General features: G+C 42.3%; 4 protein-coding genes and 1 pseudogene across 18 annotated transcripts in view; 1 reads left to right on the forward strand and 4 right to left on the reverse strand.

The window, feature by feature from the left end:
• MAP3K20 (mitogen-activated protein kinase kinase kinase 20) overlaps positions 1 to 7,013 on the reverse strand; it is a 145,913-nt gene extending 138,900 nt beyond the window's left edge. The window contains exon 1 of one of the 2 annotated variants that reach the window (XM_080668455.1): positions 6,694 to 6,978. The gene's annotated coding sequence lies outside the window, so the exon portion shown is untranslated. Of the gene's footprint in view, positions 1 to 6,693 lie in introns of both variants that reach the window. The other variant, XM_080668456.1, reaches the window with a different exon arrangement.
• Positions 7,014 to 24,436: 17,423 nt separating this feature from the next.
• Positions 24,437 to 294,485, reverse strand: RAPGEF4 (Rap guanine nucleotide exchange factor 4). 12 transcript variants are annotated; one of them, XM_080671010.1, is made up of 31 exons: positions 294,077 to 294,336; positions 248,316 to 248,458; positions 245,136 to 245,224; positions 231,616 to 231,762; positions 142,133 to 142,205; positions 140,915 to 140,934; positions 116,224 to 116,277; positions 115,824 to 115,930; positions 111,584 to 111,705; positions 109,903 to 110,086; positions 94,712 to 94,796; positions 92,873 to 92,933; positions 91,104 to 91,180; positions 90,532 to 90,678; positions 87,298 to 87,413; positions 81,724 to 81,812; positions 77,835 to 77,913; positions 63,268 to 63,418; positions 60,975 to 61,063; positions 59,553 to 59,583; positions 59,261 to 59,339; positions 57,690 to 57,836; positions 55,915 to 56,012; positions 50,983 to 51,108; positions 50,386 to 50,564; positions 47,271 to 47,361; positions 43,696 to 43,746; positions 42,825 to 42,912; positions 42,353 to 42,417; positions 29,495 to 29,549; positions 24,437 to 25,711 (listed from the first exon to the last, which is right to left on the reverse strand). In XM_080671010.1, the coding sequence occupies exons 1-31, from the start codon at positions 294,139 to 294,141 to the stop codon at positions 25,584 to 25,586; spliced, it is 3,036 nt and encodes a 1,011-aa protein (XP_080527136.1). In that variant the 5' UTR covers positions 294,142 to 294,336; the 3' UTR covers positions 24,437 to 25,583. The 12 variants fall into 12 exon arrangements, with proteins under 12 accessions (XP_080527136.1, XP_080527140.1, XP_080527145.1 ...); XM_080671014.1 differs by lacking the exon at positions 116,224 to 116,277; XM_080671019.1 differs by lacking the exon at positions 140,915 to 140,934 and having other exon boundaries at positions 142,120 to 142,205; positions 294,077 to 294,239.
• Positions 294,486 to 348,030: 53,545 nt separating this feature from the next.
• PDK1 (pyruvate dehydrogenase kinase 1) lies at positions 348,031 to 382,458 on the reverse strand. Its single transcript, XM_080668449.1, has 11 exons — positions 381,746 to 382,458; positions 379,737 to 379,878; positions 375,537 to 375,608; positions 372,805 to 372,989; positions 372,407 to 372,502; positions 369,500 to 369,577; positions 367,996 to 368,072; positions 365,887 to 365,985; positions 356,245 to 356,355; positions 352,896 to 353,009; positions 348,031 to 350,933 (listed from the first exon to the last, which is right to left on the reverse strand). Exons 1-11 carry the CDS (start codon positions 381,930 to 381,932, stop codon positions 350,793 to 350,795), a joined length of 1,302 nt encoding a protein of 433 aa, XP_080524575.1. The 5' UTR covers positions 381,933 to 382,458; the 3' UTR covers positions 348,031 to 350,792.
• Positions 382,459 to 400,496: 18,038 nt separating this feature from the next.
• On the reverse strand, positions 400,497 to 472,315 carry ITGA6 (integrin subunit alpha 6). 2 transcript variants are annotated; one of them, XM_080668448.1, is made up of 26 exons: positions 471,930 to 472,315; positions 441,989 to 442,113; positions 440,280 to 440,359; positions 438,892 to 439,147; positions 437,255 to 437,386; positions 433,778 to 433,988; positions 432,895 to 433,088; positions 432,668 to 432,756; positions 431,858 to 431,976; positions 429,031 to 429,129; positions 428,735 to 428,796; positions 423,363 to 423,523; positions 423,039 to 423,182; positions 421,275 to 421,390; positions 420,968 to 421,157; positions 420,799 to 420,882; positions 420,623 to 420,702; positions 420,392 to 420,469; positions 420,202 to 420,304; positions 413,902 to 414,075; positions 412,452 to 412,553; positions 412,246 to 412,356; positions 412,051 to 412,149; positions 406,954 to 407,079; positions 404,801 to 404,930; positions 400,497 to 402,674 (listed from the first exon to the last, which is right to left on the reverse strand). In XM_080668448.1, exons 1-25 carry the CDS (start codon positions 472,109 to 472,111, stop codon positions 404,823 to 404,825), a joined length of 3,225 nt encoding a protein of 1,074 aa, XP_080524574.1. In that variant the 5' UTR covers positions 472,112 to 472,315; the 3' UTR covers positions 400,497 to 402,674; positions 404,801 to 404,822. The 2 variants fall into 2 exon arrangements, with proteins under 2 accessions (XP_080524574.1, XP_080524573.1); XM_080668447.1 differs by lacking the exon at positions 404,801 to 404,930.
• A 103,996-nt stretch (positions 472,316 to 576,311) lies between these two features.
• LOC308248075 (ferritin light chain-like) overlaps positions 576,312 to 576,716 on the forward strand; it is a 472-nt pseudogene continuing 67 nt past the window's right edge. Inside the window, exon 1 of the transcript in view lies at positions 576,312 to 576,716. This exon is cut by the window's right edge and continues 67 nt beyond it. The product of the transcript in view is annotated as a ferritin light chain-like (transcript).

The raw sequence follows: 576,716 nt of genomic DNA on the forward strand, positions 1-576,716 counted from the left end.
TCTGCTGTGTATCAAAGAGACTCGGGAAACTGCAACCAGCTTCATGAAGTACCTACAAAGCTAATGTTAAAAAATTAAATCTACTTTATAAAAGGATTAACTTTACCAGAAAACAGGTCTTTGGACTTTTTTCTGAAATTTTCTATCTTTTAGGTTTAGGGCCTATTTCTGAATTCAGATCCTTGGTATTCTTCTATCCCTTCCCTAATTTACACTTTCCTTTTTCCCTTCTTCACAAAAGTTACAAGTTTATTTTTAAAGCAATATAGAAAAACTAATTTTATTATGTCCTGAATATGACAAAAAAGGGTTTGGGAAACAGCCCTGGACAAATTCTTTTGCCATGTATGCTACCCTAATACTTAGTATTATTTCAGCCTCCTAAACATAGATTAATGAATAAGCTAGTAAAACTGTGCTTTATCATCATGTGTATTAAAACAACACCATTTGGATAATGGTTCTGCAGTGTTTGTTCCTTTTTCCTATGAGTCTTAGCTTCCAAAAAATGGGGAAAGCTCTGGTCTGGGGTTCATAACACCACAGTTGAAGATGTAAGTATTCTATTCCTGAACAGGACTGCTGTTCTACTATGTTCCTGTTTTTCAGTCACTAAAAAAAGTTAAGATCTATACTAGCATGAGGAGACTAGGTATGTGACTAGCACTAACTAGTACTATGTCTACCACAGATATTCTTTCCTTCCTCCCTGGCTGCCACAGGAGAAAAGCAGTATTATCTTACAGAGAATAGGTCAGTCTCAGTGAATAGGATCTCTTTTTTAAAATATATTTTTATAGATATCAGAGAGGAAGATAGAGATAGAAACATCAATGATGAGAGAGAATCATTGATGGGCTGCCTCCTGCACATCCCACACTGAGGATTGAGCCTGCAACCCAGGCATGTGCCCTGACTGGGAATCGAACCCTGACCTCCTGGTTCATAGGTTGACACTCAACCACTGAGCCATGCCGGCCAGGCAGTGAATAGGATCTTCAGTCACATATATCTCAGGGAATTCCACGTTCAGAATCTTAAAAATACAACAGCTATTGTTTCTTTTCTTTCTTCTATGTTTTACTATATATGTAACATAACTCTCTAGGTAGAGCAAAGGTTAAAATAAAAATGAGCTAGCTAAAAGAAACAGTCTTATTTACACTTTGCTGTTTCAATGAATGAAAAACAGGCTTCCATGACACACTTCCTTAAATGTAGACCAGAGGCAGAATATAGGAGGGACAGGAAGGTGAGGGGTAGGTGCATTTGTGCCACAGAAATGCTGCGTGGAAAAGTGTCTGTGCTCAGAGGCCCAACAAGGACAGGAGAAATGGGCTCTATGCACAACATGGGCACTGCAGGCCTTCCTGTGCTCAGTGACTGGAGGCGGGAGGAACAGAGATTCGGAATCTGAATAAAATACAGGAGCACTAACAGGGCACTTTCCTATGGGTTGGCTAGAAGAGGAATTTCTGGGTGTTTGGGGGTGGGGTGGGGGAGAAAGCAGTTGCTCCTCAGTCAGCAGGCCTACACTTCCCTAGATCCTGCTGCTACTCAGCTTTTGTTTCTACCCTTGAACCTGGTTTTCTGTCAAATAGAAAGCATCTGGCTACTCCTAACAGACAGTTACAATTTTTGGACTAATTGCCTAGAATGAATGTTCCCTGAGAAGGGTCAATATGAGGTTAAAACCCAGGGACCTTGATATAAAATGAAAGAAAATGGGGGCGTTAAAACTAGAGAAGACCAAAGAAAGACCCTAAATTATGCATCACTGATCCAGAGGAAAAGTTATCTGTTGACAAAAGTTACAGTAAGAATTGCTGGTTATTAGAGTTGCCTAACAAGAAAATATGCCCTTCCCCATCTCCCCCCCCCCCCTGTTTAGTAGTGAGTTCCCCATCACTGACAGTGTTCAATGGGAGGTGGGCATGTACAGTAGGAGACTCCCACATCAGCTTCGAGAATGAATGTTTTTTAAGGCCTACTCCAACCCTTTGAGTAAGCAATGGCTAATTAACCTACTATAAAGTATGAATGGTCTCCCTTCTCTTCTCAGGGATAGTCATGAACCTGACGCGAAGAGCACAGTGATTAATACCAGTGATGGAAACAATGGGGGCGACTGGGTTATCCTCCTAAATGTCTCCTCCCAAACTGGCCGGGAAGGTGAAAGCCTCATGCCAGATTTCTATCCTACAACTGTCCTCTCCCCGCTCCCCTCCACTCTCAAGGCAAAGAGCTCCTTTCCCCTCGAAAGCCACCGAAAAATGAACTCTTTGAACGATGATCTACCCCTATTCTTTTCTTAGCAAAATGGATTTGCATTACCCCATGCATTGGGCTGAGCTGTGAAGTTTGATGGCGCAGCACCGATGATCAGAACCGGGCCCACACTCCTCAAATGTGGGTATTCCATAGGTGGGTACCCAGCACTGTGCAGACAGTGTATGAATAAACACACATCCAACAGCATCGATTTTACTTTAAGATCGGGGGGAATAAACATGCTTAGTATCTGTTTGTGTTGTCTTGTACAATAAAGTCAAACAATACAGAAGAGAATATAAAAGTCACATGCATTTTCACGATTAAATACAAGATTTTAAAGAAAGTGCTTGCTTCCATTGGGGGTATTTATGCCTCTAATTACAAATCCTGAAGGAACGCAGAATTTAATGAGCAAATATTACTCCATGATCTTTAGACAGCAATTCTTGCCTTCTCTCTTTCGTTTTCCTAGATGAAAGTCCAGAGATAAGTCCAGAAAGAAGGACGTTGGTCCCTGGAAATAAACTGTGCTCAAAAATCAGCTGTAGCCGGAACCGGTTTGGCTCAGTGGATAGAGCATCGGCCTGCGGACTGAAGGGTCCCAGGTTCGATTCCGGTCAAGGGCATGTACCTTGGTTGCGGGCACATCCCCAGTGGGGGGTGTGCAGGAGGCAGCTGATCGATGTATCTCTCTCATCGATGTTTCTAGCTATCTATCCTCTCCCTTTCCTCTCTGTAAAAAATCAATAAAATATATTTAAAAAAAAATCAGCTGTAAAATGATTTTGGTTTTGGTTTTGGTCTCTAGGTCATACATAACCTTCCCCTCTTCATGCAACCCCCAAATTCTTCAAGCTTCTCATACAGATATTTAAATGCATGAATTTTCTGATTCTCCCCTGAAAGCATTACAAAACTGTATATACTAGTAAACACAGAGGTGCACATAGCTGCTTTAGAAATCCTTATACTAAAAGCAGGAGAGTAGCTATGAAAACCTTCTACCCCACAGACACATGTAACCATGATCTGGGAGCAGGGCAGGCTACCAAGGGCAAGCCTTAGTTGGGGATAGGTGAGACAGGCAGCTTTCTCTGTGTATAACTTGAGAATGTGAAAAAGCACCCTTCTCTATTATTCAGTTATGGCAGCTGAAGTTTCAGGCACTGGTCCAAGCATTTCCATGCGCTGTCTCATAAAGCAAGGCATCACTGTCCTCAACTTACATGTGGGGAAACCGATTGTCAAGGGTATGAAACATGCCCCAGCCAACTACCTAACTTAAAACTGACTACAATTGGGATTCAAACTCAAGTCTGACTCCAAAGTAATACCATTCCCCGCACCATACCATATGTCTTTTTCCACTATATTCTTCTTCCTCCTTCCAATTTGCGCCCCTCCCCCGACACACACACACTTTAAACAAATCCTTTTCTTATTACAGTAATTACTGGATTGCTTACCATCCATATACAGTTCAATCTGAGGCTTTCACTTCCTATTAGCAATCGTGATGCTGGGGTTAGGGTGTCAAATGTGTGGCTGCTTTGTTCTCACAGAATTGTCTACTGTGCTGGGATTATTTAACTGCTATTAGGGCATAATCGATGCCTGAGCTATCTGTAGGAGGGTCTGACACAAAAGCACCCTGTATCAGTCAAACCAATCTAAGCTCTAGTATTTAGAGCTCTCCTTCCTTAACAGGTGCACGTCTCTGTTCACAGCTGGAACTCTGCTTATTTGTGTGTAGCAGGGCAAGGTTAATAGTCACAAAAGATGTAGCCTAAATCTTCCCTGCAGTAGTACACAACACCCTCCCTATCAATCTGTCCTGGGTAAAATAAAATGGAAAACAAATGATCCAAACTGATTTTTTAAAAGATATTTTTATTGATTTCAGAGAGGAAGGAAAAGGAAGGGGGTGGGGAGAGAAAGAGAGAGAGAGAGAGAGGATCATTGATTGGCTGCCTCCTACACACCCCCCACTGGGGATCAAGCCGGCAACCCAGGCATATGCCCTTGACCAGAAGCGAACCCGGGACCCTTCAGTCCGCAGGCTGATGCTCTGTCCACTGAGCCAAACCGTCTAGGGCCAAATTGATTTTTATTGACAACATCTCTGGATACAGACATAGGCTGTCTTATTCTAAGAAGTACTATATCACCACAAACACCTTTTTCTGTGTTTTTATTTAAATCATTGATTTTTCTCCTCTCTTTTCTCTGAATCCATCAATTTCTAAAATCAACTGTCCATTTTCCTCTTTCACTCCACACTAATAGCTACATTTAACCTCTTTTCACGAAACATCATTGAGATTTGGCCAGTGTGTTCTCTGATGACTAGATTATTCACTCCACACCCCTCATAACTCTGTTTATAATTGTGTAGCCCTATTAGAGTCAGTTTCACTACTCAATCCAGATAGGCACTCAGCCAATATATTGCCAATAGCACTCACTCTTGTGCTAACTTAAAAGACACAGTGCAGCCTGCCAAGTGTCCTTATTTGGCAAGAAGGTCCCTTAGTTCCCAAGATCTTTGACCATCCATTTTTAGATTCAAATCATCATGCTTAATATTTGGCTATTTCTCTCTCTCTCTCTCTCTCTCTCTCTCTCTCTCTCTCTCTCTCTCTCTCTCTCTCTCCCCCTTCCTCCCTTCTTCCCTCCCTCCCTCCCTTCTTCCCTCCCACTCTCCCTCCCTCTCTGCCTCCCTCCCTCTCATTCTCTCTCCCTCTCACTCTATCCATCTCTCCTCCAATGTGTTCTTATGTGTTCCCTAAAAGGATAAGGAAAAAAGATCAACCACCTATTTGTTTTCCTGGACACCACCCCCCCGCCCCGGCCCGTAGTGTCAGATTATGGTCATTTACTCTGGAATTATTAGCACTAAAACTTTTGATTTAAACAATAATATCTTTCAGTAAAAGAAAAGAAAAAGAAAACACCTCCCAAAACAATTCCAAAACAAGTTATCATAGGAACTAAATTGTTTAAGATTAAAATAAACAGTGCACATTGCTCAAAAGACCATTTTTCTCTTTATCTTAATTCCCTCTTTCCAAACAAAACAAATTCATATTCATTTACAATCTCCCAAATCTCTCCCTATTGTAGTAGGAATTGAAAACAAATGCTCTACACATAACCAAAAACCATAATCAAAATGCAGCCGTCATATTTTTTTGAAAATCAAAACCATGAAATTTCACTGTGGAGATGGTCCTACTACAAAGAAGACGTTAACTGTCTTGAATCACTTTTTTATTTTTGTCTTTAAATATGTTGGTAGGTTTGGATCCACTGAATCCTGGACGTTCAATTAAACTGAGTTCAGAAAAGCAAAAAGGCTTTAGGGGTAAAATAAGAATATACTTTACAGTCACCTTAGCTCTAGCATCTTCGAATTAATCCTGTAAGTTGATTTTAATACACTATTATCGCTGAGAGCTGCTTATTGTAGTATCATTTGGAATATGCCACTAAATTGTGTTGCTTTCATTATTAAAGAAACTAACAAAAATAGTAATTAAGTTCTCCATAAATAGTGCTTACGCAAGATCTCGAGGCGCATGAGAAACACACGTTTCCAGCACTCTAACAATGACTGCCCCATTTTTCTTGGGCAGTCCGGTGTCCTCTCGCCAGTTTTGTATTAAAGTTTTTCTGCAAGCTGTCAGGGGCAAGCCAGGCGTGGCGGGGCCTCAGCATTCCCCAGCGGGCCTGGTGCTGTTCTCAGAGCCCACGAACCCGGCACGCCACAGGGTCGGCCAAGGGGTGACCCTCAGCTCGCGTGGAAGGAAAAGAGGGGCACTGGAGGGTGCGGGTGGGCGCAGGCTCCCGCAGGGCAGGAAGCGGCCGCTCTGAGTGGGAGACATCGCGCCCCGCCCGGCGGAAAAGCCCCGCTTCGCGGTCTCCCCTCGCACGCGCAGACTCTGCTGGGAAGTGGCCTGCACCCTGCCCTGATTTGGGAGACTCGAGTTTCGCTTCCCGAGAGGAGAGGTGCCCGGGTCACCCCCTGCGAGGCCTGCGCTCCGGCGCCACCCGATCGGTGCGGGGGGCGACGGCCCGGGAGGCGCCCCACGCCCGCGCCCCGGGCCCAGAAAGCCGGAGGCGCTCCGGGCTGCACCCCGCTCTGCCCCGCGCCAACTTCTGCGTGGGACCGGCCCGAACTTCCCGAGCCGCTCGCGACCCGGCCGCGGCCGAGGTCCGGCGCCGAGTCCAAGGGAGTCCGGGACGCTTGCTCCCGCGGCCGCCGCCCGGGCGGGCTCCGGGTCGGGGAAGGAGGCCCGGTGGGGACCCCGCACGCCGGACAGGCTCCGGCTGGGCCGCGGCCCGGAGCGTCGGGACGACTCGCGAGCGCGCGGGCCTCCGTCGCACCCTCTCCCTCCCTGGCCTCCGCCTGGTCCTTACCTGGCTCCCGGCCGGACGCGAGCAGCAGCCGAGCAGCAGCCGGGGCGCCGAGGCCCCGCGAGCCGAGGGCAGGGGCGGCCACCGGGGGTCGAGACGACGGCGGCCCGTGCGGCTCCCACGCTTCCGCCGGAGTCAGGAGTTGAACATTCCGCCTCTCCTCCCCGCGCCAATGAGACAGACAGTCACAGCAACAGCACCACCTACCTCCGAGCGCGGAACGGCCGGGCCTCCCAGCCCGCGCCGCCAGCCCGGCCGGCGGCAGCTCGGACTCGCCCGCCACCGGGCGTGGGGCGGCGCTCCGGTCTCCAGTGTGCATCCCCAGGGGCGCCCTCCGCCCCAGCGCCCTGGGACCCAGGGGCGCTCAGCCGGGGCACCTGCCACCTGCCCTATCGCCTGTGCCTGTGCCTCTTCTTCCCTTTGTACCTTCACGTCTTTTTAAAGAAGTTACCACCATCTGTCCTGTCAAGTCAGTCCTATCCACAAACAGTACGAAGATGGGAGGTTGCTTCGATCCCTGCAGATCTTCATGATCTAGTTAGGAAGGGGGACAGACCTGTTAAGATATTTCTGTGGAGTTAGGGCTGAAGGCTGCCTCAGTGGAACGCTTAGTAGATACCTACCGAATTTTGAGGAGGGGTCATGGCTCTGTGCCCAGGTTGGTGACTTGAACAAAGCTGAGTTCAGATGAGGACATGAGAGTTCGTGCCAGGTGTCAGCAAGAGGTGGAAATAGATCCTGGGGAGGAAAAGTAACTGTGGATTGGGAAGGATAGTTCTGTGGAGGAAAAGTAAGACGATGTTGCAAAAGTATGGCAACATTACCCAGGGGGTTGAGTTTGGAGTTTATCATCTATGGACACTGGGGAATGTGGAAAGGTAGAATCAAAGGGGTCAAATAGGTCTTTGTCTTTTTATTTTAATGGTGATTTAGAAAAAGAGCAGTCCATGGGGTTGTAGGATGAGTTGTCAGGGCAAAATGGGAAGCAGCGTGAGAGGTCAGTATTGTCACTCCCTGGGAATGGGGCTGTGAGGACTTGAGTAAGAGTGTGCAGAATGGAATTAGAAAAGAAGCAATGGGATTGAGAGACGTGTTTCAGGAAGAGGCCACAGAAATTGGTGACCGACTAGATGTAGAAGAGAGGAAGGAAAGCGTCAGAGATGATGCCAAGATTTTAGACCTGGGTGATGGGCACAACGATGGTGTCATTGACAGAAATAGGGATAGGTGGAGGAGAAGCTGGCTTCCTGTTGGGCTGAGGTCATGGGACGAAAGACAGGTAGAGATGCAGCAGTTGAAATATGAAGCTGAGATACAGAAAAGAGGTCAGGAGGGAAATATTGTAAATCATTCATTTAGTTAGATATGAAAGTGGAGGGATGGAGAAATACAGGTCAAAAAACAGCTTTCTAGTCTGTCATGCAGATTCATTGAATTTCCTCTTTGACGAGAACTTTAGCATGGATGGGTTCTACTTTATTAAGTGAGAAATTAGGATCGATGAAAATTGTCATTCTAAAAAAACTCCCAATCAAATAATTCTAAAAATCATCTAAACCAGCCGTGGGCAAACTACAGCCCGCGTTCGGCTGTTCTATCCGGCCCGTGGAGCTGAAAGAGCGGAGGGTTCTCTTGCTCTCCCCTCCGCTCCTTTACTTTGAATTTATATTAGTTCACACAAACACTCCATCCATGCTTTTGTTCCAGCCCTCCGGTCCAATTTAAGAACCCATTGTGGCCCTCGAGTCAAAAAGTTTGCCCACCCCTGGGTGGGGGGCAATGGTAAGATATGTACACATATAATACCTTAATAAAAATTTGAAAAAAAAAAAAAAGTTTGCCCACCCCTGATAGAGAAAACTAAGGCCCTTTAGCACAGGCCCAGGCATAAGGCAATCCCAGTCATTTTACCTGATCTTCAGAGGCATAACTACATTGTGGTGGAGAGGACATTCGATTGGGGACCAGAGAACCTGGCTCCCGGTCTTAATCCTGGCACTTAGCAGCTGGATACTTTGCTAGGCAGGCCTCGGTTTTCTCCTCTGCAAAACAATAAGGCCCAATTAGATGTTAGCTACAGGTTCCAGCTTTAAAACTATGAATGTATTGCTTTAAATTTGGAGCACATGCCTTAGGAGTCAATATGTTTAGCCACATGACCCTTCCTTCCCATCCATTTTTTTCTTCGTTCTATTTCCCCCTTGTAATTGCCTAAGAGAATAACCAGCAGGAACAGTGAACACTAAAGAGGAGACTCACAGACATGCCTAAATGATCATCTGGTAGACATTCTCTTGTATTCCCAATTGTGTTGCCAGCACCTTGAGGTCATAGCTTATATTTTATTATTTGTGTCCATAGCTGAAGTATATGCATAATTGTGTGATAAGCTGATTGCCTCTAGTATGATTCTTCTTTGGTCAAGTTGCCTCTTTCCTTATGACTGTACTGATCTCTTTAGGCACCAGACCTAATAACTGAAGTCTAGTGCTTATTCCCGTGGCTGACTTTTTCAAACTTTCAAATTTTTTTGGAAGCATAATGGTTAATTTTCACCCATATAGGTTTATAAACGTAAATAGCAAAATAGTCTCTTATCAAGCCTTCTTTTTTCTTTATTTTAGTCTCTATCCTAAAAATAGATGTACTCTCAGGAGTGGGGTGGATTGGGAGTCCTTAGCACCCACTTGTACCCAAGAACACCCTCCAAAATAAACATGCAATGACACTAAAAACAGTGTATTTGCTATGCAAATTTAGCTTAAAGAAAAAGTCTCCTAGCCTCCTCTCATTCATGAGTTCCTCTTAAATAGAAATTCTGGAAGTGCCACCAGCTATCAGTAGATCAGAGAAGTGCAGACATAAATTGTATTAAGGAAAGAAGGAAAGGTAACTTAAAAGGAAAGTTTCCCGTGTAGCCGTTCCTCCCCTTACAGTGATAAGAGCTGTGATGAGAGCTGGTACCCAGAAGCATTCTCCCTAGCCATCTCAGTTCTCCATCTTAGATTATGGATAGTCTGTGTCAGCATCATAGCTAAGCATCAACTACCTTTCATACAAAGTGTGGCGCTTTATCTCCTGCAACACTCCGAATCCCTGGGAAATTAAGGCACACACTCAAACATCCTTTATGATATGTAGCCATTTCCTTAAAATCGCAAATGAAGATCAGGTCATTGTTTGAGCTTAGTTTTCACATCTAACCTGAGGACTCGAGAACGCACAAGAATATGTCGGGTACCAAATTTACTTAGGTGATCTGGGGTATGAAAGGAGCAGTAGGGCAAGAAGAGAAATTGGGGACTTTGGCGAAATTTATTCAACAAACATTTATTGAATGGCAGGCACGCTGGCTGAGTTTGTGATTATAACAGTGACTCAGGCGTGGTCCCTATTATCACAGAGTTTTCAGAGTGCAATGGAAAAGCCAGAAAAGACACAAGCCATTATGCTGTGATGTGCTCTTAAAGAGATAACGATGGGGCCTCACACCAGGGCACCTGACCGTTTTGGGAGGTCAATGAAGGCTTCCAAGACAAAGAATTGCTAAGTCCCTACAAGAAGAATGAAGAAAATTTGCTGGACAAAAAGGAGGGAAAGGTACTATAACAAGAACAACAAGTACAAAGGCCTAATAGCATTGAACAAGTTCAAGGAATAAATCCCTTCAATATCTGAGTAAAGACACTGCCAGGAGCGAATTGTCTCACAGTTGTACTAATATTAATAGCAGTAGCAATAATAATAATGATAATAATAAGAATAATAATTGTGATTGCTAATATTTACTAACTTCTCATATGCCATGCACTGAGCTAAGAGTTTTACACTTGTTGCTGCTCTTCATTATAAACACTCCATTAGATAACACCAATACATATCGTGTGTCTTCACTAGTCATTCTTTTTGCTTCAATGTAGTTTTTTTGTTTTGTTTTGTTCTGTTAACTGATATTCCTGGTCTCTATGTTTTCTTAATTTTGCTTGCCTCCAAAATGTCTACAACTAAGCAATGTAGTTCCTCTGGTCTGCCTAGAGAGAGGATAGTGGAGCAAAGCAATGACTGCTTCCCAGCAGCGGGCCCAGGCCCCCTTAAGAGTGAATTAACTAGTTTATTATAATCAGAACTAGAGGCCAGTGCATGAATTCATGCATGGGTGGAGTCCCTTGGCCTGGCCAGCATCAGGCCGATCAGGGCCATCTCGCCCAGTCGTCTCCTCCCTGCAGGAGGTTGGCCGGCTGCGGGGAGGGACCGCAGGAGGTTGGCCAGCCACGGGAGGTTGCCTGTGGGAGTGCACTGACCACCAGGGGGCAGCTCCTGCATTGAGCATCTGCCCCCTGGTGGTCAGTGCATGTCATAGCAACCGGTCAACCGGTCGTTCGGTCGACCGGTCATAATGGTCACTTAGGCTTTTATATATATATATATATATATATATAGAATTTGATCAGGATTTATATATATATATATATATATATATATATATATATATAAATATATATATATATATATATATATATATATATATATATATATATATAAATCCTGATCAAATTCTAGTCACTTTTGCAGCCATACTTCTTTTGTATTATTTTTTTCTCAAGTTGAACTTTTTCCAATGAATATTTTTATAAGTTTTTATTTGCTTTTTTTTTTGGCCACCATTGGTTTTCTCCTAACTTTTAGGTTCTTTTGTATTAAGCCCCTGTCTTTGTTGTTCTTTGCCACACCTTCCAATTTAGTATCATTTGCAAATTTCATTAACATGTTATTTACTCCCTCTTCCAGATCATTAATAAATGCTATTTCTTATGTATGAAATTTTGTGATCGAATAGATTTAATTTGCTGTTGTAATTTCAATGCATGTTTTCTAAAGATACAATGCAGTTAAGAATGGTCTTAACATAGGCTTAAATCCATACCCAGTTTATAGTTATTTTCCTATCATGCCATCTATTTGTGTTCTCTAATCAGCACTGTTGTGAGCTTCATTGAAGCAATAATCTATTGATTTTCTTTTCCCTCTTTTTCAATACAGTCATCATCTTGGCTTTAAATGCACAGCAATAGCAGAGTTAGAACTATTGTTATATTCTAATCCATAGCTATTTATAAAATGAAATTAAGTCTTTTTTTTCTCAGTGGATATTCTTGCACTGACATAAGAAATATTCTACATTAAAAAATATTTTATAATAAAATATTTTATTTTTCTATGCATGGTCTCAATGTTTTAAATAGAACTAGATCTTTTTAATATTTATGTTAAATAAATTATATATATATTAGGGGTGTGTATGTATTTTCTTTTCTAATAAATCTGCTCACGGACTCCCTGACTCCTAGAGAATCCGAGGTGACTTTGTTTTTAATAATAGACTTGTACATGCCACCCTCAAGTCAGAGAGTGAGGCTCATTAAGCCTTTGCTTCACTTGATGTCACACATCATCTTACTTATTGGGCCTCTATAGAGCCAGTTTTCAGTTTTAGTGAAATGAGGCTCCCTACATGCCATGTATTTCAGTGCTTATGTTCCCATATTGCAATTTTAAATCATTATGCATGAGGTGAGTCTTCATGTTTCTACATAATATTTCCAGGAACTATTTTCTTTCCCCTCGCCAATAATACCTCTCTCCCCCCTCCCCCAAATTGTTAACTGAGGATAAGCCCATGGTAATCTTTTCTTTTCCACACTGAAAATTTTATATAACCTCTAAATCTCAGTTTCTGAATCTGTGAGTTGTCCCTCATAACTTACCTATCCATCTCAGAGGTTTGTGGTCAACTTCAAGTGAGATAATTTGTGTAAAAGTGTTTTATAAGTGATATAAAAGCAAATAACAGGTATTGTTTTTATTGAAACATAGTAAAGGCAAATACAGAATATTGTTTTCATTGAGAAATAAAACCTGTATTTCCAGAAGATTTTCTATGTTGAACTTTCAGCAAATGTCCATTTTTATGGCGAAAGACATGCTATCCTTTCAGAATTGGCTTTCAATGCAATTGAGTGCTATATCTAAGATTTGAAAATATCTGCATTTTAGAATTTCTCTAACTAAACAACAAACAATTTCATATTCTATATTCATAAATAACTCCACAGTAGACCTCTGAGTTAAAAAAATAAGAAAAAACCCTACACCAAACAAGTAATATTCATTTCCTTATGGAAAACTCTTTTTCATTCTTTTTTCTTACTTTTGAAGTTTTAAAGAGCTGAACTTTGTCCAAAAACATCAATTGGGTTATTTATTAATTTATTTTTTCATCCAGGGCAACTGGTCTTATGTAAATTTTTGGAAATTCTATGAGAGCTGATTCTTGAAAAGGACACTTTACTGTTTCCTCTTCTCACTAATTCATCCTCCTGACACATTCCTTTCTTCATTACCAACCACGCTTAATGATACATTTCTATATCATTCCCTACTTTGAACTTTTTCTTTAGAAATGGTCTTAATCTCTAAAAATGATGTAGTAGGTTTTTTTTTTCTCTCTCCTTGGGGACTGAAAAATCAAACACTCATAGGTGCATGAGAGGAAGTATTTCAATGGAAGGAGTGTACTATTACAGTGATATACACATAGTACATGGTAGAAAGTTGCTATGAACTGAGTCATGGCCCCCTAAAATTCATTGGCTCTCTACGCCAATGTGACTGCATGTGGAGGTAGGGCTTTGAGGAGGTAATTACGATTAAATTAGGTCATAAGGGTGGGGTTCTTTTCTTATAGCACTGGTCCTTCTCTCAGACTTCCAGGCTCCAGAACTGTGAGAAAATACATTTTTGTTGTTAAGCCACCCGGTCTATGCTATTTTGTTATGGCAGCCTGAACTGACAAATACAGAAGTACTTCAAAGGAAGAAATGTTCTATCAGAGTGAAATAGAGACTAGAGATAATCATCTAGCATGTTTACATCACTATAATCCCCTCCGCCCAAACACATAGCATACAAATTCATTTTTGCTCAATTATTTAAATGTCTTTATCAAAATTATCCTTACCACCAGATATCAGGAAAAAGTAAAAGCGTTGAAATAGCTAGATAATGGTCTTAGTGTTTCAATTCATTAATATAAAGCAAACCTTGCCAAATTTTCGTGGTAGATATTTCAAAATAATTGTAAGTCAGATTTGCAAAATCCTACTGAATTATTTCAGTTGAGTAATAAAAATTCGACCTTACTTAGCCAACCTTGGCCTGTCTAGACAACCAGTTTATCTGGATCATTTTGCCATGCAAGTTAATTGCATAAACCTCTCTAACAAGTTTCAATGGGTTAGATTACACAGCTTGATATCTATGACCAACATCACCAACCTCTGAGGAAGCTGCATTCGATATTTCTCTAAATAGATGTCTTCCAGATTTTTCTGGTCTTGAAAGATCTGGATGCAACAAGTTTTAGTGTTGCTATCTGTTATAGAATGAAGCTCGTAGGTATTCTTGAAGTTCTAGGACTGATTTACCAGTCCTATCTCCCAATGTGTATGTAAGATGGCAACCAACTCAAGCTCTCACCCTTTCCCAGGCTTTTAGGCAAGTCACTTAATAAGTTGATGGGTCCCTAGGGTCAAATGTTAATGAGGACTTTAAAATGTCCAAAACTCAAAGATCAAAGCTTTCAATGCAATATAGCATAGGGACTAAGAACATGAGCTTTGGAAGTAGATAGACCTGGTGCTTATGAGCTGTGTGACCTTGGGTATTTTACTCAGCTTCTCTGAGCCTGTTTCTTCATCTGTAAAATGGAGATCATAATAGAATTTTTGTTTGTATTAAATAAGTTAATGTATAGTGTTTAAATCAAGACCTGGCTCAGAGTTAGTGTTTAGTAATGCTACATATTATTATTGTTACTATTGGTCATATTTCATATGCTAAATATTTGATATTATTATTATTATTATTCAGTTAACTGAATTAGTTCTGTTTCTTCTGGAGTCAGTTTTTCACCTTATTTTCCTCATGGTACTAATTTTCTCAGATATTTCTGGTGAACAATAGTTATTGTTTAGATTTAAGAATGAAGAATTATGCTGACTATTTTGATGGGCTGTCATGGACTTTCTCTGCTGTTGGGAAGTAGACCTTTCTCCTATAGGACACTTCCCTGAATAGGAAGACCCAATGGGAACCTTGAGTACAAGGGGAGACAAGCTGACTGGCAGGCTTGCTTTAGGATGCAGTTAGCTCAAATACATATTTTATGGTTGACTTGGCCATCACAGTAGAATTAGTGCTCTCATGCTTTGGACTTTTTCTTTTTCTTTTTTTGGAACTTATAACCTTACATGGCTAATGAAATATGAGCGATAATGCAGGAGATGACCCAAAAATGTACCCAGGAAGAGTAGCCCAATGGATAGTTAAATTAAAGTTTGCTACAACTTGAGAGACCAGTTATCAGAAAAGGTAAAGATCAGGAACCAATTAGGAATTGGTAGAAGTCCTTTGACATTATGAAGGGCATTAAAAATATCACTATAGCCTCTGAGGATTTGTCAATAATAGCAGGGGAAAAACTCTCCCCTAAATTTTCTGTGACTTCGGGGATTTAAGAGAAAGGAAGAGTGATGTCAGTGTGTGTTCTGGGAATTCATCTGCACATAGAAAGGTGATGGCTGGGTTAGGCTCCTATTTCCGCAAATGCTCCCCCATGCTGAAAGTGTGCTCAGCCACAGCAGAATTGAGGAAGGCTTTGACGTGTCAGTCTTTCCTTTTTTCTTTCCTCACTAGTCTCTGAAGCAAAAAGTAAGAGAGAGATTTACTTTCCCTGATGTGACTCATGTACCCATCCCACCCATAGGAGGCAGAAGGAGCTGTAGCCAGATTTGGTTTCAAATAAGACTATGTTTTCTATGCTCTGTCATAACAATATTTACTTTTTTTTTTTTTTTTTTTGGTCATTTATACTCCCCTTCTAAAGAGAATGATCCTGGTAACAGGATGGTTTTCTGTTTGCTCAGGACAAACAATATCTTTAGCCATAGGCAGACTGGAGATTTTCAAGTTGGGAGGTAGAGCTATGAAAAAATTAAGCTGATTTGGATAAACAAGAAAATAAGAAAACCTCAAGGGTGATCTGTAAAGTGGAGCGATTTGGAGAATTGGGAATAGAAAGAGGAGACCTTATGATTGGCAGCAAAGAAGAGAGATTTGGAAGACAAGGTATGTCCAAAGAGGGTTTTCTAAAGGAGTATGTGAGGTTCCATAATGAAGCCCCTTATTCATCATTTCTCAAAATGCTGAGTACATCTACATAATTCAATAATGCTCTGATTTCGGTGGAGTCAATTTTAAATGAAATAACGCATAGAGAATAATATGAAAGCAACCACGCAGCTTAAGAGATAAAGCATTCCAAAGACAATGGGAACCCTTCCTGAATATGAGTGGATTCTTTGTGATGAGTGCAGAACAATGTTACATCCTGTAATAGTGAAGACTTCCCATGGCATAGGTATGATATATAGAATATTTATGAAGGGATACACACACACCCCACTTGTATTTTAAAAACAAAACTTTGAAAATACACCCAAATCTCTTATCTAAACATCACTGAGAATATTTTGGTGAAATTAATCTAAAACGTAGGTTCCTGAACTTTTTTCTGTTATGTTTTATTGTGGCATTAAAAGCTTGAATAATCAGTGCTCTGGGGGACAGAAAGAGAGACAGACAAGGGTAGCCTCATACTTAACAACATGTTTTAGAATTAGATGTACTCAGGTTGGAACCCCAACGCTGCTACAATCTAAGCATGTGACCTTGAGCAACATAATTTCTCTAGTTGTTTCCTCATCAGTAAATAGTGAGACTATTCATCTCTGAGGTATTTAGAATAAATACTGTGTATTTGTATTGGGCACATAGTAGGTGTTCAATAAATGGTAGGTGACATGACAGGTGAAAAGCATTGATGATAAACCAAAATATCCCAGATAATTCTCTTCCTAAGTCAACATTCAGAAAACTTTGTATTTAAAACACTGTATTCCTTAGTGACCTTGTTTTTCTTCCAATTTTAAATAGAAGTACAACATTTCCTCTTTTCCCCCCTAGCAGTCATCTTCTCTTTATGCTCAAAAGATTTCCATGCCCTGTGTTAACATCTTTATTCAGTTGCTTCAAAGATTTTTTTTCTAATGCATAAGTGAACTCTGCACATTAAGCCTATAGTACAATTGCATATCTCACTTATTCCCATAATCCCCCACCTGCAACTGTTTCAATGTTGACTTAGTGTTATTCATTTGCTTGTGTTGTTATTGAAAACGGATTCTTAATTAAAATGGCCCAACGTCACCTGGTTCACATGGAGTGCCACAGGCAATAATCCCTAATTTAATACAAACTTTGACTCATACCTTCATTTTAATTTCTGAAGCCAGAGGTATAAATGGATTTTATAATGGCCTGTGAGCATCGGGTGAGAGGAGATTAGAGCTGGTAATGAAGAGGAATCTCATAACAGTGCGTACTGGTTTCTAGGCTCTGCCGACTGCGCGTGTAAATGAGCACCCAGGTTAAGTGAAAAACCTAACTTTTAGTGAGACCTGTGGATGTATGACTTGTGTCACACTTTGGTTTAATTTCTGATCTATTTTTTCACATGTGAACATTTTATTTGTTGGTAAGAAGCATGAGTCTTTTATTCTATTTTTACTTCTCTCTTTCATTCAGTAACTTGAAATGTTTTCTTTTTCACTGTAAATAACTTTTATTTATTTTTTTAAAATATATTTTATTGATTTTTTACAGAGAGGAAGGGAGAGAGATAGTCAGAAACATCGATGAGAGAGAAACATCGATTCAGCTGCCTCCTGCATACTCCCTACTGGGGATGTGTCCGCAACCAAGGCACATGCCCTTGACTGGAATCGAACCCGGGACCCTTCAGTTCGCAGGCCGACACTCTATCCACTGAGCCAAACCGGTTAGGGCTGTAAATAACTTTTAAATTGGGTCTCAACAAGATAATGGTATTCTGTTTCAGTTACTGCAGCAAAAACTTTGCAAAATTGGTGTAAGTTTGGGGAGGAAAGGATGAGGGTAAAGGACAGGCCTCTTGAACTGCTCCTTCATCCCGAATAAATTTCAATGATTCAAATCCGCCATGTAAGTTTCTTTCCTTCTCCATCCTTTCGTAATTGGTTTGGCCAGAGACTCTCAGGCATCTTTGAATGTTCTAATGTACTCTTTACTGTGGCCTCGCAAAGAAGATATTGTTATCTCTGGCTCACCAAGCACTCGGTATGCTCGGCACCTTAACTCATTGAATCCTCACACAGCCTTGGGGATGGAGGTATTGGGATTCCCATCAGCAGATGTGTTAATGGAAGCTCAGAGGTGAAGTACACTGGCCAGTGTTCACAGCTGAGGGCTACCACACACATTGGTGCAGGCTGTGTACCACTTTGCACACACATGAGGAAGCCGGGTTGAGGGGAAGCTCTCCAGGGAGGCAGTGCCAGCTGGAGAGAAGGCAGCCTTTTTCCTAACACACATGAAGGTGTTGTATAGACTGGGGTGTCCCTGATCAAGTCCTACCTAGATCTGTCTGATCTTAAAGCTCATTATCTTTCTGCTAATCCATGTTACTTCCTCAAGTGCTACTCGATTCACCCTGGAGAAGCATTTCAAACACCTGGTAACACCAGGGACCCCCAACTCTCCCTAAACAAGAGCAGCGTACCTTACCGTCACTCACATTTTGTGCTACTGTCACTCTTAGACTGTTTGCAAAAGTGGCAGTACGTTTCCTTTCCCTGAATACATAGTCTTGGTCATGTGACGCGGAAGCTCTGCACATCCAGAGACAGAATGATTTCTCCACCCTTTGCATCTTGGCTGGCCTCTGGACCCACTTAGGCCACAGAGTGCTGCCGACATGATGGCACACCTGCTCTGAGCCTGGGCCTCACGAGCTCTTGCTTATCCGCTCGCTCCCTGTGAAACCTGCACAGCCCACAAGTGAGGAAGCCCGAGCTAGCTGCTGGGAGATGGAAGACATGTGGAGCAGAGATGACCCATTCCACCCTCACCCTGCTGACTGCAGATACACGACTGAGCCCGGCCCTGATCCACCAAGGCTGGCCCCGATTAGCAGCATCATTGTCTGTGCTAACTTGGAGGGTGTTTTTGGATGGGATTCACATTTAAATTAGTGAAGTTTGGGTGAGCAGATTGCCCTATGTAACTGGGGGGGCTTCATCAAATCAGTTGAGAACATGAATAGAACAAAAAGACAGACTTCCTCAAGCAGAATGGGATTCTCCAGCAGACGTATTTGGACTTCATCTGCACCGTCTACTTTCCTGGGTCTCCACTGCAGATTTGGGGTTTTTCAGCCTCTATAAATAACACATATATATTCCATAGGGCTGTTTGTTTAACACACACAGCCACTGACACACTTACTGGTATGGTTTATCCAACCATCTCTTTCTGCATCCTTCTCAAGCGGCTGCTGCTTGACAGGTGCAGAACCTGTCTATCCCCAGTGCTGCTGTGTCTACTCACCTTGAGCCCTTCTCCTTACTGGGGAGACTGAACCATTAGCATCTGTCCCTCTGCCCTCAAATTTTAGGACTCCCGCTAGACCATCACTTCTCCATTCCTGCCAGGTCCATGTTGTTATCACGCCGGAGACTTGCCACATGCCTCCAGGTAAGTGGATGGACACCTCCTGAGGATCTTCCAATCAATCCACTTTTCTTCTCGGGTGCCGCAAAAACCCGTTTTAAAGACTTTTATGCCAACTTTTGCTCCGATTATTCTCTTGTGCTGGTCCTCCTGTTGTAGAATCCCACTCCTCTTGACTCTCACTGCCTGGGGAGAGTGTGAACCCTTCCTGCAGGTGCTGGGGGAAGGAGACTCTTGCGAACTGGGTGGCTCTCACATATCCTGGCCCCAGTCTCTCTTTATTCCTCAAGTCTGTAGGTGCTCCCGTGTCAGCAGCCACGAGCCTGTGCTCACTTCCCTTTATAGCACAGCTTTGGCCCCAATCTTTCCAAATTTAAATTGCTCAAGAACAAAAGACCCTGGCTTCCTGTTGCATCATCCCTGACCTCCCCTAACTGCCGGATAAGCACAGGCAAAGGAGCCGAAGCAAGGCAAGGCAGGCACTTTCCCATTCCCACGCCACTGTTCTCTTGGGATTAGTAACATTTCCTCCAGTTCTCCCGTCTGCGAGTCTCCGGCAGAAGGCAACAGTAGTGTGATACCCACAGAGCAGCAAGGACAGACCAAGATCCTGGGGCTGTGACTGCCTGGTGAGCTATCATGACTTGTAAGAGGGCACAGTGACAGAAGAAAACTTTCTGCTCCATGCTTGAACTTCTACACTCTGAGCCTGGGCCCCTAGTTGCTGCTTTCCCCAGCAGCCATGCCATACATTGGCACCCTGTCTCCAAGGAGACAGGTAAGCATGGTCTATGTCATATGTAGCCCATAAAATGGTGCAGCAACTGGGAAAGTCAGTATGGCAGTCCCTCCAAAAATCAGACATAGAATTACCATAAGATTTGACAATTCCACTTCTAGGTACATATCCAAAGAATTGAAAGCTGGGACTTGAATAGGTATCTGTACACCCATGTTTATAGCACCATCATTCACAATGCCAAAGGTGGAAACAAATTAAGTAATGGATGAACAGATAAACAAAAATGTGGTATATGCATGAAAGCAATGTATTTCCAGCTTAAAAAGGAAAAAAATTCTGACACACGCTACAATGTGGATAAACCTTAAAAGTATTATGAGCGCCGAACCCAGTTTGGCTCAGTGGATAGGGCGTCAGCCTGCGGACTGAAAGGTCCCGGGTTCGATTCCGGTCAAGGGCACGTACCTTGGTTGTGGGCACATCCCCAGTGGGAGGTGTGCAGGAGGCAGCTGATCGATGTTTCTCTTCTCATCAATGTTTCTAACTCTCTATCCCTCTCCTTTCCTCTCTGTAAAAATCAATAAAATATATTAAAAAAAAAAAGTATTATGAGCCCTGGCCAGTGTGCTCAGTGGTTAGAGTGTCAGCCTGGGGACCAATGGGTCACAGATTCAATTCCCATTCATGTGCACCTATCTCCATTGCATGTGCCTCAGCCCAGTTGGGGCGTGTGCAGGAGGCAACCAGTGATGTGTCTCTCTCATGTTGATGTTTTTTTCTCTATCCCCCTTCCTCCCTTCCTTCCACTCTCTCTAGAAATCAATAGAAAAATAATCTTCAGATGAAGATTAAAAAACACACACCAAACAAACAAAGTGAAATAAAGGGACAAATATTGTAAGATACCACTTATATGAGGTAATCTCTAAATTCTAGAGATAGAAAGAATTGTGCTTCCCAGGGGCTGGGGGAAGCGGAAGTGGGAGACATTGTGTAACAGGGTGTTGAAAAATTGTGGAAAGGGAGAGTGGTGATGATTGCACAACGGTGTGATTACACTTTATGCCACTGAGTTATATACTCAAAGAATGGTTAAAATGGTCAATATTAAGTTAAGCATATTTTACTATAACAAAAGTAAGTTTAAAGTGGCACAGCATGGACTAAGTCAGGAGGAGAGATGGTGTTTGATTCTATGTGAGAATCTGGATCCACCACTTTCAGTATTTTAATATGTTTTTTAACAGTTGCCACTATCCACAATTTTCTCTGTCCGACCTTTCAGCCTGCACAATAAAGGAATTAAGGAATTAGGGATGACACCATGAGTCATCTGCTGGGTGGTGTCATAAAGCAGTGGCCTTCGTAGGAATGGATGGTGCAGCATGGGGAACAGAGTCAGTTGTATCGTGTGAACTATAAACAGTGACAGAGGGCTACTAGACTTATGGTGATGATCACTTTGTAAGGTATATAAAAGTGTTGAATCACTATGGTGTAGCCCTGAAACTAATAAAACATTGTATGGCAACTATAATGAAAAGTAAACATTTTTAAATGCACCATTTAAAAAAAGCAGAAAAACAAAACAAAAATAAAGCAATGACCTTGCCCTCCAAGGGCCACCATTATGAATGCAAACCCCTGCCCCCAGCACCGGCTCTAGGGGAAAAGAGGAAGCTCCTTAAAAAGGTCTGCAAGATGTTGCCTGCTCTGAGCCAGGCTTCGGTCTCCAGCACAGCTTGGAGCATGCTCACCCAGCTCGCTCTGCTCTGCCACCGTGAACTTCCCATCCTTCACACTGTCAAGGTTATTTCCTCTTAGAACATATTCTCCTCCGCCCTCTGCTGAGTTAGCATTTTCATCCTTCAGAGTTCAGGTCAAATGTCACTTCCACAGGAAACATTTCCTCACCTCAGATCAGCTTAAATCCCCTGGTTACATATTGTTGCAACACCATATCCTTCCTTGGAAATGTTTTTATATTTTTTTGTTTGATATTTGATTCATCTTCTGTCTCTTTCATAGGATGATAAGCTCCAGAAGAACAGGGACCCTCTAGTTTTTCTCACCATTGAATCATGAGCTCAAAGAAGATCTGGCATTCAGTATGCTCCTTAACCAGTATTTGCTAATGAATGAATGAATGAATGAATGAATGAACAGAAAGATAACAAACAATAATTAAGTTAAAGGTTCTTCTCCTTTATAAGGCAGGGGATGCTGTGACAGGCTCATCTAACAGCACCCTCTTCTCCATGTAGGATAAATAGAGAAAATTAAGATAATTCTGAAAAGAAAAAACATTTTTAGATTAATAGTAAAAAAATAAGAAGCTATTGAAAGTAAGGGTTCATTTTTACCTTACTGCATATTCTATGCTGATTTTAGAAAATTATAAGCACAATTTGAAACCAGAATGACACTTCTTTGAATTTTCTCACACTGTTAGTCATTGATCTGCATTCATATTTCAGAGGAAATGCCACTGGTTTCAGAAGATGTCTATTTAACCTGCACAGTATTCAAACATTGCTGGAACAGCTTAGCTCCTGTGCTCTGTACCGGTGACCTTGCTAAGCAGGTGTGTTAAACACTTAAATGTATAATTTCCTACGGGCGCTTTTGGTAGAAACATTCTTTCTTACTTTTCATGTCTTCTGCAAACCTCATTATCCTTCTTGTGACCCTGTGGCATCTCATTTTCTTTTGGCTTGTTTGCAAGGCTGAAAATATTAACTGCAGCTCCTGCTTCAGGAAGGGTTGCTTGGCTACTACTCTTCGTTTTCAGAATGTGAATGCTTTTACTTAGCCATCACTACCTTGAATAATAGAGGTAGTACATTTTCAAACAAGTGAGACATAATTAAAAATCTCCTACTTTTTTTTATTAAGTACAGCAATAGTTATTCTCAATAGTTATTTGGAAGACCCAGGGGACTATACATGGAAGAATATGTGTTAATTTTGAACACTGTGGAAACCGAATAAAAATAAGATCATAAGGGGCCAGTCCCTGTGAAATTGGAGGAAAGGCGTTGTCAGACATTGGATATCAGTCTTAAGTATGGTAGGAGTAACTAAGAACAAAACAAAAGTGAGGATGTCCAAGGGATTGGCTTTTGGCATTATTTGTCATCTATAAAAATAATCTAGAAAAGGAAAAAAAAATACAAGTGGAAACCTTACAGCTGGTTTTGAGGTCTATGAGACAGTGAAATGCTGAACAATAATGACTTCAAGAAAATTTACTCAGTGACTTCCGTTTTCTTTCTCTAGTAAATTCCAAGCATTGCGTACCACTCTGGTATGAGGCATAACACTGCATGCAACACAATCCCTCCCCAAAGAGCCTCCCTCGAACTGCTATGTGATTGACACAGAAAGGCATTTGCCTGTTTTAGCATTTCTCAAAGTGGGCTTGACTGTGCAATGGTAAAAAGGATTACAGCAGGACTTCTCAGAGCCTTTAATATGTTAATGAATATTAAGAATTATTTCTAAGAACGGGGTATATTACACAGTGGTTCCCAGATTGATTTGAAGATATCATTTGGTTATATTTTTTGTTTTGCAGTTGTGTATCTGTTTTTGGATTTTAAAAAAGCATGTGAACTTGTGAAATTAGTATAACTTGGAACATACTCTTGCAAACGTTGATATTGAAAAATAGAGACGTCTGAAATTTAGAGAATTTTGGAAAATTTCTTAATCAAATATTTACTAAGTGCTTAAACCACTGAGAAATGGTAGGCATTTCTGAAACTCAGTGCCCCTTCATACCAGCAGCATTCCTAATACCCCTAAGTGGAAACAGCCCAAGTGTCCACTGACTAATGGACAAATAGCATGTGGTATATCGATACCATGGAATATTATTCAGCCATAAAAATAACGAAGTACTTATACATGCAATAACATGTGTGAACTTGAAAACATTATGCGTAGTAAAAGAAATCAGACACAAAAGGCTACACATATGATCCTATTTATTAAAAGATGCCCAAAATAGGTTAATAAGCTGAGTTAAAAATATGAAACTATATGACCATTTGCATAGACAAAAAGTAAATTAGTGATTTCCAGAGACTGGGAAGAGAAGAGAATGAGGAGTGACCACTAATGGGTATGTGTTTCTTTTAGGAATGAAGAGAACGTTTTGGAGTTATAATGTGATGATGGTTGAACAATCCTGTGAATATACCAAAAACCACTGAATAGTACCCATTAAAAGAGTGACTTTTATAGTATGTGAATTTTATTTGAATTTCAAAATTCAGGACCCCACTATACCAAATAATTACCCCTCCCATATTATAGGAATTGAGAACAGAACCATTTCTTGTCAACAATTGTATTTAATGAAGCCACTAGCTGTTATTTACAGAAGATATACATACATACAATTCCTACACATAAAATGTAGCTTAATTGTGAAAACAGGAAGAAATGTACCCCAAATTACATACTAAATAAAATAAATAAAAAGTAATTATTTGGCACAATATCTATCATGTAGCAAATAAATAACTATACCATCAATTGAATGAACTATATACAATCTATCTGAAAGTGCAAAACAATTGCTGAAAATTAAGGTATTTGTAATAACATTTAAGTCCAGAAAATATGTATTTTTTAATCAGTAACAATAATTAGCCAATAATAAAGATTTTTTAATGCCCAGGAAAATATTTTAATTTTGAAAAATTTTTTGTGCATATTGTGCTCTTCTGAAATGGTATTATTATTTTTTTAATCTAAACACTGGCAATTTTAAGAACCTTGGAGTTTCTTAGTGGAATTTTTATTATGTAATCCTGATTTGAAAGTTTAAAAAAGTTATATTGTAAACATAAATATTATTCTATATCATTCAGAAATTACAGACTGGTCCTCCCTAAATTATATAAAGAGTCATAATGTTTTATAGGAATATGGCCAGGTTCAATTCCTTCAGAGGTAAGACTATAAAGATGGCAGAATACAACCTATAATTTGGATTTATATTAATTCCTCAACACCTTCCAAAATTTTCATGCTCCAAATTAAGAAGTTGAGTTAAAAAATATGAAACTATATGACCACTGATGTATCTAAATAAATCCCATTTGTAGCACATCTTAACTTGCAAACATTCTTAGAAAAAATGTCAGACTTGATATTTCTCTTGACAGTAGTATTTCTACCAAACTCTTCATGTAGGTCTTATTTTATGCTTCAGCAAAGAAGATGGCATGATTGGAAATGAAATCGGGTGACTACAAACTGGGGGTTCCTATGCTAGAGAGTGCAAGCTTGATGCAAATAACTTCTTCTCTTGTCATGACGCTGGTAAGCTGAATGCAGCCCTGAGCGGTCTCAGGATGTGTTTCTGCTTGCTTTGTAGCATTCTCTAGTGACAATACAGTCAGCAGTAGCATAAATGCCATTTTTAAAAGACTGTGGACTGGAGGCAAACCATTGTTCTGGGCACTTTAAATGTCTATGGTCGACGAGGCTCTAACCGGTGTGACATCTGTGATAAAGTTCTCTGGTTGTCAATCACATTTAATTGCCGTACATAACTCCGGACATCCTGATGGTTCTTATTAGCTTGAGCTGCGTCAAGATCTGTTGGAAAGAGAATTGGAATTGCACAATATATGCATGTAAGATACACTTTATTTTCTCCAGCTACTTATTATATTCATCTTACATTGCTGGGTTCCATCAAGACCTTTCAACAATGCCATATTCATTGAAATGTTTCCACTTGGATGGTCCATCTCCTCCCTCTCACCCTATTCTTCCCTGGAATCACCTATTTTGATCATTTTCCTTTGCATCTCATGTTGTAAAAAAAAAAAAAAAAAAGCACTAAAAAAGAAGTGAAAGCAGCACCCGAGAGTTCCTGGTTATACATTAAAATTGTTTCCCCATACCATCCTGCCTTTGTTTCAGACTCTGATCTCTGGCCCTTCTGAATCAGATGCTGAATAATGACAAAGGACAGTTTTCGTTAGCTTCTAACAAAAGCACTTAAAACTCGGGCTGATCTGAAGCAAGCCAAGTGAGATTACTATCACCAGCTCCCTTGGTTACTTGCATACAATATACAACATAACTGCATGGTTGTCTGTTCTTAGAGGTCTTCATATCCAGAAAGAGCAACTCATGGGGTGAAGTCATGACTTCTGCTAGACCTTTGATCCTCTGATGCAACTTCTGAAATCTCAGTGACCATTCTATTCTCATTCACTTCCCCAAACATGTGAGCAACAGAGCTAAGTGATTGACTGGTTTCCCTAAATCAGCTGAAAGGAGGATTAAATGCTCCCCGCCCTATGCAGGGCATAGACACCAGTGAGGAAGGCTGACTTGGACAGTGGTGAATGGGAGACACAGGCCCCTCCAGACCTGTCTTGTGCATCTGCACTCTGAGTTGCCAGATCTTCCTATTTTTCTAGAGACATGAGACATCTGAATGTCTTCCCTGGGAATTTTCTCACTTATTAAACGGTGACATTATCCTATAAGATAAAACCCTAATATGCAAATCGACCAAATGGTGGAATGACCAGCAGAATGACCCATCGCTATGATGTGCACTGACCACCAGGGGGCAGATGCTCAACACAGGAGCTGCCCCCCTGGTGGTCAGTGTGCTCCCACAGGGGGAACACCGCTCAGCCAGAAGCCGGGCTCACAGCTGGCAAGCACAGCGGCAGTGGCCGGAGCCTCTCCTACCTCTGCTGTAAGCAGGTGGTAAGGAGTGAGGGGTCTCGGGCTGCAAGAGGGAGCAGGCTGGGTTGAGGGACCATCCCCCCCCCCCCAGTGCACGAATTTTGTGCACCGGGCCTCTAGTTTTAAAATAAAAGGTTAAAAAATGCTTGGTTTAGACCCAACAATTCTGCTGTGGTCCTTGGGCCACCTCTGCCCCATAGATCACTGGTGTGGGGATCCTATATAGTAGTGGGACACCAGGCGTGGCCAAGTCAGATTCTGGACTCCAGACTAGTGTACTCTCTGCCACAGCGCCTGCCTTCTGCAGTTCATGTACTCTTCTCAGATGCTCAAGCCACTCCCAAAGACAGTTAGAAGGCCATCTGCCTGAGGGGTGCAGGGGAGTGCTGCAGGTCTGAACACAGAAAAGCAGAGAGAAGATACAAAGGCCCCTAAGCGCTCTAAAAAGAAACTCATCAGTATAATTATCACATATAAATAATACCACAGTGCTTCTCTTTCTTGCTTCTCATTGGCAGTGTACTCCACACGTACAATATACTGTAATTACATTGTACATATTCCCATAATGTTTATGAATCTATTCCTATACTTTATCTATAGATTGTTGACTTCAGAGCTGAGCAGCTGTTGTTTACCATCAGTTACTGATAACTTTAACAAATGCACTGGAGATTTTATATATATATATATATATATATATATATATATATATATATATATATATATATAAATTTTTCCCCCAGAGCTCTAGGAGAAAATGTAGGCAGATGTGGATTTACTTCCCAAGAGGCTTATGGAACAAAACATACTTTATCATGGTTCTTAGACCTCACTGAGAACTTTCTCAAGGCTATGAACCTTCTCAGCCACACAAAATTTTACGAATATTTACAGTTTCAGGAATTTCCTGGAACCCAGAAGGGCCGCAGATTCTAGAGTATAAATTATTGTTGTAGATTGGCATCACTTATATATATCCTCATATTCACTGGTATAACTGCTTTATGGCCATGTCTTTATACATAGAGCAAGTTACTAGATCAGTGGTTCTCAACCTTTCTAATGCTGCAACCCTTTAATACAGTTCCTCATGTTGTGATGACCCCCAACCATAAAATTATTTTCGTTGCTACTTCATAACTGTAATTTTGCTACTGTTATGAATCGTATGTAAATATCTGTGTTTTCTGATGGTCTTAGGCTCTACAGCAGCGGTTCTCAACCTGTGGGTCACCACAACATGAGGAACTGTATTAAAGGGTCGCGGCATTAAAAAGGTTGAGAACCACTGTACTAGATGAAGAGCTGTGAGACACTAACTCGCAGAATCCACACAGGAGTGGCTGATGTGCAAGACTATTCTCACTTAGGAAGGACGAGAGGCACCACCATTTGAATCAATTTTTTAAAGGCCTACTTGCTCTCCAAGTCGAGATTATTTTTCCTAGATTATTTCTGCTGTACATTGAAAAAGTTAACATTTAGCAATTCTGGCATCCCATGTTAGCAAACCCTTGCTTTGGCCAGTCCTGTGCTAAGAGCAAAGACAGCGCTGAGGAATGAAACAAGGACTTTCTTAGTCTCTTAGCAATAGGCTAATTGGAGGGGAAGGTACTGGTAGCACTGGTAACCTCACAATCATGTTTATGTCAAGTTATCATGTTGACTTAATGAGCCAAGTGACTTCAAGTGACTCATAGATGACGCTAGCAAAAACCTTGACAGGGGCCACCTTCTCACTCCGAGCCCACTTTAAGCGAGCCAAAGCCCCACCCGCCACCCAAAGTCCCAGCCCAGAGAAAACAGTAGCACTGGTCTGGCATGCTGAGCCTGTGCTATGATGCAGCTTAACTCCAGTTTCAAATGGCTATTTATTGTTACTAATAGTTTTACAGGAAAGCATTGTGTTATACTAGTTATTGTGCTATATCTCCAGATTTAAGAAGAGCACCCTACGTTCCCCTGGGAATGCTAGAAATATAACATCAGTTCCTGCTATGGAACCTTTTACGAATGTGCTATGCATATTAATGCATTCTTGCAACACCGCAAGAAACAAACATTATCTCTCCCAGCTTAGAAACGACAGAACTGAGTCATCAGGACTTGATGGGAGTTTCTCACCATCAAGCAGGGAGTCATTAAGAGAGTTGGTCTGGGGCAGGATTCACTGGCAATCATGCCTTAGTTGTCTCTAGCCCAGCCGTGGGCAAACTACGGCCCGTGGGCCGGATCCGGCCCGTTCGGCTGTTCTATCCGGCCCGCGGAGCCGAAAGAATGGAGGGTTCTCTTGCTCTCCCCTCCGCTCCTTTACTTTGAATTTATATTAGTTCACACAAACACTCCATCCATGCTTATGTTCCAGCCCTCCGGTCCAGTTTAAGAACCCATTGTGGCCCTCGAGTCAAAAAGTTTGCCCACCCCTGCTCTAGCCGCACTGGAGAGAGCAAGTTAATTCTCTTTAAGTTCATTCATAAAATAATATTCCTGTGGTTATTTTCTGGTTTAACAACTAGAACATCCTTAAACTCAGGCTCCTATCTCATGGATTTCATGCTCCAAAGTGTCTCTGACAATCAAATATTGTCCAGACTTCTCGGATGTCTCCGCAGGCTCGCGAAAAAAGGACTCAACCACCACAGATAGATATTGCAACATTGAACTTACTGAAAGGTTGGCTTCTGCAGTATCTCACTGTCCGGGCAGTATTTGCAATCATGCGCTAAAAAGAAAAAAGAAAAAAGACTGAAATGCAGGTAAGCTTAGTGTCTAATCCAGAAAGGAAAACAAGCCATTATTTATTTCAGCAATACCTGGGCCCCCGAGAAACAGCCTGTTCTGAGATGCTGACCATCTGGAGGCAACTGACTGATGTAGAGCCTGCTTACTTACTCGAAAGAGCACCACACTCAGGCACACAAGGCATTTTTCAAGTGAGGAACACCAATGGTGTAATTCCCCTCCATCGCTTGCCTGCTCCTCAGGACACAAAAAGCCATCTGTGGTTCCTGAGACTCTTACTCCTGAGGACTCGCTCCCACCTTCTGGAGGTCACTCTGAATTTGTAGGAGAATTTGTAACCATCCCAGATTTGGAGAAGGTGTAGCTTGTCAAGTTCCTCAAAGTAAAGAGGACTCAGTAATGAGGTATCAGATCATACTGACGGAACAGTCATAGTCAAAATGTTCTACCTGTACAGTTTTCTATGCCCTATATAGTACTGACCTTCCTAATTTCCAGCAAAAGTGTGTGTTTTAATGTTAATCTCCCTCCCTTCCTCCCTCCTTTCTGACTATAACACTAACATATGCACATTTAAAAAAATACAGAAAATGTTAAGAGCAAAAAAAACCACTCATAATATCACATAACAGAGGAACTTCATTAATATTTTGGTATGTTTGTTTCTAATACTTTAAAACTACATATATAACAGCATATTTTTTAAAAAATTGAAGTCATCCCTATTTTTAATTTGAATTTTTCACATGACACAGTGACTATTTTCGTTATTGATTGCATTTTAAAACATTTTTAAAATAAGTAGGCATTCAATCATATGGATGGATCATGATTTATTTAACCTTTGTTAATTTTGTCATTAAGTAACCTTAATTTCTTTGTAAAATTTTGTTGCCATAAAGACTTATTAGGGCCCAGCTAGCATGGCTCAGTGGTTGAGCACCAACCGATGAACTAGGAGTTCATGGTTCGATTCCTGATCGGGCATATGCCCCAGTTGCAGGTTCAATCTCCAGTGTGCGGTGTGCAGGAGGCAGCCCATCATTGATTCTCTCTCATCATTGATATTTCTATTTCTCTCTCTCTCTCCCTTGCTCTCTGAAATGAATAAAAATATATTTTAAAAAAGACTTATTAGGAAATCTTTTGTACTTTACTAAACTTAGTTAAAAACAAGAGAAGAAAGGAGTCGGGGGGTTGTATTGACAGCAAGCTTCAAATGTCAAATTTTCTGAAGGTGTTAACATCATAGATATTTTTACGCTTAAAAATGTCGAATTTCGTGCCAAAAAAAAAAGAGCATTTGCAGGAAGTTTTATTTTTATTTTTATTTTTTATATATTTCTTTTATTGATATTTTACAGAGAGGATGGGAGAGGGATAGAGAGCTAGAAACATCGATCAGCTGCCTCCTGCACACCCCCCACTGGGGATGTGCCCGCAACCAAGGTACATGCCCTTGACCGGAATCGAACCCAGGACCCCCCAGTCCACAGGCTGACGCTCTATCCACTGAGCCAAACCTGTTTCGTCAATTTGTGGGAAGTTTTAATTCATTACTTTATTTTGAAGAAAAAGTTATCGTATACTTTGGGAAGCTTATGATGAACATGCTCCAACTCAAGATATGCTGGTTTAAACGCTTTAAAAGTGATGATTTCGATGTGAAAGACAAAGAATGTCCAGGTCAACCGAAAAAGTTTGAAGACCAGCAATTACAAGCATTATTGGATGAAGATGTGTGTCTAACTCAAAAACAACTTGCAGAAAGATTAAACGTTGCTCAGCAAAAAATTTCCGATCGTTTACAAGCAATGGGAAAGACGTTAAAGGAAGGAAAATGGGTGCCACATCAACTGAACGAAAGACAAATGGAAAACCAAAAAGTCTAGGTAAAATGTTGCTTCAACTGCACGAAAGAAAGTCTTTTTTGCATCGAATTATGACTGGTGATGAAAAGTGGATTTATTTTGAGAATTCCAAATGCACAAAATCATGGGTTGATCCAGGTCAACCATCAACATCGACTGCAAGGCCAAATCACTTCGTAAAGAAGACAATGCTCTGTGTTTGGTGGGATCAGGAAGGTGTGGTGTATGATGAGCTTCTAAAACCAGGTGAAACCGTTACTACTGATCGATACCGACAACAAATAATCAATTTGAACCACGCTTTGATCATGAAACGACCAGAATGTGCCAGAAGACACAGCAAAGTAATTTTGCTTCATGATGATGCACCATCACACACTTCAAAACCAGTTAAAGACACGTTAAAAGATCTTGCCTGGGAAGTACTAACCCACCCGCTGTATTCACCAGACCTTGCTCCTTCAGATTACCAGTTGTTCCGATCGATGGCACATGCACTTTCTGAGCAGCACTTCAAAACGTATGAAGAAGTGGAAAATTGGGTCTCTGAATGGTTTGTCTCAAAACAAGAAAAGTTCTATTGGGATGGTATCCAAAATGTGTAGCTAGCGATGGACATTATTTTGAATAAAGCACTTTTGATGTTTCTCTTGAAATTATTGTGTTTTCTTTGATTACAAAATCCACATCAGTAACTTTGATGCTCAGACTCCAAAAGGATTCCTGAGAGATGGCGGGTGTATTCTAACACTAGCAGAAAATGGATAAGGGTCCAGCCCAGATATGAGACTTTCTAATCTCTGAGTGGCTGTGTAATGAATACCATTTCTTGCTGTCTTCTCTCATGTACCCTTGGCGCCAAAGTATAGAAAGTGACTTTGAGGAAGCTTATGTAGTGTTTTTGTTTTTTTTTTAAAAAAAGCAACTTATTTGGCAGAACAAAAACTCCTAGAAGAGTCAAAGCTTTAGTTTATTTTTGTTAATCCTCACCTGAGGATATTTTTTTTTCATTGATTTTTAGAGAGAGTGGAAGGGAGAGGGAGAGACAGAGAGAAACATCTATATGAGAGAGACACATCGATTGGCTGCCTCTTGCATGCACCCTAACCAGGGCTGGGGAACCTGCAACCAAGGTACATGCCCTTGACTGGACTCGAACCCAGGACCCTTCAGTCCACGGGCTGATGTTCTACCCACTGAGCAGAACTGGCTAGGGCAGAGTCAAAGCTTTAGAAATACATATGTGAACACTCATTCTACTTTGCTGAACACTCCAGCTTCAAGGACTGGCAAGCATTCAGTGACATGTATCTGCGTTGAATAAAGAGGCGATTGGGAAAGTTCAGACATCACTTTTCTAAAGGATCCTAAAAACCAGCACGTCTGTTGATCGGCATGAGAAATACATGACAGATACCTCCAAGAAACTGTAGCATACAATGTATAATTAGACTCTGATATATGGAGCCATGAAATAAACAGTAACTAGGATAATTTTCCTGCTAATTTACTTTAAGTTGCTTTTTTCGCTTCTCTAAAGACTTTGCATCTGAAGGGCACCAGTATATCCCATGTAGAATTATTGTAATTCTTCAGATATTGAATGGAGTGTAATTACTGAAAACCCCGGGAGATGCTGCCAGTGGGCCCCTCTGAAGAAAAATAAAACAATTAGCTGGGGTCAGAAACCTCTTCCTATGCCATTCTGTAGGGAGTAATTGTTCTGCTTTTTCGTTTTGAAAGCTAAAACATTTCATTCTGACTTTAGTTTGAGATGACTCTTTATAGCTATACTCTGAAGCTTCATAATTTTTAGCTCATTATGTAGTTTAAAATGTGAGAACAATTGTTTAAATCAGTAATTTCCAGCTCTGGAGTTCATTCTCCCTTCCTAAATCTTTGATTAATTTTAACAATGGTTTTAATTTTGACATATCCTTTATAATTGCACTCAAAGGTAACTTCAGTTTAATTGGGAAATCTAAATCTGGTTTTGCAATGAGGTTTGTAACTTGCCCACAACCAGGGGCTTCCCACTGTTTAAATGCAACCAGCAACGAGGAACTCATTACCCTCTGAGGAAAGTCCCTTTCACGTTTTACAGTTTTCTATTAGAAATTTCTTTTTTGAGTCAAAGTGTTTCTCCCTTTGCTTTTCACCCATGTATCCCAGTTCTGAGCTCTGAAGCCACAACAAACAACAGGTTTATCTCCTTTTCAACAGGATACTTGTTCAGATACTTGAAGGCAGCTATCATGGCCCTCTCTCCACCCCCACATCTTTTCTGGTCAGACTAACTATGCTAAGTTTCTTCCACAACTTTTCATAAGGAAGTTTCCGGTCTCTCCTGGACAGTGTCAGTGCGGCTCCTCAGACTAAGCAAATCACAGAGTGCAGAAGAATTATTTCCTTCCTCGGTCTAGACCAGGGGTGGGGCTATCCGGCCCACGGGCCATAGAAGGCCCTTGAAATCGTTTGCTCTGGCTCTGCCAAGGCATTAGGGGTGAGTTAATTAAATGTTTGACCAAACGTAGTGGGCTGATCTTTAAGTTGATAATTTTTGTATGAACCTCACCTGACGTTATAAATACCCAAATGCCCCTTGCCAGAAAAAAGGTTCCCTACCCTTGCTCTAGACGAAGCTACACATCGAAGTCCACAATTTTTAAGAAGTCTCATTGCTGACACCTGTTGAACTAACAGTGACTCAAATCTCTCCTCCTAGCGCATTGAGCTGCTGTTTGGACTCAGCTTCCTTCTCTGGAGATGTGCAGTTTACGTCCTGGGCCAAAGTAAAGGATCTTGCATTTATCTCCACTGAAAGCCATCTAGTTAGTCTTTCTATCCTGCAGACTGAAGCCTCTGAGCAATTCACTGGTGCTCTCAGTTCAGTTTGGCAGAAACTGAGGTTGAGGAGACCGAGACTTCATTATCCAACTGACACAGCAGGGATGGAGCCAAAAATTAGACCCTGGCTTACCGGTCCTGCCGGAACAGGCTGGCAACTTTCCTGTAGGGCCAGTGGGAAAGTATCTGACTACTCCAAGGCAGGCCTTCTCTCCTGGCTTTCCTTTCTCAGCAAACCTGAGGTTTATGACGCACTCCCATTAGCGCCTGGCTTATTAGAACGGTGATTTGTAATTCAGGGCTAAATGCGAGAACAGGCAGGCTCCGTAGGAAGCGCTCTGAGTCAGTGCAGGTGGACCACGTGAACCGCCTCTCCACATCTGAACCGATTCTGATATACCCCCTCCTGGTTAGAATCACCGCCTTAGGGTCTGCTCATCACACTGCCCTGAGAATTCTCCCCAAGAAAACAGTCCACAGTCTTTTCAAGTTCAGACCGGCAGGCCCTCCAGGCAATGGCACCTGCACTGTGACTCTCCCCACCTCCCACTCACAGACAGGCCACCAGCACAGCCTCCCTCAGCTGCTCAGTCCCTCAGGGAGCTGCCCCAGACTTCAGACCTCTCTAAATGCCTGCCCTCCACAGTTTGTCTTTCCTTCTGCCCCGTGAGTTCTTCGCCATCCTTGTTCTTAACGCCTGCCAGATCCCCTCTTTTCTTATTTCTGCCCCTACTGATTTGCCCCTGTCTATATGCCTATCAAAAATAGAATCTCAGTCAATGATTCTACACTTACACTATATGATTATTTTACTCGGACCCTCATACATTGGGGACAATAATTTCCCCCCCCCAACAAGATCTAGAAATATATAGTCTCTCAGCTACAAAGATTGTGTCCATGATAGCTACTCAAAAGAATTAAGTGCACTATAAGGACCAGAGATAAAAGATAATAAGGCCCCGTGCTGAGCCAGCCTTCAATACATGCATCATTGAGGAAGAGCCCTGCGCCCTGTCCCCTAGCTATGGGTCTTTAATGTCCAAGAGGTGCGTGACATACAGATACACATGTATACAGATGGTATATTGTACATATGATGGCCATGGATCATGGCCGTGCAGGCACATGGAGAGGGCTGTGCGTGTCTGCACTCAGGGAAGGACACTGAAGGACAGACATCCTAGCACCACAGGGAAGAGGGCAGACAGAATAATGTCCAGGTAGGAACAGATGGCTAAGGGGATCCTCTTGCCTAAAGTATCAGTAATGCAAAAATGTTTGGTGCATTCTGCTCAAATTTCCTAATAAAATAGAAAAGACTTTAGGATTAAATCTTTGTTACATAAATCCTTTAAAAATGTTTTAGTGTACTGTCTTAAGTCCAACAATGGAATATGATTAGGTTATTCTTTTACTCAACAAGTATTTTTTTTTGCATACTTATGACGTGAAAACACCTTTTTGGGTGCTGAGAAATATTAGTGAACAAAGAAGATAAGATACCCAGTCTAGGACATTCACATTCTAGTGGGGAGACAAATAACGAAGAGGTTAGTAAAGATAATCTCAGATTGTGAAACCAGCTATGAAGACAAGGTCATCATCTGAAAGTGCAGGGTGTGGAGGGTAGAATACCTGAAGGGTAGTCAGGGAAGACCCCTCAGAGGAGGGGACACATGAGCTGAGACCTGAATGATGAGAAGGAGCCAGACAGGTGAAGACCAAGGGAAGGCAATTTCAGACAAAGGTAACAGTGCAAAGGCCTGAGGTGGGGAATAAAAGAAAGAAGGCTGGTTGTGCCACCTTGGACTGAGCATGGTGAAGAGGAAGTGTGAGATGAGGCTGGATGGGTGCTCAGAAGAACAATCTGGATTTGATTATATTACGTTGTTGTATTTAATATGGTTTTATTTTCTTCTGATATGGCTGCATGAAGTTACATTTCTTTGAAGTTTGCTTTTTGACATCTTTCATTATTATTTTGAACTGGTTTTTATATTTTTTGTTGATTTTTAACATTTCATGTCTTTATGTTTTATCATTTCAACTGCATATAATCTCCTAGAGATTGAGGACTACTTTTGGGATTTCTTATGCTTCCGAATAAAATTATTTGCCTGGACACTGTGCACATATTGATTGCTTTGGAACGTGCCCCTTGGAAAATCTGCACTTAGCCGTCTGCAAATTTATAGGAAGAAGTAAACTTTCAAAGTCCTCGTATAGATTTCTAGTGTGTTGGGAAGGTCTTGGAATTGGGTGGGTTTGAACATCCACATTTTTACTTGGAGATTCTTTTTGATATTAGCCCAGTGCTCTCTCCATGAACTTGTAATAGCGTTATTGGTGGTAGAAAACATATTGTTGCTAATTACATAATGGCATGAGGGAGAACAGAGTTTGCCACCCCAAAATATGATTCTTTAGGATATTAATTATTTTAAGCTGTTTTCATTGATCTTTAGAGAGAGAGGAAGTATGAGGGAAAAAGAGAGAGAAACATCAATGATGAGAGAATCATCAATAGGCTGCCTCCTGCACCCCCCCCCCCACACACAACTGGGGATAAAACCCCAAACCCAGGCATGTGCCCTGACTGGGAATCAAACCAGTGACCTCATGGTTCATGGGTCAATGCTCAACCACTGAGCCACACCAGCCAGGTTTATGCTGGTTATTTTTAAGGCCCAGAAGGCTCAGGAAGAACCTCTGACCTTCCCTCTACTGCTTAAAAGATTTAAGATGGAAAGCCTGCTCCAGGAAGAAGCTATCACCAGAGTTAACAATAGTTGACCCTTGAACACGTGGGGGTTAGCAATGCTGACCCCTGTGCAGTTGAAAATCTGGGTAAAACTTTTGACTCCCCCGCCAAAACCGGTTTGGCTCAGTGGATAGAGCGTCAGCCTGCGGACTGAAAGGTCCCAGGTTCGATTCCGGTCAAGGGCACGTAACTTGGTTGCGGGCACATCCCCAATAGGAGGTGTGCAAGAGGCAGCTGATCGATGTTTCTAACTCTCTATCCCTCTTCCTTCCTCTCTGTAAAAAATCAATAAAATATATATTTAAAAAACAAAACAAACAAAAAAAAACTTTTGACTCCCCCAAAACTAAACTATAGTCATCCAGCAGTATCCACAAGCGTTTGGTTCCAGGACCCCACTGATACCAAAATCCGAGGATGCTCAAATCCCTTATATAAAATGATGTAGGACAATGCACACAGTTGGCCCTCTACATCCACAGATTCCCAACTGCGGATCAGAAACACTTCTCTAACCCATGGTTTGTTGAATCCGTTGATGGAAACCTGGGGATATGAAGAGCAAACTGTATGTTTATTGACAAAACATCCACATATAAGTGGATCAGTGCAGATCAAACCCATGTTGTTCAAGCATCAACTGTATAGTTGAATCTGAATGAGGTGTGATATACAGGGAGCAACCTCACAAGGTCTGTTTGATCTAAGTCCCCTCTGTCCCACTGTCTCTAGATGTCCCAGCAAACATGTGTTCGCTAGACATTAACTCTTTTCACCTCCCTGTGAATTGCTTATTTCCCTTTGAAATCCCAGATCCTTACCTCCCTCTCCTTAGTCCAGGAATATATATTCCTCATTTTGCTTTACTGTCTTTGGAATTCTTCATGAATTTCCCATATGTATATGTATATTAAATTTTATTTTCTCTTGTTAATCTGCCTTATGCCATTTTAATTATTCCACCAGCCACAAGCATCAAGATGGGGAGGGGTAATTTTCCTTCTCCCAGAATACAAAAATAAAAGGATTCAAAACATTTCTCTTCCTTCATGAATTAGCTTCTGTTAATGTTTCCAGAAGTACCGAAGTTTGCCCCATGCCTCTCATTCCAAATAAAATGACTACCTTAAAATAACATTCATAAATAAATACACCTAAATATGGGTACGTCTGAAATAGAACCAACCTCCTAATACAGTAGCAACTGTGGCTATCAGCATGCTTTATGCAGCCTGGGATAGTGGCAGCCGGCCAGCACATTATCCTCTAATCCATTGCTAGTCTACCTCCTAAATGCTATAAATATTCATGTACGCCACAGAAAGCTACAAAGGGCTTTATTCAAACATTTTTTTGAATACTCCTTTATGTTCCCCCCAAATGAAAGAATGTCTGCCTTTTTTTATTTTTATTTTTGCATAAGGATCAGAGTGTGAATTCTCTTTTGTTCCTACTCACAAATCCTGAAAACCAATATGCAACAAATTCTCTAATCCTCACTTCATACCTCACGGGTGAAGAGGTTCAAAATAAAAATACTTAGGGTTGGCACGGTAGTTTGCTGTGACTGCCATGCTGCCGCCACGGGAAGGCATCTGTGTCCCTGGCTCCCCTGGTGACTTCGACCCCTGGCAGGGGCTCCTTCTGGGGACTTAGCCGACCAGCCCCACAAAGGCTGCCATGCCAGCTCTGCACAGCACCTTGACCTTGCTGGTGGTTGACTGGGAAGCAGCATGCACACCAACCGGAAAAAGGAGCTGTATCCTTCCCTAAGACACACAGGAATAACAGCGCCACTAGTGGGAGTTATATGTGGCAGTGGCTGTGGCACGGGGGCTGGGGGTGGTGGTATGGAGAGAAGGAGTTGGACAGTTGACAACAAGTGCCAGGCTTGTCAAAGCCAGGTTTAAAAACCATAATCAAACCTTTTCAAATTATATTTCATTTTCCAGTAACATCTAACTCATGGAAGGGCAACTGTAAAATTAAACAGTCATGATTTATCAAATGAAATAAACGTTATAGTTGCAGGAGAACCAACAGTACTCTTTCTGTATGCTTCCTCCCCATCTTTCTCATAGTAATAAAAACCCCTAATTTTAGTGGGGCACATGGATACCCCAAATAAGGGCTACATATCCTACCTTCCCTTGCATGGGACTAAATTTCTGACCAGTAAAATGTGAGCCGAGCGGTGAGTACAACTCCAGGTCTTAGCCTTGCGGGGAAGAAGCATGTATCTGCCTTTTCCCTTTCCCCTCCCCTCCACTGGAATGGGGTCCTGGCGGTCGCCCCCTTGGACCATGTGGAAGGTGAAATGAAGAGAATTCTGGAACTGTGGCTGCCTCCTGGCGTAGAGCTACCATACTGGCATGGACTTTAATGTGAGATAGAAATACACATATCTGGCTTAAGCCATTGTTAATTTGGGTTTCTGTTATTGCAGCTGAACTGTTATTTTAGCCATTCAGTAGCTTTTAAGCAAAAGTGGACTCTTCCTGCATGACCGGCCTGGCTCAGTGGTTGAGCATCAATTCCCGGTCAGGGCACATGCCCAGGTTGTGGGCTCAATCCCCAGTCGGGGGCATGCAGGAGGCAGCCTATCAGTGATTCTCTCTCACCATTGATGTTTCTCTCTTTCCCTCTCCCTTCCTCTCTGAAATCAATAATCCTATATAATAAAAGGCTAATATGCAAATAGACCAAACGTTGGAACAACCAAACAACTGGTTGCTATGACGTGCGCTGACCGCCAGGGGGCACACATGGAACATGGTGGGCGTCGGCTGCAGCAGGATGGTGGAGCAGGTGAGCAGGGATGCCAGACCAAGGTGGGGTGCTGGTCGCTGTCATGGGGTGGGGGGGGGAGGGCTCTGGTGGCTACTGAAAATTCTTTGCTCCTGCCTGGCGCTTGCACCTGCTGCTGGCCCTGATTGCCCCTCAGAGCTTCTCCATCTCCCCCTGCTCCTGAAGGTCAATTGGAGCTGGCAGCTGCCTCTCGTACCCACTGCTGGCGATGGCCCCACTTGCACCCACTGCTGGCACCAGAGCCACTGCTTGCACTCACTGCTGGTGCTCAGCGCCAGTCCTGATCACTCAGCACCATCAGAGGGTGCGAATGGCGGCTGCCAGCCCCAATCACCCCTAAAGGTTTCTCTACCTCCTCCTGCTCCTGAGGGGCGATCGGGGCAGCAGCCACCACTTGCACCTGCTGATGGCTCTGGCCCTGCTTGCACCCACTGCTGGCACCAGCCCCAATCGCTCCATGCAGTGTGTGTGTGCGGGGCCTGTGCCTTCAGTGTGTGTGAGCAGTGGTGGCAGGAGCAGGGCTGCGGGCAGACAGGGGACCAGGGGCCGCGGTGGGAGGGGCCAAGCGGGGGCACGGAGGATGGGCTGAAACTTGCCCCTGTGCCCACCGCAGCCTCGTGGACCACAGTTCCTTTCAAGGTGCACAAATTCGTGTGTGTGTGTGTGTGTGTGTGTGTGTGTGTGTATTTTAAGTGGACTCTTCCTAGAGCAGGGGGTAAAGGACCTCTCTCCTCACCGCTAGGCATCTAAGAATCCACTGCTATGAGCACAAAGTGCAGAAATGGGGAAAGGGAACTCCCTTAATGTCCACTGAATGCAATCTTGCCCTTGCCTTTGCGGGTTATGGGTGTATCTAAAAACCCAGATGAAACAACTTTCATCCTCCTTAGGGATATTTTTGCTGTTCTTGTTTGTTCTGTTTAGTTAACTTTAATGATCAAAAGTTCTAAAAAGTTCAATCATCTCTTTTAGGAAACCCCGACTTCTATGCCTCTTTGCACATGTATATTTTATATTCAAATGGTTGGCTTCTCCGTCTGCATTTCTGCATAAGTCACCCAGAAGGTTCTTTAACTATTTGCTAAATCTCTCATTGCTGGAAAACAGGTTTTCTTTGGGGAAATATGTTTAATTCTCCATACTAATAAGTAAGCAAAGAATGGTTTTGTTTTTAACTTTGATCAAAGAATTATTAAACGGACACAGTAATAATTGGAGAAAGGGGTAAGGGGATGGCTGCCGAGAAAATATTTGCCCTCTAGGATAGAGTATCTTTGAAGAGTGTGAGCTCATGTGCTATTTCTTAAGAAGCTTAAGACATAGGAACCTAGTGCCCAGCAATTGCTGCACTTCTTTTTCAGACTGGGCATTGCAATAAGCTCATTCCCAAAGTCAAATGGTGTGAGCCTTATAGGATTACTGCAGGGTGTTTCCAATTCTCCTGGGACCTTCAGGCGAGCTGGGTTTCAAGAAGCAAACAGAGGAACAGTTTTCTGGTAAGATTTCTATCGCACTGTATTGCTTGCAGGAATACTTATAGACTCTGGACCCACCCACTCTCTCCAGGGATAGATGGAGGAGGCACGATCTCCATTTTCTATTGGGGAAACTGACTGGCAGAGAAGGGGTACCCGCAAAGTGATAAGGCTGAGAATTGAATTTCATGTGTCCCAAACTCCAAGCCCTTAGCTTCTCCTGCAAGAACCACATTCATCACTGCAAACCATGGCCCCGGGCAGACGCTCACCCACAGATGCAACACTGATACCTCATCTCTCCAGGCTGCAGCCAAAGGATTCAGAAGACAATGAGCATTCCATTCATACTCACTATGCAGCTAAATAAGAGTTTTGGCGTGACCTGCTTTATGGTAAGAAAATAAACTGCAAAGTAACTAATGCCAGAAAACACAGCCTCTTTGGGGGGAGTAAGATTGAAAAATACTGAATATGTGCCAGTTCCACATGTGTTCTTTATAAAAATCTTGGGTTTGGATATGAAGATTTTCAAGTTCCCTCTCTGAACTTCAGTGAACTTTATTGGAACAAACAATACACATTCAGATGAATAGTCCCTAATAAAGATCGGCTATAGAGTTGCCTTTTACCTACATGCACTAAAGTCAGGTTCGGCAGGTAAACATTTCAAAGGCATCCTGGGGCAGGCAAGTGCTACAAACCTTACAGCAAAACAACACCGCGGGAGGCACTCTGGAGCGTTCTGCATTTTAGCAGCAGGCAGCCCAGGACCAAGCACAGGCGTAAAAGCTGCCGCTGCTGTGAGCTGCGGCACAAATACTATTCAACCTCACAAAAGAGACTGACAGAGTAAACTAGCAGCCAATTTGAACCAAGGATTTCAAAACTCCTTTATGTGTAACTCCCCTTTTAACATGGCAGCATATATGAAAATTATTTCCTTTATTAGTACAGATGCAAATTTCATTTGAAAAAAACAACAACACCGTGGTTAAGGTTATAATACTGCACGTACCATTTTTTCAAAGTTGACTAGATTGTCAATGAACGTCTTGTTCCCCTCATGAGTAAATGTCATATCTGCAAAGAAATAAAAGTCACATTCTGATCATTAACAGAAATATGTCACACTAAGAAACCACAATAGCACCATTAGATTATGCTGGAGGATTTGCATAACGCTGCAGTTGAAAAAAGCTGACAATAGTTCCTTTTATGTTAGGTGGTTAACTTTCTAAAGCACTTTACCTGAGCTTAGTAAAATTTCCCCACTAACCCTCTGTTTTACTATCAAGGCTTCCAAATTGTGGATTCCCGCTCCTCCAATCATCTTCCCAACCCTTTCAGAAAAGTCAAGACTAAGAGGAGATGCAGAAGGTGGAAGGGTGTGATCATTCTTCCCCAAAGATCCATCTGATGAGGCTCTTGTTCATTTCCTTTCCCATCTCCTCATCGCTGGCATGGCCTGTGCATTCTCTTAGAATTACCTTTGATGAGCAAAGGCATGAAGGGGATGAGAGGAGGCTCCAGCTTAGCTACTGTCAGCCGGTAGGCCCTGTGGTTTCTCGAAGGATCCTTCAGGGAAACAGAGAGGCTGTTGAGCAATTAATGACACATGCACCGCTCCCTTTTCCTCCCAACACACCCCGCCTTGTCATCCCACAATCAGGGAGCTTGGGATCAAGTGAAGCTACAAAAGAAAGGTAAGACTTAGCTAAACAAACTGATTTGTGTTTTAAAACAACTTTATGTGACATGAGAGTAATTTGCTTTTTATTTCCTTTCGTGTTTGAAGGGAGATTTGCCTACAGGGATCAAGGGGAGAGATTCCTTTGATTGCAAATATAAAACCCGTAAAACAAACCCCAACCAGGAGCATCCTTTCTCCCCAAGCGCTGCTCCTTCCCTGAGTTCGGATCGCCCTCCTCTCTGCCTTGCATAGCCAGTCCCGACTTGCCCTTTCTGAAACCATCCCATCACTCCTGCCAAGTCCCACTCGCTCCTTTTCCGTCTGTTAACACCTCCCAGCCAGTGAGGAAAAATAATTTTGGCAAGCCAAGAAAAATGCAACTTCCAACCCATAGCCAACCTGTGCTCGATGGAGAGGATCCTATTACACTGCTTTTCTTAGTTACACAAATTGACCTTATGTGGGACATAAGTCCTCTTTAAGTTAGTTCCCGAGGGTGCCATTCATTAGTCAGACATGCTTGTTTTAGCAGCACTAAAACGGGATCATAAACTTCTTAAAGTCATACAAGGACAGATAAAATTTCTGAAATGAGAACTTCAATTCAGCTAATCAGACATTGGATTAATGCAGACAGGGAACAGAATAAAGGAGCCACTGTCACTTACCATTAAACTTTCAAACTCCGCATAGAACTTCTTGAACTTGCTTGGCAGTTTCTGTTAATGAAATGAAAATGCCACACTCACATGTCAGGTTCAATATCTAGATGTGCATCATGTGCTACCATTTCCGGGGGAAATGTATTTCTTTTGGCTCTTAATCAAACAGCTCTAGGACAGGCCAGACCATAACCTGTCTCGTCACTTGAGGATAAATCTTCTGGAATACAGAGAACTCCTCTTTTAAAAGTCTTCACCTAGTTGAACCCAAAGTAACTACGGATGCTTTGGTCTTCATGCTTTTATAATGTTTTCTGAAATGCATTATTCATAAAGAGAACTGCATTCCCAGATTACAGATGTTTTGGAATCAAAGTCTCTGATTCCCACAATTAGGAATTCAGACCAGAGAATATTAGGATTAAAAGTTTTAGAAACCTCCCTTTTTAAGCCTTCTCCCTTATGATGTGAGCTATACGAGAACAGGGATTTTTACCAGTTTTGTTTACTGCTGTATCCATAGTACCAACAAGTGTCAGGAACACAGTGGGTGCTCAATAAATATTTATTTGGCTAGATTAAACCTGTGTTTTATGGACATTAAGTCCCAAGTTTAAATGAAATGCCCAACGTCACACAGCTGGCTATGGTCACAGCCTCTGGAATGCACATCACCTGCTTCCTTTCCTGTTGCCTCTCTCGTATGCGCCACGCTTTCCTACCCAGGCATTTCCCCCACAGGATTTCCCAGCCCTGCTGTCATACAAACATGGACAGCTCCACCAACTTAGTAATTTCTTATGTTTATACTCTGGCACATGATTCAACACCACTGTCTGTCCCTGTGTATCTACCATAGTAGGTTGATACTGAAACGTCTTCCATCTACGGGTCTGGCTCTGCTTAGGTTCCAAGCTTTTAGTGAAGCTGAACGTTTCCCTTCTGACTGCGCCACCCCAAGAGAGAGCAGCGTGACCTGCTTGCCATCCTGCGGCTCTGGGACCACTGACCGTCCTGGGCCTCAGAGATTCCCCGCTCAGCTCTGCTTTGCACAGTGACGTCAACAACCAACCCACAGGAAAACTTTCTTCTTTCCCCTTCATATCTGAGTCAGTTTAAAGAGTCCCACTTCGTCATTGTAAAATATATTATTTTGTTTTTAGGGAGCCAAATTCATTTTCCTGGCACCTATTTTCAACTTAGGCTTCAGGGAAACTTGGTATCCTTGCCTAGAGGGGATGTTCAAAGGGATGAAAGCGGGGTGGGCATCAAGAGGCACAAGGATCTCATCCCACAGGAAGTATCCAGATCCTCATACTAGGAGATAACGTCCCACGGACACAGGGCGTTTTAAAAGTGAGGAGTGAGTTCATTTTGGTTAGACCTCTCACACTAGTTCTCTTTCTCAACTTAGCTGGCTTTTGTCTCAAAGGCAGGAAGGCATATGGTAATAAAACAATGTTGTGGGTCTTAATACTATTATCTACCTACACCCCAGAGCAGGGGTGCTCAACGGGGGAGGAGGGGCAATTTTGCACACCCCAGGGAATATTGGATAATGTCTGCAGACATTTTTTGTTGTCATTGGGGTGGGGTGAGGTGGCAGGTGCTGTTGGTATTCAGTAGGCAGAGGCCAGGGATGCTGCTAAGTGTCCTACAATGCACAGGACAGCCCACACAGAGAATGATCCTGCCCCAAATGTCAATACTGCTGGGGCCAAGGACCTGTTCCAGGTTATCATTGCCATGTGCTTTATCTCAGATCGGCCTTTCCCTTCTATTCTGATCCACTGCCTTTGCCATGTGGTTTAACTTGACTTTCTGTTCTGCTCATGGACAGTTTCATGTGGTTGGGGGTCAGGCGCTGGTGCCCACACCGCTCATGCACCATCCGGTTCTCACTGCAGTTGTAGGGAAGCCCTTGGGAGTGCTTGGCAAGTCCAGGTAGATAAATCCAAATCAAAGATCTTTCTGCTGAGTGATATAATTATACTCATCTTAAAAAAAAATAAAGGCTTATAAATGATGAAAGGTTAATCTTCTCTCTTCAGCAACGTGCAAGGATGAGAACAGAAGCTCACAGAATGAGGGATGCTTTCCTATTCCCCAGGAGACAGGAGGACTGGCCAGATAGCTCTCTGCCTTTGCTGACTGCATCCCCTCCCAATGAGCCTCCATTTTACTCTTTAGGAGGAAAGGGGACTCTGACAGTGTTTCCCACATGCTTCAGCCTTCATGTCTGGCTGCTATCATGCAGTACTCACATGGGGCCTTCCGGACCCCTATGAGGCTTTATACTTCTTTGATCATCCCAACCAGCTCATTTGGACTCTAGGGGCAGGAGTGATCAGACACTGCAAACAGGTTGGGGAAATCTGAGGGGGACCCCTAGGTCTCCAGAGAGTCCGAGAGCTGTGGGCTCAGGCCAGGGAAGCCTGTGCTGTGGCTTCATTGCTCAGCTCCCCTGGCAGCACTCAGTCTGTCCTTCTGGGTGGAAGGTGACACAGCTGCGTGGCACGTGGGCCTCGCCAATGCTCTCATTCCTATATTCGGGGGATGAGCTGCTGTGTGCTGCATCTGCCTGGAATTTTAAGAGAAAACCAAGACAGAAGGACGTGTGAGGACCTGCCCTCTAAACGTTTCCCTTGAAGAAAACAGTGTCAAAAGGGATATGGGGAAGGAAACCTTTCACGGAAACATTTAGTGATGCAATCGGCTGCCTGAAGCACCAATGCAAACCCAGTCTCTGTTATCTCCTTCTCACCCTCTTTCTGTGTCCCGCTTGCACAGACTTGTTATTTTTAGTAAGAGTCTATTTTTGTGTGCATGTTCTCTGAGAGCTTAGTATTTCTTTGACTATATACCTACTCCGTACACAATACCTTTTTCAACTCACACTCCGAGGCACATTTTGAGTACTTAGCTAATGAAAAAAATGAAGATGTCCTCTAGTATAAATGATCAACTATCAATAAACCTCTAATCATATTTGCTACAGAAGTTCATAATACACTTGCATAACTTTTGCCCCAAACTGACTACTAGCCAACTGCTGTTCCTCCATCCACAGAGAGGTCTATCAGGAAGTTGGTACTCGGCTGGGCCAAACAGTTGGCCTTCTGGCTAATTCTCCCAGAAGCAAAATGACTACTTAGAAGAAAAAAAAAAGGGGGATCTTCTGTCTTCTCTTAATTACAAAGAAGGTTTATTGCAAAAGTAATAAGCAGACATCCCAGAGAACAATGGAATCTATGAGCAAAACCTTTGTTGTTGATTCCCATTACACCTGGAATCTATGAGCAAAACCTTTGTTGTTGATTCCCATTACACCTAGACTTGTGATTATTTACATTATATAGACTGAGAAGTTGAGAACCCCTCCGCACACGAAAGGACAGTACCTCTTTCAGTTCACACTCTGCAGCAACTAGAAAAAGGAGACAGGTCACCTCCCTCAAAGTGTCCCACCTTCCCCATTGTTACACGAGTGTGAGTGATATTTCTATACATAAAGCTCACTGGTGAGCCTGTGTTTTTCTTCTTAAGGCAAAAGTCACAGCTGGATCTCAGCTGAAGCTTACCTCCCACGTTAGTGCCAAGCGGCTCACAGCAACATTACTTAGTCCCATGACGATGGCAAAAAAGGAATTCAGATTTTTGTACTCCTTACAGCTGAAACACAAAAGGCACATGCTTGAGTAAAATGCCACTTTTGAGTGAGATAACAACATTAGCGTTCTATTTGCCTATAGCCGTTAATATTCGCCAAGACTCCTTTATGAGACCGGGCAATGATAGATTTAATGCACTGTGTAAGTTCCACGTGGGTGACCACGCTCTGCTGTTTGGTTTCTCACTCTAATTTTAGAAAGGTGGTGGTTTGGGCTAAGTCCAGGTTTTGTTTTTGTTTTTAATATACTTTTATTGATTTCAGAGAGGAAAGGAGAGAGAGAGAAACATCAATGATGAGAGAGAATCATTGATTGGCTACTTCTGGCACGCCCCATACTGGGGATCGAGCACAGCCTGGGCATGTGCCCTGACCGGGAATCCAACTGTGACCTCCCGGTTCATAGGTCGACGTTCAACCACTGAGCCATTCCGGCTGGGCGAAGTCCAGGTGTTGAGAAGGAATTTAAAGACACCTGCCCTAGGGATGGTTATTAATATCCCCAAACTTGCTGAAAGCCTCGTGGGACCCGAGGGAAACATCTCATGAGACGGGAGCAGAGAAAGCATATGTCCTTGATGAGGTCCGGACTTGCAGCCTGAAGCTGGGCACCTCCTCTGGAGAGAGAACAAGGAAATCACAGTGCTGCAGCCACCACGACTTCCAGCTGCCCTGCAAACGCTTCCAATCTATCCAAAAAGGTGAATGTACCTGCCATGATCCCTATCGACTCAAGGAGTTTTAAAGCTGAGAAAAAGACACCTAAGCAATTGACCAGAAAAGAAGTAACCTATATTCTCTGTGTTTTATTGATGTTAATGAAGCTGATCATTTTGAATCTATACTTATGCCACTATTAGCTTTTCTAAATATATATTCGGAATCTATACTTATGCCATTGTTACCTTTTCTAAATATGTATTTGGGAATAAGAATATTGTGGGGCAAGACCAAAGACACTTATTAGAATGGCAATATTTAGCCCAGGTACTTGGATTAATAGCCCAGCTTCATACCAGCTCCCTGAAAAGGGAAAGAAGAACTCATTTTGCAGTAAGTGCAAACCCTTCCCCCACATCAATGTGGCTATCTAAGTGGACTGTATCATAACTAATCCTGTTTGGATAACATTTTTTGTAAAATGCTAATTCATTTGTAGCATTTGCTGTCCCTGTTCTTGCAGAGATGGCAACGAGTGGTTCTTCAATGGTCTGTGTGGAAATGGGAAGACATTTCAGAGATGCTCCAGTGTGTCTGATCCCATCAGTGAAAAAGCGATCATGTGCACACGCTCGCCTTTGTCCTGTCGATGTGGTCTTCAAAGAAAGTAGGCAGGACGCAGACTTGCCTTTCTGGTCACTGCTCTGGTCACTGTCGGCAAGTGACTACCCCCCTAAGTAAGCCATGACATTTCTCTATGCCTCAGTCTCTTCACCTACAAAAGGGGATGATGACATTTGGACCCCCAAGTCCCCACAGTTCTGGGCAGGTCAAAGAGCTTCAACAGGATATGCTGAAGGTTCTTTAAAAACACCAGACAACATATCTATGCCACGGGGCTTAGACCTCAGCCTGTCGCTCTTGGCTTATGAACATGTGCAATCTTCTCCTCAGGGCTGTGTGAACAGTGCCACTGTAGGACAGCACAGATTCAGAATGGTTAAGATAAACCAATTAAAACTGAAGGTCAAATCCACTACTCACTTACATAATCAGAAAGAGGAGAGAAAAGAAAGGCAAAAAGATTTTTAAAGAAGTCCTGAGCTCTGAGAGGCTCTGCTGTGTCGCCCTGTAAAATCACAGGGCTGGGCCCACACGGTCTCCTGGTCTCCCGTGTTTGTGTGCAGACTGCCTCTCTCGTCCCCTGGCCGCCCTTAGCACTGCCAGGCTGAGGGAAGGAAGAATGTGCTCCTTGTACCGGGAAGGCATACATTGTCACAGTTTCCATAATCATCTCCTTCCAAACATGTGAAGGCATTTGTCCTTTGCAACAAGGCTATTCAGGCTCCGAGGGAAAGTGGCTACACTCTGAACCAGGAATTCATAAGCAACCTTTTACCAAATCTTTCTTCAAAAGGGAAGCTTTTCCAAATTAAGAGACACCAGCATTTGAATACTGGGGATTTGGATATCCTGGAGAACCTTCAAATTTTTGGCAAAAAAAAAAATTTGAAGCATTTGGCAAGCCGATACGTATATAATGTCAAGCAGCACTGACTTCTTTGTTTAGCCCCGGAAATCAGCCTCTGTATGGGATCTACACTGTTTGGCTCAAGAAAATTGTCTGGCTGGGATCACTGTGCACCCCACCTTCCTGCGCCCCCAGCTCCCTGCATTCAGAAAGGAAAGACGTCTCCCAGCCACAGGCCGCATTTAGCATTTTATTTTTAGCATTGTGGTGATACCAAAAACATGGACGTAAACAGGAGGTTGTCAGGCCTATCTAAATAGCAGAAGATTAAATTCAGGTCAGGGAGAAATCTAACTGGCCCCCGCAGTAAATAAATTGTTTCCCATGAAGTGCTCTTAAATAGAATATTTATAAGATGCTTGCTTTTTCTGATGTTTATGGAGGTGATTTTCATGTACCAGGTTAGCTCGCCTTAGGCATTTTACCAATTTTATTCAGGCTGAGTTGGAAGTGCGTGTGCCTACTGCCCTCTACTGGTGAGAATGCATCATGTTGGACACCGACTTCAAGGGCCTCCTGAGACAGAACTTTCCACAACAGAACTTTGCGACACCGAAGGAGGCACAAAGTCTGAGTAGTACAGAGCAAAAGGGGGTCGCGATTTCGGCCCTGGCATCAGTGCTGTGAGATGTTCATTTATATAATGATTTCAAATATGACAAAAACAGAATGAAATTCATCTTTTACAAGAGTGCGATTATTCTTAAGCCCCCGTGGTTGGTCCTAGTGCACAAGGCGACCCTATATCTTACTTTTCTTTTTAAGGTGTAGACCGAGAGAATAACATGAAGATGCAGCTCCAATACTTTTCTCTTCCCACGCTAATGATACTTACTGGGCTGCTATTTTAATAAATTTTTTTAAGAGCTGAACACGCTTGCTGGGCTGGGAACAAAGGCAAATCTCGGTGACAACCCAAAACTGAATTTCATTAAATCTCCTCAGAAACAAATCCAAGTTTGCTGTGGTCTTTTTAAAATTATGCCTTCCAAATGTGTGATAGATTAGCTCCAGCTAGAAGAGAAAGGAAAACAATGTCACTTCTTTGCTTTTCAATCAAAACACCAGCGAGGCTTCTCTCTTTGTCAAGACAAGTCAACGCTGGTCAGTGAATGTGGATGTAATCAGTGGCCAGGATTCCGCCTGTCCTCTGGGCCCGAAGGGCTTCAATGAGGCTTGTGAAATATATTAACAAGCAACTAGGTGCTGTTGGCTCCATGCACTCAGGGACACAGACCTTACTGTAAATCATACAGATTTTTCTTTAACACTCAAAGACTTTATGACAGGCTTTCTTAATAAACTGAGTATTAAAACAATGATCATGTGGTTTCCACATTGCAGCCCGCATTAACATTTGCAGCTGAGCGATGCCAGCAGCGTCCGCGGGAATGGCTGTGTACCTGCTAATGCTCTCAATCAAGCGGCTTACCTCATGCACGCAGTTGAAGAGTTCCCAATCATAAATTGTCATCTGGTATGCTAAATCTTTCGAGCTCATCAGTTCAAAAGTTCCCACTGTTCCGACAGTTGGGCCTTCCTGTTCTGGCAAGGGAGTCTATGAATAATCATACAAAAATATATCAGCATCTCAAAACAGCCGAGCACTTGCTGCTGACTGCTTTAAGGAGGGGAAAGGATTCGGGTAAGGCTTTCGGAAACATCTTGTAACTTTGCTTTTACCCAGAGGGCAAGGATGCCTTCACTCCCAACGCTCACTCACCCCGGTGCCCTCTCTCTGGTCATCATCGACACACTGATCAGTTTCACTGGCTGGAACATGTGGACGTCACAAGTCAGGTTCAGAGCAGCGTGACGGGGAGGGCTCCTTCCTGCCTGGGCCTGGGAGCTCCCTGGAAACAATGCCTTTTCTCTGGTAAAGATGTGAGAGGTTCCTGGAGGCTTTCCCCTCCTATTTCCACGCAGGCACAGCTATCTAGCCACAGGGCTGGTTACTACCTACCCGGCCGGGGCTGGTGACTGTGGTTGAGTTGCCACAGCTCCATCTCTTACAGCACGTCGCCTGGGGTTACAGGTGACGGGGCTCTGGGTGCTGCGATTCATCCCCTCTCCGGGAGATGCTGTGCAAAGGACGATTCTCACATGGGCCTGGTGGTTTGGGCAAGGTATCGGCAAACCAAACTCCACTACTCTCTGGAAGTCCCTCAGTCAGAACTTTCCAACCAACTTACTTATGTCATTTTACTTTATGAGAAGTGATTTACAGTCCTTTCTTTAGTAAAACAAATGATTCATATACATTGGAAACATGTATAAAATATTAACACCTATCCCTCTATAAGATATGTACAAAGTTATAAAAGTCATAGGAAGTGAACAAGCATTTCCTTCATATCATGTATGCCACATATGGATATTCAGTATTTAGACTGGAAGTACTAACACTGTACAAGTTGTACCACCATCATTATTATCATCACCCCTAACCGTTACACTCTATAAATGCCCACTGCATTCTGGGCACTAAAGAAGTGACATATTCAGGATGTGGGCGGTCCCTGCATTTGAAAGTTGGCATCTAAGAGAGGAGTGTGCCCTGACCAGCAAGTACCGTCCTGCACATCAACGGTCAACTGCTGCCGTTCATTTGCACGTATACGGGGCAGACAGAGGCATCAACACACACCCGACTCCCAGACACACAGATGACCGGGTGCGAGAACGTGAACGGGCTTTTGGAGAGTTAGTGGGCATTTGGAATGAAGTACGGGCTAAAGAGGTTCTTGGAGAAAGACGCCGGGCTTTGGAAGACGAAGCAGACAAACTCTGGGTGGGTTAGAACAGCGTGGATTTCCCTGAGCATCCGGATGGTCTGCTATAGCTTAAAGATGGCCAGAGAGGCACCGAGGTGGGGGCGCTGCCGTCAGTCTTGCTTGGCAGGAACACAGAGCTCAGGGCCAGCTTTTAGAAAGCCTTTGGGTACAGGATGAGGCGTTGGGGTTTTGTGATAGGCCAGGTTAGTGCCAGCTTCGCAGAGTAACAGATTCTAAATCTAAACCCCACTCTAACTACAGACTCGGATTGATTCCCTAACCTCCCAAATGTTGGTTACCAGCTCGGGCAAGTTGAGATCACAGTGCCTAGGACCTAGGCATGCTGCGAGGACTGAATGGGAGTAATTGAAGTGTAGCTCATAAGCACAGTGCCTGGCACAGGGGAGGCCCCTTATTCCGCCCCCTACTCCCATTAGCCCCCTTCCTAGATGTGTGGAGCACTGCGAAGGTGCAGGACCCGGTGATCAGTGCACCTGGATGTAAGAGGGGAATACTGTTGTTCCTGATTTGCTCTCTGCGGGGACAGAGGGCAGGGAAGACAGACAATGATGTCCAAGTCCTGAAACTTAGGGAGCCAGCCTGAAGCTGACAGGCAAGTAGCTTATGGACATAGGTAAGGAGGGTGGCTTCCAGCAGGTAGGTGTGAGGTAGAAAAGCTGGGGAAGCTTTAGAAGCTCGGTCTGAGGACGCCTCTCAGGCTCAGACTGGCCCTGCACTTTCTCCCTTCCTCTCACAGTTGCAACTGTGACCACAGCCCCTCTGCTCCTCTGTGGAGCTGCCCTCCCACTCTATACCACGGGTCCGCTCTCCTCAGTGGGCCCACATCCCTGTCTCTTGCCCTTGAGGCTTCAGGGCTTCCCATAGAGGGGACACATGAACCCAACAACTGCAGGGGAGATGCCAATATAAAGCAATAGGCAAAGTTCTTTTCCTTGTGGATACGGGTCTATCATTCCTGCATCCATTTTGAGAGAATGACAGAAAGCCCTGTTGAATCTTTGCCTTTTTTCAGTGGGCAGGGCTCACCGAGCGAGCCTGCTCCCTTTTTGGCCAAGGACAGGCTGACCCTTTCCCTCCGTGAAACTCCGATGTGAGCAGCCACAGGCTCCTCTGTCTAAGTGGGGAATGGACTTGCTGACCCTCAGCCCAGAGGAGCATCCCCTCAGGCCATTGCCGCGCGGACATCCCTGTGGGAACTTCCTACAGGGGAGGCCCAGCGGGGCTTCTGCAGGGTCTGCGCTGCACACACAGACCTGGAAACTGCCTGCCCGGAGGTACCGCACACCCAGACTCCTGCTCTGCTCTTTGTGGAGAGCTGGTTTCTTTGTTAGGCCTGGGTGGTGGAGACTGAGAGGATAGCACTGTTCCCCTCCCACTTTCCAAATGAGGAAACTCAGACCTAAAAAGGATGTGCTGATTGTCAGTGACAAAGAGATGGTGAAAGTAAGCTGCCATCCCAGCTCCCCTTTCTCCTCGTGCTCCCACACAATGCGTGACTCACTCTGGGTTCTCACTGGCCGCACTAAGTTCTCATTCCACGCTGGTGTCCCTCATTGTGCGGTGAGTCCCCAGAGCCACAACTATCTACAATACCTGGAGTGACATAGCAGGCACTAAATAAACATGGAAGGAACCAGTGAATGGATCCAAGTAGAACCAAACCACAGTACGGTGGGATCTTATAATAATTGGCTCTGTACTATGCTTCAACAAAATGTCAAGAGCATTTATAGCTCCAGAATCCATGCCCGTAACCAACTAGGACAAATCGCTGGCACTCTACTAATTCCAGAAACACAATTTAGCACCAGGATTTGTTCTGTGCTTGGCTGCTTGTGTTAGTCTCATAGTAACTGTCATAGGGATGCCAGTCCAGGGCCACACAGGAGCTAGCACAGCACCGAGCGCAAAACAGACACTTCCTAAGGGTATGCCGATGGCGCCCAGGCTTTGGCCAGCATTCTGGACTGCAGAGTGGCCCTGTGCACCACTGTTCCCAGAAGCACTGCCCGTAAAGAATCTTTAGAAAGCTGGAGAAGGAGCTGCACATCTTCGGTTTTGTGAGGCCGGTCAGTTAGTCTGACGGCATAACTTGCAGAAAAAGTTAAACAAGTTCACGTCCCGGGTGCTTGTTGCAAAGTAAATTCCTTTCAATTGCTCAGGCCTTAAAATGGAAGACGAGCAAGGACTAAGAACTTGTAAGGCTGTGGGATGATGTGCAAATAAACAGAGGCTTACAAGTTAGTATCTGCCCCACAGGGAGCTGGAGACAGTCCACGAGATCGTCTGGAAACCACGGCCTGCGCACTGTGGCCAGGAACCAGCTGGCAGAAGAGGCCTGAGCATCATGTGGCCAACTCATCCCGCAGCACCCCCAGCGGCGGCACTGAGCGGGCTTCTGACGGCTTTCATTTCCAGGCAAGGGCAGCATGACTCATTTACAACATCACTGCTGCCTACTCCCTCAATGGGAAATATTCACTTTTCAGAAAGCAGATGATGTAGATGACTAAAAGACATGAAGAGGACAGTGAGCAGACTCAGATCCTATCGTGCTGGTGGTGGAGGAAAGGCAAGGGGGCTCGTGAGCCGTGACCCAGGAGGGAGCAGTAAGAGGACTAAGGCTGCGTGGCCAAGTTCCTCTCCAGGTGAATTCAAGATATTGCAGAATCCGCTGAGTTGTGCCAGAGTGTGCTAAATGGCTCTCCCCAACCCAGAACGCCGGAATTATGAGAAGGAAAACAACCTCTAAAAGTCCAGGGAGGGAAATCTTGATTTACCTATAATATCTAGTTCGAAACTTGAAGGTATTCATGCAGTGATGTAGTTAAATGCTACCCCCAAATGCAATGCAATTCACCCCTAGCCCCTGAATGTTCAAATTTGGAAAAACAAGTCCTCTATCCTCTGAATTGTACCAGGCTTTGTAAGGTATCCACCCTGCACACACACAAGGTACTTTAATAGCTACTCGCCTCCGTGCCTAATTTTTATAGGACAAATAGAAATGCACCCTACCACCTGCATAAAAGAGAGTAGGCGCCTCAGTTATTAGCACGGACCAATCAATCCCGTATTCACCAAGAGCTCTGTGTGGCTGGGAACCTGTGTCTCAGAGACGTAGGGAAGACTGTTGGCCCCTGGTGTTTCCTACACAGGACAGTCACTTTTGGGGAACAGTAATTTTCAAAGACTGGAGAGGGCTTTGCCAAAGTATGATGAATCAGAATAGTTTGTTTTAAAATTATTTTTATCCTGTTCTAACTATTCATATTTTAATATTAATAATTAATTTGAAGGTATTTCAAGGAGGTTAATTACTACAGAGTTCTGAAAGCTGAATTATGCCCCAACAGTGGTGCTAATTGGCTTATTCCACAAAGGAAAACCTAAAGCTCAGAGCACCTCAAATGAACACCTGAGGCTTACCCAATAAACTGCAGAAAAGGAAAGAAACCAAGTAGCATTCGAGATTTTTTTAGCAACTAGGTTCAGCATGACTGCCAAGTGAAGCTGCAGACAAGTTTTTCTGATTGCAGACGCTGCTCGGAGGGGCCACCCACACCTACCAGTGAATCGAATTGCTCTCGCGGGCAAGCAAACAGGCGTCCATTAATGGTGAGCGTCGTAAATACTGAAACATCATTAGGTTTGAGCACCACCTTTTCTGTGAACATAAAAAGCATGAGATTGCCTATTAAATGCATCTGAGATTTGCTGCACTGCCCTAATCACACCAACAAATTGCCAGCTCGGTGAATTACCGGGACACGCAAAGTGACTGCATAAAATACAGCGCTGAAGGGGCCCGCTGAATAAAAAGGCCACAGCGCTCACACAGGCACTCGGCACTCAGGATGCCATCAGAAAGAACCAAAAAAACAGGTCTGCAAATACCCGAGGGTCAACTCACCCAGTTCTGTGCTGCAGCTGTAATTACATACAAAGCCACACTTGCTATTTATATGACAAGTTATCTTTCCGGGTGGGAATCACACCCAGGCTTTGGAGATTGAAAGATCACTTTTGGAAAACATAGGCAGAGGGTTCTGAGACCCCATATGACTTTAGATGCAAAGTTTATTGTTATTTTTCACTTATTTCTAAATTCGGACAGAGGACAATGGCATTACCTGCATTAAGCCTTCTGTGTTTTAAAATTAGTTCATTTGTTTATTTAGAATTTACTACATGCTGGACACTACTCCAGGCAACGAGGATACGGAAGGAAATGATGCAGAAAAAAATCTTAGTTCAGAAAGAGCTGACATCATAGTGAGGAGGCAGTGACCAAGACACTTGTATTATCAGAGGGTGAGAAGTGGAGAAAGGAGGAGGCCAGGCAGCACGTGCAAGGGGGAAGGGTACAATTTCAGAAAGGGAATCGAGCAGAGGAAGGGGTCCTCAGGGAGCCACTGCCATCTGGGTGGAGCTGAGGAAGTGAGTGGCCGATCAGGACAGCCGTGGGAAGAATGCACAGAGGGTGGGCTACAGGGACAGAAATGGGAGGAGAAACATTGGGATAGTCCATCATGCACTTCAAATTCTACATCAGTAGCATCATTTGTCTTCAAAGGGGGCAGAAATGGCTCCCCTGATCCTGAAAGGTTCCCCAAAAGGCTGTCAAATCATTGCTGGATAAAGGAACCTTACTGCTCCTTCCTCCTGGCTCTCAGCCACACATGCTATGCTGACCACTCCTAGCCTCTTGCTGGCATGGACTGTAATGGTTTATTTAATTTACCTCCTCACCGGCTTGGGAGCCCCTTGGAGGCATAGGCTGTGTCCAACCCTCCTCTTCCTGTCACAGACACACTGAGTGGCCAGCAAATATATGATGAATGACATTTCAGGAAAGCAGAGAATAATCAAGTAATCCCATGGGGAATATACTCCTCCTGTGGTTTGATGACCTAGGTTCCAGGGCTACCTCACGAGGAGGCGGACCATCATCAGCTGAGAAGAACTAGCCTGTGACCAGCTCCAACTTCAGACTTCAGCGTGTCATGCTAGACGCTCTCTTAGGGTCCATTTTTCTTAGAGCTCCAAGGCCTTGAGCATTTTTTCTTTAGGGTTTGTATGGAAAGAACTCCAGGTTGACATCCACACCAGAGCCCTCAGCTCTGGCTGCCTCAGCTCGATCACTTCCCTCTTCCTGCTGTAGAGTGGGCACTTACCCAGCTCACTTCTAACCACGTGACCTCCGTTATTCATGGCAGGACACACAGCACCAACTTGTCCCTTTGGATCAACTTGGAAGGGCCACACTCTCTCCTGGTGGGGTTTGTGTTTGGATGGGATATCCCATTTCGCAGAAGCTCCAAGTACTAAGTGAGACTGTTACCTCCTCCAGAGCTCATCTTAACGATGATCAGGCCTTCCCCGGAGCCCAGCTTGTCCGCAACTGCGCTGATGACTTCCCTCACCGAGGCGGCCACCGGCACCCGAATGGTTGTGTAGGTGTGGTCCATGCAATAGACCTTAAACAGAACTGTTGGGAAGGCAGCAGCAATGTGGTCAATCGGTCTTAGGAGTTCTTAAGAAAACCATAAGCTATGCAAAATGCTTAGACATCCTCCAAAATTTGCATCATCTTGCCTTCTTACTATTATATTTATTGGGGCTCATCTACACCTATGCCTGTCCCCTTCTTAAATTTACCCTTAGCTTTGGTCTAAGAATAGGTGCATGGTCTCCAATTAAAAAACAATAACTGCCCAGTAGGTGTGGCTCAGGGGTTGAGCATCAACCTATGAACTAGGAGGTCATGATTCAATTCCTGGTCAGGGCACATGCCTGGATTGCAGGCTCAATCCCCAGTAGGGGGTGTGCAGGAGGCAGCCAATCAATGATTCTCCCTCATCATTGATGTTTCTATTTCTTTCTCCCTCTCCCTTCCTCTCTGAAATCAATAAAAAAAAAATATTTAAAAAACAAAACAAAATAACAACAGATTACTTGTGAAAACCCACAAACAGATCATGAGGAAAAATGAGAAGCATGGTTCAGTCACTTTTCTGGGTCTGCCCCTGTCTGGGAGCCTTTTTTTTCTCACAAGACGGGCTGTGCTGTGTTATAGGCTGATGACCAGGTTACTGCTGCCTGGTGTGGCGGGGGGAGGGGGGGGGAAGGGAGGGCCAACAGTGACACCTCTGCAAACAGGAGCGCTTCTGCCTGAGGAGTCAACACCGGCTGCCGGTGCTGCTCTCTTGGTCACTGGTTTGTATACTTTGGGGCCGGGCCACATAGCTTGGGTGGCCTTTAGGTCAGCAGATACGTGTGTGGCACCCACAGGCTCACCTCTGAACACACAAATCCTGGAAGCAATTCTAGCTACTGCAACGCATGGGTTTAGAAGCACTCCTAAATTCCAAGGTTCATTTGTGAGTTAAAATAAAAAAATTTGGTCATTGTTATTAGTTTCATTTTGTTTTGTTTTTTGGAAAAATCTTAAACAACCAAATAATAATGGCCATCCTCTGCACCTCCTTGGTGGCTGTTCACGCAAGAGGCTGTGCTCGGGGCCAGGGCCTCCCCTGGGGCAGGAGCCCTGCTCTGCAAATGACTCTGGCCCCCCACCTCTGCCAGGCATCGGCAAAGTGCCACCTACTTTCCTGCCGGCTCTTCCCAGAGGTGGGCAACCTTCACACCTGGTCCCTGAGATGACCTTCCTTCCTTCCCAGGACAGGTGGTAGGGAGAGAGGCAGCGTCAGGAAGTGTAGATGAGCTCCTCAGCTCCAGGCACAGGGTTCAAGAACATAAATAATCGGAATGCAAAAGGGCGCCCCAAGCAAACCATTTGAAGTGCAAAGGGGCACCCCAAGAAAAGCTATTCTGTGGGTCCACGGTGATGATTCCCAGGGGAACATTTCATTCAAATAATCAAAACAATCCTGAGCTGGGAGAGAATCTCACCTTCGTCAGAGCCACGGATAGGCTGGCGCTTCTGGGCTCTCTCATCGCTTGTGTTGAAATGTTGCAAAAGAACTTTGTGCTGCAAAAATAATAACAGTAACTGCCTTAAAGGGAAAACGACTGGTGCACATTTGCAACTCAAAGGAAACACACCTGAGAAGCAGTCAGAAATGAAGAAAACATATTTGGTATTGATGAAAACATCACTTCTATGCATTGCAATATAACATGTCTGGAGAACTTCATTTCATAGGGCACAGACAATTAAGAATTCTAATCCATCGCCACTTACCTTCTTTTGTGGGTTCTTTGCATCTTCTGAACTACGAGAAACAGAGAGCACATTATTTAATACCGTTGGTACTATTATTTGAAACTAGAGGCCCAGTGCACGAAATTCATGCACGGGGGCGGGGGGGGGGGGCGGTGTGTCCCTCAGCCCAGCCTGCACCCTCTCCAATCTGGGACCCCTCGAGGGATGGATGTCCGACTGCCCTCTCACAATCCAGGTCTGCTGGCTCCCAACTGCTCGCCTGCCTGCCTTCCTGATTGCCCCTAACCACTTCTGCCTGCCAGCCTGATCACCCCCTAACCACTCCCCTGACAGCCTGATTGATGCCTAACTGCTCCCCTGCCAGCCTGTTTGCCCCTAACTGCCCTCCCCTGTAGGCCTGGTCACCCCTAACTGCCCTCCCCTGCAGGCATGATCCCCCCCAACTGCTCTCCCCTTCAGGCCTGGGTCCCCCCCAACTGCCCTTCCCTGCAGGCCCGGTCACCCCCAACTTCCCTCCTCTGCTGGCCTGGTCACCCCTAACTGCCCTCCCCTGCAGGCTTGATCACCCCCAACTGCCCTCCCTTGCAGGCCTGGTCCCTCCCAACTGCCCTCCCCTGCTGGCCTAATCACCCACAACTGCCCTCTCTTGCAGGCCTGGTCCCTCCCAACTGCCCTCCCCTCTGGCCATCTTGTGTCCACATGGGGGCAGCCACCTTGTGTATTGGAGTGATGGTCAGTTTGCATATTACTCTTTTATTAGATAGGATTGCTTCACTTGTATATGACTTTAATCTTATGTTAGAAAATGAAACCACAGCATCCCTTCAGGAGGTGATCTGAGCCTTCTCATCTTAAAATGAAGAGACCAAAGCATGCAGGACCCAGCAGAGAGATCAGCACTTGCCGCAGGCAGATCCCCAGCAGAACTGATGTGAAAAGCCCTGGTGTCTAGGTCTCAAAGTCTACCTAGCAGCACACTCTCTGCAGTGTTTAATCCGTGGCTCAGGAACGGCATGTGAAAACCTATGTTTTCACTGAGAGGACACAAATATCAACAGTTTTGGCAGTAGAAAGTGAATGTTCCCTTCAAACTTCCTTTCGATGCCACTGAGCCATTTATGACTGCATTCACTGCTCTGAACCACAGGGACTCAAGTTTACTGAGTTAGACGCCCCAAAGAAGGATATTTTCCTCCTTGGGCTTCCTCGTGGCAGCTTCGCAGCCTAGGAGGCAGCTGAGCAGCATCTCAGTGCCTTGTTCCCTCTGGCCTCATCGCAGCACCCACACCCGAGGCCCAGACTGCTCAAATCAGGGCACTGCATGGCCGTTGAAAAACCAGCCTTCACCTTGCGGGGGGCAAAGGACTTCGTGGCAGATGTTTGATGGTGAGCAGGCACTTCCGTGATGGAAGCACACCCCAGAGCCAAGCCCTTCCTTACATTTGCTTGACAATCCTCTCCAGCTCGGGTAGCTGTTCCTTGAGGGCGGCGATCATCCGGGCATCATCTGACACAGACACATAAAACTCCTGTAATTGGCAAAGGTCACAGGCTTTTAACAAGCATCGATAAGGCACGCAGTTCTGTCAAGAGCAATGAAGACGTGTCCCTGTGTCACCTGCTTCGCTAGCCTCTCCAGACCAGGGTTTCATGGACCCAAGACAAAAAGGAAAGTGTTAAAATAAGCCGGAAGTCAAAATTGCAAGTGAGAAAAACATTTGGAAATGAGGTGGCAGTTGTAGAACACTGTGCATGTCATTAATGCCACTGAATTGTATACACTTAAAGAGGGTTACAATGACAAATTTTATGTTGGGTATATTTTACCACAAAAAATTAATTGCAAATGGATTGTTTATATGAAAGGCAATGTAATACAATGCTTTGAAATGAGTGATTTTATAGTCTTTCTCCTCGATATTTTTTCAGGGGAATTTTAATATTATTTTAGTATTTGTTGGTTTATTTAATATTCACCACTAGTTGTAGTTAATTGTCGGTGGTAAAATTGCAGGCAGGGCCTTCAGCACTGTGCTAACTTTACATTGAGTCTGTGCCACCACCTCAGGTCTCTTTGCTGAGGTGCTGGGAACAGTCCTGACCCCAGAGCAGCGGCGGCAGAAGCAGCTGTGCCCTGTTATGCTCAGGAGCAGTGGCCTCAAAGCCAAAGATGGGAGCTGGGGCTGGGCCAGCTTAACCGCCACGTGGGCCTTTACTCCATGGGTAGAGGCCACAAGTCAAGTCATGATGCCAAGCTACTATTATTCCTTTACACTTTCAAAACACTCCATTTCCCAGCCTTAAAGGACTCTGAGGTCCACCCCTCCTCCTGCCTCACCTGTCTCGGCCTGATAAACGATATGATCAAAAGGAAGATAAGGGGTATGTTTCTTTTGGATAATTCATTCTTGAACAGACAGACTGATAAAGTTTGAAATAGAAGCCTCATTGTGTTTTGCCTACACAGAAGCGAGGTCCTTATCTAGGCTTTGAGGACAGAGTGAGTCATCGAGGAGTAAATGCCAGCCAGGGTCAATGCTGAATGTGGGCTGGGAGCCCTGGGAAAGAAAAGGGAAGTTCAGCTTCAAAGCAGTCAGTGTTTACAAGATAAATCAAGTCTCTTCCAAGCCACCTCAGGGTCTCAGTAAGCCTGTATAATAAAAGGCTAATATGCAAATCTACCGAACGGCGGACCGACCAGTTGCTATGACGTGCACTGACCACCAGACGCTCAATTCAGGAGCTACCACCTGGTGGTCAGTGTGCACCCACAGGGGGAGCGCCGCTCAGCCAGAAGCCCTGAGCCAGGCTCACTGCTGGCGAGTGCAGTGGTGATGGCAGGAGCCTCTCCCGCCTCCACAGCAGTCGGACATTCCCCCAGGGCTCCAGGACTGCAAGAGGGCACAGCTGGGCTGAGGCCCCCCTCAACCCCCAGTGCACGAATTTCATGCATCGGGCCTCTAGTTCCTCAATAAAATTATCTGCTCCCCTCTACTTGAAAATCTTCCATTTGATCTAGTAATCCTGTGTCTAGGAATGTAACCAAGAATAGACCTACATGCACAAAAATGTTCACTACGCTATTCTTCTAGGAAGGTGAAAATGGAAATGATGTAAATATTCAGTAATATGGGAACAAGTAAATATACTTGTGGCAGAGCTACTCAAAGGTCATTAGAAAGACTGCACTGATATGGGAAAATCCGTACATGAAGTGAAAAAAGCAGCCTGCGAAATGATGGGCATTCTGTGCTTACCACCATGTAAACTATACAAAGAAAAAGAGACTATTAAAATTATATTAAAATGCTACCAAGTATTGCCCTGGCTGGTGTGGCTCAGTTGCTTGAATATCATCCCATGTACCAGGAGGTCGTTGGTTCCATTCCTGGTCAGGGCACATGCCCAGGTTGTGGGTGCGATTCCCACTAGGGTGTGTGCAGGAGGCAGCCCATCGATATTTCTTTCATCGATGTTTCCATCTCTCTCCCTCTCCTTTCCTCTCTCTCCACAATCAATAAAAAACACATTTTTAAAATGCTACCAGTTATTGAATTAGAGTGATGGGATAATGGATGATCGTTTTCTTTACTTTTCTTGTAGTACCTTTCTGATAAAGGAACATGTTAACAAAGTCTAGAATTTGTGATTATAGTCCCTCCAGGGTAGTCTGTGTATTACAGGACAGAGGTGTATTCTGGGAAGGGGCCCCCCCACTCCACCCCCCATGTACCTCCAGGAAAGCCATAGCCACATCATCCTCTTGTAGGAGGTCCCCGTACACGGCGGCCCACTGCAAAACCAGGCGGACGACTCGCCTCTTGTTGTTGAGGGCATAATCCATTTTCTCCTGCTCCGTACCTTGCGAAGGCTGGGCGTGGTAAGTTCCAAGGAGTCAAGGAAGAAATTAGCCATTTCACACTCCTTTGACTGTGCTACTTGCAAAGGCAGGGAGTGACAGATCCCAGCGTCAGAGAGCCAGCCTTCTGCACGGATACATTTCTTCCCTCAGGCCCTCACAAAATCTCCACCCCCACAAAAGTTCTGGACCAAATGAATACAACCCTTACTGAGGACTGCTGACCTTGACCCGATAGTTTCCCAAGAAATTAGACCCGCCAGGCTCCACCCGGACTTGCGTGTGGACAGGATTCTTGTGCCGAGCTCTGGCTTTCATCAGGATGTACCACATTCCCTGCGTGCCCTCCACCTGGCCCTTCATTTCTCGGGGTGGGAATGCTTCCCACTGCCCCTTGTCTCTGGGTGCCTTGCCATCTCTTGTTGGTCCCCACAACACTGCACACATCTCCTTAATCTCCTTCATTATATGCATTTCAGTGAAAGCCTTCCAAGTGCTCATCTAGTAACTCCAGAACCATGACTGATACAAAGAGTGCGTAGGGAGGGGGGTTGGGGGGGTTGTGAGGCTGGAGGAAGATAAGCTCAGCCGTATGAGAACGAGGAAAGATTCCTGCTGTATTGATCTGGTGAGGGTCTCAGTTTTTATACCATTCCTTCTTCTCTTGTCTGAAACCACAACTAACTCATATTGGCTTTTTGTGCATTTATGGCTAGCCATCTTAAATAAACTATTAGTTCTCTGAGACTTCAGATGATACACTATGGCCTTGTATTCTAGACAATACCTAGCACAGGGACTTTTATCTAGAAATTTTATTTGTTTATTAATACAACAAATGCTTGATTGAGTGTCCACTACATGTGTCAGGTAAAGGTCCCTGTTTTCGGCGTTTATCCTTATGTGGATTACAGTAAGGAGACTATAGTATATGATCAGGAAAGATTTTAGACTAGACATACTGTTCCTTTTTCAGTGACTATTACAGATAATTGGTTCGCAGAACGATTTCCCTCATTATAACTTACACTGTGACTGGCACATAGAGTACCACAATCAAGTTCTACTTCATAGTCTTGTGAGAGGAAAGGATCGCTCCCTTTCTGCAAGTGAGCGCACTGACAGTAAAGGAGCATAAATGGCCAGGATTACATAGTGCGGATCTGGAGTGGGTTTTGAACCCAGGACTCCTAATCCCAGCTAGTTTTCTTCCACATCACACAACAGCCCCGTGCCTCAGCTGCCTAGCCCCATGTCTCAGACCTGCCTACAAGACTGTCTGTGCCTTCGGTTCCCACCAGGACTTCAAAGGCACTGCAGAAAACTGCCTCCTGGCTGTGCTGTGCTTGAGAACTACACCAGTGAAAGGCCTTTTCTAAAGACTATAAATAATCATGATCAAGGTAAATGACAGAACCTTAAAGCCAAGATGGACTGCATGTAAATGGGTTGCAAAATAGCTTTCATAAATTGAGCACGGGAGTCATAAAAAAGAAAATTGCTTAACCTGTATTGCTACAATTCTCTCTGAACTTACAATAAAAAAAAAGGGAAGAAAGATCACTTTATGTGAAAATTATTTCCTTTCTGATTAACCCTTTGGTCTCTTGATTGTCTACACACATAACTCACCCCGCCCCCCCCCCCTCCCAAAAAAAAAAAAAAAAGAATGGCAATGCTGGGCACATTTTATGACTATTTTTTATGGTAACTAGCAGCATAGTTAGGTACATGGAGGTTACAAATTAATGATTCCTGACAGATTATAAAAATATGTACTGGTTCAACCAAGAGTCAGTGAGAAAAGGAGTCTTTCCTACTTGAATGGGGCTGAAATGGTTTGAAATTTCAAGTTGATATCGAGTGGTTATAAGTCTAACTTTCCAGGTTATCTGGATTTGGATTCCAGGAACCAACACAAATGCTTGTGTGTTGGCTACAGAGGTATGAGCAGCACACCTGTGGCTACCCTCTAGGGCCCTTGTAGGATGACTAAATCAACGTGTCTTTGAGGGTCAAGACAAAGGTTTTCCTTTCCTCTTTCCTCTTGGGAAATTTGTCTGCTGTCAACAATGAAAGATAGACTATCTGACTGGAGGGATTAGCATGCTAACACTTCAAATGTGTCAAGAGCTTGACAGTTTATAATAAGTATGCTTAATGTGCTCATAGGATCCTATATGCTCTCTACAAACTTCAGGGGAAATATTTACAGATGAGGAGACTGAGGGCCAGGGAGATCTGTTCAGCCTTGGTCAGTGAGTACATGGCAGGCTTTACAAATCCAGACAAGGCTCTTTCCATTATCATCACTCCCACAGCCCCAAATAGTGGCTATAGTGACATTAGTGCTTGGGTTCATGAAATTATTAAATAATTTTATCTGAGGGGCAAAAATCCAAGTTTCCTGGAGCTGACTCAGCGTGATGGGAAGCTAAACCAGAGTTGAGTGAACACTGCTTGTCAGGAGTAACTCCCAGCCTCCTAGGAGCTGGAACTCACCAAATCTGGGGAAAGAGGCTTTCTTTAATGTCTCCTAAACATTAAGCATTTTTGCCTTTGGAAAAAACAAAGAGAAGCATTGCTTTGTTTCACAAAGCCTTGCCTTTCCCCTTACAGATGTTGATTTACTAAAATAGAGGTGGGGTAATACTACTTTTATAGCTGAGTTCACACATGTGCCCTCCCTAGGCAACATACCATTCCAGTCCTGAGCAGGCTGCTGAGTCAGGTTCTTAAGGGACACAGAGGAGACTTTATATGTAATTGATTACACCTGAAATGACACAGGCGAGTTGCTGGGGCTTCTATTCACACGATCTTCTCAGGCTTTTAGGAGATTTATGTGATTTTTAGATTTTATTAAACACCCACAAAAAAGGTGGAGAAAGGAAAAAACACACAACTATATACCCTTTAGGTAGCAGCCAAAAAAAATAAAGAACATCTCACCAGGTCCCTTGTATCAATATGATGTCAAAATGCAACCTAAGAAGAGTAATATTTCAAATGTAGTATGTTCATGAATTTAAACACATCCGGCTAAAACTAGAATAATGCATTGTCCATTTGCTGCAGTAAGTACTATTTGGAATAAAAATCTAACTATTTTTCAGGATGTATAACAATTTAGAAAGGATTATCAATGCATTCCACACACACAAGGTATTTTTTAACATCTGAAGAACACTATCTGAAATATGTAATTGGTTAATGTCTATGTTAAAAGTAGATTAGTAGAGAAGTAAAATATACACTATTCCAATGATTTTATCAAATTATCTGGAAATACTTGCATTGAATAAGACCATGATTTCTGATATCATGAAAATTGGGTTCAGGTAAGAAGTAATATGGCTGCTTGAATTCATAGAGAAAAGAGACACAGAAAGATAACACAGTTTTGGCATCTCATGAAGTGCTTGGTAAAAGTCTAAAAGAGAATCTAGAATTAGTCACTAAATTGTTATTTTAGACACAACTCTTAAAAGGCCATTATAGAGGAGAAACCAAGATGGCGGCATAGGTAAGCACCTAAACTGCTGCCTCGCACAACAATTTCAAAGCTACAACTAAAAGACAGAACGGACACCATCCAGAACCACAGGAAAGCTGGCTGAGTGAAAATTCTACAACTAGAAGGAAAGAGAAAAGCTCACAGAGAATTGGAGGTACGGCAAAGGGTCTTTGTGCGTGCAGAGAGGAAGGGTGGCTGAGAGCATGGCTGACTTTCTCTGGTGGAAGGGGGAAGGAAGCCCCTGACCGCACTGAACCCCAGTTCTGACTGCAGTGAACCCCAGCCCCGGGTGAAACCCCGTGGACCCAGGCTCATACAGGGGGAGTCTGGACTGTCAGAGAGAAAGGCACCCGGAGACTCGGAGACCCGGGGGAGACCCGGGGGAGCCCTGGCAGGCAGGGTTCTGGAGGCGCGCGCACCAGTGTGCACAAAGGCTGCGAAGGTTGCCACAGGCTTTCCCTAGCAGAAGGGAGTCCGAAGCTCCTGACTGCACTGAACCCCAATTCTGACTGCACTGAACCCCAGTTCCTGGCGAGCCCCTGGGGATCTGTGCTCTTACGAGGGGGGGGGGGGGAATCTGGACTCTCGGGCAGAGACTCGGGAGCCGGGGAAGGCAGAGGTCTGCAGACGCGCGCATGCCAGTGCGCACAAAGGCTGCGGAGGTTGCCACAGGCTTTCCCTAGTGTAAGGAAGTCAGAAGCTCCTGACTGCACTGAGCCCCAGTTCTGACTGCACTGAACCCCAGTTCCAGGCGAGCCCCTGGGGACCCACGCTCTTGTGGGGGGAATCTGGACTCTCGGGCGGAGACTTGGGAGCCTGGGAAGGCAGAGGTCTGCAGGCGCGCACGCGCGCAAGGGCAAGGCTGACTGGAAGCCAAGACTGTCTGCTCCACCCTGAGACTCCACCCCATCCAAGCTGAGCACAGAGGCTATTGCATTTTGGCAAGTCTAATCCTATATGGCTGTCTCCAGCAACGAACTTCTCCCAGCGTAGACACAGCTGATCCTTACAGCCAACTGGCCTGGAGATCAATTCCTCCCAGTGATACCAACAACAATCAAGACTTAACTACAACAAGGCTGTACACACAGTCCACAAAGGGGTGCACCAAGAGTGTCCACCTCAGGTTAACTGGGGAGGCCAACCCACTGGGCCATATAGGAAACCTAGCACACAAATCTACCCTACAAACTCAGGGAAGCAGTGAAAATGCGGCGTCAAAGAAACAGATCACAAATGAAAGAAATGGAGGAAAACAAATGACTGGATATAGAATTCAAAACCACGGTTATAAGACTTTTCAAGAATATCCTAGAAAAGGCTGATAAATATAACGAGACCCTCGAAGATATGAAAAAGGACCAACTAGAAATTAAACATACACTGACTGAAATAAAAAATATTATACAGAGACCCAAAAACAGACTAGAGGAACACAAGAATCAAGTCAATGAATTGAAATACAAAGAAGCAAAAAACACTCAACCGAAAAAGCAAAAAGAAAAAAAAATCCAAAAAGTTGAAGATAATGTAAGAGGACTCTGGGACAACTTCAAGCGTACCAACATCAGAATTATGGGGGTGCCAGAAGTAGAGAGAGAGCAAGATACTGAAAACCTATTTGAAGAAATAATGACCGAAAACTTCCCCCACCTGGTGAAAGAAATAGACTTACAAGTCCAGGAAGCACACAGAACCCCAAACAAAAGGAATCCAAAGAGGACCACACCAAGACACATCATAATTAAAATGCCAAGAGCAAAAGACAAAGAGAGAATCTTAAAAGCAGCAAGAGAAAAACAGTTAATTACCTACAAGGGAGCACCCATACGATTGTCAGCTGATTTCTCAACAGAAACTATGCAGGCCAGACGGGAGTGGCAAGAAATTTTCAAAGTGATGAATAGCAAGAACCTACAACCAAGATTACTCTACCCAGCAAAGCTATCATTCAGAATTGAAGGGCAGATAAAGAGCTTCACAGATAAGAAAAAGCTAAAGGAGTTCATCACCACCAAACCAGTATTATATGAAATGCTCAAAGGTATTCTTAAAGAAGAGGAAGAAGAAAAAAGTAAAGATAAAAATTATGAACAACAAATACATATCTATCAACAAGTGAACCTAAAAATCAAGTGAATTAAAAACCTGAGGGACAGAATAATCTGGTGAATATAATAGAATCAGGGGCATAGAAAGGGAGTGGACTGATAATTCTCAGGGGGAAAGGGGAATGGGGGAGTTCAGGAAGAGACTGGACAAAAATCATACACCCATGGATGAGGACAGTGGGGAGGAGGTAAGGGCAGAAGGTGGGGTGGGAACCGGGTGGAGGGGAGCTATGGGGGGGGAAAAGGAAAAACAATTGTAATAATCTGAATAAAGATTTATTTTTTTTTTAGAAAAAGGCCATTATAGTCAAAGTGGCCAACTCATCACTAATACTGAGATGATTGACAGAATTATAGAATTTGTGAGCGGCAAAAGCCCTTTGATTGTATCTCCTTGAAAACCACCATTTTAGAGGTAAGGAAATTGAGATAGAATGAGGTGATTTTTCCAAATTTATCAATGGAATTCTTGGGACTAGAACTCAGTTCTCTTATCTCCCTCCCTAGTACTGTTTACCTGTTTATGCTGTTGTGTTTTATTTGACATTCATATTTTTTATGCTAACATATATTATACAGCAGAATTAGGTTAGATAACAGGGAAATCCATCTGAGACGTAGAAACTGATCCCCCCAAATCCTCAAAGACAACGAAGTACATGCAAGAAATCAAGAGTTAAATGTTGCAGCCTTGACAATCTGATGTCAGGGGAGCACAGAAATTTTAACTGATTATATCCTCTTGGCTATAGTTTTAACCAGTTCTCTTGTCCAATATCTGTTGATTTAGAAAGCAGCAACTCACCACTACTAACCAAACATTCTTAAATCTACTGGCCATTCAAATCCTAACTTGAGGTTTCTCTTGTTATGGCATTAAGACTCCTTACCATCTGGCAGCATTAATTCCAAATCTTTAACAGCAGGAACCATGTGGTAAACTCACTGTGCATCTCCACATTTTCTAGTCAAGGTCTGGGCATATGAAAACATAAAAAGCCTCAAGTGTTTGTTGATTGACTGCTTACCTTAAACAATTCAATCACACTCTTTGGAGTGCAATATATAATGCAATTTTCTAAAAAATAGAAGACTTTTTATCTTACCACAGCTCTCTAAACCCTTTATCTAAATTATCTGAAGTTCCATCTTGTTGCAATGTCAGCAAAATCATAGACACATTCTAAACAAGATCATGCTCAGTGTCACCAGGCTGACTAAACACAAACACCAAAATGTCTGGTACATTTTTTAAACAGAATCATTTAGTGATCAAGTATTTATTATAGGAGCACAAACTCTGAGTGACTAAATCTTCATTGAATCGTACCAGCTCTTTCAGCAACATGTAGCTGCACCTGAGGACGAATTGGACCTGCTTTCAATGAGGTATTAGGACTGAGAGTCGGAAAAGGAGAAGGCCACAGTGTAGGCTATGGGCTTCCTACCCTGCCAACAGCAGGCTTAATATTCCATTGAGTCATTTTCCTCATGCTGGCTCTGCCGTTCAAACACTGTAATTATTTCATATATTTTTACCTAGTTATTATCTTACTCACCACAGGCACCTGTAATTTTTCTGTATTTCTTTTTTTTTACTGCTCATTTACTTATTCTTAATTCAGCTAATAATGGTTCCATGTATTAAAATGATCATGGGGAAAGTAAGTGAAAACCTCCTAGGATGTAGAGGCAGCAGATTCATTACAGCCTACAACAGGGAATAAAATATTATGTATACTTTTTGCAGTAAGTATATGCTAATTATGCAGCTATTTATAAAACACTTATCAACATTCAAACTGGTACTCTTCAATATTGTTGTTTTCTAAAGCCCTGCTTTGCATACAAGATCTCTGCTTGCAGCTGAAAACAAACTTTGGGGGTCATATGCCCACTGACTAGACAAAGCTTTTGTATATATATATATTTTACCTTATGCCACATACCTCATGATGGTATAATAATTTCTTCATGTGGGCCAATATATTTACATTTACTGTATAAGGGGCGTTATGGTTTATAATGTGCTTCCACACACATGGCCTCATTTGGTCACAACAGCCTGGGGAGGTGGGAAGGACAGGTGTAACTATCCCTGTTATATAGACAGGGCTCAGAGAGGTGAAGGATGACTGCTGAGTGATAAAGCTTGTAAGATGCAGGCCTTCTGATTTCAGACCTCTTGCTTTCCCACTATACTATGGGCCTCCTTCCTACCCTGCTTGCCTCTGTGGAGAATCCAAACATCCTGAGCATGGAGCCTGTTCCCTCTTTGATACAACATGTCCTAGGGAATGCACGTTCTGGAATTAGACCACTTGGGTTCCTATCCGGGCTCCCCCACTTATAAACTGTGAGACTCTTGGTCAGTTATGAACCATTTAGAGCCTCAGTCCCTTCATCTGTAAACTTCAGAGGACTGTTGTTAAGGATGAGATGGGACAATATTGGTAAGCCATGTAGAACAGTATCTGAGACATATTAAGTGCTCAGTAAGAGTTAGCTATCATGATCACTATAGACCCACTTCTGGAAATAATTTAAAATCCTTTAAATGGTTGGCTTTGGAATTTTAACTGTGATGCTATTCCTATCAACATAGCTGTCCTGGGAGCAATTTCTGTGCCATCATTTTCTTTAGATGCCTCCCATCTCCTTGCTCAGAATATGTTTTTTTTCCTACTGGGTTCAAATCTTGTTCTAACACCTACCAGCTATGTAACGTGGGGCCAATTACTTCACTGCTCAGTCTCACTTCTTATTGTAAAGAGAGTATACTTCTCACAGTCTTGATATGAGGCTGAGAAAACATATGTAGAACAGTTGGCAGAATATCTGATAATACAACCTTTTTTATTTCAAAGAGCACATCATGTTCATATCATTATTAAACCAAGTCTTCCTTCCTTATTGGAAATAAACTCTTCACTTGCATATCTGCAGAAGTAAATTGCTCTGATAGTGACATACAGACCACACACTTTTCAGAGCCGAATGGAGGCTACAATGGTAAAATTTGGCTCCAGCAAAATAAATTTAAGATAACCATCTTCCTTAGGAATCTAAAATATATTTCTAAAAACCTGGCTTCATCTAGATAATAAGAACCTGATACTGTTTTGGTATCAATAAGAAAAGCAAATTTTAAAAAATGTTTTTTTTTTTTTTTTTTTTTTTAGAGAACCCCAGACAACTTCTAAAGAGAACATCTCCAGGTCAATGTTACATAGGAATAAATGATGGAGACCCTGCTTTTTCAGTAGAAAATCTGTTGTGTATTTTGTTCCTGTATAAAGGATGTAATACATATAAAAAGTTTCAGCTAAAACTTAGTGACAAATCTGGATTCTATATATTTATTTTTTTCCTTTTAATTCAAAAACCTAACAATTTTTCCATGCAAAAAGTATAGAATTTGTATTGACTATTAAGTCAAAAGAAATTAGGATAGTAAGAGAAAATATTTGACCGACCAAAATTATTGCTGTATTTAAATTTTTACAAATTTAAACATGAGCCATTTGTCACTTAAGATTCTTTCAGCTATAAGAACTATCAGTCCTAAACAACAGAGACCTGCATTTGTTGACATAACAGAGAATTTATTAGCAGGACATTATTAGTTTCTGTCATCATAGACTCCATTTTCTTTCCTGACTACTAATTTCAGCTTCTTCATAAGGCTCGTTCCCCTAACATCTGTAGAATGACTGTTGCTGGCATTGGGGCTACAGACTTCCTGTTCTCTCTCTTAAATGTTGAAAAAGCTTTTTACCCAGAAAGCCTCTCTTTGAGTCTCATTGTACCAGTGTACCTTGGGCCTGCAATTTGAGAACCAATCATGGTCAAGGGCAGCCACCTACTATAAGCAGCTAGAATGACCAACGGAGATCACATTGACATCAGGGAGTCAACTACAATGTCCACTCCAACTAGAATCTCATTTGTGCCACCTGCAGTTTCTGCCAGTATGAGAGGAATCGTAGGTGATTATTTGGCTTCCATGTCCTTGATTTCTCCTACATGTAAAATGAAATGAATATCATACCAGTCCTTTTTTTGCCTCAAAGTGGGGGCTAGGTGTCAGAATTATAAAGTAAATGTATGAAAATGCTCTGAATCAAGGATATAGTTATTAAATTCAAAATAATACTAACTTAGTTGTGACCATATACTGAATTGAAAGACTGACTATATTTGTATAAAAAAATATAGCAGAGTGTAGTCATGAAACACAGAAATTAAGACAATCAGAGAGCAATTTGGTAATGAACACCAAACATGTTAATTTATTACATATTCTGTGCCTACTTTTAGAAATTTAAAGCAAGAATATTATCATCTATGTGGGCAAAGATTTAGCTGGAAGGACATAGATTCATCCCATTATATTTGTTACAGAAAAAATGTGAAGATAATTTAAATATCCAATAGGAAGAGGCTAAGAAAGTAAATTATGACATATCTGCCATATAATATTGAGTCATTAAAAATGATAATGTGTTTTTCTCGTGCATCTTTGTCACCTTATGTTGCCCAGCACTATATGACACCTGTAAGTGCCCAATAAATGTTTCTGAAATTACCTGAAAAAATGATGTACTTATATATATATATACATATGCACATACACATACATATATACACATACATATATATGTACACACACATATATATACATATATATATATACATATATATATATATATATATATATATATACTTTTTTTTGAAAAGATATCCACAACATACCAGTAAGAGGGAGAAAAATATTACAAAAAAACCCCACATATAACATGATCTCACGTATATGAAATTACATAAAATTTCTTGAAGGTTTTTCAAAAAACAGTGGTGAGATACCAGATGAATTTTTCTCTCTTCTCTTTTTTCTGTAAATTGAATTTTTTTACAATGAGAACATTTTAGTTTTAAAGATGACAAAGCTATTTATATTTAGAAAAATGGTGTGGAAAAGTACTTAGTGGCAAAGAAAGATATTCATAAAATATTGTTTAGTGACAAAGCACACACAATTATTTATAGTATGATCCCATTATTATATTTATAATTACAAATCTATATGTTTTTAAAAAAGACTAGAAGGATACATGCTAACATGTTAACAATAGTAATACCTGGTGAGGTGATAGTTGGTTTTAATTTTCCTTTTAAAGACTAATGGAAGATTGAACTGAATTTTAAGTATAGATTTTAAAAAGGTTAAAAAAACTGGAGATGAAAAGTACAGAAACTGAACAAATATAATTTTAAAAACTCATTATAACACACTTGTATTCATCAGGTCAAATCATGTCCCAAGCGTATCTAATGAATAGAGACTCTCTCTCATTAGCACATAAAAGGCCTGAAATATTAATGTTAAACAGAATTCTACCACCTTCCTCTGTGCTAAAAGCAAAATTGGAGGAGACACACAATGTGGATTAAGGACAGAAATAAGTGTCAGTAGCTCAAGAATTAAATCTTTTCTGTACTAGTAATTACCTTTCTCTGAGCAAATCATAATTTTTCATTATTCTAATTTATTGATTTGGAAAAAGAGGAGTGAAAATACTGACTTCTACATAGGGCTGCTGTGAAAAGTCACATATTAAGTACTTTGAAAACACTCAGCCAAAGCAGTGCACTTTAACGTGGGTGCTTAAATGGAACTTGGTTAAGTATTTTAATATCCTTACATCCCATATTAAGAACATGGGGTTCAGTTTTACATTGTATCCCCGTCGCTGTGCATGTGGTGTTACACGGTTTATGTGTATGTCGTTTTTGTCTGCCCATCATCTATTTCTGCACTTTCTGTTTTTCTTCATAGGCAGTCTCCCTCCAGTAAAGTGCATTGCCTTCCCTTGACCAAGATATTAGCAGTGACCCAAGCTAGGCCAACTGGCCCCTCCTTCCCAGAGATTTGGGAGGAGGTGAGGGCCCAGGATGCTTGGAGCAGATTTACCCCAACAGCACTGCCTTCAGCTGCTGCCTTGAGCCCCTTTCTAAGGCCTGGGCTCTTCAAAGATTCCTTCAATTCTCTGAGTTACGCCATATTCTTCTTAGATTACTTTATTCGTTGCCAGTCATGGTTGTTTCATGTTACCCATAACCAAAAAAAAGTTGCTTATATAACATCTCCCCAGATAGAAAGGGATTAAAAATTGAATCCTTAGCATTACATAGAAGCACTTATTTCCATTTGCTTGCACGCAGCAGGATAAACTCTCTGGCACGCCCTCCCAGGCATACCCTCCCTGGGCATTACAGAACAGTAGTTCTTGTTTGAGACTCTTATTCCCAGTATCTAAGGACCAGGTTTAGGCTGCCCAAGTGGCTATTTAAATTAATGAAAGTTAAATATAATAAAAATTCAGTTCACCCATCATAATAGCCAATCTCGAGGCTAGTGGCTACTGGGCTAGCACAGATGTGGAACATTCCCATCATTACAAAATGTTCTATTGAACACTCCATCTATTTGCTTTCAATAAATTAGGCTTACTTAGGTTTTAGCCACCTCAGTTGTGCAATACATTGTCAAAAAATGTTCTTAAATGGTAATTAAAAGATAAGCTTTTAAGGAAATACTGGTAAGTTGTAAAGAAAAAGCCGCCACACCCAGGCTTGGAATCCTGAGACCTGGGTGAATCATGGCTCTGTCCCTGCTTTGGGAATGTCACTCCATTTTTCTGAACTTGAAAATCCTCATTTGTGTCATAAAGCTAATATTAACCCAATAGACTCCTGTAAGCATAAGTGTTATATTACAGGCCAATGCTCTTAGCATGGTGCCTGACACATAATGAATTGATTCCAAATGGAACAGTGGAGAGAATCTAGGTTCCTGCAGGGCCAGGTGTGATGAAGAGGTTCCAGGGTACTAGGTGGTACAGATGATACCCAGCCACCCTGGGTTCCCTATATCTACTGAGAAAAGAACTGGGATTGGATACACAGGTTCCTCTCAATTCTATTGTTCACTTCCCTGTCTCCACCTCCCCTCGCTGCCAACATCGTTACTGCCATACCTTCCTACCTAGAATGGCCAGGACTTGAGTTGTTTTCATTTAAAAACAGAGGTCACCGGTAACGAATGTTCTCAATCAACTCTGAAGAGGACAAGCTAATAAATGAACAAATCAGAATTTGCAAAAAATAAACTTAGTGTTGGGGGCTTGAGTAGTAAAATGATATGATTTACAGCCCACAGTACTTCTAGTCTTCTTTTGGTTTTAAGTCCACTGTACGCTCTTACTCTTCTCTTTTTTTTAAGCATTTTTTATTGATTTTTTTTTTTTTTTTTTACAGAGAGGAAGGGAGAGGGATAGAGAGTTAGAAACATCTATGAGAGAGAAACATCGATCAGCTGCCTCCTGCACACCCCCTACTGGGGATGTGCGCACAACCAAGGTACATGCCCTTGACCGGAATCGAACCTGGGACCCTTCAGTCTGCAGGCCGATGCTCTTTCCACTAAGCCAAATCGGTTAGGGATCTTCTTTTGTTTTGTTTGACTTAAGCTTATCCATGTGCTGTTGAAAAAATCAGTGTATATTCAATGGTGGTTTTTATTTTTCCTTCCAACAAATCTCAAAGATCTAAGAATGACTACCGTGTATGGAGCTGAAAGAGCACAGAGAGATTCTGAGTATATTAATCTTACTTGAGAAAAATTGATTATGAGCCAGAAAGAATATATAAAATATGTAAGTCTCATTAAGCTGTCTTTACTTAGTCAGATAGTTCCCAGGCAAATAAACACCCAAATTTCACTCTTGCAGCTCCCTCTGAATAACACATTCAACTCAAATCTCCTATCCTCACGCATTCTATTGACTTCAAAGAGAATGATGGGTGAACAAGAAAATGAGAATCAGGTAGGGCAATTATAATTCTGAAAAAGGAAAGCATTCCCAATGTTGATTGGATTGCCCAGAAAAAAGAAAGCTATTCTCCTTCAATATATTTAACTGCTCACAAAAGGCCAAAGTGTTTTGGGTTCTAAATTTTCATTGCTTTAAAAATAAAGCAGAATCAGAAAATACATTTTCACATAGCCCCCAACCCCCAAATTGAGAGTGTGACTTATAAATAATATTTACTTCTTTTACTTAATTTACATTTTCTGAAAGTTCCGTCTGAGCCAGACATGGTATACTAAGTGGTCAATTCAATAGACTATTGAAAAGCTGCCCCCAAAAAACTCAGCTTTCAAGCTGCCAAGAAGAAAGGCCATTAGAATTTCAAGTTTTATAACTTTTATTTAAGTAAATGTAATAATAATAAAAATGGCAATGAAGGAATGAATTTTCGGTATCTAGAGGAGAGGATGGACTAGGACAAATGTAAAAGGAAAGCTATCCCCCAATGATAACTTGTCTTTAAGCCAGTGGGTTAGTGGTCTGATTAATACTACAGCTTAGAGGAGGAACACAAGCAGGCCACGACCCAACCTGCCAGGTATCCTAACAGGTACAATGTCTGCCTCCCAGGTTAGTATTACCCCGAGTAATAATCCCAGATTCTTCTCCATAATTTCTCTAGCCTACCTCCGAGGTATGTATGTTTCTAACTGGTTTCACCTTCCTGAGGTGACCTGATTCCCATTTTGCACCAGTAATGAGGAAGAAATCCTCCAACATGACGCAGCAACACCATGCCAAGGAGAGCTGGAGTCTATGCTGGGGAAAGCACAGCTCTGCCTGGGCCATGACTTACCTGCAGAGGCTGGGGCGAGATAACGGCCATGTACATATAGGGTGTCTTGAAGGGAATAGAGACTTTTCACAGTAAAAGGATATTGGGCCACCAGGGCTGGGCAAAGCTGGGTATTTGGCATAAAAACACAGTGCATCATAACAAAGTCATTTAAAACGGAATCTGCAGGGGAAAGAAAATGCAAAGCATAAAAGGAAATTAGGTTCTTAGAGAAATCTTTAGGAAAGCAAGTGTATCTGTTCTTTGGTTTTTGACCAATGGTTCTCATATGTTGGCTTGGAGAATTATGGTTTTACTGTACACAGAAGCACTGCATATAAAAATAACTTTATATATATATATATATGGAGAGAGAGAGAGAGAGAGAGAGAGAGAGACCGACCCATGGATAGTACCGTGTATGCAAAGAAACATGATCATTTATTTGTCACCTTTACACCATATGTCTTTTGTCAATATCACCTTTTCTTTATCTCTTTTTCACCTTCTATTTCCAGAGGAAGCATGAAGGATGAGAGGATGATGGAATTACAGAAAAAGAAGGTGGTAAGAGCAGAGAATTGGTGAGGATAACAAAAGATGGAAAGGAAAAGAAAAGAAAAGATATAGGCTGTGAGTAGCAACAGAAGCAAAACAAAGCTCTCTAGTAGATTAAAATGGTGACTGTCCTGTAGTTGAAGTTGTTTTGAAGGTAGGTAATCAGGGAGACGGCAAGGGAAATAAGGCAAGTCCCAAAGATAAGCTTCATTTGTTTCATTCTGAATTCATGCTGGTTTTTCATCGTAAAGACAACACTCTCTAGTCAGCGTTGGTGGAAAAGCATGTGAAGACAGGCCTGAGAGCCTATGGGATCCACCTGATGAAACTTGGAATCCCAGATGCCATGGGGACTTTCATTAAGATATGAACTACACTGGCTGAGATTTGTGAAACTCACATAGCTTTTCAAATAGAAAAAGGTGAGAAATGTGAAATTTTTAACTATATAAATTAGATAAGCATTACTGTCTATGTTTTAAATGAACTTATATTGGCAAAGTTGGAATCATTGATTAAAGGTTTAACTATTATACTCATCTAAAAAATTGAAATATAACTGACATACAACATTATGTAAGTTTAAGGTGTACAATGTCTTGATTTAATACATTTATATATTGCAATATGATTACCACCCTGGTGTCAGCAAACGCCTCTACCATGTCCCATAATACCACTATACTCATTAAAATATAAGGGATAAATGTAACCCCAAGCTGTCATCCTGTCAATACTCACTGTTACCAGTCATTTTAGTCCCAGTATACTGAACCAAAGAGGATGCAGACAGAAGTTGTACAGAACTTTTTTAAGTACAAAAGGACTTTGGCTTGTCCAAGTGTGACATCTAGGGTCTCCTTTATATGTTTTAGATATTCTCTGAGGAGAGGGGAGATGATCCTTGCTTATGAGGCTCCCAGAAGGCCTGTGCTATACAGTAGTTCACACTTTGCTAAAGCAGGGATTTCAGTAGAGCTGGGGAGCGGCCATGTAGCATGGCAACTACCCAGCACCCACGTTTCACTAGAGCTTCCTTGTTCTCTGCTTGTATGTAGTAACTCTGATATTCTTGAGAACTGAATCTTAAAAATCATTTTATACTAAAAAATGATTTCCCAAGTCACTCAGTGACTAATGCTGGTCCTAGAAGTTAAAAGTCTAGGAAACGAATAGGTCTAAGGCAGAAAATAGATGCTTTGGTAAATTAAGAAAATGTACTGTCAAACCCGAGGTGTTCATTTCTATGCCCTAAGCCAGTTTCACTATTAACTCTGTGTTCTGTATTGTAAATGTATAAATGCCAAGCGTTTCCCACTTCACTGCATCCTTTAGTTTCTCATCATGGGGCCCATCACATTCTCCCCAATGCTTAGCTTTGCACTTAAGATCCTCCGGGATCTGTAGTCAAATGCTTAGGCCTTCCTTCTCCCACTTCTGTATACAATCACCCAGCAAAACCAAGCTGCTTGACCTGACAGCTCCTATGTCAGTACTGATGTTGCACCTCAGCGTGGAAAGCTTTGCCTCCAGGCTCCAGTGACTAGATACCAGCCTGTTTTCAGGGCCATTTTGAAGGCTATATTCTTCACGATACTTTGCCCGATCCCCTCAACTAGTCACTGCTCCTGAAGACTGACCGCATCCTGCTTGATGGTCCAGCTATTTGCACATTCCTTTGTGTCCTCTAGTAGGTTATAAACTCCAGCGAGTGCCTAGTCCAGAGCACGAGCTTAGTGCTTTCCCAGGGAGATACTCAACAAATACGGAGGCAAAAATAGCTGCCCTGGAGCCAGAGAGCCTGGCTTTATAACAACGACTCCCCAATTAACTCGCTATATAAAGAAAGATCTCAGATAATCTCTTTATAAAATGAGAAACTGGAATGAAGAGCTAAAATAAGAAGTAATCAGAGCAAAAACACTTTTAGGAGGTATATAAAAATAGTAATTTCACTCACAGATGGTGGAAATGGACCTTGAACTACCACAGGGTTTTTAGATAAGTCTTTGAACTTCTTTTAGTGAGAAATCTTCTTTCATGTAGTTCAGTTTGCTTACAATATTAACCTTTTATTCTGAGTGACAGGCCAGTAGCATAGAATTTTTTTTTAAAGTTGAATGTAGACTATTCCAAAGTTAACACAAGATGGTTCCCAAAGTGGAGAATGATAATAAAACCGGACACTCAGTTCACCCACGAGATTCATCTCATTCACCCTCATATCTCTGAGTCTTAGTGAATACTACTGTAAGGTAGTGTTATGTGTTGAATTTTATCCTCCCAAAAAGACATGTTGAAGTCCCAATCCCCAATACTTCAGAATGTGACCTTATTGGATATAGGGTCTTTGTAGGTGTTGTCAAATTGAGATGTGGTCCAGTGTGGGCCCTAATCCAATATGAGTGCTGTCCTTATAAAAGGAGAAACTTTGGAAACAGAGATAGATGCACAGAAGGAAGGTTATGTGAAGAGTTAGGGAGAACATGTGACAATGAAGGCAGAGTTTGGGTGGTGCATCTATGAGCCACAGAACACTGAAGATTGCCGGCTAAAAGCCAGAGGCCCGGAGAAGGGCATGGAGCAGGTTCCCCCTCACAGCCCTCCGAAGGAACCAACTCTACCACCACCTTGATCTCAGACTTCTAGCCTCCAGAACTGTAAGACAATACTCTTCTGTTGTTTAAGCCATCCATTTTGAGGTACTTTGTTACATTAACCCTAGCAAACGAATATAGGTGATATGTAGTTACACTCTGGGGCAGCCCGCGACTCTGCAACCACAGACAGAACTATTTTACTCCATTTTAGTGAGGTTCTGCCTTTTGTGTAGGCAGCAGCAAATCCTTTATGGGAATAGGTAGAATTTAAATGATAACCTAATAGATGTCTGTAAAGGTGAGTTTAAATGCTAACCTATGAGACCTGACCAGGTGGCTCAGTTGGTTGGAGCATCGGCCTGAACACCAAAGGTGGCAGGTTCAATTCCCGGTCAGGGCACATACCTAGGTTGTGGATTTGATCCCAGTCATGGGTTTGATCTGGTCGGGGCATGCATAGGAGGCAACCAGTTGATGTTTCTCACATCAATGTTCCTCTCTCTCTCTCTCTCTCTCTTTCAAATCAATAAACATATTCTCAGGTGAGGCTTAAAAATAAGTGATAACCTTAAGAGATGCCTATAAAAGGCTAATCCTAATGTGTATGAATGAGATTGAGCCATTCACAAAGGACAGCCAGGAATGGAGCAGGCAGAGGAGGGTCAGAAGGATCACTCCCTGTGTGGGCCACACAGGGATGCTCTTAGAATGTTAATCCAACAACTTCCTTCTAAAACTGTTTTGTCTAAACACGCTGAGAATGAACTCAGGATTTTTTTTTTAGTGTTCTGCACGGATTTAGTGAACACACAAACTAACTGTTCTAGGTATTTACCTGTTGCTTCATTTAAAGCTGGCTCAAGGCGTATTGTTTCTAGAAAATGCTCTAAAATTTTTTCAGGTGTTCCTGACATCACAGTATACCTGGATAAAAAATAAAAACAACATCAGCTTTTCAAAAGTGGGCAAATCATTAATAAATAACTTTTCACATATGTAAGATTTGTTTTTTTTAGATCCCAGGGAACCATTTCAATTTAACTTATGGCCCATATTCTCCTTATAGTAAGAGAGAACATGTACTTTGCCAGAGTCACACAGGAAGACAATGAAAAAATCACAAGTGGAAGTAGTTACTAAAACGTGACTCTTTTTCCCTACATGGAACTGAAGTAAATTTCTTGGAGAGCAGCTCTGGCAGGCTGGGAACTGAGCAACTCCAGCCTTGCTCCAAGAGGAATGAGAAGAAGCATGTGAATCCCAGGGCAATTCAGGGCAGGCACGGGGAGCGCAGAGGGGAAGCGACAGTAAACTAGGTTACCCATATATGGGTTACTTGTAGCGAAATTCAGTCCCACAGTGGATTCCCCTGCCTATTTCTGGAATGCTCTGTCTTTTCCAACTGTACATTGGCATGTGCTTTGGAAATACAGCTAAGAATAAAGCAGGAGAAAAAAACACACCCCGAAACCCAAAGACCAATGAGCAAACAAGCAAAGCCCAATAGCATCTGAATAGGCAATAAATCAGCAACAGAAAATTCACATAATTTATTTCAATGTCAAATATATTTTTTGGGAGGTGTTAATTATTATTTCAGAAGATCCATCTATGCAGCTCTTCAATCAGCATGAAAGGATTTATTTTTAAAATTGAATGTGTGTTATTTCAAAGTCATATTCAAGATGGTAACAAGACAGTGAATGAAAACTTAGAGGCAAAATACATTAAGATGATATGGGGCTCCTATTCCAAAATTCAGACTTTGCTTTGCTGCTTGGCATTTCATCCAAAGCAAAATGATAGGGAAGAAAAACAACAATGAAAATAACAGTCTCTTATGTTCATAGAGCAGTGGTAGAATTTGGCTCTAGGAGAACCTAAATTCCTTCGCCTTCTCACCAACATCCTTTCTTGTTTGAGACCTTGGAGGTAGTGCATTGAAATCCCAAAAATTTCCCTAACATACTAAATCTCAGGGTTTTAACCTCATGCCTGAGGGAGTGAAGAAGAGGCCATTCAACATATGACCCTCTGCATGTGAAAATGGAGAGGGAGAGTGCATGAAGCAACTTTAGTACTGAATGAGGTAACAAGTGCAGTCTATCTGGAAGGCAACCATTAGCTAACACTATTCTGTGTCAGCCCTGGCCAGTATGATCAGTGGTTAGAGTGTTGGCCTGTGTACCGATGGATCTCGGGTTCGATTCCTGGTCAAGGGCATGTACCTGGGTTGCAGGTTTGGTCCCTGGCCCCGGTTGGGGCACGTGCTGAGGCAATCAATGGGTGCCTCTTTCCACATCGATCTCTCTCTCTCTTTCTTTCTCTCCGCCTCTCCCCCCACTCCTTTCTACTATCTCTGAAAATCAATGGGAAAAATATCCTCAGGTGCAGATTAACAAAAAATTTTAAAAAAACATATTCTTTGTGTGTTTTGTGTGTGTGTGTGTGTGTGTGTACATGTCCACACATGTGTGCGCATACACAGGGGCAAAAAGAATTGAAGAGTTAAATCTTTGAGGAAGCCTGGATTTGGAGACTAGAGAAGAAGAGGGGAAATAGGAAAAAAATACTTTAATCTCAAAAGCATGACCCTTTTCTCAAAGTAAATAAGGTAGAAGACAATGGTTTTTCCTCTTGTAGGCAGTGACTATTTGAGAAAAAGAGAGGGCATATCTATAAATACTATCAACACTTCAAAGGGAAAAACTGCTGTGTGCATTCAGTAACTCCTAAAATGCATGATTCTGGGATGGTGCCCAGCAGATGCGCTGGAAAGGGAGCAGCATCTGCACACATAGTAAGGACCTGGGGTGGGAGGGGTGCTCCACATCTGTCAAATGTTGACTGTGCCCTAGACAACGAGGTGGGCCCTGAGCAATGTCCTCATCTTTACTCCTGCTAGTTAAATATTAGCTGTATCCTGCAGGTGGAGAAACTGCTCTGCAAGGGGAGGCATCAGGCCCGCGGTCACACAGTTCGGAAATGCGAGGTCTCTGCTATGAGTCCCGGGCAGCGCCCAAGCGTGAGTCTCAGGTCGCTGCAAGGACATCCTGGGCACCAGGCAGAAGCTACGCTAGGTACTTGGAGCCCATGCAGAACAGGAAGTCTGCTGTGCAATGAAAAACCCCTTCTGAAGGGAACTTGTTTGCTTTTTCTCTGAAAATGAATTTTACGTGGAGTGTAAATATGTTACATTAAAAACCAGTTACGTGTTATTTACCACGGCGCTGGGCAGCTGCCACTAGTAAATGTTTAACTCTGATAGAAGGTTGGCTTCACATTCCGTGTTCCCAGTTTGGACATCCCTTACCTAGCGTACTATGTCTGGTCAGAAAGAGGGAAGACCAGCGTGGCAGGCCAAGTATCCTATCACTTCTCTAAACTTGGCCACAGGGTCCATCTGACACCAGGGGATCTTTCTTTGGCTACCAAAGGCTCCCTCTAGTGGCTCCCCCTTGCTGTGGTCGCGTTACCCATCTCTCCCTCTTGTGAGCGCCAGGGAGGGCTGTCCCGTGTGGACATTCTGTTAAGGCAGGGGCCTCTGAAGGCTGAGGGCCAGGGAGTTTCTGGCCAGGCATAGCTGTCTGTGGTCTTGCAGCTCTGGGTTTGACTGAAACATCACGTTTTTGCTTTGTTTCAGGCCAGACACTCCCAGGCGTCTACTGCTGACCTCTGTTTAAATGAGGAACTTGAAGACCAGACAGCATGACTCTGTTCAGTTTATTGCACAAAGGAGCTAATTTAGCCCAAGTTAAAGAGAACCCCAATTGGTTCCATTATCCAAGTTGTGAGGGTTTAAGCCTGTGACAGAAAATCTTTCCCTAACATCAAGTCTGGAAATGAAGTTAGAAAAGCAGACACTTCCATCTGTACCTGGAACAACAACAACAACAACAACAACAAAAAGGTGTGTGGGGGGGGTGGTGCGGGGGCGGGGGGGAAGGGGGGGAGGCAGGAAGAGGAAGGGGGAAAGGGAGGAGCCTGAAAGAGATTATCTTTCTGGAAACAGGATGGAGTTTGATAGTCTAAGGATGAGCAACACAGTAACTAACACAGTCATATGAAATTCTCTCTTTCTTACTAAAACCACATGACCACAGAGCATAAGATAACCAAAATGGTAAATTTTGAGGGCTGCATAAAGTTGATCCATCATGAGAAATACTGTCTTGCAATTGACATTTGACTATCACACTCACAGTGAGTGGCTTGGGTAGAGTCAGGCAATTCTGAAACTCTTCTGGATTTCTTAGGGGGAAAGGGAATCAGAAAAATAACATTATTATCAGCACCAACAGTGACCCTCTTTGAGTTCAAGAAAGACAGTTTCTGAGGAGATAGAAGTCCTAACGGTTCCTAAATTTTAAGTCCATTCATAGACAAGATTGCTGCCATGTTATCGAAGTTATCCAGAAGATCAGGCCAAAATTCACTCACACAGCCTCCCCTTTTCAACTCTGGTCTGGCTTGGGGAAGCTCAACATGGAAAAGAACCCCCTGAGAGAGTAGCTTTGTATTCTTCAGGAAAGTGACTTTGCTGTTGCATTATTTTGTACTCATTGATATTTCTTAATGCTGAGAACATGCCAGGTTTTTGAATTCTAGTTTAAGGAATTTGGATTGGTCTAGAGGACACAAATAAGGAGATATAACAGAAATCAGATCCAGGCCCTAAAATAAGTTTAAAACATATGGCCTCTCCTTTTCTGTTCCCTTTAGTTTGATTTCATAAAAAAAATTAATCTATATCTGGAAGGCATTCTGAAGGGAAGATGTTGTACCAAGCCAACGCTTTTGATCATTCTGCCATGAAGATCAAAATGAAGGGGCGAAAGAAGGGGACCTCCAGGGACCGCTGGGCCGAATGTTCCCAGGTTACGGAGAATGTTCAAGGCTTCCCTTTTCAGGTTGCAACATTTTCCTGAGACACCTGAAGCATTATTAAAGAATGCAGATTATCACCGTAAAATGTCCTAGTTCTATGTAAGAGCACTAAGGAAAATCATCGGAGAGGGTCCCAACCTTCACATAAACAATGTCTTAATTCTCATCCTCTATGGGCTGGAAGGACAACTGTTAAAAACACTTGAGCATGAACATTTTCAAGAATGGAGGTCAGTGAAAAAAAAAATAATGAAGAATTCTGGATGGTCAATTATAGATTTGTAAGTGAAAGGATACATCTTACATAGTCCATTTTATGTCACTCCTTTTGAAATATATCAGTTTGCAAGGCTTACTACATAGTGTTGAGGATACAGTATTTATACACCATACTTTGCTGTAGTAATCTGCAAGGCTGAGGAGAAAAGGCATGGGCGTTGATCAAGCTGCACTTGTATCCCAGCTCTATTCTTATAAACTTTGTAATCTTGGGCAAGTAACTTGCTTCTCTGAGCCTAAATTTTTCTGTTGAAAGGAGTTGTAATAAGGGATTATATAATATATTCAAAATATACTATGGCTATTCAATAATATTTCTTCCCAACCTCCTTGTAAATATGTCAATTCATCCAGATGAAAATATCTGAGCCTTAGGCTTTTAGTCTAAACAATAAGAATTCATCAATGACGGTGAGTTTCCTGGTTAAAGGGAACACCCCGTTTACATGGCAAAGAAGGAAAGATTACTGGGATGCATTCCTTTTTCAACACATTATTTGGTGACATTTCTTAGCTACAGAATTGCTCTTTTTATTATCCAAGATTGGAAATTAGTCCTTATTTTCAAAACGAGATTCTGTGATTTTCTACAATTTCTTGGAGCTACATTTCCTATTGTATTACCATCCAATTGTTGGTACATTTGATGAAAGGGTCTCAAGTAGGAAGTTGCTGCAAAACATGGAACATACACATACTGTAAAGACCCAAGTCTACACAGCTCCTGAGAAGCAAGTACCCTTTGGACAGAGGAGGCCAAAGGGATGCTTTTAAGGCTGCAGCCAACAGTCTATCTTATATTTAAATCTGGGTTTCTGTCAAAGATGATCATTCTGATAACAAGATGAAAACACTTCTTGAGAAATCCTCCATATGAAATTCAAATACCAAAGGGTCTTATCACCTAGGGTCATCACCCTTGAGCTGCCTGGCATTTCTACTTCCATTGTTCTCTCCGATGCCTTCTGTTCCAAAGCTACCACAGTTGAACACAGTATCCAGAGAGCATTTTTAGAGTAAGGGAATATTCTCCCCCATTATGCTAGGCAGCACCAAGCTAAACACAGTGCCAGAAATGGATACATTATACTGCACAAAAATGTGTGATTAGTCAATAGAGAGAAAAAAGTCACACACACTGCTATCTCCCACAGAAAAGGAGAACATGCTATTGTGGAAATGATGATACCATGTGAAAAGGTTAATCATAGTCTGGCGATTGCAGCGTTGGATGCAAACCTACTTTTGCTGAGGCTGTGAGTTTCCTTGATTAGAAGCCCTGCTCCCTGCTGGGACCTTCTCCAGCACCAAGACATCTTGGTCGTGTTCTTTCAGTCTGACTGTATTCGCCTCAACGTCCTGCAAATACAAATTACACCACATACAGATGCTGCCATTTTCTCAGACAATGAAAAAAAAATTTCAAATGCCTCAGAAATGCATTTGGTGCTTGTGATGCTAATTGTTGTGTCTACAAATTAAGTCAATTTCAAAGTCAAGGGCTAGAATGGCCAGGGAGAGGAGCAGATGAGGTTTAGGCATGTGGTTTTAAAGTTCTGCTTTTACCCCTGAATCAGAAAATCAGCAGAGTAGAGAGGAGTGTGGCTGTGTTCTGAGAAACTTTTGGGAGAGGGTGGTATAGCAGGAAGATAAGGGAGCAAAGCATTTATTCTTTATAAAAATACTAGAGGCCCGATGCACGGCCGGGGGGGTGGGGGGGGGTGGGGGGCGGGAAACTCAGCCCAGCCTGAACCCTCTCCAATCTGGGACCTCTCGAGGGATGTCTGACTGCCCGTTTAGGCCCGATCCTACCTGGGGCCGGATCCTAAATGGGCAGTCGGACATCCCTCTCACAATCCAGGACTGCTGGCTCCCAACTGCTCACCTGCCTGCCTTCCTGATTGCCCCTAGCTGCTTCTGCCTGCCAGCCTGATCACCCCCTAACCACTCCCCTGACAGCCTGATTGATGCCTAACTGCTCCCCTGCAGCCTGATTGCCCCTAACTGCCCTCCCCTGCAGGCCTGGTACCCCCCAACTGCTCTCCCCTGCAGGCCTGGGTCCCCCGCAACTGCCCTTCCCTGCAGACCCGGTTGCCCCCAACTTCCCTCCTCAGCTGGCCTGGTCACCCCTAACTGCCCTCCCCTGCAGGCTTGATAGGTGTCCATACATAAGGAATGGAGAATAATCCTATCTAATAAAAGAGTAATATTCAAATTGACTGTACCTCCACTACACCCACAAGCCATGCCCACCAGCCACGCCCACCAGCCAATCAGGAGCAAATATGCAAATAAACCCAACCAAGATGGCTGCAGCCACAGAGAGCAGGAGGGAGGCTTGGGTTTCCCTGTCAATGGAGGAAGCCAAGCTTTCTGCCTGCCCTTGCCGGCCCAGACCTCCACTCAATGCTACAAAGTTTCAATTATAGAAGATAAATAAAGCCAACAGAAATGGTGGCAGCCATGGAGCTAGAGAGAGCAGGAGGCTAGGGTTGCCCCCGGCGATGGAGGAAGCCAAGCTTCTGCAGCCCTGGCTGGCCCAGGCCTCCTCTTAAGGCTACAAAGTTTCAATTATAGAAGATACATAAATCCCAACAGAAATGGCTGCCGCCACGGAGCAAGCAGAAGGCTTGGCTCCACTCCAGGCTACAAAGTTTCAATTATAGAAGATAAATAAATCCCAGATACCAGGGCCTCTGCTTGGGTCGCCGGGGGGCATGGCTGGCCTGCAAACCACCACAGGCCCCTCGCCCAGGCTGCCCTATGCCCCAAGGGAACCCCCACCCTGATCTGGGACACCCTTCAGGGCAAACCAGCTGGCCCCCACCCATGCACCAGGCCTCTATCCTATCTAATAAAAGAGTAATATGCAGATTGACCATCACTCCAACACACAAGATGGCTGCCCCCATGTGGTCAAAGATCCTGCCCCCATGTGGACACAAGATGGCCATCACAAGATGGCCAGCAGGGGAGGGCAATTGGGAGGAACCAGGCCTGCAAGGGAGGGCAGTTGTAGGCGATCAGGCCAGCAGGGGAAGGTAATTGGGAGGGAGCAGGCCTGCAAGGGAGGGCAGTTGGGGGCGATCAAGCATGCTGGGGAGGGCAGTTAGGGGTGACCTGGCCAGCAGAGGAGGGAAGTTGGGGGTGACTGGGTCTGCAGGGAAGGGCAGTTGGGGGGGACCCAGGCCTGCAGGGGAGGGCAGTTAGGGGTGACCAGGCCTGCAGGGGAAGGCAGTTAGGGGCAAACAGACTGGCAGGGGAGCAGTCAGGCATCAATCAGGCTAGCAGGGGAGTGGTTAGGGGGTGATCAGGCTGGCAGGCAGAAGCAGTTAGGGGCAATCAGGAAGGCAGGCAGGCGAGCAGTTGGGAGCCAGCAGTCCTGGATTGTAAGAGGGATGTCCGACTGCCCGTTTAGGCCCGATCGCACTGGGGAGTGGGACATCCCTCGAGGCAGTCGGACATCTCTCGAGGGGTCCCAGATTGGAGAGGGTGCAGGCTGGGCTGAGGGACAGCCCCCCCCCCCCCCCCCCCCGCACCCCGCGCAAGAATTTCGTGCACCAGGCCTCTAGTCTTAAATAATGTCAAATGTACCAGAAAGCATAGAAGCTGCAGTTTGGGCTTTCAGGGAGGATTGACAAAGATGCTAAGGGTGGGAGAAGCAGAGAAGAGAGTCTGCTCTGTGAGCCAGCAGGGAAGGGAACAGAGCAAAGTGATCCTAGAGGGACTGTGTCTCAGGGTGAACTCAAGCTAGGGAGGGATGCAGTATGGGCCACCTGAGAGACACTGTCATCAGCTGGATTGTTCTTCCCAAGGGACCAGGGCTGGATGGTGGAGAAAGGCCAGGGACCATCTGTTCTAAAGATCACTCACTCTCATAAATACCTTAACAAGCTTAGGTTAGGCCCATCTGCAGAGCCAACTTTAAATGCAATTACTCTTCACCTATTTGCCAAAGTCCGAAATTCCTTTAGTGTGAATCAATTTGACATAAAGCACTTGAAATAAAAATGCTTGGTTAGAGTAACCACGATTAACATTAATTCTTGCTAAAATATAATCACTGACTAAATCAAGAGAGCATGTGCTATTATAGGAAGGCTCAGATTTGGGATGAGATTGGAGGTGGAGACTAGAAAGGTTTAGGATAGAGAAAGACAGGGGTCAGGAAGGTATCACTTGGACATTTGCCAAGGCAGTCCCTCTATGTCTTCTATTCTGGCGGACCGGGTCAGATGTGTGCAGGGTTGTTTGGTCTAGCCTGGCATGCCCCAGGTGCAGCTTTCCTGGAATACCCCCTCTGGGCCCCAGAATGCCCAGCAGCACAGTGAACATCCCAGGTGTGTGACCAAGGCTCTTTGTTCCTAGAGCATTCATTAATCGCTGTACTGCTCAATTAACATGACACTCAAATCTTTTCTTCTCTGGCAAAAGGAGAAATGGGATGCCCCTCAGCCACGCTTTGCCCTGGACTTACCCTCAGAATCCGGTTGAAATCCTCCTTGTCTACTCTTAAGAAATGGCAATTATCTTCTCGCAAAACGATAGAGGCAGCTCTCGGGGCATCATTCACTAGTGCCAACTTGCCAAAATCATCTCCTTCATGCAGGGTACAGACCACACCCTGAAGAGAGCAAACATTCAGATGAAGATGACCCCTGAAACAGAGCCAACACCCACCCACCTCACGCCACAAGACCCTGTTCCCCTAACACACTATATATAAATGGGCTTTACCCAGGGATGCCAAAGAGGAGTTACACAATTAAATTATAATGTTTCATTTTCCTTTCATTGAGTCACATGAGCTATGGAATAACTTAAATGTATACATTATAATCTATAAGGAGATGGGCCCCAGAAAGTTCAATACCACTCTGAGGATAATAGTTTGGATAATTTATGATTAGAGATGCTATAATGACTTTTCTTCATCAAGTAACAATGTTGTTACAAGTTTAATTGTAGCACTAAATTGTTAATGCTTAGAGCTACACTAGTAAGTGGAGCATAATAAAGTCTAAAAAAGAAAAAGATATAGATACATACCTTTCCATAAATGACCACATTCACTGATCCTTTCAGAATAATGTACCAGGAGGTACCTTCTTCCCCTTGGTTAAACACTAGATACAAAAAGAAGAAAAGACTTATAGAAGCACATCAATATAAATTACAGCTTATCAAATCATCATTTTTAAGTTCCCAGAATTACATATATATTCCAGAAGGGGGAAATAATGACTGGCAAATACTAACTTATTCAGGTGGCATACTGTTTCCTTTTCTATAGAACGTAAAAGGAACAGAAACACTGCTCTACTGGCCAGGCCCTGAAAAACCCATTGGTATTAGACATCGATTAACAGCAACCCAGTTCATCAAGCAATACTCTTTCACTCACAATTCATCAAAACGTACTACACTACAGAAAATAGTTTTTAAAAGCAATCAGACCAGTAATGTGAATTGAAAACATGCAAATTGGTACTGCTTATTGTTTATGAATATCTATCTATCTATATATTTTTAAATGGGTTGGAAGGATACCACTACAATTAGGGTAAAGTTACCATGGGAGGGAAAAAGAAGAATAGGATAAAGGAGGAAATATGGGGCCTTCGACTGTATCTGTAATTTCATTCTTTAGAAAACATGAAAAAATATTGCATGCTAGTGTTTAATGTAGACTTCAAAGGTGCTTGTAATAACCTCTATTATTTGTTTGAAATATTTAAATATTTCATAATAAAATGAAAACAATCAGTAAGTTTGAATGAAAAGAATAAAAGAGAAGTTCTGCATCACCAGTGATCATAAAAATAAAAAAAAATACTAACATGAACCTTCAAAATTTCAAGAAAGGACATTCTTACTAAAATAAAAATCAGTGTTAGAGATTCCACTTTTGATGACCTGAAAAGCATTTTGAAATATAACTTTTGTAACTCTTTTTGCTTTTACAATTCCTGCCTTCTGATAATTTGACTAACATAAGTCAGTGTGAAAAAAGAGCAAGACTTTTCAGAAATGTCTCTTGAAACGTTAACAGGGATCCATTGAACAAGTGTTCTGTGTTCCACTCAGTGTAGGAAGTGTGAGTCTAACTGGCTGAACGTTTTGCTTTGTGCAGAACTTCTGAGAGCCTTAGCATGCTGGAGGCGTACGATTCTCCAAGAGCGGTCAGAGAAGGTGGCATTTCCTGACCTGAGAAGACCACTAACCCTGCTTTGCAGGAAGGACTCCGCAGGTTCATGGGCAATGCTAGCCTGAATACTTTCGTTCACATTTATGGATATCAAATTTCAATTTCTTGCTTCTAAATATAATCACGGAACTAAATTACAAACTGGGTTCTGGAGAGATCCTAAGTATTAGTACTGTATAAATATTTGGGTCAAAGGAATTCTTTGAGACTTGGAGCTGATAGTGGAAGTGGGAGAAGAAAAGGAAAACAGGATCGTTTGTCATTCTAACTAGCAATTTCAAGAGATGGATTAGTTCTTCTAAAACCACCAACTGAAGTGAGGTCACTGTGCAAAGGGCCTGCCTGAAGAGCAGCATCTTCCTCCCACCCTCTTTACACACCGCCTTCAGCCAGCAGCGAGGCGTGAGCAGAGGCTCAGACTGGCAACAGCCCCCCGCTGGTGCCAGAAAACCACCCCGCTGCAGAACCACGGACATGTGCCGGGAACGATCACAGGTCCCAAAGGACGTCCTGCCAAGTCTGAGAGGGGAGTGTTTGCAGTCAGGGTCCCATGGCGTAGGCTCTCGGGGGAACTAGCCAGGCCCAACATCCGATTACAGCTTTCACTTACACACGGTGCCTCCTTTGGCATGAGACTCAAAGATGAGAACACCTGCTAGCTCCCGTTTCACCTAGAAGAAAAAGAGAAAGGATGTGGAAAGGCCAGATTTTTTTTGGGGGGGGGCGGGGGGGGCCAGGGGGAAACATGTTCCCTTTCTGAACAGTGCTAAATGACCCTCTTCCCACACAGCCGTCTCCAACTCTGCTTGTGCTACTGTTGTCTAGAACCACCTTCACTAGATTGCGGCTAGATTCTCAAAGCTCTTACATAAGCTATTGTATATACGCATTCATACAAGACAACTGCCCTAGAGATGGTTTAAAATGTGGTTTCACACATACGCACTAGCCGATTTCACTGCCTATCTTTTGTCTTGGTTGAGAAGGTAAGAGCATCTATAATATGCGACTCCATTGCTGTTACAGGCTCTTCCCTGCATCCCTGCAAACGTATTGGGGAAGTCAATGCCTTCAAGTTGAATAATAAGCTCAAATGTGTAAGCAGATTTATATTACAAGATAGCTAAGAAAAAATTTTTGATTCCAAATTATGGTCCCAAATTATGGCTCCGTCTCCCTAAGTACCAAGTAACCTGAGAATTTTCCCCAGTGCCTGGGTACCTGTGGTTTGAGGGAGAAGAGGAGACTATCCACACTCCTCTCCATTCCATCAGGTCTGGGGGAGTCAGGACAGGGGCATGCTGGGGACCTGGAGCACAGGTAGGGAAAGGGGTCTCCTAGCACATTTCCTCTGTGGTGTGAACCCCTGGTGCTTACATTGTGGGGGTTCCCTGGTGAGGCTCCCAGGCACTAGACCTCCTCCCTCCCCCCACGGATGAAGTGAGGATGAGAGGACAGTGGTGGGAGGCTGGGTTGGACCGCACCCCTGGTTTCTCCACCAGGTGAGCAAGCTTGTGGACCCCCTGGGAGAGCAGGGGGAGGAATGTGAAGGCGGCTCTGTTGGGTTGAAGAGGGAGGCGTTTGGATCCCTTCTGCTTGGGGTGGTGGCAAATGCCTCGCTGCTCTCTTCAGAGACCGCCCCCCCCCCCCACCAAGATCAGGGACCACAGATACTGCTAGCATATGATAGCATAATATCACCTAGCGAGCTGGGAATGAAAGGCAAATTAGGAATGTAGACGTTGCTAAGGGGCCTCGGTATATAATCTGTGGACATTGCAACAACTTCTTTTTATTATTGGTGTTGAGTTATTAACATATAGGAGACGTGTGTTGCCTGGAAATCCTGTTCCTGTGTTCCTTCTACAGGGGGAGGTGTTTCTGTCCACTGCTTTCCTAAATATCCTAGTCATGTAGAATTTTAGAGCCAAATACAGCCATTGGGCCATTTATCACTATTGGATATTGCTATTGTGCCCTAACATATCTGAAGTAACTCTCTCTTGAACATTCTGCATCCTTTCTCAATAGGGCAGCAAAAGCTGGCCACTTGGGCCAGGACAGGTCACCCTGATTTATCGCCCTCCTCTCTCTGGCTCTGTATTTCATGGGAGGGTCTCAGAGCACCTTGAAGGCCTGGCTCTCTTGTTTAGGTGTGCAGGTTCCACAGTTCAGACTTGGAAGGATGAAGCATATGTTCCAATCCCACTTACATCAAATTGCTTTGGGGTTTATAGCACCTGGGCAACTACTAATGATGTGACAATACTTGATCCCATTACAGTGATTCTTCTTGGGTATAACTTACTTAGCATCTCATGGGAAAGACTAGGGATGATTTATGAGGCAGAATTCAGATATTCCTGCCCTCCATGCCAAATACACTCCTCCTGTCCTAACTGAATTTAACTCAAAGTCTCCTGACCTTGCTCAATAAGAGACAACTTACGGTGGTAGAAAGATGGGATAAGGCTTTAATGTGAAGGAGCTCATCATAGATAATCTCTAGGTCATCCATACTCCTCTGGCCAGGTCTACAAAGAAAAAAGTAACAAGGAAATAATGAGAAAAAAGTCATCACTAAAGCCTGAAATACAGAAGTTGACTCAAGGGTCAGTAATGCAATTCAGATTTCTTAGGAATAATCTCTATAAAAAGATATTGGCAGAGGGCGAGATTATACCATTATAATCCCTTAAAGGAAGTTTTGAAATGAATGTGTTGTCAATAATGGGCACAGAGTCCCCTTCCCTTCTAATCTCAGAGGGAAGAACATCTCTGCTCACATTGTAGTTGGTTAATCTATCTCTCACTTTGTAGATGATTGCTCCAAAAAATTGCTTTGCATTACCATCTTAATCAGTAATAGGAAAACTTGCCTTTAACACAACTAGAAACAACTGATTTCATCAACTGGATGATTGATCCAAATTCCTTGAGATCCTGTGTGGTATCTTAGCCTAACAGAATAATAATGCTGCTGGCACTATGTTTCAGGTTGTGTAATACGCTTCTACCATAGGACTTAACTAAGGGATGTATAGGGACTCAATATTTTCTTGCCTATCCCTGAGAAGGTGAGGGCATGAGATGAGCAGAAGGCAGACAGTAGTGTTTGGGATTAGGAAGAAAGGGAGAGAAGAGAGGTATATACTTCCACTTCTCAAACTCTGTTTCATGCATGACCACTGTTCCACGAGGTGTTAATTAGTATACTAGTTAGCTTCTCTCCCTATAATTTATTTTAAAACTAGTATCCAATAATCTTCCTTTAAAGATAGGTTATGTGGATGTTATGGGCATTTTGACATGGAAGGACAGAATAGATTCCTAATCACTTTCATGCCTGCAATTATTCTGGAATCACTCACTAATAGTGTTTAATTATATATCAATGAGAACATCTGATTGGTGAGGAATTTAGATATTCTATTGTTCTCTGCAATGTAAGAAACCTTAACTGATATGTTATTGAAATTTTAAACAAATTGGTGATTGATTCTGAGAGTACTAGGAAGTCAAGCTCCACGTTGACGGACAGGCAGCATTTGCTCTCAGCTAATTGCTGCAGTCATGTATGTTACCTACTACATAATCGTCAGTCTATCCTACACATTTTGTCCTAAAATTTCAGTAACGTATGGTATTATTCAATGTTACTGTATATTAAATATTTAAACCTTAACGAGCTACTGGTGGTGTTCCATGCTTAATTACATTGTATTTTTAAAAAGTGATCCTGGGTCAAATAAATTCAGGGAGTGATGGTGTACTGAACAGAGCTCTGGATTTCCAGTCTGAAGATAAAGTTTTAGCCTCAGTGCACCCCCCACCAGCCATGTGACATCAGCCTCAGTCTCATCTGTGAACTGGGACATGCGAGAGAGATGTGAGAGCTGAAGGAAGCAGTACATGTGAAGGTACCTGCATATTTATTTGTGTCAGTGGAAAAAAAAAACCTCAGCAAAATGATATTCAAAACTCAAACCTTTGCATAAGAAGTTAAACTGACAGAGTACAACATTTGGGCCAGCAAATTACATCTGAAATTTAGTCAATTATAGATAAGTACCCTGAGCAATCAAAACTGAATTGTAAATACTCTAAAATAGTTAATTGGATTAAACACTTTTGCAACCATTCATAAGATGGGGTTGGTGACAGATCAAGTGGGGGCCATCGGAGGAAAAAAACTCTTTGCACCTTGCACATCGCCTTCTCAAGGACAGTTTAGCATGAACAAAAGAAGATGATATGTCTCTCGTACAGCATCTACAAAGGGTATATTTCCTACTCTCAACTATACAAAGACTGGTAGTAAATCCATGACCCAGGGAGATGCCAAGGTCCACCACTGTGCACCAATCCAGTGCTTAATGGTGGAACACAGAAAAGATGGGACCCAAACGCACCAAAGAAAAAACTACGGCCACAGGGACTTGAGGGGGCCAGGCCTTCTTAGCAAGGGGCTAATCTACTACTTGACTTACACATGGGATTTTGAAAGGAGGATCCTTGGGGATTTAAAAGTCAATTGAGTCACCTCAGTCCATCTACTGTGATAGAGGCAGCTAAGGTGAGAGTCTTAAGGCAGGCATAATAGGATTATGCTCTTCAGCACAAGGAGCTACCCCGCTATTCTTCCTACTTGACATCAGCTGCAAATAGCATGGACCCTCCTAGAAGCCTGGCTAAAGGGAAATCAGTCGCCAAGCCTATTCTCCATCGATGGGCTGTTATGGAGGGAGGAGGAAAACTGCTGGGAAAAGGAAGTGTTAGAATTTAGCTCTAAAATCCTAACACATTCAAATTTGGAATTTTGGGAGCAGATCTCTATGAGCCTAGGAAGAGTGTTTTTATATAATATCAATATGAAATCCATATTGATCAACTCTTTTTTGTTCAGGTGTAGTTGATTCTTTTTTAAAAGTTTTTTTCTCATATTAATCAACTCCTACAGATTAAAAAAAAGTGTTGCCTTTAGAATCTACACATCACATTACATTAAAAATAATTATATATTGTCCAAGAGTTAAAACATATGAGAAAGAACTCTGTCAGATCCTCAATGCAGCATTCTAAAAATGTGACAGTGGTTCAAGACACCATTTGACCATTATAGGTAGTCTGAGGACCTGCAGGAAAGTGTGGGAGAAGGCAACGATGGCAACATTCAAGCCATTTTTGAAACCTACTCAACTTCCCACTGCCGAACACCACTGAGCACTGATGGAAGCTCTCTTCTCCCCACGCTGCCCCCTCCTGGCTCTCTCTTCCTGCTTTCCTAAACATTTCTTCTCAGTGTCTTTTTTGATCTGTTGTTCTTTTGTTCACCTCCTAAATGGTGCTGTGCCTCAATGTTCTGCCTTCAGCTCTGTTCTCATTTTGTTTTGCTTTCTATCCCTTTGAAAAATCCCCAACTTTCACCTATGTAACGGTGAGATCTAAATCTTTATCTCCAAACAGATGTCTTTCCTGAGCTCGGACAGCTTCCTGGCCGGCTCTTCCCAGACAACCCACAAGCTCCACAAGCTTACTGTCCAGGGTGCTCCCTCCTCATCACAGGGCAGATCTCAATGGATTTTTGCAGACTCATCTATCTTCCTTTTCTCTCTTCACACCTTCCCTCAGGGGTCTGTTCTCTGCTCCACCCATGCCCTACATCTCTCTGTTCCTCAAAATGCTATGCTTTTTCATGTCTCCAAGGCTTTTCACATGCTTCTCCTCTCTTTGCCTAGGATATTTTTTTCTGCTTCAAGCCCAGCTCAGATGTTATCTCTCCCAGGTAAAACTGGTTCTCCAACCTTTATTCTGCCATGGCACATGGCCCTGCTACAACATACTGTGAGGAATGTTATTTGCTTAAATACCCATAACCCTACACTGCTCTTCTCAGGAAGTGCACAGGGCACTGGATTGGAAGCAGAAACTGGATTTGAGATCTACTGGTAAATCATGATCTTCCTAGGTGCCCAATTGGTCTAATGCCTTGTTTCTGCATTTCTAAAATGAGAACAATAAATAGGATTGTTGTAAAGGCCAAATGAATTAATATACACGAAGCATTGATTCATTGCAAATATAGCACAAAAGGGAGGATGAAATTATTATCAGGGTGGATGTTGAATACAGTTTACCAGATGAGTGAAAACACTAGTTCTCACAATTCATGCTGAATTCAGGGTCTGTCAAGGGACATATGGAAGCAATACCACAAACCAGTTCCTGTCTTGTGGCCTGAGAAAAATGGGGGTTTAAGCTCTGTTATCCCTCCTATTCAAGGTCAAGTAAGACACGGTGGCCACGGCACAACTCACTTTTGTGTTGGCAAATAATTAATGGAGGGAGGAGACAGGATGAAAATGTTGACCCTCACCTCTTACTCCAAATCCTGTTAAGTGATTAAAAAAAAAATACATATTTTCTAAAAGATCGTGGATGTATTCATCCAGCTGTGAGGAAGAACTATCATCTCAGACCAGCTGAAGTTACTCAGTCAAGATCAGCGAGGGCCTGGACAGAGGTGATCTCCAAAGGCCACATAGTATCTGTTAGGCTGGGCCCTTTTTTGGCCAGAGAGTTGTCTGCCATGCTAAAGGTCTGATGGAAAAGACACTTGAAAATCCAAAACAGCACTGAAAACAGACAAACATCTCCACCACAAACCACAAAAGAGTACTATGGTGGATCAGAGATTTTAGGAATTCTTGGATGACCAAAAGCAGATTGGAATAAAATGTCAGAATAGCTGGAAGCAGCCACAGCTCAACTTAGATGAGAAAATCAGTTTGGAAACAGCTCAAGTGCCTATCAGTAGATGGGTGGATAAAAAAAAGCTGTGGGACATTTACACTATGGAATACTATGCAGCTATAAAAAAGAGGGATCTCTTACTCTTTGGGACAGCATGGATGGACCTGGGAAATATTATGCTAAGTGAAATAAACCAAACTGAGAAAGACAAATATCACATGATCTCACTTATTTGTGGAATTTAATGAACAAAATGAATTGACCAACAAAATAAGACCTGAAGCATGGGACAGACTGACATACCCTGATGTGGGGTTGGGGGGACGAGAAGAGATAAACCAAAGAACTTATATGTTTGGCCCACAGTCACAGGCAATAGAGTAGTGAAGACCTGCAGGGGATGGTAGGGGCTAGGAGGGGGGGGGCGCTGGGCGGGGGGGTAGATATCTGTAATACTATCAAAAATTAATAAGAAAATCAGCACAGGAGGAAGAGGCATTGCTGATAAGACAAGGCCAGGAGCGCGCGGGTCAGAGTGGCTCATCACAAGGCCAGCGGTCAGTCGGGGCCCTCCCCGCCCCCACTGAGCAGTAGGCAGCGGCAGAGTCCTGCTCTCTCAGATGAAGGCACAGCCCGGAGCCCGGGAGAGAAGCAGAACAGAGCATGTGACAGCGGCGGCCCTCCTGCCAGACACAGAGGAAGGGCTCCATCCCTGGGAAATCCTCCTTAGTTTCAGAACTCCTGGGAAGAAGTGGGGGGAGGGAGTTCAGCCTGCATGCGTCCCCTCGTGCCTCTCATGAAGCAAAGGCTGCCGGGAAATGTGGCCCCCAGCGCCTCCGGGGCCGGCTCCGTTGGGGGTGTGAGCACCACACCTGCCCAGAGCACCCCCTGGTGCTCACGCATCAATAATAACCACTGCAGAGAAATAAAGACGTCCCCGGGATGCCCTGGAGAAAGCTATGGTAGCCTTTTGAAACGGAATGGAACAGAGCTTAAAAACAGTTTAGTCTCTGAGTCCTAAATAACATTCAAAATGAAAGGGAAAAAAATAACCCTGAGGTCCAAAGTGGTCAAGTAATCACAGGGCAGGCCACTGTCCTTCGGCAATCCACCCAGGTCCTGTTTACAGCAAATTTTTAATGAGGTGAGAGAAGTCAGCACTGCAAGGTGTGAAGAGACTTACTCTAAAACATGAGTATATTCACAGCTAGCAAAGCAACAAAAGCATTCGTGAGAGGCTGGCTACCAGCAAACTCACTGTTGCCCGGGGCCTCAACATGTCATCAGAATTGAAAGTCGACGGAAGTCCCAGGGAAGAGGCCAGATGGAGCAAAAGCCAGTGTGACCAACCTGTGCCACTGAAGTGAATAAAAATGTGAGTCTTCCCCCCTCCCAGCGCCCCTGTGGATCTTCATGTTGTGGCTGCAGTGACAGAGAGCAGGCCCAGCAGCTCCTGCTCCGAGGCCACCAGCTCAGAGCTGCTGTGCCATCTAGTGTCTCAGAGAAGACTCGCCTCTCTCAGGCAAAGGTTCTCATCTCGATCCACCCCCACCCTAAAAGAGCACCCGGTAAGTCTAAAACTGTGCCTTCTCCATCACGATCACTGAACAAAGTCGTGCTTTCAAAGTGGGTTTCTCCTGGCAAACAGTGGCATTAAGCACCTCTCCTGCTTTGGTCTTTACGGAGATGGCGGGGGAAAAACGGAGGAGAGATTCTGCAAATCAGCCCCCATCCTGTTCAGAGAGTAATGAAAGGGTCCCAAGGACTGAAGGCAATTTGGCTTTCAAGAGTCAAGGGAACACTGTGCCCAGAGCAGGAGGAGGGATCGCCTAGGCACCTTCAGAGAGTAACCTGCGAGGCTATGGGACTGAATTGACTCTCAGGCTGCTCTGAGTGGCAGCTGGCGAATGTACCCGGTCTTTACTCGTCCTTCTCCAGATGTCACAGGGAGAGATATTAGGCATCCCTGCTTCTTCACAAACCGGCATGGTGCCACATTGATGTGGATTTGTCAGATCCCGCTGTGGAAAGGCCTAGTTTCCGCAGGGGCCGCGTTCTGTCTAGTTACAGACACGATAATAAACGGGGATGGATGGAGAAGCAGTTTGTACATTAAAGGATGGGAGGGCCCAGGTGACATTGGAAACTGCTGGTAAATACAGTTTTATCAAGGAATTATCAAGGTCAGAGACAGACACCCTCAATTCTTGGGATGTGGATAAAATGAAGGATTCATCCAGCCACCCAGTAGCACACTGACATGGCGCCTGGTAAAACATGCAGGTGAGAAAGCAGATAACCAGTTCTTCTAGACCTGCCACCTTTAGACCTCTTCCCTGGTGCCTGGGGAAAACCCAGAAAGTCAGCGTTGTCTATATCCGTGTAAGCCACAGTCAAACTTAAAAATAAAGGAAAGGCCTCATCATATTTGTCTGGAGTTGAGAAAGCTTTATTGTATTGCAACACTCCACCTCAACTGACCTGATTTTCCTGGTTACAGTCATTTCTCAAACTTGGATCATTTTCTAACACTTGTAAGGTCTTCTTGAGAACTCACCTTCTTCCACTTCTCTGACTGATACATTTGGTTTCCCACTCACTTGTCTAACAAACTAGCAAATTGTTTTTCTTTTCTTCACCTCCTAGCCTTGCTTCTTAAGAGTTAGATCTTAGGTGGTAGAGCCTTTCCAGGAATCTGGAGTAAGCAGACTTGGGCTCAGTTCCTGATTCAGCCACAAGTACCACTGTGTGATGTTAAGGAAGGTATTTGACATCTACTAAGCTCAATCTCTTCATTTGACATTTATGGATAATAAGCCCTACTCAGTTCAAAGAATTATTTTGAGGTTCCAAGAGGTGATGTATGGGAGGTCACTATACTGTATAAACTTGTGTGATTCATTTATTTTTCAAAATTTTTTATTGATTTGAGAGAGAGAGAGAGAGAGAGAGAGAGAGAGAGAGAGAGAGAGAGAGAGGACCATCAATCAGTTGCCTCCTGCGCCCCAACCAGAGATCCAATCCACAACCTGGGAATGTGCCCTGACAGGAAATCGAACCAGTGACTTTTTAGTGCATGGGATGATGCTCAACCAACTGAGCCACACCTGCAGGGCTCATTTATTAAGTGTTAGTTTTTATTTTAAATTCTGGCTAGTGGGTTGATGTTCATATTTTTCTATAGTAGATGGTACACTTGTACTCTGTTAGGGTCTACATGGTAGTCATTGAATAAGATAAGATTTGTCTGTAACGATTATTTTTAAATCAGATTTCTATGATATATATCCTCCCAAGTGCTCAAAGAGTAAACCCAGGAGGCAATTTTGAACAATTTTTGGCCTAGGACAGATGGTAAAGAACACAGGTTCTGAAGTCAGACAGACCTAGACCAAATCCTGAGCCCACCACTTTTGGGATAAACACAAGCAAGTGACAACCTAAGCCTGTTTCCTAATCCATAAAATGGAGATAATATTAATAACCACCGAACAGTTTTGTTGAAAGAACTGAATTAGGTAATTGTTGAACACAGTGTCTAGCATACCTGAGTTCAGCAAATGTTGGCTAATTAAATACAACTCCCCTGTGAAGTTGGGAGAAGTTAAGTAGATATTATTAAACTCATTTTATAGCTTAACAGCTTTGTAGTTTGGAGTTGTTGGTTGATTTGTTGGTAAATTAGTAAGATTAGAATCCAGGGCTCTTACACTCAGTATTTCTTTTACTAAATTTAGCAGACTCGGGTCAAATGCATGTATTTCATATGCTGTCATTAATTTCTCAAAATATAATTAATTTTAGTATCATAAAACTTAATATTTGGCATCCTGTCTTTAGTCTGGACCCTGCCAACCCATTCTCCACAGACGGCAGAGAAACCCTCCTACTGCAAAGCTGACCATTCCACATCCCTTTAAAACTCTTCAGTGGTGCACCAAGTGGCTATAAAATAATATGCAAGGTACATAGAGGGATAGCAGACCCCCTTCAATCTGACCTCAGCCTCCTCTCCAGCCACATTTCCTAGCACTCCTGGTCTGGGCCCTCCTTCAGTGTGAAGCAGCTTATTGTTCCCTGCTGGAGCTTCTGGACATCATTCTGCTCCCACACCAGGCTAGTTCTTTCTTTGTTCCGGGAAGAAGAGCACTAAAATATTGTTTTTTGCTGCTATTAAGAAGAAAGAGCTTGATAAAATACAGGGAATATAGTCAACAATATTGTAATAACTATGTATGGTGCCCAGTGGATAATGGAAATATTGGAGAGAGAACACTTGTAAAGTATATGATTGTCTAGCTCCTTTTCTGTACACCTGAAACTAATATAAAATAATATTGAATGTAAACTGTAATTGAAATATAAAATTAAAAAATAATAAGTAAAATTAAAGAAGAAAGATTTGAGAATTAGTCTAAATATCCAACAATGACAAACTGAATGCATTAAGGAATATTCAGAGGACAGATTACTATGTATCTATAAAAAAATACCATCTTTAGTGTTGGCGAGGATGCGGAGAAAAAGGAACCCTCGTGCACTGCTGGTGGGAATGCAGACTGGTGCAGCCACTGTGGAGAACAGTATGGAGTTTCCTCAAAAAACTGAAAATGGAACTCCCATTTGACCCAGTAATCCCACTCCTAGGAATATATCCTAAGAAACCAGAAACACCAATCAGAAAGGATATATGCACCCCTATGTTCATAGCAGCACAATTTACAATAGGTAAGATTTGGAAACAGCCTAGGTGCCCGTCAGCAGATGACTGGATCAGAAAACTATGGTACATCTACACAATGGAATACTATGCTGCCATAAAAAAGAAGGAATTACTACCATTTGTAAGCACCTGGATGGAATTAGAGAACATTATGCTAAGTGAAATAAGCCAGTCAATGAAAGAAAAATACCACATGATCCCACTCATTTGGGGATAATGAAAAACATTATAAACTGATGAACCAAAAGATAGTTACAGAGGCAGTAAAGCATCAAACAGACTGTCTAATTACAGCGGTAAGGTTAGGAAGAGGTGGGGGAAATAAGAGATCAACTGAAGGACTTGTATGCATGCATATAAGAGTAACCAACGGATGCAAAACATTGGGGGGTGAGGGCATGTATGGGAGTGGGGGGGGCAATGGTAAGATATGTACACATATACCTTAATAAAAATTTGGAAAAAAAAAAAGAATACTTAAGGTTAGGGAGAATGCCATGATACATTATTAGGTATAAAAAGTTAGGAATTGAAATATAACCAGAGAGATAATACCAAAATGTTAATAGTAATTATTTTGGGGAGGTGGAATGCAGGTGTCATTTATTCTTCTTTAACTCTTTTAAGTTCCCAAAGTTTCTACAATAAACAGATTGACTTGAAAAGTCATTAAAAATTTGAGTTAATCTTATATTGAACCCTAAACTATAAATGGGCAGCTACATCCATCTATCCCTCTCCCAAATCTGAACCCTCATGGCGGCAATCCAACTGTTGGTTTCTTGGGCACATAAACAGGGAGGATAAGGGCCAATTGCTTTTATGGGGGAGAGGCAAACCCAACCCCAAGAAAAGGCCCCCTTAATGCAATAATTTCTTCTGATAACTTCTATAAGCTCTCACTACGGCACAGCAATCTTTCCAGGAAAAACAATGGTGACGTTTGTCATGCCATCAAGGGAAAGATTCACAGGGAATTTCTTATTTCATTAAGATTAGGCTCTTTCAGTCCCACTTCTCTTTTCATCTGATTTGCATTTGAGAACTACCAGCCCAATTCCAATGTTTCTCTTGGCATACCCCAACAAAAATCAAAACCCTAGGCACCACTGATTTTAGGTTTGCTAATCTGGGTTCCACTGGTGAAGCAAATTTCCCTATAATTATCAGGATTTCAAATTCCACGCCCTCAGAAACAGCTTGGACAAATAAAGGCCCTATTAAAATAGGCTCTGCTAAGAGAAGATACACAGCCTCTCAAGCGCCCTCTAGAGCAAATGTGTGGAACAGCCAAAATGTCCCCCCACCCCCATCTCCCCCCATCCCCCACCCCCGTATTTTTTCATGTCATTTTCAATTGTTTCCTTTCAACCTCATGCCCCATAGCATATGTTAGAAAATATTAATTTATCACATGAAATCATTGAACTTAAGTTTCTGAATTTCCGATCCATTTGAAAGATTCCAGAATCTGCCAACCATTCTCTTGATATATATATATATATATATATATATATATATATACACACACACACACACACACACACATATATGTAATAAAGAAACATTTTATATAATATGTTTAATAAATAATAATAAATATATTAAATATTCATATTTTTTCTGCTCGGGTCTGACTTAATCTCTTTCTGAACTACTTAAGCTTCTAGGCCAGGGGTGGGCAAACTTTTTGACTCGAGGGCCACAATGGGTTCTTAAACTGGACCGGAGGGCCGGAACAAAAGCATGGATGGAGTGTTTGTGTGAACTAATATAAATTCAAAGTAAAGAAGCGGAGGGGAGAGCAAGAGAACCGGATAGAACAGCCGGATCCGGCCCGCAGGCCGTAGTTTGCCCAAGGCTGTTCTAGGCTTTTAGGGAATTTCAAAATTGTAGACCTACCTAGAATTAGATTTGGGAAGTGCCATCTACTTCATTTTTCTCCCACCTTTAGGCTAGATTCTCACAGCCCATTCTAAATAGTGGAGCATTATATTTCACTTTACTTGGAAGAAGAGGTTGTGGGGCTTGTATGGCAAGAGCCGCCTTTGTCCCCTTGAAGCCTCTTTGTATCCAGCTGGCCGCAGTGTGTCACATTCTGCTGACCTGGTCACTCCACATCTTTTTGCCCATGGCCCCACCCCCAACCCAGAGTATCTGCTCAAAGTTAGCCAGAATGTATGTTTCTGCTGGTAAAGGTCTCCATTGTACTTATGCGTAGTAGGGTAACCTCATTTTCAGGCTTGTAAACAAAGCAAAATCAAAACAATAAGCCCTGAGAGTTCATTTTAGGTTTGATGTCCTGTCTGTGAGCTGCAACAACAGCACCGTCAAACTGTCACTGTTCCATGGCACTTGCTCCCAAATGTCACCCAGGTCTGCACCTGGGAAACCAGGATGGGCATTGTGCGTCACTCTGCCTGCCACCACATAAAAAGCTAATTTCACATTTCGAATGTATGTGTATTTTTTCAATACCAATAGCAACAAGAGTGTGCCAAAAAAATTTCCCCTGAAGCTCTATTCTGTTTTTAAACTACAGAACATTCTTTCATACTTTGACAGATAAAATGCTGCAGTTAATGTAATAAACAGAGAATTTTTCTAAGTAGCCTGTCAAAACAAGTGACACTTTTTTTTTTTTGCTAGCAAGTCTCAGATTCAGAACAATAGGAAGTACCTTTCAAAGCAACATCTTCATTATACAATCAAATTCTCCAAGTAATCTTCTCATCAAAGAATATTGTGTTATTTCTTTCCCAGTAATTATCAGAGTTCGGCAACCTCTCTGGCAGTGGTGATGGTTATAAAATGCAGCTGTGCTGAGTTAAAAACTGGAGGGTCCTGCTCTGGTCGATATGGAGCCAATGCATCTGACACCCCCACATTCCTGAACAACCTGGCAGTTTGGGCAGTAAAAGAGCAACATTTCTAGGGCCTATGAATACGCAGCAAGTTCCTGGAGCCAAGTGCTCAGCTGGTCTCTTCAAGGACAGTGGTGATACTGGCACTCGATCAACTAAGCTTATTTTCTTTCCATTTAAATAAAATAAGGCAGAAGCTCCAAAGGTTATCAGATGTTTGAAAAATGGTGTGTGTGGGTAAAGTTTGAAAGTCTGTCCCATTAAGTGAGATTCCTTCTTTTTCAGTTTCCAATCTCTTGGGGGCTTTTTAGCAATAGAAGGAAAACCAAAAAAAAAAAAAAAAAAAAAAAATACAGACTCTTCAGAGGAATTACCAACCCAATTCCAAAGTTTGGGGTTTCGTAATATCTGGGAAGGTGGGAAAATCCCAAAGGCACCCAAAATAATGCATCTTGGAATTCTGGTGAAACCTGCACTTTCACAGCCAGTGATAAGCTGGAAAATGGCAACCTCTGGAATGTAATTTTCTCTGAAGAACCTTTGGGCTGCCAAGGATCATGCAATTCAATGCTGTAGGGGAGAAGTGAAGAAGCATGAGAACAGAATCCCATTTCTAAGGGTGACTCATGAAATTGGCTCACAGGCTCTCGTGAGGGTGAATCAAACAATTAGTGTGAATGTTTCTAGCAGGTGCCTAGCACATAGCAGGCACTCAATAAATGTTTGTTGCATCTGAATCTAATTTGGGAGTGCCTCTCCCATTGGATTATAAACTCCCCAAGGGCGGGAACCATTTTATTGCTTTTTTAAAAACCTCTTTGGTACATACTTAAAAACCATTGTAAACAGAATGACATTTCTGCCTCCCTTGAAGAGCTGAGGGAACTTCAGCTGGGACTGTATATTCATGGGGATTAGGTATTTTCAAACTTCCACAGGTTAAGAGGTTAAGTCCCTCTCTGCATATTATATTCTGTTAACACAGTACATTTCCCTTTGTGCTTCATAATGCAGCTGTGATAAAACGATTGCTTGCCTAACTAGTTGTTTAAGGTCTGTCTCCTGCACTAGGGGAAAGCTCCGGGAAGGAGGTGCAACCCCTTGTTCAATGCTGCAGCCTTAGCGATTGACATAGTATCTAGGACAAAACAGGTGTTCAGTAAACATTGGGTGAACGAATAAATGAACGAATGAAGTAAAATGCGATATGTTTATGTCTTTAAGAAACTCACAGTTGACAGCAATGTTTCTCAACAGGGGCATTATTTCCAGGACAGCTCCTTGTTTTGTAGGGTTCTAGGTACTGAGGTGTGCTTAGCATCCCTCTGTCCCAGCCGCTGGCCAATGAATGCCAGCAGTGTGCCTCCCATGCACTGAGACAACCAAACATCCTCCCATATTTCCAGTGCCCCTCAGAGTCACAATCACTACATGGTGTTGGCTTGAATGAAAGTGACATCAAAAACAGCAAAAAGGGGATGGAGCCAGGAAATGATGAAGGCCAATGGGAAAAGGGGATGTGGGAAAGAGAGAGAGGAAGCAGTCTGACAGGAAAGAAAGCATGGTTAATTTATTTTTATTTTTAAAAAAATATATTTTTATTGATTTCAGAGAGGAATGGAGAGGGGAAAGAGAATACAAACATCAATGAGGAGAGAGAATCATTGATTGGCTGCCTCCTGCAAGCCCCCTACTGGGGATCGAGCCAGCAACCCTGACATGTGCCCTTGACCGGAATAGAACCCAGGACCCTTCAGTCTGCAGGTCAATGCTCTATCCACTGAGCCAAACCTGCTAGGGCGAAAGCATGGTTTAGAATGATGGTGCCCATGAGTTTTCCAAGCCCTGAGACTCTCTTGTGTCCCCTTGGCAACCAAGCCCTGTGATCCTTCAGGGCAGACAAAGCAAGGCCTGGGAAGGTTTCTTGGATGCTCCTTACGGTTAGGGCTATGAAACTCTGGCTTTCTGTTTGATATTTAGGCTTTATTAAAACTTTTGTGTGAAGATATAAAATTCTGAGGCAAAAAAAACAACAACACACAACCAAAAACACAACAAAACAACCCAACAATTTGTTGTTGTTTGAGGCTAAAGGAACTAAAAGCCATGGTTTTAGAGTTAAGGATGATGGTGCCAGCTGGGATGAGGGAAGGCCATTAAACACACGGTAGGGGAAATTAAGAGCTAACAGGAAGTTTTGACAAAGGGGACACGGTGTGATAGAAATGAAGTTTCTGGAAAGCCTGGTGCAGCGCTGAGGAAGGGCGAGTGGACGGGGACAAATCCTGGGCACAGGATATAAGGAGAGAGAAAGGCTTTGTGAGTTGGTGTGAGGGGCGGACACCGAGGAACTGGTCTGAGGGACACCTCACTTTTGGAAAGTGCCCAGGGGACACGTAAGACATGTAAGGTCCAACCCTCTCACCGAGACCCGCTCATCATCGGAGGTCAGCCAAGCCAGTGACTCAGAGCTGACATCCACAGCTGGCCGGCACCGGTTGCCGGGTGGAGAACAATTTCATTTCCAGCAGAAAAGCATAAGCCTCTGCGTGGTTTCAGAACTGAGTGCCCAGCCATCTCTTGTTGAAAAGGTTCCCCTGAGATTGGGGCTGTGGCATCCGCTGCTGTGTGCCCCATGCCAAATCGGAGAGCTCTCTGAACCGAAGAAGGGCTTGGTCCTTTCTTTCGGAATTGATCTGATTAAAAGGCTGAAGTGCTCAACTGCAGCTGCTGGGCTGCGCCTGGAGTAAGGTGGGTTTTGGCCGAGATGGGAGGAGAGAGTGCCTCACTGGCTGAATGGGGACCTGGAAGCGGTGATGAGCAGTGAGGTTCTCTTTAGTATGTCTTTACGTTAAAGAGCAGAGGTTTGGAGCAGGGTGAAAGGATGTGTTGAATGAATGAGTGAATGAACGAACGAACAAACGAATGTACACAGGCACAGGCATAAGGTCTGTGGCTCTGACAGCCACTGCCTTACTGCATTAGGAAGAATGGGGCTGTGGTGGTCTGGCATCGAAGCAGAGCCGTTGGTCACTGAGCAAAGCTTGGTGAAGAGGTGAACTCAGTTTTGAAGCCAACCACTAAAAATCTCTATATTTTTAACTCATGCAAAAGGGAAATGAAGTTACCTGGCTCAAAAACAGAATAGAAAAGAGACAAACTGCTGTGTCACCCTTCCGAGTCTCTCCTTAGACCCTGGGTGAGGCCAGGACTCTCGAAAGCAGCCTCTCCTCTCCCCTGCCCAGGTGTGTGCGCCTGGCCTGGCCACACGCAGCAGGTGGGCGCCGTGCTCTTACTCACGATTTGCGGAGGATCATCCTCATGTGGGCGTCGGGGCCCATCTGTGACAGCAGCAGCATGGTGTCCTGCAGCTCCTCATCACATTCCTTCTTCTCCTCCTCCGTCGGCAAAGGCGCGTCCTCGTGCTCATCATCCAGGAAGCGATAAAATAAATACTTGTCTTGGAAATGATGCTCCTGGTCCACTGTGGGAAGCATGGAGGCAAGTGTCAGCTGTCGCACCTCTGCCTCCCGCCCCCGCGATGTCAGGCAAGAGACAGCCGAGTGGAAGCAAAGGGTGAGACTCCTGAACCTTCTCCCTCTGCTTGCCTAGGGCTGTGCAGCTGGAAGGCGTGACCTCTGGCTGCTGTGAGGCCCCACACTGCTCCCTCTGACCCGCCCACCTCCTGGGCCACCCCAGGACTCTCCTAAGGCAACCTGCCAGCTTGTCTGAGATGAGCAAAAATTGCTGTGCGGACATTTTCTAGCATGCGGGACTAGGTCCCACACAGGAAAATTATCAGCTGCCAGATCTTGCTCTAAACTGGTTTTTGAAAGTACAGACTTAAAAAACAACAACACAAAAACCCTAATTTGTCGGGATCAGAATTCATGTTTTCCTTTTGTACTGTTTATAAACTGCAATTAAAAATATCAGAGTAAAATTGTTTGAACAAAGGTGACTAGACCAAGCTTCTAGGTCACATACACCTAGAAGGATCTTACAGTGATTTCCTTCCAGATGTGATTTTTAAACATGTTTCCCCCCCACCCCCCCACCCCTGCTTGTTCCTTCTAAACAAAACGATTTCAATCTGGGAAGGACCAGGTCAGGGAACTTGGCCTCACCTATATGTCTTAAAGTGCTTAAGGCCCTTTTCAGGTTAGAGCATCAGGATTGTCAAAAGATAACAGGAAGTGGAAGATCACTGCAGCTTAAAACGTGATCCCGGAACAGCAGCATCCGGGGCTTGTAGGAAATGCAGACTCTCAGGACCAGCCCAGACCCACCACAGCAGAATCGGCATTTTAACAGGAGTCCCAGGTGGCTTGTATGTACTGTAAAATCTGAGAACTCTGGCAAGACCATCAGTAGAGTCCCAGATGCTGGTAAGTTAAATGAATGACTGTAATCGTTTGTCAGTTTGGAAGAGCGGTCTTCACACAAGAGGCATGAGCAATTCGACCACAGTCACACTCCAGCCCTGAACAGCGGCTATCAGGGGCTGCCTCTGCAGAGCACAGTCCCGACTTTAAATATGGTCCTCCTGTGGGCAAAAAATTGGCTCCCCCAGATAACGCCCTGCTTAAAAGGCAGCTTCTGAATTCATTACTTTCTTCCATGTCATCAGCCCAGCCACACATTTCACTGCTCTCCATTCTGCCCCTGCACCAGGACTGCTGTACAGTGCTCAGAGTATAATCTCACCACCAATGAACCATGAACGCAAACTAATAAACATAATTGGAACTGATGCACTCGGGTTGCAATTTCCTTTTCCTTCATACCGTCTCCCACGTTAGGAGGGTACCATGGTGGAACACAGCAATCAACAGCATCCACTAAATGAAGATGCTAGCTCGGCAGGTCCCTCAAGGGATCATAATTCTCCCTTGCCCATTTGGGAGTTCAGCAACAACTTAGCCAGGGAAATGCACTTAGCATGTCCTGAGGGTTTTCCAGGGCCTGTGGCTCCTCTTACCGTGGTTGAGAACACCATCTTCCACCAGGACTTGCCACATGCCGACGGCTTGAGTGCGGGAGTGAACACAGGGCGTCTGCTGCAGCATCCAGTCCACCAGCTCGGTCCCCACACAGCATTGTCTAAGGGGAGGTGGACACAAAGGATGGGCGATCACCCCTTGTAGACGAAGATGTCTCTCTTGAGAGGAGACCCTCCAAAGAGCTTACTGCTTTCCCACCATAAGAGGTCTCCTTGCAAACACAGCACCACACGGTGTGGCCTTAGGTTCTCAAACTCTTGTACAAACCAATAAAACTACTCAGCTTGCTCGTGAGAGAACCTTCTAAGCGAGGCTGCCTAAACAAACAGCATTACAAGTTGCAGCACCAGGGGAGACCAAAGTGCTGCAGACAGGGAGCATTATCTGTCAAGCTAAAGATCTCAGGGCCAGATACTCTCTGATCTTGCACCTGTCCCAGGAAATATCAGTGTAAAATGAAGGCAAAGCAGAATTTTGACTTCCTTCACCCAAGCCTGTGAGGAATGAGTTAATGTTTGTGAAGCACTTGGAGATGCTTCCGAAAGGCGCTGTGGAAGAGCCAAATTATACAGCACTTTATATTTTCAAGTAATACTACTGATCTTCCTCAGAGGGGTGTTGGGAGAAACAAGCAATTAGCGATGCAAACCTCTCAGAAATAAGTTCCATGTAATGAGGATCAGCACTTCTTTCTACAGAGCCTGTCGTCTGAAGGGCTCCAAATGCTCTCTGTATAGTCACACATTCATCCCTAAGATGCCCCTCGGCGACAAGTTGGTCAGGATGGGCAAACTACATGCATTAGTTAGGAAACATATAAGCACACGCACACACATTAGGAAACACTAAAACCTTCAGTGGGATGATAGAGAAAGGCAGGTGTCCAGGGTGTGATGGTACAAGGGAGGAAATGGAATCTTTAAGTCCTATGGATGAATCCCAAGGGACAGTGGAACAGGCAGGAGTCACAGAGCAGCCGGCTGCCTGCAGCTGGGTCTGAGTCACTGGTGGCCTCCCTCCCATGCTAAGGATGCCACCAGCTCCTGGGGCACGGGCTGAGCCTGGGTCAAGCTCAGGGAGCTCCTCTTTAGTCTCCATGGAGGAGGTTCTCGGTGCCATCGCACTTTAGGAAGAGGTTTAGCCTGGGAGGACCAGGTCTGCGACTTATTAGCTATATGACTGTGGCTATATTGTTTCAACTCTCTGGTTCTCCATCTCCTCATCTATAAAAGAAAGGAGAAGAAAAAGATGGCTTCTACAGCCATTTTCAGTTCTAGTATCCTAGGAAGTGAAATTTATCAGAGCTCCTGGGATGTCCTGATTCAAGTCTGACCCTAAAATATTTCACCAGGAGGATGTACTGAGAAGGCCATTAGGTCTCCAGGACTCCTCTGATTACAGGCTATACCCACACACTGGAGTTGCAATGGGCAAGGAGGCGCCTAGTGACTATTCATTCTGAACCAAACAGATAATCTGTCAAAATATGCCTCTTCTAATTTGAGAATTTAGCAATGAGCAGAGTCTTGTAAAGGTATAGAAAAATCAATCTCATGTGGTTTTTAATTCAATGATTACCTTTACTAAAAAGAACACATGGAATTGAGATGATCCCAGATCACCTTGACCCTGATACCAGGCATAAGAATCCCGCCATGAGAATGCAGAACAAAGACATGCAGCTGTGCCACCCGTCACTGGGTTTCTTCCTGTTAATGATCCTTACCCACCTTAGAATTGACAGCAGATCACTAGTAGAGTGATCATTAGGGATGATACTGCATCTGGGGAGATGTCAACCCCCTAATACTGCAGCAATGACATAATGGCTATAATGAGGTGAGGAGCAGGAGGGAGGGTGAGGATGGAACTGGAAATAAGATCTGGGACAAGGAACTCAAACTGTGCCACAGAAAAGAGAAATCATGCCTTTGGCTTCCAGTTGTATCATGGGTCATTACCAACAGATCATTAATTTATGTCACAGGGTGTGGAACAGACATAACACCTATATTCCAGGAGTTTAAAATCTTAGTGCTATGGAGCAAGGATGCGATTATAGTTTCTGACTTCTAGTTTCCATTATTTTTTACCAAAGATGACATATTTTAATGGAATTTCCCTAACACAAGTCAACACTTGGGAAAACAGAATCACATCTTAAATTAAGGGAAAACCTCACAAAATTTTAAAAAGAAAAGGTCCTTCAGCCATATGAGATCTTAAAATCCACTTAATGCATGAAAGAGGTTAAGTTCTCTCTCGGTCATATGATCACAATTTCTTTTTAACCTTTACTTCCCTTAACATTACAGTAGTGTGTGGGGACCACAGACTCCCAACGAATGAGCTTCCAGGATTGGAGGAAAGGCCTCCAAATGTCATCCAAAATGGTAAATATCAACATTAAAAGGTTAGGTGCACAATCTGTCTAAAGAGATGGAATGTATAGTAAGAGGAACATGCTACTGATAAGACGAAAGCCTTTCTCAAACGCCATCTCATTTCAAAAATTCTAAATGTAATAAACTATCCATTTTGGTCTTGTAACCATATTGGGATCTAATATAAATGAACAAACAAAACAGAAACAGACTCATAGCTACAGAAAACAGATGGATGGTTGCCAGAGGGGAGGGTGGTTAGGGGACTGGGTGAAAAGGGTGAAGGGATTGAGAACTACAGATGAGTAGTTACCAAACAGTCATGGGGATGTAAAGTGCAACACAGGGAATATAGTCAATAATGTAATAACTGTGTATGGTGCCAGGTGGGTACTGGAATATGAAGGGAAACACTGTAAAAGAGATGATTGTCTAACCACATGCTGTACACCTGAAACTAATACAAAATAATACTGAACATAAACTATAATTGAAAATAAAAGTAAATGAATGAATAAATAAAACATTTATGACAAATGCAAGGAGAAGAGTGTTAGTGTGTGGAGTGGAGAAAAAGTGATCCAAGAGGAAGAATTTACAATGTTTTTCCATCTCTGTCCCTGGGAAAGAGACTGGATCTTGAGGCTCATACAGTGAAAGGTTTTCTATAGGGTGCACCAGGTATAATTTCACAGGTTTTATCAGAGTTGATCGTCACTAGAAAGATACATACCTGAAGATGATTTTAAAATGTGTTTTCTAGCTTTTTTCTGTGTCCTATGAATTTGGTTCATGTGAATCAAATGGGTTTTGACTCATATCAAGTCTGATGGGTTCTGAGGTCATGTCTCAGCTAAATGGGAAAGTGAGTCTGACCGGCTGATAGAAGAGGCCCGTGAGTCTGAATGACGGGTGCAGGCAGAGAGCATGAAGGCTTGTGTGCCATATACAGGCCATTCTAAGCCCTAAACCCTTATTGAGCGGATAAAATCAAGAGTAAAAAACTAGAAATAAGTTCTTATTTGACCCACCATGGCTCAGTCAGCCCAGAAGGTTTTACTGAATCATGCAGCTCTAGTCTTTAATACTTTTTAATTCCAGTGACAGCTACAATGAGTCCTTAATTCTATACAATTACAGCTGTGACAGTGTTGTATAGCCTACTATATGCATAATAGAATAAAATCTATATTTGATTTCTAAGTAAAATCTATAAAGGACATTATATATATACTTTTCATTCCTGTATCTGTAGGGCTTGGAACACAATAGTGCCTGGTGGCCAGGAGGTGCTTAATAAACTTGTGGAATGAGTAAAAGATAGAATGAACAGATCACTGAACCAACCTTGGTTTAAATCTTGACTCTGCCACTCATTAGATTTATGACTTGGACAAGAAAAATTAATCTCTTGAAGCCTCAGTTTTATCACCTGAAAAATAGTCATACACCTACCTAGCACATTAAGGTGAGGATAAAATGAGATAATGTATAGAAAGTGACCTGGTACAGGGCTTCAAGCATAAATAAATGCTTAGTAAATATTAGTCGTATCTCATCTAAATATAGTAGTTTTCCTAAAAGATATTAGTAAACAGAAATACAAAAGTTTTATTCTCTTTGTTTATCACAATTAAATCAATGCCCAAGCAAATTAGTTCAGAAGTAACTGCTGGGAATATTAAGAATAATTAAAGTTATGCGGATCCAAAACAACTTAGATCTTCCAGAACCGGGAGGATTATGAAACATGCTGCCCATGCATGAAAAACATGTTTCCATTTCACTAAACATGAACCAGGGGGCTCGCAGCCTTTAGAATTACTGAACATACCTGTATGTCTTTAGGTGATATTTTCTATCTCTTATCATGTGAGGTGCTCGAGAGAGAATGGTGTTTCGTAAAATTTTTCCAGCCCTGAGGATCTTCTCTGAAGGGACCTGGGTTTTAATCAGGTGGAAGGAGGGGGAGAGAAAGAAGGAGAGTTTATAGGAGCAAAACAAACCAGACAAATCCTTAAATCACTTTCCAATCTGACTCTGGCTTGAAAAATACAACTCATTCATACATTTACATTGTTCATGTGTATGACTGCTTTATGTTGAGAACCAAGACACACTGAATATGTATCATCTCTGCAGAATGTATCTGAGGTTGCCTGATGGGATGCTCTGACATATGGACCACCTCCAGTGGTTACTGATGGCTCATCAACCCACCTACATCCCATTACCTTGGTAATGGTGTTAGCAGGACGAAGAGGAACATGAGGTTCAATGAGAGGTGTCTGAAAAATAAAATGTTAAAGCAAAAGAAAATTAAACAAAAAGTTCACTAAAGAAAATTATGGGTTGGGGATAGAAACATCCATTTTTATAAAACTCAAAATAGCATTTAAAAAAAAACAAACACAAGAGCTAAAATCTGCCTACAGAACTTGAATGCACAGGCATTCAAAGGGCAAAATTAGACCATTCAATTTGCCAAAATTTAAATATAAATTTATTAAAAATGAAGGAAACAAACAGGAATGATTATATGTTTGTATGCTTAATGAGAGGGGAATTGAGATATCTACTCAAAGCATAAAAACATCAGAGCAGAGGCAAAAGCAAAGCAAGGCAAACATAAATACAGATCAAAATGACCTATCTCAGGGGCCAGGGATAAAGTATTGACTTAGGATGGAAATGAGTGATTCCATCCTCTGTCATGTAGTAAAGATTCTTTTTCTGTAATTTGTATTTTTAGGAAAAAGTCTTAATTTTTAAAATAATATTTCTTGGTGGTTGTATGCATTCAAGTTCCCCACTGGGGCAGCTCCTGTACTTTCCCTTTCATTTTCAAGGTTAGTGCACAGTTTTCAGGATTCTGTGGCTGTCACAACAGCTCTAGGATCTAGATAAAGCTTCTATCCTTATCCACGTTCTTCAGATGAAGAAAGCTGAAGAACTGACTTGCCACACACTGAGTCCCCTAGTCCTATTAAAATCCCCTCTACTTCTCTGAAATGTCTCGTAATGGCATTTCCAAAAGGAGGAGAAAGATAGATTCAGTGACAGGTGCTGGTAGAAACATCAATGCCACACTGTTTATGCCACTTCCAGAAGGTAAAAGCTGGCAGGTTTATTTATGGGTTGCGATAGGCAAAATAATGGTTCCCCCAAAAGATGTCATGGCCACATCCCCAGGGCTTGTGAACATATTAGATTAGATGGCAAAAGGGACTCTATAGAGGTGATTAACTTAAGGATCAAAGTGGGAGATTATCCTGGTGTTTCCAGGCGGGTCCAATGTTATCATATTGGATTCTTAAAAGGTGGAGGAGGGAGGTAGAAGAGTTAGAACCAGAGCGATAGCAGAGTGTATAGGCCTCAGCCCGATTCAGCTAGCTTTGCAGATGGAAGAGGCCAAGAGCCGAGGAATGAGGGCAACCTCTAGAAGATGGAAAAGGCAAAACAATAAATGGATTCCCTCCCCCCGCCCCCCCAGAGCCTCCGAAGGAACTGACCTGCTGACAACTTGATTTTATCAGGGGTGGGCAAACTTTTTGACTCGAGAGCCACAGTGGGTTCTTAAACTGGACCGGAGGGCCGGAACAAAAGCATGGATGGAGTGTTTGTGTGAACTCATATAAATTCAAAGTAAAGGAGCGGAGGGGAGAGCAAGAGAACCGGATAGAACAGCCGGATCCGGCCCGCGGGCCTTAGTTTGCCCACGGCTGTTTTAGCTCCATGAGACCCATTTCAGTCTTCTACACTATAGCACTGGAAGGTTATTCATTTGTGTTGTTTTAAGCCAAAAAGCTTACAGCAATTTGTTATAGCACTCACAGAAAACGAATACAGAGATTATTATACTTCACATTAAAGTCCCTACATTTTGCAAACAGAAGCCATTACAATGAAAATAAATTGTTAGGTTTTCACTCTAATCCTTAGTTTATATGGGATTATATAAATATAATGGGGGGGGGAGAATGAAAATCAATATTAATTTTAAATACTTTAGGTATCTAATACAAATAGACATGTATAAACATATGCCTATCATTTTATCAATGATACATTTCAGGTGCATTGGTGCTTTTAATATAATAGCATTAAGGAAAAAGTGAAAAGACTCTTAAGGCTTTAAGAAAACAATAGATGAGACAGATTTATTTAGTATGACTGAAATCTCACTGAATGTTTTTCATCACCTCACTGACATCCAGGAGACGTTTTTCCCCTCTTGAAATCACTACAGCGCAGGTGTCAAGCAATATTATAGTATTTTAGCAGCATGCTGTTTACAACCGGCATAGACCAAAAAATGTCAGCCTGGTCCCATTCAATAGCAGCTTTAAACAGAGACCAACTTTGCCCTAAAATAACTCATGCTCCCTTATGATAGACCTTTCAATGGGAGAGGGGCCATGAGCTTATGGAGTCCCTGTGTTTGTACCACCTCCTCCAAGAAGAGAGAATTCTGTGGTGCCAAGTCTGAACAAAATATTCAAAAGTGCCAGGCCAGCAGGCACGAGGACTCTGGAACTGTGTGCAGTTAAAACATGACTGTTTCTGAGCTGTGAGTTCCCAGTACCCGTGCCTCCTGCATCTTTACATTACACAGATGGGTTTATATGCCTAGAACTGTGCCTGGTTATGTATCCAAGTAGTAGAAGCCTCTGGTTAGTCCTGAAAATAGTCGTAGAAACCTATTTCTTCTTCCTGTCTTGAAAGAAAGAGATGCAGGTATACGTGAGAGTGGATGGATGTGGGATTAACTTCTGAGGCAATCTTTTCTTTCCTATATAAAAAGCTACTTTCCTTGGCACTAGTCTTTGAGAGGCTGGCTGAGATAGAGATTGTGAAGATGCCCGCACTTGAGGATTACTGATGGATGTTTATTCTCCAGTAGGTGCAATGAAACATTATTTGAAAATTGCATCTTTTTGTTTGTTTCTACAGAAGTGGCTCTATTTTAACAAAATGCTAAGAAGTGGTCCTTAGGTTAGTTTATTTTGATGGGTATTTCCCTTTCTGGTCCTTGGAGTCCTGAAAAGGAAGTATTACAAAAGCAGGGGGAAGCATCAGGCTTCAACCAGAATTGTTCCTTTGATTTGCAGCTTCTAAAAGGGTAAAATGTCCACAAGGTTGTCTTTTAGCTAAATAATCCTAGTTCCAATTCCAGGACCAGGAGGCTATTTAATCTGTTGAAAGGCGGCATTCTTAGAAACTTCCCTGGCTGGAAGGTTTTAAGTTTCAGGGCAACATAATGAATGGATGCTTTGAGATGGCTCAGTCCCTTTAATTAAACAAAACCTCCAAGGAACACATGCAGGGTGAAAGCAGGGGAAGTTTTATTTTGGGGGAATAACAATTTGTCTTTGAAAAGGGACACTATATCCAGGTAGGCAAGCTCCTATGTTCTAAGAACTATATTGGTTCCCAGCAGCCACCTGTTGTAAGATAGAGGGCATTTGTGACAGGTAGGCCAGGTCCCTGGAAAACAGCCACCTGCTAATGCCTGTTCAGGAACTCCTCGGTCATGAGTGTGGCTTTATTGCTTTTCTATTTCCTTTTTTTGGTTTCTCTTGGCTTTCAAGTAAACTTCTTTTGAGAATTTCAGCTTAGCTGTGCTTTAGAGAATGAGGAAAAGAGTTTCATTTTATAAATGATTAGGTTAAACGAGACAGGGAAAGAAGCAGCCTGGTGATATTAATGAGAATGAAGACAAGGAAAGCAGCCCTAAAGGCGAGACCAGACATTTCCTGTGGCAGGCCCTTTCTTCATCGGGGCTGCACATGTGCCCTTCTACATGTCATCTCCTTATTTTATTACTACTCTCACTTTTTATTGAGAAAACTAAGGGCAGAGACACATAGGGACTGAGCTTCCTGCTAATAACTGGAAGGCCTGGGAGTTGAATCCCAGGGACAATGACCCCAGCCCACCTGCTCTCTTCTTCTAGAGATGACTTTGCTCACTCTTTGGAAGAATTTGTGTTCTGTCTGACTCAAATCCATTGAGATAAAAGCATTTAAGCCCTTCTAGGTTGTCACTTAGCAGACTTGATCTTAAAAATTTCCAGCAATAGGGGAAGGAGGGTCAAGATGGCGGTGCAGGTAAATGCAGTACTCACCTCCTTCCACAATCACATCAAAATGTTCCTATGATGCTCTCAGCCCTCTAACACTCACAATTCCATGTCCCCCAGGCACTCTCTGTGTTGGGCTACAGATAGGAAGGTGGAGAGTGAGCGAGCACAGAGTGAGCCTTCATTAATGCTTCTTTGGTTTGTTTCCTAGGGTGGCTCTATGTTCTGACCTACAGCCAGAAAATACATATTACAAATGGGTCCTAAAAAGAAATGGACTCTTCTCCAATTAAATTTCATACATTTCAACACATCAATCATGTGTTGAAAATAAAAATTCTGCCTTCTTACCTAGGCATGAATGAATGCAAATTGGGCTATGAAAATATCATCCTAAAAAGCTAGGCAGAGAGAACAGATAAAGGCAGAGGTATTCAGCTCTCTGCTTTTCTTGGCTTTCTCCACTGAAGACTTCCCTCAGGATTGACCATAATTGATTTTTGTTTGTTTCTGGAGAGCGGATGCATTCTACTGCTTTTTATTATGTTTCTGTTACTACTGAAAAGGAGAAACAGTAAGGGAAAATATTCCTTTTGGCACCAGAGCCAATTCAGAAATACTAATCAGGTGGTGAAAAATATGAATTTAGCCTCCATTACAAGATGCACAATAATTCCCCAGTAGATTATAATGAGGTAATAGGTTTCATGAAAAACCACATGCAGGTCCTTTTGAAAGCAGGTAATTCTTTTTACTCAAGTACTTGCTCACAGAAGCCTTTTGCAATGCACAACATTTTAAGCCAAGTGATTAGAATAACAAGCTAGATTGGGACACAAGGCTCATGGCAGAACTCTGGTAACCCAGTGCAATAAAAAGTCATATAAGTCCGCATCCAATTTAATTCAAATATTTAATGAAGGCCTATTGTGTGCAAAGCAATGTGCTAGGCTAAAGCAGAAGACTTTGATAAAGTGCTCGGTCTAAATGAGTTCTTGATCTTGCTGGGAAAGTGAAACTTCTATGGGCTAAATAATTAGTGAGGCAATCTAAGTCAAATAAAAGCAACCACATTCTGAATTTCAAATTTTCTCTTTCTTTTTTCAGGTGAGAACATCTCTAGGAAGTGGGGAGAATAACATTCAATTATTTAATGAAAAATATAACTTTTAGAAATTATATTCCCTTGTTTTGGCATTTTAGAATAATACAACTAAGGTCTTGGAAAAGTATGCCTCTGTCTTGTAATTCATGATCATCAATGTCATCACTCTCTCGTTGACCAGATGAAATTAAAGGAATGACCAAGTCAGACTCATAGACTGATTCCATCACTGTGAAAAAACTTTGTAAGTTTTTCCATTTATTAAATAATGGAAAAATCATCTACAGACTTGTTTGGCTTCTATCTGCAGCTTTTTTATTTTTTAAGTCTTTCCTAGTTCAAAATTGGCTTATAGATTTCCAATTTCAGCTTCCACATATATAGATATTAGAAGTTGTTACTCCCATCCTTACAACATGGAAAAGCTAAAAAACGTGAAAATAATGACTTCTCTTGGGCCAGAGGAAACTGCCACCCCAAAATGTGGAGAGTCAAGGGAATCCTGAGAGTTAACAGCTGAGATTTGGCTACCTGGAACAGAAACCAAAGACTGGTAGGAACACTTAAATGGGGTTAAATTAATTAAACAAGGAACTCATTAGGCTGATGTGGCTCTAAGGCCATGGCAGCTTATGTAAGCAGCCAAAGTCTAAGCCTATAAATGCCTCAAGATTATGAAATTAAAACCTAAGTACAACCAATCACACACAGCCAACTAGGCTTAAAGCTACAGCCAGTCAATTTCCTGGCTTTGCTTCCACCTTTTCTCTATAAAAGTATCGCCCTAAGCACCTGTTGGTAGAGTACTCTAACCACTTCTGGTTGGGGTCTGATCCAAATCAACTTTGGCTCAAATAAACTTAAAATGTTTAATATGCCTCAGTTTACCTTTTAACAGCGGTAATTTTGAAGAACTGCTAGAGACTGAATGTGGAGTAGCTTGAGAGTAAGAAACTTCTGGAGGGTAGTCTTAGGTGGATCCCCATACCTCCTAGAACTCCATCAGGCTTTCTTGATGAAGAGCGAAAAAAGATCTTATGGATTTGGGGTTGGGGGGAGTGGGGTGTAGGGTTGGGGAGGGGGAAGCATTGTGAAATACAACCAGAGTGTTCTCTGTAACAAAGGGAAAAGACTCTACTAGATTCTTACCCATCATGGGGAAAGACATTTCTTTGACTCTAGTCCCCTCTAGCCTTCCTGTCTCAACTAAAAGAGAAAAAGAAGCTAAGAAATAATTGTGAATGACTGAAATTTAGTCATAATATTATAAGACACTTCCTTTCCCCTACTTGCCCCAACCATGCCAGTAGAAAAGTCATGGATTACAACTGAAAGAGCTGCAAGATACAGACTCTAAGTTACAAAGTAATCATGGGGATATAAGTAAAGCAGAGGGAATATAGTCAATAATATTGCAATAACTATGTATGGTGCCAGTTGGGATACTGGAAACCTTAAGGGGAACACTATGTAAAGTATATAATTGTCTAACCAGTAAGCTGTACACCTGAAACCAATACAAAATAAAATTGACAGAAAAAATGTAGACTTTATCAAAGGAGGAGTTCTTAGGGAAGCCCAAACTAAACCCAGGAAACAAAACCATGGACACTAGAAGCCTCTAGCATCTATAACTATAACAAACATTAAACTCAGCTCAAACCCTAGCCATATTTACAACAACAACAAAAAAACTCACACTAAAAGTCTACTTTCCATTCCTCTTGCCCAAAACATTGTGTCGGGCTTGTAACCAAAAATTACAAGGCATGCTAAAGGCAAGGAAAAGCTAAGTCTGAAGAGACTAAATAAATATCAGAGCCAGACTCAGATATGACAGAGAGTTTGGAATTGTCAGACAGAAAATTTAAGTGAACTATGATTAATATGTTAATTATGGAACCATATTCCATTGATAATACTAATGAAAAAGTAGACAATATGCAAGAACATATTGGGTAAAATAAGCACAGAGACAAGAACTCTAAAAAAGAAATGTCTTCCTTCCCTCTCCTTCCTCAATGGACCAGCAACAGAGAAGAAAGGGCAGAAAGGGTGGGAGTGGAAGAAGGCAGACCACATCCCTGTATCAAGTGCTGGAACCACCAGCCCAGTCTTTTCAGAGTTCTATTCCAACAAAGCTAGAAGTTAGAAACTTGACCTAGCAAGTTATTTTATAGATATTAACAAATTGATTCTAAAATTCATATAAAGAGGCAAAAGACCCAGAATTAACACAATATTGAAGGAGAAGAATGAAGTTGGGGGACTGATGTTATTCCACTTCAAGACTTACTATAAAGCTACAGTAATCAAGACAGTGTGGCGTTGGCAGAAAAACAGACAAATGGAAACATAATAGAGAGCCCAGAAATAGACCTACATAAATGACCCACACAAATTGATCTTTGACAAAGGAGCAATAACAATAGAATGGAGAAAAGACAATCTTTTCAACAATTGGTGCTGGAACAACTAGATATATCCACATTCAAAAAAATGAACCTGGACACAGACCTTACACCATTCACAAACAATAACTCAAAATGAATCACAGACCTGGATGTAAAATTAGGTAACAAAACAACACATTTGTAATAACATACTGTAAATAAAAACATATAGTGTGAGTTGCCATGTTCTGTAATTCTAGTTTGAATAAAAAGTATATAAATATAAACTTATTCTATGGACATTTAAGAATGCCCTCTGTAATGTGCTAAAGTTAATTTATTAGAATTCAAATGGGATTATTCTGGTAAATGATGCTAAATTTGGGTTACAATGCTGGGTTTGGGCTACAAAATATTTAAAACGAGATTAGCCCAATTAGGAACACACCCTCTCACACAATCTGAGAAACTACAGAAACTCCTTTAAAAAAATCAGCCCATAGCCTGGCCAGTGTGGGTCAGTGGTTGAGTGTTGACCTATGAACCAGGAGGTCACAGTTCTATCCCCAGTCAGAGAACATGCCAGAGCACATGCCCAGGTTTCAGCTCAATACGCAGTTGGAGACATGCAGGAGGCAGCCAATCAATGCTTCTCATCATTGATGTTTCTCTCTCTCTCTCCTTCTCCCTTCCTCTCTGAAATCAATAAGAAATATATATATATATATATATATATATATATATATATATATAATTTTTTTTTTTTTTTTTTAAATCAGCCCACGACAAATGGTTTTTCTCATCTTTGGTGCTTTAAAGATTCATAATTAATGCATTAGATGAAACAATTTAAAGAACCATTTGGGGAGATTAGTGATCAGGTAAAGGCAAAACAGTGAAAACTCATAAATTATCTTGCATATATCATGAGAAAATAAGAGAAAGTCAAGATGATGGAGAGAGATGGTTTCACATCTCTGGGTCCATCAGTCCTGAATTTCTTATTTTGAGGGAGCTATAGAATGTTTTCTACATACATCAATTGTGTCCTGAGCTGAACTTCCAGTCTTTCTGCATTTCCTGAATTTCCATTACTGCAAATATTTCACTGCTTGTGCCACAGCTGTTTACCTGTTTCACCGAGTACAACATGAGCTCCTTAAAATAAAAAAAAAATTGTGTTCTTGTTATCTCGGAATCCCCATGGTGCTTTGTACCTAGGGATTATTCATTAAATATTTATTTGACTAGTACATGGAGAAATCTCTGGGGAGATTTTTACCTGGCCGTGGTATAAAAAGAATGGAAAGAATTTTTCCTCTTCTCATTTCTGAAATTTCAGTTTTGCTCTTTATGGCTAGGTATGGAAAGACTCAGTTTATTGAATGTTGGCAAATAATTTATGGACTACTTTACTTTTGTTTCTTCCTTCCTAGAGATAAATTTCTCTTCAGTTCATATCTGTAATATGGTGTTTTAAGGTTGAAAGGGAGAAATATTAATTTAAAGCTGACACCTGCATTTCCTTTAGATCAATGAAGTTCTTAAAAACAGATGGTCTCAGAGGCGTGAAACCATCTCTCTCCATCATCTTGACTTTCTCTTATTTTCTCATGATAGACACAAGATAAGTTTTGAGTTTTCACTGTTTTTCTAAGTATTTCTGAATGTTTTTTGGGCAGTTTGGAGAATTCATACAAGTGATGGCACCCTCAAGATGCATATACATATGTATATCCAAAATTCTGCTTATAATTTCAGGGGTTAATTGAAATTTATAGAAGTCCATACACAGATCCTACATATGAACATGTGTATTCCTAACTACAGAACAAACCCACTATTTAAAAGCCCAACAGAAATATGTGCATATATTCACCAAAAGACATGTACTAGAATGCTCAGAACACAACTATTCATAATAGCCCATCAACAACAGAATGGACAATATATTATGATATATTTCCATAACAGAATGAGATAAATTTCACAAACATAATATTTAATGAAAGAAGCTGGGTAGAAGGTATGTGCCAGGTGATTTCATTTATCTAAAGTATAAAAACAGATTAACCTTAGTTGGGGGAGTGGCCTGAAGAAAACACGAGTTTCTTTCTGGGGTGGTGGTGATGTTCTGTTTTTTGATTTGGGTGCAGTTTACATGAGTGCGTTTGTGAGAATGTATTTACTTAAATGACACATGTACATTTTTACATGCATATGCTAAGCTTTAATAAAAAGTTAAAAGAAAAAAACCTATGTTAGAACAAGAAATTTACTTAATCTCCTTATCAAAAAAAACCCAAAAAACAAAAAGAAAATATTTACTAACCCTCCATTATACATAGAAAAAAGGAGACCTTGGGATTTTGAAACTTAACATCTGAATGGCACCCAGTCATATGTGATCCTGACACACAGCCCAACTGGCAGCAGTCTGTGTGTGCAAAAACCTTGCCACCACCAGCCTCCACAGAGGGTGGCATTCAGGAGTAGAACCCATGGAGAGAGAGTGAGCCTTGATGACTGCCTGGCATTTTTACACAGATTCATTCATTTAGTAATTCTGGGAAAAATGTAGAATACTGATTGCAAATGTCAAGTATCTACTGCTTAAACACTAATAATGCCCTCAAAGGAATACAAACATATGAAAAATTAAAACAAAAAGAGTATTAAAGTTGGTATCTAATTAAATGTTTATGGCTATTTCATTTAAATAGTTGCTATACCTGGCAAACATAACTTTTTCAAGTAGATCATAATAAATATTAACAAAATACCAATGTATTTTATTTATTCATATATTCCATTGTAAATACAATACAATCACATGCTTCTCAGGTATTATGCTTAAGGAGCCCAATGATTTGACTCTCGAGAAAGTGAAAAGCCGTTTTCTACAGCCACATATATGTTTCTGAAGATATAAGTTGAATCCATCGAAGTCTCAGAAATTCTCACAAATACTTTTAGGTAATGTATTAAATTCAAAATAAGTGACACACATTTCATGTTACATGTTGTGGAAACTCTACAACTCATGTTTAAAGTTACAGACGAAAGGCGGCGGCCAGAGCAAAGGCCTGGGTCCCAGATGCCAGAGGAAAACCGGTGCCAGCAGCCAGGGGAAGGAAGGCCTATTGCATGAATCTTCGTGCAACGGGCCTCTAGTAACTAATAATAAAATAGAACAATTTTAACAATATACTACAATAAAGGTTAAGTGAATGTGGCATTATTTTTTAAAATATATTTTTATTGGTTTCAGAGAGGAAGAGGAAGAGAGAGACAGAAACATCAATGATGAGAGAGAATAATTGATCGGCTGCCTCCTGCAAGCCCCCCAGTGGGGATCGAGCCCACAACCCGGGCATGCGCCCTTGACCGGAATTGAACCTGGGACCCCTCAGTTCCCAGGCTGATGCTCTATCCACTGAGCCAAACCGGCCAGGGCAAAATGTGGCATTTTTAAGTAAAATACAGGTTACTTGACACAGGCACTGTGATAAGGGACAGTCCATCTGATAACTGAGAGGGCTACTAAGTGACAAATGGGTGGGGAGCGTATACAGTGTGGATACGCTGGACAAAGGGAGGATTCATATCCTGGGAGGGACAGAGTGGGATAGAGCAAGATTTTATCACACTACTCGGAATGGTGCATAACTTAAAACTCAGGAAGTGTTTATTTCTAGAAATTTCCATTTACTATTTTCGGACTACTGTTGACTGAGTAACTGAGACCACAGAAACTGAAACAGTGGGGGAGATTACTGTTTAAGGGGACATCTTGGCTAGAATAATTTATGTGGTGATGGATTAGAGTTAGAAAAATCAGTATGAACTAAATATAGATACAGATGGGTATATAAACAAATATGTACAGGTACGCATACAGTATATGCTCAAGTTAGTAAACCGGATGTATTTCCTCGCTCTCTCCACTGAAAGGGTTTAGAAGCAAGAACATCCCAATAGGAACAAGCACACCTGCCACCTGGATCTTAGTTTCTAATACCATTCTTCAATTAAAGAAACCAAACACCCTTGGCAAAATGGCTGTGGCTAAGATGGGGACAGGGGATATACACACATCTGGTTGTCTCAGAAAGTAAGAACATGTCCAAAATACAACAATGGGAGTATGCCAAAGCAACACAGGAGCCAACTGAAAGGGAGCCCAATGGCCAAAGCTGGAACAATTTGAGCAACAAAATAAATATCGTAGTATTGGATTACAACCCAAAGTATAACTTAAAAGCTCGCGAGTCCATACTGATATAAATAAATGACTGAATAAGTAAATGTGAGAGGAGAGACAAATCTCTCATGTAGAAGAATTCTACATAATTTATGTAGATCTTCACTATCAAGGAGGTGGAGCATAACACAGAAGTGTCCACAGTGCAGGACTTACTTCCAGAGTTCAGCATGGAAAGAGCCATGGGGGAGAGGGACTTCACAGCGGGAAAACCTGGCAAATACGACCTTAACCGGGTCATCAAGGTCAACATCAACAATGATACGTTGTATTGATAATACGTATTCTTTCTTTTTTTAAAAAAATATATTTTATTGATTTTTTACAGAGAGGAAGGGAGAGGGATAGAGAGTTAGAAACATTGATGAGAGAGAAACATCGATCAGCTGCCTCCTGCACACCCCCTACTGGGGACGCGCCCGCAACCAAGATACATGCCCTTGACCGGAATCGAACGTGGGACCTTTCAGTCCGCAGGCTGACGCTCTATCCATTGAACCAAACCGGTTTCGGCTGATAATACGTATTTCTTGATATGATGTGATGAAAATGGTGCATTACCTCTGTGGGTTTTCCCCCCAAAACCCATAATCTGAGTCTAAGGAAAAAAAAAAATCAGCCAAATCACAAATGAAGGACATCCTCCTAAATACCTGATTGTTATCCCTCAGATCTGTCAGGCATCAGTGAGGCAAGTCTGAGAAACCTACAAGAGCCTAAGGTAACAGGGCCACAAGATGTAAAGTGATATCCCTCCTGGACCAGAAAAAGGACACCATGTAAAAAGAAAGGAAATCTGAATAAACAATGGACTTTAATGATAATGTATCAATATTGGTTCATAAAAAATGCTGAAGCATTAAAACTCTCAACCCATAATTCTCTATCCATAGAAAATATCCATTAGGAATAATGGTGAAAAGAGAAAAGAAAGACATTCCCAGATAAAGGAAAATTGGTGGCCAGCAGATGTGTTTTAGAAGAATTTCTAAAGGTAATTTTTCACACGTAAGGGGACTAATACCAGGGAAAGACTCAGAATGTCAAAAATGAAGGGAGAACAGCTATGTAACCAAAAATAATTCTGAAAATGGGGAGGGGATGGTGAGAAAACTAACTTTTACAAGATTCACATTGCTGTTTGAAAAATAAGTAATGCAGAGGAAATTCATTCTCCCAAATGGTTGAGAAAATATTAAATAATAAAATAGTCCTTTACAAACGTAATTGAAAAATGCAGGCTATGGAAAAAAATATATATTGTAAACTAAATTTGGTTCTAAATATTAAACATGTAAAATACACAGGGCTCTGGGTGGTGGCATATATGGTAGATGTTTAAAATAGTTTTATGTTTCCAAATATTCTATATAAGCTCTACTATTTTTATGACCAGAAAAATATAGCCATTGTTTAAAAAATCCACTGTCTTGCTAGACTTCATTTTAGACTCTTAGCATACACATTTCCTTTGGGCACACAATGTAAGCTTCAATGACTCATCTGAATGTATATTTGGCTCATAGACTTTATAGACTTAAAATCAAATAGATAAAAAAGAAGAATTCCTGTATCTAGGAAAAACAGAATTGCTTATGTCATCTACTGGTTCAGAACCCAGACCGAAGTATCTCACAAGACTTAACAAGATCAAATCTTGTTAATTTCCACATCATACATGTAAAGAAGACAGTGAAAAGGAAATTGTGATTCTGATGGAATAGAATGCATGGAATTTCTAAAGCACAATGCATACTGCAATCAAAGCTATTGCAAAATGTGATGTCAACATTATTCTCATAAGTGCTGCTGTCCTACATCTTGATAAACAAGGGGTGAAGACTAACCCCAAGTGAGATATTGATTGCATTATGATGCTATCTGAGTACACCAAAGGAAGGGGGGTGATTTTTCAGTAGTCAGCCAAATGTGCCTCACTGGGGAAGCGTAGTAAGCAGCTACTATTTCCGGGCCCCCACTTTTCTGGGCACAGACCTTCTCTCCATTTCCAGAGCTGAGCCCACCCTGGCTCAGAGTTGGGGGTGAAGGGACGACATGACCCACACGAGACCTGTCAGTATTCTTCCTCAAGATTTTCTAACTGTAGCTGCCATGGAAGAACTAGAAACTGTTGGTGGCCACGTTTCCAGGCTTGGGGAGAAGTAGAAATAAGTAGAGCCCTTGGCTTCTGTAAACTGAAGGCCAGCTCCACACCTGTTCTTCCTCTGGACTGGGCTGTGATCCCCAACTTACTCTCTTGTTTGCTTTTGCGGTGGCTTGATATGCATTTCTGCCACCTGTAATCTACATAGTCTGAAGTTATACAATAACTCTACATTCTTGTGAAGAGGGAGAATGCTGGGGTGTGTGTGGATAATGAAACATTCTTTTTTCAAGTGATGTGGCTCTTACAATCTGTGAGTTATTTCAGCACTTGAGTCTAATTTCTCTCAGTACCATATTCTGATATAATTATCCATTTACCTATCTCTCTCCTAGGCTGTTTAAGCTATTAGGTTGTTTGCTCTTTGAATTAGTTTTATTGGACTTTGTATCTCTAGAGCCAAGGTATGTGCCTGCATGGTACATAATAGGTCCTTAATAAATGTTAGTTGATTTAAAAAGAATTAAATAAAATATGATAATTTTCCCTCCTATTATGGAATTACTTCACTCCATCAAACTTTATTAATTGAACATTAATGGCTAGGTTAGAAAAATTAATTTAGTTAAGAAAAAAGGGTTATTATCCCATTTAGTAGTATTAGAAACTATAGAGAATGATTAAACTAATTAAGAAAACAAATTGTTTCAAGCAGGCCATCCCCTTTAAAATCACTGAGTCATATAGAAATAATTTGTGGGATAAGTTACAAATAATACCCCTCTACCTATTCATTAAATTGGGTCCCTGAGGATGTCTATTAAGCAGCACTTTGTTAGCTTGATTCATTTCCTATTTGCACTTAAAATATTCCATGCATCAACCTTTTATTAATTCAGAAGGTGACATCAACAGTGACACATAGTTTACTTACAAACATAAATTCTCTTAAAAATCTACAAAATATAAGAGGAAAGTGACAAACCTAATAAAATTCTTGCTGATTGTTGTCTCATTTTTATTTCTTTCAGACACATTCTAATTTCATTCATGCCCCAGGCACATACTACTCAGTATAAATACCCAACATGAACCTCATTAACACTCTCACAAATGTTTATTCTCATTAACTATTGACAGGACTGAGCAGGACGTACAGAACAAAAGTCTATTCACACCTCATTCCTGGATTCTGTCTAGTACAATGACCTCCAAACTAGGTCTCCAAACTCACTTTATCCTCAGCTTTCCCTTGCGTAGCTGTTGGCGGCTGCATCCTTCCATGTGGTCAGGCCCCAAACCCTGAAGTTCTCCCTGACTCCCTTCTTTCTTTCTCTCCTCACATTTAATCCACCAGAAAATCCTATGAACTCCATTTTCAAAATCCATCTAGAATGCAACTCTTCCCATCTTCTCCACTGGGACTCTACCATCGCCTCTATCTCTCCATGAAGTACCGCACTAACTGCCTAGGAGTCAAAGAACTTAGTGACTTTGCTATTTAAGACTATTTCCATTCCCATTTGCTTACTTACGTGAACAGGCTTTCCCAGTATTTACTTATCTAAAAACCAAAAAGGGGAATAGAATTAATGTTAAACCCCTGTTGCATCGATAAATTCATTTTTAAAAAGCACCCAAGTCACTCAGTGATGCATTTTCAATAATAATTTACTTTAACATTAACCAATTACTTATAAAAACCTATAAAATATTTACTTTGTTTTGACAACTGTGTACTACTGCTAACTGCCACACCTCATGCCACACTCCCTGTCCACCTGCCCATGACCCTTCACAGTGCTTTTGTGTTTACATGTCTGCCTCCATCTGCTCATTGCAACTCCTTGAAGGTACCATACTTTATTTTCATAGCCTGTCATACCTCAATCCAGAAGAAAAAATTTAATAGAGATTACAGTCATAAGAATTTTTTAAATGCTAAGATTTAAATTTATGTATTTTTATTTTTGATACATGCAAGTATACCATAAGAATAAGGTAATCAAGAAGAGACTTTCAATCATAAAAATACATTACTACATGGGGTGCCATATTAACCCTGAACCACTCACATCTGGACAATTAGCATGACGGAAAATTATATTCTATCTAATTTAAGAGACTTTTATATTTAGGTCTATGTTATTGCAGTTGAGCCTGTATATTGACACAATTAAAAAGTAATCTGGCCTAGAAAAATAATCACTTAACAAGATAAAATCCTCTGGGGAAAATAGAATGGGACTTTGATTTGATTTAAAGAAATAAAAAAGAAATAATACAACACTGTCAACCATTAAAAAAGAGCATTTTCATATATTTTTTAAATGGTAAGTAACAAATTGTTTCCCACCATGCCTAACTCTGATTTAATACACAGGAAGCATTCTATAAAAACTTGGTTATTAATAGAATCTCTGCTTGAGAAAATCTGTTTAATTTACAGGATTGGAATTAAATATCTTTCTATGGACTTGCAGATTAAATACCCTTTTATTTAGGAAAGCCAAGTATCAACAGCATATTAGATGGAAGATGAATGAATGAATTGGATATTTTATCCAATTTGGATATTTCCAATTACCAGGCATCTTACAAAGGAAAATAACATTTACTATTAACACTTCCACTTTTATCCAAAAATTGTGTGTTAGGTAACTAAAGCTTCAGCTTTAAGGTTAGACATGCAAAAATATTGGAATGGCCACCAGAGGGAGCCCAAGTGTTTTTCTTAATAAACCACACACCAAAGAGAGAGGAAGAAAAAACACAAAATATAAAGCTGGGGAAGTAGGAGGTTGGGGGGTAGATGAGGGAGGGCCCATTACCTGCTTCATTTAAAAGAATACCTTGTTGAATGATAGAGCCACTTTTGCATTTCTATTACAAATTCCTTTACTAGACAGTGTTCATTGCAATGCTTTAACACTGAGAGGATTGGGTAAACATAATAGTATTAAAAAACCTCACATACCCTAAAGCTAGAAGGCCCAGGGCGGACTGCTGTGATAACATCCATGATTCTCTGGGTGCCCCACACAATCCAGGTGCCTTCCCCAGCTTATTTTGGAGTTCCTGTTCTGACTCTCTATCCTCGTCCATCCTTGTAGTCAACTTTGGGTGTGGTTTCCTCACTTTGTTTAGGATCAGGTTATCATATTACAGCACCAAGTAAGCCCTTGGTGTGATTTGGGAATTTTTCATTTTCCTGGCTGAGCCAACTTATAAGGACATTAAGATGAATGACTTGCCATTTGGCATCCTAAGTTGTTTCCAGAACTTAGAACTGGATCAAGTCCTAACAGGATGCAAGGGCACCTTTATAAAGCTTCCCAGCCCCAATCTCCATAGCAACCAGAACCCACTAGCCAACCTCCATGATCCCTCAGGCCAGAACACTGTCCTTGGGCTGAGGTACAGACAAGGGTGTGATCTTATTTAGCGTTAAGCTTATCTAGGGAACTTAATACAATGTTGTTTTTTCTGAGAGCCGTGTCAAGTTTTGGGATTTCCCCCATGCTTTGCTGTCATTGATACCCCAAACAATCCTTTTATTGTAGTAGTTCAGGGATCACCATTTTATTGATGAGGAAACTGAAGCTTATGGAGGTAAGTGACTTGTACAATGTTGCTGGCTATTAAGTGTCAGCAACAAATATTGATGCATTTCTGGGGACAGGGACTATAAAAATGAATGAGCATTGAATTCAGTCATACCAATGCCTCCTGAAATAGAAAGAAAATGATTGTCTTCCTTTTTCCCCAAATTGTAAGTGAGTGGAAAGCATGACAAAAGTGACTTTAATGACTTAATACTTGTTTTTTATCCAGCATTCTCATGGTATGTTTTCCTAAGTGTTGTTGTGTGTGTTTCTTCATATCTGGAAGGGGTAATTTTATCATGTATACAAATAAATTAGTACAAACAAATTAAGTTCCACAAGGTTAGGTCATCTGCTGAATGTTGCTAGATGTAAGATGCTGATTAATGCCTTGACTATGGAATCAAAAGCATTCTCATTCAATTTGACAATGATTCCCAATTGGGTGGGTGGGAGTGGCTGGCACTTAAAACTGGAATGAAGTTTAAAATGACCTTGACAAATGCAAAAGGTAAAAGAGGGCAAGATTCAATGGAAATCTTTGCTGGGTGAGTCATTCAAGAGAAGGGAAAAGAAAGGACACAAAGGAGAACAACAGAAATAAGGGAGCACTGACTGGGCAAATTATAGCAGGAAAGGAGCTGGGTATCAGAGTGAACAACAGGCTCCTAAGGCATCCGCCATCCAGAGCTGCCATTTTAAAAAAGAAGACCCCTTCCTCCCCACCTCCACCCCCGCCCCATGTGTCTCCGGGGAGTATACTGTGGGTTGCAGCACTGGCTAAGCACTCCCATTAATCCTCCTGGAGGTGAGGAAACAGAGGACTAAGGAGGTTCACTAACTTGTCTGCCTGCACATGGGAAGGAAGTAGCAGAGCTGGACTTCAACTCAAGCCTGGAGAGCTCTGAAGGCCACACCTCATGCCACACTCTCTGCCCACACATGCCCACAACCCTTCACGGTACTTTTGTGTTCACGTGTCTGCCTCCATCTGCAACTGCTCACTGCAACTCCCTGAAGGAACCGTATTTTATTTTTGGAGCCTGACATGGGCCTGGGATCGGTCAATACACATGCAATAAATGAAAGGTTTTTGAGCCAATAGATGGCATATTCTATGGGTATTTCTGAATCATCCTTTGAAGGAAATAGAAAATAAAACTAAGTTAAAGTGAAGAGAACTTAAACATTGATAAAAACTGGCAATAAGAATGCCAGATCATATTACTAAAGGTGGCTTTACAAATTTTGTTTTGGAAAATTTTAAGAATGAAAATAGATAAATATATATCTATACAATCAAACATATGTATGTGTCTGTATATGTGTGTTTGTGCATGTATATGTGTATCTATCACCAATCTCGCTTCAATGCAATTTTACCTCAAGGTAAAGAGAATGACTATAGAATATTTTAATATCTCTGGACTCAGGGGAGTCTGTCTGACACAGAATTGTTACTAGAAAAAAATTCAAATCCTAAATGACATGCAATCACTAGATTAATTTATCCAATCTGAAAACACTACATTTATCTCTCCTACAGATAAGACATATTTTGCAAATAATTTGGTTTCAATTTCTCAAAACAAGAACAATAAAGCTTCGAATTCATCAAACATAAAAGATACTATGCATTTTATCCCCACAATCAGTTGAGATAATACACTAGCAACCCAAAGTTACTGGTGATGAACATAACTGCCTGCAGCACAGGATGAAATATTTCTTCGGACAACAATTCCCTCTCCCATAACTCTGGAATCAGCAGTGGAGCACATTATTATCAACATGAGATTAGGTTCCTTGTCCCCACTGATAGTGGAACTAATTCTCAGCAGCGAGCTGCTACTGAGCAGGCTCACCTGAAGGCCATGCTATGTTTTAAATTGAGAGCCAGAGAAGTTGTTGGCTAGAGAGAGTGGGAATCTCATTTCTTTTCTGATGATGATGCTTAACTATTAAATGCTACCCAGGTCCTCTCTGGGACATCTGGCCAAGGCAAATTCTGATTACAGAAACAATTGAGAGAATATATTCAAAGCAGCCCTAGAAAGCCATCAGTGACAACCCAAAAAAACCCGTCAGCCTGGCAGCAACATTAAAAGGTTCTATTTCCTGTCCTGGCTGGCGGGCTCAGTGATTAGAGCACAGGCCTGCGGACCAGAGGGTCTCAGGTTTGATTCCCGTTAAGGGTACATGTCTGGATTGTAAATTCAATCCCCACCCCCAGTTGGGGGCATGTGGGAGGCAACCAACTGACTTGTCTCTCACATCGATATTTCTCTCTCTCTCCCCTTCTGCTCTCTCTAAAAATCAATGGAAAAAATATTCTCACTCCTCAGGTGAGGATTAAAAAAAAAGTTATATGTCCTAAAAAAATTTTTTTTTAATGTAGAAGAACCAAAATTGGAGCATTAAAACAATTACCAAATGCAATTCATAATATTATAAACATAATTCTAAAATATGTTAACAAGGCAGCACCCCAGTATACCCCAATAGGTGCCCCTTTGCCAAGGAAACTCATGACAAGTAGGCCCCATGAACACGGCTGAGAACATTTTGAGGCAACAAACACATGGTCTAATAGACAACACAGGCCAGATTTTTAGAGTGTTACCTGCATTTACTACTTAGCTGAAGGACAGCTGCCTGCACATTACCTTAAAAATTCCATCAATAAACCACTGCAGAAGCTAGAGAGGGAGACAGACAGTACGGCCAGCTCTTATACAGAGTAGAGGAACAGATGGAATAAAAAGCAGAAAGAAATTCACAAGGGCATTCTGCCCCGTAAAACGCATAACTCACAAACACAAAAACAAACATGTCTTCAGAGAGCTGAAGCTGTCCGTGGCACCTTCGACATTGTCACTGGTGTGCTCCAGGAGGCTGGGCAAAATAAGTCTTGGCTCACTGAGTGACGCATTCCAATCCGCCAGCTGAAGAAATGTGTATTTACACACCAGACATCACGCAGAACGGGGTCAGCAACACCCTAGATCTAATCTTCACCGGGCGATAAGCAATTTGCCCTTCAAAATCAAAACGAGCAGGCTCAGGATTTTCTAAGGCCCCAGCATTTGGTTGGTTTGCTCTCCTGTGTGGAGCTTTGCACCCTCAGCCCACGTGACATGTGTGTTGTCTCAGGGTGGGGTCAGCACTAGGGAAACTATTCTCACCCAGGAACAGAGGGAACGGCTGCTGCGTAAGCCCTCAAACTCTGGCCAAGACACTCAGATAAGCTCCGAACATGGACCAGTCATGCTTTAAAGCAAGATTTTAAAAACCTTTGTTTCTGTAGAAAACTGTTGGTTTGACTCCATTAGGTGTGCTAAAGGGGTTTTATGGGATTATCTACGTTTTTTACACTTTAGTTTGTATCAGCAACCATGCCTTCCTTTCTCTTCATCTGGCCCAGAACCATAGCCAGTTTATAATGGCAAAATAAGATGTTGTCATTTAATTGGTGGGAAATATTCTAATTTGTTTTCTCTAACCTTGAAAAAGAGCAACAATAGAGACGAATGTTATTATAGTCCCTAAAAATTCCTAAAATTCCTAACCTTTTAACCCTAATAGTTACTTGCTTATTATTACTCTCTCTTCAATGAGAATTTTCAAAAACTGTGTAGATTATTCCCTTACTATCTGCCATTTAAAACCTTGTCTTTATAATAATTTCTGAAAATCGTTCTTCATATAAATGACCCACTATTTTAAAGCATTTGACAAACTTTGTCATCTTTTTAATTATTATTATTGATATATTTCAGAGAGGAAGGGAAAGGGAGACAGAGAAACATCAACAATGAGAGAGAATCATTGGTCAGCTGCCTCCTGCATGTCCCCCACTGGGGATCGAGCCCACAACCTGGGCATGTGCCCTGATGAGGAATCAAACCGTGACTTCCTGGCTCATAAGTCGATGCTCAACCACTGAGCTACTGTGGCCGGACTTAAGTCATCTTTTTAAAATTAGACCTACAAATAGTTTTATAAGACCCGCCCGCCCCCCCCCCCCCCAAACTTGCTCATTATTAATAGCTAGTGTCAGTTCTTCCAGCGCTTTGGAAACCTTTGATCTCTGCATTGGTAGTGTTCTCTGCTGGGAAAGTATGCTTCCATACTTAGCAAGAAACTTGCTAGCAACACTATCAATACTACAACTGCCTTAAAAATGAAGATCTCAAATGATCTTTTTGGAAACAAGATGTTATAAGTCAGGAAATGGGATTATTTTGTAATTTATTCCTGAATCTATTTTCCAGCTTCTTGCACACTTAGGAAGAAAACTATAAACTTCTAAGACTACAAAACTCCATAGCAGTTGTCTCTCAGAAGGATATATAGCACAGTAAGCAGCAAAATCTACATAAGTAGCAAGAAATTATAGGCAAGCTCATTCCTTCCAAGGACAACAGTAATATTCAACTATAAAGCTTTCTTTTGTGATTTTTTTTTAGCTTCTGTGTTAAACATGGTCAGTCAGGTATGGCACATATAGAAGACAGAAAAAAATACAACTTAAATCAAAGAGAAGAATTTCTTTATAAACCTAACAGCCACAAACAATTACACCCTTACCAAAATAGTCTTTCTTGCCTTATTGGATCAATGGTCATTTTTCTAATATTTTCATCAATTATTTTATAGGTTCCAGTATCCTTTGGTACCTAAAGTTAAAAATCACTATCCATTACAGTAAGTAGTCAACAAAATACTCTTGCAAATTAACTGCCAGCCCATTTGTTTCTACGAAAGTGCAATTTATGAAGAGAAAGTTCTTTTTATGCAAGGTAAGCCTGGGTCTGGAAAGAAAATATAGCTGGCAAGGCAGGTAAAAACACCACTTACTGACATCTACATACTTGATTAAAAGTTAAACATGGTGATTAACAAAATCGAGAGTAGAAGCTGGAAAGGAGAATATATTCTTTCCACAAAGACTCTGTTTGGACACTGAAACAATAGTCTAAGTGCTTTTATTTCAGTCACAGGCATGTTATTGCTATTTAGAAACATAAAGGGAATATAATATTGCCCAGCATGTAGTTAAAGAACGTAAAGGATTAAAGAACCCATCACAACACAACTTGTCTCTTCCAAAGGAAAAACTTCAATTAGCACCACTTTAAGGATCTTAAGCTTCTTTTTATCTTTCTAGGAGCTTCAACTCTGCTCACCAATGTCTTTCATCTCATTTGCTTTACTCTGACCAAAGGCACTGGAGAGATTTCCCAAGAGCACAGGGTGACATTACATCCACTCTATTTGCTGATAGAGAAAACGTGTGCTTGTCCATTTGCCAGAGGATTTGACACAGAATGGCCCAAACAAATGCAATTAAGCAGACACCACAACTAATGCAGGGGAGACCGCCTGGTCAGCCCCTAAATCACTGTACCAAACTTCCTGCAAACTTCAAATTCCTATTTTGTCCCAAAGTGAGCTACATGGTGACAACTGGTAGACTTTCTGCTTAGAACCTTGTGCCTGTCCTCCCACTGCAGGGAGGTCCCAACGAAAGGTCACCTGGTGCCTCAGAGACAGAGCTTCCTTTTGAAGCTTAGAAGATTTTAGACTCCCTGGGGTCTGGCCATTCTGTACGCTCTCATCACTGAAAGTCCCTGGATGAGGAAGCAGCAGGCCCTTTTATCATCTTTATTTGGCTAAGAACCTGTGTGTTTTTTGTTATGGGTGCTTTGGGACATCCGGGTCCAAAATGGTGGCAGAACTAGTATGTTACTTTGGGCTCTGAAGGCCCGGGAGCCTTGTTGTCTAGAGCTTTACCCAACACACACAGATTTTTTAAAAATTCAATTTATTGGGGTGACACTGGTTAATAAAATTATATAGGTTTCAGATGTACAATTCCATAACACATCATCTGTATGTTGTATTGTGTGTTCACCAGCTCAAGTCAAGTCTCCTTCTATCACCATTTACCCCCATACCTCTCCTATCTCCCCCACCCCCTTTCCCTTCTAGTCATCACCATACTGTCTGTGTCTAAAGCTATTTTTTAAATAGCAAATGATCAATGGAAAGGCTCATGGAAGAAAGGTATTTTAAGGAGAGCCATAAAGGCAAAAAGACAGATACTTTATAAAAGCTAGGACATTTTCAGAGAAGGAAGGATAGCTAGAAAATGAGAGGAGCTTGAGAAACTAATAATTATAATAGTAGTCCTAACATTTACTGAGTTCTACTGTAATATCTCTATGCTTCCCACAGACTATCTCATTCAATATTCCTAATGGCCTTTTAGGGTGGTCAGGACTAACATCCACGTTTTGAAGATGAGGCAATGATGTTTAGAGAAGTCAAGTAGCTTGCACAGGGCCTCACAGGGAGGAAGTAAAACCCTTTGCTGAACAAGCCACGTAAAATTTTGGTGTGAAATTTGAAGTAACACTGCTTGGTCTTGAACCCAAATCTGTAGTGGTACAGCAGTGGGCCAGAGTTCCCACCCAGCCCTTTACAACCAAGATTATGAAAAGAGGGAGATCTAAAGAAAGCTAGAGTCAGATTTCTGAAAAGGAACACAGAAATAATTGGAATTTAATTAAGACAATGCCTTAGCCTGTAGACATAGGACCGAAAGCAGGGAAAGAACAGGGTGACAATTCTGTAGCATTGCCATTTGGGTACAGCAGTCAAGGAACACAATGGCAAGATGACCCATCTGAGAGCCACCGAGCACCACATCCGGTGAATCACTACATGCTTCCATCAGGAACCCTTCGTTGTCTAAATCCAGATTCCAGTTAATATAATTAACATCATTATTGATTATTTACATGTAAAGATGATGCTACTACACCACTACCATCCTTAGAATGCACACTTGGCACTGTTTCTTAGGAAAGGTTTGTCCTAAACCTTCTACCTGTTTCCATAAACAACTATAGCAATTAATTATTTTTGACTTCCAAAGAGAAATAATGACTTTAATGTACTTGGATCCAATAAGGCACATTCCTCCTCTGACCCTGAATTTCAAATTTTGTATTCCTACTAAGGAAAAAAAACACATTTTCTTTAGGCTGTTAAACTGATGATTTGTCCTACCGCTATGCATGCATCATGGGAAAAAGAAAACTTTAAGCACTTTGACTGTATGCCCCTGAAATGACCTTTGTTCAGACTCCTTAATGCCAAGGACATACGATGACCATGTCATAGCAATCGACCTTCTCCCCTTTATACTTCAGAGTGACCCACCAAAGATGCCAGAATAAGATTAGAACAATATTTATTGCTCTGTTAATGTGAATAAAGAGCTCTCTTTGCTGGTGAGGTTACCATGATTATTTTTTACCTTTTGACAGTTTTTAGAAGCTAGGCAGAGAGAGTAGCTACTCACATTCTCCTTGTCAGGAATCCCTAGAAGAGGAAAAGGAGAGAGAGACCGTGAGTTGTAAGATCAACCTGTAAAATGGGACTGAAATCCCTTGCTGAATCAAACCAAGTAAAATTTTGGTGTTTAAAAACAACAACAACTACATAATACTGCTTAGAAGAAGAGCAGCACCTATCAAATCTGTAATATAAATAAATTAGTGAATCAGGAGCAGGACTGAGTACCAGACAACACAATCTCATGCTGATTTTGCTTCTCTACCATATGCTTTACTTTCCCAGAGGTAAAATTTATCCCTGACTCATTTACACCACGTGCGCTCCTAATTCCTCTGTCTTGGGCACCAACACTTAGAATGTTAGACAGAGACATCAAGTGTAAGTGGCACATTTGTATTTTCACATTTCAAATCACCTCACACTGCTCTAGGGATTTGAACCTAGGGGCAGGTTGCACATGAAACCCACCCGAACACATCTTCCTTTGGGGGAAAAGCAAACTCCTGTTTGCCTCCAAGTCAGGGCTGAGCAGGGCAGTGGCTGTTTCCAGGGATATCTCAGTTTTCTGAGCAAAAGAGTTAAACATTCATCCATTCACTTCTTTAATTATTCACTGACAACATTTCGTGAGCATCTACTATAGGCAGGTCCCGGTCCTCTGCACTTCCTCTGGGGCTGCTGCTCTGACAGACACGGTGGGTAAGAGTGGTCACACTGGCAGGTCACAGCCCCAACAGAGCTTAGTGCCCCCAGGACAGTGGCACAATTGGCCTTATGTTGAGGAGACAGAAGTACAGGTGGTTTTCACATGTGACCGCACCTAGTTTTGAAGGACTCATGCTGTTTCTCTCCTTGATTAATAACATCAACATGAGCAAGAGGTGGGGCTCTCGGGTGTGTACAAGTGACCAAGATAATAAGCACAGTTCATGAATCCTATTTTTAAAAGAGCACAGAAACAACACTGGATTTTGCTCTAAAATGAAGATATTCTGAGAAAGCATTCTAAGCATGCTGAAGTTCCAGGGCATCAGCTAAAGCCATAACATAATCCTGTACTAACAATTTAAAGAATAACCCATGTGGGCTGGCAGGTCTGTTTATCCACAAGCGTCTGGAAACGGAATCTGCCAAGCTGGTGAAGGACATATTTTTCTGTCACATGAAAACACACACCACACGCTACATTTTTAGATGCAAAATGTTCACATATTTCACTTACTGTCATTGTTAGAGCCCGTTTCCATAACACCATAAGGAGGAGCCAGAAGTCCTGCCATGTACTGTCGATATTTCTGAAAGACAAGATTGTAAACTCAATGCACAGATACTTACTCACTTGGAGCATTCATTTATTTACATGTTGAAAAGCGGAAACATCAGTCATCAGGGAACATCGGAGTCTTGTATTTATAGAGCCTGAAATGTGCTGCCTGGGATTCGTGGCCTACAACAAGGATGCTGTGTTCTAAAGAGGCCTTCCCGGATACGGTGGAGCGTGCCCCTACCAGGGAGGGGGGTCCTATCCCAGGTCATTTATGTATTTGTGACTAAGTATCCAAATTGTGTGGGCCTTTACCCTCCCTCCACCTCCTGCCCTGCTTCTCACTCCAGCAAACACACGTTTCGGTGGAAGAGAAAGACACTTGGTTTTTACAGGCGCAGATACAAATAAATAGGTGAATGACACTGAATCTGCTTTCTTTCAAAGCAAAAAAGAAAGGCATCCCTAGAAAAGGCCCGTGTTGAAAGAAGCTGATTTGCTTCCATTACCCACTTCCTTTCACATCATCCACCTGCCTGTGGGAAGCTTTGTGACCTCTGAGGAATGGTTGGTAAGTCATCAAATAGAACTGTTTGGATTCCCCTGAACTGTATCCCCCTGACTTGTGGTCCAGGCAATGTGTGGCTTGGGCATATATAGTGGCCCTCAAGGTCTGCGCTGTTTTGAAGGGAGAAGGCTTGGAGAGCATAAAGCAATCTAGAGCATCCTACGAGAGAGAAGTGGCATTTACGAAGAATGGAAAATGATTATTAGACATCCTCTCTTGTCAGGTAATAAATACAGCCCTCCCCTCCCCCCCCGCTTCAGAGTGAAAGCTGGGAGATTTTAGCTATCACATGGTGTCATGTATATTTATGGTTTCTAATTACGATGACACAAACGTTAAACAGCATCAAAAGAACCAACCCTCTATAATGTGCTGGGGGTTTACACCAACGTCAGCAGAAAAGACTTCATCTGTAGCAATGGGCAGCTGGCAACACGCAATATTCGAGCAACCATCTGGCCCATTGGGTGTATCTGAATGGTGTTTGTAACATTGATGATTTCTCAAAAGAACCTTCTTCCAGTCAAGATGTGACTAGTTTTTATTTCTTAATCCATTTTTGCTCTAATTCTGAGGCAACTATACCAACACCTGCATGCAAACATTAAAAACCATGAATTCCTCTGCTTCTGAGTTAAGGAATCACTCACACATACTCACAGGACCAATCTTGCACCCTGCATTCCTGACACTTCCTTTGATAACTTCCCAATTCTGATTCCCTTCTTTCTGATGACACTATCTACTCTTAGTCCTCACTAGAGAGCACTGATTAAACTCATTTCTCAGCATGGCATGATGCTGGACCCAGAATAAAACAGGCTCAAAAGGAGGAGATGGGGATGGGGATGGGGATATGTTCTAAGAAGATTTTGTCACACCTTCCCCCCATCCTGCCCCCCTCCACACACACACACACACACACACACACACACACACACACACAGCCTTTTGAGTTATTCCTCTAACTGTTAGCAACTCCCTACCGGGCCCCTAAAAGAAATCATTCATGTTAAAGTAAAGGAGCAATTTTGCTTTGCTTAGGAATGTTTTGGATGCAGATGTTCTTTCTCTCAGGCACCTCAATATCAAAGCTCATGAACTCTACAAAGCACCTTCCTGACCCCTGAATGAATGGAACTTCGTCTTCCTCCATCACCAGAGCACATGGTCTGCAGCCTACTCATGGAGCACATCATCAGGGCTGCAGCTCCTGGGAACAGGAACCAGAGCTGGAGCTCAGGACCCTAGGCCCTGGGCTCACTGCAGAGAACAAACTGACAGGCCCCTTGAACCTGTGAAGTGCCTGTCTCCTGTCACACAGGATACCATGGCTTGCACACAACACAAACTTACCACTTACCTGTTGAATTTTAGAATTTTTATGGAAAATTTCAAACATAGATAAAAACAGAATACCACATACCTAACATCCAGGCTCAATAATTATTAACTTATGATCAATGTTATTTAATCTACACTGCTATCACTTGACCCTTCCAGAATTATTTTGAAGCAAGTCCCAGATATATCATGTAATCTATAAATATTTCAGTATGAATCTCTAAGAGAAGTCTTCTTTTTCCCTAAAGAAAACCACAATACCACTATCACAATTAAGAAATGTAACATCTCCATCATACCCACTTAATACTCAAATTTCTGTTTTATAAATGTCACAGCTGAATTGAATTTAAAAAGTACTATTTCTGAGAAGACAACATTGGTTGCAATATAACAACTTTGGGTGTAGTGGAGATTGCAAAACCAGGATTGAAATGTTTATGTCTATAAATAAAAAAGTCCACCTTTTAAAATTGATGGGGCACGTTTTAATAAACATTCGCTAAAGCAGGAAACTAATTCCTCATGTAGCACCCTGCAGCACACCCTATATTCATTAGGATAAAAACAGCTAACTGGCATAAAAGCTATACCAGAAAATTGGAATTTCTAAGTTAGTTGCATATTGCTTGATCTTTAGGCAGCAGTTCATCTTCAAGCACCAGTAAAAAGCGGCCTATAAAGAACATATCAAATGAAAAGATGCTGAACCTTACCCATGACAGAAAGGCACATTAGCACTATAGTGCAATATCCTATTTTACTTGTCAGATTTGGAGAAGTTTCAAAACATTGGCTAAACACATTATTAGTGAGAGTAGGGAAAACAGGTTCTCTCATACTGGTATATTGCTTATTGGAGTAGGAAATGAAACAATCTTAGTGGAAGGCAATTGGAAGTATCTGTCATATTTTAAAATGTATATTTCCTTTGATTGAGCAAGGAACCTCCCTTAGAGGGCAGAAATAGAGCCTCTTGAATACAAATGCAGACACGCCTATCTGTTTGTAATCCTATATAATAAAAGACTAACATGCAAATCGACCCAATGGCAGAGTGACCCATCACTATGATTCGCACTGACCACCACGGGCAGATGCTCAATGCAGGGGCTGCCCCCTGGTGGTCAGTGTGCTCCCACAGGGAGAGCGCCACTTAGCCAGAAGCTGGGCTTACGGCTGGCAGAGCGCAGCGGTGGTGGCGGGAGCATCTCCAGCCTCTGCAGCAGCACTAAGGATGTCCGACTGATGGCTTAGACCCGCTCCCTCTAGGGCTCCTGGACTGCAAGAGGGCACAGGCTGGGCTGAGGGACCCCCTTCCAGTGCACGAATTTTGTGCACCAGGCCTCTAGTAGCAAATAAAACCACAAGCAGGAAATAACCCAAATGTCCACAAAGGAAATGACATCTGGGTTACTTCTTGAGAAGTAGATAAAGATAGGTTGTTTCCTGATAGATGATGTTGGAATATTATACAGCCATGAAAAAGAACAAAGTACCACTATGTGTGCTGATGTGGAATGAACTCTACAACATATTGTTACATTTTTAAAAAGCAAACTACAGCCCTGTGTGTAGAGTATGCTACCATTTTGTGGAGATAAGAGAATAGATGTGTGTTTGTGAACATCCATAAAGACCTGTAAATGCACAAGTGAATATACAAGAAAGTAGTAACAATGACTGCCTCTGAGAAAGAGATATGGGTGGCTCAGGGTCAAGTGGGAGAGAGACTCCGTTTTCACTGTTCGTCCTTGGCTGAGCCAACACTGAGGCAGTGGGATCACCCACAGGGACTGTCTGCCCAGATGCTGGACTGGTGGGGTTGGCCTGCAGTGCCCTGCAATGTCAGTCACCTGCAATGATGCCCAGCAGTGAGGGACAGTGGCAGCAGGAGAATGAGAAGACAGCTCTTCTCTCTCCGTTTAACATGTGGACGTGGGAATAATTCCCTTCAACTATAAAATCCTCCAGAGATGAGAAAATTGGGGAGTTAGATACTAGGCTTCCTTACAATAGGGCTTATTGATACTGAAGTGATGAATTGAAAAATGAGAGAAGACTGTATTAATAAATCTAAACCATGGAGTTTAAAAGCCATAGAAGTTTAAAAGCCACTTCAAGCTTCCTGAGAACCAGAATAAAACTAAAGGGAATTAGCTAAGGCCATGATTGAGGCACCCACATGAAAATCAACACAAGGCCAGCCTAAGTCTGAGGTCAGCAGTTTTTCAAAGGTGACCCAGCACATTTTTATGGTGGTTACTTAATGTCACCCCTACACATCTCCCCCACCCCAGCCACGGGGGTGTGTATTGACCTGGCTGAATCCCTTGATAATGTCCCCTTTGGGGGCCCTGGTTGATGTTCCCTTGCAAAGCCTTTCCCTGGATTACAACACACTCTAATACCTCAATAGCTTCCATGGCCTAACTCAATCATTCTTAAATTGCCATATGCACTGAGAAAGAGCTATGCCTTTAACGGACACCGATCCACACATGGAAGGCCCCTGGCTGGAGGACTCCTACTCCCTAACTCTCCAGGACCTCTGAGGGCTGTTAGGAAACAGTATTCACAGGACAGGAAAACCACAAGGGCTTCAAGGCTCTTGGAAGAGTTTGGTAGGCTTCATTCTTAGGTTCTACTCTGGGCTTTGCCACTAATCAGCTGAGTCACCTCCAACACGTCCTCCAAGCTCTCTGGCTTCAGTCTCTGAATTTGATCCAGGGTTTTGAAACCTTGTTCTTCAGCAGAACTCCAAATTTCCTCAGGCAAGGGCCCCTATAGCAACTAGAGCATTTTCACTTTTATCTGTTTTATAGAATTCCAAGAACAATTTCATTTGAAAGATGACTTTTGCTTTAAAAAAAAAATAGAAGTTTATAAACCACAAGATTAAATAATCCTTAAACTTGCAGTCAAACAAAGGTCACTCAAAGATCTCTATAAAGAATCAACGAAGACCAGTTTAGGATTTCCCTAGGAAGTATTAGCGACTATTCTCCGTTAGGAAAACATCTGTGGTTGTGGATTGGCCATATGAAGGTTGTTTCATACCTGAAAAGTTTATCCAAAAGCCACGGGTACTAAGGATTTAATTGAGATGCACCCCAGTGCTCACCTTCTCGCACTGAAGCGTGCACACCCCCGGGGTGGCTGCCAGCAGGGCAGGTGGGAATGCGAGAGGGGTTAACAGGAGCTCTTCCTGGAGCTTAAATTTCATTCTATGTCACGTAGTTTATACTTTTACATTATGAAGTAGAAAGCTAAATTTGCATAAATTTTAAAGATTAAAGCATGAGACTTCAAAGAAATTTTGAGCATGCTGCTGGCTATGTCTAGCTACAAAGGGTCTAGATCCGAGCATAATGTATTGATTTCATCTGCATTCAGGGAACTTCAATGAAAAAAACCAAGAGCCTCTGATGCTATGGGAAGCATGCAGACATTGGACTCACATAAGAACGGGGTCTTGTGTGAACTTGAGTCAGTTTTTACCTCAGTTTCCTGGCTAAGGGACCTGGGATAATAACACCCATCTTTAGGGACCATCGGGAGGATGAGATATAAAAACAAACAGGAAGGCATGAGGATGATTGACAGGACCTGTGTGAACAGCTGTGGGGGATATATGCTCAGAACAAGGTGACACTATGGGAGTCCATTGTGTCAGTGTCCAGGATTGGGGAAGAGTAGAGAGCACTGTTCCAGGAATGTGAGGCTGTCTTACTATAATGTCCCATTTGTTACATCTTTACTAGGTTCTCCCAATGTATTAAAGCCCAGTTCACAAAATGTGATGGCAAACGGTTTGTCTGCGCTTTCTCTGAGAGCATCCTGACTATGCAGTAGAACCCTATATAATAAAAGGCTAATATGCAAATCGACCAAAGGGTGGAACGACCAATTGCTATGACACTCAATGACCACCAGGGGGAAGATGCTCAATGCAGGAGCTGCCCGCTGGTGGTCAGTGTGCTCCCACAGGGGGAGCGCCGCTTAGGCAGAAGCTGGGCTCACAGCTGGCAAGCACAGTGGTGGTGGCGGGAGCCTCTCTTACCTCCGCTTGGACATCCTCTGAGGGCTCCTGGACTGTGAGAGGGCACAGGCCGGGCTGAGGGACTTCCTCCTCCCTCCCCCCCCCCATGTGCACGAATTTCATGCACCGGGCCTCCAGTAGTTTAGAATAGGGTATAAAGTTCAGATCCCTTTTTTCTGTTTCTTGGCAAGAGTTGTTTCATGACTTCTGTATGATGTACAATGTGTGATGAAAAAATGGACGTGACATACTGCTCTAAAATCTCAGAGAGCTAACAATTCTTTAAAGTGTGAAGAGCAGAAAAGAAGGGACAAGTCAAGCAGCTTTCAATGGAAACCTTCAAGCAGAAGTTTAAAGCCATGTGTGCTTTTCCCACAACAGTGCCATCTAGACCGGGTTCACCCCTCATGCCAAGTTATTCTGTTTCCTTGATTCTTGATTTCCATAGCATCGGCATGATGGGGTACAAAGAAACTCCACAGCCATTTCTTCAATGATGTTTCGCTACATCCTTCAGCCCCATTACAGGTATTTCTAAATGGAGGCAAAATTCTGCTTGCCAACTCCTGGCCATTTTTAATTCATGACTGACCTGAAAGAGCTGTAGTTTGGAGTGTCATAATCACAACTATAGCTACTGGAGAAAGTTTTCCAAACTCAAATCGCCTAAGAGTCCTACAAGAAAACAAAGTTTCTCTGGAAAAGCCACCTGTTTGAAATTTTCTCTCCTACTGGCCTGTCAAGGTGCTGAGATCCCCATGTGGGGACCCTAAAATACCCTCATCAAGTGAGAGCAGTTATTTGCTATGAGGAGTCATAGCTTTTAGCTAGTTCTTATTCAGTCAGAGTTACAATAGAAGTTAGTCAGGTTAACCCTGAAGGACAGGCAGAATAAATTCACTTAGTCAAGGTGATAAGGGAGGTACAGCGAGGTGCTCACAACAGGGTCCTCACAGATGGGTCCCCACAGGCACCCCCCGCCCTCCCCATTCCCACACAATCATCTTAGGACCTTGAAAGGAGAAAGTACAGAGTGCAGTGAAAATGTGGCTGGGTGTGGAGAGTGGGGCAAATTCAGATTTGGGGGTCAAAGGGATGACATGGAACTGAGGCTGAGGAGGCTGGGGGTGAGGGATGGGGCAGGGAAAACCAGCCTTCCAGGTAGAGAGGGAAACCACGTGGTGCTGAAACAAAGAAGGCCAGTCTAGCAGGAGAATCAGGACAAGGGGGGTGGGGAGAGGGATGGCGTGAGGCCTGGGCCATGCAGGGGTCTGACAGGAAGGCCCTGTAGGTCATATGAGCATTTTGAACGTCATCGAAGTACAATGGGAAGCAGTTTAAGCGGAGAAGCGACAAGAACAGATGGGTGTTTTTAAAAGAACATTCTGGCTGCTGCATGGAGAATGGTTTTGATGGAAAAACAAGGAAAGCATAAGCCATTAAGTAGATGGCAGGCCTGACGGGGCCCCTCACAGGGAGGAGGAAGAGAAAAGGACTAGCATAGGGGGTGGTAAAGACACTTTTTCCTGGAGGCTAAACGGTCTCTAACTACCTACAATTAATGATATTAAAGACTCGGATTTCTGGCTGAAGCACATTCAATACATCCGTACTTTTAATATCACTAAAAGGCTCAGAGATTTCGAGGGGCTCAATGGAATGATTAAAATTTAAGTCACACTCTGCATATTCAACTAATTAAATTAGCCACGAGCTCCTCCTAGGGAAACTCAAGTTGAGAGCAAGACACACACACAGTAGGTCAATGCTACTTAATTGAGAGGCATAATATACTGTGCTCTGGAGCTGCTGCCACAGATCAAATCCTCTCTTTTTGCTAAGTCTGAGCCCATAACAGCCCATCTACGTATACATGTGACTGTGAACATTGACAAAACAGCCACTGCCTCCTTGTTCACAGAAAGAAAACCAGATGATTGACATTTTATGTAACCATATGAGTCTTCAAAGAGTGATGGATATGAAGTATAGTAATTCTGAATTAAAATGATCAAGCCCAGCTCTTATAAAACTAACCAGAATACCAGTAATACATATCATGGAAACATGCAAATCCTAAAAAGGTGCTTAAATACTGATAATACAGAATTAGGATGCATCTATCATTTAAAAATCTAAAATAAAGGGTAATTTCCCAGAAAGTAATAGCCCATGACTGTCATCCCATTAGAACAAACTACTAACATTCTGTTTTTGCTTTCTTGCTCTACAATGTGCTGCACAGAGAGTAGTAGAGCAGCAGGGGACATGAGGAGTGAGTTAGGGGTTGCTATTGTCTGAATGTTCCCCTCGCCCTTTATATGCTGAAATCCTGACATTCAAGAGGATGGTATTAGGAGGCGGGGCCTTTGGGAGGTAAGAGGTCATGAGGGTGGAGCCCTCATGAATGGGATCAGTGCTCTTATCAGAGACCCCACAGCTTGCTAGGTCCTTCCAACATGTGAGGACACATTAAAAGTCTGGGACCTAGAAAAGGGCCTTTGCCCGACCATGTCGACACCCTGATCTCAGATGTTTAGCTTCCAGAAATGTGAGAAATAAATGTATGTTGCTTATAAGCCACTCAGTGGTATTCTGTTATAGCAGCCCAGATGGACTAAGGGGAAAAGAAAGACTTTCCTGGCCCAAATAGATACCTGATCTTTCCACTTTAGAGATATTCTTTTAGTTTCTGGCTTGGCCTCTCAAACTCTGAAGCCACTATGCATTTCTCTGGCTATTTTCTGACCAAGTGTCTCTAGAAGCATCCATGTAGAACTCACCTGTCCTTAACTCCAATCCTACCTGTAATCCCCAGTGGGAGCCCAGTACCCTAGCTTTTGCCACAGTCTACACATTGGATACTAGAATGGAAACTGTACAGGGCAGTGGCTTTTCTCTGTTTCGTGCAGTGATGGAACTCAACAGCCTGGATAAGGCTACTTCTTGGTTTCAACAATTCTTGACTTTTGCAGACTTTCTACTTTGATTCATTCCAAACTCTTGAAGCTTTTCTAACCACACACATTGTTTTTTCCTACGTTCTTCATCTCCCTTCATTATCATTTATATCATTTCTGCTTCAAGATATACTGTACACCTACTGCATATATCTGGGGAATCACAGTAATACAGCTCTGAGTGGTTTTGGAAGCTTCTGCTCATTGTGGGATACTGTATCCCTTGAGCCCTTTGAGTCGTTCTTGGTTTCTATCATCTCTCCACTCTACATAAGATGAACTCCATTTTCCCTGTAGTGTGTTCTATGGGGCCTCACCCAGGTCCCATTCTTTTAATTGCTTTCTATATTATCAAATAACAGATTATCCCTCTGCTCCCAGATGCTGATAAAGAAAGTGGTGCTTTAGCAGTGTGGAGGAGGACATGACAGTGCCATCTGTCAGAGGGGGTGGAGCATGAGAGAGGGCAAGGCTGGAAGAGTTGGGGGATATAAGCTTTAAGATCCAAGCAAATGTGAGCTCCATCCAGTTCTGCAAACTTCTTCTGCTGCTAACAAGACTTTTGAGCCTTCTCATGAGCTACCCTGCCTGCTTCTCCAGCCCCAGCTCCCACACTCTTCCTCTCATCATTCATCTCTAACCCACTGGCTCCTTTCAGATCCTCAAGTGCACTGAGCTTTCACCTGTAGGCTTCCTGCTGCCTGGAATGGGCTTCCAACCACTTGGCCTTGCCAATTTCTATTCATCTGCACGTACATGTGGCTTCCTCACAGTGTCTTTCCTGACCCCCAGTTTATATGACTCTCTCATTATTCTCTCTCCCTGCATCATTCTTTGCCATCAGTGTGCCCAGGCAATGCCTGGCTATGTACTGTGTGAGTGTGTGCCGGGCAATGCCTTTCTCCTCTGTCCCACTACAGCCTCACAGAGGGCAGGGAACACATCTATATTCTCCCACAGGGCCTCAGACACAGCAGACTTTCGATAAATATTTGTTGAGTGAATGAATATAAATGAAAGAATTTCTTAACCAGTTTCTCAATAATAAGCCAGAAACATTACCATGGACCTGTCATGGCTGATGGAAGGACTAGATGAGATAACCCATGTAAAACTCCTCACAGCCCAGGCACACAATGAATATCGGTTCCCATTCCCTCTACACCATGATTTCTTCTCATACCGATTCTGCCAAGGGGCAAATTTCCATTTAAAAAACAAACGCTTAAGGGAAAAACAGGCCTAATGCATGCAGATCTATAAAAATCATTCTAATGATTTGCAGATATGATGAAAGAAGCCATTTGAAATCATATGATGCACATGATCAAATAGCTCTGTGATGTTTGTTTGCTCTTTATGAATAAGCTTCTTGCTTCCAGAGAAGGAACAGAAGAAGCATGCAGATCAGTTGATGCTGATAAAAACAAAACCTAAATTTAACACATCGAAGTCCATGAAGACTAATCCATTTTGTAATTTAAAAGGAAGCACTGAGGGATAGAGCAGCCAGTCTGTTCTACCAGAATTAGCACCAAAATACACTCATTAGTGAAGATTTAGTTTTAAGAGACCCATGTATGAATCTTGCTGAAAAATACTGGCAGCCATATATAAATAGCTGCCAGTATTTTTCATTTTACATATCCAACTTATTCATAATTCCGCCCATTTATGTTCCTTTCTAAGCCACACCATTTTTTAATAAGTTTGCCTTTTGATTTTGTTTTAACTACTATTCTCTCTCTCTCTCTCTTTTTTCTCCACCCTACTATAGTCAGTTTTATTACTACAAAGTAAATAAAAGCACATGATAACAAATTTAAACTACAAGGTGTATAAAATGAAAAAAAATTATCTCCCCTCACTACCCTCCATTTACTGACCTACCCAGTCTCACTTCCAAGGTAACCACTGCTGACAGTAATTTCTTCCATAACACCAATGTAGCATCTCAACCGGCTTTAAACAAATGAGATCATATGGCATATGATGTTTTATCCTTTCTTCTCTCTCTAACAATATATCCTGGATAGCTTTTGATATCAGAATACATTTCACCATTGCTTTCTTGTTAAACACTTCATTTTTTGTTGTTGTTGCTATATATCCATTTAGCCCAATTGGGATAAATCTGGAAAATATATTGAATTTGCATCATCAAAATATCTTCCCTGAGTTTAAAGAAAAAGATCACATACATGGGTCTTATCAAGTGGTGATTTTAATGTTATTCTTAAAATGAGATAGCACTGTAAAAATTTAATTCCAAGGCAAACAAATATGCAAGCACATTACTCAGAGAAGTTCTTTGATCTCTCAGATGGCTTTATCTAATTGGTGTCATTATGTTTTAACTCCACTGACTGCCAACTGTACTTTTGTAAACTTGGCAAAGGCTTCCCATGTAATACATTTGAAGAAAAAATAGTGTGTGTGCTCTCTCCCAACACTGTCAGAAAGAAAAAGAAATGTAATTAAATTTCAATCTCTGACAGTTCAAAAATAATGGAATAAAAACTGGAAAACATTATGAATGGCATTTGAATATTATTAGTATAAAAGGAGCCAGATTTATTCATTTTGATAACTTCATTGTGGTTATATAAAACAAATGCCCTTGTTCCAAGGAAGCATGCACTGAAATATTAATATTTAGGGGTAAAGGAGCACAATGTCTCAACTTACAAATGATTCAGAAAAAAATAAAAGAGAGAGAGAACAATAAAGCAAGTGGGGCAAAATGTAAGCAATTGGTAGAATCAGAGTAAAGAGTCTAGAGGAGCTATTTATACTATTATTGCAACTTTTCTGAGTATGTTTAAAATTCTACCAAAATTAAAAGCTACCAAGAAATGAAAAGGAGTCAGGGATGAAACTATAAACAAGCTTAATGCCTTTATTCTGTCAATATCTTTCTTTCCCAAGCAGCTCAGTGACAAGCTCTGTCCCCATTGTGTAGGCCCAGCTGCCACTGCCTCTCCAGCAAGCCCTTATCGGAGTGGGAGCAGGGAAGGTCCAAAGTTGCCCAGGGTGCCATGTGTTCAAGCATCCAGCATGTGGGGAGATGGGGGGACAGAGCTAAAAAGCCACAGCTCTCCCCTAATCGCTCATATGCTCGACCCCCATACCTGAGCTTCGGCCTTTACCTGCTGTGTGTCCACTCCCTTGCTGGGACTACAGCCCAGCCTTTAACACACTCCCCAGCCTGTCTTGCCCTTGCCTGCCTGCCCCTCTTCCCTCTTGCCCCTTATACCTCTAGTTCTAGCCCAAAATACCACCCGCCCTTTACAGATGACCCCAAACCACGAGACAATCAACTGGTCTGATTATTTGCTCTGTCACTGTTGGCAAATCTTTTCTCCAAGCCCCACCCAACCAGACCAGAGAATCCCCTGGGTCTCAATGCCATCTTGGATAGGGTAGGGATTTTCTAAGCTCTTCTAGTGCTGTTGTTCTGATGGTTGGCCACTGACTCAGGAGCCAGCCTTACAGCTTTTGTAACTAGGTTTTCTGGGAAGTGCATTCTGGCAGATGTCCCACCTCCAGTGTTAACAGAGCTAAGAGTCTAACTGTCCTACACAGATTAACCTTTGATCACACACGAAAACAGATTTCTGCGACAATCTAGAAACTCAACTTAAAAAATCAATTTCCGGGTCAGAAAAATAGTTGCCTTGGGTTTTTGTATAAATTATCTCTACAGTGCCAGAAGGAGAGAAACAACCTTTATACTTGTCAACACAAAAACCTAAACAATATAATATGGTTATGCTATGCTTGTGAAAATCCAAAGTATAACACATGAATGTGGGTTTTCCAGTATTTGTAACATACAGGTATATTTTATTTTATTGAAAGTTTAAATAAAATTCATGATGTTTTCAAAATAATATTACCCCAAATAACATTTGCCCAAGTCAAATATTAAATATATATATACACACATATATATACAGTTTTTAAATAAGATCTATTGAATTAAATACAGTAAAGTATATTTAAATTTGGGGAGGAAATTAAAGCACATTGCATCAAAGAGTTAGGGCAATCTGGGGAGAATAAGATTTTAGGGGGTGAAGGAGTACATAACAAAATTTCTTAGAAGCCTCACTAGGAAAGGAAATATTGTCAACCACCTTCTCACAGCTTATCTGAACAAAATTAATTATCCTTCCTCCCAAGTGTCAAGCTAAAAATGACACCTTTAAGGACAGACATAGGAACAGCCCAGGAGAAAGGCAGCCAGGTGAATAACTCTAAATCTGGACCCTAGGACTCAGGGAAAAAATCTTGTCTGAACCTTCTCTGACCACCCCAACCCCTCTAAATGATGACATTCTGGTTCCTCCTCCAGCAGAAGTGGGCTTGTCCAAACCACCTGCATCCCAGGGAGCTGAGCCACCTGCCCAGCACCCCTTCCCCTCACCTATGGGTGTAAGGGACTGGCTCCTGATACCTGCATTCCTCTTTTCACCTTGGATCCATTTTTGGCCACTGGCTCTGCTGCTATACCTGTCGCAGTCCCGACCCCTCACAGTCATCGTCAGGTTGCTCAAAGCTCTGGGTTCCGGCCTGTAAGTCCACCCCTCTGATGTTGACAAATAACAGGGTTCCTGTCCTCCAGGCCAGTCCCCTAGGAACCTCTCACCCCAACCTTGTCATGCTGCCAGCCATGCTCTCAGTTGCAGTTTGACAGGAAGTGCTTTGCACACTGTAAAATACTGTGTACATACTCTTAGGAGGAGTGAGTGTGGTTGCTATGCTGAGGCACAGAGTGAAGAAGACAATTTAAAAGCAGCCTAGAAACCAACCAAATGGGAAAAGATAGTTGCAAATAATAACCACGATAAGGGGCTAATATCCAAACTATATAAAGAACTCATACAACTCAACAATTAAAAACCCCAAACAATCCAATTAAAAAATGGTCAGAAGACCTGGACACTTTTCTCAAGAAGACATACAGATGGCCAACAGATAATATGAAAAGATGATCAACTTCACTAGCTATAAGGGACGTGAAAATCAAAATCACAGTGAGTTGCCACCTCACACCTATTAGAATGGCTACTATCAATAAGACAAGAAATAACAAGTGTTAAAGAAGATATGAAAAAAAAGAACCCTCATACACTGCTGGTGGGAATGTAAATTAGAGGTTCCTCAAAAAATTTAAAATAGAGCTACCATATGACCCAGCAATCCCTCTTCTGGGTATCTACTTGAAAAATTTGAGAACATTTATTTGTAAAGACATAATGGATACTCCTATGTTCATTATTCACAGTGGCCAAGATATGGAAACAACTTAGTTGTCCTTCGATAGATGATTGGATAAAGAAGATGTGTTGCATATATACAACGGAATACTACTCAACCATAAAAAAATGATGAAGTATTGCCATTTGTAACAATATGGATTGATCTTGAGAGTATCATGCTAAGTGAAATAAGTGAGACGGAAAAAGATAAGAACCATATGATTCACTCATAGGTGGGATATAAAACAAAAGCGACAATGAACAAACAAAATAAACAGACTCATAGACACACACAATAGTATGGTGGTTACCAGAGAGAAGAAGGGTAGAGGGAAGGGAAAAGGGTAAAAAGGGTTAAATACATGATGACGGAGGGAGACCAGACTTTGGGTGCTGAGCACACAATGCAATATGCAAATGAAGTATTATAGAATTGTACACCTAAAACTTATATGATGTTATTAAACCAATGCTACCTCAATAAATTTAATTAACAAGTAAATAAAAGTAGCCTAGAGAATGTTCACCTTCCTCTCCTTTAATTAATGTATCCAAATCTGGGTCTTCAAAGAACACTAACTGGGATATGGTTTGTCTTTTGGGGTAATAAAAATGGTCTAAAATTGACCAGGGTAATAGTTGCACAACATACTAAAAGCTACTGAGTTGTACACTTAAGTAGGCAAATTGCATGGTATGTGCAGTATATCTCAATAAAGCTGCTTGAAAAAAGAGAAAACAGAGTTTGGGTTGTGAACCTAACTTACACAATCTGTCAGAAGGAAGTGATCAGAAGAAGATGCAGGAAGAGTCATTTTCTGGAAATTCTGGGTGGGCTCTGCTGAAACACACACCCTGACTTTACCTGCATGAAGCCCAAGTCTGAGCACCCCTCCGAGGCAGCCCCCGCCCCCCCCCCCCCCCCCCCCCCGCAGGAACGTGGCACACCAGGAGAACTGGCCGGTGTAGGTTTCTACGTGCCTGTAGCACACAGAGCTATGCTGACTTTTTTCAGCATTTGATTTTTCCAAACAAAAAGAGAAACCAAGCACATAAAACCCAACAGTGAATTGATGAGCAACTTTGCATATATATAGAATTTCCAGGCAATAAAGCATGCTCTCCAACAAGCCTGCCTTTGTTTGGAGGAAAATTACACTTTGCTTTCTCACAATGCCCTCTGCCAAGCCCAGTGTGCCCTCCTAACTTAAATTAGTCTTTCAATTATATTATCATTCAAAAAGAAGCTAATTTTCACTACACTCATTTAGGGAACTTAACCAAAACTTGAATTTTTGTTGGAAGGAGGTGGCAAACCACACAGTAAGGTTTTCTGCTTTGCCACAATCCTAAGATTTAATCATTTTCTGAATATCTATAAATATTATTTTGATTATGTGAATGGCTTTAAATAGCTGTTTATGAAAAACTCACACTACTGTAAGTCTACAAAGAAACATGCCTAATATAAAATGTGAGCAGGAGAACTAAACACAAATTGCACTATTACTTTCTAATTTGTAGATTATAATTCAGTGTGTCATAATGGTTTATCCTGAAAAATTATGTTATCTCAAAAAAAGATTAAGAACTGATTAAGATAACTTTTTTCTCACAAATCCTAAAATGCTCCATTTACTGGGTAATTTCATTCTGCTATATCAAAAAAAAATTTCAAATCAAAGACCTCAAAAGGAAGGTTAATAAATCTTGACAGCTTTAACAGATTCTGCTTTCTTATTATACATTAAATTCTGTGTGAAATTCAGCAGTCCTTATAATCTGTCATAAAAATGGAGATTAAAAAAATGTTTAAAACTTTGATTTCTCAGAAAATCCTATATAATAAAAGGCTAATATGCAAATAGACCAGACAGCGGAATGACCGATCACTATGACGCACACTGACCACCAGGGGGCAGATGCTCAATGCAGGAGCTGCTCCCTGGTGGTCAGTGTGCTCCCACAGGGGGAGCTCCGCTCAGCCAGAAGCCAGGCTCACCGCTGGCGAGTGCAGTGGCGGTGGCGGGAGCCTCTCCCATCTTCGCTGCAGGCGGAGGCCGTAAGGAGCAAGGGGTCCCAGTCTGCAAGAGGGCACAGGCCGGGGTGAGGGGGACGCGCACGCACGCACGCGCGCGTGCACACACACACACACACACACACACACACACACCAGTGAACGAATGTAGTGCAACGGGCCTCTAGTGTTTTAATAATACGGTATCTCTCTCCCACTGCTGGGTTATTTCCCAGAAAAGGTCCCATTTTCATTATAATTTTCCTAAATAAAGCTGTGATAAAAGAGTATACCAGGGTAATGGAAAGTGTGAGAAATATGATCAAAAGTGGGTTAACTTTTTAAAAATTATCACAAATATATAGCTCACCTTATAAATTCATAATCTGAACAAGCCAATCATTCTGAATAGCTTTGGGCAAATTCTTTTTTTTTTTTTTTGAGACAGTATTATTTTTATCCCTCCCTTCCCCAATTCCCTCCTTGCCATATACAAAAATGAGATATTCATCTCTGAATGTCCTTAGTGACCCCAGCATATATATTTTGGGGACAAATTATGTCAGCATAAAATTCAGAATTGGCAGTCTCAGAGACCAAGTTAGAAGTAGATTCGCTGTAAATAAAATTAAACCCTTTTAGTAATAACTAAGATCACAGAAAACTGTGAACAACAATGCAGGAAATATGCCTTTGGGGGCACATTCAAGTAAGTTACAAATCAAAACAAGCCATTTGCCTCAGGTAAAGAATGTATTGTGAACTCTCCCCCAAAACAGAGTTCATTGGCAGAAAGCTCTTGACCTTCGATGGGGAGACTGCAAGGGTAAAAGAGGGTCTCAGACTCTTTGGAAATATCCACTGGCTCTATTTTCTAGCAGCTGCCAATGCCAAGTTCCAAAAGGCCACGCTTTTAATTAAATAGTATGGAAAAGTAAGATGCCACATGCCTTTACAAAACAAAAAAACACCAGAATGGCTCACAACAGGACAGGAATCAAGAGGAAGTACTAAAAGCAGAATCCAGCTGTTGTCTCAAAAAGATGAAAAACAAAGAAGAACAGAAAAGATTAAAGTCAAAGGGCTGCAGGGATACTGCCATGGGGGCATCTAAAACAGACCCAGAAAGTGACAACAAATCGCTCCTCTCCACCACCTTCCCTCACATACCGGAGGCTATAGAGTGCCTTCTAAAGAAAATTCAAAAAACAGTACTTCTGTTTGATATTCTTTGAAGATACTCAATGAACAAAGCAGCCATCAGCCAATGAACATGCAGAAAGTTCAAAACAGTTCAAGTCCAATTTTGTGATAATTATTATACAATGTTCATTGCCCACTTCAAAGGCCAAAATTGTACGTGCAGATAGATGCCTGTGTAAGTAGGAGTGTGTTTTAAAAAGCTGGTCAAACTGTAATAAAAAAACAGATGGCAAGACATGGATACCATTATTTTGGGCTTCTCTGAATTGCCCCCTCGGAGCACAGACAGATTTCAGCACCCACTTTCCATAAAATCAGATGAGTTTTCACTTCCCATTAAATCCTCATTCTTGCAGTCAGTCTAAAAGCTCATGACGGACTAACTTCCTATTCAAACTGAAATGGAAGTATCACTTTTCCCCTACTTCTCCGGACAGAGTCACTTATATGTGCTTCCAAAATAAATCTTCAATTATTATTATTATTTTACAAAATAGCTCTTCTACTCTCCCCCACTGGAATAAAAAGAGAAAGAAAGGTAAGTGTAAGAACTAGAATTGGAACTTTTATTAAGCTGAGCCCTGATTTCCTACTGTAAGCCTTGCAGGAAAAGGAAGTTAAAAATTTGGAAGTCATTACAGGAAAGCACAGTGCAAACAGCCTAAACTCCGGCCAGATATGAACTACTGTGAGGAGACTGCCCATGAAAGCATCCAAGATGACGTTGCTAATGAACTAAAAAGGCCTATGCTCAGATTCGTGTAGGAAACCCATCAGAGTCCAATGTTCTCACATCAAACAGGCAGTGAGCATGCTCCTTGGATCGGTGGAAGAGGCGAAGAAAGAAGGTGGCTCAGTGGTTTATGGGGGCAAGACTATGAGTCACCTTGGCGATTCTGTAGAACTGACAGGTGTGATAGGTCTTGCCCATGATGTGTCCTTTGTACACAAAGAGACGTTGTCTCAATTCAAGGACAAAGAAGAGGTCTTTGCATAGAGTAATGAAATAAAGCAGGGACTTTCAAATAGCATCTTTGCCAAGGATTTGGGCAGAATCTTGCACTGGCTTGGAACTTAAAGGTGAGACTGTAGCACTGTAATCTTCAAGGAGTGGTGCCGAGATTACAGGTGCACTCGGAAGTGAAAAGCACACTGGCTGGGGCAGGCAATCTGGCAACGGTCCCTGAATGCAGTTTCAGTAAAGATGCTTTAGCATTCCATTTCTTTGCTGGGGGGGGGGGTGGGGAGCATCACATTAAATATAACAGTGGCTAACACCCTATGCCCTGGGGACCCTACCTCAAAAACAGAAACAAAGTGTTATAACATTGAGAGAGAGAGAGGGGGAGGGAGAGAGAGAGAGGAGAGAGAGAGAGAGAGAGAGAGAGAGAGAGAGAGAGAGAGAGAGAGAGAGAGAGAGAAAGACTAGAATCCAGAGTCAAAAGCCTAATGCTCAACTCCCATGGTTTGGGACAACAATCCGTGGACCTGGTTTGCAAAGTGCAGACTGCACAGGAATGCAGTTGCTATCCTTTCACATGGGACATCAGGCAGATGCTTTCGCCTCCTGATTCTAAAGTAAACCTCAAACTGTGCCCTAGCTGCTTACAGTTTACCCCCAGGACTGAGCTTCCCGGACTTCCAGGCTTCCTCCTGCCTTGTCATGCCCTTACTCAGCCTGCCCAGCTGGCTCTTGCCGTGCATCCTTCACAATTCCGAACCACGCGAGTACAGCTGACTATTGCCATGTGCCCTGGTCAGATGTGCTCTGCACAGATTTCTAGCATCATCTCTCTCTGATAGACCATACACCCCATCGGCAGGAGCCATAGCTTATTTCTCTTTCTAGCACCAGTCCATAGCATGGGACCTCAGAAAGGCGCCTGCACAGATGATTATGTAATAAGATGTCATCAATATATGGAAACATTTGCAACATAAGAATATTTTTAGTTTTCCACTTTCCTCTTTTAGTTTTCAATTGAAAGTTTGAAGACTGGCAACGATGCCACAGATGAACCAAGCCGTGTGGCAGGCTGGCATAAATGCACGTCGGCCTGGCCAGCATTGCATCCTATTCATTTTATGGGCATCTCTTAATTTGCATTCCTCTGAAGGCAGAGCTTGAAACTGGGACTTGGAGGCAGCTCATTTGGGAAGTGATCCCGGGAAGCCGGAGTGCAGGGCAGGAAAACTGCCACAAGGAAAGTGGAAAAGACAATAAAGACGGTGTTGCTGAACTGGTCATCCCATTGGGGACTCTTGTAAAATGAATCTTAGAATCTGCTTCAGTAGTCTGGGGCATTTATCTTCAGACGCCCATCCCCCATTATTTGAGGGGTATCTCCAGAGGCACTAATTCCTCCTAAAGCTCTCAACCATCTTGACTTTAAGTTGTGCAAGATCTTGAGGTTTAGGAGGAAGCTGCGAGGCGGAGAAACTGAGAGGCTGGGAGGAGTTGGGGTGGGCACTGAAGTGTACCTGAACTGCCCATCACAGCTGCAGCTGAAGGGAAGAGAAGCCACGGCACACACTACTGCTAAGCAAAGGGCCACAAAAGTAAATAGTTAAGGTCTTACATCATATTTTCCTAGATTATGCACCAAATATAAAACTTGATTCCAAAATACAATCGATAAATCGATGAAAAGCAAGTACTTCATGGGGCCATGAGGAAGGATGTCCTAGCTGGACCTAGGTGATAGAGCTCCCTGGGGAAGAGGTGACTTTGTCAGCTGATACTTACTAATATCCAAGATTTATATATCTCCCCCCAACCTAAGCAGCTCTGACTCTGACCCTGTATCTTTCCTTCCATCCCCTGCATTCACAGGGCAAAGGAAGGACTAAGAATGGCCATACATCCTTTCTTACTCCTGTGACTTCTTTTCACCAAGTAAATTGGTCTTGATGGTCATTTTATAAAAATGAGTGGAGAGGGCAGCCAAGAGGAGAGGGCATGGGACTTACTGACCTGAACATGTTCAATTCTTTACAGCCAGCTTCCCTTTTCCTCTCCTGGGCTCTGATGAGAAAGAATCCCCACCTGCTTTATATGTTGGGGGAACCTACTACAAATGATGGCAAACTTACACTACCTAGCTTTCTCCAAGTATACTTGATAAAGCTCCTTGTATTCATTGTCACTAGAATTTTCTATGCCCATTGGAAAAGGGACAAGCCAATTGCAGTGCCTTTGTTAGTTTTTACCTGAACTGCTGTATACACTGTTTCTTTATGCAGTAAGGACCATGTCAGGCACCCAGCCCACCGCTGCTCGATGCACGTGCACCCTGCATTGACGCCTCCCATCTGCTCTGTCCCACCAGGAAGAACTACTGTCAACGGATTTGGTCCTTTGTTTCTTGCAATCAGCCCCACTTTTCCAATGAGCCTTTTAGCTTCATACTGGCCCAGCATTTTGAGATAAACAGATGTCACGGCAGTGAGATTAGGAAAAGGGACATCAAAGCAGACATCAAAGCTGGCTTCTAAAGAAAACGCCTTTTAACAAGAAGCAGTATGCTCAAGAGAGGATGCTCGGGGCAGTGAAAATGCTCTGTCTGATATCGTAATGGTGGACACATGTCATCACACGTTTGTCCAAATTCGTGGATTGCACAACACCAAGAGTGAACTCTTATGTAAACTGTGCACTTTGGGTGATAATGACGTGTCCATGTCGATTCATCAGTTGTAACAAATGCACCACTCTGGTGCAGAATGATAATGGGGGAGGCTGTGTATGTGGCGGGGAGGGGTATACTGGAAATCTCTGTGCCTTTCACTCAATTCTGCTGTGAAAAACTGCTCTAAAAAGAACGTCTATTTAAAAAAATAAATAAATAAGAGGGGAAAGACAAGGAAAAGAAATAGGAAGGAAAGGAGACAACATATGCCATACGAGATCGAAAGAAATCGGAAAACACCAGGGACACCTGCTGAAATGTGGTACCTGTCAGATGCTAGGGGGCAATATTTGTTGTGATCAGGTAAGATCCTAAGTAGAGAAAATAAATAAAATGAGGGCTGACTTCATGAATGGGCAATCTGTGCATCCACACATGGCCCGTGGTGGGAAGTGCCCTGGGCTTGGTGTAATGCTCTGTGGTTGCCGCCTAGAAATCCTTAATGATTTTTAAACAAAGGCCCCTGGTTTCCATTTTGTGCTGGATCACTGCACAGTCTGTACCCAGGCCTGCGTCGAGGAACAGGGATTGGGAGACAAGCGCTTTCCTTTGCAGGCTTCAGCACAGCGAGGAAGTGTTCGCAGGGATATTCCCAAAGCACTCCCACCCTTCTTCTGATTCACGTGAAGCGGTCTCTCGTGGTGTAAACACACGAGGAATTTCAGGCTTTCGTGGGCCTTGTCCTGAGAGCAACAAGTCATGTGGATAAAGCTGCAAATGAATGAGATTCAAAACCCTATTCACTGGTTTCCTTATTTGCAGAATTGGGGAAATAGCATCTTATAAAAATATCCACTCTTTAAAACAGATTAGTTTATATAACGCCTGACTTCATTGTGAAGGAAATGCCTCCAGAGCCTTCTGTAGTACATATAGCCTGGTTAGAAATCCACTTTCCTAAAAAGGCACAGAGGAGGCAACAAAGGTCTCCCAGTGGTCCCCAAGGACGACTGTGGAAATGGCTGTCGCCAGCCATCCAATTCCTGCCTCTGCGTCTTGGCCCTTATCAGTCATCAAACTTCCGCTCCTTAAATAGAGCCACTCCGAATGTCACCACCAGCTTTCCTGGGACAAGACCAGGGGTTTGGCGTCAGAACCTCAGCTGCCAAAATAAAAACCCTCTAAATTACCTTCAGTTCACGTTGGACCTTCCTGTCTTACATGTTCTCAGTTCACTGTTTATCATGGTCATGGTGGATCAAGTCTTGCTTTGAGTTCTGCAGGAGTTGGCCCTAGTGGCTTTTTAGCTTAACAGCTGTAAAATATTAAGACACGCATTCTTCTTTCTCCAAGGGCTACAAAATAGACCCAGTACACCAAGCATGTCAAACGCAAAGGCTAACATGGGCCAAATAAACAAGGTTTAAGTTTATGTGGGCCGCAAAAAAATAAAAGCTTCAATTTTCATAGAAATGTAGGTTTATTTCTATAGAGACATGCTGAATATAAAGGGCTGCAATAAATGAGTAATAGTTAACATAAAATAATAGAACATTTTAATAAAAATTAATTTTTTTAACATTAACTTACTAGACACTGAATAACTACACAAATTAATAAGTGTAATGCAAATAAACCTATTTTTCTTGTGCTCTGAAAGCGAAATATTTCCTGTTGCACACACCAAACAAGTCAGTCCAAGATTAATGACATGGCAATCGGCTGCTAAAATATTTGCTGCTAGTATTAGTGGAGAGAAATGGTGCGCCTGTGCATAAGGCGAGTAAGGGAAATGAATGCAACACGATTACAGTAATCAGTCATTAGTCAACGTTGTAGTTCATTATTAATAATTATGTATAACAGGATATTGTAAAAATTAAGTTATAAAATTTTTATTAAAACATTTCTCACATACCGTTATATTGGCTGGGCCACAAAAATATTCGTTGTGGGCCACATGTGGCCCGCGTGCCGCGAGTTTGACATGCTTGCAGTACACCATGGGGCATTCCCCAAAACTGGTGGCTATAACCCCAGATATATAGACCAACCTTAAACAGTTTTACATGCTCTAGTAAGCTATCCTTTACAAAATTTGCTAGAAAAATCCATTTATCCTCTGGAAGTTTAAATATTGACTTTGATCTTAATTTTACAAAATGTTTATCCATATTTTAAAAATCTTCCTTGCTGACTGATATTAAAAATAAGCCTGATATAATTAGAGATGCACTGGTTAACCTGAATGTGTGTGTGTGTGTACATATATAATATATATATTTGATTAAAGCTCATCCTTGTGTATAGACACGTCCTCTTATGAAGCCTTGTGCTCTCAGTGGAAACTGCATGTTGAAATGACCTCCACGCGAGAAGAGGCACTTGTTATTTGGACGCGATCCTAATTACAAAGCAGCTTGATGAATAGAAACCAAATGATTCCCATGTTTCTAGCAATATGACATCATTTTGTCTCCCAACAATTGAAATCTGTCTGTAAGCAAACGAGACCTTTTTACTGACATTATTGCTATATGTAAGTATTATTGCCAAAGCTTGAACAATGAAAATCCGGCAAAAATGGATTTCTTTCATTATACAACATTAGCCAAAAGATGTTAAAAGCCTATTAACTTGAAAGTGGACCATGTCATGTGATCTCTTCCAACTAAGTAGTTGGGGAAATGAGAGCTACAACTCTTAAAACATAACTTTATAAATATTAAAAGAGAGGTCTAGTGTGTGAGTTCTCTTTCAAAGAGACCTTTGACATGACAAATATGATTTTCCTGGTATTTAAAATTAGATACAAACTGCCTATCAATCTCAGAAGTTGCTTGTCAGCACTCCCTCTTTCCTTTCCTCGTCTCCTCTTCATTCCCTCAGAAAAGAGGTGTCTAGGAAGTCGATTAAAGCTCATCCTTATTCCCGTGTAAGTGGTTACCAGCCCCAGGAAGATGGACAACTGGGCTCTTCGCCAGATCAAATTACCCCCATTAGACAGTCACCTGGCTCTAGCAACATGAAATCACCATCCTTCAGATAAACACGGGAAACTCTTGAAAAAATGCTGCTTTCCATTTTGAATTTGATCTTTCATAGAAAAATTAAGTTACAAAATTTTTATTAAAACATTTCTTACATACCATTATATTGGAAAATATGAAGTTGATGGTAATAAGCCAGTTCATTAAGCTGGTAAACACTGCAAAGACCATTATGACTTCGAAGCAGCCTTAAAAACATTCAAAATGTACAGTCAAGATAAAGACAATATCAGGGACTGAAATTTATATCTTTTCCAAAAAGAAAAACTGGGGGAGATAGAAAAGCAACATATTTGTCTGCAAATGAAAGTCAGAGCTAATACTAAAATTCTCCAATCTGCTTCTCTTACTGAAGGTCATTATACCAATAAATACCCTGCTTCCTTCACCATGGATGCCCCGCCCGCCTGGCTCAGTGGTTGAGGAAATAAGGATCAACAATTTTACTAAGCAGTTAACTCTCCAATTAGCACATTATCTCTAGTCAAACCCACTGAGGGATTTCTGTGAGGTGGTATCATACAATTAAAAAGAGCAATAGACAGAGATTTGGGAGAACTCAGCTTGGGCAATTCCCCTCTTTGAGTCTCAGCTTTTTTTTTTTTTTTTTTTTTTTCCATCTGTGTGAAAAGGACAGGGAAAAAGTAGGACAAATATAATTCCCAAATACTTTAAATATCAAAAAAAAATCTATAATTCCTCCAACTGCTATAAGTGTTTCTGCTTAACTGCATACCTTTCATGTACAGGGGTTAATATCACGCAACACTCCAATATTCAAAAGTTACTTCTTGGTATGTACTTGGTGTCAGGCACCTGTACAAAGTGCCATGGGAGCTCAGAAGAGGAAAAAAATACGTTGGTGAAATTCAGAAGCTTTACAAAGTAGAGGAAAACCAAGCAGAGCCTTGAACACTTAAATGAGTTTTCTAAGCAGGCAAGGGAAGAGTGGTGTTCCAAGCAGAAGAAACAGTATGTGCAAAGGCTCAGAGGCATAAAGAAGTTTGTTAAGCAGAGGAAATAACAGAGCAGTGGTCACAGTTAATATAAGGGGTTTCCTAGAGCAGGGATCAATAATTTATTTTTTCCTATAAAGGGAGAAAGAGCAAATATATTTAGCTTTGGCAGGCCATTTAATCTCATCACAGCTACTCACCTCTGCCATTATAACACAAAAGCAACCATAAGCAACATGTGAATACATGAGTGTGGCTTTGTTACAACAAAACTTTATTTACAAAAACAGGCAACAGTCTGGATTTCACCTACAGGCTACAGTTTTATAACCTCTGCTCTAAATATGTGTGTGTGGGGGCGGGGGTATTGATTTTAGAGAGGGGAAGAGATAGAAACATCAATGATGAGAGAGAATCATTGATTGGCTGCCTCCTGCACACCCCACACTGGAGATTAAGCCGCAACCCAGGCAAGTGCCTTGACCAGGAATTGAACTGTTCATGGGTCGACGCTCAACCACTGAGCCACACTGGCTGGGCTACAACCCCTGTTCTAGAACATTACAGGGGATAAGATTAAAAAGGCACGTTAGAAACCAAATTGGATACATTTCTCTGGGTATTACAGAGATGCTCAGGGAAATGTTACTTTTTTTTTCTTTTAAGTAAAAGAGTGATATGATAAAGTTTGTATGCTAAAAATGATAGCAGCATGGAGTATGTACATTTTTACATCCTGTATCATTAAAATAAAAGCATGATCTTTCTCTACTTCATTATACTCTGATATCCTAAAATTAAATCCAGTTAGGGCATCCTGTTCCAAGAAAATATAAAAGTGGATTCTTTCTAACCATCTGGAAAATACATAACATAGTACATCATGTCCCACTTGATCTGAACACCTGGTCAAAAAAAAAGTGAAAAGTAAAATCTTTACCTCTTTAGTAAAAGCATTACCTATAAAACCAATAAACATCTAATAAATGTTACAATGGAGGTAAGAATCTGAATTCTGTCTGATAAAGAGCGATAAGAAGGTGGTACTACACATTTATTTGAAGGTCTGGAAATGTTTTACTTGCTATAAATAGCACTGCCACACACACATGCAAAATTCACAACACAAGGGGCAAATAATAAGGAAAGAAGAAGAGCAACATTTGGAGAAACTTCATTCCAAGTTAGACAGTAAAAAAAAAAAGTATATTATACCTGTTTTTATGGGGGACTGTTTTGGGTGCCAAGTCCCAAGAGTGAGCAAGAGACTTTGCTCTTCAAGAGTTAGTTCAGAGTTTAGAGGAGGGGTCAGCAAAATTTTTTGTCAAGGTCTAGATAGTAAGTATTTGCGACTTTGCGAACTGTATGGTCTCTGTTGCAAGTACTCAATTCTGGTTGCAGCCCAAAAGCAGCCATAGATAATAAACACATCAATGGCTGTGTTCCAATCATATTGTAATTGTTGCAGATCCATAGTCTAGAGAGAGACCTTAAGTACATCTTTGAAAATAACTTACATCATTGCAAATAATCAAAGCTTTATGAAGGAAAAGCACGGTCTAGGAGCCACATGTCTCATGACCGCAGTAAGTTGAAGGTCCAAGAGGCTCCTGTGAGGCTGAGGGTGAGGAGGAGGTAAACAAGGAGGGAAAGAACACCCCAGACAAGGAAGAGTAGCACAGGGAAGCAGAGACGTGGGGTGGGGGCAGGATGCGGAATGAAGAGAAGCCCTGTGTGGAAGCATCTGGAAAACATGTTACAAAGTACATCTCAGATGCGGCTGAAGTGCAGAAGCAGCCAGGCCACACAAGGGCGCTAAACTGAGGCAGGGACCTTGGCTTCTACTCCAAGGCAAGAGGAAACCATTTAAGGTTTGGAGCTCAGCAGCACTTGATCGATTTGCATTTCTAACAGATTCAGAGGTGCTGGTGGCAAGAGGCTGTGCAGGGAGAACAGCTGGGAACCTAAGTGGGTGTGTCAGGAAAAAAAATGTCTTCGTTTGGCTTCCACTGGAAACAGACTCACTGACAAGGTCTCGGGTTCAGAGAGGGTATCTGGGGAGAACACACGTCAGGAAGTGGGAAGAGTGAGGCAAGGAAGAGAGAAAGACCATTATGGGAGTACTACTGAGTGGATTGCTGCTGCGGGCAGTTGGGGCTCTGTACCCCTGGGGCGTGAGGAGAACACACCTCAACACGGTCTCGCAGAGGGATGGCAGAGGCTGGGGTGTTTATCCACTGACGCTTGCCTCTCATCCACTGAATGTTGCCCTGGGAGCATCAAACCCCTGACACTTCTGAGCTGGCTCATCCCTTGGCTGTGAAGATCCCTCCGCACCAAGGAAAACCCTCAGGGGGAAGTAGAGAGACACAGACGCAGGGGGACAGGCCACTGAGCTGCAGATGAATTCAGTAATGGGCTAAGGATAATCGGAATTGGGCATCGACAAGTTTTGCTACAAATAACTTTTTGGTTCCACCAGAAAGTAGATACATCAAGAAAAATACACATGATTTTCAAATTCTGTGTCTAAATTTCCTAAATAAATTTCTCCTTTTTAAAATCAAAGACTGAAGTCTGCTGAACTGAAGTATGTTTCATATGGATTTTTCTGACAAAATCAATAGCCTACCACAGGGGCCAGGTTCAAAATATTTAACAACCGAAACAGCAAAGGTACTGACCATTAATCTTAACCTTAAAAACTCTTTCAGAGCACATGCGTGTGGACCAGCTGAACACCAGCCCTGCCAGGTTTCCTAAAGACGTTTCTGGAGAATGGTAAGAATGGAGCAGGCGTGGCTCGGAGGTCAGCACAGAATTTCCCATGTGAGGAGGAATGTTTCTGGATCTGCAGCTGGGTAACACACGAAGGACAAAGTGCTGCCTGACCCGGCATGAGAAAGCCAGAGGTGATCTAGGATGAGTTCCCTCAAGGAAGAGCGTCTCTACCGGGCAAGCCCAGCGCTGGCAGTGAAAAAATTAATCCGAGACAGGTACTCAGGTTCCAGCACATGAATACTAGCAATTGACTGCAAACACAGGTTTTCCAACCAATCTACCTCCCTGCTGCAAATGGGCAAGAAAAGTGCTGGTTATCCAAATTACAGTCCAAGGTCAACATGAGATTAAGGCCTTGCATCTGAAGGGAAAACATTTCAGACCATTTCCATGGCTTCCAGCTTGGAGACACCGCTGTCGGACTGGCCTCCCAGCATGGAACAGCTTCATACATCTTAATGGCTCACTGCTGGCTCCCTGGTTATGGGGTGGAGTTAGATGGGTATAGTAGAATTTAAACACTGTGATCACAGATCACCATTGTCACAGAATTGCTGTGGTGGCAGTTTAGTTACTAGAAGAAGCCTAATCGATGAAGACAAAAATTGGTCTGGTTCCATAGTGGCTGTCCCAACTCCGTGAGTCCCATTTTTTTTCTCTGACTATATATATATATATATATATATCAATCTCCTTCATTACTAAAAAATGACTCTTCTGCATGGTTTGTTCGTTTCACTAACCTAAATACAAGTTAAGGAAGGACTTGATACTCTTGCCTCTTCCACACCATGGTTTGCATCTCATTTTCCCACTGCCTGATGTTAAATTTGGTTAGGGCTCTGCCTGAGTGCATTCTGTGGCATAAGTCCTCGCTCAGACACTGCCAACTAGGGTAGGCTTCCCATAAAGCCCACCTTTTCCAAAAACATCTCAGAGAGTAAAGCCATTTTCTGGGTGAAAACTTCACCAGGTATTTACCCAGCAGACTTGTTCTTAATGTCAGACCTACTTCCCTTTCTCTTTCATATGTTTGACCAACCAACTGGTCTTTCCTTTGTCTTCAATCCATCATCTCTGATGCAAATGTTTTTTATCTCTTGGCAAAGCAGGTATAACCGCAAGGTCCTCAAGGTTGAGTTAGCTTCTTTCTTTATACCTATTAACCATGCTTCTCACCCATAATAAACACCCTGCTTTCAGACGGGCCTAGTCCTGGTCTCATCAGGTGCTCGGCCATCGGCTACCTTGCCCCCACTCTGTTCTGCCCAATCTGTGGATAATCAGAGTCAACAAGTTTAAAATCTAACAATACAACATGAGCAACAATTTGACTCAGAGCAACTTAAAAGCAGGAAAACGGCCTGATGCTCTTAATACCAGCACTACAGAATTATGGGATCTGGCATATGTCTTTCTAATAGTAGTTAGATGATGATGATGATGATATGACATTTGCTAGCACCTTACACTTTGTAAATCACTTTCACATATTAAATCACTTAAAGTGTACTCAATCTTATAAGACAGATAAAACAGACACCTTTATTTTCCCATTGAAAAACTGAATCTCCCCGATGAAGGAACTTTCACAATGTTAAGTGACTCACACAGTTATAAATTGAAGGGCCAAGATATAGAACAGATCTTGAGATCCTAGAGCCCATATGCTTCCCTCATATCGCCTGGTCGTCTCCTTCCTCCTCTTCTGGTGGCTTCTCAAAGTGTATTTGGAAGTTCTTTCTGGTTGAAATTAAGCCTCCTTCTTTTTCATATACATAAATTGCAGTCTTAGACATCTCTCTAAAGTTCCTGCACTCCACTGAACAGCAGAGTTAAACAGGCCCTGAGTGGGACCCATTATCTATAATGAAGGCAACACTGAGTCCAGACTCAAGCGTCCCCAGGGTTAGCTAGTCCCTGAGGACACAGGACTGCAGCGGAATTCATTCCAAGTGGATACCCACAGCGGTTTAAAGAGATCAGGAAGTGAATATGAGGGAGAGAAAAACTGTTAGCTAAAACAAATTCAAAATCACGAAAAAGAACTTTAACTAAATAATCTCTTAGCATTTCATAGTGTACACACCAGGGTAGAAGGTTAATCCAGAAGTAAATTTAATATATTTAATTTGGAAAATTTAATGTAAACTTAGAAGAAAATACTAGATATACTTAATTATTAATAGCCCCTATTAAAACCCATGAACACACCGCATTTGTATTTAATGCTTTTCCGTCTGTATATACAAAAGAGCTTACTGGCAAAATCTATTAGGAAAAGAGATTTCTTCCCCTCTTAGTTCACTGACAACACAGGGTGGCCTTACTCATTTCCCCACCTTCCTCCATCATAAATATAAGGTATTTATGAAATGCTTTAAATGGAGGTACTTCCTTTAAAGGCCACTGATGAATTTCTCAGATAAGGCATGCATAGTATCCTCTCTCAAGCCAAATCCAAGGAAGTATAATTTAAAAAAAAACACACCTGCAAACATGTGTTGGAGTAATACTAATGCTAATAATAAATTTTAGCACTTTATAACAACAAAGCACTTTCACTTATACTGAACTATAGTATCTCATTTAAGCCCTAGTGTCAATTGAGAGCCTGTCTTCTTTTCCTTGGTAGAGAAGAAGAAATTAAGTAGCTGCCCCAGAACTTCAACCCACTAACACTAGGCTGCTTCTTCTGTTTAGAGGAAGTGCTAAAAGCTCTAGCCCAGTCCAAGGACATTATGCTTAATCCCAGTTAAAACTAGAACAGAAAATAGAATAATGGAATATCGATGTCAATAGGAGATAATTCAACCAATACGGAAACTGCAAAAATCCTTCACTTTATTCATTAGCGAGCTCGTTAAGAACCGCATCAAGTCACTCTTATTTACACACAACTAAAACTTGCTTGGTTGTCTGATTCCCAAGAGGACAGTGTCCTAGGAAAGAAAATAATAAAGGTAAGAGAAGGTACCAAAAGCAGGCCGTTGAGGGGAGTAAGAGCTGACAGCTGACCACTGGGAAAGTCAGGCAGAGCAGCTGGGGACCATGACAGCCGGACACACCTCTACAAGCTGGGGCAGTATTCCCGTGTTACTCACAGGACAATAATGACTGCTCATGATAATGTTCCTCAGTTAAAGATTGCGATGCTTATTATGTTGTTTTAGGAAATATAATCCATTTTTAAAAGGTATATTTCAAAATTAGTTAAGTAAGAACACTTTGGTGTTTAAAGGGGTATTCAGAAAATTTGAACAACTAGAATGAATCATATCTTGAAGGTTCTAGATAATAACAGTTAGTAATAAATAATGAATGAACTTGTCTCTATGCCAGATCCTTGCTGTTAAAGCTTTGCATTAATTATCTCACTGAATCCTAACAACCAATCCAGGAGGTAGCTAATTTTAATATCTCAGGAAATTGAGGCACAAGGAGATTAAGGTACTTGCCCAAGTCACCAGCTAGTAAGGGAAGGTGTCAGAATTTGAACATAGGCTGTTCACTCCAAAGCCAAAACACTGACCCAATTGGCCATATAGCTAACATGTAACTGTACCAGTGTTTAACTGCTGTGCTTCTGGGTCTTTCTCTTATATCTAACCACAGGCATACCCTAACTTTCAAAAGTTCCTTTATAAATCAGTTGTTTGGAATTTTGACTTTATAGCATTTGCTCACCAGTCATTTCTTGAGCATCAACTGTGTGTCAGGCACTGTATTGGTGCTGGGGATACAGAGATGAACAGGACACGACTCCTGCCCTGAATTAGCTACAGGGTAAAGAGGGAGGCCGACATATGAACAATTACCATACAATGTGCACTTACGGAAGTTAACTCTGGTGTCGAGGAAGATGCAATGGCATGCCTAGTGGTTGAGACCTAGAGAAGCACTTTACAGAGTGTGAGCTCTAATAAAATGAATAATAGCCCTGACACCCACGTCCACCAAAGCCCTGGGGGCAGCAGGGAGGGATGTAGACAGTAGGACCTAAGTAATCATTTGTTTGCCCATCGTTAATGATGGACTCTCCTATTCCAGTCATCAAGTGGGCCTGACAGTCCTCCGCTCTCTTCAATCGGCCGGTACGTGGCTGCGTTGGCCAGTCCTGTGTAACACCCGCCTCATCCACAGGTATGTTTTCCCAAAAGTATGGAAAAAACCCTCTTTCCTGCTTCATTATATAAATAGACCAACCACTACCAAAATAAAAAAGGGCAAACTTCCATTACACCCACCTTTGGTTTCCTGAACAGTCTCCTTGGGAAGTCATTCAGTATGCTTTTCCCAGAAAACTTAGTTGCAACTTTCCTATTTTTATATATGTCTAATGAATTACACAAATAACACATTCTCATTATAAAAATTAAAAGGTCAGAATTATGCAGACTCCCTCAGCCCAATTCCTCCCCCCTCTCCTCCACTGTTAACAGTTTGTTATATGTAACTAGAGGCCTGGTGCACGGATTTGTGCACTGGTGGGGTCCCTCGGCCTGGCCTGTGCCATCTCACAATCTGGGACCCCTTGGGGGATGTCAGACTGCCAGTTTCAGCCTGATCCCCACAGGTCAGGCCAAGGGACCCCCAACTGGTGCACAAATCCATGCACCGGGCCTCTAGTATGCATATAAGGTCTTTGGTTAATCTCTTCCCACCCTCCCTCCTCTCCTCCCCTCTAAGATTCATCAGTCCATTAGCTAAAACAAATTCATGCCTGTGCGTTGAGCATCTGCCCCCTGGTTGTCAGTGCACGTCATAGCTACTGAACAGTCAAAGGGTCGCTTAGACTTTTATATATATAGATTCCAGAACTTAGTGCATTTACTTACATATGTAATTATCTATACCCGTGGTCAGCAAACTGCGGTTCGCGAGCCACATGTGGCTCTTTGGCCCCTTGAGTGTGGCTCTTCCACAAAATACCATGGCCTGGATGAGTCTATTTTGAAGAAGTGGCGTTAGAAGAAGTTTAAGTTTTAAAAATTTGGCTCTCAAAAGAAATTTCAATTATTATACTGTTGATATTTGGCTCTGTTGACTAATGAGTTTGCCGACCACTGATCTCTACGGACCTATGGCTTTAGGTTCATTTAAAAAAATAAATGGAATCAGCTCTGGCCAGGTGGCTTGGTCAGTTGGAGCATCATCCTAGCGTACACCAAAAGATTGTGGATTCGATTCCTGGCCAGGGTACATACCTAAGTTGTGGGTTTGACCCCCAGCCAGGGCTCATACAGGAGGCAGCTGATCAATGTTTCTCTCTCACATTGATTTTTCTCTCGCTCTCTCTTTTCTTCTCTCTAAAATCAATAACAAAACATATCCTCAGGAGGATAAGTAAATAAATAAAAATAAATGGAATCATATCATTATGTATTGTCTTGCAGCTCCTTATTTTTTAATTAACAATATTGCTTAGTGATTTTTCCATATTATTACATATAGATATCCCTTAGCTTTTGAAACAGTTCCATCGTATTTCAAGCTATGGATGAATTATAATTTATTTAACCAGTCCTCTACTGATGGACATTTAGGGTTTTCCCAAGGGTTTCCTATTACAAACAATACTGAAAAGAAAACTCTGATACATATATCTTTGTGAACATGTGTAAGTGTTTTGGAGAATTACTATGTAGACTTGGAAATGTTTGTCCCAAATGCTATGTGTATTTTAAATTTTTATAGATGCCTCCAAGTCAGCTGCAAAATATGATTCATATTTGCACCCCTACCAACAGTCTACAAGAATATCTGTTTCACCACAGCCTCCTCAACACTTGATATTTGTCAATTATTTCCTTTTTTTTTCAATCTGATTAGTAAACCCAGCATATCTACTTGTTTTAATTTATGTTTTTCTAACTACTAGTGATATTTATTGGCCATTTATATTACTTCTTCTTTCGTGAATTACCTGTACATAGAGTCTGCCTAGCTAGTGGACTTTCCTTGTTTATTAATAAGATACTTTATTTTCCTATTTTACAGGGGAATGGAACATGTAAGACTTCTCATCCAGATGATTCAAACTCGGATGTCAACCACAGGAATAATCACATTGCAATCTGGAAAGTCGCCATGTGCCCCAGCTGTATGTAGTCTTAGTCCTTCCTAAAAATGAACAGACTAAATATAGGTCTCTTGCAGTAGGCTCACAACTCATGTGGGCATGAAAATGTCTTGAGGTCAGAGAAAAGGTGAAAATATGAATGAGTCCCTCAGCAACCCCTCAGCATCACTCTGAGTGGGACAGAGAGAAAAAGAAAATGGCTGGGGGAGAAAACCTTGTCGACAGACAAGGAGGTTGGATGGGAAGGACTGTGACAAAAATGATGGAGGAAACATAGCCGCAGCATCACTTTCCCGTTTCTAGCTCTGCGTTACCACCTCTCTAACTTCGGGCTTTGTTTTTCACACAAGGTGAGTGCAGAATTAATTCACTGAAGTGCGAATTCTAATGCAGAGAGCGCCAACTTCAATAATTTGTTCTAACAGATTCAAAGCCTGACTCCCACGGCAAATTAGAAATGCTGGCTGAGTCACAGAAGGGTCACAGACAAAGTTTCTTAGACTGTTTGCCTCTATTTTTAGGAATCATCTTCGAGAGAATGAAAAATAATGAGGCTCTATTCCTATTGTAGACTCAGTATGGATGGAATCACACGGCACCGTCTTTTCCACAGTTAGATTCCGGGCTCTCACGCAGAGGTCCCGCATACCTAATGCTCTCCAGGGGCTAAGGAGCAGCACTGAAGGAAGGGCTTCAGCCCAGCGCCAGGCAGGGTGCTTCCCAGGGTGCGGGCAGCCGGGGCGGAGGGAGAGGTCTTTCATGTGAGAGGCCGGTCCGGGATGTGTGAGGTGAGAAAAGGAGCCTGGAAGAGCAAGGCTTGGCTGGAGCAGGGAGCAGCTCATTACCCAGGTCTTGGACTGGACTTTAAATAAACTCCTTTTAAAAAAACCCAGTGGCAAAAAGGAGGAAATCATTATCTAAATCATTGTATCTGTATCTATCTTTAGTTTGTGCTGAATGATTATGTGTTTGGTTGGATTAGAAAAGAGAGGAGAGCAGCTGAAAGGCCAAGGAGGTAAAGCGTGGAGCTGTTCTAATATTTTCTACAAAACACAGCCCCAAGATTATGCCCAGGTTGTACTGAATGTGAGAGTTGAGATGTCTTGCCTTCCAAAGCATTCTCTAATAAAATCTCGTATATTTTAATCACAATCTTAGATGCACATGTACACGCACGCATAGAAACCCTCTGAATCAAGGTTTCGTAAGAAACATGAGAATATGTCAAGACAAAATGAAAACAGGATGAATCTTGGAAAGGGTTCTTAGGACTCTCCCAATGCTGAGTCTTAAATACCAGCCATCTTTTTTTATTTGGCTATATTGAGTATGCAACCAGAGACACACTGTATTCACTGTGAAAAAACTGTTGCACCTGGTATCCAATGACTTACACTCTCCTCTAAAGTAGCATCGTCAATTAAAGAGCCCAATTTCCCTCGCCTGAGCTGGTGGTGTATGATAACAATCAATTGTATCTGACTAATGCACACCAGTAATGGACATTCAATAAATGTGTTCCAGTCAGTCTGCACTGTGCAGATGGGAGCCTGATGAGGTGGGGTTTGCAACACCACTGCTGCTTGTGAAGCTGGAAGGAAAAGCAAGTACGTGTGCAGCTTTTCATACTCTCAGACAGGATGCCAAAACCACGGCACCTAGCTCATGATAAAGGGAGGGCTTGTCTGGGGAAACAACAGCTTTTCCGAGTTTGTGCAGGAAGCCGGATTGCACCAGAACTCCCATAATTGTCAAATAGTAGATGCCACCAGAGCTTGGCAACTAGCAGGCTATCCAGTTGGCTTGAAAAATTCCTATCCCAGAAGTTGTAAATTCTAAAAATAGGCATAACAATGCTGCTAGATTGTTCAGCAGAAGTCACAGATTTTTAAAAAGAATACTAATATGGCACATATACTCCTCTGAAGAGTTTTGTTAACGGATGCTAAAAGTACCAGTAAAAATCATTAAAAATTAACAAGTGCATTTGATAGAAACAAAGGTTGAAGCTATCTGATAGTCTATACACTAAAGGGAAATAGTTGAACCCAGTAAAGAATGAAGCAAATTTGGAAACTGAGGTACAATTTAGAAACTAAATATAGGTACTTTACTTATTCAGTTTTCTCAGGAATTTGATTTATTTGAGATAGAGAAGTTCTATTGTCTTTTACTACCCTATCAAAGGCAGGTGATGTGTCCCGAGAAGAATGCGGGATGGAGCATCAGAAGGAGACTTGAACCTGGGCTTGCCACTTCCCTGCTGTGTGACTCGAAGCAAGTTGATTCACTCCTCTGAGCCTTTATTCATAAAATCACCAACAGGACAATAACCAACTGCCATCCGGCACTTTTGTCATGGCTCAGTAGTTAGAGCATCCAGCAGCCCTCACACCAAAGGGTCACAGGTTCGATTCCCGGTCAAGGGCATGAAGGTTCAATCCCCAGCCCTGGAGTGCATTCAGGAGGCAACCAATTGATGTGTCTCTCTCAAATCGATGTTTCTCTCTCCTCTCTCTCTCTCTTCCCCTCCCTCTTCCCTTTCACTCTCTCTAAAAATATCAATGGAAAAAATATCCTCAGGGGAGGACTAATAACAACAAAAAAATGTAAACTGGAAAGTGTCTATGTCCTGGCCAGTGTGGCTCAGTTGGTAGGATCATCATCCCATGCACCAGAAGGTTGCAGATTCAATTCCCAGTCACAGCCCATACCTAGGTTGCAGGTTCAATCCCCAGTCGGGGCACAACAGGAGGCAATGATCGATATATCTCTCTCATACCTTTTTTTTAAATACATTCTATTGATTTTTTTACAGAGAGGAAAGGAGAGGGATAGAGAGTTAGAAACATCGATGAGAGAGAAACATCAATCAGTTGTTTCTCCTGCACACCTCCTACTGGGGATGTGCCCACAACCAAGGTACATGTCCTTGACCGGAATCGAATCTGGGACCTTTCAGTCCACAGGCCGACACTCTATCCACTGAGCCAAACCAGTTAGGGCTATCTCTCTCATATCAATGTTTCCTCCCCCCCCTCTCTTAGATAAATAAAAATAATAGTAATAAAACAAAAAAGAAAGTGTCTAGAATATAGTAGCTTCTCAATACATTTTTTCAATTTGAAGGATTTACCCTATTTTAATATATATTTGTCTTGAATGTTAATTTGCTCATTTCAATAATGCTGTCATCTCAAAATATTGTTGCAATTCCCCTTCAGAATTGCCTTCAATTTCCTCTCTTTGTCAAAATCTATACTGTCCTTTTTAGTGAGGTCTAGGGAATGGGGACCTCTTCCCATTTTACAATCGAAAGCACAGGCGCAGAGGGGTTAAGAAATGTAGTCAAGGATATAAAATGGGTGAGAGCTGAGATAAATCACTGAGACTCGGGGCCTTGCCCTGCACTCCATTCCACCTCACCCTGGACTCTGTGACGCATTTCTCTGAGTTCTTGAAAAGAAATTTCCTATGATTGCCACATCTCACTTGAGTCAGCTCTCTCATCAGCAGACAGCATGCCAACACCCATCAAACCACTCTGTCGAGAGCCTGTGCACCTCAAAAGTCAGGGGGAATGGAAGGCAAGTGAATTCCCCAAGCTGCTCTCTGGAGCAGCATTCTGAGCCCATTCTCAAGTCACCGTAATAAGAAAAGTCTTGATATTCATGCCTCTCGGCCCTGCCTGATTAGCAGGGTTTCAGATATGATACAGTCTGGCTGGATAATGAGGGAGCCCTACAGGGAGAAGTGCCTGTCTCCTTTCTCCCCCTAGAAAACATGTGACTGCCTGTGAATAAAAAGCAGTGGGCCACTAGAAAAGCCACACTTAAGAACGTTTTCTAAATCTTAAGGCAGGCGAGTGGGGTTTTGTTTTCTTAATTCTAACAGAAATAAATATACAAGTTTTATATCAAATTTTAAAATTGAGTTAAAGGTGCTATGATTCTTTTCAAAACATTTCAAAACCTATTCTCAAGCTACTGGTTTGACTAGCATAATCCCGAGTCTACACTCAGTTAGATGGCTTTACATAGGATTTTTTATAAACTCAAATATCAACTAATCGATAGGATAAAATCATAAAGTTATTTTAGGAGTAAGAAACAGCATAAAGAGAAATAACCTCACCGGGCTACATCCATGCGTATAGCAGCCGATTGCTGGTGACATTGAGGGCCATTCTAAGACATTCCACAGCAACTGAAATGAGCCATTACCACCAGTAATTAATTATATGGGTTTCAGAACTCTGTTACTGAAGCCATAGCCCCATCTTGGGGCTCGTCCACAAGGTTGTGGCCTTTCCAAAAAAGGAACAGGAAAGCAAATCCTGACATAAACCAGTGCAGGCTACAGCTGCTTAAGAAGGATAAGAAGCTTAAAGGTTGAGTTGGCATTTTTCCCCTCTCTCATGAAGATAAAAGTCTCCAAAAGTTTAATTAAACCTTCATTTCAGAAAAAGACATGATGGACAGCTTCTCAAATCTGAGAACTGGCCTGGCAATAGATGGATATGGATATGGATATGGATATGGATATGGATATGGATATGGATATGGATATGGATATGGATATGGATAGATATAGACATAGACATATATAGATACAGATATAGATAGATATGTAATACTATAATATATATAAGATATTATATAGATAGTATATAGATATATATTATATAGATGTAATATTATTATATTATTTATATAATATCTCTATATAATATCTTATATAATATCATCCTATATGATAAAAGCCTAATATGCAAATCAACCGAACGGGGGAACAACTGGTTGGCGGGGGGCGGGGCCAGTGAGTGGGCCATGCCAGGCCAGCCAAGGCAGGTGCCAGCGGGCAGAGGGAGGGGACAGCAATCTGGGGGCAGTGGCGACTGGCGGCAGTGGAGGGGCGATGGCTGGGCTGAAGCTGCCCCCTGGTGGTCAGTGCGCTCCCACAGGGGGAGCGCTGCTCAGCCACAAGCTGAAGGCTGGCGAGCGCAGGGGTGGTGGCAGGAGCCTCTCCTGCCTCTGCAGCAGCACTAAGGATGCTCGACTGCAGGGAGCAGGCCTAATCCGTCAGTCAGACATTCCCTCAGGGCTCCTGGACTGCGAGAGGGTGCAGGCTGGGCTGAGGGACACCCCTGCTGAGTGTACAAATTTTCATGCACTGGGCCTCTAGTAGGGCCTCTAGTATAGATGTATAAGATACATGTTATATAATATCTTATAGATGTACAAGATATGCATACATCTTATATGTTTTTATCACATACATATAGGTAACACAGTATACACAGGGTGATGATGTAAAGTCATAGCAAGGGCTTGGAAATCAGTGCAGTCGGATACGCTAAATCCCTCAGCTGAGTAAGCTGCAGGCAAAAGCAGCAGCAACTGTACAGTGGTGAGAATAGCAGAGGGAAGTAGGATGGTGAGAGAGGGAAGTAGGACTAAGGAATGAAGAGGTGACTCGGGCAATGCAGCACCCAGGGTAGGAGTGGCCAGCACTGCTCCTAGTTTGAGCTGAACACTCCTTGGGTGCCCCCAACTATTAAGCACCTATGATTCCCATTGCATTGTCTCCACAAAGAGTATTAGTAATAAATTCTACAGCTCACATAAAAACATTCTACAGCTCTGGCTGGTGGCTCAGTTGGTTGGAGCATGTCCCGTACATCAAAAAAGTTGCAGGTCTGATTCCAGTCAAGGCACATACCTAGGTTGCTGGTTCGATCCCCAGTTTGGGGCGTATGTGGGAGGCAACTGGTCAGTGTTTCTCTGTCACATCAACATTTCTCTCTCTCTTCTTTCCTCTCTCTCATCGATATTCCTAACTCTCTGTCCCTCTCTCTTCCTCTCTGTAAAAAAAAAAAAAAAATCAATAAAATATATTTTTTTAAAAAAGATTGAGTGACAAATTGAAGGCTGTGTTTCGTTGATTTGAGTACACTCCCTACCCCCATATTCCACACACAGCCACAGGGGTGAAGATATCTAAGTATCAGGAACAAATCCACCATGATTTTCAGTACACAAAATCTAGTCTGACTCTATTCAATATGTTGGACCTCCTTTGCTTTCTATTATGTTCCTCAAAAAACACAGGTATAAAATTACCCACAGGCAAAGAATTTTTAACAAAAATCTTCAATATTTTCATTTGAGAGGTTCAAATAAGTACAAACAGGGGTGAGAAAAGTAGGGTTTACAGTTGTAATACAAATAAATAATACAAAAATTAATAAATAACGACACAAGAATAAACTGTATTTTACACATAACTGTAAACCTACTTTTGCCCACCCCTGTATTTTGTGGGGTTTTTTTGTGTTTTCTCTTTTGTTTTTTGAAAGGGTCACTATTCAACAAGAACACAGTACATAAGAATTTATCAAAATAAAAAACTCCTAAACAGCAAAAGAAACCATCAACAAAATGAAAAGAGAGCCCACTGCATGGGACAACATATTTACCAATGATACATCCAATAAGGGGTTAATTTCCAAAATATATAAGGAACTCATACAACTTAACAAAAGGAGGACAAACAATCCAATTTAAAAATGGGCAAAGGACCTACATAGACACTTCTCCAAAGTAGACATACAGAAGGCCAAGAGACATGAAAACATGCTCAAAGTCACCAATCATCCCAGAGATGCAAATTAAAATGACAATAAAGTACCATCTCACACCTGTCAGAATGGCTACCATGAACAAATCAACAAATGACAAGTGCTGGGGAGGATGTGGAGAAAAAGGAACCCTCCTTCACTGTTGGTGGGAATGCAGACTGGTGCAGCCACTGTGGAAAATAGTATGGAGTTTCCTCAAAAAATTAAAAATGGAACTCCCATTTGACCCAGTAATGCCACTTCTAGGAATATATTCTAAGAAATCAGAAACACCAATCAGAAAAAATATATGCACCATTATGCTCATAGCAGCTTAATTTACAATAGCTAAGATTTGGAAACAGCCTAAGTGCCCATCAGCAGATGAGTGGGTTAAAAAACTGTGGTACATTTACACAATGGAATGCTATACAGCTGTAAAATGAAAGAACTCTTACCATTTGCAACAGCATGCATGGACCTGGAGAGTATTATGCTAAGTGAAATAAGCCAGTCAGAGAAAGATAAGTATCACATGATCTCACTCATATGTGGAATCTATTGAACAGAATAAACTGATGGAAAAAATAGATCTAGAAACTAGAAGCATGGAACAGACTCAGAGGGAAGGCGGGGATGGGTCGGTGGATGGGAGTCATTAACCAGGGAACTTATATGCATACTAGGGGCCCAGTGCACGAATTCGTGCACTGTGAAAGGAACTGTGGGCCACAAGGCTGCCTTGGGCACAGGGGCAGGTCTCGGCCCATCCTCTGCACCCCCACTCGGCCCCTCCCACTGCGGCCCTCAGTCTCTGCCGGCAGCCCCGCTCCCGCCACCACAGCTCCCACGTGCTGACTGCACCTGCCCCACTCGGGCCGGCACCAGCAGCGGGTGTGATCAGGGCCAGCACTGTCAGCGGGTGCGAGTGGCAGCTGCTGCCCTGATCGCCCCTCAGGAGCAGGGGGAGGTGGAGAAGACTTCAGCAGTTGCCACTCGCACCCACTGATGGCACCAAGCGATCGGGTGCCGGCAGTGGGTGTGAGCAGTGGCTCCAGCACTGGCAGTGAGTGCGAATGGTGGCTCTGGCACTGGCAGTAGGTGCGAGTGGTGGCTCTGGCGCTGGCAGCAGGTGCAAGCAGGGCCAGCACCAGCAGCAGGTGTGAGCGCCGGGCAGGACTGCGGCACAGGGGAGCAAAGAATTTTCAGTAACCACTAGCGGCTTGCTCCGAGGACAGTGACTGGCACCCTGCCTTGGTCTGGCGCCTCCACTCACCTGCTCCACCAGCCCGCCGCGGACAATGCCCACCATTTTCCACTCTCTGCCACCTGCTGCTGACACCCACCATGTTCCGCGTATGTCCCCTGGTGGTCAGCGCACGTCAGAGCGACCGGTTGTTTGGTTGTTCTGCTGTTTGGTCTATTTGCATATCAGGGTTTTATATATATGGACATGGATGCAGACAATAGAGTGATGAAGGCCTGGGAGGGGCGGGTGCTGGGTGGAGGGGGTCATTGGGAAAAAGCAAACAAACAAAGAGGACATCTGTAATACTTTCAACAATAAAGAAATACATTTTAGAAAAATAATTTATCAAGGCTTCAGGCTTGGTTTTATTTATTTCCATGATAAAATTTCTATTTGAATAGAACTTAACTGTTTATGAATAACTTTCCCCTGTTATCTTGTTTAGGCCTCCTAATAACCCCACAAGGTAAGGATTCGTAGTCACACTTTACAGAAAAGGAAATGAATCCTTCTAGAGATTCACTCAGAGGGCAGGAAAGGCAGTTTTTTTAATTTAACCTTTGGATTCTGATCAAGATTCTGGCTGGCTTCAGATTCTGGACCACAACACTTATTAAGCTCCTACAAGATGCCAGGCCTTTGCTTGGGTGCTTGTCCTTGAGTCCCTTTACATCTTTTGGGAAACACTTTAGCATGAAGCCAAGCCTTTCCTAAAGCTTAGGAGTCATGATATTCTTTTCAGTCAAAAGAAGATACCTCTATTTTTAGAAAAAATCACCCGAAGGTCTGTTCCTCTTCACTTAGGCTCTACTTAAGCTCCCAAGTGTCGTTCATGTTAATGAATGAGTAACGAGGATGAGAACTAGGTTGTGTCACTTTAATGTCCTTGTGTAACCCCACGTTGAAGAAGCATTTGGGGGATTTTATAAACAAAGGAACCTCCTGTTTTCTCCACAGTACATGACTCAAACAAAGAGAAATTTCCTTTTCCACAAAAGCTATGGACAATATAAAGTGACAATATTGAGCTCTTGGGTTAATGAAAGTGCCTTTTGAAGATGCTTTCTTGGGTGCACACTTTACCATCATCAGAAATCTGTCTTGCTCACTGCTCTGAAAACTGTGCCTATAATAATGCCTGGCACACAGTAGGAGTCAATAAATGAATGAAAACAAGCAAATGAATAAAACTTAAAGGGACACAGAGTAACAAGCCAATCCCTCCAAGAATGAGGATGCTCTCAAAGAACAAAGATTTTATAACCTCTCCTCACACCTGAAAAAAAAAAAATAGTTGGCTAACATTATGAGCTGGGGACCACTGTGTTTGTTATGCCTCAAAAATTATAAAACAAATTGAAGGTATTACTTTTATGTATGAGCTGTGGTTGATTAGGGGAAGGATAGCGTAGCCTCTGTTTTATTCACACTTAGAACCAGCTCTCAGCTGTTGTATGGATTCGGCAATAAGGTTCTCCAGCCAACTACCCTCCAATTGCTGAACAAACATCAGAAATTCCTGTGGAGAATCACAGCTAGTTCTAAAGGCAAAATAACATACTTGTTCAGGTCTCCGAAGAGCTGCCATCCTTACCAGTGGTCCGGGATGGCCTGAATACCACAGGACTCATTTTGCAACCTTGCAAAACGTTGCTGGAAACAGTAAGTGGTGGAGACAGGTTGCCTATCTTTGGAGCGCCACATGCCACTCCACTGTAGAGGGAGCTGAGGCTGCTGGTGGATTTGCCTTGACACTAGCATTTGGGAAGACTGCGTCAACAGATCTTTCCTTCTGCACTGCTCCAAGTGTGACTCCATAAAAACTTATCACTGTGCCATCACTGACTTTTAGAATTTCAAGTTGTTGTTTTTCCAGCTCAAAGCACTTCCTATGTTCTCCTTCTAGAAGAGGAAGAACTGCAGAACCTGACTTAGTTGAGAAGAAAATGGAACTATAACTCAGTCCTCTGGATTAACAAGGAGGTCGGCTTCAGACAAATAGCTGCCTCTCTTGTTGGATCTCTGTGCAAGAGCACTTTTAAAGAAGGTAGGAGCACAATTAACAGGAGAGAGTTATATACACAAGGCTTTTCTCCCTGCAGAGGTTACTCTGTCCACTCCCCCACCCCCTAGATTTTCTCTTATTAAAACTTGGAATGAAAAAGTAAAGACGGTCTGTGCCACAGAAGAACATGCTGTTATGCAGTCCACTCTAACTCTACAAAATGAAATATAAGACTCGTATTTTCCAAAAGCACTGGGAAGTCAAAACAAATTTTGAGTTCTCCGTGGATTGCAAATGAACCTTGAAGCAAAGGTCTTTCTTTCAGCTAAGCACTATCATTAAGGATAGGAGTGGTGTGAATAATATTGATCAAAAAACCATTTAATTCATGCTTGTATTATTCCAGAGATTGATTACTGGGCTGCCGTTTTGTTAGGTGGTCCAATAATCTGTTCATTTGATTCCAATCTGTTCAAAATGCAATTGCATGCCTGGGTGAGAAGAGCTCAACAACTGAAGCATGTCACACCTCCTCTAGTTTCTCTGTCATTGATTAACAGTGAAAATTTGATTTAATTTAGGTCTGACACGATTTGAATACATGAAACACATTCCTCTTTCTTTTTCTCATGAAAGTTCAAATACATTCTATACTAGAAGCCCAGTGCATGGATTCGTGCACCAGTGAGGTCCCTCCACCTGGCCTGCACCCTCTTGCAATCCAGGACCCCTCGGGGGATTTTGGATTGCTGGTTTTGGCCCGTTCCCCCCAGGCCAGGCCAAGGGACCCCACCAGTGCACAAATCTGTGCACCAGGCCTCTGGTATGCATATAAGATCTTTGGTTAATCTCTTTTCACCCTCCCCCCCTTCCCTCTGAGATTCATCAGTCTGTTCCATGTTTCCATGCCTGTGCGTCTACCCCCTGGTGGCCAGTGCACGTCATAGCTATCAGTTGAACGGTCACTTAGGCTTTTATATATATAGATGTGTCAACAAAAATGGTTTTAGGGATTTTAAGTAAATAATATATGTATTTTCCTGACCCAAACCACTACGTGTTCTGAGATTAGTTCCCCTCTTGGTCTTGGTTAACCCCTTAAAAAACTTTCAGTGAAGGTTTCTGAGGTCAGATTTGATTTTCACTGTGTTGACTTGTCCTCCAGGCAAACGACTGTATTCAGGTTATAAGGTTAATAGATTTGGTGGCAGAAAACTGCAATCTTGGCATGATAAGAGATGGAGGGTGGGGAGTGGTCAAAGATTTGTTTTGGGGCGAGTGGCAGAACTGTATTAGGAGAGCACATAAGGATTGCTGAGCTATATTGAGGAGTATACCTGAGACTGGAGGTCATACATTTATCACATCATCAACTTGGACAGTGGTTCCATTTTCTCTAGCAGTGCTTAGCTGTCTAGTTGAAGGCGGGAGAAAGCACAGGATTGGATTGATTAAGAGTTGGTATCTGGCCTGGTAAGTGCCGAGGGCAGACATAGGTCTGCCTTGTTCATTTCTAAGTATCTAAAATGACAATGCCTGACCAAAAGGAATCTCTCAATAACTCTTTATTAAATGGATGAATGGGAGAACTGAAAGTCTTGGTAAGAGGGTGGTTGAAATGATAGGCCATGGTATCCAAACTGGATAGGGAAGGAAATGAAGATAACAGAGGGCTAAAAAAGGAAAATAAAAGAGGACCAAATGTTCTTAGGGGGTTGCCCAGGTCTGCCAGTCACGTGAATGGCATCACCTACTCAAGAATCAACTAATATGATTAAGCACCCCTGGTGGCCAATCCAAGGAGTTATTAGGCCCAATATCCTCTCTTATTTCTTATTTCTCAAGAGCAACATGCCCCTTCTTATGTATTCCTATCTTCAATGTTCAGAACTTATTTCCCTTCATTCTATATGTTTCTCTCATTCTTGAAACCTGCTCTTTTTTTCTCTCTCTTTTGACTTTTGCCCCATCTACATTGGGTATCTCTCTCTCCCACTTTTTCCCTCATCCTCAATCCCTTTGCTTTCCAATCTGTGAAAACAATCCTGGTCATGGCAGCTTTCATTACAGGTAAAATTCACAATATGCCTGAAATAAGGACAAGGAAATCCTTACACTTCAAAATTTAAAAATTCAAAGTCTTATCAAGTCAGTGAAAGTAGATGCAAATTTTTAAATTGCTATAGACAATACCATCTTATAATTAATCAGCATTTCCCCAAGCACTAGAATTCAAAACACTTTCCATGCTTGTGGTGATTGCTTATATTTTAATTATTAACATAGAAAGTCCTTTAGCTATTAATTTTTTATTGCAAATGTACACAACTTCTACTATAGAATGAGTTGAGTAGACTTTTAAAAAGATATTTACAACATGGTTCCTATAAAGGATTCGTAAATGAGCTTCTGGATCACAACCCATTTGCCAGTTGGAGGTTTGATCTAGTTTTGATTCCTGCTTGAATTTCCTGAAAAACCCCAGTAAGTTATTTAAAGAATAATAGCCGCCAAACTTTCTGACAAGTCATAATAATCATCAACCAGTCATCTTTTGGCTCCCATCTCCTCTTTAAGACAAAGCTATTTTGAGAATTTCTGTTCCTCATGCTCTTTTTCTTCCCAACCCTGACACTATTTGTATCCCTCAGTGGCATTTTTTTTTAACTCAGGAAAACTTAAATAAGCTCCAAGATTGCAGAAGAGCCTTATTATTTGATGATTATGGGTCTTGTCTGGGAAAAACTCCAAACATAGATTTGCTATTTTAAGCAATTCCTTTGAATTCTCACTCTATTGTCAACAAGTCTTGTATTATTGGTTTATTATTGATTTATTTTCTTTCCCTTTACATAAGTTAATGAGGCACTCCAATTTCCTCTTCTCTCTTCTTATGTTTTCATAGTCTGTAAGTCCCTGAAGGACTATATTATGTTAGCTTTTGGGGTTTTGGAGAACACACACACAAGCCCCGGCACACAAATCATACCTTGCTATTATCACAAACCCATAACCTTTTCCCTCAGCACCATGACTCTTATTCTTTATAATCTTTCTTCTTCTTCACCCTATTTTAATATAATCAGCTGCCACATTCTTTGCATTTTCCCTTTAAAACGTATTTTGGATCCATCCCTTTCTCCGTGTTCCCACTGGCACCATCCTATCTCAGGTCATATTCTCATCGAAGGTTCTGTTATCTCCTCATCGAAGGTTCTGTTATCTTCTCCCAGCCAACACCCCTGCTCATTATCTCCCCATTCCCACTCCCAAGGCCCCTCTACACACTCAACCCACAGGGTAAATTATCCCCCTTATCTCCTATGAGTGCAGGGAAGCACCTCCTATGCATTTAGGTACCATTCTTTTAATTCTCACAATTCTGCATGAGTGTTATTTTCTTCATTTCACACACGAGGATACTGACTCTCCCACAGGTTACATATTTTGTCCAAAATCACCTAACTTTGAAGTGTTTGCATCACCGCTCCTGAAAAGGGAAGAATCATCTGTGTTGAAAATAATAAATAAATAAATAAATAAAGCACTTGTATAAAACAGATTTGATATTTAACCTCTTTAAAATCAAGTAACTAGATAGACTTGCAATTATTAAGGCTAATGCTTTTTCAAGAGATGGATTTATACGAGGGAAGTGTAAATCCAAGTGTCTGCTCTCAAAGAATTTATAAACTAGTTGGATAGAACATGGATATAGAACATGCTGGATACATAGAATGTGCTACATAAATACTTGCTCAAGCCTGGACCAGGGAATGAAAGGAGAGTCCTTGCTGCTCTCTCATCCTGGCTTGCCACTAATTGCATTGTTTAGTCATAAGATGCTTCTCAATATAAAACGCTCTCTCTGACACTTCCTCCTGACCCAGTCCCAAAGACTATCAGAACAATACACTGTTAGGAAAAAAAGATCTTCAGATTACTGGGCTGCCTTCCAACCCACAGTCCTATTTACTTTTTCCTAACTACAGAATGATTATTGCTGGATATTATTATGGGATTTTTCCATATGTCCTTTAGTCAGGACAGTGATGACCCAATGCAGCCTTTTAATGTACTCTGGTCTCCTGCCAGCTTACCTCATTCTACAACTGTGTCCTTGGTTTTTTATTTTTATGATTATTCAAACTTCCCATTGCCTAATCAATACCTCATTTGGCCACTGCTGCTGTTGACTAAATACCTCGACAAAAACTCCTTGGAAAGGGTCTATTTTTGCTGGCAGTGGGCTCATTTGAAACAAGTTCTTGCTACGTTCATCATTTTGGCAAACAAGGACAAGTTCAAGGAAATTAGAGGCCAAACTTGACAGAGCACTGGGTGCAGCTGCTGGCCCAGCTGTGCAATGATTCTCAACTGGTCCATTACCTCCCAAACTCAACTATTCAGCACAGCCTTCCCTAGTCCAGCACCCCTGTCGGTCTAACATATTTGGCAACAGCCATTATTTCAGAAATGAATGCTCATGTATATTTATAGCAAATCACATGCCTGCTCTATCAACAATTAAAGAGATTAGGATTCAGCAGACATCGTCCTCTAATTAGGACAAGATGAAGACATAGCATATAGGATGCTGCTGTTCGGTCAAGGTTTATCCTTTTCTACCAAGTCTGCCATGCTGCTTTGCACCAGCCAAACATCCACTCTCTCTAGGGCCACCTTGCTCCCGGGATAACATTCACTTCCTGTGTCTGTTTGATGGAATTTTCATTCAGGGGATTCTGTTTGCAATGGACACTTCATGTTTCCCCTCCCTCCCTCCCCCCTCTCAAACCACATTATAGGCTCCATGGACTGTTTTATGACTTGTTTTGAAATAACATGTGGACAGCACCATGTGGCCACTAATGTCATTCAGTTATGCCCTTCCCCTGGAGCCTCGGAGCATGTTATATGCTCACACGTATGTAGTTTCTCCTTTGAACAAAAGCCTGAACTCAGCATCTGGGCCATAAATTTCATCTTGCCTTGCTCTTGCCCATGCATTATTTAAGCAGTCTTCTAGGTGAGCCTGCATGAGAATTTCCCTCAGAGTAACAATCAGCAGGCGCTCTGCTCGCTGCTCTAACGGGAGATGTAGGATCTCTGAGAGAGTTCCACCCATTCAGTCTCGATAATGAAATGTGATAATCTAATTTGGTAAAAATAAACTGTGAAATCAGAGATTTGAGGCAAAAACTTTAAAGATGTAATTCAGACGAGCAATCAATGCTTATTCAGTTTTTGTACCATCTCAGCTTTCTCCCTGTGCAGATGCTTAAGTGATGCTAAATTAAATAATTGACAAATTTTTAAAACTGCTGGAAATTACCATCTGTACTTAATTTTGGAATATAAAAAGGCCCATAGAAAACATCCTTTATGATTATTTTGTCTAATAACAGATATAAAACAATACAAACATCCCAGTCGTAAAATATAATGTGTTTCAAGCAGTCTGGCTTACATATTCAAACACAGTTTTTCAAAACAAAAGACCACAAGGAGGAGTGAAATACTGGGCTACCAACATGCTTTCCTAAATGAATGGCAAAAGAACTGAGTTTTTAGTTTAAAATCTACCCCTCTAACCCTCACCTCCCCACATAACAACAACAACAAAAAACCACAAAAACAAACAAAACACAGAAAAACAAAACTCACCCACAGGCAGTCCTGTAGACATTAATGATCACCATCACTTTCCCACATTTCTCCCCTGGACAAACACTCGGCTAACCTGTCCTCTGTCAGAGAACTTTTATTAGGTTGGTATGACATTTATACAAAATAAAGCCCACGACTGTAAATAAACATGCTTGAAGCTTCCAGTGAAAACACAGAAAGAGAAACCAGCTCCCTGTGTGGAAACACACTGGTAAATATGTGAATAAAACAAGCTGAAACTTACACCAGACACTTCTCCCAGGTCCAGCACGGCAGGAGCCCCAAAGGTACATTCTAGGATATTTTAATCCATGTTCTGCTCTTCTCACTGATGGGACTACTCAGGCACATGGTCAAGTTGCAATCAGCTGCTCCCTCAGTGATGTATGAGAGCTGGGCTGATTTATCTGGTCTTCCTGCAGCATATTAGCACTAATGTTTCTGCGTATGCATCCTACCTTTCTCTAGCCGGAGCCCCGGCTTTATCATTGGTAATCTAAATTAAAGAGCCAGTGAACAGAGCAGGGTTGTTGTCCCCCACCCCTCCCTGTTTTCCATGAAACAATCGCCAGGCAGTCATCCCCGGACAAGGATTCCACTGTTTATTCTAGGGAGCCTCCCCTTCAATATCCCATTGAGACTGGAAGTCAGTCGCAAAAGGATAGGTCCAGCGAGACTGTCTCAGTTCAAAGGTCTGTTTATGATTTACTAAAATGGTGCAGATGGCCTCAGGAAATACTAGAGAGAACTGTCACTTGCCAGTTTTTCAGCCCAGAATACAGCATTGACACTATTTACAAAAACAGAGCCACCTGATATTCCACTTAGTGCCCAGAGTACAGTGCACCTTTCGGTGGCTTTTTTTTCCCGAAGAAATCTCTTCCCTTTCTTTATCCAGGTTTATTTTACCTATGCAAGTTTAAATGCTTATTTTAATGAGGAGTATGGTGCTGTGATTTACCAAGTTGTACACAAGAAGCATAAAATCCTATTCCTATAAAAATTGGGGAGAATCAATCCAATAAATCATTATTAACCTTGTAACCTTCTATCAACAAACAGGAGCCGAAGGGGGAGGAAAGGGATGTATTTAATTCAGGAGTTATCAATTCCTTTCTTTAAGATACGTTTAATTTTTCTCCATCTCTACAAATGTTTGGGAAGAGGAAACATATCAGTATATTTTCATATGAAAATTTGCAATTTCTTAAAAATGTTGCTATCTTAGTAGTATCTCAAATTTCCAGACTACTGAAATAAATCAGTTTTTTCCTCACTTTAAACAACAGAACTTTTTAACAGCTGTTATGCAACAGAATTTGGAGAGTAATAAAGTATAACAGTTTCACTCTATTTTTGTGTACTTTTGTTATGAGAAAACATCATTTTTTTCATAATTTTAAATATGTATACTGCATTTTAATTTTGCTCTTGAAAATTAACAAAGTATGACATATCCATTTCCATACAGGCCAAAATATAGATGCCATATTTAGTAGCTTCACAATATTCAATTTTCTAATTCTTTGATATTTGCATTGTTTCAAGGTTTCATTGTAAAAATAAAATTTCTCTTGTCAGGAATACAAAATACTCACATTCCAGGCCCTTGACCAGATTTAAAAAAATCAATGTCAAACTTTCAGCTTCTCAACTTTTTTCAAACTTGTAGTCATGGGAAATAATAGTCAGAAGGGCTGCTTGAAGGCTATCGGCATTATCAGTTCTCCTATATTGTATCCCTGGGTTAAACTTTAAACATTTAGTATGTTCATTTCTCTACTATAGAACTTGGCTACACTAAACTGCTCCACAAACATCCAGAGTAATTATTTTAAAATTTTAAATCTGGGTTTGTAACTCAACCGCTTAAAACTCTACATAGCTTCCCGTTATTCTTAGGATGAAAGCCAAAATCTTTATCATGGCCTTCAAGGACTCTCCAGCTTTATTTCACTCGGAAGATAACCCCACCTTCCCAGAACTGACTGGCTGGGATTCAGAGCCATCAATCAATCAAGTGTTGAACCCCTGCTCCTTACTGGCCAGTCAGCTCAAGTATGGTATCCGAGCACTCATATGGGATGCTGAGAGAATTCCAAAAGCAAATACATAGGTAGGCCTTTTCCTTTAGTTTGAAAGTAGCATACATAAAGAGATTTCACTACTTTACAAATCAGCTTATGAACGAAGACAAAATCAGTATGAAGCAAGCCAGACTCAAAAATACAAAGTGAAGATAAAATCAAAGGAAAAGAAGAACAAGACAAAACTTATCATTTGATGAATGTTAACTGAAACTGACTTAAGCTACAGGAAACAAAGGAAAGCATTCAAGAAAGAGCAGAAACTCTGAAGCAAGTACTGCTCAACCTTGGTCTTATTGTTATGCTCCCAAGGTCTATTGCTTATATCAGCTAAATTAATCTCAGACTTACATTTCTTAAAGTCAACTATCTCATAATTATCGTTGTGTTTCTTCAATAAATGACTCCTATGCAGTCATTAGAGTACTGTATATTACTCTTCTTCAAAAAGTCCTCTTTATTTTAATCACTAAAAGAACCACATCACAAATTTCACTAGTTTCTAAATAAGATGGCCCAAAGAGCCCAATATCACAGAACGCTGAAAATATGGGCTTTTTCATAACTAAAGATCTACCTTGCAATCAACCAAAAACAACAGAGTCCTTTTATATATAAACTTGTATATAACATAATATAAATACCCAAAGACATATGAAGTATCTACTGAGTAACGAGATCTTGAGACTGGTCCAGTGCATAAGGAATTAACACCTTATGGCCACATTAGTCCCACATACTTCTTGCCATTGTCTTGAAAATGTTCACCATTAAATCCTCCTCTTGGAAAAAACCCTAAGGATCTGGAACCAAACTGCCTATGTTCAAATCATAGTGTGTATCTTACTGTAGTGTGTGTGTGTGTGTGTGTGTGTGTGTGTGTGTGTGTGTGTAAGTCATCTGTAAAGTGGGCTAATGCAGTTCTGCTTCAGGTCATAAAAGTAACTCACATTAGACCAACTTGTCTCACAGATAAATATAAACTCTGGATAAAATATTAAAGGGGGGGGGACAACTATCTGAAGAAATTGGAGAGTGACCAAGAACAGGCAGACTCTAATAGGGGGTTGATTCTTGGAAGAATGGCTCTTGATAAATTACTCATTTTTAAAAAATATGTTTTATTGATTTTTAGAGAGAGAGGAAGGAGAGGGATAGAGAGACAGAAACATCAATGAGTGAAATGTCATCGATCAGCTGCCTCCTGCATGCCCCCTGCTGGGAACCGAGCCTGTAACCTGGGCCTTGTGGCCTGACTGGAGATCCAATCATTGACCTCTTGGTTCATGGGTCGAGGCTCAATCACTGAACCATACTTGCCGGGTGATAAATTACCCATTTTTGTACAGCTTCTTACCTAAGGGTAGGCCCATCAGTCAGTTCCACAGTGTTGCTAGACCTCAGATAGAAACCTGTTATCATACTGGTTGAGGAATCTGAGGATAGGGGTCAGAGAAATGATAACAACTAGAAAATGAGGATGGAAACCCCAGAGGAAAAATAGCCACTTGAAAATCTGATCAAATCTCTAACTGATTCCAATATTATAGTACATATATGGAATAGACTCCAAGCAGCCAGGTAAAACAAAAAATAAAAAGATATTTCTGCTGCTATCTGTCACAGGGAAGACAAAATTTGGATTTGACTTCTGCCAAGTTAACCACCTGCTAAAGGAGAAAATCAATACTCTTCAAAGGTATATGACAGAATTCAGAATCTCTGTAACATATGACTGACAATGTCTGAGGTTAATTCCAAAATTACTAGATATACAAAGAAATTAAAAAAAAATGTAACCCATCCTCTAAAGAAAAAGAAATTCATAGAAAACAGCTCTGAGATGATACAGATATTGGAATTAGCAGACAAGAATTTTAAACTAGCTATTATAACTGTGCTAAAGGATATAAAAGAAATCTGAGCAGAGAAAGGGAAACTATAAAAAGAACCAACCTGAAATTTTAAAAGTAAAAAAAATATAATATATGAAAAAAAAATTCACTGGATGAACCTAACAGATTGACACAGGGAGGAATATGAGTGAACTTAAAGATAGAACAATGTAATCTATCCAATCTGAAGAGGAGGGAAAAGTAACTAAAAAATGAACAAAGCTGAAATGGCTATATTAATATCGAATGAACTAGATTTCAAGACAAAGAAAGAGTATTACCAGACATAAATAGAGATGTTTTATAATGATAAGAGAGGCAATTTATCTGAAAAAATAACATAATAAATGCATATGTGCCTGATAGTAGAACATTATGAAGCAAAAGTGACAGAATTATTGAATAAATAGACAAACCCATAATCATAAGTTGAAGAGTTTCTCTGTTCTTTCAATAATTGAAAGAATAAGAAAAAAAAAAAAATGACGACATTGAAGACCTGAACATCACCATCAACTAGTTGACTTAATTGACTATAAATTTATAGAACACTGCCCCCAGTAATGCAGAATTCTCATTATTTTCAAGTGCACATGGTACATTTACCAAGACAGATAATCTGTTGTGCTATAAACAAGCCTCAATAAATTTCAAGAGACTGAAATCCTACAAAATATGTTTCTGATCATAATTCAATTAAACTAAAAATAATAACAATAAGATACTAGAAAATCACAAATATATGGAAACTGACAACACACTTCTAAGGAACGCATTGGCCAAAAAATAAATCACAGACAAAACATAAAAATATTGTGAAGTAGCCCAGCCAGTGTGGCTCAGTGATTGAGCCTCGACCCATGAACCAAGAGGTCACAGTTCAATTCCCCATCAGGGTACACACATCAGGGCTCGATCCCCAGTGTAGGGGGTCAAGGGGTGCAGGAGGCAATCAAACAATGATGTTTCTTTCTCATCAATTTTTCTATCTAACCCTATCCCTTCCTCCCTCTCTAAAAATTAATAAAAACACTTTTAAAAAACCACAAGCTCAGCCAAGATTTCAAAAAAGTCTTGTGAAGTAAATAAAATAAAAACACAACATATCAAAATGTGTATGACACAGTTAAAATAGTTCTTAGAGGGAAATTTATACCTTTCAATGCTTATAGTAGAAACGAATAAAGGTATAAAGGTAATAACCAAATTTTCCACCTAAGAAGTTATAAATAAGAGCAATTAAATATAAAATGGGTAGAAGAAAGGAAATATTATTTTTTTAAAAGAGCAGAGATCGATGAAATAGTAAACAGGAAAACAATAGCAAAAAAATTAAGAAAACCAAATGTTGGTTATTTGAACAATCAACAAAATGGATAAATTCCTAGCTAAACTGATAAGAAAATAAAAATAAAAAGAGGGAATACAAATTACCAGTATCAGGAATGGAAAATAAGATATCTCTAGAGATCCCTAATACACTGAAACAATAATAAGTAACTATAATGGACACATTTCTTCAAAAATAGAATTTACCAAAACTGATAAAAGATGAAATTAAAGATCTTAATAGCTCAATGTCTACTAAAGTCATTGAAAATATTATCAAAATCCTTCTTATAAAGAAAACTCCGGCACAAATAGCTTCATGGTGCATTCAATCAAACATTTAAGGAAGAAACAATACCAATCCCCACACAAACATTTTCAGAAACAGGGGGAACACTCTCCAACTCATTTTATGAGGCCAACACAACCCTGATACCAAAATCTGACAAAGATAATATAAGTAAAGAAAATTGTACCTCAATATCTATGAACATCAACACAAAAATCCTCAACAAATATTAAATCCAATATATAAAGAGGAGAATCATCCTTTTAATATCATGACCAAGTAGAGTTTATCTCTGGAATATAACGCAGTTTTAACACTCAAAAATGAATCATTAAAATTTGCTATATTACCAGAATAAAAGGAAAACCGCGTAGAATTTTAAAACACTCCGAAAAAGCATCTGACAACATTCAACACCAACTCATGATTAAATAAAACTCTCTGCAAATTAAAAATAGGAGATTTCATCAATCTTCATTTAAAATAATATTTAATAGTTACATATTGAATGCTTTTCCTCTAAAATCCATAACAAGGAAAGGATGTTCACTCTCCCTTCTATTCATCGTGTGCTAACGGTCCTAACCAGTACAATAAGGCAGGAAAAGTAAATAAAAGGCATAAAGATTAGAAAGAAAGAAATAAGACTCCTATTATTTGCATATGACATTATTCATACAGAAAAAAATAAGGAATCTAAAATGGAATAATAATATTACCTACCTCATACAGTTGTTCTAAGGATCAAATGACTTCAAATTTGAAATATATTTAGGACTCTGACACACAGTAAGCACTAATAAGCATTAAGTAATTTTTAAAAAAATCTAAATATAAAATCTGCAAAGGTTACATATTAGTTTATTATAGACTTTTTAGTTAGGATAGCTAATTAAGGCTACCTTTAGGAATAAGATTATCTTCATTCTGGGGCCCAAGTTCTGAAAGAGTTCAGAGCAGGCAACACTGGGGTGCCTAGGGAATAGCCAATTCTCGCTGCCATTCCCAGAACAGAACAATGAAGCGTGTGGATGAAGTGTGTTAATGTGACACTGTCTACAGAGTTCCTGCTTTATATATGATCTAATATATTTATATAGTTATACAAACTAACCTACTTGTTGTTTTTAATGAACTCATACCTTGCTATGATCTCATGACAGAGTAGTCATGAAAGACATTTAAAAAAACAACAACATTGGCATAATTATATTTACAGTATAATATATAATTTTTAGGGCAAAAAGATATGCATATGTGATAACTGCATTGATATGTGTATAAAAATTGTATGGAAATATACATATAAAAGTGTTAATAGCAGATAGCCCCAGATAGTGATAGTGGAAAGAACTTCCTTTTTCTCTTAATATTTTTTGCATATAGTTTGAATTTTTGATAATATTTATTAACGTTTTTACATTGCAATTTAAAAATAAAATAAAGAAAAAATCCCTTACTAATGCAAAAAGTACATCAACATTTAAAAGTCATAATGTTTAGAGTCTTTTTATAAGTCAAATAAGATGAAATGAATTCTTCTTTTGTGTTCTTTAAACAAAGGTAAAGTTTTATTTTAGACATCAAGAGCATGTTCCAGATGTTTTTGCCTCTAAGCTCATTCACAGCATCCCTACCTTCCCCTACCCTAAGTGAGGAGGAGAATTAAAAACCCAGGTCAGGACCTGGCTGGTGTGGCTGCATGGTTAAAGCTTTGGCACATGCACTGAAGGGTCACGGGTTCGATTCCCGGTCAAGAGCACATATCTGGGTTGCACATTCCATTCCTGGCCTATGTTTCTCTATCTATCTATCATCTATCTATCTATCTATCATCTATCTATCTATCTCCATCTCCCTCTATCTCTATCTCTATTTCTATCTCTATCTCTATCTCCTCTCCCCACTCCCTCACCTCCCCGCTTCCACTCTCTCTAAAAGTCAATGGAAAAAATATCCTCAAGTGATGATTAACAAAAAACAAAACAAACAAAAACCCAGGTCAGGTCCAGGCTTTCGTCAGGTGCTGGCTCATCAGAATCCAGAGCACTGACAAGACAGAGGACTGGATGCCCCTGTAAGCCTATCCTTCTCATTCTAATTCAGGCCTTCTGACTGAAGCTTTACCCCAGATTTCCCCACCTCCTGTCTGCTGCATGGCGATCATGGAGAGGAATATGGATCAGAGATCATTCATTCCCCTTAGAGGCATAGAATTTCAATTAGAATGACCTTAGAAAATGTCTAATTCAGACAACCACTTTCCAGGTAAGGAAATGAAGTACGGAGAAGTAACTTGTCCAAGGGTACAAGGTTACTAAGTGACCACAGCGAGTCTCTTGAGCCTCAGGATAGCATCCTTTCCATCACAACAGAGAGAGTCTAAAAGGGCATGCCCTATTGATGCCAGACCAGGAATGAGCCTTCATGAACAAAGAGAGTACATTAGGATGCAGGCTCCACCGGGCATGGAAGGGAGCAATCTGCCTTTATCATAGAGTCCCAAATTGAAGTGCAAACATGAAAAACTGACTGCTATTCATTTACTTTCATTACTAGTGTTCCATACGACGCATATACACTCCCTCTACAAATAATCCATTAGTTTAAAACAGAGAATGTTTTCTGTTTGAGATATGCCTTCTGGCTACATCATTCAGAGATGCTTTTAGTATATAACTAACTCTAATGAAGGGCTCTTGGTAGAATGTTTTCCACATTTTGGTTATAGGCAATAGGAAACATTTAAATTAATGTAATGTGTTCTGTTATGTTCCATCATATTTTTATATGGAGAATATAAATCAGATTATAAAGTTTAGGAAGTAAAGCAATGATTAAGCTCTGCAATTATTTAAAATCAACAAATCAGAGACTGATTTAATCAAGTTGTCCCTGCAACTTGTCCAGAACCATAAGGAAAGCCCTCATTCCTCTCTGCTAAAACAGAGATGTTCTCAAAGAAGTGTCAATGCAGCACTCCCGGATTATGAGCTAAACCCCATATGCAAAACCTATAATAACTGATATGCAAAACCTATAATAACTAATATGCAAATAAGAAATCATTCTTACCTATTTATCAATATAAGTTCTCTAAAATCCTCTCCTCTAGGTGGTTATTTACTAACTCTGATTAATGATAATAATACACTCAAAATAACAAAATCATTGCCTTTATTCAACATCACATTTTCCCACTAAAAACAGACAAGCCTCCCAACAAATTATTGTAAGATCCTCAATTGCATTAGAAATCTGATCCCATAATGTATGTCCTCACATCTGCAGGAATATATATTGGGGTTAAGGGCAGGCATACCTATATTCACTATAAGAAGCTAAAGCAGGACATAAGGGGCAGCCGTTGGCTGGACATGAATGCTACCCACGTTTTGTACATGTCTCCCTCCCAGACACTTCATTACTAATGATTTTCCAACACTGAAGCTTTTCACAACTTTGATCATCTGTGAAAACTCAGGAGGAGGATTAAAACCTCCAGCTGAACAAACAGACTAGGGTGGAGAGACCATCTCCTTAGCGTTTGCCACAGAAAGTATCAAGTGCCCTGACTCCTCCACCCGTGTTTCATTAAAGTGGTATCGTTCAAAGTATGCAAATGACAGCAATAATTTGAACAGACATATGACTTGGGTAAGCCTCTATAGACAAGTTACTCAAGGTAATTAAGAATGCTAACTCAAACAAATTAATATTTTAAATGGCAAGTAAGCTTGAATTAAACTTGACTTCTATACTAAAAATGAAACTAACTCAACAAAAAAGGTTCTGTGTGAATTAAAAAAAGGCAGTGTTAAGAAGGAGAAAAAAAAAAGTACACTCTGACTTTTGAGTCACAAGATTAGGACCAGGTGTCAACTGCATTTTCATTGGATGTTGGCTCAGAGAGAAGAACCTCTGTATGTGCATTGAGAATTGATAGAATGTATTTGGGGTGCCTCAAGCATGAGCATATTTTAAATGGTAAAGATGTTAAGGAAAAATAGAATCAACCAACCCAAACCCAAGGTAATTTCATTCCAACTAGCACCTTACTCTTTCTCAACCATTAGGAAATAGAACCCAGCAGGCTGTAGCCCACCCAGGGATTAAGAGTCCTCCTGTAGGGGATGGTGGGACATAGTGATTCATAGTAGAACCTCCACTGTAGCATGATGGCCAATCACCCCTAAAATATATGTGTATGATGGACCAACCCCATAGGTCCCAATGAATAATCATGGGAACAAAGGCACCCAGGGAGGAATAAAAATCTCCAGAGTTGTCTTGAGATGGACACGGTTAAAGCATGGTCCTATTAAAGTAGATCACACGTATGTATTTAGTCCTGCAGAATAACATAATCTTAAAAATAATTACAGTCTATTTTGAAAAGCTTCAAGTAATCTCTGAGACTAGACATGTCCATGTCCCTTCCCTTGTTAATGTTTTGTCCCAGTCATTTTAATGGGACTCTACTTAGACCCCAGCCATCAGCACTGGCAAGCAGTAAAGCCCTCACAGAACCACCTGTTTTCTTCTCCACATGAAGCTCCTCGCCTGGTTTGGCCTCCTGGGTCTTCCCTCTTCTATTTTCGGCCCAGAGTCACGCAGGAATACACACACGAAGCGTCCTGTCCCCTGCGCTCTTGGCTTTCTGGTCAGGCAGGACGACCCAGAGCAGGAGTCAAGAAGGAAGCTAAGAGCAGAGCCGGGTGGTGGCAGGATAGGGCAGGGAGGGGCCTGCAGATGGGCTGGAGAAGCCATTCTAAGTCACTACCTCTGGCATCTGGGCCAGTCACCCTGCCACGTAAGACCATTTTACATTGTTTCCCTAAATAGTCTGCCCTCAGAGTGACCTTAGGGATACTATTAAAATACAAATGACAGTGGTAAGAAGTTTGTATCAGGCCCATATTCCAAGAGCAGAGAGAACTTCAGAGGACTATATTATCTCATCTGTTCTTGTGCCTCCCTTCACTGTGGAGAGGCAATCATGCCGCTGCTGACTGTGTAACTACAGAGGGAAGAATAACTGTGTCTAGAACTCAAGAGGCCTGAAGCCAGGGTGTCCCTCATTCCTCCATTTGCTCCTGACACTTGCCAGAATTCATTCATTCATTCATTCATTCATTCATTCATTCATCAGAAAACCTCTGGGCACTTTCAAGATGCCTCACCCTGTACTATGCTCAGGGCCTATAAATAGACACCATTTCTGTCCTCAAGTTGTTCACATTCCAGAGATAGGAGAGTCATGCAAACAAGCAATTACCAAAAAAAAATGTGTGGGAAACTCAGAATGGAATGGGAGCACCTGAGAGGAGCACAGAGCATGTGAGCAGTGAGAAGGCGGGGGGAGGAGAAAGCTGCCTGTGGTTGAACATGGGTCCCATCAGAATGTCTACTTCCCTGACCCACCTGAAGGGGAGCTGTGCACCGTGTGAGAAGAGCTTTGTCTCCGCATTAGAGCAGAAATCCCGAGTGCTGTCCCTATCCCACAGAGCATGATGCACCATGAGGGCTCAACAAATGTTGGATAAATGCATGACCTAAGAATTCATTTCTGCTCCTGAGACTTTTTTCAGAAAGAATCTTAGAGGCCATCTGACAATCCAATTCTCTAGAATTTACAGACAAGAAACTTCTAAAATGTTGGCACAGAATAGTAAAGTTGTCCAGAGCAAGAGTGCTGGATCCATAAAATATTTGCAGGTGAATGGATAGATAAAATGTGGGATAGCCAGTCAATGGAATACTATTTGGCAATTATTTAAAAAAAAAAAAAAGAAATATTGACTGACATTACTACACTGCATAAATTTCAAAAAAATTATGTTCAGTGAAAGGAGTCAGACACAGACACCACATATCATATGATTACACCGCTAGGAAATGCTCAGAAAAGGCAAATGTATAGAGGCAGGAATTAGATCAGTGTTGCCTGGGGCGGGGGGTGGGATGGGATTGTGTACACAGGCATGAGGGATCTTTCTGGGAGGATGAAACTGCTCTCACGCTGGACTGTGGTAATAGTTGCACCATCTTGCAAATGCTCATTGAATTGTATACTTGAAATGGGTAAATTTTATAACATGTAAAATATACCTCAGTAAAGATGCTTTAAAAGTTTTGCAAAGGGAGTCAAAAGTTACAGGTCTACCTTCATGCTGCTATAAGATGGCTGCTATATTGTTGGGGGAAAAAAAGACTGGAACCCAAATTTAAAAAGACCCCACTCCCTCCCCACCATCTCCTACTTCCCCAACCACAGGGCTTTCCATTCTTCTTCCTAAAAGTCGGCTTATAGATGGAAAGCAGATTAGTGGTCACCAGGGCTGGACGAGGGGAGCGGGGGAGCGACCGCTTACTAGATAGTGGTAATGGTTGCAGACAGTATGAATGAGCTCAATGCCACTGAATTACTTACTTAAAATGATTAAATGGTAAATTTCACATTATATATATTTTACCATAACTTTTAAGTCTGCTTTTTTTTAAAGGCCATGTTTGAGGAATATTTTCACATTTCCCTTTCATCTGCCAAATCCATTCCGTGGTAGCTACCGAGGGACTGGCTGCTGTCCCCAGCCAACTCGTGTCAGGACGTCTCAATCGAGGTGACAACACAGCTCTAGGCAATTTGTTTGCTGCACTCTGTCACCATCTCCCTGGTTGGCAAACCATCAGACATTAATTTTAAAAAATTGGGGCTTGGCTTGCATTTTAATCCTGCCCACTTGAAACCGGCTGGCATCATCCAAACAGCACACGCAGGGATGTCCCCTAGCTATCAGGCCATCTCATTAAGTGTTGCTACGTGGCTTCCTGGCTCCCTGACAGTGTAGGAGGTGATGACTTCTCCTGCCATGTGTTTAGCCAGGGCATATTATGAAATACTTGCTGCTCAATCATAAAAAATACAGGTTGATAAAGCTCAGGGACTTGCTGTTTCCACAGAATCCAAAGTAGCTCCAGCCTGGCCTGGAATCACTTCCACGTGATCCCTACTGCCAATGCCCGAGGTCGCTACCATCAACGATGATTCCTGGAGGACTTCTTTTTGCCAATGTTATTCACATCTGTATTTTTTTCAATATATTTTTATTGATTTCAGAGAGGAAGGGAGAGGAAGAGAGAGATAGAAACATCAATGATGAGAGAGAATCATTGACCAGCTGCCTCCTGCATGCCCCCTACTGGGGATCAAGCCTGCAACCTGGGCACGTGCCCTTGACCAGAGTCGAACCTGGGACCTTTCAGTCCGCAGGCCGATGCTCTGTCCACTGAGCCAAACCGGCTAGGGCCGCATCCATATTTCTATCAGACAATCGGTAAGGTTGGTTAAAATAGTCTTTCTTTTTTCCCCAATAAGAAGACAAGTTGCTAAAGAATGTAGTAAGTTGCCCAAGGACATCAATTCATTTAGGGATAGAACCAGCATCAGAACATGCTTAGTGTTCATATATCTGATGGATGTTGTACATAGAAAGCGAGTATTATCCGCTATAAAATATTTTCTGCCTCAAAGAAGACATTAAACTGGTACTTTCATTTTGAGGTTGCTTACAATATGCTTGATATTGAATAGACTAAATAAAAAAGCCTCAGGTTTCCATGTGTGAAATAAAATGTGGAGAGCAAGAACCAAATGCCAAATGTTAAAAAGGAACTCCTCAGAGGAAATCCTTCTTTACTGCCAGCCCAAAACCACAGGGACACACTGAGGCTGAATTTTTTAATTGTGTTTTTTAGATGCTGGATAATTTTCTGACCATTAAAGACAATCATAGCCAAGCCTAATAATAAAAGTAATTGAATCTCATGCTTGGGAGCACACAGCTGATTCACGGGTGTAGGAGAAGAAGGAGGCACATGAGAGGTGAGATGTGCAGAAGTCATCTCTCCATGAAGAGCAGAGCTTGCCCTCACAGTAGAAAAGCCAGGTTGGAAATGTGTCCTTATTTCCTGAGTGCCTCCCTCTTCAGGGCCCATTCTCCCATGTGGCACCTGAAACCATCAATGGGCATCAGATCTAACCTTGGCCTCTGCCTAAGGTCTCAGAGCCTGGGTTAAGAGATTGAGATGAGGTTTCTGAGAGAGGACAGGGTGAGGCCACAGCCATTCTGCCCTTGGGAGATTGAGCCCACTTCAACTCTCCCAGGTTGTTGGGTGCAGAGCACAGAATTACCCAGTGGGGCATACGGACCAACCATAAAATACAGCCTGACTTAAGGTATGTGCAAGAAAGAGCTTTTGCCTTACATATTACATATAATGTATATCAATTGCATTCAACCTCAAAGATTAAGCTTCCACATGTAGAGCAAATAACATAAATGCTACACTAACCCTCCCTTAGAAGGATGTATAATTTAGTGGCAAAAATATTAGCACTTGTCAGAGATAAGCTGACCAACCACCTTTTGTCAAAGCAAGGACTACTTCTGTAAACATTTCATGTGTATAGATTTTGAGATTGAGTTGGTGTCACAGAGGAGGCCTTCATAGATTGGCCTTTAGAGATAAGAGGTGCTAGTGTAGGAACCTTGGGTAAACTAATTTTCTGAGCATCAGTGTTCTCATCTTAAAATGGGGATTCTGGTCCACAATCTCACTCAAACATAAAATGCCTGCAATGAATTATATGAATATGCACACTAAGTGGGACAAATAGAGACTATAAACAGCCTCATGTCCTTAAGAATCGTCGTTTTTACTTGGCTCAACGAAGTGACATTATCCCTCTCATTCTTTTCCTTTACTTCTCTTATCTAGTTATTTTCAACATCCTATACTTCCTGGCAATGTCTCTCATACCTGTCACCTTTTTCCAGTCTATAGTCACCCTATGCAAAGCCTCATCATGACATGTCTAGACTACTGTAATAACTTCCCAGGTAATGTACCACCTCCAACCTCTCCCTCAAACTATCCTTCACTCTACAGCCAGGTCATTCTTGTTAATAATCCACTCCAGAGATCAACCAAAGGACTTGTATGCATGCATATAAGCCTAACCAATGGACACAGACACCGGGGGGTGAGGGCATGAGTGGGGGCTGGCGGGGGCGAGGGTCAATGGGGGGATAAGGACACATATGTAATACCTTTATCAATAAAGAGAGAGAAAAAATAATCCACTCCACCCAAACTTTACCCCCTATGAATTTTACCACTTCTGCAACCTCTCTCCTGTAATTCCATGCCTGTGTGGCAGATTGTTTACACACTGACCACAATGTCTCCCATCCCACATGCTAATCCTACAGTGTGACTATAATGTGCTGAGGGTTGAGCCTATGTTCCCTCTTCATAGATCTGGGTGCACTGGTGACTATGACCAAAGTGGCGATGGATGGCTAACAAGGTAGGTCATACAATTGAAGGAGCTTCTGCGTGGTTCCCTTGGGACACTAGCTCTTGCTACCCAGCCACTGTGCTTAGAGGAAGCCAAGCAGCCACATGGAAAGGCCACGTGCAGGAGTTCTGATCACTAGCTAGCTGGTCCCAACTGACAGCCAGCGGGAACTGCTGGACATGCTCGTAGCGAGTCTTCAGCTGATTCTAGCCCTTCCCTAGTTATTCTCTGGGCTGCCCCCAAATGATCCCAAGTGAAGCACAGACATGCCATTCTCTCCCCGCAATCCCACCCCCTGCCATGCTTTATCCAAATTACAGATTTGTGAGCAAAATAAAAAGAGTTGGTTGCTTAAAGTGACTACTTTTAGGGTAGTTTGTTAGGTAGTAATAGATAGAATAGACTAAAATACCCTCCACTTGTTTTAGGTATTTCTCCAATCCCACCTGCCTTTAAAAACCCAGCATAGACTTACCTTCTTCATGATGTTAAAACAAAGTGTTTTCTGTTTCTTGCTCTTGTTTGAAGCTTGAATAGCTCTCAAGAGAAAAATAAAAACATGCCTATATCTTTTTGGGAACCCTTTTCACCATCTTACACATAACAGATGGTCTACATATACTTGCTACTCCACTAATTTTCTAGCCTCCAGAGTAAAGTGTACATAATAGGTACTGAATTAATGACATACACTATGATATGTGTATAATATAAAAGAATATATGATAAAAAAGAGGGACAATAAAAATGATTTTGAATGGAAGTTTAGGTACTTTTAGAAATTTAAACATTTCAAGTCTCTAAACTGTCTTTAGATTGAATAAAGTAGCTGCTTTTTAAATTAACAGTTTATGTTCAGCCGTGTGTCCGTGTGTGTGTGTGTGTGTGTGTTTGTGTGTGTGTGTGTGTGTGTGTGTGTGTGTGTGTGTCTGTCTGTTGAACCAACTTGTGGATTTGGACGTTGGGAATTCTTCCCTGTTAATAATTGAATTCTAAATGAGCATTTTGAGAAGTGGCAGTAACCATTCACATTCTCTGGTCTTATAATTACTCAAGTGTAATTATAATATGGAAGGATTTAGAAATAGGCAGAATGCTTCCTGCCAAATACCATCTCTATCAGGACTTCTTAAAATGGGAATCATGAACCCTACATGGTTGGCATTGTGTGAGCTTCATGCCCCAAATCACATACAAAATTTTGTGTATATGTGCATTTTTCTAAGGAAAGGATCTGTGACTTTTATTTGATTCTCAAAATAGTTTTGAAAACACAGTTACCTTTATCACATTTGCTTTTAACTCCCAGTCAGAGATTCTGCTGAAGGGGCAGCCCAGGGCCAGCAATGGGGAAATATGGAGGCTGGTCTGGCTCTGCCTCTGTCTTGCATTGTGGCCTTGGGGAGATCCTTACAAGCTCTCTAGATCTGCTTCTGGACCCCTCAACTGTAAAAATAGGGGATGCACTAGAGCTACCAAGACATCTCGAGACAGTTTCCCTGAGAAGGGCCCTGAAGAGGAAGGAGAAAGCTACCTCACTTGGTGTTTTTCCATTGGCTTTTCTTTCCTGTAAAAGAACTATAATATTAATTTTTGTTAAAACCTATATCTAAGTGTTTACAATTGTGTATATAATAGATATTGAGTGCCCACACTCACTATCTATGACAGTCGCTGATTATGGACTTTCCACTCAGTCCTTTAACAGTTGGCCATCACTGAGTAGTCCACCCCAAAACTGCACATATTTTTAGGAGATAAAGGAGACAGTAAAAATATCAAAAACTGCCCAGCTGGCATGGCTCAGTGGTTGACCATAGACCTATGAACCAGGATGTCACATGCCCAGATTGAGGGCTCAATCCCAGTGGGAGGTGTGCAGGAAGCAGCTGATCAATGATTTTCTCTCACCATTGATGTTTCTCTCTCTGTCTCTGTCTCTCTCTCTCTCTCTCTCTCTCTCTCCCTTCCTCTCTGAAATCAATAAAAATGTATTTTTTCAAAATATCAAAAACTAAAAGAATGGCACAGAGGCTGAAAGAATAAGTGATTTATTATGAAGTGGGTAGAATAGGGGTTGTGCGGGTGAACAAATAGAAATATAGTTCCCCACTGATACCCAGACTGATTTGGCTGATCTGTCCTATTAGGTGGCTGTCCACCACTCCTTCACCCTCCAGAATTGCATGCTCAATTAAGAGAACAGCTCCCCCATCTAGAGGAAAACTTTTTTGAAGACACTGAGTAGCTACACTCTGGCTCAGAACCTCTGAACCAGTTCTCAGCAATAGAGAGTCATAAACAAACAAAAGCTAACACACACAGGTAAGACATAATGAATAATTTGAACCCAAATATAATATGACCATAATTCTCCTCATGCTCAAAGGTTTCAATGAAGGAAGTAAGGTTTTATGAAAGCTTTGTATTAGAGAGGAAATGCAAGACAAAGTACTAAAGAGAAAACAGATTTTCAGCACTTAAGAGGATGAAAAACATGACATTGATCATTTCATCATTTCTTGGTCCAATAATTTCCCCCTTAATGTTAGTATTTTTAACATATATTAATACTCAATCGTTCCTATGTATATGACTTACCTCTTGAATTACAAAGTCACCTACTTGGGCCCAAAATCCATATGCTATATTTTTGGATGTCATTTGAATGATGATGTGCCCCAACTAAGTAGTCAATAAGTAGTCTATGAATGAATAAATGGAAGTTTCTCCTTAAAACCTAAGTTGGTGGTAAAACCAATGACGTGGCTTTATAAGGAAGCTGAATAATTTCTTCTAACTCACCATAATTAATATCCACAATATCTAAAAGTAAATATAATTTTACTTTCTTTCATTAAAAGTGAAAGTATAAATGGAGAACCTCCACTTGTTGCTGATAGTTTGGGGGTGGGGACATGGAGATCTACACAAAGGCTGTTCTCTGCTTGGTAGGTGGAGAACAAGAGATAGGTTCGGAGACAACTTTATTTATTACCAACCTTTGGAAATTGTGGCTAAATTATTGTGTGCTTCTTAAGAAAAAAATGAGTGCACTAAAGAACAACATTCGATACAAGAAAATGGGGTTTGTTTTTCTCCAGTATTTCTTTCATGCAATTCTTCCTCCTGACCTCCCCCATGACTGTGCATTCGGTGTACTGTATATGTACTACACTATTCTGGACTTCAGATAAATTTGCACATGTGTGAACAAAATGTCTGGAGCAGCGAAAGTGTTGGGGTGCACAATATCTTCAAATTGTATTAAAAATGTATATACAAAGTTTCTGGAATCACCTCCAGACCAAGAGAGATCTTACAATAAAAAAATATATATATCTGTGTGGTAAAGAGAGCTAAACGTGGAACTCATCACAGGCATGCTTAGAAAGGTCTTAAGTTTAAGATGTTCACTGTCCACCACACATGAGATATCCTTAAACAAAGCTGCCTCTGGATTCTTTTTTCCTTTTGGTCATAAATCAAATACCCAAGAGCTGACTCATATAATATTATCTTACTTCATTTTATCTAAGTCAATCACTTTGGAATGAAAACAAATTGCAGTGGAAACAAAGGTGGGAAATGGTAGGTCATCTTTCACCCTGATCTCCCAGGGCATTCAGAGGTTGGATCATTTCATCAGCTTGATATGAGGGGCCATTACCATGACTTTGATGTCCCTATGCAGTATGCTGAGGTTGACATGGGGAAGAAAGACTTTTTAGGAGGATGTTCTTTCATATCATGATTTGTACAGAGAAAATAATACATCTCACCTCTCAGAAAATTAGAGGAAAAACCCTCCAACAGGCCCTTCTTATAAGAAATGATACGTAATAGCATGAGGGGCTAAAATAAGGACAGTAGCTTTCTTGTGTAAGAGAAAAGATTCTTTTCTTAAGTATCTCTTGATCTCCACCTCTGGGTGTCATAAGAAGCATGACTAACACAGTAGCATGCTTCAGCAAGCATGTTTGTTGAATTTAACTCATTATAGGTTCTAATTTCTTCATAAGTGTTGGTGAGAATAGAGCACTAATCCATACTTAGGCTATTGTTCTCCAAGTGAATATAAAAAGTTTTCTCACAAACATTCCATTAAAGGAGGTTGAAATGGGGGTTTGCTTTGTGTGTTGTTGTTTTGTTGTTGTTGTTGTTGGTTTATTTGTCTATTGGTTTGTTTATTTGGTTGGTTGGCTGGTTTATGATGACAGTGCTTGATCCTTGGACAGTAAGAGAGAGAAACAGCATAGTACCTATCATGAGGTTTCAAGTCAGGTAAGACTGCTTTCAATCCAAACTCCTTCACTTTACTAGCCATCCACCCATAGGCAAGTCCGTTAATCTCTCCAAATCTCAGAATTTTTACTTATAAAATAGGATAATAATTCCCACTGGCCAGTGTTGTTAGGAAGATTAAATGAGACAATGTATATATGGTGCCTACTTAACATAATGACAAGCCTACAGTAAGCATTAGGCATATACGTAATTTTATGTTTATTATTATTACCTCATAGAGGTAATGGTTAGGATTAAACAAAGTAAGACACATAAGTACTTACCATGGTTCTTGACACATAATGGAGGCTAATGCTCATGTTCTCCTTCCCCAGGGAGATTTCCCACATGGTGGTTTCCCCAGCACATGTTTCTATGTGCCATACACAGGTCTATCTCAAGCATATATCATGAAACTCTCACTCAGAATTAACTCTAAAAATGCTTCCCAGTTGCCAGAAATCACAAGAAATAGAAATAAGCATCCGAACGTTCAGATTTGCAGTGAGAATGCTGGTAAGCATTGCTACTTTGATGTGACAGTTTTACTAGTAGATGTTGAAAGCACTAAGTGACTAGCACCAAAGATGCTGCCATGTAGCCATGAGCTATTTCCAGTCCTTCTTGCTTTTCCTGGCTTTACCTGGATGGGATACGTGCAGAATGCAGATTTGTCATCCAAATAATTATGGCCTGACTGATGTCCTGTGTCACATCCTCACGTCTGTTCACATGACTCACCATTCAGCTGGAAAGCAGGAAGCGCATTTGGGGGAGGAAGTCAAAAGGACGCCACACCTCAGGACAATACCCTTCTAACCCAAGCCGTGTTATTATTCTCATCTACCTAGCAACACCCAAACAGAGCATATTTAATCACACCATCAGAAAGGAAGATCTGGGCTATGAGTTTACACTGCATCTCACATCTGAGACATCATAGAAAAAAGAGCTACAACTGGGTAGTCGACTAAACCTCTCACTTCAGAGTACAGAGACCTAAGCCTCCCTTCAGTTTACTCTGGTGTATCGCTTGGAAGTGATATTCACTAACATAGAACTAAACGTAGGTAGGCAGAAGTGGGTGTGCACACCCATACATGAGAAGTTTTTGGCACCCAAAGGATGCTACTATGAAAAGTCTTTGTTGCCAACATTGTCTGCTCTTTATCAATTTGCATGTTTTCAAAATAAGCCTGAATCTATGCCAAGAAGTGCATCTTTTATTGCATGGAGAGTATATTTCCATTACAATGGATCAGGAGTTACCTCATCTCGCACTTCTATTCAGAAGTTCTGGAGTAGCCAGAAATATCACCCTCGTTCAAGACCAGGGAGAGTTTAGCGAAGTGACGCTCAATCTCATTCTCTCCAGCCCTGAACCCACATTCCAATCTGAAAATGAAAACTTTAGAGGAATGAAAAACTGGCCAGCTCTTTAATGACCCCAATCTTCCACGGCCACTGAGAATCTAACTTCTGAACTGGCAATGGATAACAAAGAGATTTTATTATATGACTGCATGGGTTTTTTCTTAGAAATTTATAATTGTATATTTATTTATATCTCAATAAGGGTAAAAGATTAATTTACCATAAATACTGAGAATGCATTCTAATGATTTACATTTATGAAACATGTTTAAGTTATAATCACATTATATATTTAATCTCATTAAATATATATATAATTATCATATCTCAGACACTCTACTACCATGCAAGCTATATTTTATCTCATTTTATAAGTGCGATAACTGGGGTATGAACATCTGGCCCAATACTACACAGCCAGGAAGCAGTAAAATCTCATTTAGCCTCAAGCTTGTCTGACAACCAGGCCATACACTTTCCACCCTAGAAAATGCCCCCTCTATTTATTAATGAACTTGCAAATTTTGAAATATGTTTGCAGCTTGACGAACAATTAAGAAGTAACGTTTTATAAAGATAAAAACTGCTGCAGCAGCGAACCACTAATCCAGAGGTCTCTAGTGCCAATCTCCTCATCAGTCTGACCATACTTAAGGGCTCAGATAGGTCACCTAAGCCACCAAATGAACGTGACACGGCACAGCGGGTGGGTGACACAGCTACCAGTGTGCATACTCACTCCCAGCACCTTTTACTCTTAGCTAGAAAGCATGGCTACCTTTTCCCCAGCCTTGGACAGAGCAAAGGCACCAGGAGAAGGCGAAAAGGAGGGGTTTGTAGAGATAAGAGCATTGACTTCAATGAACAGTCAGAGCTGGCAATCTGGAGCAAGGGGAAACGGGAAGCTATAGGCTCTGGAACATATTGGTGCTAGTGACTGTGGGGGCAAAAACTCGCACACAGCTCAGAAGCCTCTGAGGACACCAGTCACCTAAGCCCAGAATAAAATCAGAAACCTGAAGGATGACACAGAGGAAAACAAAAACAATACTTTCCCTAAGAAAAAATGGGGTAGCAATTTTAAAATTTCTTCCAAAAGAAATTTCTGCTGCTTAAAACAAGAGTATTTCCCTTTATTGAAAGCCAATCTTTGGAAGAGCTTCTTGTAGAGGTTAGAGCTGTTTGTCTGGGTTTTTGTTTTGTTTTGTTTTGTTTTTTTACAAATAAACATCCATTTCCAAGGGGAATGCTGTGCATGTAAAGAGGTTTCCGAGCTTTACTGGAAGAAGATCTTGCCGACTCTGTTTTGCTGTTTACCAGCACCGTTCGCCATCACTTTAGCCTAAGTCCCCAAATCAAGGTTTTAATTAAGGGTAGCTCCCTTCCTCTACTTCCATACCTCCACCCAATCTTAGACACGCCTGTCAGTCTCCTTCCCTGAGGCTTTCTGTGCTGCCTCTGCTCTTTCTCACATGTGGTTATATTCTGTTTTTCTAGAACCTCTGGAGGGCAATGCTTGGAGCACCTAGGAATGATGGGATCCAGGCACAAACGTAGAATTACTTCATCTCTGCATCCAGGGTTTTTAGCTTCAACCCGGCAAGAGAGTCTCACTAAAAGGCTCTGATCTGTAAGGAGCATGAGAGGCCAAGTACTGAATGGCGGACCAGTGATCTGGCCAAGAAAAACAGCATGAGACATAATTTTAAAGTGCATTCTTCCTTTTAGTTTCTCCCAAATAGATAAGAATGAATTATTGCTGGGAACTGTACTTTGTAGCAAACAGACCTAGAAGCTGACTAATTTGGAACTAGCCTCCTAAAGTAGCATCTCCCCAGAAGCAAAAGGAGTTTCCCGGAGCCATGGTAGACAACACAACACCTTTTTAAAAGGTTTGCTTTAGAGGGATAGGTCCTTAGGGATTTGGAACTGGGGCATAGTTCACAGAAAAGAGGTCAGAGGGGAAAGGTTAGTGAATGAAAGTCTTGAGAAAGAAAATCATGAAGCAAGTCAGGAAAATGTCTCTCCAGTCCTAAGTGCCTGATCACAAAATATATCTCAAAAAGTAAACTTGGAAAGAAATTTTAATACCGCTAGCAAAATGACATGTGTCTTTAATTTACAAAGTGCTCCTATAACGTTATAAACTGTAGCTACAACCTAATGCACCACTGGACAAAGGCTATGAACCAGCCAGTCACAGACAAAAACAGATACAACTGCCCAGAAATAGTTTAAAAGATGCTCAACCTCACTCATGATTGGAGAAACAAAATAACAATAAGATGTTTCTTCTTCCTGGCAAAAATTTTCAAAGTTTGAAATTGCCCACTGTTGAAGACGTGTCAAAACAGCTGTACTCACACACTGTTGGGGAGGGTACATTGGTGCAGACTTTCTGGAGTGTAATTAGAAAATATTCATCAAACTTCAAATTTCAGACAATGTCCATATAATGCCATAGGTAAGAACTTACTCCATAAAAGTGCATCGAGATATATTTACAGGAATATCCACTGCAGCACTGTGGATAAAAATAAAAATCAACACTTGTTTGTCAGTCAGGGAGTAGGTTGAATAAATTATAGCCATCCAGCCAACGGAAAACACTGCAGCATAATGTGGTTAATCTGGATGGACTGAGAAGGAAGGATCTCTAAGACACACTAAATGGCGGCGGGGGGCGGGGAGCAAGATACAGACAACATGAATAACATAATTCCATTTGTGAGAGTACATAATATATATGCAGCTATATAGTTATTGCTTATTACAAACTATCCCAAAATGGCATAGCTTAAAACAACGGCTATGTATTATTTCTCACAGTTCTGGGTGTCTGTGTTAGTTCTTCTGTTAGCACCTGGACTTACTCAGGTGGCTGCAGTCAGCTGGGAGGTTGGTTGAGGTGAGATGGAATCACTTCTCTGGGGATTTAGCTGATGTGGTTACAATGATGGGAATAGACCACATGCATTTCTATCCTCAGGGCTGGCTTCATGGGCGTGAAACCTGTGCCCTGGGCACTGAGTTTAATGCTCTGCTGTCACTATCTTGAAATTCTTAATAATATTATCTTTGAACTTGTGTTTTTTAAGTAAAATCCATATGGATATTGAGGGTGTGTGAGCAGAGGAGATAGGACAACAGCCACATTCCCTGACACCCCATTTACACATGGCAGCCACATTGCTCATGAGGACAGAATTCTGGTGGACTCATGATGATGGGAGTTCAGCATGACTCCAAGCAAGTACACCTTCCAATGAGTTAATCCAGGTGCTGGCAGCCATAGAGACCCCACATTCTGTACTAATCAGAACTTGCTTAGAACACACAGAGAAAGGCATGGTATTGGCAAAGGAACTCTATCATATCCTGTCTTATTAATGTGACTTCCCTGGATTAACCAACCACTTACACTGAAAATAATGACATAAAGAACAAAGAAAGCCAGGGCAACCCACAGTCCTTTTCCTTTCAGTCCTTCCTTACGCAACTGTAAGCTGAAGGTAGAAAGTGTCGATAGCAGGCATGTGCCTCAAGAACTGAAATATACAGTTCTATTAGTTCTGTGCCCTGTTTCTACTGTTCTGGTAAGAATGAAATATGTATACATGTATGACAATTATGTCATTTGGTGATTCTACATACAAGTCACATGTTCTCTTATTTGCATTTAAAATTGGCAATGCACCATAGAAAGATAAACAGCAAATGTATGCTAATAATTTAAATTTTTTTCATTTTTCTACCTAGAAAGACGTATTAAGTAGCAAATAAGAAACATGAGTTGAAATAGAGAATGCAGAAGAAAAGGAAAGGCTTTATATTTTAGTACTGTTAATAACACTTTTTCTCTCTGGGAGGAACAAGGGACCTTACATTTCTATTTTTCACCAGGCCCCACAAATTATGTAATCAGCCTTGTCTGTATTTGAATTTGAATATATATGTGCCACATTTGTGTATTAGAAAAATGGGTTTCTTTTTATCACACCCCTTTCATTCTTGTATTTCATGAAAGGAAGCTTTATGCTATCTCTTACTTAAATCATCGAAGATCTGTTTGAAAAAATAGCATAAAAATAATGATAAGATCCAAGGAAATAACAGCTGAAAGAAGACAGGTACCCAAATGAAGAAACGTTTTTAATAAGCAAAGGCAATATCTCTATTATTATTCCAGCTCGTTTTCTTTTGTGGGCAAACATTCTCCTTGATTTATAGCACTAGACCACAGCCAGCACAATGAAATTAAACAAGAACAATATGTCAGACTAAAAAACCCAAACCCAATTTTATGAACTCAGTTCACAACAGCTGCACTGTCAACATAACTATTTATACTCTCAAGGGCCATGGATAGAAGGTCATCTGCACCACCAGGGATGCTTGCCTCAGTTAGTATACATATAAATCAACTCAGGAGATGTGGAAGGCATCTAGAAGTTATTTACAGGGATATCTTCTTGGAAAATTAATGCCAAAAGAACTACCCATGTTTTATTAACTAGCATGGTATCCACATGATATCCCATAGCTACAATGACTAAACATCTCTATTCAAACTGAAGGCAGTATTATTTTTATTTTTACCTCTTATATTTTTTTAAAATATATTTTATTGATTTTTTACAGAGAGGAAGAGAGAGGGATAGAAAGTTAGAAACATCGATGAGAGACATCGATCAGCTGCCTCCTGCACGCCCCCTACTGGGGATGTGCCCGCAACTCAGGTACATGCCCTTGACTGGAATCGAACCTGGGACCCTTCAGTCCGCAGGCCGACGCTTTATCCACTGAGCCAAACCAGTTAGGGCTACCTCTTATATTTTTAATATTATTAATCATGTATAATTCTTTGAATTTTCAATAGACTTACTAGTTCTCAACAACTAAAAATTAAAATTAATTATGCTATAAAGATATTATATGCTTAGTTAAAATTTTCTATTTTCACATTTTGCAATAAAGTTTCTCAGATTTAAATGCTAATAGGAGATTCAAGTTGTTGATATTTAATTAAATAACAAAGCAAAAGGAGAAAGTAAACTAAACCCTAGTACTAGTAGGTCTACTGGAGCCAATTTGTGTGAAGACTGTGATTCTTTTAGAATTTTAAAAACTTTTTTTTTCTTTCTCAAAGGGTTGTAAAAAAAGAGTTAATGTAAGTTCCAGAAGTCTTGACTAATAAGAGAATGCTCTGCATAAAATATTCTACAGAAGAAGGTGGTAACAGTGAGTTGAGGGGAGCGGATGGTTGGGGGCTGAGGTGGGAGAAAAGTATGCTTTTCATTATATATACCCAGTTGTACTTTCAAACTTTTTTTTAACCAAATGCATAGTCTCAATAAATTAAATTTCTTTAAAAGTAAAAAATGAAGATAATTCTTGCTCTGCATAATGAGCCATTCAATAACTAATTTTCAAAGTACCATTGTCAAAAGTTGTCCAGTTAGCTTTATGGGATGATTAAATGTGGACCTTTTCGGGGGACATATGTAACTCAGAACACAAAGCCACACTTCCATGAAAACCTGTTATTAAACTTTAATCATTGTGGAACTGAGTACAAAATATTAAAATTTTCTCTATTTAGAAGGGCAGTGGATCCATAAATTAGAAATACTTATTTTAAAACAGGCTTTGGTAAAATCTCTTACTGCAAAGCATTTCTGTTTTGAACCTAGAACTTGGCATTTTTTTCTAATGATTTCTTTGTCGCCACAAAAAGATTTTCTGAACACCAATGTCAAAGCCTTAAAGCTACAATGAAAATTATTTTTCAATCTCTATTCTCACCATCAGAAATCTATACAGATGCATTAAACTGAGAGAAAATGTTCCATATTCCCCAGTATTCTCCCATGTAAAGGGGCAACAGGCTATAGAATCTGGTCTGTATTTTTTTTTATTCTATAAAAAATGGGCCTCAATCTTTTGGGAGGTAACATACCCCTTTCAGATGGGGATGAAAGCCATGGGCCCTCTTTTCAGAAAAATGCACAGACGTAAAAAAAAAAAAAAAAAATCAGAGGTTTGCGGGTTTCTCAGTAGCTGATCCATGAACTCCCCTGGGCTCATGGGTCTGGATAAGAAGCACCTGTCGAGTCCCATTCCTCTTTTCTGACTCCACACATAGACCTATCCACCAATGGACTCAATAAGTTATTCTATTATTACAGGGCACATTATCACTTATATCATATTATTTTTCAAATCAGCCACAAAGAAAAGTAAGATAATATCTTTATGAAACAAACTTAAAAACTTTTAAATCACAAAATAGCCAGATTAATGGTGAAGTTAATGCATTTAGAATTTATGTACATTAAATATTATAAAAAATAAAAAGAGACAGACCAAGATAAAATATTTGCAGAAATTATAACCAAGGGTTACTGTCTGATCAAATAAAGTATTCAAACAGATTAATCAATAAATGCCAACATATGTATAACATGTCCTGATAGAGGAAATATAATCAGTAAAGAAATATGTAAGGAAATATCAACCATCCCAGCAGTAATCAAAGAAACACAATGACAATAATGGTGTCTATTACAATGAAAAAAACTATATAAAGATTATGTTGGCTACCACTAAATAAAGTAAGTATTCTCTGATACTCTTTAAGGTTCAATAAAAGCTATAGAAGATAAATGTGATCATATTTATCAAGAGTCATCAAAATTTTCATTCCTTTCAAATTAGTCATTCTTTTTTCTGGGAATTTATCCCCAGAAGTGATTCTCAAAGTATAGTTTAGTGGCAGTTGGGGGCTCTCAACCCAGAGGGCCTGAGTTCAGTACTCTTTCGTTATAATACTAAGATATGACTCTCCACGTTCCCTCTCATTCTATCACAGGGCACAGTGGCTTTTCCAGGAGCTGCATGAGGTGTGGCGACACCATTGCTATGACAGGTAAGAGAATGTGGGCTTGTAGGATGGTGGGATTTGGGGGTGATTTTGTACTTTATTCTCATACTTTCAATAACCAGACCACATGAGCAACCTCAAATCACAAAGCTACAAATAAACCACATTCACTCCATCTCTAGAGCACTGATTGCCATTATCACTCAAATCTGGCAGAGACCCCAATTCAGAAACAGAATGTCTATATGAGAAAAAGAAAAATTATACTAAGAAATTTAATACAGACTAGTAAGGAACAAACATATTATTCAGTCATAGAGCCTTAACACAAGGCAAAGATGCCAACCAGGTGTATGCAGAAGCAGCAAGTGCAAGAGACCCAGAGGATTACCAAGGCCCACTGCCCCGAGAAAAGAGTTCTCAGGCCTGGCTGCCCAATAGACTCATCTGGGGATCCTTAAGAAGCTACTCATGAGACATATCCAAAAAAATATTGCTAAGAGCGATGCCAAAGAGTTTATTGCCCAGGTTTTCTTCTAAGAGTTTTATGGTTTCAGTTCTTACATTTAAGTCTTTACTCCATTTTGAGTTTATTCTTGCATAGGGTGTAAGAAAGTGGTCTAGTTTTATTTTTGTCCACTTTTCCCAACACCACTTATTGAAGAGACTATCTTTATCCCATTGTATATTCTTGACCATATAAATGTGGGTTTATTTCTGGACTCTCTATTCTGTTCCATTGATCTACATGCCTGTTTTTATGCCTGTTTCATGCTGCTTTGATTACTATTGCCGTATAGTATAGTTTGATATCAGGTAACGTGATACCTCCAACTTTGTTCTTCTTTCTCCATATTTCTTTGGCTACTTGGGGTCCTTAGTAGTTCCATATAAATTTAGAGATGATCCTTTCATAAGATATATAAATGTCTAATCAGTATATCGTACACCTAAAACTAATATAACATTGTATATCAACTGTAATGGGAAAAAAAATTATTTTAAAGAAACTACTGATGCCCAAGCCCCATTCTGGTTACATTGGACTAGGGAGGGCCCACAGATGGGAATTTCAAGTAGCTTCCCAGGTAATTCTAATGTGGAATTAGTTTTGGGAACTATAACTATAAATGATGAAAGATACCAAAAAGTTCTTGCCTTGTCCTTCAAATAACATATTTTGATACAATATGACCTGTTGCCCTATACATTTCCTTTCCATTCACATAATTTGTGTCTCTGCCTTCTTGAATTTGCAAACCAAAAAGAGGGAGGGGGGAGGCGCTAAACTTTTCCATTCATCAGGCACATAAGTAATTGATCAATGTTAACTTGGACCGCTGTGGTCAGAAAAGCGGGATTTAAACAATGGTATCTTTATTTTACAGACAGATGGCCCAGGAAGCTGGAGAGCTTTCTAACAGTCCTCCAGAAACATTGGGTTAAACCAAGAATAGATCAGAATTTCAGGCCAGACCACTGACCACATCAACAACCTTTAGAAGGTCTGTCTTGCATTTACTGTTCGGGCTAGACAGCTCAAAACTGAGGGGGGGTCAGAGAGATCAATCCAGGCAAGACTGCAGGAATTCCGAAGGGCTGCCTTTGTGACAGGATTTCCTGCTGCTCCTTCCTGGGTGTCAAATGCCCTGCCCCAGTGACTGTGCCCTAACCTCTCCTCCTTGGCAGCCAGAGACCTCGCAGGGAATGGAATTTCGCCTGATGAGAGCAGGAAAGTCCCATGACCACAGAGCTTCCTACACATAAAGAGCTTAACAATATCCCCAGTCCACACCACGAGTTCCTTCTGAAAGTCTCAAGTTCTTAAAGTTTTCTCAACTAGAACTGCCTTTGCCTGCGGGACCCATTAAATCTTAGAGCGGATTTCTCCAGATGATGACTGAACAACAAACAAATCACAAAGCCAGGCATTTGGAAATACAACACATGACTCCCTCAGAGGGCAGGCAGACAGACCCCTAACCAACCCCCCCCCCCCCCCCCCCGCCAGGACATCTCCCCCGCAACCAAAACCAGGAGGCAAAGGCCGAATGCAGAGAGAAAGCCGAGCCTCTTCTGTGTGGTCAGTCCCTGGGGATGAGGCTGCTCCAGCGCTATAATTTGGTTAACTGACCCCAATCCTTTAGGGAAGCTGAAAAACAGCCTTGTTAGCCACACCAGAATTCAGAACCAGATCTCTTGGGATGGCATGCTATCCTCGCGGTGGAAATGAATCTCTCCCTGCCCGCTGCCACATGTCCTTCAGCACACTGATCTTTCTCATGGTGCTTTCCAGGTCACCTTCAGTCAGGGTGATTTGTATTGATGCCTGTCTGTCTTTGTGAACCAGACAGATAGACGGGGTGCATCTTGCACCTCTACATGGTGGGAACCAAGTTTGATTGTTGAATATGACAGAAGCTTCTCAGAGATGAAATGGACAAAGTGGCATCCATTCACATTGAGTCGAGCGGCTCTTTAGCAGGCAGAGCCCACCCAGAATGTTAGCTGAGACACTGAAGAGGGCCGCTGCCAGACAAAAGCAGGGGAGAGGCTGGGTGGGAGGCATCAACAGCGTGCTGGCGAATGCACAGCCACAGAAGGAATTTCAGAACCTCTGTTAACAGAACCTCCTAGAAGACCAGAGTATCCACTACACGCTCCTGAAACAAACACCCAAATGAGCATCAGCTGAGGAGTGACCGCTGCTCACAGCACCCCACCAGCAGGCCTACCGGCAGCATCTGGGCATTCCTGGCACCTGCCAGCCGAGCCTTGATCTGTTCAGACCCCCTGATCATCTTCTGAGAAACAGTGAGATCATAGCTGCAGAGCTGGTAGGACAGCAAGTCATCAATAATGTAGCAGAATTCCCATAAACAGTAAGGACTTCACATAGACTGAAAGCAGCAGGCAAGACACCTACTGGGCGCCCACAGGGTGAAATACCATCACTCTCAATCTGTTTCCCTACCCAAAATTCCTTTTTAATACACGCCATTCAAATAGGTCACCAGATAAATACATCGACTTAATGTAAATGTGGTAAATGTGACTCTGCCTAGTTATGAACAACTATCTTTGTTTATCTTCTAGAAACATATTTAAGATCATCAGGCTAAGCAAACATCCTTCACAATCAGAAAAAGATGAGCTGCCCCCTGCCCGCCCCCCCACATGCACACCACAGATAAAAATGAAATCTAATTATGTTGGTGCTGTGCAACATATTCAGATCTGGTGGAACATAATTAGAGAAGCCAGAGATGCTTTCGAGTATAACTCCTCAGGCCAAAATGCAAACTGTGACATGTAACGCTTCCCCACTAAAGAATTCTTTAAAAACCCATTCTGACCTTGTAGGGCATACGTCCTTCTTTTTCTGTCTCTCAAAGCTCTCAGACATCCAGTGAGTATCTGTCCTTTATTTGGACAGCAAAGTGCATCTCCATCGTCGATGATTCCCTGACTGTATCTGTTCCTGTTAAGAGGATCTCAGACCATGGAGAGGAAACTGGTGCTGCTGGTTCTCCAGGGAAACTCGGGCAGCAAAGGCAATAGGAAAAGACTTCCTCTATATAAATTTTTTTTCAATTTTAGTTTCCTCCTAATAACTTCACTCCCTTCCTTTCTGGATTTGAACCACTTTGTCACTTCACGGAAAAGCGTCAGGACAGAGGAGTGAGACCCCGGCGCAGACACGTAGGTCCCACTCATGGAAGCAGGCTTCCGCTCCGTTTAAAAGAATCCGAACTGCGAGGAGAGAGGCGAGAGAAGCAGCCAACAGGATGTGTGTGGCTGGAGTTCCTGGCACAAAGTCTTGGCTTTCATGTTTATTTTTGGATGTATTTTTCTTGGCCTTTTGATGCAAATTTCTGGCCTGGGAAGTAACCCTGCAGGACAAGATCCTAAGTTGCCAAAAGTAAGCACAGGATTCTGACTTGGGAGAGCGCAGGCCCCTTGGCTTCTGGGCTCCACGAATCCTCACTGGAGAGGGTGGGTCCCTGTGCACTCGCAGGCAGGCAGGCGACTGCCTGTCTGAGGATGGATCCTGCAGTCCTACCTTGGTACCCGGGACCACTAAACAGGCACCTAAAATGCCAGGCCACCTGCAAAGCCTAGCAGTAATGTCACAGTGAAAGAACCTGAAATTGTTTGCATGCTCAAGGAAGCAATAACACCCACCCAAAGGACTTCTGAGATTTTGGCATTCAGTGATATTATGTTTTAAGTGTTTGCCTTTAATTTTTCTGACAGCCCAAGACAGATAGGAACATCAAGCCTATTCAAGCAGGAGCAGATGCCTCTGAAAGATATATTATTCCAATGCGGTTTTTAAAGCACATCAGCAAAGACGAAGCTGCTGTCATCTCAATAATTCCTATTCTCATAGTGGCTTAAAAATTATTAATGGAAAAGGGCTTTTTTTTCTCCTTATATAATCCAAAAGAGGCAGTAAATAGAAATAATTAAAAAGCTTTACAGTCCCACAACTGCCAACACATCTGGGAGAATCGAGACAAAAAAAGAACTCTGAAAATTAGGGACTAGAGATAGATGTAAAACGCTTCTTCAAGAATATTCACTGCTCTAGCTGGGTGGCTCAGCTGGTTGGTGCACCAGAAAGGTTGCAGGTTCTATTCCCAATCAGGGCACATACTAGCACTTAGGTTGCAGGTTCAATCCCTGGATGGGGTATGTACGATAGAAACCAATTGATGTTTCTATCTCACATCTATGTTTCTCTCTCTCCTCCCCCTTTTCCTCTCTCTCCAAAACAAGTCAATAAAAACATTTCCTCGGGTGAGGACAAAATATATATATGTGTATATCCTATCTAATAAAGAGGGAATATGCTAATTGACCATCACACCCTCACAAAGATGGCGGTGCCCACAGCCAATAGGATGGAATAGGCTAATTGACTGCCACGCCCTCAAAGATGGCGGCGCCCACAGCCACAAGATGGTGGCACCCAGTTCCCTTAGCCCCGCTGGGGCGGCAGGTGCGCGGCATGGCCGGGCCCACCCTCAGGCAGGTGCAGCTGCTCCATGCACCTGCCTGCGGAGTCACCCAGTCCCTTCAGCCCCCCAGCCGCCCAGGGCTGGCCCAAGGTGCAGGCAAGCCTCGGATGGCAGCTGCCCAGCCGCCCAGGGCCGCCCGAGGCTCAGGTAACCAGGGCCGGCCGAGGCTTGTGCTGCCGGCAGTGGCAGCAGCAGAGGTGTGATGGGGCGTCACCTTCTGCCCCTGAGGGCTCCTGAACTGTGAAGAGGGAGGAGGCCAGGCTGAGGGACCCCCCTCCAGCGCATGAATGAATATTTATGTGTGTGTGTGTGTACACACACATACATATATATATACATATATATATATATATATATATATATATATATATATATATCTTAGAAATATTCTTGCTTACAAATTGGTTTCTTTTCCTAAGACAGAAACATGAACTTACCTCTTATTTTTCCCATTCAGCTTTATATCCCATAAAGCAGATTTTTTTCTCAGTCAACAATATTTACTGAGGCCACAGACACATTTGGGCAATAAACATACTTTATCAAGCATTACTTCTGTTACAGAGAACAGACTGGTGGTTGCCAGAGGCAGGAAGTGGGGGGTGGATCAAATGGGGGAAGGGGGTCAGAAGGTACCCATTTCCGGTTATAAAATAAATGGTGACATATAATGTAAAGATGGTGACTATGGTTAATTATGATACTGCATTGTATATTTCAAAACTGCTAGGAGAGAAAATCTTAAAAGTTCTCATCACAAGAAAAAAATTGTAACTATGTGTGGTGATGGATTCTAACTAGGCTCATTGTGGTGATCATGTCTCAATATATGCAAGCATCAAATCATCAGGTTGTACAACTGAAACTAATATAATATTATAGTCAATTATAGATAAAAAATAAAAAATAAACATTTAAAGTAATCATTACACCTGAGCAATGATTCTCTGTGACATGGTTTGCCCTGGTTAAAATAAAATCACAATAGTGTGATAAGAAGTTTCTGGGTAACAATTACAGCTTTTATTGTGACATGGGTCAGATTACAAATTTAAAATATTGCTTTTACTTTTAAAGCCTGTAGTTTTATTGCTGTCTTTAAACTTTCAAATAATTTATTCACAAACATATATAATATGTAATTATTTTGAACATGCTCAAACAGGGTTCACAGCAAAGGAAAGCTTTTGTCCAGAATGATGTTCGTGCCATTAAAGCATAGGTAAGCAGGTGGTAGACCACTAGCTCAAGGGCCTCTTGGTCGTATCTTTTATGGATTTGTTCGAGTGTGCCTCTCTAATCTTCTCTGAACACATTGGACTCATCTCCTCGTTCCATGTCCTGTATTTGGAACAGTCCATATCAGGAAGCCCAAGCATGCTACAAAGCTGAAAGCATCTTTATGCAGACACAGCATTGGACAGAAAGTCAGAAAGAAAACCAAAAAATTCCTCATTTGTTGTTCTAACCATTGAAAACCTTCTTATACTATATGTGCTGAGAAGAAATTCATGAAATTGGACAACAAATCAGTCTTTTATTTATTCCAAATGCCAATAACAATCATAAATACCCACAATCTTGGATCAAATATTAATAAGTGGTTTAAAACTCCCAAGCCTACACTTCACTACTTTGCCATTTCACCTCCTTCCTGAGGGTATACAATGCCACCAGTGCCAAAGAGTTTGAATTATAATTGCCTCAAGAACTAAAAATGGGAAAAAACCAAGATGGCGGCATAGGTAAACACCTAAACTGCTGCCTCGCACAACAATTTCAAAACTACAACTAAAAGACAAAACGTCTATCACCCAGAACCACGGGAAAGCTGGCTGAGTGGAAGTTCTACAACTAGAAGGAAAGAGAAAAGAGCATTGAGATGTGCACAAGTGCTGAAAAGTTGAGGTACGGAGGTACACGAATCGGGCTGGTGGTGGGCGACTGGGTGCGCTGCTTTTTTCAACATGAAGGGAGACAAGCTCCTGATTACTCTGAACTCCAGTTTCTAGGGAGACGCTGGGGACCCAAACTCCTACGGGGAGAAGCTGGACTGTCTGCCATCGGGTCTGAAAGTGAGGGTGGCTTTCTTGCAGAGGTGCACACAGCAATCATTGTTTACTGCGCTGGGGCGCGGGACGCGGGGACTTGGAAACGAGGAGACGCAGAGACGGCTGACTGGCAGCCATCACTGTTTGCCACGCCCTTACCTAGTGACTCCCTGAGACCCCGCCCCGCACAATCTACAAACCCACCCAAGCTCCATGCAGCGGCTTTTGCATATAAATGGCCTGCCCCATTGCAGCTTAACCTAACAAACTGCAGCTCTGATCAGACAGCTCCAAAACCTCTAAACCCCAAGCAAAGAGGAGAAAACTGTAGTTCTCGCTGTAGCTCCTGCTGGGTGGCCTCAGACAGTAGCTGACCTGCACGCCATTGGAGATCCAGAAGCCAGTGTATCTAGGGGTCAGTGTGAGACGACACCAGATTTCAACTACTCACATCCATAAGTGACACATTCAAGAGGCAGACTCAGTGAGCACCAAAGCCCCACTGAAGCAAGTCCTGCACATTAAGCGTGTCTCCAGCACAGCAGTTTTTCCATTATAGACACAGCGGGTCCTCACAGACAATTAGCCTGGAGGTCAATTCCTCCCAGTGTACCAAGAGCAATCAAGGCTTAACTACACCAAGACTTTGCACTCAGCCCCAAAGGGGTGCACCAAGAGTGTCCACCTCAGGTGATAGGGGAGGCTGAACGACTGGGCCCTATAGGTCACCTACCACACAAAGCCACTCCATCAACACAGGGAAGCAGCAAAATGTGGAGACAAAGAAACATGTCACGAATGAAAGAAATGGAGGAAAGCAAACTACTGGACATAGAGTTCAAAACCACATTTATAAGGTTACTCAAGAATCTTCTAAAAACCGCCGATGAGACCTCCAAGGAGCTTAGTGAGACCTTCAAGAACCTTAATGAGAATGCCAAAAAAAAATGGAAAAGGACCAGTCAGAAATTAAGCATACACTGTCTGAAATAAAGAATATACAGAAATTCAACTGTAGATCAAAGGACCCCAAGAATCAAACCAAAGATCTGAAATATGAGGAAACAAAAAACACCCAACCAGAAAAACAAAAAGAAAAAAGAATCCAGAAATATGAAGATAGTGTAAGGAGCCTCTGGGACAACTTTAAGCATACCAACACCCGAATTATTGGGGTGCCAGAAGAAGAGAGAGAGCAAAATATTGAAAACCTTTTAGAAGAAATAATGACAGAAAACTTTCCCTACCTGGTGAAAGAAATAGACTTACAAGTCCAGGAAGCGCAGAGAACCCCAAACAAGAGGAATCCAAAGAGGACCACACCAAGACACATCATAATTAAAATACCAAGGGCAAAAGACAAAGAGAGAATCTTGAAAGCAGCAAGAGAAAAACAGTTAGTTACCTACAAGGGAGTACCCATACGACTGTCAGCTGATTTCTTAGCTGACAGTCATATGGGTACTCCCTTGTAGGTAACTATGCAGGCCAGAAGGGAGTGGCAAGAAATATTCAAAGTGATGAACAGCAAGAACCTACAACCAAGATTACTCTACCCAGCAAAGCTATCATTCAGAATTGAAGGTCAGATAAAGAGCTTCACAGACAAGAAAAAGCTAAAGGAGTTCATCACCACCAAACCAGGATTATATGAAATGCTGAAGGGTATTCTTTAAGAAGAGGAAGAAGAAGAAAAAGGTAAAGATAAAAATTATGAACAACAAAATGACAACAAATACATACCTACCAACAAGTGAATCTAAAAATCAAGTGAATGGAAAATCTGATGAACAGAATGGACTGATGAATATAATAGAATCAGGGACATAGAAAGGGAGTGGACAGACAATTCTCAGGGGGAAGGGGGTGTGAGGGGTGCGGGAAGAGATTGGACAAAAATCTTACACCTATGGATGAAGACAGTGGCGGGGGGTAAGGGAATGGGGTGGGGTGGGGAATCAGGTGGAGGGGAACTATGGGGGGAAAAAAAGAGGAACACCTGTAATAATCTGAACAATAAAGATTTATTTTAAAAAAAAAAAGAACTAAAAGTGATATTCCAAGACTTTTAAATTAATTTTCTTCTGAATGAAATCCATAAACATAACTATCTCTTCCCTTCCTCTTTTCTTCCCTCCCTTTCTTCTTCCCTCCCTTCCTCTCCCTCTCTCTTTTGAGATGCTACTGAAAAATGACATATTTTATTCCCTGGTTAATATATTTTATTAAGTACTAATATCAAAGAGGTGTGAAAAGAGGGAAGCATTATTGAACAACTCAATAAATTTCCTATAATTCACTTAAGCTAAGAAAATATGAGCTAACTTTAAGATGGAACAACCCAGCACCCTCAGATCCGACCACAAATTGGCAATTGAAACTTGGAGGAAAAAAGAAAGTTGTTTTCATTAGAAAAGGTGTAGGGTACAAAGAAAAGCATGAAGCTGCTACCTCAGTTATATTTTGGGGAGTATTTATTTAATGTTATGCATTTGTAGAAATTATTGAATAATTCTTCCAATCAGATTTATGATTTTTTAAAAATAATCTGGGTGCTACTAATTTAACTTACAACATAATAGACAACATAAACCAAAAGGTATTTGGGCTGAAATTGAATAGGAATCAAAATCTCACATGGAGTTCTGAGTGTATATCTACCAATGGAGAGCCCGGGAAATTGGCCTTTGGTCAGGAAAGGAAGCAGAATTCCCCCGTCTGTGCTGCCATTCAAGTCCAAGTGTAAGATTTAAAATAGACTATTTGTTCAGCCTTTTAAAGAGCTATTTTTGGACTGTGCTACCTGTTAGTAGTAGGGACCACAATTTTCAGAGTTAGAAGAAGTAACCAGATTCCTGATTCTCGTGTTTGATAAAAGTAAGTGACATCAAGGACATAGACAAGGATACAGCTAAATATAAGGTTGCTGCCATATAATGGGCCGACCATGGCATTCCTCAGAAGTAAATAATCAGGTGAGGTGAACATGCACATTTAGACCCATGATTCAGGTTATCTAATATTTACTATTCACAGCCTATGGCCTAACACTGAGCTCCTTCCCTTGCTGACAGGAGAGGCACTGTCCAGCTTACCTGTCTACTGCCTTTTTCCTGCCATGTCCCAGTTTGGTGAGGCTTCTACCTGAATTCTGAAGCTATGTAATCCCTCCGTTCATGATCTTTCCCTTTTGTTATTTGGCTGACAGATTTGCTAACAGATATTTTTACCAGTGTAATAAATAGCTGAATTATAAACTAGTCAATGCCATGAAGAGAAAAAGAGAAAGAAAAAGGAGCCCTGACCGGTGTGACTCAGCAGTTAGAGTGTTGGCCCACGCAGCAAAGGGTCATGGGTTTGATTCCAGGTCAAGGGCACATACCTGGGTTTCAGGTTCAATCCCAGGCACTGCTCAGGATGAGTGCAGGAGGCAACCAATCAATGGGAGTCTCTCACATAGATGTTTCTCTCTCTCTCTCTCTCTCTCTCTCTCTCTCTCTCTCTCTCTCTCTCTCTCGCTCTCTCTCTTCCATCTATCTCCCCCTCCCTTCAACTCCCTCTGAAAAGCAATGGAAAAAAATATCCTCAGGTGAGGATTTAAAAAAGAAAGAGAGAGACAAAGAGAGAGAGAGCGCCTGATTTGGGCAGCTGTAAAAGATGTTTATGGAACAATTGAGGAAATTTGAACTCTAGAGTGGGTGTTAGATGATACTAGGATATTGTTACTTTTACAGGTAAAATAATGGTAAAGGTATGTAGCAGAATATTCTAATTTTTCAGATATACATGCTGAATATTTAGGATGAAATGCCACGATGTCTGTCATTTACATTAGAGTGGTTCCCAAAAAAAAACAACAACCAAAAAAACCAAATATGAACCAAATATGGCTGTATGTTAACATTTGTTGAACTAAGTACAGGTATACAGGTGTTGATTGTATTATTCTTCTTTATTTTCTGTTAGGTTTTAAAATGTTTTTAACTATATATTTTCAATATTCCCAGGGAGCAACTTCTCAGGAACTGCCTTCACAGCCTGAGGGCTCCTAATTACAATAAATTTTTAATATTTCTCCAAATCACCATCAGCAGTTTGCATCAGTCATCACAGACAGAAAGCAGCTATAATGACACACATCACAGGTAGGACACTTTTTTGTTCTTAAACCGGTTTTCTGAATCTCCTTTTGGGAACAGACTTTTTCAGTTTACCTTTTAAAGTGAAAGATCCAAAAAATGGCTTGTTTGCCTCAAGCTTGGTCCATTTTAATTGACAGAAAACCTCTCCACACACACCTCATGCAAACCTACTTCAGCTCTGCCTTCCTAAAACTAGCTTTTGTCTCTGAACTTTACAGAGCGGTTGGAGCTCTTTAATATTTTCTAAGGGAAGCATTTCAAACAAGTAACCCCGCAATTTATTCACTACTGCCAAGAATAAAAGTAACAGGTTTCACCACCAAGGCCCTCCAAGGCTTTGCAGGACTTTTAAGGCAAAGCATCACTCATTCGCCGGCAGGCTTGCTCCCTTAATGCATCTGTCATTTGTTTGGCTCTGGAGGAAACTATTTGATTACACAAAATTCTTTTTAGATCAATTTTAAAATCTTAGCCACAAGTGGCGAAGCCTGCCAGCTCAATGGGTTAACACTTGGACACACTGAGCCCAGGACAAAGATAAGGAACAACCGCAGGTTCAAATCAGAAGCTTGAAGAACTGAAAAGGAATGAGCGTGAAAGATGCAAGGCTTAGCTGGGCCTTTCTAAGTGCTCCACTTGCCATTGCTGTATATGATGATTTATTCCCCCACACTTCTTAGAAACGAGTGTGATACCCTAAGGGGGCACTGGTAAGCAGCGGTAAATGCTAATGCCACCAGGACCAGTTACATCCATCCACTGCTGTGCCACCTAAGCATTTTGAAGTTGGCAACTAACCAGACATCTTTATGTCCCTCATTTCTCATACCTTATTATGGGGCACATCGTTTTTAAAAGCATTTAGATGAAGCAGATGTTAACCCCATTCATTCTACTTTACCAGGGAATATGTCAATGATGATTTTGAAAATGCAAAAGAAAATGTCAAAGTATTTTGTTCCCTGCTTAAGAACACATCTGTGGAATAGGAGGGGAGAAATACATAAAACACTCTATGGTCATTCAAGAAATAATTATAAGGTATGTCAAACTACAGAAAATTGAGCAAGCACTAAATTAAAAAAAAAAAAAAAAAGATGCCTTGTGTCAAAACGGCTTTTTCACTCCCTTATTTCAAAAACCAGTTTTGAAATTAAATTCTATCCACCAGCTCAGAACAGAACACATTAAGGCCCGACTGTAATGCCATTATCCACGTGGCAGGCCCCTTTTTCCCCCACAACCACATTAATGGACAAAGAAGCCTTGGGGCTCACCTCCCAGAGAGCCTTGAAGTCCTTCTGCTCGATGCGGAGCAGTTCGCTGCTTTCCCTGGTAACGATGGTCGCATGGCGGGGAGTGTTGTCCAGAATGGACTCTCCAAAGGCCGTTCCAATTCCCAGCGTACAGATGGTCACTGCATCCTGAGAATCCCCAAAACTGGTCATTAGAAAATTTAACGGATGGGTGAGTTGTCTTTTATTTGAAGTATAATTTGTATATAATAAAACACTTGATTTAATTGCACAGTTCAATAAGTTTTGACCCAAAGAAAGACATAGCAACATTTCTATCACCCAAGGAAGTTCCACCGTGCTTCTTTCCTTCAAAACCTCCTTTCAGAGGTGATGGGTTTATTCCTATCACCGCAAAGGAGTTTTGCTGGTGTTAGAACTTCATGTGAAAGGGATCAGACAATATGCCCTCTTTGATGTCTGGCTTCTTTTGCTCAACATAATGTGTGTAAGATTCATCCAAGTTGTTGCATGGACCCCTAGTTTATTTTCCCTTTTACTGATGAGTACTTTTCCATTGTACAGAGATTGGCTTGTTCATTTTCCTACTGGTGGATATTTGCCTTGTTTCTAGTTTGGGGATGTTATGAATAAAGCTACTAGTAATAATCCCACACAAGTCTTTTTGTGGACAAGACTATCTTCGTAAATGACTACTATCTGCTTTAAGAAGGGAGGGGAAATCTTTTTAAAACAAACTAAGGTCTTTAGTGAGGAGGAGCAGTTACAATACTTACGTAGGAAACTGGGAGAGGGATGCTGTTTTGTTGGTCTGTCTTGAAGCGATGAGGAAACTGAGGATCGGAGTGGTTGATGCACACAGCCCTAGTTCACGCAGGCGTAACGAGTAAAGCAGTCAGATCCTAACCACTGCTCTCTGACTATAGATCCTAAGCTTTTTGTATCATGCTGCCTCCTGCAGCCACAGCAGAGTAAACACAGCATCTGATTAAGTGCAGGATGGCTAGTTTATGAAATGTTGTAAATCAATGATTTAAAAGTTTCTTAAGGTGTACCAAAAAAAGTAATTTACTCTCTGCATGCAACATCAGTGATAATATTGGGATTTAATCCTAACTACTTTCAAATAATACAAACAGCCACTCAAAATCACCTGGACATTAATTTTGCCAGGCATTACCGACCAAGGGAGATACACAAGGGTAATCCTGAGTTAGAAAGCACAGCTTTCCTTTCATGCATCTAATACACAATAAGCAAACGTTGTTAAGATCAACTTAGTGACTCCATAATCACATTACTAAGGCAAATGCCCATAGAATCCAGTTCCTTGAACCATAGTAAATTGCTTCTGCACAGATATTACCATATAAAATTGTGTTCAGGAAAATGAAATCAATAACATCTCAGAAAAGAATAAAAGATTAGGGGAGAACTTAAGAACAGCCTGCTAATAAATTTTCCAGAAAGTCAGTTGCAAACAAATTCAGCCAGAAACATATCCTGAGAACTGACATGTCAATAGTCAGCAATAGCATGGTACATTGGAGTAATTTTCAAATTCTAATAAAAGCACAAGATGGATTATGATAAATCACAGACCTTCATGAATTCTCTAGCGTATCAGGTTCCTTTGAGAATGCCATTAGCTTACTTCATTTTATCTTCTGAACCCTTCAGAAAGGATTCCGTTGCCTAATCTGTACTTTCCAGGGTTAAATTTTATTTTAAGACTTGACCAGGGTGAGTCATAAATATTACTCCTGCCACTATCCACATAACAAATATCTAAAGTCGTCCGCAAAATCTAATGCAAAAGTACAATAAAGGCCACCTGAAAGAAAATATTTACAGTGACACAGAGACTGAAGAAAGCAGCACCTACTCAGGAAATATAAAATATTAACAACATTGCCGGGCTGGTTGAGAGCTTACCATTGAACCAAGAGGTCAGGGTTGATTTCCGGTCAGGGCACGTGCCTGGGTTACAGGCTCCATCCCCAGCAGGGGGTGTGCAGGAGGCAGCCAATCAATGTTTCTCTCTCATCATTGATGTTTCTATCTCTCTCTCCCGTCCTCTCTCTGAAATCAACAAAAACATACTTTTTAAAAATTTTTTAACAATAGTAAAGAAATGTCCTATTTTGGGATAAGATGGCAATTTATTTTAAGGTCTTTCAAATGTGAAATGAAGATTTGAAAACTTGAATGTCTATAATATATGGTGGGTTTAGCAGATGCTGTGGAGTCCTGCCAGATGTCCCCACCCCTTTCCCTGTCCCCTCCCTCCCCCATCACTTAGCTTTCTGAATGGTTGCCATTCACACCTCTGCATTGCTCCACCTAAGGGCAGAATGCTGGGCAGTTAATGCCTGGACAGTACACCCTCCACCAAAGAAGCATAAGAGTACCCTGGCTTTCTAACCCTACACGGTTTCTTAGAGGGTCCCCTGGGGAGTGAGCTCAGTTGCCCACAGTGGAAATCCTCTTATCAACACTTTTACTGACTTTCCTTCATTTCTTATCTCACTTCCCTACTTCTTTATAATGCTTCCCAGGGTCATGTCCAAAAAAAACCCCACTTAGGGCCAATCATTATCTCCAGCTCAGCTTCTGGAGAAACCCAAAACAAGGGTTAGCCAAACATGGCTGTGAGTCCCGAGTTACACTGAGCCCTCTGGGGAGGCACTGGTCAAACCAGCATTGCCAAAGAGACTTGTGTAACAGGGACAGAGGCCAGCTCATCACTTACTGCTTTGCATCAGACACATCGTAAGTTCAGTAACCCTTGGGTGGCACATGGGAAGACTTCACTGTGTTAGTAAAGCATAGTGGGTCTCTGAGGCCTTCTACTATATAACTAGGGGTGTGGGCTCTCAAAAGAATGGTACATCACTGATATGGGTTCTTCCCCCGATCTGATCCAGCTCTCTCCCATTTACCAGTCCACTTGATCACTCCTTCTCCTACCCTCTACAACACTCAATTACCCACTTACCCTTATTAGCACAAACCCTACTGTGCATCTATATCCATGCAGATCTCCACGTGGGTGAGTATCCTACTATGTGCCATGCACTTGGCCAGGTGTCTTGACTATGGTGCCTCATTTATTTCTCACAACAGTTAAGCGAGATGTATTTAAGATGCTTTGCACAGTACCTCATTTGTGGGATGGAAGGAATCTTTCTTATAAGATTATTAGCAGGATTCAATAAAAATAAAATAATATATACACTGAGTTCTGTATGGTTCCTGGCATATTGTAGGCGCTCCATAAATAAAGGGAAGTATTATTTCTGACAGCCATATTTAAGCTATCAAAATTTCTAAAAAGCTAATTATATAAGTTGTCCCCCAAAATATATACACACTTTGAATAATTATAAAGGAATTGTTTACTAAAATACATTTCATTTTCAAAATTGAGTTATCAGCTGTTAAAGTGTGTATACATTTTTTAGGGACACCCTGTATTTTTCTATTATTTAAGTAACAGAGAAGCTCTATATTCATTTCCTGTTAATCTTCCATTAACAATGGCTTTTCAACACTTAAATTCCAAGTTTCTCTGACGCCCAGTTTGGATGTCAAGTGGTTTGAATGATCTGCAAAACACTTCAGCTCTCTGGGGGAGCTTGTATTCAAAGAAACCCTTCTGATGAATCCTGCTGTAAATCAAAGAATCCTTTCGTTCTGCTACTAATCACCCCTTAATTTATCTGCTTTGTATGTCAGAATTATGGTATACTGAGTTTTCATAAAGCAGCATTCTCATATGAGGCATTTTATTTGCTTGTTTCATTATAAAGTACAGCTACGGTATGAAAATGGGAATGGTGCTAAGAAAGCCAGTGATTATATGTCACTGATATCCAAGCTAATAAACATGTGCCTTGCAAATAATGTCTATAAGCGTCTACTAAAATCCAACTGACACAAGTTACAGGCAGCCTGATGAAACTTAAAATAACAATCAATCAAATAAACATAAGAATTCTCAGTGGTAAGTATATTAAGATTTTTTAATTGTCCTATAACTTCAAGGGGTATCTGATCTTTTTATTATGTTTTTTTTTTTTTTAAGATTCCACATATTAGTGAGAGCATATGGTATTTGTCTTTCTCTGTCTGACATATTTCACTTAGCATAACACCTTCAAGGTCCATCCATGTTATTCTGAATGGTAGGAGTCCTGGCTGTTTATGGCTGAGTAGTGTTCCCTTGTATATACATCACATCTCTGTACCCACTCGTCTATAGATGGCACGTTGTTTTATGTCTTGGCTATGGTAAACAATGCTGCTATGAACCTGGGGGTGTAGATATCATTTCCATTTAGTGTTTTCATTACCTTTGGGTATATTCCCAGAATTCAATTTGCTGGATCACACGGTAGTTCTATTCTTAATTTTTTTAAGAATCCCCGTACTGTTTTCCATAGTGGCTGCAATCCTACCAGCAGTGCACAAGGGCTCCCTGTTCTCCACACGCACACCAGCATTTCTTATCTTTTGGCTGATGAGCACCCTATCAGGCGCGAGATGCATCTCATTGTGGCTTTAATTCGCATTTCCCTGATGACTAGTGATGCAGGCATCTTTTCATGAACCTGTTGGCCTTCCGTATATCTTCTCTGGAGACATGTCTACTCAGTCCTTTGCCCATTTTATAACTGGCTTGTTTTTTTGCGACTGAGCTGTATGAGTTCCTTATATATTTTTTATATTAACCCCTTATCAGATATGTGGTTTGTAAATATTGTAAATATTTTTCCCATTCCATAGGTTGACTTTTTACTTTACTGATGGTTTCTTTTGCTGTGCACTTATGCATATTTACCTCATTTCCATGTTACTTAAGAAGAGTTCATCTCACAGCACATTTATTGTTTTGGATACATGTTGTGTTAACATTGAGGAACAAATTGGTCCTTCAAGTGTGTAGACCCTAAGACACAAATTTTTACAAGGCAAATATTTTTACAATTTTTATTTTAGAACTATAAGCAATTCTTGCCATTAATTTTGGTAGTGTCTGTGTTTGTTTCATAGGTTTGAATTTAGTACTGAAATTTATTGAATGCTCCAAGTTATTTTAAAAAGTAAAAATTTAATGGAACCTAATCTCTGAATTTGTCAAGACATTAGAGAGCATTTGCCATCTAAGGGATTTATTGCCAAGCACAAAGGCAAAATAGTTCTAAGTCAAATGTGGATTTTCTAACAAATAGAAAAAAAAAGATCTGTTACTTTTCGAGCACTTCCCTGGAATTGGAGTGTTAGACACAGCGTAACAGGACCAGGTATGCTGGCTGCGGGAAGGTGCTGTCAGATGGACCAGCATTGGCCTTGTGATCATTGAATGAGGGAGGCCAACCCTAGTTCAGCAGAGGGCCAGTCTCTGCTGCACTGTAGCTCAGTCTTGCATCCACCCAAACAAAGAATTACATGGCAAAAACACAAATATAGTATGTGGATATATGGTGCAGGATGCTAAATAAACCTGATCGGTTCCGAACAAATAATATGACCTGGGCGTAGACAAGTAGCAAGAGATTACAAACTACCACCATGGGCTTGGCACCATCCAAGTTTTATTGGCTCCATAAATGTGTTCAGAAAATGTTTCCCGATAATGACAATGTTCTCTGTCAAAAAATAATGGAGTGAAATGAGAGTCAATGGAAGAAACAGACAGGCAAACGCAGAAAGACAAAGACAGGTCCACATAAAGGAGAAACCTGCCTGTCCTTTACATTTTATAAACAAAACTAATGCTTAAAAACATCTTTGATGCAGAGATAAAGAGAGGGTAAATAAGAGCACATTTTACTTTTTTTTTTGGGGGGGGGGGGGGGGAGGGTACCAGTAAAAGATCCTTCCCCAAAACTGGGCTACAAATGGCCAGAGAATTTCACAGAGACAGATGTGAAGATGTATAAAATGATGACCAAGGCCAAGTGCTGCTCAGATTGTCTGATCCCACGAAATGGCTGAACAACATTGTTAAACTTCTTGCTGTTTCCAATACGGAGTACATTTTATATGCTAGCACTTCCCTCTTGTGGTAAAATTACAGCATTGCAGGCATAGCCATCAACAGCTTTCCCACTCTGGGCAATTAACTTTTCTTTCTGGAAATGGAAAAAAAAAAAAAAAAAGGCACCAGAACCCCTGCTCTATGCCAAGTTTTGTGCTACGTGCTTCATATACACTAACTCATTTAAGAGAGAACTGCTATCCCCAACTTACAGGTAATCTAACTTGCCTAAGGTCACAGTAATTGAGAGGCAGAGGGAAACTTCAAATGTCTGATTTTAACCACTGTGTTTTGCATTAGGTATTTATTTACAATTCAAATGAGAAAGAGATGTAGAAGTTTAATGAATTAATTAATTAATCTCATTCTCTATTTTGCAGCACGAACCTGTATGAACCAAACAGCCACCTGAAATTCTACTTTGATATGACTGGAAACATATTATAACCTCTTTGATGTGAAGATTAATTCAAAGCCTTATGTGTATCTGGGACTTCAATGTTTACCATGCCTAAAAGGCCCCTCACCTATAAAATCTGCAAAGAGCAGGACCTTTTCTCTCTCTCTTTCTCTGTCTGAAACACACACACACACTCACACACACACAGAGAGATATATTGTTGCTTGACATAGTGCAGTTTATAAGCCTATTTATTATTTTTAAATTTATTGTTTATAATTTGTACCAATTTTCACCTTTTACCCTAAATCTAGTCACATATCAATGAAAATAAAAGTATACTCATAGTATTCATTCTCGTGGGAATGTAAAATCTCTGACTTCTAGCCCTTTAAGTTAAATAGACACCCAAACAGGCAGATCCTTGAGAGCAAGAATTCAGCTGTGGGCACCTGAAGGTGTAAGTGTCCTGTTTAAGCTTAGGTAAGAGACTGCGGATAGGGCCAGGTGTCCCTGGGAACTGGAAAGATTAACCCTTAATAGGATCTGTGTCGCCAAGTGCAAGTTATGTGAGCCAGGTTGGGACACTTTGGGATGGGGCAGTGGTGTGTGAACAGGTCCTCTGCTGAGCATTCTAAGTCTCATGGGGTAAGACAGAGACTGGCCGAGGCAGGAGCGGTGTGTGGGAAGCTGGGGAGGCATCTCTGACAATTACACAGGCACGGAGTGAGAGTGTTTCTGAAGTAGGTTTTGTTTTATGAGTAGCGGAATCAGTATGATTTGTAGGAAGGTATTTGCAAGGGTAGTAATCTTTAAAATTTCATCAAAATTTCCCTGGCCGTGTGGCTCAGTTGGTTGGAGCGTCGTCCCATACACCGAAAGGATGCAGGTTCAATACCCGGCTGGGGCATATATGGGAGGCAACTGATTGATGTTTCTCTCTCATATCAATGTTCCTTTCTCTCTTTCCCTCACTCTCCCTCCCTCCCTTCCTCTCTCTCTAAAAATCAATAAAAATATATTCTCGGGTGAGGATTTAAAAAATAAATTAATAAAATTTCATCAAAATCATAGGAGCAGAATAGTCTATGTATAATTTCTCAAAATTCTTATTACAAACATGGTTTCTAGGCCATAACTAAAGAAAAAACAGCACATAGTACCTGCTCCTCAGGGTGGGTCTCCAAGAGGCAGGGCCCACTGTCCCCCTCCTCGTCCAGGAGCTTTGGTGTTCCTCACTCCAGGCCATACTTGAAGCCTGGGGCTCGGGGGTAGAAGACTCAGGCACAGAGAGTTAGCCGGACTGTGTGAGAGGAAGGTGCTCTAAGCCAGCTCAGCAGGATTTCGTACCGCTGTGGGCCTGTTGGAGCCAGAGGCAGGCCCACAGGGGAGGCAGGCTCAGCCTGCCAGGTCAGCCTCCCAGCTGGCAGGCTTGTGTTCCCAAACTGACCAGGTGGTGGCCCCAAATAGAACTAGAGGTGAACCCTCTGGCTCTCCACAGCCCATCAGCTTTTTTTCTCTGTCCTCCCCTTCCAGGAAAGGACCTAAAGTTTATATTATCAGTCACCAGGGTGTTTGTATTTTAATACTTCTCTCGAGTGTGGAACAGATGGCTTTCTCTGTTAGAATCGTAGGCATCAATGATTTAAGGGGGCAAAGAAGGGTCAACACACCACGACCACCACCCATGGTACTGGAGGTGCTTGTGACAAGCTCCCTTTGTAGGCCCCTTCTAGATACACCAGACAAATGGAGCACATGCTGGCCACTGCTAAGGGTGGCAAGGCAGGGCCTGATTGGGTACAAAAATCATGGTGACTTCCAGCTCTATGGGTCACCACTAGCCATCTTGAGCAGACCACTCACTCACCTGTGACTTGAGCAAAATCTAGCATAGTTGGGTCCACCTAAAAGAGTGGCTCAGACAAAAGCATTCAAGTGAAATGCTTTGTAAATTATGAGAGTTACTACTAGTATGCTCGGAGGATATATCAATAAGAAATGTGTAACCCTCAACCTAAGAGCCCAAAGAATTAAAAAAGAGCATGCCAAACCAACCATACAGAGAGCAAAAAGCTATGTTTTCTTAACCCAGTGAGCAAAAACGTACAAGGGAATGATGGGAAGGGACAAAAAAAGTAATATTGCATTGAAACAGGCAGGAAGGTAATATGAATTTTCTGAGACAAATAAAATATTTATGTTCTATGAAAGTTATATATAGTCATATTTTCCTATAACTATATAAAAGAAATAGGGTGATTTTGTTCAGAAAAAAATTCCATCAAATCAATATCACCTAATAAATATATAATATAAAAACAGTGTGCCAGAATCTAAGAAGAGTTCTTCATTATGTGTTCCTTATTTCAATTAATGGCATCGCCATCCACCTCTTCATTCAAGGCAGGATCCTCCCTTTCTCTCAACTCCCCATAAATCCCATCAACACCAATTCTAACATTTCACCTTTACCTTGTACATACAGTACCTCAATCTCCCTCCCTTATCACCCATACTTATCTACCCCATGCTCTAATCCAGAAGCCTTTTGAGGGAATGGAACATGCTCATTTCACTATATATCTCCTAATCTGAAAGGTGGTGGAAGGAAGGCCCACATCCCACGGGTTTCTGCAGAGTATGAGAAGTGGGCCATCCCCTACAGCATGTCTCAGGTGGAGGAAACACCTGTGAGGTGCGCTTGCAGGTGAGAAAGTGTGGAGCTCTGAGCTGGAATCAGAGATGCAGGAGGGTGGCTGCAGGAGCTATAAAGGGAAAGCTCCTTCTCCCCACATCACTATTCCTTCTGGATGGCAACTGTATAACCAAACTGGTCAAGAACTTGAGCTCTAGGATCACAAAGAATTGGCTCTGATACCTAATGGCCGTGTAACCTTGGGCAAGTCATTTAGCATCTTACTTGTAAAATGAAACTAATGATAGCACTAAATGGGAGAGGGCAGTGTAGTGAAATAATGCTTGCAAAGTGCTCTACGCATAGCTGCCTGTAGTGGGCGCTCCGTTACCATTAGCTATTCCTGCTTTCTTCTCACCATTCTGGCTCAGCTAACACTCCAATGAGGGGCTGAAACTCAGAGATAAGTTTGAGAATTTATCACCATCATCTCCTCTGAGTTCTGACTCAGATAAGACAGACATGTAGGGCAGGTAGAGACTTGAGGAACGAAAATGAAGAGGTAAGCTAGCAAGACACTCTGCCCTATCTCTTTCCTTAATTCTTAGACTCAACTTTTCTCCTCTTCCTCCTCCTCCACCTCATTTTTTTACTGCCCATGCCCACCATTTTTCCTGTGTGAACAGTAGAAATAACGTAAAATTTGGAGTATGTCAGGCCTTAATCCAAATTTTTCTTTGGTCCAGGAAAAATTATACCTATGTTGCTGAACTCTATTTTCAAGCTCAATTATAAAATAGGACATAAATGCCTAAAGATGAAGTCAGTTAATGTTCACAGAACCCCTAGCACGGTGTGACACAATGAAGGCACTTAGCAATGTTGTTACTGGTCTCTAGGAATAGAAATTCCAGGTCTTTTTTTGCTTCTCCTCCCATGGTCCATCATCCAACCCCATTTTTCTCCCATTGGGGAATATGATGGTGAATTTTATATGTCAGCTATGGTAACCAGTTCCTCAGACGGTCTAATTCTGCCATAAAAATATTTTAGATGTGATTAACATTTATCATCAGTAGACCTGAAGTAAAGCAGATTGCCCTCCATAATGTGGGTGAAGGCCTTAAGAGCAAACAGATTTCCCTTGAGGTTTCCCAAAGAAGAAGTAATTCTGCTTCCGGACAGCAACACAGAAACTCTACCTGAGTTTTCCAGCTTTTAGAGTTACGGTTGCAGCATCACCTTTTACATTAATCTCCCGCCGGTCAGCTTACTCTACAAATGTTGAATTTCCCAGCCCCCACCATCCCATAAGCCAATTCCTTAAAATAAATCTTCACCTGTCTATTCCCTGTTGGTTCCACTTCTCTGGAGAACCCTAATATAAGGTACTACTCTGACTTGGCCACATCACTAGAGGGCAGAGACCCAGAACCCATTAAAAGGCCAGCTCGGATAGAAATCACTTTTTTGTTTCTCCTTTTCAAGCAATTTGCCATGGAATGGGGTACATCCGTCCTGCTCATTCTCCTTAGCTTCTTCCTCCCACGTGGCTGAAACCATGTCCTGCCCATCAGAGCTGATTAAAAGGCTGGGCCCTCTGTCTACCTCCAGCCACTCTCTGGAGTGCTGGAGGATTAGAGGGCAATGTGCTTCATCATCCTTATGTCTTAGTGACTATACAAATCAATCCAGAAAACCCTGGACACTGAGGAGTGACGTACACTGGGGAGGCAGGAAGCCAGCTTTGATACAAAGCTAATGATTCCAAACAACTTAAGAGATGGCCAAGCCCAGCTTAGGAAGTTCTCAGCATTGGGTTTGAGGTTAAAACCACAGCTAAAATCTAGAATTAAAAGTTTGTTAAAATTATTTTTTTTAAAAAAAGCCACAGCTAACAAAGTGTTACTCAGTTATTCTTTGCTGGGACTGCATGGTGAGAGATAATTGGTCCAGGGCAATAGTCCAAGAGCCCCTGGCCAAATACTATTTTAATACCATCAAAATCTCACACGGCTTTTAACATCTGCTGTGTCAGCACATCACTTCTGGTGTGATTAATCATCCCTTAGGTACATCTGCCTTGCCTTTTAAAAATTATTATTATTATTCTTTCCTCATCGCTCTTCCCTCTGTTTTCCTCTCCTTCTCACCCTTTTTCTCTTTAATTCTCATATTCTTTCCTTTTCCTCTCTTTCCTTGCCTTTCCCTTTTCAGCTTCCCCCCCTCTCTCCATCATTATTCATTCAGGACCACCTGGAGAAGCAAGGAGACTCATCCTCTTCCAGGCCTTGTGCCCTCCATACAACCACACAGGTGAGACGGGGTTAAGGTAAGCATCAGGAGCGGCTCTGAGCAAAAGGCCCAGAGGGTGCCCACCAGGACAGCAGTCTGCAGGTAGAAGGTGGGCAGCTTTGGCATACTTCTTCTGAGTCAATTAGGGCAGAGCAGTGGCTAAGAGTATATATCGTGATGCTGGACTGCTTGGGTTTTAATCTTAGTTCCCCTAATCTCTAGATACATTACTTGGCGCAGGTTATTTAACTACTTAGGGCCTTGGTGTCCTCATCTGTAACATGGAAACAGTAATATGACCTCTCTCATAGGGTTACTGTGAGGATTAAAGTGGTTAAAAAAAAAAAAAAAAAAAAAACACCTGTTAAGTGCTTAGAATGTGGCAGATATCCAAGAAATGCTAGCTAGCTCTTCTCAGTGTTATTGGAAAACTGAGGCAGCTTACAAGAATCAAAACCTACCTCTCACCTTGGCCCTCACTGAAATCCAAGAGAAACCTGTCCCCGTGAGAGAGGGCACGAGGGAAGTACCCTCAAGGCCAGGGGTTGGGTACAGGTTCCAGGCAATCTCTAATGGACTTTCAATGCGTTGATGCATAGAAAAAGTATGCTACGGGTTAAACAGGACTTTGGCCTTGGCCTGAGACTCTAACCATCTAACAATGGGTGTAACAGAAATGTCCACCTTACCAACAGTCTTTTGGGTTTTTAGATAAGTATAACACGGGCATCTCCAAGAGGCGAGTAAGTTCCTACAAAATTTAAATCTCAGATTTAGTATGTCATGAACGTTTGTCACAGTTGAAGTGTGCTACATGTGAACGAGGCTCAGAGCACTGTCTTACACATGGTACTCAGCGACAGGTTATTTGTCCCTTTAATTGTTTCTTTGATTTTTCTTGATAATTCGTTCTGATTTTACAATTAGCCAGTTCTCTTTCCTCTGTGTTTAACTTGAGTCCCGAATATATGGATAGAAAACTTGGACCATTTTCATACTGAAGCCTGACGATGGTTTCTGGGGGCCATTCTTTTGAGAGTTAAGGTCCGTGGCTCCAAATGGGAAGCTTCTGTACATGTTGGCCACATGGGTTAATGATGGAGTAAGAGTCAGTGCAGACTGGCTTATTTCTCTTAGCATAAGTGAAATAAGCCAGTGGGAGAAAGATAAATACCACATGATCTCCCTTATTTATGGAATATAATGAACAACATAAACTGATGGACAAAAACAGATCCAGAGACAGAGAAACATCGATCAGACCATCAAACCTTAGAGGGAAGGTAGGGGAGGATGGAGGTAAGGGGGAGAGATCAACCAAAGGACTTGTATGCATGCATATAAGCCTAACCAATGGACACAGACAACAGGGGGGTGAGGGCATGAGTGAGGGGGATGAGGGGGTAATGGGGGGATAAGGACACATATGTAATACCTTAATCAATAAAGAAATTAAAAAAAAGAGTCAGTGCAGATGTGAAAGGAGACTCTGGGTCCAATTTTAAATACTCACAAATATTGTGGCATGGGGAGGGGAGAAGAACACGAATTTTATCTTTTAGGATGCCAAGCTCCTCAGAGGTGACTAAGGAAGATACAGGAAGCCAGTGCTGCACTTTAAGGGAAATGTCCTTATTGGCCCTCCTACATTTGAAAGGTGAGGTAGAGAAATAGTGAGAAATTGTAGGCGGACTGCATAGAGCACATTTTCCCGAATTGCTGGAGCACCTAAAAGGCCACAGGGGGTCACTTCTAGGACACGGAAAAGTCAGGACACCAGATGGAGGAAGGCTCTAAGGAGAAACCCAGTAAGACTTGCTTCTCCTTCCCCCTTTGCTCACATTTCACCTTACACACAGCAATTTATCACATCGCAAAGGAATCGTTTGCATTTCCCAACAGACAGCAAGATTCTGGAAGGCAGGCAAGGGCTCCTGAATGTCATGCTCCAACACCTGGCACCATACTCAAATCTCAGAAGACATTCAATGTGTATGTTTCTGGAGTAATTTAATAAAGGAATTCATCAAACATTTGAACTTCATACTCGAGGAAAGAGGAAATAGGTTTGAAATGTAATTTTGATGGCACAGAAGACATAGGGATAATGTGTCATTTAAAAATAATAAGTCCTACTTTAAAAAAATGGGAATAAGACATCTTACCTGGTGACTGCTGGTCTCAGATACTTTTACATCCAGAGACCCTGCCAGGACAGCATACCAGTTTGTGCCAATATCACCTTGACGAAATACTGAAAAAGAAACAGTAATGTAACTATGCCGGTTTTACCGTATGACCTGATAGTTTCTCACTGATAGTATAAGTGAGACTTGAATGTAGCTGAGCTTATGACTCTTTCTCTTCCTGTTCCCACCAGAACATGACATATTTTTCTTCTTCTCATCTATCAACAAAGCTATATCGTATTTATTCAATATTCTATGAAGTGAAATTCTATTTAAACGTAACTCATGTTTATAGAGCAGTAATAAAGAATGATAACCCGAGTACCATATGATCCTTTGAATTTAAGAAGAATGATGTTCTATGCAATTTATCTTGAAGACATTATATTATGATTCTTGGAAAATTATTATTCTAGATGGGGTACATATTAACAAGGTTATTTGAATCAATAAAACCAGACCACTACCCCAATTTCTTAAGTCTATTTCTATTAAAAGCAAAGTGTTTTCTAGGACTAAATGTCTCCTTTGAAGCTAAACAATGAATGATTTAAAAAAATTAAAATCTGCTTTAAAAGTTTTAATGATTGTATTATCTGTCTGTTTTCTTGTTATTTTTTGTTTCTTGTTTAAATAAATTCACTGCTTTAGGCATTAGGAGTTAACTGCTCCTTGAAAATGACTCTCTCATCACGAATTTCTGAACCTGATTTTGCTTTACTTTTGTACTCTCAGAGAGGAAACATTTAGATTTTAGATAGAACCTTACTTCCCATATCATGTTCAGACAGTACTTGGGAAAGTCATTCTGAAACACGGGTTCAAAAATTTTCCTTGAAGCTGATTGAAGCGCCATCCCTGCACCGGAACGTTGCTGGTTTGATTCCCAGTCAGAGCACATACCTAGGTTTTGGGTTTGATCCCCAGTTGGGATGTGTATGGGAGGCAGCTGATCAATGTATCTCTCTCTCCCTTCTCTCTCTCTCTCTCTCTCTCTCTCTCTCTCTCTCTCTCTCTCTCTCTCTCTCTCTCTCTCCCCTCTCTCTCTCTCTCCCCCCTCTCCCTCTAAAACAAATAAGATAAAAATCAATAAAGTTCTTTTTTAAAAAATGTCATACAAACCCAACAATCCTTTTAAATATTCTACCTAAATAATCAGATGGAATTATCTGACATTTTAACATTCTTTTCATAGTTAAAGTCAGCGGTCTAGTGACTCAATAAGAAATCACATGAGGACTCAGTAGGACAGCTGGATTCTGGCAAGGCCAGTGCTCCCGGCATAACAGCAAGCCCCTGGGAGCCATACTTAATGTGACAAGCTGCTCTCAACTCCCTGACTAAGGCATGCTGTGGAAAGGGGAGGAATGACAATGGCATCACACCAAGTGCAATGATAAGCTTCAGATGGGGAATTGATGAGTCTATATCTGGCCTCTCCAATAACTGCTGTTCCTGGCCTTTGCAAGTGACTTGATTTAGAGTTAGGGCTTTAACTTCTGGCTCCAAAAGACATTATCAGTTGCCAATCATATTCACATTATATATCATATTAGATTCATTTTGAAAATGGTTTTAAGCCTGGCTGGTGGGGCTCAGTGGTTGAGCATTGACCAAGAGGTCACGGTTCGATTCCTGGTCAGGGCGCATGTCTGGGCTGCAGGCTTGATCCCCAGTAGGGAGCATGCATGAGGCAGCCAATCAATGATCCTCTCTCATCATTGATGTTTCTCTCTCCCCTCTCCCTTCCTCTTTCTGAAATCAATTTGTAAAAACCAATTGAAAATGGCCTTAAGAAACAGAAAATAGAGTTTCATTCCCAAGAGAATGAAATTTCTGATATCAATAATAATAATAATAATATGTTTGAAAACAGTGCGTTTGAATGATTGTGTTAATAGAAGTGTGACTGTGTGTGTGTGTGTGTGTGTGTGTGTGTGTGTGTACACATGGGAAAACATCTTGAAGGATACACACAAAGGGTTAATAGTAATCTCTGGGTTTGGGAATTGCGGTGATTTTTATTTTGTTTGTCTTCTACATTTTCTAGGATGATGTTGTGACAGACCCTGTTGGTTTCCCATCCAGAATCATGCCCTCCCTTTCTCTTATCTAACTGAACATTATATATATAAGAATTATATACAAGTTTCCATCCTCCTTCCAGGGCCAAGTGCTCAGAACAAGAGTTTCTTTCCTAGCTCCAATGGGGTAATAAGGAGATTGGTCTAATTCAATCATGGCAGTCCCATTATCTTTGAGGTGACTGGTTTAGATATGGGCTTGTGATACAATTCTAGCCAATACAGGAAGTCTGCTGTGGAACTTGTGAAAAAAAGTCACAAGAAATAGTCCTTTAGCAGGATGATTTGCATTAGCATGCAATGCTTCCAACAGCAGCAGCTGTCTTAGATCCATTTGGGACAAGTCTAAGGACAGAGGCCAACACCTGAAGATATACAGCAAAAACCAACAAACAAAAAGATGGGAGGGACCTGGGACTTTAATAATGTCATTGAGCCAACCCTGAAGCCATCCTATCTCAAGACTTCTGGCATGTGAGTAATTGATTTTTCCTCTTACACGAGTAATTGGTTATTCAAGCCAGTTGGATGGGAGTGTTTTGTTACAGCATCATAAAGCATCCAACAAATAGGAAAGCATTAATTTTTTAACGAGAAAATACTTTTATAAAAATGCAGCTAACCATCTTGTTTTACTCTCCCTGCCCCTTATTCACACCTGGAATAGACAATATCACTGAGGTTATTTCAAAACATTACTATTAGCAGTAGTTAAGTGACCTTCTATCTTTAGTTGAGATTCTACTGACTATCATCGTATTTTGGGGTTAGAGAAAATAATTATTTGAATTTCTAAGGATACAGATGAATTATGTGAATCGGTATATTTTTCCAGCTCCATCTGGATGTGGGCTGACCTGAAAGAGCCATTTACATGCTGTGAACAAAGGAGTTAAGGAAATGCCTACATGAAACTGAATAAACAAAGTAGAGGGAAATGTCAATCTAATACCTTCACTTGAAGCTCAAATATTGGCACATAAATACCCCATGTGCTATCTATCCCCACAGAATAACCACAAATAAGCACAAACTGGACATGAAAGTATACTATTGGAGTTGAGTTTCTTACATGTTATTCCTTTTTCCAGATTTTCATAATAACCACATAAACAAATCTGATGAAGGAGATTTGGGTGAAATTTCTCAAAAGCTTTAACTTCTTTCAGCCGTGTGAAGATTATATCCACATCTTCACTGGATCGTTCCAATGGTCTATAAAGGGGAGACAATGCACAAAAAGCTGTGTTAGCAAGGATTTACTTGAGTCAACATGCATTATTTTTGTTATATTAAAGTTTACCCAACTATCCTAATTACAGGTTTTTCATTGCAAATGTTTATCTAACCTATCCCCATCACAGGTCTTTCCAAGCTTTCCTCAACTATTCACCTTAAATCATGTTTACTGCAGATGGTGTGGCATTTCAATTTATGATAAAAAATATATATTTGCCCGGCTGGCCTGTCTCAGTGGTTGAGCATCAACCTATGAATCAGGAGGTTGTGGCTCGGGGGGAGGGGGAGGTGTGCATGCAGGAGGCAGTCAATCAATGATTCTCTCTCATCATTGATGTTTCTATCTCTCTCCCTCTCAATTCCTCTCTGAAATCAATCAATCATATATATATATATATATATATATATATGTGTGTGTGTGTGTGTGTATGTATATATGTATATATGTATATGTGTATATGTATATATACATACACACACATATACATATATACATATATACACACACATACATACATATTTGGTCTTTGTCCACTGCTCCTGGTACATAGTTCCTAAAACTTGTAATTTCCTATGTAAGAGCCATAGGGGCATCTTTGGTTATATTTGGTCTTTTGTCCTCAGTTCCTGAAATGCTTCAGAACCATGAAGGTGGAATGGGTGCCTTGTTACTCATAACCAACCCCCTTCAACTACAACTGAGTTTACATTAATGAGGTGACTTTTTTAAAGCCCCGAAATAACCTAAGGATGGCAGCTGGTTGTCAGCGGAACCACCAAGTGATTAGAGGGTTGGAACTTTCAGTCCTACTTCCCACCCTCCGGGGAGGGGGTGGAGGCTGAAGATTGAGTTCAATCACCAAAGCCAATGATTCAATCAACCATGCCTATATAATAAAGCCTCCATAAAAATCCTTCAGCTACTGGGTTTGGAGAGATTCCAGCTCGCTGGACAAGTGGAAATTTGGGGACAGATGGAGCGCACGAAGAGAACAAGGAAGCTCCATGCCCTTCCTCATACCTTGCTTTATGCACCTCTTCTATCTGGATTTTCCTGAATTATATCCTTTTATTAAAAAACTGGTAATTTTTTTAAATAAAAAAAAAAGTAAACTGTTTTCCTGAGCTCTGTGAGCCACTCTAGCGGATTAATCAAACCCGAGGAGGACGGGGTGGAAACCTGTTTGATTTATGGCCCGTTGGTCAGAAGCACACGTGACAACCTGGTCTTGTGATTGGCATCTAAAGAGTGAGAGTTGGAGGTACTTTTGTGGGACTGAGCCCTTAACCTGTGGGATCTAAGGCTACCTTCAGTTAGACAGAGTCAGAACTGGCTTGAGTTGAGTTACATTGCAGGACACCTATCTGGTGTTTCAGAATTCCTCATCTGCTGTCTAAACTTTGAAGCCATAGACACAATGAAAAGCAATGTTATCTGTCATTGCTTTTATTGGGTATTTCAGGGAGTAGGGAAAATTCCACTCAGCTAGTGGAATATCTTACCTATCCAACCTCTATAATCTAACCCTGGGGATAATCCTTCTATTGCCCTTCTTCTCTTGTGAATCCATAATTTCTGAATGCCACATAGATTCTTAACTCCATAGAGGTTAGGCTTGGCACTTCCTTTACAGATCTCACAGTACCCAGTAGAGGGCCAAGCATGTCCATTAGTGTGATTTTCTACCGTGACCTCAAACTGAACTCATCTTCTCTCCCACATCTGCTACTGCACCTGCACTCCTTATTTCCATGCATGAAGCAGGCTCGACCTCCCTCATCACATCCAGGTAATTCTACCTGCTCAGTGTCTCTCAAATCTGCCCCCTCCTCTTACCCCTACTGTCACTGCCTCAGTTGCATGTGAATGAAGGGCATGTGAAGCCTGTATTGGGACATGAAGCTGAACAGTATGGCAGTCCTTTCCCAGGAGGCTAGAGAGCTGGGTTCCACTTAATAGACAGCAGAAGTATTTTTAGCAGTAGTGACATGATTGGATGTGCATTTTGGAAAGATCACTTTGACTGCAAGTAGAGGCAGATGGGAGAGAGTAAAGGCCAGCCACCAAGAGGCCAGTTAGGAAGCTCTCACAGTGTATCGAATGATGAGGTGGATTTCTCTAATTATAACTCATTCCTTTCCACTCCGCTTCCACAGCGCTGGTCCCCTAAGTAAACAGAAGTAAAAGCTCTAATGTCAGAGAAGTTCTTTTCCTTAGCCTGACATCTGATACCTAGGGCCCATTTTTTAAAATCACTTTTTTAAAACTTCACTTTTAAACATGTTCAGACAATTTACAAAAAAGAATCATTTACAAAAGAAGATACTGGTAGGCAGGACTCAAAGGTGACCAGCAATGGCCCACACCCTTGTATATTCCTCTTGAACATGGACAGAAGCTGTAATTTGCTTTTAGTCAGAAGAACATGGAAAAAATAGAGCTATATCACTCCCGTGATTATGTTAGGTGTAGGGAGCAGCTATAGGGTTAAGCCTCGGACTGACCTGTTGGCAAAGCCACAAACAAGTCCCAGCTTAGAGGGCACAGCCCTCTTAGCATAATTAAGCTTGACCTTATGTCGCTCCCTAGATCCTTCCTGGGTAGCTAATGGGCTATGGGAGGTGCAGCAAGTGCTGCTAAACAAGTGAAACTCATAAGAACATTGTAACTATGGTGACCACTACCTCGTTTACCTCTGACTATAAAATAAAGGCTCAGCTTGCCATCTGGATCTCTCTCTGTGGCCTCAGCCAAGCACAGGAGATCACCTAGACCCAGCTTATTCTCTTTGTCTGTCTTTTCTAAATCCTTCGCCATGCCCACCCCCCTCCCAACCCTGCCTCAGGCTCACCGAACCCTTGGCTGAGCTGGCCTGGCACAGTTAGGTATATGACAAAGGTAAAGAGATTTCACAGGTGTAATTAAGACCCCTTGGACAGCATGGGAAATATCCTATCTAATAAAAGAGTAATATGCAAATTAACCATCACTCCGCTACACCACAAGCCATGCCCACAAGCCACGCCCACAAGCCAATCAGGAGCGAATATGCAAATAAGCCCAACCAAGATGGCTACAGACACAGAGAGCAGGAGGGAGGCTTGGGTTTCCCCGGCAATGGAGGAAGCCAAGCTTTCCACCTGCCCTTGCCAGCCCAGGCCTCCACTCAAGGCTACAAAGTTTCAATGATAGAAGATACATAAATCCAAACAGAAATGGCAGCAGCCACAGAGCTGGAAAGAGCAGGAGGCTAGGGTTGCCCCCGGCGATGGAGGAAGCCAAGCTTTCCGCACACCCTGGCTGGCCCAGGCCTCACTTAAGGCTACAAAGTTTCAATTATAGAAGATACATAAATCCCAATAGAAATGGCTGCCGCCGCAGAGCAAGCAGAAGGCTTGGCTCCGCTCCAGGCTACAAAGTTTCAATTGTAGAAGATATATAAACCCCAGATACCAGGGCCTCTGCTTGGGTCGCCAGGGGGTGTGGCCAGCCTGCAAACCACCACAGGCCCCTCGCCCAGGCCGCCTCACGCCCCAAGGGAACCCCCACCCTGATCCGGGACACCCTTCAGGGCAAACCAGCTGGCCCCCACCCATGCACCAGGCCTCTATCCTATCTAATAAAAGAGTAATATGCAAACTGACCATCACTCCAACACACAAGGTGGCTGCCCCAATGTGGTCAAAGATCCTGCCCTAATGTGGACACAAGATGGCCACCACAAGATGGCCAGCAGGGGAGGGTAGTTGGGAAGAACCAGGCCTGCAAGGGAGGGCAGTTGTGGGTGATAAGGCCAGCAGGGGAGGGCAGTTGGGAGGAACCAGGCCTGCAAGGGAGGGCAGTTGGGGGCAATCAAGCCTGCACGGGAGGGCAGCTAGGGGTGACCAGGCTGGCAGGGGAGGGCAGTTGGGGGGGACTCAGGCCTGCAGGGGAGGGCAGTTAGGCGTGACCAGGCCTGCAGGGGAAGGCAGTTAGGGGCAAACAGGCTGGCAGGGGAGCAGTTAGGCATCAATCAGGCTGGCAGGGGAGTGGTTAGGGGGTGATCAGGCTGGCAGGCAGAAGCAGTTAGGGGCAATCAGGAAGGCAGGCAGGTGAGCAGTTGGGAGCCAGCAGTCCTGGATTGTGAGAGGGATGTCCGACTGCCCGTTTAGTCGGACATCCCTCTCACAATCCAGGACAGTCGGACATCCCTCGAGGGGTCCCAGACTGGAGAGGGTGCAGGCTGGGCTGAGGGACACACACCCCCGTGCATGAATTTCATGCACCGGGCCTCTAGTAGTAAATAATACTGTAATAACTATGTCTGGTGACAGATGGGTACTGGAAATATTGGGGGGGGACACTTTGTAAAGTATATGATTGTCTAACTACTATGCTGCACACCTGAAACTAACACAAAAATAATACTGAATGTAAACTGTAACTGAACAAAATATAAAAAATTGTTTTAATTGTGTAAGATTCCTAATCAGTTGACCTTAGTGAATCAAAAGAGAAACTTTTTTCCCAGGTGGGCCTGACCTAATCTAGTGAGTCCTTTAAAAGAGGATGGAAGAAGTGGGAGGTTCCTTTGCTGGCCTTGAAGAAGGAAGCTGCCATGTTGCAAGGAGGCCACAGAGCAAGGATGTGTGAGGTCCCTGGCTGTCAGCCAGCAAGAAAACAGGGACCTCAGGTCTAAAACTTCAAGGAATTGAATTCTACCACCAATCATGTGAACTTGGAGGAGGTCTCCAAGCCCCGGAAAGGAACACCAAGTCAATGCCTTAATTTCAGTCTTTAAGACTCTGAGCAGAAGACTCAGACAAGCCATGCTCAGGCTCCTGCCCATGGGAAGGCAAGATGATAAGTGTCTGCTGCTCTGGGCCACTCAGGTTGTGGTCATTTGTCACACAGCAATAGGAAACTAATACAGACATGAAGTTATTTTCTCATACTGACTCACTTGCTTGTGGGTTCACTGCCCTCCTGGAACTTTTCCTTACAACATTCTCTCTCATCTCTGAAATCCAACTGATAGCATTTTTTGGCATCAATTTTATTATGTGTTATTATTTCACATTTCATGCATGCAAATATAGGGTATCCCAAAAGATGCATATACACACTTTGAATAATTATAAAGGCAGTATTTAAAATACACTTCATTTTCTCAAATTTGAGGTATCAGCTGTTAAAGTGTACACACATTTTTGAGGGACACCCTGTATTGTCTTCTGGGAGATACTCTTATTCATCTATTCATTCATTCAGTAAATACTATTGGGTTTTTTATATATATACATTTTATTAATTTTTTACAGAGAGAAAGGGAGAGGGATAGAGTTAGAAATATCGATGAGAGAGAAACATCGATCAGCTGCCTCCTGCACACTCTTTACTGGGTATGTGCCCACAACCAAGGTACATGCCCTTGACCAGAATTGAACCTGGGACCCTTGAGTCCACAGGCCAACGCTCTATCCACTGAGCCAAACCGGTTAGGGAGGGTTTTATTTTTTTATCAACCACTGAAATCACTGTTTTCCTGCTTTTAGGGTTTTTTTTCCCCTCAGGGTTCTTGAGCTCTTTTACTCAGCTGACTGATGAGGGGGTGGTCCTTCCCACAGCAAAGTGCTTGCAAATATTGATTATCATATACCTAAACAGCAGGTCATCTAAGGGGAGATATTTCTGTTGATTTTATGGTTATTGTATATTTTCCCCATGCTTATGTGTTATTTTGTGTTCTGTTATTATTGAGTGCTAACTCCTATAGAAGCTCTGAGGGCCCTCATGGGACAATGGACGCCAACACCCAACAGTCAGACATGTGGGGGTGCAGGAAGTAGGCAAAAAGGAAAGGGAAAGTGGGAGTCAACTGTTCTCTGCGCAGCTGCCTCTCTATGATCGTGAACTTGGCCAAGAAGTGGACAACAAGAACAGACTTAACAGCACTGTCTTCTTGAGGAATGTATGTAATGCTCAATTTCCTCAACTACTTCCCTTGTCGTTTTTAAATTTTAATTTCAATTGTAGCTAACAGATAACATCATTTTAGTTTAGAATGCATTTTATAAATTTCAGTAAGTCTTTTAATGACCAGTAAATTAATTTCAGACTATTGGGTGTCATGTTAACTAAATATATTTGCATTAAAGTGAATTCACAGTTTGTTCATTTTCTTCTTTTTTTTTTAATTTGAGAAAGAGAAAGGAGAGAAAGAGAGATTGATTTGTTGTTACATGTATTTATGTATTTATTGGTTGATTCTTGTATGTGCCCTGACCAGGGATAGAACCCGCATGTTTGTTCCTTTTGTTTTAGCAGTAACTTAGTATAATAAAGAGCTAGTCCCTACCCCTAATGAACAGTTGAATCTGGGATAATACATGTGAACTCTATAAATTATAAAAGGCTAGAGAAATAATTACTAGTACCATCATCTTCATCATCACCATTATTAGCCACAAAATCGTTTTAAAATAAGTGTCTAACAAAAGCAATGAGTAAAGTTCTTCAAAACATACTAGAGTTCTCATGTGCCTTTTAAAGGCTTTATAGATAGGTGTGCATGGATGTTTTTTTTCTATTATAACAACAGTAAGATCTCAAACACTATGTATTTGACAATCTTGGCCTTTTTGTAACACTATTAACTTTTCAAAGGGCTTTGAAATTTTTGACCAACCTGTTAAATGAAACAGGTTTTATGAACCTAATTTTACACGCAGAAACATCTGATGCTGAGGTTATGTAATTACTAATATACTAAAATCATGTGTACTTATAACACCAGTGATGGCATGGATCTATCAAAAGTCTTTGTAACTCAAGATGTTTACCACTTACCATGTTATTTTAATTATGATTATTAACCACTTAGAATGCTGAAATGTTTACTCTTTACTAATTACAAGTTTTCCTAACAATGTCAACAATATTCAGAAAAAAAGGTATTGAAAATACATTCATTCAATCTGTAAATATTTACTGAGTATCTATATGAGAGGAGAATAAAGCCCTCCAGTGATTTTTTTTAAAAAAGGCATGGTCCCTGCACCCAGGAAGTTAAAATTGAATCAGGGAGAATTGTATATGTACAGCAATTATCAAGCTGAAATGTGGTAAGAAGCACAGTTAAGACAGGATAAAGGAAATGGGAATTCAGAGGAGGAACAGACATCACCTATGAATGAAAGTTCTACAAAGACTTCACGAAGGCATTATTGTAAATTCTCCCTAAAATTAGTTCTTTCTCATTTCTCTTTTTACAACTACAGTGATATTACTGGTTAGCCATTTAGTCCTAAAAATGGCCACACTCACTAGAGACCTGTTCTAATAACTCCACTTCCTGAGTTTCCTACACCAACCACTCCCCACCACACAGACACACACACACACACACACACACACACACACACACACACACACACATCAGATACATACACACAGATACACACACATACATCCAGAAATGCAGACACACACAGATACATATGTACAAATACACATACACTCACACATACTGACAAAGATTCTTTGTTGTCCAAACTTTAGTCAGGTTCTTGAACCTTCTCTTGGACCCATCTGTACACCTCCTTATAAAATCTATTTCTAGCAAAAATCCTGCTAAGTCAGTTTAACCAGAAACCCCCCTCCCTCAATACCTGACCACCTGCAATATGTGATTGGGTTGCTCATCCTCCACTATCCCCCAGGTGATGTCTGATCACCCTGGCCTGTCTTCAGCAAGAATTCAGTTAGGTCCGTTTAATAGAAGCCCCTTCACCCCTGAAGTTTCCTCTTAGTAATTCCCCCCTCCCCCTGAACCCTACTCCTTGGCTATAAATGCCCACCTCTCCATGCTGTATATGGAGTTGAGCCCAACCTTTCTTCCCCACTGTAAAGTCCTATTATAGTGGTCCCTATATCTATTGCCACAGTCTGGAATAAAGTCTGCCTTACCATCTTTTGTTGTTGTTGTTAACCCTCACCTGCGGATATTTTTTCCATTGATTTTTTTTGGGGAAAAAGGGAGGGAGTGAGGGGGGGCGGAGAGAGAAAGAAACATCAATGGATATTTAGGTCATTTCCATATCTTGGCTATTGTGAATAATCTAACCACCACTCACTTCAATGCTATACTTACATACTACTTTCAAATCAAAACATTGACTTAGCATTTTTATCCACTTATTCTGTGGTTTCTTCAAGTTGTCCCCAAGCAGGGGCACCAACAGCAAGATACAAGAGGTTTTCCATGAACAGCTAGGTTTAAAATAAATTAATTAAAGCCTTCATGGAGAGTTCCAGGGGAATGTAAGCTGAACTGAAATGCTAAAGGTCACACAATACATAGCATCTCTGACAGCCAGAGTACACAGACTGCCCTGACCACCCTGGACATCAAACTGAGACTCCAAAAATGCCATGTTAGCCCAAGATTTAGACCTACCCTAAAAAAAGCTCACAAATAAGCTTCAGTAAAAAGCAAGCTGACTGGCCAGTAAGTTAACTGCCTATGAAATAGAAGTTGACATTCTTTAAAGAAAGAAACAAAATCCAGATTCTCAATATCACAGCAACACAATGTCTAGCATACAATCAGAAATTGCTAGATAAGCAATGAAACAGGGAAATGTGGCTCATAAACAGAAAAAAGTAAATAGAAACAGACCCAGTGATGACAGATGTTAAAAATATCAAACAAGGACTTTAAAAACAGTTATTATAAATATGTTTAAAGATTTTAAAAGATTAGCATAATAAGAATGGTTACTTTAAAAAGGAAGTAAATGGAAATTCTAAAGCTGAAAAAGACAAAATATGAAAAGAAAAAAATTCATTGGATGGGCTTAAGATAGACTGTGCACTGCAGAAAAAAAGATCAATGAACCTTAGTACAGGCAGTAAAAAATTATCTAAACTATAGCATGGACAGAAGAAATATAATAATATTAACAATAATAATTTTATAATAATAAAAATAACAATAAACAGAGATTCAGTGACCTGTGAGACAATATCAAGAGGACTTAAACTACATAAAATTGAAGTCCCATATGGAAAAAAGAAAGAAAATGAGGAAGAAAAAAACATTTGAAGAAAAAAAATGGCTGAAGTTTTTCTAACTAAAAGGCAGCTAATATACCAAAGAGTCTAAAATGTTATGAAATAAAACGTCTTCTTTGAGTATGGTTGATTAAAAATGGCCACAAGTGTTTTGTCATTATCACCATCAAGAAATGGGACTTACTTCCCTCTTCATAAATCTAGGCCGGCCTTGTGACCAACAGAATATGATAGAAGTGATACTATGTGACTTATGTTTAGCACTATCACTGAAAAGCAAGTTGCTTAATCTCCATGGGTTCTACCTTAAAACAACTACTGATCAATATGGGACTGGCTTCCTCATATCTGAAAGGAAGCCATGGGGCTAAATTATCCTCGAGATTCTGTCCATTGTTAGAAAAGTCCATCTTTAGATTCTGTCCATCTTTAGAAAAGTCCAAAATAGGAGTTATATATTGAGCCAAGAAATAAATAAAAATAAATCAGGGTTTTATGTCAAAGAGTTAGTTGAGAATATCTTAACCAAAATGGGACAGGACTTTCCAGATCTATTGCTAAGTCAAAATGCACTCAGGAATTTGGTTAGAAGGATGTTCTCTGTACAGTATAACTGGCTATGGCCTATAAGTTAAAGATTATATAGTATAGGGCCTTATCAGCTAAAAATTATTGATAAACTAAAGATTAAGTAGGGCACAGTAGGATGCATTTCTTAGGATATTGTCAAATTCTCTTTTCCTTCACAGTGCCCCGGCTTTAATAGTGAGTAGATTGTTAAATAAAACTAGAGTTGGCTAATAGAGAATATGATTTTTGGTAAATTTTTGGTACACTAAAACCTTTTGTCATACCCACCCACCAAGACATCTCATTTCCATAATTCCAACACTATAAATGCCAATGAAAACAGATGCCTTGAATTTCATTCTTATGCCCCTTCAGAGTGTAAAATGGCAAGAGCAGTCCTCACCAACACAAATTTCCAGCACGCCTCACTGCAGAGAATGAAAGGCCCCAGGCAGCAACATGATTTGTGCCAAGGACATATGGCGGGGATTGTGATTAGTTAGGGATGAAGATTCAATTTGACAGTCTTTCTTTTTACTGTTAGTCATTTTGGTTTTCAAAATTATCAGAATTGATAGTCCAGGCTCGGTAGGCTGGAGTATAGAATGCTATAAAAGAAAGCTGGCCTTGCATATAATTTCAGGCAATGTTTGAATTATTACATTCGGCAATTATGACTACCCCAGCAATAAGATACCTAGAGACAGTTCCCTAAGGAGCAGTGGCTGGCCAAAGTCGATATCGGAAAGGGAACCTTGTTACAGTCACGTATGGTCCACTTGGTAAACAGGTACTGTGACTTTCCATCTATGCAGAAGCCAGCTCCAGTTTGAGAGAGTGTAACCGACTTCCTAAAAGCCAGAGGCTGGTCCACCTCTTAGTCCTGCTGTGAGGAACAGGAAGCCGCTCCTCAGGGCCAGCAAGAATCAGATCTTCACACCCATCCCAGTCTCAGGTCTCCTAGCAAACAAAACAGGAAATATCTTTGCCCCACCATTTTTTCACCTAAGCAGAGATAAAGAGCATCACAATTCTGAATTTCAGTCTCTAGCCTCTGTCATTCAACAAATCTGTTGGATGTCTACCACGTGCGAAGTACAATTAAAAGGTTCTTTGAGAGTCACAGGAAGGACTTTGATTCTGATCAATAAGGGGATCTAAGACCTCTGTCTAAACGATGGTAATGCAAGGGTGAAAGCAGTCCTATGGGGCCATATAAATGTACACAGACGTCTATATAAAGACTCCTGGGAGTTCAGAGCTAGAGGAAGCAAGAATGAGTAGAAAAATCTTTACAGAGGACATTTTTCTTCAAATTTTCTACTTTCCACAGCATTTTAGTTGAAATTTGAACTGGTCCATGAAGAGTGGGCAGAAATTGTATAAGCACAAACAAAGGGTAGCAGATTTCCAGGCAAGAAGATGACAGAAGTAGGAAATTATAGGCCAGGAGAAGCCAGTAGTTCCAAAGGTCTAAAGTGCTAATGGTTTCTCCAAGGGGAAAACTGAGCAATGAGACTGAGACAGGACAGACTGCATTCTGCTAATCACTCGGGTCAGCAGAGAGCTGAAGGAGACTGAAAGAATTAGAGCCATTATTTTAGAAAATTCATCTTCTAGCAAGGAATGAACTAAAGGAGAAAGGGGCAAAAGGTATGGAGATTAATTAGAACAGAGCTTTAGGGCTCCATATATAATACCTTTTACAGTATCATGCCGCCTTCATTTCCATAACACTTACACAATCACATCCATATGCTCATCCGTAGGCGTGACAATAACCATCACTCTCTTCTTCTCTGCCCAGTGCCCACTTAGAAGTAAGGTGACACTTCTAAGTAAGTCCAGGACAGCCATGGCTTATCCGACAGTCCAGTGAAATCAGTAACAGTGCCACCAATGACTCGCAGAAGTATCCTGACTTAGACCATAAATTACACACGTACCTTATTTGGATACCCTTTCTCCTTCCACTGTTCTGCAAGCATTCTCCTGCATACCAAGGGCAGGGAGCCAATTTGTACAATTCACAGCCCACTCCCGCACTCACTGTATGGTGATTATGCGGTCAGTTTGTCTCCCTCCCCATGTCACCAGGTAATCCCCATTCTTCTGGATTTAGAGCTCTGCTGCCTTCGTCCCCAGCTCCAGAATGGCGAGGCCGAGCAGGATACAGCTCCAATGGAAAAGGTGTTGGTGCCGGAGAGAGGGGGGTTGGGATGCAGTGGAGGCGCAGGAAGAGGCCACAGGGACTCTCAAGGCTGGGGCAGGGAGAGAGGGAGGACAAGGGCTCTCCAGCTCTTGATGAGTAAGATTCCTGACCTTTGTCTTCTCTCATCTGCAAGCCTCAGTGGGTGTGTGAAGATGATGAAAGGATACATGGAATCAGGACAACTGAAAAATGTGGCTTGATGGCACGAAAGTAATACTAATTATAGTGGTTTATTTGAACATCCTAGGAAGCATTTGTCCCTAATTACAATGCTGTCCAAGAACAAATATGTAAATTATGAAAGGTGCCAGATCAGTTTTATTATAGCTTTAATTGATAATAATAGTAAACGCCCTATGTGTGTTCATAATTATGGTTTGTTACTCATGTGGCATGATCACTTGTTTACATTACTGATTCCTCCTAATATTAACAAATTATCGGATACAGTAAAAGATCTGGATTTTTCAGGCACCTGTAAATGTTTATGGGGCAGAAAAAGCCAAGCCAACAGGAATGATCTTTTTTTTTTTAATCTTTATTGTTCAGATTATTACAGATGTTCCTCTTTTTTCCCCCCATAGCTCCCCTCCACCCGGTTCCCACCCCACCACAGGCCCTCGCCGCTCCCCCCTCACTGTCCTCATCCATAGGTGTAAGCTCTTTGTCCAATCTCTTCCCGCAAACCTACTCCCCCTTCCCCCTGAGAATTGTGAGTCCGCTCCCTTTCCATGCCCCTGATTCTATTACATTCACCAGTTTGTTTTGTTCATCAGATTTTTTTACTCATTTGATTTTTAGATTCACTTGTTGATAGATATTATTTTTTGTCACTTTGTTGTTCATAGTTTTTATCTTTACCTTTTTCTTCTTCTTCCTCTTCTTAAAGAATATCCTTCATCATCTTACCTGATAATAGAGAAACATGTAAATTGACCATACCTCCACTACGCCCACAGCCAATAAGAGTGAGTATGCAAATTAACCCAACAAAGATGGCGGTTAACTTGCATACATACCTGGGTCCCGGGAACCTCCTTGGCACCCAGGTCACTCCCAGCCGGCCATCGGGTGGAGGCTTTAGGCTTGGGAAGGGGCCAAGCCTGGGATCGGAGGGAAGGGGTTAAAATCAATGGAAACATATCCTCAGGTGAGGATAAAAAGAAAAATAAAGAAATGTCATATCCTATGAAGGACACATCTTGAAAATGCTTAAAGAAAGTTGTCATTTTTTCATGGTGAAGGGACTGGAGTCCGTGTTGATGAAAATACCTTGGTGGCTCCAGTGACTGGCAGTGGCTGCAGCAGCGGGGTGATGGGGCTGGCGCCTTCCCCTGATCAGCCTGGGCGCCTCCCTCAAAGGGAGGCCAGACTGCAGCTTAGGTCGGCTCCCAACGGGGAGCAGGCCTAAGCCATCAGTAGGACATCCCCTGAGGGCTCCCAGTATGTGAGAGGGGCAGGCTGGGCTGAGGGACCCCTCCCCAGTGCACGAATTTCATGCACGGGGCCCCTAGTTTCATATAATACTGGTTTGGTAGTGATCAATTCCTTTAGTTTTTTCTTGTCTGTGAAGCTCTTTATCTGACCTTCAATTCTGAATGATAGCTTTGCTGGTAGAGAATAATCTTGGTTATAGGTTCTTGCTATTCATCACTTTGAATATTTCTTGCCACTCCCTTCTGGCCTGCATAGTTTCTGTTGAGAAATCAGCTGACAGTCATATGGGTACTCACTTGTAGGTAACTAACCGTTTTTCTCTTACTGTTTTTAAGATTATCTCAAAGTCTTTTGCCCTTGCCATTTTAATTACGATGTGTCTTGGTGTGGTCCTCTTTGAATTCCTATTGTTTGGGGTTCTCTGCACTTCCTGGACTTGTAAGTCTATTTCTTTCATCAGGTAGGGGAAGTTTTCTATCATTATTTCTTCAAATAGGTTTTCAATATCTTGCTCTCTCTCTTCTTCTTACAACCCCACCCAAGCTGTGTGCAGTGGCTTTTGCCTATGAATGGCCTGTCCTTTTTCAACCTAAAACCTGTCCAACAGGCAGCAGCTGGGTCAGGCAGCCCCAAAGCAATCAATCTGGCAGCAGCAGCCTGCCTTGCCACACAGCTGGGCCCTGACTGGGTACTTCCAAACCCAATACAAAGAGGAGGAATCTGCAGATCTCTCTGTAGCTCCTGCTGGCCGGCCCCAGGCAGTGGCTGACTTTGCACCTCTTTGGAGATCCAAGAGCCAGTGTATCCAGTGGTCAGTGTGAGACCATACCGGATTACAACTCTTCACATCCATAAGTGACACACTCAAGGGGCAGACTCAGTGAGCACCAAAGCCCCACTGAAGCAAGTCCTGCCCCATAAGAGTATCTCCTGCACAGCAGCTCTTCCACTGTAGACACAGCTGGTCCTCACAGCCAATTGGCCTGGAGGTCAATTCCTCCCAGTGATACCAACAGCAATCAAGGGTTAACTACAACAAGACTGTGCACACAACCCACAAAGGGGTGCAACAAGAGTGTCCACCTCAGGTGACTAGGGAGGCTGAGCCACTGGGCCCTATAGGACACCTACCACACAAGACCACTCTATCAACTCAAGGAGACTTAGCAGCTACCCAATACACAGAAACAAACACAGGGAAGCAGCCAAAATGCGGAGACAAAGAAAGATGTCACAAATGAAAGAAATGAAGGAAAGCAAACTACTTATAGAGTTCAAAACCACAGTTAAAAGGTTACTCAAGAATCTTCTAGAAACCTCTGAGAAAATTAGTGAGACCTTCACGGGTCTTAGTTAGAATGCCAAAAATATGGAAAAGGACCAGTCAGAAATTAAGCATACACTGACTGAAATAAAGAATAATATACAGAGATTCAACAGTAGACTAGAGCAGTGGTTGGCAAACCACGGCTCGTGAGCCACATGTGGCTCTTTGGCCCCTTGAGTGTGGCTCTTCCACAAAATACCACGTGCGGGCGTGCACGTACAGTGCAAATGAAACTTCGTGGCCCATGCACAGAAGTCGGTTTTCGGCCTGGGCGAGTCTATTTTGAAGAAGTGGCATTAGAAGTGAAGGTGTCGGTTGGTTGGGCGACGAGTGATGCGGCACAGGTGGGCCGCGGGATACGCAGCGCGGGGGAGGCGCGCGCAATTCATGCACGAGTTGAGTGAGCCAGTCAGTCAGCATCTCATTGTGCAGTGGTTAGTGCTAGTAGCATCTGCAAATCGCACGCGGGTGACAAAAGTACCTACTCGAAGCATGGAGTTACCTGTCTTTTTCCAACCAGCTGCAAATCCTACAGGTATTTTTGTCGTCAATTTAAGAATTGTAATTATTTTGTGTTGGTGGCTTTATTATCATAAAATGAAACTTTTTTTTAGGTGCCCTGTTTGACATGGCTACAAAGAAGAAGCAAAGAAAAACGGAAGACGAAAACTATGAATTTAAAGTTGAATGGACCGAGACTTTCACATGTATTCAAAACTTAAATGGCCTTCCGACCTGTCTTATTTGTCAGAAAAAATTGGCGCATAACAAGAAATCAAATTTGGAGAGACACTTTACAACTAAACACGTGTCATTTAGTACTAAATATCCTGTCGGTGATGCAAGGAAGAAAGCAGTTGAGGAACTTCAGAAGAGTCAAGAAAAATCAAGTTCTGTATTTAATTACTGAATGCAATCTTCCAACAATGTTAATATTGCAAGTTTTGTGGTTAGTCAAGAGATTGCTAAGAGAGGAAAACCATATACAGATGGTGAATACATAACAAGTTGTTTTATAAATGCATCCGAAGAACTATTTCGGGATTTTAAGAACAAAGCAGATATTCTAAAAAAAATTAAAGAGTTACCATTGTCTGCTAAAACAGTGAAAGATAGAACAGTCAAAATGTCTTGGAATATAACCAACCAGCAAGACGAAGATCTTAAATTGTTTTCAGCTTTATCAATAGCAGTTGACGAGTCTTGTGACATAAATGATACAGCGCAAGTTTCACTTTTTGTACGATTTATTTCATCTACAGGTCCTAAAGAAGAACTTTTAGGATTATTGCCACTCAAATGTCAAACACGTGGAAAGGATATAGCAAATGCTGTAACTGAGTGCATTGAAAAATATCATATTCCACTCGATAAAATTGTCTCAATTTCAACAGACCGGGCGAAAAGTATGACCGGCGTAAGAAACGGGTTTGTTGCTATTTTGAAAGAAAAAATTAATTACGAGATACTTACCATTGCATCATTCATCAAGAAGTGCTTTGTGCGCAGACATTTCCAGAAGAAATTTGCAAAGTTATGAAATTGGTGATTAACATTATCAACTCCATTATAGCTAAAGCTCTTAATCATTGCCAATTTAAAGAATTTTTAGTTGAAATGGAGAGTACGCAGATCTTCTGCTGCATAACAAGGTATGTTGGTTATCAAGAGGAAACGTTTTGAAACGTTTCGCTTCCTTATTAACAGAAATTAAAGCATTTCTCCTTGAGAAGGGTGTTCACTATCCAGAACTAATGAACGATCAGTGGATCCAAAAATTTTATTTCATGGTAGACGTTACGTCTCATCTAAATCAGCTTAATCGTAAACTACAGGGGAAAGGAAACACAATTTTTTCCATGTTAGAAGAAGTTATTTCATTCAAAAACAAATTACCTCTTTTTGCTCAAGATTTTGAAAGAGAAACTTTGATTCACTTTCCAAGCCTGTTGAAACATCGCCAATAAAATAATTCTGATATTGACATTTGCTATTTCAAAACAACACTTTTAAATATGAGGGAAGCTTTTCTCAACAGGTTTCAGGAATTCAGAAACAGCAAAGCGACATTAGCCTTTGTTAAAAACCTCTTAATGCTACTGTAACAGAATTAAATTTTTCTCCCTTTAATATTGACATTGGCAACTTTGAAATGCAATTGCTGGATTTAAAAAACAAAGAATTGTGGAGCTCGAAATTTGAACGTCTTTGTGCTGATATAGAAATATTGGAGAAAAACAAATGTGAACTTAGTTCACAGCACAAGTGGTCTGCTTTGAAAGACCTGGAGAAGGAAGATATGTTGATTTTTAACACCTGGAATAGTATTCCTGACTCATAATCAACTGAAAAAACTAGCATTTGCTGTTCTTTCCTTATTCGGGTCTACATATTTATGCGAAGAATCATTTTCAAGCATGAACCTTATCAAGAGTAAATTGAGAAGTCATCTTATTGATGAGAACCTGGAATCGTGCCTAAAATTAAAAACAACAACATACAAACCTGACTTACCCAAACTTTCCAAGGAGAGGCAAGGCCATTGTTCACATTAGTGTTTGTCTGTCATTGTCATGATTTAATTTTATGGATATTGTAAGGTAAATTGTAAGGAATTTAATTTTATCTACAAATAATATCATTATTAAGTATGATATCAAGTTTTATTCAACGTACCTATAGTTTAACTAAGACTTAAAACTTTAAGTAAAGTTTATTAAGTTAATTTTAGGGAACGTTGTGGAGTGAAAGAAGATGTAGTGTCGAGGATTGAGAAAGGTATGTTGAGATGGTTTGGACATATAGAGAGGATGAACGAAAGGAGAGAGACGAAACAAGTATACAAGACGAGCGTGGATGGGAGAGTTGGAAGGGGTCGACCTCAGCGAACGTACCTCAATCAGACTGAGGACGTTTTTAGCAAAGGCCAGCTTAGGAGTACCCTAATTAAGTTAATAACAGTGTACCTACCTATATAGTTTAAGTTTAAAAAATTTGGCTGTCAAAAGAAATTTCAGTTGTTGTTGTGTTGATATTTGGCTCTGTTGACTAATGAGTTTGCCGACCACTGGACTAGAGGATCCCAAGAAACAAGTCAAAGATTTGAAATATGAGGAAGCAAAAAACACCCAACTGGAAGAGCAAAAAGAAAAAAGAATCAAAAAACATGAAGACAGTGTAAGGAGCCTCTGGGACAACTTCAAGCGTACCAACATCCGAATTATGGGGGTGCCAGGAATGATCTTTAAAAATCATTGTAAATGTGCAAGAAGTGGCACTACATTTCTGAGTAGGCCAAAACTACTAAATGAAGGGAGAACAATCCAGCCACCCAGATGGAAGTCAACCTAATGAATTTAAATCCAAGAAAGAGATCAGAGTGGATACTGACATTTCCTGCAAGACGTGGGTGCTGAGCAGATTCAGAAAGCAGGTACTTATGATGAATTAGTAATCCTGGGTTTGTAACATAACCAGTACAAAAAAATAAAAAACAGCCCTAACTGGTTTGACTCAGTGGATAGAGCGTTGGCCTGTGGACTGAAGGGTCCTGGTTCGATTCCAGTCAAGGGCATGTACCTTGGTTGCGGGCACATCCCCAGTAGGGGTGTGCAGGAGGCAGTTGATCGATGTTTCTCTCTCATTAATGTTTCTGACTCTCTATCCCTCTCCCTTCCTCTCTGTAAAAAATCAATAAAATATATTTTTTTAAAAAAGAAAAGTTGCACAAGGAAGGAATCTACCTGTTTCTGTAGTCAACAATTTAAAAAATAAAGAAAGAAAAATAAAAAATAAAAAATAAAATAAAACACAAAATGTTTGATAAGAAAACAAATTTGACTCTTCCCCCAGGCCCTGGGCAGCATTAGCCCAGAGACTACATCTGACATTTTTGGTTGCCTAGTACAGTGCCTGGCACATAGTAGATACTTAGTTATTCACATATTTATTCAACAAACATATTAAACCTTTAGTGAATCACTGATTCATGGCATTCATTTCATAAATAAATTTTAAAATAACCTTTTGCTCTATTTTAAATGTATTTATTTAATTCCCTGAATTCAAAAGTTTCCTTTATATAGGTGTCCAAATTTCAACAGTTTTTAGCTTCTACTAGATGGACAGCTTTTTATTTCCCCTTGAGAAATGACATTTTTCTTCACAGACTAAATGTGAGCTTTTATTTAACTTTCACTGAGTCTGCTCTATTGTTCACAATATAACAACTGTATCTACTTTACATCATTGTTAGGAGTTTACTTACAGGTGCATATAAATTAACATTTAAAAGTAATATTAAAATATATCTTTAAATATATTTTATTGATTTCAGAGAGGAAGGGAGAGGGAGAGAGAGATAACAACATCAATAATGAGAGAGAATCACTGATCAGCTGCCTCCTGCATGCCCCCTACTGGGGATCAAACCCACAACCCGGCCATGTGCCCTTGACTGGAATAGAACCCAGGACCCTTCAGTCCACAGGCCAACGCTCTATTCACTGAGCCAAACCAACTAGGGCTAAAATATTTTTAAAATAACACTTATGAAAGTTTATCCTCTCTTAATTATAGAAATATACTTAGGAAAACATTAGGGCAAAAAATCACCCACAATTACAATCTCCTCAAATACACTCAATTCATGTACATCTTTCCAATCTTTAGCTAAAACCTGTGGTGTGTTTTGGGGTTGTTGTTTTTTTCTTTATTGTTTTTTTTCAAAAGCAAACTGCATGTACTATTTAGTGACAACCAAACATTTTACATTTCAGCCTAGAGCAGTGCCTCCCAATCTTTTTAAAGTCATGGCACTCATAGAAAATTACTGGGATAAACTAAGTCTCGTCCCCAAGCCACAACGGAAGCTCAGGCCGCCCAAAGGCTAAGGGACTCAGTCTCTCAGGTTTAACAACACTGCACTTCAGTTGGAAAGTTCTGGCCCAGAGAACTGGTTCTATAAGTGTGATTGCTCAGGGCCCAAACAGAGTTTATTTCCTAAGTCCACGGGACAATAGATGTCAACATTCTTCAACTCAACAAACATTCATTCAGTGCAGTGCCTACTCAATGTCACATGCCATACGCTGTGGATAAAACGTGAGCAGGAGGGATCCCTTTCTCAAGCTGTGTACATTCAAATAAGAAATTCCCTTAGGTAAACAACTATGACATAACCCAGCAAGCACTATGTTTCGGGAATTATAGTAAAAATAGCAGCTGGCATTTATTGTGGTCTTATTAGTGGCCAATCAATGTACTTGCTTAACACATATTAACTCATTTACTCCTACAATAGCCTTATAATATAGGTATTGCCAGATGGGGAAACGGAGCTTGGAGGTGTTTAGTAACTTTCACCCAATCTCAAGGTCAGTGGGGGTGGCTGAGAACTGGACTCTTACCCAACATATTTAATCAGGGGCCACCTAGAGAAGTGTGACTGCCCCAGGCAAGCTGACAACTGAGAGCCACTCTGAAGGTTCTCTATTGGTTCACTACTTAGCAAAGAGGCCGAGCACAGCCTCGGGAAAGGCAGAAGAGGAAGACCAGCCAGTAGCAGTTACTCCTCTCTGTTCCCTCCAGCTGCTCAGCCATAGCCAGATTTGCGTGCCCTGCTCAACAAGCAAACAAAAGTGGCAGGCAGTACATACACACCTGTGTTCCTCGCCACCACCAACGCCAACAAAAACTAAGCTTGCATTTAATTAGTGCCACCCTCTTTAAGAGAGTTCGACTACCTGTAGTTAGTCATAAGCACCTTATTAATCCACTCTCAGAGCATCTTATTAAAGTGGATCTCCTTAAAGATCATTCTTTGTGTGAAAAGCGTGGTAAGCCCAGAGTTGCCCAATTTTGCAAATATAAATACAGGACAGCATTTAAATTTGAATTTCAGATGAAGGATGAAGAATTTTGTAGTATAAGTATGTCCCATTGCAATAATCAGGACATACTTATATTTTTAAAGTATCCCTGGCGATATTCAGCACTGTGAGAGAATGCAGGTGAGCTGAAGATTAAACAGGGCGCTCTGCCCAGAGCATCACTTTTACAGAAAGATTTTTGAGAAGAAAAATTTTGCCTTTTTTACTTTTTAAAAGAATTTGTCACATGAGTATTCTGGTTTCCATCTTGGCCCATGTCCAGTTTTTGCCTGCAAACCAGTAGGTCATAAATATTTTTATGTGCAGTAAAAATGCTGCGCATTTGCTTCTTTGGAGTTAGATGGGAATCCCCAGCCTCAGCACTGCAGTGCAGAACAGTGAGAGCGTCTTTGGCAAGAACTGATTATGCTAACGTCACCAGCGCGTCCAGCTGGCACTTTTCCGCCTGAGTGTTCACGCCAGAAAGTGTGATTTCTTGATGAATCCATAGAAGCTTTTTCTTTTTTCCTTTTGGGAAAAAAAAAAATCTACTGGCTCCCACAAACTATCTCCTACTAAAATTGCTAAAAAAGAAAAAAAAAAGTGATAAACCAAGTGGTTTGTTTACAAGCATGAGACTATATAGATAGCTCCATTTTCAGTTTTAGTGAAAATCCCTATAACAAACACCAATCAAAATCAAGAGGTTTTTTTTAATGATAGATGTATTTTTCCTCTTTGCATTTTAAAATAGCAATGCACTTCTTGTATGAATGACTGTCTGCTAATGCATTCATTCCTTTAATTGAGCTCCCTGACTTTAACAGCTACCAAGATTTCACCTGATAAAGATTTGGGCCTGTCTGTGCACATGCAGTGCACACATTTTGTCCGGGTCAATAAAAAAAAACTCCTGCATCAAAACAGCATGAATCACTGAAGAACATAGCACCTGACGTCAGCCTTTAAGCTACCTACAATGAACTCAACAGTTGAAGATGCTGGCAAAGCCAGACCAGAGACAGTTGTTTGGTGGCACACACAAAAGTGGATTTAAAAAGCATTGGATGTGTTTCTATATTTATTTCAGATAGAAGTTTTATCTATGTGGAGATAGAAATGAGCCCAAATCTTTTTATATCTTGAGTGGGAAAATCCTGAACTATAACAATACGAAACTATGATTCTTCTAACAATATCCAAAAGCCAATTATGCACATCTTGAAGTAAAGGTGCCAGAATTTTTTTATTTTTTATATATTTTTTTTTGTAGCTAAAGACTATAGACTTGGCTCCAAGCAGGGCAATTAAAAAAGAAAGAAAATGCAGAAATTGCTTGTAGCTTTCCTTGAAGGTGGTTTCAGAATAGACTTGGAGGTGAAACTCATACACTAGGAGAAAATGTGGTTAAAAAAAAAACACTGCCCAATAGCTCTGTCCAAATCTTTTGGCCAAAAAAAGAGGCAGACAAGCTGAAAAAAATGGTCTTATCAAATAATTCCATCCAACAACAAGTTTGTGCTCAGGAAGCATGGATGAACTGGCTGAAAGACAGAAATTACCATGACTATTTATCAAATGGCTGGATAAAAGCAGGAAGAGAAATTATCCCCTCCATACTTATAATGGTACTAGAGGCCCGGTGCACAAAATTCATGCATGGGTAGGGTCCCTAGGCCTGGCCGGCGATCAGGGCCCATCGGGGTCTTCTGGCTGCTGGCCAGGGCCTTCCTTCCGGCTACCGGCCGGGGCCTTCCTTCATTCTGCGCCGCCCCCTGGTGAAAAGCGCACGTCATAGCAAGTGATCAGTCTCCCGGTCGAACTTCCATGGGGACAATTTGCATATTAGGCTTTTATATATATACAGATACATCAAACATACTCACATGGACAGGAACTGAGGGTTAAAAACAAATACAACTTGGTCATGAATTTTCAACAGCATATATCTTTTTTTCTGCTACCTTTAAAAGTATTTTTATTGAATTTATTGGGCTGACATTGGTTAATAAAATGATATAGGTTTCAGGTGTGCAATTCTGTAATACATCATCTGTATATTGTATTGTGTGTTCACCACCCAAAGTCAAACCTTTTTCTGTCACCATTTATCCCCTCTTTACCTTTTCTACCCCCCTCCCCTTTCCCTCTGGTAATCACCATACAGTTGTCTGTGTCTATGAAGCGTTTTGTGGAGTCTTTTTGCTTAACCCCTTCACCTTTTCACCCAGCCCCTGGAATTGTCAGTCTGTTCTCTAACAGCAGATATCTTAACAAGAAATGACAGAACTATCAGGAAGCCTGAAGGTCAGCAGAGCTGGGCTGGAGTTTCAGATTTGGGAGTCATCAGAAATACCTGTCAGCTGAATCCATGAGGAACATGAGATTATTCAGAAAGGAAAAGTTGCCTAATCAGAAAAACAAGCTGAAAATGGAACCCCATGGAACATTTTGTTTTGTTTTGCTTTCTCAGAAAACAAAGACAATAGTGGTCATGTTGCCAGCTTTCCTTTTTCTTTCTATTGAATGATTCCACTTATATGAAATTCTAGAAAATGCAAACTAATCTCTAGTGACAAAAGCAGAAGAGCTATTGCTTGAGAATGAGACAGGGTGGGGAGAGGCTGCAGGCAGAGAACATAAAAAGGCCCTGAAGAATTTAGGGGCGATGGATAGTTCTCGAACTTGGTTGTGGTGATGACTTCATAAGTGTATGCATAAGCCACAACTTACCAAATTGTATAATTGTGCACTGTACTGTATGACTGTCTACCTCAATAAAGCTCTTTTTGATAGACACAGATCAAATAAAAGTGAGAATTTCAGTTCCTCAACTGAACTAAAAAAATTATAGGATATATGAATTTTGTAAGATATCTTGTTTAATTAGAAATGATAAGCCCACTATTAAGGGACAAGAACTCTAATTTACATATGGTACTGAAAAAAATGACTTTTAGATCACAGTCCAGGCAAATCCCCACCATCTCAAGTCAGACTATACCCAGGGTTCAGAATTAACAGCTACATCATATCCTCCCCTGAGGCTCACAACCCAGAACCCAAGCTGCAGGATTTTGGGATGGTACTTCTGCAGGTTCCACGTTTTTTCAACCATCAAATAAAATTTTACTTGGCACCAACTTTGCGTAGGAAGTAGGTAAAGAGATAAAGTGTGCTTACTGGTTAACAAGAAAGATGTGAATCATGAAATGGTAGTTAGTAATACTTTTTATAAGTTGAGTAGTATTTCCATTGATTAATATACAGTTTCTTTCTTAGCATGACCAAAACTACCAAAAAAGGAAAGATGAATATGTATACATTTAAAATTTTATAACATATACCAACACACAAAGGGTTTTTTTTAAAGGACAGGCTGCTGTGGCTCAGTGGTTAAGCATTGACCTATGAACAAGGAGGTCACGGTTGCAGGTTCAATCCCCAGTGTGGGGCCTGCAGGAGGCAGCCAATCAATGATTCTTTCTTATCACTCATGTTTCTATCTCTCTGTCCCTCTCTCTTCTTCTCTGAAATCAATAAAAATATATTTTAAAGAATAAAATTAAAGAACAGACTAGACAATATTTTTCCTTACATAAAAGTGGAAAAGTCAACATTAATTATTTATAACTAACTAGAGGCCCAGTGCATGAATTTGTGCATGGGTGGAGTCCCTCTGGGTGGCCTGCAGGGATCGGGCTGAAACCCACAGTCCAACGCCGCCTGCCGCTCCTACCTGCCGCTCCCACTCATCCCAGCCCCACTGTGCCTGCTGCGGGCTCATGCCCAATCAGTCCAGATAAGGCAGTGGTCAGCAAACTCATTAGTCAACAGAGCCAAATATCAACAGTACAACGATTGAAATTTCTTTAGAGAGCCAAATTTTTTAAACTTAAACTTCTTCTAACGCCACTTCTTCAAAATAGACTTGCTCAGGCTGTGGTATTTTGTGGAAGAGCCACACTCAAAGGGCCAAAGAGCCACATGTGGCTCGCGAGCCGCAGTTTGCTGACCACTGAGATAGGGAGAGGCTCGTGCTGCCACAGCAGCACTCACCAGCCATGAGCCCTGCATCTGGTGCCCTCCCAAAGGGAGTGGCCTGTGGGATCGGGCTGAAACCGGCTCTCCGACATCCCCCAAGGGGTCCCAGATTGTGAGAGGGTGCAGACCAGGCCCACCGGTGCACGATCAGGCCAAAGAGGGACCACAGGAGGGCTCCAGGGCATGTCTGGCCCATCTCTCTCAGTCCCGATCAGCTGGACCTCAGCAGCAAGCTAACCTATCTATTGGAGCATCTGCCCCCTACTGGTTAGTGCACATCATAGCGACTGGTCGACCAGTTGACTGTCTGCCTCCTGGTGGTTAGTGCACATCATAGCGAGTGGTTGAGCAGCCTTAGCATATCATTAGCATATTACGCTTTGATTGGTTGTTCAGTTGTTCTGCCATTCGGTCTATTTGCATATTATCCTTTTATTATATAGGATTTCTTCAAAAGATCTGCTTGTATTATCTAGTAAAAAATGTCTGGGTCACTTTTTCCTAATCCATATATCACTGAGCCAATGTAATCAATTCACAATTTATGTATTACTGGATAAGTGGAGCTTTCAAGAGCAGGGAATTCATCATCTGGATGAACTGCTCATTGAAGCATTTATATGAAGGCTGCCTCAAAATCTAGGTGGGAAGGGCTGCTTCATTACAGTCAGGCAAGGGGGAAAGTTTAGGCTCCACACTTGGCCTTCAGTGATGGAGGTAGAGTTGAGCTGAAAGTGTTTTCTGTGGTGTTTGGGTAAAGTAGAACGGTTATTATCTAAAAGTTTTTCCATCCTGCTAGGCTTTTCTTGAGGCATCTTATTTGTTTCTGTCTGTTGGCATTTCTGGGTTGCTATCTACTCCAGCATCCAATCTGGGATATCTGAGGCTAAGAGAAAACTCAAGGAACTCACCACTCTGTCACTCTTCAGAGAGAGAAGTCCCAAGCCAGTCTATCTTCTTCTCTCCACCTTTCGGAGTCTTTTCTGTTTGTTTTATATAGAATATCCATGGTGTACAGTTGCATTTAGTGGGAGAAATCTGGAGAATTAAGTCCATTTTTCCAGAAACAGAGCTCTATAGTTGTCTTTTTAGCAGCATTTTTCCTTAGGTAGACTGGGTAGTTACAATTTCACAACTGCCATATGTATCAAAAGCAAATGTGCACTGACCAGAAACTCATTCACGGAGGCATACTATTTCCTGAGAGATGCTTCCAGGGACATGGCAACCAGTGAGCCATATGTTGTTTATTTGTTAATCATTTGCCAACTCTGGCTTTATTGATATATCACTTCTGAGTTTCACAGCAGTCTGCATGCCTCAGCTGTGATAGTTTGCTTCCTTGCTGCTCAGTATTTATCACGGTGATAATGACTCCCTGTACTTTTCTCCATCTGTTACAGAGAAATAACACCCTATGTGTTCATAATTGTATTCATGTTATCCTATCTCTTGTCCTCTGCACCTCTATACCTTCATCTTTCATCTTTCATCTTTCTATACCTGAGCTTTCCCATTTACCCACATTTTAGGTGGATGATCTCATTCTAGTTAAGCCGCAGGTTATGCATCTGCCCTGTACCTTGTCTGTGAGAAATTTTATTTTTGTGTTCATTTTTGCCGTCTTCTTCACAACAACATTCCAAGACCTGGCACCGAGTCTGCAACCCACCCAACTGCCGACCATGCTGGATAACTCGACCTATTAGCAGTGTCATCTGTAAGATATGAAACTTCAAATGCAAGCCCAGATTGTGGTCTTCCTTCTTTCCAATGTTTTGTCAATAGTAAAAGGAATTTTAGGGACAAAATAGGCAGGTTTAGTGAGTCTTAGGAATAAAGAGGGTCCATGGGGGAGGAATGCATAGGTGAGGGCTTGGAGCCACCAGAAGGCATACATTCACAGAGAATAGAAAAGTGCCACAGGATAAGGGGAGGAGAAGATATACATTCACAGAGGATCAAGAAAAATCACAGAGTATGGACAAGAAGGAAACATACCTTCGCAGAGGATAGAGAAATGTTGACAAATGCTGGAGAAAGGGAAACATGTTCACAGGAGATAAAGAAATGTTACAAGGTAAGGGGGAGAGAGAGAAGGGGGCACCACGTGGGTTATGGACTTTGAAGATGATATTCTGTGGGAGACTGACCAATTAGAAAAACAGAGAATTATCAAATGGGGAAGGGGTCCAATTAGAAGGGAGCATGAAGAGACAAAGAACTACAGCATTTATAAGCCTTAGGGAAAAGGAGCTAGTGGGTTACCCACTTGGGAACTCCTCCCTACCTGGGAGTCTGTATTTGCTTCCAATAAATTTCCACCCTTTTATTAACAAGTCCTTTTAGTCTGAGAATTTTATTCTTCAAACTTTGTGAGACAAGAACCCCTCAAGGGGGAGATCCGCTCCCCGCACCCCACATTTCAACAGGATATGATTTATCTGAATATTCAGAAACATCTTCACTTACCTTTCAAGACACATTCCACATTCCTGTTTCCCCCTACCTTATAGGTCACTCCTACATAGCTTATTTTGCCGGTTATTCCCCTACCATGAACTCTTATTGGAGGACGACAGGGCTTAAAGTGGTCTCTTTAATACTCACTTCATTGATGCTCTCCAACCTCATGGCTTGAAATATCATCTATGTATTAATTATTTCCAAACTTATATCTCCAGCTCAGACTGCTCTTCCAAACTCCGGAGTCACATATCGACTTTCTATTCAACATCTCCAAATGGGTTTCTAGTAGACATCTCAAACTCAACATGTCCAAAACTGAATTCCTCATTCCCTAGCTCTAGCCTTCCCCATCATAACAGACAGTCTCACGATCCTTCCAATTGTCCAAGCCCCCAAACCTTAGAATTATCCTTGAGTCCTCTTTCTCACACATTTCCACATTCAATTCATTCAATTGGATTCTACCTCCAACATGCATTCCACTTCTCACCATCTCCACTGCTGTCACTCTGATCAAGCCACCATCATCTTTTACCTGATTACTGCAATAGGTTCCTAATAGGTCTCCCTTTCTCTGCCATTACCGCCTCACCATAGCATCTTTTCAACATTGCTATCATAGTGATCTCGTAAAACTGTAAGTCAGGTTATGCCATTGCTCTTCTCAAAACCCTTCAGTGACTCCCTGCTTCATTCAGAGTAAAAATCAAGGCCTTTGTAATAGCTGTCTACTTTCTACATGATCTGCCCTCATTCTCTGATATTCCTAATCTTTCAGTTGGTAACTTCACTCTAGAGACAGTAGCCTCCTTACTATTCCTTCAGTCATCCATATATGCACTAACCCCAAGGCCTTTGCACTGCCTGTTCCCATTACTAGGATATTCTTATCACAAACATATGTTTAGTTCACTCCCCTCACCTTTTTGCTTAAATCACTTTCCCGTGAACCATATTCTGACTGACTTATGTTACAAGTTTCACCATTCCCACTAGCACTCCTGAGCTCTACTTCTATTGATTGTGCTTCCCCCCTCCACAACATGCATTATTTTCAAACTTAACATGTAATGTACTTGTTTATTATATCTATTGTCTTTTATCTAATTCCTCTGCTAAATGTAAGCTCTAGGAGAGCAGGGATCTTCTGTTTTGCTCATTGAAGAATCCTAAGCACCAGAAACAACCAGTGAATATTTGTTGAATAAAAAATTTAATCTCATGACAGTAATGCCTCAAGTATTCTGAGGATATTTATCTTGAAATCTCAGTTATTAAGAAAAAATCATAGAAGTAAGATCATGCAGCAAGTAAATTTAAAAGGCTTTGTACAACCAAAATGAAGGCCTTTAAATATGAAAACTCTGAAATCCATGTACTTTACTCAGGAGAGTAAACAAATATCTGTGTTTTCCAATGGTCTTAGGTGACCCTGCTAGCGGTTCGCGACCCACAGGTTGAGAACCACTGCTGTAGAGCCTAAGACCATAGGAAAACACAGATATTTACATTACGATTCATTAACAGTAGCAAAATTACAGTTATGAAGTAGCAACAAAAATAATTTTATGGTTGGGGGTCACCACAACATGAGGAACTGTATTAAAGAGTCGCGGCATTAAAAAGGTTGAGAACCACTGTTCTGGGCAGTAGGGAAGAGTCAGGCAAGTAAAACAAAACCAGGCAAAACCCATATATATTTTAAAAACACAGCACTTGGTGTTGAAACAGATAATCCACATACTTCAAAATTACCATATTATAACACAAGGTACTAATTTATGTTCACTACACGGAGCCCCAATCACCAAATAAAATTTATATTCGGTATGCTTTAGGAAAACAGTCATATAAAATACACTTTTAAAATATAATTTCTACTAGAATTACTAAATTATGCCAAGTTTGGAAGATTAACTGGAATAAATGTGCATGGAATTAACTTCTTTATGATACTGGATAACTAAGGACTCCCTGTAAATAACTATGCTGCCTGGCTCTCGGCCATTTGTTTGTTGTATATCCAGAAATTAACCTTGTGCTCTGAACCAGAGCAGCCTGAGCAACTTGAAGATTTCAGCAGGCTTTCAGCACTGCGGGGAACTTCAGGTTCTTATAATTTAGAAACGATGTACAGGAATGCTTGGGAAATGGTATGGCCTGGGTAGGTGTGGAAGGCTGAGAGCTTGGTTAGAAGCAAACATTTGCACCATATGACTCGAAAGAGCCCCCAACCCCCAAGCAGATATTCTTATTGTGTGCATTTCACCTGATTTCCTTTGGGTTAACACTTTGACATCTATAGGAATCCTTTATTAAAATGCAAACATTTCCCCCAAAGGATAAACTCTTTAACACATCAGCTCAAATTACTTTATCAATGGTTAGGAAGTTTTGACTATAAAGCTCTGAAGAAACAGATGCAAGACAGAGAAGTAGAGGGCAGCGCCCTCCCTACCAGTCTGTGTCCACCTCCAGATGTGTGCCAAGGGGCCTGTCCTACTTGTCCTATTTAAGAGATTGGCCTCTGAGAGAGAGAGGTACAAGATCAACTTGGGATCTCTGGCAAAATCAAATGGGTTAACAATGGCTCCTTCCCTGGCCCCTGGAAGCTCACTCAGTGTTAAGGTCTGAGCTAGAGGAGAATGCCATCCTGGCAACCCCGGGGCACTCAAAGAGCATGCAGCAGTGAGGTTGAGGGCAGTGAGAGAGTGGAGAGCTGCAGGAGGTGGGCTGCAGCACACGGTTCTCCAGGGTTCTGCAGCCACAGAGCATCTTTATGGTAACTTCTAGGGCTCTGAGCACTTTTGAAAAGATCTTACTGAATTTTAACTTGACATTTCCCAAATTTTTTATCATGAGCCTTTTTTTTGCTTTGCACTATTTATCAACACCCCCAGGAATATATGTGAAATGCTGTTATCGTGAAAAGGGAATGGTGTTTCACCCCATGTTGGTTCCTGGCATTAACAGCTATGTGATGCTGGACACATAATTTAACTTTTCCAAACCTCAGTTCCCTTATTTGTAAAATACAAATAATAGCATCTATCTTACTGTATTGATGAAAAGTTATTTCAAGATATGTGTCAAAATCCTAAATCTCTTCACACATATTAACTAATTTTAGTTCTATGAATATCTCTATCCCAAGGAAGTAATCTAAAACACAGTAAAAACTTAATACACAGCTATAACAGTATTGATAAGAGCAACAATCATTTTAAAGGTCTTAGTTGTCCAACTGAGGAAAAACGTAAGCCATATGATCCATATGATTTCAGCCAATAAAATTATATTTACAAAGAATTTTTAATAACCTAGGAGGATGATCATCCTATAATGTTAGTTTTAACAGGCAGGAATTCTTAAAGTATGAGCTCAAACAGGAAAAAAAATACTCATAGAAAAAATACTGTTGGAAAACACACTAAAAACTTATGACCTTTTATGCCCAGTGGTAGGATTTTTAGAAATGCAGTAATTATAAACCAGAAATTCTTTGGTTTGGCTCCAATTAAAATACAATTTAAATCATAGTCCATTACCTTTCATAAGCTCCTGTCATTTCCCCCTGGGAAGGAGAAAGACATGTCAATACATGTCAACTTGTAACATGACAAGTTCAGAAAGAAGCAGGGGTGTGTGCATATTGTCACCCCTCAGCTGCAAGCCTGCAACTGCTCTCACAAACCCAGGGAAGAGAAAGGCATGCAGGGATAGCAACCATGCCACGGGCCCTGCCAAGGAGTCGTGCTGCAGTGTCCTGTAACTGTTTTTTAGCAACTAAACATCAGTGGGCTTTTCTAAAAGTGTTTTTCTTTTCCCCTATAAGTGCCTTCATTACTCATTTTTCATTTAAAAAAACTTTCATAAATTCCTCCCATATAAATCCTATGAGATAAAACTCCCATCAATAAAATTTAATGCTATATAACTATAGAAATAAGTAGATTTCAGCACATAAAATCAATTGTATGCCAGATTCAAATGCCATTCTATTTGTAGAGGCATTCTTATATGGCAGAATTTGACTGCAAGAACTCTTTACAGGCAGCTAAAAATCAATAGCAGGTGATAAATTAAAGAAAAATCAATAAATAAAAGAAAATCAATGTAAATGCAATTAAAATGGAAAGGAGAAGCTCCCTTTTAGATAACTTTTCAACTTTCTAAAAGTCATTACAGCCTCTTGTTCCCTAAAAGTGATGAATAAAATACACTTATTTTTAAATTATTTCCATTTTGCAATTTGACTGCTTAAGGGTTTTCTTTCAGATAACCCAAAATAACACCAGGCTCAAGTGATGTCCACTTTAGATTTCTGTAAGCTCCTCTGAGGAGTTTCATGACTCATTTGGCAATTTGGATATTTAAGGTTAGGACTTCTAATGACAGAGACAAAGAAATATTAATCATCTAACACAAAGTTTTTTTTTTAAATGAGCATTACTTTGATATCCATAATCTGTTGAACATTAAACTCTAAAATGAATCTCTAAAATTGTTCAGACAAATATCCAATGAAGTGCTGAAAAGGTAGGAAGCAAAGCAACAGAGATAATGCAAAATTCAATTGAGGGAAAGATAAGGTGCCGTCACGAGCTGATAATGCACAGGGACAGCACAGGGAGATGAAAGAGCACAATGAAAGTCTATTCCCATCGAACCAGTGGGCAGCCAAGCTTGGCCATGCTTCAGAGATCTGCCTTCTTGGCTGAAGCAGCCTTCTTATACGGTCCTGTTGGTATTAAGGGCTCCCCTATCTATGCTCTGATGATCTGAATAATTAAGCAGGGTCTCCTGGTCTACGTATTTAAATGCTTTTCAGTAAATAAAAAGTAAAACCTGGTTACTGACTAGAGTAGTCCCAGTTCTACAAATCAGATCGTTAAGTACCACCAGGGGATATTTACAATGAGTCTGCTGCATGCAGGGTACCTGCATTACCACAGAAACTTACGATTCTCAAATTGTCTTCAATTTTTAACATAAAAATTTACAAGGATATTGACATAAATTTAATTAGTTGTTGAGGAGAATATGATAAGAATTCACTATAAAAACATCATCAAAAGAAAGATGGTAAAATAATGATAGAAAATTATTTAAGATAATGAACAAGTCCTCAAAATGAGACATTATTGGAGTTTCTAGGTATCCCGGACCATTTTCTTGCTCTGGTACGTTTGTCTGGGAGGTCTGTCTTAGGGCATACTGACCCTACAGTGGTGCCAGAGAAATTCATCATTCATAAAACTAAAGTGGCTAAATATAAAACCCTAAGTCCACCAGTAGGATGGAGATGTTGACACCACCATCAGCATCCATAGTCAAAAGCACACGCTCAATATCTTAGAACCTCATTAAATAATAGTACTCTTCCAAATCCGCATGCCACTCATCAGTTCTCTAGGAATAGCTTTCTCTTTCTTCAAAAATTACAATAATGAAAAACTAAACAGTATTTTAAATATCTTTCAAAAATATAATTTGAAATTTAAAAACCAAAATTTCAAAATTTATCCCTTTCAACTGTTTTCTGAAATTACCTTTGTCTACTCCTGCCACAAAAGCAATGATATATTATGGGCACTTGCTCCCAATGAGGCCTTGTTACCAAAGAAAAAAACTGTGGTACCATATTTATTCAGCCTGTGTCCTCATAGCAGGCACTAGCCCAACCCTTGTTCTCTAAAAAACTACTTAGTAAAGCATGGATAACACTGATTTAAATTCATATTGGGTGGCCTCTCAGTTAATTCAAGGTCTTTGATCAAATGTTACTTCTGCAGAAAGGCCTGCCCACCTTCTCTGAATCACTCACGGACATTGTAGCACAGACTTGTCTGTTTCCCTACTCCATCACTCCATATCCTCTTCCCTTGGGCCTCATAGTATTTATCACCACCTAACTTTTCCTTGTTTACCACTGTATTCCTTGCCACCTGGAACAGTATCCAACACCCACTAGTTACTCAATCCTAGTAAATAGCTTTTGGAACGACTAACTGAAATAATGTATGTCTTCACAACTAGCATTTAAATTCATGAGGCCAAGGGCCCTGACAAGTCTTTTTCACTAACCTATCCCCAGCAAGCACATCCGGCACATGCAAAACAGAGTGTAAAATCTCTGAATGAAGGAACTAGTGGAAAGTAGGTGATTAAGATCATATCCTTTTCTCACAGCACATTTGGTTTGAGGAAGGAGGAAAGAACATGAGACAGGGAGAGGGCAACAGGACAGGAGTGACAAAGGAGTGGCAAGGGACACTGAAAACAGGACTTTCTTATATCCCAAAAGTTTGTTTAAAGAGTTGATAAAGAAAACGTGTAAAACTCAAGAACTCAACTTTTTCTGCAACATGTTCAATACGTAGCCCATCAATGACTAGAAGGATAAAATTGTCAAAGCCTGAATACTAGATAAGACATTTAAGCAGAATTGCAATTTCACATACAATATCAAGAATCAAATTATTGCTGAAACCGGTTTGGCTCAGTGGATAGAGCGTCGGCCTGCGGACTGAAAGGTCCCGGGTTCGATTCCGGTCAAGGGCATGTACCTTGGTTGCGGGCACATCCTCAGTGGGAGGTGTGCAGGAGGCAGCTGATCGATGTTTCTCTCTCATCGATGTTTCTAGCTCTCTATCCCTCTCCCTTCCTCTCTTGAAATATCAATAAAATATATTTAAAAAAAAAAAAAAAAGAATCAAATTATTAAGTTCCAAGTAATGTCTGCTTCCCATCAAAGATCTTTTGTATTTGGTTTCAACATCTCTAACAAGTGTTTCTAGGGCCTTTAAAAAATTATTTCCCCATTTATTTAAATAAAAGAGAGGTTCTTGAACTTTTAACCAAATTTTATACTCCTATAGCACAAATCATCCTATTTGATGTGCTTACATCTTACAATTTTATTCCATGAAAAGATTTTCAGAAAAATTATGTTACACAAAGTTAGGCATTTTAAAGTTTCAGTGCAATTAACACAAGTTGCTTGGTTTCCTTAGTAACAACCATAGGGGCCACATTCTGTGGCATAACGTGTGGACTCTTGACCACCATTTGTCAGAGTGGCACCATCATTACTCCTTGAGGATAAACCCTTGCCCCCCACATCCTCACAAAGAAGGGCTAGACCACCATGAACACATATATCTTTCCTTGGCTATCAAGTGAGGGTGTAATTTTCCCCCAGTTCAGCTGAATCCAAAGTCATGTGACTTTTTTTTTCTGCTTGTTTTTTATTGAGATATGTTTCACACACCATACAATTTATCATTTTAAAGTATAAAATTCAGTGTTTCTTTATATATTCACAAAGTTGTGCAACTAACACTATTAGTAATTTTAGAACATTCTCATCACTCCTCAAAGAAATGCCATACCTATTAGTAGTCATTCACCATTTTATACTTTCCCCCATCCCTGGAAACTATTAATATACTTGCTAATTAAATTTGCCTGTTTTGGACATTTCATATAAGTGAAATCATACAATATGTGACCTTCTGTGTCAGACTTCTTTCACTTAGCATAATGTTTTCAGGGTTCATCCATGTTGTAGCATGTATCAGTACTTCATTCCTTTTAATGGCTGAATAATATTTCATTGTATGAATATACCACATTTGTTTGTTGATTCATCAGTTTATGGATATTTCAGTTGTTTCTACTTTCTGGCTATCATTTGAATAATGCTGCTGTAAACATTCATATACAAGTTTTTACGTGACTGTATGTTTTCATTTCTTTTAAACATATATCAAGGAATGGAATTGCTGGGTCATTTAGTTACTCTATGTTTAACTTTTTGAGAAACTGCCAAACTGTTTTCTATATGAGCCTGTATGTAGCATTTTATATTTCTTCCAGCAGTGTGTTAGGGCTCCAATTTTTCTACATAATCCCAACATTGTTATTTTCTGTTTTATAAGACTTGATATATTTTTTTTTTTTTTACGATAGCCAACCTAGAGGATGTGAAGTGTAACTCACGGTAGTTTTGATTTGCATTTTCCTAATGACTAATGATGCTGGGCATCTTTTCCTGTGCTCATTGGCCATTGGTGTGTCTTTGGAGAAATGTCTGTTCAAATACTTAGAATATTTTTTAATTGTTTCTCTCTTGGCTTTTAATTGTTGAGTTGTAATGGTTCTTTATACATTCTGGATACTAAACTCATATCAGCTATATAATTTGCAAATATTTTCTCTCACTCTGCAGATTATCTTTTTACTTTCTTGATAGTATCCTTTCCTGAAACAAAAACATTTTGAATTTTGATGAAGTCAAATTTATTTATTTAATGTATTTTTGGTGGCTTGAGATTTATACATCTAAGAAATCTTTGACTAATTCAAGGTCACTAAAATTTATGCCTTTATTTTCTTCTAAGAATTTTACAGTTTTAGCTCTTACTTTCAGGTCTTTGATCTATTTTTATTTGTTTATCTTAATTATTGAAAGTATTACAAAAAGATGTCCCCCTTTTCCCTCCCATTGGCCCGCTCCACCCTACTCCTTGCCCCACCCCAGGCCTTCACCACATTATTGTCTGTCCATGGGTTATGTATATATACATATAAATTCTTTTGTTAGTCTATTCCTGCCCCCTCTCCTTCCCTCTGAAATATGTCAGTCTGTTGCATGCTTCAATGTCTCCAGATCTATTTTGTTTGCCAGTTTATTTTAAACAACAACACAGAAATAGCAGCACTCTTGGTATCTATTGGGAAATATTACTTCAAAGTCCTTGTTGCCCAATTTTAATACTTATAAATGCTCAGATGTGGAAAACAATACTTATGGAGGATTTCTTGAAAGAGAAATAATCCACTGACTCCTAAAATATATCCTGGGATTAAATCAGATCATCAGAAAGTTGTCTATTATACTGGCCCCCTTGCTCCTTTAATGTCCCTTTGGCATTAAGCTATCAAGATATATTGAGGGTCCTATGAAACCCATTGCTGAATTCACTGCTGAGATATTGTTTATCACATTGCTCAGTATCTCCATGAGGTTGAGGAGATTAATAGGTCCCGGTATTGGCTTGATTGATTGATTGTTCTTTTCTTGCAAAACTGGGTGAATTTTTTTGTAAACACTGAATACTGAAATAACTGTGCTTCCTTCTTTGTGCTGACCCTGAGAGATCATAGTATTCATGCTCACATTAGAAAAGAGAAAAATTTTAATTAACTAGATTTCCATTTTAAGAAGCCAAGAAAAGAAGAGCAAGTTAAACCCAAAGTAAATCAAATAAAGTGGGGGATGGGGGAGCAAAAATCAATGAAATCTCAAACAATAAAGAAAATCAATGAAAAAATTGGTTCTTTTCAAAGATTAACAAATTGAGAAGCTCCAAGCAAGACTGTTCAAGAAAACAGAGTAGACACAAATTACTAATATGTGGTATAAAGTAGAACATAACTACATATTCTGAAGACATTAAAAGGATAATAGGGAATACTATGAACAACTCTATGCCAACAAATTTGAAAACTTAGGTCAGTGGTTCTCAACCTTTTTAATGCCACGACCCTTTAATACAGTTCCTCATGTTGTGGTGACCCCCAACCATAAAATTATTTTCATTGCTACTTCAAAACTGTAATTTTGCTACTGTTATGAATCGTAATGTAAATATCTGTGTTTTCCAATGGTCTTAGGCGACCCCGCTGCTGTAGAACCTAAGACCATCGGAAAACACAGATATCTACATTACGATTCATAACAATAGCAAAATTACAGTTATGAAGTAGCAACGAAAATAATTTTATGGTTGGGGGCCACCACAACATGAGGAACTGTATTAAAGGGTCACGGCATTAGAAACGTTGAGAACCACTGTCTTAGATGAAATGGACAAACTCCTTAAGACAACTTGTCAAAACTGACACAAGAAGAAATAGAAAATTTGGGTAGTCCTCTCTCTATTAGAGATTGAATTTGTCATCAAAAACTTCCTACAAAGAATATTTCTAGCCAGATGATATCTATAAAACATTTTTTAAAATAACATCAACATTACACAGCTCTTTTAAAAATAAAGGAAAGAAAAAAATAGAGGGGAAAAATGTTTCCTGATTCAGGGAAGTCCATTCTCACCCCTTCTGTTCAACTTTGTCCTGGAAATTCTAGCCAGTGAAATAAAGCCAAAAAAATAAATATCAAAAGATAAAGATCTGAAAGAATACATAAAACTGCCAGTATTCACAAACAACAAGATTGTCTATATAAAAAATCCTGAGAAATCTACAAAGCAACTATGAAAACTAAATAACTTGCCTAAAGTTACACCATTAATAAAATCAAAACTGGAATTTGAACCAACACCATCTGGCTCCCAAATTCTTAACCCCTATAATATACAGTCTACTTAGAGAACACCATGCAACTATACTTGCATTAGCCCACAAACACAGCCATTACTGTAGGTCTTTGGAGCCTCATTTGATAATTTGGAAATAGAGGTTCAGAAAAATTAATAACTTCACTAAGATCACATGGCTAAGGGTAGAGATAACAGAATTTGAATCCTGACTGACCCAAAAACAAAGCTGATTTGAAAACATCATGTCTTCCAGATTGGAAGCAGGAAACAATGAAAAGATCCAGATCCAGATGATAAGGCCCTGAACTAAAGCAGTAAAATATAATGGCCAATAGAAGAATTGGTGACTGGTTAGGTATAAAGAGAGACATAGGACAGGAGGACACAGGTAGTATCAAAGTTCTGAGAATGAGATTAGTAGTGTCATTAATAAAATAAGTAAGGAAGAGAAACTAATAAAGAGGAATGTTAAGAAAGATAAAGTCAGTTTTACACAAGTTGAGTATCAACTTGTTAGGTTACAAAAAGTTTTGAGAGCAAATGATAGAGCACGCCTAGCAAACAGTGATTTCTAGAAATAGAGTGTGTTTTTTCCTCCACAAAACAAAAAATCTCAAGTTAGGCAACTACTGATCTAAATTCAGCAGCTTTAGGTAGTAATTCCAGGCAGAAACAAGAGAAGAATGCACGTCTTTCATTAGTAAAGCAAGAACTTTCCTAGAAGCCCCTAGGGGACGTTTGACATGTCTCATTAGCCAGAATTGTGTCACATGGACATCTAGCCTCAAGAGAGTCTGGGTAGATAAGTATTTTGTTTTTCCAACCTCTATAGCAAAGATAGGTGAAGTCTGTCCCAAAATATTAATGGGATGTGGATGTGAGAATATACAACAGGAGACAAAAATGCATATGGTCTAGAAGATAAACCAAGAATACAGAATATAAGTAATCTGCATAATTAAAGCAAAGGAAATGGATGGATGCTCCAAGAAAGAACACATGTGAAGGGAATAAAGGGAAGTAATAGCACTTTATCTTTTTGTGCAGGGGAAGTAAACGATGCCTACGGGTGCAGCTGAGTAAACACGGTGCCCAGGTGCCTCCACTCCAACCAGTTAGTGTGCTTCCTTACGTTGACTGGGTCTCTCTCTGTCCCCCTCCCCACCCAGTTATTTCCATCCTCTCTTTTCCTCGGTCTCTCAGTACTCCTAAGGCGGTCTCTGCTCTCCTTCTCCCTCAGCTGTGAATTGAAGTACTGAAGGAAAAGCCCATTCTTCAATGCCACTGTCCAGGATGCATGAAGATGGATTTAAATCTGACTAAGCAAAAACTAGCTGCCCTGAAGTTGGGAAGGTGGTCCAGGAGAATAAGCAGCTATGAAATCTTATAAATTCATTGGAAATTGGAACTGAAAGGGATCTGCCAGTCCCCGCCACCTCATTAGAGGGGCCAGCGGTCCATTTGAGGAAACCTATAACAAGGAGGCAGAATCTGCTTTGCTGCGTACTACTCTTCCTCTGATGAGTCCTTCAGGATCTGAGGCTGTGTTCGGGAGACCAGGCTGCAGGGCCGAGGGTGTGGTGGACCAGGCAGCCTCTCTCAGGCCCATGGCTCCAGAGGCACCATCCTCCATGTACCTCCAGTTTGAGGGAGTCCAGCTCTGGCTGAAATGTTCTTTTCCCAAAATCCCAGGGCAGGTAGAGTCAGCACCACAGGATTTAACCTTGATTACTTATTAGTTTGTGTTGTCTTCTAATTGCTCCTCAAATATATGCTACATGCTCCCATGTATTTGGGGCTACAATGAGATGTCCCCCAAGAAGTTGCAGATAAGATAGTCGCCAAGCATTAAACTTTAAAAATATTGCTAACATCACAAAAAGAGATCGCTTGATGTTATGTGCCTCATGATGGAAGTATACAACACTTCTGTGAAGTACTGTTGCCCCAGAAATCATATCTAAATCTGATCAAGCTCTAAATCCAAATATCAATTTACAGAAAATATGGGCGACAAAGGGACATATTAAGAGACACCATAGGGTAAAATTAAAATTCAGACTATAAAAAAATACCTGTTTCTTCAACAAATTTATTACAAGAAGAAAAGGAGAGAGATGAAGGAGAACCTAGAGATTTAAAAAACTTAACTTATTTGAATCCTGATACAAACAAACTACAGAAAAGAAAAATTTATGATCCCTGGCTGGTGTGGCATCCTCCCATACACTGAAAGGTTTCTGGTTCAATTCCTGGTCTGGGCACATAAACCAGGTTGTAGGTTTGATCCAGTGGGCACATGCAGGGGGCAGCTGATCGCTGTCCCTCTCTCACATCTCTCTCTCTCTTTCTCTCTCTCTGAAATCAATTAAAAATTTAAAAAAAAGAAAAAGTTATGAGATAAATGAAAAAATTTGAACATTGACTGGATATTTGATTATATTAGGAAACTAATGTCAAATTTTTAATGTGTGAAAATGATATTGCTTTCTTTATAAAGAGTCCTTATCTTTTAGAGATATACTGTATAAGGAAATATTTAAAGATAAATGAAATAATACTATGGCTGTGATTAGCATCAAAATGATCCTGAAGGTAGTAGGGGTGAATGGCATATAAATAAAACAAGATTGGCTGAGTTGATGATTATTGGAGGGGGAAGGGAAAGGTACAACAGAATTATCATACTGTTCTCTTATTTTTATACATTTTGAAATTTTCTGTAATAAAAGTTGGTTTGTTTTTTAATCCTCACTCGAAGATATTTTTTCCATTGATTTTTAGAGAGAGTAGAAAGGAGAGGGAGAGACAGAGAGAAACACTGATGTGAGAGAGACACATCGATTGGTTGCCTCCAGCATGCTCCCAACCAGGGCAGGAAGCCTGCAACCAAGGACATGCCCTTGACTGGAATCAAACCCAGACCCTTCAGTCCACAGGCCAACGCTCTATCCATTGAGCCAAGCCAGCTAAGGCTAAAAGTATTTTTAATAATAGATTAGACTAGAGCTGTGCAATGTCATTAAAAAAAAAAAAAAAAGTATTCACGTCCACCAAGGAAACACAGAAGGAGCAGCAGAGGCAGATGTTGATGGTGCCATCCAAGCCTTTCCCAAGGCAAAGTGAAAAGACCTGCCTACAAAGTCACTGATGCCTCCATCCCTGAGGGGAAGGATGCACTTGGCCCTCTCACCCTGATCCCATAAGCACCTTCTACAGTCAGGGCTCTGCACTGAAGCTGGAAATAAAATGATGAATAAAATACAGAGACTAACATCAAATGATGCAAAAAGAAAAGTAAAGCAGCAATTGGAGTCTGACACGTTATTACAATGTTTGGGGAAAGTGTGCTATGTGAGTACATGCCATGGCAATCTAATTGGAAGAGGTGGCAGCCAAGCCATCCTGAAGGATTCCCAGAACTATCTTCTGATTATAATTCAATTCCTGGGCTCTGTCGCTCTAGGAAAAGAATGAGCTGGCCAGAAGTTGTACGTGTCCTGATCTGGCAGCTTTGCTTCTCATTGTAAATGCACAACGCTGACTTCTCATAATAATTGGGTCTCCCATACATCTTGCCTAGAGAAGAAATACATTAGCCAAATGATGTGTGTTCACTTCTCTGATGTTATTTTCAAATTCATGAACTGTCGTTTCTGTTTTTACAGTCTCTGAGGGTTTAGTGCCTGTGTATCTGTATCTGAAATTATAATGAACTAATTCTTAATGTGCTGACAAATCAGGATTCTGAGATTGGAAGACCAGTCCTAAACTCTGAGAATTCACCAGGGTAATGCCACCCCTTGGGGCCTCCCTGGGTAGACACCAGCCTTCTTTCTGCTCTGCGTGCTTCTTTGATCTTCTCTACTCCTCAAGGGTGGGACTGTGTCTGATGCTTCTTTGATATCTGAGTCATCCTCTCTCACCATGTCTGCGATGAAGCATTTTGTTTTTTAACACATTTGTCCCTTGGTTTCTTTGACTTTCATTCAATCACATCAAAATAGCTAACTCACCATCTATTTGGGGATTAAGTCAGATGCAACAACACTAGGTTAGAGGCATTTTTAAAGTGAAATAGGAATAAATTTTTAAATTCCTTAGCTGTTTTGAAAAACATCGACCTTTTTTACGTTCCATGCCATGTTAACTTCTTTTTGTGCTTAGGCCTGTGATCACCAGGGGTCTTCACATAAGCTAATCAATGAGGACCTCCCTCCAATCTATGCTTCTACCTGAAGAACAAGAAGCCAAATATTGTCAACTTCCCAGACAAAGACAATTTCTTTTGTCTTTAGTGGTTTCTCTTTCAATCACTTAGCAAGATTCTTTCACCTATAACAGGGGATAACAAACTTTTTCTTCAAAGATCCACATAGGTAAGCACTTCAAATTCTGTGGGCCAGTCTCCACTGGTTGCCACTACCCAACCCTACCACTGTAGCATGAAAGTAGCTGTAGAAAATATATAACCAAATGAGTGTGGCTGTGTTGAAATTTGAATTTCATATAAATTTCAGGGATCATGAAATCTTAATCTGATTTTATTTCCAACCATTCAAAAATGTAAAAAGCATTCTTAGCTCAGGAGACACTGTCTGATCTGGCCCACAGGACATAGTCTGCCAACTCCTGCTCCACAGCCATGAGTAGATGATACTGGCGATCAGTGGTCTGCAAACTCATTAGTCAACAGAGCTAAATATCAACAGTACAACGATTGGAATTTCTTTTGAGAGCCAAATTTTTTAAACTTAAACTTCTAACTCCACTTCTTCAAAATAGACTCGCTCAGGCTGTGGTATTTTGTGGAAGAGCCACACTCAAGGAGCCAAAGAGCCGCATGTGGCTCGCGAGCCGCAGTTTGCCGATCACGGCTGGAGATGATTCACTATACATATGTGAATATGTGTGGTTCCTTCATAATACTCCCATATCAACTTTGAGAATTTTGACTTATTGATGCTTCTTAAATCCACTGGTAGCAAACCTAAAATTTTATGATAAAAAATACTTTCATTAAAATTAAACAATAGTCAGCACAGGTTAAAAAAAAAAGACATTTTACATATTTTAAATCCCAAATAGTGGATACTATGCTATTCGTTTCTAGTTACTATCCCTGCTCAGAAAAATATGAGATATTTTTGCTTTAACATGTTTCTGCTGAGATTTTCTCCAATGTCATTTTATCCAATTTTTCAACACCTTTCTGATTTTAAGATTAATATTTGTATACTCTTATCTCCTCAGCACCATCGTAGTCCAAGAACTTCGATGCCTGACATATAAGCAGCTTTGGATTTTCTTTCTTCACTCCCTTCTCTGACATGCGAGTTTATAAATTATTTTCCTGTCTATAATAACTTTGTAGGCATGCCTAACAAACATTTCTAAGGCTTTATTTTCCTTGCTTTATTTGTTTCACGTTTCATCGCATACTTCTTTACTCCAGCGGCCTTTCTACTGTAATTCCCCTTTTTATTTCCAACTCCTGGGCCCTCTTTTTCTGGCTATCACCAACAGTAGCTGCTTGCATGGTGCATATATCTACACTACATTTCCCAGCTATGGAAAAGGTCCTAGCATCATATCCCAAGTAGTACAGAGGGATTCAATGCACACTCCCTCTTTTATGGGTGTGCATGCCTGAAAATATACATAATCAAAAGTTTGAGAGAAATAGAGCATGTTTTCCTACACCCTAGACTAGGTCACAAGAGGAATTTGTGGTTGGAAAGAAATTAGTGTATTTATAGGCCACTTCCGAGTGGCTATGTTCACACTGCCCCCTCTGCCTGGCATGCCCTCCCCAAATTCTCTGCCTGATAAAATTCCCCTCAACCTCCAAGGTCCAGGGGGCACCTCTGGGAAGCATCCCTAGCAGAGCTGCCAAATCTCTCCTCTACATTCCCAAAGCACTTCGTACATCTCTATTAAAGCACTTATCATTGAATTGTGGTTAGTTGTTTATGTAGCTGTCCCACCCCGACCCACACCCCTATACACAACTGAATAAGTAACTTCCTTTTTCTTTTCTTGCATCCCAATGCCCAATGCAGTGCCTGGACTAGGGTATCAAGATTGCATTTCTCAGAAATATTGAGGGCAGTGTGCCACTAAGAAGTATTTCAGGGACTTTTCCAGCCCACTTCCATCAGCACCCTCAATCTTCCTTCTCCCCTAAAAAATTAACAATCTAAGTAAAAATTCAACTTCTAAATAAGGCGCTCTGACAATGAGATTGCCAGTCCTAAACCCTTCTTCAAAGGAATTCCACCATCAATGCTGCAGAAAATTCAATGGTACCTAACAGTTTTCAAAGAACTTTCACCATTTTTCCCCCATTTGATCCACTAATCCTTAGTAAGACAGATAGTCCTATCCTCATTTCTCAGACACTTCAGTAAATAAAAGTGGCATGTCCAAGATCAGAGCTGGTGATAGCTCTGAGCCTAAAAACCTTAAAACACTGATGTGTCCACTCTCCCACCCTCCACGAATGCTAGGCTCAGTATTTGTGGAGGGCTGGCTTTCTTTTCCCTCTGGTAGACTTTTTCCCCATTTTGAATGGTGGCATTAGACTGTGGCACTATGTTCTAAAAGTCCACTCCAAACAAAATCATTTAGGCAGATACACGTTATGAAAAGATAGAGTCAAATATGCCCACTTGTGTTAGTATTGCTCTATGATTTTGCCGTAAGTACTTATTTACTAAAGGGTTTCCAGTGAATTACTGACTGTTCCAAAAAATGGCCTGCCATGAATTTCTTCAGAGAGAAATATGTAATCTATTATCTTGAAAATTCACTCATGAGGAAGTACTATTATTTATAGGTTAAGTGCAAGAGGCTTGATTTTCTCTTCTTTTATAATTCATCTTTCCTAAACTATTAAATTTAGATTACTTATCACATTGGCAGGCTCTTCCCTTAAACATGCTTTTAGTTCCTCTACATAATTCTGTATGATTTAACCACCGCTTCGATTCTCTTACTATTTATTGTATGTGACTCTTCTAATATTAGTACATACCATTTTAGACATAAATAGGGCACTGCCTGCCAAAAAAAACCTTGCTGCTGTGTGGTAACTGAAAGTAAAAATTATTTTCAGACATATTAATTTATTCAAATGAGCCACGGTTAGCTGTTCTCAAATTAATTTTTTTTTCAACAAAGGCCTATAACAGTGAAGTATGCAGAGTATGTCACACTTCAGATTTTCAAGTTTGAGCTGGTTACAAATCTGCTAATTGTAAAAAAAAAAAATCACAACATGGCAGAGCAAAAAAATATTTCACACAAATGCAAATAGAGATATCATGCAGATAGCTGCAAGACATGAATCACTGCCCTGCTGCATCAAACTCGGAAATGCAGAGGCCGCTCACTCTGCACGATTTCTAGCTCACGTTTTAAAAGTTCAGAGGCATCACCTTGTAATCAGGGTCATAAACTATCATTGCTAATATATGTGTCATGTTTACTGCTAAACCCACAATCGGAACAATCAGAAAATTATGCTCTCGGATCCCGGAAACATTTGCAGTCCGCTGTTACACACAACAACTCCTTATACAGAGCTGGAAGTCCTCGGGAGCTACAGTGCTTTATTGTTTTAATTTTTTTAGAGTAAGGGTCTTTTCCCCGAGGAGCAAGTATTGAGACGAAAGCAGTCTCCGGCGTGACCTTCCTAACACAGACCTTGAGCAGAGGCACAGGCGCGAAGGCACTGGACAGCTCCACTGAGTCGCTCACACTTTGCTTTCCAGAACAAAAAAGAATGTTACTCTGCACCTCCCTCTCCCCCTCCCCTCCTTAAAACTTAAATGACCTTTCCTCCTAGTGGTCTGAGCGGCTGGAAGAAGATAAGAATCTATTGGTCTGTCCGGCGATGCCCAGAGAAAATAACCTCCCACCCAAGAGTGGAGCCTGTAGTCAGCGGGGGAGGGGGCGAGGACGGGAGGAGGGAGGGATGGGGGTGGACCAGAGCGGCCGGCGCCCTCCCCCGCCCCCTCCGCACTGCACTGCATTTTCTCCACCTCACGAAAAAATCTCGTGCGGGGGCTGCGCCCCAAGCAGGGGTCTGTGTGCCCCAGCATCCTGGATGCGGCCCCTCAGCCCCTCCCCCGCCCTGGACCCTCCTCCCGCAGCGGGGCTGAGCCAGGTGCGGGCTGCGGCTCCGGGTGGCTGCCCCCACGAGGAGCTCGGGCAGGGCAGCACCGCAGAGCCCGGCCGGGTGGGGGCCCTTTCCCAGTTACCTTTTATCCAGGCAGGCGATCCACTCGGCGGAGGAGGAGGAATGGGCAGCGTGCGCAGCGACCATGTTGGGCAGCGGCAGGTCCCCGGCTGCGGGGATCCGCGCTCGCTCTACCTCCGCGCGGTGCAGACCGCTCCTCTGCCCGGCCCGCCTCCCACCAGTGCGGCTGTGGCGGCGCTCAGGCCTGCGAGTGGCGGGAGGGAGGGGACCTGAGGGGCGGGACGTGGGGACGGGGAGGGCCCAGGCGCCCGCCCTCCGCACTGCACTGCGGCGCCCGGGGGTGGGGAGCCCCGCGTCCCGGGCGCCGCGGGAGGGCGCTCAGCGCTGACCCTGATGGCGGAACACCTGCGACAGGTGGCCGCTGCAGCTCAGGGAAACCTGGGCCCCACCCCTCACCTCGGGGGGCCTCTGAAACAGGAAAGAGAGAAAACCCCAAGAGTGTGTGTGTGGGGAGGGGGGGAGGGCGGTCAGTGTCTATATATTTTTCATCCAGCAAATGCTACTAAAATGGCTGCTGCCTTTCCGTTTCCTTAGAAACCCATTAGTCTTCCTCAGCAGCTTGTCAAAACTTGCTGGCGGGTTCATGCTCACCTTTCCTGTTTCCCCTTTAAAAAGGGATGGAGCAGAGGGCTATTATGGCTTGGGATGGGCACGCCCACAGTGGTCTCTAACGTGGAATGCAGGCGACAATTTCTCCTTAAGGGCGAGGAAGGGTGGGATGGGATGCAGAGGGGGCACAGGCATGGCTGCAAGCTGGAAGGGGAGACTGGTGGGCCAGAATGGTGACCAGTGGTGTCTAAGGGGATGACAACCTGTTCTAGGACCTTGTACCTTAGACCAGCGTGGGCTTCCATCACCTGCATGATGAAAAGAAACACGGAAGACGGGGGAGCAGTGGGGCTGCAGCAGAACTGAGGTTCAGGGATTGGGGGCCAAGATCCCAAGGCACGTGGGTTGTTACTAATAACTTGGATGGTTGGCCCCACATGCCATTCTTTCCAGGCCTGGAGTGTGGAATGTTTGTCTACTGTCTGGCTCAGGTCGGAGTACACAACAAATGCAATTATTTGGTTACTCTCATGCAAAAATCAAATTATGCTCTGACAGTTGTTTAAGAATTCGGGACAAGTTAAATCTTTTGGACTATAACCAAGTTGGTTTTGATAATTATGAGTGTTCATTTAGGGATAGACAATGGGGATAGCGACACAGCATTACTCTCCTCACTTCGTTTTGTTTGTTTTTGTTTTGTTTTATCTCTCCTTCCCTCACTGTCCTGCTTACAGGAGGTTAAGGAGGTTGGAGAGAGTAAAGCAGCAGGTATGTTCTGGCATATTTTTACCCTAATAAAACTCCTCGGGAGAATTTCCCATTTTCCCTCTGCTCCACTGCCAGGATCTGGTTTCAGACCTCCACCTTTCCTTCAGCAACAGACTCCTCCCTGCTCAGTGCTTGTCCTCCAGCTGACCTCCATCTGGTTAATTTCTATCATGTTTAAGGTAAACAAATTTAAAATGTTATACTATATAAAGATTATCAAAGGCATTTATGTCATTCCTTTTCTATGATAGGGATAGGAAGAAGGAAATGAGTCTCCTATATTTATTAAGATTCATTCATAAAGGCATCAAAGAACACTTAAGAATGTTTCAAGGTCACCAACTGCTTTCTCAAGATTCCTTTACCCAGAGAATGCTTCTAGGTAAAGAGCGAGAGGGGAAAGGACTGCACTTGACCTGTCATTTGCCAGAACCTGGGAGTTACCATAGTTTTTTGGCCATGATGCTAATAACAGTCGCCATTTATTGGACATCCACTGAGTGTCAGGCTCCATGTGGAGTTCTCTACCTGTTATCTCATTTAATCTTCTGAATAGTCTATGAAGCAGAGCCGGAAGGGCAGATATCCAGCGTACTGATTCTGGCAGTCCCTCACCTCTTCTAGTCGCTGCACAATTCAAACGCTGGAAATGATGGAGCCTTCCCTTCCGGTGAGCCTAGGCCCTGACCCGCTAATGTTAGGACGGCCTCAGCCTAAAATACTTCCATTGCCATCTGCGCAGCTCAGCCCAGAGCAGACTGTGGACATTCGGCCTTTTTCTTTTTCATTCCTTCACACCCATATCAATTCATCTGGTAATTCAATTCAGGAAATACTTGCGCTCCTACCACATACCAGGCACTGTGCTAGACACTGAGGAGGGAGCAAAGAACAGATTTCCTACCTCAGGGAACATTGCTGCAGTGGAATGAGAGATGAACAAATAGCACATTGGGACAGGGTGGGGCAAATGAAAAATAATACAATAATTAATAAATAGTGCAAGAATAACGCTGTTTCACATGCTCACACTGTAAAGCTATATATCATATGTCCAGTAGGGGTAAATGCTTTGAAGAACAATTAAGCCAATTAAGGGAATACAAAGGTGGAAGTGGGAGGTGCTTCTATTTGGTATAAAGTAGTCAGAAAAGGCCTCTGTGATAAAGTGGCATTTGAGCCGAGCATGGGACATACCACCTGTCTCTTCCAGGCCGCTTGCTCCTCCTTGGTTGCTAGCAGACTCCATGCACCGGCTCCTGTGGTTTCCCTGACTGAGGCTCACCAGCCACAAGCCTAGAACATCTGGCTCCTTTCTCTACCCATCTCCCCAAACTCAGCCAAAATGCCAAACTACAGGACCATGTTTCCTGGGCAACTGCCAGTGGGGCTGAATGACACAATCCAGAAATGCAGAGGATTTAATTCCCCCGAAATGAACTTAGACCAGTGGGAGACAGGAGGTTGGAGGATACTGGGCAGATAAACTTCCTCTCTCTTTTTCCCCTCTGATCGACTGTTCTGGTACAAGGTTTCTCCATGCAGCCTGTCTGGAGTTGACCGACGTGACCAGGCCTGTGTGCTTACTGAGTGTTAAGGTTTGGATTGTGTTCCCAAAAACTTACTGAAGTCTTGACCCTGTGAATGTGACCTTACTTGGAAACAGGGTCTTTATATGTAATGACATTTAAATGAGGTTATCAGGTTGGTCCTTATAAAAAAAAAGAGGAAACGACAGAGACACCCAGGGAGAAGATGGCCATGTGATGATGGAGAGACTGGAGTGATGCACCTACCAGCCGAGGAACACCAAGGACTGCCAGCAAACTCCAGAAGCTAGAAGAGGCAAGGAAGGACCCCTTCCTTCAGAGGCACATGTCTCTGCCAACATCTTGATTTCAGACTTCTAGTCTCCAGAACTGTGAGACAATAAGTTTCTACTGCTTTAAGCAACCGAGTTTGTGGCACTTTGTTACAACAGTCCTGGAAAACGAATACACGGACTGACCAGTCATGGTGGATTGTACCTCCCCCCAAAAAGCACTAACAGTCCTGGCCCGAGGCTTCGTTTTCCAGAGAACTGTGACTAGGACAACTAGAGACCTGAATAAAGTGAAGGATGATGTTTGAGGACAGAGATCACAGACAGAGGGAAGAGTCGATGCGAAGGCCCTGAGGTAGCAGCATGCTTGAGGTGTTAGAGGAACAGGAGGAAAGCCAGCATGTAAGGGGGAGAAAGTCAAGAAGTGAAGTCAAAGAGGGAGCCAAAGGTACTTTATAGGCCACAGAAAGAACTTCAGGGGTTTTTAACAATATATTGTTGAGATGTAATCTCTATATAGTAGTAGTTCAATGAACATATCTTAAGGATATGCTTTTATTTTAAAATTTTACATATTGCTATAGTTTGAATGTGAACCCCAACATTCATGTGTTAAAATCTAACCCCTAAAGTAATGATATTAGGAGGGACTTTGGGGAGGTGATTCGGTCACAAGGGTGGATATTTCACAATTGGGCCTTTACAGAAGAGGCCCAAAAGATCTCTCCCCGGCCCTCTCTGCCATGTGAAGATACTAGAAGTCTGTGACCCAGAAGAGGGCCCTCATCATGCTGGCACCTGATCTGAGATTTCCAGCCACCAGAACTGTGAGAAATAAACTTGTTTTTTTACAAGCTACCCAGTCTCAGTATTTTGTTATAGCAACCTAAATGGACTAAGATACATATGTGTAGTCCAGTGTGACTACCATTCTGGTCAAATATGGAACATTTCCATCACCCTAGAGAATTCCCTCAGATCTTCCACTCAGTACAACTTACCAATCCTGAGATGACTACTGCTCTCACTTTTATCACCATAGATTTGTTTTATCCATTTTTTTTAACCTTCACCTGAAGATATGTTTATTGATTTTTAGAGAGAAAGGGAGAGGCAGAGAAAAAGAGAAACATTGATTGGTTGCCTCTTATATGCACCCTGACCAGGAATCAAACCCACAAACGTTTGGTGTACGGGACAATTCTCCAACCAACTGAACCACGTGGCCAAGCCTACCTGTTTTTGAATATCATATAAATTGAACCATATATTATCTACTGCTTTTGCTTGAAATGATGCTTCTGAAATTCATCCAATTTGCTGTAAACATACTTCACTTATTTTTGTTGCTACATAGTATTCCATTGCCTGGATATAGCACATTTTGTTTATCCACTCTTCTGCTGATGAATATTTGAGTAGTTTAAGCCTATAATGAGTGAAGCTGCAAAGAACATTTATCTACTCTTCTCTTTTTGGATTATGCAATAATTTCTCTTAGTATAAACCTAGAAGTATGCTTTCTGTAAATAGGGGTAAGTTTATGTTAACTTTATTAATTTTTCAAAGTGATTGCACCATTTTATACTCCTGTCAGCAATGTATGAGAGTTGTAGTTACCCCACATCCTCACCAACACTTGGAATTGTCAATCTTTTTAATTTTAGCTTTTCTAGGGGGAGAGGGGTGTATTGGTATTTCATTATGGTTTTAATATGCATTTTCCAGATAACTAATGTTGAGCTCCTTTTCATATGCTCACTGGTCACTTAGATGTCTTTGTATAAAGTTCTTATTCAAGTCTTTTGTCCACACTTTATGTTTTTGTTAAGAACACATCCCATTTCCAAAATCTGTATTAGTTACCTATTGCAGCCCAACAAGTTACTCTAAAACTTAGACAGCTAAAAATAATAAATCTTCATTATCTCACAGAACCTCTGAGGGTCAGGCACCTGAGAGCCGCTTAGCTGGGTTCCAGCTCAAGGTCTCAGGTTGCAGGGTTGTAGTCGCAGCCACGCTCCACTGGGACCAGAGACTGCACTTCTAAGCTCCCTCACACACGCTTCATTGATGAAGCTCATTCATGTATGATTTTTGTTAGGCTGGTGAAATATTGAAAAGATTAAAGACCCCCTACCACTCTCACTGACCTCTTGGTGCCCAGGATCTCAGTTTGAAAAAACCCTTCTAAAGGAATAGATGGTGGCAAAGAGAAAATCAAGGTCCCACAACTAGTTGTCGGTGGGCTGGGAGGAGGGGACAAGGAAGGGCTGTTAGAAATCTAAAAATATTCAGGCTAAAGAAATGTAACTTTGAAATGGCTCCCTTTTATTAAGCTCCCACTACTGCACTCGCAGTTTAAAAGAATAGATCATGGCAGTGTGTTTCCACTCCTCCACAAATGGTCATCTGAGCCAGCAACCTCACCCGTGGAATCTATACCAAGATCAGAATCCACAACATGGAGAAAGCTACATACAAAGATGCTCGTTGAAGACTAGAAATCTAAATTATGAAATTGCTAAAGAAAATTCACATTCTCTCAAATGAATACCATGAAATTATTGAAAGTAGTCATTATGAGTGTTTAAGATAGAATATTACAGGAATTGCTTAGAGCACAATATTAAGTGAAAAACTAGATAAAAATGTTACAATGTAGTGTCATTTATGATGCACAGAGGAAACTATTGAAAAGTATAATATCTGAATTAAAAAGAATAGGGTAATAGGTAAATTCCCTTCCTATTTTCCAAATTTTCTAATTAAAAACATCTAAACTTACCAATTGCCATCCCTACCTTAGACACTAAACTTGATAAAATAGAAAATATAAATTATCTTCATTTTTCTCAATTCATTTTTTCTCAACTTTTTTATTTGAAATTTTTCAAACCTACAGAAAAGCTATAACTAGAACAACAAGTGCCTGTATATCTTTCACCTAGATTCACCAGTTGTTGCCACATTTGTTTTCTTTCTCTGTGTATAATACATAGAGATGTTTTTATTCTGAACTAACTAAGAGTAAGTGGCAGACATTGGACAATGTGGTCTTATATACTACAGCACATATCTTCTAAGAACAAGGACATTCTTCTACCTTTTCCTATAATTATCACACTCAAGAAACTTAGCATTGATATAATCCTATTATGTTATATAAAGTTTATATTCATTTCTCCAATAGACCAAAAAAATCTTGTTTTTTCCTCTGGTCTGGTTGGTTTTATCCAAGATTCAATCAAAAATTGTGCATTGCATTTGGTTGTTATGCCCCTTTAGTCTCTTTAACTCCTTCACGATGTTGACATTTTTTAAAGACTCAAGGACAGTTATTTTTCAGAATGTTCTTTAGTTTAAATGTGTCTGTTTTCACATGCTTAGAAATTACCTGGATTTCTTGGCTAATTTATCAATCTTATTTTGTGTTGAATAGATGTTACTCTTTTCTATATCTTGTGAAAATAGAAAGTCTTCGATGGTTTTGTTAAAAAGATTAATCTGACATTTTGCTTGGGTGCAGTATTAGCTGGACTCGGGTATGTGTCTCTGAACTGAATCGTTTGGTCATCTAGAAAATAGTAACTGAGAATATGTAGCTTAAGAAATCCAAGTACTTGCGAGCCACTGTAAATAACGTATTCCCACAGCATGAAGTATGGGTCTGTCTGCTCAAGGGAATGTTTCCTGTTCTTTGATTCTTTTTATTAGTTAGGTTCGTCTGTCAGCCAAACAGGGAGCTAGTTGGTCAGAAAGATACCAGGTCACAATCCTAGGGGATAAAATCATCTGCTTAGCCATTGCTCTAGTGGCAGCCACATGTGTGCCTTCAAAATTGTTTTACTAGAACTTGTGAGTCCTGAAAATACCTTATTTCTGAATTAGCAAGCAGAGGGAAATCTAAGCCCATCAAAGCTGCCAATAAATCACACGGTTCATATAAATAAAAGCCATGACGAAGATGTTGCCTGAATGGTAAGTGCCTCTTATCTGAGACTTGCAAATCTGGGTTGTATCTCTAGGAACAGCCTACTCAGTGTATCCAAGGGCATTGGCTTAACCCCAGGGATGATGGAGTTTTTTAAATCAAGCCATCAGTCTTACCTTACTTGCCCAGGACAGTTATTGCTAATTAATCACAGTGTTCTTTTCTATTGGCCTGGACACTGCCTTGGAAATTTTCCCAACACGGCACTACAGGCAGCTGCTAATCATCATTTGAAGTCAATGCATCAGAAGAGATTTTTATAGCACTTAACTAGAAAAAATTATTTTCTAAATCTCATCAGGTTTTTAGTCTCTCGACTTTCCCTGCACGTGAATGACAAGGGCCTAGAACGGTATTTCTTATGAATGACCTACAGATAACTAGTAAACCTGCTTAAAAAAAAAAAAGTAGCATAATCAGAGAATGTTGAAAAGGTGATTGGATAAGGGAAGGAAAGGAGAATGTGTTCATTAGGGTTGGCTATTTGCTGTGCCAACTTGATCCCAATCTATATAATACCTAAAAGGTAATAGAAGTTTATTGATTGCTCATGAAATAATCCAATTGGTTCTAGGTTAGTAGGATGGGAGTAGTAAATTCCGTTCTACACAGCCTAGGAATCCAAGCTGATGGAGTCTCTGCCATCTTAAACACCTTATTTCCCAGGTTGTTTGTATCCAGCTGGTGTAGAAGCGTGGAGGAAGGAAACTATTGAAAAGGAAACTATTAGTTAGGCCTGAAAGTGGCTCTCAACAATGCTGCGATGTTTTATTGGCTAGAACCCAGTTACATGGCTGTATCTCACTGTAAATTGGGCTGGAAAGTAGCTTATGGCAGAGAAAACTCTCCCCAGTGGCACTATCCCATAGAAGGGAGCAGAAATGTTTGGTGGTCAGCCAGCCATCTCTGCCCACAAAGAAGGACTTTTTCTTCAAACTCATGGCTTCTTGTAGGACAGGTGAATGGTGATAGCACTAGAGTCTGAGCCTTGTCATATTCCCATTTGGTTTATGACTCAGCCAAATGTGAAGATAAAATTGGTGATAGTAAAAATTATTAACCCTGCAATGTGTTACTGGAAAATCTGTGGGATTTTATTTTCTAGGATAATTTAAGATACCCTAAGAGTTCCACTTCTACCTAGAATGTAGAAAACAAACAAGAACATTATTCCCACCCTAGAAATAAGAAAAACTACAGATAAAATACAAAATCATCAGTTTTCTTGAACCTATCCTTTTCTAGGTGTTTACCCAAGAGAAGTAAAAAAATCTGTTCACTCAAAAGTCTGTATGTGAATATTTATAGTGACATCACTATCCCAAAAGCTGGAAACAACCAGTTGTCAATGCACCCATCAGTGAATGGATAAGCAAAGTGTGGTGTATCCATAAGTGGAATAATACTCAATAGTATACTAGTAAGACGAAGTACTGATATGCTCAGCAACTTGAATAAATCTCAAGTGCATTATGCTAAGTAAAAGGAGGAACACTAGAGCAGTTACATACTACAGGTTATTGGGTGCCATCTTGGATGCTGGTTACACAGGCAGGGATCTCTGCATTTATAAATAAACTAGGGGCCCAGTGCATGAATTCGTGTACCTTGAAAGGAACTGTGGGCTGCAAGGCTGCAGTGGGCACAAGGGCGGGTCTAGGCCCATCCTCTGCACTCTCATCTGGCCCCTCCCACCATGGCCCCCAGTCCCCTGTGTGCCAGCAGCCCCATTCCCACGGCCGCCGCTCCCACCCACTGACGGCACCATCCCCACTTACACCCACTGACAGCGCAGAGCAGTTGGGGCCAGCGCAAGCAGTGGGTGTGAGCAGGGCCAGCACCGTCAGCAGGTGTGAGTGGCAGCTGCTGCCCTGATCGCCCCCCAGGAGCAGGGGAGGTGGAGAAACCCTGAGGAGTGATAGGGGCCGGCAGCCGCCCCTCGAATCCACTGATGGCACCAAGCAATCAGGGCTGGTGCTGTGCGCCGACAGCAGGTGCTAGCAGGGCCAGCACCGGCAGCAGGTGCAAGCGCCAGGCGAGACCAGGAAATGCGGGAGCAAAGAATTTTCAGTAACCACCAGAGGCTCACCCTGATGACAGCGATCAGCACCCCGCCTTGGTCTGGCACCCCTGCTCACCTGTTCCACCATCCTGCCACAGACGATGCCCGCCATGTTCTGCACTCTGCCACCTGCTGCCAATGCCCACCATGTTCCACACACACCCCTTGGTGGTCAGTGCATGTCATAGCGACTGGTTGTTCTGTTGAGCGGTTGTTCCACCATTCAGTCTATTTGCATATTAGAGTTTTATATATAGATACAAGTACTCCAACCCATATTCAGGCTGTAATTTCATTGAACTGTAAAGAATTATTTCATAGATCTGAGAAGAACAGAAAACACTGATGTTTTATTCAACTAAATAGAAACGGTTTCTTTTTCTTAATCTTTATTTTTGACAGTATTGCATATGTTCTCCTTTTCCCTCCATTGATCCCTTCTAGCCCATTCCCACCCCTCGCCCCAGGCCTGTTTCTTAGCAACATGAAAATATCATTTTCATGATCTGTACTCAGAATCAGTTTATACAATGTCTATTTTACCTCTGTATTTTAGATTTATTCAACTGATGAATGTGAATAAAGGCTCATTTAACATTATCACAGGTGATAAGTAAATCTGAAAAGCACACTCTTTGTAAATTCTATCAATATGAAAATAAATTGTTTTTAAATCAGAAGATGAGGCCAATCTAATCAGATATTTGAGTAATAAGTGCATATTTTAGCCAGGCATATAGAAATGAGGTAGAATGAGAAAAATGAAAGTGAATGTGTAGGCCAAGTAAACACTTCAAAATCAAAGCCATATTTCTAATATAGTTCCACATTCTTATTAATGAGTGTGTCATCTATACATCCATCTTTCTACATTTCCTAAATCTCAAGGGCAGGTTGTCAATTTTTATCATTTGCTACTTGTTAATTTTTTTCAAAAAAACATAAATACTTCATAAATTTGTTGCAATGTTTAAGTAGAAGCTAAAAATCGTTATAATTCAATGTTCTCTAATGCCTTAAAGTTATTAATCACAATTATGACACTCTAGATTATACATATTTATGAAATACCTTAGAAAACAGCATGATAGTTTTATTTATTTCATCTCTAGATCGCTAAAAATAATGCCCATGTAACAGCCCTTCAATGGGTCTTAAGACAAATACAATTTTAAGTTGACTATGAACTGTCTGAACAAATATAATTTTAAGTTGATTATGAACTGGTCTTTAAACTTGGCTTGGTGTGGGAGTTGTGGGAGTTGAATATGTTAGCTAGTTTAAAGGGGATTAACTTCCAAGTCCTCAAATTCCATATTATTCATGCCTAAATCTGATCTGCCTGAAAACATGTGCTTCATCAAGGCATTGAGCCTGATCTCTTTCCCAGCTCCTCATTCCTAGTCACCTTTACTGTACATCCTAAGATAAAGGCAGACCTCTCACTCATCTGGAACCCTGCTGTGGGGCCTGGCCCCAGGGTGCAAGTGCCTGCAGGGAAGCTGCCTTGATCAAAGCACTGGCTTGTGTCTCAGCTGTATCATTTCAAGAAAGAAGAGAGTTAAAATTCCCGCAATCAAAAATGTGTAAAAGTAAGCCAAGTTGTACACTGTTACATGTAAACTGATGGGCTGGAAATAACAACATACTACCTTGTTCTTTTTGTATTTGTTAGAATTTATTACAGAGGAATCTAAGAACAAATGACCAGCCACTGTCCAAGGGTTCTAACAAAAAGAGATAATTCATAATCTCAGGGCTTTGAGACAATAGCTTCTAACTTTATTTTTTACACCTATTCCCTTTACTGTACTAATATGCCTATATTTTACATAAATAAACATATATTCTTTCAACAACAAAAATATAAGATAGGCAGTGAAGAATTTTTATTTTAGAGTTTTTTTCCTAAAGCTTCTAAGAGCTCTATTCTTTCTTTTGAGAAAAAAAAAAAGGCATCTATACATTTTATAAAGCCTTTTATAAATGTACAGATACCTTATATGCCTGAACCTTAATTTTTATTCTATGACTCAGTGACACTAACTTTGGTTTCTTCATTAAGAGCATGAGATATATTCGATATATTCATTTAGTCACACATTTAACAAAAAATTTACTCAGCATTTCCTGTGGGCCTATCTAACTATTGTCTATGGTTTGTATTGCCTTATGTGGGAATGTAAGCGGTGGAGGTGGGGTCTAGGGGTGGGGGAGACAGATGAGGTTATTGCAGTTTCTTGGAACTAAATAGTCTGGAAGCAGATCTGGAAGTTCTGAAAAGAAACTGAAAGACTATCTAGTTCTTTATATCAGTCACAAGAGACATCGTTAGGCAGCTATTAATTCTAAACATTTCTGGGAGTAATGGTCCAGGCAGTGAAGACAGTTGCGGAGATTGAACATGAAAAGAAAAGATCAAGTGGAAATGGCAGTAAACAAATCCAGTCTAGGCCTAAAGATGTTGACCTCTGAGCTCACTGTTATAACAGGGGAAGTTTTTAGTTATGCAGTAAAAGTAAAAATTTTAGTTGGCTTTAGCCAGCACTTGGACTAATTAATTTCCAGTATCTCTTCCAACAACAGGCTTGTATCAGAAGGTTACACTCCAAGCACAGAATGAAATTAAGAGAGTTTAGTTAGTTGATGATAATTGCTTAATGTCTCCAGAGTCTCCTCCACAATCTGGCTATAACAACTAAACCACTGAGAATTAGAACATTCTTGCTGATGGCGGGAATGCTTTTCGTCGCTCAAGGTTAGCCATGAAGGATAGGGCAGGGCTGAATAAGAGATTGAGAACCACTTAGGTGTAGTGCGACAGTCTTTGGACAATATCTCTCATCATTGGCACTTCCAGCAGAGGGCGGGCAGGTATAGGGAACAGAGAGGAAATGAGCATTTCTCAATTTCGTTTACAGGCAGTCCTCGCTTTGAACAGTCGTGAGGGACCATAACAATGGCTGTGCAAGTTGAACCCCAAGCCAATCTTAATAATTGGTAGGGAAATTACTAGTATGATTGCTCCATGATCTTCAAAATGTTTTGCCAAAATTTAAAAACTCTTTTACTGTCAGTTATACGTGTATGGGGAAAGAAAATAATAGTAAAAATAGAACTGATTTAGTACATTATAATTTGAAACATTAAGAGTTAAAGTGTTTTATTTCTTTGTTAGAAAACATTATCAAGAGTACTTTGAACAGTGCTTGCCTTCTTCTCTTGGTAGAACTTACTATAGGAAACGCTATGCCTTGGCTAATTCCGAAATGTAGATCTGCTTCCAACATGTTATCCTTTGCACTTTCAGTGTCAACATACCCAAGAAGTCCTTTAACAGAAGCTCTTTGGGACTTGTGCTCTAGAATACACCACACATTAGCTTCCTCGGGTGTAGGTGTTTCTCTCTTTTCCACGTCCAGCACGGAAAAGGAGCGGGTCCGGTTCCTGAGTAGAGGAGCTGGGGATTGAGAAATAAAAGAAAGAAAGAGACCAGACACGAAGATAGAAGGAAAAAGCTGGGAGCCAGGTGGGACCACAGTCCTCTCTGATGGAGGGACAGGGACCCAGAGCCGACACAGCAAGTTTATTTTATACCCCCAAATACCAGGGGGTTTCACCAAAAACTTAGGATCAAAGGATCTTATTTGCATTCTTGAGTAGGCCCAAGCATGCCTGGTGCTTGACTGGATTTACATATCAAAGTCCCACTACCCGACACCTGGGCAAAGTTAAGAGTCAGTACTAATAACACATCCACCTTTTTGGTGAATGTGTATCCAAGACGCAGCTCTGCCTGTCGCCTCGGACTCAGCTGACAATAATTTAAGAAATGCCCATGTGCCTTCCCAGGCGCTGTCTACACTCAGGTACCAAAGCTATTACCCCAGATATTCATGGATTTACAAATCTCCACCAATCCCCACCCAGACTCCACCTGCTAGTTCCTCCCTAAGTCACCCCTTGACTAACTCCCCCGCAGCAACCTTAGACAGTAAGTCCTCACTTAACGTCGTGGATAGGTTCTTGGAAACTGATTTTAAGCCAAGTGATGTATAATAAACCAATTTCACCATAGGCTAATTGATAGAAACAAGAGTTAAAATCCTAGGGCATATTTCTGGTCACAAAAACATCACCAAACACCTAAATAAAGACCCTAAACACTTCTAATATTAAACATGGAAATAAATGTGAGCTATGCATACATTTAAGGAATATTAATAAAAGCAAGTAAGATCCAACCCACTTATTGGCAGTTCAGGGTCACTGCCCGCCAGAGCCTCTCCCAGCAACTCTGGGCACCAGGCCGGACCCCACCCTGCACAGGACACCCTTCCGTTGCAGGGTGCGTGCACACACACACAATCAAACTGGGACAATATAGACATGCTCATTCGCCTCACATGCACATCTTTGGGATGTGGGAGGAAACTGGAGTACTAGAGAAAACCCACACAGATATGGGGAGAATATGCAAACTCCGCATAGACAGTGGCCTCAACAATATAACCAAGTAATATTGAACGAAATGAAGTTATTTGAGGACCTGCTATTCAGCCTCAGATACTCATTTGACTGAATTCATTTGGACACTACTCACCTTCCTGACAAGTTTCTACTAAATTCAGCTTTTTTATTTTTTTTTAAATCTAAATAGATGAGTTTTCTATCATGACAGTTTTTTAGTAGGGACTTTGATACATAAATATTGACTCTTTACAGGAATTGAAGGATGTGTTTCCAAGCCCAAATTTATTTATAACTCAAGTTCACTGAGAAGCTGTAGTTTTACTCAACTGAATCTCCTGATAATGACCTTCAACAACAAGTAAGTTTTTCATGCCTTTTATTCAGTGCTTACTGTGCTCAGATCCTGCTTCTTATTCTATCATAGAAAAATGGTACATTTTCTTGCCATAAAAATTGCATATTTAAATGTCTAGCCATCGAATTGCAGCAACCAGAAATTAAATGTTTCTGTTCTTATAACTACTACAATTTTTTAATATTAAATACCAACAAATTCTGGGTGTGTGAAATATATCCTAAGGTGTAATGGCTTTTGAATTATTCTAAATGTTCCTAAAAAATATTAAAATATGCATTACTCACATAAAAAACGAACTCTCAGGTTTGGAGTCAAAGCCTTCTCTTGAAATCTCATTCCAACTCGTGTCTCTGTTTAGCACGAACTTCCCTTATGGCGTCGGTTCTCACCGGGTCCCACAATGGAATCACCTGTGAGCTTCTCCTTTAAAAAAGTACCTGGGACCCACTCCAAAAGGGTTCTGATTTACTTGGTCACATATGTTGTTTAATGTGTCCACAGGGGGTTCTAACGTGCAGGCAGTGACTCTCAAGGTGCAGTCCCTGGATCAGCAGCATCAGCATCACCTGGGGGCTTGTTAGCAGTGAAAATCCTCAGCCCACCCCAATGAATCCAAAGCTCTCTGGGTAGAGCCCAAAAATCTGCATTTTAACAAGCCCTCCAGGTGACAGATATACACTAAAGTTCAAACAATTAGACTTAAAAGAATATAAAACAGAAATTGTCAGGATAATAGAGTTAAAGAGTGAGTGAGAACAAAGCCAGGGGGTGAGTGAGATTCTTGGGAGAGAGAAAAGGAAAGAGCAGGAAAATGATCAGAAGACTGGTGAGCATGAAACTTGGGAACCTAAATGTTTGTCAGGACAGAGTGGGGAGCCTCCATCCACACCTGCATGTAGCTACATAAACAGGTTGCAAACTTAAATTGGCTGGTTTAAGGCAGTAGTTCATCTAGCTGTGTGAGGGAGACCCAGATGACTTATTTTTCTCTACCATAAAAATTACACAGTTGGCTGGAGTCCCTTGAGGCAGAGATGGGTCATTTATCTCATGTGTAGACTGTATTTCAGAATGAATAAATGCTGAAACTGATCATTCTATAGAGTTTCCACTTTCCAATGAGGCACTCTGATAGTTGCCAAGTTGGTAAGACCCTTTGGAGAGTATTTTACCATAAATTCTCCTCATTATCAAGTAGCACACGGTGAGGTCCTACTATGCAGGTTTTGCTAAAATAATAACTGTGGCAACATACAATAGGAATGAGATAAAGGCAATTTGATTTCTATTGAGTGGAGCCAGGATCTTGGACATAGGAACACTTCTTCCATCACCTCAAGACAAGAATTATATATATTTATTGGAAAATTAAGGTCACACTACCTATTTTTAAATGGATTCCCCAATCTTGGGGAGAACCTAATTTACACTCCCTGTAGGTCATTGCTACCCTGGCTCTCCTGGTGTGGCTGCATTCTTCATTGAGCCAGCAAGGAAGTCTCTAGAGTAAACCAGCTAACAAGCCAGAGTTTTATATGACATAAGATAATTTCAGGAGTGACATCCATCACTTTTGCCATGTTCTGTTGGTTATAAGCAAATCCTAGATACTGTCCACACTCAAGGAGAAGGGATTACACAAAAACTTGAACACTGGGGAGCAGAATCATGGTGGAGGGGGAGGGCAGGCATCTTAGAGACTGCTCACTACAGATCACTTATTTAACCCCATCTGTGAAGCAGGAGCCCATACAGTCCACAAGTTCTGGCCCATGGGCTGTTGTAGGATTTAAATGAGTAGAAGTCAGGCCCTGACACAACAGTTAACTCTCTGTCCCTTCCTTTCCCCCAGAGTGCTAAAATATTTTTTTTTGTTTCCTATTTTTAAATTACTTTTTTATTTAGTTCCTTGATGAAACCTTATTTGTAAATTCTTAAATATTGGGGGTCTCTTTGGTCTTACTACTCTGAGACGACTGCTTTCGGTTAGTGAAGGATACTTACGGTAAAGGTAGTGCGGAATATAATTTCTTAACTAAGTGTTCTGCATCAGGAATACGTTTTACTTTGGAGACTGGGAAACTCATTTCCTACAGTTGAGGGTAAAGAAAGTTAAGGAAAGAGAGAGAGCAGCTGGCTAGGCCCCATTGTCCTCCCCTGTCTCCTGGCCTCAGACCTAGGCTGTGGTCACCCTGCAGAGGTTGGGTGGACCAACACCACCCCCCAACCCCCGCAACCAAAATTGGTTTAGATTTCCAGACTGGTGGTACTGCACATACATCAAGGGTGTGAAAAGGTTTATTTCTCACATGATGAGGTTTTCCTGGGAGAGCAGGGCAGGCTCACAAACAGGTCTGAAAATGGCCTGAGACAGAGGAAGAAGCGGGGACTGACTTTGGCGTTGACTGTGGTTAGGGTGGGGCTGGGGTCAGGATTCCTGTGTAAGAAGTGGCTTGTGTGGACTGAACTTTCAGCAGTCACCAAGAAAGGTAGCATGTGGGTTTTCTTATTAGTCTGTCCAGATGTGGAAGAAAGAGGAAGAGACAGGGACAAGGCTTGGCATCTATTAGCAGTCAAAATGGACTCAGACACTATTACGCTTCAAGACATAGAAAAGGAAAGACCGCTCTGTGCTCTTCCCAACACTGACCCTGTCCCATCTGGGCTTATATGAGACATGTGGGAGGAGCTGCTCTATGCTATAGAAGCATAAAAAATCTAACACACCTGGCAGCATGTGCCAGGTTCCTTCTAAGCATTGACTCATTTCTTCTCATGATAACCCTATGAGGTAGATATACTAATATTATTCCCACTTTACACAACTGAGGCACCTTCAAGTATCTTGCCCAAGGTTACCCAATGGCAAAGCCTGAGTTTAAACTTAGGTAATTCAAGGCAGGTACTCCTAAGCACTCCACTCGCAGCCTTCTGCACAGACACTGATGCAATGACTGGTGAATTGATGAGACAATAACTTCCAGCCAGTGTGCCAGGGTATATCCACATTCTGACTCGTGCGTGAAATGTAGTTTTCCTCCTACCACAGTGATGTGTCGGGTGCGGTTGAAGGAGGGCAGAGTAAAACTTAGAGGAAGGTAAGAGGCTCACTGTGATGTCAGCTGGTCCTCAAGGAAGGTCCTGGGTTGCTTGAGGCAATGACCCAGTCGGGACAGCAGACAGCTCCATCAGACACCACCCAGTGGGTGCTGACGGGTGATCCAGAGGACAGGGGGACACTGTGGATGCTTTTGCAGACTCTGTGAGGCTGTCACACTGAAGCAGTGATTGTGTTGTGAGCCTTGAAGACTTGGTTAATGCCTTTTGATCAACCTTAAAGTGGACGGCAAAAAGTTCTAAGTTTTGAAAGTGTGTGGAAAACGAAGAGATAGTGGATGACTATTATAAAATCCGAGAGCTACCAGTGCCTTGTAGTGAGTCTTTTTCAAAATTTGTTTTTATGATATATTTCTTCGTAAGTATGAAAATACACAACTTATATAAGGTAAAAATAATAATAAAACCAACTTTTATATCTCTACTAACAGATTGAGACATAGAATATTTTCAGTGCCTTAAACCCCCTGTATGCTTATCCCCAGGCACATCCCGCTCCACCCCACCAAAGGTCACAAAATCCTGAATGTCTGTATAGGTCACCTTCAAGCATGGATGGCTAGTCATGAAGTGTCATTGACTCCTTTCAGTGCTCCAAGGTAGAACCCTTGCCAATGTTTGGTGTGTGTGTGTGTGTGTGTGTGTGTGTGTGTGTGTGTGTGTGTGTGTTGAGGTGAGAAATCTAGCTATCTATTTAAGAATAATCCAAAGGTAACTTCACCAGTGTCTTTTGATCTAAATTTGTCTATCTATCTGTCTGTCTACCGTGATCCAAATAAAACTTGCAATTGTAAACAGCTAACCTAGACATTGTAATCACAGAACGTCTGTCTGAGATCTCAACTTTAAAATCAGAGACTTAGGTTGAAAATGCAGTGGTTTTTAAACTAAAGATAATTTTTCAGAAGGAGAATAATGTATGTACTACTGTTCTGTAACAACTTGTGTAAGCACATTTGCCATTCCAAAAACAAAAACAACCAAAATTAAATAATATGCATGCCTGCCCCTAGTAATCAGAAGTGTCACCTTCACTGGGATTGGGCACATTATGTAATAATAAGGACACTGTCCCTGGTTCAGAACATCACTTAACCTTCTCTTGACTCCCTCCCTCTGTGGCCACCACCTCCTCCCCCAATAAATTAAATACAGCAGCTTACCTAAATGATTGCTGCTGCCGAGCTCTCACCAAGAGAATGAAAACCTCTCAGCACCATTATAGTCTGAAATAATAGAGAGCACAGTATCCAGGTAGCACATACCAGCTCAGAAATAAGCCAGACCCTCTAAGCCTGTTGCCAGGTGAAGGACATGGTACAATTTCTTGCTGTAATTTACATATGTATCTCCCCTGAGTTGCTTCAGAGCTTAGGCAACGAGAATGAGCTAACTGTCACTGAAAAGAAAGAGAAGTGTCAATGCCTGAAGTTAATCCTAGGTTTTTCCTTTGTCCATTTGGCCCTGGGTCCTCTGTAGTTGCTCCTGAGACCTGCCTTAAACCCTCCTAAGCCATGAGAAATGCCTGCAAGCTGTTAAAATACTCACTGTCCTATGTCCTCTGGCTGGAGAGCTTTGATGGTTGCCAAATTCACAAACTTAATGTCAGAGTCAAGTCTACAGGAGCCTTCCTTGTTTCCACAGACAGTGGCTCCTGTAGCTACAAAGTAAAAAGGAACAGCACGATTCATTTATTCGTTTATTCAGCAAGTGTTGATTGAGCATCAGTGTGTGCCAAGCACTGAGTACATTGAACAATGAACAAAATAGAATGGCCCCTTCCGAAAGCGTGTGATTCAGTGAAAGATACTGACAGATAAGCAGACAATTACATATGATTGTTAAAGGTTGTGACCTAGGGAGAAGCCCCTGGCCCCCAGCTCCACCCCTAACCTACCAAATAACTCTACTGGTGGAATGGACCTGATATAAATGCTTTGTTGATCATTGAAAAAAAAATGGTTTCAGATTAAAGAGAGTGTTTTTTGCTATTTGTTGTTTGTTTTCGGCAGAGAATTCTCCTTTTAGAAAAATTAATCAGACCAGATTAGATATGCTGAGTTCAACCTGGTTTCCAATAGACACATCTGTGTTATTGTCCTCTTTTTTTTTCTTTTGGTTTCTGTTTTGCCTCCAGTCTCAATTTTCTTCTTCTCCCCATTTTTTCTCCCTAATTTTTCAGTTTAGAGGACAAATATGTTGAGCAACAATAAGCAGCAAATTCAGGAGCTATTGGCCCAATTTCTACTGCAAATACTCTAAATTGGTTACTGATCAAACCTTTGATTTAGTATTATTCATTACTAAGCCAAGTACTTCACTGTGATGTTGTTTGCTTTCTTGTATAACTTTTTATTCCTCTGAAGTTAATAATTGCCTCTTTTTAAAATTTGCTTAATTTTTTTGTACTTTTCCCCCCAAAATGCTTTACCAGAGCTGTGAAATGCATAAGCAACAAGTCTTCCAAATGCTTGATAAGATCATTCTTTGACCAGAGCACAAGTCTATGCAGCTGCTCTTGCACAAATCTAAATAATAAATTTTAGGAAAAAATCATCTCACTGCTGCTCAGAAATCAGGAGCCTATTCAAAAAGACAGACTTCAGGGAATTTGAGGGAAGTTTCTGGAAGAATTTTGTCCACTCCTGCTTTCTGGACTTGTAGTATTGAATTCCTTCCCAAAGATGAATTATGGCAAGCCTGATTGAAATATAGACACTTGGTAGTCTCCTAAGCACCAATAATGACCACAAGCCAGCTGCTGCTAGAGCAATTAGGAAAATCCCAACCCCCTGAGCTGATGGTCTCTCTACTTTTTAGCAATAAAACAAAATTGAAGAGACCCAAATAAATCATCAAGGTCATATCCGTATTAGTTCCCAGATGTGCCACTTATACCTCTAACTTTCTAGAACAACAACAAAACAGTAATTATCTGTGAGTCATAAACCTTGTGATTCAGTTCTGTGATTACTATTTTTCTCCAAATAAATAAACTGTATACACCCTTCATGATTTAATTTTGAACTCAAGTGGCCTACTCTTGCTGCTTAGCTACAGATAGACGCTTGGATATTAATGTGTCTAAAATGTCAGTTTAATAATTATTTCAGTCTCTCATCTTACTCTCACTTCATAGGAAATTATGACCTCATTGGATAGTTGTTCTGCAGGCTATAACCAAATGTCGACCAACCTTGGTGAAGATTGTTTCATTAACTAGCAACCATCCAGGCTAATGTCAGAAAACAGAATTATTTTAAATCACTACTATTATAGTAGCACTAGAGGCCCGGTGCACGAAATTCGTGCACAGGGGAGGGGGGTGTCCCTCAGCCCAGCCTGCACCCTCTCCAATCTGGGACCCCTCGAGGGATGTCCGACTGCCCGTTTAAGGATCGGGCCTAAATGGGCAGTCGGATATCCCTCTCACAATCCAGGACTACTGGCTCCCAACTGCTCGCCTGCCTGCCTTCCTGATTGCCCCTAACCGCTTCTGCCTGCCAGCCTGATCACCCCCCAACCACTCCCCTGCCAGTCTGATTGATGCCTAACTGTTCCCCTGCCAGCCTGTTTTCCCCTAACTACCCTCCCCTGCAGGCCTGGTCACCCCTAACTGCCCTCCCCTGCAGGCCTGGTCACCCCTAACTGCCCTCCCCTGCAGGCCTGGTCACCCCTAACTGCCCTCCCCTGCAGACCTGGTCCCCCCCAACTGCTCTCCCCTGCAGGCCTGGGTCCCTCCCAACTGCCTTTCCCTGCAGGCCTGGTCGCCCCCAACTTCCCTCCTCTGCTGGCTTGGTCACCCCTAACTGCCCTCCCCTGCAGACCTGGTCACCCCTAACTGCCCTCCCCTGCAGACCTGGTCCCCCCCAACTGCCCTCCCTTGCAGGCCTGGTCCTCCCAACTGCCCTCCCTTGCTGGCCTGATCGCCTACAACTGCCCTCCCTTGCAGGCCTGGTCCCTCCAAACTGCCCTCCCTTGCTGGCCATCTTGTGGTGGCCATCTTGTGTCCACATTGGGGCAGGATCTTTGACCACATGGGGGCAGCCATCTTGTGTGTTGGAGTGATGGTCAATCTGCATATTACTCTTTTATTAGATAGGATAGCTTTTAGTTGACCATTCTCTCAATACAGATAGCTTCTTGCCCATTACTCAATTATAAAACACTATTCCAGTTATAAACCATTTAAGTGTATATAACTAGCATTATCAAATATATTAGATTTAATTCTGTAAATATAAAATAAAAAAACAAGCATAAAATGAGTGTTAATGGTATGGTTGTTTTTGTTTTGCTGTTAAAGGAAAAAGATTCACATTAGAAATAAACACAGAATTTATCAAAGTCTACAAAATTGTGAAGCTTTATGGCATTCTAGGACACTTTCATATCATTTCATTTTGATTCACAGAAAGCTTTTGAGGGTGGTGGGACAGATGTTACTATTTCTATTTTAGAGTTGAGGAAGGTTTATGTAAAAGTAAAGCACTTTGCTTGCTCCTAGAAACATGACAAATAATCCACAGAGCTGGGGACAAACCTAGACCTTATAAGCCCTTCAAAACTGTGCTTTTTATGATAGGAGGTTTTTTCTTCTTAATTAAACTACACTCTGACATAAAGAATTAATTTTCCACTCAGATAAAATGGTATAACTATTCTCTTCCTGCACTAACCTCCACTCTTACCAACCCATAATCAGCACCTTTCCTTAAATATCTATTACTCTAGTCCCCAAAGACATCCATCCATTTTGGCTCTAACCACCAGCCTACATGCAATCAACCCAAATGTTATGAGCTGATTTTTGTCCCCCCAAAATTTATATATTGAAGTCCTAACCCCCAACACTTTAGAATGTGACTGAAATTAGAGATAGGGCCTTTAAGTGGGTAATTACATTAAAATGAGGTGATTGAGGTGGGGGGGGGGGTTCTACTCTAACAGAGAGATGAAGAAGACAGACATCTGCAAGCCAAGAAGAGAAGCCTCAGAAGAAACCAACCAGCTGAAACCTTGATCTCAGACTTCCAGCCTCCAAAACTGTGAGACAATGAATTTCTGTTAAGCCACCCAGTCTGTGGTACTTTGTTATGGCAGCCCTAGCACACTAATATAGCAACCACACCTCTTTTCTTCTTAAGTTCAGCAAATATGCATTGACTGTGTACCCATGTCAGACACTGGGCCAAGGATTTGAGGCTATAGGGATAAACTTGCAGACACAATCCTACCCACATGGAGCTTCCAGTGCATCAGGGGAGATGTTTTAAGACTTACCAGTGAGCATGCCTTTGATTTAGAAGTTCCTCCTAAGGAAAACAAATGGCACGTTATTTTGCTTTTTGGCCTCTAATGTGCTACTCCAAGTGTGGTCCACAGACTCACAGCATCGGCATCACTGGGGAGCATGTTAGAAATACAAGTTCTTCTGTCCCTCTCAGACTTAAGGAAGCACTGGGGTGGGGCCTAGGTATAAACATTTTAATAAGCTCTTCAGGGGATTCTTTTGCATCCTGAAGTGTGAGAAGCACTGCAAATATATTATATTAGGAGCCCAGTGCACAAATTCATGCACCTTGAAAGGAACTGTGGGCCACGAGGCTGCGGTGGGCATAGGGGCAGGTCTCTGCCCATCCTCTGCACCCCCACCAGGCCCCTCCCACCGCTGCCCAGGCCCCCTCTCTGCCGGCAGCCCTGTGGTCCCTGGCCCTGCTCCCACCTGCTGATGCTGACACATGGAGCGATTGGGGCTGGCGCCAGCAGCCAGTGCAAACAGGGCCAGCACCGTCAGCAGATGTGGGTGGCAGCTCTGGCACCGGCTGCGGGTGCTAGCAGGGCCAGCAGTGGGTACGAGCAGTGGCTTCAGCTCCAGCACCATGGCTCCTGATCCCATGTCTGTCAGCAGCCCCGCTCCTGCCACCTCTCCCATACGCTGATGGCGCCGGCCCCACTTGCATCTGCTGATGGCACGGAGCAATTGGGGCCAGTGCTGGAAGTGGGTGCAAGAGGTGGCTGCTGCCCTGATCACCCCTCAGGAGCAGGGGGAGGTGGAGAAGCCCTCAGGGGTGATCGGGGTGGCAGCTGCCGCTCACACCTGCTGATGGCGCCGAGCGATCGGGACCGGCACCAGGCGCCGGCAGTGGGTGTGAGCAGCAGCTCCAGCACTGGCTGTGGGTGTGAGCAGGGCCAGCGCCAGCAGCAGGTGCAAGTGCCAGGTGAAACCGTGGTGCACAGGAGCAAAGAATTTTCAGTAACCACCTGAGGCTCGCCCCAATAACAGCGACCAGCGCCCTACCCCCTGCCTTGGTCTGGGGCCCCCACTCACTTGCTCCACCATCCCACCACGGCCGACACCCTCCATGTTCTACACCAGCCTTGGGCAAACTACAGCCCGCAGGCCGGATCCGGCTGTTCTATCCGGTTCTCTTGCTCTCCCCTCCGCTCTTTTACTTTGAATTTATATTAGTTCACACAAACACTCCATCCATGCTTTTGTTCCGGCCCTCCGGTCCAGTTTAAGAACCCATTGTGGCCCTCGAGTCAAAAAGTTTGCCCACCCCTGTCGCTCTGCCACCTGCTGCCAGTGCCCGCCATGTTCCGTGTGCACCCCCTGGTGGTCAGTGCACATCATAGCGACTGGTTGTTCGTTTGTTCAGTTGTTACACAGTTCAGTCTATTTGCATATTAGGGTTTTATATATGTAGATTGTAAGCAGGCAAACACAGTTCAACCCTCTGGCCTAAACCCCACCTAAAGCAACTGCTCCAAGTTAACTACACACACACACACACACACACACACACACACACACACACACACCCTGGGATGTGTTTACCTAAAGATTTCCATAATCCAGTGCTGTCTTTTTCTTGGGTATCATCAAAACTGTTCCAAACAATTGACTCTGTGCCTCTATAAAGCTGTCAAATTAAAGGGGAAAAGTAGATCCTTGTTTGCAAAGAGAGATACAGATATTCCAACACAGAGCACCACTTCCTTTTTCCTTTGATTTCCAACATCCTCTCACAGAAGAAACAATGCCAAAAACAACAGCATAGAGTATATGGGAATTAAGTTGTCATTTAAACTCTTTTTGTACAATGAGAATCACTCTCTGATAGACATATATAAGAAGGCTTCTTTCCTGTTGTGTCTTAAATTATCAATTGTGTACATTATTATCTATCTGTGGCAAACCCTGTAGTAAATTATAATAATCCAGTCAAAACGGTTCCCACTGTGCAATTATGGTATTTTATTTAGTGTTTTATAATTAGGTGTTATGTGTTTTATTGTTAAAGATACATGCTTAGAGAGAAAGGAAAGGATAATGGGTATTTGGCCAAGTTTACCCACAATAGCCTGACTCAACCAGTCAGTTAAATCCTTTAAAAATCACTTTTTATGTGATATATACCCAATTATACATATTATTTTATTACTGCATGATCAAACTGATTTATTCAATCATTTAGCCAATAAACATATACCCAATTATACATATTATTTTATTACTGCATGATCAAACTGATTTATTCAATCATTTAGCCAATAAACATCCATTCTGCCTGGAATTGTGCAAAAACTGGGGGTAAATAAAGATGAAATAAGAAGCCTGATAGAGATGGAGACAGTTGCAGGAACCACTGCTCCAGTTTTGATGCTGCAACAACACAGCGCCCTGTCCTCTAGACACAGTCTAAGTCGTTCTCTCTCTTAGCAGATGTGCACAATCTACCCTCTACTAGTAGTACATATGCAGGGCCTAAAATAGACATAGATACATATTAAGAGCTCAGAAAACAATTAAAAATATTTAACTTAATTTACTTCTTATTTTGTGCTGTGTACAGTGCTAAGCCTTTTAAATGTTTATTGAATGTAATCAGAGCTGTACTAGTAAATGCCTCTCCAGAGGGAAGAGAGCCTGATTTCTAGCATTTGCTGATATTGTGGCAGAAATACTCCCACCATGGCTAATTTCAAGCTACCTAGTGGCTTAACAACTGGCTTGCAAAAATCCTGAACATTTACTTAACAATTGGCTTGATCAAGATGGTATGAGTCGACCCCAGTACACTGCTGCACATAATCTTCACAAGACTAGTTAAGTAACTTGTTCAGGGTCAGGAGTAAATGGTAAAGCTAGGATGCAAATATGGGACTCTGGGAGACCAAAGCTAGTATTACATTAAACTGACTGAAGCTAGTACTACATTAAAATTTGAATTTACATATGTAAACTTGACTGACATTATATTCCACGAACAAATGTGGAGTAAGATGAAGAGCTGTTAAAATTGCCATTGGAATCTTTCCAGATGAACTAAAAGCATTCTGGGTTTTGACTTTCTTCACATTGAAACATGAAGCCATTGCTTCCTTGTCTGTGAGACCTAAAGCCTTTTCCTTCTTGGGTTCAGGTTGTGTTTATCCTTTGGCTCAGAGATGAATCCATTTATTGAAGAGTTTGTGTTCCACTTGAAACTCTTCCTATTATTCCTATAAGCAAATATTTGTGTAAGGTCTAATAATCTATATATATAAAAGCCTAATATGAAAATTGTCCCCACGGGAGTTCGACCAGGAGACTGATTGTTTGCTATGACATGCACTGACCACCAGGGGCATGGAAGGAAGGAAGGGCCCAGCCGACAGCCAGAAGGCCCCGATTGGCCCTGATCGCCATCCAGGCCTAGGGACTCTGCCCATGCACAAATTTCATGCACCAGGCCTCTAGTAATAATAATAATGACAGTTACCATTTATTGAATGCATACAATGTGCCAGGCACTCTACATTCTACATATTTCATTCCATTTTATTCTCACAATCACTCTAAGAGCTAATAACTATCAGATCTAAGGTTCAAGCCACAGGCATGTGTTTTTGAGCCTGAACTCTTAACCACTATGTCATCCTATTTAGTCCCTAAATGCTCCATGCCAAGATGCTGGCTGATTTTATATCCCAGCAGCCCAACTCTATGTTATGTGCCTTCAAATTCTTTTCTGGTACATTTTCAAGTCTCCCTTCCTGCCTATCCACGATTAGCTCCCTTTGTCTTACCTAAGGCAAGTGCTGGTTGTGAACAGATGAGCTGCAGTGACTCGTCTTTACCAGGGCTGATCTCCAAGTTCACCTTGCTAGCTGAAATTAACCATTCTTCATATACGGCACTCATGGAATTCAATAATAGGAACAAGAAGGTTCAAATTTCATATAATGGGGTGGGACATAAGTCACTGTGGGTGGTTGATCTACCTCTAACATTTGTGAGGCCTTGGGCAAGAATGGCAAGAATGCTAATGGAGGCCCACATACCATTTGTCTAAATACTTAAAAGTATAACTCAAGCTAATAAACTGTTAAAGAAAGTATATTCTGTTCTTCATAGTGCCTTAGTAGGTCATGTTTTAGTTTAGAATTATTGAGCTCCTTCAATTATTGGGCTCCAGAGAATTGGCCCCTAGCTCAAGGGCTGCCCATGTTTTCCCACCACTGGCTCTGCCCTTGCACACATGACTGTGGACCACCTTACAGCCACACATCCGAGCTAGCTTTCCCTCCCCAGCGGCCCCTTGGCTTTAGCAGTACCCACACTGGAGCTGTGGTCTAACCCCTGAAGGCAGACCAAAGGAGGAGGCCTGCCTAGGCTGTGGATAGAAAGCTCAGGGCTCTTGGGCAGAAAATTCCAGGGCCAGGGGCTAGAAAGGAGACCTTGAGGCTTGAGGAGGATCTGAGTACAGCCCTGAGTACAGCACAGGGCTCAGGGTCAAGGTCCCTCTTACATAGATCTGGGATTGGTACTGATGGTAGGAGCCTTGAGTATACCCTTTCTGACCCTCGGAACATTAATTTTGAATGATTCCAGTATTTGCCAAAGGGATGCAGTGAGGTGAGGTAGCAGTCTAAACTCTATAAAATTGCCATCCTTATGAGCTTCATGCCAATGAAAATCGCCTTCTCAGCACCTGATGCCAACAAGATCAATCTGAAAGTTAATGCAGCTTAATATAATTTGATTGATTGCTTGTAATAAACATTATATTCCCCCAAAATACTTTATTTTAGATAAATGGAAGGCTCCTCACCACTTTCTTACGTACAACACGGCTTCATGCTGCCTCTTTCCAGAGTTCCTCTCTTTGAATATATACATTTGAATATTTTTTTTTAAATTTTACTTCACTTGAGTATAAAACCAGATGATCTCCTAAGATTAAAAGTTTAATGCTTAAATTTTCTAAATATCAACAGCAAAACAATTGAATAAAGACAGTACCTTGACACAGATGCAGAGTGCCTGTGGTTGGGATGGGTTGCTGGGTTGGGGGGTCTCAATGAAGCACAGCAGGCCCAACTTCCACTGTTCTCTGGCCTGGAAGCTCTCAAACTCTCTTGTATATCAGACTCACCTGGAAAACTTATCAAAATGCAGCAGAATGCTAGGCCTACCCTAAGAGTTTCTGATTTAGTAGGTCTGGGGTGGGACCTGAGAGTCTGCATTTCTAAAAAGTTCCAAGGGGGGTGCTAATGCTGCTGGTCTGAGGACCCCACTTTGAGAACCTCTGCTCTAAGTTCTGTATAGATGCCTCATGTCCTGTATTCACAGCATTGCTTCAGTCTATAACTATCCCCATCCCACATACTTAATCACACAATTGATAGACCATCTTCACACCGAGAGATTCAAATCAACAATGTAAGCAATTTGCACACCAGAAAAGAAAAAGTTGCCAATCACATATACTTTTTCAAGTTAATGGTCACTTCTAAAGGTCATAATGATAATAACATCTTGCTTCCTTTTAAAAATATATGTTGTTGTTGATTTCAGAGAGGAAGAGAGAGGGAGAGAAAGATAGAAACATCTGTGATGAGAGAAAAATCATTGATTGGCTGCCTCCTGCACGCTGCCAACTGGAGATTAAGCCCGCAACCCGGGCATGTGCCGTGACTGGAATCAAACCCAGAACCCTTCAGTCCGCAGGTCGATGCTCTCTATCCACTGAGCCAAACCAACTAGGGCACATCTTGCTTCTTATCCTTTTGTGCTACAAAGAAGACCATGCCACTCCATTCCAGCCTGTAAACTTGTCCAACAGCAGTAGCACTAGGGGATGTTTTATGGGAATCTAATCTCCAAATATGCTGACTTTCATCATTATTCTAAATAACCAGAACACGTTTCTTCTGAATTTGTTACTTGTGATGTTACCCAACCCCTTCCTGATTCTATTTTCAGCATATTATTACCGGTAACAAAAATAGGTTCCCTCTCCATGTAAAAGACTAGTGCCTGCCTATGTGACTGGCCTCGAGCAGAAGGACATGCATTCCACACACAGACTCATGGTGTTTAAGGGAAGCAAGCAAACCGAGCAGAGCAGAGACCTGCCACCTGTGAAATTTCTAAAGGATTGTTAAGCTCTGGAACCACACTGTCTATCTATCAGTCTAACCCAGCCTTGGGCAAACTACGGCCCACGGGCCGGATCCGGCTGTTCTATCCGGTTCTCTTGCTCTCCCCTCCGCTCCTTTACTTTGAATTTATATTAGTTCACACAAACACTCCATCCATGCTTTTGTTCCGGCCCTCCGGTCCAGTTTAAGAACCCATTGTGGCCCTCGAGTCAAAAAGTTTGCCCACCCTTGGCTCTAACCACATATATTTTTTTCTGTCCCCCAGTCTGTTCGTGGCTCCTTTGTAGCCATTTGCTTTTTGACCACATCTGTTCATGGACAGCCCGAGTTTCTCAGGCAGTTTTGGTTGGAGTGTCTCCCTGCAGAACAGTGAGACAGTGTTTTTACTCACATCAACCCTAAGTACATATTTACAAATAAATCAAAGGCATGGTTTCCAGTGACTCTCAATTTCTGTACACTGTGCACTAGATAGAGACAGCTCATAACTTACATTGTACTAACATGTTTAAATTCTCCAGTACCTTTTTACCCCTCTTCAAGGGAAAAGGAAAACATCTAAAAATAAATTTTAATAATAAAACGAATCTCCTGTGACAGTTCATGGCCTCTATCACATTGTACACTTGTGATATTTCTCAAGCTTTCGGGGATGCTCCCTGATTTCACAGTCCACTCCGGGCTCATATTCTGCACATTTGTTCTCCTTCTACTTCACAATCTGTTGCTAAGGCGTCATCACTGACTCAGACTACGTTGCTGGCCATGCCCTTTACCTGGACTAAAGCCCAGTGATCCTGCAATGCCTGCTGTGTCCCTAACATACACGTAAGGGTGGGAGTCCCTCAGGGTAAAATCTGATGAAAAGACCAGATTCTTCATTCATTTTGCTGCTTTTTAGAGGATTTCAGTCCACATATATTTCACTTGCACAGTTTTTCATTCACAGTTTTCAAACTAAATTGTTTTTATTTTAAATAAAAATCTATTTTGTTTACCAATACAGCATTTAAATTACCATCTCTTATTTTGTGAGTGACAATAATTGTACATAATTTATTAAATAAAAATCATAGCCTATTTTGTGCTTTTTGTGTGTGTTCAATGCTTTTAATGCAAAGAATCAAGAAGCCTAGTTGTCTCCGTTTAGGGAAGTCTATTGCAAGCCTCTTGCCCCAGTTAGGAAACAGGGATAGCAGGCACACAGCTAGGACACCAGGGGACACAGGAAAATCAAGTTCTGAAGCCTCAAGAAGAACGGGACTTGATCAGCCAGGTCTTGTGGAGATTGGACCAGTGTGTCATTCAGGATACTTACACCTGTAACCCTGCAGTCGGCTCGATAATTGCAGGGCCCCAGTGCAAACTGAATGTGAAGCCCTTTGCTCAACAAACAGCTAAAAAACTTAAAAAAAAAAACAAAACTCAGTTAAAAAGTGCCATTATAGGCTCTAAAATATAAAGCTTTTTTTCTTCTATAGTTTCTCCACTTGTCATGATGTTTATTTACTTGCTATTTAATGTCATTTTAAGTACTAGTGAAGATGAAAGAAAAGTAAAGATTCAAGAGAGTGGTGGCTCAGGGAAAGGTGACAAATGAGCATGGAAAGAGAAAAACAGAGAACTTTAACTTTGTAATGATAATTTTGTTATTAAATAAAATAAGTTAAATTAATAAATAAAATAAAATTTTATTATAAAGGGAACTTGACAGAATAAGTGAACTGAATGGATGTTCAGGGGTGAGACCATGCATGTCCCAACACAATGGTGAAGTATTTAGCATGCTCCAGAACGGATGCAAATAAACATACTTCAAATAAACATTGTTTAAATCATAATTCCTGTTATTGAATATCATAAACTGTTACATAAACAGCTCACATATAATACACTGAGCCTTAGATTCTGAGAAACCTAAGATCCGAGCAGGGAGGAGACTTACTTTTCACTGTTTACCGTTTAGCACAATTTGATTATTTTTCTATATGCATTTTTATTTTTAAATTTAAAAATGGAAAGAAGATGAATGAGAGGATACTGCAGTACACCTTCTGTAAATGATAGACATGTAATCATTTTAGTTATAATTTAACATTACTATGAAATATATACACAGCTTTGTAAATCTACCCTATTGCTATAGAAACGAATATAATATAAATGCTCAGATATATATGTATGTGTGTGTATATAGGGTAGATTTACATATCAAACAAAGCAGTCATTTTGTAGATTTAAGCATATATAACAAGAATTTCAATATTTCTGATGAAACAGTTTTGCATGTTTATATTTGCCAAAGGAAGTATTTGAAAAAATGACTAGGTTGTACTTTTTGGGAGGGAAAAAAAGCACACAAGAAGTTTTTTAAAAACAATTTCCAATGAAATAAAATTGACATTCTGATAAGAACTCTTTCATGGACTGTAATTACTTAGATCAACTTTTCATTAAACTAACATACTGCAATTATGTCATTCAAAGAGGGGTAAAATCATCCTTAGAGCTTTTATCGATTATATTTTCTTTATGAAAAAAATAAAATAAGATCTATTTTTTTCTTTTAAAGTACAGATTGAGGAGAAACCAAGATGGCAGCATAGGTAAACACCTAAACTGCTGCCTCGCACAACAATTTCCAAACTACAACTAAAAGACAAAACAGACATCATCCAGAACCACAGGAAGGCTTGCTGAGTGGAAATTCTATAACTAGAGGGAAAGAGAAAAGCACACTGAGACTCAGAGGAGCTGCAGGAGGCAGAGGTACCGAGGCGCGCGTGCAGAGATGGCGGGCAACTGAGTACGCGGCTGGCTTTCTCAAGCGGGAGGGAGACAAAAACTCCCGACTGCACTGAACTCCAGTTCTGGGCGAGACTCTGGGGACCCAGACTCGTTCGGGGAGAAACTGGACTGTCTGGCAACGGGAGGAATTCGAGGGCGGCTTTCTCTCAGAGGTGCTTGCAGGATTACCGAGGGACACTGAGACACAGGGGCCTATTAGGGCAGGGCTGACAGGAAACCAATGCTGTCTGCTCCGCTCTGAGACTCCGCCACATCCAAGCTGAGCACAGAGGCTCTTGCAAGTCTTGTCTCATAAGGGTGTCTCCAGCACGGAAGTTCTCCCAGCGTAGACACAGCTGATCCTCACAGCCAATTGGCCTGGAGGTCAATTCCTCCCAGTGATAACAACAACAATCAAGGCTTAACTACAACAAGACTATGCACACAGCCCACAAAGGGGTGCACCAAGAGTGTCTATCTCAGGTAACTGGGGAGGCTGAGCAACTGGGCCCTAGAGGACACCTCACACACAAAGCCACTCTATCAACTCAGGGAAGCAGCCAAAATGCAGAGACAAAGAAACAGATCACAAATGAAAGAAATGGAGGAAAGCAAACAACTGGATATAGAGTTCAAAACCACGGTTATAAGATTTTCAGGAATTTTCTAGAAAAGGCCGATAAATTTAGCGAGACCCTCGAGGATATGAAAAATGACTAACTAGAAATTAAGCATACAATGACTGAAATAAAAAATATTATACAGAGATCTAACAGCAGACTAGAGGACCGCAAGAATCAAGTCAAAGAGTTGAAATACAAAGAAGCAAAAAACACTCAACCAGAAAAGCAAAAAGAAAAAAGAATCCAAAAGTATGAAGATAGTATAAGGATCCTCTGGGACAACTTCAAGCGCACCAACATTGGAATTATGGGGGTGCCAGAAGAAGAGAGAGAGCAAGATACTGAAAACCTATTTGAAGAAATAATGACCGAAAATTTCCCCCACCTGGTGAAAGAAATAGACTTACAAGTCCAGGAAGTGCAGAGAACCCCAAATGAAAGGAATCCAAAGAGGACCACACCAAGACACATCATAATTAAAATGCCAAGAGCAAAAGACAAAGAGAGAATCTTGAAAGCAGCAAGAGAAAAACAGTTAGTTACCTACAAGGGAGCACCCATACGACTGTCAGCTGATTTCTCAACAGAAACTATGCAGGCCAGAAGGGAGTGACAAGAAATATTCAAAGTGATGAATAGCAAGAACCTACAGCCAAGATTACTTTACCCAGCAAAGCTATCCTTCAGAATTAAAGGTCAGATAAAGAGCTTCACAGATAAGAAAAAGCTAAAGAAGTTCATTACCACCAAACCAGTATTATATGAAATGCTGAAAGGTATTCTTTAAGAAGAGGAAGAAGAAGAAAAAGGTAAAGATAAAAATTATGAATAACAAATACATTATCTATCAACAAGTGAATCTAAAAATCAAGCGAATAAAAAATCTGATGAACAGAATAAACTGGTGAATATAATAGAATCAGGGGCATAGAAAGGGAGTGGACTGACAATTCTCGGGGGGAAAGGGGTGTGGGAGGTGCGGGAAGAGACTGGATAAAAAGCGTACACCTATGGATGAGGACAGTGTGTGGGGGGGTGGTAAGGGCAGAGGGTGGGGTGGGAACCAGGTGGAGGGGAGCTATGGGGGAAAAAAGAGGAACAATAGTAATAATCTGAACAATAAAGATTTATTAAATTTCAAAATAAATAAATAAAGTACATATTGCCTTTATTGAGGAAATAGAAGTTGTGGTTACGGAATTCTTTGCACCTGAACATGAACAAGGAAATAGATTCAAAGTTCATTGCCTCACTGATTGTAGTAATGAATTAATGGAAACAACCCCAATGTCTCTCAACAAAGGAATTTATAAAATACTATCCAGAACTTAAATTAAATAGGTTAAATCTTTATGTACTAACACGGGAACTAAAAAAGTATTGAATGAAACTTGCAGAAATAGTAGGTAACACAAATGTCATACAGGTGAAAATTTTAAATCTATGAAACAAAACCATATATTACCTATGGATCCAGTTGTATGCAACAAAAGTACATGAAACATATATGGGCTGCACTCCAAAGTCAAGAGAATGGTTGCCTCAGGGGAAGGTGCAAATGATCATGGGAAGGGAAAAGGAGAGAACTTTAACTTTGTCTGTAAAAATGATTTTTGTTACTAAATAAAATAAGTAAAATTAATAAATAAAATTAAATTGTATTCTTAAAAAGGAAAGAAGAATTAAAGCAAATATAAAATGTCAGCATTTGCTCATTTAAGAGGCTGGCTTATGGAAGTCTGTTATATATGATACTTCTCAAAATTGTTCATTAAAAATTCTGCAAGCAAAACAAGAAAATGGATTGGCTCTGTATGCAAAAAAATGTAAAAATGCCCTTAGTGTTATAAGTTATTAGAATAAATAGTGCATGTAATAATTTGGAAAGTTAATGAGTATTTCTAAACAGTGCTCAGTTTTTATTTTGATTAATTGGAAGTTCCAAAGGAGTGAAAAAAGAAAACCAAAGGGAAAGAAAAGCAACAAATACAAAATATACTATATTTCTTTGAATGAGAAACCAACCATGGTTCGGTATATCATTATTTTATGCACCAATAAGAGGGCAAGATGGAGGGGAATATTGCCAATTAAAGCTGTTAGATGTCATCAACCTAAAAATGGATCCAGACTGCAATTATGTAAATGTAAAGCAAATGTAAAGTGTGAAGCAAAACAAAACAAAGTGCTTCTTAGACTTGGCAAAATGTCATAAGCTAATGGCCTGGATCTCCCATCTCAAATTAACCCAATAAAGAATGCCTAGGACCTCTACTGGGAAATGTTATTAAAACTAGTTAAAACTCTTTCATGAAAGAAGACCTAAATAAATGGTGATTGGAATAACTTCCTATTGTAGAGAGTCTACTTCTCCCCATATTAATATATTAATTTAATGCAATTCCAATTAAAATTCCAGGGAAGGTTTTCAAGAAACTTATTTTAAAGTTTATATGAAGTAAATAAAAGTATCCGTAAAGCAAATTTGGAAAAGAAGGGGAAAGAAAGGCTGTATCAGTAAGGAATATATTTACAAATATCAGGAAACCCTACTGGAGGGGCTTACACAGAGGGTGATTTGATTCATTCATTAAGCCCAGAGGCAGTCTTGGATTGATATTGACAACTAAACAATGCTATCAGTGACCCAGGCTCTAACCTAAGTTTTCCTGTCCTGCCACTTTGAATATTAGACCTTTGACCCCATGTTTGTCACCTCAGAGCACTGTAGGCCTCAGATCTACATTATAGACAAGAAAAAAAGTAGAGAAGAGATTAATGGCTTTCTTGTGGTAATCTTTATAACTTGGGAGGAAAACACTGTCTGTAGAGACTTTTGCCTCCACTTCATTATTCATTACTGTAACACATGGCCAGTCCTAGCTGCAAGAGAGGCTGAGAAAATGAATATTTATGACTAGGCATATTGCTGTTCCAAATAAAATTGGACGTCTGTTTATGAAAAAGAGGGAGAATGTATATTGAATCCATAATTAGGAGAATCTGCTATGAGAGGACTTATTTTTCTAGTAACAAACAAACAATCAAATAAACCATCAGTGTACTTTAGGCACAAGTCAAACAAACTGACCATGGAATAGAACAGGATAAGATAGGGTGGAATGAGATGGGGTGGGATGGGAGTGTTTGGGATGGAATGAAATGGAATTAAATAAAATGGAGTGGAGTAGGATAGGATGGGATGGGAATAGAATAGAATAGAATAGAATAGAATAGAATAGAATAGAATAGAATAGTTCAAATTACTTGTGGTTTTTTTTTTAAAGAGGTGGCCCCAAAAATCAGCAGAAAAAGATGGGTTGTTTAATAGATGGTATTTGGAAAACTGGTCCATTGTATAGAGAAAAATAAAGTTGAAATTTTATATATTATATAGATATTACCACATATATAAAGATGACTTCCAAATGAATAAGATCTACATGTTCAAGGTAAAGCTATAAAGTGAATGGCAGAATATGTAGGGGTGAGGAATGACTTCTAAAGATTCCATAAATGTAAAAAATAAATATGACTATAGAATATTAAGGATTTTTATTCAATGAAGGATGCAATAAATAAGATTTATAGTCAGTTGACCATTTGGGAGAACATATTTGCAATATTTACAATTGACAAGGGATTAATATTCAACAGTGCTTTCTATTCAATAGAACTTTGTAACGTTGGAAATGTCCTCTGCCTGTGCTCTCCAATATGGTAGCCCCTACCCACATCAGGCTATTGAACACTTGAAATTGGGCTAATGTAACTGAGATTTGGTTTTTAATTTTAATTAATTTACATAGCCACATGTGGCTAGTGGTCACCTCATTGGACAGTGAAGAACTAGAGTATTTAAAGACTTCTAGCAAATACGATAAAAATACAAGTTTTCCCAATAGAGAAGTGACAAAACAGGAAGCCCCAACAGCTAGCACTTACATGAAAATATCTAAAAATCACAACTAATTAGAGAAATACAAATTAAAATCATAGGATATATGTATTGCCAAAGGTTAGAAAGTCATGTAACACCAAATATTGCTGAGGCTGTGAGGAAAAGCCACCCTCATTTACTGCTGAAAGTTAAGGGTCATTTTTGAAAGACAACCTAGGGGAGATAAGTATGCATACATCAAATAACCCACCAACCCATCTCACTGTCCCTAAAATAACTCACACAGATCAAGAAGGTGCATGCTCCAAGATGTCCATCATGATTTTGTTTATGATGCTTGAGATTTAGAGACAATATAAATTCATCATGGTGGAAATGGAAAATGAAAATGCAGTGAACGCATGCTCTGGAGTACTCTGCTGCAGTCAGAAATAATGAACCAGAACTACATACAGCAATAAGACAGAGCATAAAAACCTGGTGTTTGGTTTTAAAGAGATAGAAAGATTAATTGACATGTGTTGTATAATCCTATTAATTCTCACAGCAACTATTATATTTCTCAAAGATGCTTACTGGGTGTACCGGTTAATAATGCGGATTTTTTTTCACTAGATGAAGCTACACATATGTTGATATTTATGCAATTTGATATGTATGCTATTTTGTTGTATTGACAACAAGCTTCAAAACTTCATATGTCAAATTTTCTGAAGGTGTTAACATCATAGATATTTTTACACTTAAAAATGTTGAATTTCGTGCCAAAAAAAAAAAAAAAAGAGCATTTGCAGGAAGTTTTAATTCATTACTTTATTTTGAAGAAAAGTGCTGCTGAATACTTCGGGAAGCTTATAGTGAACATGCTGCATCTCAAGATACTTGTGAACGCTGGTTTAAACACTTTAAAAGTGATGATTTCGATGCGAAAGACATAGAACGTCCAGGTCAACCGAAAAAATTTGAAGACTAGCAATTACAGGCATTATTGGATGAAGATGCGTGTCAAACTCAAAAACAACTTGCAGAAATATTAAACGTTGCTCAGCAAACAATGTCCAATCGTTTAAAAGCAATGGGAATGATTTTAAAGGAAGGAAAATGGGTGCCACATCAACTGAACGAAAGACAAATGGAAAACCAAAAAGTCATCAGTAAAATGTTGCTTCAACGGCACGAAAGAAAATCTTTTTTGCATCGAATTGTGACTGGCGATGAAAAGTGGATTTATTTTGAGAATCCCAAATGCACAAAATCATGGGTTGATCCAAGTCAACCATTAACATTGACTGCAAGGCCAAATCGCTTTGGAAAGAAGACAATGCTCTGCGTTTGGTGGGATCAGGAAGGTGTGGTGTATTATGAACTTCTAAAACCAGGTGAAACCCTTAATACTGATTGCTTCTGACAACAAATAATCAATTTGAACCACACTTTGATAGTGAAACAACTAGAATGTTCCAGAAGACAGGGCAAAGTAATTTTGCTTCATGATGATGCACCATCATATACTTTAAAACCAGTTAAAGACACATTGAAAGATCTTGCCTGGGAAGTATTAACCCACCCGCTGTATTCACCAGACCTTGCTCCTTCAGATTCCCACTTGTTCCAATTGATGGCACACACACTTTCTGAGCAGCACTTCAAAACATACGAAGAAGTGGAAAATTGGGTCTCTGAATGGTTTGCCTCAAAACAAGAAAAGTTCTATTGGGATGGTATCCACAAATTACCTGAAAGATGAGGGAAATGTATAGCTATCGATGGACATTACTTTGAATAAAGCATTTTTAATGTTTCTCTTGAAATTACCGTGTTTTCTTTGATTACAAAATCCACATTATTAACCGGCATACCTAGTACATATCCAAGGACAAATACCAAGCATATTATTCTTGGTGGCTATGGGAGGAAAAGGGAAGGAAATCGAGGAGCATGGATGAAGAGGGTAAAAAGAGAGTCCTGCTGCAAAGAAGAGCAATGATAATATACCATCGATGAAAGAATATGATTACCTTAACCCTCTGAACCTGATGTCCAAACGTGAAGGGATCAAAATGAGGCCTGGTCCTGGCCAATATTTCTCAGTGGTTAGCGTATCAGTCCAAGCACCAAAGGCTCTCAGTTTCGATTCCTAGTCAAGGGCATGTACCTGGGTTGCAGGTTCAATCCCTAGCCAATCGATGTGTCTCTCACATCAATGTGTGTGCCTCTCTCTCTTTTCATCTATCTCTATCTCTATCTCTATCTCTATCTCTATCTCTATCTCTATCTCTATCTCTATCTCTCTCCCTCCACTCTCTCTAAAAATCAATGGAAAAATATCCTTGGGTGAGGATTAAAAAAAAAAAAATGTGGTCTGGTACCTGAATTTCCTTAATCTTCTGATCACTATGTGTTTTTTTATACTGTGCATATTTTATAAGCTAAATAGAAGCACATTTTGTGTTCTGTTGCCTCTTTTTATGCCAGTGCTTGCTTTAAACAAAAGCATGGTTATAATTTATTTTACTGGGCTCTGCTGATTTCTATGAACTACACCAGCTGCAATTGCTTTTGCTCAACAGACTGTTTTATGTTCCACTCCAGTATCTCCCTAAAGAACATAAGCTTTGTGAAACCTGTATTATAGACATTACCTGAATATTGAATTGAAACTGTGAGAACTGAAGAGCGAAAGGGCCAAGAACAGAGCCCATGACAACTCACGGGTGCTCTCGGTGGCTGCTGTGCGTGCAGGTTTAGATGCTATTCTTTCAGACAAGGTTCTCAGCCGAGTGCATCAGTTAATCCCTTGCACCTGAAATGATTTGAATACTCATGTGACTGGGCCTGGGATTTGATTCCTATGGCAACTTTAGAGCTTTTTCAGAGACTCTCTCTCTCTTTTTTCCTCTCTCTTTTGGAACTTTGAAGAAATGGATTAGTGGGTCTTTTTTTTTTTTTTCATTATTTAGAAGCTGATCTTGTGAATCTTTTGTAAATTGAAAAGAAAGTAAATGGACACTGTAGTATGTTACTGCACCTTCCCTAAGGCACTTATCATGGTCTCTTTGTAAATTAGTTGACCTCTTTGTGTTTTTTTAAACTGACTTCTCAAATAAATGAATGGCCTCCCCAAAAATAATGTGTGGCACTTCAATAACAAAACTGAATCTTTAGCCCTAGCCAGCTTGGCTCAGTGGATAGAGCATTGGCCTGCGGACTGAAGGGTCCCTGGTTTGATTCTGGTCAAGGGCACATGCTCTGGTTGTTGGCTCGATCCCCAGTATGGGGTTGCAGGAAGCAGCTGATCAATGATTCTCTCTCATCATTGATGTTTCTATCTCTCTCTCCTTCTTTCTTCCTTTCTGAGATAAATAAAAATATATTTTTTAAAAAACAAAAAACTGAATCTTTAAAATGATGGAAATTGTCTAGATGGATTTCCAAACTACAGCCAGAAGAGAAGTTACTTCATTTTGTTCCTTATAAATATTTCCTCTTTTGCAAAATAAGCATGCCTCTCAAAAATGGGCAATAATGATATGTTAGCAAAAATGTAAGTATGCAAATTAATTTTCATTCATCATCCCCATTATTATCAAGTGACACCCTAACTCCAAAAATAACCCTGAAATTTAGCATGTATCTGACTTAGGCTATTGAAAACTTTTTAAAGACCTATATTATATGTACACACACATACATATACACATATGTGTATATGACATAAATCTATATTTTCTTCTATGTGCTTAGGTGTTGCTCTAGGCCAGGGATGGGGAATGTCCGGCTGCAGGCCATATAAGGCCCTCAAAATCATTTGGTCTGGCCCTGTCAAGTCATTAGGAGTGAGTTAATTAAATGTTTGAGCAAATATAGAAGGCTGATTTTTAAGTTGGTAATTTTGTATGGCCCTCAAATGACGTTACAAATATCCAAATGGCCCTTGGCAGAAAAAAAGGTCCCCCACCCTTGCTCCAAGCCGTGGGAATGCAATACCCACAAGCCCTTACAGAGCTTATAATCCAGAAAGGGAAAACAGGCAATTAAGCAATTTAAATAAGATGTCATAAGTGCTTTTCTAAGATAAATAAAGCGCACTGTGGGAGCTTGTAGCAGAGGCAGCTGAGTAGACTAGACTAGAGAGTCAAGTCTGCTTTACTGAGTGAAGGGATGTTTAAGCAGAGATGAGCCAGACTCAGTCCTGTGGAAACAAGAGGACTGTGTTCCAGGCACAGGGAGGTATGGCAGGGACTAGCAGACGAGGCTGAAGGGAGTTACAAACAGAAGCATCATACCATTAGATGAAAATTCAGAAACATTCTTCCTGCAGAGTGAACATGGAGAATAATTAAATCTGTCCGGAATCCAAATAAAAGCTGAACTACAGTAATGTAGTAATGATAGAGAAAGAGGATTTATGTAAAAGGTAAACCCACAAGACAGCTGCTTGATTAGCTGTGAGCCAGGTGGGAGGAGAACAGTTGATCTCAGCCCTTACTTGAATGTTAGCCATAGCAGTGAGCAATCATAGGGTGATCTCTGTACTAGTTTACTCCCAGGGGGCTCTTTCCTTGAGGTGACCAGGATGGGTCCAGCATATCCAGACCCAAACAGTCTCTAGTGCTTATGATCTCAGGAGATAAGCTTCTCTTAGCTTCCTGGATAATGCCTGACAAAGGATTCTGGACCAGTTTAGGTCAAATGAGGGGGCTCACTGGGCAAGTCACTGTCTTGTGTGTATTAGGCAGGGGTCTGCAGATAAATCACTATATAGATAAAGATTTCTTATAGGAACTGGTTCACGCTGTTCTGGAGGGTGAGAAGTCCCACACCCTGTGTCTGCAAGCTGGAGAGCCTGGAAAGCTGGTGGTATAACTCAGCCCAAGTTCAAAGGCTTGAGAATGGGGGGCTGATGCTGTGAGTCCTGCCTGAGTCCAAAATACCAAGAACCAGGAGCAGTGATGTCCATGGGCAGGAGAAGATGGATGTCATAGCTCAAGCAGAGATGGGGGGGGGGGGGGCGGGAAAAGGGAGGGGAGAGAGAGAGAGAGAGAGAGAGAGAGAGAGAGAGAGAGAGAGATTGAGAATTTGCCCTTCCTCCACCTCTTTGATCTATTTGGGCCCTCAATGGACTGGCTGGTGCTTACCTGCATTGGTGACGGCGATCTTCTTTACTGAGTCTTCCAATTTAAATGCTAATCTGTCTCAGAGACACCCTCACAGACACACCCAGAGATAATGTTTGACCACTATCTGGGCATCCTTTAGCCCAGTCAAGTTGGCACCTGAACCATTACAAAGTGGATGGGGAACTTTGGCCAGCCTGAACCATACCCAGTGGCAGGGGAGCTGAGGTGTCATGATTGGCGGTTCCATCGGGTATGGGAGGAGTTCCTGAGAGGAACACAGCCGCTCTGATACCAGAAAGCAGGAGTAAGTAGTTGAGCTGTAAAAGCAACAGCTGTCACCAAAAGTATTATGAGTTTTTATTTCCTCATCAGCCTTTAGTCTAGAATATTGGTAAAGCTGAAAGGGAGAAAGTCAACCTATTGAATCTTAAGCTAGGAGGACCCAATGAGAAACCTCCTGTGGTCTTATGCTGTCAAGTGTGGTAATGAAACAATGTCCATCTTGTACTGGTAAGTCTAGAATGTCAGATTTTTTTCATATCTTTATGTTCATTGGCATTTTATCTTTAAAACAGCATAGGTTAGCCTCGGTTTTTAGCCTATGCTGAGGTTTATAGGTCTCTTGTGGAAAGCTAAGGTTAGTGTAAAACCTACTCTGTATTAAATCACAAAGGAAAAATGGCCTGCCTTACTCTGTTGGAATATGATTTATGAGTCCATGCTTCGATGTTTTATTACTACATATCATAACTTTTATTAGTGCTTCCATTAATATTGCCAGTCATGAGCCATAAATTCGACTCAGAGTGTATCCATGGGCTTTGATAAAACTCGTTCTGAATCACTAGTTTTTCTGTAAATCATATAAGACATTTTTGTTTAAAAAAAAAAGTGGCAATTCACTTGGTTTTGGCTTAGCACTCACATTTTTTAAAGTGTAGAATCATCGCTGCTCAGAACTACAAAAGCTCTTCGAAGTCATCTAGTCTCACTCTCTATTTCTCTGTGAGTGGAGGGTAGGCAGTCTGTACATTTAGTGAATGAATGAATCTTATCCATGATGTCATGCTGCTGGTAAATTTATTACCTCACAACATACGGGTTTTTGTGGGACTTTTTTGCTGTTGTTTTTGTGTGCTTTTGAGACAAATTCTAATTATCAGAAATCTGCCCTAGTTGGTTTTCATTCCTTTGAGTCCCACAGAATTAGCCTATACATCACAGGTACTGACCTTGTCGCTTTCAGATTATCAAGGGTTCCTGGGGCTTCTCTTCTTCATGCTCCATGCCCTCAGTTCTGTCCACTTTCTTCATGTGTCCTAATTTCCATAGCCTCCCTCATCCTGACCACTTGACTTTGGCCATGTTCCTGATCTCACTGGCGACAGTGGTTCATCGTATTACAAATCTACCAACCCCTCTATTTTTGCATCTTATTCATAGTGACATCTCTGGAGACTGACAAATTATTTGCTGGAGTCCATATTTCAAGACTTTTGTCTGACCAAGACAAACTAAGGAAAAGAAAAAGGCAATGAGATGAGTTTTGTCTGGAATTGTCCCTATTTGGAACATTAAGATTACCAGTCTATGGTCTGCAGCATCCCCTTTCTTCCTACTTTAAAAAAAATAAATGGTCCTAGCCAGTTTGCTCAGTGGTTAGAGTGTCGGCCCTCGGACCCAAGTGTCACAGGTTCTATTCCCAGTCAAGGGCACATGCCTCAGTTAGGCTTGGTTACTAGTCAGGGCGCATTCCAGAGGCAATCACTGGATGTGTCTCTCTCATCTCTCATCTCTCTCTCTCTCTCTCCCACTCTCTCTCTCTCAAAAAAAAAAAAAAAAAATCAATGGGGAAAAAAACCCTCGGTAGGGATTTTTTTTAAATGGAGATTTTTTTCCTAGCTTTGATCATCTGCTTTTCACCCCTTCTGGCTGAACCATCAAAGACTATTACAACTTCCATTGATCTCATCCACAGGTCCTGCTAGGATCCTTGGATGTAGATGTGGCAAGATAATATTTTGAGATGTTACCTAAAATTTTCTTTTCTGAATTTCTTTTACTCTTTGCCCTCCACGTATTTAGTCAATGCATTCATTGCTCCTGGAAAAGGTTGTTACAGCAGAAAAGCAAAGAAAAGGCTTTTAAACTTCTGAAGCTTATGCCTTTGGGGAGAGAAAAACACCTTAGACCCAGAGGGAACTCAGGTCATAAAAATTAGATGGGAAAACACTGTTATCTGCAGTCAGATCAGCTTTGTCTGATCCAATCATACCCCCTGCTTTCTGTTATCTCCACCCGAGGTCTAGTGAGCTCCCTAAATTTCTTCAGCCTGGAGAAAGAGGGAGGAGAAACACTCAATATGTTTGAAAATCTAAGAAAAGACGTTATTGTGGACATTCTGCTTCTTCTGGACATGAGAAAACCCTTAAGCCCTAGTAAAGAGGCTGGGTGTAAGGTTTTTCTCATGTCCAGAAGTAACAGAATGAGTGGAAGTGTCTAAATGATGTATCTAGGCAACCTAAGACAGCCTCACAAATCCCTACTTTCCTCTGTGCATCTTTCAGAATGGCAAAATGATTTCTCATGAGCCTGAGAGTAGCACAGGAGGTGGAAGTCATGCTGAACTGGAGCCTTAAAATAGATGAATGAGTACTAGAAAGGAAAAACCTACATTATTTATTGTAGCGGATACTGTGGTATTTCACTCAGATTCCCTCCTTAACCGCTTCCCCTAAGGTTATCACCCACCCAGAAGGATAACCTGTGTCCAACACCTGACTGATACAAGAAAGGAATGGCCCACCCCTCTCTTCTCAAGTAGGGACATTTCTGAAGCGCCATCCCGGTGCCAGGAGCTCCCAGGATTGACTGAGATCTCAGTGACAACCACATTGCAGGAAAGCTTTCTGCTCTGCCCACTCTTGTCACCCTCACTTCCTTCCAGGTTTATCTACCAAAAACTCTCCCCAATAAATTTTCTCAGTTCTCCACTTCATTCTGTTTCCAGGGGATTGAATCTAAGACATCTGCACACCTGAGGTCATAACTTGAGAATTCATCATTCTGTCTCAAGCATACCTTTTCCAGATTTGGAGATAAATTATTTTAGAGGACTTGGTGCACTATTATACTTTTTTCCTTCACTTAATCTTTGGCTTCAGTTCTCTCATACCAATTTTACTTCTACTTTTATCTAATAATAATTATGAAAGTAAAGCAAGGTAGGAACTGGGTGTCTTTTTTTTAATTTAATAAATCTTTATTGTTCAGATTATTATAATTGTTCCTCTGTTTCCCCCCATAGCTCCCCTCCACCCAGTTCCCACCCCACCCTCTGCCCTTACCTCCCCCCGACTGTCCTTATCCATAGGTGTACGCTTTTTATCCAGTCTCTTCCCGCACCTCCCACACCCCTTTCCCCCCGAGAATTGTCAGTCCACAACCCTTTCTATGCCCCTAATTCTATTATATTCACCAGTTTATTCTGTTCATCAGATTTTTTATTCACTTGATTTTTAGATTCACTGGTTGATAGACATGTATTTGTTGTTCGTAATTTTTATCTTTACCTTTTTCTTCTTCTTCCTCTTCTTAAAGAATACCCTTCAGCATTTCATATAATACTGGTTTGGTGATGAACTTCTTTAGGTTTTTCTTATCTGTGAAGCTCTTTATCTGACCTACAATTCTGAATGATAGCTTTGCTGGGTAGAGTAATCTTGGTTGTAGGTTCTTGCTATTCATCACTTTGAATATTTCTTGCCACTCCCTTCTGGTCTGCATAGTTTCTGTTGAGAAATCAGTTGACAGTCATATGGGTACTCCCTTGTAGGTAACTAACTGTTTTTCTCTTGCTGCTTTCAAGATTCTCTCTTTGTCTTTTGCTCTTAGCATTTTAATTATGATGTGTCTTGGTGTGGTCCTCTTTGGATTCCTTTCGTTTGGGGTTCTGTGGGCTTCCTGGACTTGTAAGTCTATTTCTTTCACCAGGTGGGGGAAGTTTTTGGTCATATTTCCTCAAATAGGTTTTCAGTATCTTGCTCTCTCTCTTCTTCTGGCACCTCCATAATTCAGATATTGGTATGCTTGAGGTTGTCCCAGAGGCTCCTTACACTATCTTCAAATTTTTGGATTCTTTTTTCTTTTTGCTTTTCTGGTTGAGTGTTTTTTGCTTCTTTGTATTTCAACTCTTTGACTTGATTCTTGCGGTCCTCTAGTCTGCTGTTAGGTCTCTGTATATTTTTTATTTCAGTCATTGTATGCTTAATTTCTAGTTGGTCCTTTTTCATATCCTTGAGGGTCTCGCTAAATTTATCGGCCTTTTCTAGGAAATTCTGGAAAAACTTATAACCATGTTTTTGAATTCTATATCCAGTCGCTTGTTTTCCTCCATTTCTTTCATTTGTGATCTGTTTCTTTGTCTCCGCATTTTCACTGCTTCCCTGAGTTGGTAGAGTAGCTTTGTGTGGTAGGTGTCCAATAGGGCACAGTGGCTCAGCCTCTCCAGTTACCTGAGGTGGACTCTGGGTGCACCCCTTTGTGGACTGTGTGCTCAGCCTTGTTGTAGTTAAGTCTTGATTGTTGTTGCTATCACTTGGAGGAGTTGACCTCCAGGCCAATTGGCTGTGAGGATCAGCTGTGTCTATGCTGGGAGAACTTCTGTGCTGGAGACATGCTTATGAGACAAGACTTGCAAAATTGCAAAAGCCTCTGTGCTCAGCTTGGATGGGGTGGAGTTTCAGGGCGGAGCAGACAGCCTTGGTTTCCCATCAGCCCTGCTCTATGAGGCCCCTGTGTCTCAGTGTTTCTCAGTAATCGCTGCAAGCACCTCTGAGAGAAAGCCACCCTTGAGTTTTGCCCACTGCCAGACAGTCCAGTTTCTCCCCGAATTAGTTGGGGTTCCCAGAAACTTGCCCAGAACTGGAGTTCAGCACAGTCAGGAGCTTCTGTCTCCCTCCCGCTTTAGAAAGCCAGCCGCGCACTCAGCCACCCATGCATTCACCAGTCAGTTCTCTGTGTGCGCGCGCACCTCCAGACCTCTGCCTTCCGCAGCTCCCGAGTCTCAGTGTGCTTTCTCTTTTCCTGACAGTCCAGATTCCCCCCGAATGAGTCTGGTTTCCCAGCATCTCGCCCAGAACTGGAGTTCAGTGCAGTCGGGAGCTTCCTTCTCCATCCCACTTTAGAAAGCCAGCCGCGCACTCAGCCACCCATGCACACAGCCGCCCGTCCTCTCTGCGTGCGCGTCTCCATACCTCAACCTTTTGCAGCTCCTCTGAGTCTCAATGTGCTTTCCTCTTTTCTTCTAGTTGTACAATTTCCACTCAGCCAGCTTTCCTGTGGTTCTGGATGGTGTCCATTTTGTCTTTTAGTTGTAGTTTTGATATTGTTGTGTGAGGCAGTAGTTTAGGTATTTACCTATGCCACCATCTTGGTTTCTCTAAAATAGTCTCTTAATTTGTATTTCTGTGATTACTGAGGAGGTTGAGCACTTTTATATATATATATATATATATATATATATATATATATATATACACACACACACACACACACACACACACACACACACAATTTGGGCACATGTTTTTCTTCTGTAAAGCACCTGCTCATAGCTGCATACCCACAGTGTCTCTTACATTCGTAGGCACTCCGTAATGTTTGTTGAATAAATGAATGAATCTCCATATAGCAAAATGAGACTTAAGAGATGAACTTGTTAATTTAAGAAAGATGTTTAACCACAGAAACCACTGGCCCAACTTCCCTTACATTATAGTTTAATAACTTCTCTTGTGTAGCCAGTTCAGTGTAACTGATTGATAACTGATTCTTTTGCATAATTTTTTAAGATTTTTAATTGATTTTTAGAGAAAAACATCAATGTGAGAGTCTCCTGCACACCCCCTACTAGGGATGGAGCCCATAACCCGGACATATGCCCTGACTAGGAATCAAACCAGCAACCCCTCAGTGCCCAGGACAATGTTCAACCAACTGAGCCACAGATGACTTTGCAGATTAATTATCTTTGAGGAAATGGTACTCTGTTTTGATTATTTAGTTTTAATGGCAATAGAGCAGTTCTCAAGATTGTTCTAGTGTTTGGACAATGCAAACAGTGCTACTGTTTTCAGAATACTACACATTTTTTCAGAAAATCATGAAATACTGGATCTGTCTAATTCCAACAAAGTAGAAGTATTTTTTTCTAACAGAAAGTGGCTACTGGAAGTAAATAGTATAAAATCACATCCACAAAACTATGTTTAAGAAAAGTATAAACAAAAATCCCTGTTTATTCCTGCCACCGAGGCACCAATTTTATGAAAAAAGAAAACTTAATATTGAGAAAATTGTGTCTATCCATCACCTTAATTTTTCCTAAATATTTCAAAATTAGATCTAGGTTATTACATAGTTTTAGCTGATAGGTGTCCCACAAAAGTATGATTTTAAATCACCTTTCTCAAAGGAGTCTGGATAGGTGAAGCAGTCATTGGCAGCAGAAAAGCTCAAAGAGGAATTTTGCTTTTCTAAGTCTTCTCCAGCATCTCTTCTGAGGAAGTCATGGAGGTGTACTACTCAGGTCTCCCTCCAAAAAAGAATCTACCGTCCTGTAATTCTCAACCCCTTCACCTTTTCACCCAGTCCCCCAGATTGGTAGTTACGAAATAGGCATGGGGATATAAAGTACAGCACAGAAAATGTAGTCAATAAAATTGAGGACACTAGAAATATCAGGGGAATCACTTTGTAAAGTATATGATTGTCTAATCACTACGCTGTACACCTACAACACAAAAATTATCACTGAAAAAGTTAAAATTAAAAAAAAAAAAAAAAGGATTCCTGGTTAGCTATCAAGCGTGAGTTAGCTGACAAGCTCCATCTGTTGGTGCCTTCAGGCTCTGCTCCAGCTTTTCAGCCAGACTCTTCCAGAGTAGCCCAGTCAGTGACTGTGCATGCAAATTTCTGTCCTGAATGGGATCCTCGTGAGCAATCGTTGCTCCCCGGCTCCTCATTATGTTAGCCAAGGCCGTCAGACCTGCATCATGATCTGAGGCTCTCCCTGCCCAATACTGTTCCCTCCTCAGTTCGTCTCTAAATTGTGTTCTAGTTTCCTCTCAATAACTGTTTTGCCCTACAGCACTAATTGTCATAGCATCTGCTTCCCAGGGTACCCAACTGATACTTTTCTGTACTGAGGGCCTTAATGAAAACATTAGCTGCAGCATTTGTTTTTACTGACGTGCATTTGCAGCATGTAGATGGCTGAAGTCTATTACAGGGGAAAGCTACTGGTAAATCTTTCATTGGACCTTGGATTGATAGAGCAATGGTTGAACTTATGAGAGCATAAACGTGTTCCCATCATATAGGACTTTGAATTTGAAAAATTTATCAATAGCTTGAACACGCTTTACATTTTTTTAAAATTGCCCACAGCAGTAATGTTAAAAAACCTTATGACATCATTATTTTATAATACTGATACTAATTGCTATCATTTATTGAGTACTTACTACATGGCGGGAAACTTGCTAAGCATTTTGCATACGTTATTTTAGTTCTAGAGGCTGTAGTCTAAGCGATATTAAATTATGAATTAGTTAATTGGTCTTAAGAGTTTCAGCTTTAGCCAGGAAATACATTAGCACTGGATCTGGAAATTGATATCCTGGCTATAAAGTGAATGTATTCATTCAGATGTTAATGTATAATGGTGGCTCTTGGAAACAGAAATATTGTATTGTTTATTAGCTTAGTCCCATGAAGTGCACATATCATAGGAGTGATTATGAAGTTCCAATTACATTACTTATTTAGAAAAATACAATTTTCTCTATGTGAAAAAAAATATCCCACTTTTAAATGTGGGTTGGAAAATTCTGATACAATAAATCTGTCTGATATACCATTTCCATCCATGTATTTCTTTTAAAATCTGACTCCTCCACAAAATGAGATACGAAAAGCATTATTGTTACACAGGGGAGTGTCAAGAGTGGGAAAAGTTGCCTGAGAATGGAGTCAACACTATCAGATCCCAAAGTTGGGAGTCCTGGCCACTTTCAATGGGGTTGGATTTTGTCAAATGCTTTTCCCGTGCCAACTGCTACCTGTCATAGGATTTTTTCTTCATTAGCCTGTTTATATGGTAGATTACATTGATTGATATTTGAATGTTGAACCAGCCTTGCATATATGGAATAAATTCCACTTGGTCATGGAATATGCTTCTTTTTATACATTGTCAGATTAATTTTTTTTTGAGGTTTTGCATCTAAATTCTTGAGAAATTTGGTCGGTAGTTTTGTTTTTGTACTGGTTTTGTCTGGTTTTGGTGTCAGAGTAATACTGGTTTTATAAAATAAACTGTAAAGTGTTCCATCATCTCCTATTTTCTGAAAGAGATTATGTAAAATTGCCATTAATTTCCTTGAATGTTTGGTAGACATTTCCAATTGAAATCATCTGGGCCTGGAGATTCTTTGTTGGAAGCTTTTAAACTACAAATTGGATTTCTTTAACAGTTTCTTTAAAGGACTAATCAGATTATCTAGCTTATTTTGGGTGTTTTGTGGTTTTCCTCTTTGAGAAATTTATAGAGTATCAAGTATTTTATACTCAGGATTTAACTATAGACTTGTTAATCATGAATCTAAACCTTTTCTGAATACAATGTTGGGGGGTTGGTTTGTTTTTCCTTCTTCCACCCTAAATCTCTGATTTTATTGGTTAAACTAGGGGCCCAGTGCACAAAGTTGTGTACCTTGAAAGGAACGGTGGGCCGCAAGGTTGTGGTGGGCACAAGGGGAGGTCTTGGCCCATTCTCTGCACCCCCACCAGGCCCCTCCCACCACTGTCCCCAGACCCCCTCTCTGCCGGCAGCCCCACAGTCCCTGGCCCCACTCCCACCTGCTGACACTGATGGCATGGAGTGATTGGGGCTGGCGCCAGCAGCATATGCAAGCAGGGCCGGCACCATCAGCAGGTGTGGGCGGCGGCTCTGGCACTGGCTGCAGGTGCTAGCGGGGCCAGCAGTGGGTGCGAGCATTGGCTCCAGCTCCAGCACCAGCAGCAGGTGCGAGCTGGGCCATCACCGGCAGCAGGTGCGAGAGGCGCCTGCCGGCCCCGATCACCCCTCAGGAGCAGAGGGAGGTGGAGAAGCCCTCAGGGGCAATCGGGGCTAGCAGCCATTGCTTGCACCCATTGATGTCGCCAAGCCATCCGGACCAGCGCTGGGTGCTGGCAGCAGTTGCAAGTGGTGGCTCCGGTACCGGCAGTGGGTGAGAGCAGGGCCGGTGCCAGCAGCAGGTGCAAGTGCCGGGCAGGACCATGGCGTGCAGGAGCAAAGAACTTTCAGTAACCACCAGAGGCTCACCCCAATGACAGCGACGGGCACCCCACCTTGATCTGGTGCCCCTGCTCACCTGCTTCACCATCCCGCTGCAGCTGATGCCCGCCATGTTCCACACACACCCCCTGGTGGTCAGCACAAGTCATAGAGACCAGCTGTTCAGTTGTTCTGCCATTCAGTCTATTTGCATATTAGGGTTTTATATATATATATATAATTTGCAGATTAAAGGTAAATTATTTAATTTTTATGCTACCAAAATCCCAAGATTATAACAAGTGTTTTACTTGAAATCATATATGGAGTCTAGAAAGTAAAAACCTTCTTCAATAAAGTATTTAAATAATACTTCAAATTTGTATTTTTATGTTTATAGCTGAATTGGTCAGGGATAATATGGAAGACACAAATTAAGAATTTTGAATAGGAGATTTGGGGCAGGGAATTGATTATACAAATGGTAAAAAAACTAAAAGAGCAAAGAGGCAATTATAAAGTAATCCAAATATTAATAATTGCAAGAAAATAATTTCTCAGTTCCATCCAGGGCTGCAGAACAAAAGGGAAGACATGTTACAAAAACCTGGTTGTGACAAGAACACATGGCGGTGCCGGGACCTCCAAGGTGCTGTGTGACTGTGCTCAGGGCTCTGGGGGCATTAGGGGCTAGAATGCCCAAGCGACTGGACACCAATCTGTCTGTCAAGTGATAACTACAGAACAAGAGGGACAAGCAAGCAGTGACGCAGTAACCCATTTCAGAGAAGACATCAAGAGCCACTGTTGACTAGACATAAACTTGAAATAATGTATTACAGAATTCACAACAAAGATATAGATGGACAAGAGGTAATTCAGCTGGAAAGTTACAAATTAAAAGTGAATGCAGATGGTGACTCATACTCATCATCAGGAAACTACAGATTGAGCCCAGGGCCTAGTACATGTGTGGGATGGGTAATTCAGGTTACTTTTGAATATTGCACATAGAAACAGCAGAATAAATCATGCCTTCTGATGATGAGCATTTAAGGAAACGCATATACCCATTTACATACCTAGTATCCAGGAGTATTTCCTTTTATGTCTTTGCGTTCTTTGGAAGAATGTCTTTTTTTGTGGTCTTTATTTTATAGAGTATAGTGGGTAGTTTAGTGCCTGCAGCAATAACACTGCAAACTGCACTACATCATATTCACTTCATTTATAATGCTTCTGAGAAAAGTTAGAGAAAAACATAAAATCTTATTTCCTTTATAGCAAATAAAATTTCAGATTGTGTTTAATAGGATACTCAACAGGAAAAAAGGCTGGTTGTTTGCACTGACGGGTAGTAAAAGCTGTCTTTTATCTAGTTAGAAGTTCTTGACCATAGCACCGCAATGCTCCCCCTTCTAAGGACAACCGGAGAATCTTCCATTGGACTGTGCTCAGTTTTCACTTGAGAATCATTTTCTGGGAGCTCTGGGTGAACTCGTCACAGCATTACACAGAGCACCCCTGTCACTTTCTCTTTGAACTGAAATCAAGTGCTGCTATCTGCCGAGTGGAAATTAACAGTGCATGCAGTGTGCTATCTAAAAAACACCCATTATTAACTCTATTCCTTTAGAAAACATAGGTCTGAAGCAAGAACAAAAATCAGTTTTGCCTATTATAATTAAGTCACAATAACCTTCCATGATTTGGGACTGACATGTGTTTTTCATTATAGAAATTCAAAATGATACCACTTAATGTGGCTAATGAAAATGTCAATTATCTAAGGAGCTTCCAAACTTTCTAAAAATGGAATCCAATCAATTGAGTGACTCTTAAATGATATGGGGAAAGAGAAATTTAATTCTATGATCTAGAAAAGCCATCCGAGTATGCTGTTTACCTTTTTGTCTTTTTAGTCCCAGTGTTTGAATACCATAATGGAAAACATCTAACTATAAGACCATGGCAAACATACTGTGGCTTTTTATATTTGATTTAAATTTAAAAATGCCCTGGCTTCATAAATGTTCCCTAAAGGAATTTTTCACCTTTTTAAAAATTTGTCATTTCAAATAAAAACTACCAAATTTCTCGCAATAGACTATGTGACAACTATAGGAATTATACTTCCAAACTTTCAGAAAGTAACTCCTGAATGAAGACAACACTCAAATGGAAGTTTCTCTGGTTTATCTACTGGAATAAAAATTGTATATTTTTGCTCAAAAGTCTCTAATTTAACCGAGTAAAATATAGCTGTCCTATTCCTCAACATAAACAATATCTTTTGTAAGACAAGAAAAAAAGACTGAAGTTTTGTAGCAAAAACTGCCAATCTTGTCTTTTGCAGTTAAAGCGGTTAGTGTTGACTAAAGAAACAGGAAGACTCTAGAAAAAAGGGGGCAATATAACATATAATTTTTTCCAAATATGTAAATGGAAGAAAAGGTGCAATAGTTTAAAAATGCCAGAAATAAGCAAACCGGGGGTATTCTTTGTTGACACACCATATTATAGTATTTTTTCAAGCACATTCGGCCACACTGTAAGAAAGTTAATTATTGTGGCCAGAAGTTAATCATATCATATATGATAAAAAGTTCCTCTAGCAAAAGCCATGTTTGCAAATGAGCTATCTCAATCCTGATTATTCATCTGTTAAAATGGCACTTTCATGTCACAGCAATTGAAGACATAAACTGAAATTGGGTGACTGATTTCTGACTTCCTCTCTGATTAGCTCTTCACAGGCCATGGAGGGACCATATCACTAAGAGTTTGTGTCCCCAGTTATTTATCTGTGATGTTCTGTTATGGAACTTGTTGCCTTTAACAATGAAGGGGTATTGTGGTCCTATCCCATCCAGAAACAGGATAGGAACCTATTTTTTACTAGAGGAGTTTAGATCTGACTTTCAACTGGTACAAGCAGAGGGGTAATGCTTGTTAAATTAAGACCTTTTCAAAACCTATATATATAAAAGCCTAAGCGACTGTTAGGACTGAACAACCAGAATGACCGGTCAACCAATCACTATGATGTGCACTGACCACCACAGGGCAGATGCTCAATGCAGAAGCTGCCCCCTGGTGGCTAGTGCACTCCCACAGCCAACCTCCTGCAGCCCCTCCCCCCCCCCCCGCCAGCCCCCCAATCGGCCCCGATAGGGGGGACTGGCCGGCCAACCTCCCATGGCCCCTCCCCGCCACGGCTGCCCAACCTCCCATGGTCCCTCCCCGCAGCTGGCCAGGCCCCCCAATAGGCTTCGATTGCCGTCCAGGCCGAGATACCCCACCCATGCACAAATTCGTGCACCGGGCCTTTACTTACTTATATAGTGAAAAGTTACTCAAAGAGCACTTAAATATAACCTTTCAAAAATCACACAACATATTCATTCATGCAGTAAGTCATTAGTGGATGTTTGGATAATGAAAATCTAGTATAACTCAAATCATACAAACTCTCCTCTGTCTTTCTCCATTAGAATAATATACATTGGAAAGCTAAGTTCCAAACACTTCCTCTAACTGAAGATAGTGAGATTTAGTGCAAGCCACCTAGCTACAACTTTTTGAATTTTACAGAATGTTGACCCTTGATGATGTAAAACTTTTATTTGAAAGACATGATTATATTTTCAAAACCCAAATTGTCCCAATTTAATTTTCAAAATAATAATTGCTCCATGTTTTCAGTTTATTGCCATTCACAAGACATTTTATAAAATAACCTGGTAGACTTCCACTTCAACATCTTCACAATACAAGAAAGTGATTGCTATTGAGTATATCTAAAGCCAGCCAGTATTTTGAGTATAGGGCAGAATATTTTTGCGGTTCTTCCTAAAAAATGTTGGCACATTCATTAAATGCCCATGTTATAAAAATCACTTAGTATCAATTCTTACCCTTCAGTATATTTTCATATCTACATATCATCACATTAAATGTTAATGGGCAAAGGAGTGTAAAAAGATCTAAAAACATTTCAGTTCTTAATGATTTAAAACCAACTAGCAAAAATCTTCCCTCCAAATATTTTTATATGTAATTTTCTGTCAATTACCGCAATAACAAAGAGCTATTATACTTTTAAAGAAGCTAAAGAAAAAGATTTCACTTTTCCTTTCAAACACGATTTCTTAGCTATTAAATAAAGAGGTAAAACTTTACATATGGGTTTAAATTGGGGTGGGTGAGAAGACGAGTCATAAGTAAAAACATCAAGTTTATGTCAGTTGTACAAATGTCTCATTTAGAAAAGAAAGTAGAAATTTTGATACAAAAATTCTAAAATATTTTGGCATTACAAGAAACGTGTAATTTTTTTTCTGGGGCCTTGGGGGTGACGGTGGGTTGGTAGGTGGGGCTCCTGAACTACTTTTTCCCTTCCCCAAACAAGACTGGCAGAGGCATCTGCGCAGCTGTGGGCGGGGAGCAGCCAGAGAGCAGAGGGATCCATGGTCTGAGGGGAGGAGGCCAAAAAGGTCTCCAGGAGGCTGCCTTGCTTTAGACAGGCTCCTGCTACTGTCGCCTCCCCATTCCTCTCCTCTCCCCCCAGAGCCTGGACACCACAGCCACTGCTGCCTCCCAGGCACATTGAACTAATAAAATCATCCATTAGCATATCCTATTGTTTTTCACAAAATCCATAATAAAGGAACAATAGGTTAGGCAAAAGATCTTTTTTCCAACATTTGCTCAGATTAGTGAATTAGCCCCCTGCAAAAAACACCTCCAAGAATCATCCTCTCTCAAATCAGGGTTCTAAACTAACTGCCCTTCAGCATCCCTCCCAATTTACAAACTTACATAGAATTGTTAAACTTATAGAATGCTTTTGAGAATGAAGTGTTTCAACTCAACGTATTTTCCAGATGAAGTTCCCCCAATTAAGTAGTAAAGCTATTCTTATAAACATTTTTAATCTTACTTTAACATTTATTTTCAATGTATTTCCTTGTCATCTTAAAAGAAGATGAGGCATCACTAAACCGTCTCCTAACTTCCTGGTCTCCCAGATCTGGCAGCTGACTAGTGGCCTGCAGACAGAGCCTGGGCCCCGGCTCCGATTCTGGGCAACTTGGGCCACACTCTGAGTCTCAACACAAGGGTGACACCACCTGCTGTGTCCCTCTGTTTCAAAGCCCAATAGAGTTACCACAATATTCCCAAGTATCTGTAGACTATAAATTACTATGCAAATGCAAAGGATTGCTGCCATAAGCCCCAAATGGCTTTTTCCTGATAACAAGGTCTAGATATTTCTTATAAAGTATATGTTCTTTGCACATTTATGGTTCTGATCCTTCCGTTACCTACTGTTCTCCAGTAGTCATTTTGTCTCCTGCTTCAAATTATGCTTCCAAGTGCACCAGGCTTGAGATTCAGTTTGACTCTCCTAGAGTCTAGAAGTCTGACCTTTGTAGTGGTGAAAACTAAAACCTAAAGATCTCTGTTCCTTTAGTAAATGTGGTATCATCATTACTCACTCTAAAAGAATGGTTCCCTAAGTAAGTGATGCATCAGACTCACTGAGGCAGCATTTTAGGAGAGTCTAATTCAATGTCTGGAGCAGGAACCAGACAAGCTCTTTCTCAAAAGCTCCCCCACGTAATCACAATAATCGATAGTTCAGGTTTTGGGACTCACTGTTTTGTCCATAATTTCTTCTCTAGAATGTTAGCAGCTGCTAGTTTGTTTTCAGTATAAAAATTTCTCCTTGTACTAGTCATAAGCACATTCAAAGTAGACTGCCCTCAATCTAGGCTCAGATCCATAGGGAACTAGTCATTATAATCCTTTGCAATAAAATTTTAAAGTAACTTCAGAGCTAAGATAATGCACTGAAGCTTTAAGGTGTGTGGATCTATACTAACAGGACAACTGGTTCTGCTTTACTTGTAGTTAGCACTTCACGGTAAACATGAAGACCATCTTACTACAGTCGCCACTAAGTAAAGGATGGCAGAACTCCTGCCAATAACAGGAAAATGGTTAACTAGCTAATCAGTATTAAGAAAATGTTTCCAGCAGACACAAATGAAAAATGAAAGGTATTTTACAAAACCACTCAGCTTCCTGTAGAAACCAAAGAAGTCTACCATAAAGGGGAAAGTTGACCAAAACTATGGTTATTTAAAAATATGTTCAATTAACTGTGAAAACATGTGTCAAATAGGTACAGTTTTATCCTTGAGGAGGTTTAATAGGCATAAATGGAATTCAGTTTTCATTTATTCTATCCAAATAGTTGTGAAAAGGACACGAAATATTTGGTATAATGTAGTTCTAAACACCATTCCCTCCAAATTTAATACAAGAGCCACATTGGGATTTCCTAGGGGTCCAAGTATGTCTAGGCACTGCGGAACGTTGTCATGTCTTTTGGTTCTCTGCTGGGGACACACCAGTCATCAGCTTCATGGATGGTTTTGTAATGCTTCCAGGCAGCTTTGTTATACACTGGGAGTCTTTCTATTGATTCTGTTGACAGAGCCTGAAAGAAAAGCAGGACCTAAGTCTGGCATGTTTTTAGAATCCAGTATTTAAGAAAACATACAGTGGCAAAAAGATTACTACAAATTAAACAATACTATATTGGCTATGTATTTTATTAATCAGAACAATGTCCCTACACGTTTTTAAGTAATGTACATACTTGAAACGTATTATTGACTGAGTCTATGGCACTGCCTGGTGTGCACGCTGACTGAATTTGTTGCTTGCAGTAATTGTCCAGCCAGCCTGGATGCCACTTGATTGAAATTTTACACAAGTGGAATAGATGCCTCTTATAAGACATGACCCAGAACAGAAGTTGGTTCATTTAAAAGTCATGTAAGTATAAAAGCACAAAAATTGACATATGTACCTTAATATACAATGGTACAATCACTTAATGATCTCTATTTTAATTATTAGAATAAATACATTTTTTCAGTATAGTCACTGAACTTTAAAAAATTCAACGTAATATTATTATTAATAAATATAAAACTAGATCTAAGGCCTCTTGGCTTTTGCATGAAGCATACTAGGCCCTGGGTTTGACCCTCTCTGTCTTTTCCTCCTGCCATTCAGTTACAGCATATGTGTTTCTGCATCATGCATAATTTCATGTTTCTAACATATCATTGCCATTAATTCACTATTCTTTTTACCTTCATGTAAATCACTGGAACTTGAAATAAACTATGCTCCTCATTATCTTCTTCAATAGAATTTCACAGTTAATTTTACATAGGCATTCCCCAAGATGTAAAAAATATTGAACTAAAATTCCATTCTAATAATGCTAAGGAAGGTTTTAACATTGATGATTTTAATGATTCTATAAGACTTCCTGTCATCTATTTTTTTCCAAAATGGAACTAAAAACCTTACACCTATATATTCTCTTTGAATGTGCCAGAAATGCTAGCACCACTTGATCTTATAGACTGGATCAAAAATGTTACACTTAATGATAAAAATATTGCATTCATGTTGCCCTTTTTAAGTTCCTTACAATTGAGACGGTTTAAAAAAGGAAGAGAAAGAATTATTATCTTGAAAGAATTTAACCTTTTCAGATAAATGTATTTTTCCAATATAGTCTTCAGCATTTCCTGTAAAATAGGTGCCATCTAGTGGCCAGAATAAGAAACTAGAGCCACTAAATAGGTACCAGCATTCAGTGGATTGATGGGGCTTATTGTTCTCCATCCCTGTAAAATATACTGATCTCTGCATAAACACAGAACATCCAAGGCCAATAGGCTCAGTGCCTCTGATCCCACCAAGTGAGCTTACCAAGAGTCACCTGTGCTTGTTCCCAAATTTGTTTATGCAATTTTATCTGTCATTGTAAATATATAATTTAATCAGATATTACTTAAAGTGTTAAAAAGAGGGGAAGGCTTCTTTGAAAATTAAGATGAATATTTTGGAAAAAATCATGAAGGAAAGTCACATAAAAATTGCTGTCAAATCAGAGTCAGAAGACATTTTTAAAGGACTGCATACAAATAGAAAAGGATTATGCACTTGGTTGTTTCTTTGTTATAATAAACCTCAAAAAAATTCATTGTACACCTTCCACAAGGAAGATACTGAAACTGCAGACCCAAAAAAAGGCCTGGGCAATAAATCAAAAGATTGGTGGATCAATGCCTGTTCATGAGTTTTATGTTAAAATTAAATTTAAAAGACATAAAACTTTTTATGATTCCCCACTTTAACCCAACTTTTTTTTTTATTAACAACCATAGTCCTAATCATTATATACGTATGAGCATTTCTTTTCCTAGAGTCAAGGAGATCATTTGTCAAAAAAGATGAGGTCCTATGTTAAAAACTATATATGTCTATTTAAATAGCATGAATCAGAGGAAAATTTCATTACATTATTGTTAAATATTGGCATCTTTTCCTCTTATCAAAAGAAGGCTCACTCACTCAAGAAAGCTATAGTTACCACCTTAATGAAGATCACTGCGTCAGTCCCATAGCCCTCGAGGGAATACAGCTTCAGGTCTCCTTGGAAGTACTGAGCATAAAGACGGGAGATGGGCAATCCATAGCCAAAACCAGCCTGTGTGTGAGAAAAAGGAAATTCTGAAATTCTATTCAGAAACCCACACACTGAAATACTTATCTAATGAAAGTAAATGCTACTGAGTATCCAGACTATCAGAAACGCTAATACCTAAGTATTTCTAAAGATCAGGCTGGAGTCCAGCTGAGTACTGCATTGGGTTACTCCCCGCCCGTCACTAGAAGTCTTCATTCTTCTTTCTACTATAAAATGACTTGGGGAGGAGGGGATCTGAAAAAGCATGTTGCTTTTCTTCATTGGCCTGCTCTAGAGTATCCCAATACTGCTTTGGGCAATATCATATAAAACATGTTCTCTCTTTTAGCAAGAGTAGAAAAAGCCTTGTGCGGCCTAACAGATATATCTTGTGACTTCATACCATGAACTTTCAGCCTGTGTTCTGAACCTGGAGGGATCTTTCTTAATTCTCACTTACAGGTCACTTCCCTGCTTATAAATCTTCAAAGCACAGCCCCTTCCCCCACCCACTGGCTTGAAATAAAAACCCAAGCTTCTACAAAGAGCTTTCAAGACCCGATAAGATCAGGTCTCTGCCTCCAACTTTCCAGTCCAGCTGAACTAAATCTCCTGCTCTCAGGTTCTTCAAACATATGCTATTTTTTATTTTCATGTCTTTGTTCATCCTATTCCCACTGTCGAATGGCCTTCTTTACCTGGATAAATCCTACCAATTCTTTAATATAAGCAAAACCTTTAGATAAATGTAAAAATGGTTTTTTATCACCAAATGAGATGTTCAATGGCATTCCATATAACACTTCAGTTGAGAGCTTATGTGGATTCAGCAATCAGAGTGCTACTCACAAACCCAGGCTCCAGCTTTATCTATCTCCACCACTCTTACCTGATTTTACTAACTGGAGTGTCTATTCAACCCTCCAAATCAACTATCTGTTCTCCACACGTCTCCTTGCCCTGGGAGGCTGACCTGAATGGTGATAGCAATGGATTTCCATCCCTCTGCCTCCAGTCGGTCCAGCCAATGGGGAACCCAGTAGGAGTGCAGAGGGAGTCAAGTCAGGGTATTCACTCCCCTGCTTCCTTCTGCCCCAGGTCGCTTCCTTTGGGCAGATGGGGCTCCTTGTTACTAAGCAGCTGCTCTGCAATCTTCCCCTTTTCTGGGTCTGCTGGCTTCTCCTCTGTCTCCCTTTGATTCTGGTGGTGACAGTTCTACTGCTGCTGGCCCTGGATTCCTGTGCTATCTGTACTCATAGCTCTGTAATTGGTCTTTCTGTAAATAAGCCTCCCTTAATTATCATAATTTGAATGAGCTCTCTTTTCTGTTGGGACCCTGACTAATACATTAATTAGTTCCAGAAATGGCCCCATGGAAATTGCACAAGCAGGTGGTTCAGGATGCCATGGCCTGACCTCTCCCTCAACCATACCTACAGACTTGTGGGGCTTCCCCTAGAAAAAATCACAGACAAGAAAGCCAGCATGGGCCTGGCCCACTGCTGGATCTACACTGGATACTGGCACCAGCCAGAAGTGGACTGCCCTTTCACCACAACCTCTCCCAGGGCAGGAGCAAGTCCTATCCAGGGGCAGAACTTGAGGTACAGCACCTACATGGATTCACAGGCAGCAAATAGGCCGGCTGGCTGGTCAGGGACTTGGACAAAATGAAATTGGATAGCTAGCTGATGACAAGGAGATCTGGAAGAGAGAAATGTGATGGTCCTCTCAGTGGGCTCATAGTATGAAGATATTCCACCACGTAGGTGTCCACCAGAAGGCATCACACGAATGAAGCCCTCAGGAGTCAGGCAGACAAGATGACCACTCCTGTGCTGTCAGGCAATCTTCCTCCAGCCGCCCCAGTGCTGCTTACAGGGTCCACTTACAAAGTGGTCATGGCATCAGGAAGGAGGCTTGGAAAGAGCTTAACAACAGACTTCCCTTGGAAACAAGGCTTCCTGCTGTGTAACTCACAGGGGAGCCTGTGCCATGTCAGGCCTTCTATTTTCTTAAAAACTCACATAAATTCTGCACCCTAAACAACAAACACGTATATAGCATGGACTTTGTGCCAGGCACTATCATTTAATGTATGTAAAAGGTATTTTTACATACATTAAATGTCAGCCCTTACAATAACTTGACTTTTAAAGTTGAAGAAACTAGGGTATTAAAAGGTCCATAATTTTCCCAAAGCTAAAATGTAGTAAAATCAGGAACGGAACCAGACAGTTTGGATCTGCAATCTGGACTTAAATGCTATGCAGCTCTCCAAAAATATCCTACAGTATTTGTTTACTACAAAAGTAACCTATCCCTTCTCTCCCCTTACTTCTAGAGTAAAATTAGACTCTAAGAAGATGCTATGTTTATTATTTGACCTCATCTGTCCCGTGGCACATGGATGCCTACCAGACACCATGTATCTCCATTTGAGAAGCTCATTACTATATTAATATTGTACAAGCTTTGTAAGACATGAACCATCTTACAACTGTAGCTACATAATTTGTGCTGCATAACAAGTAAAGCTATTATAACAAAGTCCTTCGAGTAACTTCCTAGAGTCTAAACAGATCTATCATATACTGCGTTTCATCATGACAGCTTCAGTGCCTGTGCCAGAAGAGATTCCAAGCCAGAACAACAGTTCTTCCAGAATTAAAGGTTAGGGATTTGGCAAAGCGCTCTTCTGGCAGTTGGAAAAACAAGGATAGAGTCAATTCAAAAGCTAATTTAATTAAACCTGAAAACAGATGACTATTAAGATGAATAAAAAAATACCAGCAAAATGATTATAATTGACGCCATTTCTAGATTGATGATTAAAATGATCAGAACTCTAGTCTTATTTCTGATTCTTTCTATTATAAGTACTTGAGAGGGAAAAATCAACATTGAAGATAAAATCAGTGTTGACCAAATACCTGTAAAACTGCTAATTTAGTCTTCACATTAGAAATAGTATATCAAATGCAGTCTACCACAGGAAAACTACTGACATATCACTATCAAGCTTGGCAACGAGACATCCAAAACAATACTCTTTGTCTTGTGCTCTTCAATCAAAAGAAAAAAATAAGCAAAACTTAATGCTATTTAAATTTAGAGGGAAGTGTGTTTTTTTTCTAATAGCTTCCCTTCTTCCTTGGGATGTGCCCTACACAATGGCTTAACTGATTTATTTGGTAACCAATTTGTTTTCTTTGGCAATTACAAAGACGCACTTCATTATTTCTTGATCACATACCAGGGGTGCTGCTCGGGACGTCTCGACACGCGGACGGGGTGCAGTTGAGTACATGTAGTTGAAGAGCCTGTCAATTTTCCTCAAAGGAACACCACCTCCTCGGTCACTCATCTAAGATGAGAAAGGATCATGCAATATGACCAAGTCCCTTATACAACAAAATAAGGACACACAATGTCACAGTTTAACTGCTCTCTGCAGAGTATGGCTTTTCAAAACAAGTATCATGCAATCCAAGTTGCAAATGTAAACAATTCCTTCACTGCTGGACTTAACACAACTTATCTAACATGTAGAATTTTAATGCAAAATAAACTGCATCATAATACAAGTTCAGGGGGTGAATTTGTGTATTACTGAAATTGCACTAACACTGCAGTATAGCACAGAATGTGGCATAAACTAAGCCTATTTTGGATGTAAAAATAAATGTATTATTCCTTTTTGGTGGCCAGTTTGAAAACCAGGTGAAAAATGCATAAACCCTCTCTGACCCAACAATGTTTATCCTTAAAAAATAAGCAGAAAAGTATGCAAAGAATGTGTGAGACTATCCATTACAGCACTATAGAGAACAGCTAAAACTAGATTACAACCTAACTAGAAGACTGTGTGAGTAAACTAATGTACATTCTAAAACAGAACACTATTTAGCCATTAAATATTATATAGAATTGAACATATTAGCATGAGAGATGTTCACAAAATCTTGTTAAATAGCACAAAGCTATGAAGAAGCATTTATAATATTCTAATTTTATAAAAATTAAATTACAAAAAGTCTGTAATGATATATTTTTGTCTATGGAATTATGAGTGATTTTCTTCTTTTGGGTTTTTAGTTTCTGAATATTTTTCACAATTACTTCTATTATGGGAAACAACAGTATAATTTTCATTTTCAGGACAGAAAAAGCAGAGCCACTTAATTGTGTTGTAGAATTTCATGTACCAGGCATTTCATAAAATACACTCCAGACAACTTTCTAGGGAGTTTATAAGGTACATAGGTTTTTATATTGTGCTTATGTCATTTTTCAACTCAAATCATATGGTAGACTGGATTTAATAATGTATTTACAGATGGTCTTCATTTTGTATTCCTTCACAGTTATCATGGACTTATTTTCCTAGCTGTTGTACAGCTTCCATTCTAATCTACTACAGCCATTTCCTTTGTTACAAAATCTAAATTGAGTCCACTATCTATAATATTAAAATAGTTGTCATAAACAAATCTGCTTTTAACATAGGTATATAGATATGCATAGACATAAAAATAGTTCTGAGTGCTACATATTCAAAAGTCAATAAGCTAGATGGCTTCTAGTTAAGTTTTTGTATAGTCTTTTTATTTATTTATCTTTATTGTTGAAAATATTACAGATGTCCCCTTTTTCCCATTAACCGCCTTCACCCTGCTCTTGCCTCCTCCCCAGGCCTTCACCAAACTACTATCTGCCCGTGGGTTATGCATATATGCATATAAGTTCTTTGGTTAATCTCTTCCCACCCCCTTCCCTCTGAAATTTATCAGTGTATTACATGCTTCATTGTCTCTGATCTATTTTGTCAGTTTATTTTGTTCATTATATTCCACATATAAGTGAGATCACTGTGATGCTTGTTTTTCTCTGACTGGCTTATTTTGCTTAGCATCTCCAGGTCCCTCCATGCTGTCTCAAAGGGCAAGAGATCCTTCTTTTTTACAGCTGCATAGTATTCCGTTGTGTTGTACCACATCTTTTTTATCCACTCATCTACTGATGGACACTTGGGCTGTTTCCAGATTTTTAGCTATTATAAATAGCACTGCTATGAACAGAAGGGTGCATATATTCTTTCTGATTGGTGTTTTGGGATTCTTAGGATATATTCCTAGAAGTAGGATCAGTGGGTCAAATGGCAGTTCCATTTTTAATTTTTTGAGGAAACTCCATACTGTTTTCCATAGTGGCTGCACCAGTCTGTATTCCCAGTTTTTGAATAGTCTTTAAATTTTTTTACAGCATGTTTACACAGTAAGTCCTCACTTAACATTAATAGGTTCTTGAAACTGTGATGAAATGATAGGCTAGTTAATATAAACAAGAGCTAAGTTCCTATTTTCATCAATGTTATGACTAAACAATGTTAAATAAATGATGTTATTCAAGGACCTGATGTATATTTCTTTCACAATAAAAATCATATAGCTATTTTAATTTTTAAAAGTTCACTTTGAAATACCATTTGAAGAGTTGCCTCTGATATATCTACAATTTGATCACTGCAGTATAAAAATATACAAGGAATTTATTAAGAACTTAAGCTTGAAATTGTTCTTGGCCATGAATTCAAACCCTGTGAAGAAATTTATTTTAGTAAGGTGAATAAACAGCTCTGAGTATTTTCTGAGATCCATCAATTTGTTAATTATTCATCCTTTAATTTAATGCTCTGTTGCACACTTGTTGGTAAGAAGTGTGAGAGTTCTATAAATATTAACTAAGTAAACAACATATTAGAATAGATATTAAGATAAAAAGGTAGACTCAATGAACTGGTTTTTCTTAACCTTCTGGCATCCAACAAGTATAAAACAAGAAGTGACTTCCAGCCACAGGCGAGTATGAGAAAAGCAGAGCACAGAGCAGAAAGGATAGGTGACTCTGAAAGGCACCTCTTGTTTCAGGTGAAGAGGGTAAACGAAGCCACAGGAATATTGTTAAACACTGAGACAGGCAAAGAAAGGTGACCTCCTTTGTTCTGCTGTCAAGAAACAAACTGGAACCAGTAGATTTTTTAAGTGGTCGTCTGAGTTTCCAAGAGGATTGTAAGAGGTAAAAGTATACCAGACGGACTGAGTTCTTTGGGAAAAGGGAGGGAGGAAATAATGGGAGAGAGACAAAGACAGATGTTTGGTCTGTATACATTTAAGACAAGAAGAATGGCACTCTGATGACAAATATACTGAGAAAGAGATTTTAAAATTAAACAAAAAATCTCTGATTAAGATAATTTGAAGAAAAAAATCTAGAATCATGGGAACACAAGCCTATGCCAAGAGAAAGGCAAGAGATTGTGAAAGAGATACATGGTGGGGAGCAATGTCAACAAGAAGGCCGAGGAAGAGAAGTTGGCCAATTATTTTTAAAGTTTTCTCTTCAGTGCATGAAATCACCACTTCTCAATGTCATCGAACCAAGAGCTGCCATTCCTAACTTCCTGTTCTCCATAACCCTGGGCTTCCTGGGTTAGTTCATGTGAATTTCAGGTTCAAGGGAAATGAACCACTGCTAACTTGATGACAGCTCTGAAGGCAGGAAATGTATTAACTCTAAACTCTCACCCAGAGCTCCTGAAGTCTCTTACTCAACATCTTTTTTAATGTCAAGTTTATAAAATCAGCAACAGTGAATGAACCAAGATATTTACATTTTTACTTTAAATACATGTGGCTTTAACACATTATTTACTGAATATAGACCAAACATAAAATCTGAAAGAGCAGCTAGAGTTCTGAGACAGAAACAAAATAATTCCTTCACCAGATTTTCAGCAGAGGAATAAAAGGTGAAAAAGGTCAACAATTTGAACAAACTTAAAAAATGGGCAGGGGGGGCGGGGTGGGGAACAGACCTTGATTCTGAAAGTCTAGCATAAGTAATGGAGGTGAAATCTCTACTGAAGAAAATTAAAGCAAGCATTTAACACATAAAAAGATAAGTAACAAGAGTAGATACAGTCATGTGACTTTAGATATAAGGAGGCAGAGTCCAATATATAGTTAGGGTTTTTATAAGTCTGTTCAAGACCTTTATGAACATTTTTAAGCTTTTTAAAAAAATGTATTTTTATTGACTTCAGAGAGGAAGGGAGAGAGAGATAGAAACATCAATATATTCTAGTATATGGATATGTATCACATTTTGTTGAGCCATTTATCAGTTGGTGGACATTTGAGCTCTTTCCATATTTTGGCAATTGTGAATAATACTGTTATGAACATCCATGTATACGTTTTTGCTTGAATATCTGTATTTAAACCTTCAGAGTATATACAGACCTAGAGGTGGAAATGCTAGGTCATTATGAACCTTTCTTTGCACCAAACAGATTCCCTAAGCAAAGTCGGTCCGTCCACCAACACAGAACAAGTTTGTGGCTAAGTGTCTAGGAGTTCAGGGAACCTTGATCCATGTGGCGATGATAACCACAATAATGGAAAGCATCTGCAGACCAGAGTGCTAAAGCAACAAGAAACAGAAGCAGAGAAAGCTACAAGAAAGATCACGCTGTAGCATAACTGAAGCCCAAATGGGACTTATTTTCAATCAAGTAAAACTTAGTGGGCAAGTAGCTGACACATAACTAACCAAAAAATAGACACACGTTAGCACCTGGGCTGGAAAAAACATGACGCATTCACATTACGTTTTCAGCAAACAGATCGTACAGCCATATATTTATTTGTGCTTCACCCTTTTAAATGAATAGCCAAGAGAGATTTTTAAAAAAGAAAGAAATTCAGAAGTAACAGTGCAGACAGCAGAGACAACTTAATTTTTTAAAAAACAGCTATCATTAATATCCTCAGTTATTAAAGAAGATAAAACTAAAACAGAATACTATAAAAAGAATAATAAAAAAGAAGTTTAGCCCAGCTGGTATGGCTCAGTGGTTGAGCGTCGACCCATGAACCAGGAGGTCACAGTTCAATTCCCGGTCAGGGTACATGCCCAGGTTGCAGGCTCAATCCCCGGTGGGGGAGCATGCAGGAGGCAGCTGATCAATGATTCTCATAAGATAGTGAAACTAAAAGGTCAACAGAAGGGCTAGTAATTTAAAGTCAAGGAAATCTCACAGAGTAGAATAAAAAGTTAAATAGATTAAAAAAAAAAAAAAAACAGGAGAAAAAAGATATGAAAAAAGAGAGGTTCATATCACAAAGCCCAACATCCTCCACATATGACTACTGGAAGAACGGATGAAGGTCCAGCCCAATGGAAAGCCCACACTAAGTCACATTATTATAAAATTTCAGAATAGAGCTGAAAAAAAGATCTTAAAAGCTTCAATTAAACAAAATCTCACAAATAAAATTGGTCACATACAAAAGAATGGGAATTGGAATAAGCATAAGTATTCTCAATAGGAACAGCAAAAATGATGTCAGCAAAAATAGTGGAGAAAGGAGCTCCAAAAATTCTCTCCTCCATCAGAGCACCAGGAAAAAGGCAAAAATTGTCAGAATCAACTTTATTCAGCTCTGGAAATTAACCAAAGTCTTGTGGCAATCTTGGGAGCATGCAGTCAGGAAAAACAACAGTGAGACCCATGGTGTTTTAACTGCCTTATTCCCACCCCAACAATAACATGCAATCAGAATGCAAGCAGCAGCCTAGCAGCCACTGCATTTTCTGACCCGATTCTGAGCTCCCAATGCAAAAACGTATTGCACGAACCCACTTCCCATTATCAGAAACATTCCTCAAAAACAGTGAGAGGTGCCCTGGCCAGGTAGCTCAGTTGATTACAGCATCCTCCCGAGACACCGAAGAATGCAGGTCAGGGCACATACAGGCGTCAACCAACAAATGAATCAATGGGTGGAACAACAAATATCTCTCTCAAGAGACATAAAAGCATGGAACAGACTGTAGAATCTCAGAGGGAAGGAGAAGGTGGGTAGGTGGGTGGGAAGAGATCAACCAAAGAACTTGTATGCATATATGCATAACCCATGAACACACACACAACAGGTGGGTGAAGGTCTGGAGTGAGGGACAGAGGGAGTGGGGAGAAGGAGGGATTAGCAGGGGTCAGTGGGGGAACAAAGGGGACATAATGTAATACTTTGAACAATAAAGATTTAATTTAAAAAACAAAGAAATTAAAAAGTGAGAGGAAAAAAAAACAATTAGAGATAATAAAATTTAGGGCCACCTGAGGCAGTATACAACAGTTAAGGCAAACAATAGGCTAACCAAAAAGCTTAATAAGAAAAGCTAGGGAATGAGATATATAAAGGGGTTTAAAAAGCTCAGAGATGTCCTGAGAATCCAGAAGGTCATGTTAATGCCTAGGTCTAAGCTCAAGCTCAGGAAAAACCTGAACAGATCCCTAAGCTTTCAACTCTGACTGACCTTGAGTTTCTGTATAAGCTGGACCTAAGGTTAAGTAGGGTTAACATATTCATAGTGCTGAAAGCAAAAGACTAAGAAGTCTATACCAAGCAAAATTATCCTTCAAAAATGAAGAAAAAATTAAGACATCTATCTATATACAGTAAAAGGCTAATATGCAAAGTGTCCCCACAGGAGTTCGACTGGGAGACTGATCACTCTATGACGTGCACTGACCACCAAGGGGTGGCATGGAGCGAAAAAAGGCCCCAGCCAGCAGCTGGCAGCTGGGGAAGGAAGGCGCCGGCCAGCAGCCAGAAGGCTCCTGATCAGCCCTGATCGCCGGCCAGGCCTAGGGACCCCACTGTTCACAAATTTCATGCACAGAGCCTCTAGTTCTCACATACCAGGTGTACCGGTTAATAATGCAGATTTTGTAATCAAAGAAAACACGATAATTTCAAGAGAAACATCAAAAGTGCGTTATTCAAAGTAATGTCCATTACTAGCTACACATTTCCCCCATCTTTCAGGTAATTTGTGGATACCGTCCCAATAGAACTTTTCTTGTTCTGAGGCAAACCATTCAGAGACTCAATTTTCCACTTCTTCGTATGTTTTGAAGTGCTGCTCAGAAAGTGCGTGTGCCATCAATTGGAACAAGTGGGAATCTGAAGGAGCAAAGTCTGGTGAATACTGCGGGTGGGTTAATACTTTCCAGGCAAGATCTTTTAATGTGTCTTTAACTGGTTTTGAAGTGTGTGATGGTGCGTTATCATGAAGCAAAATTACTTTGCCGTGTCTTCTGGCACATTCTGGTCATTTTACGATCAAAGTGTGGTTCAAATTGATTATTTGTTGTTGGTAGAGATCAGTATTAATGGTTTTACCTGGTTTTAGAAGCTCATAATACACCACACCTTCCTGAACCCACCAAACGCAGAGCATTGTCTTCTTTACGAAGTGATTTGGCCTTGCAGTCGATGTTGATGGTTGACCTGGATCAACCCATGATTTTGTGCATTTGGGATTCTCAAAATAAATCCACTTTTCATTGCCAGTCACAGTTCAATGCAAAAAAGACTTTCTTTCATGCCACTGAAGCAACATTTTACTGATGACTTTTCGGTTTTCCATTTGTCTTTCATTCAGTTAATGTGGCACCCATTTTCCTTCCTTTAAAATCGTTCCCATTGCTTTTAAATGATTGGAAATTGTTTGCTGAGCAACGTTTAATCTTTCTGCAAGTTGTTTTTGAGTTTGACATGCATCTTCACCCAATAATGCCTGTAATTGTTAGTCTTCAAACTTTTTCAGTTGACCTGGATGTTCTTTGTCTTTCACATCAAAATCATCACTTTTAAAGCATTTAAACCAGTGTTCACAAGTATCTTGAGATGGAGCATGTTCACCATAAGCTTCCTGAAGTATACAATAACTTTCAGCAGCACTTTTCTTCAAAATAAAGTAATGAATTAAAACTTTCTGCAAATGCTCTTTTTTGGCACAAAATTGGACATTTTTAAGCATAAAACTATCTATGATGTTAACACCTTTAGAAAATTTGACATGAAGTTTTGAAGCTTGTCAATACAACAAAATAGCATACATATCAAATCGCATATATATCAACATATGTGTAACTCCACCTATTGAAAAAAATCTGCATTATTAACTGGTACTCCTGGTAAGCAAACATTGAGAGAATTCACCATTGGTAGACTTGCCCTATCAAAAAAACATTAAGGGAGATGCTTCAGCCTGAAATGAACTAGACAGCATATATCAAATCCACATGAAGAAATAAAGGCCATATATTTACCTAGAAAACTATATAGGTAAATATAAAGGAGAGTATAAGTGTATTTTTTGTTTGTACATTTTTTTCTCCTATATTATTTAAAAGATAATTGCATGCCCAGCTGGCGTGGCTCAGTGGATTAAGCATCGACCCACGTACCAAGAGGTTGCCAGTTTGATACCCGGTCAGGGCACATGCCTGGGTTGTGGGCTTGATCCCCAGTAGGGGGCATGAGGAGGCAGCCAATTAGATGTTTCTGTATCCTTGACATTTCTATCTCTCTCCCTTCCTTTCTCTCTCAAATTAATGAAAACATATTTTTTTAAAAAGAAACAAGGAGAAAATTAAAATGGTTCATTAGAAAACATTTTAACAGAAAATACATCAGGAATGGAGAAATAAAGAATCAAAAGAGACATAAGATATAGAGACTACATATGACAAAATGTCAAACAGATCCTATACTAACAGTAATTGAAATAGACAATTCAAAATAATAGTTGGAGAATTCAATGTACCACTTTCAATAATGGCTATGACAACTAAACAAAAGAACAGGAAATAGAAGATTTAAACAAGACCATAATACACCAACAAGACGTAACAACTATCTATACAACACTCCATGCAACAACAGCAGAATGCACATTTTTCTCAAGTACACATGGAACGTTCTCCAGGATAGTCCATTTGTTGGGCCATAAAACAAGTCTCAATAAATGTAAAATGATTAAAATCATACAACTGTATTTCTGGCTAAAATGCAATAAAACTAGAAATCAATAACAAAACAAAATGTGGGAAATTAACAAGCATAACTGTAATTCTGCTACTGTTATGAATCGTAATGTAAATATCTGTGTTTTACGATGGTCTTAGGCGACCCTGCTAGCGGTTCTCAACCTGTGGGTCTTGACCCACAAGGAGAATCACTGCTGTAGAGCCTAAGACCGTCGGAAAACACAGATGTTTACATTACGATCATAACAGTAGCAAAATTATAGTTATGAAGTAGCAACGAAAATAATGTTATGGTTGGGGGTCACCACAACATGAGGAACTGTATTAAAAGGTCGCGGCATTAGAAAGGTTGAGAACCACTGGCCTAGACGGAGGGACATTTTTAGCTATAAAATGTCTCAAATCAATAACCTAAACTTCCATCCTAAGAAACTAAAAAAGGAGCAAACTAACTCCAAAGGAAGCAAAAAAAAGAGAAAATAATAAAGATCAGAGTTGAAATTAATGAAATACAGAATTGAAAACAGTGGAGAAAAATCAACAAAATAAAGAATTGGTTTTTTGAAAAAAAATCAATGAAATTGACAACTTTTAGCTAGACTGACCCCCAAAAAAGGGAGAAGACTCTCTCTCTCCCTTTTCCTTCCTCTCTCTGAAATAAATAAAAACCTATTTTTTAAAAAATGAAAAATTATTTACTATCTAAATAACACTGCAAATACCCAAATATTTTAGATTTATCAAAGTGAATATTCTTGTTCACTGCTAAGCTGTCTGCCTCCAGGATTTACTTTAACTTGAATCATCTGAATTAGGGACCAGAATAGAAATAGACTCAAGGGATAATTCCATAATCTGTCAGAAAAATGAAGCAATGTGCTTCTTAAGTATAAGGGATAGGACTTCTTTCTCCTAATGATAAATTATGCCTTCTAGAAATTATGTGCATGCCTGAATATCAACTTAAAAAAAAATAAAAGAAAAAGCATTTACCTTCACAGTCAAATCCTCATTACCCAGTGTGACGTGGACTTGAATAGGTGGATAAACACCTTTGTCAGCATGGTATTCCATGGTTGCTCTCATTGCATTCTGAAATACATTAGGTTCACATTAAAAATACAATTTTTAAAAAGGAGAGAAAGTAATTATAATTTTCAACTAATATGCGCTACTTGAAATTTTAAAAGTTTTAATTCGATGGAAATATGCCAACAAATCATTATTCTTATAGCTATATTTAAAGAATTACTTTTAAAAAATTATGAAGTCAGTTTTGGAAGAGTTGTGAGACATTTTGATCTAAAGATTTCAACCAAATTCTGTGTATTTTGCAAAACCAGATGTTTTAACACTTTAAACTAGTTTACATTAAAGCAGAAAATTTTACTCAAATGTTTTTACAACTTAGTAGATAACAGACAAATCTTATTTTAGAAAACTTTCATCTCTTTTTATAAGAAACATTTTATCACGAATTGCTTTAAGAAAAAAAATTTTCATATACTATTTACAGCAATGGTCTTATAGTGATATAAACTAATCCAATTTACCATTAATTTAAAACTAAGGACATTTACTTGTAAAACTGTTTGGAACAATTTCTAAAGGATACAGCGTACAAACTGCCAACATGTCATAAGTGATAACATGGCGTGTAGCACTGGAGTAGAAACTGGTAAGACTAGATAAAGCAAAAAAGGCAAAAGACAGGACTGACTTTGGAAATAAGTGTGACCGGACACACCAATCTCCCTAAGGAGCAGATTCTATCATCTCTACCGAAGGCCCTTTAAGATCAGGTTCCATATGGAAGCTATTACTACTGACATTATATAAAATCGCTTATATAACATGGTAGTATTTCTTTTATTAAGCATCATGGGGAACAAGATCTTTATGTTCTGAAATTTCAAGGGAAAAATTAGTTTTAATCCTTTAAGTGCCAATCATTTATTTAATCACTTTGAAATATTTTTGGAAGGATTAGATATTTTCTTGCTGTCTTAGAACAAAAGAGGACTCTTGAAACCTTGCTGTTCTAAGACATTATTATTATTCCATCAGTTTTTCTGTTTCAGTATATTTTTCATTTTCCTTATCAGGCTGAAAGCCACATCTTCTCTCTTCTAATTTGCTGCTGGCTGAAGACAAGGTAACTAAAGTAAGAGAGACTACAGCTTGACTTAGGGTGCCATTTTCAGCCTCAGGGGCCTGTACCACTTCTCATCACCCACTTTCCTATCCACCAGCAAGTGTTATTGGGGGGAAATATGTATTCTCAACATTACTAGCATAATTTTATTAGTTTTCAAAATTTGTTGTAAAGAGCAAATATAACAGCAGAAGCCCTGTACATTAATATAAATGACTTTCTCAAAAAAAAAAAAAAAAGCCAAAACCAGTTTGGCTCAGTGGATAGAGCGTCGGCCTGTGGACTGAAAGGTCCCAGGTTCGATTCCGGTCAAGGGCACGTAACTTGGTTGCGGGCACATCCCCAGTAGGGGGTGTGCAAGAGGCAGCTGATCGATGTTTCTCTCTCATCGATGTTTCTAACTCTCTATCCCTCTTCCTTCCTCTCTGTAAAAAAATCAATAAAATATATTAAAAAAAAAAAAGCATACAGCAGGTAGGACTCTGGTCCTTTAAGGGTGGGAAGTTAAGAATCATTCTTCTAAATGTTTGTTTTGTAAAAAATAGAACCTTAAGGAGCTCCTACACTGTGCTGAAATTGTATTGGACATTCAGTATGTTGTCTCCAATCTTCATAATAACCTGGGTAGTATTATCCTTATTTTCCAGAAGAGGAAACAGAAGCTCAGAAAGGTTGAGCAACTTGGCCAAGGTCACACACATAATTAAGTGGCAGAACTGGAATTCAAACCCAGGTCTTTCTGCCTCCCCAGGCTGAGCTTACCACCACACTGAGGTGCCCATCAGTGCTGTCAAAAGGCTGATCTCCAGGAATGTGACATGACGCCGAACATGAAATGACATCTTTTAATTAAAGTGAAGAAAACCCGGTAGAGTATTTAACTTTCAGAGCAGATTCCTAACCTCAGGAAAGGACTGATATAGGTTATGTAATACTATTTTACAAACCTTGAAAAGTTCAAACACCATGTGATAGAGATGGGATGGTACATAAACCACTTGTATTGGCTGTCCTGGTGATTTTGCTACAGAGCAGAAGAGAAAAATATAAAAGTACAGAGAGATGTGCTTAAAGCATTTTAAAGAATATATTGTGTAGTGATGAAAAGAAAACATTTACTATGGAGGATAGCAACATTTGGGGGAGAAGTGCCACACCAGTTCTTCACCGTATTAGTGTTTGAACCCCATGCTCACTTAGATTAATACCTGACAGTGACAACATGAGTCCTGCACAACAAATAACCAACCCTTCTTCCCATTCTTCTCTATGACGGCCAGTCTTTTTAAAGGACACTCAACCTTAAGGTCCAAATTTTACTCTCCAAAAAAAGTGTTACAGTCTATAAATTCCATGGTCCAACTTACATAAATACATTCTTTTTTTAAGCCATTTTTAAAAATGTTTCACCCAGGTGGAATGTTTCCTGTTTTATTTCAGGCATTTCCATGGATATAGATCTGAAGAAAAAATTAAGCTAGCATCAATTTACCCAGGGATGCTGATTTTACATTCAACCATTAACAGGTGCCCTGGTGGGTAGATAGTGTGTAAAACAGAATGTTGGGCAGAGCAAAGGAATAAGGCTCACCATACCCTAGGATTCTAATGTAGCCAACAAACTGGATTCCCCTCTGAATAAAATACCCCTTGGAAATACCACATGGGTGGGACATCTGGAAACGCCCAGAGTAGTTCAGGTTCCCAAACTATCACTGGTGCATTGTGATTCTTATTTACTGAATGTACCATTATGGGCCAAAAGCATTAATATAATTTCAGAAAAACACCAAACAATTCTATTTTCAATTGGGTAACATCCACTGCTGTCCAGAATACAACTTAGTAAAAACTGTTTAATTTTATTCTTCTCAAAGGGTCATGTTAACTTAGAAATGTTTTCCCCCCTTTTAAACTACCCTACCTCTAGGAAAAACAGTATTATGTCCAAAAGGCACTGTCAGGGTGAAAAAAGACCACTAGAGATAAACAGATTCTCAAATAAATGAGCCTTTTATTTCTTCTTTATAGCTCTAGTCTTTATACTTCCTCAATAGTAAACAATGATTTACAACTCAGGAAGTAAAAATATTCTAGGGTAAACCTTACATTATTGAAGTGCATATAAAAGTCAAATGGAATTTTCTTGGCACCACTTTTCCACTTTTTCTAACCAGAAAACCAATAATAAGTAAAGAATCAACATTATCAATTTAAAAAAATTTTAATGGGAAAGACCAAAATGTCTTTCAGAAAGAATCCAACTACATTAAATACACACACACACACACACACACAAATATGTTTTAAAATGATTTCTCTCACTCAGCTTTCATATGAAGATATTGATGAAAAGTCCTTTTATATTAAAACAAATCTAAATTATTCTTATAGTTCCTTGTCAAGTCATCAAAACAGTGATCACTGAGGAATAGACAGCAACAGGCTTACCATTTAGTTCTTCAAGCTCTAGTTCAGGAGAGTTAATATAATACAGATCACAAAGACGCCTAGCACTTTCATAGCCATCTAGTGTGAATCAAAACAACAACAAAAAAGCATTAAATAAATTTACATCTGTTTCATGCATTAAGATGGCAATAGTATTGACAAATGAAATTTATAGAAGAAAATATACTTTAAAAATCTTAGTTTTTAAATATGACCTGACAAAGCCTAATAGCCATAAAGGAGAAATGACAAATACCAAAAAAAAAAAAAAAAAAAAAATCAAGCAAACCCAGATCTATATAGAAAAAGACAGCATAGCCCAGCTGGTGTGGCTCAGGGGTTGAGTGTTGACCTATGAACAGAAGGTCATGGTTTGATTCCTGGTCAGGGCCCATGCCCAGATTGCCGTCTCAATTCCCAGTAGGGAGCATACAGAAGGCAGCCAATCAATTATTCTCTCTTATCACTGGTTTCTCTCTGTCTCTTCCTCTCCCTTCCTTTCTGAAGTCAATAATCCTATCTAATAAAAGAGTAATATGCAAATTGACCATCACTCCAACACACAAGATGGCTGCCCCCATGTGGACACAAGATGGCCACCACAAGATGGCCAGCAGGGGAGGGCAGTTGGGAGGGACCAGGCCTGCAAGGGAGGGCAGTTGGGGGCGATCAAGCCTGCACGGGAGGGCAGTTAGGGGTGACCAGGCCAACAGAGGAGGGAAGTTGGGGGTGACCGGGCCTGCAGGGAAGGGCAGTTGCAGGGGACCCAGGCCTGCAGGGGAGAGCAGTTAGGGGTGACCAGGCCTGCAGGGGAGGGCAGTTAGGGGTGACCAGGCCTGCAGGGGAGAGCAGTTAGGGGTGACCAGGCCTGCAGGGGAAGGCAGTTAGGGGTGACCAGGCTGGCAGGGGAGCAGTTAGGCATCAATCAGGCTGTCAGGGGAGTGGTTAGGGAGTGATCAGGCTGGCAGGCAGAAGCGGTTAGGGGAAATCAGGAAGGCAAGCAGGCGAGCAGTTCGGAGCCAGCAGTCCTGGATTGTGAGAGGGATGTCCGACTGCCTGTTTAGGCCTGATCCTACTGGGGTGTCCCAGATTGGAGAGGGTGCAGACTGGGCTGAGGGACACCCCCGCCCCCGTGCACAAATTTCATGCACCGGGTTTCTAGTATACTAATAAAAGGCTAATATGCTAATTAGACTGGGAGACCTTCCAGACAAAGCCATGGTGGCAGGGCAGAGGCGGAGGCAGTTAGGGGTGATCAGGGCAGGAGGGGAGGGCAGTTGGGGGCGAGCACACCAGCAGGGGGGAGCTGGGGGTGATCAGGCCAGCAAGGGAGGACAGTTCAGGGTGAGAAGGCCAGCGGGGGGCAGGGGGGCAATTGGGGCAAGCAGGCAGAGTGGTTAGGGGCAATCAGGCAGGCAGGCGAATGGTTAGGAGCCAGCAGTCCCAGATTGCGAGAGGGATGTCTGACTGCCAGTTTAGGCCTGATCCTGGCAGTCGGACATCCCCCTAGGGGTCCCAGATTGGAGAGGGTGCAGGTCGGGCTGAGGGACACCCCACACCCAGGCACGAATTTCATGCACCGGGCCACTAGTGTGTGTGTGTGTGCGTGTGTGTGTGTGTGTATGGTAAAATACACATTAAACAAAGTAAAGAAAAACAGCAGGCTAAAAAAATATTTACAATACATAAACATTTAGAGTTGGTGAGGGTTTAGGAAAGACACTCTCATTCACTGTTTGTTACCTTATGGGACATATCAAATTTTAAATGCACTTTAAATGTTTTTAATTCTAGGAATTTTCCTTTCTAAAATAATAGCAAAAGTCAGCAGATATCTAAAGATGTGCACTGCAGTACTGTTGGTTAGGAAAAAAATGAAAACAAACTATGTGCATCAAAGGATGGCCCAGCCAGTGTGGCTCAGTGGTTGAGTGTCGACCCATGACCAGGAAGACGAGGTTTGATTCCAGTCAGGGCACATGCCTGGGTTATATGCTTGATTCCCTGTAAGGGGCATGCAGTAGGCAACCAATCAGTGTTTCTCTCTCATCATTGATGGGTTTTTTTCTCTCTCTTCCCTTCCTTTCTCTGAAAAAAAAAAAATAAAGAGTTTAAAAAAAAGCGGGGGGGAGGATGGACTAATAGATTCTGGTACATCCATACAGCCATTCAAAAACCTATATATACTGAACATGGTACAATGTCTGTAAACTTGTAGAAAAATATACATAGATTACCCCATTTTCTAAATAAACAATGTTAAGACCAGCAATCGTGTGTGTATATCTATCTATCTGTATAAAAGCCTAAGAGACCGAACGACCGAACGACAGGTCGACCGGTCGCTATGATGTGCATTGACCAGGGGACAGACGCTCAACGCACAGGATCGGGCTCCCTCCTGTCTGGATTGGGCTTGCAGGAATCAGGCTCCCTCATGTCTGAATCAGGCCGGCTGGTGGGGATCGGGCCAAAACCAGCTATCCAACATCCCCCGAGGAGTCCCGGATTGCCAGAGGGTGCAGGCCAGACTGAGAGACCCCATCAGTGCACGAACCGTGCACCGGGCCTCTGGTATGTGGTATAAACAGAAAAAAGTGTGGAAAGATGCAAACCAATTATAAATTATGGCTCCTAGACAGGGAATTAGAAAGGGGAAAGGGGCTTAAAATTTTTGAAGTGAAACAGATACCCACATAGCATCACCATACTTTACCTAACAAAACATTGTATCAGCAAATATCCTATACATAAGGCACAATTAACATTATAAAGTTATTTGCAAACCCACATATTCACTCCTAACATTTTTATTTCAGGATATAAATAGCTTTTTAATAGCAAGAACTAACACTCAACCATTTTGATTCCTACATCCTTTCTGAAAGGAGAAGTGTAAGTATTTACCTTGAATAACTTCAATTACATTGCAGTTTGGGTTTATGCTTCCAATGTGTTTTCGATGAGATGGGCTTCCTTTGTCTTTCCCACCAAACAACAAAGCTATTAAGAAATGAAACATCAAAGACAAATAAAATAAGCTAAAATATCCAAAGCCCATTTCCAGATTTGAAAACCGTTTCTCTAAATGGTACTTGAACAATAGAACAAACATTTTTCTTAAACATAAACACAGTATTTTACATTCAATAAATACACCTCCTTTCTATAGCAGTCTATTTACTTTTCTTAATACACAAAAAAAGTAAAATTAAACATTTTCCTTAAAGGGAAGTTTTCTAAATAAATTTGAAATATACCAATACACTTTATTTAGCTTCTTTTCTTGACTTCCAGACACTTACAGTGCTGATTGAGTAACATTCTAATTGAAATTCGACTCATGAAGAAGCGATCCAAAAAGTACTGAACATTCTGGCTGGTGACAGGATCCACCCCGAAGCTCTCCTTGTATTCAATCACACCCTGAGCCATGGTGGGAATAACGTCATTGTGTCGGTTCCTGATCCGTATCACGGTATCTGTAAAGCTAAACAAACCTGTCTCTCAATACAGCCAAGTATTTTGACAAGTGAATTTAATACTAAAATTTAAGTTTAACCAACTACACTGGGCAAGCAATCCCTAATTCAGCAAAAGAAGCCTCGGTGCATGTTGTAAATATATTTCAGATCATTAAATATACTGAGTCTGTGACAGTGTAAGAACCTCCAAAATAAAACGTTTGAAATTTAATTATTTTCTTGAAAGTCTTAAAAGTAAGGCTGCAACAAAACATAATCCTAAAAATGCTATGGTTTTCCTGTCACCATTGTCAGCTGGGGTCATCTGAGCGCTCTCTATGAGGACAGTGCTCAGGGACATTCAGGCTAAGAGAAGACAGAGCACTTGCTTCTAGGGAACACATGCTCTGTCAGGAATGAAGATGAATGGGCCAATAAAGCCTGTCTGCTTTGGAACTATTCCCCGGGGCTCAAAGAGAGAAAGAACCACTTAGAACAGAAAAGTAGGAAAGAATTCTAATTTCACTCATCCTATAAGTTTAAAAATGGGAGAGGAAAAGTCAACTGTTGTGTGAAAAGAAAAATTTTCAAATCATCTGGCCTTCCCATTTCTGTCATTTAGAAGACATTCTTGCATGGATAATTTAAAGAACTAAATAAAAGAGAAAAGGAGTCTTAATTAGGAAGTAATAAAATCCATTTTGTAACATACCCATCAGAATTTACACTTTCGAATGAGTGCTTTCCCATTCGAAGTCATCATCTGGAGTACTATTAACTTATTCCAGTGATGCTCTCACAGCTCAAAACATTTTTGAAATTCCTAGTTTGTAATTAGCTTCAAAACCAAACTGTTAATCCAAAATACAAATAAGAAAACTCCTCAAAAACAGCAAACATTTCATCATTTCTAGTCACCCCTTTATTAGTTTATTTTACCTTTCCTTATTTTTTTATTTTTATTTTTTTAATCCTCACCAAAGGATACATTCTCCATTGATTTTTTCAGAGAGAGTAGAAAGGTGAGAGAGGATGGGGAGGGAGAGAGAAGAGAAACATTGATGTGAGAGAAACACAGCGATTGGTTGCCTCCTGCTCATGCCCAGACAGAGGCTGGGGATTGAACCTTCAACAGAGGTTTGTGCCCTTGGCCAGGAATCGAACCAAAGACCCTTCAGTCCATGGGCTGACACTCTAACCACTGAGCAACGGACCAGGGCATCACCTTTCTCTACTTTTTTAATATACAAAACAGTATTATTCTGCTTAACTGCTCTGAATGACTGTTTCCAGAAGGTTCAATAACATAATCCATGTAACATAAAAGTAACATAATGTTTACTTTTAAGACTACTTGTGCCCAAATCTGGGCACTACCATTTGCTAGCTATTTGACCTTTATGCTACCTTAAATTACTTAATCTCTTTGTACAGAAAGTAGTATCTCAATTGAATTGTTTTAAAGATTAAATATCATTCATGCAAAATGTGCTCCATAAGCAGGCACAGAGTACATCCTGATGTTATTTTCAGACCAAAACCATAAAACTGAAGTTTTAAAAATGAAGTGTTGCCATCACCTTTACAGACAGTCAAAAAAATGTATTAAAGACTGAGGACAACAAAAGAGGTGGTCTCCAACTTTTGACCAACATTCACTGGAATAAGCAGGTAACTGCCTGAGGGGACTACTTGGGTTTACCAGTTCTGATATGTTGGTCATTGAAGTGGTCATATTATTTACATTATCTTACAGACCACAGGTCATAAACTAGAGACCCACAGACATTTTTTGTAGGCCTTCAGTATTTTTAAAAATTTTTAATTAGTTGCCTATCATTCAAAATTGGGAGATTTTACATTAAAAATCTAGATGTGTGCCTGGTGTCGCTCCGTAGTTAGAGCATTGGCCTATGCCCCGAAGTGTTGCTGGTTCGATTCCCAGACAAAGACACATACCTGGGTTGCAGGTTCGATCCCCAGCCTGGTCCGGAGTATGCGGGAGGCAACCAAAAAAGTGTCCCTCCTCTCTCTCTCTCTCTCTCTCTCTCTCTCTCTCTCTCTCTCTCTCTCCCCTCCATCCCTCTCTTCCACCACTCTCTCTAAGAATCAATGAAAAAAATATCATCAGGGGAAGATTAACAAAAAATCTAGACTTGTGACTTTTCTTTAAACACACAGAAAACTTAAATGATCTGGGTGGTGTTTCGGTATGGCAATGATCGAAGCTGGAGCTGAGGGTGGCTGTCCTTTAGATGCATGCACTCTCCAGGTGAAAAGTCCTCACCTTCCATCCAGGGGCATTGAGGCCACATCTAGATATCTGTTGACCACCACACTTAAGCTGTGTTTTTTCTTACACTAGCGATCAGAGGAGCATGAAGCATTTCTTGTTCCCAGTACAATTTCCTGCTTTATGTTACTTGCCTTGCCCGTATGGGCTGCTTTAGACAAATATACTGCCACATGTTCCACTATAGTGGGAAACTAAAAGTTAATCAATTTATACTTTTATATGATGTTTAAAGGGTACAAAAATTATGTTTAGAATTAGGTCAAAATAGTATACTTACTCATAAATAGCTTTAGCATCTTCAGCACTTTTGTCCTTAAAATCAAGAAGCTCCTGAAGACTCTGGATATACCTAAAATACAAATCAACAGGGTAAACTTGTTCTTTCACACTTGGAGAGTTCAATATTGTGAAAATGCTCAAAAGGGATTTATAACATTTCTTATTTTTTAATTTAGTATAGTGCTCTAAATTACCAATGTGGTTGAAGTGGGATTTTTATACATAATCACATTTGAGCCAAGTTCCTGGCTCAAACTAACAGAATGTGCACATTTTCTCCTAAAAGCATAGGTTAAATTTGACTGAAAAATTGTAAGATTTCCTACCTCTTCTATTGTTTTAAACTTCTATACTCTAAAATAGTTACCTTTAATAAATAGCTTTTTAAATTTTTTATTCTTTTTTTTTTTTTTAGAGAGATGGAGAGGGATAGAGAGATAGAAACAGCAATAAGAGAGGAACATCGATCAGCTGCCTCCTACATGCCCCCCACTGGGGATCGAGCCTGCAACCCGACATGGAATCAAACCAGGAATGGAATTAGTGACTCTTGGTTCATGGGTTGACACTCAACCACTGAGCCACACCAGCTGAGCTAAAATAGCTTTTAAACTTCCTAAACTTACCACTATAAATTATAGCATAAATGATGATTGTCATGAGAACTGTGTCTATAACCAATAACTATGTGACCATGGGCAAATGCCTTGTCGTAGTCTCAGTAAAATGTAGAGCCCAGACTATCTTGGCCTAAGAGTCTAAATTAAAGGTCTGTGTTTTAAACCTTAATTTTACAACAAATATTTGTTAAAAGCCCACAATCTATACCAGCTAGTTCTTTTAAACAGAACTGAACAAAAACACAAAAGTCATGGGAATGTAGGTTTTAATTTATCTAACATCTCAAGGTAGTAAATTACCTGTTAAGAAGGAGTCAAATAAAGTCCAAATGACTTTCTCAAGGTTATACCACCAAGCACAATGGCAGTGCAGGGCCAGAGCTAAAAACACCCCGCTATCATTCAATGATCTTCAAGAGTATAAGGTCTGTTTAACTGCCCTAACTCAGCAGACATGGGGAGGGGCAGGGGAGAAGGGAATTAAAGTGTTTTTAAAATCTGCAAATCCGTATGTTGGTTTGGAAAGCTGTTGTTGACAAACAACTTGCCTCTCTACATTTCAGAGTTAAGTGACTCTGATACCTACAGGTCTCCTTTAACTATTAATTTTCTCTTCGTTGTCAAGAAAGCTGTGCTCTTTTATTCAAGAGCGATCTGAATACTTACAACATGTTAGGCACAGATAGGATTTTTAAATGCAACATATGCTATTTTTTAATGAAGAATTTAAAAAAAAGAATAAGCTTCCAGAGAAAAGTATCTTCTCTTTCATTTATTATTTAAAATTGATGTTAGATCAGCTTCTTGCACCAACTATACTGCCTATAAAAGGAAAGCAAGGATCTCCATGAATCATTATTGGGAAATGTCTTACAGCTAAATTTTTTCCATTTAAACTGAACTCTGACAGACTCTTTCGTTTGAAATGTTTAGTGATTAAGAGAACAATTAAGTTAATAACATTAACAAAGAAGAATGTATATAGGTGGCCACATATGTTGTACACCCTTCATAACTCTTTTGTCATTTTTTGGAAGAGAGATCAGTTTCTATACAATTCCAATAACTTCTAATTGTTTTTTTAATGAAAAAGATTTTTTTAAAGATATATTTTATTGATTTTTTACAGAGAGGAAGGGATAGAGAGTTAGAAACATCGATGAGAGAGAAACATCGATCAGCTGCCTCCTGCACACCTCCTACTGGGGATGTGCCCGCAACCAAGGTACATGCCCTTGACCGGAATCGAACCTGGGACCTTCCAATCTGCAGGCCGACGCTCTATCCACTGAGCCAAACCGGTTAGGGCTAAATGAAAAAGATTTTAACTTGTGACTTATAAAGATATACTTCAATAAAATAAATTCAGTTTATAAAAATATATGCACTTTTTAATACATTTCATCTTTCTGACTGTAGCATAGTATAGTAGAAACAAAAAAATCCAGGTTTGAATCCCAGTTCCAATACTAGGCAAAAAAACTTCATCTGTTGGAACCTGTCTCATCATCTGTAAAATGGAGATAATAATGACTACTGGGCAGGGTGTGGAAAGGATTAAAGGTGCTGTATAGGAAAACTACAGGACACTGAAAAAAGAGATAGAGGAAGACATAAACAGATGGAAGAACAGACAATGTTCATGGATTGGGAGAATCAACATCATTAAAATGTCCATACTACCCAAAGCAATCTATAGATTCAATGCACTCCCCATTCAAATACCAACGGTATATTTCACAGACCTAGAAAGAACTCTCCAAAATTCATCTGGAATAAAACAAGACCCCGAATCGCCACAGCAATCCTGAGAAAGAAGAACAAAGTAGGTGGGATCTCAGTAACAGATTTCAAGCTGTATTACAAAGCCACTGTTCTCAAAACAGCCTAGTACTGGCACAAGAACAGACATATAGATCAATGGAATAGAATAGAGAACCCAGAAATCGACCCAAATCACTAGGCTCAATTAATATTTGACAAAGGAGGCATGAACATACAATGGAATCAAGACAGTCTCTTCAATAAATGGTGTTGGGAAAATTGGACAGATACATGCAAAAAAATGAAACTAGACCATCAACTTACACCATACACAAAAATAAACTCAAAATGGATCAAGGACTTAAACATACGACGAGAAACCATAAAAATACTAGAGGAATCCACAGCCAGAAACATCTCTGACATATGCCGAAGCAACTTCTTCACTGATACTGCTCCTAGGGCAATGGAAACTGAAGAGAAAATAAACAAATGGGACTACATCAAAATAAAAAGCTTTTGCACAGCAAAGGAGAGCATCAATAAAACAACAAGAAAGCCCACTGCATGGGAGAACATATTTGCCAATGATATCAACGATAAGGGTTTAATCTCCAACATTTACAGGGAACTCATGCACCTTAACAAAAAGAAGATAAACAACCCAATCAAAAAATGAGCAACTGATCTAAATAGACACTTTTCGAAAGAAGACAGAAGGAAGGCCAAGAGACATATGAAAACCTGCTCAAAGTCACTAATCATCAGAGATGCAAATCAAAACAACAATGCGATACCATCTCACACCTGTCAGAATGGCTGTTATCAACAAATCAACAAAGGACAAGTGCTGGTGAGGATGCGGAGAAAAAGGAACCCTCGTGCACTGCTGGTGGGAATGCAGACTGGTGCAGCCACTGTGGAGAACAGTATGGAGTTTCCTCAAAAAACTAAAAATGGAACTCCCATTTGACCCAGTGATCCCACTTCTAGGAATATATCCCAAGAAACTAGAAACACGAATCAGAAAGGATATATGCACCCCCATGTTCATAGCAGCACAATTCACCATAGCTAAGATTTGGAAACAGCCTAAGTGCCCATCAGCAGATGAGTGGATTAAAAAACTGTGGTACATCTACACAATGGAATACTACGCTGCGGTAAAAAAGAAGGAGTTCTTACCATTTGCAACAACATGGATGGAGATGGAGAGCATTATGCTAAGTGAAAAAGCCAGGCAGAGAAAGATAAATATCACATGATCTCACTCATTTGTGGAATATAATGAACAACATAAACTGATGAACAAAATAGATCAATCAGAACGTCAAACCTCAGGGAAGGTAGGAGAGGGTGGGGGTAAGGGGGAGAGATCAACCAAAGGACTTATATGCATGCATGTAAGCCTAATCAATGGTCACAGACAACAGGGGAGTGGGGGCATGAATGGGAGGTGGGGGGTAATGGGGGAATAAGGACACATATGTAATACCTTAATCAATAAAGAAATTTAAAAAAATAAAAAAATAAAGGTGCTGTATATAAATTCCTTACTTCAACAAATGGCATATATTATTATAACATCCCTGCAGATTGAATAAAACAAATCTTAAGCTTAGTGTCTGCATTTCTGTGCAGTTCTGATTGTTTTTCTCAAAACCAAGGAGTGGTAGCATCCAGGATTCTACTAAAGAGCAACCTTAAGATTCTACTAAGGAGTAAAAAAAAAAAAAAAAAAGGGATTTATTTGCTTTAATTTGAGTTTAGTCCACAACCCCATGGCCATTGAAACTGCAAACACGCAATCTTACCAGCTTTGTACCAATTGAACTGATGGCGTCCTGAGAAGATTATCTGGGAGAAGACTTATTTCTTTCATTATATTTGCCAATCTAACAGGCAACTCTTGCCGCAGAAACATAAAGGAGGTCTTTTCACAAGCATTCACAGATCCTGAAAACAGACACGGTGGGAAGAGCAGTGAGTGGAAGCCATAAGGCAGCAGAAGCCAAGGGGCAGGGAGAAACACAGAGGCAGTTACTGGGCCAGAAACATCAGAGCGGTAGCATCACCATAATGACAGGGTAAGTAAAGCAAGGCGAGGGAGGAGATAACCCAGTCTCCAGAGCATCCTGAATAAACCTTCCAATTCCTGACATTCCAATTGCTATGTAGAGCAATGAAGAAACTTTCCTGTTGCCATTATTTGCATCCTTACTGTAACTTCCTGTCTTAGAACGAATGCAACCTGAGCAAGTCTGAGCAAGGTGGGGAGTCTAATTAGCAGGACCTGCAAAGCCTACCCTATATAAACTGCTGCTGCCATCCCTTACAACATGTTTCCTAAGTCTTGGTTTATGAGAAGTGAATACCTGCCAAAGAAACACAGAAAGTGTTGTCAGATGCACAGGAACCACTATACGAATTAGAGAAATTCTGTCATGTGCATGGGAACCATCTAATTACTGTAACCAAAGAGTAAGTGTAGAGAAGGGCTTTCAGGCAACAAAGAGCAAAAAATACCAATGCCTGTTCAGCAACCATCTTCCAGTGTCTTCCCCTCTCCCCACTCCCAACCCCCCCAGATCCTATTCAATTGTCTAATTCCAGGAAAGCAGCCTGCTCATTCCTCCACTCCTGCATCAGGATACTAAGCAGGCCCATTGTAGAACGTCCTCTGGCTAGCAGTTCCATTTTAAATTAAACTGAAAAGTTAGATCATTTCAGCAATGCATTTGAAAGTCACTAATTTACTAGTAATCTTGCTATTTCAGCAAAAGACAACCTTAGCAAAAATTAGATTGTCAACAGCAGGAACGATGGTATTAAAGGAAGACATTTTCTTGTGAAAGTTGAAAGGTATACTTGTAAACAAGGCCAAATTGACCCCTTAATCACACTAGAGTCATTTTAATATAAAAACAAAAACCGAGGACGTGAGCCCCCAAAATTTGCCCCTGTAAACCACAACTTTAAGATAAAGTTGCCAGCCATGCTGGTATCTTTCAAGCCCACTAGTGATCCATTCATGACCTAACAGCACTCACAATGCAGAAGATAACTGTTTTACTTAAATTTTATGACTTTATTAGAGTGTATCAGAATTTTCCCTTTTCCCCTCAACACCCCCATATGAGAAGTCAAAGAGCCTAACTTTGCAATTCCTCTGTAATTTGTTGTATCCTTTCTAGAAAACACACACACACACACACACACACACACACACACACACACACAACACCCATCAGAGAAAGAGGAAGGTGGGTAGTCGCTTCTAGGGGGTGAACTGTACATCTTGCACTCATGCACTTTACACGTGCTCAAGACTTATCTGCTGCTGATGAAATGAACATGCTATTGGTGGAAACACTCAAGCCAGTGACAAGAAAAACATTCCATGAGGCACTGGGCCAGTTATAACCTGCTTCCCCTATCGTCAGGCCAATTTTATGCAATCATCGTACAAAACTGGGCATTTATCATCGCTTTGCATTATCTGCCACGACCCCCGGAGGTGTCCTCTCCCAGAAGCCCGGGTCGGGCAGGGGCCTGGCCGCCGGGCGGACCTGCACACGTGCGCTGCCGGGCGGGCGGCCGTTCCGCCGGGGCCCTCCAGTTTTTCAACAATAACCATAACAAGGCACACGCCCCAGTTATGGATCCGACCTGCGGGCCCAGCACCCGAGCGTCAGGATCGGCCCGAAGGAGGGAGCAAGCACCTAAGGCGCTGGGGGTGGGGGGTGGGGGACGGGGGTGCAGGACCGGGGGATCCGAGGCGGCCGGGGCCGCGCACAAAGGCCGGAGGCCGGGCCGCACTCACCGAAGTCCAGGAACTGCTTCATGGAGAGCGGGGACGGCGAGAAGCGCGCGTAGAAGTCCACTTGGCCCGGGACGCCGCGCTCGGGCACCGGGCCGGAGGCGGAGGCCGAGTCCGAGGCGAGGCTGCGGCGGGCGCGCGGGCCCGGGCCGGCCGAGGCGGCTCCGCGCAGCAGCCGCGCCAGCCGCATGCCGAGCCCGCAGAGGAGCCGAGCCCGCGCGCCAGGCGGCCGCTCGGCTTGGGGCGGCGGGACGTGCGGGACGTGGCGAGCCTCGGGGGCGGGGCTCTGTCAGCAACTGTCACGCCGCGGCCGCCGCCCCCGAGCGGCTGGGCCGGGTCCAGGGGAGGGAGGAAGGGAGGGAGAAAGGAAGGGAGGGAGACGGGGAGCGCGCGGGGCGGAACCGGCGGGCGCTGGACCGGCGGCGGGAGGCCGCTGGGCGCCTCCTTGGTTACGGGCCGGTCCCAGCTCCTCCGGGAAAGCCTGCGACCTTCCCACGCCCTTTTGGGGACAAATCCCACCTTCCTGCTGCCTCTGCCCTGCCCGAAGGCTCGGGGTCGGGCCTGCGTGGGGTCCTGCTGGGAGTGTGGTCCAGAAACTCCGCTGCGATGCCAGTCCCACTTTTACAGGAGAAACTGAGACCCAGAGAGCGTCAGGAGCCGCCCCTGGCCAAGCAGGGGCACATACAGACGAATGGTGAGCACTGGGGAGTGTGGCCCTAAATATATCAGTGACAGCAGCCCCAAGAGAACGTCATTGGCAGGCAACCTGAAGCATTATCTGCAGGCATTCCTGGCACAGTCAGCAGTGTATTTAAAGGGGCCCTGCACTCAACTGCCCATCTCTGTACCTGTCATCTTAGGGTCACCGTTGGGCTGCTCCACCTTTTCCAGATTTCTAAATAGTGACTATAAGACTGGACAGTTCCTAATGTTGGTTTAATCGCATAGACAGAGCTGCAAAGGATACAGTGAAAAACACCTCTGTCCCTTCTCTCCACTGCCACTTCCCCATTTATCCACCTCCAAGTGCTTTATGGTATGTCTTAAATGCAACAAAATTACTTTTCCATGGGTGTGAAATGTACATATATATATATATATATATATATATATATATATATGAAAATAAAAATCCAAAGTGAGAGGCAACAAGCGTTTGAGGTCACACAAAAAATAAATATTCTGGAAGCAATGATTCCAGCAGAAACCTAAACAGCGTCTGATTATGGAGTGAAGGCAGAGGGTTTTATGAGAAGAAGAAGGGGAAATACATGAGTAAAAGGAATTTCTATTGGTACTAATAAAGCTAAATCATTTTTCAGATATGCATGTCTCTTTACTGATTATGAAGAATGGCTTTAATTATCAGTCCTTGTCGTCGGAAGCCTGTTTTCCTGTTAGCTTTACAAACAGTTGTTTGGAGAACAGAGCTACTTGGCCCACTTTAAAGGTTATTTTGTCCAGTTCAAACATTCCAAAGGTTCAAGGAGTAAGACAAAGCAGTTGTTATATTTATGGCATAGAATAGCAGTAGTATGTATTTATGGCATAGAATAGCAATTCATTTCTCTATGGTGGTCATGGTGCCTCTAACCATTTTTTCTTTTTCAGATTTCTGTTAACATGGTAGTTGTTAAGACTTTGATAAAAATACCTTAGAGGAAACAGTATGAACATAAGACTATGATATGTAAAGAAAGTAATGAGGGAGGAGGAATTATCTCATTTATATGTTTGCTGCCTCACTAACCATATTCTGTACCTCCCCACTCTGGCTGGCTTTCATCCATTCTATGAATATTTGTTGAATGCCTACTAACGTGCTAAGTAATTACTAAGTAATGTTCTATCTACATAGTTGGGAATAAAGCCGCATGCAATTCAGATGGGATCCCTTTCGGATATGCCTACTCTTACAAATATATACGATAGGGACCAACCTGGTAGAATTTTATACCGTATCTTCCAATATTAGAGAGCCTTCTCTGTGAAAGAATGATTTTGTTCTTAGTGGTTCAGACAGCAGATGGAGAACTTGTGGGTGGAAACTTAGATAGATCTGACTCACGTGAAAAAAACGTTCAATGGTTACAATCAATGGACTGTGAAATGGGCAGCTTTAGAGAAAGAAGGGGTTCTTGTCAATGACCATTAGCCTCTAGACAACAGTTTTATAAGGACAGTGCAGAGAGGATTATGGGGAATCAATATAGTACAATGAAAAGAACTTGGGTTCTGATTGTAGGTCCTGGCTCTGCCATGTAATGGCTGTGTGACCTTGAATGTGTTACTTAGCCTCTTTGAGCCTTAGTCTCCTTACCTAAAAAGGCAGAATAGCCCTGGCCAGTGGTCTCAGTGGTTAGAGCATCAGCCTGCTCACCAAAGGGTCACAGGTTCTATCCCTGGCCCCAGATGGGATGCCTGCAGGAGTCAACCAATCTCTCTCTCCCTCTCTCTCTCTCTCTCTCTCTCCTTCTCCCATCTCCCTCCCCCTTCCACTCTCTCTAAAAATCAATGGGAAAAAATATTCTTGGATGAGGGTTAACAAAATAAAAAGGGAGGATACTACCTGTCTCACTGGGTGACTGTGACCTGGATGGTATAGCTGTGTGTGTTAGCACAATGCCCAGGACATTCCAGAGCTACTCGATAAAGGGCATCTATTTTTTATTATTGCTGTGTGTTTTTTAAAATACGTTTTTATTGATTTTTAGAGAGAGGAAGGGAGATGGAGAGAAAGAAACATCGATTGGCTACATCCTTTATGCCTCCTACTGGGGATCGAGCCCATAACCTGGTCATGTGCCCTGAATGGGAATCGCACTAGCCACCTCTTGGTACATGGGTTGATGCTCAACCAACTAAGTCACAGCAGCCAGGATGCTGTATGTTTTTAAAATTATTTCCTTGTTAGGATTTCCTTGTCAGAACCACTCACACTTTTGGCCTGAAGCCAACTTTACCAAAGGTTTGGGAGAAAACAATGTGAAATTGAATATTAGACATCCTTAAATTCGTCCCTCAGCCATTTCCACGACTCTATTCCAGCCTTCCTTCATGTTGCCTTCCTCTTTTCTTCTTTTCTTCCTTCCAGACAGCTCCCTGAGCTCCACATGCTTCTCAAACCATGATGCATAGTATTATTCAACTTCCTCAACTCTGTTTACAACTCTGAGCAACCCTATTTGCTTTCCACCTGAACATGTCCAGGTGTTCAGCTAAACATTAACTTGTGTGGAAGCACAAAAGCCCAACAGAAACCTTGAAATTTATTTTAGCAAGGTTATTCTCCTAGAAGCCAGTCCAACTGTTTTATAATATGTATTTCTTTTTCTCCAGAGTATATTCACAAACTCCCACCCAACAGACAGAGAATGGGTATATGAGAACATATATAATATGGCATCAATTTTTGTTTTTATCAAAGCTTTAGGGCCCAGAAGCTGGAGAGAACATTGGATTTTTTTCAGATATCTGTTAACATGGCGGCCGTTAAGACTTCTGTAAAAGTATCTTACAGGGAGCACTATGGACATAACACCATAAGAGACATAGAGAAAGTAATCCAAGGGTGGTATCTCCTTTTTTGGAGGGTATCTCTTTTATATTACCTTTACTAAAGGGCTATGTTACATCTATATTTAATTATGTAGCTATAAAGTATATGTTAAGACAATAAAAATCTTTATGTGTAACACTAGAGGCCCAGTGCAAGAAATTCATACACGGCCGAAACCGGTTTGGCTCAGTGGATAGAGCGTCGGCCTGTGGACTGAAAGGTCCCGGGTTCAATTCCGGTCAAGGGCATGTACCTTGGTTGCGGGCACATCCCCAGTGGGAGCTGTGCAGGAGGCAGCTGATCGATGTTTCTCTCTCATCAATGTTTCTAGCTCTCTATCCCTCTCCCTTCCTCTCTGTGAAATATCAATAAAATATATTTAAAAAAAAAAAAAGAAATTCATACACCGGTAGGGTCCCTAGCGGCTGCCGGCCAGGGCCTCTGGGGCCTCCCTTCCCACAGTTGGCCAGCCGGCCCCGCCCCCTGGTCCAACTCCCAGTGGAGGGGACAATTTGTATATTAGGCTTTTATTATATAGGATCCCTGGGACAGGTCCTCCTAATTCAGTGAGAATTTATCATCCTTGTTGGGCTGATTTGACTGAAGAGTGGAAAAAACAATGGAAAACAAGCTGGCTGTGTCACCCTGACTCCATTACCTTCTGGCTGCATAGGGCTCAGAGTGAAACCAGGGTCCTTATAACTTTGATTAAATTTAGTTTTAAATCATAGCTCTAGAAATCATCTCTCTCTCTCTCTCTCTCTCTCTCTCTCTCTCTCTCTCTCTCTCTCTTTTTCCTTTCTCCACCACCCCCCACCCCTTCAGAGACCTAGTCTTGACGTAAGTTGTGTTTCAGTTTCTGAGCCTTAATTGGAATGACCCCCTGCCTATTTTCCCATGAAAACAGAGGGCAGCTGGAAAAGACCTCCAAGCTGTCTTCAAGACCTAAAGAAATAATTCATTACCCTTACCTCACCTCCAACCAGTCAGCTCCCATCACAACCCTGAATCCCCTAACCCAGGGGTGGGCAAACTTTTTGAGTCGAGGGCCACAATGGGTTCTTAAACTGGACCGGAGGGCCGGAACAAAAGCATGGATGGAGTGTTTGTGTGAACTAATATAAATTCAAAGTAAAGGAGCGGAGGGGAGAGCAAGAGAACCCTCCGCTCTTTTGGCTCCGTGGGCCGGATAGAACAGCTGAACGGGCCGGATCCGGCCCCAGGGCTGTAGTTTGCCCACGGCTGGGTAACCCATGGTGTCTTGTGATTTTGCCCTATATAATCTTTAACCTGCATACCATGGGAGAAGCCGGGCTTTTGAGCATTAGCTTCCTATTCTCCTGGATGGAGCCATTTATAATAAAATAGCTAATATTTCTCCACTGCAATTCTGTGTTTAGTGTTTGGCTCTGCTAGCGCCAGGTGAACAAACTTTCTGTTCTGTAACTAGAGGACAAGAGGAGAAGAAAGTCATGATTTCTATTCCACCACTCCCTTCTTGCCAGGCCATGATTTGTGTCCCTCTTAAGTGTGGCCACAGCTCCCTCCCTCTGACCAGTGAGTCTTAGATGTGGTACCAGTTTCCTTCTGTTATTTATTGGGGTGGGTGCTTCACCATCCCTGCTGCTTACCTCTGCCCACACCTCTGTAAAGAGTTCCTTTGATACCATTGTAATTAGCTAGTTATTAATAATAGGAAACGGGAGGCCAGACATTATAGGCATTGCCATTTGGGCAGCTTGACCAGAAAGCTGCAATTTCACACTCCCCAGGGAACCACCAGCTCATTTCCACAGATAACTGGGGGAGGAGACCCAACAAAGAGGAGACAGATGCATGTCCAATAAAGTTGGATGACAGGGAAGATGCCTGTCAATCTAGCCTCAGGAACTGTGGATTGCCTAGAGGGAATGAGCCACGACAAGCCTGTGAAAACGTGGGGATACATAATCCACACACAAACAAAAACAATGCACTCTATTCCACTGAAGCAACATTTTCCCCTGCCAACATTGGCCTTCATCTTTAAGGAGCCCTGCCATTTGAGGCCATCCTATTCACCAGGATTTGTTTTAGGGGAAACCGTATTTATGTGGAGTAAGTACTGCACTTTGATATGCTGCTGGGGATGAGAGACCCAATCCCCTGGGAAAGCTCAGGGAACAGCTCTCAGGAAGCCCGGGAGGAACTCACTTTTCAGAGCAAAGGGGAAGGGGCGGTGGCGGAAGATTGCCAGGGCTGTTTCACAATGAGACACTCCCTGTAACCTTCAGTAAAGTTTACCAAAAAGAAGGAAAAGACTGTTGAAACTGGATCTTTTATGCCTTTGTGCAAGTTGGTGAAAAGAAGGAATTTTGCATTCTTTTGGAGAGGGGTAGCCAGTGGGGGCAGCAGTTGCAGAAGAGGCTAGGTCAGTGCTGAAGGTGCAAACCCCTCAGTATATAGACTGGGTCAGGTAGAACTCAGACTTAGACAAACTGGAATTAGTGATTTGAGCCTAGGTCTCTGAGGATCCAGAAGTCTCCTGCTGATTCTGAATTATACAGTCCATCAGCAGAGTTCAAGTCCCCTTTTAAAAGTTGGTTGAGTGGGGAGGTGCGCATGCTTATTTCATCATCAATTTCCCTTTATTTCTTCCATGTCATTTGTTCTTAAGTTCCTAGCTGCCACTTCTGGGGTTCACTCATTTGTTAAGTGTCTCTTTAGAAATGCTATGTGCTGGACATAGCGATTGGAGATATGGCAGTGAGCAAGATTTCCAGGTCCCTGCTTTCCTGGTGCTTAAATCTAAGGGGAAAAAACAAGTAATAAATAAATATATAGATTATGTCAGAGAGTGCTAAGCTTTCCTATCTAATAAAATAGTAATATGCAAATTAACCATCACTCTGCTACACCACAAAGCCATGCCCACCAGCCAATCAGGAGCAAGTATGCAAATTAATCCAACCAAAATGGCTGCAGCCATGGAGCGAGCAGGAGGCTTGGGTTTCCCTGGCAATGGAGGAAGCCAAGCTTTCCGCACATGCTGGCTGGCCCAGGCCTCCACTCAAGGCTACAAAGTTTCAATAATAGAAGATAAATAAGTCTTAGATCCCAGGGCCTCTGCTTGGGTCACCAGGGGGCATGGCTGGCCTGCAAACCACCACAGGCCCCTCGCCCAGGCCGCCCCATGCCCCAAGGGAACCCCCACCCTGATCCGGGACACCCTTCAGGGCAAACCAGCTGGCCCCCACCCATGCACCAGGCCTCTATCCTATCTAATAAAAGAGTAATATGCAGATTGACCATCACTCCAACACACAAGATGTCTGCCCCCATGTGGTCAAAGATGGCTGCCCCCATGTGGACACAAGATGGCCACCACAAGATGGCCAGCAGGGGAGGGCAGTTGGGAGGGACCAGGCCTGCAAGGGAGGGCAGTTGGGGGCTATCAAGCCTGCAGGGGAGGGCAGTTAGGGGTGACCAGGCCAGCAGAGGAGAGAAGTTGGGGGTGACCAGGCCTGCAGGGAAGGGCAGTTGGGGGGAACCAGGCCTGCAGGGGAGTGGTTAGGGCAGCCTTGGGCAAACTACGGCTCGTGGGCCGGATCCGGCTGTTCTATCCAGTTCTCTTGCTCTCCCCTCCGCTCCTTTACTTTGAATTTATATTAGTTCACACAAACACTCCATCCATGCTTTTGTTCCGGCCCTCCGGTCCAGTTTAAGAACCCATTGTGGCCCTCGAGTCAAAAAGTTTGCCCACCCCTGGGTTAGGGGGTGACCAGGCCTGCAGGGGAGGGCAGTTAGGGGCAATCAGGAAGGCAGGCAGGCGAGCAATTGGGAGCCAGCAGTCCTGGATTGTGAGAGGGATGTCCGACTGCCCGTTTAGGCCCGATTCCAGTAGGATCGGGCCTAAACGGGCAGTCGGACATCCCTCGAGGGGTCCCAGATTGGAGAGGGTGCAGGCTGGGCTGAGAGACACACACCCCCGTGCACGAATTTCATGCACCGGGCCTCTAGTAAAGATAATAAGGCAGAGCAATAGCGTGTGTGTGTGTGTGTGTGTGTGTGTGCGTGTGTGTGTGTGCGTGTGTGTGTGTGTGTGTGTGTGTGTGTGTGTGTGTTATGGAAGCTACTTTACTGAGGAGGTCAGCAAAGGCCCCTCAGATTAGCACCTTCAGAGGCCCTAAGAAAAAAGGTGTTAATGTGACCCTTCCCACCATGATCCTCAAAAAACCAACCATCCCTCTCCTAAAGAACAAAACAAAAAAATCCATAAACTTGTTGGTCTTCATTCATTCATAATTCAGCATGTTAAAGAACAAAATTCAACTGAGTTAATGTGAAGATCTAATTAGCTTTGTAAAGTGATTACAGAATCAGGCAACATCCTGCTTAGCACAAGAAAGGTGCTCCAAAGTGTCATAAATGAAGTTTTCCATAGGAAGACTAGTGTGTGACAAAGGAGTTAGCAAAAGAAAGGATTGCAGTCATGCACTGCAGAAGGATGTTTCAGTCAATGGCCAGCATATACATCAATGGTCCCATCCTATCTAATAAAGAGGGAATATGCAAATTGACCATCACACCATGACAAATATGGTGGCGCCCATAGCCACAAGATGGCGGCACCCAGTCCTCTCAGCCCCTCCGGAGTCCCCAGTCCTTTCAGCCCCGGTGGGGGGAGGGAGTGGCAGGCACAAGGTGCAGCCAGACCCGCCCTCAGCCCCCCAGCCACCCAGGGCCAGCCCGAGGCACAGGCAAGCCTCGGATGGCAGCTGCCCAGCTTCCCAGAGCCACCAGAGGCTCAGGTAACCAGAGCTGGCCGAGGCTTGCACTGCTGGCAGTGGCAGCAGCAGAGGTGTGATGGGGGTGTCACCTTACCCTGATCGCCGGGCTGCCTCCCACCCCTGAGGGCTCCCGGACTGTGAGAGGGGACAGGCCGGGCTGAGGGACCCCCTCTCCAGTGCATGAATTTTCATGCACTGGGCCTCTAGTAAGACTATACTGGAGCTGAAAATTCCTATTGCCTAGTACCTAGTAACATCATAGAACAATATACTACTCACGTACATGTGTGTTGCTGGTATCAACAAACCTACTGCACTTCCAGTCATATAAAAGTATAACACATACAATTATGGATAGTACCTAATACTTGATGATAATAAATGACTGTTACTGGTTTATATATTTATTATACTAAACTTTTTTTAAAAAAATTTTTTTATTGCTTTCAGAGGAAGGAAGAGGGATGGAGATAGAAACATCAATGATGAGGGAGAATCATTGATTGGCTGTCTCCTGCACGCCCCACACTGGGGATTGAGCCCACAACCCAGGCATATGCTCTGACCGGGAATCAAACCACGACCTCCTGGTTCATAGGTCACCACTCAACAACTGAGCTACACTGGCTGGGCTATACTAAACTTTTTATCATTAGAGTCCACTCTTCTACTTATGAAAAAGAGTTTGCTGTAAAACAGTATGCCATGTTATACCTGCAGCAACCTCATACACCTCATGTTTACTAGTACTGCATCTTTTGATGGCATCATTTTATCTTAGGCTTGATGTAATCTCACGCTGTTTTGTACAGTAACATGCTATACAGGTTTTGTAGCCTAAAAGCAATAGGCTATACCAGTGGTCGGCAAACTCATTAGTCAACAAAGCGGCAAACCGCAGCTCGCGAGCCGCAGTTTGCCGACCCCTGGGCTATACCATCTAGGTTTGTGTAAGTGCATCCTATGACATTTGCACAACGATGAAATTGCTTGATGACACATTTCTCAGAATTATCTCTTTAAGCTGACTACTTTTAGACCAGGACATCTTCTATTGGAGGAAGGGAATGGCAAGGGTGTTTTTTTTGTTTTGTTTTGTTTTTTATCATGCATATTGCCTCTTCTTTCTATGAGGAATAGAGAGAGCCCACATGATAGATTATCTCACTGGTGTTGACCAGAAAACTCCAGACTGGCTGATTAAGATTACATTTCTGGTAAAGGTTGAAACTGCAGTTAAGTCAGGTATTAAATCTAGGTTTGGTATCATGGGCTCTAGCACCAGTGATGCCATTTTGGGCTTGTGGTTTTTCCTTTAACAAAAGTAATCAATATGCCATTGTGGGATATTTTGGAGGGCCTGTCTTGGGCCCCAGCAATATGCACAAGGAATCATATCATTAAAATCAGTGTAAACATATCTGTGAGCTCTTAACAAAATAAAATTCTAAGGAATAAGAAAGCATTATGTCATTGGAAATCTTTATTTCTTACTAGTTCACAAAAAATGCTGCATCTTAGAATTGATGTGTATTAGATGTGATGAATATAGTTTCACTGTTCCTATCTGGAGTATAAAGGCTCCATGGCTTTTTGTTGTTGTTAATCCCCACCCAATGATATATTTTCCATTGTGTTGTGTGTGTTTCTTAAGAGAGAGTGGAGGTGGGGGGAGAGAGAGATTGATGTGAGAGACACACAAGGTTTGGTTGCCTCCCACACGGGCCCTGAACCTACTACATGCCCTTGACTGGGAATTGAAACAGACCCTTTGGTGGGTGGCCTGGTGCTATAACCACTGAGAACACCAGCCAAGGCGAGGCTCCCTGGCTTTGTTTAACTCTATAAGATCCACTTTAGGTTGTTGGGTTAAGATTTTAGGTAGCAAGTAGGAAACATCCCCCTTTTCAGAGCTCTATTCCCTTCCATCTTTGCCTCCAAATGGATACCTCCTGCCTGAGCTCATCGCTTTCATAGGACTGTGCTAAAAGAAGCTGTCAACATACATCAGTACCTGAGTCTTTTTCTACCCTTTCTCCTTGGCTGGATTATAGTCACCTTCCAAGGTATCACAGATGATGGTGTTATTAGATGTTTTGCATAGCATAACAAGGAACACAGCACTGCAGCCTGTAACATCTGACTTCCCTTTGTTTCCAAACATTTCCATGGAACTAATGCCACATGGCTATGCCGAGGTGAAACCAAAGTAGAAAGAGGGGTTTTATACTGAGTGGTTTATTTGTCCAGCTAACATTTGTATTATCATGGTAAAAAGAGAAAACGTTCAACAATAAAGAGTTAATTTTAAAAGAGAGAGAGAGAGAGAAAATGGACATTGGGAGACAGCTCACTGTCTCTAATGCAAATGGTAATTGGAGTTGAGATCACCTGTGGAGGGTAAGAAGCCAGAGATAAGCCCCCACAGCAACAATATTTAAGGAATGACCAATAATAGAAGCCAATGATGGAGGGCTTTCAAAAATACTGTTACATATTCTTTAGCAGTGACGTAAAATGAATCCAGAAAAGAAAGCTTTAGACTTAACAATCAAACGGTTGTTGGTGGCTTTGGAATAAGTGATTTCAGGAGCAGTGATGAGGAAGTAAAGATGACAACTGTAAATAGTCATTGGGGTTATAGAGCTGAATTTATGGATTTTACAGTGGAAAAGTGTGAGTAGTCTAAATGTGGGAAGTGAGGGATCCATGAAGCCAACTGGATGTAATGAAGAGGGAGAGGTTAAATGCCCGAGGAAGGTCTTGAAGGACTGGAAGCGTTGCCTTAGATGGGAGGAGAGACATGTATCTGATTAGGAGGCTTTATCAGTGTGTTGAAGAAATGTGTGGAATTGATGTGGGCAGAGTTGAGCTGGAATCAAGGCTCCTCCACTTTCTAACTATGTAATCTTCACTAAGTCGCTCAGTCTCTCCAATGATTAGGGCTATTTCTCTTATTGAACTCCTTCTGTGGGAAAGGCACTAACCAGTGAAATCATTTTTACAAAGGAGAATGCTGAGGCTGTGTAGCCTAGTGGAGAGAACATGTGTGTTAAAGTAAATGAGACCAGGGCCCAAATCTAGGCAGGAAATTAGGAAAATCCTTACATAATTTGCAATATTTGTTTAGCAGGAGGCAGCAGAAGCTGAGAGGAAGGTGGGGAAACCCTTAGGTAAACCATCTAACAAAAGGAAATTCATGAAGCCAAATATGTATCTTTTGACAATCCTTCCAGAGATGATATGGGGTTGACAGATTTTACTTTATATTAGGCAGGACTCTTGCAGACTCAAGTAGAGAAAACCCATTTCAAACGTCCTTAATAAAAAGAGACTATTTTGTCTCATGTCCCTGAAAAATTCTTCATGTACAGTGTGGATAAAAAGCATCAGAGTGCCTCTTGCCCTCCTCCTCCTCATCTCTCTTCCTCCCCATATTTCAGTTCTGCTGTCCTTAGCATTGGCTTCACAAGGCTGACTCTTTCCTCAAATGACAGAGATAGCAGAGTAGCTGCCGACTTCAGTAGTCCTAGGTGGGCAAAATCTTAGGAATGAGACCTCTCTTCCTTATCGTTCTAGAAAAGCACCAGGTTGACTCTGATTGGCCAGGTTTGAGCAATGTTTACATTCCTAGAAATATGTGAGGAGACGTGGTACACACACACACACACACACACACTCATAGATTGAGTTAGGAAAGGTTCCCCAAAGTATGCAGCAGATCCTTTCACCCAAAGAAGGGATGCTGGGCAGGTAAAAAAACAACACACATTCATTGTCTATTTCCATGTTCTGCAGACTGTTAATATATTTTCTTACATTGTTGTATATTTACAAATTTCTAACAGATATTTTTCATTTTTGCAAAGTCATTACTGGGATTTAATTAACACATTCAGTCTATGAAATATGATATTTTCTCAAACTTAATGATGACTTTTCACATTTCTCTCTATTTTTATTTCCTGACTGTTTCCTTTTTGAGTCAGGTAATGTACTTACATGTTTCCACCCTCTCTTGGAGATTTAGAAAAAAGAAGAAACAAGGTTGACCTTTATGTGAATTTATTGGACATGTATCGTGGAGGGTCAAGTTGATCTTAAAAAAAAGTAAAAGTCTTGTGGATCCAGCATTAGCTGGAATAAGATAGCTACCTCCTCTCTACCTGTTTTCTCTTTTAATTTCCTAGATCTTTTAACATTTTCTTTTACTAAGTGGCTATATTGGTCAGGTTTCAATGCTCAAAATAGAAACCGCTCTAGATATTATTGGCATGAAGGGATTTAATTCAGGGGATTACAAGTATACAAAATAGACTGAAGTGTAACTTCTAGAATAATGACCCACCCAGGGAGCTCTGAGGCAGTCACTAGAAATTGAGGTGAAGGAAAATACTTGTTAGCTGCAATCCAAAGGAATCAAGAGGCCACCACCAGTTAACTCTTCTCTGATAATCAGAAGACACTCGCACTGTACACAAAAGAAGTAAAAAATGACAAAAAACCCACATAAATGTGGAGAATGTAAAGTTAAAAATAACAGTGATTTTAGAATGTGTTCAAACTTAAGCAACCATCAACTTAAAATAGACTGCAATAAACATAGCTTGGTATATATGAAGCACATGGTAACCACATACCAAAATCTATAAGAGACATACAAGAAATAAAGAGAAAGGAATACAAACATAACAGTATAGAAAATCAACATACAAGAGAAGAGAGCAGGAAAAAAAGAAAGGAACAGAGAAGAACTACAAAAACAATGAAAATATATCAATAATTATTTTAAATGTAAATGGATTAAATGCTCTAATCAAAAGACGAATGGATAAAGTTGTGGTACATACATACAATGGAATATTACTTGACCTTAAAAAAGAAGGAAATCTTACCATTCATGACAACATGGATGAACCTAGAGAGTATTATGCTAAGTGAAATAAGTCAGATAGAAAAAGACAAATACCATATGATTTCACTTACATATGGAATGTAAAAAAAAAAAAATGAACAAACTCAGATACAGAGAACAAACTGATGATTGCCAGATAGGAGGGGGGTTGGATGAAAAAGATAAAGGGATTAAGAAATATAAATTGGCAGTTACAAAATAGTCACAGAGATGTAAAGTACAGTTCAGAGAACTATGTATGGAGTCAGGTGGGTGCAAGACATTGGGCTGGGGAGGAGCCTGCAACTGATGTGCACATGCCCTTGACCGGAATTGAACCTAGAACCCTTCAGTCCACAGGCCGGCGCTCTATCCACTGAGCCAAACCAGCTAGGGCTGGGAGGAGTATCTGGATTGTTTGTGGTGGGAACTGGCAAAGAAAAACTGAATAGTTGATACCTGAAAAATGTCAGATTGCAAACACTTCACTCTTTAAGTCTGAACCTTATTTCAATCTTTTTGTTTTGTTGCTGATTTAGAGACATGACGGTGACCAAACCAACATGTGAGTCACTTACTAGAACTGGCATATTGCTCCCCATTCCATTGTGATAGTGTTCACTGTAATGGGATGTTTGTTTCTAGCAGGGCAGGTATCTTGAAAGCATAGCCCACAACAGTAGCCTAAGATTATGCTGTCAAGACAGTGAAAGCTATATGCTCAGATATAACAAAAACTAAAATGTGCCCTGATTATTCTTTATTACGTTTGAGGATGTTAGGGGATTGGAAGTTCTAGAGAAAGGAGAAGATGATTATCTTTTGGCTGGAAACCTAGATTATAATCCTAGTTATCCCTATACCACTTTACAGATGAGGAAGTTAAACAATTAAGGGTTAGTAAACTTGCCTAAGGTCACACAAGTTGAAAGTGGCAGAGCAGTGACTCCAAAGATCCTTGCTACCTAAAATGTAATCCATGGACCAGCCACATCATAGCACCTGGAGCTTGTTGGAAATGTAGACTCTCAGGCTGTATCCCAGACTTCCTGAATCAAAACCTGCATCTTAGCAAGATCCCAGGTGACTCATAGGCATGTTAAAGTGTGAGGAGGACTGCTCTCAACCACTCTGTTGATTCTGACTTCCTAGCCAGCGGTTTTTTTGCCTTTAACAAAAAAGGGAGTTTTGTTAAAGAGAAATGGGAGGTTTTATACTCTGTTCTTCCAATGACCACTTTGGTCTCATGCACATGATGTAACTCAAGCACAAGATGGGCTCTGTGAGCAGCATTCCCGCTTCTGCATAGCAGTAAAGGTAGTAAGTGACAAAACTGCAGGCTGCCCTCCACTGAAGGAAACTGAAGACTTTATTGTGTGTGAAGAACTGAGAAAGGGTTCAAAAAAAGAATCTGCCTTATTCACTTACATTTCTTTTCCTTTTAAAAAAATATATTTTTATTGATCTCAGAGAGGAAGGGAGAGGGAGAGAGAGAAACATCAATGATGAGAGAGAATCATTGATCGGCTGCCTACTGCATGAGCTATACTGGGGATTGAGCCTGCAACCCAGGCATGTGCCCTTGACCGGAATCGAACCCTGGACCCTTCAGTCCTCAGGCCAATGCTTTATCCACTGAGCCAAACCTACTAGGGCTCTTTTCCTTTTTAATCAAGAATCAGTACATAGCAACCTCAAAATGCCTATACACTGACTTTGTGTGTGCTCTGACCCCAACCCAAACCTGCAGATGGTCCCTGTAGTAAGAACTGAGATAGAGTTTAAACACAGAAAAAAGGTCAGTCTTGTACAAAATTACCTATATTGATAAGAAGTTTAAATTTAAGAGTTAGGATCTTTTTTATTCCTTTTTTTTTTTTTTAGTTAGTTAGTTAAGGGTAGTTAAGTCTTGCAGATTGTAGCTCTCATCCCTCTGGTAAGTCATGATAGACTTTGAAGAGTGAGGAGACAGAAGATACCAGTGACAACTTAAACTGTGCTTTCCCCATCTGGGAAATGAGGAAGTAAAACTAGACTATAAAAATAGCTAACATTTAGCCTGACGGTGTGGCTTAGTGGTTGAGCATCAACCTATGAACCAGAAGGTTATGGTTCAATTCCCACTCAAGGCACATGCCTGGGATGAGGCATGCAGGAGGCAGCCGGTCCATGATTCTCTCTCATCATTGATGTTTCTTTTTCTCACTCCCTCTCCCTTCCTCTCTAAAATGAATAAAAACGTTATTTTAAAGCAATAGCTAACATTTAATGGACACTTCCAGATCTTCATTTACTCCTTACAAGGACCTATGAGATGGGTACTATTATCAATCCTATTTTACAGAGGAAAGTGGGGTACAATGTGTCACTCACTTACCGGGATTATATTCTAAGAGGGGAAGCTAATTCATATCCAGGCAGCATGACTTGAGCCTTATGGCAAATATGCCTCTACCTTCTCAGCTCCTTACTAGCGTAGAGGCACCGCAAGTAGAAATGGGGGGCTCCCACACCGTGGGCAGAGCCCTTTCGATAAATATTCAGGCCATCTGATACCGCTGAAGCAGTTCTCAAACTTGGCTATACTTTAAGAGTCACTTGGGGAGCCTTAAACAGCACTGATACTTGGGTCCCAGCCTCAGAGGTTCTGATAGTCAGTTAGACATGTAGTCTGGGCACTGGGATTTTAAGAAATGTTCTTTAGGTATTCAAGTGTGCAGCCCAGGTTGAGAATGATTACTCCAATTTTTCTTGGATGTTGGTTCCAAAGACAAGTTCCACCCACGTAAGATCAGGTACTGACCTTATATGTCAACAGTGGACATCATGGTGCAGGATTTTGAATTCTACTTACAGAAATTGCATCCACCTGTTTGTCAGTATCATCTGTTGTTTTAAATATAAGCTTCCTCCAAAAGGTCAGAGCCAGTGTCTTATTTGTATGGGTAGCCCCTGAGCCTAATAACGTCCTTGGACATTGGAGGGAAAATGATTGAACCATGTCTATCTCCATCTCACAATGACAGGATCTTCACAGAAAACTCAAACCTACTGGTTATTGAGGAATTAAATATTTATCTGCTGGGCCATGAGAAAGTGAGAGCAGCACTCCGTCCCTGGAATTTCAGATCTTCGGTGAATGTTCCAGAACAGCGTGTGAGAAGTTTTATCCGACCTCCAACAGGTCTGTCTCTGCCCATTTCAGTGGCACAGGCACAGGCAGCTTGACTGAGGAATGGCTCCAGGGCAAGGGCTAAGAGAAGATTAAGGCATATAAACTTGGCTGACTGCTGCAAAAATTGCATTTGACTCCTTCACTCCCGTGTAATCAACCATTACCTGGTTAGCTTGCCCTTTGTGGGCACCTGCCCACCCTCACACTGTGCTGGACCAGTTTTCTTACTCAGATTTGTGTTTACAATTCACTTACCCTTCATCAGAGGATGTAATCTTGAATTCCCTTTATAACTTTCCTTCTAGATGGGTCTGTTGGCAACACCTCTGCAGACTGGCTCCAGCCATTAGTACACACCACTCCCACATATCCTAACAGCTGGATAGGATGCCTTTCTGAGTCAGCAAAACCTGTTGTTTTTTTTTTTTTTTTGAGGAACAAGAAATACTCACTTGCCCTTTAACCATAATCAGTAACTCCCAGAAGAACAGATGCCTACTAGCTTCTTTGCAATAGCCACTCCTTTGAAATCATTCTCAAGTTCACTTTCTTCATCCCACTGAACCTCGCCTTCCCCTCAGTTGGACCCTCTCTCCTTTGATTCAAGAAACTGCCTTTCATCATTTACTTTATGCTACAAGCTGATCAAATAACTCTTCCACATTCAGTTTTCTCAGCCCTGAGGACGTACATATGTGGCACCCAGCCACCTACAGCATTTCCTTCTTTTCCTCCCTTAAAACAAAACAACCTAACAACCCTAGTCTATCTTCCCACGTTGTCTTTTTGTGGGTTGTGTACTAGAGATCAGTTTCTCATTAAGATCTTTTCATTTAGGATAGAATTTTCAATCTTATGCTTACTTCCCAAGTCTGGACAATTGAAAGCATTCCCCATCTACTCTACCCTACTACATTCTAGAATATTCTCAACCACAAGGACACAACATACGAGTAAGCCATGACTGTGCATGACTCATACATGAGATAATAGCAGGTGCTCTGCAACCAACAAGGTGTCAGTGTTGGTTAGCCCTGTACTAACAATATCATTGCCACGGCTAGGCGTTCCTGTATGCTCCCATCCAATAGGAAGAAAGAGGTGGAGTCGCAGGAGCCACATACAGCACTGCCATAACCTCCAGCCCAGGTCATTCACGCCAGAGCCCTAGCCAGACCACAGCTATGAACATCCTTAATGGTTATGGTGATTACACATTATTACAGAGACTTAATCTGATATATCCATGGGACTGTGGCTAAAAAAAGGTTCACAGCCTCTGGCCCTTCATTAAGAAGTACAAATCACACATTTCTTTGGGTGGTAACACCTGTTTGATCTTCAAAGAATTAAGAAGGCTAAAATTTAATATATAATACTAAGTCTAATGGGAAACTATTACCTAATATACTGGACAGATAACACATTTTAGATTGGAAATGTATTCAGGATAGGTAGGGCATGCTGTATTGTCTGGGCACTAGTGCATGCTTTATTTTTTTAATGATTTCTTAATTGTGTAAATCAGCATTGTTTCCAGGCTCCTTTTAAAATTTTTTATTTTATTTTAGAGAGAGGAAGGGAGAGGGAGAGAAACATGGATGTGAGAGCATCCATGTACACCCCCTATCAGGGACCGAGCCCACAACCCAAGCATGGATCAGACCCACCACGTGGGCATGTGCCCTGACTGGGAATCAAACTGGCAACCTTTCAATGCACAAGATGATGATGCCCAACCAACTGGGCCACACCAGCCACTGGCCAGGGCTATATGCTTTATTTTCATTTATTAAATTGTGATAACCCAGCTAGAGAAGTTTCATAAAACCACTTCAATCTAAATAAAATCCTTTGGTAAGTTTTTTTTTCCTGACCATTCAATTCTGCTTTATCAGTCCTTGGTGGTCAATTTAATGATACACGTCACAGCTGGACTGCTCTCACATCCAACATGTGTTCTAAGAAAGCAACTTACCCATAAGGATGCTGATTTTTCATGCTATGGCATCATTGCTAAATAATACCTTTTCCTTCACAGGCATAACCTTTGAAGCAGATGAATCAATGCAAACAGACATCTCCCAATGTGCAGATGTCTTGAATAAGCCATCTTTAACATCATTTTCTTTTGAGTATCAACTGAACAGCGAAGCCAAGGCGGGGGACAACCCTCAATCGCATTTGTGGGCCACACTATTGTCTTTTGCTGATCTGAGATTATATGGGACACTCAGAATAAATAAAAACATCAAAAACTCCAGTTTGGCTTAATGAAATAAGAAAGAAAAGCAAGTCAGGTTACTTATAATTTTAGAGTTTGTTTCACATATACAATGCTGTGTTACTAAGTAATGAACACTTTCATAAAAAATTTATTTCACACTTTTATACAAATATCCACAGGTATTTTCTAATCATGAATAATTTTACAATGCTAGTTAGTATAAAAATGTATCAAATGTGAATAGACCAGTGACTTGACTTGAGATGACGTTTTTCACAACTATAAACGTAAAGACCACTAACTACATTCTTGTTTCTTTGTTGTTGAGCCACCCTTGCACCCACCTCCCCACCCCTTTCCAAGGACATTCGTCTTTATAACAAGGGCCCATAAACACGTTCAAAACATCAGCTTCGTAGCAACCTATGAAGCCAGTACATTGGGTTCCAAGTTACCTAAGCAAGAAACTGAGATTTTAAACACTGTTATGACCTCTTCTCAAGAAATTTTGTAAACAAAATATCATTTGGAAAACAGTATTTGTGAATGAAATTTCTAAAGTACAACTAGAGTAATGTTCTTAGTATCTTAAGGGTGTAAGATTTCCAAAAAAAAAAAGAAAATTAAAACTCCAAAGCAACAATGGTACATAGCTGTATTTTGTTTTTAAAAGAATGAGACACAGCTTACACTACATCCAAACAAATTAGCACCTGGTTTGCTGTTGTTCCCCATATAACTTAACATTTTGAAGCACAGTCATTTTTAAAATCTGGCTTTTATATCTATTGGATCTCTATTGAATGTATAGGATAATGTCTTCCTCCCCTCCTCCACTCTTACAATTAAAAAACAAGTTAAAGTTCTTGTTAGAGTAGTCCTAAAGTAATTTTGGGAATATAGATAGGGGAGGAAACACAGCAAAAAAATAGAACACTGACTCACATGACGTGATTCCAACAATATTTAAAACATAAAAGCCATGATGTTCTAATCTGACTTTTGGTATCGGGTATTCAGTAGTCTTCCACTGGATCTGATTGGATCCACCATAGGCACTCACCATTTCTTTCAAGTCCTGTATATACAGCAGTGAAAGGTCAAGAAACAAACCCCTTATTTCCAAGAGTTCCTGAAAGTTATAGCATAAAATTCAGAATTGTCACACAGGGCTCCAAACTCAAAAATATCCACTGTCTGTTCAGAATTAAACTTCTAACGGTTAATCCTATTTCTTAAACAAACCTTTTGGGTTTGGAGGGAGGGGGTAAAGGTGAGGGTTGGGAAGATGTTTTAATAACTTACTGTAAATTATAACAACTCTCTGGTACATTTATAAAGCATTATTTTCTTTTTGCAGTAAATACTTTAGATCAAACCAATGACCTCCCATGTTCTAATTCTGATTGCTTACTCCAACCTGAAGGACAAACTGGAGAATCTTTGGCCTGTTAGTCAATAACAAAATGGTTTGTAAAAAAGAAAAAATAAATACCATATACAAATAAGGATAACTAGCATTCAAGTCAGTTGCACCTGTGTGTTTTAGTGAAAAGGGAGAAGGAAACCTGGATGTCTTTGGTGTGAACAGGTATTCACACATCTAGGAAATGGAAAAAGATGGCAGGATGGCAACATCACCTTCTATTGCACATTTAATTTAAGATAGCACTTTAAATGGAAACACAGCTACCCCTACGGCATTGTCTTGTGATGGGGGACCGTTAACTTGCAGGTTCTCCAGTCCTACTGGGAAGATGCTTGCAGAGGCAGCACTGACGGTCACTCTGCTGACACGGTGACCACGGGTGCCTTCTTCCAGTTACACTAGCGGGAGGATGTCAGATGAGCGCAACTGGGCGGGGCCTTCCCCGGCACGTGTGAGTCAGCCACACCAAAAACAAAGGCAACCCGGAAAGTTAAATTAAGGCAGTTAAAGAAAATCCACTCCAACAGTTTTACATTTGGGCTGTGCAAAACAGGAGCCGTAGGCTACGTAACAATGTCCACAGCAGTTAAAACCGTCGGTTCGTACTATGGTGTAGTCTGTCTGAACTCAATAGTCAGGTATCAGGCTTTTAAACCATTTGAATTTCTGAGTTGGGGAATAAGAAAGCAGTTGGGGACTGTGACGCTCCTCTGGCCCCTAGGAGTAGCTTTCATTTTCATTCCACCTTGTGATCCACTGCTTTTTCTCCAGGTGATCGTTGTATTTTTCATCTTTGATCTCTCGCTCTTCTTTCGGGATCTTTACAGCTTGGTATCGGGGAATGCTTTCATCGTACCTAGAGCGTTTGAAGAATCCACACTGGAGAAGAGGGAAAGATAAACAGAAGCACATTTAGTAATCCCGAGGAAAGCAAGTGCACTAGCTGGGAATATCTAAGCTTTCTGTTCAGATAAGCCTACCTCTGGACTAAGGAAAAAAGACATGGTTTTCTTTTCAGAAATAACTAAACGGTTGAAGATGTTAACAGCCAGGGGGATAAATGGAAGAGAAAAATAGCTGTAAAACTGCAAGAAAAATCCCTTTTTCCGTATTGTCTTTACATTTGGAAACAATGTAAGCTATCTCCTTTCTGAAATTTAAGTTTATGAAACAGTGCTTCCATTTTTTTATAATCCCAATACTATCTGTAAAAGAGCTAACTTTTAGATTAGAAGAACATCATTTTGAAGAACAACTTTTTTAGAGGCCATAAACCAAAGGTTATTTCATGCCCCTCTTCCACTAACGAAATGAAACTCAGGCCACAGATATTTTACAAGTTACAGTTTGGACATGTCAGTGTTCAAATGGGTCAGTGTAAGAGTCTTCTCTCCTCCGAGGCTCCGGGACGCATCCCAGCTAGAAGGAGAATCACACAGCCTGGGCGTGGTGCTGTGCTTCCCAAGTAAAGCTGTTTCATTAACAAATCGGGGAGTAACTCTGTCCTGCAATAAAATCAATCAGGTACCAACAGAGAGCTTAAGGAAAGTATCACCAGATTGAATTTCAGAGCGCTGCCTAATTTTTCTTTTTTAATGAATGTATATTTTATTCAATTAAAAAATATTCAATATGATTCCAAGTAGATTTTTATTGAGAACATATCTAGATATTTAAAAATCAAATTGAATATTTTAAATGAGTAAAATATATATGCCTTTTTTTATTTAAAAAAGATGTTTTCAATTGAAAAAGTGCAGATAATAGGATGAGGAAGATACTTGGAATGGTTGATTAATTTGTTTATTACATGAACCCAACAGGAACAGAATGTTAATATTGAATTAATTTATGTTATAAGAATGTCATGGGCAAAATAAAATTACATGTATAGTTATCACTCAATAAACAGGAATAATGGGCCAAGAAGTTTTGTTCTAAAGCCATTTCAACATGGACTCCTTTATTATTCTGTTCAAAAAAGCCAAAAGATACACCTATTACAAAATGTGCTCTTGCCCATTTAAACAAAGAAGGAAATCGAGGGTGATATGCAACAATTAAATGGAGATGTTGGGATTCACTGTGACAGTGCCATGGAAAGGGACTGTTGGAGTAATTCTATCCTCTCACACCCACAGAAATGGAAAAAGGAATCATCACCAATTCCTGTTTCCATGGGTTTATAAATAAGACATAAACTTAAAATCAATTGAGACCCAAGGTGGAATCGAATATCAAGAATATGAAACAAGGTCAAAGTCCATTGAAATAAAAACTGTCCGGAGCATTTTTATACTAAATTTTGGATATTGAAGGTAATACTTTGGTAAAGAACTACCTTCTGAAACTGGCCGTAATGTCCACCATGCCAATAGTCACAGTTTGTTGCAATGGTCTTTGACCTGAGGTAGGTATGCAGGAAAGGAAGGTGCATGCTTAGCTAGCACAGAACAATTTCCGAGCAACAATAAATGCATTCCAAACCTTCCCCGTATCTTTACAGCAAGGAGATACAAAAGATGACAGTGAGAAAGTCCTCTCACCCAGAGAAACACCATGTTTCCAACATGCAAAAGGTTAATTAGGCAGTCAACACAGCGTCCATCTGTAGGAAATTCCGAAATGGACAAGAAACCGGGAATGATTCCTCATGCACCTTTGAAATTCCACGGGATGCTTCATACTACATTAACACTACGTGGCCAACTGGGCTACGGAGCCTCCTTTTATGTGTATATAGGTTTCAGTTTCTTCATTGCTACGGGTGATGTTTACCCACAACACAAAGTAACTCACCTGCAACAAATGGCTCTGTGTATTTAAACCAAAACAAAATAGCTCTCAAGTGAAATAAATAAAACAATTCCAAGCAGGGCAAGCCAGTGTGGACATTTGGAAACATCTGTTAATGGGACACACATAGCAAGCTGTTGCTCTTAAAGTTAGCCACCACAACCATAGCAGGTCCCACAGCTAGCAATTAAAAAACATTGATCAATTACCAATTACAGAAGTAGGTCACTACTATGCATCAGAAGTAAGCCTTTCTTTATCAGACGGCTGAGCATGGATCTCAGCCTTGTGATATGTGGCATCATAATGATCTTTCTTATTTCTCTTGAAGAAACCACACTACAAGGAAGCAAGGTATTTAGTCAGTTTCACAGGAGAACTAAACAAAAGAAAATCTCAGACTGTAACCTGATTTCTATTCACAGCTCGTTTACAAAGAGACCACTAATGGATCAACCGAAAGTGAACAGCCACTGCACTGTGTTACTTTCGGGCAGCGATCAACCCAGCTCTATTACCATGGGTCTCTGGTCAAACATTTATATGGATGACACTAGTCAGCTAATTGACTTTTCTATTTGTAACAGAAATCACAAAGACAAAAATCATCCTAAAAGGGAAAATACATGCACATCTGATTATAGGTTTGGGTGGGATTTTTCTCTTACAGAAAAATATGGACCCTAAAATAGGTAGATAGCACAAATACAAATGAAACAGATACTGTATTTTTCGCCTTTTCACAGTAAAAATGCCATCTATTTGAGGCCTTTGAATTTGTGGGGTGAACAATATAAATTCAAATAAACCATCATGAAAGAATGATTACAGTCGGTTTCCCAAACTCTGGGCCACTGTGTAAGGTTAGGTACTCCAAATGAGCATTAAAATATAATTCCACTTTCTACTATAATTTCCTCCATTCAACAGTGAGAATTTTCTCTATTTACTTTAATCTAGTTCATAAGGCCATGGAACTGCCCTCCGAAATATAACTTGATCGAATAAATCTCTGCCCTCCCAAAAAATTCTGCTTCCAAGTCTGGTAACTCATGAAGGTAAAACTCCAGATCTGCTTTGTACAATATGGTAGCTACCAACTGACTACACATTGCTACTCAGATTTAAATTAAATTACATTTAAAAGTCAATACCGCCGTTGCACTAGCCGTATTTCAAGAGCTCAACAGCCACATGTGACTAGTGACTGCCATATTGGATAGTGCAGCCTCGGAGTATGTCCACTGTTACAGGAAGTTTTACTGGGCAGTGCTGATTTAGACTATGTATCCTGATATTTATTTGTGACTCTCAATTTAATACACAGTGAACACTCCTAACAAACTTAGGGAACCAAGAGCCCCAGTCCTGTCTCCAACTTGGCAACCTATATAATATTCATGGACATGAGCATCTTAATTTGCAAAATGAAGGTGACTGGACCAGCCCGGAGGAGTTTTCTCTCTTACCTCCAAAAAAAATCCTATGTAGAACCCCAATATTTAAAGCAGATACAATTCGGGGGGATGTCGGTCTTAGCCTCACCTACTTAGTCATGGCACCTATGTGGATGTGCAAAATCCAACTTGAAGGACAATGAACTCAAGTCCTTTCTGGCCCTAAAATTCTATGACTTTAACACATAAAAACAAACAGTTCAGTTTCAAAAAGAAGCGTATATGTAAAGTTATAAAAATGATTTTCATGCAAGGGCTATAGATATTTCGAGTTCACTTGTAAGTTGGAATACTTTAGAACTTACAAAAAAAAAGAACCAATGAGATCATCTAATCTAATCCACTTATTAACAGCTTAAGGCAACCCAGTATCCCAAGGAGGTGAAATGATTTGCCCAAGATTATACAGCTTGGATTTCTCAACTTTCAACCCATTGTCAGTGGTTGAGTGTCGACTTATGAACCAGGAGGTTATGGTTTGATTCCTGATCAGGGCACAGGCCCGGGGATGCAGGTTCGATCCCAGTGTGGGACATGTAGGAGAAAGCTGATCAATGATGCTCTCTCATTGATGTTTCTATCTCTCTCTCCCTCTTCCTCTCTCTCCCTCTCTGAAATCAATAAAAATATATTAAAATAAATATGCTAACTTATATGTGAAAAACACCAAAATTTATACCTCTAAGAAACTTCTTTAAACACAAAGTATTAGAGAGATGTGCAGGTATTCATTGTAAAATTTCAAGTTTGCTGTTAAAGTTTCGTAATAAAATGTTGGGAAGGGAAGAGGAATCAATGAAAAGAAATAATATATATATACACATATTCACATACACTATCGGTGTGAATTCACTTTTTAAAAACTTGAAATAAAGTTTATAATCACGAAATTCAAATGCACTTACCTTCCATAATAAAAGAACTAATAGAGCAAGCATCAAAATCCCAGCAAGAATGGCCACGAGGATGATCCACCAAGGAACCCCCGAGTGCTGAGCTGCCGTCTTTGAGGGAAACACAGTCACACGAACCTATGGCCACACAAGAGAACAACACGATTACAAAACAGGAAGACAGTGGACACCAGGAATTTGTCCAGACACACCTTGGACAATGCAGCCTGTGGAAGGATGAGATGCCTTTTTGATGCAAGATCCTCTCCTTTAATAATGGACTACTGCTTCTTTTCCTAGAACCTGGAAAATGCTGGCTTATGTTTTGACAACATGTGCATTTCTTTGCCAACAAAAGTAGATAAATTGTATAATCATCATTCAACATCAAGTTACAGGTTATCAATACACAGCCAAGTCTGTTTCATCTTTATAACCTGCTATCTTTTTGAGAATGATCATACTTTTTAAAAATTCGTTTTCAGCGATGAAAACAATAAGGCCAGTTTATGCACAATTAGCCTACATTTGTCACTCAGATTTTAAAGATGTTGTGAAATATAAAAACAGGGGTGGAGCTGCATGACTGATCCTGTTAGTGGAGAATTGGATGGGTGGGTTTCTCTGTTGCTAGAAGAGGGGTTCTTACGAGATCTTGAGAAAAAAGAACTTTCTAGGACTCACATGGGACATTTTTATTTGTGTGAAGTTATATTCCTTGGTTTCAAAAGTCCCATTTCCCTTAAACCAGTCCTGGTAAAGGTGTAGCTGGTCAGCAGAGCTGGAAGCAAAGCCAGTGTCCAGTTTCCTTTCCATGGTGGAGTTAAGTCTGGCATAGCATCAGGCTAATCACAGTCCATTAGTCCATCGTGTGTGGGGTCGACATGGCTGCGGGCCATGTGGGTGAGTGCAGAGCATGAGAGCACACCCCTACCACAATAGAGTCCCAAGAGAGCAGGAGGGCCAGGGGCGGGAACTCCCTTTGCTCAGGAGCTTCTGTTTCTCAGATATCACATCCTCTCAGTGGTCACGCCTATTACGGCCAGTGACCTACTCCCAGACCTTGCTGGGCCTGGGTCTGTTCTTTCTTTGCCCAGTCCCTTTCCCAGGATCTGCAGGGAACACACCTGGGGAGTGTGAAACTGCAGCTTTCTGGCATGAATGGCTTGCCTATAGTACCTGGCCTTCCCTTTGCTCCTTTCCTGTTAATTAACTAAAAACTGGGTTAATTACCATAGTATCATTGCCATTTTAACTTTTCCTTAGGATAGCAAACTAAGGACCCTAGACAGCAATAAAATATCCTAAAATGGCTTGGCGCCATCTTCTACAACAATATGTCTGGGGAGTTTAGACCCTGGATTCACTGGTAGTTGGCAAATACCCATTAAAGAGAAATAGGGTTCCTTTAGGAATCTAAGAAGCTGCTTATGGAAATCCACAACAACTTGGCTAACGTGAGTTTAGAATTCAAGTGAATTTTTGTGATGCCAGGAGAAGGCCTGCTGATTGTTCCACATATGATTTTGTAAACTATACTGATGAGAATTTGATCACTTTATCATTTCTGCTATTTCGGGGGTAAGAGAATGAAGAGTAAACAAAACTTAGAGGGGTGTTTAACTTCTGAGAAGTATTTTAGTCAAATATTCTACATGAATATGGAGCACTAAGTGCTGCCTAAAAATGTTTCTACATTGCTTCAGTATTTCTAAATTTAATTATTTTTAATGTCTTCATTAACATACTTCCCTTTCTACTTACACTAGAAAACACCGATCAGTGCCATTTGACTCAGAAAATACTTAAAAAGCAAAAGAACTGCTTTTCTTTAAACATTTAGTGGGAAGGACCACACTCAGATTCCCAGCCAGCTATACCTACTGTAACAGGCAGGCGTAAACACCTTATCAGCGCCCCGTTTCCTGTTTTGCTCTCCGTGAGGTTTCACTCTAGCTCCCAGCCCCAGAGGGGACCTCAGAGCTCACTTCCCCTCACCCCCCTTCCTCCCACTGGTGTCCTAGCTGTTAGAAAAAAACAACCCCTCCTTAAGATTACTGGTTCTAACACAGTAAAGTAGGGAAGAAAGAATGAGGAGAGACCAGTGAAGGATAACATAGTTGATGCGACCTGTAAACGGACTAGTCTAAACAAGACAGAAAGCTCATTTCAACTAGCCTGTGCTGAAGCCCGTTGGCCTTTGCTTCCCTTGTATCCAGCACAGCAAAGGCACACAGTGTGTCTTTGGGGGCCAGGTGACAATTTGGAAGAGCCATTCTCATTTGGAAGAGTAAGTTCTGATAAAACGGGAGGTGGGTAGTGGAGACTGGTCTATGCCCGGGAGAATCAGCCTTATTACAACCACACTGTATATTTACCAAAGCCCTTTAAACAGCCGGTAATAGGGGGAACTCGCTCCCACAAAAGGCAGCCATCCAACAGCATCCTGGCTGAACAAGGTAACTTCTGACTTTGCAGCCTAGCGTGGCAGGATGGACAGGTGGGAATCTGGGTGAGAGTGCTAAGCCCCTGAGTCTGGCTAACGTGGTAACCAGAACTTGGAGCCTTATACAAACTGCAAAACAACTCACTGGACAAAGACTGCGTGCGAGGACCAGGACCGAAGGCAGGGGCTGGGCTCCCATTTAAAGGGCAAACTAGCTCTACAAACCTAGTCTGTGCAAGGCCTCGCTGGGGACCAGGGAGGTGAGAGGCCAGTGAGCAAGACTTTATTGTTTGTTTGCTTCCATTGTCAATGGAAGGGTTTTTGGTTTTTGTGTGAGGACAGGCATCCGCCAGCTGGGATTAGGAAGAAGGAAGAGCTGGCCTTAGAATCAGGTGCAGGGAGACCATCCCGGAGCTGCCATTCCTGGGGCTCTGGGGAGCCTTTCTCATCTCGCCACAGCAACTTTTACTGATAGACAGTAACAGGTTCAGGTGAGCAGAAGTTATTCCAGCTCCAAAACCAATATTCTGTTCAGTTTCATTAAAACGGAGGCATTTCCCTAGGGATGACCTCGTCCCTCATGTGCCTGTAAGGGGAAAGGGCTTAAGCTCCGCTGACACACTGAATTCCACCGCCAGCGAGCAGAGCTTCGACCCCAGCAGCCTGCCCACTGCGAAATGCTTCCCTCAATCACTCTGCAAGCGAATGCCCTCCAGTCCTGCTGAGCATCAGTATGAATCACCTGATGAAGGAATTTTCGTTATCTTTTATAAAACTCTCTGTTAGAGACACATTCCCCTTAGTGAATGTTGCTCCTATCAGAAATCCACCTTACCAAAGGATCCGCCTCAGGTTCTTCTCTGAATTCAGAGCCCCAAAAAGAAAATCACATTCCCCTGAAACATGATGTGTCCGCCTTTTTACCTATTGTATTTCCTTTTCTCGTTGGCAGCTCAGATACTCTCGTCCTACTTCATTAGGAACGAAGTGGGGAATGTAAGTAAACCAGTAAACAGCTCCCCCGCTTCTGTGGCTTACTTCATCGGTGCCAGCTTCCCCTTCTCCCAGACCACAGATCCTGAGCAGCTGACCCTGTATCCTATTCAGTAACATTGCTTCTCTAGCATTTGTGCAGGGGGAGGCACACAGTCCCCAATAAGTGCTTGTTCACTGGATGGATTTAATTTTTTAAAACATGTTTTTCTTGATTTTAGAGAGAGGAAGAGAGAACTGTCAATCAGCTGCCTCCTGCACGCCCCCTACGGGGGATCAAGCCTGCACCCGGGCATGTGCCCTGACGGGAATCTAACTGGTGACCTCTCAGTGCACGGGACTACACTCAACCAACTGAGCCACACCAGCCAGGGCAAGGATGGATTTAATTTAGTTGATGCTAAAACATAACCATCTAATCTGGTTCAGTTAGGTCAGTGCTCGGCAAACTCATTAGTCAACAGAGCCAAATATCAACAGTACAGCGATTGAAATTTCTTTTGAGAGCCAAATTTTTTAAACTTAAACTTCTTCTAACACCACTTCTTCAAAATAGACTCACCCAGGCCGTGGTATTTTGTGGAAGAGCCACACTCAAGGGGCCAAAGAGCCGCAAGTGGTTCGCGAGCCGCGGTTTGCTGACCACTGAGTTAGGTGACCAGCTCTCTCTTTGTTATAACAATGTCTGAAAAGGTTTTATTGACAAGGGAACACAAAACTCTTAAAATTGGTTTGGTTATAAAGGAACAAAATGGGTTTTTCTTTTTCCTTCTTTTTAAAGCCAGGATTATAATAAATGCAATGGGAAGACGTTTCAATATTAAAACTAAAAGACAAGACTGAATAACTCAACCTCCTTTGCTTCTATCTCAAAAGAAAAGTAATCTTCCGACTGGAAAAAACAGATGAAGCAAGATAAAGATGAAACTAAAACCCATGACAAGTAAAGGGATTAAAAGAGAAGGCATCCTGACACTGCGAGTAAGCTAAAACTTTTAGGCCCCCAAAAACTTCTTAAAATACTAAAGAAATGTGTACGTAAATATGATATCTGAGCTACTGTATCTCAGAAATCACAGTAAATATCACTGTCATAAGACTAGAGATGAGACAATGTCTTGGTTTTCAAAAGAAAGGAGTTTCAGATATGAGACCAGTAATCTGCACACACCTACCGATTATTAAATAAAGTAGGATCCCAGCCAAGACTCCAATTCTCATTAGCAAGCACCGGTTCTCCAAGCCCGAGGAACATAAAATGCCCCAAACCACCTCCTTTTCACTTGTGACCCAGCCACTGGACTGGGCACCAGGCCCCCAATTCCATCATCTTCCAGAAACAAGAGCCTCTATGGAGGAGCCATGAACCCCACATCTGGTCTCATCACCCCAAGCTGGTGGGAGGTGCACCGGGCCTCCCATTGAGCAGCAGCCCCCGAGTCTACCACCTGCACTGCAGAACCAGGGGCCCCGGGTTCACGTCTTTCTTCAGTGACTCTATTAAAACACAGCGTGCGGTGGCAGCACCTGAAGGCACTATCGGATTTCTCCCTAACAGGGTGGCAGTGCTGTGAAATGAGCGCCAAGGCAGCACGCCCGGGCCCCGGGCCCTGGGCAGCGGGGAGAGGCCAGGAGGTTTTGTTCCGAGTGCAGACGGGGGCCCATCTCACCTGAGTGCCTGCGTGTGGCAGCTTGATGTTCTCGGTGGCAGCAGTTACATCAATGGAGGCCCGCACGAGAATGTCCAGGTAGTTCATTTTAGAGTACTCCTGTGTGGAGACAAAGTTAGCGAATGCGTTAGGGAAGTGAAAAATGTCCTAGGAGGTGGCAGATGGCGTCCGGAGACAGCCTCCCAGCGGCCACACCTCTAGAAACGTGCTGTTCCACAACCTGGAGCGCAGAAGCACCGAGGCCTTGCTGTCCAGCCCCCGCAGCGGGCACCTGATGTTCACACAGTTCACGTTGACGCTGCAGTTCTGGGAGGAGAGGAAGGCAGAGGTTAGAACGCAAGGGCTCGGGGGAGACCTTCCCCCTATCCTCCGTCAGATCGCAGCTCTTGAGAAATACTTACAAGGGTCTGGTATTTTCTTTCAGCAAATAATGAAAATTTCCTGCTATCGTCAATCTGTTTTTCAGCAATTTCCCGTTTCCTTCTGGAGTTGTGCGACGACTCCTGAAAGGAATTATATCCCAAATCATTCCACTTAACATACTTCTCTGTCATGATTTGCAACCTCCTGAGTACTCCCTCCCAAGTGATGCCAAATTCGCGGAGTCCACAGTATTTGCCCTTCTCCTGTCACCAAAGGTGCAGAGACAATTTAAGTGTAAAAATCTACAGGTGTTATTACCTCACTTCAAGTTTACTGATTTGGGTAGTTAATTCCCACTCTGACCTTAAAACCCAGGGAGAGAAAGAGGCTTTCTTTGTTCCGTCTCCCCACCGAACTGTGAGCATCCTAAGATAGGGGTCAAATCTCATTCCTGTATCCCTACCACCAGGTGGGTACCTAACACAGGGTGAAAAGTCAGCACATCTTGAATGAGAATAAACAGAAAGAAGCAAAAAGAACTAGCATGTGACTTTGTCAACGCAGAGTACTGAAAACTAAGCCTTGTAGGAAGTTTAAAATTGCCCTTTCCTTACAATAAGGATTAGGAATCATGGATCATCTTATTTCTCAAAGTCAATGAATAAAGGATCATTTTATAAGCCACCAACTATGAACACCGATCACACCCAGTCACCGTAGAATTTAAGGTAGAAGAAACAGACATTCACTAACAAAGTAAATCTTCACCACACTGAGGTGTAAGTGATAAACCAGGTACACGAGTGTGGAGCAGGAGAGAAAAGAGCTACATGTGACGGCTCTGAAAGCAAGCAAGAGCTGGATGTTGAATCTGCCTCTTAAAGGCTGAGAGACTGAGAAAGTTATTGTTCTCTCTGAGTTTCCATCTCCTCACCCATGAAATGAAGGAAAGAAAGCTGTTCTCACAGGACTAGCAAGAGACGAAATGAGAAAGTGCAAACAAAATGTTTAGCACAGTGCCCAAGATTCAATAAGCACTCAATACATATTGACTGTTTTAAGAAACAAGAATGAAAGGCTTTTGCAGTCACTTGCTAAGGTGCCAATATCTTTTGGAATGAGTTTTATTCTACCAGGAGTTAACACTGGCTGCCCCCCCGCCCCCGCAACCCTCCCACCCACCCCGCCTGTCCCAGTCCTCCTTATATGTTCATGCTAGGTCATAAAACTTCAGAAAATGCCAGTTGCCTCAACAAAAGCAGTGAATGACCCTGACTTAGGAACCATAATGGTCTCCTATCCACAGAAATCCTCAGCTTGGCCTGGTTACACAACTATCAGAGAGAAACTGAGATGCCAAAGGAAGAGTCGACACGCCGGCACATCACACCAGCACATGGGTTTTCTCAGCAAAGTAGTGGGTTTCCCCTCAGAAGTCAGCGTCTCCCTTCTCATCTATGGAGATATGAGCTAAACCCACCAACATACCTTTAAGTTCAGAAGGTTTATTTCACTCCGAGGCTCACAAGCTATCTTTTCCAATCCTTTGGATTCTACTTTCACCAAATAAAGCAACCATTTGCCGTTGCTGATTTCTTTCGGCCACTGGATGTTCAAGGTTGCTGTGCCCAGGTTTTTAAGAGGCTTGCCCAAGTTAATAACCTGTTAGGAAACAATGCGTGTTATCTCCGTGCAACTGTTGTGACATAGAATTAAGTAGCAGCTATTTCCAAGAGAAAACAAACAGAATACTTGGCATAATCACACAATAAAAGCAAAGGCTTCAAAATTAGACTATAGATAGGGTATTCAAAATAGAGATTTGTGCTTAAAAGATTCTAGTCCAGGGGTGGGCAAACTTTTTGACTCGAGGGCCACAATGGGTTCTTAAACTGGACCAGAGGGCCGGAACAAAAGCATGGATGGAGTGTTTGTGTGAACTAATATAAATTCAAAGTGAAGGAGCGGAGGGGAGAGCAAGAGAACCCTCCGCTCTTTCGGCTCCGCGGGCCGGATAGAACAGCCGAACGGGCCGGATCTGGCCCGCGGGCCATAGTTTGCCCACAGCTGTATCTAGTCACTAAAAATCGAAAAAAAAAAAAGAAAAAAAAAGGTCAAAGAGAAATGATGGTTCATTCAATCCAGGAACAGCTGCAGTATGCAACACGTTATTGGGTACAAATACACCCTGCTTTCCACGTGTCCGGGGACAGTCACGTGTGACTGGCTCTGTAACCACCCTGTTTGGCAGGTGACAAGGTCCGTGCCGTGGCAGTGCACCAACCACCTGCTTCTGGGAAACCCCACCTACTGAAAAAATGAAGCTGCCGCTGTCCTGGACCACCCTCGGGAGGCGTGGGATAGCATCTGGGACTGAGTAAAACTCTGATGGCAGCCACAAATCTATGAGGCCACGCTGCAGGCGGAGCCACTTCCTGCAGCAGAAGCTAGAATAGGGACAAGCCCTCTCCTCTGCCTGTGTGGGGGACGAGCCCTCCCCACTGCCTGTGTGAGGGATGAGCCCTTTCCTCTGCCTGTGTGGGGGATGAGCCCTCCCCTCTGCCTGTGTGGGGGACGAGCCCTCCCCACTGCCTGTGTGAGGGATGAGCCCTCTGCCTGTGTGGGGGACGAGCCCTCTGCCTGTGTGGGGGATGAGCCCTCCCCTCTGCCTGTGTGGGGATGAGCCCTCCCCTCTGCCTGTGTGGGGGATGAGCCCTCCCCTCTGCCTGTGTGGGGGATGAGCCCTCCCCTCTGCCTGTGTGGGAGATGAGCCCTCCCCTCTGCCTGTGTGGGGGATGAGCCCTCCCCTCTGCCTGTGTGGGAGATGAGCCCTCCCCTCTGCCTGTGTGGGGGATGAGCCCTCCCCTCTGCCTGTGTGGGGGATGAGCCCTCTGCCTGTGTGGGGGATGAGCCCTCTGCCTGTGTGGGGGATGAGCCCTCTGCCTGTGTGGGGGATGAGCCCTCCCCTCTGCCTGTGTGGGGGATGAGCCCTCTGCCTGTGTGGGGGATGAGCCCTCTGCCTGTGTGGGGGATGAGCCCTCCCCTCTGCCTGTGTGGGGGATGAGCCCTCCCCTCTGCCTGTGTGGGGGATGAGCCCTCCCCTCTGCCTGTGTGGGGGATGAGCCCTCCCCTCTGCCTGTGTGGGGGATGAGCCCTCCCCTCTGCCTGTGTGGGGGATGAGCCCTCTGCCTGTGTGGGGGATGAGCCCTCTGCCTGTGTGGGGGATGAGCCCTCTCCTCTGCCTGTGTGGGGGATGAGCCCTCTGCCTGTGTGGGGGATGAGCCCTCTGCCTGTGTGGGGGATGAGCCCTCTCCTCTGCCTGTGTGGGGGATGAGCCCTCTGCCTGTGTGGGGGATGAGCCCTCCCCTCTGCCTGTGTGGGGATGAGTCCTCTGCCTGTGTGGGGGATGAGCCCTCTGCCTGTGTGGGGGATGAGCCCTCCCCTCTGCCTGTGTGGGAGATGAGCCCTCCCCTCTGCCTGTGTGGGAGATGAGCCCTCCCCTCTGCCTGTGTGGGGGATGAGCCTCTCCTCTGCCTGTGTGGGGGATGAGCCCTCCCCTCTGCCTGTGTGGGGATGAGTCCTCTGCCTGTGTGGGGGATGAGCCCTCTGCCTGTGTGGGGGATGAGCCCTCTGCCTGTGTGGGGGATGAGCCCTCCCCTCTGCCTGTGTGGGGGATGAGCCCTCCCCTCTGCCTGTGTGGGGGACGAGCCCTCCCCTCTGCCTGTGTGGGAGATGAGCCCTCCCCTCTGCCTGTGTGGGGGATGAGCCCTCCCCTCTGCCTGTGTGGGAGATGAGCCCTCCCCTCTGCCTGTGTGGGGGATGAGCCCTCCCCTCTGCCTGTGTGGGGATGAGTCCTCTGCCTGTGTGGGGGATGAGCCCTCTGCCTGTGTGGGGGATGAGCCCTCCCCTCTGCCTGTGTGGGAGATGAGCCCTCCCCTCTGCCTGTGTGGGAGATGAGCCCTCCCCTCTGCCTGTGTGGGGGATGAGCCTCTCCTCTGCCTGTGTGGGGGATGAGCCCTCCCCTCTGCCTGTGTGGGGGATGAGCCCTCTCCTCTGCCTGTGTGGGGGATGAGCCCTCTGCCTGTGTGGGGGATGAGCCCTCTGCCTGTGTGGGGGATGAGCCCTCCCCTCTGCCTGTGTGGGGGATGAGCCCTCCCCTCTGCCTGTGTGGGGGATGAGCCCTCCCCTCTGCCTGTGTGGGGGATGAGCCCTCCCCTCTGCCTGTGTGGGGGATGAGCCCTCCCCTCTGCCTGTGTGGGGGATGAGCCCTCCCCTCTGCCTGTGTGGGAGATGAGCCCTCTCCTCTGTCTGTGTGGGGGATGAGCCCTCCCCTCTGCCTGTGTGGGGGATGAGCCCTCTGCCTGTGTGGGGGATGAGCCCTCCCCTCTGCCTGTGTGGGGGATGAGCCCTCTGCCTGTGTGGGGGATGAGCCCTCTGCCTGTGTGGGGGATGAGCCCTCTGCCTGTGTGGGGGATGAGCCCTCTCCTCTGCCTGTGTGGGGGATGAGCCCTCCCCTCTGCCTGTGTGGGGATGAGTCCTCTGCCTGTGTGGGGGATGAGCCCTCCCCTCTGCCTGTGTGGGGGATGAGCCCTCCCCTCTGTCTGTGTGGGGGATGAGCCCTCTCCTCTGCCTGTGTGGGGGATGAGCCCTCCCCTCTGTCTGTGTGGGGGATGAGCCCTCTGCCTGTGTGGGGGATGAGCCCTCCCCTCTGCCTGTGTGGGGGATGAGCCCTCCCCTCTGCCTGTGTGGGGGATGAGCCCTCCCCTCTGCCTGTGTGGGGGATGAGCCCTCCCCTCTGCCTGTGTGGGGGATGAGCCTCTCCTCTGCCTGTGTGGGGGATGAGCCCTCCCCTCTGCCTGTGTGGGGGATGAGCCCTCCCCTCTGCCTGTGTGGGGGATGAGTCCTCTGCCTGTGTGGGGGATGAGCCCTCTGCCTGTGTGGGGGATGAGCCCTCCCCTCTGCCTGTGTGGGGGATGAGCCCTCCCCTCTGCCTGTGTGGGGATGAGCCCTCCCCTCTGCCTGTGTGGGGGATGAGCCTCTCCTCTGCCTGTGTGGGGGATGAGCCCTCCCCTCTGCCTGTGTGGGGGATGAGCCCTCCCCTCTGCCTGTGTGGGGGATGAGCCTCTCCTCTGCCTGTGTGGGGGATGAGCCCTCCCCTCTGTCTGTGTGGGGGATGAGCCCTCCCCTCTGCCTGTGTGGGAGATGAGCCCTCCCCTCTGCCTGTGTGGGAGATGAGCCCTCCCCTCTGCCTGTGTGGGAGATGAGCCCTCCCCTCTGCCTGTGTGGGGGATGAGCCTCTCCTCTGCCTGTGTGGGGGATGAGCCCTCTCCTCTGCCTGTGTGGGGGATGAGCCCTCCCCTCTGCCTGTGTGGGGGATGAGCCCTCCCCTCTGCCTGTGTGGGGGATGAGCCCTCCCCTCTGCCTGTGTGGGGGATGAGCCCTCTCCTCTGCCTGTGTGGGGGATGAGCCCTCTGCCTGTGTGGGGGATGAGCCCTCCCCTCTGCCTGTGTGGGGGATGAGCCCTCTGCCTGTGTGGGGGATGAGCCCTCTGCCTGTGTGGGGGATGAGCCCTCCCCTCTGCCTGTGTGGGGGATGAGCCCTCCCCTCTGCCTGTGTGGGGATGAGCCCTCCCCTCTGCCTGTGTGGGGGATGAGCCCTCCCCTCTGCCTGTGTGGGGGATGAGCCCTCTGCCTGTGTGGGGGATGAGCCCTCTGCCTGTGTGGGGGATGAGCCCTCTCCTCTGCCTGTGTGGGGGATGAGCCCTCCCCTCTGCCTGTGTGGGGGATGAGCCCTCTCCTCTGCCTGTGTGGGGGATGAGCCCTCTGCCTGTGTGGGGGATGAGCCCTCTGCCTGTGTGGGGGATGAGCCCTCCCCTCTGCCTGTGTGGGGGATGAGCCCTCTGCCTGTGTGGGGGATGAGCCCTCTGCCTGTGTGGGGGATGAGCCCTCTGCCTGTGTGGGGGATGAGCCCTCTGCCTGTGTGGGGGATGAGCCCTCCCCTCTGCCTGTGTGGGGGATGAGCCCTCCCCTCTGCCTGTGTGGGGGATGAGCCCTCTGCCTGTGTGGGGGATGAGCCCTCCCCTCTGCCTGTGTGGGGATGAGCCCTCCCCTCTGCCTGTGTGGGGGATGAGCCCTCTGCCTGTGTGGGGGATGAGCCCTCCCCTCTGCCTGTGTGGGGGATGAGCCCTCTGCCTGTGTGGGGGATGAGCCCTCTGCCTGTGTGGGGGATGAGCCCTCCCCTCTGCCTGTGTGGGGGATGAGCCCTCTGCCTGTGTGGGGAATGAGCCCTCCCCTCTGCCTGTGTGGGGGATGAGCCCTCTCCTCTGCCTGTGTGGGGGATGAGCCCTCTGCCTGTGTGGGGGATGAGCCCTCTGCCTGTGTGGGGGATGAGCCCTCTGCCTGTGTGGGGGATGAGCCCTCCCCTCTGCCTGTGTGGGGGATGAGTCCTCTCCTCTGCCTGTGTGGGGGATGAGCCCTCCCCTCTGCCTGTGTGGGGGATGAGTCCTCTCCTCTGCCTGTGTGGGGGATGAGCCCTCCCCTCTGCCTGTGTGGGGGATGAGCCCTCTGCCTGTGTGGGGGATGAGCCCTCCCCTCTGCCTGTGTGGGGGATGAGCCCTCTGCCTGTGTGGGGGATGAGCCCTCTGCCTGTGTGGGGGATGAGCCCTCTCCTCTGCCTGTGTGGGGGATGAGCCCTCTGCCTGTGTGGGGGATGAGCCCTCTGCCTGTGTGGGGGATGAGCCCTCTGCCTGTGTGGGGGATGAGCCCTCCCCTCTGCCTGTGTGGGGGATGAGCCCTCTGCCTGTGTGGGGGATGAGCCCTCCCCTCTGCCTGTGTGGGGGATGAGCCCTCTCCTCTGCCTGTTTGGGGGATGAGCCCTCTGCCTGTGTGGGGGATGAGCCCTCCCCTCTGCCTGTGTGGGGGATGAGCCCTCCCCTCTGCCTGTGTGGTGGATGAGCCCTCTCCTCTGCCTGTGTGGGGGATGAGCCCTCTGCCTGTGTGGGGGATGAGCCCTCTCCTCTGCCTGTGGGGGACGAGCCCTCTGCCTGTGTGGAGGACTGCTCTGGAACCCAGACCTCTCTCAGCCACACCTGCAGAGGCCTCACAGCCACCACCGCCTGTCACAGCCATGTCTGTCAGGCTGAGAGCCACACAGAGGAGAATTCAGCCTGGACTTGCTGGAGTCAGGCGTGAGCTCATTCCTGCCATTTCTGTCATTCACCTCAACAATGGTGTCTATACTTTCAGGAACATGATTTCAGCCACAAAGATCCGAAACCCGCATGTCTTATGCGCCAGCTCTGCACCGTGTGTTTATGTGCATCACCTGGGCTTCGAGCCACTGTGCGTGCTGAACTGGGCTTGGGAAAGGGGAGTGGGCATTAACCACAGCAGTAAGAGCTCGGGCCTTAAAACAGAGGAGGAATCACAGCACATTCTAAAGCCAAATATAAATCACTTGGCGATTTTCCTGTGTTTTACAGACAGACTGGGGGGAGGAGGGGTGCGGGAGGATCAAGTGTCCCTTTGTCTCAATACTACACAGACCTTCAAACTCTCTGATAAGAAACGCAAAGGGAACTGGATTCCGAACAAAGTCCTGTGTTGAATGACAGCTGTTGTTCTGTTCTGGAGGACAGGACTTTCCCTGTAAGCCAGTGTGTTATTTAATAGCTGAGCATTTATCAGGCTTATTTATTAATATGACTTATTAAAATTACATATTGGAGACCCTATTCAGCACGTGTTAGCTTCCGGTATCTGTAATAAAAGGACCGATGCTAGGACTCACCCTGAACTCATATTCTATCAAACTTCCCACTTCATCTTCAGATTTCATAGCTTGCTCACCAAGGACGGCCCCTCCAAAATACACCTGGGAAGGTTTGGCAACTCTGTTAAATTAAAAAACACCCGTTTTGGTGAGGATTGTAAGTGGTTCTTTCAAACACTGATTTGTTATGCTAAACACAAACACTTACCCAGAGACCGATAAAAGCAGTTCAATAACCACTTTTGCAGAAGCTGTAATTGGAGCCAAATTATCTTGATTGCTTGTTCTGAAAATGAAAAGGAAACAATAGGGTTTTATTTTAACAGTCAGTTTTCTCATTACAATTACACTTCTTTTATGAGGTAGATCAGAGCCAATCCACTGACTGGCTGTGTTTTCACGAAATAATTCTGAATGGAAAGGCTGAAGTGACTCTTACGTTTCCAACTTCAGATTAATATCCAGATCTGTGGTGTCAAAGGTGACCTCAGTTGTACTTAAAATCAAATAAAAAGTAACCTAAAAAATAAAAATAGCCATGAGCACGGGTCAAACATATCAACATTGTAATGGCATTTAAAACAGTAAAATTCAATATGGGAAGGCACCACCTACACTGGAATTTCTTTTAAAAGGATTTCCAAGCTCACAGTCCGCTTGTGAGCCGTTCTGGTTGGCAACACAACTCAGCTGTTTCTCCTACAACAGAAAAGCACACCAGATCACAACAGGCTCGCTTGTCACAACGTGGCTCCCCTCCCCGCTGGTCTCTAACTGCACGTACAGGGAAGGCCTTCAGCTCTCTGTACGCGGAGTATGTCAGCGTGTCCGGGAAAGTCGCAATGAGTTTAGCTTCGTGTGCATCATCGCCATCTCGGGTGGGGTTCCTTGGGTCGGAAGGGCTGTTTGTCACTGTTATTTCTAAAGCAATGTCCTTCTGGTCTTTCAGAACTAGTTCTGGAACACCCTTTTGACTATTAAAGAAGAGAAAAATGACAAGGTCCTCAGTATATGTTCAGTAAGGCCCCTTTTTAACAAAAGTCCCTGCAAAGCCAGAGTCGGATTGGCTGGCGCCACAGAGCAATTCTTACATCGGTAGGTAAGAAAACTTGTCCTGATTCCCTTCCCGGGTACAAAATTTGTATTCCAGTTTAAGGTTGCTGTTGCACACATTGTCGTCTCCACAGCCCTCTTTTAAGAAGTGCACCTGGAAGAAAACAAAATCATGGTCAGGAATGTCTGCCCTTTTGGGCTCACACAGGCGGGTGACTGGCTTTCTCCTCACGGTTCATTTCCGCGTGTGACAGTTACCAGGGCAGAAGTCAAGCTTCAGACATACTTAGGCATGCAGGCAATGCCCCCTTGGTCTAACAGAACTGTGTTTTAAGACTCTTTGAGCCCAGCCAATGTGGCTTGGTGGCTGAGCATCAGCCTACGAACCAGAGGTATGTTTGCTAGGTGCAGTGCTAATAGTGCTCGATAATCACCCTGATAAATAATTAGGAAACTGTCTCCTTGTCTGTTATGTTTAACATGACTACAGAGCTGGGGATGTACACAAGAAATATTAATGTGATAATCAACATGAAAAATATATGAAAATACACAAAAGTATAAGGAACTATGTTTGGTGACAATAAAAACTGACAATGCGGCCCTGGCCAGTTTTTCTCAGTGGTTAGAGCATCGGCCTGCAGACCAAAGGGTCTCAGGTTCGATTCCCAGTCAAGGGAATGTACCTCGGTTGCAGGTTAGACCCACAGCCCTTGTTGGGCGCATGCAGGAGACACGCAATCAATGTGTCTCTCTCACGTCAATGTTTCTCTCTCTCTCTCCCTCCCTCCCACTCTCTCTAGGAATTATCCTCGGGTGAGGATAAAAAAAAAAAAAAGAGACTGATGTCTAGCTTGAGGCATCCACTCCTACCCTAACACAGTGAGTACTCACTTCTAAAAAGCTTCATCAGTGGACCACCAGACCAGGTGCCTCAGAGTGGGCACTGTGGTACCGACGGGATTCTGACAGCAAGTGCATAATGCGCAATTAGGATGTTACAGCTCCCAGCCTAATCTTGCATCTCAACCAGCTTAAAACCTAGCAAACATACCCACCTCATAGGCATGCAGCGAGCCATATAATTTTTTCTCCTAAGATTGTAGAGTACACTCAGCACTAAATGACTATTTCACAGCTGCTACTTTTTTGGCTTGCTGAATTTTTATATTCCTTGATTTTAATGTTCATACTAACAACAGTTGTTTTTCTACATGTTAATGTTCTTACTGGCAAAATGCAATGTATTTTTCTTTCTTCATACAGCTGTAGGAGAAACTTGATGTGAGAATAAGAAGTTCTGCCAATTAGGGTCTCAATAAGTTGCAGTAGCCAAAAAAAAAAAAAAATTCTTTTAAAAAAAATATATTTTATTGATTTTTTAGAGAGGAAGGGAGAGGGATAGAGAGTCAGAAACATCGATGAGAGAGAAACATCGATCAGCTGCCTCCTGCACACCCCCACTGGGGATGTGCCCGCAACCAAGGCACATGCCCTTGACTGGAATCGAACCTGGGACCCTTCAGTCCACAGGCCGACGCTCCATCCACTGAGCCAAACCAGCCAAGGCCAAAAAAAAAAAAAAAATTCTTTTAAGAAAAATACTTTCTGGCTCCAAATTCTATTCTGTATGCCTCTACATTCATGGCTTATCAGAGAAACAGATCTTCAAACTTTGCAGATATTTTTAAAAGCTTATTTAATACAAAGAAATTACCTTTAAAGCACATCACTATTTCTTGTGCCTTTAAAGACATTTGATTTAACATAATAATATGGCAAAACAAGTCAGAAAGACTTACATCTGTATGGACTGTCTTGGGCTCGTTGGAATTCAGAATTGGAAAAACCTCTGGAAGTGAATTCACTCGCCGCCGAGTGTTCGGGTCTTGGATCTCCACTGAAGCAGTTATGGGGATGGGACGCAGCTTATCTCTGATATTTTCCTGAAAAGGATGCAGAGATACAGGTAAGCATGGGATAAATGCTACTGGGAAACCAAAACAATGCTTTATTTTGTACTGAATAATGGGTTTCTAGTATAAATTTCAAATCTATATATGCCACCATAAAACCCAACCCTTGTCCCCGTTAAAAAAACTGTTTTGACTGCCCGCCGGCCTCACCTGCAGCCAGAGCGTTTCCTCCATGCACGCCTTCTGCTTCTGCCTGTTCAGCGTTATCTCTTTAGTATACTTGGGCTCAGAACCTTGGTTTCGAAACTGAACTCTCGATGAGAGCCCGGATTTTCTTCTCTCCTTTTCAGCCTCAAGTGTGCCCACAATGGCTAGATAAAAGGGACAGAAATCATATGATCTTAAAGTGCATTCATGCACATTCAGCTATAAGTATGCTGAGCTCCTTTTAAAAATATTTTAATTCCTTTTAGAAGGACACTTTTCCCACTGCCATTGTTTCTCTTCGTATTTCTTGATAATGGACATTTTGATTGACTTACGGCGTTCAAGTCAAGCTGTCCTTTCCTGCCCATTGATGTTGACAAGTCTTAAAGTTAATTTTTCATGGAGCCACCAGGGGGAGCTCAATAATAAGTCAAAACCTCTGAGCAGTGTGTAAGAATCAGTTTCTGGCTGAATCTCAGCAGCTCAGGGCACTCAAGATAACAGAGAGGACCCAACACTCCCTAAGGGCCTCTCCCTTCCACAGGTCAGTGCTTAAATGATGTCCTAGCACTTTGATACTCAAAAAGGGATTAAGAAGTACAAAATGCCAGTTATAAAAACAGTCATGGGGATGTAAAGTACCACATAGAAAACATCCTATATAATAAAAGCCTAATATGTAAGTGTCCGGTCGTCCCATAGTCCGTTCAACCAATCAAAGTAAATGTTAATGATATGCTAAGGCCGTTCAACCACTCACTATGATGTGCACTGACCACCAAGGGGCAGACGCTCCCACCGGTAGGTTAGCTTGCTGCTGGGGTCTGGCTGATCGGGACTGAGCGAGATGGGCTGGACACGCCCTGGAGCCCTCCCGCAGTCCCTCCCCAGCTGGCCAACCTCCCATGTCCCTCCCCAGCCCCGATCGTGCACCAGTGGAGTCCCTCAGCTTGGCCTGTACCCTCACGCAATCTGGGACCCCTCGGGGGAGTCAGAGAGCCGGTTTTGGCCCAATCCCACAGACCAGGCCAGAGGACCCCACTGGTGCATGAATTCATGCACCGGACCTCTAGTAGTAAATGATACTGTAATAACTATGTATGGTGTCAGATGGGTACTGGACTTACTGGGGTGACCACTTGATATCCTATCCAATAAAAAGGGAATATGCTAATTGACCATCACGCCCTCACAAAGATGGTGGCGCCCACAGCCAAAAGGAGGGAATATGTTAATTGACTGCCACGCCCTCAAAGATGGTGGTGCCCAGTCCCCTCAGCCCCGCCGCGGCAGCAGGCTCGTGGCACAGCTGGGCCCAATTCCAGGCAGGTCCAGCCGCTCCACGCACCTGCCTCCAGAGTACCTCAGTCTCCTCAGCTTCCCCCCAGGCACCCAGGGCCGGCCCGAGGCACGGGCAAACCTCGGATGGTGGCTGCCCAGCTGCCCAGGGCTGCCCAAGGCTCAGGTAACCAGGGCCGGCCAAGGCTTGCGCTGCCAGCAGTGGCAGCAGCAGAGGTGTGATGGGGGCATCGCCTTTCCCTGATCGCCAGGTCACCTCCCGCCCCTGAGGGCTCCCGGACTGTGAGAGGGGGCAGGCCGGGCTGAGGGACCGCGCCCCCCCCCCCCCCACAGTGCATGAATTTCCATGCACCGGGCCTCTAGTGGTATATAAATGTCTAATAACTATGTTGTATGCCTGAAACGAGTATATTATATGCCAACTGTGACTGGAAAGGAAATTAATTTTTTAAAAAATTAAAAAGAGAAGAAAAACAATCCCCTTCAAAAGGGTCTCTAGACCAGCAGTGCAGCATCTCCTGAGGTCTGCTAGGGATGCAGACACAGGCCCCGGCCAGACCCACGAAGCCAGCTCTGCATCGTAACAGGACCACCAGGTGGTTCTTTACACACTAACGTTTAATAAGCACTGATAAAGGACAGGATCTAAAGAGAAATAATATATATATTAGGGACATAAAAGTCTTTTGACAATAGGATGAGACTTTTCAAGTTAAAAAAAAAAAGAATTAAAAGATAAAACTTGTTCCTTTTGGTGGCTCGAGGGCCTGTGTGTCAGCTAATCCAGCTTCCACAAGCCACGCTTCAGCCTGCAGAGCTCTAGAAGGCATAGCTGCTCTCGACTACCTAGACCAGCGGTCACCAACCGGTGGTCCGTGAGGTCCGAAAGGTTGGCCACCACTGAACTAGACTAATGGAGCTGAGGCCAGCCAGGACCTGGTAATCAAAGTCTCCATCCTTGACTTCAGAATGCATTCTTTGCCAGTTCTCTGGATACAGCTGCTCTTTCTTTATGGGAGAACCCTGAAGTTACTCACATTCATTAATCACTAACCATCAGAAGGGAAGAAACCACAGGGTGTATGGTGCCAGAGAAGGCAGCCCCAAGGGAAGAACATCTGCTCCAAAAAAAATGCAGCAAGTTGAATCAACGACCCTTGGTCTATCATTCAAGGTAGAGTTTGCCCTTTTGAGAGCATCTATGGTAATACCCTCCTCCTGCAGATGAAGAAATGGAGGCCCACAGAGGTGGGGCTAGTCCAGGGCTACACAGTGAGCGGCAGAGGCAGAGCCAACTTCTAAGCCTGTGTCACACACAACAAAAGACAACTGCTTGATTTTAAAGTTTCTTAAATATCCAGGTGCCCACTTGCCTCTAGACCTCTGCATGAGTCACTCTCTCTCTCTGCCAGCCCTGTTTCCTCCCCTCCCCCTGACTGCCCAAGAACCCTCCTCCTTCAGATCTCAGCATGGACATCACTTCCTCTGGGAGGCCTTCCCTGGTCCCCCGGGGGAGCTGACAGTATTCTACACTTAGCCCATTGCACTGTAACCACCTGACCACCTTCCCCGGCAGAGCTACGGACAGGGACCACCTGTCTGCTCACCACTGTACTGCCCGGCAAAGCATAATAACTGATACAAATACCATTTGTACAATAGATGAATGGAAACGGAGTGCCTAGCCCCACATCAACATACACACCGGTACACATCTGCCCACACAAGCACGCAATGGGACGTTATTCTTACGCTGAAATGACAGCGCTTCGGATGTGTTAGACCGAAATTCAGAAACACTGACAGTTTCAAAAGTAATTTCTGTGCCCATATAAAGAATTTTTAAATGTCATGGCTGCCAAATGGAATGTGTCTCCATTTTAGGCCCTCGGTAGCCTTGACACCATCCATTTATCAGTGACCTACTAACTTCACAGTGAACCAGACGAGGGCTCCCATGCTGAGTGCCCCCCGGCAGCAAGAGGAGGGGAGGGTGTGGGTGCATTAAAACCGCTTATCTACCCAAACCACTCCAACCTCCCCTAACCCTCCACACAGTTCACATCATCTTAAAATCCTTGCAGGCCACCTTGGCCGACCTTTTGAGGGGCAAGCCACGGAGAACACTCATTAAGGCCCAATTATAAACATTGTCCGTACAGAGCGCCACATCCGAGGGCTGCTGAGTTAAAACGGCCTGGCCCAACAATAAGCCTGCATTCTCAGACCGCAGATGTATTCCCTGACACGGCTCGGTGGAAGTTCTGTTTGGTTTGATTTAGAATTTCCCAATACTGTGGAAATACAGGCAACGAGAGCAGGTTTTCTCTAAATGTCCTCCGAGAGACGAGTTCTATCCGTAAGAGGCCCTCAATAAGCACTTGGTTAATGGAGTCGTTATATAATATGAAATTAATATTGATTTGGGGGGAGACAAGGAATGCCCTGATGAGATTTCACATCTATCATCGAAGGGACCGTGACCTGAGAAAATGACAGGCTGAGAGAATAGAAATGTTTCCCGTTCCTCTCCTGGCCTACTCAGAGAGTTCCCATTTCTCCCGGTCTCTCTCGTCCACTTCCCAACACAACATAAAGGGCCTGTGATCCGAGCAGGCAGGTGTGAAGTACTGCATTTGGGTAGAAATGACACAAGTGGTCCTGGAAAGACGACCAACAGTGCGAAGTCATCGAAGACGTTTTCTTGTCATTCGAAGCCGCACAAAGAATTGTTTCTCTGCTCAGTGAAATGCCAGCAGCATCAAAAGCAAAGCGAGAGGCCTCGCTCCGCCTGCGCACAAAGCCATGACCCGCCGGCACCGCGTGCCTTGGGCCCCGGTCCCAGGTCCCAGGGAGATGATCCAGCGGACACCCGGCACGTCGGGGAGACGCAGAAACCACCTGAGAGCTTGGCATCTCAGAAGATGAAGGCTAAGCAGCTTATAACAGCGTGGCCCAGGTGGAAGCAGACGTATCTGCCGAACACTGGGAGAGGAAAGGGGACATCTTTTAAACAGAGACAACAGTAATACTTGAGATAATAAGGAGAAATCTTATGCAAACTCATTATCTCGAGGTGGAGGAAAAGCAGGAAAACATGGAAAGAACAGGCACTACATGTCCCACTAGAAGCTTCCCATGGTGGCATGAATACCACAAAGCACAGCAGCCGAGACCCTGGCCAGACCCCGGAGGGAAAACACCCTCAATCTCTGCACTTCCTTTTGGGGAAGGATGTTCTGTAAATTTCCACACCCCCATCGGGAGCTGGAGCAGGTGGCTTACACCTGAAGAGGCATGGCTGCTCTAAGACATACCAGAGAAGCGCGTGATTGACCGTCACTCTGGTTGGAGTACGGTGAGCCCTGTCAGAATGTGGATTACAAAGGAAGGAGCAGAATGAGACCTTAGAAATGACAAACTGCTTTCACCACTTCGTCTCATCTGATCTCCACACAACGTTACATAGTAATTCCTATTAGAGGCATTTTTTTTTTTTTGAACGAATGGGAAAATAAAAACTCAAATGTGAAGGGACTTGCTAGGAGTTGTAGGGTCTGTCAGTATCAGAGCTGGAACCAGGAGCAGAGCCCAAGTCTCTGGACGGCCGAGGCCAGCCTTGGGGACACAGCCGAAGTGTTCCAACCCTGGTGGGAGGAGGCCGGGAGCAAAGAGCACAAACTGGCAATTCCTCTGCAGTACTGGGCGTCCGCAGTCACTCTTCCACAACCTCCACCCACCACCCACCACCTCGCAACCGCAAAACCAACTTTCCACACCGCCGTTCAAAGACAGAGATGGAGGAAACGGTTGTGGTAGCAAATGAATCCTTTTCCAAGACATTCTGCCCCAAACCATCTGCTCTGGAAAATTCAAATGGGGACCAAATGGTGAGTGTTTCCCTCGTGTGCGGCACCCTCCTGATTAAAGGGAAGACAGCAGGTAAGACTTGATTCCGTAAACAAGAATGCACGGGCCCATGTTGGCCATTGCAGTTTTATTTTTCTGTTCTTTATGCAGAACTTCCAACCTGGCAGACAGAAAACACGTCATTTTTAAGGGTACTAGGTACTTACATATTGAAGGATTGTAACCAGCGGGCTTGGCAGTATATTCAAAGCAGGCCTTAACCTTGAGGCTGTATAAAATTGAACACATACTTCTTAAAAGACGCATTATTGCAGCAGAAAAAAAACACATGTTCCACAGCTCTCGAATCCCCCCCACAGCTCACTGATGAGTAATTGTTACACATTCGCTTGGCAGACTCCTCTTCCCTCTGCCCATTTCTCAGTCTTCCCTGCAGCTCTTCAGGGCAACAGGTCAGCACAAAGCAGACGTGTGAATCCCAGGGGGTCTGTGGGAAACTCACCAGATCCCACTGGGCGCCCCGCAGGTGGTTTTCTGGCGGAGATCGATCCTGTTGGGTGTCACTGTGACGGTTTTCTGAATATTAATCACAGGCCGGGATCTGAAGACAAAGGAGTAGGAAGCAAGCTCAGCCTTGGCTCCCTTGAATGTAACATGAATTCATCCTATACACTGGCACTCAGCTGCCCGATACGCCTTAAAAACCACAGGGGAAAATGTTCCCACGTGTAATTTATTTCCTCTATGACTGAAGAAAGTAACTGTTAAATATAGTTTAAAACCCGATTCTATAATATTTACTTAAATTTTTAAAATAATTGAAAATTGTAAAAAGTTCTAGTTTTAATAGGTTTGTTTGTTTTTTCATTGGAAGAGTAATAGGTACAACATGTAAAAGTCCCAGAGTTTTCAAGCAAATAGTGTCTCTGTCCCCACCCAAGCTCCCAAGTAGCCTTGTATATTCTCTCTAACACGTCATAGTCTACGTGTTGGTTTAAAATAAAAAGACACACGATTATTTAAATGGGAAATTTCATGCTTTCTGTTGCTTTTCCCATTTATTAACATTTCGGGTCTTCTCGGGTCTGTTCACGTGAGTCTAGCCCCGGTTCCCACAGCTGGCGGGGCCGCACTGTGCTGAGGTGACAGCCTGGGTGTAACCAATTCCTAGTCGGTACCCATGTGTATCGTTTCCGGCTCTCAGCCCCGACAAACACCCTTGGCACATGAATCTCAGCACACATTTGAATTTATCTGTGCGACTCAGCAGAATGAGTCAAAGAATATGTATATTTTAATTATGAGTAATCTTGCCAAAATAGCCTTCACAAAGGTGACACCAACATACACCCCTATGAGCTGGGATGCTCACTATTAGGGGTTCTGCATGCACTTGAGTTTTAGTGACACAGGCGATCCTGAACCACAGGTCTCCATCTTACAAACATTCGCCCTTCCTTGTCCTCCCTGGAACCACCATCCCCAACCCCAAGTCCTTATCCTCCTGATGCCGCAACGGACTACAGCTTTTCTGCCCCACAATATCTCTGTAGGCAAACACTCGAGTCCCTTAACCTCTACCCTCTACCTCACCCCAACCTCACAAACACTCAGGACGCTGGCATCCCACACCAGGTCTTCTATCCCCCTTATATATTCACCTCTTCTCCCACAGCCAAGGGGTCAGTGCTGGCCTGTGACCTGACCTCTGCCACAGGCACAGTCCTGCAAGTGTGCAGTGGCTGGGGGTGCAAGTGGGATGGGGAGATACCTCTCACCTCTGTCTCTCTCCAGCCAGAACTTAGAGCGGGTTCCAGGGTTTCATTACCACACAGATTCCGTTAGACTGACTAGTGGGCTTGTGGTGAACCCGGCCATCCTGGAGAAGTATTCTGATAGGAAAATGCATTCCAATTCCAAAAAACTAGGTTGAGCTTCTGGAATCAATCTATCAGTAGGCCAGAGAGGGCACGAGTACACTCTCGGGGAAGATGGGAGCCAATGAAAGGCCAATGCTGCCCACAGTCTGTGTCTTCCTTTCTTCCTATTGTTATTGTACATCGCGGCAACTAGAGACACTCCAAGTTTTGAGAGCATATTTAAAAGGCAAAAATTCACAGATCTTTTAAAACCAGTTGTGATAGATGTTAAAGTGTTTTGAATATCATAGCATTAAGGCTTAAGTGTAGCATAAATTTCAAAAGAAAATATTTTAACACATTTTGGGCAAACTCTATTTTTACTTGTATTTTTAAACACACAACATCCACATGCAATTCTGAGTATACATTATATATAAATCATTAAAATTTTGCCTTTTAACACATAAAACAAATCTTTTTGACCCAGCTATCTTGTATTTAACTGGCATCTATTTATTAGCTACCCTGAAGTTCTAAAATGATTTAATGGGAAAAATGCCCAGGGAAATAGTTGGGAGGATCTAGGTGCTATGCCCTGTTCCCACAGGATCCAGCTTTAAAAGCTCAGGCAAGTCCTGGGCCTCCATTGCTTTGTGTGTAAAATAAGGGAGTTGGTTTTCCTTTCATTATCAAATGATTTTGAAATTTACTTTCCTACTATCTAAGAGGAAAAAAGAAACAAGTTTACAGGATTCACCACCAGTTTATGAGGACAGGAAAAGTAAGGGTGTTAAAACATCAATGACAGACAGAAGCAAGTATTTAACTAAAGACAGGTTATCTGCTGGGAAAGACTTGGTAACAAAATTTTGGTACAGGAAGTCAAGTCTTCTGGATACCTGAGGGCTAGACCTCAAACTAGAACTAGAAGTTCGAATTGCTTTTCGATGGAAACTTTGCTGAAATAGTTGAATGTTATAGCCTCTTCTACCTTTTAAAAATGTTGACTATTGTATGGTTAATATCCATATGAACAGAGAGAAAAGGGTATAAAAGTAGAGTTAGAGAACCACCAGATAAAACACGGGGTGGATGCTTGAACCTGAGAGGACACAAAGTACCTCCCACTCCCCACTGTGACAGCTGGGAAGGTCAAGTGTCCAGGACTGATGTATATTACCATGAACACAAACCACAACTGAGAACTTTTCCCCTGAATTCTTTCTCTTCCCAATCACATACACATGTTCATTTAGTCACCAGTTCTAACCTATCTTTTTCTCAGTGAGTTCAAAATTAGCAAGATTTTACAAAATAGGTTTTTATCACATTGTTACACGACTTGCAAAAGGAAAATCTTCAAAATTCATACCAGCTTTTGTCTTTTGAAGTATAGGCATTACAAATTTCAATTCAAAAGGTCAAAATTTTAATGTAACCCAAGTATTGAACATGCTTTTAACACACCTGAAAATAGTTACTGAATCTGACAGGGAGCCAACAGCAACATCAGGGTAGGAATTCCTATCAAGGTCCATATTTCCAGCAATTGAATATCCAAAAAAAGGTGAATTACCCTCGAGAACCTAAAAAGAACAGGTCATCAGAATGGACATGGGGCCACCAAAATGAGCTTCTTACCACCCCATGCTTTGAAAAAGACACACAAGTTTAAGAGAAAGAACTGAAGTTTAAGAGTTCACTTATAAATAAATTATACTCAATTATAAATAAATCAGAAATAAGCACACACACAATGCATAAAAATCACCTGATTTACACTGTATCTCAAAGAATAAAAGAGCCAATTTTTTATGAACTTGTTTACTGTATTAAGTCAATCAGGGTATTTCAAACCAAACCTTTCTAACTGCCCTCCAAATGTCTTATTTTTCTCAAAAGCAATTTTTAAAATTTGGGTGTCTGAATAATCCATGCAATAACAATCATCTCTTTGCCCAGTTTCATCTCTACTTAGTATGCTACTAAAGGAAATACATCACGTTTCCACCTACTTATGCTGTCAGTGTAGAATAGTCTCTTCCTTGGATTACTTTGATTTCTCACTTATCAAAGACATTTTACAATTAAAACAAGCAAGTCACTGCAGTTACCTGTACATCTATTTCCAACCTATGTTCAAATAATACATTTTTTAAAAGATAAAATTCATACTATTGTAGATTTGTAAGCTAAAATGTGATTAGCGGAAAATTCACTTAAACTTAAATATTCTATCATCAGGCAAAAAGTTCACACCCCCCATTATCTGGTTACCTGTGTTGGTTTGGTATTTATTCCACTCGCCGAGCCATGATAGATAAAAACCTTGCCGTTACCATCATAGGGAGCTCCAACTGCAATATCTGTTGACAACATCACATTTTAACAAACATTACATTTTTAAAACATTTCAATACAATGTTTTAAGTAAGATGCCATAAACTCATCAAATCAAATAATCTATCTACAAATCATAATCATTTCATAATCTATTATTTTACCTGGGTAGCCATCTTGGTTAATATCGCCAATATTTTTGACGGCGATGCCAAACATAGAGTCTTTGGTTCCATTAAGACGAATTGGCTTGACATTTTTCCACCGGCCTTGCTGGTTCATGTAGACATACACTGCACCTCCAACTTCTCCATCTCTATCAAAATACTGTGGGGCTCCAATAACAATATCCTGCCACCTAAAAGCATAAGGAAGGGAAGAACTGTGAACCATCAGCTCAACAGCGAGCTTGGGGAGAATACCACCAGCCCAGGTACTAAGGACACAAAGAGGTATGATATGATAGAAAGGGCACCAACTCTGGAATTAATATCTCATCAATTAAAATGGTTTTTAAAACCAAAGAAAAATTATGGAGGGTAAGAACTTGAAGCCAGTTCTCCAAGTTAGATCTAAGTACAGAGACTCCCAGTAAAGATTCCACTCCCCTCCTCCTTCCACTCCAGACCCAAACTGGCACCACCAGCCATAGATCTATGTACTGAGTTTGTCTCCAATCCCTACTTTCAACAGGACATTCTAGATGCTCCAACAGCCCCTTAAGAAACCAGAGAGAAGAACCATGTAGGTGTCCTTTTCCGAGTTAATTTTTCGCCCCAAATTTTAATTCTCACAGACCCATTCCCGAGACATGAGTAAAAACTAAAAACTGAAAAAGATGTAACAATCCTACATCCCGGGAAGGGTAATGATTGTCTACTGCCAAAATACAAGTGATAAAGGCATGAAAGAATGCTGAAAATTTGGCAGCAAAAATATTCTTTGAATCAACTAACCTGAAAGAAAGGATGGCTCTTCTCAAGACCTACAGAAGCCGAAGAAGCCACGATTTCTTTACAAATGCGAAATGACCTAACGTGCTCTCACCCATCTTTGTTGAGGTCCACCACTGCCACGTCGTAGCCAAAGGAAGAAGCCAGACCTTCTCCTTCAAATATGTGCTCGGGCAGAAGGTGTGCAGACTTCATGTCTCTTTTGAGCAAAACCACAGCTCCACTGTGATTGGCTCTCGGAGCACCAGATACAAAAGTGATGTCATCTTTAGAAACGATCCCTTTCCCTGAGTCCAAAGAAAAGCCTAGAAAAGCAAAATACAGCTCACATCAACTCTGTTTTAGAGGCATCGGATACTGGAAACTCCATCACCACTTGCTCCTTTTGCTTCCCACCCCTCTCCTTCGGACCCTCCCCACCAGCTATCACACTTAGGATATGAAGAGTCGCAGAGATATGACACAAGTACCAAGCAGCAGGCTATTTCACTGCTTTCTATGGAATATATTAAGACTTAAAGAAAAGAACCTGTGCTATTTAGCATCTGTCCAACTTGAATCATGAAGGATTCATTCATTGTAAGAATCAGTTTGAACCTTATTTTAATACTAGACCTGCGGTAAAAGGAGATCAAACCAGATACTAAATCATCATAGCAAACTGACATCAGATACACAGAGATACAACCTGATAGTATAATTGAGTGCATGTTGTGGGGTTCTGCTATAATAAATGATTAGTAATGTCCATACTCATCAATCCCCTTGGTAATCAGGCAAACACAAATGCCAACTTCAATACACCACAAGCAGCATTTCATTATTTTGAACCCACTTAGTTCTCAGACACAAACATGCAAACAAAACCATGATTGATGAGCCATAGCATTTGAGAACACATGTAAACAATAGAGGTGAGCAACGTATCATCTCTATCAATTTGTCAGGAGGGGGCGGAAAGCATTAGAACATCTCATCGTAAAGCGTCAGGTAGGACATCAGATTACAAATTCAAGATTTAATCGGGAGGCAAATATAAATGCCCATATCAAGACCATTCAAATTAAGCAAGTATTTCTACAGAGGCGAGGCAGAGTAGAGTAAGGCCACCCTTTTTTACTGGGTTTTACTTATGCAAAGTTTCACCACTACTGTTGCAGTTCTCAAACTGTGTGCAGTGAGTCGAGAAATAGGATGAGCCACCAGTTTAGAGCAGGGTGATCTAATCGAACCCAGCTCTGAAAACCATCTGGCGGCAGAGCCTCCCCCGCAGCATGCTTCTCGTGCGGGCTTCACTTGAAATGAAATAGAAAATAAAAAGATTTATGCTCTGTATGGATAAAAAAAAATGTTTTAAATGAGCATGACCAAGACAATTGATTTGTCATCTGGGAGATCACAAACCTAGGTAGCTATTCATCATCACGTCAGGGGACGTGTCGGGCTGCTCCCTGGGAGGCTGTGTTTTATAAACAAACTGATCGGGATCTGTGTAGGAAACGCTGGTCAAAAACAGCAGGCCTGTGCACGTGCGAGAAGTGGAAGAGATGGAAGAAAAAGCAATTATGCCGGGTAGGAGGCACCACGGCGACCACCGTGCTTGCTGGATGATGAGGCCACCGCAGCATCTGGCAAGCCACTCTCTCTGCCAGCTTCCAAAGCCTCAAGCAGATCATTTCATTCCTAAAACCCACTGATTTTCTTAAATGACAGATGCACAGACAGCATGGACAACTAAAATGTAACCGCACAAACTTGACTTTTTCCCCAGGCATCCACTTTTGAGGAAAGCCATTCTGAAAGCAACAAATGTGTCATACCCAAATGTCCTAATAGCAACTAAGCTTGTAAAATCCATGGGCCTCTATGCTAAAGACCAAAGCATTGGTTTCTTGCCTAGAGCCATGACAATTAAATGTTTCTCACCATAAACTTATCCTTGAATAAAGCATTTAAGAGAGGTTGTCTGTTAAAATATAATCAAATAAAGCATTGGTTTGTTGATAATATTTACCTTGAAAAACCATATTTAGTAACTGAGACTGAAAATTGCTTGGCCCTATGTCCTCTTCATGTCCTGCAAAGCCATTCACACACCCAGCAAGAGGGGCAATAATACTTATCTTACAATACTAGAAGCCCGATGCACGAAGATTTGTGCAAAAATGGGCTTTCCTTCCCCTGGCTGCTGGCACCGCCTTTGCTCTGGCCAGAGCAACCTTTCCACTCCGGCCCGGAGCCACCTTTCCACCTTCCCATGCTGCCCAGAGGCCCTGAGTGACTGGGATGGTGCGGAACGTCCAGCTGCTTGGCGCCTGTGTATGCAAATTAACCCACCATCTTGGTTGGGTTAATTTGCATACTCACTCCTAATTGGCTGGTGGGCGTCGCGAAGATACACTCAATTAGCATGTTATTCTTTTATTAGTGTAGAAGAAGATTGTTGAGAAGATCAAATGAGACCTGTAAAGCATTACATAGGTGCTTGACAAGTAGTTAAGTATAACTTTTCTCTTCCCTCTTCTGTGCCTTCACACCAAGTTTTTAATTTTTTATTTTAGGGGGGGAGGGAGTGTCTGAAAATTTTCATTAACAGTTCTGTTCGTACATACCTATATAATTAGAACTTATTTTTTAATGTTATTTTTCAATTAAGTTGACATTTAGAACAATTTCTTAAGAATGTATTTAACACATTATTTAGAATTATTCTTATATTTATTCCTATTTTTTTCTTTCCATTGTTCCAGGATTATCTTTGGCATATGGGTTCTTTTCTTTAAAAAAAAAAAAAATAGGTTACTATTTGGGTTTAGGAGATTTTTTACATTTTTTCCAAGAAATGCACAATAATTATTCTTTATGTCACTTCATACTAAGAATTAAAGCTTTTAAAAGCCTTTGTGTAATTACCATAATGCACATGAATAATTTAGGACCCCATTAGTAATGCAAACACGCCTTAGGAGTTAAGGAACGGGCACTTAGCCATAATCTGGGTGTCCCCACGCTACTTCAGCAAGTCCTGCTCAGCCTCGGCTGGGAGGCCCTGTGCCAACCCGCCAGGGCCCGGTGGCACGAGGCCCCAATCCAGAAGCAGGGCCAACCCCTGGAGAAAGGCAATCACAGCGGAAGGACCTGGGGGTCTTGACCTGCCACTTAAGAGTAACTTCATAAATGCGGCTCTTAGGAGCAGCTCTGGAGAGAGGCCCTGAAGGGAGAGGGGAGGCAGCTCAGCTCAGCTCACTGACATCCACGCGTTTATTCTCAGCTGCACGAACAGCCCTTTTCGGTTACAGAGGCCAACGTTGGCTCAGGAAACAGACGTCCATGCAGAGGACAGGCGATTTTAGGAGGAAGTAGGGTTCGTCCCCACTTGAGGGAGCCGAGGCCAGAAGGGAAGAATCCCAAGCCTCAGAACCACCAAGGCCTAAATCAAATCCCAGTCAGTGCAGCCGCAGGCCCCTGGCTCCACCTGATCTGTTCTCAGCCCAGAGGCCAAGGTCTCGGGAGAACAGTGTCCCCCAGAGGCCTCTGCAAAGGTAGGCGTGCCGTCTCCTCTCATTCCTACCTAAGTAACTGTTAGCAGGAACAGGAACTAGACTTTCATCATGGTCAGTCTCTCCACCAACTTCATAAGGCCCATCTTCAAAGATGTTCATGTCAAAAAAAGTGTTATTCTTTTGTTCTACACGAACAATCCCTAAAGGAATGAGATGGTAAAAAACAACAACAAAAAAGTGAAGATGAAGCAAAATAAAACAGGTGGATCCTAATAAAACATTTCTCATGTTATCACACTAAGTACAGCAAGAAAAGTTAGGAGAAAGAAAAGGCAGAAAAAAGAAATGACTTTTGAGGTTTTGAAATTAAAAAATCATGTTCATATAAATTTTTACGTCAAAGAAAGTTGTTCTAATAATAAAAAAAAAATGCCCCATGCATTCTCATGAATTATCTTTAAAATGCCATGAAAGTAGATGAAAATGAAAAGTTAGCTAAATCTACAGAAAACAATATTTTAAAAATGATATGAACCTGATGATACTTTACATTTTCTATAATCCAAAATTGTTACCTTCTTTACTATAGTGTAAAATGAAATTAATATTTTGATCTGTTCTTCACTTTAACCAATATTTCATTTTTTTAAATCCTTCATTAAAAAGATTTTCTACAAAAAACCCACTATGTGACTTTTTAAAAAGAGTAACCTTCTAAGTCAGGGTTAATAAAACAACAAGACATGTTTCCTGTAAATTAAAGCATACATAATTGCTGGGTGTTTTTATTGTTCTGTCTTATTATGTATGGCATCTGTTCTTCCTAAAATAAAACTACTTCTAAATTAAATGTGTTGTTTTGATTAGCTCGAAATAACCTAACAAATACCGTTATGGGAAAGATTCGATTGGGGGTAGTTTGGGGGGCAAAGGATACTCTGCCCAAGGTCACTGTGGATCACATACAGAGTAAGTGTTCTCAAGGGTTGTATCTAACAGGAATTTAAAAACTTGGAAGTTTTTTAATGGAAATGAAAAGTTTTCCTAAGTTTTTCCTGACTAACGAAAATGTTATAACATAAAATTTATTTTAATAACTTTCTTAAAATGTGGGCCATTCTTCTCCCTCCCCCTTCCCATGTCTCCTTTTACTACATCACAATAATTAAACAATACCATTAAACAACTTCTCTGCAAGTTATCTGAAATTATCATCTCAAAATTCCCTAATCTGCCATCTACCCTTCTAAGTCTATTAGCAAAAGACAGCCTTTTAAGATAGCATATAATGAAAGGAATGCCTATATTAAGACATTGTTATTTGTACATGACAGACTCAATTCTTACCAGTTTTCAGATCACTACCTTAAAATTAAGACTTTCAGCTTCATGAGAGGCATATATAAAACAGCAATACCACTAATGTTAAACTACTAGTGTTAATTATCATATACTTACAGAAAAAGTTAACTACTTGTATTAATGTAAATTGCTGGTGGAGAAAAAAAATCTCTTAAAACATATACTTGCACCATTGTTTGTTTTTGAAAGTCATATGATTCAGAGATTTTAATATCCTCCCCTACGTCTATAACTTACAAGCACATTGTAACACATTTTGTTTTAATTTAAAGTTTACCAAACCTTGGTGCATATCATAGAAATAATATAGTCTAATCTCTATTTCTATAAACACACGTCATACCTTTCCAGTTATAAGTTCCCGGGGCTCCAAATACAATGTAGTGAAAGTCTTTAGTAAAAGTGGCTGCTACACCTTGCTGGCAAGAACCAAACTTTTCATGGCCTCTCAGTCGGCCATCACAGAAACTCCAGTCTCCTCCATCCATCTCATCTTCAATCCTGAGGTTCTGACTCAGGACATAACACCTTCCAAAGATGTCTCGGGATTCCTGCTTTGTATTAACATGTTGTCTTTTCTCATATCGATGAGCACATGTCTGCAAACAGATGGAATAAAGTAGCCCACGCATGTCTACAAATCTTATGGTTTTCATTACAAATGGATACAACTGTCAATAATAAAAAGGATGTTAAATGTGCCCTCATCCTGGGATTGGATCCGAAACCAGTAAATCTTCCACCAAAGTGTCACTAAGAAGACCTTTATCCAGCCTATAGAAACCATAGGACTCCTGTCTTATTTTCACCCAAAGAATAATGTCCGATCTGAATACTGAATGCCAATCTGCAATGCACCGGTAATTTATTTATAAATGTAGCTGTCACATAAACAATGGAAACACCTTATTTCATTTTCTTAATTTAATTGGCTTCGTGGCTATATAAACCTTCACATCAGTATGTTTGTGAAAATAGCCTGTTGCAGAGGAGAGAAACCATGGGCATATTTTCACAGGAATCAGGCAAACATGGCCAAACCAGACATTTTCCTTTTACCCATACTACTCCCTTATAATCCTACATCCTAATTTATAACCTAAGCTCTGAGATAGTTTATCCTATAAGGCAGAGAGAACTACACTGCTGGGAGAGATGAAATCATCTCTACGGTTTTACAGGGTATTCAAAGCTGCACCCACACAATACAGGCTGAAAATACTTGACAACATCCAAGTCTATTTCCCATAATACCGCCCTCAATAGCAAAATTCAACGTCCAGTACATGCTCATTTTTTTCTCCAAATTCTATATACATTTGTTATAGCAATCGTATTTTGAAGGAGACACAGAAAGATCATCATACTCCGGCCCGGGGGTCACTTCCAAGGTCACCCAGCATAATCCATCTAACAGACCCTCTCATTTTCGCTACCACTTCTACTTGAAGAAGTTCAGAATAAATCATGGGAGTTTAAAAAATCTGACCTTCCTTTCCATGACCATTCCCATATTTTTTATACCTCACCTATAAAAGCTACATGGTTCCCGGGACAATGTCCAGCTTGCTTTGCTTTTTTTATTCTAAGACCATCTAGAGTTTGAGATACCCAATAGAATTTTGTTAATAAGTTCTTTGAATTGGAATGTTCTAAAGAAAAGCACTGCTGTGCTCACTGCGGTAAGCCGGGCACTCAGACACGGTGAAATGAACACGCTCCTCTACTCACCACCACTTTGCCGCCGGGACCCTGGCTCTGTACAGTGACCCCCATCCACTGATCTTCCTTGCTCTCCGAGGAAGGGTCGGCTGTGGAAAGCAGCACAGGTTACACAGTTAGGACTTCAACGTGACTGTCACAGGCAATGAACCAATAGATGAACAAAAACACAAGAAACTGTTTCTAAACAGCATTGACTCCAAGCATAACTACTTAGTAAATTCAGCTACTCAGTCCAGAAAAATTACTTCTCATCTTAATAAAACAGATGGGTGATTGCTGGTAAGGCTCTTGCATAAAATTCTTTACACAAAATACACAGGCTTACCAGGTGGCCCTTCGCCCTCTGACACCTAGTGTCCCCAGTACAGAGAGGTATTTGAAAATTTAAGACTTCCAGCTTCCAAAATCCAACTACCATCCAAACTAACAGAAAGTGTACGCTTCTCTACACACTCCCAAATCTGCTACATACAGCATGAGCTGTTCTTTTCTTTACTGGAGTCGGGAAGATAAGACCTCAGGTTTCTATTGTATTTTTCTATCGATGCCAAGAAAGAAAGGGGTATATTTCCTTTCACTCCTTCTGCCCCCCAAAAAGAAAGACACCGTAAATACCACCATGTGCTCATTTCAATATCAATTTGAACCTACTGTATGACCTTCTATACAAATTTTTGCCCTTCCTGCATGGCAGGCAACAATTTTCAATCTGGAATCGTTACAAAACTATGGAAACTAAACAACTTCAAGTAGACAGAAGGGAAATGCCAAAATGTTAAAAAAAAAGCGATTCTGTCTACATTACCAGTGGGTTTTCTTTTTTTAAAATATATTTTATTGATTTTTTACAGAGAGGAAGGGAGAGGGATAGAGAGTTAGAAACATCTATGAGAGAGAAACATCGATCAGCTGCCTCCTGCATACCCCCTACTGGGGACGTGCCCGCAACCAAGGTACATGCCCTGGACCGGAATCGAACCTGGGACACTTCAGTCCGCAGGCCAACCCTCTATCCACTGAGCCAAACTGGTTAGGGCACCAGTGGGTTTTCTTTATAGGTCGCTGCCATTTACAAGTTTCCCATAATTAACATGTATTATTTTCTAATCAGAAAAAAAGTCATTTCTAAAAGATGAAAAAGCAAGAGAAGAACATAAAAATAACACATGAATCTGCAAAACTACTCAGACCACGTATGTCAAATTAGGTTTGGTTGGAGCTTCTCAGTCGCTAATAATTGCTCTGCCCAAAATACAGTCCTCACAAAACAAGTCTCTACCTGAGACAGCAGGGCAAATTTTACCCATGTTGGTCAGCTCTCATTTCAGAGAGATCTGAAATTTAAAATCGGCTTTCTCCCAAATACTTAACAGCAAGTGAGAACTTTTGGCTGCTATGTACAAGACATGCACATTCAATTCTCTTTCCTGCTCTCAATTCAGCTTTTCAACAGCCTCCTGTAGAACTTGAACACGTCACTAGGTGGCAGCATCAATACACTGTATAAGGGCTAGGAGGAGCAGCAATACTCAATGGGACTTGGAAAATAGTAAATGTTTTCAGGGCAAACAAGGAACAGTTAAGGCTGATGCAATTAAAAGTGGCCCTCTCTCCAAGAATGCATGCTGGTCCCCCTTTCCTTCCTCATGGAAAGGGCAAGTGGGGTACCAAGGAGCTGGCTGGCCCAGGGAACACTGAGTGAGCACAGAACACACCATCGTTGTCAAATTCAATCCGTGTGCACGGGTCCCGAGAGGTGATGTCGCAGCTGTACAAGCCACCTGTCCGGTTGGCCCTCTGCAGCGGAAGGGCCACTGCCCGAGGGGCCCCCACCAGCAACCTGTGGACAAAACAGAGAATTGGAGCTGTGAGTTTAATACATCTCAGTGAGTCAGTACCGAGATATTGGGCTTGTTCTTTGTCAAGGAGCCCACCAAGTCTCTGCAGCTTCGGCAGGGAGGGGGAGCAAAGGTCGAGTCCTGTGACCACAGCACATACACATGCAACTCCTAACAAGTCAAGCACGAGGAGAGGGGCTGTTGAAACCAAACAAAAGATCCGTCCACCTCTCCCACCTCCCCTAGCAGCAGCAGCAGCAGCTCGCTCCCGAGTTCCATCTAAAAGACACTTTTCGGAGAACATGAGCCCTTCACCTACGCCCAGGACATCCTATGGAACTCAACAGACAAAACCAACAGCCTCACAATGGAAGGGGGGAAACGGCCACATTCAACATAACAAGTGACAGAAAAATGTCAATTTCTAACATGTACTGTGTCTTCCTGCAGTATTTGTCAAAGGTAATTTTTACTATGCCCTAGATTTCAGCTTCTGTATTGTTAAGTGAGTTAAACAAGAAAGCTATTAGACTGGCGGGGCTCTGATGTCACGGTGGCCTACGTGAGGGAAAAAAAAAAAAAATCTAAGCTTGTAAATGTCAAGGTTACCAAATCAAGCCTAAGGACAAACAATCACAAACAGCCAATGAGGCTTTAATCTATATTTGATCAAGCACTGTCCTTTCTTTGCTTCCTTGCTTTTCTGTATCAATCTTCCCCCCGCTCCTATTGGTGGAGCACTAACCTCTTCCATTTTGGCGATGTGAACCCATTTTTGCTCAAATAAGCTTGTAAACATTTTAATATGCACCAGTTTATTTTTTAACATTACTGATTTAGCACCTACCCTTTGCCCAAGAGAAAACTCAATGAATTCCTCTCTTTTGCACTTGTTGGCCTCTTTCCCCATCAGTTCTTACTAATCTTGGCAATCTTACCATCTCCGACAAACTCCTCCACTATCACCTGATCAGTATTGCACAAAGGATTCAGGGAGGGTCTGGGTGGTTCCGTGTATGTACTAGACATCATAATATTGCTTCTTTCTTCCCACCCGGGGTTCTTGCTATCTCCTGTAAGAGGGGCCCCTAACCCAAACACACAATCCTCAAAATCTCACTGTTTCACAGACAGGAGGGATCCTTGGAGACCCCACAACCTTTCTGCCGGGTTCCCTTTGCTAATGCTCTTTACTCACCAGCAGTTTTACAATCTTTGGGATCTGGCTGACTGGTGGGGACAAACGCTTCAAGAAAGAACACACACCTGACTAGACCGAGAGAAATGAGGCTGGAACTGAGGAAAAGAGCCGAGAAAACTAATATGAACAAACCACAAATTCCCCCACACAGAAAACAGGCCACTCCCGGCCTTCAAGAAATCCACAAACCTTAGATACAGAAGCAAAAAAAAAAAAAAAAAAAAAAATCAACCCACAAACCAAACAGTCCCCTACCACTTCTGCCTCTGCTGTGAACCCACTGAAGGATTTAATGAATTTTTATTTTAACCAATGCAATGCAGTGGGTGCAACAGTTAGAAAATGCACTCAGGAAAGAGGGGAACCAGGCTGTGCCAGTGAAGCAGGGTCTTACAGACTGAGTGAGGCTTGACTCACGTGGGAACATGTATCCCTAACACCATCGTTCCTCCCAGGCCCCTGCACGGTGGCCCAGTCAGCCGCCTCCTCCAATCCTCCCTACCCTTTGAAGGGACAAAACGAATCACACCAAAGTTCAGACCTGGAACTGAGTCTGAGCAGGACCGAGGCAGAGTCTTTGGTGCCTGGAACTTCTTAGCAAAGGCAAGGCCAAGAGCCACAGGGGTCTCCATTCATGTCCATGATCCCAGGAGCTCTGACAAAGAGCTGAGAGGTGAACTGGCCTGGACTGTGAGCAAACAAGCTCAATTACCTGGCAGATGTGAGGATGGAACCCTGTCCCAGGTCCTGGCAGGGATAAGCAAGTTGTGGGGGTCAGAATCACAGAGCCACGAGGTGTGAGCACTGGAAGCACAGAGAGCACATTCAGCCTCCGGCTATCCAGATGGAGAACGGGGAGACCTGTGGAAGGAGGGCGATTGCTCTGCCTTAAGATCTCACAACTAGTTGGGAGCCAAGACAAAAATGACTTTGGAGCAATGTTTTTTTCCTCCGTCCTTTTAAAAGGCTTCCTAGGAAATAGAACGCAGGACGTTTAGGCATTTACCACCCGCTGAAAGGGCAAACCCTACCCAGATGAAACACTGAAATAAGACCTGCACTGTATGCAAGACTCAATGCGGGAAGGCAGCGCCACAGCACGACTGCAGTGGGTGGGGTGAAGATCGGGGAAGAGATTTCCTGTAAAGGCAACCAACTCCGACCGGAAGGCTAGGAGCAGCCCAGAGTTCCAAGATTATTACTGTGTCTCCTCTGACCGACTCGTCTCCTCCTCATCCACGCCCAAGGAGGCTGGCAACCTACCTGGGGCAGGTATGGGGCCTGTTGTTTCCTGTGTACTGTACTTGCTCATTCCTTCGCTTATTCACTCCACAAACACTCAAGAGCCTCCTAGGACGAATAAGGACTCATCCCCTCCCCTTCCTGCCAAACTGTCCCTTGTGGAGCCAGATCCATAAGCTGGTCATTAAACCACAGGAAGGTAGAGGAAAGGCGAGGGCGGGCCAGAGTGCTGTGCGCAGCCAGAGGAGGGCGCCAAAGCCTGCCTGGGAGGAAGGTGTCACCCAGAGGTACGGGTGGCGCTGGAGGGGCCAGGTGAGGAGCATCGAGCCAGAGGGAAGGCTGAGAGGGAAGGAGCCAGAGGAATAGGAGTGATGAGATGGAGCCCGCAGAGCCCCACACTTCCGCTGCCTGTTGTGCCCTGCAGGAGACAGGTGTTTCCTTGCGTCGTGTTGTTTAAAAAGCTGCAGAGATTGTTCCATTTACAGAGCAGCACTTCCTCCAGCCCCTTTTCTCTTGGCTGCGTCCTAGGGTTTCTCCCTACTTGGTACACCGCCATCTTCCACTGAGTCCCTTACCCTTGTGGCTAAGGCGCCACCTGGGGTGGAAGAAGGCAGGGGTGCTCTGTGACCTCAGGCCCAGGCCCCAGCAGCCAGAGGAGGAAAAGCAGACGGTCATGGGGGAAGGGGGTGTCCCTGGGACCACACATACAGGAAAATCAGTAAAACAATGATGGGGGAGGGGTTACGTCAGATAAAATCAGAGTCATGGGAAAGGTAAGGAAGCACCTTATTGGGAGAACCCAGTCACCCCAACCAAACTCAACAACTGGCAATCCTCAAGGTGAAGCTAAAGCTGCCCTCTCTGGTTCAAGAAATAAGCAAACTCTTCATTCTGCTTAGAACCAGCCTTCATCACAGGAGGACACAGCCATTAGCTGAGGCTGCGTCTGGCAAGAACAAATCAAAAACAGAGCTGTGTCCAGTCAATGACACGGTCCCTGGTGCAACCCATCTACTTCCTACCCCAAGTCCTTCAGGACCCTGGTCTACGCTGTCCGGCACAAAGCCAGCTCCTGAGCCAGCAGGGAGGGCGCAGCTCCAGGAGGGACAGCCTGCATCTAGGGGACCCCCGGGCCACACCAAAACCCAGTTTCTGCTCAAACCCCAGCTTTCTTCCCTTTGCCCCCAATGCCCTTTGATGCTGGATTCAGAGTGAGCAGCGGGCATCTCTGGGCACCACCACAAGATACCCACAGCAGCTCCTGGCACCCAGGCAGCAGCTGCCGGCTGTTCAGCTCAGTTCTCTGAAGAAGCACGCAATAGCAGCTGCTCTTAGTACTGGCCCACCCAGTACGTATGGAGGAATTCAGAGCTACAGTAACAACCCACGTTCAGCGTGACAGGGACTCAGCGATATAAATTATGGCCTCCAACGGGAAGTAGTGGAAATGAACAGAACAGTGTCTAAGAAGCCTATTTCCATATCAGTCCAAAGGAAAACTGCATCAAGGAAGGATAAGAATTTGGGTTTGAATGAAGATAGTTTTAGATACCAAAGGAACAGGAAAAATTATTTCTGAAATTGCTTTCCACAGGGCAGTGGACAATGACCTCCACTATTTTAAAGCGGTACTGACATAAAAGCTGCCTGGGGATTCCAACATATTGAAAACCCACATTTAGAAGACAGAACAAGCCCTAGCTGGTTTGACTCAGTGGACAGAGCGTCAGCCAGCAGACTGAAGGGCCCTGGGTTCAATTCCAGTCAAGGGCACATACCTGGGTTGCGGGCTCGATCTCTGGCCCTGGTCAGGGCACATGCAGGAGGTAACCAGTCAATGTTTCTCACATCGGTGTTTCTCTCTCTCTGTCTCCCCCTTCCTTCCACTCTCTCTAAAACTCAATGGAAAGAATATCCTCGGGTGAGGATAAAAAAATAGAATACAGGACAAAACTGATGAGGAATAAAATTTGAAATAGTAAAATGCAATGTAGAAGGCTAACTACACAAGTGAGACTGTAACTGAGAATATTATATCAATTCAAGTCTTTGAGTCTAGATCAGAATTCTCGGCACAAAGATTCAGAATTCCCTATCATGCCAGTAGCCACAAGGTTATTTCAACAAACTTCTTCAAATACGCCACACTCCTGTTTCCTATAGTCAAGTTCTCACCCAATTAGCATACTTTTATATAACTACTTCAACCAGAAGTCTTAAATACCAGGGCACTTTCCAAACTCTGGGGACAATAGCAGCTTTGCTTCATTGTTTTTGGCAATAATTCATTTCCTCAAGGATTAAAGAGCCTGCCTCGAGACATGCAACTTTGTCTCAGGAAACATGAAATATTGCTTTATTAGAACAAGGACACTATTATTGCTTAATTTAAAACACAGCCTTCTTAGTTTGTCCAAATTAAGCCTTAAAAGATTAGAAGATGGCATTAACCATTTCAACTGTTACCTCTTCATTTAAACCCATCTTCAATGTAATTTTTTTTAATTTTTGTTAAAGTAAAAAATACAAATAAAAAAGAAAGAACTTACAATGGAAAGCAACTGATTCCAAATTCATCCCAATCCCCACTCTATGGGCAAAGTTTTTTTGTTTTTTTTGTTTAAATTTCTGAATTTATTTTTAACTCTAGATATTGTTTATACATTTATTTCTTGATATATCAGCTTTAAGCAGTACTTGTTGACCCCACAATATGAAAAGAACTTTAAACTACTTGCTGTTTTGTCTATGTTTAATAACTATATTACTTTAGTTGTTCTACTTGCTACCCTTTAAGTTTTAAATAATGTATGTTAACCTCTACTTTTCCCTTCATTAACTTCTAACACAACCTCTCCATTCCCCAGGCAGTGACATAACGCTATCAGCAATCTAACCCTTTCTCCCAAACTTTCCTCTTGGTTTCTCCAAGACCAATTGTCCATTAGCTATACTTTTACATTATTATCAGAGCCATTACCACTTACATTTTGTCATGTGACCACAATTCGGTCATCTGTTCTTTAACGCCAACAGGTAAATATTATTCAGTGCTGAACCAAACTGCACTGAAATGATCCTCTTATCTGAGACCAGTATCAGAAGCCCTTGACCTCAAAGGAAACCGTTCCGAGCATCAAGGTCAGACTAATCTTACATTCTATCAGTTGGTGTACTTCGCATCTGGACCATGACTTTTGCTCTTCGTGGCTTTCCCTTCTCATTGCCTTTCCTTCTCCTTACATCGTTTATTCTAGCCTCGGTCTTTCCTGCGCTCCCAGTCGTACCTGCATGGAACTGGGACCGCCTCTGTCCCAGTTTCCTTCTCAGAGCCCTTGCACTCCTGCACCACCCAGATTGCTCCTCTAGGCCTGCTGCACAGGGTCCTCCTGGGACTTCCCTCCCTGCCCTCCTGGCTTGACCTGCTTTGACCTGGGTTCCCACATTGTCCTCTTATTTGAATTACTTCCTTAAATAACACCCTAAGGAACACTATATGAAAGGTAAACCGAGTCCCTGCATAGACAAAAATGTCATTATCCCACTCTCCACAGCTAGGTAGTCTGGGTATAGGACACTAGGGCAAAACATTTTCTTTTATGTTAACACCCTAATTTATTCTAGTATCCAGCGATGCCGATAAAATTCTGATGTAAGTCCAATTTTCGTTTCTTTGAGGGTGACTTTGAGGCTCTCCACTTTGCCCTAGGTGTTCTGAACAGCAGGACAGTGTCTGTGCGGGAGCCTTTATTCGCTCACTGGGCACTGTGTGGCCTCTCTCAGTGTATAGACTCAGCACATCACTTTCCAGGAAACACCCACCCTGCACTGATCATTTCCCTCAGTCCATTATCTTTGGATGAATCTACCTTCTCTCTCTTTTTCTTGCCCTCTCTGTGGTTCTGAGATTTTTCAACTTTATTTTCCAGTACTTCTATTTTAAATTTCAATTAAATTTAAATCCAATAAAAATGTAAATGTCAGCACTTATAATCTCCAAAAGCTTTTTATTCTGATTGTGCCATTCACATAATGCACTCTATTCTTATTTTGTGAATTTAGTATGTTCTCAAAGTTCTGAGTATTTTAGTATTTTACCTGGAGGTCTCTCCTCCCCAGTTCTCTTCCTGTCCCTGGATCATCTGTTTCTTTCCGTTTTTCTGTTGGTTACTTCAGTCACCTTTTCTGCTGCCAGCTCTAATCCTTGGTTCTCCTGTTGGCTGTTGTATGAAAAGGCCGCTTTCTGGCTGGGTCTCAGCAGAGCAGGAGTTCTGAAAGGGAGCTCTGGGAGGGGCCTGCTGCCAGAGGTTTTCACTTTAGGCTCAGCGGGTAGGGAGCTGTTTTCAGACTGCAGGCCACTCCTCTAACGCTGGAGGAGAAAGGCTTCATCCTTGGGGTGCCAGCATTCACACTAGGAACCCTACCCTTTTTGAAAACAACGTCACTGCCTCCCTCGCCTCTTCTACAGGAACCCATTCTTTTTTACTTTTATAATTGAGTTATAACTGACTTAAGCTTTGTAAAACATGCACATGTCAACATTTCCATCCCTCTCCCTGCCAAAGAAGTGTTACGGTTTTTGTTTTGTTTCTGGCTAGAATAATAAATGCCAGCAGCCTGTACTCTGCAGAGGTAGTGGACAAGGGTGTCATGTGGCATCTGTGGACCTCCACAGAGACCTTCCGTTCCAGAGCCACGCCTCCTCACAAGGCTCCGCCTCACTGATGACCCCCAGGTGGTCACAGGGGAGAACCCCCTCCTTTCTCAGTCCCCACCTGATTGTGACTCCTTCCTTCAGTAAGGTCAAAGCAGAGCCCATCTGCTTTCTGCCTGTCGGTCATCTCCCAGCCACTACAGGGCCCTGAGGAGCCTGGAGGAAGTACACCCAGAGTACCACCTGGAACCCCAAGTCAAAATCCAATTTCTTGAGGGAATCAGATTTTCATCGAAGCCTAGTTCCCCCACAGTTGAAGGTGAATGTCCTTCCCAGCTGTTACCACATCTCTTCAGCATTGCTACCACCCCTCATACGCCAGGTGCAGGCCTACACACGTGAGACTCCTTCCACAGGAAAAAATCCAAAAAAGGTGTGCTGTTTTGCCACTTTGTGTATTTAGACTTTTATGATGTAGATGAAATAGTTGATTGACAACATTTGATCATTTATATAAAAGTGTAAAATAACATTATATTAAACATTCACTTAAAATAGCTTTATTTGTATTTCATGAAGTGGTTTTATTCAAACTTCCTATGTTTCTTTGACATTACTTCCTAAAAGCAATGTCTGAGCCAGTTTTCCAGAGCACTTCCAGGACATGTTCAAGTTTATAACAATATCCAAGATGTGCAATCAGGATGTCAAGTCCTAAAGAAACGTTACTAAATGGAGGCAAAGAAATTTAGGCTCACTTCTTTAAATCAATTTATTGTATTTAAAATATTTGAAACCAAATTTAACCTCTTTCCGCATTACAACTAATTATGGTCCTTTTAGGCTAATGTGTTTATAACAAACAGAACTTTGTGGTTCACAATAAAGTAATCAAGAGGGCAGCTGTCACAGGAGAATGGTTTTATAAGGCTCAGATATAAGGCAGAATCATTTTGGGGTGAAAAGAAATCTTGCCTTATATTCAAGGGTGTGCAGAAAAGAGCTCTTCAATGAAGACCCCCAGATCGGAGAACATGGCGCTTTGGACAGACATCGTGAGAAAGGCCCTGGGCCACGCCGTCTCTCCTGGAAGCTAGGCTCTTCTGCACAAAGGCCATGTTGTACTGCGCCAGTTTTGGTCATCGGACTATCCACGAAGCACAGAGTGGTTCAAGCCTCCAGCCAGGCTGACCATACATACAAGCTCCCCAGGTCAGTCCTGGCTCACACCTTTGTCCTGGGCCCCCTTTCATTCTCAAAAAATGCCTGAGTGTGGAAGCCACATTACACCGTCACCCCAGCCTCAGATATAAAGCTGGCGAAGGAACGGACTCATGCAGCCGCTTGAATGTAATGCTGCCCTGCTTGGCATTTCCATGGAGTGGCCGGATTTGGCCGTGGATTCACAGGCACTGTGAGTGCTTCGGCCTGGGAGGCCCTGTGCTCAATCTCCACATGAGCAGCCTGCCTGGTCACCAAGCTCCACCGGCTTTATGAGAGCCTGCCTCCCCAACCAGGGACTCTCTAGTTGTCCACGGACAGCAGCACTGTCCCTCCTCCGGCTGGAGAGCGAAGTGCCTGCTTTCCCAGGGACAGTGGTCAAGAGGGAATGCCACACCCTTCCACCATCCCCTGGCCACCAGCAGCACACCTGGTAGCCTGGCTAGATGGCGGAGGGGTTCTGCCCTTTCCTCCCTCCCTGCTCCACCTGGTAAAGAGAAGGAGAGGAGGCATTAAAGCTTGTTTGCGCTCTCACCCAGACTGTGCACCTCTGCCTGTGCCAACTTCCTCTCAGGGGAGAGAGGGCCTGGCCTGATTCTCACCTCTGCAACCAGAAAATTAGTAAAAAAAAATAAATAAATAAATAAAATATATATATATATATATATATATATATATAGAGAGAGAGAGAGAGAGAGAGAGAGAGAGAGAGAGAGAGAGATAATCAGTTTATAGTTATGAAGTGACTATTTTCCTTATTTTGGTGATTGGTTATTTGGAGATTGAAGAAATACACCTGAGACCTCTGCATTCACCAATATTGATACCCAGCGGCCCTGAGCATTAGTAAATATTACTGCGCCCTAGCATCCCTTTGGGCAGATCTGCTGCCCACCGCCCCCCACTACCCCTTGGTGTCCTGAAGGAGCGCAAGGAGCCCAGTTTGATCTCATCTGAGCCCCCAATTTCAGGGAGACAAGGATGATGGTTTATAAAGGACCTGCCCAGGTCACAGTGAATTACGTGGCCTGCATTATCGCCTTAATAATCAAAACAATTAACCACCTGCAAAGAACTAGTAGGAGGAGAAAGATGGACAAGGAAACTGACCATATTCCACCTCTTTCTGAATCAAACTAAAACGATATTTCATTGTATCGTTTGAGAGGACTCCCCAGAATGTCAAACTCCTCCACAGTCTCAGCAGTAAGATTAGGCACCGGGACTCTTCACTGCAACCCTAGGTGGCTACTCCTCAGGCAGCCCAAAGTTCTTTTTCACAAGAAGGGCAGCAAGTGAGCAGACTATGACAGTGTAATTACAAGTCCGTCACATCCACTTTTATTCAGAGATGTCTCAGCAATTTAGAGACGAATACACCAAAGCTCAGACATTACCTGACATGAGTAGGACTTCAAGCCCAATACCCTTCCCAATACAACTGGTAGCCATCCCTCCGCCATCTAGCCACACCCCAGCCATCTACCATCAGCTGCCCCAACTCTCCTCACTTCCGGGCACACAAGGCCTTGCTTGGTGCCTTTGCTCACTGTGCTTCCTGCCATCCTGCCCCCACCTACAGGAGCTCTCCTTAGCAACAATTTCCGAACTCCAGCTCCACGCTTCCCCCATGAATTTGCCTTCAAGACCCTGAGCTCAACTTTCACTTTTCCCAAAGTAAACTTGCCTGGACAAGGCTTTCTCCCAGCTCCACTTTTGTGGGCTATAAACTCCTTGAGGGCAGAAAAGTAGTCCTATTTTTTTTTTTTTTTTTTTTTTTTGTAACCTCAAGGGTGTTTGGCCAAGAAAATCCAAAACCTATTTAACTATACAAACTCGCTGATCCAGTTGGGCAAGTATGAGTTACAATTCACAGTGGAACAAATCTGCTTACTTCCTACCTAGCCTGGAGCTTTCACATACATAACTCTGATTAGAAGGCTGAGGCTCCCTTTTCTCTATGAATTATAAATCTCTTTCAAAAGACTAGATTTCTAATAACCTTCCAATAAATCACGTAATAAAAACCATACCCCCTACCTGCAAATGAAGGCAAACCACCTGCCATTGTTAGCAGTACCCTGGCAGCTCCCCTCTCCCCTGCTCCTATATCAGGCACTCTACTCTACGTTTATTAGGAAGTAGACACTATTTCCACCACCTGCTTCACAAATGTGGATGCAGGTTCAGAGAGGACAAGCCACGTGCCCAAGGTCACACAGATGGTAAGTGACGAAATAGGAGCTGTGCCCTGCACTCTCTGATCTTATTCTAAACCACAAAACCCACACTCTCCTTTCTGCTTGTTTGGACAAAAACATCACTAAAGCACTTTGATCTACCCACCTTTTTGGAAAGAGTATCTTCTGCCCTGGTGGGTGTGGCTCAGTTCGTCTGATGCACCAAAGGGTCCCCAGTTCAATTCCCAGTCAGGGCACACGCTCAAATTATGCATTTGATCCCAGGTTGGGCATGTATGAGAGGCAACCGATGGATGTTTCTCTCTCTCATGGATGTTTCTCTCTCTCTTTCTCTCTCTACCTCTCCCTTCCTCTCTTTCTGAAATCAGTGAAAACATCCTCAAGCAATGATTTATTTTTTAAGGTATATTATAAGAACGTGGTTGGTTCTAATTAAGGTCTATGGGTTTGCGATACATGCCACAGGGGCCCAAAAATTACTCGTTGCCTTTATCTGCATCAAAAATCAGTAAAGTTTTGTCCTTGCCTTTCCAGAATTTCACAAACAAAAAACCTTTTTTTCCTGTCTCTTTGGAGAAACATGCCAGAACTGAATCCAGTTTCCAGTGACTATGAGATTCCTGTTGGAGCCTGAGGGTTCCCGTGCTTACCTGGCTTGGTACATTTTACTACAGGTGTGTCTCTGACCAAGAACAAGGGAACTCATGCACTAAAGGAACACCCAAAGCAGATCATGTTTTATTATCCACAACATTCAACTCCTCCTCCAGTTCAGAAATCTCTACCATCAACCAGGAAAAAAAAAAAAAAAGATGTGAAATCATAGTATCCATCTAAACCATTTAAATGGAATACCAACACGGGTGGTCAGATCAGCAAAGTGGAGAAGGCAGTGAGGAAGGAATTCTGGTTCTATTCCTGGCATGACTTTTTGGTATGACCTTGGTTCAACACTTGCTTCTAACGTCTCAAAAAGAAGGACTTAAATAATCTCAAGGAATGAATGCCATTAGCACCCAACAAGGTAAAATTACAACATACCCTGGCCTACATTTTAAATGGCCAAGAATTGTACTTCAATTCCACACAAATTTATAACATATAGGTATAAATATAGAACCAGCTCATTTTCAGAATAAAATTATTGGCTGAAAGGGCTGACCAAGCCAACTCATACCGGGAAGACATCACTCACCTGTAATAAAAATGCTGTTATCTACTGCCGTTAAGAAAGGAAAAATGAAAGTCTCTAAGCAACCCTGTTCTTTCAGTTTCACAAAGCAGCTGCCAATATCTTGTTAAAGGTGGCCTTTAGTCACTTCCCGTGCTTCTGAATGATCAGGTACCTGACTTTCGAGGTGCAAATTACAAGTGTCTGTCCAGAGAACTGTCCTTTCAAGGAACAAGTCTAAGAACCTATATGCACTGGACCATGAGACCACACTCCCATCCTTGACCTTCACACAGTGCTTGACACGGAGCAGATGCTTAGTAAATTTCTGTTAAATGATCCAAGTTTATTTTATAATCTATCACCATCTATCACCACATTTAACAATTTTAAAATTCAAGTATGTTGTTCTCAAGCAGGCTTTTATATGGCAGTGTACCAAGCATCAATATTATCAGTGCCAACTTTTTTTAATTTATTAAAAGCTGTTATTAAATAGCTCATTTATAAAAAGAATCCATCATTTTTCAGTAAAATATTTTAACAAAAACCAGGAAGAAAAGTGGAATAGTTAAAAAGTCACCACGCCCTGGCCGGCATGGTACAGTGGTTAGAGCAGTGGCCTGCACACTAGTGGGTCGCCAGTTTGATTCCCAGTCAAGGGCACATGCTGGGGTTGCCGTTTTATTCAATCCCTGGTTGGGGTGCATGCGGGAGGCAACCAATCAATCTCTCTCATCCATGTTTCTCTCTCTCTTACATCGATGTTTCTCCCTCTCCCCTTCCCCCCTCCTCCTCCAACTCTCTCTAAAATCCATGGAAAAAATATCTTTACTCCTCAAATGAGGATTAAAAAAAATAATAAAGTCACCATATCCATTTTTTTATTCCAATAACTTAAGAAATCCAAATTTTTCAATATTTCCTACAGGAAATTAGTAAGATCACATCATTTATTTTCTAAACAAGATAGCTGAAACAACAGGCTTAGTAGCTGTGCCAGAGACTGCTGGCTGTTGCCCGATATTCGCTCTCCCCTTTTGCCATGAGGAAAGAGTTTCTGCTTGGGCGTAAGGCCCCGTGAATAAAGATCCCAACCTCCCCTTCTGTGGACCTGCCACAGAACTCGATCCTGATGAAGGGACACATGGCGAAGTGTCACTCGGCTGCAACCAGGAGTCTTCTGTAAAAGATGGTGCCCATGAGCCTTGGGCTCTGTTCCTTTGTCCCTTTCGTCATCCTGCCTAGAATGCAGATGCTGCCACCGCGGATTCCAAGGCAGAGGCTGAACATGGTACGGCAACAAGGAGGACAAGTTCTGGCTCCTGACAGCTCAGACCAGCCACCCAGACACTCACATCACAGGAAGACAAAAACAAGATCTTCCACGTTTTAAAAAAAAAGATGTAGAAATAGGATACTGTGAACAAAACAAGAATGCAATTTAAAAAGTGCACCTCTATCAATATTTACAGAAGTTGCATTGCTAAACATTTACTTTGTTTACTACTCCACTCCTACATTTAAAGATGATATTTAAAAACATTTAGCTATCAGTACTGCCTAGGAATTAACTGACACAAATGGTGATGTGGCATTGGAGCTGTGCCCCAGAAGCCCCTGTTGTATTAAGACAGTGGTCGGCAACCTGCAGCTCGCGAGGCACTTGCGGCTCTTTGGCCCCTTGAGTGTGGCTCTTCCACAAAATACCACGTGCGGGCGTGCACGTACAGTGCGATTGAAACTTTGTGGCCCATGCACAGAAGTCGGTTTTCAGCTCTCAAAAGAAATTTCAAACGTTGTACTGTTGATATTTGGCTCTGTTGACTAATGAGTTTGCCGACCACTGTATTAAGACAGGTCCCCTTTAATTGCTGGATTGTGGGGGGAAATATGGGGAGACATGAATGTCCTATGAGAACAGTGGCCAGGACAGTGTTGAGGGACCCTCAGGGAGGTTGGGAAAAAGCAATTTACCAACCAGAAGTATTTCAACAGTTTAACAACTAGAGCTACTGCACTGGTATACACCTGCTGAACATCAGTCCTACGTGGGCCTGTCATTATCAGGATAATATGGTACATGCTTTAGCACGTAATGTCTCCAGATAGTGCATGCCTTTTCTCCTGCCCTGTAACAGACTGGCAAGCCAAAACCATAATCAAATACTGAGGGAGTTACAAGAAGACTCGTGTTCAAGTGCTAGCTGTACGGCTTATTAGCTGGGTATCATGTGTGTGGGTTATCTGTGGAACGGTTCTATCTAAAGTTTCTATTTGTGTTACAAGGATCAAATGAATCTCTCTACCAGATTATCCCACCAGTGTGGCTCAGTGGTTGAGCGTCGATCTATGAACCAGACGCTCTATTCCTGCACATGCCCGGGTTGCAGGCTCGATCCCTGGTAGGGGGTGTGCAGGAGGCAGCCAATCAATGATTCTCTCTCATCACTAATGTTTCTATCATTCTCTCCCTCCCCCTTCCTCTCTGAAATCAATAAAAACATATTTAAAAAAGAAAAGAAAAAGAAACACTGTCAGATAACCTTGAAACACGAACGCGATGATGAGCACTACGGGTTATTAGTATTTGGTTAGCACATATTCCAACAAGCCATTCTAATTTTAACAAGTACTTTTTAACAAGTGCAGGTACAGGTGGGGCGCAAATGCTGAGGCCATCTGAGGAATGCAACAGCTCGAGTGTAAAACTGTCAACTCCAATTGTTGAAAATATCCCGGCGACCCCACCCCACTGGTAGAGCAGCCTGTGACATCGAGGGTAGGACGGAGCTTGTGACAGCAAGTCACGAAGAGCAGCCAGCCCCTCCTCCAAATCTGCCACGAGCATTAAGACAGCGCTGGGCAAGCCTCTGCACTGGGACTCGGTCGGCCCTCTACTTAAAGGGAGCGAGAGGAGGAGGTCTGTGGCACTGCTTTCTATGCAAAGGATCAGAAGTTACTGGACATCCATCCACCCTCGTTAAATAAATCGTGATTCATCCTTAAAACTGAACGCTCTGCAGACATTAAAAGTGAAGAAAGCTCTTATTTACAACAACAGGCACTAAAACATGGCAAGAGAGGTGAAGACCTGGTGCGGTTGGTAGGGGCTGGGAGGAGGTGGTGGTGGGGGGATTATAGATATCTGTAATACTATCAACAATGAAATATATTTAAAACAACACGGCAAGAGAAAACGAGCAAGGTGCGGAAGCATACCTATGGCATGCTACCATACATGTGAAAATGTGGTGTATGCATTTGCTCTTACATGTATAGGTGCCTATGAGAAGACACAACAGGCCGGTCAGACAGTGGTTGCCTCCAGGAAAAACAGGGTGACCGGAGACCAGGAGGTGGGAGGGGGCTTTCGTTCCACATGTTTTTGTATTTATAGTGGTACCGTGTGACTATTACTAAATCGAAAAGGTATAATTTCTAAAATGATGTCAGTCAGTGGACAACGGATCATTGAAAGTCTTGCAGAGAAAATGACGGATGTCATCATGGACGTTAAAATCAGTGCCCAGAAGTCATGAAGAAAGCAAACCTCGTAACTGCATAAGGCAAGCTCACACATGCTATCTTTAGGCAGGCAGTTGCAGGCAAGCAAAAGTCAAAGACTGATTTTTACAGCCCATTCAAGACGCATGACAACACGTCAATAAAGACGTTGATAAACCTATCCCTCTGTGCGCCAGGCCCTGAGCTGGCCATCTGGGAATTGCAATAAAGTGCATGCAAATGGAGGGCAGAGGTTGAAAAATACTGAGGAAAGGAAATCCAAGCTGTTAAGGTAGGCAGCTTTCCACCGTGGTCCAGTGAGGCACAGAATAACATGGAATGACATCCGAGAGAACTCTCACTTTCCCTGTGGAAGTCCATGGCATCCGGGGGCACGACTGGGCTACGGACAGCCAGGATATAAAATGCTCACCTTCTTTTAGAGCACATTTTTGTTTTACTTTGAGGAAAGCATGCACATTAGGCTCCACGTTCAAGCTCTGGGCATAATAGACTAACCAGTAGGGAGTGAATCTGTCCAGTTCAGAGGCACCTCCGCGTGCAGAGCTCAAGCGGGTAAGTACGGTTTACAAATAGCTGCGGAGTTCAAATGCCTTCGTCTTGGATGCTGCGGACAATGCCACTTGCTAAGGGAGGAGCTGCCGTGAGTCAGGCCTGAGTCAGACTCCTGACCTCACCTGTCATCTAATCTAAAACATGAATGAGTGGCGTGGATGGGACCGGGAACAGAGCGGGGCGGGGATCCATGTGGGAACACACGACTGCTTCTGGATGTGTGGTCAAAGGCAAACCCAGGCCCGTTCCTCATTGACAAATGCTTATCTCAGGAACTCGGGATGGCCAACTTCATGATGACAAAAGGTTTTCAGACAAGTCTGGTGGGCCTTAAATGGATCCGCTTAGGTTTCTGGTGACATTTATAAAAACAGACACACTGGCTAGCTAGACCCCTGCTTCGGGGTGGGCAGTAGAGGTGGAGGCCAGGGGCTCAGTGGGAAACCAGAAAGACCTCGGGGCACGGGGGGAGGGGGGATGTAGGTGCAGCTGTCAGAAGTCGGCCACCAATTCATGACATGAAGTGAGGGAGACAGTGGTCTACCTTTCCAGATCGTTCCTTCCTAACTTCTGCAGGTGGTTTACAAGAAATGCACGCATGGTTGGGTAATACTACTAGACTGCTCCCACTCCTGTACAGATGAAAACGCCTATGGCCGAGCATGGGGCTTAGATTTCTTTTACAGCACATTTTTGTTTTACTTGGAGGAAAGCATGCACGTTAAGCTCCACGTTAAAGCTCCGGGCAAAATAGAATAATTAGACCCAACTCCTGCCTGCAGAAGGCCCACAATTCAGACCTGTCAGGAAGCTTTTATTCGGACAGCTCCCACACAGCTTATTAGAAATTTCATAATGAAAGCATCAGTAAGAATAAAGAGAGTATGAAACTCAACTCAACAGGACCTAAACAATACAGTCATTAGAAAAATCAAAGAGGTAAGGAACAGAAGAAGAAAATAAAACTGCCCGAAGGTAACAGATTAACATGGCTCTAAAGGAAGCTGGGGAGCAGGATAGGGGGGTGTAGTGTGAACAAGGGAAGTATTAGTGAGACAAGCTAAAGATGGCCTGACTACCAGGGACAGCTGCTAGTCTAATCTGGTGTTGCCTGAACAAACACACTTCCTTTCGAACTTCGACCTGTAAATATCCTATCAAACCGCAGCCTCAACCTGAACACACTGTGCCACGGAAACCACTCTGTTTCATTTTAAAGCTACTAAGAGAGTTAGATAGGAGGAGAGGCAGGACGTAAGAAGTAAGTGAATGTGGCCAGGCCCTTCATCTGTTGCAATTTTCTCTTTAACTCCGTTAAAAGCTTAGGACAACATTACAGCAGGTCCTCAAATAACGTCATTTTTTTATAATGCCATGGGAACTTAACTCATGTTGAGATCAATCAACCTATTTGGTAAAGTTGGTTTCATTATATATGTTGTTTCACCATAGTTCCCAGAACCTACCGACAACATTGAGGACCTACAGGATTCTGGTTTCCCAAAAAGATATGCTCGAGGAACCTTGGAGGTTCCCAGAGGAAGCCAGGCACACAGGAACAGTTCTTTACCAAAGTGGAAAACCCACAGTAAGCTATGACATGGAATTTTAAATTTCTACCATCAAATGCGTTAGACTTTTAATTACACGGCCACTAATCTACTTTAGAACATCAGTAATTCAGTAATTTATGGGGCCATACACGTGCCTGATATCTGCGCACTTTAGAACAAGCTGAAGAAGTGCCAGAGTATTCACGACCATGTGACTGTACTTAACACTCCTGAGCTGCACACTCAGAAACGATAAGACAGTGCATGTTAGGTGATGGGCATTTTACCGCAATAGGAGGAGGAGGAGGCCGAGAACCACCACCACCCAGGTATAAAGGCTCATTCTGAAGAGAGTGTCATCCTGTTCTCCAGCAGTCCGTACTGCCTTTGGAAATCAAATCTACTCAGAGAGCTTAACAAACACACGTTAGGGACCCATTTCTGTCTATTAGATTTGAACCAGAAGGACAGCCTGTCAGCCTGGCTCTTAAGAAGCCCACAAACCAGCAGGGATAACATCTATCAAGCTAACATTTCTAGAGCGTCCTCCATACGCTGGGGCTAGCCAGGCCAAGAGGGCCAGCAGGTGTGGTCTCAGAGGCAAACGCAAACGGCCACACATCAGAGGAGCTAACTAAAGCAGATCTGGAGCATCCCAAGACTCAGCTGAAGAACATGCTATGGGCATCCATCAGAAGTACCCCCAATGAGCAGGGGGCAGGGGCAACCATGGCTGTGTATCTGCTATCACTAGTCCAGGCCATTATGTGGTAAGATACTTAAAAATGTAAGATTCTGTTCTATTAAGGGCAACATTATGCAGCACAGGTTTCATTCCCAGAATAGGCTACTTCACCAAAAGGTAGATGTGTATGGCACAGAGTATTAGGTGGACTGGGCAATCAATAGCTGGGTCTCAGGGCCCACGATGCCACAACCGAGCTGTCACTGACTTTTCCAGGTCCAGTTATCCCCCTCTGCAGAGAAAAGGTTGGGCTGGTCAGTGCTTCTCAACTATTTTCACAAAAGCACGGAGAAAAGTGAATGAGAATGGGGGCATAGCCCAAACAAAGCAACCACAGAAGCTTGAAATGTCCCTAAAGCCTCTTGTTATATATTATAAATGTACACATTCCATTCTGCATTATAGTGATAGCACTTAAAAAAAAAAAAAAAAAAAAAAGAAGACACCTCACCATCATGCCACCTAATTCGTGGCAAACCCAAGGGAAATAGATGCTAAAGTCCTGATTATTCAAACTCTTGCATAATTTCAGAGATACTCTATTTCCTTTCAGATTCTGATTTATCGCAGGCTACCTCTTCAGCCTGTACTATTTATTGTGAAAGAAGAGATTAAAAGCTGGCAGTGTTTTAGAACCCATAGTGCTCTTACCCATAGTACATTCCTGACCATTCAACAAGGCCATGAGTCATTTCTTTTCAATGCCTGAAGGGAGACATTGGACATGTTGACCAGGACCACAAAGACGATGATGGACCAGGCAGGCCAGCAGGAGCAGGAGGCAACGCCCTGAGGCCCTACCCTGTTCCCAGCTCACTTCCACCCTGCATAGCACACGCCCACCTGTCGACGCCCTGGTGTCTACCTGGCCTGGAGGACATGCAGACACCATGCTATCCAAGGTAATACCAGAACTTGCAGATACTCCCACGTGGGAAATGCACACACAACACCTGAAATGAGCCTTGCAAGAATTTAACAAAATAAAAAGTGGGGGTGGGGCGTCTCTGTAGCGGGAATATAGCATATGGAGCTGGAGATTCTTGGAGGGTTTTGATGTGTTGCCATTTTCTCTTCCTTCTTCCAAGCCCCACATTTCCCCTTCCTCTCTTCAAGACAATGTTACAGTTCCCATCCGCCTGTGAACTGCTCTGACTCTGGCTGTAGCCCCACCCCTGGGGCAACCTCACCTTTGACCTGACCCCCAAAGGGCTGCCGACTCCCAGACTGTAAAGATAAGATAGCTACAAAACTCCCCCGTGTGAGGGACTTATATTCATTAAGGCAGCCACCACAGTACAGGCTGTTGTTCACTGGACATGCCGGGCACTATGCTAAGTGCTTTATTCTCCCACATTTAATCTGCACAAGCCTATGGGGTTGGTACTGTCAGTGCCTCCATTTCACTGATAAGGACAAGTAACTTACCCAAGGTCAAATCCATAGAATGTGAAGAAGCTGAGATTTAATCCCCACATCCCTCTAATTCTAGAATTGAGTGCTTACTCCTACAGGCTACACAAGTTTTGAGTAGCTTAGAACTTATGATCTGCTGTTATTCACTGAGAAATTAGAAGCAAGCAAAAAAAAACCAAAAAACACAAAACACCTCACAATCTTCCACCTACCTGCATTGGTGCCCCTCTGTGATGTGGTAACTAGGCCCACCCCGCCACTGGTGTATCCCCCTCACCTCCTCGCAGACATCACACACCCGATCCTCTCTCTCCTGCATTCACTTTCCCTTTTCTACTGAGTCAGCATCAACTAACCAGCTCACTATAATTTTATCCCAACTTAAAAAAAAAAAATGGTGAGCCCTGGTCAGTGTGGCTCAGTTGGTTAGAGTGTGTTGTCTCATGCACCAAAAAGTTGCCAGTTCCATTCTGATCAGGGCACATACCCAGGCTGTGGGTTCGATCCCTGGACAGAGTGCGAGGGTATGTATGGGAGGCAACCAATTGATATTTCTCTCTCATATCAATGTCTCTCTCTCTCTCTCTCTCTCTCTCTCTCTCTCTCTCTCTCTCTCTCTCAATAGCACATCCTCAGGTGAGGACTAAAAAAAAATTTAAATTCCCTCTCAACCCCATTTTCCCCAGTGCTTGTTCTCCTTTCTTCAACAAAACTCAGAGTTCCTGTTCTTTGTCTCCCTCTTCTATTCTCTCTCCAACCTACTCCAACCAGGCATTGCCCCCGATCCTCCTCCCCCAGTGCTCTGGTAAGGTCCTGATGGCCTCCACATTGCTACAGCAGGGATCAGTTCTCAGGGTCATATGACAATGATGGCTCACTCCTAAAACAATTCCAGGATAGCACACCTAGTTCTCCTACCATACAGGCCATTCCTCTCAGTCTCCAAGGCTGGTTCCCTTCATCTCCCTCACCTCTATATCTTCAATCCAAACCTTCCCACCTGAACTTCAGACTCTAATACAACAGCGTACTCAACATCTCCACCTGGATGTCTAGACATCTCAAATACAACATGTCTAAAATCAAACTCCTAGCCCTCGCCGGTTTGGCTCTGTGGATAGAGCATCAGCCTGCAGACTGAAGGGTCCCAGATTTGACTCCGGTCAAGGGCACATGCCCAGGTTGTGGGCTCAATCCCCAACAGGGGGCATACAGGAAGCAGCCAATCAATGAGTCTCTCTCATCATTGATATTTCTATCTCTCTCTCCCTCTCCCTTCCTCTCTGAAGTCAATAAAAATGTATTTTTAAAAAATAAAAATAAAATCAAACTCCTGACCTTCCCTCAGTATCTATGCCTTTTATGGTCTTCCCTAAACCCTTATCTCACAACCTCACATCCTTCCAGCTACTCAGGTAAAAAACCTTGCAGACATTCTTTTCTCTCTCACTTAGTATTGAGTCCACAGGAAATCCTATTGGCTCTACCTTCAAAAATATGTCCAGAATCCCACCACTTCTCACTATCTTCACTGCTACCATGTTGGTCCAAACCACCATGGCCTCGTATCTATCATTACAGGAGCCTCCTAACTAATATCACTACATCTACCCTTGCCCTCACCCTCATACAGTCTATTCTCAACAATGTAGCAGCTAGAAAAATCCATTTAAAATCCAAGTGGGATCATACTCTTCTCAGCATACTCCAACAGCTTCCCATGCCATTCATGAGTAAAAGCCCGTTTTCCAGTCACCATAAGGCTCTACACAATCTGCCTCCAGGAGACGATCGGCCTCCTTGCCGTTACTGAACAGGCCAGGCATGCCTCTGCCTCGGGGCCTTGGCACTTGCTGCTTTCTTTGCCGGGAATGCTCTTCCCTCCAACACTGACATGACTCCCACCTTCACCTTCTCAGTGAAGTCTTCCCTGACTGACCTATTGCCAATCACTTCCCACCCCAGTCCCACTCCCTATTCCATTTCTCCACTTTATTTTCCTCGCTATCACCTATTACCACCTAATATAATATCCTCCTTATTTTGTCTGTCTCCCTCACAGAACCTAAGCAGGAATTTTATCTCTTTTGTTTGCTGCTCTATCTCCAGCACCAGATCAGTGCCTAATACACAGACAATGACAAACAAGTATCTGTTGAACTAACAACTTCTATAGGAAAACCTCAAAAAGCTGGTTATGAGTTCTCTAGCAGGTCCAGAGCACAGTCCCCTCCAAGTTTTTACTTGTTCCTCGTGTTCAAGTAAGGATGACAACCCCTATTTCTTTTAGGTTGAAATAGAACATACATGTACACATACACACATTCACAGAAATAAATGCACTTACCAAAGACCAATTTCCTATCCTCTGACAGTGAAAAACCTCAGCTGCCTCTGGCTGGGGTGCTGGTAAGCTGGGGAATGGCTGCCTCTCAGCACTCACCTCCCGGGATCATCCCGAGTGAGGGCCCCAGAAGGCCTCCCCACACTCTCTCGGTTAATCTCTGTAGCAGACCTGGTTGGGCACTTTCTAAATATAACACAAGGCTTAGAAAGCGCTTTTCTTTCTAACTGGCTGGTGGGATATGGTATCTGAAACACTTCTCCAGCCGGCCCCCAAGTCCTCCCTGGGGCTTGGGACCCTCTAGCTCGGCAGGCCTCTCCCTGTCTTCCCCAGGCCCTCCGTCCTTGAGCCTCTAGCAGGCCCATCAGTGTCCAGATCCTCCTCCTTCTGCACTTGTGAATTCATAGGCCTTTTTATCACCCAGATCTTAAAGCCAGCTCGATTTTCCCTGAGCACTGTCCTAAGATAGCACATACGCCCAGTCTCACCAGCAGCCATGAGGCCAACGTGGCAAATGCCACTGTCCCAGAATCATGCTTCTGCACATCCCCTTGGTCACATCAGAGCCTCTTCAAGCTTTTCCTTATTTGAGAACGCTTAGAATTTTTTTAAAGCATGGGTTTATTTGTGTCACAGCAGAGTGGGATTCCTTAAGCCATTATCAATACATTCATCCCAGCTCTTTTAAATGTCTTTTTCTATATATCTCCAACCTCTCCAGAGTCTTATAGATGTCTAAACACTTCCATTTCACAACTTCAAAACTCCTTTTGTTCTCAAAGGACAAAGAGAACGACCCTGCCAGTGGAAAGAGGGGAGGGCGGGGGGGGGGGGGGGTGCCAGGCCATCACCTGACCCGGGCTGGACTTCTCGCTCTCCTCAGCAAGAAGAGCAAACCTCATACTCACCGCCACCCCCCTCCCCGTGCTGCCAAATGGGCCGCCCACGCTAGGGAATGACCGCCCCACACCGCTGGCTGTGACACGCTTTGGTGAGGATGCTCTAGTTAACGTCACGTCACGGTGCTCTGTTGGGTCCACAGAGACTGACCACTTGAGCAATGGCCCTATGTCCTGGAGAGCAGGACTCAGATTCTGCCAGGAGAAAAGGGTCCACTGGCTCCGAAGGCTTATGCTTCAGTGACGTCCTCCCCGCTGGCCCTGAAATGTTTATTATCGCTTGTATCACACACACAATTAAAATAACCTCAGTACACATGAATGTCCTTGGCAAAGGGAAGACACTGTAGTGACACTGATCCTGCCACCCAGAGCCAAGCACACCCCGGTAAACAGGCAGGACCTGTGCTCCGTTTATTCTTCCTGTCACGAACCAACTGTGCCCCCTTCAAATTACTCCAACGTTTATTTTCATTTCTACACCCCCAGGCTTAAAAGGCCCATTTCTCTAAAAGGCTTTTCTGATACTCTATCTGAAATGGTGTTCCAAAAAAAGTAATCTTTGGATTGTATGACATACAAAATACATCTAGCCAGTTGGCAAATAAACATGCGAGCAAGACATCCATGGCTCCAGGTCACTTGTCTTTACCTCCTACAGTTGCTTCCGTGGCACCTTCCCTGTTCCCCCTAATTCAGAACAGTCTTCTTTACCACATAATCGGTTTTAGAGACTTAAAAGTGTTCTAAAGTCTTTTTTGCCAACTTGGGAATAGATGAAGTGATAGCAGTATCCAACACTGCGATCCAGGATGTACGTGTGTGTGTGTGTGTGTGTGTGTGTGTGTGTGTGTGTGTGTGTGTGTGTAAGGCCGCTGCTATAAGGTCTGTGGCCTATGAAAGTGTCATTCTGCAAAAATGCTAACCTTGGAATAGCTAAACTGAGTTAGAATCGTCTTGCTTTGTTTATCTAAACAGAAGAAAACTGAGAGCAGCAGATCAGATGACCATCAGGCTAACAGGGACCAACGATGGTGAAGAGCCAGGTCCCAGTTCAAGCCTAATTAACAACTAGCCTCTTGCTTTAGTTCCTAGAGATCACCGTTTGCTAGTCTAAGTGCCAGTTTAACAAACCAAAATCTGCTAAAGGTTCAAAATCTCACACTGCCCAGGCCAGGAAGCATGGACTAAGCGGATTTACAACCTCGTCACCTCTTACAACCTTGCCTTCCACGTTTATTTGACAAACACCAAGTGCCTCCTCTGGGCCCGGACTAGTCTAAGGTTCAATTATCCTCACTTTATAGCTGAGGAAAGAGAAGCCTAGAGAGGTTAGGTACTGACTGATAAAACTATACAAGTGTTATGATCGATAATAAATATATACTTGGTCTTTATCCCTGTTTCTGTCACAGGGCTCCTAAAACCCTTGGAATTTCCTAAGAGATCACAGGGACAAAAATTGTCTTTTGTTATGTCAATGAGATGTCTTTAGGAAAGTACCCAAGAATGGGGGCTGGTTGCCAGGAGAACCAAACACTTCATTAGAGGGTTGGAACTTTCAGTCCTGACCTCCTGGGAGGGGAGAGGGGCTAGAGGTTGAGTTCAAACACCAATAGCCAAAGATTTAATCAATTGTAATACCTATGCAGAGAAGCCTCCATTAACAATCCAAAAGGATGGCGTTTGGAGAACTTCCAGGTTGGTAAGCACATGGAGATCCCCAGAGAGCAGTATGCTCAGAGAGAACCTGGAAGCTCTCTCTCTTTCTCTCTCTCTCTCTCTCTCTCTCTCACACACACACACACACGCACACACACACACACACACACACCCCGCGCGCCCCCCCACCCCTCTCCATACCCTGCCCTATGCATCTCCTCCATCTGGCCATTCATTCCTGAGCTCATATCTTTTAATCTTTTAATACTAAACTGGTAATCTAGTAAGTAAAATGCTTTTCTGAGTTCTGTGAGCCTCTCTAGCAAATTAATTGAACCCAAGCAGGGGGTCGTGGTAACCTCCAATCTGTAGCTGGTCTAGCAGACAACCTGGACTTACAATTGGTAGCTGAAGTGGGGGAAAGGCGGTCTTGTAGGACTGAGCCCTTAACCTGTGGGATCTGATGCTATCTCCAGGTAGACAGTGTCAGAATTGAGTTAAATTGTAGGATACCCAGCTGGTGTCTGAGAATTGTTTGGTGGTGTGTGGGGGAAACCCCCACAGTGGAACTGGGTGCAGAACTGTAGGAATCCTGTGCCATGTCACAGCTAGTAAATGCAGAGCAGGCTTTGATCCCAGCTAGCTTTAGACTACAGCTGGGATCTAGGCTCTAGCTCTAGAGTCCACTCTTACCCACTACGTTATGCTGCCTTCTGTACATAAAAAGGAAAGCTCATTTAGCTCAAACCTGGAAAACTTTAAGAACAGATTCTTGGATCACATCTACAGAAACTGACCACATCTAGCGCCATAGAGCTGGGCTGAGCCTACAATTACATTTTTTGCAAAGAGATTTCCCAAGTTGCCCTGATGAGCAGCCAGCAAGTATGGGAAGCAACCAATTGATGTCTCTCTCTCACATCAATGTTTCTCTCTGTGTGTCTCCCGCTCCCTTCCACTCTCTCTGAAAAAAAATCAATGCAAAAAAATATCCTCGGATGAGGATTTAAAAAAAAAAAAAAGACCCCTGCTTTCACCTAACCTATAACCCAGTTGGGAGAGATTGGATCATCCTTTGAAAGGGCAGGTAACAGTTAAACAGAAAACCATCAGAACTGTCAGACACATGATAGTAAGTGCTGCAGACATTCAAAGGAAGAAGAAATTGCTGGATGTAGGTTGGGCAAAAAAGACTTCCAATGAGAAATTTAAACTGGTTCTTGAGATATGATTATATTCTTTAAGATGGGCGGACTTGGAACCAATCAGTGTTCCAGGTAAAACTGACCCTGTCATCTACATACAATAGTATTTCCTATTATGTCTCCATTGCCCCTCTTGCAAGTGCCAAGTAATAGGCTGGCCAACTCTGCCCCCCGTAGTCTGTTGAGCCAAGATCCTAAGGGTGCCATGTGCCATAATTCCAATACTATTTGGTTACAAAAGCTTAAATTAAATCAATATTATTGTTATGCTAAAATAGAGACTTATGCAGCTAAAAACAGAGTAATAGCTTCTTTACAATAGTGGAGAATACTATATGAGCAAGTAACCTGACTTTGCCAACAAATTATTCAGAACAAGTGAATTCTCTGGTCCTCATCTCAACCCTGTCATCAGGTGGATAAATGTAAACTACTTGGGTAAAAATTAAACTTGTTTATTTCTGCATTCTTGCAGAGTTCTATGATCTCTAAGTGTCCCTGTCCATGTTGACTCTCAGGACTCAAGGTGACTGAGCACAGTCACGGTGCCTGGATGATGGCCTTGGGCCACATGGCACTCTGAATGAATTCAAGGAAGCAAGGGCTTAGGTACACATCCTGAAGAAACTCTGATCCCTGGCTAGCTAGTCACTACTCACTGGGCTTTTTCAGAAGGAGGGGATGACAGGCAAAGGAGGAGGGACCCAGAAGCTGATCCAAGGCCAGGTGGAATAAGGGCCAAGAGGAAGACAGTCCAAGCACAGATATTTAAATAGACAGCCGTGACCCATGTGGGAAGCAGTTTAATAAATCAACCTAACATAGTGCATTTCCAAAACTCAGATGCTAGCCAATTTATTTCGGTCTGAAGGGCATTTCTGAATTTTCCTTTTAAAGATGGCATTCGCACGAGTCAGAAATATCAAGTTCAAATCCAGATCCTGTTAAGATTCTGCTTATGCAGAATTTAGACATTTTTTTTAGCTTTCGGCTTCAGTTTCTTCATCTACAAAGAGAGCCAGTCAGACTAGATAATCCCTAGTCCAATAAACATGATTTTTTAAGAAGGGACATCACAACTCAGAAAAATCAAGAACAAGCACCATAGAGTCCGAACAGAGTGACTGGCTTGGCAGCCTCTGGAAGATAGTGGTGATCAGAAAGTTCCCAAAAAGAAAATTGGGGTAAATCCAGAATTATTCCATGGCAATATTTCTTATCGCTCTCCCTCCTCTGGGTTCTGCCCTACAGTCATACATAGATCTGTATAATCTTCCCAGAAGAGCTAAGAGTGATGATTCATAGGATGGGCATACCCACAGCTATCTTCCCATACTTTCTACCTGGGAGGGTGGGAGATGGGAGTGGTGGTGTGTGACTCAGCCTTAACTACATAGAGAAATGAAAGATTCCAAGACTTTCAGTAACTCAGCCAACCCTCTAAATATTTTGAAGTCTGAAACTTCTTTAATATACAGCCTAAAAACCTGAGTGATGTTTTATAGTCTCTAGTTCAGTTTTATAGTTCTGAACGTTTGAGGAATATACAGTATGTTTTAAGGCTCTTAGATACAGTATTATTCTATTATAAAATCTTAATTAGAGTCTAAGTTGTAACTAAATAGTCAAATGGCATTGTAGAAAATTTAACCCAGAAAAATCTATCGTGGTTTCTAGAGCAGTGCATTCATCTGATATTCCCACACATCTTTGATATTTTACTTCTCCTAACTCAAAGTCCCTTGTTCACTAAATTTTCTTTTGTTATAAATCTAATTAAAACCAGATTAAAGTTCAATTGTTTTGAAAAAAAATGGATTTCATAAATGTGACTCAGAGTTTAAAACATCAATTACCCAAACTACAATAACCTTTGGCTTTACTCTTTGGTAGTCTTAGAATCACAGAATGTTTAACATCTGTATAGTAGCTGGCACATAGTAGGAATTCAATTACTGTTTCTAAGTTTATCACCATTAACATTGACCACTTAATCAGCAAGTAAACATGTTATCTCTTAATCCTCACAACAACCCTAATTAAGCAGTAATATCTCCATTTTACAGATAAAGAAACTAAAGCTCAAAGTAATACAACAGCTACTAAATGGCTGAGAACGAATTTGAGCTCAGGTCTCTCACCAGAAATACTCCCACTGAGCTTGTCCAAAGAGTGCCAAGTTTAGGAAGCTGGACCAGTGGGGTCTAGACCTCACTGGCTGTTATTTACACCCACATCCTTTACTGACAAAGATGACCACAGATGTGGGTATGGCCTGTGTGTGCTGGTTACCCTGAGAGGGCAATGCTGCTCCTGAAGCTGAAATACTTGACCCAAAGGGAGTGGCATTTGACATACACCACAGCCCCCAAGAGTGTGGTCACTGCCATACTCCAGGCTCTAGGGAAACATCCAGTCTCCTTAAAGTGGGCCTGTCCCCATCTGAGGGTCTGATCAGTCCCTCCGTTAACCCCTAAGAAGAGCATTTCTAGAAGGCATCACACCCCATAGGCTATTCTTACCCTGGGGAGGACTTACAGCGGCTCTAACAGCCAAGAAGTCCACCAGCAGTAACAAGTTGTAGCAAGCATGCTGCTAACCTTGGTGACAACAGAGATTCCTGGCTACAATCACATTTTTGCACATCTCCCATCCCAAGGACATGTTCTTGCCCCAGTACTTCCCCTTCAAAATGTTTGCTTGAACAAGTACTTCAAGGAAGCCACCAGCTCCAGGAGGCATCTGACTGCCAGAGAGAAAACGCCAAGGAGAGTGTATTCCCTCTGCTGGCCCAGTCATTTCTGCACTAACAAGTTCAAATTCTCCGTATGGGTAGGTACACATCTAGGCACTCCTAAGTATTCAGACACACTAACCGTCCTCCATTAACTGACTTAACAGACACCACCTTTCACTTCAGATTTACAGCTTAACAATTCCTTCCAAAGCAGATATAAGCAGCTGGCCAAGCCGGCAGACCACTGGCCAGTGGCCTCCCCACCCCCAACCAATTCCTTTACTTAACTAGCAGGTGTTAAAAAAGAAAAAAATCGAAGGGTCAGGGGCCCACAGTATTCACCTATTCCAAAGTTCTTAATTGCTGAAATCAAAATCTAAACTCCCACTCGCCTCTCATAAACACAAAGTCCTCTCTTGGCTGTGCCTGACTTTGCTTTCTCTGCTGTTGGTCCTGGAAGAACCTCAATTCAACTAAAGGCGCGGGGGGCGGGGGCGCTTTGGTGAGTTTATTTTTCGGTAGCACAGATCAAGAATGCAGCCCCACTGCGATTAAGTCGACTAAGCTCCCAAACACCCCTCTCTCCAACCTAAACAGTTTGATCATGTGGGAACCAAACACTAAGAAGGGGGAAAAAAAAAAGAAAAAAAGGAGAGGCTGAGAGTGCCGGTCTCCACTTTCTCCTGGGAGGCGCCCGGCTGATGCTATGGTGGAAGGGGGCTGTCACTTCCAAACCTGGCTTGCAACGCGCCAGCCCGGATCGGACATGTTGCTTTCACCCCTCGGCTGGGCCTGCCCAATGCAGGCGCCCAAAGGGTCGCGGGTGCCGCCGGGCGCTTTGGGGCCTGGGCTGGGGGCATGGATGGGGGTTGGCGAGCACACCATTCGGAGGGACTTGTTTTCTCTGCAGATGTGGTCCCTCGAGCAGGTGCTGGGTTCGTCCCATCATTTTATTTTTTAGGGAGGGGGTGTTAAAGTATCTCGTGCCGGAGCACCCGCCCCGCGGGGAAAGCCACACGGGACGCGATGAAAAGTGACTTTCCAACTTCTGCGGGGCTCGCGAGTCTGCAGGGGGCCGGGGTGCTCCGTAAGTTTGGAAAAGGCCTGGATCTTCCTGGAGCCAACACTCCCAGTAACCCCACTGCAGCAGTACAGCGACCCTACAGCCCAAGTCACTCCCGCCTCGACACACACGTGAAGCTCAGCGAAGCGTGCCACCTGCCGGGTTCCAAGCAAACATGCCCGGAGGGAAGGACCACCGGAAAGTACGCGTTTAAGAAAAAAAAAAAAAAAAAAGTAAAACTCTCGGGGCAGAGAACAGACTCCTCCTGCCCGGGCTGCATGTGGGGAGGCTCCGCTCAAGGCGGAGCCGGGGCCGAGCGCGCGGGCCGGCGGAGTCCCGGGCGGGGCAGCCGAGGGGTAGGGCGGCCGGCGGGACCAGGGGGCCGGCGCCCGGGTGGGGGTGGGAACATCAGTGAACTCACAGCCGCTTGTCCTCGGGCTGCAGCTGCCAGTGCATGGCCAGCGAGAAGCCGAAGAGGCTCCCGGGGTCCCCAGTTTTCCGGATCACATTGTCCTCGCGGGTGTCCAAGTTGAAGGCAGCGCCGAGCCGGGGCAGCAGCCCCGCCGACAGGTAGAGCAGCCACAGCTGCCCCGCGGCCGCCATAGGAAGGTCGGCGCCCCGGGAAGGGAGCGGGAGCTGCGAGGTGCGCGGGCGCTCGGGTCCGGGTTCGAGGCTGCGGCGCTGCAGATACCGCAGCGACCTCCGTCTGCTCTCGCCTCCCGTCCGGCCCCACCCCCGGGACGAGTCGCGCTCTCTGCCAGGCCGCTCCCCCTCGCAAGCAGCTCCCACCGCTGAATGAGCCCGTTGTTCTCTGGAGACTCGCAGGCGTTTTATCAAGTGACGAGGACGCCGGCCCCGCCCCTCCCCACCCCTCTGGCCCCTCCTCGCGCGCCAGCCTCGGCCTGCCGCCCGCACCTTCCCCGCGGGCCCGGCTGCGGTACCCTCCCCGGCCCACCCCTCGCCGCTCGGCCGCCCCTAACCTGGCCCGGAAGCAGCGGCGCGAGAGGCAAGCGGACGCGCTGCGGGCCGAGCAGCCCCATCCGGGGGGTCCTCCTGGAAATAAGCACGTGAATTGTGGTTGCCATTCGGGCGCAGAGCCAGAAAGGCGTTTACTACCTGTTAGTAAAGGAAAGTGTTGGTGAGGCGCCGGCCCTAGTCGCCCGAAGCAGGGTGTTTTTGCAGACCGAGGCCCACGTGCAAATGCAGACTTCATTCATTCATTCCACAAGTGTTTGCTTATGCACAAGTGTTTATGGAGCGCATAACGCATGCCGCCAGACACTTGGGGAATAGACTGCATAGATTGTTCTCGGCTCTCAAAAATGATAATGGCACAAACTTTGATAATGCTGTACAACTTACAGTTCGCAGCTATTATCACATTTACTCCTCCTAACACTCCTGTGAGACGGGTATTTTCTTTTTGCAGACGAGAAAACTGAAGCTCAGCCTTGGCCAGAGCTTGTGGGAAAAGCCACACTGGTGTCAGCAACTTAAAACTTGGTCTCCAGGTGTGCTGAGGCTGAGAAGCCCCTGCACAGTAAAGGATGGTTTGTTTCAAGTGTACCCACGAAGCTCAGGAACGCTTCCTCCCTGCCCCCCAATTCCCAGGACTAGTTGTAAGAACTTCCCTCCAAGAGGCAGTTCTGAGCTCTGTGTGAGTGGCCTAAAGGTGCCTGCCTCCATTGAGATGTTGACCCCTGGGGTGACTTTATCCTGTAGTGGTTCTTAACCTGGGGAGAGAAAATTCAAGTGAATTTGGATGACAAAAAAAAATTTACATTTTTTTAACCTCTGACATTTAGCATTTCCTTTCATTCTGAATGAAAGATATCCCACAGTGACAGCAGGATAAATATCTATGACTCCAGTAGTCTCCAGTGGGGCCTTCAGGAAGCAGCCGATCAATGATTCTCTCTCATCATTGATGTTTCTATCTCTCTCTCCCTCTCCTTTGCTCTCTGAAATAAGTAAATAAATAAATAAATAAACAAACAAACAAATAAAATATATATGTGTATATATATTAAAGTATGTGTATTGCTATAGTACAAATTGTTTAACATTGTGTTAAATGTATTTCAATATAATTGGTTTTCATGTCTTTTATGCACTTAAAAACCTTCTTCTGAAAAGGGGCCCGTGGTCTTCAGCAGCCTGTCAAAGGAGTCCCCTGGGATAAAAATGGTGAAGACTTAGTGCTAGGCTGGAGGCTCCTGGGGTTCCTGCATTGGAAACAGGAGCAGAGAGCAGTCCCAGGGAAGAGCTGGAGCTCTGTGTGTGCACGTGGGGGTGGGGGTGAGATGCCTCACTGGTATTTGTACCAAGGGAGCAGCCGGTGCTACAGAGAAAAGCCACCTGAACATCATCAATGGTTCATAGGTGATGACAGCAGCCAAAGTGAGTCCCTCAGCATAGTTGGGGATCTGCCAATCAATAACTCTAGTCATATGCAACCAAAAGTGGGATGCAGCGGGTTCAAGTTTAATGGTCTTGGAGGTCACACTGTTTTAACAAATGTGTGATGATAACCTTGATAAGGCTGAGAAACTGTTGAAGACTGTAAACTAGTAAACCAGGAAATATCTGCAATATAGTTTTTCATGCAAGTTGGTTGCAAGTTCGCCTTTCCTCTTCATGTTAAACACGTACTATTCCAGAGAGACAGGTCCAAGCTATGAGAACACGATGAACCTCACTGCAGGATGGTATTCAGCGGGGCCACTGATAGAACTGTCATAGTTGAAGTACTTCTGAGCTGGTTCAGAAAGCCTTGCCCTGAGCTCCCTAAGTTCAACTACACTGGCCTCTTCCCTAGGACACACCAGCTTCCCCACAATGCAGCAACTAAGGTGCTAAGCCCTTAAGCCCTGGCACTGCAAAGGCTCCTTCTGATTGGGTGTCCTTGTGTCGCACCAGCTGAATATCACCCCTTGCTTCCAAAAGTCACTTTCTTCCCAGGATATTTAGTAGATGATGTTTGAATAGCCCAGGGTTATCTACTTGATCCCAAATACGGATTGTGTTCAAGTTGAAATCTTAAACAATGTTAAATTTAAATAGAGCAATAAAATATGGAGTGCTACTGAATTGAATGATGCTGTGTAGAGGAAGGAAGGAATAAAGAAAAGCAAGGGTGAGAGACTTGTTCTGGAGTGAGCCGAGTGCCCATCACAGATGAAAAACAACCACACGGCCACCTTCTAGCCAGCTCCTGCCTAGGGTGCCGAACATACTTGAAGTTGAGCGTAACTCAAGGACTCAACAATAATCTCATTGACGATGGTCAGCTCTTCCTGACTGATTAACTGTAACAATAAAGTTTTTGTTTATCAGTTGTAATTTCCGTGGCACAGACATAAGTGAGAAGTCTGACTAAAGGGAGACGCTTCAGGATCTAGGACAGTGTCAGTCTCCTGGGCCAAAGGAACGAAAGAATCAAGAAACCTAAAAAGTATGAATTAAAGGCCCAGGGAGGGAGGTACATAGTTTAAATGAGAGAGAAAATCTGAGACAAGAAGACACTTGCCTGGAACCAAAGGAAGAGAGAGCTTGATAATAAAGGCGTGCTGACTATATAGGGCATGGTGTGTGTGTGTGTGTGTGTGTGTGTGTGTGTGTGTGTGTGTGTGTGTGTGTTGTGCATGCACATACGCACGCACGGGCACATGCACACATATGTATAAACAAACAACCATGGCATGTTCCCAAGAAGGCGGATGATTAGAAAACAAACGAAAAGGAGTACTTACAAACATGATGATCATATCATAGACCTACAAACTGGAAATTTTAAATAAAAAGGCAGTGAAAGCTATGAATAGAGTTATTTGCTCAGATGAGAGCTTTTGAATTTTTATATTTTTACCAATGTAATTTTCAAAAGAAAAATATTTCTATATCTCACCTTTGTAGGGGAGCTTTCAAGTAATTTTAAACTATTGGTCACCTGTGGAGAAGTCTGAGGAACTCATGTCATGCCTGATAGAATTTCCCTTTCCTGGGACCTACTTTAATCATTTTGGCATCAGTGTCACTGTTATGCTGACTTCATCATCACCAACAGCAGAGAATATCGTATTCACTGCTTTTCGTCAACATGGAAACTATTGGAACATCTCCATTCTCCTGCAGTTGTGCTCACCAACCATTTTCCATGTTCCCTGGAGCCCGTCAAAGAAAGGTCACGTATCAGAATGGTCAGCACGAGGTCTGTGGAACCTTGCTCAAATCCTGCCTCTGATGATAGCATCTACCCCCACAGCGTTCACTTGCCTCAGGATTAATAAAGTTAATGTGATCTGAAGCACTTTGGATGCTGTGTTAAAACCAGCACTTCACCTGTCTGCAGGCTTTCAAAATTTGGCTTTTACGTGTGATGCATTGACCCCGATATATACCTATACATATATCCTGTGAATTGGATATATAAACTTTTTCAAATAAGGATTCTACTATTCAATGGCAGATTTTTTTTTTGGGGGGGGGGTCTCTTTAAGTATTCAAGGGTTTTCCTTCCACATTGAACCTTAATGCCTTTGTTTTGACATTTTGTTTGTTCTAAGTCACAGCACATCTTCTGGGGCAAATCTGCCTTTGGCTGGGATCAGGAGAACCCAAATTGCCAGCTATTCCTTATTTTCACACCCAGAACTATCTTATTTATTTAATTTCCAGTTTTATTGAAATGTAATTGATATGTAGCATTGTAGAAGTATAAGGTATACAATATAACAATTTGATACTTGTGTATATAGCAAAATAATCGCCATAATAAGTTTAATTAGCACCCATCACCTCAAATAGTGTAATTTTTTTCTTGTGATGAGAATTTTTAAGATTTACTCTCCTGGCAATTTTCAAATATACAATATAGTATTGTTAATTACAGTCCCAGGTTGTGCATTACCTCCCCAGGACTAATTTATCTTATTAACTGGAGGTTTGAACCTTTTTACCACCTTTTCCCACCCTCACCCCCTGCCTCAGGTAACCACTAATGTTTTTCTGTTCCTATGAGCAATTTTTTCTAGATTTCTCATATAAGTGAGATCATATAGTATTTGTCTTTCTCTGTGTGACTTATTTCACTTAGCTTAATACCTTCAAGGTTTATCCATGATGTCACAAATGAAGGATTTCCTTTTTTATGACTGATAATTTCCCATTGTATGTACACCACATTATCTTTTTTTTTAAGGGAGGGAAGAGGGAGGAAAGAGGGAGAGAGATAGAAACATCCATGTGAGAGAGACAGATCAATTGGTTGCCTCCCGCACTCACCCTGACCCAGGCTGAGGATCAAACTTGCAAACCTACATGCCCTTAACTGGGAATCAAACCCCCAACTCTTTGGTCCATGGGCCAGCACTCTAACCACTGAGCAAAACCAGCCAGGTCTATGCTACATTATCCATTCATCCATCAAGACTCTTAGGTGGTTCACCCATACATATTTTAAAGTAAATTCACTTGATGTTTCTATTTCACTTACAGTGTGCTGAGGCTGAGAAGCCCCTGCACAGTAAAGGATGGTTTGTTTCAAGTGTACCCACGAAGCTCATTAAAATGTTGTAGAGTATTTCACATTGCCATCTTAGGTGGGATTCTTTTTTTCAAGTTTGTTTTGAGGGAATTTTTCTATGCCAGGAAGTCTCATTTTGCCAGCAAGCCAGAAATAAACTCAAACTGTAAGTGAATCGAGTTAAATTTAAAATTGAGCTCCCAAGGCTGAGGTGGAACCCTCACTTGGGAAATTTGGCTTTCTGTCCTCAACATCATCAGAAACAAACATGAAGCTATGTATATCTCATGCCACACACCATCCAGTCTTGAAAGGCCAAACTTGGAGATGTTTTAAAAATTAATTTTATTAACTTAAAGGAAATTTTTATTTGCTTTCTATAAAAATGTCTTCAGTAGGGAAAAAATGCAAGCTGATTCTGAGTTAGAAGTTAAAGTCATGATCTCTGGAGTCTCTCTATTCAAGGCAAACACTCGAGGAAGACAGCTTAGCCTCACCCACTTCCCATCTGAGTGACTGGAGCAAGTTCCTCTACTTCTCTAGGATTCAATTTTCTCATCTGTAAAATGGCCAGAATTCTTAACTCACATGATTGTTATAAGGATTAAATGAGATTATATATTATATATGATATAAGTAGCACAAGGTCTACTATTAAATATGTGCTGAATAAAATGATAGCTGAGAAAACGAAGTAGAAGAAAATATACTAGAAAATGAAATAAGAGAGGACTTCCGATAATAGGCATTAAACACAGGGAGACAGAATATGCAGATGAAGTCATCTGCACTCCACATTCGATTCATGTAAATAGTCAGGGTAAACCATTCCTTCCCATTATAGATTGGCAGAAAATCCCTGTTATATTGTAGTTTCTCAGTGCCTGAGGTTTGGGTGGAAGCAAGTTTATGCTTCACACTGGCTCTGGACCACTTCCATCTCTTACCAGTGTTCAGAGAAGCAACAATGGGTCCCAAACTCGGCATCACAAGTTCAGAAGGGAGAACCAGTTCAGAGGACTAGACAGCTAGGAGGCCTGGTGGAAGAAAGAGATGAAAGGTGAAAGACATTCCCAGACACATCCTTTTCTCCCTCATTTCACAATCTGTTCAGCCACCGGGGGAGTAAGTGCTAAGGATTACCCAAAATCACAGCCAACTTAAACATCACTGTTATTTTGTTTGAAGCTTTCTTATTGAATATATCTTACAGCTAATTTTTTTAAAATATATTTTTATTAATTTCAGAGAGGAAGGAAGAGGGCAAGAGAGAAACATCAATGATGAGAGAGAATCATTGATTGGCTGCCTCCTGCACACCCCCCACTGGGGATCAAGCCCACAATGCAGGCATGTGCCCCTAACTGGAATTGAACCTGGGACCCTTTATTCCACAGGTCAACGCTCTATCCACTGAGCCAAATGGGGTAGGACATCTTACAGCTAATTCTAAATAGCTTATACTACTTTAAATAAATTGGCATAGTCCTTAGGAGGACATAGGGTAATCAGACCTTCAACTTCAAAATCTCTTCCAAGTTTTTGAATCTGGAAAGCAAGGCATTGGCACATGAGTAAATACTGTATTTAACGAGTCACTTCTACTGGCACATTAACAAGACATTTGAAGGCAATGTAATAAATTTTGCCCTGTGCAGATACCATTATATAGAACAAACAACAAAGAAAGGGGAAAAAGAATGCAGAAATCTGAACCACCTAAGAGCTGAGAACGTTCCCATAACCGTGGCTTTGTGGTCCCAGATCACATGATCAAAAAAGTGAGGGGCCAAATGGCTCTGCATTGTGTAATGTATTTCAGGACATTCCCTCGTGGAGAAGGAGAAAAATGGGCTCACTGATACTTAGATGACATTTCCTTTCCAAAAACCTGTAGAAAGTCAGTGCAACTCCACAAGACAAAAGCCATTGTCCTAATTTTATATCTGGACACATTGAAGCAGGAACTCTTCGTAAGAGAGGATGTCAGTGTATCGGTGACCAAATTAAGACTCAGGATTTCCCCGCTTCTGATTTCATCCACAAGGCCACACCTTCGTACCTTTCTTCAGCCTTGGCCGACAGAGTCCACTGAGACCAAATTTCCTGCCTCCCAAACAAGGAAATGCAGCAGTTCATAGAGTGTGATCCTGATGGAAAAGTGTTCTCGGGCAGGAAAGAACACGGTCACGTTCCATCGCTTAGGATGAGCTGTTCAGACATCAGCACACGCTGCTGATCCCTCTGCTAATGGAGGAGGGAAAGCACAGAAGGCCACCCAGGGGATCTGCGCCCTACATAGCCCATCAAGCCAGGATGAAGTTTTCAGCCTTGGCCCCCCCTGGGAAAGAGTCTCCACCCCACTGCTCCAGAAGAAGTTTACTTTCCCCAAGCAGCCAACCCGCCCCGGGTTGCTGTTGGTTACAAGAAACCGTTGGGTAAACGCCACATTGGTTAAAAAGGAGGTAAGAGAGTGGGAGAGACAGTCAGCTCTTTGATTTTGAAGGGCTATTAGAATTTCCTCATTTACACTCTGCAAATAACCAAAATACATCTATTTCTCTGAGACGTTCTTTATGTGCTGACTAGTCAGCAGGCGATGTCTTTAGTGGTTATACACAGTTTCAATTTGTATTTTTAAAAATAATTCAAATTCAGGAAAAATAACTATGTGTATTTTTAAACTATATTCCAAAGTTTAAGTATTTTCAAATGTTACTTAAAAGGATGTGTGCATGTGTGTGTGTATATAGCATACATATCATAGCCATCAGCCACTTAGGATAAGTATCCAGAGGAGAGGAGCATTAAGTAGACATTCTATCCTCTGCCCAGCACTCCCCTCCCAGACTCTAACACTCTGCATACACATCCCTCCACTTCATATTGAGCGATACTGTGATTTGTCTGCTTACATGACTGTCTGCTACTACTCTGTTAGTTCCTTCAAAGCAGGGACCGTGCTTAATTCATCTCTGTATCCCTCATACCAATAACTAGTCTGGGAACATGGAAGCTACTAAAACTTGACTGACTACGGTACCTAACAGTTTTCACTAATCATCACTTTTAAGCCAGTAGACTTCTTTGAAGTTGGGGTTTTTTAAAGAATATGTGTCACCCTTGTATTACATGCTTAAAATGGAGCGTACCCAAAACCCCTGCATCAAGTCAGCCAATTAAAAGGAACCATTTTGAACTCACGGTCTTTGATGCTATAATCCTGCCAACAATTCAAAGACAGCTAGGAAAAAGTGAAAGTAAACTGTATAATCTGGAGCAGAAATTCTTAGCACAGGTTTTGGGGAAGCTGGATGGAGAGTGGAGAGGAGGAGGATGGATTGGAGAGGAGGGGCATGATGGCTGCAAACCCAGAAGTCCTTCGAGCAAAGAAAGCAGCGGCCTCCTAGGAGGGCTAAGTTCCCTGTATTGGAAAATGTATTTGTTTCACTCTGGTCTAATGTCCCAACATGCTCACAATGCTACCACCTTCAGTGTGTCTCACCCTTTAGTCACCAAAGAGAAGACATGGCGAAGTGGAGTAGGAAGATTCCGGTGATAGATTTCCCTTGTATTCCACCCCCTCCTCTAACCAATCCTCCCAAAAGCATTTAACTGAGTCAGTCTGCCCTCTCCCCATTTCAACTGCACATGCTTACATGGGAGGGAACTCAATGCCAGCGAGGCCTTCTCAGGAAAAGATTGCATTGAGTACCACCCAAGACATGACTGAGGCTTCTGAGCTTAAAGCAATACTATAGATGTGACTTTTTATTGCAATAAAAGTTAAAAGACTGAGGAAATAGGTCTCTGTTTGCATTTGCAGGTGGTTCAAAGCCACAACTTTAGTTTACAGAAAATTCTGGAGACATGGGTAATATGTGAAGGAGTATGGTTATAGCAATGAGATGATAGACCATGAGGTAAACGATGGGAAAAGGCATCCAACATGTGAGCCTCAGACTTTAATGCTTATAGACAATATTGTTTTATATACACATCAATTTCCTCTGTGATTTATTCAAGGTTAATAGTAAAATTGTCATCTAAGAGTTACACATTTGAAACCTGTGCAATTACTCTCAATCACGTATTCCATTTAATGGATCTCCCAATTGTTACTATTATTAAGCACTCAGTGCACACATAAAGGTTTCTCGGGAGTTTTCTTCTCCCATTTTTCCCCATTATTGGGTAAGGGGTTTGAGAAATACCTTGACATAATACTGATCTTTCTCCAAGGTCACAAGAAAGGGTCTGCGGTGAACTCAAGATGGCCCCAGATTATTTTGACATTCCACTCATTGAAAGGTGGGGTCTTTCCCTTACCCTTGAATCTCAACTGGACTTAGTCGCTTTTTGGTCAATAAAAATGAGCAGATGTGACATTGTGGGGCTTTCCCGGCTAAAGCATAAGGAGCCTTACAGCTTATTCCTGGGCCTCTCAGAACACTCATTCCTGGACCCTGTGCCTCCAGGTAAGAAGTCCACTTCCCATGGAGGAGCAACCATGAGACTCCATGGAGAGGGAGAGGTCTGCTGACCCCAGCCTTCCAGCCATCCACACCAAAGTGTTAGGGAAGGGACTGAGGTCATCTCAGACCCAACAAACCTACCCAGCCACCAGCTGGCTGCCACCAAGTAATCCCTGCAGACACTATGAGGAACAAAAGAATCAGCCAGCCAAGCCCTGCCTCCAGTTCAGACCCACAGAACTGTGGGATATTAATAGAGTGGTTGTTGTTTCAGCTACTAAGGGGTAGTGATGAAGCAATAGGTAACCAAAGCAGTTGTAATACAAAGTTCCCACGTGGGACAACTCTGATGGTGGCATCAGCTTCTACTCAGCTGGCCCACCCTCTGCATCTTTCCCAGTGGGAGCAAGTCCATAGTGCCAGGCCGTGGTTGGCAAAGCCACTGAGTCATGCTCTTGCAGAAGTGCCACCAGTTACAGTTGCTTAAAGGTGACTAGAAAGAGTTTGGTGGATGATGATTTCGTGGCTCCATGACGAATTACCAATCACTCAATAATAGGTCTAAAACACGTGTGAATAGGGTAGGTTTTATACACTTTTCCCCAGCATCTAGCATGGCGGGTAGGGGAAGAGCAAAAAGCAGCCTGTCTGGCATTCTGTGGTTGGTGATAGTGTCCACTGATCCACAGGGCGCTCGCTCCCTGACCCGCTTCGTCTTGAGTCTTTTATGGTCCCTAGTTACCATTAGTGTCACACATACCCAGCATCACAACAAATTTTTTAAATGGCACCACAGAGTGTCGGGTAAGCAGGAGGGCAAGTCGCAGAGTGTCACTCCAACACCGAGCCTCAGAATCCCAGCCCGAGGGAGGCTTTCTAAACACTTAACGACTCCCCCACCCAAGTCTCTCAGCCGCCCTCTTCATTAAAGGCTTTGGCTTTTTTTTTTTCCCCTCTCCAGCTCTCGTTTCATTCTGTGAAAAGGTTCACTGCCTTATGTGCCATGAGCAGACAAGCTTATCGAATGAACTGTAAATCTCATCAGTTTGGCCACGGAAACAATAGCTGGAGTTGTGTTCAGCTTCAGTGACTCCAACTGATTCTCAGTTTGGCTCATTTGTGCAGAACAGTTGGAGGTACAAAGCCAAGCCCATTAGTTGCCAGAGAGTGGTTCTAAGGGAGGAATGAGCCGTCGATCCCCAGGAGGTTTTCCATCCAAGCTCTCATGACAGAATGTTATTTATGACATAAGGTGTGTTATGTAACTCTCAAAGGCGTTACTCCATCTCCTTCCATTTCCTCAATATTCTGGATTTCTAAGGAGATCCTGGCAGTGCTTGCTGACATTGGAATCCGCTGGGGAAATGAGCAGAGAGTGTCTCCAAGTTCCTCTGGCCCCTAATAGTGATCAAAGTGTGGTGCTGAACCCCACCCGTGAGGTGTTAGGGTTTTTTGTTGTGTGTTTTTTTAATGTAGCTGTGCCCCAGATTACCTCTGAAAAAAATGGACTTAGTTTCAGCACCTAATTCAGTTCTATTTCTCATTTATACACTTTTACAGCAACACATCCATTTTCAATGTGAATTACACTTGAAAGATTGTGAAGTTCATGCAGTGACAGTGCTGAAGTCACACCAGTGTTCAGTCTCCTAAGCTGCACACGCCTAGTTTCCAGATGGAAAAATGGAACCACAGCTCCACCAGGAATGCCAGTTTCCCCTCACTCCCTAGCATTGGCCAGTGCAGTTAGAATACTGTGTTCATTTAAGGCATTTTCTGGGCCTCCCAGCCTTGTATTTACATACCAGCTGAAACTGCCAGTGGAAATGAATGGGGATGATGATATTTGCCTTATTCAATTTTTTCTGTAAGAAGGAGAAAGGCTGGAAATAAGCAGATGTGAAAACACTTGTCACGAATCAAAATGTTTACCGCTAGGTTCGGAGAGGCTGCCGGTGTAGAGGCAGTGAATCTGATATGTGTACTTAGCAAGATAAGTGTGTTTAGTGTGACAGAACCGTGGACAGAACTTTTGCAGATAACCACTAGCAACTCCATATTTCTTTGTCTATTAGGCTTTTCGCAGTTCATAAACTTGGCTTCCAGAGCGCCTCTTGTGTCTACTTTAGCATAGACTCTCACACTGATACACTCCCAGGTTCAAGTCACTACACCCACAGGTAATACAGGGCGAAAGGCCAAGAACAATGTCACTATAGGATTGAAAGATTTAGCTTTGTCAAATAGTTCGTGTTAAATTAAGGAAACTTTCATTGGAATAAATATGTTCTGGAAGACAAAAGAAATCATGCAATTGCTCTCAATTTGATCCCAGGCATTTATAAATATTTATAATGGGAAATTCATGAAATAATATACACGAGGATGACAGAAAATTACCGGTGTGATTTTGTAAATGGAATGCCCATCCATGAGCGCCATGAAAGCCATGAGTCAGATGAGAAGGAAGAAACAGAAAGAGTACAGATGAAAATGAGAAGAAACAAGAAAATATGGAAGTATGTTAGAGGAAGTGGTCAAGTCAGCATTCAACTTTCAGATGATGTCCAAAAGTTGCTCTCTCCGAGCTCTCTTATTTTGTACTATATTAGATAGCATGTAACAGGATGGTCAACATCAAATCACGTCCAGGTTTGGAAGAGATCCAAATTGAGCATGACAAATAGCGGCCAGGAGTTGAGGCACTTCATGCAGTCTCCCTTCGCCACTCTCCACAAGGCTTCCTTGGGGACAGCTCAAACACTCGATGAGGTCAGGCCAAAAGAATGCATCTTCTTTTCAGGAACTCACCCGAAAGTGGCCCCCACCGGAGTGGGAATACCTCGGCCAGAAGAATACCAGTTACAGTGCCACTGTGCACTGCCAATGCTATGCACAGCTCTCCCCTGGGCTAATGTATAATTTGAAGGAAAGTGGCTGAAATGGTCCTTATTTCTAAGGTATTGTGATGATGAGAAACCTTGAGCATACCACTTTCTCAGTTCTCCTACTTCAGTCCCTATAAAGCAGGTTAGGCTGACTTTGCTCTGACTGATATAGCCAATTACATATGACATATAACAGACATATCTGACCGAGTTGCTGTGTTTAATTAAAGTTGGGCTTTTAAAAAAGGAATGAGAGAGGAACTGAATGGTACTCACTATGCAGAATTCTTAGTTTATTGACCACTTTACAGGTCATAAAGTTTTTGTCCTAAAAGAGACCTTAGAGAGCACATAGAACTCAATCTTTTCATGTGTGTAGAGGTGAGGAAACAGAGGCCCATAAAGGAATAGGCGCAGAATCAGGATCAGATTTTGAGTCTCCTTAATCTCACCAAGTATTTCCCCGGCAGACCAGGTCAGAACAGAAGTAGCATGTTCTTTTCTCAACCACCAACACACTAGAATTCACAGGCTCTGTAATAGAACGCAACCATGGAAGTTATATTGGCCCAAAAGTTCTAAGATTGTAGAGCAAACACTGGACAGAGGCTGAGAACATGACTGTGTCCTGGCATTACACTCCACCGAGGCTAGATCCTGTCTGCTTTAACAGGGCACGATGCTCACCAGTCACTCCCACCCAGGCTCTACCCGAGAGCTCAAAACCTTCCTGGTTTCATACTGCTTCTAATCTAAGAGTTTCGATGAGAAGAAACTGAGAAAAAGTAGACCTCCTGCTTGTAGGAAGAAGCTCTACCCTAGATTTTGTCTGACTATCTCCATGAGCTCCCTGCTCAGTCAATCAATTCAAATCAACTTATTCTAATGACTTGCATCACACCTGCTCCTGGCATGAGTGTGAATCCAGTTTCGTTTTTCATAAGTAAAGTAAATGATTCTAAATAAAAACAATGTTTTTAAATAGTTAAAATATGAGTCACATGATCATTACTGAACAAAGAAACTTGGACAATAGAAGTCTACAAAACATAAAGTGACATTTTCCACCCGTCCAATACCACTCCCCTGAGATAATCATTGTTAACAGTTTGGTTTACATCCTCCCTTTTACGCATGTAGGAACATGTTTATAAATATTTAGCTTTTGAACCTGGACTAATGTTAAGAAGCTCCCCGTTGAAGATCATAGTTCAAAATCCCTCTGAATAATCTACTAAGCGCTACTTTGGGGATCCTAAAACTAACCAAACAAAATAATACAAGTATGGAAGAGGCCAACCTGGCTTGCTGTGACTAGTTTTGGCAGGGGGCCCAAATATGCAAATAAGTCAAATCTGGTCACTTTAAAACAGGACTCCAGCTCTTACTAGAGTTAATACTAAGAACTATGGAACTGAAATCGTTTTCCAATGCTATTCTGCTGGGTTGCAGGAAGGGTTCAAGCATAGAAAAGCTCTATTTAACACTAAATGGCTTCTAATTAGGAATCTGCTGGCACAATCTCTTTGGTGTTCTGCATTCTCTGGCGATTTTTTTCAGTTACAAGAGTAACTACGGCTAGGGTGATGTTCCCCTGATATTGGGGGAAGTGGTTAAAACTTGGTCTGATTCGAAGACATTCTCTCCTGTTTCATTATGACTAAGGCATGTGCACGTCCGAATACCTGAGGGTTGTGCCTACACTTGCCACAGTTGAGGCAATGCAATCTCAGGTGCTTATTTATTGGAAGGGCTCCCAAGCTGCTGGGCACCTGGCAGCTGCTCAAGAAGAAGTGACACCTGTACTTGGGGAAGAATAGCAGCTCCCGTGGACCTTTCCTGGGTCGATAATTAGAAGCAGATAACACCTTGCAAGCTGACTGCTGGCTCTCCTGGTCTCAGAGAAGCTATTAGCTTTCATCTCTTCCCTTGTAGCTGAATAGGACCCCTGGGGGAGGTACAGGAGTGTGTTTTGTACAAGTGCTCAGTGAGGCTCTGTGCATTGTGGTCTGAGATACCAGTGAGTCCTGTTTAACCAGAAGAACAAAAAAAGTAAAGCCTAAATGATTATCAGAGCAAACCAAAGGCTGGGCAATTTGTATGATTACCCCTCACTTTTCCTCTCAATTTGGCACAACTTTGACCTCTAACTTCACCACAACTTTCTCCATGCCCCTGGAGTGCTGTTTGCTGCCTTAATTTCGTCATCTGCAGAATAGGGTTAGTAGTGCCTATCCCCAAAGGAGGATAAGTTGGTTCATGCCTGAGATGGGTGTTGAAAATATGGATTAATGGCCCCCCAACATCTCATTTACAACAATCGCAAAAGATTGCCCAATTTCTTCTGTTATCCTGAAATTAAAAAAACAAAAATCCAAAACCACAGTTACTACTTGAAATAAGCTAGAGCTATGTTTTTCAAACTGAGATTGACAAGTTCTGAAAGAATTTTTTAAATTGTGGTTTTCATTTGGATTCTGAGCTAAGAAAAGTAATGTCAGAGTGTTCTGGGCCATTGGATGACGACCTTGCAACCAAACACTGTCTTGAGTTCAGCATCTGTCTGCATTTGTGTTTCCAAGAGACAAGTGTTAAACCTTCAGTGCTGTATACAACACACTATACACATTGTATACAAGGCAATGTATTAACCTGATTGGACAACTAATATAATGAATCAGTGGATAAAAACCAACGTAAACACTAGCAATAATAGCAATGACAACAAACAATGTTCCATCATATTCAAGATCAAAAGAATCAAGTCTACTAATGAAATATAAACAACTAATCACATCTCCCTAGCCCAGCTGGTGTGGCTCAGTGGTTGAGCAATGACCCATGAACCAAGAGGTCACCAGTTTGATTCCGGTCAGGGCACATGCCTGGGTTTTAGACTCAGTCCCCAGTAAGGGTAGTATAAGAGGCAGCCAATGGATGTTTCTATCCCTCTCCCCTCCTCTCTCTCTAAAAGTCAATAAAAACATATTTTTAAAAATAAAGACATCTTCCTATTATTAAACCCAACATCAGCAATTTAGTTTACATAAATATCTGTTGCTCATTTGAATTTTACTGATTTTATAATTATGGATGTTTAATTAGTAAATATATGTTGATATTATGCTTTTTAAGGATCTTAAACCTAAGGAGTATATACCTAGTTTTTTTTGTGTGTGTATTTAAGTAATGTTACTTTAAAAACTAATAATTTGAATCATCACTTGGGCTAACAAGAATTTTTTCCATGAAAAACAGTCTATAAATGAATGTAATTTGAAAAACACTCAAGGATCAGCTGGGGTTTGGTTTATTAAATAGAAAATCTCCTTCTAATATTAGCTATTTTATAATAAGAATTTTTTCAGTAACTTTCAATCAGAGATTTAAAGTTGATGGACCTTCCTAATTTTATTCAAAGTTTTCTTTTTCAATGCACCTTTGTTCACATATTTACTTATTCACTCATGAACCACTGAATACCTATTATTTCCAGGCTCTGTGCAGGAGTTAAAAAAAAAACAAAGAATATAATAGTATTTTCACCCTCAGGGTTTATAGCATAGTTGATAAATTGAAGAAATGGCCAGTAGACATATATTTAACTGAGAGGTAAGAAGCCTCCTTGAGAAGAAAAACTCGAGCTATATGTGTTCACTTCTGAGCATGTCTGCCCAATTAATATGTTATTTATTCTTTCCTATTTATCTATTCTTGTAATAGTTCTATACTGTGTGTTTTTTTAATTCTCACCAGAGGATATGTTTATTTATTTTTTAGAGAGAGAGAAGGGAGAGAAAGAGAGAGAAGGGGAGAGAAACATGGATGTGAGAGAGAAACATCAATGGTTGCCTCCCATACTCACCCTGATAGGGAATTGAACCCCTGACCTTTTGGTGTACAGGGACAATGCTACAACCAACTGAACCATCCAGCCAGGGCAGTGGCATACTGTTTTAATATAAAAAAAAAACAACTTTACAGTACATTTTTAAACCTGGACAAGTCCTACATCATTATTCTACTTTTTCAGGATTTTCCTGGATACTCTTACATGGATTTTTTTTTCAAATGAACATTACATTTCTGTCAGGTTGCCCTTAAAATCTCATTAGCATTTTCATTACGAATGTGTCAAAAATATTAGAGCTTAATTTGAGGAGATTGGCTTACTACTAATATTGTGTCTTTACTAGTAGGCATATAGAGTATGTTCTCCATGTATTCAAAACCTCTTTTACTAGTACATGTGTCAAAAAGAAAGTTGTGTTTTTTTGACATATTGGTGTAGCGTATTTCTATTCCTCTGAATTTTGTGGGGGGTTTTTTTGTGTGTGTATGTCTTATTGTGAATGGAATATGTATTTTTAGTATATTTTCCACTTATTGCTTGCATATAGGCACTGTATTGATCTGCATAATTATTTTGTAAGTGAGATCCCTAAATGAGTACTTCTAAGTCTTTTCACCTGAATGCCCTGAATGGCAGAAGCCGTTTTAATTGATGTTAACTCAAAATTTCTTTAAGACTCTTACTTTTCCAATATTTGTCTTTGATTCCTAAATAAGGAATTTGTTACAATGTAAATAAATTTGGAGATCCAGTTTGGTTAAGAAAATGGATTCTCTAGGATGATGTCTAATACATATCTCACAGTATGTTCATTCCAACTTGACAAACAGTTTTTCAGATGCTTCCCTTGGTGTAGACCAGTGGTCGGCAAACTCATTAGTCAACAGAGCCAAATATCAACAGTACTCCGATTGAAATTTCTTTTGAGAGTCAAATTTTTTAAACTTAAACTTCTTCTAAAGCCACTTCTTCAAAATAGACTCGTCCAGGCCATGGTATTTTGTGGAAGAGCCACACTCAAGGGGCCAAAGAGCCGCATGTGGCTCGCGAGCCGCAGTTTGCTGACCACGGGTGTAGACAGTCTTCTAACAGTTTTGTAATTTTAAAATGAGGATTACTTTATCTCCTTTTAAATACGTATCTCATATAATATCTTGTTATAAAACAGCAATGTAACAGGTTTTTAACCTTTATGCTACACTTTCTTCAGTCAGATGCCTTACAGTAACTTTTAACTTAGTGATAACATTGAATAATAACACACTGTTTCACATTTTCAAACAGCGACAGGTCAGAAGCAAAAATCTGGTTGCTAATCTGCTCTGCTCTTGCCCTGTCAAACTCTAGCCTGTGAGCAGAAGTTTGGCATTTTTGTTCTGCTTGCTCACTGCTTTGGCCCAAGGAAATGAGTTGGATGAGTGCCCTTCTTTTTTATTCAGAGATGCCATAGATTAATTTTAAAGACTTCCTTTCATCTACATAACAGAATGGGTTCAGATAGCCTTTTAAGCTATTATCTGCAGTTTGGAACTTTGCGCTGGAAAGCCACAGCGATTACACAAAAGGGGTCTGTTAGGAACACTGAACAATGAGAGTTTGACATTTTTCTCCTCCTGCCTCCAGAAGAGAACCAAAGCAACTATTTTATTGCATTTATGTATTTCATAAAAGAATGTGGGTTATATTTATATGCCAGCAGGCTTCATGGAAATGACAAAACTGTGCAGCTTGTTTAAGGGGACGCTCAAGAGTGCCTCATTCCCAATGGGGTGGTTGGAGGAAAGTGGCAGCAAACTACGGTATTCCGTGTTCTCCTGGGGCCCACAGGTTGAGAACCGCTGCTGTAGAGCCTAAGGCCATCGGAAAACACAGATATGTACATTATGATTCATAACAGTAGCAAAATTACAGTTATGAAGTAGCAACAAAAATAATTTTATGGTTGGGGGTCACCACAACATGAGGAACTGTATTAAAGGGTCGCGTCATTAGGAAGGTTGAGAACTACTGTCCTAGGCACTCAAACTGTGCGCTTGCTTAAATGTTAAGAAAAATAGGAAGCAACGCCTCATCTAGGACGAGATTCAGCCTTATTTTGTAAGGGGAGGGCAGGGAGGGAGGGAGAGGAGAGTAAATAGTGTGCAACATTCAGAATTTTGGCTGAAGTGAGGCCATGTGTACAAATATTTTTTACAGAAATTCAACACAAAAATTTTCATTTTGCCCTTTCACGCAAGTGTGTCTTGGTTGCATTCGTGTGTTTTGTTGTTGTTTTCCCCGTTTCCTCTCTTGGCTTCATTGATTCTGTGTGAGCACAATCTGTGAATACAAATTGCTTTCATTAGGAGCCACCTGAGGCCGAGAGCCCACCCGGGCTCAGGAATTCAGCGCTCAGCGCAACAAGGTGAAGGTCTGGCACAAAGGGTTTCGTGTCCGGCTGCGCTTCCAAAGGAGCTCGGGTTTTCCAGGACAATCTCTTCTTTGAACCCAACATGAAAACACATTAGAGCTCTTTTTGGAACAAAGAAATATACATAGGAAATAAAGACATTGTTTCATCAAATCCTCGCCATCTACTCTGACGTAAGCTGGCTAGGAAAGAAAGAGTCTCCTTCCGAGAGGAAAGTGAGTCCGGTCTGTTTTCTCCATTCTTAACCCTGCTAAACTTGGTATTATTTTTTCAAAACGTGGAAGCAAGCTCCCCCATTTTCTCTTCCTGGGAGTTTGGTCCCAATTTCCCCCCATTCGACCCGCACAGGTTGTGAGCGGCTGCCATTCAGCAGGTGGGACTCCCTGAGTGGGTAACCGGGCCGGGCCATCTCCTTATGTGGGCTGCGCTGGCACTTTATTTTAATCACATTTATTTCAGCCGATTCTGCCTTATTCTGGGATGAGGAGGAGCCGTTGCTGTCTGAACCTGGGCTGCTCAGAGCACAGAGGAGGGCACCCCCCCGTCTTGCAGCCTGTCCTTCCACAAGTGACTTCCACCACCTCAGGCCCCGAGGTGGCCCGGCTGAGACAGTTCAGTCACCTGTCTCCACCATGGCCTCTGACACACATGGTGTCTGTGGTGACCCTCGAGCTCGCCACTGCACACAGCCAAGAGGCCGACTTCTTCCTTCCTCTCTCGGCGCTCACCCGATGCCCCCAAACCCCTCTCTGCCCACCCACCCGCTCGCAGGTCTGCAGTGAGGAGGCCCGCGCTGCAGCCCGTTGCCTCTAGACGTCCTTCCGTACCTCCTTTCCGTGTTCCTCTTGCCGCTTCTTCCCTCTGGACCCTGCTTGGAATCTAGTTCTTGCTCTCCACCTACCAGTGCAGACTGGATGCCAGCCCTCCACCTACCCTCGTTTCTGGACAAAAGCTCCAGCCCCCTTCCCTTCCTTGACTAGTCTGAGGTGCTAGAATCCCAGCCCAGTCAAAGGCTTGGGCCGCCTCTGCAAGGTGCCCGATAAAAACACACCCCAGGACACAGGAAGATGGTGGGGTACACAAAATGCTCAGATTGTGCTCACTGACTCAATCACAGACTTCTGTTCCTTCCTAATATCAAAAGTAACAGAAGTCTGCTCATGCTACAGTCGTGTACCTGAGGACACTTACGATCGCCCAAACCAAGTGTTGACAAAAGTCGCATGGTGTCGTTCATATGAAACTTGCCAACCACTTCAGCAGATACAAACAAAAGGGTATATAATAATTTGCCATTCTGAAACTATTTCATTAAAGAGATATAACTTAAAATATTTCTTCTACACTTACTTAGCACCTACATAAATGGCAGGCAGTGGACCAGGCACCAGACAGGAGAAATGAATTAAGACATAGTTGGTTACCACAGGGACTTTGCAGTGTAATAGGGGGAAGTGAGAAACACAAGCAGCAACGAGGCTGTTATAGATATGAGCACTGGGAACAACAGGGACCTGCCGCACAGTGTAAGAGACTGAGCGGGGGGGATGGGTCATTCTCCAAACAGTGGCCCAAGGCCTACTGTGTTCCTGACACTGGGAAGAGTTAAAAGACAGTCCCTGTTGTCAAGGAGCTCACCATCTACTAGGAGGTGACTTTGAAACACTGTGACACAGGGCACACCAGGGACCTATATGGGATGCAGTGGAACTCAGGGAAGAGGCTCTAACCATAGGTTCTCAAGATACGTGACTGACCAATCAGAAGTGACTCCAGTCGTAAACAACTGGCTCCACGAGTGGCTGTACCAGCTGATTATGAAAGAACCCCGTTCCCAGCCCAGTCTGGATGGCCAGGGAGCTTCCTGGAGGAAGTGATGCCTGATTAGACACTTGGAGGACAAGTCAAAATTGGCCAGGCAAGGGCATTTCAGACAGAGATAACAGCGCACGCACATGCTTGGCGGAGTGAGCGCACAGTGCATGTCCGGGAGAATTGGAGTGCCTTCCTCCCACACCCCCAGGGAGCGCCCAGGGCACATGCCCCCATGGGCTTATCGGCAGCAGGCCCTTGAAAGGAGGCAGCCTGCTTGTCGAAACCACCTAGACACCGTCAGAAGTGACACTTAAAGATAGTCAGGACTGGAAACAACACACACATGCACACGCCACTGCTGTCAGTAACCAGAAGCCCAAGATACAACCTAGATGATGAAGACCAACGCCTGGGCCCAGGACCCAAAGAGAGAGACGGTAAATAAAAGACAGCTGACCAACGACGGAAAGCGGGAAATGGACAGGCTGCCTCAGGAAAACCCGAAAAAGAAAAAAAGGTGAAGATGAAACCATAAAACTGCTCCAATAATAACCTAATGTGTGACTTAAGGTAAGACTGAATGCAAAAATGAAAACTGAATGGAAAAGGAGTAAATCTACTGTAACAAGTGTAGTGGGCATCTATTGTTTCTGCCTGCTCAGACTCACCCCATTCCTCTGTACTGAAGCCCCCCTTTCCTGTGAGGGCCCCAGGCCCTGCGGTTCCGGTGGACCTGACCCTCCTGGCCCCTCCTGCACCACGGTCCTGTCCTCCTGGCCCAGGGAGGCCCAGGTAGCTCATTCCCTCTGGCCCAGTGATGGGTTCTCCGGTGAGCAGGTGGTGTAGGCCCAGCCAGGCAGTCTTTGCCGGAACTTCCCTGGTGGAGTTCAGTGAGGGAGCTCTTCCTCACTGGGACTGGGAAGCAGTTGCACGTCAGTCTTGGGATCCTGGAAACCTTCCGCACCGGTGGTGACAGATGAGGTCCTGATTACATCCTTTCAGTCCCCGGAGCCGACACCCATCCCTGGACTTCTCTGTTGATTGAACTAATTCCCATTTTCACCTGAGCTCATTTAAGTCAGAGTCTGTTGCTTATAACCCAAAAGGTCCCGGAAGAAAGGAACCTATACGTGTTGAGTCCCCACCCCGTGCGGGCACAGTGGTTACTTGATCTGTGTTAACTCAGAAGAGATGCTGCACTGTGACATTATGGACCTGCCTTGTGTGTTCTGAGATCGCCAAGAAAACAATTCAGTACTGGCGATTAAAACACTGTCGACTCAGTTAAAATGTAAGGGTGCTAATTACTGATAAAATGTTATCAGTAATTAAGATAATATTTTAGTGCAAAAAAAATCCAGAATAAACAAAATATCAAAATGTAAAATAAAGGCAGGATCAGACCCTGCACTTGCGTGACTCATCTTCACTTGCCCACCCCAATTCCCGCCTTGTGCCTCAGTGGCTCTGTGCACCTTGTAAGATTTGTCACTTCCTGTCCGTGTTCCTGTCCTAAATAGCAAAACAATTAAAATGGGTGTGACTCCCATGTTCATCTTTGAGGACACCATGATAAAGTAAAGGCAGAAACTACCTAAAAACGGTGCCTCCTCCCTGTAGAGGGGGGAGGAAGGGAGATGCACCCTGTACCCAATCCAGGATGGGAGGGAGGAGGACAACTAGCGTAGATGATGGAACTCTCGTCGCTGCCGAGATAGCCAGAGGGAGCAGGTAGAGGGTGAGGGGACTGCCTGCTCTATAGGGAGGCCTCGCTCACCAGTGTTGTTAAAACATCACACCCTCTCTAACAACCCTCTCTGGTTCCCTGATGGAACTAACCAAACCCCCTGAGCCTGAAGAAACCAGTGAGTAATGAAACGCACACCATTGTCCCTATTTCTTCTCTCTTCTCGGCCCTTCAATTTAGCCCTTTCCTAGGAGCCTGTGGGGTCGTGTCCCAGTTACAGAAGTGTCCACATCGAGCTCCACGCAAAGCACAGGGAACGAGGCAGAAATAAAAAGAACAAATGGGCTACCAACTAAGAATGAGATCACCAAGGAGCGAGGTGGGGCCTGAGATCTACTCAAATTCTGCTACTAAACCGTCAGTTTTTTCATCTGTAAATTGAATATAATATTTATTGCCTTGGTATATCAAGGTGCTCCTAAAAAATAAAGACAAAACAAAATGGGGTTCAGATACAAGAAATTAATCCGTATATTTAGCTAGAGAATTTTTCAAAACTTATTTTATTGGCTTTTAATTTAACAAAAGGATGGGGGAGTTCTTGGCGTAATCTGTGATTTGTACTGAATGAGAAAGCATGCCAACCTTATTATAGCCATAAAAATAATAAAAATAACTAACATTTATGTGCCACATACCATATTAGGTTTGTTTATATATATTATCTCATTTAAAAGTAGAGTTTTCTTTTTTTAAATAATGGAATTCAAATAAAGTTAAAGGAAATTTATTTATCTTCTGTTTATTAAGAGATTCATTTTTTTCATTCATTTATTTATTTGACAAATACTTTATGAATAAATACATACTTTTTACTTCTACATATTTAAGGCCTTATAGGGTTACTTCATGTTATCTTAGAAGACTTTGGAATTTATTTATAAAAAAGAAAAATGATTTAGCCAATAACTTGATTATACTTATACCAAAAGTTAACTCAGGCTCTGAACTCACAGTCAAATGTATTCCCCCAATGATACCTTAAAACCATGCAATTCGCTATATTTTGACTTATGGTGGCCTCATTTTTCCTGGAAAACCACCAAAATGCCCTGATGTAGTTCATGCAAAGCAGTCATTCAAATAACATTTAGTTAACACCTACTATGTGCTAAGAACTATGCTGCCAGTTGCAGATACTACAGAAATAAATAAGGGACAGCTCTCCTGCTTCAGATCATTGTTAAGTGACAAAGAAGTGCACAAGTAATTACAATACAACATGATAAGTGGCAACAGAAAGGCAGAACGTGCTGTGGGTGCATGAAGGATAAAAACCATAGGTTCTGGATCTTTCGTGTTTTCTAAAAACAAAAGAGCACAAGACCCACTTCTAAAATTGAGGGGTATTATCAAGAGAAAGATCTGCAACCAGGTGAGAAAAACAAACAACCAAAAAAAGACAACTGGGAAGTGCGGTGCTTGGAGACCTTAACCAGAAGTGTGGATCATCACACTCTCGAGAGATGTCCCTTTTACCCCAGCACACAAGTCTTTTGGAGTCAGATACTGAAATCCATCATTGAGACATCAGATTCCAGTTTTCCAAGCCAGCTGGGAAGAATTACTGGATTCTATCTCTAGGGAATGGCCCGGGAGGGGCAATTCTCCAGATAGGAACCTTCTAGCATGTGCTGTAAGCTGACTGGACGAGGACACCCTCCACTCCCATGCCTTCCCCAGATGTTCTGGTGAAAACCGCCCCTGCAAGTCACTGAGTCTGGGGGAAGGAGAAGGGAGAGAAGAACAGAGAACAGAAATTCTCAAATGAGTTAGAAAAATGAATTCTCTTTCCCATAAGCCAAAGAGGGTCCATTTACTGTACCGAGAGACCTATAATTTCTCCACATTTAGTCTTTTATTTTGGCCACATCTCCACAAAATAAAAGAATTGACACTGTGTGGCTTCAAGTTACTTGGAAACAGCCCCCTACCATTCTTGCCAACAATTGTAATTATTTTCGCACATGTTATTTGAAGGCTATTGATGGTTGACTTTTCTAATGAATAATTTGCCCAACTGTAAAAATGTTTTTGCCAGAACAGGTAGCTAGCCAGCCATGAGAAATCTGGGGCCCAGACAGATGAACTGAAGCCAGTGGTACAATCGGGTCGGGAAGACCACAGCTGAGCTCTTGACCGCCGAGGGCTTTGGTCAGAAGGTGTCTTGTATACATCGTGGCTCTCACCCACACAGCGATACCAAAGAAGAGAGAATGATGGTGTCTACATTTGTGAGAGACTTTTTACGTATGAACAAGCCTTCATGCACATTTCCTTTTTCTTGGCAAGGCTGGTAGCTCTTCCTAGCAATCAGCCCAGTCCCTTATCGTGCTTCAGATTCTTTGATTCAGGGAGAACAGCCCTAAGGCTCAGCTGAGAGCTGTGCACACCCTCCCTGGCCTCCTCGCATTCACTGTGGAAGGTCCACCTGGAAGTCTCCCAGGGCAAGTCCCCCTGAGGGGCGGAGGGGTGGAGGGGGGGAGAGAGATACCACCCAGAGAGCTCAGTGAGCCCGCCTCCTCCGTGCGCATGTGCTCCCGGCCCTGGCAGAGACCGTCCCTGGAATTTAGCAAGAAGCCTGCAGAATAATTACTATTGCTGTGGGGCTGACAGCTGTTCAGGACTCATTAGGGAGTGTCAGTTTTCCACAGGCAACTGCATTTCTGAGAAAAGGAACTGACCTTGGAGGAACCCCCGACCCACCCCAAACTAGCAGCTATTTCTATTTCAAGAGTACAAGTTTTTGAACCTGAAGTGGCGAGAGAGTTCACAAACTCCTTGATCTCCCACTTCTGGCCGGTTCCATCCACTCTGGACTATGATGTGGGTCTCGACTATAAAATAAGCACTTGATGAGTCTTCCCTTCCCCTCCTCCCAAACACATGCTGAGAATATAGTGAAGAGCCTCAGGCTTTGAAAGATGAGGCCAACCAGTTATAGCACATACTGGGATAGTCATTAATCACCTCGGATTTGGGGATGCCAGTAAGTTCATGTTCAGTGGCTGGGGCTTTAGAAGAAATGAACGACATAGATACTCCTACCCTGAAGGAGCATGCGACCTGAAATAGGAGCTAACCCCTTGGAACAATTAAAGACCAAAACATGATGGAGCAAAATTCAGACCCGGTGTCTTGTGGCACACAGGAGTGTAGGGAGCAGAGAGGTCACTGAAGGCTGGAGTGGGGTAGATGCTGTCCGCTCAGGAGTCTGTCCCAGCCTTCCTGTTCAGTCTGATTCTTCCGCTTGGTGGTTCCCAGGAACCCACATTGAGAATCTCAGTTGTCGCTGATGTGTACCCAATTTGAATGAGTGTAACTCAGGGGGTCTCCGTTCTGCAGCGCATTAGAATCACCTGGGAAGCTTTAAAAACCATCTCTGCCCAAGTCCTGTCTCAGACTGTTTGAATCCGAGTCTCCAGATGAGGGGCCCCAGCATCAGATTGTAATGGGCAGCTAGGCTGAGAACCACCGGTTTGAGCAATAGAAGATAGTTTGCAGACTCAGAGAGGAAAACCACAGGGAGGGAGGTGGAGCTGCCCTTAGGGACAACCAGACCAGGACACTGGACACAGCCATGATCCTCTTGGCCCCCTGATCACTTCTCCCATGTCTCTGCTGCGTCTTCTCAGACCAATTCCTTGTGCCATGGGAACCACTGCTAGCAGCAGCTCTGTGCACTCTTAGCAACTAGAGAGGAGAGGGTTTCCTTCTCTCAGTTCCACATTGAATCCCTCAAATCCCCACTTTTAAAAAGGGCAGAAACTCTGATTGGCCATACAGGGGTCCTGTGTCACCCCTTGCACTGTATTCAGATATTGTTGGTCCAGCTTGATTTGTGTTCATGTTCCTACCCCTCGGGAGGATGCTGGGGAGACTGAAACAAAGCCCAGCAGTGTAGGCATCATTTAGGAGCTTGTGAGAAATGGAATTCTCGGGCCCCCATCGCAGACCTGCTGGTTCAGAACCTGCATGCTAACAAGGTGCCCAGGTGATTCGTACGCACCTGAAAGCTTGAGAAGAACTATTCTGCTCTAGTATCGTTTTCTCAGGTTGGCAAGAGTATAGGTATTCCTTGCTCTTAGTTTCATGTCAAAGCCTCGGAAAAATGATGCCGCCGCCACCTACCCTCCCCCACCCTCACCCCCATTCCCCGCTGCTTCTGACAGCAGCAATACCAACACCAGGTCTTGCCTGGTTGGCCAGAAACCCAGTCAAGCTCCCTGAGCTACTTCTTTTTCTCCTTCCTCGGAGCTGGCTCTGACCAGGCTCGTGGGACAGGGTCTGTGGTTTTGCTGCAGGAGCTGATATGGAAGAGGATGTGGTGCTCTGGGCCAAGTCGGGTCCAGCAGCTGGTGCTTATCAGCTGCACCCTGGGATCCACAAAGATGTGTTCACACTGACCTTCCTGGCTGAGGACATGTGGGAACTCGAAGCTTCCCATGGGAATGGATGGCAGGGCAAGGGATGGAGGAGGCTGATGGAGGTGTGATGGCATCCGGCCAACTGCCCAGCACAGCCCCGGTATCTCTGCTAGTTGGCGAGGATTTGCCTGTGAAACCTGGAAGCCTAAACATCTAGTCTAGACCTCTGTCACTCTGTTTCCTTTTTTACCCCATTCTCCCACCTCCTGGAGGATTCTATTTGAATGTTCAGTGAACTCCCTAGGCCACTAGCCCACCTTCTGTGTCCAGACCAGCCAACCAGTTTTTTCCTTTACCTTTTCCTTCCTGTGTCCATTTCCTTTCCCACTCCAAGAGGAAAGGGTGAAAATTAGTGGACACTCAATAAATATTAACTGAAGAAATAAATAGATGTATAAACAAACACATGAAATTTCTCATATTTTTGGAAGGAAGAGAGTGGAACTTGGCTTTCATCTGCTCTGGTGGATAAATACCTTCACTCCTGGGAAATTAAGTTGAATGACCACATAAAAGTCATCACTTCATTTTTGTGTGTATCTTTCCTGCCTCCCACCCTCCACAAACAAGAAGTCGTCTATATATTTGTATTCCAGGGCCTCGATTGTTTATTCTCCCTAATAGGAGCTACAGGAAAGGCCTGCCTTTGGCCTCAATGACTTCTTACCAGCAGTGCCCCTAAAACATGGAAACAATTTCCCTCCCCCCAATTATTGGAGTACTTTCATCTCCCCAAAGAGATGTAATTCTATCCCCTTATTCCAGAGCATAATTAGAACTGAGAGCTAGCCTAGCTGCTTCATTTTGTAGAGGAGAGAACGGAACTCCAGGGAGGGGACTAGATCTGTCAACTTACAACTAGAAAGAGGCAGGTGATGAGTTTTCTGAGTTCTGACCTAGTCCTTTCTCCTTTCTCTTTTACACAGCATAGCCCATTGACTGCCCTGCTATTAGTCCTCCAGCACTACCACCTTCCGATGACTGGAAGGCAACCTATGAAAGGCCCCTATGTGTTCAGGCCAGCGGCCCCACCTCTAACAGAGGGCTGCGGAGAATGGACCACGTAGGATTCCAGTGGCCAGTTCCACACCAGCCCCAAAGCTGCAGACCTGATTTTCCAAAAGCCCATTTTCTTCTGTCTCCCTTGGTCAGCCCAAGCAGCAACGTAGAGGATTTTGCTCAAACTTTCCAAAATAACTTCCCTTTGGGCTGAGATCAAGCATGCGTAGCTTCAGGCCAAAGGAATATTAAGAAGTTTATGTGTCACTAAAAATAGACAATTACAAGAGAAACTCCCTCCTATTTCTGCCATCCCACCCACCCACCCCCACCCCACTCCCAGTTCGCTACACAAATACGAAGGAGACTCCAACCAAGAAGGGTGGGAAAAAGGCAGCACACGCTCCAAGCTATGGTGTAATTACATGGGAAATAAATTGAAGAAAGAACAGTCCTGTTTCAGGAATAGGTCTGACCCAAATATCATACCTGGAAAATAGAGGATCCATTGGCACATCCTCCGACCTTGAATTCTTCTTCCCAGAGCCAAAGAAGGGCAGAGGCAGGAGTGCTGGCTGGACTCACCCACAGCCAGAGTGGCCAAACCACCTTAGGCCTCTGCTCGTTTGCAGGTTCCTACCTCTTTTTGGAAATGGAAGCCAGATTTAACATGGTGTAGGTTCAAGAACATTCCAGAACAATTCCAACGGCGCAAAGGGCTTCTCTGAAGTATGTTTGGGCTGGTTATGCAGACTGTCCTTATTCACTTTATAGAGCCTGGAAGATAAGCAAGTAAAGTATGGTCTTTAGGTCCCAATGTACCTGGTTTCTTGCCAGCCACATACCAGGAATCCCTGGAATACATTTCACCAGGGTATAACTTACAGGCTTGAGTTAGTCCAGCATCCACTGGATCTGTAGGACACTCTACATGGCACTGGGATGAAATGACAGAATCCCACCAAGAATGAGGATCAATCCAAGTGCTTAAGAGAAAGCAGTTGTATGTTTGGTTAATCCTGAAGCAAATGACTGTTATGGCTCTCAGGCTATTGTAGGAATGTCATGAAACATATGAAGTTACACAGAGTAAGAAAGAGAACAATAGGTCTACAGAAGAGAAGACATATCTTTCCTCTCCACTTTGCCCAGAAGGTGGGTGGGGCCCTGAGGTAATACTCCAGGTTCTGGTTCTCCCCCACACCCCCAAGGAATAATTTTAAGTTGTGTGAGTTCCAAGCATCACCTGGGCACTTCTTGTGTTTGAACTCTGTTTATATACCCTGCACTGAACAGTGACCCATGGTTGTTAAGACCGTTCTATTCTATTTTTAAATAATCCCCAAAGAGGAGAACCAGCACCTTCCTTAACTGGCCATTTTAGTGTTTTAACAGCTCTTTGGAGAAAGTAAAATCATCCTTATTCCTAATCCAAACGTCTCATGCTGGGATTTAAATTCATTTCTTCTGTTTAGCTCTTATAAAGAAAGGACACACCTGGAGCCCTACCTGTGTTTATTGCATGTTATCTCAGGTTTCCCATTTTATTCTTTTTTACCTTCTTATCCATCACTGAGTCCTCTTCAATTCTTCATCTCCCTTTCTCATTATGAAGTCCAGAAGTAGTAACAATACCTGAAATTGGACACCTCATTTTTTTACCCCATTCTCCCACCTCCTGCACTCCCCATTTCTGGCAGTCACCAATCTGTTTTCTGTATTTTTAAGCTAGGTTTTATTTTGTTTTAGATTCCACACATAAGAGAGATTGTACAGTATTTGTTTTTCTCTAACTTCACTTAGCATAATGATCTCCATGTTGTCTCCAATGGAAGGATTTCATTCCTTATAGCTGAATAATATCTGTGCACGTGTGTGTGTGTGTGTGTGTGTGTGTGTGTGTGTGTAATAATTTCTTTATTCATTTATTTACCAATGGACATGTAGTTTGTTTCCATATCTTGGCTACTGTAAATAATGCTGCAGTGAACACAGAGGTGCATATCCCTTTTCAATTACAGAAGTGGAATTGCTTGATTCTATGGTAGTTCTATTTTTAAGTTTTTTGAAGAACTTCCATATTGTTATCCATAGTAGCTGCACCAATTTACATTCCCACCAACAGTACACAAGGGTTCCCTTTCTCCACATCCTCACCAACAATTTCTATTTCTTGTTTTGTTAATAATAGACATTCTAACAGGTACGAGATGATACTCATTGTGGTTTTAATTTACTTTTCCCTGATAATTAATGATAATGGTTAAATTTTCATGTACCTGTTGGCCATATGTCAGTCTTCTTTGGAAAAATATCTATTCACATCTTCTGCCCATTTTTTGAATAGGACTGTTTGATCTTTTGCTGTTGATTTGTATGAGTTATATATATATTTTAGATATTAGCCCCTTGTCAGACATATGACTTGCAAATGTTTTCTTCCATTCAGTAGGTTAACTTTTCGTTTTGTCAATGATTTCCTTTGTTTGCTATGCAAAAAAAATTTAATTTGATATAGTCTCACTTATTTTTTGTTGTTGTTGCTTTTGCTTTTGGTATCAGATTAAAAAAATAATCGCCACAACTTATGTCAAGGCACTTACTGCCTATGTTTTGTTCTAGGAGTTTTATGGTTTCAAGTATTACATTCAAGTCTTTAATCTTTTGAGATAAATACTGTGTATGGCATAAGATAGCGGATGAGTTTCATCCTTTTGCATGTGGTTGTCCAGTTTTCCCAACACCATTTATTGAAAAGACTGTCCTATTCCCAGTGCATATTCTTGGCTCCTTTTTTTTTGTATATTAATTGACCATATATGTGTGGGCTCACTATTTGGTCCCATTGATCTATGTTTGTTTTAGTGGCAATGCCATACTGTTTTAATTATTACAGTTTTGTAATAAAATTTTAAATCAGGGAGTATGATATCTCCAGCTTTGTGTTTCCTTCTCAAGATTGCTTTGGCTATTTGGGATCTTTTGTGGTTCCATACAAATTTTAGAATTATCTGTTTTATTTCTGTGAAGAAATGCCTTTGGAATTTTTATAGGTTTAGGGATTGCATTGAATCTGTAAATTGCCTTAAGTAGTAAGGACATTTTAACAATATTGATTCTTCCAATCCATGAGACAGAATATCTTTCTATTTATTTGTGTCTTCTTTAATTTCTTTTATTAATGTTTGTAGTTTTTAAATATACAATTCTTTCACCTCCTTGGTTGAATTTATTCCTAGGTATTTTATTATTTTAATACAATTGTAAATGGGATTGTTTTCTTAATTTCTCCGATAGTTTATTACTAGTATATAGAAATGCAAGAGATTTTTGTGTATTGATTTTATATCCTGCAACTTTACTAAATGTGTTTATTAGTTCTAAGAGTTTACAAAATCTTTTTAAAAGATTTTTATTTGCACTAGCTTGTTTGAGCCTTAAAATCACCTTTCTGTGAGAAGAGTGAGCAGCTGGCATTATTTCTATTTTGAGGAGGAAGCTCAGGGGGTTGAAGCCAATTGCCCAGTGTCACAAACCTAGTAAGTAGCTGGATATGGAGCCAAACCTTCACCTTCTAATTTCCAACTCAGGGCCCTTTCATGACACCTTCTTTTGTGGGTAAATCCTGTATGTAGAAAGACTGTGTAGACCAGGCTCCTGTCTACCTAAACCTGGCCCCTCCCTCCACTGTTCCTCTGAACTCTTTTCACACTTTTTTAAAAATACATTTTTTAAATTTATTTCAGAGAGAAAGGGAGATGAAGAGAGAGATAGAAACATCAATGATGAGAGAGAATCATTGATGAGCTGCCTCCTGCATGTCCCCTACTGGGGATCGAGACTGCAACCCAGGCATTTGCCCTGACGGGGAATCATACTGTGACCTCCTGGTTCATAGGTCGATGTTTAACCACTGAGTCACACCAGCTGGGCTGTTTTCTCACTGTTGTGAGAGCATGTCAAACACTCTCTTCACTTGTGTTTTTACTCCTGGAGGGTAAAGACTTGATCTTCAAATCCCACTTTGCAGAGTGGGCTGGCCCCTATAAGTAGAATGAATGAATAATGGATAATTTAAATTCAGTGAATGAGTGAGTGGTAAAAGCAGATAGGAAGACAGGAGAAGGGTGTTTACGCAATCAGTTCTACTACTATGAAGCAAATAGGATTAATAGAATAAAAGGTACAATTACACAACTAGAGCATTAAACAAAGCTTTCACCCTGGTAATTTTCATGAAGCTTTACTAATTACAGTGTATTATCCAGCATTATAACATTCAAATTATAAACAGGGCCCAGCCAGAGTGGCTCAGTGGTTGAGTGTCGAACTACGAATCAGGAGGTCAGGGTTCGATTCCCAGACAGGTACATGCCCAGGTTTCAGGCTCAGTGCCCAGTAGGGGGCGTGCAGGAGGCAGCTGATCCACGATTCTCTCTCATCATTGATGTTTCTCTCTCTCCCTCTCCCTTCCTCTCTGAAATCAATAAAAATATATTTTAAAAAACAAAAAAAAAACAAATTATAAGCAGGTATTCCTGTGGCTATAATATATTTAAAATGTATACAATGTTAAACATCAAATCAACTATTTCGAGTCACTTCAAATCTAGGAAATTATTTTCCCATGTTAATATTCTCCGTGGTATCGACCCAAGCCATTATGCTCAATTAATATTTGACAAAGGAGGCAAGAGCATACAATGGAATCAAGACAGTCTCTTCAATAAATGGTGCTGGGAAATTTGGTCAGACACATGCAAAAAAATGAAACTAGATCACCAACTTACACCATACACAAAAACAAACTCAAAATGGCTAAAGGTCTTAAATTTAAGACGGGAAACAATAAAAATCCTATAAGACTCCATAGGCAGCAAAATAGCAGACATATGTCATAGCAACCCACACAGCTCCTAGGGAAATGGAGACTAAGGAGAAAATAAACAAGTGGGACTACATCAAAATAAAAAGAAACAGCAAAAGAAACCATCAACAAAACAACAAGAAAGCCCATTGTATGGGAGAACATATTTGCCAATGCTATTTCAGATAAGGGTTTAATCTCCAAAATTTATAGGGAACTCATACAATTTAACAAAAGGAAGATAAACGATCAAAAAATGGGCAAAGGACCTAAGTAGACACTTTTCGAAAGAGGACATACAGAAGGCCAAGAGACATATGAAAACATGTTCAAAGTCACTAATCATCCGAGAGATGCAAATCGAAACAACAATGAGGTACCATCTCATACCTGTCAGAATGGCTTTCATCAACAAACCAACAAACAACAAGTGTTGGCAAGGATGTGGAGAAAAAGGAACCCTCGTGCAGAATGGGGCAGCCACTGTGGAAGACAATATGGAGTTTCCGCAAAAAGTTAAAAATGGAACTCCCATTTGACCCAGTGATCCCACTTCTAGGACTATATCCCAAAAAACCAGAAACACCAATCAGAAAGGATGTATGCACCCCTATGTTCATAGTAGCACGATTTACAATAGCTAAGATTTGGAAACAACCTAAGTGCCCATCAGCAGATGAGTGGATTAAAAAACTGGTACATCTACACAATGGAATACTATGCTGCTATAAAAAAGAAGGAACTTTTACCATTTGCAACAGCATGGATGGAACTGGAGAGCATCATGCTAAGAGAAATAAGCCAGTCGGAGAAAGATAAATATCACATGATCTCACTCATGTGGGATATAATGATCAACATAATTTGATGAACAAAAATAGACCCAGAGACAAATGGCAGGGGAGGGGGGGTTAGAGAGGAACCAAAGGACTTGTATGCATGCATATTAGCATAACCAATGGACACAGACACTGGGGGGGTGGGGGCTTGCCTGGGGTAGGAATGGCTAGGGGTGGGGGTGGGGGTGGGGGTGGGGGTGGGGGTGGGGGTGGGGGATCAATCGGGAAAAAGGAGACATATGTAAAACTTTAGACAATAAAAAATAATAATAATTTTAAAAAATATTCTCCATGGTAAAATGGTTCCTGATATTTTTTCCAGAATATTTTCAAACAATAAATGTCTAATCCATCACTAAGTACACGGCAAACACTTATTGTTCACATTGATGGGTCACATTTTTATTTCCAACTTCCCATAGAAAGCTAAATAGGATAAACCAGCTTAACATTTATGGAGCATTGCTGTTGCTTTTTGTCCCATAAAGGTAACAATATGTTAGAAAGCCCAACCTCTGTTTAAAGAGTGACCTAGCTTTTAACTTCTTTATGGCTTGGGAGAAGCTATAGTTTAGATAGTTGAAACTAAATATTGGAGCTACGGTTCACATCTAAAAGCACAGTTTTCATCTAAGCACTGCGTATAGCTGGGAAATGTATGTCCTCAGTGACATACTGTTGAAATGGTCTTCTTCTCTGCCTCGGGAAAAGAAAAACTTGCATTTGGTTGCCTAGTCATGTGTGGTTAGCAAATTAGGAGCCAGCAATGCATCTTCTCACAACTAATGCAAGTCTTAAAAACAAGTACTTAATAATGTTTACATTTTCTCCCCATTTTTATTCACCGTGAAAACTGAAGAAAAAAAAATAGTAGTGTTTGATGTTATTGCTAGAGTACCATTACAGGATTAAAAGAAAAAAGGAAAGGCTGAGTAATTGTTTATGTAATTATTTATGGCTTCTTATCTAAGATCATTTTTTTTAAGGTCCTCCAAAGGGAGAAGGGAAGTGGTTATTTCCTATACACAAACTTGTTCTGTCACAATCAACATTTGGAGACCATAATAAGTAGTGTAGACTTGACGGTTTCTCCACCAGAGAGGATGGCTCCCTAAAGACTTTGAACGGAGCTCTTTGATTTTGAGGAGCCGAAGTCTGGCGGACATCATGTGGCGCTCAGCAGTGCACAAGGGGAGGAAATTTATGGCATTTTCAATTCTCACAATTTGGAGATTTCCTTTGCCAGAGAGAAGTCCAAAGTAAAGAAGAGAGCATGGAACATTTCCCACAAATGAAAAACTAAGTTGTAAGCTAAAATGCCATAGCCAGACTGCAATGTGGTACACAAGCGACCTTAGCAAGCTAGAGGGAGAGCACAATAACTGTTGAGGGGTAGCCACGTGGAAATTGTAAGTAACCAAAGGCTGGCTTCCTAAAAGGGCTACACTTGCTTGCTGTAGGGTGTTGGGCATTTGGGAAGTCCCTTTATCATTCCATTGCAAGATTCTTATGCTAAGAAACCAAATGAGCCCTGGTCGGTGTGGCTCAGTTGGTTGGGTGCCGTCCCATGCACCCAGGGGTTGTTGGTTCGATTCCTGGTCAGGACACAGCCAGGGTTGCAGGCTCAATTCCCCGGGAGGGATGGGGGGGGGGGGCGTGCAGGACGTAGCTGATGGATGTTCCATGTTCACATCAATGTTCTCATTCTCTCTCTCTCTTTCTCTCTCTTCCTCTTCTTTACTCTCTCTAAAAATCAATTTAAAAATTGTAAAAAAAAAAAAAAAAAAAAAAAAAAAGGGGCGGGGGGGTGACAAATGAGAACCAGAAGGCTAAGTCCTGGCCAGTGGAAGTTCAGCACTTGGTTTAGACAAATCAGACCTCAGGCTTGATAGGGCTTAGGAAGCTGGAAAGTTGATAGGTACATGTAGATGTCGAAAAAGCAAATGTACGGGTGAGATGATTGGAGTCAATGTCTAAGTGTCTCAAGCTGAGTCATGTGGGAAGCATGTTCTGAGAATGTGGCTGGGGTCAAAGTTCAGCAGTACCAAAAGGACAAGAAGGAACAGACATTATCCTCACTAGGTCTGAAGTTCAAAGCGTTTGGGAGGTACCACCCAGACACAGTGCATTAGGATGTGAAACTGACAAAGTGGAATAGCCAGGCTGGTAGGTTTGACCTTAGCTCACATCTTCAGCCTCATCTGAAACCAAACACCCAAGTCGTATTGAATACTTTGAAACTTTCCAAAGAAGCTCAACTTTCTTTTCCTTGCTCCTGGGATTTTTCACATGCTGCTGCCTCTACATGGAAGGTACAGAATTGTGCCACCCACCTACATACCCAGGAATCACTTTATGTGGAAAACCTTCCCCTATCCATGCCTCTCACCCAGCACTGGATCAGGTGTTCTTTTCCATGTTTGTTTGTTTATTTATTTATTGCATTTAAAAAATGGATAACTTTTATTTATTTTTTTCTTTTCCATGTTTACTCATAGCCCCCAGAGAAATACCACCAGTACTGGAATTGTATATCTTATAGGATTTCAACCTTATTTCTAACTAACAGAGAACACTTTCATCAAAAGAAATCTTACTCAGAGCCTGACACAAAAGAGCAGGTGCTCTAAGGAAGTAGAGGCAGGAGAAGGAGGGAGGCCCAAGGCCTTGCCTGCTTGGCCCCATTGCTTACCCAGGAAGATCCCCCTGAGAAATGTCCAAAGAAAGGTTAAAGGGGGTCAGAAAATGCTTTTAAAATCCCAGGCCTAATGCATATGACTAGAGGCCCAGTGCATGAAATCTGTGCATGAGTAGGGTCCCTAGTGGCTGCCAGCCACCGGCTGGGGCCTCCCTTCCTGTAGTTGGCCAGTTGGCCCCACCCCCTAGTCGAACTCCTGGTCAAACTCCCAGTTGAGGGGACAATTTGCATATTAGGCTTTTATTATATAGGATTGATTATACATAAAATATAGGCATTCTTCATTTAAAACTGTCCCCATGAAGTACTTGTTTATATTAATACTATTAATCACTAAAATAGTTCCAATCTGTATGGCACGACACCAAATAATCAGCTACTGATAACCAGTGTAGCTGCCCTGGTACATACGAAATGAAGGAAGCACGGAGCACACCGTCGGTTATCCACTAGAAACCCTCCACTGGTGTGTGTGCGCTCCGTGCCATGAGCCACCATCACTCAGCTCACACTCCCCTCAGGCAAACAACCACATTTTTACCCTGATGTGCACTTCCTTTCTGCCCAGCACTTTACATTATGCTGAACACGCATCATGGCCGATAAAGTGTGGAATGTTGGAGCTGAGCCTCCAAGAAGCAATGGAAGTGACTCGTGTAGGTTTGAGAATGCAAGTTTAGGGCACCTCGTATCACCTCCAAAGAAGTGGCTGAGGAAATAGTTAAACATCAAGATCCGGAGGCAATTAGGGATTAGTGTCCATCGTAGGGAGGATTAACCTACCGGTGTAGCAATGAGAGTTGAAAAAAAATGAAAGTGTGCTTGCCAGTGCACCAGGGATAGGACATAGCTCAACGGGGACCCTGCTACAGTGACTCTGTACACCAAGGGCCTGGGAAGAAATATCTCCACAGAACCAAACAAGTGGGACCTGGACTCTAACTGCAGAGCGACTGGGCAGCAGGTATAGAAGGGTTGGTGGCAAGCCTGGCCCCTGCTAAAGAAGGTGTCCCTGCCCAGAGCTAGAGCCAGGCACAGCCCACGGCCCAGGCTCCCAGATGCTTGGAGTAAATGCAGTTCCGTCTTGCACAGTAAGAGTGCCAGGAAAGTCAATAGAGGGACATTTGAAGCCTGATGCTCAGAGCTTGTAAGATACTATCTGTCTCTGACTTGAGTTGCTTTCTCGGTCCCAGAAAGAAAATGAGCATTATGAAAGGGCCCTAATTGGCCTGGGCAGTGCCAATGGTAGCATAAGTTACCATGGTAGCTAATGCACACACTTCCTTCTCAATAAGTAATACCCCCTTATCTGCTCTCTAAACAGAATGCATGAAAGAAGAAGAAAAGAAAGCAAAGCTATACCTCCTACAAAAGATGCCATTTCCTTCTGCTTTTACTTTTCTGGGTTCTAGCTGTTGCCAGAGGAGCTGCCCTGTGATTATCTGGATCTCAAAGAGCAAACAACCCTTACTTCATCACAGATGCGGAAAGCAGGCAAGGGAACATTTGACTATTTGACTGCCGTAAGGAAAAGGGCACTTTGAGGCACCAGAGGGAATTGGAAGAATTCTTCAGAGTCCACTCATGATGACATTTGCAGTAATTATGGAAGAAGAAATGGAAACACGAAAGGCTTTTTGAAATGATCTTACCACATTTTAGGATGACATTATGTGTGGGTGCTTTTCAAATTTCTTCAGTGCAGACAACATGAATCAGAACCCAACTAAAGATGAAAGGGCTTGGGGGTAGAAGGGGGTATGAACTTACTTCTTTGTTTCATTGCTTCAGCTCCAGTCTTTCTCCTTCATAGAAACCAGACACAGGAAAAAAAAAAAAAAAAAAACCTCTGAGGTCATCTTATCGATGCCCTGCAGGGTCAGCGCCAGTCTATTCTCCTCAGTCTGAGTGAAGTGCTTTATTCAGGCAATTCTGAAAGGATTTAAGTAACGCAGTCCCCACCATTTCCTTTGGCAAACTTTAGTGTTCACAGCCTTGAGCAAAGGTTTGGTAGTTTTCTTGTTTTTTACAAAATGGCAGGCAGATACTGTCCGGCGGATGCTTTCAGGACAACGACCTGCAGGCTCTCCCGTTGGTAGAAATGTCATGTATGTAACAGGGGCCACACTAAGAGCAGGCTCCCAAGATGCCTCGGCACTGAGGGTGCTTTCACGCTGCTGTGGAATTCCGTTTTCTTCCTTTTCACATTTAGTCTTAGATTCTGGAGGGAGGGAGCCATCAAGTGCTGCAAGGCCACAGTCATCACCTGGGACAACCGCCCCCCTCCCTGCCAGACCCCCTGCTAGGGAAAGACCAGGCAGGCCATCCACAGACCTGTGCATGGCCCAGCAGGAAAGACTCTGCCCAGAGGACTGTCGGTGACTATCCCGGGCCAGTCAGATCCAGTCTCTTGTAGAATCCTGAATGTAAGAGACAAGAACACCGGTTGGCAGTGAGCAGTGGGAGTTCACAAGCAAACCAAAGTTAGGAGGAAACAGAGGTCATGAGTATCCCGGAGCTGTGGGCTAGCAGAAATCCCTCAGTAGAAAAAAAGATACGGGATGAAACGTGACTCTGGTGGCGGGTGGATGCTGGGAAAATCCAAGGACAGACAAGAGCTCTGCCATTTCATAGTGAAGATTCAAATGTCGCCCTGAGGGAGCGATGATATAGACCCTGGAGAAATCTTAGTTCTTCCAGTTCTTTCCAATTCCTGAACTTGATTTCCTCTTCCATGAGGACCCTCTGGTCTCTAGTCTGGGCTCTTGTGGGATACCCACCTCCTGCATTGCTGTCTGTTCTTAAAATGTCCCCTATAACCTGAGAGAATCTCCAGTCCCTCAGAGCCTGACGAACGAACCCTTACTCCAGCCCTAACCACACCTTGGATATGGGCTTGGGCCAAATGGGGAAGCAACAAGAGTAGAAAAAGAAGTTCTGGTGGAAAATCTATAGGACGTGAAGTACAATTTGGAAGGCCAGGTTCTGAAAACTCATTCAGAGCCTTCTTTTGGTCACTGACCTCTACTGGGGGAATAGGTAATTTGCTGGAGGTTCCATATGTGGCAAACCAGGAAGAGACTCTTTCTCACGTGGGGCCCTTGAGATGGCCTCTGGCACACGGTCTGCCGCACGACTCCGAGTAGCAGCTTGCTGGGACAGGCAGGTGGAGTAGGGACAGAGTCATAGGTCTGCCAGGTCCTTGTCGCCTCTTCCTCTCAGGCAGCAAGGCTGGGAAGCCACAGACACAGGAGCCAGCGTCACACAACTCCAGGGCGAAGGAAGCCCTGGAAATGCACCCTCCGCCCTTCCTGGTAGCCCTTTTGGAGGTCCAGTGGCAGGAAGGCAGGTTCCCTCAGCAGCTGTGGACCCTGAGCCCGCCTCCTCCCCACCCTCCTTATCTCCAACCTGTGCCAACTCACTGTGCTTCCGAGAGATAACCCAACATGACCACTTTTCAAAGTCATCCTGCTCAGCCCCCTCTCCCCACACCCACTACAGCCCCTTTTGCTGTGACACAAAAGCAACCCAGATCAACAGCATGAGCCGACCACAACCTTTAGCCACTAACAAGTGGCAACGCTTCCTCCTCTGAGTAAGAGCCATGTGATGCAGGACCTCCTAGGGAGGGACCAGGGGTAGCTGGACATTTTTTTAAAATTTGATTTGAAAGAGAGAGAAAGAGAGAGAGATCATTTTGTTCCACTTAGGTTTTCATTGGTTGCTTCTTGTATGTGGCCTGTCCTGGGATCAAACCCACAACCTTGGCATATTAGGGCAGTGCTCTAACCAACTGGGCTTCCCAGCCAGGGCCTACTTTGCTTTTTTATTAAAAGAAGCAGGGAGCACTAAGTAGAGAAGATCAGTAAAGAGCAAGCACACCCATCATTAAATTTCTATATAGCAATTCATTTCCAAAATAAATTGTAAAGAGAAACAAAAGCAAAAATGCAACTTACTAGTGTGTTTGATTATATGTAGTCACAAAGTGAGGGAAAGGTGATTGGTTTCTTGATTTGTGTGTGTTTTTTTAAGTTTCAAATCTAGTGCTTATAAAATGCACTCTTATGAGAAAGGTGCCTACTACTGGGGAAATGTTTTAGACTTTTTTTCCCAAGTGAGACTTTTAGAATAAGCAATTCCAGAAGTGTTCTGGAATTTGTGGCCAAAAAAGTAGATGGGCCAAAAGCAGCCCCTCTTCCATAGCTTTATTTTCTTTTATCCAAATGCTGAATTCCTTAAATCTCTATGCACAGTTTTTATTCCCAAAATACAGTTATGAGTTCAAGATGGCCCATTGTTCAGACTCTATATGCTGGTACTGTCTCTTGGCTGTGGGTTACACCAGAATCCCAGAAAACCTCACAGGCCACCATGTAAGCCAGCTAGGGGTGCCTATCTGGAAAGCCCTCACGGGCAGGGCACTTCCAAGGAAAGAATTGGGGTGGATGTGGGCACACTCAGGCCTGCTTAATCCAGAAATGCATCTCCTGGGAGTCCGTGTCTAACTGGCATGCCTTGCTTCTACCCTCAAAGCCAGGGTGGGTCCATCAAACACTATGGAAATGTCTACAAATTGCAGAAAGGTCCCCTGCTCTGAAAGCAGGGCTGGAGAATATGTTAGCGTAGGTAGCTGGAAAATAAAGGAAGGGAGCAAAGGGAATCGGACATTATTAAGCATAATAAACTAGGGAGCTGAACTGGACAAGAAGCCTGATTACATCTGGAAGTTTCAGCTTCAGACACCTCGGGGAACCTAGTATTGCCCCACCAAGGGGATTAACACCCTCAGTCCCCGGGGTACGTAGGAAGGACCAGCTTTCCAATCTCTTGAGGTACAGCTGGTACACTCAACCAGACTATGGGGGGCGATGTGGGGGGAGGACTAAACAATAAAGGGTAAATTCCTCTGCTGGTTGTGCCCATAAGAGCCAAGATGGTGATCATAAGGGGAGGAGCTTAGCCTGGGAAAAGATCGGATTGGGTAAGGGACACAGACCCCAGAAGATCTAGGAAATGGATTGGTTAGGGGAAAAACCCAACACAAGCCCCCAAAGGATTGGGAAATTGATTGATTAGTTTGAAAAAGTGCCCAGTTCTTCCCAAGCCCCAGAAAATATAATCCATTTAACAAAACTCTCTCTCTCTCTCTCTCTCTCTCTCTCTCTCTCTCTCTCTCTCTCTCTCTCTCTCTCTTTCTCTCTCTCGCTCTCTCTCAGTGACACCACTTGCCCAGTTCATTTGGGTGTTTTCTCTCCATAGCTGCCATGTAGCCCTAGCAGCTGTGTGGCCGGGTCAGCCTCACGGACTCCAAGCCCAGGCCCCAAGGACAAGCCTGGGTACAGCAACCCAGTGCCTGCGGGAGCACAGAGTATAACCAGTATAACCAGGAACAGACTGCGCTAGCCGATGAGGACAGACATGGACTAACCCAATGGCACATCATTTCTGGACACTGCTCTTTGTTCTAGGCCCGATGAAGACAAGGTTGGACTTTTTTTTTCACAGCAGGAAGGACGGAGATGAGACATTGGGAAACTGGGGGCAGCCATTCATTTCAATCCCAATCAATCTTACCACCAAACCTCATCTTCCCACTCGGGGTCCCTGGAAATGCTTTTCGCGCAACTCGGTAAAAGGACCCCATTTCCACGAGCAACAAAAGGCCATTGTGTTCTAAGAGAATATGTAACAGGAACCACTGATGGGGACAAAAAGAATTTTTACTTTCATTCAAAATTTAAAAATAGTTTCACCTGCTGGAACGAAGCTGGAAGCTGGGCAGCTTGTTGACCACGCATGCTGTAATTTTAGGGAAGACCTCTCCGCGGGGCTGAGCTTGTTTGCAGTAGGGCTTTGCAATGCATGGTTCTCTGTCCTGATGGCTCCATTCCCATGCTTTTGAGTCTCTGAAATTCTTTTGCAAAACAGAGCCTCAAATCCCTCGCTTGCGGGTCTATCAAGATTCTATATGAGGATTCAGAACAAGGCTCAGCATTCACCAGAATCACCCGGCCTTCTTTTCTCCCCTTCGATTGCTATGTTAATGAATCTGTTGGACACTCCTATGCAGTGGGAGAGCCCTGCCTCTGAACTCCATCTGTCCCACTTAGAAAGGAAGAGAGGCCCTGACCAGGCAGAGGGGGTCAGGGAGTTTAGGAAGCCTTCCAAGACTCAGATCATTGTGTGGGATGTAAGAGATCACAGCTCTCCTGGTTGTTACCAGTGATGAATGGCTGGGCGGGTGGTTCTGCTCCACAAGAATTGCTGAAATTGAGGAAGCCTCCTGGAATGAGGAGGAAGCCAGAGGCCTATGTCAGAGTGACCCTAGTGGCAGCAAAGCCATGTGTCACATTGCTGTAATAATTTACAGCAAATATTTCTCTGTCTGCGATCTGCCTTTAAATAGAAATCGCAGACGATGCAAGCTCAGTTGTACCACGTCCAAGCACAAAGTCCTGCCAGTGGGGAAACTGCAGGAAAGGGTTTCACGGGTTTGGGAGACTGTGCTTGGAAGAGCCCAGCTGTTGGAGTTTCATCTGCTATTTTTTTTTTTTTAATAACAGTGGATTTCTGAAAGTTACAGCTGGGGATGAGCAACCTGTGTCCCAGAGGTTTTTATCCAACTCAAAAGTCTCAGCTCAGCACTGTGCCTAGGTTCTCCTAAGCAGCTCAGACCCTGAGCCCATTTCTGAGGGGTCCCACCCATATCCCAGGCCTCCACGAGGAGCAGCAGTATCCACTAGCCTGGACAAAGGTACTCATAGCCATGGAGAGCCTCTGGCACCAGGCCATCCACACACATCTCCAAGTTTTGTCTCCATTACCTCAGAAACAATGCTGAGATTGATGAGATATGGGCTGGGTTGGGTTACCTCTTCCACACTTGAAAGGAGATGCACAAGACATTCCAGAAGTAGGATTTCCAGGGATTCAAAGACAGTGCCATCTCAGGCAGCTGGCCGTAGGGCATACTTGGTGAAGGAGTGGGCAGAATGTATAGTCGCTATGCTCCCCAGCTGGTGAAAAGCACAGTTGCTTTCTTTGGCTCTCACCCAGGAAGTCTTTCAAACTGTAGTTCTGTCTGGCCCTTCCCGGCATTTGTCAGTCATGAACTTGCCTCCTTTTCCTTTGGATCAGATGGGAAATTTCTAGCCGTGCATTTCCTCAGGGAGAATTTTCTCTTGCATAGTTTGAGTTGAGGGAAGGGCTTGGCTTGGCCATCACAACTTAAATACCATAGTTTTCTTTCATCCACTCCCCATACCCCTAGACAAATGTGGTGACCCTGATGGTTATCAAATAGCTCGTGAGGGCAAGGCATTCTACTCTCTTAGTCTTGAAGTGAGTCAACAAGGAAACAAAATTTACTCAATTGCTAAGCAAACACTTTCTTTATGGGTATTTGGCCTAAACAAGTTCTTTTACATGAAGCACCTGATAGAATTTTAAATGTGGAATATTAAAAACTTAGTGCCAAGGATCAGTGGCTCAAAATAAACATAGTGGTGAAAGATTACAGCACATAGGTCATAATTAGAAAGTACAATAAATACAGTGTTCTTGAAGCAGACATCCAGAAAAAAATATCTGCTAAAATGTCAAAAACAAACTGATGCCAGGGCTTACACACACATACATACACACACACACACACGTATATTGGGCTTTATACATGTGTATGTATAAAGAGGGAGAGTGGAGGTGGGGAAAGACCTCTTGGCCATCGTTCTTTCTTTTACACCCTGATTCTAAGAAGCAAATAAATGGCCCTCAAGATTAATCTGTTGGGTTAGAGGGGACCTCTGGAACATTAGAGACAGGGGCCTCCATGCAGCTAATGAGAATTCTCTTTACTTTCACATGACTCCGTGTGATTTGTCATTACATAGAACCATGGCTACGCAACCCCATTCCTCTCCTTTCCTTCACTCATTCCCCTTCTCTGGCCTCCATGTCACTGCCCATAGCAGTGTAGATCTCTCTGGAGTCTTAGTATGAACTGTCTTAGGGAATCACCTGCAAGGAATCCTGTTTATCTGGTTTGTTTGATCTGACAGCAGTTAGATTAATTATTTTCTGGTCAACAGGCAGGAAAGAACAGCATTGAGCCTGGATGCAAAGGTATGTTGGCACAGGCAGCTGTTCCATCTTTCAGGGAAGATAGCAACGAGGAGTGATTGATGCCAGCTGTCACCAACACTGAGAAATCCACGTTGAAATGGAACCAGGATTTGGGAGCAGTGGTTCTAGATAGGATCTGAGGCAGCAGGATGTTATGCTTGTGAGCACCTGCCTGGATGGAATTCGGCTTCATTGACCAGGGGGATCCCCCGTCGTTTCAGGAGCTGAGCACTTTCCTCTTCCAGGAACAGGTCATCTTCTCAAAGCAGAGTCTTTACCTGTCTCCAGTGCTGCTTTCCAGCTGTCAGAATGAGGGAAAACTTCTGCGTGTTGGAGTTAGAGTACTTGATCTTTGTTATTTCGGGATATTTGCTGCTTCAGAGCCTCCAACATTCTTTCAGAAAGTTCATAGGACAATACGGAAACCAAACTAATAAAAGGACAACCCTGGAGTTTAGGGAAGACTGAGATGATGGAATTCATCTTTCTACCCACTATCTTTGTGAGTGCCATGACTAAGAATATGCTAAACTTGATACATATTTTGCAGGCATTAGGCCGATGTGCCAAGCCTTTTTAAGTTTAACTAGAAGGAGAGTAATTCCTTCAAAATTGCTACCTTGATAAATGTTTTTATTCTATCCCCTGGATGGATTTAATTCAAAGTCATTTGCTTATTACCCTGAGAGAGTCAAGCTCGAAGATATTTAATTATGCCTAACCTTTATCCCATTAAGTAGATTAAAAGTCTAAAGCATTGGCTGGCCTCCTGTATGGCTGGTCTATTAGATATGTATGTTCAATGGCAGCTTGCAAAAATGCAAGAAATTACATCAGCCTTAAAACAGTATTTATTCAGGAATTGATTCTATTTTGAGATTACACTTGGCTTAATTGTGCAAAGCAAGGAAATAATATGACAGTGAAGCCACTGAATTCACAAATACATTTCTGTTAGCAAGAAAGGCCAAAAGAGTCATCCAATGTAAATTTATCCTTGGCTACTGAGTAATTACTCTTTCAAGGACTTGGGAAATTGGCAAGACTTCTGATTCTGTGCCAGCGGTGTTCTTAAATGCAAGCTCATATAAGAGGAGAAGAAACACACACCTAAGAAAGCAGATTTGGGTATCTTCTTTGGGTGAGGGCCCTCACAGTGTGAAATCCCTTGGAGGGATTCAGGGAGAAAGCTAAGCACTGCAATGTCTAGTAATGTTTACCTACCTGCCCCAATAAACAGGCAGATAAATATCTTGGAAAGAAATCTTAATTGTGAATGATGCATATACCACAATATTTTGATGCATAACAAGGTTTCCCTTGACATATTATGTTGAGACATACAGTAAAGGTGGTGATACCTGTGTTAGAAACAATATGGAAGAAGTCTACATTGGGGGAGGGTGTGTAAGTGTGTGTGTGTATGTGTGTGTGTGTGTGTGTGTGTGCAGTAATATGCTGGTAGATGTTTAATAGACAACTCTCTGAAATAAAAAGCCCTGTTTTGCAGTTTTGCAAATTTCCATGATGTGAATATTGCTACCATGGCTGATTTCCAGTTACCAACATGACTCACTGAATACAACTGAGGAGAGATGTACAATAGCACGTTATTATAGTCCAAGCATCCTATGTAATAAAAGAGAAACATGCAAATTGACCGTACCTCCGCTATGCCCACAAGCCACGCCCACCAGCCAATCAGGAGTGTGTATGCAAATTAACACAGCCAATATGGTGGTTAATTTGCATATCCAGGCACAGAGCGAAGACTGAAGACAGCATAGAAGGAAGCCAAGCACTGCAGAAGGAATCGAAGCAGCAGAGAAGCAAGCAAGTGGGGTGGCAGAGAAGGGAGGGAAGCGGGCAGGGCGGCGGAGACCGCTGCAGGAAGCTTTATTCTTGCAGAAATCTTCCTGCAATGGGCCTCTAGTAAAACTATAATAGGTGTAAGTAATTAGGAAGTGACAAATTTTGAGTATTCATCTTTGCTTTTAAAACAATTTATTTAATTATTCCCTTTATATAAACTTTATTAATGGCTGTGTTTAGACATGGGTTTTCAAAGTTCCTGGAAATTTAACAATTAGTTATCAGGAGCTGGCGGAGCACACCGTGTGTGTGTGTGAGTGTGTGTGTGTGTGTGTGTGTACACCTGCATGTGCTCACATGGAATATAATTGAGGTCGGAACAATGTATAAACCTATCTGCAAGCCAGGAAGTTTGCTAGTCCTAGAGCCCTTCTTTTTGAGTTTGAAAAGAATTCCAGAGTAAAGCAAAATGCACAGTGGATAGAATAAAAATTGGCCACAATCAGGAATCCAGAGTGATCCCAAAAGCCAGTGTATGACTTTGACTTCCCTAGAGTTTGGGTGACATTAAAGTCAGGCTGCAAATGAAAAGATGTTTGCACCTTGGCTGACCCCACCCCACAATACAAGATTTTAATATATCACTTTTAGCTAATTACTCAGAGAATACTATGTTTTTCTTTGCAGTATCTGAATTTTTAGCAAAAATATACATTTATATATATTTCTGTAGCCTGAAAATATCCTTGATTGTGGATCAAAGAGCATAAAAGAAGGGGATTCTATAATTATCACTGACCAGTTCTTTCATGTATGGTACTGTGGTCACATACTTTTCTTTGGGTCTGAAAATATCACCCACACCTTTCTTTTTTGTAAATAGCCCAGTCCTCCTGACCACAGAAGTGGGTTTATGAACCAGGTCTGCCAACTTAGAGCATTCCATCCCTCTGAGAACAATAATTGGTTCATGGGATCTGTGTTTGACTCCTGCATCTAAGACTAGATCAACCCCTGGACTTCTCAGTTCCCAGTTACATAAACCAATCAAGTTCTTACTCCACTGCTGCTACTACTTCTATTCCTCTTCCTCCTAATTATGCTAGTTGGTTTCCATCACTTGCAACCAAGAGTCCTAACTAATAGAGATTGGAATAGGCAAAAAAAATCCTTCTAGTTAAAACCACTGGATGCCCTAGCCAGTTGGGTTCAATGAATAGAGCATCGGCCAGCGGACTGAAGGGTCCTGGGTTTGATTCCGGTCCAGGGCACGTACCTTGGTTGCAGGCTTCTCTCCAGCCCAGGCCTTGGTCAGGGCTTGTGCAAGAGGAAACCAATTGATGTGTTTCTCTCACATCGATATTTCTCTCTGTCTTTCCCTCTCTCTTCCACTCTCTCTAAAAATCAATGGGAAAATATCCTTGGTGAAGATTAAAAAAAAAATCACTGGGAAGGAAAGAAGGGAGGGAGGGAGGGAAGAAGAAAGGACATATAAGGGAAGATCAAATTTAAGTGATAATTTCATGTGCAGGAGATAGCTGGGAGAGCTGCCAGATTCTTGGTTATTTGGGATAAATAGTCAGATTATTGGTTATTTGGAATAAATATTTAAGAATCATTTCTAAGAAAAATCATTATAAACATTCTTCTGAAAAACTCAATACTTCCCAGATATTTTTTTACAAGTTTTAGATATAAGGAACCAGAAGCAGTAGGAAAAGAAGTGATTTGCTCATAGTGTTACTGAGAGGAGACAGGACAAGAGTGTTCTATCTAAATATCTCTGCCCTCCTCACCTTTCCTGTTCTTTGCCAAGGCCCTGAGTTGGGCCTTCTTTGTCTCTTGCCTGCACTGTGGCCATACTCGTCTGTCTGTGCTTCTTGGTTCTAATCTCTTCTTTATTCATCCAATTTTTACATTACTGTATGAATTATCTTCACAAATGGACATCCGATCATGCAAAATAAAGTCTAAATACCTTGATGTGGCCCATGCCATTCTTGAGTCTGACATCATTGCCCACCATGTCCACCATGCACCTGGCATTCCAGATGAATTTTCTGTTGTTTCCCAAGCACACTGGGCTTTTCTCATTTTTGTGCTCCTGTCCATGATGTTCCTTCTTTCTGGGATAACCGTGCCTCTTTTCTTTTCTTCAAAAACTCCTACACTTCCTTAAATACATGGTTTAAATGCTACCATGAAGCCTTCCTGAAATTCTCCATAGAAAGAGCTCCCTTTCTGTACATTAAAACTTTAGTTCATACTTTTATTATTACAATTATTACAACATAGAAGAAAAAAGTATACATTTGTTTCTCCACTAGGCTATGAACTCCTTCAGGAAAGGGACAGTTTCCTGTATTACCATTACCCAACATGTTTTTCATACATTTTGGAGCTTGGCTTATTATTTGGATGAATAATCAAATTAATGGTAGCAGATATTTTTAAGCACTTATTACACACTAAGCACTTTATTGGATTATTTTGCTTAATTCTCTCCAGAACCCCATGAGGTAGATACTATTACTGCAACTTCCCCAGAGAAAACTATGGCTTACAGAGTTGAGTCACCTAAAGTTCACACAGGAAATGGTAACAGAACCAGGACTGGACCCAGGACATCTGATTCCTGCTCTTACTCCTACACTAAACTGTTCCCCTAGATTAAAAATCTCCTTTTTGCTCCAGATATTTGGCTATTCCTTTTTTGCCATCTGGAACTGGAGATCTACTAGTACACAGCCAGCTCTTATTCTGGAAGCCATAAAACACCCCAGGAAAATTCAATCCACAATCCCAGTTTCAGTCTTACTTGAGCTTAGAAGGAAGAACTGCCTAACCCCATCTCTGAGACATCTGGGTGCAGGGCAGTGAAAAACTACACACCTCCAAAGGGATTACTCTCGCCCTGGGAGAGCTCTTTTTGGTCCTTCCAGGGTGGGGCTTTAAGACTTAAAGAGCTAGTCTTAATTAGAGCATTTCCTGGCTGAGTAAATATTAACCTTAAATTCAGCTACGCCTTTGGTTAGCAAGTCACAGCTTGAGGCTTTGCCTTCCATGTTTTCTCCCAGGTTCTTTGTGGAGGTGAGAAGGCAAGGGGAGGACACAGTCTACGGAACAGGGAGACACCAGGAGAGCTGTTCTGTACATCTGTTACTAAAACCCAGGCACGCATTACTCCTTCCAACTGGTTAACTATTAATCTGTGGCATTGTTCCTGCCACTGGGCATTAATTAGACTGTGTTTAAATAAGTAATTCCAATAGTCACTTACCAGGCAGGCTACCTTAAACAAAGTAAGGGTTTCTGCACATTCTAAGAGGCCAGATCCTTGGCAGTCACAAATCAAGGATTCTATAGTCTTATGGGGCAACAGAAATGTCACTGGACTTAATCCTGGTTATCCCATTTTAACTGGAACACTGGCTGGAGGACCAAAATGAAGAGTGCTACACTTGAAAACCAACCTAGCCCTACCCACTGAGCTCACAGGAACATGACAGACATTCTAATGACCCGTACATACTGAGAACTACAAACAGAGGGCAGGACGGGCTGACCAGGTACTTTATTAGAGTGGCTATTATTGTGGGGGCTATTGTGTAAACTGATTTTGATCTTTTAGGAAACCATGGGTTCTAAAATAAGACAGGAGAGAAGCTGTGAACAGTACAGATTAGGGGGCTGAACCCAGACACACTCTCAGGCATTGCTGGTCAAGGAAGTTGGTGCCTGATTTTACCCTAGTACTACCTTCTTTCCTTGGTGGGGACCATCAATCAAGGCACTTCCCGACCCCAAGCCTACGAGGGGCCTCTGACTCAAGAGAGACTATTCAGATGCTTTCTCTGATGAATCTGAAGGTTGAACAAAATGACAAATGACTGTTGGAGTAGATTCCTCTTAGTAAGATAGCATCCATCAACTCTGCCGCTTAGAGCACACCTTCTGCTCCCACTCCCACTTCACAGTTCCTGCCCATCCTGCGTCTTCTTCAACTAGCATCCTGATAAAGCAGCTGAGAGCACTGCTGCCCATGAGAGGGGCTCCAGGATATGAAAGACTTGAATAAGGAAAGATCTGCAGCAAATGCCTTCTCTATCCTTCTTCCTCTTCTTTTTTAAAAAATACATTTTTATTGATATCAGAGAGAAAGGGAGAGGGAGAGAGGGACATGGAGAGAGAGAGAGAGGGGCGGGGGAGAGAGAGAGAAACATCAATGATGAGAAAGAATCATTGATTGGCTGCCTCCTGCATGCCCCACACTGAGGACTGAGCCCTCAACCCAGGCATGTGCCCTGACCAGGAATCAAGCCGTGACCTCCTGGTTCATAAGTTGATGCTCAACCACTGAGCTACGCCTGCCAGACTCCTCCTTCCTCTTCTTGACCCCTGTGTCCCAGCTACCAGAAATGAGGTTGGAGCTATCAGGATCAGAGGGCAGTTTCATCATCAGCTACACTGGTGTTTGTGGGAAGGCCTGGGACTCTAATGGTCTCTCTAATATTGTTCTTATAGCAACATGTTTTTCTAGTATCAAGGCACTGACACATTTTCTGGACCCACCACTTTCTAAATGCTCCATGCTCCTATACCTGCTCTGCTGGTTTTGGTATCACTGGTCTACCTGAAAGGCTTTATGATATTACTTTATGATATTAGCCATTTGTTGTCTTCTTAAACATTAATATGAACCTTTTACATATCGATATCCTAGTATTATTCATGGATTACCCATGCCCTGGCCAACTTGATTTTGGATCAAGTTGGGTAAATCCCAAATGATTCTAGTTAATGGATATGTCACTGTACAGAAATACACTCTACAACACAATGATGTCCAGTAGGTAAAAGAAGTTATAAGATCAGTTGTCATAAATGAGCAAAAATATTTTTAAAAATTTGGCCCCAAAGAGATTTCTGGGCACTTTTGCATTCAAATTAACATAGAGTCATGTTATGTTATCACTGGAGTCTGTAGCTGTAGATTTTATTTAGTCCTGGAACATTGATGACAGTGATAGGTCAATTTATTAGCTTTTCAAATAAATTATTTCCCAAACGAGGCCATACAGAGCCCTCTGTCATAGCCCTTACTCATCAGTCATCCATATGAAGATTTAAAAAAATGGAGTCAGACCAGACCTGTCCAGTTAATTAAATTTCCTGAATTGTCTGGCAGAGTAATCATCCCAGCATAGCTCTGGGCAATGTTACCTGGGGATAAAGAGAACAGAAATTCTATTTTTCACTGAGTCACTCATTGCAACATCTTGGGTAACTTAACCACCCAGGTCTTTACTTACTTGAGGGATAGAATGAGGATAAGGAAGTAAAAATACCAAGTACATACATAATAGGGTGGAATGTAGGAGATATTAGTGACAATATCTTCACAGATATTATAAAAAGCCACAGATAACCTCTTTTTTTTTTTTTTTTATTAATCCTCACCCAAGGATATTTTTCCTTTGATTTTTAGAGAGTGGAAGGGAGGGGGAGAGACAGAGAGAGAAAAACCTTCATGTGAGAGAGACACATTGATTAATTGATTCCTGCACGCACCCCAACCAGGGCCAGGGATCAAGCCTGCAACTGAGATACATGCCCTTGACCAGAATCGAACCCATGACCCTAAAGTCCATGGGCTGTTGCTCTAACCACTGAGAAAAACTGGCTCTTTTTGGTAGGAATAGTCACAATCAGAAATGGAAATATACTTCACTATGTGCATTCTTCCTTTCTACAAAGTCTTCTCTCCATAGTTACAATTAAGACAGAGATTTTAACAACCACATTTCATCAGTTCAAAAACACCTATTTCCATTTCTGATATATGGAGGTGTCTTACAGTTCCTATTTGTACCTCACTGAACTGGGGGTGCACCTTACAATTCATAACACCTTAAATTTAATGATATACAGCATTCCTTTTTTCACTTACACAAGTAGGTCTACATAGAACTACCTCCCTTGACAGACTGGCTGGCTTGCTGAAGAGATTGTGGTGGCTCTAGTGGCTTTGGAGCCCTGAACTTTTGCAAAGGGTTGACAGAGTCAGAGGTAACCAGAAGCACCCTGAACCCAGTAGGACAGATTCATTTAAAAGACAGCTGATTAGTGAATGCTCTGAGAGGACACACACAATTCTGTGAGACCAGCCAGCCAGCCAGATGTGAGTTGGAGGAGGATTGTCAGGAAAACTTCGTGAAAGAGGTGATGTTTTTGCTGAGATTGAAATAAGGAATCAGAGTTATCTTGAACACTGCTCCTCAAGGTGCCCACTAAGTCTGTTTGTTAATAGCTTTCCCTGGGTAAGTACAGAAATGGAGCGTAAGCATTTAGAAACTTGTATAACAGCCAGACAAGGTAATTTTATGTCTATTGAATCTAATGATAAAAAATTGGGGAATGTACAGTATGCATCTGTTCTAACTTTTTATTTTAATTAACTTTATTATATTTTATAAAAAATATTAGTCGGGACAGATAGTAAATTTTTAAAAAAGCAAAGTATCAGATCTTTGGAGAAGCACTGAGATAGAGGCAGTGATGAGGAAAGAGATCAGTGGCATCAGTGAGGTCCTGACCCTACAGAGAGAGAAGAAGGGAGGTGGGCACAAGTGATGACTAGTTTTTTTAAAAAAAGTTTGCACTTTCTTTTTAAAAATATGTCCAACCAACAGAGCCACTTTCTTTTTAAAAATATGTCCAACCAACAGAGCCACACCGGCAGGACCAAGTGGTAACCATTTTTATAAAACTTCACATGCGAGTTAGCAGACTGGAAAATACTGACCAAAACGTTACAAGTTGATTATCTCTGGATGGTGGTACTTCGAGGAATTTGCATGTCTTTAATTTTAAGCTTCTACATTACAATGAATGCTATAACAGGCATGGTTTGGTTTTGTCAGCCAGCATCCATTCCCCTTCTGGGGAAAGGCTCCCAATTTCCTTTTGGGAAATCTCTGCTCTCTACGTGTGTATGGTCATGGAGGGGCCATTCACTGGGTGCTCTGCTCTCCCACGTCAACTAAGTGGCTGTGGGACTCAGGCTAGACCAGTGGGTCTCTCACCCTGGGATTTGCAAGAACAAGAGTGCTGGGCTCCTTCAGTCCATGGCCGTGTCTACTGGCTCCAGACACCAGGAGCTCTGAGCTCCTCTGACTTCAGGACAACCCTGTTTTATCTTCAGTGTTTCCTTACATTCTCCCAACTACCTCATTCCCTTTGGTTCAAGTTAACAGAGTCCGTTTCTTTGCTGTGAGAAAAGAATGTTGTCTGCTAAACATGTATGTATTACCTTTGCAATTAAAAAAAAAAAATTGTTTGTGAAACTAACGCCTCCAGAGCTTGATTGATAGCATTGTGGAATGATGAAAAGCATGGGTTCCAGAGTTAGAAAGTAAGCCTCAAATCCTCCACCAGTAATTTACCAACTGTGTGGTTTTAGACAGATTTCTAATCCTACTCTGTCTCAGTTTCCTCCTTGTAAAGGAAGAAGGATAAAAGCACCTACCTCAGGATCATGGTGAGGATTAAATGAGGTAATATACGCACAGTGCTCAGAACAGTGCTGGGCACATAAGTGCTGTACAGCACTTGCTATTGTTTTGTGGCTAGAGCCTTGGGCCAGAATACACTGCAGCTCTGGACACTGGATTATTTCTTGGGGCGGGGCTTCCTAGTCCAATCAGCTCTTACCTGCTGCAGAGCGGATCAGGGTTGGGCCGGGAACCACCTTGGGCTGCCTCCCTCATTACCCGGGCCCCACTGCTGGGCAACTCGGACATTTCCAGGACTCAGAAGGTCTAGCTTTCCCATGGCAGCAACATCAGCCCCAGGAAGCCCACCCACTTTGTTCTGGTTCCTCAGGTGCTGCCCAGAATTGTCAGAGGGAGCTGACTGGTAGTGCTGTGTGAAAGCCAGATTCCAAGAGTTTCCTAGATGCTTACAGAATGCAGGAGGGCTGGGATGTTTCTCTACTGCTTCTTCCTGATGTAGCTGCCGGCATATTATGTCATAGGGGAACTTTTCAAAAAACTCAGGGAGAATGAGCTATGATGTAGAAAATAATGTGCTTATAAGGAATTTAAAATTTCCCCGTCTACATAATTTGGCTGGCTTAGAGTACGAAGATTGGGTAACTGAGAAGATGAGTTCAGGAATCCTGAGTGAAGACTGTATTTGGACTTCGTTCTGATGGTTGCAGATGTTAAGACATGTGTGACTTATCAGACCCTAAGTGAAGCCGACACATGGCAGCACCTGCCTTGTAGAATTCTTTCGGCATTGGGGCATCTGGGATTGGATGCTGCTGACACCACATAAATCCCACCTCTCTGGCTTCTGTTAGCCAGGCCTGGGAGAGGGAGTAAGCAGAAACCCCGTCCAAAAGAGAGGAAGCTCAGGTGGAGACAGGACTAACATCTGGATAATGGGCTAAAGCACTAGTCCGCCCAGCTGTTGGGGACATGATTCCCATATAACGAATCCCATGTAACGGGCTGCATTATAACATGTTTCTACTGTTCAAGAATTAAGGTGTTGAAAAATATAAGCCCTATTTTTTGGTTTAAGGGCAACTTACAACTTTATTTAGTTTCTGCATGGAAGTCAGGAGCTACAGAGGTGAGGAGAAAAATCTGTACACTTCCCAGAGAGCATCCGGAGGAGGAGAGATGGGAAGTTTGACCTGGGAATCAAGCCAAGGTTTTCCATACATTTTTCTCTTCTGTCTATCCTGTTCCTTCTGCAGGGAATACTTTGCCTTGTATTTTCCATCTGGCAAACGCCTACTCATCTCCTCAAACCTCAGCTCAATCGTGTGTTTTTCTGGGGAATTTCTTCTGACTGTCTCTTTCTGTTCTCCGGAGTAAGACATTTCTTTCATTGTCTGCATGTAGCGAACACTGCCAGCTGTCCCTTAAATCCATTCTCCCTTCCTGTAATACAAAGCGAGTGGTAAGCATACATGTGGCATATGGTGTTCCAGCCAGAGACTAACTTTGCAGCCCCACCCCCCAGCTTGCAGCTGTGTGTGACCATGTGGAGAATGTGAACTGATGTGATTTGTGCCACTTCCAGTCCTGAATGCATTGCTCCCTTCTGCTCTATCCCCTTCATGGGGGCTGGAACATGGATGCACCGTGACCAGCTTTGACCATTATCAGTGAGCTCTCTCTAGTGTCACAAACCACCCAACGCCCAGGCTTAAAACAACGATCATTTGATCTCCCCCAGGGTTGGCTTTACTTCAAGCTGTGAGTCTGGAAGGGTCTGACTCCATGCTGGGGTTGAGCTCTGATCTGCTCCACAGTGTTCATTCTGGGGCCCAGTCTGGAGGGGCAGCGGCTTCCTAAGGGAACTCGTACCATCATGGCACAGGAGGAAGAGGGCCAGCCTAACCATGCAAGCACATTTCAAGCTTCTGCTTGAGCCACACCTACTAAATTTCTAACCTTGGCCAAAGCAAGTCACATGATGGAGTCCAAATTCAAGGGGAAGGGAGACTACACCTCCCATTGAGGTTTGGGGGGACTGATAATCTAATCTACCTCAACCATGCAGACAAGGATAAAGTTCTAAGGTAGAAGGGAAGTAATACGAAAGAAACCTGGATTCCTCAATGACCAGGCAGAGCAGAGCATCTTGCCTACCTACTACTACGGTTATGTGAAATAAATTCATTTTTTCTTTAAGCCACAGAATTGTTGAGTCTGTTTGTTACAGCTGCTTAGCCTTTCATCCTAACATAGCATACTCTCCACTACAACATTTAGAATCTATCAGGGGTCCTCAAACTTTTTAAACAGGGGGCCAGTTCACTGTCCCTCAGACCGTTGGAGGGCCGGACTATAGTTTAAAAAAAAACTATGAACAAATTCCTATGCGCACTGCGGGCCTGGGACGAGTTGGCTGCTAAGCAGGACAGGCAGCGGCACCCGGTGGGCCGGATAAATGTCCTCGGCGGGCTGCATATGGCCCGCGGACCATAGTTTGAGGACCCCTTTAGATAGTATTTTATTTTTTCTTTTATTTGTTTTTATTATTTCACCATTAGAAGTTTCTTGAAATCAACAATTATGTCTTAAATAATTTTTTAATTTCTAGCACTTAGCACAGGATCTATAGTAAAGTGCGTGTTCAATGAAAGATTGCTAAATGATTAAATGAATTTCCTATATTTCTGTTACTTTCATTCAGAAAATAAATGTTTAAAAAGCCTTGCCTGGAGCCCCGGGCGGTTTTGCTCATTGATTAGAGTGTTGACTTGGGAGCCAAAGGGTCGCAGGTTTGATTCCCAGTCAAGGGCACATACCTGGGTTGCAGATTTGATCCTGGCCCTGATAGGAGCGCTTACAGGAGGCAACCAATCAATGTTTCTCTCTCTCGTCCTCTCCCCGTCCCTCCCTTCCTTCCACTCTCTAAAAATCAATGGAAAAATATCCTCGGGTGAGGATTAACAACAAATAAAAAAATGTAAAAATTAAAATAAAAACAAATCAATGGAAAAAATATCCTTGAGTGAGGATTAACAACTACAAAAAAAGCCTTGCCTGGGGTGGTTATGGAAATAACAAGAGCACATTACAGGCCCTAGATGATAACCTCCTTAAAATGTGTTGATGATGTGAAGAAATGTCATTTCTCTCAAGGAAAGTGTCTTCAGAGGAACATTCACTTATCTAGCTATTGAGCACACCTGTTCCCAAATTCCTCCTCTGCTGGGCGTTTGCTGCACGAGAAACACGGCAGTTCTGACAGTTTTTATAGGATTGGCATAATACTTTTATAGGATAATAATACTTATTTAGTGCATACTATGCATCAGGCACCAATTAAGTGATGAGGATATAACGGTGATAAAAATGACAAAACTCCCTGCTCTCAGGGAGCTTGCCCTCTTACGGGAGAAAGAGAATAAACAAGTAAAAGATAAAGCAGAGCAATGGAGGTGCCAGGGGAGTTGGGAGGGATAAACTCTCTGTGAGAGTGACATTTGAACAAAGACCTAAGGGGGTGATGGAGCAAATATATAGCTATCTGGGAGAGAGCTTCTGCACAGAGGAGAGGTCAAGTATAACGGCCCTGGGTTGGGAGCCTCCCTGGTATGTTCGAGAAACAGCAAGGTTGCCCATGTGGCTGTGATAGGGCACATAAGGGGAGAATAGTGGAAAATATCCTGAGGTGTTGGGTTTACCAAATAAAACAGCAAAAGCCCAAATAGGTTTGACCATATGGGTGTCCTTACAGCCTATTTAGTTAATAAATGTTCAAATAACAGGTTTCCATGGCCGCCAAGGTTGTGAAATCCATACGTGGTGCCCTTGCCCAGCTATCTTGGTGAAGGATGAGAGCAGTTTTCAGCAGTCAGGTACTCAAAGCTCAAACCTACTTACATGTTTGGGTTCTATGCTCCTTCTCCAAAGAGTGATTCTGGAAAAACACCAGTACTCAATCAACAGCAAGTCCAAGGCAGCCTGCTAGGTATGTGGGTCTCGGGGGCTTCACTACTGGACTTTGTGTCTCTTCTCCATTGCTCAGAGGCAGATGGGACCGCAGGGATTGTCAGGCAGATCCCACCCAGCCTCTCTGGAAGTCATATGGGCCACATGTGTCTTCACTTAAGTTCCAAGCCCATGTGCCCCTCTCTGCCCCACCCATGCCCCACCTCATTCCTCTTTCTTTTTAAATAAAAACCATAGCCATATTTTAACTGTTGCTTTTCTGGTGAGAAGGTGATAGTGTAGATCAGGAGAGAAAAAGTTTCAAACTGAATGAACAAAACTGAGAGCTTCTTAACATACTGACTTTGAGCAACCTCTTGGGACCTATTGACTGACTAGAAAGGAAGGAGACGAGGGCGGGGACAGTGGGGTTGAATGCAGCTTCCCCTGCCTGTTTATATTCTCAATGGAATAGTGTGGATGGTAAAAGTCAAATGCTGTAAGGTTATTGCCTTTCAAGCCAATCCTATAAAAACTGTCAGAACTGCCGTGTTTCACGTGCGGCAAACACCCAGCAGAGGAGGAATTTAGGAACAGGTGTGCTCAATGCCCTGGATTCTGGCTTGTTAGTAACCTGTTGAAATGGGTTCTTCAGAATTTGATTAAGTCTCTAGATTCAATGCTTTGAATCACAGATCTCTAGGTTCCCCAAAGGGAAAAAGCCTTGTTTCTTGTGATGTAATTGTCTGGTGAATTATATTTTTATTTGTTCTATTAAGCAGCTGAAGTTCAGCACATTTTTATCCATTTTGTACAACAGGCACTAAATGATTCTGAATGCCAGTCTCCTAATCAGATTAAGAAAACCTTCACGTTGGCCAAAGGTGTATGCTTTTGTGCTGCACTGAATTTCCCCGTGACCTGGTCTGGATAGGAAAGGAAGGAGGCCAAACAACCTAAGGCTTCCAGAGAAGACCCTTCCTCATAGGAGGCCCTATCGGATGGCTCCCTACCACCACCTCGGTCTTTTATATTAGGGCTGAGGGTGGGGAGGATGGGCCCACTTACACAGGATTAAAATGAACATTCAAGTTAGAGATTAGTCAGCTCATTTCATGGTTTGTTTTAAGCAGCCAAATTGTATCTTGAGATGTCAACACTGGGCTTACATTCAAGCGGGCTGGATGCAGAGTGTGGCAGAACCATCGTTATGCCCATTACACCGAGAAGCTAAACCTTCAGTCACCCTTCAGAAGACAGTTCTAACCCAACGCTGTGGAACTTGATAACCAGATGACCCAGGAATGGCATCGGTAGCCTCAATTCTTGCCCTGATCTCACCTTAAGGTTGCATTTAGCAATTTCTCTCTGCCTTCCCCTCTCTCTTCCAGTCTCTCTCTGAAAATCAATGGGAAAATATCCTCGGGTGAGGATTAAATTGTCCATTTAAAATGGTTAATGGTATATTATACATATTTCATCTCAATAAAAGTAAATGAAAACATGGCCGTAAGTTCCCCCAACACTTTCATTAGAAAATAGCCCAACAAACATCTATTAACACTGTCAACCGATGGTCATTAGTGCCAATTCAGTGTCAACAGGAACCCCTACTTTGGGGTGCGGTGAAGAAGGAAACTTTATTCAGTGCAAAACAGCTCAATTGTGATACAGCATGACTGTGAGGCAACCCTGGGAACAGGGGGCCCTGGGGCCGGGCCCCTTTCTGGCAAGACAGCTCTGCTCTGCTCGGTGCCAGTCTGCTCTGGCCTGCGCTGGCCTGCTCTGCTCTGGTGGAACAGTGTCAGGGTGTCAGCTCAGCCAGGGACATGCAGCGTTCAGTCTTTGGTGGCACAAAAAAGTGCGCTCCCAGAGCCGCAGGGGAGCTGGCTTACACAGATAGAGGTTCCCACCCTTGGTCCCTGATTGGTCCATTCTCATGCAAATAAATACTCAAAGCCTTGCAGTTTGAAATCCTAGGATCTTGGTTCTCTGGATAGTGGTGAGGAGCACCTGGGAAAAGGAAGCCAGGAAGCAAGTCCTAGTTGGTGTTTCTGAGGGACTTTCAAGGACAGAATGAGGAGACCTATTGTATGTCTGAGTACCTGCTCTGTAACCACAACGACCCTCACCACCACACACACATACACCACCCATCTCTTCAGGTCTTGAGCAAGATCTGCCACACCCCTAAATGTCTTGTTTCTTTAAAGTAACCGGGAAAAGGGCTGGGTTGGCATGAACCTGAGATGAGAGAGCAGCCACAGAGATGGGATACACAGCCCAAGGCCAGTAAGAGGAATCTGGAGATGCAAGTGACTGTGAAAGCCGTGGGAGTTTGCAAAGATCTTAGGGAGGGTGTCTGACTTCCCATAGGATGTGTGACAGGGGGCTTGAGCTAATTTTATTTAGACCTCACAGGGCAGGGTGACGTCAACTTACATCTGGGTTACACTTGCTATCAGTGAGTTGAAATGAAGACACAGGAGGCATGCTTATCAAATTTGTAGAGGACAGGAAGCTGAAAGTAACAGCACATACATAATTAGAACCCACAAAAGTCTCAACAAGCTAGAATGCCAGCCTGAATTTAATAAGAGGAAACGTAATAAGCATGAAGGGAATGTCCTGCACTTGAGTTGTTTTTTTTTGTTTTTTGTTGTGGTTTTTTTTTAATTACAATAAGACAAACTGTCTGCACAAAGCACATGGAAAAGGGTCAGGCGTTTGACTCAGATGAGGATCCCCAAAGCAATGGGATCTGAAGCTGTTCTAGTAGAAAAACATATGCAAAGGAGAGGGTAGGCAATAAGGCTCATTCTCCCAATTAGACCATGGGGCATGTTAACTTCAGGTCTGCCCACTGAACACTAAGAAGGAGGCGAAAGAGTGTATGTGGAGAATGAATGACCAGTGGGATCAGGGAAACAAACCACATAAGGCAGGAACAGTGATGTTTAGCTGGAGAAGAGAAGCATCAGGGGAGAAATGAAAACTTTCTACAAGAATCTAAAATTTTACCCTGTGAAAGAGGAATTGGACTTGTAATGTATGGCTCTCAAGAGTGAAATCAGTACAGTGGGTGGCTTCTTCAAGCAGAAACTGCAAGAATGCATAATGAAGAAAACATGTATCCATTCGGATTTGTTTAGATGGAAGTAACAGAAAACCTTATTAATAATGGCTTAAAGAAAAAAAATGGTTTCCCATGATTTAAAAAAAAAAAAAAATGCCTAGAAGGAACTTATAGTTAAGGCCTCAGGATTTTCCCAGCCTTCCTCTCCACCATTCTCAGAGTGTTGGTTTCATCCTCCTATCTGTTGCCTCGTGGGCACAAAATGGCTGCTGAAGCTCTGAAAACCACAAATCAGCATTCAAAGCAAAGGAGGAAGGTGATGGTGAGGGGCTAGCCAATGTAGCAAAGAGGACGTTTCCTAATGGTGCTATCCTTTTACCAGGAACGAGAAATTTCTCAGATGTCCTCATATGTCACATTTGTCATACTAGATAACATGACCAATTCTACCCTCCAGAGAGACTAGAAAAGGAGTATCCAGCTTTTCCAGCCTGTACAGTGGAAGGAGGCAAGGAAGAAAGGAACGGCTTTTTAGTGGCCCTCAGTAGTGTCTGCCACGACAAAATCACCTGTAAATCAACTACCAACAGACTTAGTCTTTTAATGCAAATACCTATGTTTATACAAACATATGCTCACATGTTTCCACATGTGTATTATAACTCTTATTTCCTGTTTTTCTTGCTTAATACTTTGAGCATTTTTCATAACACTTTGAAAAATATAACTTTCAAAATATCCTGTCTGCTCCTCCACATTCAACCATTCCCCTATTCTTGGATACGTAGGTTATTTTCAGTTTAATACAATTTTCTAGCCATCATCTCCAGAGACGGAATGGTGTGCCTTGGAAGGTAATGAGGTGCCCACCCTTGGAAGTGTTCCGTCACAGACATAAACTAGATAAGATAGCACGGGCCGGGGGTCGTTGGACTCTTGACATTTCAGGCCCTTCCCGACTTCCTCAAGATGCTCACGATAGGCTGTAAAAGAGACAGAGATGTGGTCAGGGAGGACTGCTGTGTCCTGTTTCATCTTCCTGTTTTGCCGCCTAAGCACACAGGAATGAGCACATTCCTATTCTGGATACCCCCAAGGTCAGCATCCCACACACTTGTCACACCATCTTTCTCACTATCTCCTGTCAACACAAACAGCCTGAATCACTCTTGACATGCTTTAAAATTGCCTGAATGAAGACAGCAACAACTCTGGCCCTTATCAATGGGGCCCAACATGAGGATCGGTGTGAAGGGCCCATGCCTGGGCCAGAAGGGCCAAGGATGGAGAGAGCGCACGACACCAAGAGCTGATGACAATATCCCAGTGACGCTTCTCTGTTGCCTCTCGCTGCTTTGAAGCCTATTTGTGGCTTTCCGGCATGCCATGGGGACAGGCAGGCAGGTCTCTTCACTGTGAGTGCTGGCAAACACCACTAGGGTCATACAGGTGAGCTGGGTAATGGAAAGAATGAGAAGTGTCATTTCTCAAGGTTAGTGTGCTAAGGCTCAGAGACACGAAGTGGTGTTGGGGAGAGGATAGACACTGGCCTTACCAGTGAAGGGTTTGATGTCAGCCTTTGCTATATACAGTTATGTTTCAAGGGATGTGACCTGACTGAAGTCTGAATGAATCTAAATTTGCTGTCCATGGAACTAAGTATTCATCCTCTTCAACAGGTTCAACATGCCAAGCCTACATTTAAAAACCTAGACTTCAAGATCAAGTTCTTTCAGATACAACAACTTGCAAGATGACCACTCAATGACAAAAGAATAGCCATTAGCAACTTGGCCAGTTTCTACTCAGATATGTAGAGCTTAGCTCGTTCCTCCAGTATCTTGCTCTTTTAAGTGCTTTTAGGGAACAGATATTCAAAGGTCAAATAATTTCTGTAAACTTTTAGTGATATAATGTTGCTAGCACTAAGCACAAAACAGTACACTAAGAAAAGTTGCAATAATTTGGTTTCTTTCCTAATAAGGAGCCCCAATTGCTTGTTGGTATAGAGAACTGGAAAGGTCACACAATTCCAAGGGGCAGCAGCCCCAAAGGTCACTTTCTTGCCTGTGCGGGCATTGTGTCTACGAGGAACACCACACAGTATACTCCCATCTGCACCACCAGCTCATCAGAGGCAGATCAAAGGCTGGAACAGGGATCTGAGTAGAACTCACTGGTGTCAGCTCTGCCAACAACCGCCCCCAAAACATGTCTCTGAATTTCTCCATGACTTAATTTCTCTAGGCTTAAGTTCTCATGTGAGGCCCATAAATCTGGCCACCAGAAGGAATCTTGACAGGTCTTTTCTACTAATAGCTGCCCTCTTTTCCCCAGGTTAATATCCAAGAAACCTTCTTTAATGTTATTACATTAATAAAACAACACTCTGAATAATATTTACCTTTGAATTAGGGACCATAAGTCTCATTCAGTTAAGCACAAGCCTCTTAAAATCCTACTGGATCTAAGTCTTAGAACAAAGTATGTCTAATCTTGGTGAAGCAGTAGTTTGAGATGTTAAACATCCCACTTATATTCTCTGCTGAAACCTTCATAAGATGCAGCACATTGTCAGACACAACCTGCTGGCTCATAGATGTGGGCAGGCCATGTCCCTGGTCTCCGGGAACTTTCAACGCGGAGGAGAAACCGGATAGACAAATGATGAACAGAGAAATGAAGAGAGAAAGGAAAAGAGATGCACAGGCCACATGTACAATATGAACAGCTGTGGTAGACACACCTGGAATATCTGTCTGGCCCACAGTGACCTCCTTCCTCTGGGTCTGCCTTCTCCCTCAGATACTGCTCTCCCAACCCCCGCAACCCTGCTACACCCTATTGCCCACCCCTACCTTGGCCACAACTAATTAGCTCAGGAGTGGATTCCTGCCCAAACTGAGCCCAAATTCTCCTGGGAATTTGGAACTGTGATTCAGAGCACCTGTAAACTCAGACAGTGTAGGGTGGCGATACCTCTGGAGAAGGAGAAGGACAAAAGAGAACAGAGAGGAGCAGCCCCCAACCCCAGGGTCTGAGAAGATGGGTGCCCTGGTCTCTGATGGCTTCATCCTTTCTGATGCTTGGCCCCCATAAGGTCCCGGTGACATTACTATCTTCCAGAAACATCCTTGTTTTCCATGAGAAATTCCCCCTTTGTCCCTGAACTGGCTTAGGTTGCTGTTACATTCAAAACAGCCTTGATAAGGACTTGAGCACTAATATGCCCCTCATATTTAAAAAAAAAAAAATGATATAAATAGCCCTGACCGGTTTGGCTCAGTGGATAGAGCATTGGTCTGCGGACTGAAGGGTCCCAGGTTCGATTCTGGTCAAGGGCATGTACCTTGGTTGTGGGCACATCCCCAGTAGGGAGTGTGCAGGAGGCAGCTGATCGATGTTTCTCTCTCATTGATGTTTCTAACTCTCTGTCACTGTCTCTTCCTCTCTGTAAAAAATCAATAAAATATATATATATATTTTTTAAATGATATAAATAATCCAACATAGCAAATAATCCAAAAGCCACTTTTGGCTCTGGAGGACATTGTGAACTTGGTATGTTTAAATTGCTGGAGCTCATAACACCTCAGATGGAGTACACACAACGAAATAATCTCGATTGGCAGCCAGCAGGGAAGCTGTCTATTGCCTCTGTGGGGCCCAAGGCTCTGCTCTTCTCTGCTCTGGGTTCGGAGGAAGCACCACTTCTCCACCCCGCCTCCAGCCCATGGTCCCAGCATGCCCAAGGCTGCTCCAGTGTGTCCAGCTTAGCAGCGTCTCACTGTTACTGAATTGGAAGCTGGCCACCTGGGGTGCACTATGGAAAAACAGAGGTGCCGGAGCAAGGCAGTTTTATTTACTAGCCAAGGGTCTGCCTCCTGGAAGGCAGACTTAGCCATTGCTTAGATACACTGTTTGGTCAATTACGTGTTGATTTCCTCTGCAGTTGGCTACCTTCATCCTGTTTACCGCTGCATCTGCAGAATACTGAGCTATATGTTAACTTTTAGCAAGGAATAACGTTTAGAACTGCCCAGATCTTGAGACCCTGGTCCTGTCTAACAACTTTGGGGGGAGGCAATTTGGTAAAGGCCCTTCCTGATAGTAACAAGCAAAAGAGAGCAGCCTGAGAAAACAGCGGATAGAGGAGGCAAGAAGACAACTGGACTCCTTTAGAAAGAGCTTACCATTGCACCAAACCATGACATAAAGCAGGTCGTGCCGCAAAGAGCAGTGAGAGGCGTCTGAGAGGCTGGCTTCCTGGCCCTTGACCATTGCCAGTGTGGCCAGAACTCGGGGTGGAAGCACCGTGTGGAAAGGAACCTGCCTGAGGATCTATGGGAGTAAACATGTTGAGAGGACACGAGGAAAGAGGACTGTTTCGGAGCTATCTGAAAGCTTGTCTGAATGAGGAGAGTGTGCTGAGCATGAGTTACAAAGGCTGGGTAGGGCCCCTGTTCCTGGAAACGGGATCCACCAATTGCATGAGAAGGGATTTCTTTGTACAAGCTTTCCTCATGGCAGAATAACCTTTCCTCTTCCTCAGGGCAGCTCCCCCATGAGTAGTACCTTAGAAACACACATACATGCTCTCCCGTACACACTCTTTTACACTCCCACTCCCACGGACACCACAGTACCACATAGTCGGCTGCGTGTTCCCAGAGTCCCCCCTCGTCACCACCTGCCACCTACATCTTAAGTATTGTTTATGGACCTATTAAACCTCAGGGACCAAGGAGCCTGTCTGTTACCTGATGGCTGTGCACAGGAAGAACAGCTCCCAGTTTACCAAGGACTCTGTCATGTAGATGACTTCATTCAATCACTAAACACCAAGGCTGGAGGGACCTCAGGGAACCCCTTTCCAATACAGCTCCCTCAATTTCCCAATGAACGCAAGACTTGTTACAAACAAAGAATCCTAGTCCAGAGACCCCCTGCCTTGGCCAGATTATACTTTGTATGCCAATGTAATCGGACAGGCCAGCCTGGCCTGGCTCCCAGCCCTCACATGGGAGGTTGCCAAGCGCAGGCCCCACCCTGGCTCGTTATCTGCAGGCAGGGTTCTCCCATGACTTTCTGGCTGGCCCGGCTGCCACCTCTCTTTGTGGGACAGCTGTACCAGCTTGGCGGCTGGTGTGTCCAGTCACAGGTCCTGCCTTTGTTTGGTTGATAAGCACGGTCAAGTTCCAAGTCCTGCTGCTCTCACACAGGCGTTCTGCCCTGGTTCTCCGAGAAGCCTGCATGCACTACTTGACACTTGGTCACCTAGGGCCCAGGGCGAGGCAGGCCCGGAGCCTGGGCGCAAGGTGGGAGAGAACGCCACTGTCTCCATGAGTCCCGGTGCCAGGTTTCTCTTTCCAGAATCACCCCCCTTCCCCCCGCATTTCCCTGTGCGGGCTCTTTCTCATTACTCCTTTGTGCCTCAGTTAGGACAGTTCTCCCGAGTCCTGAAAGGCTTCTTTCCTGGGAAACACTTGAACCACCCAGTAAAATCCCTGACCAGCTTCAAAGATCTCGGTCAATGTTTCTGAGAGTGAGGTTTGCACCAAGAAACACTGGGAGCCTGTTAAAAAATAAAAGCTGGGGGTCACACCACAGGCTTTCTGAACTAGACTCTGGTGGGGTAGGCCTGGAAATCTAATATGTAAACCACTCCCCAGGTGGATGTGATGTGCAGTAAGGTTGTAAGACCCAGTGTGGGTCTGACTCAATTCCATCTGGCAAAATATGGTGTAGTTTTGTTCCCTAGCCCTCCAGGGCTTTTCTTCTGAGAACTCTGAAAAAAAAGTACAAAGTACTGTGGAAAAATGAACTTAATGACTAAGATTATTATTTCTTGGGGGCAGGAATCCATTTCTTTCTCCCCGACTTCACCTCCTCAAGTTCCCGTAGTAGACAGGGTCATTGCCCATGGAGGATACCTGAAACCAGGGGCTCATGGACCACCTTCCATGCCCCCACCCCCCCCCACGCCTCCCCCCAACCCCCTCCTGTGAGATCCATTTCAAAGTTTAGTGACCACTTTGGGGGCACAAATCTACACTGTTTCTTTTTGTGTAGCAAAGGTCTCTGGAGCTGTTGACCTCCATTTTACCTGTTTAAAAAACAAAATGGTTCCAAGATTCTGATAACTTGATTCAGCTATATTTTTAGAAAGAAGTCCACAGGAATGTAGAAGACACAACTCCCTTTAAAAAGCAAATGCTGGCCAAGATACCAAGATAACTAAATGAGATCTTATTCTTGTGCCCAAGATGAATTTGTATCTGTTGACAGAGGGGTGACAATCAATTTTAGGTCACAGCCTGGTTCTAACCATAAGCAAAAAGCTGACAAACCCTACACGTATTTTGTGTCTGCATCTTGCCTCTAAAGAATACAAAGCACTTCCATCTATCTGTGCTGTCCTCTGTCGTGGAGGAAGGCAGTTATCCACCCTGTTTCATAAACAACCCTTCTGTGATTTGTCCAAGGTAGAGCAGAATTCTAGAAACGATCCTTAGGTCTGAGAACCGAGCTACACTCTGCATGAAGCTGTCTTATTGGATATTCAAGATGTTTTAACCTTGTTGTATCCAGTCTGCAAATAAAGCTGACCCATAGAAACTCCATTTCTGTATCCTTTTCCCCACCATTTATACCCTGCTTTCTGACATTAGGGATCTTACCTAGTCCTATTACTCATAAGAAAAAAATACAACAAATTAATGAACATTAAGAGGTTAAGGATTTAACATTGTTTTCCCCATAGGTATCTGAATTGTGAAAGAGAAGCTTAGAAGAAGGTTGCTTTATCCAAAGAAATGGCTGGCTAGTGGTGAAATTTGGGGCATCAGTGAGATAGGGAACTTCCTGGTATTTTTTTAAAAGTAAATTTATTCCATTTAAAGTAATTATTGATAGATATGTAGTTATTGCTGTTCTATTATTCATATTTTATCTTTTTTTCTTCTTCTTGAAATTCCTTTAACATTTTTTGTAATATTGGTTTGATGATGAACTCCTTTAGCTATTTCTTGTCTGAGAAGCTCTTTATCTCTCCTTTGATTCTAAATTATAGCTTTGCTGGGTAATCTTAGTTGTAGGTCTCTGTTTTTCATCACTTTGAATACTTCATACCAATGCCTTCTGGCCTGCAAAGTTTCTGTTGAGAAATCAGTGGACAGTCTTACAGGAGCTCCCCTGTAGGTAACTGATTTTCTTTTCCTACTTTTAAGATTCCTCTTTGTCTTTAACATTTGGTGTTTTAATTATGATACGTCTTGGTGTGGGCCTCTTTGGGCTGAAAAGGGGGAAGGGATTAAGAAATACAAATTGGTAGTTACAAAATAGTCATAGAGATGTAAAGTACAGCACAGGGCATGTGGTTGATAATATAACTGTGCATGGTATCAGATGGGGACTACATTTATCAGAGTGATCACTTCGTAGGTTATATAAATGTCTAGTCACTATGTTGTACACCTGAAACTAATACAATATTGCATGTAAACTGTAATTGAAAAGTAAAATATTTTTTTAAAAGTGTTTAGCAGCACTTGGCATAGGATAAAAAAAAAAAAAGTGTAGTTATCTGCCCCAGCAGAATGACAAAACCTGACCCTAAGATAACGAAATTCTGTTACAAATCTTCTGAAGAAGGTGATGTTGGAGATCTGGAATCACAATGTTAAACCAACCCGAAAAAATGATCTAGCCCAAAGACTACTGTGGACCAAGGTGGAAGAACAAAAACTGGATTCATTATCCTAAAACAACTAAAAAACAGACAAAATACATGACACCAGGCAATGAAGGGCAGTGATCCCTGAAAGATGGGAAATAGACTTAAAATCACAAATCTAAGAATCAGGATGTGTGGGCATCCGGTAACCTACACTGTATCAGGTCCCCAGGTTACCCTGATGCCAGTAATGTTTAAGAAACACTGTCATATGAAGTGAATAGAAGAGAACTTCTCTTGTCCTTGGTTCCCTTGCATAAAGCAGAGAACAATTAAATTTTTGCATTTTGTCTAAGATTTATTTTAAATACCACACCATTTTACTCAAACTGCAAGCTGAAAGTTCCTTTCCTCTCAGGTAAGAAAGTGGCATATCACTTTACCTTTTATGTTAAGGAAGCAAACTTCCTGTATGGGAAGTGCCAATAAAGTACCCTCCTTGACATCATAAGCTGAGGCTGCTACTGAGAAGATCTGAAAGCCCCGGAGACAAAGGGTGGTCCATAATTTAGGGAGGATATGTTAAAACTGACTCCAAAACCCCCTCTGGCTGGGCAGCTGCTGAATGCATAGGCTTTGTGTCTGTGGTAAACACTGCAAAAAGACCAGCACCTTCTAGAATCTTCTGGACAGTCAGTTGTACAAGAGATGAGGGTAATTTATGTCACTGGCAGGTGCAAAAACAGAGCCATGAGAGGAATCTTCTGAAAGACAAAATCAGGGCCTGGACAAGCTTCTTGAAATCAGACAAGCAGAAGCAGAGCAGAGGCAGGGCTTTGCTTTTCAAATGTTAATGAGTGTTCTCAGTCAGATACAGGACTTGTACCAGGAGTTCTGCTTCCACACACCCTAGTTTGAGGTTGAGCTAGACTGGTGTGCAGGTGATTAAACTCAGGCAGGCTCTTAACCCACTGGTATTTTCCTCTGTTAAGTCAACCAAGAGGACTGTAAGTAAGACATTTAGGGGATATAAATTCCCCATCTGCTCCAGACCCAAACAAACTCATAGGAGCACATGTTATCTATTTTGCCCAAAGGATTCAGCACTTAGCTAAAAAATTTATCAGACCCTAAAAGAAGGGAGGAAGGTGGGGAGTTGGAGGGAGACGGGGGAGGGAGAGAAAGAGAGAGAGAAAGAGAATGGAAGCCCTTAGAGGAGAGAGACTGGCCACTTCTGGGTGCTGCAATCAGGGGCATTCACTTGTGTGGGCTCCTTAGCCTGGTGAGTGAAAATGGACCTCAAGCCCCGAAGGGAGAAGAAAGAAGCCCCTGGGGGAAGGAAGCTCTGCATCTTGGCTGAGCACCCCCACCACTGGCCTTGCCAGGAGGTCTGCAGACTCATTGCTGGCTCCTGAGAGTCACTGATCTTTGGCAGCAACTGTTGGCGGCACCCTCCTCTCCTCCCACAAGTGGTGAGTGGCGCAAGTTGCTGCCTTTACAACCCTCTCCACCAAGTAAGAGGTCCAGGGAAGCGGCCTCTTTGTAAAGCACTCCAGGAATTTGTGATTTATAGGAAGGAGACACCCCTAGGTGTGTGAACACAAACCCCAAAGAGATAAGGATCTGGAGCATATATTTTAATTCTTCTCCCTGAGCTGAAGCACTTCTTAGGGGTCTACTAATAAATCCTGGAGATTGCAGAGCTTAAAATAAACTTTAATAAAAGTGTGGAGAACTTTAATAGTTTGTTGACACATGTAGCTTCCTCCTCTTACCCCAACTTTTTCAAGGGCTTATTTCCATTGCATTTCACTTCCAAGCTATGATTCTTCATGACATAATTCTCCTGCGTTGTTTTTTGCAAACCCAAATTCATGTTAATACCCAGAAAGAAAATGCTTACAAGTTGTAGGACATCAAAGGCAAGGCTGACTTTACCCCAATGGACAGTAGACGTGCTCACCAAGTTACTGCTGGGTTTCAGGCTCAGGGTGGTGTCACCAGGAGGAGGAACAATGGGACTCAGCCATTACTCACCACCTGAGTCTATTCTGTCCTTACAACCCCGGCCAAAAGATAAACACTACGAGGGAAAAGAACTTTGCATAAATATTGCCATGAAAACAAAGAACAATGTGCCTGCGTCTGTGTTATCTGCCTATGTGAGCTCAGGCACAAAGCCATATTGGAGACTTCTTTTTCTCCCACATTATGTAACCACACTGTTCCATGAGACAAGCCCCCCTTGAACCTCCAAGTAAAGGGGAACACACAGATGCCTAAAGTGAAGGGGTTATGAGATAGCCAAGGTCAGACTCCCTCCTCTGAGAAGGCAAAGCAACAAGATCAGGGAATGGAGAAAATAGGATCCTTTTCAAGATCCTCCCCTGGATTTTATCATCTAGCAGGGGTGGGGAATGTCCGGCCCTTGGGCTGTATAAGGCCAATGAAATCATTTGGTCTGGCCCTGCCAAGGCATTAGGGGTGAGTTAATTAAGTGTTGGACCAAATATAGCAGGCTAATTTTTAAGTTGATAATGTTGTATGGCTCTCAAATGATGTTATAAATATCCAAAAGGTTCCCCACTCCTGCATGCAAGTAGATTAGAAAGTCTAATAACGTAAGTCTTTTTTTTTTAAATATATTTTATTGATTTTTTACAGAGAGGAAGGGAGAGGGATAGAGAGCTAGAAACATCGATGAGAGAGAAACATCGATCAGCTGCCTCCTGCACACCTCCCACTGGGGATGTGCCCGCAACCAAGGTACATGCCCTTGACCGGAATCGAACCCGGGACCCCTCAGTCCGCAGGCAGACGCTCTATCCACTGAGCCAAACCGGTTTCGGCATAATGTAAGTCTTATAAGTCTTATAACAAGACAGTCTCCTGCTTCCCGCCCCCGTCCCCTCCCCCAACTCCTTTAGGCCTTTCTTATATTTTTCCTCCAGATTTCTAAATAATAAGCTTATACTATTATAGATATGTTTAATTGGGAGATCATTTCATTGATTTCCTATTCTGTTAGAAGACTATTCTGTTAGAAGACTCTTACATCCTTTTCCCTATTTTGCACCCCCTATTCTCCCAATACAGATAAATTATAATTTTGGTTAGATCAGTGGTCCATGTTCACATTATTAGATGGTGTTACCACTGAAGACAGAAGTGAACTAAAATCTAATTTTCTTTGTCTTCTGGCATCGAGTGTTGTTACTGAGAAGTCCTGAGCCATCCCAACCCCTGTTCCCTTGAACAGAACCTGTTTATTCCTCTAGGGCAGGAGTGGGGAAAGTCTGGCCAGCAGGCCATAGAAGGCCCAAGAAATCATTTGGCCTGGCCCTGCCAAGGCGTTAGGAGTGAGTTAATTAAATGTTTGACCAAATATAGCAGGCTAATTTTTAAGTTAATAATTTTGTATGGCCCTGGAATGATGTTATAAATACTTAAATGGCTGTTGGCAGAAAAAAGGTTCCCCACTCCTGCTCTAGGGAAATGTTTGGGTCTTCTCTTACAGTTTCTGAAATTTCAAAGTGGTGAGGATCTTTTCAAACACTTAAGGAAATTTTCTGGTATTATTTCTTTGCCAATTCACTCACCTACATTTTCTTTATTCTCTCTTTCTGGAATTCCTATTAGGTAAATGCTGACCTTCATGGGATAATTCTTTAATTTTTTTTTATCATTTCTTCCCTATTGGCAATCTCAATAATTTTATTCATCTTTCTGGAAGATTTTCCCACTTCATTATTTTTTTTTTAGCTCTTCTCTTTTGAATTTCTAAGAACTCTTACTTATTCTTTGATCGTTCCTGCATTAAAGCATCTGGTTAATGGGTAAAGCACTACTTCTTATGTACCTAAGAATATTAAATATGTTTTTGTGTGTGTTTGCAAAGTGTTATTCTCTTCCCCTGCATTATCTATTTTCTCCTAAATCTTTTCCCTGCTTGAATGATTCTGGTCTCTTTCATCCTGTAGGCTTTCCTCCAGAATCAGGTGACTTCTGGAAGTCCATTCATATTCAAAACTAGGATCCAAAACTCTGATTTGCCCATTTCCTTTCAGGCATGTGGACAGAACTTGTCAGCTGGTGAATTTCACTGACAGACTGGGTAGAGAGCCAGCCCTTTCTGGGTGGGGCCCCAAATGGCATTCTCTTCTGGTCTTTTCTCTGCAGTCACTCAGTCCCCCCAACCTGGGGCAGAACCCGGGGACTCCTGCTGGACAGGCTGGTGCCAGGCTGCCAACAGAGGCAGGGGCCAGGTGGCAGATTACCTCTGTTCAGTGATTGTCAGTGCTGACTCTCGCCTTCCCCTGGTGTCAGCCTGAAACCTCACTCCTGTCCTCCGCTGTGCACAATGTGGCTATATTCAGAGTCCTTTCGGTTCAACACCTATGGAGGAAAGCTTTCAACCGTATGCAAGCAGGTGGCAGAGGAAGAGGAATAGTCTGGTTGCATGGGTAGGGGATGACGCTTGGGGACCTAACCCTAGACTTCCAAGCAATTCCCTGTATACAGTTTCTGAACTACGCCCTGCCTCCTGCAGCACCTGGTGCCACAGAACCTCAGCCTTGCTGCTGGGTTGGCGGGGGGGGGGGGGGGGATGCACAGATCACTACTCCTTAGAATTTCCCCCTGTAGGCTAAACTAGTCACCACCCCTCCATCTGCTTTCCATCTGCCAAACCGCAGCGTAGTCATTTATAGTCTGCAGTTCCCCTTCCAGAGCATCTGTTTTTGTATATTTATACCTTTTTTATTCTTCTACTGGAATTTTTAGTTAAAGTTTTGGAAGAGAAAGTTCTCAGTTTGCTGTGTTTAACCAAAAGCCCTTTCCCACTCTTTAGATTTCAGATTTGCTCTGCAGAAATCTGCTTGCCTGTCATCCATGGAGCCCTTTGGGATAGAAGATTCTCACCTTGGATCTTTCAGGTATTAGATGTGTGGTCTCATTTTCTCATGTAAAAAGTGGGGATAGGGGAAGGGCTTCTGATTATTAAAAAGTGTTTTGGTAAATTGCTAAATTGTAATTAGCAATTAAATTAAATTGCCTACTGTGTTAAAGATAATATCCTATATAATAAAACCCTAATATGCAAATAGACCGAACTGTGGAACCACAGGTCACTATGATGTGCACTGTCCACCAGGGGGCAGATGCTCAATGCAGGAGCTTCCCCCTGGTGGTCAGTGCGCTCCCACAGGGGGAGCGCCGCTTAGCCAGAAGGCGGCTCATGGTTGGTGAGCACGATGGCAGGAGCCTCTCCCGCCTCCGAGGCAGCACTAAGGACCCCTCAGGGGATGTCCACCAAGGGGTTCTGGACTGTGAGAGGGCACAGACCAAGCTAAGGGGCCCCCTCCCCCCCAGTGCATGAATGTCGTGCACCAGGCCTCTAGTTCATAACCGCCAAGTGGGGTAGGCACATAGTAAAACCATTGCTCAAGTGAGTTCTGCAAAAAGGTGGTCTTGACCCTCTGGAGTTGGGGGTGGGGTCCTTGCTCGATGCCCTGTGACCTAATTCTTCTCTTACTATGTTTCATCTCCTATGTGAAGTCCAGATTTCCCATTAAATGGTTAATTCTTTAGTTTAAAAAGTTAAAAGTGGTTAAATTTAAATTTTGGGGAAAAGCAAACAAACCAAAGAGGTCTACCTGGTTATCCTGAGGAATATAGGAGGAAAGAAAACTAAGGTCTGTAACTGTGAGGGTGTCTTAGTTCATTTAGGCTGCTCAATAACCAAGTACCAGAGACTGCGGGAACTATGGTACTCGGTTATTTCTCACATTTGTGGAGCCTGGAAGTCTGAGATCAGGGTGCCAGCATGGTGGGGTTCTGGTGAGGGAGGGCCCTGTTCTAGGCTTCAGGCTCCTTGTTATGTCCCCACATGGAGGAATGGAGAGTGAGGGAGCCTCTTGTATAAGGGCACTAATCCCACCTAACACTTCCCCAAGGCCTCACCTCCAAATACCACCACCTTGAGAATTAGAATATCAGCATATGATTTTGGGGAGACAGAAATACTCAGTCCATCACAGGAGGGATATTCTAGTTCCCTTTGTGCCCTTAACTTTATCTTTATTTTAGATGATTTTTCTTTACTGAGATGATCAACCTCTCAATTTCCAATTTAAAATAGCCTTACATTTACTGATGCATTCTTAAGTCAATAATCAATCAAGAAAGATAAATGTTTCCTGTAGTATTTTGCCACTTTGTAAACTAAGTAAGATTTAATGCATATTTCATCTGCCAAACATTGACCCCTTTGAGGTTTTAGGACTGTCTCCATTATCTATTGCTCATAGAATAAATACAGCACAAGGCCCAGCACATTCCACATCACAGCCCTCAGGGCCTTATAAGAGATCTTAACGTTTTTCTGGTCCAGTCCCCTTATTTTCCAGATGATCTAGGCAAGCCCAAACAAAATGAAAGTATTTACCCACGGACCCAAAGAAGAGGCCAACCCAAAATTTGGCCTGACCTCCCAGCTCAGCATTAGCACCATCATTCTCACACACTGCCCAGAATAGGGGTTCAGTAGCTATCTCGTGTTCATATCACAACCTAATCTTCCATGTTCTCTCCATTGTGGCCCAACTTTCTCTTTTCTTTTAAAATGCTGTTCTTTTAACAGCAATGATAAATAACATAAACCTAATAGCTAATTATATCAAGAGGAAAGAAAGCTGGGACCTTAACTATTAGGAGATTAAGTACCTATCCTAATATACTACACAGTCAAAAATACTCTGCATCAACGTTTCCATCAATTTATTCCCTCATAAAGCATGTCACAGGTATTTATATTTTCTGCCCATGGATGCTGACTGTTTTTGTGCACCTGCAGAGTCTTTGTTTAACTTGGCAAAACTAGCTTCAATTAACCACCGTGCTCTCTGATCTTAGTGCTGCCTCTGTTAGGATCACCTGCATCAGTTTAGATTTGAACACTCGCGGCAGGTAGGTTCTGATTGTTTGTCTTTGTGACTCACCCCAACGAACTTGCCCACATCACCATTCCCTCATGCACTGGACACGCGATCATTGTGGGCTGCTGTATGCCAGGTACTGTTCTAGTCCTTGGGATACAGCATGAGCAAAACAAGGACCTCTGTCCTTAGGGAGCTTACTTTCTAGCAATGAGCATTTAAAAAGTAGGTAAATTACGCAGCATTTTGGAAGGTGGGAAATGTTGTGGGAAAAAGAAAAAAGGCAAGGTAAGGGTGCTCTGGAATGTGAAGCCGGTGGGCAGGAGGAGGTAATGTTGGCCCAAAGACTTGAAGGTGGTGAGGGACTGAGCCATGGAGACATCTGAGCAAGAGCTTTCCCAGCTGACAGCCAGGTCCCAAAGTGAGCGTGTGTCGGGTCTGTTTGAGGTAAGAACACTTCCTGATGGGTGACCCTTGGGAAAAGAGCCCTACGTAAGAGAGAGTTATCATTCCCCGATTCCAGACAGACCAGAAGTAAAGTAAAATAAAATTTCTAGAAAGAAAGAGTGAAAGAGCGAGAACCTGGAGGTGCAGAATCTGTAACAGTGGTATGACAGTGGCATGGGAAATTGAGGAAACCCGACAATATACCTGAGAAACGAAGCTAGCACTTTAGATTCAAGAGATCGCCACAGAAATGATAACACGGGGACTATCACCCACCTTTGGATTCACAGCATCTGCCACAGAGCAGAGCCCATGGCAGGCTCAGGAAATGCCTTTGGGATAGAGGAAGGACTGAATGCATGGAACCGTTCTAAACACATGGCACCTTTCCTGGTGCTTTGTGGGGTGAAGGACTGGAATCTGAACTCGGCCTTGAACTTATTTTACTTATAAGAAGAGGATTCATCTCAAAGAAAAGTTCAGCAATATTTTTTCTATTCATTGATTTATTCAGTCTGCTTAAAACAGAGTCCATGTATTGTGGAGTCTGAGAAATAAATGTGCTACTAAGACATCTAGGCATGTGGGAAGCTGTAATCTGGTAGTTGAACTGAGCATGAGTGTAGTGTGTGTGCGTGCACGTGTGTGTGTGTGTGTGTGTGTGTGTGTGTGTGTACGCTCAAGATGTATATTAATGAGGTGGGGAGGGATGGATATTAATAGAGTCTACATATATGCAAACCTTTTATGAAGGTATTTATATATATTCCAGCATGATATTGAATTACATCAAGGTTCTTTTGGTTAAAGTAACAGAAAGCACTTCAAACTCACTTAAGCAACCATAAGGAATAATTTATTATTAAGGTACAGAGGTATATCCTGGAACTTCCAGGCAAGATTAGTCAGACATCCCCAAGGAACTGGTCCCAGAACTAGCAAGCCAGTGGGAACCAAGGAAGCTTCCTGCAGCCTTGCTCTCCCGTCCTCACTGTGGGGCCACGTGGTCTCTGGTCCCTGCCTCTGTGTCCCCTCCTTCCCTCCTGGCAGATCTCCCTTCGTCCCTATCCTTCCACACAGCCTCCCCACCACACCCACTGCACATTCCCTCAGCTTTAACAGTAAGTGGAGCCTAAGATCAGTATTTTTCAGTGTCAATTCCAAATTCACAGGACAAAAGACCTGATTGGCACTGGCTGAGCCAATGTCTCCATCTGCTCCAAGTAACCACAACCAGTGGGATATTCGCTCCTTCAAACATGGAGGCCAGAGTGTTGACAACTGACCTGAGTCTATTGGGCTGCTCACATTTGTCAGTTCTCTTTTGGTAGATGATGGTGAGTCACACTGGCTATCATGTAAGAGGTATGGTTCCCTTCTCCCGACTGCCTCCTTGTGAGGAGGTGCGTGAAAATGAAGGCCAATCTCATTCAGAATTTTGCCACACACAAAAACTTCTACAAATAGACAGACACGAAATGTCATACCACCAGTTCATATAAGCTCAAAGAGGGAGCCACTGACAACATCTTGCGTGGAAAGTTCACTGGAGGACAGGACAACTGACAGCCCTCCAGCAACAAAATCAGTTCAGCTTCCACTTGTGTTAGTGGCTGAGTCGTCCAGTACGTGTCAACAAAGCCCTGGTCCTAGTGCCTCTCCAACAGGGGTTAAGCTGGTGGGCTCACTCTATGTACCACATTAACCCGAGTACAGGTGCCTTTACAATATTTCTAGCCAATCCACACTTCATCCATGAAAATCCTTGTGCCAATTAACAGACTAATAATCTAGTCAAGATGCAGCCCAGCTGGTGTGGCTCAGTGGTTGAGCATCAACCTATGAACCAGGAGGTCATGGTTCCATTCCAGTTAGGGCACATGCCCAGGTTTTAGGCTAGATCAGTCGTCGGCAAACTGCGGCTCGCGAGCCACATGCGGCTCTTTGGCCCCTTGAGTGTTCTAATGACACTTCTTCAAAATAGACTCGCCCAGGCCGAAAACTGACTTCAGCGCATGGGCCACGAAGTTTCAATCGCACTGTACATGAGCGCCCGCATGTGGTATTTTGTGGAAGAGCCACACTCAAGGGGCCAAAGAGCCGCATGTGGCTCACGAGCCGCGGTTTGCCGAGGACTGGGCTAGATCCTCAGTAGGGGGTGTGCAGGAGGCAGCTGATCAATGGTTCTCTCTCATCATTGATGTTTCTGTCTCTCTCCCTCTCCCTCCCTCTCTGAAATCCATAAAAGTGTATTTTTAAAAAAATTTTTTTAAAGAAAGACGCAGGCATTGTCTTCTCCCATCTTTGGAGAATGGACTCCTGGCCAGGACCCCCCAAAAGTACCTACCATGCACTGGGGTGTGGATTCCTGATTAGGGACTGGAAATGTTAACCAACCAACCTTAAGTTTATATGAAAATACACACACACACACACACACACACACACACACACACACGGTGGATTGATCGCAGAAGGGGCCCTGCCAGATGAATTGCCTTTAAAGGGTTGTCTTAGAAGTGCCCATGTCCCCAGCTACTGCTTATATGTCTCTGGACATCCCTGTTAGCAAAAGAGTCTTTTTCAGTTGGACATATTGTTATCTGAGTAATACAGGGGTCTTGTTACCAAGGAAAAGGAGAGAACACGAGTTGAGTGGGCAGCCAGCCGTCTCTGCTGCCCCCACTGATCTAAAGCAAATCTCTTAACCCTGGTTTCAGTTTCCTTATCTATGACATGGATTATCAATGCCTACCCTGCCAGTTTCTCAGGGTTTATGGGAGAATCCAGTGAAAACATTTTGAAAACTGAGAAACCTTGTTCGAATTCTGCTGGTTTACACAAGAAGCCAGAGTGTTGTATAATCATCAAAAGGGTCATTCTTTCCAATTAAGATTTAAGCAAGCACTTATTCTTGATCCCCAAAGCTTACCTATGTTTTCCAGACTAAAAAGTGTCTTTTTTTTAATTGCCAAGGATCCTATGTGGCACTTGCTAGTTTATGGGCGGCTGAGTGGACATACATGAAGGTGACGGTGACGTAAGGTCATGTGACATTTATTGGGGCTTGCTCTGTGCCAGGCGCCTATGTTCCACAGATTATATCCCTTAATCCTCACACAGACTCCTGGGTGGGCACTGCTTTATCCTCTCACCCTGCTGATAAGGAAAAAGATCACGTACCATCAGCACCTACCACAAGCAGAGTGGAGAGCCTGGATTTGACTCTGGGCCAAGCCTAGAATCCTTGAGCATCATTCTTCAATTCTAAAATGCTGTGGTTTCTAGTACCTTGTGTACTAGGGAGAACTGTGTCCCCAGAAAGATAAATGGAAGCCCTACGCCTAGCATCTGTGAGTGTGACCTTATTTGGAAATAGGGTCTTTGCAGATGGAATCGAGTTAAGATGAAGTCACACTGGATTAGGGTGGGTCCTAATCCAATGATTGCTCTCTTTATAAAAAGAGGGACTTCTGGACAGACTCAGGGAGAATGTCATGTGAAGGCAGAGGCAGAGATCCACAAGTCAAGAAATGCCGGGGAGTGCTGGCAAACACTAGAAGCTAGCAGAGAGGATGGGTGGTTTCTCCGAGAGCTCCCACGTGGAACCAACCCTGCCAACACCTAGATGGTGGACTTCTGGCCTCCAAAACTGTGAGAGAATAAATAGCTGTTGTTTCTAAGCCACTAAGCCTGTGGTAATTTATAACAGCATCCCCAGGGAACTCATACACCATATGAATGTGTAATGGTCGTCTAAGAGCCTGGTGTGGCCTGCTGTTCTCTCCACCCAAACTGCACATGAAGTCCAGCTTGTTGGGGGGCACAGCCTAAGCTTCCTGCGGAGGCGCTGTCTTCCCAGATCCAGCAAGTCCTTTCCCCAGACCCTCTCCTGACACCGTGCTGAGCAGAGGGAGGGCGGGTCTCTAAATGCACCTGCAGGATACTGAGTTCAGCCAGAGTGGCTCAGCCACAACCAAGAGGACTGGCCCACAGCTCCAGGCCATAAGATCCATGAGGGCAGGGCAAAGGGAAAGCCCATCGCTTTTCCTTCTATTCTGCTTTCTTTTGGATTGCACTGAAATCTGTGTAGGGAACTGGATCTATTGGCTGAGTATGGAATCATTTGCATTTTCAAAGACCCAGATTTCCACACTCTGGTCATTCCATCTTCAAGATATTTCAAATCTACACATCACCTGTGCTTTGCGAAAAGCAGTTTTATTATAACACTCCCCAAAATGGAAAACCGGAATCGCCTGCCTTGAGTAAAAAGTAAAAATACTAAAATAAATAAATATTCACCTGTTTACTATCTGTCTCTCAGGGAACATCCTAGCCAGGAAAAAAGTGTTTGGTAAATTGGGGAAGGATCAATGCTACTCTGCCAGGCCAGATAAATGTTATGATTAGAACTACTTTGAAAACCACTGGAAAAGATGAAGTAACAATATGAGAAAAATTTATTTTTGTAAACTTGATGATTGCACTGCTATCACGATTCTCAGGCCACCACAGATCCGCCTGTTTGGCACAACATTCGGTAGACAGAAAGTTCTAGGATGGGATAACTCGAATGGGCTTTTAAATACATGAGTGCCTCTCACATTTAAAGAACAGATGCTGGTATTTTAAGTCTGAGAAGATTAACAGCACGGACATCTGCCATGGGTATGACCTTGCTTAAGTGTCACTTTGTCACGCCTGATAATAACTGGTGATGTGTCCTGCCTTGACTGAAGAACATAAATAAGACCACTGGGCTAAGAAGAGATCGTCTCATTGTGCTGGTAAGAGGAGAAATCTGGAAACCCAGCCAAAGAACACAGGCTAACCTTTGTTCCGAGATGGCATGAAGAAGCGGGGAGAGGGCGGCTGGGATAAAGAGATATTTGTGTTTCCAGCTTGCAGGGGCAGACGGGATGCAGCACTTCACAGCACACAACAAGCCCTTCTGCTACACTGAGGCTCCACACGAACCAATGTGTCTGTTTGGGTCTGATGTTGTTCTTCCTGGAGTTTAAGGTGAAGACCCCTGCATGGATGTGAGCCCAACGTGCAGATGGAAACGTGAGGAATGCCACGCAAGGCTTCAGATTGTGGGCATGAACATTCAAGAGTTTGACCCCCTTGAAAAACACCAGTGAAGTTGTGCGTGTGTTTCCTGCTGCCAAGGTCCTAGGGGCGTGCTGCCGTTTACAGAAGCACAGGCTAAGAAAATGCAAACTGCTCTCCACAGCAACACTCCCAAGTTTGCATAAACAGCAGTTCCAACACAGAACAACACAGAAGAGCACATAAAAGACCCTTTTAAAAATGTATCTTTTAATAACTCCAGTGGTTCTTTGAATGGACCATGATCTTTCCTGACCCCCTTGGTATAAGCCACTGGCACTGTCCAAAATGTTCTTCCCTTTCTTAGTCTACCTGATGAACTCCTAGTCATCCTTCAATGCTCTGTCAAAGGTTCCCTCCTCTGTGAAGTTTTCCCCGATTACCCAATGAGTACTCCTAAGTACCCATGCACTTTGTGCACACCTGCATTTCCATGCCTAGCATATGTGTCCATATCCGCTTCCCCTAGTAGACTTGGACCTCCCATAGATTGGGCTACATTCTCATCTATGCCTGGCACAGAGTAGATACTTAATAAAATTAACTAATATTTATTCAGTACCTTTACCTAGGTTTCCTTCTAATCCTCACAGTGGCCTTATAAGATTTATGTCTCCCTTTCCAGATGAAGAAACTGAACTTAGGATAGAGTCATGTGCCCAGGGTCACACAGCCTTGGGAGTGTCAGACCTGCTGGCTGTGTCTTCAGACACCTGTTCTTATTTGTAGCAATTATTCCATTTGTAGATTCTGCAAATCCGTGGTCCTCAAACCCTCTTCAAGTTATACTTACAGAGAGCAACCATGACTTAGAAAACTAAGGGTAGACTTTTGGATTTTTGTTTGTTTGTTTGTTTGTTTGTTTATCAGAGGACAACATATCTTACCAGGTTGGGACAATGGAGAGCAAAATGATTTTCAATACCGTAATTTCTTCCTCCTAAGAAATTAGCCAAAATGTTTCAACCAAAGAAAACGGGCTGTACAAACAAATTCCTGGTTATTACTATACAGTGCAGCTTCAGTGAAAACCGGTTTCTTGCTCACACAGAAGCCCAGTGCTTGGCGTACACAGGTGCCCAGCAGTGCAGGGGCCACCTGCCAGAGGAGCCCCGCCCCCCTCTCCCGGCCAGCCTGCTCCAGCCAAGGGCAGTCCTACCATCAGGGCTGCACCTGGGGCTTGGAGTTCAGGAAAGCCTTTGGAATATTTAAAAAATGCACCCGATTGCTCAACCTAGTTAAAAGGTGAAGAGTGAAATAAATGCTGCTTCCACAGCTGGATAAGCGCCACCCTCCATCCTCGGAGCACCTCAGGGTGAGCTGACCTCCTGCCACTCACAGCGTGGAGACAAACACAGCCTATTGCCTTAATAAGGGAAATAAGGGGCGGGGCGGGCTAGACTTTGATTACCTGAGCAGTGTGCATAGGGTTGTCTTTGATGTTGATAAGCTCTCTGAGGGCCCTTCATCTCAGTGCCCTGTCCTTGGAAGTCTGGGCTAAGGCAGCCGGTGTAATCATTACCCAGGGCTCCCCACTGTGCCGGGGAGCAGCCTGTGCGAAGGCCGGGGAGCAGCGAGGCCAGGCAGCTGCAGATGCAGTTCCCCCCAGTGCCAGGAAAGGTTCTAATGCAAAACAAATGTATTTATCACTTCCAACCGCTCCGCTCTCAGGGCAGGGCATCCTGCCTCAGGGTGGAGTGTCAGCTTGCAGTGGGAACAGTGGCAGGCGGCCAACGGAAATTTCACAGTTCACCAAGGTTCCTGCCACTCCGTAGGGTCCTGCAGGCCCAGCAGCAGGCAGTGGAGAGGCCAGCCTCCCCGCCAGCCCTAGAGACACAGGCTCCAGGCTTGAGCCAGACCCTTTGGTCGCCGGCCAGCCAACCCTGCCACAGTGGGCTGGACGCTGAGACTCTCTGACCGTCCCCACTTGGCAACTGAAATTCTTTCTAAACCAGGAGTGTGGGCCAAGGGGGAAATCCATGGTGAGCAGGCAAGTGGTATCTTGTCTAAATCCCATGACACATGCCCCCGGGGCTCCCTCTGGAAGGAGCCAGAGCTCCGTCTGCTCTAAGACAAAGCCTCCTTTGCCTGGTGGTCCGGGGGCTGGCTGGGCATTTCCCAGAGAGAGGAGAAGGAATCACAGACAGTTGTAATTTCCCACTCCAGGCTGCTGAGCAGGGCCTCCTCCCCCAACCTAGGCTTCACCACCGCTGGAGTTCTTCTCCAAAACGGACTAGATCCTGTCTCTTTACAACAGAAAATTCCCCTGGAAGAAGTCCAACCCCTATGGATGCCATTCCAAGTCCCCCAGTATCTACCTGTCCTATCTCAACACTTTCTCCTTCGAGTACCTTATTCACAACTCCACAAGCAAGGCACGTGTTCTCATACCACACAGAATATTCTCGTATCCCTGCCTTCTCCTACACGATCAAAGCCCAGCTTCACTGTCACCTCCTAGATGATGGCTCTCCTGCCCTTTCTACCCTCATCCAAACAGAACCTGAATTCCTTCCTCCCTTCAGAGGCTTTCATAACTTTGTGTAGCTAACTTTACTGTAACATTAAACCACAATGTAGCTGACTTATTTGATTATATGTCTTTCTCTCTGACCTGCTCATTAGTTCAATCCAAGCAAGGGATCCTTTTTTATTCATCTATTCTCAGTGACTAGTATAGTCCCTGACATATAATAGATGTTCAATAAATGTGTGTGTGTGTGGTGGGGGGAGGAATGAATGAACATATGTCCAAAATCATCCCCTTTCCTTGGAGAACTTTTCTTAGAAGGAAGTAATCTAATTCTGAGCCTTTGAAGGGTCCAAAAACATTTATCTGTGGGAAACTATTTGCTCTGGACAAATTCTGCCGTTCCCGCATCCCTGGAGGATACCCGAAGCAAAGAAGGCAATGTGCAAACTAATCACTTCCAGATAAGTATCCTCTCAGATGCTAACAATTTCACTGTGTGTAAAGAGCAAGGCCAAACCACACACAGAAGTGAGACTTCCTGAGCATCCCACACCAAGCATTTAGTTTACTGCTCTGATATAATTGTGATGACAACAGCCATCTGAGAGAGATGCACTGTGCAAGAACTCAGAGACTCTGATGATTCTTTTATGGATAAATCTTCGGTCCCTGACTTCTGGATGCATTGCACCCCACAAGAAGGGAAAATGATGCAACATCCTTGGTTTACAACCTGGGCTGCACCCTTCCTATAAAATCCTAAACCTTCAGTGTCAGAACTGTTACTCTTTTTAGGACTTCTCTGCTTTAAAAAAGATCACGTGATCTCACTCATTTGTGGAATATAATGAACAACATAAACTGATGAACAAAAATAGAGTCAGAGCCAGAGAAGCATCGAACAGACCATAAAACTTCAGAGGGAAGGGGGACGGGGGCAGGGGAGGGCGGTAAGAGATCAATCAAAGGACTTGCATGCATGCATATAAGCAAAACCAATGGACACAGACACTAGTGGGGTGAGGGCATGTATTGGGGGTTGGGGGTGGCCGGGGAGAGGTCAGTGGGGGAAAAGGAGACATATATAATACTATGTGTAATACTTTAAACAATAAAGAATTAAAAAAAGAATTATTATTATCCTTAAGACTGCTGTTACTAAAAATCACATCCTCTAAAAATAAAATAGGCTAAAATCCGAAGCAAATGTTCCATTTTTCCCAAAGATAGAATTATATCATTTCAATATATTTATAACGCAATTAAGCGTTATGCCACTGTATAAAGATTATATATTTATAACGCAATAAATAGATTTATAACGCAATTAAGCGTCATAAATAATCTTTATACAGGGGCATTACATTTGCAAAGCACTTTCATGTATGTAATTTCATTAATGATATTTGCTCTATTCATCAGTTCCACACTTGGCAAAAGGGGGCAAACATTTAAACACTTTTCTCCCGTCCCCAATATTGCTGGACATCTTCTCCCCACTCTTCTGCTCACCAGGTGGAAAGAAAAGAAAATACTCATTCATCTCTAACACCTCCAATTCCATTTCCAGAAAAAGGTCCTAGCTCTCTCAGAAAGAACTAGAGTCCCTCTCCCCACATCCTGACCCTTCCCTCACTCCCTCTTTAGTCTATTTTTCCCCACTGCCCCCCACATTCACACACTGAAGTGCTTACAGCTCCCCAAATGCACCACACCCTGTCACCCCTGCACCCTCATCATCTCACTCTGCACCTTGCTCCTGCTCAGCCTCTAATCAGCTCCCAAGGCTGTTAGGGTCCTTGAAACTGCTCCTCGCTCACCCTCTGCTCCCCAACAGTCATCACATTGCCCATGAGCAACAATGACTTACCTTTCCCGCCCTCTGGGCAGTGCTGTCCAATAATAACAGTGCGAGCCTTGCATGCAACTTTCCATTTTCTAGCAGCTTCATTAAAAAAGTGAAAACATCAGTGAAATTAATTTTAATAATTTTTATTTAACCTAATATATCTAAAATATTATGACTTCAACATGTAATCAATATAAACAATTGTTAATGAGATATTTTATCTGCTTTTCCCCCTACATAGTCTTTGAATTTTGTTGTGTATTTTACCTTCCCACACCTTGAGGGTCTAGATCAGCCGTGGGCAAACTACGGCCCGCGGGCCGGATCCGGCCGGTTCGGCTGTTCTATCCGGCCCGCGGAGCCAAAAGAGCGGAGGGTTCTCTTGCTCTCCCCTCCGCTCCTTTACTTTGAATTTATATTAGTTCACACAAACACTCCATCCATGCTTTTGTTCTGGCCTTCCGGTCCAGTTTAAGAACCCATTGTGGCCCTCGAGTCAAAAAGTTTGCCCACCCCTGGTTAAACTCCTTGAAGGCAGGGCATGAGCTCAACACTAGCACATCTTGCACTGTGCTTGGCACAAGGGCAGCAGTGTGAATGTCTTAGTCCATTTGGGCTGCCATCACAAAAATACCAAAGACTGGGTGGCTTAAACAACAAGTATGTATTCCTCACAGTTCTAGTTCTGGAGGCTGAAGTCCAAGACCAAGACGCCCACAGATTTAGTGTCTGGGGCCGGCCTGCTTCCTGGTTGTAAATGGCCATCTTCTCACTGTGTCCTCACCTGGGGGGGAGGGGAAAGGGAGCTCTCTGAGTCTCTTTCATAAGGACACTAATTCCATTCATGAGGGCTCCACCTTCATGACCCAGCCACCTCCCAAAGGCCCACTTCCAAGCATCACCACATTGGGGGTGAGGGTTTTACGTACACACTTTGAGGGGATGCAAACATTCTGCCTATAGTAGTAAACAGTGTCTATGAATGACTTCATCCGCCAACCAAGGGCGGCTGAGTGTATAAGCGCTGCCCTGGAGCCCAGAACAGGGGGTGTCTGTCATATACAGTGTCCGTAAGCACATGTGGCTTCAGCTGCGATTCTGTTCCGGTGAAGTTCTCCAGATATAAGAAGGGTGGCAGATATGGGCTGGTCATACTCATATTTCAAGCATTACTCAAAATGACAGAAATACCAGTTCAACAAAGCCAACTGATCATCCCTTGGGAATTTGGAATACAGTGATTTAACCTTTGTGTACGATGAAAACAGTGTCTCCAGGAGACTTCCTTGAGATGGATCACCTGAAACCTTCTCCACCACGGAACCAGGTGGTAGGAGAGAAGCCTGAGGCTGAGGAGGAAAGACAAGTGTGCAATTCTCTGAGCCTTACCCACTCTTTGTTTCAAGATTCCTCGAGTTTTTATCCTAAAAGCTAATGCTTATAAATGTGCTTTTTAGAAACAGGGAAGAGGTGGTGCCAGGAAAAACAATGACCTCAGCCCTAAACCCCAGACAAGCAGCCTTTGGGGAGACCTCAAGGACACAGGAGGAGAGGACATTTCAGAGCACAGAGAAAGCGCCATCTATTTTTGCTCTGTCCCGTCAGATATGCAGACCCCGAGGCCTACTGACAGAACAGCAGTCCGCAGGCTTTAATAGCTTTTAAACTCATCTAAGGGGCTGATTAAAAATCTAGATTGCCCCCCACCCCTGCTTCAGAGAGTTTCATTTCATTACTCTGAGGTGGGTCCCAGGAATACACATTCTCCTAGAGGACTCTAGGCGATTCTGATACGGAGTTGCATACTCTGAGAAAACCAACCCACTTAAGTTAGAATTCACTTTTCTCTTACCTCTCCTTTCCAAATGCCCCCCAAGCTATGCCTTCTGGGCCGAAAGTGTGGCTGCACAATTCACGTGCTGCATAATAGCTCCAGCTGAGGAAGCGAGTGGGCGCTGATCTGGGTGCCCTGCGTGGAGTTGTACCCAGAGTGATGAGCACTTTTTCTTTGGACAGAGGCAGCTCCAACCTGCAAGCCCTGTGCCCTGGTGTGGGGCTGTGTCAGCCCAGAGGAGGCACTTGTTTCCTTATTCATACAAAGACACTCTGTAGGCTCTCAACAGCCCTGAAACTGTTGTCTAACACCTTGACCCCAACAGCAAGCACCCTAAACCAATCACTGCTCTTGAAACAGAAACCAGAAATGGGCTTGATGGCTCGTTTGTCTTATGCATCATTAGCCCGCTCAACAATCACCTGGTCTCTCCTGGGCACCTGCAATGGCTCAGCAGTGGCAGACCGGGAGGAGGTCAGCTCCTCCCTGAGCAAGCCCAGCAGGCTTCTCTCTGTGAATGAGGAGTGCACCTCACTGGGCCTCTTTCCTAAAAAGACTGCCTCGTTGATTTTATGTGCAGTTGGCAGGTTTCTCCTGGGCTTGGTAATTAATTAATAGGAATAGTGGCTCCCCGGGAATAGCTCCTGTACAAGTCTCCAGGTTCAGGGGCTTACTGAGGGCGGGCTGTTGGATGGGATGGCCACCCAAGTGACTGACTATAGTTTCATAAATTCTCTTCTCTCTCTTCTGCTCTCCCAGCCTTTTCAACTTTATGAACTGGATGAACACTTCACAACAGACTGTGTGTTCGGAGCAGACAAAGAGTGGTCATCGGACCTGCTCTGACTCTCAGCTGCATCCTTGGTGAAGTGAAAAAGGACTCCCCTGAGCTGTAGGAGTGAGAACATGCAATCTGGGCTGGGCTGGAAACCCTAGCTCTGCTACAACCTGGCTAATTGCTCCTGGGCAGAGAGACAAAGAATAGATAAGAATTTAAAGCCACAGAGAACAAAAATCTCAAAGGGATTGAACAGTTTAGTAAAAGAATAGCTGGGATCTGAACCTACCTCCATTTGTTCACTCAACAGCTATGAGGTACCTCTTCCCAGCATATCACAGCACTGACTGCCCTAGGCCCAGGGGGACACAGGTCCCTCAAAGAGCTCACTCACAGAATAACAGGTGGCGTAGGTATAAACAAATAATTGCAATAAAATGTGATGATAGCAAGAAAGGGAAAGGCACCAAGGACAGTGGCCACACCCAAGAAGGAAAGTCCCAGAGAATGATAGTAGTTCCCTGGGTGGATCAGAGGGAAGAGCCTAGAGAACAGCATGTGCCAAGGCAGAGAGGCCAATGAGCATGTTCTAAGATGAAGCACCAGCAATCCTGCCTTGCTGAAGCCCAGGGTAGAGGAAGGGAGTGGCCAGAGGTGGAGCAAGGAGGCCAGGCTGAGGCCAGGTGTAACCTTTGCAGGATGTGCTAACTTTATCCTCATGGCTGCAGCTGTTCCATGCCTCAGATCCATTCTGATTTATTCTGATTGGAGAAGATTCATTTTACATGAAACATTCTGAGGCCAGGGAAATATGATAGATTGATTGGGTCCACTCCTGGAGGTGGGAGAGGGATCAACACCAACTAACCAGTAGGAGGAGGCAAAGGGAATGAATTCTCCCATAGCATCCAGCCAACGGTCCTTACAAATTCCATCATCTAATTACCATCATTCGTTTCAATAGCTCCTACCAATGGTCCTTTAGCTTATTTCCGATATTCTGTCATTACAGACAGTGCCATAATTGAGATCCTCAAACATACATATTTGCATATACAGAACATCTATAGGATAAATTCCTAGATGTGGAACTTTGAATCAAAGGATGTCTGTTCTTGTAACTCTGATAGACGTGACCATATTGCTTCAAAAGAACTGTACCACTCACACCAATGGCATCTCTGAGAATGCTCACTTCCACATATCCTGGCCTCTGTATTGTCAACTTTCTTAGACAAGTACTTTCAAAGTTCAGTATGACAACATTGTGGTTAATGGATAGGAGAGGCAATAAGGGTAGAGGTAAGAAAAGTAGTTATGTAATTAAATGAATCAAAGGGAGAGATGATAAGACCTGAACTATGGCAGCTACATACAATGTGTTTGAAAAACAGAGGTGGGGTCAAGACATGTGTGTACTCAGTGCAATGTGGCAATGGAAAATGTAATTATTTTGCTGAAAGTTTTACATTAAGAAGGCTTTGTTTTGACAGAAAAATAAAAGAAAAAAATATTCTGTTATTAGGACTTTTCCCCAACCTAAATGTCCTATGACAGATGACTGGATAAAGAACATGTGCTACATATATTCAATGGAATATTACTCACCAATAAAAAATGGTGAAATATTGCCATTTGCAACAACAACACTAGATCTTGAGAATATCATGCTAAGTGATTTAAGTCAGATGGAAAATGACAAGAACCATATGATTTCACGCATATGTGGGATATAAATCAAAAACAAACCAACTCATACACACAGACAACAATTTGGTGCTACCAGAGGGGAAGAGGGTGAAGGGAGGATGAAGAGGGTAAAGGGGGTGAAATATGTGGTGATGGAAGGAGACTAGACTTTGGTTAGTGAGCACACAATGCAACATACAGATGATGTATTACAGAATTGTCCACCTGAAGCTTATATAATGTTATTAGTCAATGTTATCCCAATAAATTTAATTTTAAAGAAGACTTTTTAAATTGAAAATGTAAAATAAACATGCTAAGTATCAAAGGCCTTAACACAGAATTTGAGTTATATAAGCTCAGATCTCTAAAACAAGCCAACTTAGAAATGGAATAACACATTGACTTTCTGACAGTGCATTTTGTAAATTCTACACAGTCTAGAGCAGTGGTTGGCAAACTCATTAGTCAACAGAGCCAAATATCAACAGTACAACGATTGAAATTTCTTTTGAGCCAAATTTTTTAAATTTAAACTTCTTCTAATGCCACTTCTTCAAAATAGACTCGCCCAGGCCGTGGTATTTTGTGGAAGAGCCACACTCAAGGGGCCAAAGAGCCGCATGTGACTCACGAGCCGCAGTTTGCCAACCACTGGTCTAGAGTGTAAGAGAATATGACAATAATGGCCTTATTAAAGAAGAATACTGCACTGAATCCTAAGGGCTGCTGTTCAACTCATGAAAAATCTTTCATCCTCCTATCCTTCCCCTTGGGTCCCATAGACCAGAGTATTTTCAGCTCTAACATGCCTAATACACCAGAGGCACAATAGAACATGCTGGCTGAAGTCATCTAAGATCAATCTCTGACAAACTTTCCTTTCTTTCAAAATGGTAGTTTTGATTATGTGTAAAATCTCATGACTGTAAGTTACTATATGTGATGTACTTGGCAATGGGGGCTAATAAATTTCTCCACATTGCTCGCATTTCTCGGGATAACTGCAACTATTTCTCTACTGGGTCCAATGACAGCAGAAAAGAAGATTTCTTCTTCCAAATCCCCTGACCTTGTGGCTACCCACCCAATCCTGCTTTTCTCATTATCCACACCAACCATTTCGAACCACTTTTTTCTTACAAAATTCTTGAAGGAGAAAATAAAAAGGAGCACATTTTTGAAATAGTTTCAAAGGAAACAAACATAAAAGCAAACACATTTCTAAGAGGTTTAATGTGCCGGTGAGTTGGAAGGTCAGATAAACAGGTAGGGTGGGGTTGGGGGATGGTTGGTGCTGCATAGAACAGTCCAGGTCATAGGATGCTGTATCTGGTGAAGTCCCTGGAGGAGGGAGCTGGAGAGGTTCACCAGGCATTCTGGAGCCATCTGGGCAACAGTGGAACCTCTCAGAGCAGGGCCACGTGCTTGAGCACAGCCCAGTGCAGCCGCCTGCTCCTTGCTTGGCTATAACTTCCTCCCACAAAGGGTCTGGGTAGAGGCTTTGCACTCGCAGTGGGTGCACATTTATTTCCCCGGCCAGCAAATACCTTCCTGAGCTTCCACCAGTGTCTGCTTCAGTTTCCCTTACTTCCCATATATATGTAGAAGGGGTGCTTCTTTGCCAGGATGCCTAAGAACCCAGAATCCAGAGAGTTCCCTGAACCCTCAAACCCAGATCGCCCGCCCCCTTCAGGGCAGCCTTCAGTTCTGGGTCCAGTCTGGCGCACAGACTAGTTAAGAGCCAGTAATCCCTGGCCAGAAAGAGGACCTCGTGGCAGCTCAAGTTTCCCTCAAGACCTCACTACAGACAGGGTTAAAGCCAGCTCCACAATGCTGTGTCCCTGGCCCAAGCCCGAGTCCCATTTCCTGCTTCTATCCTGCCACCCATCAAGGCAGGGGGAGACTCATCTTCCATGACACCTCCCTTGACTGAGCCCCCCCGCAACCCCCAGGCTCTTGCTTGTCCTTCCATCACTGCTGTCTGTGATCGTTGCTGCAGGAGTGGTGCCCTCAGCGAGAGCTGCAGTCCTTCAGCACCCATAGGTCCTCCTGCCTCCTCAGCAGGAGGCATGGTGCTGGCACACAGGAGACACTCGGGCCACTGAATTAAGGTGGACCATGCTGTCCCCTCCCCTAAACCCACAGTCCAATTCCAGAAAGAATCCGATGTTTCTTGTAGCTGATCACGGGTAGCTGAGTTCAGAGGATGAAAAAACCATATATTTCCTTCCATTCAAGTGACCTTGCCATCCCATCCCTATAGAGTCAAGCTCTGCCTCCTGGGTATTTCTCCCCGCCTCCTTTCACCCTGTGCCTGCACGTGTCCACCCAGCCCCTTCCCAGCATCGCCGGGCCTCAGGGTCTCAGGGCCTCAGAGCCACGAGGCCTCTGGAGCGCACCCTTCATTCTGGAAATGCTGCATGCATTCCATCTTCTGAGGGGAGCTCTCATTAAATAACCAGACATCTCTCTTGCTAATATTATAACCTTTCACAGAATAACTGTGGTGTCTTATTGTGCTTAAAAAACAAAACAAAACAAAACCCTTCTCATCAAGGATAAGGGTGGGGTGGAGTAAAGTGAGTGAAGAGACAGCTAGTTCTGTCACAAACAAATGTCTTCCTCTCAGAAATCACTTAAGGGGCTTGGAAGAATTCATGGCCTCCCCTAAAAGGGACCAGGTGCTCCCAGGAGGTGGTGGCCATCAGCCAGTCCCTCTGAAGGGCCTGGAGTCACCCAGCTGGCGCGGAGCCCACGCAGGGCAGGCACCTCACTGTGGTCTGTGACCCCCTGGCACTGAACAGGAGGCAATTTGTAGGCAGCCACTTGGGCTCCATTAGGCCCACTGAGTACCCTGCCTAACCCGTATGTTTTCCCTTCCCTGCAAAGCTGTTTCCTCCGCAGGTTCAGCGAGGAAACCCCTGAATAAACAGAGAGTGTGCTGCTGGCCCCGAGGTTTCTCTGAGGTGTGCCCCAGGGACGCAACCCCAGGCTAGGCCCACTTCCAGTCCCGCTGCCACCCTTCCAGACGTCCCAACTGCTGTTTCCATGAAGCAGCTTCTTTCAGCTGCGTTCACGTCAGCTTCTGAAGGAAAAGCTTCTGTCTCCGAACAGCAAGGCAGAGGAAGTCTCCACGGCAGATGTCTACTGAAGGCCCTGGAGCCCCTGCTCCTCCCGGCCAGAGGGCCCGTTGCCCGCCCCCCCCCCCCCCCCCCGAACCCAGCAATAGAACAATGGCTGCAATCAGGATGGGGAACTCCATGGTTGGCTGCCAGGTTGGCTCGTTTTCAGCATCTGGGGCCCCATCTTCTGTGTGTGGGGGGGCTGGGCGGGGGGGGGGGGAGAGGGTAAGTGTGTGTGCAAGAAGCAGCTGACAGGTGAGGCCACAGATGTACAGATATGGCCATTATTGCCATTTTACAGCTGGGGAACCTAAGGCTCAGAGGTCAATATCTGAGAATTGACAGGATCAGAAGTCTAGCCCAAGACTGTCTGACTGAAATCCCTTATCTTAACCATCATTCAATCTGTGGTGAGCTATTTGGGAACACAGGGCCAGGGCCACAAGTCAGGCTTACTGTCTGGACAAGGCCCTCGCTGAACTGCCAAGCTCAAGGTCTGGCTCAAGAACTAAGTGGGCTATCCCTCAGGAGGGGGACCGGGGAAAGTGGGGTTTGGCAGTAGCAGAAGACCAGTTCTTTGCCAGTATTATTGCTGCTGGTTTTGGTCCAGAAACCCAAGAAACAGTAGATAATCTCCATCACTTACTGTTACAATCTTGGGTACTTTACCTAATCTTCGAATGCCTCAATTTTCTCATTTATAAAACAGAAATAAGAGCCCCACCTCTATGGTGGACATGAGAATTAAGTGAGATAATATGTGCAAAGCACCCAGAGCAGTGCCTGACCTGTAGTGAGCCCTGTATATTGCTGATGCTGTTATCATCAGCATCCTCATCCTCAGCATCACCAGCATCAGCACCTTGGTCTGAGCCCTCCTGCTTCCCTACAGGCAGAATCAAGCACGCCTGCCCCTTGCTCCCAGGGCCTCTCATGACCGCTGTATTCTAGTCCTTAGACTTTGTATCGTGCTTCTAATCTAAGCAGCAATTGTGACTTTTCAGCTCTGTGTCTTACACAGTGTCTTACACAGTGCCTGGCACATTGTAGGCATGCAGCAGTTATGTGTTGAATGGAAGAAAAATTGTGCTTGATTCTAAAAATAAGGCTCTCAGATAAATCACAAAGGGTATTTGATTTTTTTTTTAAACAGTTGTGTTTTTTTTTTGTTTTTTTTTTAAATATATTTTATTGATTTTTTACAGAGAGGAAGGAAGAGGGATAGAAAGTTAGAAACATCGATGAGAGAGAAACATCGATCAGCTGCCTCCTGCACACCTCCTACTGGGGATGTGCCCGCAACCAAGTTACGTGCCCTTGACCGGAATCGAACCTGGGACCCTTCAGTCCGCAGGCCGACTCTCTATCCTCTGAGCCAAACCGGTTTTGGCAAGGGTATTTGATTTTTATAAGATTTAAAAATATGCTCCCTTACAGATCATGCCATAGAGGTTAGCACATAACATCAGGTGATAAGAAAACTGGAAGGGCTTTAAATTAGGCACATGTGAGAGACTTCCACTGTGACGATCATTGCATCAAATAGTAACAAACTCCGACAGAGGCATTGTCTCTGATGGCCTGAAGACGCCTTCTTCAGTGAAGACTCAGAAATAGGTAATTCCCAAGAAGTATTCCCATGAATCTTGCTCTAAGTGAAAAATTTTCCAAGGAATCACCATTGTTTGGAATGTTTTAAAGTGAACTTTCAAAGATAGGCCCCAAAACAGGTTCATGAACTACTGATTGAGCACCTCCTACGTACCGGACATTGCACCTACAAACGTGAGTTAACACACAGTGTCTGGGCGGGGAAACAGGCACATGAATACATAACCCATCTGTAGTGAGTCATGTGTAGAGGCATGCGCAGCATGTTCAGAAAGTGCAGAGGAGAAGCCCAGTGTGGGGGTTCGAGGATTTTTAAATGGCAGTAGAGACAGACCTGGGGCCGTGGATGCATTTTGAGGTTCTTTCCTGGGAAGCTATGGTTCAGAAGTACCAGGTACTGCTCAGCACAATGCTGCACATTCTAAGAAGGTACGACTACCACCCCTGTTACCCAGATTGATGAGGCCAGCGAGAAGGTGTCCCGCCCGGCCAGGCCGCACTCCCTCCCACCTGCAATAAGTCATCTCTGCTCAAACGAAACCAGCAGTGCTGTCCCTGACTGCCGCTGGCTTCCCCAAAGCCTGCAGGCCCTTCCCACTGAGTCTACAAATAATAACTGAATATCGTCCACCTCACCTTGAAAACACTGGCCACCCACTGGTGCCCTGAGAAGGAACATGACCCTGTCACGTTTGATGGCATCTTTCCTTCAGGCTTAGGCCTGTGCACCCCCTGATCACTGTGGGTGTGCTTCTGGTTGTCATGAGATGGCTGCTTTTGTACTTGGATAATTATTTTTAAATAAATGAGGCGCTGAGAAAACTGAAACAACAGTGCCTGTTCACGAGTGATAACCTTTCATTCACCTCGTGCAGCTAGATACTCTAGACTGGAAAGCGCATGAGAGTACAAGCAAGGGAGCCTGAGATTTGGGACCAAAGACTCTGACAGCTCAGGCCCCTTTTGGGCAAAGGGGCTGCTGGGACATGGCCTTCTCACAGGGCCAGCTGCCCGGCGCTATGCAGGTGGGACTCTGGAGGTAGGCCCTGCAATGGAGTCTCTTACAGGGATTAACAGCAGTTGTGCCATGTCACCTTGCCTACCCTCCAGTGACCTTCCCTTCCCTTTAGAGGCCCGAGGGCCTGTGAAAGACTACTCCCTTATGCCTCTAGGCACCTGGCAATGCAGGTCCCAGGAAGGAACATAAGGAAGAGGCTGGGCTAGGACAGAGAGGAGGAGGAGGAGGAGAAGGAGGAGGAGGAGGAGGGGGAGACCTAAGAAAAGGAAGAAGGCGTGGCAATTCCTAAGCTGGTACTGCGCCAAGGACACTGGATATGGAGAGTAAAAAGCTGCTTTTGTAAACTGAGAAGTTCCCCAAAAGAAATTTCACACCATCGAGGTGCTTCCCGAAGTGAGGAAGGCAGAGGAAGGCAACACCAGGAGGCAGTGGCTGATAAAACAGAGCCCTGTGGAAGAGTCACCAGATTTGTAAAATGGAAAAAATGAGAACTAAAAAAATAGAATTGTTTACACTTTGGAACATTTGGCCAGCTCAGGTTTTGGGTGATCTCTGCAAATCATGGAATTTTAAAATAACAACCTAAGGTTTCTGTACAAAAGTCATATAGTATCATTGATAGAGGTATTTACTGGCAGCCTACTATGTGCTGGGGATACAGCAATGAGCAAACAGGCAATTTCCCTGTCCTCATGGAGCTGGCATTCCTCAGGGGGAGAGAGTAAATAAACACACATGAAAACATGTCGTGTGCCAGGAAGCAATATGTGCTATAGGGAAACATAAGGCAGGGGAGCGGACAGGGAGAATGGGTGACAGTGAGCGTGGCAAGGAGTGGCTACTATTTTTATACTGAGTAACCAGGGATGGTCTGGCTGATAATGTCAGATTCAACCAGAAAGTGAAGAAAGGGAAAGGGTGGCCATGCAGATATCTTGGGTTAATGTTTCAGGCAAAGGGAAGAACAAGATCAAAGTCCTCGGGCTACAAATACTAGAATGTTGGAAAACACTCAGGACTCCAGGGTAGCTGGAGTGGAGTGAGTGAGGGGGAGAGTGGAGCACAGGGTCGGAACAGGGCTGGAGTGGGACGAGTCAGATCAGGGAAGGCCTGTGGGCCACTATAGATCCTATTTTAATTCCCTTATTATAGTGTGAGCATTTCCCTACTTCATTACTCTTTTTCAAAAACAGTTTTTAATGACAGCATAAAATTCCACCATGTTGACCAATCATAATGTATTCAAACAACATATTTTTGGTTATTTTGATTCTTTTTCTCTGTTATTTACTTATTTTTATTGATTTCAAAGATAAGGGAAAGGAAAAGAGAGATAGAAACATCAATGATGAGAGAGAATCATTGATCTGCTGCCTCCTGCACACCCCACACTGGGGATCGAGCCACAACCCAAGCATGTTCCCTGACTGGGCATCAAACCCAGGTCCTCTTGGTTCATGGGTCAATGCTCAAACACTTAAGCCACACAAGCTGGGCAAAATTTCTTTTTTCATATCATCCTTTGCTTTCTCACTGCAAGATCACATAAACACCTACTTGTATGTCCTTTATTTTAAAAGTTAAAAAAAAATTTTTTTTAATTAGTTCTGCTGTTTTTGGGATAAAGATATAACTGATCTTTTCTATTTAGCCAACTAATTATCATACTATAATCATTAATTGAGCAGTATAACCCTTTTCCTATTAATATAAAGCATATAACTATAATGTATAAAGTCATATATTTGTGTGTATGTGTACACAATTACCAGAATTTTCTATCTTTATCATTAATTTGTAAGTCTATTCTTGAAACAGTACAGATGGATTTATATATTGTAGCATTTTAATAATTTTGATGTTTTGTAGGGAAAACCACCCCCCAAATTCTTTTTTAAAAATATTTTCTTGTTTATTCTCTTTCATTTAGTCTTCCTATAACTTTAAATCATTGTTCCCATGATCTGTAAACAACCTTATAGTAATTTTTATTGGAATGACTGCCCACTTACAAGTTAATTTGCAGAGAATATAAATCTTCATAATTGAAGTTTTCATAATGTCATGTCTCTACATTCAGTCAGCTGTCTTATGTAGTTCAAAAATATTGCCATTTTTCACATATAGATCCTATACTTTTCTTTTAAGATGCTTATCCCAAGGTATTTTACTTATTATTGCTATTGTAAATTCATTTTTTTAGATTCTTTTTTTACAAAAATGCAATTACATAAGATAGACAAAAGAAGAAATAAGTTGGTGATGTGCATCATGAAGAACAACCTCATAACTGTGCTAATGCAGTTAGAGCACTCAGCCCTGATAGACAACTTATTATCCATGGGACACATTCAGAGAGTATAGTGTGTATTAGTTAAACCACAAGACTAGGCTGCTATAACAATACAGAGGAGTAGAGAACAAAGAGGTTTATTTCTCTCTCATGTGACAGTCAGAGATGAGCATACCAGCCTGGGGGGTAGCCCTGGTCTATGAGGTCAATCACGGACCCATGTTGCTTCCAGGTTTTTGCTCTGCCACACACTAGGGCATTGTCTATATGGTCAAAGCTGGATTGCCTGTACATCAATGTTGCAAACAGTACAAAGTTTGAAGAGAGTGCTGGAGGGGCACCCATCTAGGCCTGGGAATGACACACAATGCTCAGAGCCCACTGGAAAGAACTTGACCGCTCTGCCACACCTACCTGCGAAGAGGTGAGAAAATACAGTCTAGTCGTGTACCTGGGAAGAAGGGAAGGATAGATTTGGTGGACAACTACCAACACTCTCTTCCTGGGGAATCTCCCCAAAAGATTCACATCTCTGGCATAAAGAGTCCAATAGCCCAGCTAAAGCGATGTACCCAATCTTAGGGGTGGGAGTCAGAGAAATGTCAGGTATGTCCTGTGGTTGACAGCCCCTCCAGAATGTAATGACTGGGAAAAAGTCAGTTTCCCAAAGAAAGAGATGCTGGGCAGGCAAAATAAGAGGGGTCCATTCACTACTAGCCTTATATGCTTGTTATAAAGAAGGTCATGCACCTACGAGAGTTTCTTTTAAGTCCCTATAAGTGTACAGTCTTACTCACTTTCTCTTTCATGAATTTTGAGGTAAACAAGAACCTTTCCTCTGACTTCCTACTCCGCAGGGGCCTACAGGGAGCTTGCAGCAACCTTGGGGCATGAGACCCTTCCTGCAGGTCCCAGGCTCTGAGCCCCCGGCCACAGCTGTCTGTCATCAGGGAGGGAAACAGCAAATGTTTCCAGGAGCGTTGTCTGTACCAATAATCTGAAGCTTGGAAGAAATACAACTGCCTGGCCTTTACGGGAGAAGTGTCTCTGAAGTGACCTTTTGTATCTCCCTTATTGTCTTTCAGACACCCATGAGGTAACTCGGAAGATACAGTTCCTAGCCTCGGCTGTAGCTTAGTAACAGCCATCTGTGCTTCCAACTCAAGTAAAATTAACCCACTGCCAAAGGAATTACAAAGAAATCATAGCAATCTATTATTGGGTCACGTAGTGAAGACCGTTCTTCCCTTCTTTTAGCCCATATGCCATTTCCAGAGCTCTGGTGGACTAACGTCTCTCTCTCCCCCTCGCCTCCCGCTTTGAGGTCCTCAGTTTGTAATGTCTTTTTCAGGTGCTCTCCTCCCCACAGCACTTCACTGTTGGCTCCATTTCATCTCGAACACGAACTTTGGTAAATAGAGGCTACGAGTCTGCTTTCTGGAGACAAGTGGGAGAGTAGAAATGGGAGGTTCCTTAGGAAGCTAAACACAGACTTGAATACCCCCAGGAAACCATCTCTTGTTCTTTATCTCAGACATGATCCCTGAGGAACTGGGGAAAATGTGAAGACAGATGAGCTCAGGAGGTCAGAGCCCCACCTGGAAGTTCCCATCAGGATGCCAGGAGCACAGGTGTACTCCAGTGCCAATCTTGCCTAGACCTGCCTGTTTGCCGACCCCCACCTCCTCCTCTGTGTCCTGGAGGGGAGTTTTCTGTATTTCCAGTTCTTGAAATGGTAATGATTTTCCTTGTCATCTCTGAAACTTGCGATGTTGTCATGGGAGACAAATGCATCAGTGTTCATAATCCTCAGATAAAAGGCGCTCTACACGTGTGAAAGAATTATTTTTAATTTTGTCTCTTGGGTGTATGGTGAGGATTAATTAGTTAATCTCAGCAAAGTGCTGTAATTGGCAGGAGGAATTATCAAGACCCTGGGGAAGTGATCGCTTTGAGTTTAGTCACTTAAAATTGCGCTGCTGTTAATAGCAGCTGAGGTAGCAGTTTCTCAGATGTCACAGGCCTGCTCAGTTGCCAGCAGCATCCTAGACCGTACATGCCTGGCCAGGGGTGAAAAGGTGAAAGTAACTTTGGGTGAGGGGAAGTCAACGTACAAAGTAAACTCAGGACCTGAGTCAATCTCAGATTCTGTTCTTGCCATTAACCCTCGAGGGCATTTTGGTGAAACAGAGGGAGGAAAAAGAATTCCCACACAGCTGCTGGATGGGTGCAGACCCAGCACAGAGCTGCCCCAGGAGAGCAGGGAGGGTAAGGAAGTCTTCTTAGCCTGGGCCATACAGCAGTCAGACCCTGAACCTTCCTAAGTCTCCATGTTCTCATTTGTAAGATAAAAGGGTGAGCTAGCCCTGGCCTGTGTGGCTCAGTTGGTTGTGTGTCATCCTGTGCACAGGTTGCCGGTTGGAGTCCTGGTCAGGGCACAGGCCCAGGTTGCAGGCTCAATACCTGGTGGGGAGCGTGACATCGATGTTTCTCTCTCCCTCTCCCTTCCTCTCTCTTTAAATATCAATTTTAAAACATCTTTGAAAAAGAAAAGAAAGTGAGCCAGATATTTAGGTTTTGTAGGAAAACACAGTAACAGTAAATGCTTACACAGCACTACTATGTGTTAGCCACTCTTCTGAGCCTGCACTTGCATTAGCTGCGTCATCATGGCAGCCCTGTAGCGGTGTTACGTTATTTTCCCCACCTTACAGAGCTGGTAAGGTTAGGTTTGAACCCAGGTGGTCAGGTCCTCCAGCCCACACTTGCAGTCACTACCTCGTGCTGCCCACGTAAGTAAAAATCGCTTCATGAACCCCTATTCATGAAGGACCCAGAGGAAGGGAAAGCATTTTAAAAATGCCAAATGTGAAATTTTTTGAGGCTCCCCACAATTTAAGCCTGGGCTCATTGAAATAAATAGCTTTATTCTTCTTCTAGGACATAAAAATAAAGAGACTGAGAGTACAATAGCTCTCTCCTCTGAGCTCTTAACCATTTTAAAGTAAGTCACAAGCTGGCTTTTAAACCTAGATTGTATCCTTAAACTAAAATAGTTAATTTTAGACAATGGTGCTTTTGGCAGTCTCTTAGCAAAACTGGCCAATTATGTGAACCCAAACTGCCAAGCTTATCTGGTTTGCAAAAGCCATTTGGAGATTTAAGTGCACTGATTTGGGTGAATTTCCAAGGGAATCTTACGAAGAAATCTAAGCATGAGAATTCTTATCTGCTCTTGTCTGGTTCTCCCTTCTAATCTACCAACCAGTCAGTGAACTGTTGACATTAGTGTGATGTACTGAATAGATACGAGCGACTATGCCAAAAATGGCAATTATTTATGGCACTACTGATTTTTTTTTTAAGATTTTATACTGAGAAACATCAGATATAAAGATGAGAGAGAAAGAGAAACATCAACTGGCCACCTTCCAACAGGGGATCGAACCTGGAGCCCAGATATGAGCCCTGACCAGGAATCACACTGGCAACCTTTCCGTAAACAGGACTATGCTCAACCAACTGAGCCACTCTAGCTGGGCCCCTGGGCCTTCTTAAATCCGATTCTGAGTCAGTAGGTCTGGGGTGGGGCCCGAGGTCCTGCATTTCTCAGGATTCTTAGGTGATTCTGGTGCTCCTGTCCCTAACACATGTTGAATCTCTAGCTTTTAGACCACACTGAATGGGCAAGAAGAGACGAAAGGAGATGGCAGCTCCTGGTAGTGGCTCTGGTAACAAACCGACCTGACTAGGATCCACAGAGGTCATGCCTTTGCAGCATGGTTTTCAGGGCTTTGCTTGGCTCCCCAATCCAAAAAGGAAAAAACAAACAAACATACTTGATATCTGAAATTTTATAGTAAGGAAGTTAGTTCTCCTTCATCTTAAAAATGAACACTCCAAGAAGAGAGATGCCAATTTATTCTAGGGCTTGGTGAGGACAGGAATTGAGGGTGCTGTCATTTTGGGGACACTATGGTGGGAGCTAAGAGATGCAAAAATGAGGAGGGACCAAGGACGACTGGAGTGGGAGCTGGGCTGGGGACCAGAGGGACCGCCACAGGTGTACTGTGCCTTCTGCCTGTAATGGGAGGACCTGTTATTAAGTGATTGAGAGAGTCAGAGCTTAGAATGATAGCTCAGAGTTAGTTTGATAGCTATGAGAACTCAAAGGGAATTTAGTCACAATTCCAAGCCCCAAATCTTAAAGATGAAATGAATAAGGCCCAGAGGCAAGGGCACTTGCCTAGGGCACCCTGCATGATAGAGGCAGCCCTGGTCGCCTCACATCCATGTGTTCCAGAGCCTTCCTCAAAGCTGACGAGTATCTGACACAAGAGAAGATAGATGAAGTCTATCTTTCGCACTTGATAGCCCTTAAATAATAGGACACACAAACGTCCTAGGGGAACAAAACATTTAATTCCGAGACTTTCATTCAAACAAAATTAATCTACATTTGACTATGTACTTAACTATCAGGAAACGGAGGGGACAGGAGGGAATGAATAAGGAGATCAGGTTCAGAACTACCCGTGCAGTGTTTATGCCTGGAAGTCTGCCAGGTCCATCGACCACTGCACCGCTGTGGATGTAGGCCTGAAACACCGGAGTGAAGGAAGCAGCCTCCTCTGATGGCTTTTCCTCAGCCAATCCAGGAAGAAGTGCTTTCTGGACCCTCTGAAGAGTCCCCTTAGGGCCTATCTGACTCCAGGGGCCTGTGACTGCTCATTCACTCACCTTCCCAACTGTGATGTGACCCAACAGAATCACTCATTTGCATTAAACTAAGTAAGAAGTAGCCTTTGTTTGAGGCTTCTTAAAGGAGAGGGCTCAGACTACTTCCTTGGAGTTTGTAACAAGATCACAGATGGCCCCCTTGCCAGTTTGGCTCAGTGGATAGAGCGTTGGCCTGCGGACTGAAGGGTCCCGGGTTTGATTCTGGTCAATGGCATATGCCCTGGTTGTGGGCTCTGCCACCAGTGGGGGGCCTGCAGGAGGCGGCCTATCGGTGATTCTCTCTCATCATTAATGTTTCTGTCTCTCTCTCCCTTCCTCTCTGAAATAAATTTTAAAAATATGTTTTTAAAAAAGACCACAGATGGCAGAGTCACCTTGATGACTTGAGAGCATCCTATCTCACATCTGCTCAGAATGGCAGTCTCCATCCAGACTCTCACACATACCAATAAAATGCGGACTCCAATAGCTCCAGGAGGCTCCATGATAAGTCACCCAGGAAGCCAGAAGTGGTCAACGGGTGTTTTGTTTTTTTTCATGTTCCACCTGCTTAGCTAGTGCAGTAAGGAATTCTGCAGGGTATTAACGATGTCTGCCATGGGCCAGGCAAGAGATAGAATCATGGGTTCACTCTTTTGCCATCCTTAGCCTGGAACTCCAGATATGCAAAAGCTGTGTTAGACCATCAGACTCAAACTAGACAACAGATCTGTGTCTTAAATGGAATTTTGGAGCACCAGCCTGTGGCTTGTATACACATTTCCACTCCTTCTAACTCTTCTGTGAGAATAAATTTACATAAAGAATAAATTTCAAATTGCATTTATTTTTGCCATTTTTGCACTTGGAAGCATTTAATCTGCAGAGTTCACTAAATGGGACATTGTTGGGTGTTACCTCAACACCCAGCAATTAAAGCTAAAGTAAAATATAAAGTGGATATAACATTACTTTGGTTCAAGAGCTAGCTCTGCAGTATAGTAGATCCCTCTTCTCTGGAAGCAATTCCTCTTCTCTTACAATCCCCACTTTGGGTCTTTAGGGATGGACTCCAAGCAGATGCTCAACCACAAGATACTGGTCATAGCTGCTTGGTGCTGAGGTAGCTACCTGCCTCCAGCTGAGCTAATCTCATCCATTCTCCTGGGAATGTCATACGTGAACTGGAAGTCACAGAAGTTGGGAACTGGGAGTAGTCTTGTGATAGCACACAACACATATCTCAAATTCAGTACCCTACAAGGGTCAGCTGGGTAAGCAGGCCAAGTATAATAAAAACAACAATGCCCCTGTGATAATAAGTGGCAACTAACACTAAGTCTATATTTGGGTGTAATAGGGAGTGGTGGAGAGGGTGTCTAACAGGAGAGACATGCCCAGTCTAAAGGGGCAGCTGCTATTCAGCTCCAGCTAATTGTTGCCATGCAGTAAAGTGAGCTATTGTTGCCACATTATTTTTTTTCCAAGAGAAATCTGAATTTTTATGTGGAGGTCTTCCAATTGTTTCTAAGTTGTCAACTACATTTAAAAGCCATACTGTTCAAATGAATCATCTTTGGTAAAAAATTGCCTGAGAGCCAATGATTTACAATCTATGCTTTTTAGTCAGGGTGCTATCAGGACACAGACTGCTTGCTCAGAGAGGAGGGCCAAATAGGAAAGACCTGACACAGGCCTAGAACTCCTGTCCTGGTCCCCAGCCTCCTGAGACCTGGGAATTTTGCGATTTCCCAGTATCTTCCCAGTACACAGAACATTTCTTTTTTCTTAAGCTAGCTGGAGTTGATTTCTGATACTTGCCACCCAGAATAATCTTATCTAACACACCCTACCTGTGGGAGAATGACTAACCTGTAAACAGACAGTCAAACCCCATTACTCAGCCACACCTGACCAGGCCCAGCTCACACACAGAGGTACCTCTTCATGCCAGCCATAAGCATTTTGGGACTTGACTGACAGTATTTCCTAACTAATAACAACTACTGGAAGAGGAGATTGCTGCGGGTGCCCTCAGTGGTCCCCCAATCTGTCTCTTGCTTCAACAGTGTTTGGTTGGAACAGACCCAGGGATGCCCTTTCTTTCAGCCTCTGACCACCCTCCAACCTCTTTTCCAGTCACCACCTTCATAACCACCTCAGCCATCCCCCGCCTCCAAGACCAGCCAACACCATTTTTTGACCTTAACTCCTTACTGCTGAACAACCATGAGTTCCCAAATTCATCAGAATTATTCCACCGTGGTGGAGGCTGCCAGTCAACTATCTGGTCAACCTGCATCTGCAGGCCTCCTGCACCTACCTCTGTCTCTGGGCTTCTATTTTACCTGGGATGATGTGGCTCTGGAGGGCCACTTCTTCTTCAAGTTGGCAGAGAAGTGTGAGGGCGCTAAGCATCTCTTAAAGATGCAAAACCAGCGTGGTAGCCGCATTTTCTTCCAGTACGTGCTGAAGCCTTCCCAAGGTGAGTGAGGCAAAACTCAGGACATCATGGAAGCCGCCAAAGACAAGGGGAAGAACCTGAACCAGGCCCTTTTGGATCTTCCCTGGGTTCTGCTCTTACTGACCCTCATCTCTGTGACTTCCTGGAGAACCACTTCCTAGATGAGGAGG

Source organism: Plecotus auritus (assembly GCF_963455305.1).
Source record: "Plecotus auritus genome assembly, chromosome: 5".
Lineage (NCBI taxonomy): Eukaryota > Metazoa > Chordata > Mammalia > Chiroptera > Vespertilionidae > Plecotus > Plecotus auritus.

Excerpts from the sequence above, each read along its gene's own strand:
- RAPGEF4 (XM_080671010.1), bottom strand. The coding sequence starts at position 294,141 with ATGGTCGCTGCGCACGCTGCCCATTCCTCCTCCTCCGCCGAGTGGATC. Across the intron at positions 92,934-94,711 it reads TATCCCATCTTTCTACCACC|GTGAAACGGGAGCTAGCAGG; the intron begins GTAAGTTGTCTC and ends TTTTTCTTCTAG. Across the intron at positions 42,418-42,824 it reads CATGCCTTTGCTCATCAAAG|ATATGACATTTACTCATGAG; the intron begins GTAATTCTAAGA and ends ATTTCTTTGCAG.
- PDK1 (XM_080668449.1), bottom strand. The coding sequence starts at position 381,932 with ATGCGGCTGGCGCGGCTGCTGCGCGGAGCCGCCTCGGCCGGCCCGGGC. Across the intron at positions 365,986-367,995 it reads TGGTGTTTGAACTTTTCAAG|AATGCAATGAGAGCAACCAT; the intron begins GTTTGTAAAATA and ends AATGTATTTCAG. Across the intron at positions 353,010-356,244 it reads CGTCCCGAGCAGCACCCCTG|GCTGGTTTTGGCTATGGATT; the intron begins GTATGTGATCAA and ends TCTCACACACAG.
- ITGA6 (XM_080668447.1), bottom strand. The coding sequence starts at position 472,111 with ATGGCGGCCGCGGGGCAGCTGTGGCTGCTCTACCTGTCGGCGGGGCTG. Across the intron at positions 420,883-420,967 it reads GAGAGCTGAAGGCCTTCCCT|GAGAAACAGCTGAGTTGTGT; the intron begins GTACGTGCAGTT and ends TTTCTGTTGTAG. Across the intron at positions 414,076-420,201 it reads TGATAGAATATGAGTTCAGG|GTTATTAACTTGGGCAAGCC; the intron begins GTGAGTCCTAGC and ends GTTTCCTAACAG.